Genomic DNA, 518,523 nt, shown 5'->3' on the forward strand with positions numbered 1-518,523 from the left:
ACTTCTTTATCCACACTTTCCCTGTCTCATTTTTCTAAGATAACAGGATTTTCCTCATGTGACACTATTTCATTTTTCTCAGACCCTCCTATTTCATTTGTTAATTATGCTGCTTTTCTCACTAATTTTACTCGTCTCCTCCGAATTCTGTAGCATTTGGCAACACATCTCCTCTGCTTCTATGTTATCTTCCTCTTCTTTGCTATCTGCTTTTCTTAGTGCCATCATCTGGACCCCACCTGAGACACCTAATATTTGTTTTTGGTACCATAATCACTTGCATTCCTTTAACTGCCCTAATAATTGAATTCATCAAGCATGGGATGAGATATGGACTTAATATGATTCCAAAAATGGCACATAGTACAAAGGAACCAATTTATTTCCACCAACTCCCAGTCAGCCATGATGGCTACTCACTTTTCCAAATGGACTTCCATTTCTGTACCAGCACAAGTGCCATTTTTCTAAGATTAGTTTCTATTTCCTTCACTACTCTCCCATTATCTTTAATTTTTAGACAACAAGTGATCAAATTCATTTTCCCATAGATACGGCCTTCTTTGGGCAATAGATCATCTAGGACCAGCCTGTGTCATAAAATACTTTCCCTCATCTGAGTGACTTGATCTGCTAATAGTTCCAAAGCTGTGGCAGTCTGATTGGTTATTATCTCTCACATGGCTTGCAGTCTGATGAGCCTATTCAGAATAAAAGGCTTTGATAAGCCCAATTCTCACCTTCTGCCCAGGTAGCTGGCCCATAAACCTGAATCATTCTCTGTGGGGGACATTCATCTCCCTATCCATTAGAATTCCCTATAGCAGTTAGTTCTCTATCTATACTCCTTTTCTGCCTTCCTAGCTGTTCAGATAACTGAATACCTAAATCTTTCCCATGGATGTCTTCTAGGAGGAAACACTGGGGCCTGATTAACCCAATATAGCATATAGCTGTCCAGTTCTCAGGGAGACATGTATAAGCAGTTTGAGCACAAATCCAGTCATTATAATAATAGATTTTGCCAGGCCTGTACCCATATTTCCAGGTAACAATCCACAGGTATAAAACAAGGAACAAATGTCAATAACTCCAGGCAAGCATGGTTAACAGCATTAGCTAATGTCAAGTTTCCTTGTGGTTTCAGTAAGGCACTCCCAGTGTCCATTTACTTAGCACTTTCATCTTGGATCTCAAATGTCTCATGTAGTTGTTTGCTCTCTGGAACTCCTTTTCTTGGGGCAGTCTGGAAGATGTCTTGTCTCCAGGGCACCTCTTCAGTAGATTTACTTCTCTGGTTTTAAATAACTTGTAGAGCCTTCTCAGATGTTCCTGTTAAAATCTATTGTAAACCAATAGTACAGTCTCTCACATTCTACTTCTTTGATAATTAGTCCTTGTGGTCAAAATTAGACCTTATGGTCCTGATCTTATTAACACCTCACTGTGGTATAAGTGCAATATCAAAATCAAGGTCTCATAGTTTACCTGAGCCTTAAAGAATTTATAACAGGAGTCCCCCATGCCCCATTCTGTATCTGAGAAACATTATGAATAATAGGCCAAAGGGTTCCCACTACCTTGATACATGCAAGCCATCTAACCTAAATGTTTCAAAATACCACAGAAGGCAGAACTCTTAAATCTTTACAAATTACATACATATTCACTTGTAGTAAAGGACTTAGGATGACAGCTAAGTAATTAATTTCAAAACAGTGCATGTCAAATAAGTTGTCCATCAGAAACCATGTTTGTATTACTGGAAATGCTCTACAGAAAGGTGTTATTTTCACATTACATAATCAACTCCTATAGAATCGACTTTTCCTTAGGTGTAACAAAATATTCTATCAGTTTCCCCCTCTAAGAAAACTGGTTGCATTAATATTCTTTTCTTCAAACACTCTAGTTCTTTAGAATATAAAAAGGACTAGAATTTCTAGGTTAAATAGTTTGAAACTTATACTTGCATCTCACCCAGATATTACAGTATTAACCTAAGAGATGAAGATCCAATATTGTGTTCAGGCTGATCATATGACATGATGGTATGTATGTCCCATCAAAGAAGAGGAAAAAGCTCTCAGGGAATAATGCTTCCCTGAACTTCATGTCCACTCCAGGCAGAAGTTATAGAAACAGCCAATTGCAGTGGGCCGGGCTTAAAATCAGCCAAGTGGGATAGTTTACACTCCATGTGCCATATTGGCCTTCCTCAAGAGAACTCCACCTGCAATGCACTCATGTAAAAACCCCATAGGCTTGTTGGTATCCTCGGGCTTTTTGCCTCACCAACCTTCCTTGATGATCATACCTGGAATCAGATACAGAATAATAACCGTTACCAGTCCTATAATGTTTTAAATAGCAGGTTCTAATAATCAGTATTTCAGGTGAATTAATTCACTTCTCAAGGATCACATATCCTAGAGAGCAAGCAGTAACAATACTTGTACTTATGTTAAATAGATGCTTTTCATCTCTTAAGTTGACACTAAAAAATGAATTTGCTTTAAGATGCAGATACTTCCTAAGTTACTATTGTTCACTAACATATCTTATACATATGACAAGTTCAGGCACTACTTTAACTGTTGCTTAATACCAATGCATTTGAGTCCAAACAGCAAGACCTTTCTCACAGCTTAGTACCATGGCTTAGATGCTTGAGTATTAACTTAGTAAACAATTAATTCCATATTGCAATAACAACCTTCCACTTTGTCTACACTGATAATAGAAATACATATACTATGAGAGTTATGACCAGGACACACCAAACTTAAGAATGAAACTCAAGTATTCAGATATTCAGGGTCCTGGAAAAGCTTTTCCCTCAATTAATAAAGCCTCACACATCACAGTAAGTTTGGACATAATTGTTATCAATATAAAATTGTCATTGCAACAAATAATCTTCCAGATAAGGTAGCAGGCCTTCTCAAATCACACAAGTGTTCATTGAACATGTACACAATATATCCTGAAAATACCTTTCTTTTGACAAACAGCTCAGAATTTATTCTGATGTTCAAAGGAACATTCACCAAACCTTCATGGGGTAAAATACTTTCAAATTGACAAGCATCTCCTTCTTATTCAATCCTTAAAGCCAAAAGAAGAATCTTTAAACTTGGCATTTTTCAAGATTAAGTTGGTAGAAAGTTAACTTTACCCTCAAAAAGTCTGCCCAATAAGCATCCCTACTGTCATACAAATGTGTTTGCAGTGGGCAGGAATTTCAGTTTGTTCCAGACCAAAAGGGAAATTCCCAATTAATCTAGCCTCATTATAATAACAGATTTTACTAGGCCTTTAAAATTTCTTTCCAGAATGTCTCTATTTCCCCTCAACAAGTCCTCCCTTGGGTTACATACATCACATGTTTGAAAATAGCAGCAGTCTCTGCCTTTGGGGCATTGGCAGTTAATTATGCAAGAACAGGACCAATAAACCTCAACTTCTGGCACACTAAATTAAGCAAGCTAATGGCTTTGAGGCCCCCTTCTGTAATCTCCTAATCTACTGGCCTTGAGACCCCCTTCCTTCAATTCTCCTTTCTTACCCAGACTCCCTTCCCCTCTCATTTTTATAAGCTAACAGCATTTTTCTGGTATGCCACTATTTCATTTCATTTCTCTCAAGGGAAACTGATTCCAGTCGTCTTTGGAAGGGATTTTGTACACTTTTGAAATCACCCCATTGGGGACAACAAGTCTCGTTGCTTTATTCCTATTTCATTTGCTGAATACGAACATTTCCTTCAGAAAGTTAATTAGCACTTAGGAAGTGCTAAGGAAGCAAAATCATTTTAAATTTAATTTTGTAGGACAGCTTTGTACTTCATTGCCTTTTATAGTCAGGAAATGGGGGAAAAACGATGATCTTGGTCCTGTTAGTATTTGGTGGCCTAGAAATCCCTTTGTATGCTTCCATAACAGTCAAAGGGATGAATATTTCTAGAGGAGTAAATCCCTTTTCTAAAGAGCATGTCTTTTGGGTTTGTATGTTTGTTTTTGTTTCTGTATTTTAGTCTCACTAGGACATAAGACCTCATTGCTAAGAAATGCCATTCAGGCTATTCAGACCATGGAGTTTCATCCAGACCTGTATCTGGTGGTCCTTAGAAGCCATCCTTCTTTCCTGCCTATATTGTATGAGAATGTGTATTTTATTAAGAATTTCTTAGCAGAGACCTTTGCTCTATTCCTCTCTAAGAGAGTCACAATAAAGGGACCAATGCAGAAACAAAATCTAAATTCTTGGTGATAGAAACATGAGGCTGAAGCCCTTAGACTCTTTGTAAAAGTGTTCAGTGAAATTGTCCTGGAATTTTTCCACATCTGCTAATTAGGCATCTGTCTGGGCAGACTTTTCCCATTTCAAAGTGCTCTGATTTCTTGGGAATAGAAAAGGTGTTAAATCTGACCATTCTCTGTAGGGAAAATCTCAAATTCTGATATCTTGGGAGAGATTTGATAGCACTTTGACATCCCCCTTCCTTCCTAGATATAGAGGGGCCTGCTGGGTCTTGGGGAGGTGTCCATGTAATGGTTTCTATTCTTGTCCAGCTTGACTAAGCTTAGAGCTGACCTGATATTATCTTGCTAAAAACCTAGAGTTGTAAAGCCCTGGGCTGTTCCTTGGACTTAGAACAATATAAAACATTAAGTTAGCTATTTTCAAAGCTACAAAAGATCTGTATTTTTTCATTTGAAAAAACTGAGGACCTGTGGGTAGAGATGGAACTGGAGATTTGGCTAGAGCATCCACTCATGAGCATCATGCCATTCTCCATCATGGTTAAGATAACTTATTTTCTTGTTTACTCTGCTATCTGTCACTTGCCTTTTTGGTTATCCTTCCTGGCATGTGAAAGCACCATGTGGGTTCATGTGAGGCTTTCTTGCTTGACTTTCAGGTTTAAAACAGACTTATCATTAAGTGATGAATGACCTAGGCTGGTCTCCAGATTCTTTTGTGAAGAGGAGAAATGCTGTTGCATTATAATAGTCTCCCTCCTTTGAGGTGAAGGGAGAGGGTGCCATTCCTTCAAGTTTCAGGTTCGGTCTCAGGAATGGGAGGACGGTGAGTATCACTACTTCTGCTCCAAAATTTTGTGCCCTCATCTTGTACTGCCTCAAGTTTTGTATGGACACTGAAAAATCTGGAAAATTTTCCATTTTTCACCAACTCCCACTTGGTCATGTTATCTATATCAGAGTGGCACTGATCTCTCATAGCTATCAGGAGTGAAAACTTCTTCTCTGTCAACCTGCCTGGCCACCCTTCTTACCTTCTGCCTCAACCCAGCCCTCCCCTCCTTACTACCCACAACTCCCAGTATCCACTGCTAATGCTAACCAACCTATTGGCTGTACTCTTATCCCAACTCCAGTGTCCAATTCTGAAGCTACCCATCAGTTCTCTTCTCAGGAAGGTCTGTTCCATAGGTAACAAAACTTAAACTTAGATCTTTTCTATATCTTCTCCTTCCATCTTCTAGCTCTCACTGAGCTCTGCCTGGATCTCTGTTGGTGACACAGTTTCCCTGGCCAGGCTCTACTTTTACTCTTCCCTCCCCTGCATTGCAACCTGAGTCCTGGTCCAAGTGGGGGAGATGGAATACTCCTTGTTCTCCATATCCAGTGTTTCTTCCTACCACTGTGATTCACTAAGCTGTCCAGCTTTGAGCTCCACTCAATCCATACGTGCCAACCAATCCAAATTCTAGTAGGACATTTCCTTTCTTGTTCAATGAGTTTGCTGCCTGGCTCATAGTCTTTCTCCTTGCAAACTCCTGCTCTCATATCTGGGGATTTTCAACATACTCCCCCAAATAGCCTAACCTCCCAGTTCTCCTCAACATACTCATTTTCCACGACACACATACCCACTTTTCTAATGCACCTCATCCATATATTTATATATATCCTTGATCCTGTCATCACCTACCAATGTACCACTTCTAAGTTCATGAACTCTAAGACTCCCTTATCTGATCAGTCTATACTTCTTCCTTCTCCCCCAACACTGCCTTCCAATACCAGCCTTTGTTTTTCTTCTACACTGTGACCTTTAGCCCCTCAATCCCCCCCCACCAGTTCTCTATGAGGATATCTAGTCCACTTTAACTTATGATCTCACCATTCAACTCAAACTGCCCCCTATTAAAAAACCAAACAAACAAAACAACACAACAGTGGGATCTCTTAATTGGCACATGCAGAGTCTTTTTCACAATCCTTATCCCTTTTGACCTTTCTCCAACTGCCTTTGACATTGTTGATCTCCATCTTGTCTTTGACAGGTTGGGCTGCTACTTCTGTGACCTTTCCCTTCCCAGTCTCCTTTGCTTGATTCATCATCCAAGCAACAACTGCCTACCTTGGGTGTGTCCCACAGTACACAAGGTATGGTTTTGAAGCCTCTTCTCCCTGTATACCATTTTGCTTAATAAAGCCATGAGCTGCCATGGATTTAATTCTTTCTTTCAGATCGACTTCTCCAATGCTAACGTGCCTGCTGACCTCCAGCCTTGCATCTGATCTATTCCCAGGGACATCATCAACTCAGCGTGTCCAACACTGAACTTATTCTGATTGCCCTTAACACTTCCCTATTCTATTACTATCAAGGGGAAAAAGTAGAGATCATTGTTTCTCTTGTGGAAAGGTAGGACACATAGCTACAGAATGGTTTTCTTGAACCTTTGGATATAGGAGCTTTGACTTTCTTATCTTTTTCTGAGGCTGTCTTTTGATCTACCTTGTACAGAATGTTTTTTAAAAAGAAGCAGGATAGGGGCAGCTAGGTGGTGCAGTGGATAGAGTACTGGCCCTGCAGTCAGGAAGACCTAAGTTCAAATCCAGCCTCAGACACTTGACATGTACTAGCTGTGTGACCCTGGGCAAGTCATACACACACAAGCAGGATCAAGAAAGAAAGAAATTTGGACATGGTCATGGAGTAGAACAAGTAGAGAACCAAACTAGATATGGAACTGGAGCACTGAGAAAAAAGTTTTGGCATGATAATATGGGGGAGGGGTAGAGAATGTGGGGGTTGTAACTTCCACTGAGACTCTTGCCCCTGCTATATCTGTTTATGCCCCTCCCTTACCTAATATTGTTTCATATGTTGAAGGTGCCAAAGGTTCTCATTTAATTGACACAGGGGGCTTCAATATCTGTGTTAAAATTTGTCCCTAAGGATAAAGGAATTATTGTTTGAATGGAGGCCAGTGGGACTTGAGGGGTGCAGTCAACTAGCCCCTCAGCTATCCCCACTTGAGGTTCCATTGGTTTCATCACACTCATGCATTCTTTTTGTGGATAGCAAATTCTCCTATTACTCTTTTGTGTAGAGGTTTATTATGCAAATTGAAAGTTATCATTCATTTATGCCAGATAAGACATTGTGGGTGTGGTGAGGAAAACTTGTTAACTCCAGTGTTCATTGCTGTATTTTGTAGTGAGGATTTGTCTACTTTGATGTTAGCTCAAGCTGAAGGTGGCTCTATTCCAGAGACCTTACCTGATGATGATTGGACAATATCTTCAACTGATGTGGGACTGCTCAAATGAGCAGTTCCAATTTCTCTTACCACCAAAGGAGGGAAACCACCCTCTGTGGCTCAATATCCACTGTCTAAAGAGGCAATTATTGGTATGACTCTTATCAAAGAAGGGATCATGGTTCCATGTAGGGCAGAGGCAAATACTCCTTTTTTCCCAGTAAGGAAGCCAAAGCCTGGTTCTGATGGTAAGCCCATCTATGGTTTTGTTCAGGATCTTGGAATAATGTGGTTGCTCTTCATTCTGTCCTGCCTAACCCAGCCACTATTGTGACTGGTATTCCCTGTCATGCCACTTGTTTTTCAGTTTTTGACTTCTGTGCAGCCGCCATGTGGTCTAGGAACTACTTCATCTCGCACACAAGATCTCCACGCCAGAGGTATGGTGGTGTCAAACACACGTAGAGTATTTCGGGTCTATTTCATCACTAGGAAAAAGGACTATTTCTCCAAAAAGGATACAGGCCCTGCAAAACCTGTCAGTGCCCAAGACCAAGATAGAGCTGCAGGTGCTAGAGGAGGGGCAGCTGGCTACTGCTGATCAGAGATTCCTTCTTCTGGGGAGATTATGAAAGCCCTCACTGCTCTCACCAAGGCCTCTGTTACTGAGCCCTGAGAGAGCTTACAAAAGCTCCTGCCCTTGGGTGGGTGGTCTGCCTATTCAAAGCCTCTCACTCTCTGTGGGCATGAAAAGAAGGGAGTAGCCCCTGGAGTACTGACCCAGAAGTTTGCATTGCATATGACTAGAAAGCTATTTAAAGAAAAAGTGATGGACCTTACCATCTTCTTGGCAAGAAAACTGCATGATGGTGTAAAAGGAGTCAAAAAGTAATTTCACTTCACTTTATCAGAAATTAAATATCTGTATGTATTATATATGTCTATACACATACACATATATACATACATATACATATGCATATATAGATATACATATATAGACATTTCTCTATTTTTAAAATAATAGAGGACCTTAGGAACGAGATGTAGAACATTTATTCCCACCTCACCTCACAATATGTACACTCTCCATACCTTGGATCAGAGATCTCTCTACTATCCACAACTGAGATAGAAAGCCTGGATTATTCCTGGTACATCGATGGTTCCTGTCTGTCTCAAATGATGCTGGGTATGCTATCACTGACACAGAAGAGGTCATTGACCCCTTCCTTTGGTTTCTTCAGCACAACAGGCTGAACTTGAACCCTGACTCAGGTTTCTGAATGGACAAAAGAAAGCAAGTAAACATTTACGTGGATAGCAGGTATGCTATTGGGGTGGCTCATGATTTTGGGATATTATGGAAATACAAAGGGTTCCTGATGGCATCTGGCAGTCCTACATATTTAGAGATTGCTTGACTCCCGTTTGTTGCTAGCAGCAGTGGTTGTTAATATGCCAGGACACTCCCATGAAGATTCTCCCCATGACTGGGTTAATGCCCTTGCTGACCTGCATGCCAAGCAGGCTGCTCTGAAAACCCCACTCCCTATTAGTCTATATAGTCCATTACATCCCCTGGACCTGACCCCAGTCAATATTGAGCCCAGCAAAGCTTGCTGTAATCCAAAGGACCATGTCCAATCCCATCCAAGACCAGCTAAGGGTGTCAAAAGGATAAACACTCTGGGCTCAGGTAGAGGTCAAATGGAGTCCAATCCTCCCCAACTCTGTCCATTGATGTATGATGGAATACTTTGACTCTTTGAGTCACTGGAGTCCTGACAAACTGCTTAGTTTAGGCTGCAAATATTGGTGGGGAAATTGAGATGAGCTGCATCTGACATTTATCAACAATGTGAGATCTGTCCTAAATACAATGTAAGCAAGCCCATAAAACTTACCCCTAGGAAATTCCTTTACCCCTTTTCAAGGCTGGCAGATTGATTGTATTCACCTTCTGCCCTTTTCCAGTTATGAGTTTGTATTATGGTTTGTATGTTCTCCCATTGGGTAGCAGCTTTCCCTTGCAGGAAAGTTACTTCAACAGCTGTAGCCAACCACTTATGAGAAAAGATTTTTCCCACCTGGGGAATTCCTAATGAAGTTCACACTGATTGAGGTACTTCTTTTACTGGTTCAATGGTCTCCCAGTTGTTAACTTCCTGGCCAGGAAGTACTTCAACATTTACACTATGCTCACCACCCCCAATGCTCAGATTTGGTAGAACTTACCATTGGGATCATTGAGGTTCAGCTTGGAAAGTTTATGGATGATTTGACTCTACCATGGCCAAAAGGCCTTCCCCTAGTTCTTCTGAACCTTAGGGCAGGCAACCCCTTTTGGTAAAGATTGTCTTTCACCTTTTGAAATCATCTCTGGGTGTCCCATGCCTCTCTTTCCTCCCTCAAGTGACTCCCTCTCCATTAAGACTTCCCTTCTGTCCTATTGTAAAGGACTCACCCAAAGCCTTCATCACCTTAATTACCTTGTCTCTCAGTCATTTATTAGTGGCTCAACCTTAATTCAGTCTAACCTACAGTTGGAACTGGGAGACTGGGTCTCTTGGAAAAGGATTCCCTACCAAGTGCTGCTGACCAACCCCTTGGCTGAAAGGAATTGACAGCTGGATCCACTTCTCACATCTGAAGAAGACTCTGACCCCTGAATGGAGGGCCAGACACACTACCAAGGACACCAAGCTTCATCTGACCAGGAAAAAGAAGCACACCACATTAGTGTAGACTACTTAGTTCTTTTTTTTTTTTTGCAGGGCAATGTGGGTTAAGTGACTTGCCCAGGGTCACACAGCTAGTAAGCGTTAAGTGTCTGAGGCCGGATTTGAACTCAGATACTCCTGAATCTAGGGCCAGTGCTCTATCCACTGCACCACCTAGCTGCCCTAGACTACTTAGTTCTAAGATGCCTAGACGTGGTCTGAGAATCCTGTTTCATGCCCCAACGCTATTTTGGGTCATTGACAAATGCTAGAATTCCTCTTGACCAAGAGGAGGGAATGAGAAATATAAAATTTACTGAAAACAGATTCCCACCCAGTCCCCTCTTTCCCAGACAAATGAACTGCCTGGGACTAACCAATCTTAGTCATTTCTAGAAACTTGATGGATTTATGGACCTTCCCCCAAACAACTTATCCCCTCCCAATGTTTCCCCACCTTACTCCCTGGCCTTTATATTATTATGTAAAAGGGGGCCACCTACATTAAGTAGTGCCCATTTAGAGTTACTAGCTCCTATACTTAACTCAGGAGCAGATCTATTGTTTCTTTGGTTAAAGGGTCATTTACATTAAGTTGTTGTAAGTGACTCTGGAGCAATCTTTGTCCTATATTGATGGTTTTGTGAGGGCCAAAATTTGATATACAGAATGTTATTTGGGTGATTTGCCTTAATATTGGGGTCCTGGAAATATGAGGGACCTTTTAGGTTCACCCTCCCCTCTGAACTCTCCTTTTTAGATATTTCTCCCAGGCCAATAAGAAAGGAGACTTTAAGCTTTTTTTTTTTTTAAGTGAAGCAATTGGGGCTAAGTGACTTGCCCAGGGTCACACAGCTAGTAAGTGTTAAATGTCTGAGGCCGGATTTGAACTCAGGCACTCCTGACTCCAGGGCCAGTGCTCTATCCACTGTGCCACCTAGCTGCCCCAGCCTTTAAGCTTTAATTCACAAAGGGATCAGATTTTATTACTTGGGAATTAATTAACAACAAAGGTGAAACTAATAAAATCAAAGACAAGGAAATAGGAAAAAAGAAATACAGATAAATACTCTTAACTCTAAACTTGACCTATGCAATCCCCAGAACATTTCCAATTAAGCTAATTCAAAGGAATTTAAGGTTTTCCATAATTAACTCACCAAAACCTGGACACTCTACAGTTTCTCTTGCCTGCTGGGAAAAACAGCCACCTGAGACAGAGAACTCATGCCACCACCAGAAGGGGAGAAGTCCCAGATACAGAATTCCAGAAGAAACCTAGTGTTCCGGAAGAACACTCTAACTCCCTTCAGGGAGCATTCAATCTTTCCTTCCCCAAAAGGGGACATCTTTTAAAAACTGCCTATGGAGAGTTCTCCTTCTGACCTCAGTAGTGTAATTAACCTGGGGGGAAGGGGGGCAGGTGTGGCCCTTTCCAAATGAGTCACCTGAAAACTGCAATATTAATCTTTACCACAAATAATTTTTACCACAGTTTCCTTAATTTCCAGGAAACCATCAATGTAGGAGAAAGAAGGTCTTTAATCATGGCAGAGGAACTATAGCTTGTGGTATTATCACAAAGCTCAGAAGTTAGGAATACCCAAAGATGGTAACCCAAGGACAGGGTTTTTATGGGGTAACAGAACAGAAGGGAACCAAAAGATTGCTCCAGAGTCTCCTAAAACTACTTCATGTAAATGAACCTTTAACAAAAGAAACAATAGAACTGCTCCTGAGTTAATTATAGACACTACTAACTCTAAATAGAAACCAATTAATGTAAATGGACCCTTTTTACATAATAACATAAAGTCCAGGGAGTAAGGCAGGGATCATTTTGCTTGGGAGAAGGTCCATAAGTAGATCAAGAGTCTGGAATTAACAAAAGATTGGTTACCCCAGGCAATTCATCTGCCTGGGTGGGGAAGCAGTTCCCAGTAAATTTTATAGTTATCAGCTAAAAAGACCATTAATAGTTAGTACAACATTTAAAAAGTAGATGATTGGGGCGGCTAGGTGGCACAGTGGATAAAGCACCAGCCCTGGACTCAGGAGTTCCTGAGTTCAAATCCGGCCTCAGACACTTGACACTTACTAGCTGTGTGACCTTGGGCAAGTCACTTAACCCCAATTGCCCTGCAAAAAAAACAAAAACAAAAAAACAAAAAAAAAAAGTAGATGATTGCTATGGAAGTTTGTTATCCTGGCAATGAAATACAATAGTAAGGGAAAGAAAAGGGTGAAAACAGCAAAAATGTTTTCATAAGAACACCAGATAGTAAAACAAATTCCACTTGAAGATCCTATTGTGAAAAAAAAAAAGAATTTATTCTATCAACTATCAACTACAAGTTCTTAAACATTCCAATCCATCAATCAAGAGTCAAGAACAAACTGTTATCCACATCCTTGGTCTTATTGGCTCACCAGCCTTCCTTGATGATCATACCTGGAATCAGATTCAGAATAATAACAGTTAACCGTCCCATAGTGTCTTAAATAGCAAGTTCCAGTAATCATACTTCATGTGAATTCCCTTCTCAAGGATCACATATTCTAGATAGCAAGCATTAACTCTCCTTGTACTTATGTTAAATAGATTTCATCCCTAAGTTAACTCTAAACAAAATGAATTTGCTTTAAGATGAAGCTAGTTCATAAGTTACTAAGTTACTATTATTCCCTAACATATCTTATACTTATGACAAGTTAAGGCATTAATTTAAGTATTGCTTAAAACAATACATTTGGATGCAAACAGCAAGATCTAGTTTAGTACAGTAATTGAGATGCTTTAGTGTTACTGTAGTAACCAATTAATTCAATATTGCAAGAACAGGGGCAGCTAGGTGGTGCAGTGTATAGAGCACTGGCCCTGGATTCAGGAGGACCTGAGTTCAAATGCAGCCTTAGACACTTGATACTTACTAGCTGTGTGACCCTGGGCAAGTCACTTAAACCTCATTGCCTCCCCCCCAAAAAACAAACAAACCCCGAAAAAAAATGTTTTTTCCAAATATTAACAACCTTCCACTTTGTCTATCCTAATAATAGAAATCTACTATGAGAGTTGTGACCAGGATACAGCAAACCTAAGAATGAAACTCAAAGAGAATATTCAGGGTCCTGGAAAAGCTTTCCCCTCAATTAATAAAGCCTCAAAAATCCCAGTAGCTTTGGACATAATTATTATCAATATCAAATTGTCATTGCAGGGGCAGTTAGGTGATGCAGTGGACAAAGCACCGGCCCTGGATTCAGGAGTACCTTAGTTCAAATCTGGCCTCAGACACTTAAGACTTACTAGCCATATGACCCTGGGAAAGTCACTTAACCCCAATTGCCTTACCAAAAAACCAAAAACCAAAATAAAAATTGTCATTCCAACAAATAAGCTTACAAATAAGAGAGCAGGCCTTCTAAAATTGCACAAGGGCTAACTAAACATGTATCCAATATATATCCTGAAAATACCATTCTTTTGACAAACAGCTCAAAATTTATCCTGATGTTAAAAGAAATATTCACTAAACCTTCATGAGATAAAATACATTTAAAATGACAGATATCTCCCTCTTATTCAATCTTTAAGGCCAAAGGAAGAATGTTTAAAATTGGAATTTGTCAAGATTAAGTTGGTAGAAAGTAAACTTTAACCTAAAAGAGTCCTCCCTGTGACCATCCTTGCTCTCATCCATATGTTTTTCTGGGTGTGTGTGTGTGTGTGTGGCAATTGGGGTTAAGTGACTTGCCCAGGGTCACACAGCTAGTAAGCATTAAGTGTCGGGCTGGATTTGAACTCAGGTCCTCCTGAATCCAAGGCTGGTGCTCTATCCACTGTACCACCTAGCTGCCCCTATCCATATGTTTCTGCAGTGGGGAGGAATTTCAGGTTTTTCTAAACCCAAAAGGAAATAACCAATTAATTTAGCCTCATTATAATAACAGATTTTAACAGGCCTTTAAAAATTCTCTCACAATCTTGTGTGTGTGTGTGCGTGTATATGAGGGCTTTATTACATTCTTGCAAGAATGAGCACACAATATGAAGGCTTGGCACATGCTTTGCTGCAGCAAATCTCTCTTTTTATTCCTCACTCTAAAGCAAAGTCCCTCCTATTTTCTCCTCATTGACTGAGGACTAAGAGATGCACATTCTTCCCAGAATGTCTCTACAAATTTCACTTAACATGTCCACCTTCCTGTTACATACATGGCATGTTTAGAAATGGCAGCAGTCTCTGCCTTTGGGGCATTAGCAGTTAATATCTATCAACTAATTAAGCAAGCACAGGACGAACAAGCCTTAACCTTTGGCACACTCAACTAACTAAGCTACTGGCCTTGAGGGCCCTTCCTGCAATTCTGCTTCCTTACCCAGACTCCCTCCCTGTCTCATTTTTCTAAGACAACAGCATTTTTCTGGTGTAACACTATTGCATTTCTCTCAAGGGAAACTGAATCCAGTTCTCTTTGGAAAGCATTTTGCACACCTTTGAAATCACCCAATTGGGGACAACAGGTCTCTTTGGTTTGTTCCTATTTCAGCTGGTAGATAGGAACATTTCCTTCAGAAAAGTCATTAGCACTTAAGAAATGCAAAGGAAGTAAAATTGTGATAAATTGCATTTAGGTGGAAAGCTTTGTACTCCATTGCCTTTTATAGTTAGGAAATGGGGGAAAGAGCAGGATCTCAGCCCTCTTAGCATGCTGTGGCCTAGAAATCCCTTTGTACTATCCCATAACACTCAAAGGGATGAATATTTCTAGAGGAGTAAAGTAAAAACATTTTCTAAATAGTATGGTATTTTTGTTTGTTTTTCACTCGTTTTTGTTTGTTTACTTGTCTGTTTTTTAGTCTCCTTATGGCACAAGGCCTGATTGCTAAGAAATACCATTCAGACCATGGAGTTACATCAAACCCTGCATCTGCTGGTCCTCAGAAGCCATCCTTCTGGCCCACTTCTATCCTAAGTATGAGAATATCTTATATTCATTGGGAATTTCTTAGCAAAGACTCTCTGGTATATTCCTCTCTAAGAGAGTCCCCAATAAAATCACCAATGCAATGCAGAAACAAACCTAAATTCTTGGCAAATGACCCATGAGGTGAAGCCATCAGACTCTTTGTAACATACTCCCCCAAATTCTCTAACCTCCCAGTTCTCCTCAACTTACTCATTCCCATGATCACTTCTCTATCCCACACATATGCACAGTATGATCATCCCCCCACCAATGTACCAGTTCTATGTACATGACTTCTAAAAGTCCCTTCTCTGATCCCTGTCTATAGGCCTTCCTTCTCCCCCTACTCTGCCTTCCAATACCAGGCTTTGTGCGGTATCCAGTCCTTCACTAGGCGCTCTTCTCTCTTCCCTTTCTTGACCTTGGTGAGGCAGTCCCACTCTGCTCTATCTTCTCAAGTCCTTTCTCCTTATATTGCAACCTCTCCTATTGCTCCCTGCCCAGGCTGAGCCTTGTTTTCTGCACATATTCTGCTGCATAATGGTGGAGAAGAATCACTTGGTTGGTCTGACTGGGTCGGCCAGATTTCCTAGGCTGTTTTGTTGCTACCTGACCTCAACTAGACCTTCACTACTGCTTGCTCATAGTTTTGCTCTTCTCCAATTCATTCACTTTCCCATTTAACACAGTGTCTCTTCCAAAACTTTTCATCTCATCTCAAGCCTCCCATGACCCTTCCTCCACCCACAGAGTGGAGATTATTGCTGCTGCTTTTACTGAAATAATGGGAGGCTGTTCACTGAGAGCTCCTTCTTCTCCTTCCTCCTCACCTAATAACACTCCAGTGCCTTTTCCCACTAACTCCACAGTCACCTGTCTCTGGTACAGAGTGTGGCCCTTCTTACCAAAGCAAACCCCTCTTCCTGCAGGAGTGATTTTCATCCATCCCATCTCCTCCAGCAGGTTTTGCCTTCTGCCATACCCCTCTCTCACTTATCTTCAATCTCTCCTTGCCTATATGTATGTGCATGTCTCCCCCTTCCTCAAACAACCTTCACGTGATCAATATGTCCCTTCTAACTAGCCCCAAATCTGTCCAGCTTTTTGTAGCTCAACTTCTTGAGAAGGCTACCTACAAGAGGCACTTCTATTTCTCCTCACTTTCTCAAGTCTGTAATCTAACTTATGACACCTCATCATTCAACTGAAACTACCCTGTATAAAGAAACCAGTGAGATCTCTTAATTAGCACATACAGAGTCTTTTTGACAATCCTCATCCCTTTGGACCTTTCTCCAACAGCCTTTGACATTGCTGATCTCTATCTTGTCTTTGATAATTTCTTCTCTCTAAATTTTCTGTTCTCTCCTGATTGGGCTGCTACTTCTGTGACCTTTTCCTTCCCAGTCTCCTTTGTTTGCTTCATCATCCAAGCAACACCTGCCAACCTTGGGTGTGTCCCACAGCACACAGGGTCTGGTTTTGAAGACTCTTCTTCCTGTATACCATTTTGCTTAGTAAAGTCATTGGCTGCCACGGATTCCGTTCTTTCAGATCGACTTCTCCAGTGTTTACTTCTCTGCTGACTTCCAGTCTTACATCTGACATATCCCAGGGACATCATCAACTCAACATGTCCAAAACTGAGCTCTCATGATTCCCCCTTCACATTGCCCCATTCTATTCCTTCTATTACTTCAAGGGAACCCCTATCCTCCCCAGTCCCCTAGACACATTGCCCAGGTGTCTGATGTCCTTGATGTTCTCAATCACTTACCTCTCAGAGATCCATTCTGGTGGCAAAGCCCTTTCTATTTACCCCTTTGCCCCCAATCTCTTTGACTATGCCTCTTTCTCCCTCTGATACTATTGCCCATTCTCCTGTAGGAACCTGGACTCTTGCAGTACTCTACAGGTTGGTCGGCCTGTGCCAAGTCTCTCTCTGCTCAACCCTTAGTCATTTTCCTAAAGCACAGATATGAACATGCCCCTTCTCTGCTCCCTACTCCTACTCTAGTGGTTCCCTGTCATCTTTAGGATCACATACTAAATCCTGTGCTTTTTGTTCAAGAAGCCCTTCAAAAGCTATTCCTTTCCTACTTTGCTATTCTTCTTATACCTTACTACTCACTGAAACATACTCTTTGATGTACAGAGATATAGGCCTCCCTCCTTCTCCATATCTCTTGCCTAGGGCCATTTTCTCTGACTTTCTCCCTCAAGCCGAGAATGCTCTTCAGCCTCATCTTGACCTCCTGGCTTGCTCTCAGTCACAGCTAAAATCCCACCTTGTACAGGAAGGGTTGTCCAATCCCCAAATTCTAGTGACTTGCCTTTCCATTATTCTAAATTTATCCTTGACAGAAGCTTATTTTTCCTAGTTGTTTGTGTGTTGTGTCCCCAATAAGACTGTGAGCTTCTTGAGGGCAGGGACTCTCTTTTGTATGCCCAATACTTTATACTTGTAGGTGGCTCAAAAAGTCTATTGACTGGGGCAACTAGGTTGCACAGTGGATAGAGCACTGGCCGTGGAGTCAGGAGGACTTGAGTTCAAATCCAGCCTCAGACACTTTACACTTACTAGCTGTGTGACCCTGGGCTTAACCCCAATTGCCTTGCCAAAAAAGAAAAAATGTCTATTGACTAATTGCTCATTATAGAATGACTAATTTGCATGAGAAAACATACATGCTTAAATCTTCTTAAAATCAAGGTGAGAAAAATTTACATTCCTACCATTGAAATGGCTGTCTTCCCCTCTTTTTCTTTCTTTTCATAAAGCCACCTTCCCTCTTTCCTAGTTCAAAGGGAAAACAGAGAAGAATAAATAAAATATTTCCTACCATGATGCATGGTTAATGAATGTTAAATCCATTAGTGAAAAACCCACAAATTTAAGAACATTTGAGCTGATACAGTTGAGAAAACAATAGAGATTTGTCAGGGAATGTGCAAGTTGTATTATCACCTTAGCTCATCAAGTAAAATGTGTGTGTGTATGTGGGAGAAGGTGTGTCTTGATATGTTAACATGTTCTATATTTGAAATTGGTAGCCTCCTGCTACTCCTCTTATTTGTGGGTACAATTTGTCTATAAATTTGTTCCACTCAGAGATTGGGTGTGGATTATGGATGGAGGGAGTTATTCCTCCCATCACCAGGACATAGTTGAGTGCCTGTGAATGCAAAGAAATGCTAAAAATGACATTAACATACTGTGAATAATGAGAAAAATACCTTTGTACATACAGGGAATGCACAGGAAACACCTGAAATTCAAGAGGAAAAATAGGTTTATCTTCTTTCATGTACTTTCTATTGTAATCCATATATAATATAATCATCTTAATTATAGACATTATATGTGCAAGCTGGACTAGTCTTAAGTAAGGAAAATAAGCTTTAGAAGGTGCATATCTATGTGAATGTGTCATGTATAGGTAGATTTTTAGGTGTGTATGTACTTTTCCTAATACCCTTTTTCCCCACTCCTAGATAATGTAAGTATTGGCATTCAATTTTACTAGATTTTGAATTCTATATTTTTTTCCTTCCTCCCTCCCCTCTTCCTAAAATGATGAACAATTTGGTATAGGTTATAAACGTGCAATCATAGAAAACATATTTCATATTAATCACAGTTGCAGAAGAAGAAACAGACCCAAAGGGGGAAAAAAAACATGAACAAAAACTAAGTGAAAATAGTATGATTCAATCTGCATTTAGCTTCTATCCATTCTTTAACTGGATGTGTACAGTATTTTCTGACCTGAGTCCTTTGTGATTATCTTGAGTTGTTGTATTGCTGAGAAGAGATAAGGCATTCATATTTGATCATCTCACTCCATGTTGCTATTACTGTGTAGAATATTTTCCTGGTTTTCTGTTCATTTCACTTTGCCTCAGTCCATACAAGTCTTTCTAGTTTTTTCTGAAATCTACCTGCTCATCATTTTATATTGCAAAAGAGTATGATTTTGATGACATTAAATTTAAAAGTTCGTGTACAGATAGAAGCAAAGCAGCCAAAATTAGGAGGCAGAAAGCTGGGAAACAATTTTTATAGGCAGTACTTCTGAAAAAGGCCTCATTTCTAAAATATATTGGGAACTAAATCAAATTTATAAGAATCCAAGACATTCCCCAATTGAGAAATAGTTAAAGGATATGAACAGGCAGTTTTCTGATGAAGAAATCAAAGCTATCTATTGCCATATGAAAAAATGCTCTAAATCACTATTGATTAGAGAAATGCAAATTAAAACAACTCTGAGTTAGCACCAGACACCTATCAGATTGGCTAATAAGACAAAAAAGCAAAATAATAAATGTTGAAGAAGCTGTGGAAAAGTTGGAACACTAATGCATTGTTGGGGAGAGCAATTTGCAATTTTACCCAAAGGGCTATAAAGTTGTGCATACCCTTTGGCCCAGCGATACCACCATTAGGTCTTTTTCCCAAAGAGAGCATGAAAAAGGGGAAAGGACCCAGATGTACAAAAGTACTTAGAGCTGCTCTTTTTGTTGTGGCAAGGAATTGGAAATTGAAGATTTGCCCATCAATTGGGGAATGGCTGAACAAGTTGTGGTATAGGAATGTAATTGAATACCATTGTGCTATAAGAAATGATGAGCATGCAGATTCCAGAGAAACCTGGAGGGACTTGCATGAAATGATGATTGAGATGAGCAGAACCAGGAGAACATTGTGCACAGTATCAACAACATTATGTGTTGATGAACTGTGATAGACTTGATTCTTTACAGCAATACAATGGTACAAGATAGTTCCAAAGGATCATCATGGAAAATGCTCTCCAAATCCAGAAAAAAATGAACCCTGGAATATGGATACAGCTTGAACCATACTATTTCTTTTGTTTTTTGGTGCTGTTGTTTTTCTTTTTCTTTTTTTGAGGTTTTTCCTTTTTGCTCTGATTCTTCATTCACAGTAAGACTAATGCAGAAATATGTTGAAATGTGCTTGTACATTTATAACCTATATCAGATTACTTACTGTCTGGGGGACGGGGAAGGGAGAGGAGGGGGGGAGAAAAATCTGAAACTAGAAATATTATAAAAACAAATGTTGAAAAAAGAAATTTATACATTTTCCTCACTACAGAGTCAATTGTAATAAATTTTTTGTTTCTCCTTCATTCTTGAAGAGGACCATGACCATCAGGAGGTGATGTCATGAATTGCAGTGAAATGGATGTTAAGTGAGGGAGGGCTATGCAAGGTCACCTTCAGAGCCATCATCTGGGTCCAGTGCCCAGATATTTATCAGGAAGACTGGAGATGGCCCTGTATCTTTGAAGCGTTTGTGGTTAAGTGACTTGCCTAAGGTCACACAGCTAGTAAGTGTCTAAGTTGAGATCTGAACTCAGGTCCTCCCAACTTTGGGGCGAGTGCTCTATCAGTGGTACCGCCTAGCTGTTCTAATAAAGTAATAGGGCCAAATGGAATGTTACCTTATACCAGCACCACCACCATCATCATCATCATAATAATCTGACAGATTGTCCTCTTCATCTTCTGCTTCACTAATGTTTAGACTGTAATTTGACAGAAAATCTTCATCTACATTTTCTTCTTCATCTGTAAACATAATGGAGTCTTTAATCCACATCCCTCGTTCCTCTATAAATCCAAAGAATTCAAATGTGTACACACAGACCATTAAAATCGACAATCAAAAAGCTAGGCAATTCTGTAAAGCTGCATGTTTCTGATGATTTGCCAGGCTGATGAATCAAGGGAGAAAGTTCCATCTGGATTTTCCTTCCACTGATAGAGACACAAGATTTTGCAAGCCTTAAACGCCATCTCTGACCAGCTGGACCCTGCCAAAATTTACGTCTGTCAGAGATATAGAAACCGGTAAGGTAAAATGGTGTAAATTCTAAAACCTTTCTGTGTGATCAATTTGTAACACAGGTTGCATTTTTCCCCCCTGAATAATAATTAATTCAATAATCATATACAAAATATCTACTCTGAAAGGCTTGCTGTGTAAGTGAAATTGAAAAAAGATACAGCATTTACCTCCAAGGAGCTATTATTCTACCTGTTTAATGCTTTAAATACCAGTTTTATTCTGTGTGATATGCAAAAATCTTTTGTTGTTGAGTTCTTTCCATTGTGTCTCAATCTTCATGACCCCATTTGGAGTTCTCTTGGCTAAGATCCTGGAGTAATTTGCCATTTCCTTCTTCAGCTCATTTTTCAGGTGAGGAACCACAGCAAATCGGGTTAAGTGACTTGCCCACTGTCACACAGCTAGTAAGTGTCTGAAGTTGGGATAGAACTCACAGAAATGAGTGTTCCTGACTCCAGACCCAGCACACCATTCACTGCACCACCTAGCTGCCCCTACAAAAGTATATTCATTCCATATTGCAGCTGAAGAGGAATACTCAGTACGTACCATTGCACACCAAATTATTGTGAAAAACAAAAGGGGAAAATGCAAGCTTTAGTGCTGGTAGTTTTGACCAGTGGGGGTTCGGTGGTTGGATGGAGGTACATAGGAAAAGACAGCTCCATGGCACAGTGGATAGTGTGCTGACCCTGAAGTCCAGAAGACTCATATTTGTGAACTAAAATCTAGCCTCAGATGCTTCAGTGTTGTGTGACATTAGACAAGTCACCTAACCCTGTTTGCCTTGGTTCATCATCAGTAGGATGATGTCAGGGGATAAAATCCTAGCTATACTGTCTAAAATATCTAATGAGTGGTCGCCAATAAATTATAAGCTTTAGCAAGAGTATTTAAGTGTTTAAGTATTTATTAAAGAGCCTTGGGATCTAAGGATCAGAGAGAAAAGCTAAAAATCTAATTATTTCTAAGAGAACCCATCATCTGACCTGCACTGGCGAGGTCAGGAACCAAAGGGACCTAACCCTTCCTTCTTCCTCCCAGAAGCCTCCTGTGAAACTGGCAACATCCCATCCCCACACAAATACAGCTCCAAGCTCATTGGTTGGTAGCTTTGATTGACAGTACCCATGAGCAAACGTCACTTCCTGACACCAAGCAAAAGCCACATGGCTTGCCCTCACACGCCTTCTCCTCATAGAGGGGCTTTAGGTGGCTTCACTCTAATAGTTACAATGAGCTGGAGAAAGAAATGGCAAAACACTCCAGTATTTCAGCCAAGAAAACCCTAGATGGGGTCAGGACAGTGAGACAGGCCCGAAACAACTGAATAACCACATGAGACAGACTAGAGCAACAGTTCTTGTGAGAACTTGAGGGAAGAGCTCTATTAGCATGGGACAAAGGGGGCTACTGAATGTTCCTGTGCATGAACTGGGTCCTGTTAAATCGCCTAAGTCAGACACTAAGTATGGTTTCAGGCTATTCATTTAGAAAGGAATTCTTCAATGTATGTCATTTTGAAAAAAAAATATTTGCTATATTAGGTTGTTTTTATAGGTAAGAATCTATTTCACTAATGTAGGGTTCAATCTTATACAAATATAAGAAGAAATCAGAATATTTAAAAACAAAGTGGGGAAAACTCACTCACCACTACAGTCAGTAGAACGGTCTTCTCTATTTGTGATGATCGTGACTTCGGGAAATAGCCTTGAAGAAGAAGTAAGATTTTTCAAGAACATTTCTCATTTTTAAATATCAAATGTATAAATACAGAATTTGTCAAAAGCACTTCACAATCATGCTGCCAAAAAAGGTGAATCCACTTGATGGAGGGAAAGTCTATCCATAATGGTCTAACAATAATTTTAATTTTCAGAGTCTATTCTTAGTTAAACTTCCCTCTCTAAGTGTCTCTTGTTCTTTCAAATAGCACATTGTTTTCCTTCTTTTTATTGCAGGGCAATGTGGGTTAAGTGACTTGCCCGGGGTCACACAGCTAGTAAGTGTCAAGTGTCTGAGGCCGGATTTGAACTAAGGTACTCCTGAATCCAGGACTGGTGCTTTATCCACTGTGCAACCTAGCTACCCCTCAGCACATTACTTTCTGGATGTTGAGGTAATTAATTAGGATTTTTAGAATTCTAAGGAAGTTTACAAGGTAGGGAAAGCCCATAGAGTACTACTTAGCAAAATAACAACAACAACAACAACAAAAAACCCTTTGCATCGGGGCAGCTAGATGGCACAGTGGATAGAGCACCGGCCCTGGAGTCAGGAGTACCTGAGTTCAAATCCGGCCTCAGACACTTAATACTTACTAGCTGTGTGACCCTAGGCAAGTCACTTAACCCCAATTGCCTCACTAAAAAAAAAAAAAAAAAAAAAAAAAACCCCTTTGCATGGAAACCAATGCAAAGGTTTGTTTACACTCTTAGGCCCCACTCTCATACAGTGACAAGAGCTTTAGAATTCTGGGGGAATACTCTTCTTGAGCTGGAAGGGAGCTCAGAAAGAAAGTGGCCATCCAGCCTGACATCCTGATCATACTCATGAAGAAACTGAAGCCATTAGAAGTTAAGTGATTCACTCCCAAGTGACCCAGGGAGCAGAAAGGCTGGCCTTCTGAGTCAGGATGGTTAGAGTAGATTCCCACTTCTTCCATATGTGTTTGCTGCTTGTACATACAACATACAGAATGGCTATGAAAATGCTTGGGATCTACCCTAATAAATTGAGGTTAAGCCGCCTAACAAAAGAGAAGAGGGAAATTCTTCCCTCTTTGAGAAGAGGGAAATTCTTCCTCTTGGGAGGTTTCTTTCATCACTGCAATCACACTTCTCATCACAATCCAGATCCTTTATTTCCTTTTCACAGGGGACTTTCTCAGGCCTATCCTTGTTGTCTTTCCATGTCTGCCAAGTCCTTCTGTTTGAAGGAATCTGTCTGTTTGGAATCTATATTTTACTCTCCTAAATCATCCCTGGAAAAAGGTAATGCTAACATGGTTCAATGACATTGTCATTATGGTGAGAAACCACCTCAGACTTCAGAAAGATTCTAGGCAAATGTTGAGGAATAACACCATGTAGGATAATTCTCTACCATTTAAAGAGTGCCTTGTGCTCAAAAAGTCTTCCATATCTCAAGTGTGGAATCCATGGTAGGTTGATCGAATAATTAACCAATGTGGGGTAAGAAAAGATGTAACAGACCTAAAACAGGGACAATTGAGAAACGGTTCCTTGAGGACCAGGGAAGAGAACCATGATCAATTCCATCTCAAGTACAGAAATAAGAAAATGAAGCTTTCCTTCTAACATTGTGCTTCATGTCTATGTGTACATATGTATATATGTGTATATGTATTCATATATATAGTTATATATGTGCATATAAAGTTTTTTCTTTTCTCAGTTTTGAAACTGAAACAAATCAAGCTCAGAGAGGGTTTACTTTCTTTGAAAGAACCCAGAAGTATTTCCTGAATATGGACATATAGCAAGTAAAATTTGATTGTTTTTTAATTGACTATGGTAACTTGTGGGTCACTATGGATTTAACATTATGAATAGTGTTCCACATTTTGAATTTTGCAAGTGTCTCTTTCTCCAAAGCACACAGTTGATGGTGTTTTATAGTAATACCTTACAGGTCGTGTTGTATTGTCCCTGGTCAGTTCGTTCTTCAATTGGGTGCTGAATCAGGAGCAGAATTAAACCCTAATACTCTCACAAGCCTTTCTTACCAGGTGACATCATAACCCACTAACTCAAGCCACTGCCAGGGCTTTCAGATATTCTCAAGAAATGTAAGAGACTATGGAAACAGTTCCATATTGAACAATCATATTCTAAGGAGTGACCAATCATGTTAATACATCAATAAATGCAGAGTGTAGTAGGCTTTTTAATAAAGTAATGTGCAGATGATCTCTTTCTGTACCATCTTTGCAGCGGTAGCCATCCAATGTTCAAATGCTACTTGTTTCATATTACTTGGAAAGAATATTTAAAAGTTATATTTTCTGGAGATTAGTTTTCATTAGAACTTCTTCCATTTTCTAAAGGTACCTAATAAGTGTTTCATCTTCACCAAAAGGTAATTCTTTTAAAAAATTAATTAATTGATTTTAGTTTTCAGCATTTGTTTAGATAAGATTTCCAATTTCAAATTTTTCTCCCTCCCTCCCTTCCCTCACCTGTCCCCTAGGCAGCAGGTAATCTGATATGTGTGTGTATATGTGTGTGTATATATATAAATATATATATACATACACACATATGTATGTATATTTGTATATATACAAACACTCATATATTTTCTATATCATGTATATATAATATTTATATTATGTATATATGTATTATACATATATAATAACATTGAACATATTTCTGCATTAGTCATGTTATAAGAGAAGAATCAGAGCAAAAAGGAAAAACCTCAAAAAAGAAAAACAACATCACTAAAAACAAAAGAAATAATATGGTCCAATCAGCATCCATATTCCACAGTTCCTCACAAAGGTAATTTTAATAAAGTTACAGGCAAAAGTGGAAGCTCACCATCCAAGGCGGTACATGGCTTCTTCCTCTTTGGTATATATCCCAAAATTTTGCGGTATATCCTCTTCACCTACATGTGTAAGAGGGGACATAAACAAGAAAAACAAAGAGATCAAACATGGTCACAGACAAAGCACCTGAAAGCTTAATGAAAATTTCCGACAATTCTCAAAGGTCCCAGATTTCTGATGTGTTGCCAATGAGATGAATCAGTGGAGAATTCTCCAACTGTCACCTCCTTACACTGATACAGACACAGATTTTCAAACTAACTCAAATATTTTTATAAGGAAAGAAAATCAATTAGAAGTGTTTTGTCAATTTTACAAGGTTTGAAATCTAAAACTTTTGAAGTCCTATCGTGTTAACCTTTAGTCAAAATGTATTAAATCATATACATCATCAGACATAGTAAAGAATCAAACATGAATTGGGAAACAGCCTTTTTCAAGTGATTCCTATTTATCTTGGGTAGTCTTATAATTAAGAGCATTTCATGCCAAATTTAATCGTTCTTAGTATTGAATTGGAACAGAAGTATTCAGAGTAGACTTGGAAATCAGTACATATGAAAGGTTGCCAGCAGAACCTGCTACAGCAGTAGTTTTAGCCACTGTCGGGATAAAGGATAGTGCTACAGCCACAAATGGGCACTGCTGATAATGGGAGTAGAGTAACCTTTAGATGTTTTAGTGAATGGATATTTCTTGACAAATGTTCGCTGAGATGGAAACATTGTCATTAGGTACAATGTGTTTCCATGGGAAGTTCCAGACAACTTCTGACAGTCTGTCAACTTCAAACGTTTCTCTAAGTTTTGTGAATATTTGTAAGTTTCATTGAATTTTTTTTTTTTGCGGGGCAATGGGTGTTAAGTGACTTGCCCAGGGTCACACAGCTAGTAAGTGTCAAGTGTCTGAAGCTGGATTTAAACTCAGGTACTCCTGAATCCAGGGCCAGTGCATTATCCACCGGGCCACCTAGCCGCCCCCCAGTTTCATTGAATTTTAATTGAATCCCCAAAGCAACTTGAATGACAAATTCATTTTTATCATGAAGTCTAAACATAAAAACATTTTGAAAACTCACAGGGTCATTATCGTGGGTAGAGCTCAGTCGCTTCTGGAATCACTAGGGTATCCCATCATTGGTGCCACTAGAATATAAAGTAATAATTTTCAATTTCATTTCAATTTTAAAAATTGTGACCAAGCCATAATGTTAAAGTACAAAGGATTATTTTCAATTAATTATTCTCTTTTAGCTCCAGAAGGGACTTTGCAAGGAATCCAGAGGACTGTGGGAGAATCAGTCTATATCTCTCCAAAAATTATTTGCAAACTCTGAACATATATCATATGGTTTTTAAAAAAAATATTCATTTTATTTTAAACTTGAGTTGAGAATGAGCACTTTCGATAAACAAAGTGAAAATATCAAAAAAAGATTGTACTGAAAATTGTAGATCTGTTAGGTACAACTTTGCTATTCCTTTCAAATTTACAACAAAGTTATCATGTAACTTTCTTCTTTTCCCCCACTCCACCGTGTTTACACAAAACCTGTGGCTACCATTATACAATGTGTGTACATGCTTGTTGCATGTACACATATATACATCTAGAAATATGTTTGTATCGTCATGTATGTGCCGTGCATTTTGTGCATATATACACCACTTCTTTTTCTATGTATTCTTTTCCATTCTATAGTTAGAGTCAATCTGATGGGTACAAAACAAAATCCTCCAGGTTGTTTCAATTTGAATTTCCAAATCAATAATGATCTAGAATATTTTTTCATATGACTATAAATTGTTTTGATTTTACTTTGGAAAACTGTCTTGTCATATAGCCTTTGACCACTTATGACTTGGTGAATGACTCACCTCTTATATATTTGACAATATTCTTTATATTTTTGAGATGTGACCTCTTTATCAGAGGAACTGTGTATAAAACTTTGCTCCTGTCATGATCTTTCCTTCTGATCTTGGTTATATTTGTTTTACTGCATGCATAATATTTAGTTGATGTAATCCAGAATGTCCATTTTACATTTCACCATGTGCTCTATTCTTTTCTTCATAAATGATTCACTCATCTGTAAGTCTGATATGTAATATGGTCCATGATATTCAAAATGTCTTATACTACATGTCCCTAACATCTCAGTATGTATTTTGTCCTTACCATGGTAATGGTATAAGTTATCAGCCTATGTCAGTTTTCTGTCAGACTGCTTTTCCAGTTTTCCCCAACAACTTTTAACCAAATACCAAATTCTTATCCCCCCAAATTTAGTCTTTATACTTGGGAAACATCAGGTTACTATTTTTCATATATTGATGTAAATTAAATGTCTCTTACTTTTCCACAGATCTATTTTTTTCTTCTTAGCCAGGTGACAGAGTTTTTATACCCATTAATGCCTTATAATATAGCTTAAGATTTGATACTAAAAAAAAATGATTTCATACTGCTAGACCTCCTTCCTTTACATTTTTCCATTAGTTCCTATTGATATTCTTGACCTTTTGTTCTTCCAGATGAATTTTGTTATTTCTTTCAAATTCAGCAAAATAATTCTTTCGTAAATCATGGGGATGGCAATGAACTATATAGATCAATTCAGCAAATTGTCATTTCTATTACCATTGTCTGCCTACACATGAACAATTAATATTCTGCATTTCTTTAAAGCTGATTTGAGGAGGAGCTAAGATGGGGGAGAAAGACAGTGACTTGACTGTGTTCTGTGCAAAACCCCTCCAAACACCTTAAAACTGTGGCAGAAGCCACAAAGTGACAGGGTGAAAGAATTCTTCCTGCCAAAGCAACTGAGAAGGTCTGCAGGAAAAGTCTCTCATAGCAGGATGAGATTGGAGTGCATTCCAGCAGAGGCGGCACCAGTACACACTGGGCCCTCGCAAACCAGCACCAGGCCTGGAAAGCCACTGAATCAGCAGCAGCAGCAGCTACTTCTGGAACGCTCAGCCCACAGATGGTAATGGGGTGGACCAAGTGATCAGGAGGAGAACACTGGGGTGTCTTTGCTGGCACTGGGGGCAGGACTCTGTTGTTTGCCTATACTCAGATAAGCAACATACTCAGATCTGGGTCACAGTCCTGGGTGGAAGTCCCAGGGCAAGCAGAGGCACTGGCAGACCAGAGCTCCTGGCCACAGTGGAGCATGGACCCTTGTCACAGTTCCAGGGCAGAAACAAATACTTGTAGTCACTCACAAACCAGAGCAGAGGCCAGGAGATTATTAGACACATCTCTTCTTAGATCATATCACTTTGGAAGAAGTAAAAACTTTCAGAATCCTAGAAGTGCTTCTGAAAACAGTGAACAAAAACCCTAAAGTTTGGAACAGCGCACCCTCCAAACTGGGAACACAGCACCCTTTAAGAAAGAGTTAAAGTCATGAAATAAGATGTTAAAATGATTGAACAGTAGAAAAAAATTCTCACCCTAGGAATTAACTGTGGTGACAAGGAAGATCAAAATACGCACTCAGAACAAGATAGCAAAGTCAAAGTTCCTACATCCAAAGCCTCCAAGAAAAATATGACTTGTTTCAGGCCATGGAAGGGCTCAGAAAGGACTTTGAAAATCAAGAAAGAGAGGTAGAGGAAAAATTGGGAAGAGAAATGAGAGTGATAGAAATAAATCATGAAAAAATGGTCAACAGCTTAGTAAAGGAGACACACAAAAATACAGAAGAAAAGAACACCATAAAAGACAAGGACAGGGGGGCAGCTAGGTGGCGCAGTGGATAAAGCACCAGCCCCGGATTCAGGAGTACCTGAGTTTCAAATCCGGCCTCAGATACTTGACACTTACTAGCTGTGTGACCCTGGGCAAGTCACTTAACCCCCATTGCCCCACAAAAAAAAAAAAAAAAAAAAAAAAAGGGCAGGAGCAGCTAGGTGGCACAGTGGATAAAGCACCAGCCCTGGATTCAGGAGCACCTGAGTTCAAATCTGGCCTCACACACTTGACACTTACTAGCTGTGTGACCCTGGGCAAGTCACTTAACCCCTCATTGGCCCTGAAAAAAAAAGACAAGGGCAAATGGGGGAAAGAAGTAGAAAAAGCCAAAGAGGAGAAGAATGCCTTGAAAAGAAGCACTTCCCTAGTGGAAAAGGAAGCACAATAATTCACTGAATAGAAAAGTATCCTTCAAAAGTAGAATTAGCCAAATGGAAAAGGGGGGGGTACAATGGCTCAATGATGAAAATAATTCCCTAAAAATTGAACTGAGAAAATGGAAGCTAATGACCTTATGAGAAATCAAGAGAACAAACAAAACCAAAAGAATAAAGAGAAGGCAATGTGAAATACATTATTGGGGAAACAACTAACCTGAGAAATGAGCCAGGAGAGGTAATTTTAAGTTATGGAGCTATGTGAAAGCCATGATCAAAAAGCACCGAGGACTACATCTTTTAAGAAATTACTAAGGAGAATTGCCCTGATATTCTAGAAGCAGAGGGTTTAAAATAGAAATGGGAATTGATCCACCAATGAGCTCCTGAAAGAGATCCCAAATGAAAACACCCTAGGAATATTATAGCCAAATTCCAGAGCCTCCAGGTGAAGAAGAAAATATTGCAAGCTGTCAGAAAGAAACAATTCAGTTGTCATAGAGCCACAGTCAGGATAACACAAGATTTTAGCAGCTTCTACATTAAAGGCCTCAGACGGCTTGGAATATAATCCTTTGGAGGGCAAAGGAGCTAAGATTACAACCAAGAATCACATAACTGTCAAAACTATAAGCTATATTATATAACTATAAACTATAAGTCTATATATAATATTTCCGTGTGCAAAATGGCTAATCATTGAAATAGAGGACTTTCAAGGATTCTTGATACCAAAGAGCAGAGCTGACTAGGAAATTTGCCTTTCAAACACAGGACTCAAGAGTAGCATGAAAAAGGTAAACCAAAAAGCTAAATCAAAAGGGTCTTAATAAATTTAAACTGTTTACATTCCTACATGGCAAGATGATACTTGGAAGTCCTAAGAACTTTCTCAATATTAGGGCACATAGAAGGAGTATAAATAGACAGAGGGAACAGGTATGAGTAGAATGGTGAAAATGATGTAAAAAATAAAATTAAGGATGAGAGAAGAATGCACTGGGAGAACGGGAAGGGGGAAAAATAAAATGGGGCAAATTATCCTCACATAAATGAGTCAAGGAAAAAGTTTACTAGAGAAGATGGAGAAGGTTGGGGGACAGTGAGTGAACATTCCTCTCATCAGAATTGGCTCAAAGAGAGAATAAGAGACACTCAACTGAGTATAGAAATCTAACTTACCCTAAAGGAAGGTAGGAGAGAATGTTGATAAGAAAAGGGGGGAAGGTGATAGAATGAAGGTCAGATTGGAGGAGATGCCCAGTCAGAAGCAAAACACATTTGAGAAGGGGACAGCATAAGAGAGACAATAGTATAAATAATGGGGGAATGAATGGAGAGAAATGCAGACACCAATCATAAGTGTGAAAAGGATGGAGAAATACAGTTTTCACGTATAAATGTGAAAAAATTTTTGAAGCAACTTCTTGAAAAAGGCCTCATTTCTCAAACAGGTTGAGAAGTGAAAGCAATTTATAGAAATAAGAGTCATTCCCAATTAATAAATATTTGTTACTACTACTTTTATAGTACCAACTCTTTGTTTATTTCCTTTGAAGGAATTAAATGTGTTTCCCTTCAATGTGGAAAAATAGTTAGTACAGTTTGATCTCATTTTTGTTGAATTTGGCTTCCTGTGAGTTCCAAGAGCTGGATTCTATAAATCTTTCTCCATATATTCTAATTTCTTAGGATACCCTTTCCTAAATAGGTGGTTCGTAGTATGCCTAGGAATACCCAGTAGTTCCAGATAACTCTTATCTGTTCAGTTCCTCTTTGAGTCAGGTGCTGGTTCAGGAGCTTAGTTCAACTCCAACCATCTCCTAAGTCTTCCATGGCAACACCTGATTTGCCCAGTCAGAAATATGGCTAGTGAACACTCCCTGGAATTCAAAGGATTTGGAAATAACCCTCTCCTGATTCACTGGCGGTCTGACAAACAGTTTAAGCCCTGTAACTGATCAAAAATGTAAATAGATACCCATTGAGTCAAGTGACTTAAAAATGGATTGCTGGCACATTTTGTGTTATTGTCACCTTAACTGCATTGCCCAGTCAGTTTTAAAAAGCTAATTGCCCATTGTGTTTTTGAGATTTCCCTCAGAATGATTTTCAAGAGATTTTTTTCAGATGGTTTTTTTTGCATGATATATATATACTATATATATATATATATAAGCTTTTTGAAATGACCTGTATTCCTATTGTGCAATAAGAAATGATAAGCAGATGGATTTCCAAAAAATGTGGGAAGACTTACATGAATTAATGCTGAGTGAAATGAGCAGAACCAAGAGAACATGATACACAGTATCAACAACATTTTGTGATGATCAGCTCTGATAGATTTAACTCTTCTCAGCAATACAAATGATCCAAGACAGTATCAAAAGACTTCTGGTAGAAATGCTCTCACATTCAGAAAAAGAACTATGGAGTCTGAATGCAAACTGAAACATACTATTTTCACTTTTGTTGTTGCTCTTTTGTTTTGGTTCTTGTTTCTTCTTTCTTGTGTTGTTTTCCTTTTGTTCTGATCAAGCGGGAAATATGTTAACATGACAGTACTGTACAACCTAGATCAAATTGCTTGCTGGCCTTGGGAAGGGGGATGGGTAGAGAGGGTGGAGGGAAAATTTGGAACTCAAAATATACCTTTACATGTAATTGAAAAAATTAAAAATTTTTAAGAACTTAAAAAATAGTACCTGGACTATAGTACCTACTATGGTCATGTTAACTATATTTATTGTTATTATAATTATGCTAAGCCAAGTTAAAGGTTCCCTAAAAAATTAAAATTACCATATTCCAAATGAAATGTAATGAAGATATAGGCTAACATAGACCTTACCATATTAGATGGTCTCCTTGACCATTCTGCACATCACTTTCATGTTTTTTCTTTTTTTCCTTCTATCTCAGGTTTATCTACAGTAATAGAAAGTTCAGATGTGAAGTTTGACACCATTTGCAATACTTGAGAATATCAGGCACTTTCCTGAGACTAGAGGTTCTAAAGATATGTGTATTCTTTGAGGGGAGTAATAGCCACACCTCAAAGCACTGATGCAGCCCTCTTTTCTTTGTTTTGTTTTGTTTTGTTTTTTTACCAAAAGAAAACAACAGAAAAGATTGCTTACCACATATCACAAATAGAAAGTCAATTAGAGGTAATTTTGAAAGGATTAAAATATTGAAACAAAATTTTCATTGTCATTACTTGGTAACCCATAGCCAATATGATGATACCCTCCACTTAAATAAGGCATTCTAAAGAACTGAAAATGAATAAGGACATATCCTTTATTCTCAAGGGTCATCCACTTAGGTCAGCTAGGTAGGATAGAGGATAGAACTCAGGTTCTGTAGGTGGGAAAAACATGAGTTCCAATGTGGCCTTATACACTTACTTGCTAGCTGTGTGATTCTGGGCAAGTCACTTAAACCTGTTTGCCTCAGTTTCCTCACCTCTGAAATGAGGAGAGAAAGAAATAGCAAACCTCTCCAAGCAAGGTGGCCCAAAAAAAAAACCCTAACAGATTCAGGAAAGTGTTGGTCAGGACTAAGAAATGACTGAACAATCTTCCATTTGCCTTGTAGAGCGTTAAACCTATATTTTGTTTTCTTTTGTTTTTTTCTGGATAATCTTCTAACATCTGCTTGATCCATACTGTAGCAGAACATGAGTATTCAGAGTAACCCTTGACATCATTCACTATGGAAATGGAAAGCCAAAATTAGAAACTTTGAGTAGTTTTTCCTCAGCAGTTTGGATAAAGCCTTGTGCAACAAGAAGTTTCACTTCAGCAGCTAGAATAAGCTCTTAATGTGTTGGGACAAGGATGGCCTTTGGAAGTCCCAGTGAATGAGGGTTCTTGTTAAATATTGCTAAATTGGAGAGTCACTGGAATGAAATATTATTCATTTGTGAGGGAACTTCCTCAAATTCTGTCAACTTCAAAAACTTTCTCAAGATTTTCTGACATTTGTAAGAATTTCACTATCATATCTCATTGAATCACAACTAATCTACAAATATGAATATAATTTTAATCAACCCCTCAGTGTCCTTAACATGGCAGATACCAGCCATTTCCACATTTTTTCTGGAGTAGAAAGGGAAAACAGTTCATGTAAATCCAATGATTACAATTTTGAATAGGCCATGATGCTATTTCTGTCACTTCTTGAAAGGGCCCTCACAGAGCAATCCAGTTCATTGTTTGAAAGTCAGTCTATATCACTAAATAGTTTAAATTTCTGAACCCACGTAATATATTTACCTCCTTGTATAGTCATTCCTTCCCTCTGCAACAACTGACAAATCTCATTGGAACTTTTAGAATTGCAAGAAATTAGCAAGGCAGAGAGGGCTAATGAACTATTATTTACCATAACCATGAGAACCAAGGAAAAAGCATTTTTCTACTGGATCATGAAAAGTTTGACTTTTTTGACATAGATTGGGACAAGGCAAGAGAAGAGATGACAAAGGAAAAGAGCCTTCTATACTGACAGCTCCATCATACTCATGAGAAAACTGATGCACACAGAATTTATACAATTGACTCAGTCACCCAAAGAGTTGAAAAAGTTTGCCCCTCTGAGTCCGGAAGTGCATGATGAGTTCCTGGCCTCTACCATGACTTTGCCTCTGGCTGTTTTGGCCCATGTGGATTGGGTGGTGGGTGGGTGGTAATAAAAAGTCTAAGTCTGAATCCCAAAGCATTCAGAGGAATAAGAAATAGCAGACAGACTGTTCTTTAAGGCAGTAGGTTTTCAGAAGAGTTCATTAGGTGAATTCGGTAGAAAAGTGTTCTGGGCTGGGAGAGTCATAGACTGATGGCATGTTACCTTTGGCCAAAAGAATACCACCCCCAACCACCCACATAGAAAAAAGGAGTACACTTCAGTTATCTACAGTGTGGATTCAGTTTGCAGGCCATTCCCAAAATAAGGAGGTTAATGACTACACATTTCTATGCAATCATTGGGTTACCTAGGATACACGAGGATTAAACCATCTACATGCTCATGAATTCTCATGCGCAGGGATTCTAAGGAAACAGAGATGAAGAACACAGCCTTTGTCCAATAAACAGCTTACCTTTTATATGAACCATGTATTAAATAACAGTTTGTCTGGCTAATCTGCTGTGGTCTACTTAATTGACACAGTAACCTCAACATCAGTATTTAGAGTGTCTTTAGACATCATTCTCTATGTAAAGAGAAGGGCGAACATGGAAACTCCAGTGGCTAGGAGTTTCAGCCACTGGTCACTGGTATGCATAAAGTTTGTCTAACAGAAACTTTGCCCTCAACAGCTAGGATGGCTTCTCTTGCTATGGGAAAAAGGTTGGCCCTTGGATGTACCAGTGTATGAATTAGTCTTAAACAGAAGTTTTTGTTCAGTGGGGTTTTGGGGGCTGAATGAGAACACATAGAAAAAAGGCAACTAAGTGACACAGTGGATAGGTCAACAGAGTTGACCCTGAATTCTAGAAGACTCATCGTTGTGAACTCAAATCTGGCTTCAGACACTTCAGAGTTGTGTGGACACTGGGCAAGTCACCTAACCCTGTTTGCCTTAGTTCTTCATCAGTAAGATGTGCTGGAGAAAGCAATGACAAGCCATTGCAGTATCTTTGCCAAGAAAACCTCCAGTGCAGTCAAGAGAGTCAGACAGGACTGAAAAAATAGAAGTAAAACAGGACAAACAGTCTGTGGCAACAATTCTTATGAGAACTTGAAGGAAGGGCTCTAATGGTATAGGAGAAAAGGGGCCACTGAATGTTCCTATGCACGAATTAGTCCTGCTAAATGTTCCTAGGTCAGAGACTTAGATATGGTTACAGGATATTCATCTGGAAGGGAAGTTTTCAATGTATATCAGTCTGAAAAGATATTTGCTATATTAGACTGTAGTTATTGGCAAGAAATTTATTCACTAAATTACAGTTCAATCTTAATAATGTGATGAAATCATCAAGTATTAAAAGAAAGTGGAGGGAACAGCTAGGTAGCGCAGTAGATAGAGCACTGGCCCTGGAGGTCAGGAGGACTGAGTTCAAATCCAGCCTGAGACACTTAACACTTACTAGCTGTGTGACCCCAGGGAAGTCACTTGTGGGGACCAATTTTTAATTGGACAACTGCTAGCTAAGCAGCTTGCCTCACTATTGGGGCAAGGAAGGAGACTGGCAGCCTCGCTCAAAACAGAACAAGATTTATTTTAACAAGAATTAACTTAAAAAAACCACACAACCAGGATCAGTAGGATCAAGGGAAAGGAAATAAAATGGGGAAAGGGCCATTGTAATACCTGAAAAAATACCACTGCCCAGGAATCAGCTGAAAATACGCAGCAGAACGCCTGTCACTTTTCAGCTTCCACCTAGAATGCCCAATTCTCCTCCCCTAAACCAAGAAACACCCCACACAGCCCCAGCCAATGGGGATGGCCACTCTGACAGTCACATGACTGCCCTCACTAGGCCTCCAATCATTATAATTTTGCCAGGCCCATGTATGTATCAGCGAGTGGTGATGACATGAGGTGCCAGAGCCCTGGCAACAGCTACAACCAGTGGGTGGAGCACCATGCAGTTTGTGGAGCTCCAGGCCAGTGTGCACCAAGGCATAAAAACCTCAAATAACAATTAATTCTTTACATTCTCCCCTTTGTTTTGCCGAGAAACACGGCCATGTTTCCTTGCTGGAAAATAAACAATAAGTAATTTTTAAAAATAACGGAATATCATAACCAATGCTAACAAGCAATCTACTAATAACAGTATAGGAAAGGGAAAATACATATTACAAGATGATGTATATAGTAACAGAAGGAAATTTAAAATGTCCATTTAAAGTCCTTAAAATCTTGGCTTTGAGGAGGCTTGAGATGTCATCAGGGGAACTGGACTCTGGTCTGGATTCTGGTTGTCTCTGGAACTGCTGGATTTTCATTAATCTTTAGCATAGCATTGTCCAAAAATGTTCAAATTAAACAATGAAAGTTCATCAAACTATACAAAACAAGTTTAAACTTGATATATATACAGCATATTGGAGTCCCCCCTTTGGAGGATACTCATATCCATACGCAATACAAAATTGAGACAGTTATGACATTACTAATACTTTTTACCACTATATGTCTGGATCAAGGCCAAATTTAGTTATGTGTCCATGATGACACCTGAAAATATTATGTAAAGGTTACCATACCACATCTTGTGGTGCATAGATGTCTAATAATTGTGCTAGGCCTCAGGTGGATCGATTCTGACCATGCCACCAGATTGAGAGAAGAAGCCAAGTTAAGTTAATCCAGGTGCATGCATTAGAGCTAACATGACACCAGAACATTTTTGGAGTGAGAGGGGAAGAAACTGGACTATGTCCATCAATTGTGCTCTACATAGCTGCTCTCACAAGCAAACCATGGACTTCTTGAATGTATTTGGCTGTTCTCTCAGCCTCTCTCAGGGTATCTTACATGTACCTGTCTCTCCTATCTGGCTCTGAAAAAACTGTCGGGACCAATTTTAAATTGGGGAGGGCTAGCTAAGCGGCTCCCCGCAATATTGGGGCAAGGAAGGAGACCGGCAGCCTCCCTCAAAACAGAACGATTTATTTTAACAAGAACAAAACTTAAAAAAGAAAAACACAACAGGATCAGTAGGATCAAGGGAAAGGAAATAAAATGGGAAAGAGAAATTATAATACCTGAAAAAATACCACCGCTCAGGAATCAGGTGAAAATACGCAGCAGAATGCCTAGAACCCTGTGATTAGGAATGATGTGGTTCCATGGGGAGTCCTGACAATTTCTGACAGTTGGTCAACTTCAAAACTTTCTCTAAGGGTATGTGAATATTTGTAAGGGTTTAATTGAAATTAATTGAACCATAAAAACTGCTTGAATGACTACATATCATGAAGTCTAAAAAGATGAAAACATTTTGAAAAACTCACGTGACTCATCTATCATGGTCGATCTCAGTGGTTTCTTTATTCCCTGGGATAGTCCCCATCATTGGTGCCACTAGAATATAAAGGTAATACTTTTCAACTTAATGTGCAATTTAAAGATTGTGAGTAGGTCATAATATGAGTCAAAAGCATGGATTTTCATAATTATTCTCTTTCACCTTCCAGGAGGGATGTTGCAAAGGAATCCATTTGATATGGGAAAATCCAGTCTATATCACTCTAAAATTATTTTTAAAATCTGAAGCTTTCTCAGATGTCTCTTTTGTTTTCCAAATTAATTTTATTTTGAAGTTAAGAAATGAAGCAAGCATTTTGAAAACAAAGTCGAATAGAAAACCAGGATTGCACCTAAACTTGTCGATCCATTATCTTCAAATTGCTATTCCTTTCAAATAACAAGGAAACTTTCTTTTTTTTTCCCCCCTCACTGAACCTCCTTGCCCCCAACCTAAAGATGGCTACCATTGGACACAAATATGTGCACATGTTTATGCACATTCTTTCGTTTTCATCTTCCTTCATAGGAACCTTGGGGTTAATCTAGGTATTTGTAATGATTTGGTCACTCAAACTTGTTCTTAAAATTATACTGCTGTTACTGTATACAATGTTCTCTTGGTTCTGCTCATTTCACTCTTCATTCTGCCATGCAGGGCTCTCCATGCTTTTCTAAATTCATTGAGCTCCTCATTTCTTTAGCAGAGGAATATTCTTTTATGTGCATGTAGCACAATTTTGTTTGTAGCCATTCCTCAATTGAAGAGCATAACCACAACTGGCAGATAGATCTTTGCTACCACAAAGATAACATATGTTAGAACACCAAGGTTCTTTTGCTTTTTCCCTAATCACCTTGGGAAACAGACCTCAGAGTGGTTTGGTTGATCAAAGGCTGCAGGCAGTTTAGGAACTCTTTGGCATAATTAAAATCACTGTCCAAAATGGTTGGATTAGCACACAGCTTCACCAGCAATGACTTAAGGTCTCAATTTTTCCACATCCCTTCCCACATTGGTCACGCTCCCTTTTTATCTTATGGTCACTGTTATAAGGTGGTAAAAACTATCTCAAGGAGGGCTTAATTTGCATTTCTCTAATCAATAATGATTTAGGGCAAATTTTCATGTAACTATAGACTGTGTTGAATTCTTTCTGGGACAACTGCTTGTTCATATGCTTGGACCATTTATCAGTTGGGGAATGATGCACTTTTTTATGAATTTGAAAAAGTTCTTGAGATATTTGAGATATGAAACCTTTTCACTTAGGAACTATTTATAAAAATTTTGCCCCAGTTTTCTTTTTTCCTTCAGATCTTGGCTGATCTTATCCCCCAAACTGAAGTCTTATCACTTGACAAACATTAGGTTATTCCTATTTTCATTTGCTACCGTAAATTGTATGTTTGCCCTGCTTCAATGGATCTATCTTTGTTTTACTCAGACAGGATCAAATAAATTTTAGAATTACTGCCTTATAACAAAATTCATGCTTTGAGGCTGTTAGATGTTTTTCCTTTACATTTTTTCATTACTTGCTTTGATATTTTGGACTTTTTGGTTTTTTGGATGAATTTTATTATGACTTTTGTAGATCATTAAGGTAGTTTTTGGTAGTTTGGGATGTCATTGAATATATACATTAATTTTCCCAAAAGCAGTATTTATAGGATAGCACCCTGTCCTTCCCAAGAACAATTATTATTTCTTCATTTACATAAATCTGTTTCAAGAATTAGGATGGTGACAAGGAAGATCAAAACACACACTCAGAACCACATAACAAAGTCAAAGTTCCTTAATCCAAAGCCTCCAAGAAAAATATAAATTGGCCTCAGGCTGTGGAAAGGCGCAGAAACGATTTTGAGTAAGAAAAGAGAGAATATAATGGGAAGAGAAATGAAAGTGATACAAGAAAACCATGAAGAAAAAAAAGCCAAGGAGAAGAAGAATGCTTTGAAAAGAAGCATTGGCCAAATGGAAAAGGTGGCACAAAAATTCACTGAATAGAAAAAAATGCCTTCAAAGGTAGGGTTAGCCAAATGGAAAATGAGGTACAAAACCTCAATGAAGCAAATAATTCCTTAAAAATTAGAACTGAGTCAATGCAAACTAATGACTTAATGACAAATCAAAGTACCATAAAATAAAATCAAAAGACTGAAAAAAATTGAAGACAATATGAAATGGCTCATGGAAAAACAAATGACCAAGGAAATCAATCCAAGAGAGGTCATTTTACAATTATTGGACTGCCTGAAAGCCATGATCATAAAAGAGAGCCTAGACTTCATCTTTCAAGAAGTTACTGGGGCAGCTAGGTGGGGAAGTGGAGAGAGCACCTGCCCTGGATTCAGGAGGACCTGAGTTCAAATCTGGCCTCAGACACTTGACACTTACTAGCTGTGTGACCCTAGGCAAGTCACTTAACCCCAAATGCCTCACCAAAAAAAAAAAAAAAAACCTAAGACATTATCAAGGAAATCTCCCCTGATCTTCTAGACCCAGAGGGTTAAAAGTAGAAATTGATAGAATCTACCAGTCACCTCCTGAGAGAGATCCCCAAATGAAAACTGCCAGGAATATTATAGCCAAGTTCCAGAGGGTCCCAGGACAAGAAGGAAATTTTGCAAGCAGCTAGAAATAATTCCAGTCTCTTGGGGCCACAGTCAGGATAACCCAAGATTTAGCAGCTTGGCATTAAACTCTCAGAGGCCTTGCAATATGATATGCTAGTGGCAAAGGAGCTAGGATTCCAACCCAAGATCACCTACCAGGAAAACTGTGTCTAGGCCTTCAGTGGGAAAAATGGATAATCAATGAAATAGAGGACTTTCAAGGACTCTTGATGTAAAGACCAGAACTAAAGAGGAAATTTGACTTTCAAATGATAGATTCAAGAGAAGCTTAAAAAGGCAAACAGAAAAGAGAAATCATAAAGGTTTTAATAAGGTTGAACTGTTTACAGTTCTACATGGGGAAGCTGATCCTTGTAAGTCCTAAGAATGTTCTCATTATTAGGGCAGTTAGAAGGAGAATATATAGACAGAGAGCACAGATGTAAATTGAATGTGATATTAAAGATATTAAAATACAATTAAAAGTTGAGAGAAGAATGCACTGGGAAACAGGAAAGGGACAGATAGAATGAGGCAAGTTACCTTAAATAAAAGAGGCAAGCAAAAGCATTAGAGTGGAAGGGAAGATGGGGAAAGTTCTGGGGGCAGTGAGTGAACCTTACTCTCATCAAGATTGCCTCAAAGAGAGAATAACATACACTCAATTGGGCATAGAAATCCATCTTACCCTAAAGGAAAGCAGGAGGGGAAGGGGATAAGAGATGGGGCAGGAGTGTGGAGGGGAGGGGAGACTGGGGGAGGTATCAGGAATAACACCATGTAGGATAATTCGCTACCATTTAAAGAGTGCCTTGTGCTGAAAAAGTCTTCCATATCTCACGTGTGGAATCCATGGTAGGTTCATCAAATCATTAACTTTAGTGGGATAAGAAAAGATGTAACAGAACTAAAACTGGGGCAATTGAGAAATGGTTCCTTGAGGACCAGTGAACAGAACCATGGTTAATTCTATCTCAAGTATAGAAATAAGGAAATGAAGCTGTTGTTCTAACATAGTGCTTCATGTGTGTGTGTAGATACCTATATATGTATATGTATATATAGATATAGATATAGAATTAGAGTGGTTTATATGTGCATATATAATTTTTTCTTTTCCCAGTTTTGAAACTGAAATAAGGCAGTCTCAGAGAGGGTTTACTTTCTTTGCAGGAACACAGAAGTATTTCCTGAATATGGACATATAGCAAGTAAAATTTGATAGTACTTTAGTTGAGTATGGTAACTTGTGGGTCTCTCCAGATTTAACAATATGAATAGTCTTCTACAGTTTGAATTTCACAAGTGTCTCTTTCTCCAAAGCACACAGTTGATGGTGTTTTATAGTAAGACCTTACAGGTTGTGTTGTATTGTCTCAGGTCAGTTCGTTCTTCAATTGGGTGCTGAATCAGGAGCAGAATTAAACCCTAATACTCTCACAGGCCTTTCTTACCAGGTGACATCATAACCCACTAACTCAAGCCACTTCCAGGGCTTTCTGATATTCTCAAGAAATGTAACAGACTATGGAAACAGTTCCATACTGAACAATCATGTTCTAAGGAGTGACTGATCATGTTAATACATCAATAAATGCAGAGTATAGTAGGCTTTTCAATAAAAGTATTGTGCAGATGATCTATTTCCCCACCATCTTTGCAGCAGTAGCCATTCAAATTTCAAATGTTACTTGTTTCATATTACTTGGAAAGAATATTTAAAAGTTATATTTTCTGGACATTATTTTTTCATTAGAACTTCTTCCATTTTCTAAAGGTACCTAATCAGTGTTTCTTCTTCACCCACAAAGGTAATCTTTTTTTTAAATTAATTAATTAATTTTAGTTTTCCACATTTGTTTAGATAGATTTCCAATTTCAATTTTTCTCCCTGCCATCCCCCCCTCCCCTAGACAGCAGGTAATCTGATATAGGTACATATATATATATAGAGAGAGAGAGTGTATGTCTGTATATATATCTATATATATGTACACACGCATATATATACACATATATACACACATATACATGTATATAATAAAATTGAATATATGTCTGCATTAGTCATGTTATAAGAGAAGAATCAGAGCAAAAAGGAAAATCTTCAAAAAAAGAAAAAACAACAGCACTAAAAACAAAAGAAATAACATGGTCCAATCAGCATCCATGTTCCACAGTTCTGCACAAAGGTAATTTTAATAAAGTTATAGGCAAAAGTGGAAGCTCACCATCCAAGGAGGTACATGGCTTCTTCCTCCTTTTTATATACCCCCAAAGTTTGTGGTATATCCTGTTCACCTACATCTGTAAGAGGGGACATAAACAAGAAAAACAAAGAGTTCAAACATGGTCACACACAAAGCACATGAAAGGTTGATACACATTTCAGTCAATTCTCAAAGGCCCCAGCTTTCTGATGTGTTGCCAATGAGATGAATGAGTGGAAACTTTCCACAAGTCAGTAATAAGTCACTTGAAATGGGCCAAAATTTAAAACTCTCTTTTGTCCTCTGCTTATCCATCAGGCATTTCTATCATTGAATTAACATTTATTCAGTCAACATGAAGAAAACATTAACTCTGCTCCCAGAAGTGCTCAATAAGCAAAGATCAAGGAGGCATGGCCTCAAATAGCTAACATTCTGCTTGCTTCATTTTATCTAATAAATTCCTCCAACTAATCCAGAAAAGTCTCCTCAATCCATTTTGTAGTTTCACAGAAGTACTCAGTGTGTCATTAGGCACCAAGGAGCTATGTAAAAGGAAGTATGAAAATGGGAGCTCAGCTGTGGCTAGGTTTGGGGAATTGGTGATGAAATGGGAGTTTGTAGGAAAGGACTGTGTAGCAACAACTCTTGTGGCAACAACCCTTGAGCAAAAGATTCTACTGGTATGGAGCAAAGGTGGGTATTGAATGTTCCAATGAATGGATTCGTCCGGTGGAACATCCCTGAGTCACAGACAAAGTATAGCTACGTATTATAGCTACGTATTATTGTTGCTAGATTAGGCTACTATTGCTAAGAATCTATTTCACTCATAAGGTTGAATCTCAACATTGTTCCAATGATGCATATATGATAAAATCTTGAAATATAAAAATGAAGTGAAGAAACTTACCACCTCTTTCACTGTATACCGGAAATTCCCTTGAATAAAAAAATGGTGATGAATTTAAATTCTCATTATAAAATAGCAAAAGCAAAACAATGCAATTTTGGTATGCCACAAAACTCTCACATTGGAAAGGACCTTGGAAGATGAATCAATTTGGTTGTGGAAAATTCAGACCACCTCTTTAAAACAATAGTTTAACTTTCAGAACCAGTCACTTCATTTAGCCCGTCACTGGAGCTTTTATGATAGATGAAAGTATAGAATTTGTGGGCTTCAGCAAGATTAATTGGGACTTTCAGAAATTCAAAGAAGTTAAAAAATGGAAAGATAGCCCATAAAGTATTATTGGTGTTCAAAAGAAACCCCCAAACAAACATGAAATGCAATGTTTGTTTTTACTTCGAATCAAGTATAATTCTCATATGACAGAACTATTCTTTTTTTAAGAAACTGAAAAATTATGTATGACCAACTCACTTTCAGCAATAAGAATACTTCATTAATTATGTGACTAACTCCCAAGGCAAATGGAGAATAAAGCCCAAGCCCTTCTTTGGAGAGAGGAGGGATATGAATGACAATAGTCTGGACCTTGTAACTGATTAATATGTAGAAAGATCCCCATAATTTCAGACTTCTAAAAGTGAATAACAAATAAAGGGGATAATCTATAGCATTGTCCTCTGTGCAGCAACATGCACTCCATTCTTCTTAATTTTACTCTATTCATCACTAATTGTAATGAAGATATAGGGTAAAGTACAAGCTCACCTTGCATTGCAATGATGTGCATTTTCTTGACTCACAATCTGCTCTTTCCTTACCACCTGATTTAAGAGGTTACCCTCCAAGTTAAGAGAAGACTCATGTACATCTATAATGAGAAAAAGTTTAGGGGCAGCTAGGTGGCACAGTGGATAGAGTATTGGCCCTGGATTCAGGAGGACCTGAGTCCAAATGCGCCCTCAGACACTTAACATTTACTAGATGTGTGACTCAGGGCAAGTCACTTAACCCCAATTTCCTCACCAAAAAAAAAAAAAAAAGAAAAGAAAAAAAGAAAGAGTTAAAGAGGAACTGCAAAATCATTTAGAGCACTAAGAAAAGTCAGGCTATTTCCTAAAGCAATAGCTTTCTAAAGAGTTGTTGTATGGACAAATTAATGCAAGAAAGCCCTATGATGGGAGTTACTTCCTCTGATACAATGCCATGTTTTTTGCCAATAGGAATGCAATACCAACAAAATTGTTTGTCAGTGATTATGAATAGGAAGTAAAGGAGATGCAAAGTCAAGATGGCTGGCTGAGTAGAAAGAGGAGCCTAGTCAAATTCTCCCACTTTTATAACAACACCTGAAATCAAATTGTGGAGTGGCGGATTCAATAGAATATTGGGGTGTTGCATTTTTCCAATCCAAAGAACTTAGTAGATAGATAGGAGTGGTCAGAGCTGGCCTCAAGTGCACCCATTGGTAGCACCAGTGGTAGGCTATAGAGGGAGCTGTGAAAACAGCAGAAGATTTGGGATCTCTCAGCTAGAGGCAGTAAGGGAGTCAGGCAACTGGTTGCAAAGAGAATCCAGGAGACCATAACAACACTGAAATTTAAAAGGGGAAGGAACTAGAGAGAACAAGAGGTTTCTAGACCCAAAACATTAAAAAAAAAAGAATTGTAATTTTTAAAAATTTGGAATAAAAGAAAGTGAATTAAATGTCTTTTGTCCATTATATGAGGGTTGAGATGTAAAACTTCTGAAGGTCCTGTCAAGGCAACCCAGAGTCAAAATGAATTCAATCATCCACATCATTAGGCATAGTAAAGCATCAAATATGAATTGGGGATACCGACATTCACAAGCTACTCCTGTTTTCCTTGTGTAGTGTTATAATTAACAGAATTTTATGACAACTCTAGTAGGTCTTCTTAATCAGTAGTGAATTGGAATATAAATATTCAGAGTTGTATTGGAAATCATTAGATGTGGAAATGGAAGTTTGAAAAAAGGAGCTGCAACAAGGATGGTGCTGAAGCAAGTCTAACTTCAGCCATTAGGAATGGGCACAGCTGATATGAGAAAAGAGTAGTCTTGAAACGTAAATGTTTCAGTGAATGGATATTTCTTGACCAATATTCATTAAGGTGGAAACACTGTGATTAGGGATGATGTGTTTCCATGGGGAGTTCCTGACAATTTCTGACAGTTCGTCAACTTCAAAACTTTCTCTAAGGTATGTGAATATTTGTAAGAGTTTAATTGAAATTTAATTGAACCCTAAAACTGCTTGAATGACTACATATCATGAAGTCTAAAAAGATGAAAACATTTTGAAAACTCACATGAGTCATTATCATGGTCGATCTCAGTGGTTTCTTTATTCCCTGGGATAGTCCCATCATTGGTGCCACTAGAATATAAAGTAATACTTTTCAACTTAATTGCAATTTAAAGATTGTGAGTAGGTCATAAATTATGAGTCAAAAGCATGATTTTCATAATTATTCTCTTTCACCTCCCAGGAGGGATGTTGCAAAGGAATCCATTTGATTATGGAAAATCAGTCTATATCACTCCACAAAATATTTGTAAAATCTGAAGCTTTCTCAGATGTCTCTTTTATTTTCCAAATTAATTTTATTCTGAAGTTAAGAAATGAAGCAAGCATTTTGATAACAAAGTCGAATAGAAAACCAGGATTGCACCTAAACTTGTAGATCCATTATGTTCAAATTGCTATTCCTTTCAAATAACCAAGTAACTTTTTTTTTCCCCTCACTGACCCTCCTTACCCCAAACCTAAAGATGGCTACCATTGGACACAAATATGTGCACATGTTTATGCACATTCTTTCGTTTTCATCATCCTTCATAGGAACCTTGGGGTTAATCTGGGTATTTGTAATGACTTGGTTGCTCAAAGTTGTTCTTAAAATTATACTGCTGTTACTGTATACAATGTTCTCTTGGTTCTGCTCATTTCACTCTTCATTCTGCCATGCAGGGCTCTCCATGCTTTTCTAAATCATTGAGCTCCTCATTTCTTTAGCAGAGGAATATTCTTTTATGTGCATGTAGCACAATTTTGTGTGTAGCCATTCCTCAATTGAAGAGCATAACCACAACTAGCAGATAGATCTTTGCTACCACAAAGATAACATATGTTAGAACGCCAAGCTTCTTTTGCTTTTTCCCTAATCACCTTGGGAAACAGACCCAAGAGTGGTTTGGGTTGATCAAAGGCTGTAGGCAGTTTAGCAACTTTTTGGGCATAATTTAAAATCACTGTCCAAAATGGTTGGATTAGCACACAGCTTCACCAGGAATAAATTAAGGTCCCAATTTTTCCATATCCCCTCCCACATTGGTCACTCTCCTTTTTTATCATTATGGTCACTGTTATAGGTGGTAAACCTATATCTCAATGTTGCTTTAATTTACATTTCTCTAATCAATAATGATTTAGGGTAAATTTTCTTATAAGTATACAGAGTGTTGAATTCTTTCTGGGACAACTGCTTGTTCATAAACTTGGACCATTTATCAATTGGGGAATGACGCACTTTTTTCTCAATTTGACAAAGGTTCTTGAGATATTTGAGATATGAAACCTTTCACTTAGGAACTATTTATAAAATTTTGCCCCAGTTTTCTTTTTTCCTTCTGATCTTGGCTGATCTTATCCCCCAAAACTGAAGTCTTACCTCTTGTCAAACATGAGGTTATTCCTATTTTCATTTGCTACCGTAAATTGTATGTTTGCCCTGCTTCATGGATCTATCTTTGTTTTTCTCAGACAGGATCAAATAATTTTTAGAATTACTGCCTTATAACAAAATTCATGCTTTGAGGCTGTTAGATGTTTTTCCTTTACATTTTTTCATTACTTGCTTTGATATTTTGGACTTTTTGGTTTTTTGGATGAATTTTATTATGACTTTTGTAGATCATTAAGGTAGTTTTTGGTAGTATGGGATGTCATTGATATATAGGAGCTAGGATTACAACCCAAAATCACCTGCCAGGAAAACTGTGTCTAGGCCTTCAGTGGGAAAAATGGATAATCAATGAAATAGAGGACTTTCAAGGACTCTTGATGTAAAGACCAGAACTAAAGAGGAAATTTGACTTTCAAATGAAAGATTCAAGAGAAGCCTAAAAAGGCAAACAGAAAAGAGAAACCATAAAGGTCTTAATAAGGTTGAAACTGTTTACAGTTCTACATGGGGAAGCTGATCCTTGTAAGTCCTAAGAATTTTCTCATTATTAGGGTAGTTAGAAGGAGAATATATACACAGAAAGCACAGATGTAAATTGAATGTGATATTAAAGATATTAAAATACAATTAAAAGTTGAGAGAAGAATGCACTGGGAAACAGGGAAAGGGACAGATAGAATGAGGGAAGTTACCTTAAATAAAAGAGGCAAGCAAAAGCATTTAGAGTGGAGGGGAAGATGGGGAAAATTCTGGGGGCAGTGAGTGAACCCTACTCTCATCAAGATTGCCTCAAAGAGAGAATAACATACATTCAATTGGGTATAGAAATCCATCTTACCCTAAAGGAAAGCAGGAGGGGAAGGGGATAAGAGATGGGGCAGGGTGTGGAGGGGAGGGGAGACTGGGGGAGGTATCAGGAATAACCCCATGTCGGATAATTCGCTACCATTTAAAGAGTGCCTTGTGCTGAAAAAGTCTTCCATATCTCAAGTGTGGAATCCATGGTAGGTTCAAACAAATCATTAACCTTAGTGGGGTAAGAAAAGATGTAACAGACCTAAAACAGGGACAATTGAGAAATGGTTCCTTGAGGACCAGTGAACAGAACCATGGTTAATTCTATCTCAAGACTAGAAATAAGGAAATGAAGCTGTTGTTCTAACATAGTGCTTCATGTGTGTGTGTAGATACCTATATATGTATATGTATATATAGATATAGATATAGAATTAGAGTGGTTTATATGTGCATATATAATTTTTTCTTTTCCCAGTTTTGAAACTGAAATAAGGCAGTCTCAGAGAGGGTTTACTTTCTTTGCAGGAACACAGAAGTATTTCCTGAATATGGACATATAGCAAGTAAAATTTGATAGTACTTTAGTTGAGTATGGTAACTTGTGGGTCTCTCCAGATTTAACAATATGAATAGTCTTCTACAGTTTGAATTTCACAAGTGTCTCTTTCTCCAAAGCACACAGTTGATGGTGTTTTATAGTAAGACCTTACAGGTTGTGTTGTATTGTCTCTGGTCAGTTCGTTCTTCAATTGGGTGCTGAATCAGGAGCAAAATTAAACCCTAATACTCTCACAGGCCTTTCTTACCAGGTGACATCATAACCCACTAACTTAAGCCACTTCCAGGGCTTTCAGATATTCTCAAGAAATGTACAGGCTATGGAAACAGTTCCATACTGAACAATCATGTTCTAAGGAGTGACTGATCATGTTAATACATCAATAAATGCAGAGTATAGTAGGCTTTTCAATAAAAGTATTGTGCAGATGATCTATTTCCCCACCATCTTTGCAGCAGTAGCCATTCAAATTTCAAATGCTACTTGTTTCATATTACTTGGAAAGAATATTTAAAAGTTATATTTTCTGGAGATTATTTTTTAATTAGAACTTTTTCCATTTTCTAAAGGTAACTAATCAGTGTTTCTTTTTCACCACAAAGGTAATTCTTTTTTTTATTAATTAATTAATTAATTTTAGTTTTCAACATTTGTTTAGATAAGATTTCCAATTTCAAATTTTTCTCCCTGCCATGACCCCCTCTCTTCCCTAGACAGCAGATAATCTGATATAGGTTTTATATATATATATATATATATATATATATATATATATATATATATATTTTGTGTGTGTGTATGTATATATATGTGTACATATATATATATGCACACACACATATATATACATACACACATATATATAATACAATTGAACATATTTCTGCATTAGTCATGTTATAAGAGAAGAATCAGAGCAAAAAGGAAAATCCTCAAAAAAGAAAAACAACAGCACCAAAGCAAAAGAAATAATATGGTCCAATCAGCATCCATGTTCCACAGTTCCTCACAAAGGTAATTTTAATAAAGTTATAGGCAAAAGTGGAAGCTCACCATCCAAGGAGGTACATGGCTTCTTCCTCCTTTTTATATACCCCCAAAGTTTGCGGTATATACTGTTCACCTACATCTGTAAGAGGGGACATAAACAAGAAAAACAAAGAGTTCAAACATGGTCACACACAAAGCACATGAAAGGTTAATACACATTTCAGTCAGTTCTCAAAGGCCCCAGCTTTCTGATGTGTTGCCAATGAGATGAATGAGTGGAAAGTTTCCACAAGTGAGTAATAAGTCATTTGAAATCGGCCCAAAATTTAAAACTCTTTTGTCCTCTGCTTGTCCACCCAGGCATTTCCATCATTGAATGAAGATTTATTCAGTCAACATGAAGAAAACATTAACTCTGCTCCCAGAAGTGCTCAATAAGCAAAGATCAAGGAGGCATGGCCTCAAAGAGCTAACATTCTGCTTGCTTCATCTTATCCAATAAGTAATCCAGAAAAGTCTCCTCAATCCATTTTGTAGTTTCACAGAAGTACTCAGTGTGTCCACTGGGCACCAAGTAAGCTATGTAAAAGGAAGTGGCTAGGTTTGGGGAATTGGTGATGAAATGGGAGTTTGTAGGAAAGGACTGTGTAGCAACAACTCTTGTGGCAACAACCCTTGAGCAAAAGATTCTACTGGTATGGAGCAAAGGTGGGTATTGAATGTTCCAATGAATGGATTGGTCTGGTGGAACATCCCTGAGTCACAGACAAAGAATAGCTAGGTATTATAGCTACAAATTATTGTTTCTAGATTAGGCTACTATTGCTAAGAATCTATTTCACTCATAGGGTTGAATCTCAACATTTCTCCAATGATGCATATATGATAAAATCATGAAATATAAAATAAAGTGTAAAAACTTACCACCTCTTTCACTGTGCACCGGAACTTCCCTTGAATAAAAAATGGTGAAATATAAATCCTCATTATAAAATAGCAAAAGCAAAACGATGCAATTTGGGGATGCCACAAAATTCTCCCACATTGGTGAGGGACCTTGTAAGATGAATCAATTTTGTTGTGGAAAGTCAGACCACCTCTTTAAAAGACTAGTTTAACTTTCAGAACCAGTCACTTCATTTAGCATGTCATTGGAGCTTTTATGATAGATGAAAGTATAGAATTTTTGGGTTTCAGCAAGATTAATTGGGACTTTCAAAAATTTAAAAAGTTAAAAAATGGAAAGATAGCCCATAAAGTATTATTGCTGTTCAAAGAAACCCCCAAACAAACATGTTTGTTTTTAGTTCGAATCAAGTATAATTCTCTTATGACAGAACTATTATTTTTTTTAAGAAACTGAAAAATTGTGTCTGACCAACTCACTTTCTTTTTTTTTTTAAGTTTTTTTTTCTTTTTTTTTTTTTTTTAGTGAGGCAATTGGGGTTAAGTGACTTGCCCAGGGTCACACAGCTAGTAAGTGTTAAGTGTCTGAGGCCGGATTTGACCCAGGTACTCCTGACTCCAGGGCCTGTGCTCTATCACTGCGCCACCTAGCTACCCCAATTCACTTTCAGCAGTAAGAAAAACTTCATTAATTATGTGACTAAGTCTCAAGTCAAATGGAGAAATAAAGTCCAAGCCCTACTTTGGAGAGAGGAGGGATATGAATGACAATAGTCTGGACCTTGTAACTGATTAATATGTAGAGAGATCCCATTATTTCAGACTTCTAAAAGTGGAATAACAAATAACAGGGATAATCTATAGCATTTTCCTCTGTGCAGCAACATGCACTCCATTCTTCTTAATTTTACTCTATTCATCCCTAATTGTAATGAAGACATAGGGTAAAGTACAAGCTCACCTTGCATTGCAATGATGTGCATCTTCTTGACTCACAATCTGCTCTTTCCTTACCACCTGATTTAGGAGGTTACCCTCCATGGTAAGAGAACACTCAGGTACATCTATAATGAGAAAGAGTTTAGGGGTGGCTAGGTGGCACAGTGGATAGAGTACCAGCCCTGTATTCAGGAGGACCTGATTTCACATCCGACCTCAGACATTTAACATTTAATAGATGTGTGACTCAGGGCAAGTCATTTAACCCCAGTTGCCTCACCAAAAAAAAAAAGAAAAGAAAAGAAAAGAAAAAAAGAAAAAGAAGGAGTTTAAAGAGGAACTACAAAATCATTTAGAGCACTAAGAAATGTCAGGCTATTTCCTAAAGCAATAGCTTTCTAAAGAGTTGATGTATGGACAAATTAGTTCAAGAAAGTCCTATGATGGGAGTTCCTTCCTCTGATACAATGCCACGTTTTTGCCAATAGGAATGTAATACCAACAAAAATTGTTTGTCAATGATTATGAATAGGAAGTCAAGGAGAGAAAAGCCAAGGGGGCTGGCTGAGTAGAAAGAGGAGCCTAGTCAAATTCTCCCACTTTTATAACAACACCTGAAATCAAATTGTGGAGTGGCGGATTCAATAGAATATTGGGGTGTTGCATTTTTCCAATCCAAAGAACTTAGTAGATAGATAGGAGTGGTCAGAGCTGGCCTCAAGTGCACCCATTGGTAGCACCAGTGGTAGGCTATAGAGGGAGCTGTGAAAACAGCAGAAGATTTGGGATCTCTCAGCTAGAGGCAGTAAGGGAGTCAGGCAACTGGTTGCAAAGCGAATACAGGAGACCATAACAACACTGAAATTTAAAAGGGGAAGGAACTAGAGAGAACAAGAGGTTTCTAGACCCAAAACATTAAAAAAAAAAGAATTGTAATTTCTAAAAATTTGGAATAAAAGAAAGTGAATTAAAGGTCTTTTGTCCATTATATGAGGGTTGAGATGTAAAACTTCTGAAGGTCCTGTCAAGGCAACCCAGAGTCAAAATGAATTCAATCATCCACATCATTAGGCATAGTAAAGCATCAAATATGAATTGGGATACCGACATTCACAAGCTACTCCTGTTTTCCTTGTGTAGTGTTATAATTAACAGAATTTTATGACAACTCTAGTAGGTCTTCTTAATCAGTAGTGAACTGGAATATAAATATTCAGAGTTGTCTTGAAAATCATTAGATGTGGAAATAGAAGTTTGAAAAAAGGAGCTGCAACAAGGATGGTGCTGAAGCAAGTCTAACTTCAGCCATTAGGAATGGGCACAGCTGATATGAGAAAAGAGTAGTCTTGAAATGTAAATGTTTCAGTGAATGGATATTTCTTGACCAATATTCATTAAGGTGGAAACACTGTGATTAGGGATGATGTGTTTCCATGGGGAGTTCCTGACAATTTCTGACAGTTCGTCAACTTCAAAACTTTCTCTAAGGTATGTGAATATTTGTAAGAGTTTAATTGAAATTTAATTGAACCCTAAAACTGCTTGAATGACTATATATCATGAAGTCTAAAAAGATGAAAACATTTTGAAAAACTCACATGAGTCATTATCATGGTCGATCTCAGTGGTTTCTTTATTCCCTGGGATAGTCCCATCATTGGTGCCACTAGAATATAAAGGTAATACTTTTCAACTTAATTGCAATTTAAAGATTGTGAGTAGGTCATAAATATGAGTCAAAGCATTATTTTCATAATTATTCTCTTTCACCTCCAGGAGGGATGTTGCAAAGGAATCCATTTGATTATGGGAAAATCAGTCTATATCACTCCAAAAATTATTTGTAAAATCTGAAGCTTTCTCAGATGTCTCTTTTGTTTTCCAAATTAATTTTATTTTGAAGTTCAGAAATGAAGCAAGCATTTTGAAAACAAAGTCGAATAGAAAACCAGGATTGCACCTAAACTTGTAGATCCATTATGTTCAAATTGCTATTCCTTTCAAATAACCAAGTAACTTTCTTTTTTTTTTTCCCCTCACTGACCCTCCTTGCCCCAAACCTAAAGATGGCTACCCTTGGACACAAAAACATGCACATGTTTATGCACATTCTTTCATTTTAATCTTCCTTCATAGGAACCTTGGGGTTAATCTGGGTATTTGTAATGACTTGGTTGCTCAAAGTTGTTCTTAAAATTATACTGCTGTTACTGTATACAATGTTCTCTTGGTTCTGCTCATTTCACTCTTCATTCTGCCATGCAGGGCTCTCCATGCTTTTCTAAAATCATTGAGCTCCTCATTTCTTTAGCAAAGGAATATTCTTTTATGTGCATGTAGCACAATTTTGTGTGTAGCCATTCCTCAATTGAAGAGCATAACCACAATTGGCAGATCTTTGCTACCACGAAGATAACACATGTTAGAACGCCAAGCTTCTTTTGCTTTTTCCTTAATCACCTTGGCAAACAGACCTAAGAGTGGTTTGGGTTGATCAAAGGCTGTAGGCAGTTTAGCAACTCTTTGGGCATAATTTAAAATCACTGTCCAAAATGGTTGGATTAGCACACAGCTTCACCAGCAATAAATTAAGGTCCCAATTTTTCCACATCCCCTTCCACATTGGTAATTCTCCCTTTTTATCATTATGGTTGCTGTTATAGGTGGTAAAAACTATATCTCAAGGAGGCTTTAATTTGCATTTCTCTAATCAATAATGATTTAGGGCATATTTTCATATATGTATAGATTGTGTTGAATTCTTTCTGGAAAAAGTCCTTGTTCATATCCTTGGGCCATTTTCAGTTGGGGAATGATGCACCTTCTTATCGATTTGATAAAGTTCTTAAGATATTTGAGATATGGGACCTTTACCTGAATAACTGTGTATACAATTTTTGCCCCAGTTTTCTTTTTTCCTTCTGATCTTGGCCTGATCTTATCCCCCAAACTGAAGTCTTATCACTTGTCAAACATTAGTTTATTCCTATTTTCATTTGATGCCATAAATTGTATGTTTGCCCTGCTTCATGGATCCTATATTTGTTTTACTCACACAGGATCAAATAATTTTTAGAATTACTGCCTTATAACAAAATTCATGCTTTGAGGCTGTTAGACCTTTTTTATTTACATTTTTCCATTAGTTCCTTTGATATTTTGGACTTTTTGGTTTTTTGGGTGAATTTTATTATGACTTTTTTTGCTCATTAAGGTAGTTTTTGGTAGTATGGGATGTCATTGAATATATAGATTAATTTTACCAAAAGCAGTATTTATTGAATAGCACCCTGTCTTCCCAGGAACAATTATTATTTCTTCATTTATTTAAATCTGATTCAAGAATTACTATGGTGACAAGGAAGATCAAAACACACACTCAGAACCACATAGCAAAGTCAAAGTTCCTTAATCCAAAGCCTCCAAGAACAATATGAATTGGCCTCAGGCCGTGGAAGGGCTCAGAAAGGACTTTGAGTAAGAAAGAGAGGGGATAAAATGTGAAGAGAAATGAGAGTGATACAAGAAAACCAGGAAGAAAAAAAGCCAAGGCGAAGAAAAATGCTTTGAAAAGAAGCACTGGCCAAATGGAAAAGGTGGCACAAAAATTCAGTGAATAGAAAAAATGCCTTCAAAGGTAGGGTTAGCCAAATGGAAAATGAGGTACAAAAGCTCAATGAAGCAAATAACTCCTTAAAAATTAGAACACAGTCAATGCAAGCTAATGACTTAATGACAACTCAATATACCATAAAATCAAATCAAAAGACTGAAAATAATTGAAGACAATATGAAATGTCTCATGGGAAAAACAAATGACCAAGGAAATCAATCCAAGAGAGGTCATTTTACAATTATTGCACTGCCTGAAAGCCATGATCATAAAAGGGAGCCTAGACTTCATCTTTCAAGAAGTTACTGGGGCAGCTAGGTGGGGACGTGGAGAGAGCACCTGCCCTGGATTCAGGAGGACCTGAGTTCAAATCTGGCCTCAGACACTTGACACTAGCTGTGTGACTCTAGGCAAGTCACTTAACCCCAGTTGCCTCACCAAAAAAAAAAAAAAAAACAACCAAAGAAAGAAATTATCAAAGAAACCTCCCCTGATCTTCTAGACCCAGAGGGTAAAAGTAGAAATTGACAGAATCTACCAGTCACCTCCTGAGAGAGATCCTCAAATGAAAACTGCCAAGAATATTCTAGCCAAATTCTAGAGGTCCCAGGACAAGAAGGAAATTTTGCAAGCAGCCAGAAACAATTCCAGTCTCTTGGGGCCACAGTCAGGATAACCCAAGATTTAGCAGCTTCTGCATTAAACTCTCAGAGGCCTTGTAATATGATATGCTAGTGGGCAAAGGAGCTAGGATTACAACCCAAAATCACCTGCCCAGGAAAACTGTGTCTAAGCCTTCAGTGGGGAAAATGGGTATTCAATGAAATAGAGGACTTTCAAGGACTCTTGATGAAAAGACCAGAACTAAAGAGGAAATTTGACTTTCAAATGAGAGATTCAAGAGAAGCCTAAAAAGGCAAACAGAAAAGAGAAATCATAAAGGTCTTAAAAATGTTGAACTGTTTACAGTTCTACATGGGGAAGCTGATCCTTGTAATTCCTAAGAATGTTCTCATTATTAGAGCAGTTAGAAGGAGGATATATAGACAGAAAGCACAGATGTAAATTGAATGTGATATTAACGATATTAAAAATACAATTAAGAGTTGAGAGAAGAATGCACTGGGAGATAGGGAAAGGGACAGATAGAATGAGGCAAGTTACCTTAAATAAAAGAGGCAAGCAAAAGCATTTAGAGTGGAGGGGAAGATGGGGAAAGTTCTGGGGGCAGTGAGTGAACCTTACTCTCATCAAGATTGTCTCAAAGAGAGAATAGTGTGGTAAATTTTTTTGTGGTAAAGATTAATATTCCCCAATTTTAGCTAACTGATTTGGGAGTGGCCATACCTGGTCCACCCCGAGGATAGGAAGGCAGCTTTTTGAAGGACCGCCCCTTTGTGGGGAGGGGAGATTGAACGCTCCTGGAAGGAGGGTGGGCTACTTCTGGTACGCAAGCTGGCACTCGGTCTTTCGATTGGCGCCCTTGAATTGGCTGCACACGAGTAACTTTAGACTGACTGGTCAGGCTTGGGTGAGTTACTTACAGAAAACCCTAAATTCCTCTGAACTAGCTTAATTGGGAATGGTCTGGGATTGCATAGGCTAAGTTTAGAGTTAAGAATATCTATCTGTATTTCTATTTTCCTATTTACTTATCTTTGATATTTTATTAGTTTTACCTTTGATTGTTTAATTAATTTCCAAGTAATAAAATATGATCCTTTTGTGAACTAAAGCTTAGAGGCTCCTTTCTTATTGGACTGGGAGAAATATGTAAAAAGGGCTCTTCAGAGGGAAGGGTTAAACCTTAAAGGTCCCCCATATTTCTGGGACCCCCAGTATGAAGGCGAGTCATTCAAATACCACTCAGTATATCAAATTTTGGCCGTCACAATAGCATACACTCATTTGGCTATAGAAATCTATCTTACACTAAAGGAAAGCAGGAGGGGAAGCGTATAAAAGATGGGGCAGGAGTGTGGAGGGGAGGGGTGAATGAGGGAGGTATCAGTCAGAAGCAAAACACTTTTGAGGAGGGACAGGGTGAAAGGAGAGAGAAGGAATAGCATAAACAGAGGGGGAATAGGATGGAGGGAAATGCAGTTACCAATCACAAGTGCGAAAAAAATTTGAAGGAAATTTCTCTGAAAAGGGCCTCCTTTCTCACAAAGAGGAAACAGAGTAAAATTTCTGGAAATCAGATCCATTTCCCAATGAATAAATGATGAAAATATATGGAGATTTCAGATGAAGTCATCAAAGTTAGCTACAGCCATATGAAAAAAGGGCACTAAGACAGTATTGATGGGAGAAATGCAAACTAAACCAATTCTGAGTTACTAGCTCATCCATCTTGGATTGGCTAATAGGACAGAAAAGGAAAATGAGAGATGATGGCAGGTATGTGGGACAATTTAGACATTAATGCACTGTTGGTGGAGTTGCGAACTGTTTCAGCCATTCTGTATAGCAATTTGGAACTATGCCCCAAGGGCTATAAAACTGCGCTATACCACTACTAGGTCTGTATCTAAAATGAGATAAAAACCAAAAAGGTAAGAGACCTATATGTCCAAAGATATCTATAGCAGCTCTTTTCTGTTGGCAAAGAATTGGAAATTGAGGGGATGCCCATGAATTGGGGAAGGGCTGACCAAAGTATGGGATGTGATTGTGATGGAACATCATTGTGGTATAAAAAATGATGAGCAGGATGCTCTCAGAAAAACCAGGATTTGCATAAACTGGTGCAAAATAAAATGTCTTGGGTACAAAATAACAGCACTGTAGTAAGATGATCACCAGTGAATGACTTAGCTCTATCCTCACATACTCAATGATCCAAGACAGCTCTGAAGGATTGATGATGAAAAATGCTATTCATTTCCAGAGAAAGAACTGATGCTGTCTCTATTGCTGTGTACAGTTTTAAACTTTATTTTACTTTTTAAAATTTTTTTAATTTTTAAAATTAATGATTTATGTGGGTTTACTTTATATCTTGCTGGTTTTTTGAAATGACTCATTATTTAAATGAATGTTTTAGTGGAGTCTTTCGGGTTGAACAAGTACCTTGACATATCTGCAAAAAGAGGTCATTTTATTACCTTATTCCCTAGTCTGATTCCTTCTCTTTCTTTTATTCTCTAACGGCAAATCTTAGGATTTCCAATATATATTGAATAATAATGTTGGTGAGAGGGGGCATCCTTGTCTCACATATGATCTTATCAGAAAGGCTTCTAGGTTATCCCCATTACAAATAATGATTGTTGATGGTTTTAGGTAAATACTTTTTGATCAATTTAAGGAAAAGCCCATATCTACATAAACTTTCAAGTTCTTTAATAGAAATGAGTGTTGCACTAGATTGTTAATCCTGTGATTTTTGTTACTTTTATTATGGAAATAATCAATAATGTCAATAGTTTTCTTCTTGTTAAACCATCCCTGCATTTGTAGTATGAATCCTACTTGGTAAAAATGGATAACCTTTGCAATATATTGTTGTAATCATTAGCTAATATTTTATGGGGGATTGTTGCATCCATACTCATTAATAAAATTGGTCTATAATTTTCTTTCTCTGTTTTTACTCTCCCTGCTTTAGGCATCAGTGCTATATTTGTTTCATAAAAGATGTTTGGTAGGACTCCTTTATTTGCCTATTGTTGCAAAGAATTCATTTAATATTGAAATTAGTTGTTCTTTAAATGTATGATAGAATTCACTTCTAAATCCATCTGCTACCAGTGCTTTTATTCTTAGGACATTTATTTATGGACTGTTCAATTTCCCCTTCTGCTAATCTAGGCAGTTTGACTTTTTGTAAATATTTGTCCATTTCAGTGAAGTTGTTCAATTTATTAGCATGCAGTTGGGTGAAATAACACCTTATATTGCTTTCATTTCAATATCTTTAGTGGTATAGTCACTCTTTTCATTTTTGATTCTGGTAATTGAGTTTTCTTCTCTTTTTAAAAAAATTCATATTAAGCTTTCTCTTTCATATAAGGTTTCTTTCATAATAACAACTCTTGTTTTATTTATTAATTCACTGATTTTCTTACCCTTAATTTTATTCATTTCCCATTTATTTTAAATTTGGTTTTGCCCATATTTTTTAAAACTGCATACCCAATTCATTGCTTTGCACTTTCTCTATTTTCTTGATATAAGCACTTAGAAATATACAGTTTCCTTGGATTGCTGCTTTTGTTGTATCCCACAAGTTTAAATGTCTAGTTTCATTGTTTTCATTTTCTTTTATGAAATTAGTGTTTGTTTCTGGGATTTGTTCTTTAAGCCCCAGATTACTTAAGATAAGGTTGTTTAATCTCCACTTATTTTTCCCCATATTTCCATGGGCCCTTTAAAAAATACAATTTCTGTTGCACTGTGGTTGGAAAAGGAATCATTTACTATTTCCACTTTTCTGCTTTTGCGTAAAAATTTTTGTGCCCTAATATATGGTCAATCTTTGGAAAGGTATCATATACTCCTAAGGTAAAGGGGTATTCTTTTTCATTCCTATTCAATTCTCTCCAGGTATCTAAGATATCTAGTGTATCTAAAATTCTAGTCACTTCCTGAACTTCTTTCTTATTTCTTTTTTGTTGTTGTTAGATTTATCTGCTTCTGAGAGGAGAAGATTCAAGTCCCTCACTATTATAGTACTACTATCTATTTCCAACCCTAATTCATTAAAAAAAATAGATGCCATAGCCTTCAGTGCACACAGGATTAGCATTGATTTTGCTTCCTTATCCATGGTACCTTTTATCATAATGTAGTTTCCTAAGTGACTTGCCCAGGGTCACACAGCTAGTAAGTGCTAAGTGTCTGAGGCCGGATTTGAACTCAGGTCCTCCTGAATCCAAGGTCAGTGCTTTATTCACTGTGCTACCTAGCTGCCCCCTGTTAATCTCTTTCAATTAAATCCATTTTATTGTTGATTTTGTCTGAGATCATGGTTGCTGCCTACTTTGTTTTTTTCCTAATTCATTCTTCTGTACCCCTTTTGTTTTAACTCTGTGTGTACCTGTCATTTTTAAATGTGTTTCTTATAAGCAGCATCTTGTTGGATTCTGATTTTTAATCCATTCTGCTACCCTTTTCCAATTTATAGGAGAGTTCACCACATTCACATTCAAAGTTACAATTATTATTTGTGTATTTCCCTCCATCATCATTTTTGCTCACTGTATTTTCTTGGCCTCTCTTTTTACCCTATCCTTCCTCTCATTTACTTTTACTCATTACCACTGTCTTCTTGTCAAATCCCTTATCCCTTTATTGATTCCTCTCCTATTGGTCCCTGCCAAACCTGAACCTTCTCTTCTACACATACTCTCCTGTACACAACAGGTGCAGGAAAATCACTCAGTTGTCCTGATTGGGTCAGTCAGATTTCCCATACTGTGTTTTTATGGTATGTGAAAATGTCGTGTATTTGAATCTAGATGCCTCCTGCTACGTCTATACAATTTGTCTATAAATTCATTCTACTCATAGATTGGATGTGGTTATGGCTAGAATGGGCTATTTTTCCACCAGCACAACCTATTAGATACTCTAGTGGCTATGAGTGAGAATAAATGCTTCAAATGACAGTAACATACTATAAATAAAGATGAAAATACCTTTTAGCATCTGTTAAAAGTGGCATCACTCTTCTTTGATTTCTAGATATCAATGAGAAAAATCTGAAATTCAAGGTAACAAAAAATTTTTATTTTATTTCATGCAATTTTATGTATAGTGTTCCATGGATAATATAATCAAATTATGTATAGACATTACATATACGAACTGTAATAGCCTTAAGTAAGGAAAATTAGATTTTAAAAGTTATATGGTAACAGGGTGTGTGGTGTGTGTTTGTGTGTGTGAATGTGTGTATAAGTATGTTGGCTGGTGTGAATATGTGTGATTTTCTGTGCATGTTGTTTTGAATGTATATATTTGTGTAAATGAGTGTGTATGAACTTGCATGGGTCTATGTGTGAATACATATATTTGTAGTTTTATAAATATGTATTTGTTTCTATTGGCATATATAGAAATGTCTTCCTATATGTATGTAACATGTGTATGGTTCTATATGTGCATGTATATTGAGTAGGTGAATATGTTTATGTAATATGTATACATGAATGTGAATATTCTGTGTGTCTGTGAATAGCAAAAATTTTTATCACATTCATAGAAGATTTATCCTCTTTTCCAAAGGAAAGTCTTAAATATTTGCCTGTTTGTTTTTTTTTCAATAGGCCCTTTTCAGTGTGTCTTGTCAATTTTTTTCTGTGCATGACCAAAAGACCCTCCTCTGTAACTTGAAAAGCTAGTGGAATATGAGCTTTAGGACAGGAAAGGACCTTGGATATCATCTAGTCCTACCCTCTCTTTACTCCTGATAAGGAAAGGGAGGACTAGAGAGGTTAAACGAATTGACTAATGTTATAGTCATAGTGAGAAGTGTCTGAGATAGGATCTGGACCCAGATCCACTCTCAGATTTCTCATCTAATAGTCTTTCCTCTATTGAATGGATTATATGAGAACAACACAGACACCTAAGAGTAATCGTCTGTGACTAAGAGGACTGTACAACAAAGAGCCAAATTGATATGGTTCTACAAGTATCAAAGAGTCAAAAGCAAGTAGGGAAAAATGGTTTTGATTAGTACACTTTTGTTATCAATTCACAAAAATCTTACCGGAATATGGAACACATATTTCTTTTCTTCTTATGGGTTTTCGTTAACTCTAGAAGTAAGAATAATTGAGTGAGTGAAACACAAAAATAGCCTAATGATATTTGCAAGAGATAGCTGCCACCTAGATCTGGCATTCTCCTACAAGATAAGGTGGCTGAACCCTCGCACGTCCAGCCTTCTTCTCAAGGCTAACTATCCATGAACTATGTCAAGACAATCTTTGTCCCCTCCCTCTCCAGTGAAAGCTGGATTTGAGCAATGCAAAGACTAATTGTTCAGCAAGAATTCAAATAGCCTAACCCCAACTCAATGGTGTCAGAATGATGCTCAGCAAAAGCAATCAAAAAAAATGCCAGCCAAGGAGGTGCATCACTTGTTCTCAGGCTATTCCTTATTCACCAGTTTGGGCTCTTGTAGGCCTAGACTCATTTGGGTAGATAACTAATCCCTAAAGGAGAACTCTTTGGATTCACAACACCTATCAGGACTGCAGGGAAGTGAGGGTACTCACTATTCTGGAATATTCACTATTCTGGAATAGAATCAAAGTTGCACCAACCACCTTATGTAAAGGTTGCTATCTGTCTAATAACTGGCATAGAAACCTGGTCCATTTTATGTATTAGGCTAATATTGGATAGAATGTGTGTCACTAGAAAATGGCACTGATACCATATATCATGAAATCTGCAACTAGGAAAATAATTTTAATAAACTCACAAGAAGAAAAATCCTTCATATGTAACCCCACATTTCAATTGTGTAAATATTCAATAATAGTATTGGGGGCAAGGTCATGCTTTATAATTATTCTTTATCACCTTGGGAAGGACTAGTGATGGTTAGAGAAGAAGGCCATTTGACTCCAAAACTAATTTTCACTTTGTGAAACAATATACTATATTAAATTTCCACTAAAAGTTACTTTGCCCTTTGCTTAATATGCCAATGTGAAAAAATAATAATTAATAATGAATTTGTTGGGGGGACCCAGAGTTCAGTTTCAGTCCTTTCCCCCAACCACATACTCCAGAATGTCCGGTTCTTGAGGAACTTCAGAAAATCTTTTCTGGGACAAACCCAAGGGAACAAAAGAAATGGAGATAGACACTTTCGTCTAGGTTTGTGAAAAAACACACTTGCTTAAAAGTAAAAAACAGACAAATAGTCTTCTTTGATTAAGAAAACTGTCTCAGATTCTAAGCACTGTTCTAGGTTTTCAATATCATGAAGATAGTGAGATTTTAGTTGGATGGTATTCTGTTTCTATTCTGAAGGAATTCTTCCTGAAATGGTATTATGAGGAACAATTTATTATAAAGAACCAAAAAAAAAAAAAAACCTGGTCCAGGTAACAGCAGTACACATGGTATGTTAAAGTGGTTTCTACCTCAATAGTTGCTTTGAATTTATGATGTTTTGCATACTATTTGATTATTTTTTACTTCAATTGCTACCATGAACCACAACAGCTAGCTAACAGTACCCATAGAGGAAGTGGAGAACTCTCTAATGAAATTGTGAAATTTTCCCTTTTTGTACCAAAAAGCTTGGGTGGTGTCTTCATGGGAATGAGATTATCTAGGGTCCTGAAAACCAAAATGATGTGTACAAACATTTTCCTGGTGGTACTAGGAAGCCAATTGGGCTGAGTGAGTAGGGGGCTAGACTAGACTTGAGGGGATCTACACTTGAATAAGGTGACTTTGATTCAAGGGGAGTAGAGGAGGAAGGAGAGATGGGTGACAGGTAGACTATTCAGCAGGCAACTGTGGTAGTCCAGGGTCGAGGTGATGAAGGCCTGTACCTAGGTTGTGACAATGGAGAAGGGAAAAGAAACACCAGACAGAAAGTACCGATTTTGGGGTGGTAAAAATCCACAGCTATTTGGTTGGCACCTGATGGATAGGAGAGGTAAGGAAGAAGGAGATGTTGAAGAAGACACCTCAGTTGTTAATGGGGGAGTAGGAGGATGGTGGTATCCTCAAATAGTATCAGGGAAGTCAGGATTAAGGTAGGGCTTAGGAGGGCAAGGATCTTGGTTTTGATTCCACAATTCCTGAGTTGAAGAAATCTAGGGAGTCAGTGGCTAATGAGTGAAATCAGCACCTACCTAAAATTCCAGACAGAGTACTGGAAGAAAACTTGGAGGAAATATCTCTTTCCCCAAGCTAACACACGAAGCACTTGAAGCACCAACCGCCAACCGCCTTCACCCAGTGCTCTCCAGTGGAGAACTAACTGAGCCCCCTTCTGTTACCTTGGAAATGAAGGGAAACATTTCCTTTGTGATGTAAGCAAGACTGGGCATTGGCTGTTGGGAGTACTGCTCACTGCAGAAAGCCTGGTTTAGGTGACCCATCACAATTGTCCAGCTTCAAGATGGGGAAAATGTCCTTGCTATCTCTTTTCATTGGCATAAGGCTTTTGCTTAATAATTTATTTTTCTCTCATTTGTTTCCTGCTTTCCAGCCTGGAATCATTGGTGCACTCAGGAGAGAAATTAAAAGGGTCACTCTAGGGCCACCCCTATGATCTATCTTCTTCCAAGTGACCCTTGAATCCAAAATCCTCTCTGTTTCTTTCTGAGAAACAGAGGCTTTACATTAGAACATTGTTTCAAAGCAAAACACTAAATCTTTCTTGACGGCAAGGATGGGCTTATGTGGGAAAACATGACAGTTTCCTATAAGTTTCTCTACATCCCAAATAAATTGGAGTGTCCTAATATGCTATGGCCAATTGCATGCCCCCATCCCTGGGAACTGATCCTACTTGGGGTGAAAATGGCTCCAATCCCAGGCGGGCCGACCCGTGCCTGTGCCTCTGGGGGTTCGAGGTGTGGGTCAGGAAGCCCAGTCTTAGGGCAAGGCACATGGGGTCTGCTCTGCCAGGGTCAAGGCCTGGGGGGGAAGATGGGGGCGGTGGGGCACCCTGATGCACCTGCTCATCTCCTAGGCCTTCAGCACAAAATGCAGGCTATGCATGTGCCCAACCAGGAGCACAGGGCCAGGCCCGGACTTTGGGCACCAGGTTCTCAGGCCCACAGCAGGAGCAGCAGGAGCAGGTGGGCCAGGAGGCCTTACTCACACTTCAGCAGGCCCCGCCCTCCAGTAAGCCTTCCCACTCATTGGCCAGTGGCCCTGGATGCCCTGCCCCCAAAGGTCCAGTGACAATGGGGCTCTAGAGCTCCCTCTCTCCAAGGCTCACCTGAGAGGTCCCTGTTCTCCAAGGCCCATCCCCTCTCACATACATATTCAGTTTGGAGGAGCCAGGCCAGGGCATGAGGCCAGGCCATCCCAGAGCCTTCTGAACTCTGCCCGGAGAGGCAAGGCATCTTGTTCCTGCCCAGCAACCCGAGGGGCAGCAAGGAGCACCCACTATTGGCCTCAGTGTGGAAAAGGGACATCCAGGTGGTTGTGGGACCTCTGTGCCTGAGGTCCCCCTTGTCCCTGAACCTGAAAGGCCTTGGGGCTACATAGGAAGTGGGGGAGGGGGAGGGCACCAAGCCCAGGCTAGGTACCAATGGAGAGAAAGGTTTGGAGAGCGAAGGGGGTCTTGTTGGCTCATGCGGGGATACCTTTGTGGTCAATGGGCCTAAAGATAGAGAGAGAGGCATGATAAGGCTTTGGCTGTTTTCCATGTGATCAATGACACTCAGGATGAAAAAAAGTCCAGGTTCACTGGTGCCTGGCATCCTATGGCATGAGGACCCATCTTCCCAACACCTGATGTCTCTCTTCTGGAATTGGACCAGAGCCATCACTGGGCAGTGCCCAGTGCACTTCTGCATGAATTGGATTTAACAGAGGCAGAGCTGAGTCCAGTAGTCAGACTCACTCTCTCTTCCAGGGTCAGCTAAGCCCTGTGAAAGTCAAGACTGGCCATGGCCTGGGTGGCAGTGCTGTCTTGGATGGCTGACCCAGTTCTAAGTGTTCCAGGCTTCCCACCTTAGCTGACTTTATGTCTGCTGCAACAATTGGTTCTCATGCCCCCATTCCCTGGGGAATGTCTTCAGATGCTTGGGATAGACATCCCCCAACTCACCATTGGGTTTGAGGCCTGCTGGTTACTTACCCTCAACCTGATTTAGTCCCTCTGCTCAGAAGGTTTTACTGGGCTGTGGCTGCTGTCCATGCTTCAACTCCTTGGAACCACAGGGCAGCCTTTGGTGAGAAATGGACACCAAAGATGGATGAGAAGCCCTGAAAAGGCCCCAGCAAGCCCTCACACCAGAAGTGCTAGTCCTCCCTGAAGACACGTGCCTAAAATGTGTGGGATTTTAGCCTGGGAGTTAAAAGTCAGTCTGTGTCTCCTTGGCCTCATTTTGCCATCAGTTATAAATTCAGAACCATCTCCTCTATGCATGTGTGAGACTGCCCCTAGGAGCCAGAGGAAAGGCATGGAATTCGAGACAAATTGTGAGGGTAGGAAAGAGAAAGAACAAAATAATGATTCCCAGGTAAATGCCACTTGGAAAAAGGAGTGCTGAAAGGCAGAATGAAGTAGGGATAGGCAGAAGAGTTCCATGGCAGAGCCAGAGAGTGAGGCAGAGATGAGGATGCTGTGAAAAGAAGGAAGGGTATGAAAAAATGGTAGGGAGAACTGTGAAAATCCGAAAAGACCTGAGCAGGAGGAATCCAGGAATACATTGTCATTCCAAACCTCTGCTATTTTTAGTGTCCCTTTATCTAAAGGGAAACTGATTCCAGTTCCCTTTGGAAGGCATTTTGCACACTTTTGAAATCACCCAACTGGAGACAACAGGTCTCTTTGGTTTGTTCCTATTTCAGCTGGTGGATTGTAACATTTCCTTCAGAAAGTTAATGACAAAATTATGTTAAAATGCCCATGATCACTTAGGAAGTGAAATCATGTTAACTTGAATTTGGATGAAAGATTTGTACTTCATTGTCTTTTATAATCAGGGAATGGGCAAAAAAGGATGATCACAGCCCTGTTAGTATCCTATGGCCTAGAAATCCCTTTGTACTATTCCATAACTGTTGAAGGGATGAATATTTCCAGAGGAGTAAAATCCTTTCCTAAAGAGAACTTTTTTCCCATCTCACTAGGACACAAGGCCTGATTGCTAAGAAATGCCATTCTGACCATGGAGTTTCATCAAGCCCTACCTCTGTTCTTTCTCAGAAGCCATTTTTCTTTTTTTTTTTTTTTTTTTGTGGTTTGTTTTGTTTTGTTTTGCTTTGTTTTTGTTTTGTTTTTTTGTCAGGGCAATTGGTGTTAAGTGACTTGCCCAAGGTCACACAGCTACTAAGAGTCAAGTGTCTGAGGCCAGATTTGAACTCAGGTCCTCCTGAATCCAAGGCCAGTGCTTTATCCACTGAGCCACCTAGCTGCCCCCAGAAGCCATCCTTCTTGCCTTCTCATATTATAGGAATGAGAATGTATAATTTCAATGGGAATTGCTCCTCAGAGACCCTGTCACTTGGCTTTTTAGTAATCCTTCCAGGTATGTCAAACCACCTTATGGGTTATTGGCTGGGTTTCTTGCTGAAAATTCTGATTTTTAAACAGATTTCTTTATCATTTAGTGAAGAATGTGCTAGTCTGCTCTCCAGACTTCTTTGCAAAGAGGAGGAGTGCTGTTCCATCACAAAGTGTCTCCCACCCCTGAGGTGAAGGGAGAGGGAGCCATTCCTTCAAGTCTCAGGTCTAGTCTCTGGACTTGGAGGAAGGAAAATAACTCTACTTCTGCTCCAAAATCTTGCTCCCTCACCTCAACTGCCTGAAGTTTGAAGGACTACCCTGATGTCATAACACTAGGGACACCAAAAAATCTCTTGACATTTTCCATTTTTCACCAACTCCCACTGGTCATGTTATCCCTATCAGAGTGAACCTGAACTCTCACTGTTGTCAGGAGTGCAAGCTTGCTCTCTGTCACCCTGTCTGACCTCTCTTCTTCTCATCAGCCTCAAAGAAGCACTCCTGTCCCTACACCCAATCCCCATTCCCCAATTCTGAAGCTAACCATCCTTTCATTTGGGTTCTTGGGAAGATCTCTTCCACAGGTTAGAAATTTGATTTTAATCTTAAATCTTTTCTTTTCCCACTCCTTCTGTCTTTTGCCTCTCACTGAGCCCTGCCTAAATCCCTGCTGATGACACTGCTTAGGGATCCCCCCTTTTAGAAGGGGCTCGACATTTACTCTTCCCTTCCCCACACCTGACTCCTGGTTCCTTGTCCAGTTGGGGGTGAAGGAATACTCATGGTTCCCATCTCTAGGCTTGCTCTCTGCCAGTGTGATTCACTAACCTCTCTGGGTTTGAGCTTCCCTCAGTCCATACCTGTCATCCAATCCAAATTCTAATAGCTCTTGTCTGTTGATTACCAGGACATTTCCTTTCTTTCCTCAGTAAGTTTGCTGCCTGGCTCACACCCTTTCTTCCTGCAAACTCCTGCTCTCCTACTAGGGGATTTTCAACATACTCCCTCAAATGCCCTAACCTCCCAGTTCTCCTCAACATACTCATTTCCCATGACCCACTTCTCTACCCCACCTCAGCCACACACAAAGGTGGTCATACCCTTGATCTTGTCATCATCGACAAATGTACCACTGCCATGTTCATGAACTCTAAGATTCCCTTATCTGATCACAGTCAATTGGCTTTCCTCCTCTTTCTCCTCTGACTTCCAATACCAAACTTTGATTTTCATCTACACTGTGACCTCTAGTCCTTCAACCCTCAGACTTCTTTTTTTAAATAAAATTATTTTTATTATTTTCCAGTTACATGTAGAAATAATTTTCAACATTTGTTTAGATAAGATTTCCAATTTCAAATTTTTCTCCCTCCCTACCCTCCCTGCCCCGCTCCCCTAGACAGCAGACAATCTGATAAAGGTTATATATACATAATAACATTAAACATATTTCTGTATTAGTTATGTTATATGAGAAGGATCAGAGCACAAAGGAAAAACCTCAAATCAGAAAACCAACAGCACCAAAAGCAAAAGAAATAGTATGGTCTGATCAGCATCCATATTCCACAGTTCCTTTTTTTCTGGATTTGGAGAGCCTTTTCCATCATGAGTCCTTTGGAACTTTCTTGTTCCTTTCGATTGGTGAGAAAAATCTAGTCTATCACAGATGATCAACACATAATGTTGATGATACTGTGTATAATGTTCTTCTGGTTCTGCTCATCTCACTTATCATCAGTTCATGCAAGTCCAACAACATACCAGCAATTATGGATCTCAAATGATATTTACCTAAAATCAACCAAATAAAAGTATTCTTTCAGAGATCCCAAGTGTACAGAGCACTGAAGTTAGAGTTAGGAATGGCTAAATTCAAATCCAGCCTTAGACACTTAACTAGCTTTATGATTATGGGCAAGTCTTTTGACCTCTCTGAGGCCCTTTCCACATCTATAAAATCAGAGTAAGAATAGGATCATACCAGAGTTGTTGTGAGAATAGAGGAAGATAACTTATGTAAAGCTCTTGACATACCTTAAAATTTTCCACCAATGTTTGCTATGATTATTACCAGAGGTTTCCACAACCCGTCTTTACGTCCCCAATGTGACAGCTTATCAATTCTCATGACCAAAAAGTCAATTACAGGTAATTCCCAAAGTAAAAAAAGGGTAGAAAGTTAAAATTTTCTCTATCACCATTGTGTATCTCAGGGTTTTCTTTTCCTGTTTAATGAAAATCAGTTCAGTAAACATAAGATAACAACTCTGCTGGGAGAACTAAGGAAGGAAAGATGAATAAAGGCATAGCTTTACTCATAGAATGCTCTGAATAGCATTTTCGTAGAGCAAACTACAAAAGCCTAGTTAATGCATATAGTAGCTGAACAGAAGCACCAAAGTGCCTTAACAGTAAGGGAAAAGTAAAAATGGTAGCTTTGCTGTAGGTGTATTTGACCACCATGAATTACCAAACCCCTACTTTTGGTGGCACAAAGTTAGAAAAGAAAGTATAGCAGCAACTCTTGTGTCACCTGCAGTGAAGGTCTTTTCTGGTGGGGGACTAGAGTGTCCTTTGAAGGTTCCAAAGCATGGATTGGGCTTGTTTAATATTCCTACGTTGGTGACTAACCATGATTTGGTATTCTTTTACAAATTTTGAAATTTCATTTTGAAGTCATTCTCTCAGTTAGGCTGCTATCGATAAAGAATCTATTGCACTAAAACTGGTTTTAATCTCAAGGTTACTCCAATAAGTCCATGAAGAATGAAATCAGCAAGAACAAAAAAAAAAAGTCAAGAAACTCACCATTCATAATAAGCATAGGGTCTTCTAGAAGTTCTGGTATTGGGCATGTGTAAGCTAAATTTCTTTTTTTTTTTTTTTTTTTAGTGAGGCAATTGGGGTTAAGTGACTTGCCCAGGGTCACACAGCTAGTAAGTGTTAAGTGTCTGGGGCCGGATTTGAACTCAGGTACTCCTGAGTCCAGGGCCGGTGCTCTATCCACTGCGCCACCTAGCTGCCCCGTAAGCTAAATTTCTAAATGTGGGTTCTAATCTGTTCCCCCAGTTTGGGGGGGAAACTGACTATAATCACTGATAAATGAGTTTAGGTTTTTAAGGGTTTATTGAAAGATAGTAAAAAAAAAAGAGAAAGATTGAGATCAGATTTCCTATAACCTGGCGATCCTAAACTTCCTAAGCTCCCACTTCTGAAGTCAACTGCCACCATGCCGATCTCTAGCAGCCAAAGAAGCTGAGCTCTCTGAAAGCCTCTGCTTCCTCTTTCCTGTTCCCCTCCCAGAAATGGGAGGTTCTTCATGCTGATTGGTTCACTGGGCCCAAAGGTGGTCAAAGTTTAAAGTTGTTACCTTCTGAGAACAATTACTTTCTTAAGCACCCTTAAGTACCAGCCAGATGTGTTTATAATCTAGTACCACAGTCAGTCGCTCTTCCCCAACTCAATCAGCCCAGATCAATCTCCAGGTGAACCCCTGAGTCCCATTATCTTGACACAGGCATAGCTTGAACTTCCTAGAATAGGGAGTAAATATATTTAAAATGAAATCCTGGTTTTAAAATAACGAATAAGCAAATCTGCAACTTTGGAAAAGGATTGTTCATCATAATTCTTTCCATATAGATGGTCTCTGGAAGAGGAATCCAAGACAGGCTATATATCTGTAAAATCTATTTCCTTTTCTGAACATATGTCTAACCTGCCATGGGAGTTGTCCTTGTTACTGGAGAAATCAGTCTTTTGTCAGTATTGACCAAACTCATCATTTCAAATAAGGTAAAGTAGTTCCTAGTAAAGAGATAGCCTAAAAAGTACTATTTCACATCAAAAGGGGAGAGAAGAATTTAAAGGGTTGTTTCTGATTTCAGGTATCAGTCTGTCGGTGTGAGGAAGAACTTCATTTTTACAGAAATGGACAGAATGGTGGTACTATTGTAGAGCTGGAGAAGAGATAAGGAAGAGGCCATCAAGTCTGACCCTCTCATTATAGTGATGAGAAAACTGAAGTCCAGTGGAGTGCAGTTACAATGTTCCCAGGGAGAAAGTACCACTCTCTGAAGATTGGGGTGTGGGTGGTGGGCATAGCTTAAACCTTACTCTCATCAAAAGTGACTCAAAGAGGGAATAACATGGAAATTTAGTTTCATGTACTCTTACTCTATGAGGAAGTAAATTGGAATGGGTATAAGAGAAAAAAGGGATTGATAAAAGGGAGGGTGTATGGCAAAAGGTCGTGATCAGAAGCAAAACACTTGTGAGGAGACTCTCTCTCCTGGCCTGGGACAATGAAGGAGGCAGACACAGTTCCCCCACTCTCTTCTTTATCTAACTAGTCAACCATATGAAAAGAGCAAGGGGGAGGGGGGCAGAGCCAAGATGGCAGAGGAAAGGCCATACCCTTGGTGTTTCTGACACAAACTGTCCACATACCTTCAAAATAATGCCATAAGACAATTCTTGGAGCAGTAGAACACACAAAAGAACAGAGGGAGACCATTTTCCAGCCAAAGACTTATTAAAAGGGCAACAGGGAAGGTCTGTGGAACCAGACTGAGAGAGAAGCACAGCAAGCAGCACAGATCCAGCCCTAGGCAGGCCACATCTCCAGAAGCTCATAACCATCAGCATTAGCAGCTACTTCTGAAACTCGGGTCACGGACCAGTGACAGGTCCAGTGGTTAGCCAGGGGGAGATAGTTACAATCTCTGCTGGAACTAAGGCAGAGCACCCATATTCTGAATCAGTAAGCAGACTTGAGTGGCAGTGGTCCAGTGGGGGAGTGGTACAGGCACACCAAGTTTCTGACCACAGATAACCAGATTTCAATGTGATTTCTGCGTCCTGGTTAAAGAGTAAGTGGGCCCATGGTTACTTACAGGCCAGGCAGGCTGAGAAGGAGCCTCTCCTTAAGCTGTAGCACTGGGGACCCCCTGTAGCTTGGGATAGTGCATCCTGGAAGCAGGCCTCCACTGTAAGAAGGAATTAAAAGCCCAAAATATAGGCCAGAAAGATGAGCAGAGAAAGCAGCAGACAGAGAAAGTTTCTTTGGTGACAAGGTAGATCAAAATACACCCTCAGAAGAAGATAATAACAAAGTCAAAGTTCCTATATCCAAAGCTTCAAAGAAAAATATGAATTGGGAACAGGTAGGGGGTACAATGGATAGAGCACTGGCCTTGGATTCAGGAAGACCTGAGTTCAAATCCAGCCTCAGACACTTGACACTTACTAGCAGTGTGACCAGGGCAAGTCACTTAACCCTCATTGCCCTGCAAAAAAAAAAAAAAGAAAGAAAGAAAGAAGGAAGGAAAGAAAGAAAGAAAAAGAAAAATGAATTGGTCTCAGGCCATAGAGGCACTCAAAAAGGACTTTGAAGATAAAGTAAGAGAGGTAGAGGGATGTTAGAGAGGTAGAGGAAAAAATGGAAAGAGAAATGAGAGTGATGCAGGATGGTCATGAAAAAAAGTCAATAGCTTAAAAATCCAAATCAGCCAAATGGAAGAGGAGGCACAGAAGCTTTCTGAAGAAAATCATTCCTTAAGAATTAGGATAGAGCAAATAGAAGCTAATGACTTTATGAGAACTCAAGACACGATACAGGAAATTCAAATTAATTTTTTTTAAAAAGAGGGCAATATGAAATATCTCCTTGGAAAAAAGCTGACCAGGAAAATAGATCCTGGAGAGATAACTTGAAAATTATTCGACTACCTGAAAGCCATGACCAAAAACAGAACTTAGACATCATCTTCCAAGAAATTGTGAGGTAAAATTGCCCTGATATTGTAGAAGCAGAAGGTAAAATAGAAAGTAAAAGATTCCACTGATCACCTCCTGAAAAATATCCTGAAAGGGAAATTCCCAGGAATAATATAGCCAAATTTCAGAGACCCCAGGTCAAGGAGAAAATCTTACAAGCAGATAGAAAAAAGGAAGTCAAATACTATGGAGCTACAGTAAGGATAACACAAGATCTAGTAGCTTCTACATTAAAGGACCAGAGGGCATAGAATATAATATTCTGGAGGGCAGAGGAATTAGGATTACAACCAAAAATCCCCTACCCAGCAAAACTGAGTATCATCTTTCAGAGGAAAAAATGAATCTTCAATGAAAAAGAGGACGAGGACTTTCAGGCATTCGTAATGAAAAAACCTGAACTCAATAGAAAATTTGACTTTCAAATACAAGACCCTAGAGAAGCATAAAAAGGTAAACAGGAAAAAGAAACCACAATGGATATTAAAAGATTAAAATGTTTACATTCCTATGTGGGAAGATAATATTTCTAGCTCATAAGAACTTTCTCAGTATTAGGGCAGCTGAAAGGATATACTTAGACAGAGGGAACAGATGTGAATTGAATATGAAGAGATGAATTCTGTGAAGCATTTAATTTTTGCTTAACTTTGTCATTTGTGGGGTAGGCAGGGTGGGGTTGCTTATGTCTGGGGCCAGATTGGGCTCTGGGCCTCCTAGGTCCAGGGATGGCACTTTGTACACTGTGTCACCTAGCTGACCCTTGATGACATATTTAAAATAAAGTTAAGGGGCAAGAGGAATGCAATGGAAGACAGGGAAAGGGAGAGGTGGAAGGTGGTAAATTAGCTCACATAAAAGAAACAAGAAAAAGCTTATGGATTGGAGGGGAAGATAGGGAAGGAGTGGAGGAGTGAGTGAGCCTTATTCTAATCAAAATTGACTCAAAGAGTGAATAACATAAACACTCAAGTGGGTATACTAATCTATTTTTCCCTGAGGGGAAGGGCGTAGGGGGAAGAGGAGAAGGAAGGATGGGCAGATTGGGGGAGGGGGCAATTAAAAGCAAAACACTTTTGAGGAGGGATAGGGTGAAAGAAGACCGAAAATAGAGTTAATATCAAGGGGAGGGAATAGGATGGAGGGTAATAAAGTTAGCGATAGTAATTGTGAAAGAAATGATAAGCAGGATGCTATCAGAAATATGTATGAGAAATGCAAAACATCAACAGAGAAAGAACTGATGATATCTGAATACAGACTGAAGTACAATTTTATTTCTTAGTTACTCTTTCTAAAGTTATTTTGTCTGTTTTCTTTCACAACCATGACGACACATGTATAACATATATTGAATTGCTTGATTTTTAGGGAGGGGTAAGGAGGGAGGGAGGAAGAAAATTTGGAACACAAAGTTTTTAAAAATGAGTGTGAAAAAATTGGGGGTTTTTTACATTTAATGGGGGAAATTCTAAATAATTAAGTAAATAATTTTTTTAAACTACTTATGAGGAAGGAAAGAGTGGGGTTAAAGAGAGGGGAGAATAAAAAAGTGAAAAAAATAACATGGAGGAGAATACGCAGTTATCATAACTATAAGAGTAGAAGATAGAAGAATGGATTAAAAACCAGAATCCTACAATATGTTGTTTAGAAGAAACACATTTGGGGGCAGCTAGGCGCTGCAGTAGATAAAATACCAGTGCTGGATTCAGGAGGACCTGAGTTCAGATCTGGCCTCAGACTTTTGACACTTACTAGCTGCATGACCCTGGGCAAGTAACTTAACCCTCATTGCCCTGCAAAAAAAAAAGAAGAAGAAGAAGAAACACATTTGAAGCAAAGAGATACACCCAGTGACTGGAGCAGAATCTATTATGCTTTAGCTTAAGCAAGGAAAGTAGGGGCAGAAATCATGATCTCAGACAAAGCAAAAGTAAAAATCTAATTAAAAGAGATAAAAAAGGAAACTATGCCATTTCTGGCTAATCTACTAATGTCTACTTAAGCCATAGTGTCGCAGAACAGAAGTATTCAAAGTAGGCTTAGACATCATTTGCCAAGGAAATGGAAAGGTTGAAAACAGAAACTCTGATGCTGATAAATTTCACCACTGGTTTGGATAAATGACTACAGAGAAGCAAGTCTTACTTCGAAAGCTGAACAGAGATGAACTGCTGTGACACTAGGGTGACCTTTGCATGTTTTAGTGAATGGAGACTTGTAGTTGAATATTCATAAGTTGGAGACTCACTGTGCTTAGAGATTCACTTATGAGCAGATTTCCTCAAATTTTCTCACCTTTAAAACTTTCTCAAGTTGTAAGATTTTCACTATAACATGGTTAATCTCAACATGGTTCCAATGATAATATATGCTATGACACCAGCTAATATGAATATAATTTTAATAAACTCACCTGAAAAATTATCCTCATAGATCTCTGTTTTTCCTAATGTTGTTGAGTTACTACCATCATTGGCACCACTGGAATAGAAAAGTTAAACAGTGCAATGCAGATTCAATTTTTAAAATTATTAATATGACAAAATGTTATTTGGGAAGAGCAAGTTTTTCATTATTATTCTCTATAACATCAAGAAAGTCCTATTCAAAAGAATCCTGTTAATTCTGTAACAGTTGGTCTGTAGGACTCCAAGAATTTTTTAAAATTTGTTAACCTAAATCATCTGCTTAACTTCCATCTGTAGTCATTTCTTCCCTTTGAAACATTCAATGATAGCATATGGATATTGATAAATCTAATTGGGATTTTTGGAAATCCAAAGGAATGAGAATAGTAGGGAGAAATGTTGGAGGACTAGCTGCCATAGAAGAAAGCATGAGAATCAATGAAAAGGGTTATTTCTGCTCTAAGGTCCCACAAGGCCATAAGAGAAAAGCTGTGGATTTTGAGACCTTGTATAAGAATAAGATGGTAGAGGGGAGGCAGTGACTTGTCTGACATCTCCTTCAAACCTCTGCAAATACTTTCAAATAATGCCATAAGACAATTCCTGGAGCAACAGAACCCAGAAAAAGACAGGGTGAAATACTTTTTCAGCCAAAGACAATTCAGGAGGTAGGCAGGAAAGGTCAATTGTGCTGAGATGAGAATGGAGAGCAGTCTAGCACAGGCTGAGGTAGCCCCAGGCCCAGCAAACCAGGAGTAGGCCTAGGGAGCTTCTGAATCAGTAGTGACAACTGTTTCTGGAACTCAGCCACAGATTGTAATGGGGTCGAACAACTGCCCATAAGTAGATTACAGGGGTCTCTTTGCTAGCACTGAGACATGACCGTTGTTTTGCAGGGGGGAGCTAGGTGGCACAGTGAATAAAACACCAGCCCTGGATTCAGGAGGACCTGAGTTCAAATCTGGCCTCAGACACATGACACTTACTAGTTGTGTGATCCTGGGAAAGTCACTTAATCTTCATTGTCCTGCAACACCCACCCCCAAAACAAACAAACAAACAAACATAATTCCAGGGCAGAAAAGTAAGTCTGTGGTTGCTTGCAAACCAAAGCACAGGCCAGGAGAATGGTGAACATACCTCTCCTTAAATCATACAACCTTGGAAGAACTAAGGAGTTACAGGTTGCTAGAAGTATCTTAGAGAACAGCAGCTCAAACTCCCTGAAGCTTGGGACAGTGAGCCCTCCTCCCCATGGTGACAAGGGAAGATCAAAATACACTCTCAGAAGAAGATAACAAAGTCAAAGCTCCTACATCCAAAGCTTCCAAGAAAAATATGAATAGGTCTCAGACCATAGAAGTGCTCAAAAAGGACTTTGAAAATAAAGTAAGAGGAAAAAATGGAAAGAGAAATGAGAGTGATGCCAGGAAATCGTGAAAAAAAAGTTAACCGCTTCGGAAAGGAGAAACCAAAAAATGCTGAAGAAAATAACACCTTTTGAAAAAGACTGGGGGGCAGCTAGGGGGCAGAGTGGATAAAGCCCCTGCCCTGGATGCAGGAGGACATGAGTTCAAATCCAGCCTCAGACACTTAACACTTATGAGCTGTGTGACTTTGGACAAGTCACTTAACCCTCATTGCCCTGCACAAAAAAAAAAAAAATTTAAAAAATTTAAAAATTTTAAAGCCAGTAAGGAAAAGAATGCCTTGAAAAGCCAAATTGGCAAAATGGAAAAGGAAGTACAAAAGCTGCCTGAACAAAATAATTCCTTAAAAATTAGGATTGAGCTAATGGAAGCTAATGACTTGATGAGAAATCAAGAAACAATAAAGGAAAACCAAAAGAATTTAAAAATAGAAGGCAATGTGAAATATCTACTTGGAAAAACAATAATCTGATAATTTTTGGACTACCTGAAAGCCATGATCAAAAAAACAACCTAGACATCATCTTCTAAGAGATTGTTAAGGAAAATTACTTTGATATTCTAGAACCAGAAAGTAAAATAGAAAATGAAAGAATCCACTGATCACCTCGGGAAAGAGATCCCAAAATGAAAAATCCCAGGAATATTATAGCCAAATTCCAGAGCACCCAGGTCAAGGATAAAATACTGCAAACAGCCAGAATGAAACAATTCAAGTCTCGTGGAGCCACAATCAGGATAACACAAGATCAAGCAGCTTCTACATTAAAGATCTGAGGGCTTGGAAAATGATATTCCAGAGGACAAAGGAATTGGGATTACAACCAAGAATCACCTACCCAGCAAAAGTGAGTATGATCCATGAGCAGAACCAGAAGAACATTGTAAACAGTATCATCAACATTGAGTGTTGATCTACTGTGATGGACTATATTCTTCTCACCAATGCAATGGTACAGAAGAGTTCCAGGGAACTCGTGATGGAAGAGGATCTCCAAATCCAGGAAAAAAAAAAAAAAGAACTGCGGAGTATAGATGCTGAATGAACCATACTATTTCTTTTGGTATTGGTGCTGTTGTTTTTTTCTATTTTGAGGTTTTTCATCATTGCTCTGATTTTTTCTCTTATAAAATGACTAATGCAGAAATAGGATTAATGTTATTATGTGTATAGATGTATATATGTGTATATATATGTATATACATATGTATGTATATGTGTGTGTGTGTGTGTATACATATATATATATAACCTATATCAGATTACCTGCTGTCTAAGGGAGGGGGGAGGGAGGGGAAGGAGGAAGAAAAATCTGAAATTGTAAAGCTTGTATAAACAAAAGTTGAAAACTATCTTTACATGTAATGGGAAAAAATAAAATACTTTATTAATTTTTTTAAAAAGTGAGTATGATCCTTCAGGGGAAAAAATGGGAATTCAATGAGAGGATTTTCAGGTATTATTGATAAAAAAACCAGTTGAACTAAATAGAAAATTTAACTTTCAAGTATGAGACTCAAGAGAAGCATAAAAAGGTAAACAGGAAAAAGAAATAATAAGGGACATTAAAAGGCTAAACTTTTTACATTCCTACAGTGGAAGATGATGCTTATAACACAAAAGAACTTTCTCATTATCAGGGCAGCTTTATGGAATATATTTAGACAGAAGGCACAGGTATAAATTGAATATGAAGGGATATCTTTAGAAACATTAAATTAATGGGTGAGAGGGCAATGCACTGGGAGAAAGGAAGAGCTGGAATGGGAATATGTGGGAGATGCCAGGGAGTGTTAGGGGTTAACCAAGCTCCCCTTTTACTGTTTGAGCAAAGCTCGAGGACAGACCTCACCCTTCCAAGAAAATATGCGCTGACCCATTGTTAACCCTTGATAAAAGATTTGTAGACCATAATGATCCTTTCCAGATGCAGATGCATTTGCATGGGAACTGAGGAAGATTTAGGACAAAAGCATGTTTCTCATCATATATTAGGTTGACATGGCCCAAGGTCTACATGACCCATGTGCAGAAAGAAATCTCCTGGTACGAGCCCACTTCCTTACTTTTTTTGGCATGAGCTTCACAAAGACATTCCTTTGCCTGCCCCAAGAATATATATATATATATATATATATATATATATATATATATATATATATATATATATATATATATATATATATATATATATATATATATATATATATATATACACACACACATATATACATATACATACATACATACATACATATATACATATACATACATACATATATATACACACATATACATATATACATATACATACATACATACATACATATATATATATATATATATATATATATATGCTGTCCCAATAAACTTCCCCTTCTGCCTCCATCAGAGCGCATGAAGTCCTTCCAATCCCATCCTATGTCTCTGTGTCTTTTCTTTAACATCTTACCTGTAGCAGCGCCGACCCTGCTCAAGCAGCGCCCCCGGATCTGAAGCTGTCAAGGGAGGGAGTGAACCTTACTCTCATCAGAATTGGCTCAAAGAGGGAATAACATATTCAACTGGATATAGAAATCTATCTTACCCTGCAGGAAAGTGAGAGAGGGGTGTGTGTGATAGAAGTGAGGGCAGATTGGGGAAGCGGGCTGTCAGAAGCAAAACACTTTTGAAGAAGGACCAGGTGAAAAGAGATAAAGAATAGAATAAATGACATGGACAAGGAATAAGATGGAGGGAAATACAATTAGCAATAGTGACTGAAAATTATTTGAAGTAAGTTTATCTGATAAAGGCCTCATTTCACAGACATGTAGAGAACTGAGTAAAATTTATTAAAATAAGAGCCATTCCCCAATTGATAAAAGATCAAAAGACATGAACAGTTTTCAGATGAAATAAAGCTATCTATAGCCATCTAAAAATGCTCTTACTATTGATTAGAAAGATGCAAGTCAAAACTATTCTGGCGTACTACCTCATACCTATTGGATTGGATAACAGGATAGCAGAAGAAAATGACAAATGTTGTTGGAGGTATGTGGGAGATGAGACATTAATGCACTGTTGCTGGACTTGTAGACTGATTCAAACATTCTATAGAGCAATTTGGAACTATGGCCCAAGGACTATAAAACCATGCATACTCTTTGACCTAGTAATACCACTACTGGATGGTATCCAAAAACAGATAAAACCCAAAAAGTGAAAGGATCTATATGTACAAAAAATATTTAGGGCAGATCTTTTCTGGTGCAGAAAATTGGAAATTGAGGGGATGCCCAACAATTGGGGAATGGCTAAACAAATCGTGGGACATGATTATGACCGAACTCTACTGTGCTATAAGAAATGATGAGCAGGATGCTCTCAGAAAAACCTGGAAAGACTTAGATGAGCTAATGCAAAGTAAAATGTACTATATACAAGGTATCAGCAATATTATAAGATGATCAGCTGTGAATGACTTTGCTATTCTCAGCAATACAATAATCCAAGACCGCTCTGAAGGACTCATGATGAAAAATGTGATCCATCTCCAGAGAAAAAAATGATGGTGTCTGAATACAGTGAAGCATAATTTCTTTTAGTTTTTTTGCCTGTTTTCTTTCACAAACTGACGAATATGGAAATGTTTTACATGATTACACATGTCTAATATATTGAATAGTTTGCCTTCTTAAGGGTGGGGGAGGAAAGAAAAGAGAATTTGGAGCACAAAGTTTTACAAATGGATGTTAAATTTGTTTTTATGTGGAATTGGGGGAAAAATTCTAAATTAAAAAAAGAATAAGATAGTAGAGAAGGAAGAGAGGTCAGAAATAAAGTGGTCATTCAGTCTGACAGACTGCCCAATTATACTTAGGAGTAACTCCAAGTCTATAAATGTTAAAAGATTCACTCAGAAGTTACCCAGGGATTAGTAGAGAAGATGGCCCTTTGATTTAGGATGTGCCTCTACCCAGTCTGCTTTCTTTCTTAAACACTATGAATCATACTTAACCTTTCTGAGTATTTGCTATCTTTTTTTAAAACATAAATTTGAGGGAAAGGGAAGACACTGAATCTTCATTGGTAGAAGATATTTCTTCATGTGTGAGGTTTCAATATCAATTCAAGCTTAGATGGTATCTTTTTTTGTTTGTTTGTTTTCCTGACAGGCAACTGTCTTCCTGTTTCCATGCTGGACAAGTCCTTCCCTTTCATGGAATCTGTTGCATTGGAATGAATATACTATTTCCACAAACCATCCTGGCAGCAGGATTGTTTTATCATGGCAAAATGACATTGATCCCTCACATAAAACGATTTATCATTATAATGGGAGGAACCACCTCAAACTGCAAATAGTTTCTACACATTCTTTGTGGAATGGGATTGGGCTAGATCCTTTTATACCATTTGAAAGAGTGCCTTGTGCTTAAATCCCAAGCCTGAGTGAAGCAAAGAAGGACCTAAAATGAGTAAAAGAGGGACAATCCAGAAATTTTCATTGAGCCCAAGTGAGTTGATGGAAAATCAATTCCCTCACCCATTTAGAAGCAGAAAACTGAAGTTCTCCTTCCAATATAGAGTTTACATAGGAAAAATACTTCTTTTTTCAGTTTTGTGAATACATGAGCAAGCTTGTTTTTCTTTTCTTTGAAGGCATTTAAATATGTTTCTTAAATATTGACATAGAGTTACTATGGTTTGATTCCATTTTTTTCAAGGTTGTCATCTTGTGAGTCCCTATAGTCTGGATTATTTAAATCTTTGTTCATTATTATATAATTCTTTGTCATTATATTCAATATATGTCAATATATACAATATATCATATTGGTTTAGTTTCTGTTTGAGTCATGTGCTGGTTCAGGAGCTTAATTCAACCCCAATCATCTCCTAAACCTTCTGTGGCAACACCCAATTTGCTCAATTAGCAATATGGCTATTGAACACTCCCTTTGAATTCAAAGGATTTTGGAAACAACCTTCTCTAGAACAATGAGATTGCATGGAGTGATTGACAATAGTTAAAGCATTTTTAATGATCAAAATGTAAATAGGTGCCCATTGATTCACCCCATTTAAAAATGGATTGCCAAGGAAGTTTTGTGCTATTGTCACCTTAATTGCATTGTCTTGTCAGTTTGAAATTCCAATTGCAAATTGCCTTTGTTGTGGGACAATGAGGGTTAAGTAACTTGCCTAAGGTCACACAGTTATTAAGTGCCAAGTGTCTGAGGTTGGATTTGAACTCAGTTCCTCCTGAATCCAGGGCAGATGCTTTATCCACTGCACCACCTAGCTGCCCCTTTACATATTGCCTTTTGTGTTTCTCTTCAGAATTATTTCTTTTCAAGTGATATTTTCTTTCCAATATATTTTTTTTGCATGAGATAGTTATAAATTTGTTAAAATGACTGTATTCCAAATTAAATCTAATGAAGATGTAGCGTAACATAGAACTTACCATTCCTGGTGATCTGCACCTTTTTGAGAAATAATTAATTCCCTCAGTGAATTCATATTTTTCCTTATTTACCTCATCCTTCCCATGGGTTTTGCCATACACCTCATGTTTATCTACAAAAATAAAGATTGCAAATATGAAATTTCAAATCATTGATAATACTTAAAAAGTCAGGCATTTTCCTGAGCCATTAGGTTTCTAAAGAGTTGTTGATTGTATGCATGAGTGGAGTAATTCCCATACATCAAAGCCCTTTCACTGATGCAGCACTTTTTTCTTTTTTATGAAAAGAAAACAACAGAAAAATCGCCTCTCAATTTTCAACTTCCTGAGTTCAAATCTGGATTCAGAGACTTACTAGCTGTGTGAACCTGGGCAAGTCACTTAACCCTATTTGCTTCAGTTTCCTCTCCTGTGAAATGAGCTCAAGAATGAAATAGTAAACTTCTCCACTATTTTTCCCAAGCAAAACCCAAATGGAGTCACAGAGTGTTGGGAATGACTAAAAAATTACTGAAAAATCTTCCATTTTTCTTATAGAGTGTTATAAGCAACATTTTATTTTCTGGCTAATCTACTGATATCTACTCGATCCATACTAAAGCAAAACATAAGTATTCAGAGTAATCTTTTACATCATTCATTATGGAAATAGAAAGGCAAAACTAGAAACTCTGATTTAGTTGTTTTGTCCACCAGTTTGGATATAGCATTGTGCAACAATAAGATTTACTTCATCTGCTAGAATGAACTCTACTACTTTGAGACTAGGGTACCCTTTGGTTGTTCCATTGAATGGAGGGTTCTTGTTAAGGATTCAACAGTTGGAGAGTCACTGGAATGAAATATTCATTTGCCAGCGGATTTCCTACAAGTCTATCAACTTCAAAACTTTCTCAAGATTTTTCTTGCATTTATTAGAATATCACTAACATATCATTGAATCACAAAACTGCTCTAGTGGCTGTATTTGTTATGAAATCTACAAATATGAATGGAATTTTAATAAATTCCTCAGAGTTATTACCATGGTAGACGCCAGCATTTTCCATATTTTCTGTGAAATAGAAAGGAAAACATGTCAATGTAAATCAAATGATTAAAATTTTGGATATGAACCATTCTGGAGAGCAATTTGGAATTGTGCACAAAGGGCTGTGAAGCTGTGCTTACCCTTTTACCCAGCAATACCACTTTTGGGTCTTTTCCCCAAAGAGATCATGGAGGGGGGAGAAGGACCCAGATGTACAAAAATATTTATAGCTGCTCTTTATGTTGTGGCAAGGAATTGGAAGTTGAGGGGATGCCCATCAATTGGGGAATGGCTGGACAAGTTGTGGTATATGAATGTAATGGAATACTATTGTGCTGTAAGGAATGATAAACAGGAGGAGTTCAGAGAAACCTGGAGGGTCTTGCATAGACTGATGATGAGTGAGATGAGCAGAACCAGAAGAACATTGTACACAGTATCATCAACATTGTGTGTTGACCTACTATGATGGACTATATTCTTCTCACCAATGCAATGGCACAGAAGGGTTCCAGGGAACTCAAGATGGAGGAGGATCTCCAAATCCAGGAAAGAAAAAAAACGAACTATGGAGTATAGATGTTGAATGAACCATACTATTTCTTTTGTGTTTGGTTCTGTTGTTTTTCTATTTTGAGGTTTTTCCTCATTCCTCATATATAAAACCTATATCAGATTACCTATATCAGTCTAGGGGAGGGGGAGGGAAGGGAGGGAGGGAGAAAAATCTGAAATTGGAAAGCTTGTATAAACAAAAGTTGAGAACTATCTTTACATGTAACAGGAAAAAAATAAATAAAATACTTTATTTAAAAAAATTTGGATATGCCATAATGTTATTTCTGTCACTTTTTGAAGGGCCCTCACAGAGGAATCCAGTAAGTATTTCAAATTTCTGAACCCAAGTAATATATTTCACTTCCCTCTAGGGAATTCTTTGACTTTGAAACTTTTAAGTAGTGTGTGATTGTTTGCTTTGAAGATATTTAAAGGGGTTTCTTAAATGTGGACATATAGTAAATACAATTTGATCCCATTTTTGTTGAGGGTTCTTGTGAGTCTTTGTAGCCTGGATTCTATAAATCATTCTCAATATAGTCTAATTTTTTAAGATACCATTCTTAAGAAGGTATTAGTGGTTAATGGTATTGCAAAGGAATACCCAGTAGTTAAAGATATATCCTATATTTTCAGTTTCTTTTGGGTCAGGTGCTGGTTCAAGAGCTTAATTCAATTAGTTCAGGAGCCCAGCCATCCCCAAAGCCTTCCAAAGCAACACCTAATTTGCTCAGTCAGCAATATGGCTAATGAACACTCCCTTTGAATTCAAAGTATTTTGGAAATAACCCTCGTCAGAACAATGAAATTGCATGGAGTGACCGACAATAGTTAAAGGCTTTTAACTAATCAAAATGGACACAGATGTCCATTGATTCCAACCATTTCAAAATGGGTTGCCATGGAAATTTTGTGTTATTGTAACCTTAACTGCATTATCCATTAAGTTTTAAATGCTAATTGTGTATTGCCTTTTTCAGTTTTTCTTCAGAATGATTTATTTTCAAGTAATATTTACTTTCAGATAATTGTTGTTGCATGAGACATTTAAAGGCTTATTAAAAAAGACTGTATTGTAACAAAGATATAGGCTACCACACAGAACAGAGACCTTATCATGCCTGGTGAGCACCTGCAATTTCCTTAGCAATAATTCCTTCAGTGAAGTCATATTTTATATCTATCTGGGGGTACTTTCCAATTTCAACTTGGTATGATTTCTTAGAAATAAAAAATCTCTTAAACCTGACCACCTTTTGTAAGGAAAATCTCAAATTCTGATATACTGGAAGAGATATGATCACATTTTGACATCCCAATTCCTTCCCAGATACAGAGGGGCCTGCTGGATCTTGGGGAGGTGTCCACATGATGGTTTCTATTCTTGTCCAGTTTAACTAAGCTCAGCTCCTGACTTGATACTATCTTGCTAAAAACCTAGAGTTGGAAAGCCCCGAGCTGTACTTTGCACTTAGAGCAATTCAAACTCTATGTTGGTTATTTTCAAAGCTACAAAAGAACTTTATTTTTCATTTTAAAAAGCTGAGGACCTGTGGGCAGAGATGAAACTTTAGATTTGGCTGGACCACCTACCTGATAAAATCATGCCTTTGGGGACAGCTAGGTGGCGCAGTGGATAGAGCATTGGCCTTGCAGTCAGGAGGACCTGAGTTCAAATCTGCCCTCAGACACTTGGCACTTACTAGCTGTGTGACCTTGGGCAAGTCACTTTACTCCAATTGCCTCACTAAAACAAAACAAAAAAATGTATTGATAAAATCATGCCTTTGCCCATCGTCATTCAGATAACTTGTTTTCTTGTTTACAGTGCTCTCTGTCACTTGCATTTTTGGTGAATAATCCCTCCAAGTATGTCAACACACCTGTAGGGGCCAAATTTAATATGGGGAGAGTTAATTGGGTGGCTCACCATAATATTGGGGTTCAGAAGATGATGAGGGACCTCTAGGTCCAAAATTTCCTCCCTTCTGAATTGCCTTTTTAGTTATTTCTCCCAGGCCAATAAGAAAGGCATTTAACAGCCTCTTTTCCACAAACAAATCAGGTTTTATTAATGGGAATAAAATACACAGCAAAGGTGAAATTAATTAAGCCAATGACAAGGGAATAGGGAAAGAGAAAAAAATGGATAAGCTCTCTGGCTCTACCAAAGACCAACATAATTCCCAAACTTGCTTCCAGCTCAGACAATTCAAACAGCTGGGCCTGTTTTTATTAACTCACCACCTGGGGTGCATAGTTTCAATAGGAAACAGCTGTGCAGCCTCTCAGCAGTCTGCTCCCAGAAGCTCACTAACAGGAAAAGACCAGCTCCCCTCAATGAGCATTCCCTTTTCTACTTTTACTTTCCCTCCCCCAAAAGGGAGGTCCTTCAAGCTGGATGTCTGAGAATGGTTCCCCTGCTGACATCAGTGGAATATGTCACTCAGGGCAGGCCAGGTGTGGCCCATATTTAATCATCCCTAGCTGTTTTCCCAAACAGTGCTAGATCATTCAGATGGGACCCCTGTTCATCTGCCAAATTCCACTATTTTATCACATTTCCCCCTTTATTTCTTTGAGGAACACGGAGTGTTTTCTTGATGAAACAGTAAAATTAAGAGAATATAATACCCTATGCTAATAAACAATATGTTAATAACATTATGGGAAAGGGAGAAAGGGGAAATTTTGTCCAGAGTGGCTGTCCCTCATGGACTCGCACTTTGACAATGCCTACAGAGGGAGGGCCTCTGCAGAGAATACATATTACAGACGGTGTATATAATAACAGAAGGAAAAAAACAAAAATGTTTATTTTAAGTCTTTGAAATCTTGTCTTCTTTGAGTGTTGAGATGTCATCAGGGAAAGTGGACTTCTGGTCTGGACTCTGGTTGTCTCTGGACTCTTTTACTTCTTTAGCTGTTGAACTGCTGGATTTTCACTAATCCTTAGTATATCATTGTCAATGATCAAATTAAACAGTGGGAGTTCTTCAAAATAGAACTTATATTTAAACTTGATAGATACAGCATATTACATCCCCCCACCCCTTTGGAGGATACTTATACCCATATGCAATACAGAATTGAGGCAGTTATGCAATCTATAATACTTCTTACCATCATTTGTCTGGATCAAGGCCAAATTTAGTAATGTGTCCATGATGATACCTGAAAATGTTATGAAAAGGTTACCATACCACATCTCATGGTTCCAAGACATCCAGTAATTGTGCTAGGCCCCAGGTGGATAGATTCTGACCATGTGATCCAACTGAGTGGAAAAAAAAACCAGGTTAAGTTAAACCAGGTGCATGTGTTGGAGCTTCCATGACACCAGGCCATTTTTGGAGGGAGAGAGGAAGAAACTGGACTATGTCCAGCAATTGCGGTCTACAAAGTCACTATCATAAGCAAACTATGGACTTTCTGAATGTATTTGGCTGTTCTCTCAGCTTCCATCAGAGCATCTTACATGTACCTGTCTCTCCTCCTGTTGTACATGTATTCCCTCCAGGGCCTTCATTGTGGAGTTGAACCATCTCCATCAAACTCATTGTAAGAGCAATTAGTCTCTGAAATGATAAGTTTCCATAATTCATAAATCTCATATTAATTTCAACAAAGACATTATGATGACAAAAACACATGTTACACTGTATAACTTAGGATATACTGGTAATATATACAATAATTCCAAACCATACTCAGAGTATACATATTCACAATGACATATAAATGATAAATGAATGTAAATTGCTGATAATATTAAACATTATTATATAATCTTCTTTGAGCAAGTAAACCACATAATCTTGTACATGAATTCTCTATCTAATATGACAATAACAGATACTTGAAGTGATAATCAATTTATCAAAAAGAAATTTTTTTAATTGAAAAATTAAATAAATAAATAAAACCTCAATCAGCAAGACTCAGTATGTTCATTGATTGCTTTACAAATTAAGCAATAGGGTTCAATAACCCTTTATTTTTTTAACATAATCCCATAAACAGACTCATTAAACCCATGGTTTTTTCAAAAAAAAATTGTGATAGGTTCAGTTTCTGAGGCCCAATGGCCCCACCTATATCCTTAGTTGTAATGATTACATTACCCTAAGTCCAGTCAAGGTAATAGATTTTTGAAGTTATCAGAGTTGAATAGTATATGCTCAAAATGTCTTTGAAATTCATTCAGTTTACAAAATTTAGTTAAAAAGAAAGCAAAAGAAACAAAAGTCAAAAAACAAAAACAAACCAAAAAAAAAAAAACCACAGAAAATGAAAAGACTTGCTAAGTACTCTTTTGTTTTCATGATGAAACTTAAGTATGTGGTGAATTCCAGGCCTTTTCAATGCCTTTCAAAAAACAAGAAAGATGGCTTTAGGGAACAAGGGTTAAGTAGGGGGAATGGAAGGGGTGGGGGAAGTTGAAGTAGGCCAGAAAGCAGAGCCATGTCCTCTTAGTGGAGAAGTACTTTACCTGTAGAACGAAAAACTTGTTAAAGGTAAGATTTTATATTGTAGAGTTGGGGGTACATCACATTTTTTAACTGGTTGCCCAATTCTCTGCATGCCAAAGTGACAGGGGTTTCCAAATTATCATTGATTCTTCTAATGCTGTCATAATGTTCTTTATGGTAGAAAATATGGAGTTCTTTAGCATTGGCTTTGTCTGTACCACGAATTTTCCAGGGGGTGGTTATTCAACTGGCGAATGATTACATTCAGTTGGTTATGTTTTGCAAAGGCTAAAACCACATCATTGTCCCCATAGGTACCATCTTTTTTTTAAGTTGGCAACATATTTTTCAAAGGGAATATCATCCTCTCTAAAAGGCTCAAAGTCTTTTTTTTATGACTGAGCATAGAATTAGTAGTTTCTTGTCTGTGTTTTAGATGGTTTCTAGAATGACCTTCTAACTGGTCTGCAAGGGCTCTAAAAAGACAATTTCCATCTCCTTATACCTTATGGAGTTTGAATCCCAGGGCTTGCAATTGAGTGGTAGGATTTGCAAATTAGAACTGTGTATTACCTCTGGGTTTTGTTCAGTTACTTTGCTCTTTAGCAGCTGTTTGAGTTTTATTTGAAATGTCTTTACCTATAAGTGGTACAGGCTTTACATGGGAACAATTAATGCAAGGTTCTTTTTCTCCAATTTTAATAGCAGTAGGAGTTGTCAATAATACCTGAAACAGTCCCTCCCAAGTGGGCTGGGTCCTACTGGTCTGCTGAAATTCTTAATACATACGTTGTCTCCAAGACTTAAATCAAGAAAGGAAAAATCTAAAGGAGAAGTTTGTACAGCAACTCCTGCCTCATGTAGTTCACATAGCCTAATTTGTAATTCCTGTATATAGGAGGCAACACAAGTATCACCTCCCACCAGTGATATACAAACTGGGGAAAAAGTTTTGGCTTGGATAGGAGGATGACCAAAAAGCTTCTCATAAGCAGATATATGCCGTTCTCCTCTTGGTCTACTGTGTAGATAGAATAATGCCAATGGTAGAACATCAGGCCATTTCAAATGGGTTTCAGTACATAATTTGCCAATCATGCTCTTAAGCTATTTACTCATATGTTCAACTTGGCCTGAACTTCGTGGGTGGTAGGGTGTGTGGAATTTTGGTGTGACTCCCAAGAAAAAGCTGATTTGGGATAGAATAGAATCAGTAAAATGTGTGCCTTTGTCAGAATCAATGCAGGCTGGTGGGCCAAAGCAAGGAACAATTTCTTTAAGGAGAGTCTTGACAAAAAAGGCAGCTGTGGCTCAGGGGCTGGGAAATGTCTTCACCCACTGAGTGAGATGATCAACTATAAAAAGACAAAACTTATAATGTCCCCCCTTAGGCATTGTGATATAATCAATTTGTAGATGCTCAAAAGGTGTATATGCTAAAGGACGCCCTCCATAAGCTTAAGCCTTGAAAGCATGTTGATTATGAGACTGACATGTGGAGCAGCCCGAGCAGATTTGAGATACTGTGTTAGTTACACCTGGTGCTATCTAGGTCCTCTTAACTGACTCCACAGTGCCTTATGTGCCAAAATGGCCTTTTCTGTGAATAGAGAGGCATACCTGGTGATAGAATTTCTGGGGAAGAAGTGGCTTGCCTTCCAGAGACACCCAGACTCCACTGATCTGTTTTGCCTTGAATTTCTTTCTCCATTTTTCCACTTCTGAATCATCATAAGTTAGGTGAAGAGGAACATCCTCAGAAGGTGAGAGGTTAAATACATGTTCAGGAACTTCTAAAGCAGTGAGCTTGGCTGCAGAATCAGCTCATGCATTCCACTTTGGAACAGGATCATTATTCCCTGTGTCGGCAGGACAATGTACAATGACTAGAGCAGAGGGAAGTTTCAGGGCAGATATGAGGTCCTTAATAAGGTCTCTGTTAGCAATAGCTTTGCTTGAGGATGTTATAAAGCCCCTCTGTAGCCAAAGCATGCATACAGCATGGCATGCACTAAACGCATATTTGGAGTCAGTAAAAATGGTGGCATTCTTCTCTTTGGCTATGTTACAGGCTTGTGTGAGAGCCACAAGTTCAGCAGCTTGCACACTAAAATGGGAAGGCAGAGAAGCTGCCCAGATAGTATCACAATCAGAAACTACAGTGGCCCCAGTGAAACGGGTCCCATCTTTCATAAATGAAGAACCATCTGTACAGAGGACAATATCACGGTTCTCTAAAGTTGTATACAAAAGATCATCCCGGGGTTTCTCAGCCATATCAACTAAAGAAGCACAGTCATGCAATGGCTCCCCCAAAGTGGTAAGTTGGGAGAAGTGTTGCTGAGTTAAGGAATGTACAGCATTTTAGAGTGTGTAATGATTGGAATGATGCCACCTACTGGAGACTTGCTGTGGGAAAGCTCCGCCATGAGGAAAATGCCTCAGAGGCATTGTGGCTTTTTCTTGGCATCAGGAAATGACGTTTGCTCATGGGTGCTGTCTATCAAGGCTACCAGCCAATCAACTTGAGGAGCCTCCTATTTTCTGGAAGGAGACAGGAAGGAGGAAAGGGAGCCTGCATGGAGAGCTCTTGCACTTTTGGGTTCCTGACTTGATGGTGGTGGTGGCGGCAGAGGACTTCACAGGAAATTTGAGGAAAGATAGGAATGCCAGGCTGTTGGAATTCTGTTCTCAATCTTTTTCTTTCTATTTTCCAATAAACCCTTAAAAACCTAAACTTGTTTTATCAGTGATTTTAGTCAGTTTCCCCCAAAACTGGGGGAACAGATTAGAATCCACATTTAGAATCTTAAATTACACAAGTGATATTCTCATTACCTAACAGGGGTACTTCATACTTAGCCAGCCTTTGATCTCAAAAGGCTTGTGTTCCATGGCATAGTAAGAAGGACTCCACTTCATGAGGGCAGAGGATTACCTAGGACCAAATCAGATACTTTTTCCACTAGAATAGCTGTTGCAGCCACTGCCCTCTTACAAGGCAGGTCTCTTGCAGTGACCGAATCTATTTGGGTTGAATAGTAAATATAGTGCATTGGGCAGGCCTCAATGATTGAGTCAGAACTCCAGAAGCCACCACTCTCTGCTCATGCACAAAGAGAGTGAAGGGCTTATTGTAATCTTGGAGGCTTAGGGCGGGTATTGATAATAGGGCCTGTTTCAATCCTTTTAGAGCTGAGAGATGCTGGGTTTCCAACTTCAAAGGCTCTGGAACAGTATTTTTTGTTAAGGATATCAGAGGTTTAGTGAGCTCCCCGAAATATGGGATCCACTGTCTACAGAACCCCATAGCTCCCAAAATGACTCTTAACTGCTTCTTAGTAGTAGGGGCAGAAAGTTGTTGAATGGCGTGGACTCGCTTAGAAGAGACAGAGCGAGTTCCAGCAACCAGAATGAAGCACAAATATTCTACCTGGGGCAAGTACCATTGTACCTTTGACTTAGAAACCTTGTGGCCTCTCTTGTGTAGCTCTAATAATAAGTGATGGCTATCTAATAATAAGTGACAGATTTCAGAATTATGTGAGGCTAAAAGTAAGTCATTAACATATTATATTAAAGTGGAGCCTTTAAAGGTAATGGAGGCCAGATCCTGCTGTAAAATTTGGGAAAATATTGTGTGACTGTCTACAAATCCCTGTGGGAGTTTAGTCCAGGTCCGCTGTGTATTTTTCCAGATGAAAGCAAATAAATATTGGAAGTCCTCATGCACTGGTATGGAGAAAAAGGCAGAGAAGATGTCTACCACTGTGAAGCATGTAGCATCACATGAGATCAAAGAAACTATGGTGGCAGGGTTAGGGACTATGGCATGTCTCAGTATAACATAAGAGTTTAGTGCTCTAAGATCTTGTACGAAATGATAAACAGGTTTACCATCTGGCCCAGGCTTGGGCTTTTTAACTGGCAAAATGGGAGAATGATGGCATGGAAAAATAATACCCTGACTTTTCAGAGCATCAGTTACAGGAGTGATTCCTTCTATAACTTCTTTAGACAATGGATACCGTGGAATGGATGGGGGTGGTCCCCCTTTAACTTTAATAGTAACAAGCATAGCAGATTTTAGGAGCCCCACTTCAGTAGAGGATGAGGCCCATAGGGACTCAGGAATGTCAGTGGGGATTTTGGATATATCCCCTACTGTTCCTTGAGCCTCTGTAATCAAAATTGGTAATAAATGAACAGTATCCTCTGGCAATTATAGGAAGACAGCTCCATCTGGAGCACTAGATATGGTTGCTCTAAGTTTACCAAGGTGATCAATACCTAATAGATTTACAGGGGCATTAGGCATAAGTAAAAATGAATGTTCTACTGTTAAAGGCCCCATAGATACCAAGGGGTTAATTCTGCCACTTTGGAGGATTTTCCTGAGACTCCTACCACATTTAAAGATCCTACAGCATTACATCCAGAGTCTTGTTTACTCACTTAAACTGATTTAGAGGCTGCTGTATCTAACAGACAATCATAATATGCATCCCCAACTTTGAGAGTCACATGGGGTTTGTTCCTATGGGGAGGTGAATGGATTGTTATAAGGGGGTTTATATATTCAGGGTAGGTTAAAGTGAAACTTTCAGTATCTATTGCCCATCCCTCCCCCTCAAATCATCATTCATGTGCCTCCCTCTAAGAAAATCCATAGTTACCCTGATTCTGTCCTTCTGTACCTCTCTGATAGGGTCTACAGTTATTCTGATTCTGTCTCTCTGTATCCCCCTAAAAAGATCTATATCTATTTTGATCCTGCCTGTAATAAGGTCTATAATTGCCTTGGTTGTTTCCTCTGTGATAAGTTTCCATAATTATTCCAATTTCCCTGAAGAAATCTTCAAGGCTCTCAGTCATTGCCTGCTCAAGTTCCTGTTTTCTAGTTCTATATTCCCTCAACCAGTGTCCTTGTTTATCATAGTAACAGCACACCTTAGGGTTTTTGTGCTGGCCTTTAGATGCCTGCCAGAAAGTGCTGGTGCCAGAATGCTCTGCTTAGCCCTACTTTCCTCATTTGCCTCCAAGATATAGGTGGCAACTTCTTTATTCTTTTCTATAGTCTTATCTTTCCAGCCTGGACACTGTGTTTTAAAATATTTGCAGATTTCTGGCAAGGAATGGTGGATGAATGTGTTAAGCACAACATAGAAGTCCTTTGAATGTAGTGGGTCCAGTCTTGTAAATTGCCTAGCAGCTTCACAAAGTGTATCATAAAACCTATTAGGTTGTTCTTTAGGCTTCTGAGAGAGTTTTAAGAATTTCTGCCAGTTTTCAGATTTTTAGAGCAAGATTCCATTCCCTTCAGAAGTGTTTCTCTGGTGTCTTTTAATTTTTGGAATTGTTGTACATCATAATTCCAATTTGGGTCCTAGAGAGGCAATTCTGTAGTAGCTTGTCCTGAAGTTACCAAGGAATTTCCTGCTGTGATAATATCTGTAATCTCACTCAGGGATGGGATAGGTTCCATAAGACAAGTAACAGCGGCCCAAGTGGGCTGATATGTATTAAATATAGTACTTAACTGCAAAATTACAGTCTTTGGACTTCGATGAAATCTAGGGATGATTTCTGTCAATGCACTCAAGTCTTTGGGGCTAACTGGGCTGTATTTTCTTAGCTGTACTGCTGCTCCCTTGCTGGTATGTTCTATAACATCCTGCAGGGGAAGCAGTTTCTGCTAATCTGATTCTAAAGATTGGTCAAGATCTGTTTCTGAACTCAGGTCATCTCCAGCAGAGGGAGCTGTCTTAGCATCTCTCTTAACACGTGGTCTAATATGGCCACAACCTTTTTTCTCTTTCCACATTTTTATGAGAAAATGCCACTTCACAATATTGCCAATGGAGATGATAAAAATTATAATCACTAGAGCTATGGTTATGCTGCCACAGTAAGGTTCAAATTTAGTTGTAATGCTCTCAGTAACATTAGACATGTGCTCAGTGAGGGGGACAGACTCTCCCACTCCATTACACCAAAGGTTTTGTCCTACACAGATGAGGAGAAAGCCCATAAGACTATGAGAAAATACTGATTAGGCCATCTGTTTGAACTTGGAAATTAAGTAGTTCCAAGATACTCCAATGAGGAAAAAATATTCAATCATGGTGCCCTTTAAAATGGACTGGCTTTTCTCCTGAGATAAGGCTTTCAGAGGCTTTTAATGTAAGGGAGATTGGTTAAATGTGGGAGGCAGTGGGGGAGGTATCCACCAGATTAGTTGTCTCATGGCCAAGTAAGGGATGGGTGAGGTAGGTTAAAGAAATCCACCATATGTGTTAACTCCTGGCTTTGCTCACCAAAACTGTAGGGGCCAAATGTAAAATGGGAAGAGTTAATTGGGTGGCTCACCATAATATTGGGGTTCAGAAGATGATGAGGGACCTCTAGGTCCAAATTTTCCTCCCTTCTGAACTGCCTTTTTAGTTATTTCTCCCAGGCCAATAAGAAAGGAGTTTAACAGCCTCTTTTCCACAAACAAATTAATGAGAATAAAATACACAGCAAAGGTGAAACTAATTAAGGCAATGACAAGGGAATAGGGAAAGAGAAAAAATGGATAAGCTCCCTGGCTCTTCCAAAGAACAACACAATCCCCAAACTTTCTTCCAGCTCAGATAATTCAAAGAGCTGGGCGTGTTTTTATTAATTCACCACCTGAGATGAGTAGTTTCAATAGGAAACAGCTGTGCAGCCTCTCAGCAGTCTGCTCCCAGAAGCTCACTGACAGGAAAAGACCAGCTCCTCTCAATGAGCATTCCCTTTTCTACTTTTACTTTCCCTCCCCCAAAAGGGAGGTCCTTCAAGCTGGATGTCTGCAGCATAAGTCACTCAGGGAAAGCCAAGTGTGACCCATATCCAATCATTCCTAACTGTTTTCCCAAACAGTGCTAGATCATTCAGGTGGGAATCCTGGGCATCTGCCAAATTCCATTATTTTATCACACACCTTATGAGTTCATGTGTGGATTTCTTGCTCAACATTCAGGTTTTAAGCAGAATTATTTACCATTTCATGATAAATGAGTTAGCTTGGTCTCCAGACTCCTTTATGAATAGGAGAAGTGCTGTTCCATCATAATAGTCTCTCTCCTCTGAGGTGATAGGAGAGGGTACCATTACTTCATGATCAGGTCTGGTCTCTCAACTTGGAGGAAGCAGAATATCACCACTTCTGCTGCAATCTCTCACTCCCTCACCTCAACTGCCTAAAACTTGGAAAGGACTACCCTGATTTCACTGAAAAATCTCTTGGCATTTTCCATTTTTAACCAACTCTCACTGGTCATATTATCCATATCAGAGTGGTCCTGAACTCTCACAGCTATCAGTATTGAAAGGTTTTTCTCTGTCACCCTGAGTGGCCTCTCCTATTCCCATCTGCCCCAACCCAGGGCTCCCTTTTCTATCCCCAATCCCCGTATCCTAGTCTAAAACTAACCAACTTTTCATTTGTGCTCTTAAGACATTCTGTTGAGTAAGTAACAAATTTTATTTTAATCTTAGATCTTTTCTATATCACTCCTTTTATCTTATGGTTCTAATTGAGCCCTGCCTGGATTCCTGTTGGTGATACAGCTTCCATGGCCACTTTCTATCATAAGCTCTACTCTTACTCCTCCCTCCCCTAGTCCCCATCCTGACTCCTGGTCCAAGTGGGGAATATGGTATTCCATATTATTCCTGTTATCCATTTCCAGTGTTTTCCCCTACCACTGTGATTCACTAACCTGCCTGGCTTTGAACTTCACTTAGTCCATACCTGCCAAAATTCTAGTAGTTATTGTCGGCTGATTGCCAGGGCACTTCCTTTCTTTCCTCAGTAAGTTGTCTGCCTGTCTCACAGTCTTTATCCTTGAAAACTCCTACTCTCAGATTATTGGTACCAAGGGCAGACGCAAGATGGTGGAGAGAAGCCAGGAAGTTGCCTGAGCTTTCCCATGTTTCCCTCAAAAACAACATCAAATCAAGCCTCTAAACAGATTCTGGAGCTACAGAACCTACAAAAAAATAGAGAGACGCAATCCTCCTACTTGAGATAATTTAGAAGACTTCAGGAAAGGTCTGTCTTACCTGGGTGAAAGGGGAGGACAGCTCAGCATGGCTCATCTCATCACAGCTCAGCTCAGGGGGCAGCTCAACACAGCTGCAGCTTGACACAGCTGAGAGTGGAGCAGCTCAGGGCTGTAAGAAGCTAGCAGCAGTGACCCCTGTGCCCCAAGAGCAGACTTCAACTTTATAAGTTTAAAAATAGACTAAAACATGAGGAAGAAGCAAAAAAGGACCCTTTACCATTGACAGCCTGTATGGTGAAAGGGAAGACCAAAACTCAAATTCAGATGAGTTTGTCAAAATGTCTACAGACAAAAACTCAAGTGGGAAGAGGATCTTATCTCAAGACAAAAAAGCCTTCTTTGAAGAGCTCAAAAAGGCTTTTTTTGGGGGGGAGGGGCAATAAGGGTTAAGTGACTTGCCTAGGGTCACACAGCTAGTAAGTGTGAAGTGTCTTAGGCTGGATTTGAAATCAGGTCCTCTTGAATCCAGGGCCAGTGCTTTTTCCACTGCACCAACTAGCTGCCCCCAAAAATGCTTTTAAAGACCAGATGAAAGATGTAGAAGAAAAAGTAGAACAAAAAATGAGAGAAATGAGAGTTACACTGGAAAAAGAAGCACAAAAAATTGACTAAGGAAAACAATTGCTTAAAAAATACAACTGTCCAAATAAGAGGAAAAAATGGCCAAATGGGAGAAAAAACTGTACAAATGGAAAAAGAAGTGCAAAAGCTTACTGAGGAAAATAATGCCTTAAAAAATTAAAATTAGGCATATGGAAGCTAATAACTCCATGAGACACCAAGAATCTATCAAGAAGAATCAAATGACTGAAAAAATAGAAGAAAATGTAAAATACCTCATTGGAAAAACAACTGACCTGGAAAATAGATCCAGGAGGGATAATCTAAGAATTATTAGACTACCTGAAAGCCATGATCAAGAAAAGAGTCTAGACACCATATTCCAGGAAATTATCAGGGAGAACTGCCCTGAATAAGAGGATAAAATCATCATTGAAAGAATCCATTGATCAACTCCTGAAAGAGACCCCAACAGGAAAACTTCAAGGAATATTGTAGTGAAAATCCAGAATTATCAGGTGAAAGAGAAAATACTCCAAGCAGCCAGAAAGAAACATTTTAAATATCATGGAGCCACAGTCAGGATTGCACAGGACCTGGCAGCTTCAAAATTAAAGGATTGCTGGGCTTGGAATATGATATTCCAGAAGGCAAATCAACTACCCAGCAAAACTAAATATTCTCTTTCAGGGGAAAAGATGGTTAGTTTGATTTAAAAAAAGAAAGAAGAAAACCAAATTAGCAGTATCAAAAATTAAATGGGTGAATTCACCACTAATGAAGTAAAAATTAAAGCAATACTTAGGATCTATCTTGTCCAACTTTATGCCAATAAATTTGACAATCTAAATGAAATGGATGAACACATGGTCAGTTTTTGAATATGTGCCATGTAATGCTACAAATTGCCCAGGTTAACTGAAGAGGAAATAAAATCCAGAAATAAGTCCATTTTAGAAAAAGAAATTGAACAAGCCATGAATGAACTCCCTAAGAAAAAGTCTCCAGGGCCAGATGGGTTTACAAGTGAATTCTACCAAACACTTAAACAACAATTAATTCCAATACAATAAAAACTATTTGGAAAAAGAGGTGAAGGAGTTCTACCAAATTCCTTTTATGACTCAAATATGGTGTTGGTACCTAAACCAGGCAGAGCCAAAACAGAGAAAGAAAATTACAGACCAATTTCCCTAATGAATGTCAATACGAATATCTAAAATAAAATATTAGCACAGAGATTACAGCAAGTGATCACCAGGATAATACACTATGACCAGGTGGGATTTATACCAGGAATGCAAGGCTCATTCAACACTAGGAAAACTATCAACATAATCAACAATATCAATAACAAAACTAACCAAAATCATATGATTACTCAATAGATGCAGAGAAAGCATTTGACAAAATACAACACTCATTCCTATTAAAAACACTAGAGAGTATAGGAATAGGTGAAGCTTTCCTTAAAATAATAAGCAGTATCTACCTAAAACCATCAACAAACATTATATGTAATGGAGATAAGATAGCGACATTCCCAATAAGATCGAGGTGAAACAGGGATATCCATTATCACCTTTTTTCTTTAATATTGTACTAGAAATGTTAACTTTAGCAATAAGAGAAAAAAAGGAATAAAAGGAATTAGAATAGGCAAGGAAGAAAAAAACTTTCACTCTTTGCAGATGATATGATGGTCTACTTAGAGAATCCTAAAGAATCAACTAAAAAACTAATTGAAACAATTAACAACTTTAGCAAAGTTGCAGGATATAAAATAAACCCACATAAATGATCAGCATTGACATGACCAACAAAGTCCAGGAGCAAGAAATAGAAAGAGAAATTCCATGTAAAGTAATAGTAGATAATATAAAAGACTTGGGAGTCTACCTGCCAAGACAAATCCAGGAACTCTATGAACACAATTACAAAACACTTTTCACACAAATAAAATCAGATCCATATAATTGGAAAAATATCAATTGCTCATGGATAGGCAGAGCTAATATAATAAAAATAACAATTCTACCTAAATTAATTTACATAGTAAGTGCCACACCAGACTACCTAAAAATTGTTTTATAGAGTTAGAAAAAATAATAACAAAATTCATCTGGAAGAACAAAAAGTCAAAAATATCAAGGGAACTAATGAAAAAACATGCACAGGAAGGTGAGTCATCAAAACTATTTCATACTTGCTAAGAAATAGAGTGATGGATCAATGGAATATGTTAGGCACAGGAGACACAATAGTTAATAACTATAGTAATCTACTATTTGATAAACCCAAAGACTCCAGCTTCTGGGATAGGAACTCAGTATTTGACAAAACATGCTGGGGAAACTGGCAGAGAGTATGGCAGAAACTAGGCATAGACCAATATCTTAAACCTTATACAAAAATAAGGTCAAAATAGGTTCAAGATTTAGACATAAAGGATGATAAATTAGGAGAGGAAGGAATAGTTTACCTCTCAGATCTATGGAGAGGAAAACAATCTATGTCCAAACAAGAGATAGAGAATATTATGAAATGCAAGATGGAAGACTTTGATTATATTAAATTTAAAAGGTTTTGTACAAAGAGAAGCATTGCAGCCAAAATTAGAGGGAGGCAGAAATCTGGGAAACAATTTTTATAGTCAGTATTTCTGACAAAGGCCTCATTTCCAAAATATATAGGGAACTAAATCAAATTGATAAGAATGTAAGTCTTTCCCTAATTGAGAAATGGTCAAAGGGCATAAACAGGCAGTTTACTGATGAAGAAATCAAAGTTAGATATTGCCATATAGAAAAAAATGTTCTAAATCACTATTGATTAGAGAAATGAAAATTAAAACAACTTTGAGGTACCACCTGACACCTAGCAGATTGGCTAAGAGGACAAAAAAGGAAAATAATAAATGTTGGAGAAACTGTGGAAAAATTGGAACATTAATGCATTGTTGGTGGAGCTGAGAACTTATCCAACCATTCTGGAGAGCAATTTGGAACTATGCCCAAAGAGCTATGGGACTCTTCATACCCTTTGACCCAGTAATACCACTACTAGGTCTGTATCCCAAAGAGATCATAAAAGAGGGAAATGGACCCACATATACAAAAATATTTATAGCAGCTCTCTTTGTGGTGGCAAAGAATTGGAAATAGAGGGAATGCCCATCAATTGGGGAATGGCTAAATAAGTTGTGCTATATGAATGTAATGGAATACTATTGCGCTTTAAGAAACGATGAGCAGGAGGAATTCAGAGAAACCTGCAAGGACTTACATGAACTAATACTGAGTAGGATGAGCAGAACCAGGAGAACACTGTAAACAGTAAAAGCAACATTGTGTGATGAACAATGGTGAAAGATCTAGCTCCTCTCAGCAGTGCAAGGATCCAAGACAATTTCAAGGAATTCATGATAGAAAATGTTCTCAACATCCAGAAAAAAGAACTGTGGATTATGAATGCAGATTGAATGCAGATTGAACCATACTTTTCTACTTTGGTGGTGTTTTTTTTTCCTTCTTTTTTGAGGTTTTTCCCTTGTGCTTTGATTCTTCTTTCCAAGATGACCAATGCAGAAATATGTTTAATGTGATTGCATATATATAACCTATATCAGATTGCTTTCAATCTTGGTGAGGGGGCAGGTTAGGGAGGGTGGGGAAAAAAATTTGGAACTAAAAATCCTATGAAAATGAATGTTGAAAACCATTCTTATATATAAGTGGAAAATAATAAAATACTTTTATTTATTAAAAAAAGAAAAAGAAAAAAAAGGAAAACTCCTACTCTCCTACTAGGGGATTTTCATTCATTAACTTTTTTTTCTGTGGGGCGAGGGCTAATTGACTTGCCCAGGGTCACACAGCTAGTGTCACCTGTCTGAGGTCAGATCTGAACTCAAGTCCTCCTGAATCCAGGGCTGGTGCTTTTTCCACTGTACCACCTAGCTGTCCCTCCTACTAGGGGATTTTCAACATACTCCCCCAAATACCCTAACCTTCCAGTTCTCCTCAACTTATTCATTTTCCATGACCTACTTCTCTACCCCACCTCAGCCACACACAAAGACAGTCATACCCACAAATGTACCACTGCCATGTACATGAACTCTAAGATTCTCTTATTCGATCTCTGTCAATAAGCTTTCCTTCTCCCCCTACCCTGCCTTTCAATACCAAACTTTGCTTTTCTTCCATACTGTGACTTCCAGTCTTTCAACTCTCCAAAGTTGTCTCTAAGGACATCCAGTTTTTCACTAGCCACTCTTCTCCTTTCCCTTTCCTGACCTTGGTGAGGCAGTCTCACTCTGCTCTATCCTCTTGTCAAGCCCTTTGTCCCTTTATTGTATCTACTCCTGTTGCTCCCTGCCAAGCCTGAGCCTTGTTTTCTACACATATTCTGCAGCATAATGGTGGAGAAGAATCACCTGGTTGGTCTGACTGGGTCAGTCAGATTTCCTATGCTGTGTTTTGATGCTACATGACCTCAACTGGACCTTCACTACTACTTTGTAATAGTTTTGTACTTCTCTAATTCATCCATTTTCCCATTTAAAATAGCCACTCTTCCAAACCTTTTGATCCCACTTCAGGCCTTCCGTGACTGACTGATTATTATTGACTAATTTGAATGAGAAAACACACATTCTTAAACCTTCCTAAGCATGAGTACAATAATTTACTTTCCTACTATTTATTTTTTGGGGGTTTTCCCCATTTCCAACTGTGCATTCTACAATTGTGTCTTCTATAACTTTTTTCTTGATTCTTACCTGGTTCTAAGGAAAAATAAAGAAGAACCCAACATTTCCTACCATGATGCAAAGTGATACTTAAAGGTCAGCACATTACAGAAAAATTCACAACTTTAAGAACATTTCAGAAGATGGAGTTCTGAAAACAAGACAAATTTGTCAGAGAATATGAGGAGGTATCGAAACAGGAGAGCTCATCAAGTAAAATGTATGTGTATGTGGGCTTAGCTGTATCTTGATGTGTCAACATGTTCTGTATTTGAAACTGGTAGCCTTTTGCTACTCCTATTTATCTATACAGTTTGTCTATAAATGTGTTCCACCCATAGACTCGATGTGGATTATGGATGGAATGAGCTATATGAGAACAACACAGACACCTGAGAATAATTGTCTATGATGAAGAGGACTGTACAACAAAGAGCCAAATTGATAGGGTTCTACAGTTACCAAGAGTCATGATCAAGTAGGGAGAAAATAGCTTTGATCAGTAGACTTCTGTTATTGATGCACAAAGATCTTAACAGAAGAAGGAAAACACCTTTCTTTTCTTCTTATAGGTTTTCATTATCTCTAGGAATGAGAATAATTGAGTGAGTGAAACACAAAATTATCCTAATGGTATTTGCAAGAGATAGCTGCCATGTAGAGCTGAACTCTATGATGTATAGCCTTCCTTTCAATATGAACCATCCATTATCTATGTCAAGACAATCTTTGCCCCTCCCTCTGCAGTGAAAGCTGGATTTGAGCAATGCAAACACTAATTGGTCAGCAAAAACTCCAAACTCAATGGTGTCAGAATGATGCTCAGCATAAGCAACCTAAGAAACACCAGCCAAGGAGGTGCATCACTTGTACTTAGGCTATTACTTATGAACCAGTTTGGGCTCTTGTAGGCCCAGGCTCAGTTGGCTAGATAATTAATCCCTAATGGAGGACTGTTTGGATTCACAACACCAATCAGGAGTGCAGGGAAGTGAGGGTGCCCAGAATAGAATCAAAGTTACACCAACCACCTTATGTAAAGATTGTCATCTATCTAATAACTGGCACAGAAGCCTGGTCCATTTTATGTACCAGCAATTATGGATCTCAAAATACATTCACCTAAAATCCTCAAAATAAAAGTATTCTTTCAGAGATCCCAAGTGTAGAGAGCACTGAAGTTAGAGTTAGGAATGGCTAAATTAAAATCCATCCTTGGACACTTAACTAGCTGTATGACTGTGGGCAAATCTTTTGGCCTCTTTCAGGCTCTTTCCACATCTATAAAATCAGGGTAAGAATAGTATCACACCAAGGTTGTTGTGAGAATAGAGGAAGATCACTTATGTAAAGCTCTTGGCAAACCTTAAAATACTTCATCAGTGCTGGCTATGATTACAATCAGAGGTTTTTCCAACCCCTCTTTAAGTCCCCAAGGGGATGGCTTGTCAAATCCCATGCCCAATAAATCAATTACAGGTAATTCCCAAAGTAAAAAAGGGGTTGAAAGTTAAATTTTCTCTGTCATCATTGTGTAATTCAGGTTGTTCTTCCCCCGCTGAATTAAAATCAATTCAGCAAACATATATAAGATGTCAACTCTGCTAGGAGGAGTAAGGATGCAAAGATGAATAAAGGCACAGCTTTACTCATAGAATGCTCTGAATAACATTTTCTTAGAGCAAAGTACAAAAGGCTCCTAAATGCATATAGTAGCTGAACGGAAGCACCAAAGTACCTTAGCACCAAGAGAAAAGTAAAAATGGTACCTTTGCTCTATATGATTTCAACCACCATGAGTTACCCAACCCCTACTTTAGGGAGCACAAAGTTAGAAAGGATAGTGTAGCAACAATTCTTGTGTCAGCCACAGTGAAGGACTCTTCTGATGGAGTACTAGAGGATACTTTGCAAGTTCCAAAGCCCAGATTGTCATTGTTTAATATTCCTAAATTGGTAACTAAAGACGATTTGGTAATATTCTTTTACAAAAAAATGTCATTTTGAAATCATTCCTGAGATTAGGCTGCTATTGATAAAGAATCTATTGCACTATAATTGGTTTTAATCTCAAGGTTCCTCCAATAATTCAATGTAAAATGAAATCAGCAATAAAAAGAAATCGAAGAAACTCATAATAGATATGACGAATAGGCACTAATAAGTGTCTAAGGCTATATTTGAACTCACAAAGATGACTATTCCTGACTCCAGACCTAGCACTCTATTTATTACACCACTTCGCTGCCCACAGAGAAGTATACTCATTCCATATTGCAGCTGAAGAGGAATAATCAGTATATATCATTGCATACCAAGTAAGTGTAAAAAGAAAAGGTGAAAATGGGAGCTTCTGCTTAGTGGGCATTTGGTGTTTGATGAGGGTTTGTAGAAAAAAAAAACAACTAAGTGACACAGTGGATGGTGTGCTGACACTGAATTCCAGAAGACTCATCTTCCTGAACTCAAATCTGGCCTCAGACACTTCAGAGTTGGATAATAATGGGCAATTCACTTAACCCTGTTTGCCTTAGTTATTCATCTTTAAGATAGGCTGGAGATGCAGATGGCAAACCAATCCAGTATCTTTGCCAAGAAAACCTCAAATGGTGGTCACAGCAGTCAGACAGGATTGAAACAACCTAACGCCAACAGCAAAAAGACTCTGTAGCAACAATTCTTAAGAGAACTTGAGAGAAGGGCTCTATTGGTATGGGACAAAGGGGAACGATTGAATGTTCCCATGCATGAATTGGGCCTGTTAAATGTTCCTAATTAAGAGAATAAGTATGGTTACAGGGTATTCATTTAGAAAGGAATTTTTCAATGTATGTCATTCTGAAAAAATATTTGCTAGATTAGGCTTTTATTATTGGCAAGAATTTATTTGACTAATTTAAGTTTCAATCAAAATAATATATAATGAAATCAGTAAGTATAAAATCAAAGTGGAGAAACTTCATATCTTTTAATCATCTATCAATTGGGGAGCAGCTCTTATTTGAACAAATTTTACTCAGTTCTCTATGTGTTTGAGAAATGAGGAGTCAGACAAACTTACTTCAATTTTTTTTTCAGTTACTGTTGCTAAATGTAGTTCCCTCCATCCTATTCCCTCCTCATGACATTTACTCTATCTTCTATCTTCTTTTACCCTATTCCTCCTCAAAAGTATTTTGTTTCTGACTACCCCCTCCCCCAATCTGCCCTTCCTTTTTCACCATCCTCCCTTTATCCCCTTCCCCTCCTAATTTCCTGAAGGGTAAGATAGATTACTCAATTGAGTGTGTATGTGATTCCTTCTTTGAGCCAATTTTGATGAGAGTATGCTTCACTCACTCCCCCCGCATATACCCACAGTTCTTACCCTTCACTTCATAAACTTTTTCTTGCTTCTTTTATGTGAGATACTTTATGCCATTCCACCTCTCCCTTTCACTTTCTCCCAGTGCATTCTTCTCACCCCTTAATTTTATTTTTTAAAGATACCATGCCTTCATATTCAACCCACAACTGTGCTCTTTGTCTAAATAAGCTCTGTTCAACTGCCCTATTATGAATTACAAGTATCATCTTCCTATGTAGGAATGTAAACAGTTTAACCTTTTCATATCCCTTATGATTTCTTTTTCCTTTTTACCTTCTTATGCTTGTGGTAAAATTATTAGAATTTCACTGACTCATTTGGGAGGGGCCACACCTTGCCCTCCCTGAAGTTATGTATGCTACTGAGGTCAGAAGGAGAAGCCTCTCTCCATAGGCAGTTTTTGAAGGACCTCCCCTTTTGGGGGAGGAAATTTAGGCATTCACCGAGGGGAGCCTGAGTCTCTTCCAGAGCTTGCTTCCTTCTTCCCTCTTCCTTCATGGCAGTGGCGCCAGCAGGAGCAGCAGTAACTGAGTCATTCAAGCCTGGTTGTAAGTTGTGCTTTCCATTGAAGCTACGAGCTCCAGGTGGTAAGGTACTCTGCTCTTTTGAATAGACTTAGGTTAGAGGTAGGAGGATTCTCCGTATTTCTTTTTCCCTATTTCCTTGTCTTTGGTTTTATTAATTTCACCTTTGCTGTTTATTCTTCCTAATAAAACATCTGTGGAACAGAGGCTGTTAGGGTCCTTTCTTATTGGCCTGGGAGAAATGAATGAAATGTGAAATGAATCCCTAAGGCCTCTGTTGGTTAGTGTTTCAGGATTTCAATGTTTTTATTTATGCCCTTTGACCTCTCCTCCCCCTCCCTTCCCTCGGCCAAGTCTTCATTTAACAAAAAACAACTAAAATGAACAGTAGAATAAAGAAAGTTGTTTGGATTTCAATGCAGTTCTAACTAATGAAATTGGTTGTACTTTTCTAGACTACTCCAGAGAAGTGGTAACATATGACTGGGAACCAAACCAATGTTGAATAAATGGTTGCATGATAAATTCTTTTTTATAAAGAATATTTATTTTTTAAATGTAATATATATTTTATTCCACCCAATTATATGTTATAACAACTTTTTAACATTTGGATTTTTTATTTTTATTATTTTATTTTTATTTTATTTTTTAAATCATAAAAGTATTTTATTGTTTTCCAGTTACATGTAAAGATAGTTTGCAACATTTTTTAAGATTTTGAGTTCCATATTTTTCTCCCTCCCTCTCCTACATCTCCCCATCCCCAGACAGAAATCAATCTGATATAGGTTATATATGTATAATCACATTAAGCATATTTCTGTATTAGTTTTGTTGTGAAAGAAGAATTGGAACAAAAGGGTAAAACCTCAAAAGAAAAAAAAAGTAGAAACAGTCTGGTTCAATCTGCATTCAGATTCCACAGTTCTTTTTTCTAGTTGTAGAGAGCATTTTCCATCATGAGTCCTTTGGAATTGTCTTGCATCACTGTATTACTGAGAAAAGCCAAGTCTATCACAGTTGATCATCACACAATGTTGCTGTTACTGTGTACAATGTTCTTCTGGTTCTGCTCACTTCACTCACAATCAGTCCACTTAAGTCTTTCCCGGTTTTTCTGAAATCTGCCTGCTCATTATTTCTTAGAGGACAATAGTATTCCATTGCATTCATATACCACAACTTGTTCGGCCATTCCCCAATTGATGAGAATTCCCTCAATTTCCAATTTTTTGCCACCACAAAGAGAGCTGCTATAAATGGTTTTGTACATGTGGATCCTGTTCCCTTTTTTATGATCTCTTTGGGATACAGACCTAGTAGTGGTATTACTGTGTCAAAGGGTATGCACAGCCCCATAGCCCTTTGGTCACAGTTCCACATTGTTCTCCAGAATGGTTGGATCAGTTCACAACTCCACCAACAATGCATTAGTGTTCCAATTTTCCCACAACTTCCCCAACATGTATTATTTTACTTTTGTGTCATATTAGCCAATCTGATAGGTGTGAGGTGGTACCTCAGAGTTTTTTTAATTTGCATTTCTTTTATCAATAGTGATTTAGAGCATTGTTTTTAATATGGCAATTGATAGATTTGATTTCTTCATCTGAAAACTGCCTTTTCATATCCTTTGACCATTTCTCAATTGGGAAATGACTTGCATTCTTATAAATTTGATTTAGTTCCCTATATATTTTAGAAATAAGGTCTTTATCAGAAACACTGACTGTTTCCCAGCTTTCTGCTTCCCTTCTAATTGTGACCACATTGTTTCTGTTTGTACAAAACCTTTTTAATTTAATGTAATCAAAACCACCCATTTAGCATTTCATAATATTCTCTATCTCTTGTTTGGTCATAAATTCTTCTCCTCTCCATAGATCTGAGAGGTAAACTATTCTCTCCTCTCCTAACTTACCTATGGTATCACCCTTTATGTCAAAATCATGTACCTATTTATTCGGTATATAATATAAGATGTTGGTCTATGCCTAGTTTCTGCCATACTATCTTCCAGTTTTCCCAGCAGATTTTGTCAAATATTGAGTTCTTATCCCAGGAGCTGGAGTCTCTAGGTTTATCAAACAGTAGATTACTATAGTCATTTACTGCTATGTGCCTATACCTATTCCATGGATCCACCACTCTATTTCTTAGCCAGTACCAAATCATTTTGATGACTGCCACTTTATAATATACCTTCAGAATTGATACAGCTAGCTCACCTTCCTATGCATTTTTTGCCATTAGTCCCCTTGATATTCTTGACTTTCTGTTCTTCCAGATTAATTTTGTTATTATATTTTTCTGGCTCTATAAGATATTTTTTAGGTAGTCTGACTGGTATGGCACTGAATAAGTAAATTAAGTTAGGTAGAATTTTCATTTTTATTATATTAGCTCAGCCTATCCATGAGCAATTGATATTTTTCCAATTATTTAGATCTGATTTTATTTGAATGAAAAGTGTTTTGTAATTGTGTTCATAGAGTTCCTGGGTTTGTCTTGGCAGGTAGACTCCCAAGTACTTTATATTGTCTACAGTTACTTTAAATAGAATTTCTCTTTTTAGCTCTTGCTGCTGAGCTTTGTTGGTTATGTATAGAAAACATTTGGTTTTTTTTAAGTTATGAATTCCAAATTCTATTCCTCCCTTCTTCCATCCCCTCCCCACTTCCTGAGATAGTAAGCAGATATAGGTTATACATGTGCAGTCATGTAAAATATTTCCATATTAGTCATTTTGTATGAAAAGACTCAAATAAAAGAAAAAGAATGAAAGTGAAAAATAGCATGCTTCAGTCTGTATTCAGTGTCAGTTCTTTCTCTAGAGGCTAGTTGCATAGTTCTTAATTAGTCCTTTGGGAATTCTCATGGATCATTGTATTGCTGAGAATAAATCATTCACAGTTCTTCATCAAACAATATTACTCTGTGTTCAACATTCTCCTGGTTCATTTAACTTTGCATCAATTTATTTTTTTCCAGGTTTTCCTGAAATCAATCCTGCATGTCATTTCTTATAGAACAATAATATTCCATTATAATCATGTGCCACAGTTTGTTTAGCCATTCCCCAATTGATGGACATACCTTGGATTTCCAATTTTTAGCCACCACAAAAGAACTGCTCTAAATATTGTTTTTACAAATGGGTCCTTTTTCCTTTTGGGAGAATGTCTTCAGAGTATAAACCTAGCAGTGATATTGCTGGATAATCAATTTTTTCAAGTCAGAAGAAGCAGACACTCTAAACATCCCACTGAATAGAACCTGAGACAATAGTAGTAACAATCCGGCTGGGCAAGTTGTGGTATATGAATACAATGGAATACTATTGTGCTATAAGAAACAATGAGCAGGAGGAGTTCAGAGAAACCTGGAGGGTCTTGCGTGGGCTGATGATGAGTGAGATGAGCAGAACTAGAAGAACATTGTACACAGTAACATCAACATTGTGTGTTGATCTACTGTGATGGACTATATTCTTCTCACCAATGCAATGGCACAGAAGAGTTCCAGGGAACTCGTGATGGAAGAGGATCTCCAAATCCAGGAAAAAAAAAAAACTGCAGAGTATAGATGCTGAATGAACCATACTATTTCTTTTGTTTTTGATGCTGTTGTTCTTTTTCTATTTTGAGGTTTTTCATCATTGCTCTGATTTTTTTCTCTTATAACATGACTAATGCAGAAATAGGATTAATGTTAATGTGTGTGTGTGTGTGTGTGTGTGTATGTATATATATATATATATATATATATATATATATATATATATATATCTGATATAGGTTATATACCTGCTGTCTAGGGGGGGAGGGAGGGAGAAAAATCTGAAATTGTAAAGCTTGTATAAACAAAAGTTGGGAACTATCTTTACATGTAACGGAAAAAAAATAAAATACTTTATTAATTTAAAAAATAGTAGTAACATTCCTTTTTTTTCCTTTTTGTTCCCTAATTTTCTATCTTCCTCCCCTTTTTTCTTATTTCCAATTCATTGCCATCGTTTGTCTTCTTGATGGCTCAGGGTGGGGGTAAATAGCAATTGTTTCTATTTTGGCCAGAAAACCTGAAGGTCTTCCCTTCCTCCCCCCACCCCCACCCCATTTATATTTATTTATTTTTCTTTTTTACTAGGTAAAAGAGGCCTTTCTTTTCCTCATTCCTGATATACCCTTAATTACTCAGTAGGCATTGCCTCAGGTAAAATGATACCCCTGAAAGATCTTAGCTTAAAAAGGCCAAGGTCTCCCACTGAATCTCAGGCCATTGCCAGTCGTGCTGATGTATATCTTGCCACTAAATCAAGATGGCTCTAGAGGAGAGAGTGAGGCTGGTGACTCTGCACAGCTCTCCCTCACTTAAATCCAATTCAGTGCAAGTCATGACATCACCCCATGTCATGGTCCTCTTTGAGAATGAAGGACAAACAATAACCAAAACAAACTTCCAGTTCAAGTAGACAAATATTTATTAAGTGCCTACCATATAAAGGTTATTAAGATAGATTTTGGGGATTAAGAAATGTAAATTGAGACACAGTCTCTGTCCTCCAGGTGCTAAAAATCTAACAAAGTGATATGTTAGACACAAGAATAAGTATGATACCATTTAAAATATGTTCAGGACAAAGGAAGAATCTAGATCTAGATAAAGTAATCTAATAAATAAGAGAGTTGATATTATGGTGGTGGAGGAATCAGAGAAGGTTTCATTGAAAAGAAAAGGTGGGGGGCAGCTAGGTGGTTGAGTGGATAAAGCACCGGCCCTGGATTCAGGAAGTCCTCAAATCCAGCCTCAGACACTTGACACTTACTAGCTATGTGACCCTAGGCAAGTCACTTAACCCTCATTGCCCTGCAAAAAAAGAAAAAGAAAGAAAGAAAAAAAGAAAAGGCAGTATCTGAGCTTGTCCTTTGAATGAAGAGAAGGAAATTAATGGATAGAAATATGAATGTTTCAGGTGCAGGTGAGGGAGAGAGTAAAGGAGAGGATAAATACACAGATGCATAGATTCATAGATGATAGATAGATAGATAGATAGATAGATAGATAGATAGATAGATAGATAGATAGATAATAGGTAGACTTACAGGTAGATTGACAGATAGACTGACAGGTAGTCAAACCAAGTTCAAATCTGGCCTCAGACACTTTACACACTTACTAGCTGTGTGACCCTGGGCAAGTCACTTAACCCCAATTGCCTCACCAAAAAAAAAAAAAGATATTGAATTGTTTCCCTTAAGATCAAGACTTAGTGATACCCACTGGCAGTCACCTCTGCCAGGGTCATTCAGGCTTGAAGCAGCAGATGAGCCTTCAAAGTAAACAAAATGAAATCCTACTTCATTTTTGTTTGTTTTGTGTGTGTTTAGTCATTTTTCAGTTGTGTCCAACTCTTCGAGACCCCATTTGGGTTTTCCTTGGCAGAGACACTGGAGTGGTTTGCCATTTCCTTCTTTAGTTAATTTTACAAATGAGGAAACTGAGGCAAACAGGGTTAAGTGACTTGCCCAGGGTCACACAGTGTGCGAATCCAGATTTGAATTCAGGAAGATAAGCCTTCCTGACACCAAACAGGACACTCTATTCACTATGCCAAAGCTTCTTAAACTGTGGGTCACAACTCCATATAGGGTCATGAAAATTTTGGCAACAGCAAAAGGTGATGTATACCTATTTTGACTGCCAATATACCCGGGATCGCATAAAAATTTCTCAGCCGAAAAGGTGTTGCAAGTGAAAAAAATTTAAGAAGCCCTGCACTATGCCACCCAACTGCCCTTGTTTGTTTTTATCTTAAACCAAAAGTGAACATCACATCTAAAGCTTGACCTTGAATCACCTACTTTAGTAATTTTAATGACAGTGATTGATAGAGAAAAGTCACAATGAATAGGTAATTAAAATGTTTTCAAAGGCAAGCTTTAAATTTTCTTCCTTCCTGTTTGTGCTTATGCTGCCACCTTGTGGAAGACTGCAAGAACACATAGAGTTTGAGCACAATCTGGAGTTTAACCTCCAGATGTGTGTGGGAATGTGTTATTAAATTAATATGTCTCTGGAACATTTTACGTTTATCTTGAGTAGGACTAGTTAATAGGAGAAGAAGTGGTTGGTTCGTTATCTTAAAAACAAACTTGCTTCATCACTATTTACATTTAAATCAATTTTGGTGTATTATTTTAGTCATGGCCTATAGGCCAAGTTCCCATCAGCATTCTTTGTATATTCATTTTCATTCACTTTTTTCCTCTTCCGTAGTTACATTAAGTGTATGCTCCATTCTTCTACTTCTTTTTTCCCCTTTGCTTTATTTCAGAAAAATTTTTCAGATTTCTTTGTATTTCTCCCATTTGTTCTTAATTGCATTATTTTGTAACATTAATGTGCAACTAAATATTTAGTGATTTCCCTGTTGTTGTATATTCAGGTTCCTTCCAGTTTTGCTTTATTTTGTGGTTATATATAATGATACTAAGAAAATCTGTGAATAGATGGCCTTTTTAAAAAATTCTTTTTTGTTTGTTTGTTTGTTTGTGGGGCAACGTGGGTTAAGTGACTTGCCCAGGGTCACACAGCTAGTAAGTGTCAAGTGTCTGAGGCCGGATTTGAACTCAGGTACTCCTGAATCCAGGTGTGGTGCTTTATCCACTGCGCCACCTAGCCACCCCCCAAAAAAATTCTTGTTAACATTGTCAGGGTAAACCAAGGTGTTCTGGGAAGATGGTGGAGTAAGTCAGATATTTCCAGGCTCTCCAGATTTCTTCCACAAACACACAGAATATCACCAAGAAATGAACATAGAGCAGCAAAAATAAAGGGGTAAAGTAATTGTCCTCCTAAGATAACTTGAATGGGGCAGCTAGGTGACACAGTGGATAAAGCACTGGCCCTGGATTCAGGAGGACCTGAGTTCAAGTCCAGCCTCAGACACTAGACACTTAATAACTGTGTGACCCTGGGCAAGTCACTTAACCCTCATTGCCCTGCAAAAAACAAAAAACAAACAAATAAAAGATAACTTGAATGGATAGATAGAGCCTCCAGAGGCTGAGGTTTGGCCTGAGTGACATATAGACACCTACAGGCTGAATCCTGTGAATCAACAAACAGCAGGCCCCAGAACAGCACTGTCAGGAAGCATATTAGGCCACAAGAAATTCCACCTCAAAAACATTTACCTCACACTTTCATTTAAGGAACAGCAGATGGCTGAAGGACCCCTTCCCCTCCTTCCCCCCAACCCCCGGTATTTCCAGAAGCCAGGCCTAGCAGTGCTGACCAGAAGTGATCCCAGGCTGTTATGGGTGAGGAGAAGTGAACACATACCAGAAGAGTGCAGTACCCACAGAAGCAACAACATTTTGGGGACAGTGTGGCTAGAAACTCTAACTTTGACTTAGGGGAAGAGAGGAGCCCCTAAGGTTGAGTTCCTGGATAGATTTTAGAAAATAACAATAAGGAGGACCTGAGGCCTCAGGATTAAAATTTGATTATAATAATAGGCTACTAATTTTTTTTTAAAAGAAAAATAAAAACGAGTAAGCAAAGGAAAGAGAACCAAACTGTAGCTAGCTATCTTGGTATAAAAGAAGATCTGGGTTCATATTCAGAGGAAGATAGTGAGGTTAAAAAAAAGAAAGTCCACTCCTATCCCAAACAGTAACATCAAATGGTTACAAGCCCAAAAAGAGTTTTTGGAAGAACTTAAAAAGGAATTCAAAAATCAAATAAGGGCATATATTCTGAATGATGGAACTACTGGGTCAAAGGATGTGATTATTCTTATGACTTTTATTTTGTGCTATTAGATTGCTCTTCAGAAAGTTTCTACCCTTTGCAATTTTATCATCAATGAAGGAATGTGTCTGTTTCTCTACACATCATCCATTCCTATCTTTGAAATTAGTAGTTTTTCATTATTTTGGACAATTTCTTGGATGCAAAGTAGCACCTCAAATTTTTCATTTGTATCTTTTTGATTATTAATGACGATGACCATTTTTCAAGTCTTTTTTTCCACTTTTTATTCACTGTTAAAATGTTATTGCTATATTTTTGTTTTTAAATAATAATTTTTTTTGAAAACATATTTTATTTATTTTTTATCCTCTAAAGTTCCTTCTGTACCCTTTTCTTCTTTCCTAAAGAGCTATCCTGTATAATATTTTTTTTTGTGAGGCAATTGGGGTTAAGTGACTTGCCTAAGGTCACACAGTCAGTAAGTGTTAAGTGTCTGAGGCTGGATTTGAACTCAGGTCCTCCTGACTCCAGGGCCGGTGCTCTATCCACTGCTCCACCTAGCTGCCCCTATAATATTTTTAAAATGTAAACACAAAGAGAATAAAAAGTAAAACTAGTCAGTACATTTTAATAATATGTGAAAATACATACAGTATTCCAAACCCATGGACCTCCTACCTCTTCAAAGAAGCTATGGAAAGGTTTTTCTCATACCTCTTTTTGTTGTAGTTTCATGTTTCTTGTTGTAGTTTCGCAACATTCACTAAAGATTGTTTCGTGGTGGTTGTTCATTCCATTTATATTGTCACTCTTACTGTGTATAATATTTTCTTAGATCTCCTCATTTCACTCTGCATCAACACAGGTCTTTCTTGTAACTCAATAATATTCCATTACATTCACATACTATCATTTGTTTAGTCACTCCAAATAAATGTGCATTTGCTTCCTTTCTTTATCCTATTCTTTGCCACTAAAAAAAGTGCTGATATAAATATTCTGGTATTTTTAGGATTTTCTTCTATAAGACAGCACAATGAGCAAGATAGTTTCAGAGCAGCTTGGGAAGACTTGTATAAACTGCCACACAGTTAGGTGAACAGAACCAGGAGAACAGTTTAGACAATGACAACAATATGATAAAGACAAACAACTTTGAAAGAATTAGAAGCACTTATCTTTGTTATTTTGTTAATGTTTAGTCATTTTTGATTGCATCAGTATCTTCCTAACCCTATTTGGGATATTCTCAGCAAAGATACTAGAGTGGTTCACCATGTCCTTCTCCAGCTCATTTTCCAGAGGAGGAAACTCAGGCAAACAAGGTTAAGTGACTTGCCCAGGGTCACACAGCTAGTAAATGTCTGAGGCCAGATTTGAACTCAGGAAGATGAGTCTTCCTCACTCTAGGCTCTTTGAGGTACTCCATCCATCAATGTAATGGTCAACCATAATTACAGAAAACTCATAATGAAACGTGAAAATTTGCTCCCAATGGGGAGATAAAAGATTCAAAATAAAGAGCGGGATGAATTTTTTTTTGGACATGTCCAATGTGGACATTTGTTTTGATTGATACATGTTTTAATGGGATTTGGTTTTTCTTTATTTCTCAATGCAGAAGGGTGTTGGAGGGAAAGGGTAAGAAGTCAGATTTTTGCTCATTGAAAAAAAATCTTTAAAAAAAAGGAAGAACATTTGAGTCATTTCATTTTTATTATTCCAAGTTGCTTCCCACAATTTGTTGTATTGATTTGTTGCTCCACCCACAAATGGACTTCTGTGCTTATCTTTCTTTTTTAAAAAGCTAACATTTAGATAGCAATTGCTATGTACCAGGCACTGTGCTAACTATTTTACAAACATGATCTCATTTGATCCTCACAATAACCCTGGGAGGTAGATTCTAATATTATTCCCATTTTACAGTTGAGAAAATTGAGGCAAACAGAGGTTAAGTGACTTGCCCAGAGTCTCACAGCTAGGAAAAGATCTGAGACCAAATTTGAACTCAGGTCTTCCTAACTCGAAGTCCTGTGCTCTATCTACTCTACTACCTAACTATCCCTCTAGCACTAACTATTCCTCATGTTGTCAACTTTGCCAGTTAACTAGATGTGAGGTGAAACCTTGCAGTTTTTTTGATTTATTATCATTAGTTATAATAATAACTAGCATTTATATAGTGCTTTAGGGTTTGCAAAGTGATTTACATATGCTAACTCATTTGATCTTTACAACAACCCTTTGAGGTAAGTAGATAAGTATCATTATTATTCCCATTTTGCAGATGAGAGGTTAAATTGTTTGCCCAGGGTCACACAGCTAGTAAGTTTCAGGGGAAGAATTTGAACTCAATTCTTCCTGACCCCAAATCCTGTACTCTAACCACTGTTAGAACATGCTTTTATATGGATGTTAATGGTTTGCAATTCTTTTGAGATCTGTTTATTCATACCATTTCATCATTTATCTGTTGGGGAATGATTTTTGGTCTCAAGTGTTTCTGTTCGTTGTCTCTAAATCTTGGCTATCAAACCCTTATTTTGGAAATAAATACAAAAATAATTTTTCCCCATTTGATCACTTCCCTTCCTATCCCAGCTGCATTAGTTTTGTTTACACAGGAAACTTTTTTCAGTTTCTTGTAGTCAGTTATTTATTTTATCTTTTGTAATTGTTTCTCTTCTTTAACTAAGAATGTCTTTGATACATTTCTTACCTGTAGTTGTAAAAAGTTTATGATCTAATTTTTTTATGGTATGTCATTCAATGCTCAGGTATTTTTTTCAGTTTACTGTGGAATATTGTGGGGGCTAGATTGGAATGCGTTAACAAAATATAGCATGATTACTGTACTTGAGCAAAAAACTTGAGTCACCAGCTGGAAGACCCATAGTGTGACTCTAAGACTTTAGCTAAGATTCACAAAAACAAACATATAAATTAGATAAAATGCACTAAGAATGTGTTTCAGTTGAACCAGCCATTTCCTATAAAGAATATTTTGTTCCTGTATTCATCATTGTGAGAGTTCTAATATTACATTGTTTAAGTTTGTTCCACTGGCAAAGAGTGTGTGTGTGTGTGTGTGTGTGTGTGTGTGTACTGAGCACTCTGTAATTAAACTTTATCACTTGCACATGACTTGAGACCCCTGCTCTTCTCATTTACGACTCTGGCAGAATATGGTATAAAATGCTTCTCTTAAGTCTAATTTCTGCCCAGCTGTTTCCCAGTTTTTCCAGCATTTTTTATCAAATAGGGAGTTCTGTCCAAAAAAAAAAAAATGTGTTTTCAAGTTTACTAAACAGGGTTTTTGAGTACCATTATTTCTGATTCTTCCTTGTCTACTCTGCTCATTGATCTCAATTTTTAAATCAGTACCAGGTGGTTTTGATGACTGATGTTTTGTAATAGAGTTTGAGGTCTGGAAGTGCTATTCTCCATTCATTCCTACCTTTTTCATTATTTCCTCTGATATTATAGATCTTTTGTTACTCCAAATGAATTTTGCTATTATTTTCACAATTTCTATTATGGTTTGAAGTATAGCCTCAAATCTAAAACTTAATTTTGGTAATATTATAATTTTTTTAACTTTTGATAAACATTTTTATTTAAAGTTTTGAGTTCCAAATTCTATCCCTCCTTTCCTCCTTCCTCTCCCTGCTCTTTGAGGCAGTAATATATAGGTTACATATATTAGTTATTTTGTATTAGAAAAATCAAATGAGAAAAAAAGTGAAAAACAGCATACTTCAGTCTGTGTTCAATCAATATCAGTTCTTTCTTTGGAGGTAGATAGTATGCTTCATAATTAGTCCTCTGGGATTGTGTTGTATCCTTGTATTGCTGAGAATAGTTAAGTCTTTCACAGTTCTTCATCAAACAATATTACTGTCACTGTGCACATTGTTCTCCTGGTTCTGCTCATTTCACTATACATCAGTTCATACAAGTCTTTCCAGGCTTTTCTGAAATCATCCTGCTTGTCATTTCTTATAGCACAATAAATATTATCATTATTATTATGTTGACATGGCCCAACCATGAGTACTGAGTATTTCTTCAGCTATTGAAGTTTGTTTTTTTTTTACTACTTTAAGGATCACTGTATAACTGAATCTCTAAGTGTATTATACACATATATGTATAATAACAATTTCTGCTCTCTCTTGAAAAGCATTTCTTTGTATTTTAGTGTTTATTTGAGAAAAATTATGAGTTTAAATTTTTTCTCCTATTAAATCCTGAAGGACACTTTATTTTTACCTTTGTAATTCTGAGGAAATCTGTTTCTAGGCAAGTTCTGTTCTGTTCTATTATTTTCCATCATATCTGACTCTGCGACTCCATTTGGGGTTTTTTTGGCAAAGAATGGTTTGCCATTTCCTTCTCCAGATCATTTTACAAATGAAGAAACTGAGGCAAATAAGGCTAAGTGATTTTCCCAGGGTCATACAGTTAGTGTCTGAGGCTAGATTTGAACTCAAAATGTCTTCCTATTTCCAGGCCTGGTACTCTATCCACTGTGACACCTACCTGCCCTCTATGTCTAAGCGAGAATATCAAATAATATCCTTTTTTAACTGGAACCATCACCCATCATTAGAGTAAGGAACTTCTACCAATGCATATCTATGCCTTTTTTGAAATTTAAAAAGTCTTAAAAAGTTGCCTGTTTGTGTCAAAGGAAGGATTTGAACCTAAGTCTTCTGGATTCAAGGTTAGCTCTCTAAGCACTATATCACAGTGCCACCCACCAAAAAAATAGTTGATCATAATTGTTATATTTGGAAGGTATCACTGTGGTGGTCAAAAGAATGTGTAGAGGAGCAAATGATCATTTTTATGGGTGGAAAACTAAAATAAATGATTGATTACAATGGTGTTTTTCCCCCTGGGTTCTGCTGTCAGGAGGTATGCAGCAGGGTAGTAGCTTCAAAAAGCTTTTCAGCCAGAGCTAGAATAAAAACTAATGCTCTTTATAATAAGCCAGAAGTTATCACACAAACAGGGACCTCAGAGGTCACATAGTCCAAACTATAAGTAAGCAGCCTTCCTAAGAAGTAGCCATCCAGGTGCCTCTTTGAAGACTTTTCAGTGACTCTTGTGACAGCCGATTTCCACAGTGGATAGAGAGCAGGGTCTGAAGTCAGGAAAACTCATCTTCCTGAGTTCCAGTCTGGCCTCAGATACTTATTAGCTGTATAACCCAGGGAAAGTCACTCCACCCTGTTTGCCTCATTCCTCATCTAAAAATGAGCCGGAGAAGGAGATGGTGAACCACCCTAGTATCTTTGTCAAGAAAATCCCAAATGAAGTCATGAAGAGTTGAACACAACTGAAATGACTGAACAACAACAGCAGCTCTGATTATTAGAAATTTTTTTTAATCCTTAATGGAGCTAAAAACTGTCTCTCTACAACTTTCTATCCATTAGAACCAATTCTGCTTTTGGGACCAGCTTCTAGAGAGACTCTGTAGGGCTTAATGTACAGGGAAGACTTCTCCAGGTTCAATTTCCAAAACAATCCACCACAAGTTTAACAGAAGAAATTTGGGAATAACTCGTACTCCATTTTAGCTGAAACATAGAGTACAGGAGAACAGAATGAAACAAGAATGATTGAATTGAAACATAAAATCTCAAGACCTAAGCCATGAAACCAGCCATGTATTTTGTTTGTTTATTTATTTTTGAGGGGCAATGAGGGGGTTAAGTGACTTTCCCAGGGTCACACAACTAGTAAGTGTCAAGTGTCTGAGGCCGAATTTGAACTCAGGTCCTCCTGAATCCAGAGCCAGTGCTTTATCCACTGCGCCACCTAGCTGCCCCCAGCCATGTATTTTGAAATACCAATCCTTTTGGTATTAAAACCTTTCCTGTTTCTCCCAACTGCTAGAGCCCTTCTTCTCAAACTACCTCGTTTTAAACAACTTCCTATATGTTTGTATTTGTTAAGTTTACAACTAATCTGTATATATTTTAATATTATTATTTTAACAATTTTATTGTATTTATTTTAATGCATATTTTAATATAATGTATACATTAACATATTTTATTTTAACATCTTACATATATTTTATTTTAATTATATTTCTTGTCTCCTCCATTAGAATATAATCTACTTGACATTCGGGAAGATTTCTTTCTATTTACTTGTATGTCCAGCCCCTAACACAGGGCCTAGCATATAGTAGAGATTTAATAAATACTTATTGATTAAAACATAGATAAATGAGCTTTAGAGGCCTCACAATTCCCATATACCAAGAAAAATCAATATTTATTGAATTTTTGTGATAGTAGCTTACCAAACTTTATTACTACTCTCAAGAAGAGGAAGAGGACAAATGTAAACAGGGAATAGTCTTGGTGTGTGGCCCTCACTGCCCTCAGCCCTCATTGAAGAATGCACAAATTAAGGTGGCTTCCAGATGTAGAACTCTGCAACAACTTTCATACTTCAACCAAAGACCCAGCTCCATCAAGGCTCAAATTTATAGAGAGAGTTTTAGATAAAGAGCAAGCTGGCACCAACAGGAGACTTCCCTGTTATCCAATTGGGAAGATAGGAGTATAGGTGGAAACTATGAAATGAGGGGGTATTTTCTAAATTGCCTAATAAGGAGTGAGGAATTAGGGTTAAGGATATTGAGGGCTCAACTTTAATTTGCCAATCCAGTGAAGGATAGGAGTCTATGTGTTGAGTAATGCCTAGTCTCTTGCTTTATTAACCTTGCCATGACACACATGTATTCTAGCAGTCTGAAGCCAGTTTTCACTGGTCAGTGATTTTATTTGGGACAACACCTTATTGTCTGTGAACACTCATGTGATCACACATATGCCCAATGTTTCTACATAAGAAGCGGATTGGAGGGCAGCTAGGTGGCACAGCGGATAGAGCACCGGCCCTGGAGTCAGGAGTACCTGAGTTCAAATCTGGCCTCAGACACTTAACACTTACTAGCTGTGTGACCCTGGGCAAGTCACGTAACCCCAATTTGCCTCACTAAAAAAAAAAAAAAAAAAAAAAGTGGATTGAAGTACCTGCTATGGATGTAGCAGATACAGCATCATCTTTGCAAGCCACCAGGTGGTACAAGAAGTTTGAAAGACACCAACTTCCCGACAAGTGAACATGTCTAGATGGATGCTCCTCCCATTCCCTTGCCTTTCTTCAATGGTTCACATTTAAATCTAATAGGATGGATTTTTTTTTTAAATACTGTTTATTATTATGAACTTGAAAGAATTCAACAAATATTTCCATATATAAAATAACAGAAAGAAAATTGAAGAAAAATAAACAAGAAAGGAAATAGAAAAAGATGAAACCATGAATTGCTATTATGTACTGCTTGGGATTTTCTCAAAGTATATTTTAAATTTAACATGGTAGTTAAAACATTATCCTGATTGTATGTGTCTCCTTCTATACTCCCTTCTGTTCCTTAGGGATATGGGATAATTTTCTCAAAATTTATAACTTCAAATGGATAGGCCTCTATGTCCCTGAGTCCCCAAATCTTGCTTCTTAATGTACTACCAAGAAATTTACTCTCTCAGCATTTAAACTGAAGAAATTTCCTAAGGTTAAAATTAGAGTTAGAATGTAGCCACGTTAATAGGCTGAGCAAGCCATAGCTGCTTCTTATACAGTTTGAATTTCCAATTGCCTTCCTCTGACTTTTCTGGATCTTCCTGTTATATTCACATCGAGGACAAATGGTCCCAAAGTCTTTTTGTGGTTGAGTGCTGCCAAGCATTCTACATATCAAAGATCTCCAGGGGTCAAGATAGCAGCTTAACAAAATCAGTCCTTCCCCCATTTTTTTTTTTGTGTATGTTTTGTGAGGCAATGGGGATTAAGTGACTTGCCCAGGGTCACACAGCTAGTTAGTGTAAAGTGTCTGAGGCCAGATTTGCCCACCTATCTTTTTTTTCCCCCATTTTCTTACATTGCCATTGACAGTCATCAACTACTTCTACTCTGGTGTCTTGGCTGGTTACTTTGGCAAGCTCGTCTCAGGGAAACTCTAGCTAAATCCTATCTTTCCCTGATGCAGACACCCTCCAGAAATCAGACATAGTCAACTACAAAGTGCCATCTTTAAAAAGTCCCATCAGATCATGTGAACCACTGTGAATTCTGACAAGTCCCCTTAACTGCTGCTAACAGCAAAACTATTATGTGTTAAAATATTGGGGGGATGCCTGTCTCTGTTCTCAGTTATTGGAGACCTTAGCTGGGGTTTCTAATACATGGCTACTTATAAATTAGAGGCTATTGCACCAGTTTTGGCAGCAAGCATTTATTAAATCATATAAAATGTTAGTAAAGAGTTGAGGGGCAGCTAGGTGGCACAGTGGATAAAGCACCGGCCTTGGATGAGTACCTGAGTTCAAATCCGGCCTCAGACACTTGACACTTACTAGCTGTGTGATCCTGGGCAAGTCACTTAACCCCATTGCCTAAAAACAAACAAACAAACAAACAAAAAGAGTTGACTGCCTTTAACACAAGCCAACCCCCCCAGCATGATAGAGAGAGAGCACATAGCTGCAGAGTTCAGAAGCCCTACATTAAGGGGAGAGGGAGAACTTGTGGGAAAATTGGAACACTAATGCATTGTTGGTGGAGTTGTGAACTGATCCAACCATTCTGGAGAGCAATGTGGAACTGTGACCAAAGGGCTATGGGGCTGTGCATACCCTTTGACCCAGTAATACCACTACTAGGTCTATATCCCAAAGAGATCATAAAAAAGGGAACAGGACCCACATGTACAAAACCATTTATAGCAGCTCTCTTTGTGGTGGCAAAAAATTGGAAATCGAGGGGATGCCCATAAATTGGGGAATGGCTGAAAAAGCTGTAGTATATGAATGTAATGGAATACTATTGTGCTATAAGAAATGATGAACAGGCAGATTTCAGAAAAACCTGTAAAGACTTAAGTGGACCGATTGTGAGTGAAGTGAGCAGAACCAGAAGAACATTGTACACAGTAACAGCAACATTGTATGATGATCAACTGTGATAGAATTGGCTTTGTTCAGTAATACAATGATCCAAAGCAATTTCAAAGGACTCATGATGGAAAATGCTCTCCACATCCAGAAAAAAAGAACTGAAGAATCTGAATGTAGATTGAACCATACTGTTTCTATTTGCTTTTGGTTTTTTTTCTATTTTGAGGTTTTACCCTTTTGTTCTGATCCTTCTTTCACAACATGACTATTGCAGAAATATGTTTAATGTGATTGTATATATGTAACCTATATCAGATTGTTTTCTGTCTTGGGGAGAAAAGAGGAAAGAGAGGAAGGGAGAAAAATTTGGAACTTAAAATCTTATAAAAAATCAATGTTACTTACTAGTTATGTGACCCTGAGCAAGTCACTTAACCCCAGTTGCCTCACTAAAAATAAATAAATAAATAGATAAATAAATAAATAAATGTTGAAAACTATCTTTACATATAACTAGAAAAAATAAAATACTTATAAGATTTAAAAAATATAATGTAAGCCTCTCAAGGAAGAGACTGTTTTTTGTCATTGTCTCCCCAGGACCCAGCACAGTGCTTTGGCACTGGTTGATTCTTATCTGCAAGAAAATGATCTGACACCCCACTGCTTTTTGGTAACGAGGCGGGGGGGGGGGGGCGCTGGCTGGCTCGCGGGAGTGGATTTGGTGAGCCAACAGCCACAACAAGGATAGAATACTTTGATTTTGGGAAAGATATGTGATTTCCTCTGTATGATTCTTCACCCATGCTACATGACCTTCATGAATTAAATTGTTTGGGATTGAACATTCATCCTCTGGTGGTTAGTGCTCTTTTGTACAATTCATCACCAAACCCATCTTCAAAGCATTTTCTTCTTGGCATTAGAACTTGGACTCTGCTAGAAAAGCTTGTGAGAAGCTAGGGTACCAAAATAAGACACCAGGAGAGGATTTTTTGGAAGGAAAAATCATATAAATCACATCATTTCAGTATGTTTCATTTTTTATGATCATTTAGTTTTACTTTTTAAAAATTTTAATTATTTTATTTTATCTTTTATGTGGAAATGATGTAGGGATGGATTGAATTGATTGAATCGATCATGAGGTATCCCAAGGAGTTACAAGACTCAGTGACTCAGTGACTCAGTTCCTAAGTTTTATTAGAAGACCGCATGTCCATAGGGAGAACACCCCAAGGAGAAAGGTGTGTCTGGAATAGGGAGATGAAAATGGTTATCTTTATAGTCAAAAATGTAGGTTATTTCCTCATTATCTTTATCTCTTCCTTGTGGGAGGTTCATATCCTATTTTGGAGTTCTTGGGGTGCTAAGACATCCTCCAAGGTGGGTACCTTTCTCATTAGGGTGTGTTTTGGGGATTTAAATGGCATAAAGTGAACTTAAGGACATATTTGGTCCTTCTGTGCATGTTCACAAAGCATGTTTAAACTTGTTAGACCCCAATGGCCTCTCTGTTTAGGATATCTCTTTACTTTAAGATCTGGTTTCTGTATACAAAATAACAGCAATATTGTAAGATGATTTGCTACGAATGACTTACTTATTTTCAGCAATGCAATGATCCAAGACAACTCTGAAGGACTTATGAAAAATGCAGTCCATTTACAGAGAAAGAACTGATGGTACCTAAGTACGGATAGAAGTATATTTTGTTGTGGTTGTTCCTTTTTCTAAAGTGTTTTTTTTTTGTCTGCTATGTTTTGCATGATTGTATGTGTATAACTTATATTGAATTGCTTGAGTTCTTAAGGAGGGAATAGGGAGGAAAGATGAGAACTTGGAACACAAAGTTTTAAAAATCGATGTTATAATTTGTTTTTACATGTAAGATGGGGGAAATTCTAAATAAACAAAAGGATGAATGGATGGATAGATAGATTAGATAAATGGATGAATGAGTAAATAAACAAATGCGTGGATAGACAGATGGATAGATAGGCCAAAAAAAAAAAAGATCTGGTTTCTAGGTACAATTTCTTTTTCCTGTCATTTAGGATTATTAATCCCTGGCTACTATTTCCTTAAGCTTCTGTTGATAGTGTTTGTTGATAAGGACTTGAACACTCTGGTTACTATTGATAAGAACTTAGATCTTAGTTTCTGTTAACTCTTCTGACTACCTCCATCAGAATCAGAGTGTAGGTTGTAATCTGAGCTCTGTTTTATCCTGCTTTTGAGACCTTGACCAACTCATTTTCCATCTTTGGGTCTGTTTCCTTGTCTGCAAAATAAAAGGACAGGACTAGACAATTTCTGCATCTTCTTCCTGCTTTAAATCCATGGTTCTTTGATGACACTTTGATGGGGATTCACCACCACCACCACCTTGCCTCTGTATATCTGTGGGAGGCACAGATATAAGATTTGGAGTGGAGATTGTGTAGTAATGATACCCTAACCATTGTGAAATTATGCCACCACTCAGCAAGTCATAACCTATCCTCCCTCATATATTCAAGGGAGAACTTATTCCACTCCTACCCCCCTTTTAAAAGGTTGGATGGAAATAAGATAGGCTTCTAATAGAAAAATGAGCTAGAATGTGCTAGACTTTGTTTTTATCTTTAGACTTTGGTGTTCCTACTTGGAAGATCTATTGTTTTAGTCTCGTAGTAGAGACTGAAGGAATTTAGTCAATTGTATTTTTTTTGGCCATAATACATGAAAAGGATGAGCCTTGGTGGCAGATTATGGAAAATGTTTATGTATTTTTTTGGAAAAGTTTTCAGTTTCATTTGTGGTTAACAGGTTGGTACCCATTTCCATTGTCCTGTGAATATAAAGTTAGAAAGGTTGTGTAAACTGAGTCAAACTCTTAAGGAATTTCTATCTCTCTTTCCCCAGAGGAGAAGACCAGAGACCAAGGCCAGTTCTCCAGAGAATGCAAAGGCCAGTTCTTGAAATTTAAATCTCCTTCTTCCTAAAAGGGAAGGAAAACCAGAGAAAGACAATACCTGTCAAATTTTTATTAAGGATTTATTAAGTAGGAAAAAAAATCTAACATGATCATGGGTGCTATTCAGCCTATTGCTAAATAGGACACCATGTAATAGATTGCAAGGGTTTTTATACAATTGGTACAAAGACAGGTAAAGAATTTGAAGGAAAGGTAGGCTTAGAAAGGCCTACTCCCAAAAAGAGGAAGGGGCATGTGAGGAATTTGGGAGGGGGTGAGGGATGTGACCTTTGATGTACAAATCAGAAGGCATTCTTGGTAACAGTAAGTTTGGTTCAAGGTCTTGATGAGGAAAAGATCTCTTCCCAAAAAAAAAAAAAAGAATTGTAGCTGAAGATAAGGCCCATATCCATAGTCGCATATCCTATAGTTAGATAAGTCATTGATTTGGCTTCAGAGTTACAGAATGTCCAGCTGGGTTTACTCTTGGTCACACAAAGGATTGTTGGTGTGTTAGCCAATGAATCCAGTCCAGTCCTGGATTATTGGAGGAGATCAAGCAAATCAAGGTACCCATTTTCACAGTTGGAATTAGATATAAAGACCTTGTAGGTACAATATCACATATTAAGAATTTTGGAAAGGAAAAAACTTCATTAAAATCTTCGGAAATATATACAATGCGGTGATCAATTGTGACTTCAGAGGATTGTTGCCTTCTTCCTCTCAGCAGAGGGGTGGTGGACTATAGGTGGAGAATGAGATATTCTCAGATATGTATAGGATGACAATTTGTTTTGTATGCCTGTACTTATTTCTTACAAGGGAAAGTTATATTGATTCAGTGTCTTCACATTTCACATCACATATTCTTTGGAATCATGTTGATAGTGTTAATAACTAAAAAAATTCACCCATCCCACAAGACCTGCTCCAACCTGTTTGGTTCTCTGTGTTAGCTGCAAGTTGTACAGTATACTTATTTTGATAGTATGAATAAATTAAGGTAGAACAATAGGAATCTAGTTGGCTAATAACTTTCCTTAATGAGTAGGTCTTTTCTAATTAGTTAACTAAGGGATAATTTCCAGTTGCAGACACAATGGAATAAACTGTTGCAAATTTTCAAGGATTTTCTCCAACAGGGGTGCATGATAATGAACTGAAGGATACATTGACACCAGAAGAACTCCAGAATTTGAAGCAAAAATGAAGTCCTGGCTTTGTTCTGTTAGACAAATTGGGCTGTTCTTCTCTGTGGTTGGCTACATTTGTTCCATGACCCTCTTCATACTACAATGGTTGACTTCCTCAGGATTGCCTGAGAATGAGAATTACCAGCTTGGCTGATAGGAGATTCATGTGATCCAGGACCTGGGTGGAAAAGTGTGCCAAGGCCATCCCAGTCTATTGAGCCTCTCTGCTGAAATGCAAGTGGCTTGGGTTTTTATGTGCTTTTCTGTCACACCTGCTACTCTTGGATTCTAGGTCATCCTAACTGGACATACTTGTCAAATATACAAGGACAATCAGGGAGTGCTTCCAAGAGGAATGTGACCGTTTCAGGGGAAGTTTTAATTCTTCTTTCAGGACTCACTACTTTAGTGTCTGCATCTCATATGGTTCATGTCAGTACAGAAGTTCTAGAGCTCTGATTGCCCAACAGATGTGCCTGATTGGCAATATGGAAATGCCATGTTCTGTGGCTGGACTAGAGGGTTTTTGCTTTTGACTGGAAGTCTTCTTTTGTGCAAATCTAAGTTTTGTTTCAGAAAGAGTATTAAAGAATCTGTCCCTTTTCCTTCAAAACTATATCTCTCCAAAAAGGTACCAAATGGATTCATATAATATGGGGAAATGGACTCAGCTAAATTTCCTAAAACACTATTCAAATGCAGGTACTCTTCTTTAATCCTATATGGACAGAATCATCCCCCTCCCACCCCAAGCTTTTTCCTCTACACTGTTTTTAGACTACAGGTTGAATTTTAAAACTTCTCATTAGTCAAAAAAAATAAGAATTGATCTGTTTCATTTATACTCGATTAAAAAATAATCTCAACCAAACTCTTCCAAGAGGAGAGGTGTTATTTCTTGTTAAATATTATGCTGAGGGGGAAGCTAGATGGTGCAGTGGATAGAGCACCAGCCCTGGATTCAGGAGGACCTGAGTTCAAATCTGACCTCAGACACTTGACACTTACTAGCTGTGTAACCCCGGGCAAGTCACTTAACCCTCATTGCCCCCTAAAAACAAATAATTAAATAAATAAACAAACAAATGAATAAATAAGTAAATAGATGAATGAGTAAGTGAATGAATAAATGAATAAACAAATAAATGAGTGAATGAATGAATTAATACATGAATGAATAAGTGGAGACATAAATTAATGAGTAAATAAATAAATGAATGGATAGGAAAATGAGTGAATGAATGAATGAAAAAAATAATTAATGGATAAATAAATAAATGAATGGATGATTAAATGAATGAATTAATAGATAAATAAGTGAATAAATAAATATCATGCTGAAAGATAGTCACACAGTTTAATAAGAGATTGTCTACACTGTTTAAAAATCTTGACACTGTATAATGAATACAGAAAGAAAAGGTAAGATGGAATACATTTGACCCTGTTAGAATAATTACATAATAATGAGCATGTGTGAAGTATATTATAGGTGACTTGTCACATGAACTATTCTCATTAATCCAATCCCAAGATGCAGCAATGCATGGCAAGGACAAACAAATCTGCTTTTAATATTGTCAACAACTCAGTGAGGCCTATATAACAAATAAGCTTTGGGACAAAGAGAGGAGAAAATGGGGAATGGCTTTAATGGAAAGCAGCTTGCTGGCTGCTAAATGAACTGAGGGGCATCAGGGATTCTATGATAGACTTTAACATGGCAGTTGTGCAGTGAAGTGGAGAGAGCTTATATCTGCCCCTTTCCCCCTCTCCAACCTCTGACAACAAAGAGTATCAGGATGTGGAGTGAGCCTATTAGGAAGCCAGCTCCCTGTGTTTGGGGTGTACTGGAGTGTGATTGGGCAGAAGGCAGAGAATCCATTTTTGGTTTGACTGAGAGTGAGGAAGCAAAAAGGGTCATTAGTTAGTGATAATGATTATGGGGAAGCAGAGAGAGTGTAGTGTTTGGCTGTATTAGTGGTGTAGGCTAGAGACAATGATGGGAGTGGTGTTTGGCTGTGCATCCTTCAGCAATTTGAGGGTGTAGCTTAAAACTCTAAGAGGTGATTCTGTGATCAGGAGGAGGGGATGTGACTTGAGCTGAGGGTATATGGGAGAATATTGGGTTCTAGGGTAAGGCAAGCATTGCCTGCCTGAGTAGATGACTTGAGAGCATGTACAGACCCAGGTCCCAGTGTAAACCCCCATGGGACATTATCAATCTTTGGTAGTTGTGACACCAAAGTACTGGCAGGAGGGGCAGCTAGGTGGCATAGTGGATAGAGCACCGACCCTGGATTCAGAAGGACCTGAGTTCAAATCCAGCCTCAGACACTTAACACTTACTAGCTGTGTGACCCTGGGCAAGTCACTTAATCCCAATTGCCTCACTAAAAAAAAACAAACAAAGTACTGGCAGGTGTCAGCTAACTGGTATACTTTCAAGGCCCCAGTAGTCACTGGTGAGGGTGCATATAAAGCCAGAATGTGAGAGTGTATTTGTGAGAGGATCTGTCCCCCCAAAAGTGGGAATCTGTCATGACAGCAAAACTTAAGCTAATTGAATGTGTTGTCTTAATCCATGGAACATATAAGAATGCCCTTGAGTTACATGACTATTCCTGAATCTGAGAGGTATTAGAAGATGACAGTCATGGCATGATGCAATCAGAAGAGCACTGGATTTAGACTTAGAAGTAGTGGGTTCAAATCTTTGCTCTGCTCCTGCCTACCTGTGTGAATGTGGGCACATTTTTTCACCTCTCTGTGCCTCGGTCTCCTGGTGTATAATAAGGAAGTGTAACTAGATGACCTCTGAAGACACTTTCCAATCTATGACCCTAAATAGATTCATTCATTCATTCAATAAACACTTATGAAGTACCTACTATTTACTCATGATCCTATGAACTGGTGTGCAGAACCCAAATAATGTCAGGACTAGTTAAATTATCTGAACAAGGTCTGAAAATTCTCTTTGTCCTCCTGAAGAATGTGTACTAGGTTGCATGTCTGCTTCACAACCAGGTGAGTGAAAACTCCAGTCATGTCTCAACAGATCAATAAAATTTGAGAACAGTGGCAAAAGAGATCAGTCACAGGTTATGATTGTGTTAAGGTATCTATAGTAGAAACTCAATCTGAATTCATTGCTTCTTTTCATGTAAAGAATCAGTGGCCCTGCAATGTAAAACCAAGGTTTTGTTTTGGTTGTAAGGAAGGGGGTGGTCTCTGGAATAGCTTCTTAGAGTAACAACATTTATACAAGCTACCAGAGGGCACTTCAAGGTTAAGCTGCTCCAGCCCATTCATGCTGCACGTCTCTGGACTATTTCTGGCCATTCCTGCCTGGAGCAACCTATTCACTACCAACTGAGGATGCTTCTAGTTTCCTTTCCCAGATTTCTATCAAGAGGTTATACATTAATTTCCTTTAAAATCATAATTGTCTTAGTTTTCTGGTCCTTTCTCCACAGGTACTCATAAGTCTTGTTTAGTAGGAGCAGAGCCAAAGGAAATACTCTAAGTAATGAGAGAATAAGTTATGCCCAGAGGGAGGAGAAAAGAAGCTGCTGGAAAATTCATGCAATGAATGTTTTCTAAGACTGGGGGCTGTGCAAGACAGTTTAGATGGTTTTTCTTTTCTCTTACCTCATGCTATCAACCCGCATAGATGCCCTACTACACATGGAGGCTTACCTATGAAATTTTTTTCATCTAACTTTTGTGCATTTTTCTGGTTATGGGATTTAAGTACTGTTAGAATTCTTTGTTTATTTTTTACATTTTTTATAAATTTTATATCACTAAAATTTTCTCCAATATCTCTCCCCTTCTCCCCTTCCAGAGAGTCATGTGGCAGCAAAGTGGTGAAATGGTTAGAGTGCTGGGCCTAGAGTCAGGAAAACCTGATCCCCAGTCCAGATTCAGACATTTCTTAAATGTGTGACTGTGGGCAAATCACTTAAGCTCTGTTTGCCTGTATCCTTAGCTATAAAATGGGTATAATGCCACCTACCTTGCAGAGTTGTTGTGAGGTTCATATGAGATAATATTTGTAAAGTGCTTCACACAGTGCCTGGCATATGCAAATATATGTAAATGTTCACTCCTCTTTTCCCATAAGAAAAGGTATTTTTAAGTTAAAAAAAAAAAAAAGAAAAATAGGGAGAAAAGAAAAAATCATCAAAGTTGAGAAATACATTAAAAAAGAGCCTGGTACTGTTGATGTGGGATTCAATGCAGTGGTGGCTGCTCTGGCTTGGGTGAGATGAAAGTCGACTGTGCCCCAGGATAGGCAGTGACCTAGAAGAGCGGCAAGTCCTGGTAGCTGGGAGGAGGTGACAGTGGTCCACATAGCATGCTTGGGAAGAAGACACAGATGCTATAGATCTCAGGCTAACAACTCAGTAGCTGAAGTCCACAGGGCTCTCTTGTCAGTGACAGGGGCTCATTGCAGAGTGGCCACACAGCCCAAACCCCTCACTGACCCTGCTGCACCACTGCCAGCCAGAATGGGGCACATAAGACCATCGTTTTGGGGAACAAGTGTTTGAAGTTTGAGGAGCTTTCACTGCTGTTGGATGAGATAGAGAACATGCCCAGAACATGATCCAATTCCCTTCAGCAACAAGATAGCCAACCCAAACCCCTGCTGGGTCCTCCAGACCCATGCCATCAAGAGAATGGGTTAAGAGCAGGTAGGTGGCACAGTGGATAAATCACCGGCCCTGGATTCAGGAGGACCTGAGTTCAAATCTCACCTCAGACACTTGACACTAACTAGCTGTGTGACCCTGGGCAAGTCACTTAACCCTCATTGCCCTGTGGGGGGGGGGGAAGAAAAGAAAAGAGAGAACTGGCCCAAGTTTAGGGCAGCTAGGTGGTGTGGTGGATAAAGCACCAGCCCTGGATTCTGGAGAACCTGAGTTCAAATCTAGCCTCAGACACTTGACACTTACTAGCTGTGTGACCCTGGGCAAGTCACTTAACCCTCATTGCCCTGTGGGAGAAAAAAAAGAAAATAAAAGAGAGAACTGGCCCAAGTTTAGGGCAGCTAGGTGGTGCAGTGGATAAAGTACCAGCCCTGGATTCTGGAGAACCTGAGTTCAAATCCAGCCTCAGACACTTGACACTTACTAGCTGTGTGACCCTGGGCAAGTCACTTAACCCTCATTGCCCCACAAGAAAAAAGAGAAAAGAAAAAAAAGAGAATGGGTTGACTGAGGTTAAAGGGACAGGGGGTCGTGTCTGGATACAGGATAAGGGACACCCAGAGTGTGGGGACAGGGTCCTGCAGAGGGTCAGAGTCGGACAGTTGGGTGCAGGGAATGTGGAGGCTGCAGCAGAGATGGAGAAGAGGCCCAAGTCATTAGAGGAAGGAGCTTTGGGCTAGCCAAGGAGTCCTCAGCCACCCAGGGACAAACAACCCCTAACAGGGCCTGAAATCCCGACCCTAACACCCCCAGGTCCATGAGATGGGTGAAGTCATCCACCCAAAAACCTTTTACCACATACCCTCATGCCCACAGGGACCATCCCACAAAGGGCACCAGGACCACATAGTCCTGCCCCTACTGGTCCCCCCACACTTCTCCTCTAGGTGACTGCCCTGTGCTACCTGGGGCTCAAAGCCTGCCCATGCTCAAAGTATACTGAGCCCACACACCTCAGAACCATAGCTGGCCTCCCCTGTTCATCCGTGCCAACCTTCAGCCTGACCTGCTGTGCCCTAATCTGGACCCCACTTGCCTAAGGTGTCCCATGAACAGTTCCTAGATGCATAGCACCCTGTGGTGGACCCTGGTGACCCCTGTCCTGCCTGGACAATTTCATCAAGATTGGTAAGAGTTCCACTGCAGGCTAACTGGTTACTGTGAGATGAACCACTGGAAGCAGCAGTAACCAGAGCTTCTCTTTAATGAGGTGGTTATGATGGGAGAAGACTTGCATGAGAAGGTGGTAGAGATGTACAACAACTACCTGGTTAGGGATGAGCTCTGGGGGGTCATGGAATTCCTGTAAGGGGAAGACATTGCCACTCACACTAGGATGAATGAGGAGAAGATTGCTGCTGTGTACTATATTATCCTGGAGGTTCTGTCTGTACTCGATACCAGGATGTACATCACCGGGACATCAAGAGTTACTCAATCCTGCTGAGCTAAGAGTGGAGGGTGAAGCTCTCCAATTCTGGCTTCTGAGAGCAAGTTAACAAAGCGGTAGACAGGAGGAAGTCGCTGCTGGACACCCTTCCCAGCTCATCTTCTATCTTCCTGATGGGCCAGAAGTGGACCTAGGAGTAATTAATGGTCATTGAGATGCTAGATGGAGTGTTAGATATAGTCTTCCTGCCACTGTCCTTTGAAGAAACCACAAAACTATTTCTCTAAACATGGGTTTGCTTTTCCAAATCACCATTGACCTGACTTAGTATTATCTGAAGTTTATTCTTAGATATGCTTCAGTCTCTGAAATTTTTAACCACAGCATTATCCTCAACTACATACTTTTTCTCACTTCATGTTGTAAGAGCAATGTCTAAAACTCCTTCCCTTATGAAGGTGGGGCTAGTTTTATCTTGAAATGTTATAAAGCCCTCCCTGTCCCTAGGTATTGGTAGCTCCTGGTCACATGGACTTGGCTTCCCAGTCACCTAAGAAAATTAAAAGTACACTTCCATGATGTTAGGACTTTTCGTATTTGGTTGCTGTTGTTCCATCATTTTCATTCATGGAAAAAAAAAAACAACAATTTGGGGTTTTCTTGGCAAAGATACTAGAGTGGTTTGCTATTTCCTTCTCCAGCTCGTTGTATAGTTGACAAAACTGAGGCAAACAGAGTGAAGTGACTTTCCAAGGGTCATAGAGCTAGTAAGTAAGTGTCTGAGGTCAGATTTGAACTCAGAAAGATGAGTCTTCCTGACTCCAAAACCAGCGCTCTATCCATTTCTCCACCTGGACATCCTCAAACCCCATAACTTGCTAGCTTCTGTAATGCTGAATAAATGACTTTCTACACGGAGATAAGTGGTACCATCTACCAAAGCTAAAAGTTAGACTATAGGTGTTGAATATCTACTCTGTGTTATGACTAAGTAAGCCTCCTTTGATAAACCATTGAGTGACCTACATGTGACTCATTTCATTCCAACATGACACCTGAACTAAGAGAGTCCTAGCCTGAATCAGGCCCATTCCTCACACCCCATTTCTACCTCCACAATATCTCTTGTATCTGAACCTTTCTCTTTATTTATACAACTAGTACTTCAGGTTATAACTTCTCATTTTGATTGAATCCTACTTGGTCTCTGTGCCCAAAGTCTTTACCCACTCCACTCTCTCTTCCATACAGATGCCAAAATGATTTTCCTTATGTACAGATCTGGTCATGTCACTTGTGCTTTCAATAAACGCCAGTGGCTCCCTATTGCATTTAAAATAAAATAGAGGCTATGTTGAGCATTGACAATCATAAGCAGCCTAGCCCTAATCTCTTTTTCAATCTCATAGTACATTGCTTCTTTTCCACTGGGCTCTATGACCCAGTCAAGCTGGCCTTCTCTCTGCCTCACACATGACAGTTCACCTCCTTTCCTCCCTGGGTCTGGGTGGAACTGCATGTCATTTGAGGTTCCTTCCAAAGCTCACATCCTATGATTCTGGGATCCAACTCATAGAATCCCTCTCTTTCTTCAAGACACTGCTCAGACACTACCTTCTACATGAATTCTTTTCTGATTCCTCCCAACTGCTAGTGCCCTTCATCCTTATTTTGTATTGAGCAACTTTGCATTGATTTGTAGTTATTCTCTTGGCATTTCTTCTGGAAGTACTTGTATGGGTGGGTGCTTGATACCTGTAAGTTCATTGAGAGTAGGGAGTGCCAGTACATGGCACCTGGAAAAATGCTTGTTAATTAACCGATTGTATATTGTCTTTTAGGGTTTTAGTTTCTTCGGTCTCTTCAAATAGAGAGCTATCGTGTCCCCTTTAAATCTTCTCTTTCCCATGCTTAGTTCTTGCAACTAGTCTTCTATGATATGAACTCAATTCTCTTCCTCTTCCTAGATGTACTTTTCTGGACATAATCCAAGTTATCAGCATCTTCTCTCAAATACAGTGGCCTATCCTGAATGCAACACTACAGGTACAGTCAGAGGTGAGCAAAATACTGTGGAGTTTTTATTCCTGACCACTGACTCTCTTCATGCAACCTATGGTTTCTTGGCTGCCACATTGCATTGTTGACTCATATTGAGTTTGCCGTCCATTTGCTGTTAGATCACAGGATTTAGCCATAGCTAACCTTTATCTTGCATTTAAAGATTCATAAAGTTCTTTACAAATGTTAACTCACTGTTTCCTCACAACAACCTTGGGAAGTGGATTTCTTTATTACTTGAAGGTCTGAAAGTACTTTAAAAAATAAAATTTCTTTTTTATCCTCACAAAAACCCAAATATTAAGTCTAAAAATTATCCCCCTTTTGCATTATTTCAATTTTACAGTACAGGATACTGAGGCTTATGGAGGTTTAGTGACTTGCTCAGGTTCACAGCTATTAAGTGACTGAGGCTAGATTTTAACTCAAGTCTTCCTAGATCCAGGTACAACACTTTATCCAGGTGCAACGCATAGCTGCCAAAGCTCAAGCTGACACAACTTCACCTCCCCAAATATCAATTAGATCCCTATTCTGGGCAAGACTCTATACTATGTACTAGGAATACAAAAACAAAATAGTGTCTGCCTGCCCTCAGGGAGTTTACATTCCACTGGAAGGACACATCTGTACACTGAGAATTATGGACAAGATAACTTGAGGAGGTATGAAACACTAAGGACTTTGTGGGGATCAGAAAAACTTCAAAAGCAAGTGTTGTAGGATTGTAAATGAGGAAAGAGTCCCAGGAGACATTCACAATAGTCAGGGAAGTGGTGATAAGGGCCTGACTTGCACTAGTAGATATTGTGGATGTACAAGTAGAAAAAATGGGATAGATGTGGAAGATGGTGGAACCTTAGAGATCACCTTGTCATATCATCTCATTCTACATCGGTGTTTTAGAGGCACCTAGGTAAACAGCCTTACTTTACAGAGGAGGGAACTGAAGCCCATTGGGTTAAGTGATTTGCCCAAGGTAGGCTACACAGGGCATGGATTCAAACTTAGGTTCTCTAACCCCAAATCCAGTAGTCTCTTCCATCATACTATATTGAACTCTATCTTAGGCAGGATTGAGAGAGCAAGGTATATACGAAACCAAATGACTGAGATGCTTTTAGATTAATTCAGATTGATCCTGGGAATGAATAGAAGATAGCTCTCCACAAACACCACAGACATTGTTTCTAAGTGTGACATTCTTGAGGCTGGCCAATAATCCTGCCACCTTTCAGAATTTTATAAATGACAAATATTCTGGGCTGGGCCTGACTCAGGACAGTCCCCTAGTAGTTTAGACTTAAGGTTGAAACAAAAAGAGTTACTCATAGTTTATTCAACAATTTACAAGGAAAAAAATCTGTACATACATATTCATACCTTTATATGTGTGTATGTGTATGCATATACACAGTATATATACACAGATTATATATACATATGTATATAAATATATGAAGACCATTTACTAAGGTATTAAGGGGTTGCAATATGCATCAGTGAAGAGTATATCTACACTAGTGAAGTCATGGCATTTTTTTGAAACTGTGGCATGGTATCCTAGAATTATAGATTTCAAGCTGAAAAGAACCTTAAAGGTCATTGAGTCCTACCCCCTCATTTTACTGATTAGGAAATTGAGGCACAGAAGGGTTACTTGACATATCCAGGTTCATACAATTAGTAAGACAGGATTGGAATCCAGGTCTTCATGACTCCATGTCCAGTGCCCTAGCCATTTCACCACCCTTGTCTCTGTCTCTCTGTGTCTCTGTCTCTATCTCCCTCTTTTTAGGATTTGAACTATATGTTCTTTTTTTTGGGGGGGGGTCAGGCAGTTGGGGTTAAGTGACTTGCCCAGGGTCACACAGCTAGTAAGTGTCAAGGGTCTGAGGCCAGATTTGAACTCAGGTCCTCCTGAATCCAAGGCCGCTGCTCTATCCACTCTACCACCTAGCTGCCCCTATATGTTCTTTTAAAATTTTTATTGTCATATTCTGTTAATGATCAAATAAAATAATTTTGTTTAAGTCAGGCAATTGGGGTTAAGTGTCTTGCCCAGGGTCACACAGCTAGTAAGTGTTAAGTGTCTGAGGCCAGATTTGAATTCAAGTACTCCTGACTCCAGGGCCGGTGCTCTATCCACTGCGCCACCTAGCTGCCCCCAAAATAATATTTTTAAAGCATTTAGCACAGTCTGTATACCACCTGGATTTCCAAATCTATCTTTCCCCTTCCTCTCCCCAAGAATCATCCTTTGTATCAAAAAATGAAAAAGGGAGAAAATCATTTGAGCAAAAACAATCCATCTATCAGTAGACTCTGATACCATATGGGGCACAGTATTTCTGGAAAAAGTATTCTTTGCCTTTGCCCGATGGATGGTTCATTTCTGGAAATGGTAGTTCATTCATGGCCCCTAGGTGGGGCAGTGGATCCAGCACTGTGCCTGGCATCAGGAAGGCCTGAATTTTAATTCGACATCAGACATTTATTAAATTTGTGAGAAAACATCTGCAAAAATGCTTGGTGGGGACAGCTAGGTGGTGCATTGAATAAAACACTGACCCTGGATTCAGGAGGATCTGAGTTCAAATCCGGCCTCAGACACTTGACACTTATTAGCTGTGTGTGACCCTGAGTGAGTCACTTAACTCTCATTGCCCTTTCCCTCCCCCCAAAAAAGTGCTTGACACATAGTAAGTACTACATAAATGTTAGCTATTCTGTGTTATTATTCGTATTCCCATGGAGACCCAGAGCAAATTCTTTCAGACAAAAGTCCACATTTTATGGCTCTTTTTTCAGGAGGGTGGTAAAAGATGCTGGGGGATGGAGCTGCTTGTACCAGGATAAATCAGGTGGAAGGCATGGACGGAGACACAAAATTGTTCAGGCATCAAAGCTACCCTGCCACCTCCTATTTGCATTTAGTGCTTTGCCTGCCCATGGCAGGAGTCACAGTATGTCCTGTGTTAGAAAATTTGCCTGTAGGTTCATATGCTGTCTGTGTATGGTAGATATTGGGGAGGCAGGGTTGTTTGTACAACCTGGACCTGTGTTTTTGTTAAATAAAAATTTTTATTTAAAGTTTTGAATTCCAAATTTTATCCCTCCTTCTATTCCTCCCCTCCCCCTCCCTGAAGCAGTAAGCAATAAGATTCAGGTTATACATGTGCAGTTATGCAAAACATTACAATAATAGTAATTTTGTACAAGAAAATTTGAATAAAAGAAAAATGGAAGAAAGTGAAAAATAGCATGCTTCAGTCTGTGTTCTTTTTTGGAGGTGGATAGTGTGCTTCACCATTGGACCTCTGATTTTTAAAAATGTCTATTTCATTTTATTTTTCAATGAACAAGCAGTTCTTGTCCTCCTTGTTGTTGTTTAGTCGTCTACTATTCTTTGCAACCCCATTCGGGGTATTCTTGGCAAAGATAATGGAGTGCTTAGCCATTTCCTCTTCCAGCTCCTTTTGAAGATAAAGAAATTGAGGTAAACATAGTTACTTTCCCCCAGGGTTACACAGCTAGTATCTGAGGCCTGATTTGAACTCAGGAAGATGAGTCCTCCTGATTCCAGGCCTGGTACTTTAACCAATGCAACACCTACCTGTCCCACTTTCTCTCCTATTCACCCCCAATTTAAAAGAAAAAGAAAAAAAAAACCATGCATGGTCAAGTCAAACAAATTCCCACATTGTCCTTGTCCAAAAGTGGTTCTCTCATTCTGCATTTAGAATCCACTGTGACTTCTTGGACAAGGGGAGCTCTGAGTAAAGAAACTCCCTTTCTTCCCATAAACAAGCTTGCACAATTGACAGTCTTGGAGGGTGGCCTGGAAAATGAAGAAGTGACTGCCCCAGAACTAGACAGCCAGTAGGTGTTAGAGGTGATACTCAAACCCAGCCCTTCCTGAGTCTCAGGCCAGCTTTCTAGCCATTGCTCCCCTATTCCTCCGACACTGGCAGGAATAAGTGGAACAAAGAACAGCCCTACCACCTGGAGCTCATAGCAGAGGTGGCACAGAAAATATTTCAACAGCCCAGGAACCCAGGAAAGGAAGTGAAGACTGCACTTGCTCAAGCTATTTCCTAGACCTGGAATCCCCCCAGCCCTCACCCACTGCATTTCTACTATTGTTGAAAGTCTCTTTCAAGTGTTACTTCTCCATGAACCCTTCCCTGATTTCCCCATCAGTAGCAATCTTTCCCCATAGAGTTCACATTTTTCATGGTCTGGAGTCTCCCAATCTTATCTGGGTAATATCATGGATTAGGTGCCCATCAACCCCTTCCTAGACTATGGACTCCTGAGGACAGGGGCCATGCCTTATGAAACTCTGGCCCTCCCCAGCAGCAGAGTACTCTCCAGGTGCTAGACACTTCATAACATCAGTTGAATTTCCATGTTGATGAATGAATGAAAGCCTTGAACAAAAGGTTTCCAAGACTGATGCCCATTTTCTTACACATCTATGGGCTTGATGCTTTTAACTTAAAAGCTTCCCCCAAACTCAGAGTTCCAGCCCTGGAGTCAGGAGGACCTGAGTTTAAATCTGGCTTCAGACACTGAGCTATGTGACCCTGGGCAAGTCATTTAACTCTGTTTGCCTCAGTTTACTCATCTACAAAGTGATCTAGAGAAGGAAATGACCAAGCATCACTATATCTTTTCTTTTCAAAGAAAACCCTAAATGGGGTCATGGAGAGCCAGATATGACTGAAATGACTCAACAGCAACAAAACAGCAAAAATGGGCAACAAGGATCACTTCTCTGGACATGGATATCTCACACACACACACACACACACACACACACACACACATACCCATTGTCTCCATTTGGATATTGGTCTGGTGAATAAGTCATCAGGGTAAAGAGACACCCACCAAGTCTGAAAGGCCCTTACTCCAGTCACTGGGACCTTTTATGCCCCCAGGCCAAGAAGGTGCATCAGGAAATCCTGGGTCAATCAGGCTGTGCCTTGGGGAAGGCTGGTCCTGTCAAAGCCTTCTTCTTTCACTGGAGAAAAAAGGACAGGTGACAAATTCATTCATCAGCACAGGAGAGGCAGATCACTCACTGTGATAGTGGGTGTGCCAAGAGCTATGTGATCAAGTAAAATGTGGTGAGTTTTTGAAGAGGGGGTTGGTGAGTAGATATTTGGGAGCAGGAAATAGGAAAGGTGGCAATTATGCCAGTCAATCAAAGAGATGCCTTCATAATGTGATTGTGCTAGAATCCAGATGTGAAAACACTCATTTTCCCTGCCAAGTGAAAAGACCCTTTCAATCTATTGAAAACCAAAGTTTTCATCCTGAATTAGAAGTGACCTAAATTTTTCAATGGAAGAACAGAGGAGAAAGTGATGACAAATCACAAAGGGACATAGCACTTCTGTTTTCAAAGATTTATTAGCTAACTAATAAGCTATTAACTAAGACGTTTTCTTAATCCTACTACTCATACACACCCATCCAGATTCACATACATACACTTATACATCTGTACTGTGAGATTTAAAATTGGATATTAGATCATAAATCTCCCCTACTTAACCCTTCCCTTAATTTATCTCCCAGACTAGTAAATGGAAGAAGCTTCTGGTTTTCTAGATAGAGCCTTTATTGTATATAAGGTGTTGTTGATTAGAAGGATAGGAAAATAGAAATACAGTACAAATCGTCTTAAATCTAGGCTTAGTCTATATTCCTTATAAAAACTCACCAAACCGATTTAGGCCACCTTTGGAGTGAGTCAGACCGTCTGTCCCGCGCCGCCAGGAGTCCCGCCAAGCCGGCAAAAAAGGCTACTCCCGTTCTCTCCACTCCGGAAGTCAAAAAAAAACCCGGCAGGCAGTCTGACATGCGCAGCAGGCGCACTGTACCTGGCAGGCAGTCTGACATGCGCAGCAGGCGGACTGTACCCGGCAGGCAGTCTGACATGCGCAGCAGGCAGACTGTTCATCTCCTCCCCAAAAGGGTGGTCCTTGAAAAACTGGCGTCTTTCACTTATCCTAACCGACTGTTAAAAACTTTCATATTTTACCACATTTCCCCCCTTTGCTTCCTCAAGAAACGGAATGTTTCCTTGATGGAACAGTAAAAAGAATATAATAACTTTTGCTGACTAATAATATGCGAACAACAATACAGAAAAGGAAGAGAGGAAAGTTTTGTCCAGAGGGGCGATTTTTTTTTTTCCTCATGAACCGACGCTTTGACATTAGTCTTGCAAAGGGAGAGCCTCTGCAGAGAGTACATGTTACAGATAGTATATAACAGAAAGGAGATAGTAAAAGCTAATAAAGCAAAACAGTTCATATAAAGTCTCTGAGTTCTCTTGTCTTCTTGAAGTGGTAAGATGTCATCAGGAGGAAACTGGATTCTGGTCTGGAAAACTGGATTCTGGACTCTGGTCTGGAAAGCTGGATTATCTTCTTTAACTGTTTGAATTGCTGTATTTTTAAAACCTTAGCATAGCATTGTCAATGATCAAATTAATAAATTCCATTACATTCCCTCCTTTATATGGTTAGACTTGTAATAGAGGGTTGAGGTAGTTATGCAATGTGTAACACTTTTTACCACCATGTGTCTGGATCAAAGCCAAATTTAGTATGTGTTCATGACACCTGAAAATGTTATGGAAAGGTTATCATACCATATCTCATGGTTCTGAGACAGCCAGTGATTGTGCTAGGCCACAGGTGAATTCAACTGAGTGAGATAAAAAGATAAATAAGTTCAGTTAAATTAGGTTAAATTAGGAGGGAGAGAGGATGAATACTGGACTGTGCCTAGTAATTGTGCTCTACATAGTCACCATCATAAGCAAACCATGGACTTACGTATACCTGTCTCTCCTTTTGTTGCACATATATTCTCTCCAGGGCCTGCGTCAGAGTTCACAGCAAGTTAGTCTCTGAAATGATAAGTTTCCATATTTCTGAAATCTCATTAATTTCACCAAAGACAATATGATGGTAAAAATGTGTGCTATGCTGCATAACTGAGAATATATTAGTGATATATACAATAATTCCAAACCATACCCAGAGTATAATGACATATAAATAATAAACGAATGTAAATAGCTGATTATATTAGACATTGTTACATAATCTTCTTTTAGACATTATTACATAATCTTCTTTTAGCAAGTAGACCACATCATCTTATACATGAATTCTCTGGTATAACAGTAGCAGATACTTAAAGTGGTGATTAATTCATCAAAAAGAAATAAGACTTCAATTAGCAAGATTCAATATTCAATGTTTTCAGTGAGGTATCAAGCAATTTCTGGTACTTTTTAGTTAAACAGAACAACATACAAGAGAAAGGAGAAAAATAAATAAATAAAACAAAACTCATTAGAACTCATGGTTCTCTCAAAAAGAAAGAGTAAATAAAAAAAAAGAAGAATTCTGGTAGCTTCTGAGGCCCGATAGCCTCACCCACAGCATATACTTAAAATGTCTTTGAATAATCACTTAGTTTACAAAATTTAGTTTTAAAGAAAAGCAAAAGAAACAAAAGTAAAAAAAAAACCAAAGCAAAACCAAAAATAAAAAATAAAAAGCAAAAGATTCGCTAAGCACCCTTTTGTGCTCTTAAAGAACTTAAAGGTGCAGTCAATTCCAGGTCTTTTCAGTGCCTTTCAAAAGTCAAAACAAAAACAAAAAAACCCAAAAATTAATAAAAAAAAAAAATAGTTGAGGTAGGCCAGAAAACTAGGCCATGTACTTCAGTGCTTTTGCCTGTAGAAGGAAATGCTTGTTAAATTATAAGGTATTTAAGCTGCTAGAGTTTGGGGTATGCCACATTGTTTTAACTGGTTCCCCAATTCTCTGCATGCCAAAGTGGCAGGGGTTTCTGAATTGTCATTGATCTTTCTAATGCTGTCATAATGTTCTTTATGGTAGAAAATGTGGAGTTCTCTAGCATCAGTTTTGTCTGTGCCACTGATTTTCAATAAAGGCTGATTTAATTGATGAACCACAACATTCAGCTGATGCTGCTTAGCAAATGCTACAATTGTATCATTTCCTCCCCACTTTCCAAATTTCTTTAATTCATCAACATATTCTTCAAAAGGGGAGTCATTTACTATAAAAGACTCAAACTCTTGTCTATGGTTAATCATATAAGAAGCAGCTTCTTGTCTGTGTCTGAGATGATTTCTACAGTGACCTTCTAGCTGGTCTGCTAAAGCCCTAAAAAGGCAATTTCCGTCTCCTGATACTTTACGAAGACTGAGTCCCAAAGCATTTAACTGATCAGTGGGATTATTAAATGGGAACTGCCTTTTTCCTCTGAACTCTCTTTGCTCTTTAACAGTTGCTATCTTTAGGGTTTTTACCTCTTTAGCGTCTACCTCAGGTCTATCTGAAATCTCTTCACCTATGAATGGTGCAGGCTTTATATGAGAGCAATGAATCCATGAGTCTTTTTCACCAATTTTAATGGCAGTAGGAGTTGTCAATAATACCTGAAAAGGTCCTTCCCAGGCAGGTTGAGTTCCACTGGTTTTCTGAAAATTCTTTACATATATTTTATCTCCTGGGTTGAACTTATGCAATGAAAAGTCTAATGGTCCTGCCTGGACCACAGCTCCTGCCTCATGGAGTTCACGTAGCCTGGTCTGTAATTCCTGTATATAGGAAGCAACAGAAGTATCACCTCCCACCAGTGATGTATAAACTGGGGAAAAAGTTTTAGCTTGGATAGGAGGGTGACCAAAAAGCATTTCATAAGGAGATATATGAAGTTCTCCTCTTGGTCTACTTCGTAGATAGAATAATGCCAATGGTAGAACATCAGGCCATTTCAAATGGGTTTCAGTACATAATTTGCCAATCATACTCTTAAGCTCTTTATTCATACGTTCGACTTGGCCTGAACTTTGTGGATGGTAGGGCGTGTGGAATTTTGGAGTCACTCCCAAGAAAGAGTAGATTTGGGATAAAATCGAATCAGTGAAATGTGTGCCTTTGTCAGAATCGATGCGGGCTGGTGGGCCAAAACGAGGTACTATCTCTTTAAGAAGAATTTTGGCAACAAAGGCAGCTGTGGCTCGGGGGCTGGGAAAGGCCTCCACCCACCGAGTGAGCTGATCAACTATAACAAGGCAAAATTTATAATGTCCTGCTTTTGGCATAGTAATATAATCAATTTGTAAGTGCTCAAAAGGTGTATATGCTAGAGGACGCCCTCCATAAGCTTTGACCTTAAAAGCATACTGATTATAAGACTGACATGTGGAGCAGCCCGAGCAGATTCGAGATGCTGTATTAGTCACACCTGGTGCTATCCAGGTTCTCTTAATAGAGTCTACAATGCCTTGTGTACCAAAATGGCCTTTTCTGTGAACAGAGAGGCATACCTGGTGGTAGAATTTCCGGGGAAGAAATGGCTTACCTTCCGGAGACACCCAGATGCCATTGATCTGTTTCGCCTTAAATTTCTTTTTCCACTTTTCTACTTCAGAATCGTCATAGGTTAGGTTGGAAGGAATATCCTCAGAAGGTGAAAGGTTAAATACATGTTCAGGAGCTTCTAATGCAGCAAGCTTGGCTGCAGAATCGGCTCGTGCATTTCCCTTTGAAACAGGATCACTATTCCCTGTGTGGGCAGGGCAATGTACAACGGCTAGGGAAGAAGGCAGTTTTAGGGCATCTAAGAGGTCCTTGATAAGGTCCCCATTGGCAATAGCCTTGCCCGAGGATGTTAGAAAGCCTCGTTGACGCCAAATCATACCAATAAAGTGGCATATGCCAAAGCCATATTTCGAGTCAGTAAAAATGGTGGCACTCTTATCTTTAGCTATATTACAGGCCTGTGTAAGAGCCACAAGTTCAGCAGCCTGTGCACTAAAATGGGAAGGCAGAGAAGCTGCCCAGAGGGTGTCATAATCAGAAACTACAGCAGCTCCAGTAAAACGGGTTCCCTCTCTCATAAATGAGGAACCATCTGTATAGAGGACAAGATCAGGATTTTCTAAAGGTGTATCAAAAAGATCATCACGGGGTTTTTCAGCCATATCAACTAAAGAAGCACAGTCATGCAACGGTTCCCCCGAGAATGGTAAGTTAGGGAGTAGTGTTGCTGGATTAAGAACTGTGCAGCGTTTTAAAGTGATATTCTCATTACCTAACAGGGTTATTTCATACTTAGCCAGCCTTTGATCTGAAAAGGCTTGTGTCCTGTGACGTAGTAAGAGAGCCTCCACTTCGTGAGGGCATTGCACAGTTAGAGGGTTACCTAGGACCAAATCAGAGGCTTTTTCTACCAAAAGCGCTGTGGCCGCCACTGCTCTAAGGCAAGGTGGCGCTCCAGCCGCTACAGGGTCCAGCTGAATTGAATAGTAGGCTATAGGACGTTGGTTAGGCCCCAGTGACTGAGTCAGGACTCCAGAAGCCACCCCCCTTTGTTCATGCACAAAGAGAGTGAAAGGCTTACTATAATCTGGCAGTCCTAGGGCAGGTGCTGATAACAAGGCCCGTTTTAATTCTTTTATGGCTGAGAGATGCTGGGGATCCAACTGTAAACTGTCTGGAACAGAACTTTTTGTAAGAGCTATGAGGGGTTTAGTAATTTCACCAAAAGAGGGTATCCATTGTCTACAGTACCCAGCTGCTCCCAGAATGGCTCTCAACTGCCTCTTAGTAGTGGGGGCAGAGAGTTGTTGAATGGCCTGGACTCTCTTAGAAGAGACAGAGCGAGTTCCAGCAGCCAAAATAAATCCTAAATATTCTACCTGGGGCAAACACCATTGTACCTTTGTCTTGGAAACCTTGTGTCCTCTCTTGTGCAGCTCCAGCAGTAAGTGACGGCTATCTTCCTGACAAATTTCAGCATTAGGAGAGGCCAAAAGTAAGTCATCTACATATTGTACTAGTGTGGAGCCCTTAAAGGTAATAGAGGCCAGATCCTGCTGTAAAATTTGGGAAAATAATGTGGGACTGTCTACAAATCCCTGTGGGAGTCTAGTCCAGGTCCACTGTCTATTTTTCCAGGTAAAAGCAAATAAATATTGGAAGTCCTCATGTACTGGTATGGAGAAAAAGGCAGAGCAAAGGTCTACCACTGTGAAACATGTAGATTCATAGGGAATTGAGGAAATTATCATAGCCGGATTTGGAACTATGGAATGTCTAGGAATAACATAATTATTAATCGCTCTAAGATCTTGCACAAAACGATAAACAGGTTTACCATCTGGCCCAGGCTTGGGTTTTTTAACTGGCAAAATGGGAGTATTGCATGGAGAGTGATGACATGGAATAATAATACCCTGGCTTTTCAAAGCCTCAATTATAGGGGTGATCCCTTCTATTGCTTCCCTAGACAATGGATACTGTGGAATGGAGGGGGGTGGTCCCCCCTTAACTTTAAAGGTAACAGGCATGGCAGACTTAAGGAGCCCCACCTCATTAGGGGATGAGGCCCATAAAGACTCAGGAATGTCAGAGGGGATTTTGGATACCTCCCCTGCTGTTCCTTGAGCTTCTGTAAGTAAAATTGGTAATAAATGAACAGTATCCTCTGGCAATTGTAAGGAGACAGCCCCATCTGGAGCACAAGATATGGTTGCTCTAAGCTTGCAAAGGAGATCACGACCTAATAAATTTACAGGGGCATCAGGCATGAGTAAAAATGAATGTTCCACTGTTAAGGGCCCCATAGATACCATGCGAGGATTCAATTTTGCCACTCTCTGGCTCTTTCCTGAGACTCCCACTACATTCAAAAATCCTACAGGTCTACACCCAGCATCTGGTTTGCTTACTAATACTGATTTAGAGGCTCCTGTGTCTAGCAGACAATCATAATAAGTCTCCCCCACTTTTAAGGTGACATGTGGTTCATTACTCTGGGGAGGTGAATGGACTGGCACAAGTGCATTCAAAAAATCCGGATCTGGGAATATATGGCTTTCATTATCTATGTTCCATTCCTCCCCAAGACACCATCATTCCTGTGTCCTCTTCTGAGGGGGGTCTTGGTTACCATTATTCTGGTACTGCCTTTCTGTATTCCTCCAAAAAGATCTATTTCTATTTTGATTTCGCCTGTAATTAGAATTAGAATTTCTTCTCCAAGTCCTACATTCTCTCAATTCATGCCCCTCCTTACGACAGTAACAACACACCTTAGTGTCCTTGTTCCAGTGTCCACATGGCTGACTAGGAATCGCTGGTGCCAGAATGCTCTGTTTAGGGTGATCTGGATCTTCCTCACGTGAGTCAAAGACATAATTTGCAAGTTCCTTAATTCTATCTACTGAGAGATTTCTCCAGTCTGGACATTGTTTCAGAAAGTATCTGCGTATTTCTGGCAGTGAATTATAAACAAATGTGTTGAGAATGATACAGGAATCTCTTAAATCTACTGGATCCAATCTGGTGTACTGTCTAGCGGCCTCACAAAGTCTATCATAAAATCTGTTTGGTCTTTCATTAGCCTCCTGAGGTAGGCTTAAAAATTTCTGCCAGTTTTCCGGTTTTCTAGAGCAAGATTCCATTCCCTTCAGAAGTGTTTCTCTAGCATCTTTTAATCTTTGGAAATCCCTATCATCATTATAATTCCACTCTGGATCCTTTAGAGGCCATTCCACATCGGCCTTACCTTTCGCAACAAGGGCATTTCCTGCTGAGATAATATCTGTAATCTCAGTTGGGGACAGTAAAGTTTCCAAAAGGCAAGTAACATCAGCCCAACTGGGTTGATATGCATTAAATATAGTCCTTAACTGTGAAATTACAGTGTTTGGATTTTTCTCAAAACTAGGGATGATTGATTTCCATGCGCTCAAGTCACTTGGTCTAAAGGGGCTATATTTTCTGACTTGAATTGGCACTCCCTTCTTACTATGTTCTATAGCTTCCTGCAGAGGGAGTAGTTTCTGCTGATCTGATTCTGAACTTGGATCATCTCTAGTAGAAACAGCCATTTTGAGGTCTCTCTCCATATGTGAGAGTTTCCCCCACATCATAACAATGATAATAACAAAAACAATGATAATAACAAAAACAAAAAAAAAACAACAAAAAAAAATAAAATCCTTAGTCGTATGAACTATGGATGTGGTATTAAAAGGTATTTCAATTGCAGGCATAAAATTTCTACTTATATTAAACGTATTTTCCCAAAGATTCTCACGTATACTATTATACAAAAAACTTTTTGCTGCCTGAATGAGGAAAAAACCAATAATGTTATGAAGGACCATTGAGTAAACTATTCCTCTAAGTCGGGATGTTATGCTGTCCCAATACATTCCGATGAGAAAAATCAAAGGGATAGTAGAATATTCGAGCATCTTGCCCTTTAAACTGGGCTGGCTTTTCTGTTTAAAGCAAGACTCTTAGAGGCTTAAAGTCTTTAAGGGAGATTAGACAAAGGGAAAGTCCGTGGGGGGGGGGGGGGGGGTATTTGGAAAAACCACCGAATTAGCCGGATTTTGGCCAAACTAGGGAGGGTGGGAGGGTCCTTAAGGTCCCTTCGGGGTCGCCAAACTGTGAGATTTAAAATTGGATATTAGATCATAAATCTCCCCTACTTAACCCTTCCCTTAATTTATCTCCCAGACTAGTAAATGGAAGAAGCTTCTGGTTTTCTAGATAGAGCCTTTATTGTATATAAGGTGTTGTTGATTAGAAGGATAGGAAAATAGAAATACAGTACAAATCGTCTTAAATCTAGGCTTAGTCTATATTCCTTATAAAAACTCACCAAACCGATTTAGGCCACCTTTGGAGTGAGTCAGACCGTCTGTCCCGCGCCGCCAGGAGTCCCGCCAAGCCGGCAAAAAAGGCTACTCCCGTTCTCTCCACTCCGGAAGTCAAAAAAAAAACCCGGCAGGCAGTCTGACATGCGCAGCAGGCGCACTGTACCTGGCAGGCAGTCTGACATGCGCAGCAGGCGGACTGTACCCGGCAGGCAGTCTGACATGCGCAGCAGGCAGACTGTTCATCTCCTCCCCAAAAGGGTGGTCCTTGAAAAACTGGCGTCTTTCACTTATCCTAACCGACTGTTAAAAACTTTCATATTTTACCACAGTACATATATACACAGATACTCACATGGAGATTTTCACAGTTGCAATCGATGAGATACAACAGTAGGACCAAATCCTGAACTTATCAGAGAAACAGGGAAATTGAAAACTATTTAATAATTTTGTTTTCTCTTATAGTGTGGAATCTTTTTGCTCCTTCTATGACAAAAATTTCTGATAGATGTTGCTCAAGTCTTTTTTTATTTGAAGAATGCTTCTCTTAACAATGTCTCACTAGCACTGTGCCCCCCAAGTTTCTATAGTCTACTTCTTCACTAGTCTTAGTCTCAGGCCAGGTTGGGGTGAATCAGGCTGGAAGGTGGGACAGAGGACAGACTGATGTCCTTGTCAGTTGCTTGTTGCCTGGGATAGTGCTTTGCTATCTCTAGAGAAGGTAATGAATGTTAGGCACTTCTCAGCAGGTTGAATTAGAATTCTTGTCTTTTGGGGTCTATAATAAATAACTGGTTATTTATTTAATAGTTAAGTGGGAGTGTTTTCTCATTGACAGAGGGTTTATTAGAGATAAGAGACCCCTAATTTTTCCACTTCTGAATTGGATTTAGAATTCTAAATTCTAAATTCCATCAGCATCAGAAATTCCAATTCTAAAGTCCATCAGGATTTGGACTTTAGTTCTTTGGACTTCTGTATAACTTTTCTCCATGTCAAAATTTGAGCTGCTGCTAATTTCTTGATTTCTATTTGAGCTGCTAATTTCTTGATTTCTATTAGTAATGATTTTGTCCTTCAAAAGCTGGAGGAACTAACAAGAGCAAATTCTATTCTGGATCTTATTCTCCTCAATAAAAAAAAAACTGGTGACTGATATAGAAATGATAGCAAACTTGTTGGGGAGTGACTATTTCAACTTAGACTTAGAGGAGCGGAAGGAGGAGGAGGAGGAGGAAGAGGAGGAGAAAGAAGAAAAGGAGGAACAAAAGAAGAAGAAGAAGAATCACCACTACCACCACCACCCAGGATAGTCTGACAGATTTTTGGCAAGCATAATCTGAAAGTAATCAAAGAAAAGATAGACAATATTTTAAGGAAAAGTCAACCCAGAAGAGATGGGAAGCACTCAAGAATGAAAATTGGAAGACACAAAGAGAAACAATTCCCAAAAATTGATCTACACTTTGTCAAGCCTCTGTCAATGATCTTTGTAGGTTGTGAGGAACAAAAGAGGTTCCAGGGGACTTGAGAAATGTACATTTTGCCCCTCTTTTTGAAAAGACTGTATTCAAATCAATGATAGATCAATGTGCTTTACTTCAGTTCTTGGCAAAATTCTAGAATGTATGATGAAAAGGATCATTAGTAAAACTCTAGAAAAGGAAGTATTGATCACAAAGGACCAGGAGAGAGTCATCCAGAATAGGTGAAATAGGAAATTAGCCTTATTTCCTTTACTTACAGGGTTATTTAACCCTCTGAAAGAACACAGGGATGTAGCAAATATAGTTGACTTAAATTTTGGCAATGGTTTTGACAAAGTTTTTCATACTTTCTCAAAAAATGGAGAGTGGACTAAATAATAGTAAGAGGGTGTGGATCCAAAACTGTTTCACTGGATAGATCAATTAAGATAGTCATTGTTGCCGGGGGGGGGGGGGGGGGGGGGGATGAGGTGGTGCAGTGGATAAAGCACCAGCCCTGGACTCAGGAGGACCTGAGTTCAAATCCAGCCTCAGACATTTGACACTAACTAGCTGTGTGACCCTGGGCAAGTCACTTAACCCTCATTGCCCCGCAAAAAAAAAACAAAAAATAGTCATCGACTTGATTTCCACTTGGAAGAAGGTGTCCAATGGAGTGTCCAGAGATCTCTGTTTCGATTTCTATCATTAACATTTTCTTTTTTATTAATGACTTAGAAAAAGTCTTAAATGGCATGCTTATTAAACAGATAACACAAAGCTGAGAGTGATGGTTAGCAATGGATGAGAGAATCAGAATTTTAAAAGATATCAACAGGCTTGAATATTCATTTGATTCAAATAGGATGAAATTTCATAAGGATACATGTGAAATTGTTACATTTAAGTTCAAGAAATAGCTTGACAAATACAGGGAGAGGGGAAGTATGGGTAGGTAACAGTTCACCTAAATAAAAGTCTTAGGGTTTAATGATGTGTAAACTCAGTATGGGTCAGTAGTATCATAGAATCATGAAAACTCTGGTCATCTTGGGTGGCTTGAAGAGGGTCAAGGTATCCAGGAACAAACCGGTGAAAATGTGTGCTGTATTCTGCCCCTTCTCAGAACCCATCTGATATTGTGTCCAATTCTGGGTTTTGGATGATAGGTGTTAAGAACAATGTTAAGTTAGAGTGTTTTCAGAAAAAAATGATCAGGATGTGGATTGGTCTGAAGTCCATAATATAAAGGATTACCTGAGGAATGAAATTTAGATGACCTGAAGAGGCAAAGTCATAGAAAGAATATGCCAACTACCTTTCAGTATTTTAAGGGTTGGCACATGGAAGAGGGATTGAATTTGTTCTGCTTGGCCTGAGATGGGAGAAAAGCAATGGAAGTGGTAAAGATGTAGGTTTACACTTGAGGTATGTTAAAACTTCTTAACAATTGTTGTTGTTGAATTGTTTCAGTCATGTCTGAGTCTTTTGTGACCCCATTTGGGGTTTTCTTAGCAAAAATACTAGAGTAGTTTGCCATTTCCTTCTCTTGCTCATTTTACAGAGGAGGAAACTAAGGTAAAGAGGGTGAAGTGACTTGCCCAGGGTCACACAGCTAGTAAGTGTCTGAGGCCAGATTTGAACACAAAAAGATGAGTCTTCCTAACTCCAGTCCCAGTATTCTATCCACTGTACCACAAAAAGAGGAATGGGCAGCCCCAGGAGTGCTGGACTGAGATAAAAATCACACTAGAGTTTTTCATAAGAAGGAAACATACCCCTTGTATGGTACGGTATAGAGAGGATTCTTGTGAAGCAATGGTTAGACTAGTTAATCATTGAGGGCCTTTACAACTTCAAGATTATACAATTTTTTTTATTCTATCATGTCCAGTGATGAATTTTTCTACTATGGAGCACAAAGCTGCTTTTAGAGACTGAGGCAGTTATAACCTTCGTGGTAGTATGATGTTACCAAAGACCTTACAGCTTAAGTTTCATTTGGAAGGACAAAAAATATTGGGGAGGCAAGGAAGAGAAAGAAAAGTGAAGAGTCATTAAGAAAAAAGAAGATAGTAACCCCGAGAAAATGAGGAAAGAAATGAATGCATTAATAAAGCATATGTGCAAGACAGCTGGTCCTTAAGATCATAGCTTTAGAACTGGAAAAGACCTCAGACACCATTTGCCCAAACCCTTTCATTTTTATAGATGATTAGAGGAGCATCAAGTTAGAGCTGAAAAGTACCTCAGATGACCTTTAGTCCAAATGTCTCATTTGATAGAGAAATCCCAAGAGCATAGATTGAGAGCTGGGGCTTTGAGTTCAACCTCCTAATTTGACCAATGAGGAAAGTAAGGCACCAAGAGGTTAACCTTTAAAAGACATATGTTGGGGAAGCTAGGTGGTGCAGTGGATAGAGCACCGGCCCTGGATTCGGGAGGACCTGAGTTCAAATTTGGATTCAGACACTTGACACTTACTAGCTGTGTGATCCTGGGCAAGTCACTTAACTCCAATTGCCTCACCAAAAAAAAAAAAAAAAAAAAGACATGTGTAGAGTCACATAGCTAATAAGCATCTGAGGATTTCTGATTCCCGAGTTCACCATCTACCAGGTCATGGCTCTAAGAAGCCATGGAGTATCCCCTCCTCCAATGAGAGGACTAGGCCTTTGAGGTGGAAGCAGAAATGGAGAACATATGATTACCACCATCTTGGTGGTAAGATTAAAGAACTCATTGGGGGGGGGGGAGGTTGTTTTGTTTTGTTTTGTTTTTTCAGGGCAATGAGGGTTAAGTGACTTGCCCAGGGTCACACAACTAGTAAGTGTCAAGTGTCTGAGGCCAGATTTGAACCCAGGTCCTCCTGAATCCAGGGCTGGTGCTTTATCCACTGCACCACCTAGCTTCCCCCAAAGAACTCATTTTATATAAAATTTTAATAAATCAAACATGTGGAATATGTGGACATGGAGTAATACATACATGAATATATCAAGATAGACATAGATATCTGCAGAAACTAAATGTTTTCAGAGTTTAGTCACTACGGCAGCAGATGGCAAACAATGAAAACTGCCTTGTCTCCAAATAGGTCCAGGAACCTTTGAGAGAAATTCCTCTGGGCCTGTTCACCAAGGAATCAGGTCTCTGTGACTCTATTTGGCGTTTTGTTTTGTTGATTTTGATTCTTGCCCTGAGGATGGACTCTAGAAAGCTTTGAACAACATGTTTGGCAAAATAAACAGATGCCACTTATAAAAGAACAAGTTGCACTTGTAATTCCCAGTGGGAGAACAAGCCCAATATCTCTTCTAGTTAGTTTGCTCATTTTAGCTGGAAATTCTTTTGGTGTTTCCAAGGTGCTAAGCCCTGTCAAATCCATGTATGAATTCCAGGTCACTGAGACTCCAACACAGATACTACTGAGGGTGTAGCAACATCCAGCAATTAGATGACATGTATCAATGAAACGTGGGTATGATTCATCCTTGAAGAGAATCAGGAATGCCCCCAAACTGAAAATCAGACCAGTCATTTGCAGGAAGATGGGCAATATGATCAGGTCCTGGCAGTATCGAAATTCTATGGGGTAATTCCAACTTGAATTCAGTTGAATACAAACTACAGTTGGATGAGTGATTACAGCATTCTGTCGAAGGTAGCAAACTTTCCAAAGTCCAATCCATATAGTGGAAATCTCCAGGCTGCTAAAATGCCATACCCTCCAGTACACAGAATTGGCTACATCAATACATAAGAGCCAGCCTAAAAAAACCAATGCTTTGGCCGTCACCAGTAATAAAAACTTGCTGATCTCAAATGTCATGATCGGCTTAAGGCTGAAAATTTATGAAGACCATTCAGGAACACTGAAGAAAAGAAAAGAACAGAACAATTTTTTTTTTAATTTTCCATACTGATGTCTTGTCTAACATGTGGACAAAGCTATATTTGAGTATTCCACTTAGAATAGTAAAGATACAAAAAAAAAAAACCCTTTGGTTTAAGTGAACATTTGTTTTTATTGTCTCTGAATTTCCTTGAGATGTTATCTTTAAAGATTAAAAGGGGCAAGTAGATTAGGCCAGTGATGTCAAACACAAATAGAGAAACTACATATGGACTTAGAAAACTGCAAATGAACATTATCTATGTCATATTATATTTTTATTTATTTTGGTTAAACATTTTCATCTACCTCCTCCTCACTCAGGAGTTTGGAGGCTGCTTAGGGCACAGGAGTTTGATACTTGTGGGCTAGGTGGTCTCTGAAAGCCTCTTCATGTTCAACATTCTATAATGCCAGAAGTTGGTTAGGGAAAGGATGATTCTGCTGATGCCTGAACCAGGAAAACAGAGAGAGAGAGAGAGAGAGAGAGAGAGAGAGAGAGAGAGAGAGAGAGAGAGATGTGTGTGTGTGTGTGTGTGTGTGTGTGTGTTGTACTAAATTTGTGATTCCCAGTGAGGAAACTCCTCCTTTCAGTGTACATCTGCAATTATTCTGCAGCTTATAGTTTCAGGAGGTACCTGAGACATTGAGGAATTTAATGACTTTCCCAGAGCTAAATTGTGTGTCAAATGACTGACTCAAACTCAAGAGGTGGAATCTGTCCATTCTTCAACACTGCATTTCTTTAGTCAAGCCAACTTCAGTGATTTAAAAGAAGAAACATAATGAAAGATTCTTGATTATCCACATTTGACAGGGGTAGAAATGGCATAATTTTTTTTCCAAAATTGAATAATGGAAATATCCTCAGAGAGGCAGCTTGGAATAGTAGGTAAATATCAGGCCACAGAATCTTCACAATCTGGGTTCAAGTACTGTCTCTGACCCTGGTCAAGTCACATATGTTCCTTCTGGTTCAGGCAATTCTCTGATGGACAGTTATAAGTCAGTTTCTCGGAGTTCAATGAAACTGCAGTTTTGGACCCTCTACAAATACTCCAACTTTAGACCTTTTCCAATTGGAAATGGCCTTAGAAATAAAGTAGTTGGGCTGGGAAGCACCTTTACTGAAGCCCCATGTTTGGTTCTCTTTTGCTATCTTTAGATTTCCCTAGATTTCTGAGGGATTTTCAAACACACACACACACACACACACACACACACACACTCCCTGGTTTTAGGTGTGAGCAGAATGATCCTTTTTCTAAGCAAGACAGGTCAATAAATTAAAAAAAAACCCACTATACTAGGGAATAAAGAAATAATAAAATAAAACAAAAGAATGTCTAGAAGTCTAATGAGCAGAGCTCAGATTTATTTGGCATTTTATGCATGCCTTCCTCACTCCACTTTTACAAGGTAGGCCATGTAAGTAGTATCTGACTTTTCCTGGGAACAAACTGAAGCTCCAAGAGGTTAGAACTCGTTCTTAGACCCAGGTTTTCTATTCCTGTCAGTGTTCTTCTCACTGTACTATATATCAAGACTGTCAATGGTAGAAAGATAAAGACCTTAATTCTGTCTCTTTCTGGGGATCCTACTCCTAAATTCTTCATTATCAGCTCTGAGAGGTTTATTCCTCCCATTTATTTCCTCCTTTCCTTCAGTTTCTGAAGAAGGAGCACTGGGTCACCACTGGCTCTGTGCAAATCCACTGGACTGTCAAACCTTAAGGTTAAGAAAGCCCATTCTCTGGGGGCAGCTAGGTGGTGCAGTGGATAAAGCACCTGCCCTGGATTCAGGAGTACCTGAGTTCAAATCCGGCCTCAGACACTTGACACTTACTAGCTGTGTGACCCTGGTCAAGTCACTTAACCCCCATTGCCCTGCAAAAAAAAAAGAAAGAAAGAAAGCCCATTCTCACCTCTCCCTCAATTTCCCCATCTATAAAAGAAAAACTACCTCTAAAGTGCCTTCTAGCTCTGAAGGTGTGATTCTGAAGTGAACCAACTACAGATAACTCAAATGGAATCATAAAATACACTTGCCTTCAAAACTCAGAATCATCCATACCTCTCAATCTCACTTTTTTTTGGTGAGGCAATTGGGGTTAAGTGACTTGCCCAGGATCACACAGCTAGTAAGTGTCAAGTGTCTGAGGTCAGGTTTGAGCTCAGGTCCTCCTGACTCCAGGGCCGGTGCTTTATCCACTGCGCCACCTAGCTGCCCCTGTGGGAATTTGTTTTTGCTTAACTATGACTGTTAAGGGTTTTGTTTTGTTTTGTTTTTTCAATGGGGAGGGAGGTGTTGAAAGGTAGAGAAGATGGATTATTTAAATTGAAAAAATAAAATAGAATTAAAGAACACATCCTAACCATAGTTGTGAAAGATATATGATCTGATTCTCTTCCAATTTTTTACGGTATGTTCTTAATATTCATGTCACATATACATTTTGAATTTATTGTGAAATAATATGCAAAATGTTGTTCTAAGCCTCGTTCATGCCAGACTGCCTTCCAGTTTTCCCAGAAGTTTTTATTAAACAGGAAGTTGTTTTCTAAGTAAATTGTGTTTTGGGGTTTAGCAAACACTGAGTTATTGAATCTCTTTGTTTCTGATTCTCCCTGGTCGAATCTGTTGAGGATATTTTTGTTTTTAATGTGGTTGTGTTGACTAAATTGTATTTGCTGTTAACATGATCATAATGAATGATTTTTTTTCAGATAAATTGCTGTAATCTCTGTGAGAAAATAATTATTAATAATGGATTTTGGGGGAGGACCCAGTCTTTGGTTGGCTTTCTACCCCCCCACCTCCCACTTCAGAGATGGATTTTTAGGAGAGAACTCTAATCCTGTGCAGGGCAGATAATAAAGGTGGAGAATAAACTCTTAAGCCATACCTATCTGAATGTACCTATATCCTCAGGGAGTCCGTCTTGCACTAGACCCTGAAGTCATCATATAGCTCATTTTAATATGGACCACCCTCAGGTCATGTCTACCAATGGAACTGAATGATGCTAGCCAATTATCTTTCATCAGTGTGTAAGAGCCACCTCTATTGGAAGAGGGAAAAAATTCAGATCATGAGGTGAAAGCCATTCTGGGCTTGCATTTTAGGCAAGGATGGCTGTGAGCACTCTCCTCTCTACAGAGTAGGTAATGTAGAGACAATATGGCACTGGAGAATTTTCAGCTTGAGTTAAATGCCATGTGGTCAACTCTTTACTAGCATTTAATGTGATTTAATAATAAATGCTTAATGCCAAAAACTGGTGCAATGGCTATTAATTTATAAGTAGCAATATTTTAGAAACCCTAGCCTAGTCCCACAATATCTTAAATAATTCATCTGTTTGACCAGATTTTATTTCCTTTTTAAAATCATTATTCATGAATGATATTGTTCTTTGGTTCTCTTTCTTTACTTTATCCTCTCTGGTTTAGTATTATGACTATATTTGTCACATAAAAGTAATCTTGGGGCAGCTAGGTGGCACAGTGGATAAAGCACTGGCCCTGGATTCAGGAGGACCTGAGTTTAAATCTGGCCTCAGATACTTGACACTTACTAGTTGTGTGACCCTGGGCAAGTCACTTAACCCCAATTGCCTCACCCCCCCCAAAAAAAGTTATCTCATAGAATGCTTTCTTTCTCGATTTTTGAGAAGAATTTGTGTAGTACTGTAGGTACTATTTATTTTTTCATTTCAATAGAATTCTCCTGTGACTTCCTCAGGATGCAGGGTTCTCTTCCCCTATCCCCTTCCATGGGCAATTACTTTACAGTTAATTCTGGTTCCATTTCTGAGATTGGGTTATTGAATATTTTTTCATCTTTGTTTTTATTTTGGAAGTATTCCTCAATTTATGTTGAGTGCTCCATTTTCTTAGCATATAAACTTCTGATAGTTCTTTTTATTTCTTCTGGTTTTAGTGTGACTTTACCTTGTTTATTTGCTATTTGGTTGATCTGATTTTCTGCCTCTTAACCATGTTAGCTAATATTTTATCTCTTTTGTTAGTATATTCAAAGGATCTGTCTTTAGTTTTGTTTATCGTTTTTATAGCTTTTTTTAGTTTTCTAATTTATCTGTTTCTCCTTGAATTTTCAATACTCCTCTTTTCTGCTTATTTTGGGTTTGTTTGTTGGGTCTCTAAATGATCCTTTATGTAGGATTATTGTATATCCTGCAACTTTGCACAAATTATTCATTTAAAAAAATTTTTTTCAATTAATTTTTATTGACTCTAGGGTTCTCTGAGTAAACCATCATATTATCTGAAGTAGCCCCCTTTTTACTGAACTCTCTCATCCTTTGAGGTTTCAGGACTGTTGCTCCTAACTTTTGGTCCTGCTGTAGTCTCTTAGCCTTCACCTGAGGGCTTAGGTGAGCATTAACATCTCCTTGTATCAACTGCTACTCTGCCTGGGATCTGTGCTTTTCCCTCCCTGTTGTTGCTGCTGTTGCATTCCTATACCTCCCATAGTCCCTAAAACTCACAAGCTGGGTCTTCCCCACCTGTAATCTTTACCAGCAATATAGTTGCCTTATTATGTAAGTTAATAATATAGTAAATGGGTGACATCTTTGCTGTGCCCAAAGGGCTATAAAACCATATATACTCTTTGGCATAGCAAAACCACTACTAGGTCTATATACAAAAATAGATTAAAAACAAAAAGGGAAAGGACCTATAGGTACAAAAATATTTATAGCAGCTCTTTTCTGGTGGCAGGGAATTGGAAATTGAAGAGACATCCATCAATTAGGGAATGGTTGAACAAAATGTATGTGATTGTGATGGAATGGTATTGTGCTATAAGAAAATTACGAACAGGATGCCCTCAGATAAAACTTGGAAAGACTTACATGAGCTGATGCAAAGTGAAATGTACTGTGGACAAAATAACATCAATATTGTAAGATGATCAACTGTGAATGACTTAGCTGTTCTCAGCACTACAATGATCCAAGACAACTCTGAAGGAATTATAGTGAAGAATGCTATCTATCCCCAGAGAAAGAACTGATGGCCTCTAAATGCAGATTGCAGCATATTTTTTTACTTAAGTAAAGTATTAAAGTATTAAAAAAGTATTCTTGAGGTTTTTTTTGTGTTTTCTTTCACAACATGACTAATATGGAAATGTTTTGCATGACTACATATGTATGACCTATATCAAATTGTTTATCTTCTTGGCGGCAGCTAGGTGGCACGGTGGATAAAGCACCGGCCCTGGATTCAGGAGGACCTGAGTTCAAATCTGGTCTCAGACCCTTGACACTAGCTGTGTGACCCTGGGCAAGTCACTTAACCCTCATTGCTCTGCCAAAAAAAAAAAATTGCTTATATTCTCAAAGTGGTTGGGGGAGGAGGAAGGGAGAGAATTTGGAACTCAAAGGTTTGGGGTTTTTTTTTAATAGATTATTACATTTTTACATGTAATTAGGGGAAAATAAATACTATTTTTTTGCGGGGTAATGAGGGTTAAGTGACTTGCCCAAGGTCACACAGCTAGTAAGTGTCAAGAGTCTGAGGCCAGATTTGAACTCAAGTCCTTCTGAATGCAGGACTGGTGCTTTATCCACTGCACCACCTAGCTGCCCCCATTAAAAAAAAAAGACACAATGTTCTGGCATCAAGTCCATCTAAAAATCTCAAGATGATGAATATTAAGTGGTTGACCTTATGAAAGAGGCTTTGGAGTTTGACTGGCCAATAGTTTTAACATCCCACAAATTTTCAAGAACTGCCTCAAGCCACCCAGAGAGGAAATACAGACTTTCCTGTAGGGCTCTGACCTTTGATGATGATCACAATCCTGCATAACTTTAGTTAGAATTAATTTCATCCTCTTTCCCAGCAATCAGCTGATGTTGGAAGCTATTGGTTTCCTTTAGCAGGTGCTAAAATTGTTGGAGGCCAAGATGATAGAGTGAGGAAGGAACTCCCAGGAATTCCCCTTCAAATAACTTGAAAACTGCCTCAGAACTGATCTAGGAACACGGAAGCAGCTTAACAGAACAGCAGGAAAGATCTATCTCACTGGGGTGGGAGAAAGTAATGTTGGAGAGCAACAGCAGCCAGACTCACCAGTATGCAGCAAGGACCCAAGCCTGGGGAAATCCACCAGTGAGACCCCACTGTCCTTCAAGCTGGCAGCCCCCTAGGCAAGCCTGTCATCTGAGCAGCAGAGCAAGGTTCCACTCTAGCATCCCACACCCCAGAGGAGGTCATCAGCTAAGCCTCCCTCCCACAGCTGACCAGCATAGAATCCCTGTTTCCTTAGCAACCCAGCAACAGAGCCCTGCCCCTAGGGCAGACCAGCAACAAGATCCCTCCCCCAAGGACAACCAACATAAAGACTTTGTCTCCATAGCAACCCAGCAGGAGGGCCACACACCAGGGGCAGGCCAACAGAGAAACCCCACACTCTGAGGAGGCCAAAAGGGAGACCTCACCACTCAGTACAAGGCTGAAGGAATCCTAGCTTTCCAGTGCAAGCAAGTAGATAATTCCTAAATCCCAGTGAAAGCCAGCAGCAAGACCCTGGGCCCCAACACAAAAGGCTTGGGACAATGGAGGACCAGAGTCCAACTCCCACATAAAAGCACCAACTCGGGGCAGCTAGGTGGCACAGTGGATAAAGCACCAGCCCTGAATTCAGGAGGACCTGAATTCAAATCCAGCCTCAGACACATGACAGCTGTGTGACCCTGGGCAAGTCATTTTAACACTCATTGCCCTGCAAAAAACAAACACAAAAAACCCCTACTAACTCACAAAATAGGCAGAAAAAAAAAGCAAACAGCAACAACAACAAAGAACTTTACTATAGAAAGTTAATATGGTGACAGGGAAGATCAAACTTAGAAGATGACAACAGCATCAAAATGGCTACATGTGAAGCCTCAAAGAAAAATGAAATTTGGTCTCAGGCCCCAAAAGAAGCTCCTGGAAGAGTTTCAAAAGCACTTCAAAAAGCAAATTAAAGAAATAGAAGAAAAATTGGGGAAAAAATGAGCACAATATAAGAGAATAGTGAAAAGGGACTCAATAGCAAGGGGAAAGATATACAAAAATTCACCAAAGAAAATAACTCCCTAAAAAAAGAGAATTGACCAAATGGAAAAGGAAGTACAAAAGGTCACTGAAGGACAGCTAGGTGGCACAGTGGATAAAGCACCAGCCCTGGAGTCAGGAGGACCTGAGTTCAAATCCAGCCTCAGACACTAGACCCTTACTAGCTGTGTGACCCTGGGCAAGTCACTTAACCCTCATTGCCCTGCCCTCCAAAAAAAAAAAAATTTAAAAAAAAACAAATTCCCACTTGGGCAAGTCACTTAACCCTCATTGCCCTAAAAAAAAAGTCACTAAAGAAAATCCTTTAAAATTAGAATTGAGCAAGTGGAAGGTAATGACTCCATGAGACATCAAGATATAATAAAACCAAAATTTCTCATTGGAAAAACATCTGACCTAGAAAATGGGTCCAGGAGAGATCATTAAAAATTATCGAACTACACAAAAACCATTGGGGGGGGGGGGAAACAAAAGCCTGGACAACATCTTTTAAGAAATTACCAAGGAAAACTGCCCAGATATAGTAGATACTTTCTTCTCAGAAGTAGATGACACACAAAAATTGACCATGTATTAGGGCATAAAAACCTCACAACCAAATGCAGAAAAGTGGAATTAGTAAATGCAGCATTTCCAGAAAAATACTGCAGTAAAATTACATTCAATAATGGACAATGGAAGGATAGATTAAAAATTAATTGGAAATTAAATATTCTAATCCTGAAAAAAATAAGTGGGTCAAAGAACAAATCATAGAAACAATCAATTTCATTAAAGAGAATGACAACAATAAGACCGCATACTAAAATTTATGGGCTGCAGCCAAAGCAATACTTAGAAGAAATTTTATATCTCTAATTCCTTACATCTATAAAAATGAAAAGCAGATCAGTGAATTGGGCATACAACTAAAAAACTTGAAAAAGAACAAATTAAAAATCCCCAATAAAACACCAATTTAGAAATCCTGAAAATCAAAGAAGAGATTAATAAAATTTGAACATACTAAAACTATTGACCTAATAAATAAAACTAGAAGCTGGTTTTATGAAAACACCAATAAAATAGATAAACCTTTGGCAAATTTAGTTTTAAAAAGGAAAGAAGAAAACCAAATCACCACTATCAAAAATGAAAAGGGTGAATTCACCACAAATGAAGAATAAATGTAAACAATTATTAGGAGCTATTTTGCTCAATTATATGTCAATAAATTTGACAATCTAAAAAAAAATGGATCAACATCTATGAAAATATAAATTACACATATTAATAGAAGAGATAAAATACTTAAATAACCCAATCTTATAAAAAGAAATTGAACAAGCGACCAATGAACTTCCTAAGAAAAAATCCCCAGTAACAGATGGAGTCACAAGCAATTTCTACCAAACATTAAAAGAACAATTAAACCCAATACAATATAAACTATTTGGAAAAATGGGCAAAAAGAAAGCTTACTAAATTCCTTTTATGACATAAAAATGGTGCTGATACCTAAGCCAGTAAAGCCAAAACAAAGAAAATTATAGACCACTTTCCCTAATGAATATTGATGCAAAAATTTTAAATAAAATACTAGCAAAGAGATTACAACAATATATCACAAGGATCATATAGTATGACCAGGTGGAATTTATATCAGCAATGAAGGGCTGGTTCAATGTTAGGAAAACTATCAGCATAATTGATGCTATTAATAAGAAAACCAGGGCAGCTAGGTGGCACAGTGGATAGAGCACTTACCCTGGAGTCAGGAGTACCTGGGTTCAAATCCAGCCTCAGACACTTAACACTTACTAGCTGTTTGACCCTGGGCAAGTCACTTAACCCCAATTGCCTCACTAAAAAAAAAGAAAAAAGAAAACCAATAGAAATCATATGGTTGTCTCAATAGATGCAGAAAAAGCCTTTGACAAAATATGCACCCATTCCTATTAAAATAATAGAGAGCATAGGAATAAATGGAACTTACCTTAAAATGATGGGTAATATTTATCTAAAACCATCAGCAAGCATTATCTGTAATCGGCATAAGCTAGAAGCCTTCCACATACAATCGGGGTGAAGAAAGGATGCCCATTATCACCTCTATTATTCAGTATTGTATTAAAAATATTAGCTATACAGGCAGATTTCAGAAAAATCTGGAAAGACTTAATTGGACTGATGCTGAGTGAAGTGAGCAGGGCCAGGAGAACATTGTACACAGTAACAGCAGCATTGTGTGATGATGAACTGTGATAGACTTGGCTCTTCTCAACAGTGCAATGATCCAAGACAATTCCAAAGAACCCCTGATGGAAAATGTTCTCCACATCCAGAAAAAAAAGAACTGTGGATTCTGAATGTAGATTGAACCATACTGTTTCTACTCTTTTGTTTGTTTTTTATTGAAGTTGTTCCCTTGTGTTCTGATTATTCTTTCACAACATGACTAATACAGAACTATGTTTAATGTAATTGTACATATATAACCTATATCAGATTTCTTTTTGTATTGGGGAGGGGGGAAGGGAGGAAGGGAGAAAAATTTGGAAATAAAAATCTTATGAAAACAAATGTTGAAAACTATCTTTATATGTAACTGGAAAATAATAAAATACTTTTATGATAAAAAGAAATATTAGCTATAGCAATAAGAGAAGAAAAAGAAATCAAAATAATTAGAATAGGCAAGGAGGAAACAAAACTATCTCTCTGCAAATGATATGATGGTATACTTACAGAATCATAGAAAATCAACTAAAAACCAACTTGAAATCACAAATTTAGTAAAGTTGCAGGATACAAAATAAACCCACATAAACCATCAGCTTTTCTATATATTCCCAACAAAGTCCAGCAGTAAGAATTAGAAAGAGAAATTCCATTTAAAATAACTCTAAACAATATAAAGTACTTGGGAGTTTACCTATCAAGACAAATCCAGGAACTATATGAAAACAACTGCAAAATACTTTTTACACAAATAAAGTCAGATTTAATCACTTGGAAAAGTATTAATTGCTCATGGGTAGGCTGAGCCAATATCATGAAAATGACAATACTACCTAAATTTATTTATTCAGTGCCATACTGATCAATCTATCAAAAATACTTTATAAAGCTAGAAAAAATAATAACAAAATTCATTGGGAACAACAAAACGTCAAGGATATCAAATGAATCAATGAAAATGTAAAGGAAGGTGGTCTAGCCATAACAGATCTCAAATTGTATTATAAAGTGATAATTATCATGAAATTGATCAACATCTACAAAAATATAAATTACCCAGATTAGCAGAAGAAGAAATAAAATATTTAAATAACCCAATTTTAGAAAAATAAATTGAGCAAATCATCAATGAATTTCCTAAGAAAAAATCCCCAGGACCAGATGGATGCACAAGTGAATTCAACCAAACATTTAAAGAACAACTAATCCCAATACAATAGAAATTATTTGAAAAAATAAGTAAAGGAATCCTACCAAATTCCTTTCATGAGACTGTAACGATTGGAATGACGGCACCTGCTGGATACTTACTGTAGAAGAGTTCTGCCCATGAAGCGAAGGTCTTTGAGGGCAAGACCAGGAGTCTTTTCTTTGGGAGGAAGTGACGCGGACTAGTGGGAGGAGGAAGGAAGAGACTGGCGCTGACTCTGGGGCTCTTTCCTCTGGACTCTGGCGGAGAAGGGAGCTAGAAATGTGCTCTCCCTTTAATAGATAGGAATCTAGGCCTTTTTCTCTCTCTTTACCAAATTCTTATTCTCCTTAATAAATGCTTAAAAGTCTAACTCTTGCTAAAGCTTATAATTTATTGGCGACCACTCATTAGATATTTTAGACAGTTTAGCTAGAATTTTAGCCCTTAACAGATGGCTGACCACGAAGAGGAAAGCTAACCCTCAGTCTTCTGATCTGCTGGTTGGGTAAGAAATTTCCCCTCCCTCTCCCTTTAACTGCTAAGTACTGGCGCACTGGCTGTGTTTTCCTTTAAATTTTTTCGAATGGACCTTTTAAACTCCCTAATTATCCTATTTTTGATTTTAGTCTGTTTAACCAGACAAATGGGAGATAAGATCATGTTAATGCTTTGTTTTTGTGGATTTTCTATTTTTCTTTTTATTTTTGTTAAAAGAGCCAGCAACTTACTCACACAAGGAAATATCTCTCCCTCTCCCAACCATGCTTTTTCAGAGAAACCTGAAGAGATTCCTGCAGCTTTTCCCAGTTCTAACACTAATTGTTGCTTTAATTTTGCATGCCTGGAGGCAATGACCCACCCTCTAGAAGCTTTTAATCCCCTAGCACCTGGAGGCAAAGTGGGGGAAGAGGAATCCAGGCCTGAGTTCAAAATCAAGTCTGATTCAAATTGTGCTGGTCCCTCCCCTCCTCTCCAGACCCCACCCTCTACTCCTCCCATGGCCAAGCCCATTGCTTCCCCTGCCTGGGAAGTCCAAAGATCTAATGCGCATGCTCAACTTTCTCTACCTGCATTTGCAGCTTCAGGCTCAGCCCTTCCCCGGCCTGGCTGTGCTTTTGAGACAATCTTAGAAAACTCTTTAAATTCCAGATATGCTCGTTTTGTTCATAATTTTGCTAACCTGCTTTTGTCTTTAATTAGTAATCTTATAAAGCATTTGTATGGTGAAAAGACTGACAGACAATATAGAGGGGTTAAAGAAGAAAAACTTAAGCCGAATAAGAATGACAATCATCAACATAGTTCAAGACTCTGCTTCTTTTGCCATGGAAGGGTATATATTTTACAGAAATGTAGAAGTAAGCAGCAAGGTATTGATATGAGTATTGGGGATTTTAGATATCGGAATCAAAAGTGTTCTAAATTCACTCAGATTATTAATAGTATCAGTTCAGAGGTTACATAGGATTTCTATGCTATTACATATACATTTTGAAATTAATGGTATGGGTTTATTTTCATAGAGATTTTCATGCTTTTGAGATTGTGTCTTATACCTAGTTTTTAAAACAAGGAGAATATTTGTAAAAGCTTTTTATAGTCATGTGATCAAGTTTATATTTTATAATACTCTTATTAATATTAAGTTCACATTCATTTAGACTTCCTTAGTTTGAATTTCATTGTCTTTTATTGTTCCATGTGTATTTTCTTCTATTCATTTGTCTATCTAATTTTGAAACATTGCAAGATGGTTTTGATTTTATTATACAATGTTAATTCTAGGAGTATTGTGCTCCCATATTCTGAGTTGTTTGTTTTTGTTATTTTTTCTCAACTGATTATTTGATCAAACTCTTTAAAGCATTTCCGTGGCAAATTGGTTGCCATGGCAAGTGTAAATTGATTCTAGAAGTATTATTTTTGATAAGCATATTCCCAAAAAAAAAAAAAAAGAGGGGAACATTTGTAAAAGTTTTCTATTTTCAAAAAAAAAAGTTCTTTGAGATTCTGTTGTGCTTTAACTTGTATTTAAGTATGTTCTGATTTTTCACAAAAGTAATTGTATACTAAGTAAAAAAAAGGGTATTATTTGAAATTGTTGCATAATTATATATTATATTTTGAGTCAAGATGTATTCACATTTTTTGCAATCATTTATTATCCTCAATTTTAAATCCATATGAGACTTGGATTATGGGAACTTATCATTTAAGACATTAATTGCCTTTATTCTGAGTTATCAGATGCCAGTCCAATCACAAGAGGAATACGTGCAAGAGCAGACACTGAACTGTCACATGAGGGGAGACATGCATGAAGTCAAGGTATGGCCGAGGGAACGGCTTTTGACAAATGTTGAGGTTGGATTCTCTTGGTTTAATATTTTATTTTATTTTTCCCCACAATATTGTACAGATGGCTGGAAGTATTGATCCCACCCATCTCACTTCTACACCTGGCTTCTATGCTCCCTCCTATATGCCTGATGCCATGGACATCTCAATCCCATGCATCTGATTAAGTCTGACTCAGTTTCTTCCAATATGTTCGGTGGCTTGGACATATATTCCATCCACCTATTTTAAGCCTGGCATACTGTATGAGCAGTACATATTGCTCAAGTGTGGGAATGCTCATATCCCATCATTTCTCTGTTCTTTTATGGTAACCCCCATAATTATCTCAGGTGTCATGATAAATACAGTGTTGAATTTGGCCTTGACACCTGTTACCAATTATATTAGATTTTTAAATTTCTCATAATGGCATGAGGATAATTAGGCAGATGATGCAAAAAGTGATGAAACAAAGATAAAAAATTATTTTTAATAATTAATATTGCAGCAATTGTCTTCTCAATTACCCTCCATAAGGGGGGGACTATAGTAATATTATAATTTTAAAGAATGTTTCAATTTTTGTTTTATTATATGTTTCATGTGTAACAACTAAGATTCTGTATTCCCTTAGACATGTTTTTGAGAACTTTCATTGTTTGATTTTATTATTGACAAAGCTATTTTAAAGTTGTGTTAAGCTCAATTTTGTAGGAAATTTCCTGGCTGATTACCAGCATCCACACATCAACCCCTGAAAAGACTTCCATTCCACGACTACACCTAGAGGACATCTGAGAAAAGACTTTCAGAGACTTTAAATGAACAGTTTTGATTTGTTGTTTTTGTTGTTTTTTTCTCTTTCTGTTATAATATACACCATCTGTAACATGTATTCTCTGCAGAGGCCCTCCCTTTGCAAGACTAATGTCAAAGCGTCGGTTCATGAGGACAAAAAAAAAAATCGCCCCTCTGGACAAAACTTTCCTCTCTTCCTTTTCTATATTGTTGTTCACATATTATTAGTTAGCAATAGTTATTATATTGTTTTTACTGTTCCATCAAGGAAACATTTTGTTTCTTGAGGAACAACAGGGGGGACTGTAACGATTGGAATGACGGCACCTGCTGGATACTTACTGTAGAAGAGTTCTGCCCATGAAGCGAAGGTCTTTGAGGGCAAGACCAGGAGTCTTTTCTTTGGGAGGAAGTGACGCGGACTAGTGGGAGGAGGAAGGAAGAGACTGGCGCTGACTCTGGGGCTCTTTCCTCTGGACTCTGGCGGAGAAGGGAGCTAGAAATGTGCTCTCCCTTTAATAGATAGGAATCTAGGCCTTTTTCTCTCTCTTTACCAAATTCTTATTCTCCTTAATAAATGCTTAAAAGTCTAACTCTTGCTAAAGCTTATAATTTATTGGCGACCACTCATTAGATATTTTAGACAGTTTAGCTAGAATTTTAGCCCTTAACAAGACAAATATGGTGCTGATACCCAAACCAAGAAGAGCCAAAACAGAGAAAGAAAATAATAGACCAATCTCACTAATGAATACTAATGCATAAATTTTATATAAAATACTAGCAAAAAGATTACAGCAATACATAACAAAGATCATAGACTATGATCAGGTAGGATTTATACCAGGAATGCAAGACTGGTTCAATATTAGGAAAACTATCAGCATAATTAATCATGTCAATGACAAAAGCAACAGAAATCATGTGATTATCTTAATAGATGGAGAAAAGACCTTTGACAAAATACAGCATGCATTCCTATTAAAAACACTAGAGAGCATAGGGATGAAAGGAGCTTACCTTAAAATGATAAGTACTATTTATCTAAAACCATCAGCAAGCATTATCTGTAATGGGGATAAGCTAGAAGCCTTCTCAATACAATCAGGGCTGAAGCCTGGATGCCTGTTATCACCTCTAGATATTTTAGCTATGGCAATAAGAGAAGAAAAAGAAATTAAAGGAATTAGAATAAGTAATGAGAAAAGAAAACTATCACTCTTTGCAGATGATACAATGTTAAAATCCTAGAGAATCAACTAAAATGCTACTTGAAAGTATTAACAACTTTAGCAAATTTGCAGTACACAAAATAAACCCACAAAAATCGTCAGCATTTCTATATATTACCAACAAAGTCCAGCAACAACAGATAGAAAGAGAAATTCCATTTAAAATAACTGTGGCCAATATAAAATACTTGGGAGTCTGTCTGCCAAGACAAACGCAGCAATTATATGACCAGAATTACAAAATACTTTTCACAGAAATAAAGTCATATCTAAACAATTGGAAAAATATTCATTGTTCATGGGTAGATATATAATATAATTAATATAATAATATAATATAATAAAATGACAATCCTACCTACGAATTTATTTATTTAGTGCTATACCAATCAAACTATCAAAAAATATTTTATAGAGCTAGAAAAACTAATAACAAAATTCATCTAGAAAAACAAAAGTTCTAGGACATCATGGTAATTAATGAAAAAATACAAAAGAAGGCAGTCTAGCATTACCAAATCTCAAACTGTATTATAAAGTGGTAATTATCAAAACAATCTGGTACTGGATAAGAACTAGAGAGGTTAATCAGTGGAATAGAAGAGATAGAAATTACACTATAGTAAATGACTACAGTAATCTAGTATATGATAAACCCAAAGATCCAAGCTTTTGAAACAAAAACTCATTATGTGACAAAAACTGCTGGGAAAACTAGAAAACAGTATGGCAGAAACTAGGTATAGACCAACATCTCACACCATATACTAAAATAAGGTGAAAATGGGTACATGATTTACACATAAAGATGATACCATAAGAAAATTAAGAGAGTATGGAATCATCTATCTGTCAGATTTATGGGCAGAGGAAGAATTTAGGACCAAAGAAAATATAGAGAGTAAAACAAAATGTAAAACAGATAATTTTGATTATATAAAATTAAAAAGCTTTTGCACAAACAAAACTAATGTAACAAAGATTATAAGGGAAGCAGAAAACTGGGAAAGAATTTTTGAAACTATCTCAGATAAAGGCCTCATTTTTCAATTATATAAAGAACTGAGTCAAATTTATAAAAATACAAGTCATTTCCCAATTGATAAATGGTCAAAGGATATGAAAAGGAATTTTTTCTAGCCCAAAGGGCAATAAAACTGTGCACACGCTTTATCCAGCAATATCACTGCTAGCTTTATATCCCAAAGACATCCCCTAAAAAAGAAAAACACCTATTTGTACAAAAATATTTATAGCAGTTCTTTTTGTGGTGTCAAAAAATTGGAAATTGAGGGGATGCCTATCAATTGGGAAGTGGCTAAAAAAGGTTTAATATATGATTGTAATGGCATATTATTGTACTATAAGAAATGCTAAACAGGATAACTTCAGAAAAACCTGGGAAAACTTACATGAACAGATTCAAAGTGAAGTGAACAAAACCAGGAGAATGTTATACACAGTAACAGCAATATTGTTCAATAAAGAACTGTGAATGATTTAATTATTCTCAGAATGCAATGATCCAAATAATCCTGCAGGACTAATGAAGAAGCATACTATCTGCCTCCAGAGAAAGAACTAATATTGTTTGAATACAGACCAGATCATGCTATTTTTCACTTTCTTTCATTCTTTTTCTTTTATTTGAGTCATCTTGTACACAATGACTGATATTGAAATATTTCACATGATTGCATATGTACAACCTATATCCGATTGTTTAACCATCTCAGGGAGGGGTAAAGGAAAGGAAAGAGGGATAGAATTTTAAACTCAAAACTTTAAAAAAAAAGTTGTCTTCCAGATTGCATATAAGCTGTACGCCCATCCAACATGATTGCCTTTGGCATTTGAGAGTGCCACCAGCCATTTATTAAAAATGCTGGAATTATTAAAAAATGATTAAATTACCTGGAAATTGTCTCTCAAACTTTTTAAATGCCACACCAATCCAACTGTATCATTCAGATCTTTTTCCCTCTTTTAGTTTTTAAAATAAATTTTTATTTGTCTTTTCTTTTTTTCAACATCATAATAATTTTTCCCAGTATCCCCTCCCCTCCCAGAGAGTCATTTTATATAACAAATAGTATTTTTAAACACAAAAAAGAAAATAGAAAAGGAAAAACTCAGTATAACTGATCAATATATAAAAAAGTTTGAGGGGAACAGCTAGGTGGCGCAGTAGATAAAGCACCGGCCCTGGATTCAGGAGTACCTGAGTTCAAATCCAGCCTCAGACACTTGATACTTACTAGCTGTGTGACCCTGGGCAAGTCACTTAACCCCCATTGCCCCGCAAAAAAGAAAAAGAAAAGAAAAGGTTGAAAATAGGAGCAAAGTGTCTCCTAAGTCTTCTTTTGAACCATGCTTATTCTTTATAATTTTGCAGCAGTCAATTTTGATTTTATTTATGATTGTTCTTTCTGTTTACAATGTTACAGTCATTGTGTATATTGTTTTCTTGGCACTACTTAATTCACTCTGCATCAGTTCATGTAGATCTTTCCATGCTTTTCTGTATTCATCATATTTGTTATTTCTTACAACATAGTAACATTCCATGATATTTATGTACCACAATTTGTTTAGCTATTACCCAGTCACTGAGGAATTCCAGCCCAGCCACAGATACTTTCTAGCTGTGTAACCCTGGGCAAGTCAGTTAATCCTATTTGCCTCAGTTTCCTCATCTGTAAAATGACCTGGAGAAGGAAATGTCAAACTACTATAGTTTCTTAACCTTCAAATGAGGTCACAAAGAGTCAGATACAACTGAAACAACTGAACCATAGCAACAACAGCAATGTATTTTACCCAAGACTGGTATGCCTAATTTTATGTGATCCTGATTGTAGTTCCTTGGTACTTGAATTTTTTCTTTTTGGTTGCTTGCTAAAAAATGTTTTTCTTTGACCTGGAAATTTAGATTTTGGCTATTATGTTCCTGGGAATTTTTATTTGGGAATTTCTTTCAGGAAATGATCAATGAGTTCTCTTTTCACTTTGACCCCTAGTTTTAAAAGATCTCAGAAGTTTTCTGTCACAATTTCTTGAAATATGTCTAGATCATGGCTTTCAGGCAGTCCAATGATTTAAAAATTATTTCTCCATGTCTTGTTTTTCCAGATCAGTTACATTTGAAATGACACACCTTATGTTTTCTTCTATTTTTTCAACTTTTTGTCTTTGTTCTAAGATTGCTTTATTTCTCATGGAGTCATTAACTTTTATTTGGTTCATTACACATTTCTAGAAGTCTATTACTTGTGTAAGGTTTTGTACCTCTTATGCTAAGCTTTTAATTCCCTTTCCAATTCCTCTTAGCTTTTCTTTTTCTCCTCTAGAGCACTGGTAATGAACTTAGAAAGAGGAGTCACTAAACTCTACCACAGGATCCCTAAAGGTCACATAGTGACTTGGAAAACCTTATGTTTATATTTTTTAAATTATTACATCAACACATTAAAATCAGATACAAACTACATTTTAATTTGATTCAGGTGGCAATCAGAATTGTTTGGGGCCTCATGGAAGCCCATGAGCCATGTATTTGACACCTTGGTTATACAGCTTTCATTTCATTTATAAAGTCATTTTTTTACTCTTTAAAAGAAACAACTCTTGTTTAATTTATTTCAGGAATTCTCCTACCCAAGTTGATTTTCTTTCAAGCAAGGCTTATAGATGTCTTGAGGTAATTATCTTCTTCTGGGTTTTTATCTTGGGTGTCTCTGTCAACATAATAGTTCATCATGGTATTCTTTTTTTTTTGTTTGTCTCTTTATACATTCTTTCAGACTTCTCCAATTCAGACTTTAGGGCTTTGCATTAGGGCCAGGCTCTGTGCACTTCTGGAGTCACTGTTTGGGCTTTGCTTGGCACTATTTTGTATTCTCTTGGAAACCTTTAAGTTTTAGTGTGCCTACAGTGGTCTGATCCAGGGTGAGATCAGATTTCCACTCCCTTGGTCTGAAATTTGCAAGTTCCTGACTAGGGATGGGCAACACAACTCTGGGCTTGCTCTCCTGTTAGAAATTCTTATAGACTTCTCCTAGCCCAGCCATTATCAGCCAGTTGGAAGATTCTGCAGTTTCACAGCAGGTTGCCTCTTGCTCTGAGCTCCCTGTCCTGATTTTTCCACTGTACGCTTCAAAATGGGATGGGGGCAAGATCTGAGTCTCGGCTCTGCTTCAGGAGTCAGAATCCCATACCTGCTATTTGCTTCTGTTCCTGCTCCTTGTCCAGTTTTTATAGCCTAAAGCCTATTACTACTTCTTGTCCTGATCCACCTTGATCCACTAGCTGCAGGTCCCCTCCCCAGTCTGTACTATACCTATGACCCAACTCTGCATTATGTGACACAGCTGATAATTGGCATCTGTGACCGACTGCTTCCTTCATAGCATCAGGCCCCTACAGACTGGACCTGGGATCCAGGAACTCTTCTTGCTTTAGGACACACCTCAAGTCCTCATTTCAGTTTGCAAGTTGGACAGCTTCATATACCTCTCTCAATGTGTATAAAACTTTAAAATATTGCTATTTTACAAACTGTTTTCCTGGCTCTGTTCACTCCACTCTATATTTGGTTTTTTTGGTTTTTTGTTTGGTTTGGTTTGGTTTGGTTTGGTTTGGTTTGGTTTGGTTTGGTTTGGTTTGGTTTAGTTTGGTTTTGGTGAGGAATTGGGGTTAAGTCACTTACCTATGGTCACACAGCTAGTAAGTGTTAAGTGTCTGAGGCCGGATTTGAACTCAGGTCCTCCTGACTTCAGGGCCAGTTCACTGTACCACCTAGCTGCCCCTATTTGTTTTCTTTTTCATAAAAACTTTATTTTGTGGTATTCAACTGTGTTTGGAAACAGGTAATCAATCTCAATATTCTGAGAAATATCATTCAATCATTTCCCCTGGTTTTCTGAGTGATAGCTAATAAGCCAAGAAAGTGAGAAAAGTCCCCAAAATGTATTCAGGTACTTCACATTGAGATAATCTTTGATACAAGGGAAAAATTAAGCTCTAGTAAGAACTGCACTGGATTTGGCATCAAAGAACCTGGATTCTAATCCTGTTTCTGCCACTCACTAAAGGTATGACCTTGGTCAAATCACTTCTCTACAGACTTCAGTTTTCTGAGGGATGTATGGACTACAATCAGAGGTTCCTTACAACTCTAAATTTATAGTTTTGATAAAGGGATAGATTTTGAATTATATTAAGATTTGGGTTTAATCCTGAGAAAGATTTTGCCTAGAACATCACCACACTATACATACCATTTTAAGAAATAGTATTTATTTTTTCCAATGATATGTAAAGATAATTTTAACATTCATTTTAAAAAATTTTAAGTTCCAAATTTTCCCTCCCCTCCCCTGCTGTGGCAAATAAAATTAAATGTGGTCACCTTATTTCTGTCCCAAGTTTGGGGAAAATTAACTGGGGTTTCTAATATATTGCTACTTATAAATTAGAAGCTTTAGCACCAGTTTGGGGGCATTAAGCATTTATTAAAGCATACCAAATATTAGTAAAAAGAAAACACTTGGCTCAGAAAGTTAAGAAAAGGCCTATCTAGCCTAGAGTTCAGCCTGGCCTGGTTTTTCCTCCAAGTTCTCCACCAAAGGCCTGTATAAGAGCCAAACTGCAAGTGGAAACTTCCTCTGGGTTCAGAGGAGATGCAGCCCTTCCACACTGCTCAAAGCTAATTGGCTAGCATCACTCAAATCCATTGACCCACTGGATCTGAGGATGGTCCATGAGCAGAATTTGCTGTGAGGTCAGGGTTCAGAGTACACACTCCCTGAGGGCCAGGCCTTCAGGTAGGTATGGTTCCAATCAAGTTAACTCCAAGTGAGTCAATCAACAAAGTCAATCCAATCAATCTTAATATAATCCTCTCAAGTGGGGGCCTCTGGGGGTCCCAAAACCCATTATTTTCTCACACTGCCCTCCCTAAAAGAGTAAACAATTTGATGTAGGTTATATATGTGCAATCATATACATACCCCTTCTACCCACTACTACTAGGCTAATACTCTCAAAGAGATTTTTGTTTTGTTTTTGTTTTTATTTTTGTTTTTGGTGGGACAATGAGGGTTAAGTGACTTGACCAAGGTCACATAGCTAGTAAGTGTCAAGTGTCTGAGGTCAGATTTGAACTCAGGTCCTCCTGAATCCAAGGCTGGCGCTTTATCCACTGTGCCACCCAGCTGCCCCTTCAAAGAGATTTTTAAAAGAGAGTGAGAGCAAAAGGATCCAGATGTTCAAAAGTATTTAGAGTAGTTGTTTTTGTAGTGGTAAAGAACTTGAAACTAAGGATTTGCCCATCCATTGGGGAAAGGATAAACAAATTATGTCACATGAATATGAACATAATGGAATATTATTCTTCCATAATAAATACTTAAATAAACCATTTCAAAGAGACCCTAGGAAGACATGTATGAACTGATGAAGGGTAAAAGAAGCAAAAACAGGAAAATGATTTATCTAATAACAACACTGGAAAGATAAACAGTTTTGACACTTAAGATTTCTGATCAATGTAATGATCAACCACAATTCCAGAGCATCCACAAATTAACATGCTATCCCTCCTGATGGAGAGGTGAAGGCAGTAAGGATGGAAAAGACCAAACAGATGGCTTGGTACTTTCACAAGGCAGGGGAAAATGAGTGAGTAGAGGAGGAAATGATTGTGGTCTTCCGTCTTCAGGAAATCAAGGATTTTTGGAATCCCACAAAACTAGGAGAAAGGGACAGCCAAGTAAATAGCTGCTTTGAAAGTCCACAGCTGGCATTAAAGTAAGGTGGATGGTGGCAAGAGTAACGGGGATGTAGGGAGAAGATGCAGGAGCAATAATCATTCCCCTCCCCCATTCCCTGAGCCCCCTTGGGCAGGACCACAAAGATGATTTCCCTGTCTCAGAGGAATTACACTGTTTGAGTATTGCCTCTGTCTACCGCAGAGCATATTCCAGGGTGGGCAACAAAAACTAAGCAGATATTACTATTTTGCTTGAGTTTTTGTTAAAGCAGACTTCTCTTTTCCTTCTTCACAGCTAGAGTAGATGACTTCTGAATGCTCCAGTAAGAAATGGTGCTGACCCTGTGTGACCTTGGGCAAATCACCCTCTGGTCCTCAGGTTCTTTATCTAAAATATTAGGGGGGTGGACTAGAGGAGTCAAACACCTGTCTTCCTTAGTCCCACAAGACTCTCAAGTGCAGCCCAAACCAGATGAAAATGGAATTGGAAAATAGTTAATAAAATACAATAAAACATAGATAATGCTAGTATGTGGTTTTCTAAGTTAATCTATGGCCATAGGGATAATTATGCACTCTTTGATGCTTCTTTGCCACAGTCCCTTCCCATACTTCTATTCCAGTTTGAACTGGAGCAGAGGACCTTAGAGGTTCACTCTACCTCTACATTTACAGTCCTATGAAGAATGAAAGGATGTACCCGACTCTGTGTGTCTGTCATTCTGTGAGTCCTGGAATTTGTCATTTGCCATTCTTCTCAACTATCTACCTCCACCCCCTTTCAATCTACACTGGGGAGATGCAGCAAATAATTGTTTAACCTCTACTACAGGCAAGGTAAATAGTGCTGGTCTTGCCTTTCATCCAGGTTTATACATACCTGCCTCCCTTATCCTTCCCAGTCATTTCACCCTGTTGCCAACCATTGACAGGAAAATAATTTGCCAAGCACTCCAAGCTTGGCTGAAGCTTCAATCTCCATAAGTTAAACTCAGGGTAGGAGCAGCCATGATGATTCTTTAGGGTGTCCTCAGCCCCAGACACAGAAATCTCAGTGTACTAGTGGAGGGAGACCACAGGAAGGACGGAGTTGACTTGCAACTTTCCATTCACCTTTTAATCTCACTGACCCTCATCTTTATCCTTGATTTTCCTCTTAGCTAAGGGAAGAGGAAAAGAAAATAGAAGTTTGTTTGTAATTGAAGAAAATTTTGAAAAAGAGACCCTGGAATAACTAACCTTTATTCTAAATGATGCATCTAAATCCACAGAATCACTAACTTTCCTAAATATTTGGAAATAATGGAGCCCTGACCCCACTCCCACCTCAAAATTTGCCTGTTGCTTCCTGCTAATCAAAAGCCATTGAAGGATAGTAATTTTTTGTGAAGGATAGTAATTTGTTCTTTCTCTGACTCCCTGCCACTTTTCATGTCTTATCCCTAGCTTACTGTAGTACCAGGCACAAGATTTTCACAGATACTGACACTAAAAGGAAGCTATATGCCAATGTAAGGTTACATCAACATAATTTTGGGTTGAATATAATATGATAAAATTGGGAACCCTGTAAAATCTTGCATGAATTGAAAGTATTGTTTCACAAATACAAGATAGAGAAGGTATCCTAAACAACAGTTCTGCTGAGGGGGAAAAATGGGAGTTTTGGTGAACTGAAAGTCAACAACCATGTGATCCAACAGCCAAGAAAGCTAGGCAACTGAATCTTCATTTAAATCTAGACTATCATGTTCAGGTCTGGCCACTGGATTTTAGAAAGAATGTTGAAAAACTGAGGAGCATGTAGAGAAAAATCACCACATGAGCATCAGTTGAAGGAATTGGGGATGTTTCACCTGAGTCATACTTAGGGGAGACACAATAGTTGCTTTCAAGTATTTGGAGGAAATACTTTTATGTAGTAAGAGGTATCATTCTTGTACACATGGACATAATGAAGAATAATAGGTGGAAGAGACAGATTCCAGCCTGATATAAGGAAAATATTCCTAATAAATAGAACAGTCCAAAAGTAGAATGAGTTGCTTTGAGAACTACTGAATTTCCTCTCACAATTCATCTTAGAAATCCTCTTTCTAAAGGACTCATGATGGAAAATGATCTCCACATCCAGAAAAAAAGAACTGTGGAATCTGAATGCAAATTGATCCATACTATTCCTATTTTCCCCCCTTTTTGAGGTTTTTCCCCTTTGTTCTTATTCTTCTTTCACAACATGACTAATGCAAAAATATGTTTAATGTAATTGTACATATATAACTTATATCAGATTTCTTTCTGTCTTGGGGAGAGGGGAGGGAAGTGAGTGAGGAAGAAAAATTTGGAACTCAAAATGATATAAAAACAAATGTTGAAAACTATCTTTATGTATAACTGAAAAAATACTATTAAGATTTAAAAAAAAGAAGAAGAAGAGTTGTGGATGGAGCCAAGATGGTGGAGGAAAGGCTGTGACTCTCCTACCCTCCCTACAAACTGGTCCACATACTCCAAAACTAATGCCATAAAACAACTCCTGGAGCAGCATAACCCACAAAAAATAGAGTGAAACTATTTTCCAGCCAAAGACAGCTTAATTAGGTGACTGGAATCACTTACTATTCAGGGAGGGTGAAAAAGGAGCTCAGCATGGGGTGCAGATCCAGCTGCAGGGAAGCCATGCCTCCAGAGCCTCAGAATCTTCAGCAGCTACTTCTGAAACTCAGCTCATGGACCGGTGAGGGGGTTCAGTGGTTGGCCAGGGGGAAATAGCTGTGGTCTCTGCAGGAATTGGGGTGGAGCGCCAATATTCTGAACCAGTAAGCTGACTCACACAGCAGCGGCCTAGTGGGGGAGAGGCAGAGGCAAGCCAAGCTTCCAACCATAGAGAATCAGATTTCAATTAGACTTTTGCTTCTGGGTTAAAGAGGAAGCAAGCCATGGTTACTCACAGGCCAGGCAGGCTGAGAAGAACCTAATCATACTCCCTGTGACCCCCTTTAATTTGGGTCAATGTGTCCTGGAAAGAGTGCTACACATTAAGAAGGAGTTAAAAGCCAAGAAACAGGCAGTCAAGATGAGCATGCAGAGAAAACAGCAGACCATCAAAAGCTTCTTTGGTGGCAAGGTAGATCAGAATACACCCTCAGAAGAAGATAAAAACAAAGTCAAATCTCCTACATCCAAAGCTTCCAAGAGAAATATGAATTGGTCTCAGGCCATGGAAGCACTCAAAAAGGACTTTGAAGAGAAAGTAAGTGAAGTAGAGGGAAAAGTTAGAGAGGTAGAGGAAAAGATGGAAAGAGAAATGAGACTGATTGCAGGAGGGTCATGAAGAAAACTCAACAACTTGAAAAGCCAAATTGGCCAAATGAAAAAGGAGGTACATAAACTCTCTGAAGAAAATCATTGTTTAAGAATTAGGATAGAGAAAAAAAAAGCTAATGACTTTATGAGAAACCAAGACACAGTAAAAACAAATCCAAATGAATAAAAAAAAATAGAAGGCAATATGAAATATCTCCTTCAAAAAACAGCTGACCTGGAAAATAGATCCAGGAGAGATCATTTGAAAATCACTGGACTACCTGAAAACCATGATCAAAATAAGAGCTTAGACATCATCTTCAAAGAAATTATCAGGAAAAATTGCCCTGATATCCTAGAAACAGAAGGTAAAATAGAAATTTAAAGAATCCACCAATCACCTCCAGGAAGACATCCCAAAAGGAAAACTTCCAGGAATATTATAGCCAGACTCCAAAGATCCCAGGTAAAGGATAAAATATTGCAAACAGCTAGAAAAAAAGGAATTCAAATACTGTAGAGCTACAGTCAGGATAACACAAGATCTAGCAGCTTCTACATTAAAGGATCTGAGGGATTAGAATATGATATTCTGGAGGGCAAAGAAACTTGGATTACAACCAAGAATCACCTACCCAGAAAAACTGTGTATAACCTTACAGGAGAAAAATGGGAATTCAATGAAAAAGAGGACTTTCAAGCACTTGTGATGAAAAGACCTGAACTGAATAGAAAATTTGACTTTCAAATACAAAACTCTAAAGAAGCATAAAAAGAAATCATGAAGGGTATGAAAAGGTTAAACTGGTTATATTCCTACATGGGAAGATAATACTTCTAACTCATAAGAACTCTCTCAGTATTAGGGCAGCTGAAAGGAATATACTTAAAGGGCACAGGTATGAATTGAATATGAAGGGATGATATCTGTAAAGCATTTATTTTTTTGTTTATCCTTGTTTTTGGTGGGGCAGGCAGGGTGGGGTGGCTTATGTCTGGGGTTGGATTTGGGCTCAGGGTCTCCTGGGTCCAGGGCTGGTGCTTTGTTCACTGTGTCACCTAGCTGACCCATGATAACACCTTTAAAATAAAGTTAAGGGGTAAGAGGAATGCACTGAAAGAAAGGGAAAGGGAGAGGTGGTAAAGTAGCTCACATAAAAGAAAGAAGCTTATGGAGTAGAGGGGAAGATGGGGAAGAAGCAGGGGAGTGAGTGAGCCTTACTCTCATCAGAATTGACTCAAAGAGGGAATAACATACACACTCAAGAGGGAAAAGTAATATATCTTGCCCTGAGGGAAAGTGGAAGGGGAAGGGGATAATGGGGGTAGAGGCAAAGGAAGGGAAGGCAGATTGGGGGAGGGGGCAGTAAAAAGCAAAACACTTTCGAGGAGGGATAGAGTGAAAGAAGATAGAAAAAAGAGTAAATATGAAGAGGAGGGAATAGGATGGAGGATAATACAGTTAGCAATAGTAACTATGAAAGAAATGATGAGCAGGATGCTATCAGAAGGATGTATGAAAAATGCAAACCATCAACAGAGAAAGAACTGACAGTATCTGAATACAGATTGAGTTATAATTTTATTTGCTAGTTCCTCTTTCTAGAGTTATTTTGTCTATTTTCTTTCACTAAGTGACAAATGTAAAGATGTTTTGCATGACTGCACATATATGACATATTAAGTTGCTTGATTTCTTAGGGAAGATTGAAGAGGGAGGGAGAAAGGAAATTTAGAACACAAAGTTTTAAAAAATCAATGTAAAAAAATGTTTTTACATGCAACTTGGGAAAAATTATAAATTAAAAAAAAAAGATTGAAAAGAAGAGAAAGAAGAAATTAATCCCCAAAAAACAAAGAAAAAAAGAAAATCTTCCTTCTCTGAATCCTACCCACCCACTGAAAAAATAAGAAAAAAGAAAACCCCCGTATTGTCAGTAAGCAAGCAAAATAAATTCCTATGTTGGCCATGTTTTTTAAAAATGTGTTCAGAATTGAAAAAGATGGGAAGATGGCAGAGGAAAGGCTGTGAGCTCCCGAACTCATGACACAATTGCTCAAAAAAACATCCAAATAATGCCATAGGAAAATGCCCAGAGCAGCAAAACTCACAGAAGAATGTGCTGAAATCATTTTCTAATCAAGAACGGCTTGGAAGGTCAGAAGGAGGGAGCTGCTGTGCTGATACAGGAGTCAAGCCCAACCCCACAGTCACCCTGACACAGATCCAGTCCCAGGAAGGCCTCACCAGAGAGGGAGACCCCCAGAGCCTCTGAATCAGCTGAAGCACCAGAGTCCTCTGGAACTAAGCTCACAGTGTGGTGAGAGGGCTGAGCCCTGGGCAGGGGGAAGACTACAGGGGTCTATGCTGGTGCTGAGACAGAATTTGGATTTTTCACCCCTGCTGAGAACCAGGAGATGGGCTTGAGTGGCGGTGGCCCTGGTCGGGGAGGGGCACAGGCTCATCGGAGCTGACAATGGCAGACAGGGCTGGTTGATTAGCAAGTTGGTCTGGGGTCATCTATGTACCAGGGAATAGGCCAAGTGAGTGAAGAACCTGGTCCTCCTTAAATCATACCACCTGGGACTTCTGAAGCTTGGGATACTGCAGCCTGGAAACAGTGCCCCACTTTAAGGAGCTAAAAGTCAAGTAAAAGAAAGGCAAGATGAGCAGACAGAGAAAGGTGAGGACCATAGAAAGTTTCTTCAGTGACAAGGAAGATCAAAGTATACCCTCAGAGGAAGATGCCAACACCAGGGCCCCTATATCTAAAGCTTCCAAGAAAAATATGAATTGGTCTCAGGTCATAGAGGTGCTCAAAAAGGACTTTGAAGATAAAGTTAGAGAGGTAGAGGAAAAATGGAAAGAGAAATTAGGGTGATGCAGGAAAGACATGAGATAAATGTCAACAGCTTGAAAAGTCAAATTGGCCAAATGGAAAAGGAGGTACAAAAGCTCTCTGATGAAAATAATTGCCTAAGAATTAGGATTGAACAAATGGAAGCAAGTGACTTTATGAGAAACCAAGACACAATAAAGCAAATCCAAATGAATAAAAAATAGAGGCAATGTGAAATATCTCCTTGGAAAAACTGCTGACCTGGAAAATAGGCCCAAGAGAGATAATTTTAAAATTATTGGACTACCTGAAAACCATGATCTAGGAAAGAGCTTAGACATCATCTTCCAAGATATTCTCAGGAACAATTGCCCTGAAATTCTAGAAGAAAAAGCTAAAATAAAATTGAAAGAATCCACTGATCACCTCCAGAAAGAGATCCCAAAAGGAAAACTCCTAGGAATATTATAACCAAATTCTAGAGCTCTCAGGTCAAGGAGAAAATATTGCAAGCTGCCAAAAAGAAAGAATTCAAGTACTGTGGAGCCCCAGTCAGCAAAGCACAAGATCTAGCAGCTTCTACATTAAAGGACCAGAGGGCATGGAATATCATATTACAGAGGGCAAAGAAAATGGGATTACAACCAAGAATCACCTACCCAGCAAAACACAGCAGAATCTTTCAGCAGAAAAAAATGGGACTTTAATGAAAAAGAAGACTTTCAGATATTTGTGATGAAAAGACCTGAACTAAATGGCAAATTTGACTTTCAAATGCAAGACCCTAGAGAACCATAAAAAATTGGAGCTGGGGGACATACCTGGGGTCATACAGTAGGTGACTGTCTTGTGTCTGAGGCCAGGTTTTGGCTGGGATCCCCCTAGGTCTAGGGGTGATGCTTTGTCCACTGTGTCACCTACTGGGTGATGACATCTTTAGGCTTAAATTGAGGGGTGAATGGGAATGCATTGGGGGAGGGGGAAGGGCAAAGGTGAAATCCTACATGAAAGAAACAGGAAAAGTCTTGTGGAGTCGGGGAAGAGATGGGAGAGGAGCAGGACAGTAAATGAACTTTGCACTCATCAGAAAAGGCTCAAAGACCTTAAACTCATCAGAACTGCCTCAAGGAGGAACTAACACACACACACACACACACACACACACACACACACACACACACACACACCCAACTGGGTGGAGTAATCTATTTAATCTGGGCAGTAAATGAGCCTAACACTCATCAGAATTGGCTCAAAGACCTCAATCTAATTAGAATTGTCTCAAGGAGGGAATAATGTACAGACTCAATTGGGCTGAGTAATCTCTCTAAACCTGCAGGAAAATAGGAGGGGAAGGGGATAAAGAGAGAGGGGCAAAAGAAGGAAGGGCAGAGTGGGGGAGGGGACAGACAGAAGCAAATCCCTTTTGAAGAGTGATAGGATGAAAGAAGAGGGATAATAGAATAAATATCATGGGGAAGGGAATAAGATGGAAGGGAAACAGTTCACAATAGTAATCATGAAAAAGAGAAAGGGGGGGTTGTACAAAAAATATTCATAGCAAGTCTTGGTGGAGGCTAAGAATTGAGAATCAAGGGAATGTCCATCAATTGAGGAATAATGGGAAAAGCTGTGCTATATGATTGTAGTGGAATGGTCTTGTGCTACAGGAAATGACAAACAGGATGATCCCAGAAAAACCTGGAAAGACTAATAAACATCGATGTATAGTGAAGTGAGCAGAGCTGGGAGGACATTGTGCATAGTGACAGCAGTATTGTTCAATGTGCAATTTGTGAATGACTTAACTACTCTCAGCAATGCAATGATCCAAGACAATCCCAAGGAACTAATGAGGAGGCTTACTATGCAGCCCCACAGAAAGAACTGATAAAAAGAACACTTGTGGATTGTACACATATAACCTGGTTGCAATCTTGTGGAGGGGGGAGGAAAGGGAGAGAGGGAGGGAGGGAGAAAAATTTGGAACGCTAAATCTTATGAAAATGAATGTTGAAAACTACCCTTACATGTAACTGGAAAAAATAAAATAAATGTTTGTTGTTAAAAAAAAAAATTGTGTTCAGGAGGACATGAGTTCAAATCCAACCTCAGACACTTGACACCTACTAGCTGTGTGACCCTGGGCAAGTCACTTAACCCCAATTGCTTCATACACAGAAACAACCCAAAATGTTAAAAAATGTGTGTTAATCTGCACTCTGAGTCCATCACCTCTTCATTGGGGAATTGGGTAGTATGTTTCACCGTGTGTCCTCTGGAATAGGGGCTGATAATTACATCGATTAGAGTTCCTAAATCTTTTAAAGTTTTTGAGTTTTACAAAATTGTTTTTTATATAAATTATTCTCCTAGTCCTGCTCACTTCATTATTCATCAGTTCATAAAAGTTTTCCCAGGTTTGTCTGAAAGCATCCTTTCATCATTTCTTACAGCACAATATTATTCTGTCACCAACATATACCACAACTGTGGCAGCTGGGTGGCACAGTGGAAAGAGCACTTGCCCTGGATTCAGGAGGACCTGAGTTCAAATATGGCCTCAGACACTTGACATTTATTAGCTGTGTGACTCTGGGCAAGTCACTTAACTCCCATTGCTCCCCCCCCCCCAAAAATGTACCTCCTCAGTTTCGGTTCTCTGCCACCATTAAAAAAAAAAAAGCTGCTATAAGTATTTTTTTACATGTGAGACCTTTTCCTCTTTCTTTCATTTCTTTGAAAGTATGGACCTATTAGTAATGTCTTTGGGTTAAAGGGTATGCCCAATTTAATAGCTTTTTGGGCATGATGACAAATTGCTTTCCAAAATGGCTGGACTGGTTTACAACTCCATTAACAGAACAATAATGTATATGCTTTCCCAGTTTCACCCCAACCCCCAGGCATTTGTCATTCTCCTTTTTTGTCAACTTTGACAACCTCATATGTGTGAAGTGGAACCTCAGAGTTGTTTTCATTTGCACTTTTCTAATTGTTAGTGATTTTGAGCATTTTTATGTGGCTATTGACAATTTGAATTTCTACCTCTGAAAACTGCCTGTTCACAATTGGGGAATGGCTCTTACTCTTTTAATGTGAATCAGTTCCCTACACATCTTAGAAAATGAGACCTTTTTTTTTCCCTGAGAAACTCATCGCCTAGACTTTTTTCTATTTACTCCCTTCTCTTATTTAACTACATTGGTCTTGCACATTTTCATTCAGAGTTCTGATTGTTAATATTATGTTTCTCTCTCCTCATTCTCTTATAACTTTCTTTCTCAATGATCATCTCACCTGTAATGATTGGAATGATGCCACCAACTGGAGACTTACTATAGGAAAGCTCCACCATGAGGAAAATGCCTCAGAGGGCAAGGCCATGTGGCTTTTCCTTGGCGTCAGGAAGTGACGTTTGCTCATGGGTGCTGTCTATCAAGGCTACCAGCCAATCAACTTGAGGAGCCTCCTATTTTCTGGGAGGGGACAGGAAGGAGGAAAGAGAGCCTGCACAGAGAGCTCGGTCTCTTTTGGGTTCCTGACTTGATGGTGGTGGTGGTGGCAGAGGACTTGACAGGAAATTTGAGGAAAGATAGGAATGCCAGGCTGTTGGAATTCTGTTCTCAATCTTTCTCGTTTTATCAGTGATTTTAGTCAGCTTCCCCCAAAACTGGGGGAACAGATTAGAATCCACATTTAGAATCTTAAATTACACACACCTCAATGATGAAGAGAAAGGTGTGCTCTGCACTAATTCTCTAGATTTTGTATCATTTGCTTCTCCTTCTCTGCCCCTCTTGCTAAAACCCAATCACAAGTTCTTCTTTTGTTTGACATTCCATTTTGATATCTACCCTCCTTAGTTAGAATTTGTTTAGTATTAATCCCTTCATTAATCTGCCCTCCTTCTGGTTCCCCTCTCTTTCTTCCCTTATCATCCTATTTCCTATTGAGAGAAACATGGTTTTGTATTGTAAGGACCAAATTTATTATGGAAGAGTTAATTGGGCAGCTCGCTGTAGTATTGGGGTAAGAAAAGAAACAGCCTCTTTCAAAAACAAAACAGGTTTATTAATGGGAACAAATTTAAAACACAAGGAAGGTTGATAGAGCTAGGAACAATGAGAATGAATCTAAATCTCTGGGGTAAAAAGGCCCCAGGCACCCCAAACTTGCCTCTAGCCCAGCCAGCTCCAAAGAGTTAGATTTGCCTCAAAAACACAAACTCACCACCACCCAAAATCTGTAGCTCCAAGGAGAATTAGCTTGCAGTCTCTTCTGTTTTGTTCCAAAGGTCAAACACCAACAGCTCCTCTGTCTACCTTCCTTCCCCATTTCTCTCAGAAAACTCTCTTCAGAAAAACTCCCCTCCCCTTCTTCCTCTGCCTCTGTCTCTCCCACAAGAAAGGGCAGTTCTTAGCCTTGCTGAGTCTGTAATTGGCTCAGCACACCTGCATGGGCTGTCCCCCATTATAATCTGGCCAGGGTCATGTGAGCATGGGAGAGCTATTAGGGGAGGCTTAGTTATTTAATTTGATACTTTGACTCAATAAATGTTCCCTGTGGTCAGAGTTCCTCTTGTTTGTTCAATTATCTCCCAAAGTACAGACCCATCTTCTCTTAGGCTTTTAAGCTTACATTTTTTCCATCTGACCATAATGAAGCAAAGATAGGGTCATGAAAACCCCAAATCACAATTAATTCCTTACAGTATGCAATTGTGTTGTGTATATTTTCCTCTCCTTTGACTAGTTCAGATGAGAGTTAGTGTCATGACATTCATTTCCTCTATCTCTTCCTCTTTGTTTGTATAGTTTTCTCCTCGTGTACCACAATTATGTGAGATTATTTTTGCAATCCTTTCTTTCCTCCCTACCCCCAACCTCAGTCTATTCTACTTACCCTTTTTAAAAAATTCTTTTTAAAAAATTATCAAAACATAAAAAAACCCAGGGCAGCTAGGTGGCGCAGTAGATAGAGCACCGGCCCTGGAGTCAGGAGTGCCTGAGTTCAAATCCGGCCTCAGACACTTAACACTTACTAGCGGTGTGACCCTAGGCAAGTCACTTAACCCCAATTGCCTCAATTAAAAAAAAAAAAACATAACAAAACCCATTCCAGGCTTTCTGTTTATGAGATTACTTTTACAATTTCTGATAGGATTCTGAAGGAACATGTGTATCATTTCTCCATATTAGTATATAAAGTTTATCTTTCTTCAGTTCCTTATGATTGTTTGCTTATATTTGACTTTTTAATGTCTTGACTCCTGGATGTGTATTTCAAAGTTTCTATTCTGCTCCAGTCTTGTCATCAGTAAATTTTAAAAGTCCTTTATTTCATTAAAGATTATTTCCCCCCCTGGAGGATTATAGTCAGTTTTGCTGAATAAGTTATTTTCAGTTGTAAGCCTATTTCTTTTGCCTTCTGGAATATCACATTCCACATTTTCCATTTCTTTATGGTAGTGGCTGCTAAACCATGTTTGTTTCTGACTGTGGCTCCTTGGTACTTGAATTCTTTCATATTTTCTTTGGTGGCTTTTCTTTTTCCATCTTTACTTTTACTATTTCTTGTTGTTTCATAATCATTAATTTCTATTTGGTTCATTCTAAATATTGGGAAGTTCTTTTCCAATTTTTTTCTCTAGTGTTCCTATTTCATCTATAAAAGCATTTTAATTTCTTGTTCTATCTCTTCCAGAAATTCTATTTTAAATTGTGACAAAAGTCATGTTTTTCTCTAAGACTTTGCTTTCAGAAGTTTTGGAGTCATTCTCTTCTCTGCATATGTCTTAAACAGCATCCCTGTCACCATAATGACTTTGAGAGAAATGATTATTTCTCTCATATATTGTAAGTAATTATTGAATCAAAATCAAAGTTTTCCCCCTTCTCTACTTCCTCATCCAGAAATCAACCACTGTGGGAAATCTTTCTCAAAGACTTACACAGGTAAAGATCTGATCAAAGACAATAAAAGAACATCTTAGACAAATGGGTGGGTTCCAACTTATTGGGTTTACTCAGATAGGTCTGGGAAAGTATAGATTCTCCCTTTTTTCATACAGGCAATATGAAAATTGATGAGTTTCTCTGACCAAGATTTGGATGCTATGTGTCATGTGCCTCAAGACCTCATTATAATATAGTCCATCTGTCATTGTAATATTCATTTTCTCGTTACTTTTTAAGCAATCAGAGTTGATTGCCACCCTCAGGAACACCTGCTCTTCCAAGGGCAATGTGAAATATCTTCTTGGAAAAACTGCTGACCTGGAAAATAGGTCCAGGAGAGATCATTTTAAAATTATTGGTCTACCTGAAAACCATGATGAAGGAAAGAGCTTAAATATCAACTTTGAACCCACCACCATAAGGGTTCTTTGGCATTTGAGAGTGTCACTGACATCTTTCACTAATAACATGCTGCTTTATTAATAAAATTATTAAATTATCCAGAAATTATCTCTTAAACTTTTTAAACGTCACAGCTTTCAATGGTTACAGCTTTTAAAGCTTTTAATAAGCTTTTTTTGGTTTGTTTTCCCATTCTTCCAGCCTATTACCTGACTTTAGACTTTATGTTAGTGCTGGTCCTCTGTTCACTCCCGAAAGTGATCACTGGGCTGAGCAAACCTCTTGGGTTCTTCTGCTGCTTTCTTGGAGCATTAAATGTTGTGCTATTCTGGAATCTTAGGGACAAATCAGGCCAAGGTATTGCAAGCTTTCAGAGCTACCAAAGTGGTCTGATCCAGGGCAAAGTCTGATTTTTGACCTCCTGCTCTGAGCTACCTGACCTGAGTTTGGGTCTGAGCTACATACTTGTGATGACTGAAATAGACCTGCTGCTGCTGCTGCTGCTGCTGCTGCTGGACTCAGTCAGCAGCAGCCAGATGGAAAGCTCTTCTGGTTAAGAATGGCAAAACTTGGGGCAGCTAGGTGGTGCAGTGGATAAAGCACTGGCCCTGGAGTCAGAAGTACCTGAGTTCAAATCCGGCCTCAGACACTTAACACTTACTAGCTGTGTGACCCTTGGCAAGTCACTTAACCCCAATTGCCTCACTAAAAAAAAAAAAAAAGAATGGCAAAACTTCAGGCTCCCCTTTGATTTGGGATTCCTGCCCTAGTTATTCTCCTGTAGGCTTTAGACTGGACTAGGGCTGGAGACTGGAGCTCCACTTCTGGGGTCAGAGTCACACAGGCATTTCTTGTTTCTGAACTTGTTCCTTATTCAGTACACAACCTGGGCCTATGGTCATTCCTCACCCTGAAACACCACTCTTATACACAAGTCCCTTAATCCACCATGGATCTGTAAGCTGGAATTAGTGAGTAACAGACTTGCCACTTGGCACCTGTTCCTGCAGCCTACACAAGGTTAGGCCCCTCTGCATGTGTCTGGGACCTTTTCTTATTCTTAGCCTCAGGCCTCTTTTAAAAGCATTGTGCCAGAATGACCATTCTTGGCAAATCCCCTTTTCTACTATTTGTAGACCTTTCTGAGTGTCTTACTTTGCTGATTTGGGCTGGAAAAAAAAACAAAGACTCATGATTTTTTTTTTTCTTGAATTTCCCCATTGGGATTTGGTCTTATCTGTTTTTTAGATCTTAGTGGAGTTGTGGGGTAGAGGTCAGTTGTATGTGTTTCTGCTATTCTGCCATCTTGCTAGAATCCCATCACCCATTTGAAACACTTTCTATGGAACAAATGGCCCTCAGGGATCAATTTAGAACTAATGCATCATATTCCTAGTTCCCATTAATGACATGGTGAGGCAAGGATAACTGTAGCTCTATCTAGTTTCATCTAATAAGATAAATACTAGAGATAAATGTAAATTTTAACACTTGGTGGGCTAAGCAGCTTTATTTCTTCCCACTCCCACTTACATAGTGGCTTAGGAAATTATATGCCTTTTATTCAGAAGGAAAAACTCTTGTAAAGAATAAGTGTCAAAATCTTGGAGTATGTTGGGGGCAGCTAGTTAGGTGGCACAGTGGATAAAACACTGGCCCTGGATTCAGGAGAACCTGAGTTCAAATCCGGCTTCAGACACTTGACATATACTAGTAGTGTGACCCTGGGCAAGTCACTTAACCCCTATTGCCCCGCCCCCTCCCCCCAAAAAAACCCACAACAACAACAACAACAACCACCTTGGAGTATGTCAGTTAAAGGCTCACTGAACTGATCCCTGCAAATAACAGTAGGAAGTCTTTACCGGAGAGATCCCAGGTTATATAAGACTCTTTGTAGCATATCTAGCACACTTGCAATATGGTGGCAATGTTTTTAGATAATGATCTTGAATTTTGATCATTTGGGAACACTTTCAAGTATTTATGACCCAATGAAAGACCTGAAAAGAAGTATCCTTTGAGGAGGAAAAAGTCCAGGTCTGGTACTTAATTCTTAATTGCGATAGACTCTGTCCTAAAGAAAAGGATAAGCTCATCAGCTATGAAACTCTATAATGATAAAATGATTATGACTAATTTTTAACTCATAGAATCACATAGACTCTCAGAACTAGAATGGGCCTCAGAAGCCAGCGAGTCCAATCTGGAGAAGGGAAAAGAGCCCTTTTATACAATATATCTGATCAGCATCATATATGTAGCTTCTGCTTAATGATTTCTAGCAAAGAGGAACCCACAAATTCCTCAGGTGGTCTCTCTTCTACTGTGGGATAACCCTAATTATTAGGGAATTTTTCCCCTTACACCAATGCGAAACTTACATCTCCACAGCTTAAAACAATCAATAAACATTTATTTAGTGCTTACCATGTGTCAGGCAGTATGCTAAGAACTAGAGAAAAAAAAAAACAAATGAAATAGCCTTGTTCTAATATCTGCCCTAAATAACCAAGAAGAATGCCTGTTCAGTCAGGTTCTTCTACTTGACGACTCTGTCTCCCTCTCTTCCTCCTAACTGACTGTCCCTCCAACCTTTGCCCTTCAACCTATCATGCCTAGTTCCCTGAGTGGCATGATCTTGAAGCTCCTTCAGTATCCTGGGCACCTCCCTCTTGAGAGGCCTCGGTTTCTCAATGTCTTTTTTAGAACACGGCAACAAGGGGCAGCTAGGTGGTGCAGTGGATAGACCACTGGCCCTGGAGTCAGGAGGACCTGAGTTCAAATCCGGCCTCAGACACTTGACACCTACTAGCTGTGTGACCCTGGGCAAGTCACTTAACCCCAATTGCCTCACCAAAAAAAAAAAAAAAGAACATGGCAACAAGAACTGAACATGGGACTCCACATGTGGTCTGACCAGAGCAGAGTACAAAGGGACTATTAGCTCCTTTTTTCAGAACCTTGGGACTCTTTCCATGGGGCCTGAGGTAATGTAGTACTTGGGGGACTTCTTTCTACTACTCACATTTTAGTCCCCCTTCCCTCAGGCAAGTCACTCTCATTTTCAGAGTACCCCGTGACTCTGAATTCAGTCCAAAACTAAAACTCGGGGATTCCCACCCAGTCAGGCAGAGGGAGGACACCATTAGGTGAAAGCAAAAGCATTTCATGAAACAGCAAAATAGAAAGGTAGCATTAGAAAATCCCCCCTAATCTGCTCTCCCACAAATGTGCACCCCCTCAGGGGTTAGAGCAGACATGCTTGGGGAACATGTGTGGTCAGAGTACAGATGGAAAGGAACACCTTCCGGTTCTAGTCTACGAGGCCGCTGCTGTCTCCTGATGACATCATTATGCTCCTGCTGAGCTCGCCCCCTCTATTTGTTTCATATGGAATCTGCTCTCTGTTAAGGTTTACAATCTCTTCTGGGCATTTCTCCCTCCTAGTCTTGTCTATTTGATACTGGGTGGTGTTCTGCTGTTTTCGTGCCTCCTCTCACCTCCTCATCTCTGCCACTACCCTCTTGGTTTCATCCTTTCAGAGAACCCACTAGCCACCTCATCCCAACCCCCTGCTTGAAACAGGAATCTCCTCTATAACATCCCTGACAACCAATCAATCAGCCTTTCTTTGAACATTCCCCCAGTGATGGAGGACTCACTACATCCAGAGGCAGCTTTTCTATTTTGGGAATGCTAATCACTAATACATTATTCCTTACTTGTATTGGGTTATAAGTCAATTTCCTACCATTTGTACACAACAGTTTGGGCCCTCTTCAGTAGGGCTTCTTAAGCTTTTTCCACTTGCAACCCCTTTTCGCCTGAGAAATTTTTATGCGACTTTGAATACATAGATATATAAAATAGGTATACATAACCTTTTACTCTTGCCAAATTTTTTGTGACCCCCACATTCAGTCACATGATCCCATATGGGGGCATGACCCACAGTTTAAGAAGCTAGGATCAAGTAGAATTTAATTAAATTCAATAATCAATTATTAAATTTCTTCTATGTGGAAAGAAATGTACCAGATGCTCGAAATACGAAGACAAAATGATCCCCTGTCCTCAAGAAGCTTGTATTCTACTTGGGGAATAAATTGATTCTTCCTTTAACTACTTGAAAACACCAACCATGTTCCCTGTAAATCTTCTGAATTTCTAAGGAAAACTACCCTTCTTTTATACAAATCAATTCTCATATCATCATGGTTTCCTGATCCCTTAGATGACCAACTCCCTAAGCCATTTTCCTTTGGATGGATTTCAGCTTGACAGCCCATCCCTTCTAAAATCCTGCACCTAGACCTGAACACAATACTCCACGTGTGATATGATCAAGAAGACATACTTTGGACATATTGCTTCTTAGCTCTGGAGACTGTAATTATATAAAGGTAGTCTAAGATTCCATTAGATTTTTTTAACTGCTAACTTAGATTGAGCTTTTAATTGACTAAAATCCCTAATTGTTTTTTTTACTGAAAATGCTGTCTAGCTATCTCTCCCACCCCATATTTGAAGAGTTAGTTTTCTAAATCTAAGTACAAATCTTTCCATTTTTCTCTTAAATTTCCTCTCGATTCAGCCCACTCTTTCAGCCTGCCATGGTAATTTTGCATCATGTTTTCTATTGTTCAATATGGCAGCTATCCTTCCCAGATTCACATCACATACACATTTTACCATCATTTCATTTTTATTTTCAACTAAATCACTGAAGAAATATCAATGATCTGAAGTTGAGAATGGACTCCTGGAGACCCTCCTCCAGGTTGATAACTATCCATTAAGAAGGATAATAGTCAGCATTTATATAATACTTTAAGGTTTGCAAGGTGCTTTACAAATATTGTCTCATTTTGTCATCACAACAACCCTAGATAGGCACTATTATTACACCTATTTTGAATATAAAGAAACTGAAACAGAGAGGAGTTAAGTGACTTACCAGGGTTACACAGCTGGAAAGTGTATGAGGCAAGATTTGAACTCAGGTCATTATGACTCCAAGGCCAACACTCTACTGTGCTGCCTTTCATCAATCAACATTCTTTGAATCTCATCCCTTAATCAATTCTGTAAATTCCCCCATTTTGTCCATAAGGACTTTGTGAGATACTCTGTTGAGTGCTTTGCTAAATCTGGGTGTGCTAAGTATATAGTACTTTCCTGATGTGCCAGTTGAATAACCTTGTCAAACAAACAAAAAAAAAAAGGAAGAAGAAATGAGGTTATTGCTTTAGCATGATTTTTTAAAAAAAATGAATCCATGACAGCTCAGGACGATTGCTATTTTCCTTTCTAAGTTCTCACAAAGCATCCCTTTTAATGATCTGTTCCAGAGTTCTGATGGGAGCTAATGATAAACTCAACAGCTTGTAGTTTGCCATGAATGCCTTTTTGAATTGAGACATTTTGCTCATCTCCAGTGCATACTTACTGGGCCATTTCTCCATTTGCTCCCTGGTTCTTCAAAGAGTAACTTCCATTAGAGAGCTAGCAATCACATTTGCAGGTTGTCTGGATTCCTTGGGATGCCCTGGCGATTTCAATTCAATAAGGAAACAAGGTATTGTCTTATCATCTCCTCAGTTGTCTTTGGCCTCAATTTTCTCCTAACCCTTTTTGTTCTGTCCTTTTCAGTTTGAAGACCGTTCTTTTTAAAAACAAGCTTTTCAGTTACTTTTTGTTTTTATACAATGGTAATGTTTTCTTAACCTCCTTCTCCCCACACCTTATTGGAACAAAGCAGCATATTTCAGCAAAGATGACTGACATAACAAATAGTGTAGAGCACATTCCACTTATGTAGTTCCTATCTTTCTACTGAGAGGAGGAAACAAATGTCCTTATCAGTCTTCCAAGACCAAGAACATTCATCCCATTCATCAGAATACAATTACTTGTCAATGTTCTTAATATTTATGCTATTTAACTCATTGTATATATTGTTATCTTGATTCTTTGTTCTTCCTACTGCATCATTTCACAGAAGTCTTCCCATGTTACTAAGAATTGGTCATAATCATCTTTTTTTATAGAGCAATAATGTTCCCTTACATTCATGTATCACAATTTGTTCAGCCATTCCCTGATAAAGGGTACCCACTTTACAGTTTTTTGACACCACTGTGAATTTTGTTTATATCCACACTTATGTATGTATACATGTGTGTATATACCTTTTTTTCTGCTACTGACTTCCTTGGAGTATACATCCAGTATTGAGATCCCTGGGTCAAAGGGTATAAACAGTGTAATAACTTTTCTCAAATAATTCTGAATTGTTTTCCAGAACAATTGGGCTAGTTCACAGCTCCACCAACAGTACATTGGTGTGTATTGAAAATCATTTTTCTTGATAAGAGAAAGCAGAAGCAATGTGCTAAGGAAAGAGAAGAACTTAGGAATGATTGGTTCAAGTGCTTCATGCTATATGACCCTGAATTAGGTTTTTGACCAGTGAAGAGATATTTCTTTTGTGAGGAAGTGAGGAAACAAGGCGACTTCATAATGGTCTTAGTACAAATTTAAATGTGAGATTTGAAAACTGAACATCCTATTTTACCTACCTGGTTTATAGTTTTGGCTCGTATTAATAGCCAACTCCAGCAAAACAGAGTGCCAATCAAACACTTTGCTGTTGCAGTGTATTAGTTTGGTTTTTGCTTGTTTCTTTGTTTGGTTTTTGGTTTTGGTTTTTTTTACAAAAGGGTCCTTTAATAAATCAATAAAATTCGGTACAGAAAATAATAAAAGAGAGTGGTCTACAACTTTAGACCAAAAAGCACATTTACCTCAGCCAAGAGCCTTTTGAATACTTAGTAATGAGTCCAGGTAATTTTTTTTTTTACATGTCAGTACCCCAACCTTGTACTTTCATAGTGATCATCTATCATAAATATTTGCAGAGCCAAAACCCACAAGAGTTTCATATTTCAGAAGTTGATGTCTCTGATCAAAGGATATACTTGGCATTCCCTGTGAAATTTACAAAAGAGGAAAATCCCACCCCCTAGCAACATTAGGATGGCAGATGTAATGGCCATAGAAACCGCATTCCCGACTTCCTGTGTTTTCGGCCTGGGGGGTAGATAGAAAGTAGCAGGGAAGGTTAAACTCTCATTTTTAGACACTGCGTAAAAGTTCCAGATTACACAAATTAATATACAGATCCCAGCAAATAAATAAAAGAATCCTCCAATAGTGAACAGATTACAGGTTGTGGACCTACGAGCAGCTCCCATGTAAAAGTTCCTCAATGCAAGGATTATGGAGACTTTTCCCAGGACCCCCAGAATGCAAGCAAACAGAAAGATGTTCTGAACTGCCCGAAAATCCTGGGAGAGAAGAGAGTTGAACATGCCATAAGTGTGGCAGATCTTGACAGATCTCCCTTGAGGAGACAACAGGATGGTGTTATAAAAGCATACTTTCCAGATCCCCACCCAAGCAATGCCAGAGGAGATGATGGAAGTTGTATTGTCCAAATGCCATACCCTCCAATCCGTTTGTCCCATGGAGGTAGGCGCGAGGATCCAGCCGGAAGTGGCTAAGGCAAAGCCTGAGAGTTGAAGGTTACCAGTAGAGAGACAGGAGCTCATGGCCTGGATGGCTTCAGGAAATGTCAGGTATTTATAGCTGCCCTAAAAACAAACATAGGTAACCATTGTACAATGTGCACATCCATAGCAGCCTGGAAATAAAAAAGGATATGGTGGCAAAGAGTTTGCAATGGTACTAAATGTTTTTAAATGAAGCGTTAATAATCTCCGGAAGGAGGGTAAGAATGATGCCTAAGGGCTTGTTGCTGTGACTGTTTTAAATAGGGTAACTGCTTCATTTGGATCTAGGAACAGAACAGAACTAGTACAGTAGTAGTGCTGTCCAATATGGCATTAGATGAGAGTCAGGAATCCTGGTTATAAAGAGAAAAGAGTTTTGACCTGGGGTTCAACTCCTCCCTCCAACACCTAATACTTATTAGCTATGGGCAAGTATTGGAGCCTCTGTTTTTGCATCTTATCTGTGACACATGGACAAGAATACCTGTAGTATTGCTGTTCAGCCATTTTTTTCTGTGGTATCTGACTCTTCATGACCCCATTTGGGACTTTCTCGGCAAAGATACTAAAGTAGTTTGCCATTTTCAGCTCATTTGACAGATGAGGAAAATGAGGCAAACAGTGACTTGCCCATGGTAACACAGCTAATAAGTGTCTGAAGCCAGATTTGAACTCAGAAAGATGAGTCTTCCTGACTCCAGGCCCAGCACACTATCCACTGAGTCACCTAACTCCTTACTTCAAAGTACTGTTTTTAAAAAATATATATTGACTTTGGTGTTAGAGGAAGAGAGTTTAAGTTACATTTCTCACGCTTTCTGCCTATGTGCCTTGAGCAAGATAATTAACCTCTCTGGGACTCATTTTTTTTTTTCATTTATATGCACTAGACAGTGTCTACAGTTCTCTTCAAATTCTAGATCTTATATGATCCTATGATCAATTAATCTGTAAGCATTCATTAAACACCTACCAGGTGCTGGAAACTGTTTGAGATATTGGAAATACAAATACAAAATGGAGATGGCTCCTACCCTTAAGGAGCATATAGTTTTATAAAAAGGTACACTATATTCACAGGTAAGTAAATATAGGCTACATAGAAGGGAACCAACAACTGAGAGAAATAGGAAAGCCCTCTGGAAATAGAACCTGAGTGGAGCCTGGAAGGGCTCTGGGGGGTTACGGCTGAGAGGTGAAGATAAAGAGGGAATTCATTCCAGGCATGAGGGACAGAGGAGGTGTCAAAGACTATAGTCAAGGAGAAAAACTGAGGAAGGCCACTGGATTACAGACCATTGGTGACCTTGAAGAGAACAATTTCTATCAAGTGGTAGAGGTAGAAGCCAGACTGTAATGAGTAAGAAGAGTGAAAAGTGAGGGTGTGCAGGTAATGAGTATAGTCAGCCTTTTTCTAGGAGTTCAGTTATGAAAGGTAGAAGATATACAAGATGATAAATCCAGTAGCGGTTCTTAAAACCTCTGTGTGTGTGTGTGTGTGTGTGTGTGTGTGTGTGTGTCTGTGTGTGAGAGAGAGAGAGAGTGAGAGAGAGAGAGAGAGAGAGAGAGAGAGAGAGAGAGAGAGAGAGAGAGAGAGAGAGAGAGAGAGAGAGAGAGAGTGTATCATGGGCCCTTTTATCAGTCTAGTGACTCCTCAGAATAAGGTCTTTCGCTGCAAAAATTAAATACATAAGACTGCAAAATATAATATTTTAAATAAATACAACACATAGGATTTCAAAATGCATTTTAAATAAGTAAAATATTTTCAAGAAAACATTTAATTTTGATATATTTCATATACAATTTAATTGCTTTATTATTGAAATATAATCATGAAGGTTTTTTTTTAAATAATGTTCAGGTGGGGGCAGCTAGGTGGCACAGTGGATAGAGCACTGGCCCTGGAGTCAGGAGGACTTGAGTTCAAATATGGCCTCAGACACTTGACACTTACTAGCTGTGTGACCCTGGGCAAGTCACTTAACCCCAATTGCCTCACCAAAAAAAAAAAAATTTCAGGTCAAGAATCCTTGCATCAGAAAACATCAGTATTGGGGACAGCTAGGTGGCACAGTGGATAAAGCACCAGTCCTGGATTCAGGAGGACTTGAGTTCAAATCTGGCCTCAGACACTTGACACTTACTAGCTGTGTGACCCTAGGCAAGTCACTTAACCCCCATTGCCCCACCAAAGAAAAAAAAGACATCAGTATTAAGGAAAGGAGTCGGTGAATAAAGAAAAAGTTGAAAATTAGGGAGATATAGGATGGTTGAAGGGATAAATTGTTGGAGGAGGCAAGAGGGAATAAGATCAAGGGCATTGTCAAGGAGAAGTGATATCTCTTCCTCTAAAAAACCAGAACAAAGGAAGACAGGATGGGAATAACATCAAGGTGGTTTGAAATATGGAATTCAGGAGGTGGGGGAGCTTGCAATGGATGGTCACAGGTTGGTTGGTTGTTCTTTTTCAGTAAAATGTGAGTTGAAACCCTTTGCTGGGGCAATATATACAAATATATGCAAATATATGCAAAAAGCTATGTAAAAGTCAGCTATTATTCTCTCTCTAACATACTCTGCCCCATGACGTCATTGTGACCATAGGAAACTCATCTCCATATAGCTAATACAAATTTAAACCAGAAAATGTGGGTAAGGATCATTGACTGAAGTCATTAAAATGCAAAGTATTTTCATTATCTTTAATTATAATGTTTGAATAGTTTAACTTCTTGGTTCTTTGCAAAGTAGGGGAACTAATTTTCATTTAAATGTATTATGTTTAAGTAAAGTCTTCCAGGTAATACAAATGGTTTTCTGGTCACTGGAGACCCAAGTATGAGTAGCAGTCAGCCTTCCATTTCTCAGGCATATGTCTGTATTTTGTGGAACCTTGATGATCCACATGAGAATGAAAGGTGAAGTGATTTGGCTGTTGTTATACAGGCCATGAGCGGCAGAGCTTATTCAGAACACTCTAAACACCCCACACCAAGTACTCTTCCCACTATGCCATGCCACTTATTCAATATTTTTCAAGCCCCAAAATAATCTGTGGCCAGATTAGCTTGAGACAAATTATCTTACACATAGTTAACACTCAGTGTTTGTTTGTTTCACTTCAGCCTCAACCTAATGATCTCTAGATTCTTCCATATCTTGTCCATTGTCAGTCTATTGATCAATTAACAAGCATTTATTAAGTGCCTGCTACGAAGGGAAATGAACTGCCTTGAGAGGTAGTTGGCATTTATTAAGCAGCACTATGCTTATCCACTAGGGATACAAATGGAAAGAATGAAACAATCTCTGCATACGAGGAACTTATATTTGAATGGGAAAACAGTATGTACAGAATTAATAAATACAGATATTTTAATTTAGGGGGCAGTCACATGGCTCCGTGGATAGAACACCAGGCTTGGAGTCAAGAAGACCTGAGTTCAAAGCTGGCCTCAGACACTTACTAGCTGTGTGGCCCTGGGCAAGTCACTAACTCCCATTTGCCTCACTTTCCTCATTTGTAAAATGAGCTGGAGAAGGAAATGTCGAACCACTCCAGAGTCTTTGCCAAGAAAACCAAAAAATAGGGTCACAAAGAGTCTGACATACAGAACAACAACAACATATTAATTCAAGGTTGTTAGGGAGCAGAGGTGGGGGTGGGGGGAGTGTCACTAGCAGCTGAGGGAATTAGTAAAAGCTGATTAGTAAAGGTGATATAGGAGCTATATCTTGAAGGAAGAGAGGTAATGAAGGTAAAGAGCCAGTGTGTTCCGGGGATATGGAATAGCCAATACAAGGGCAAAGAAGTGGGGGATAGAACACCATGATTGAAGAACAGAGAGAAGGCCAGTTTGTCTGGATCAGAGAGTAGAAAAGGAGAGTAATGTATATAAGACTAGAAAGATATTTTGGGTTGTAAAAGGGTTTAAAACTGAATGACTAATATTTTATCCTAGGCAGACTAGGGAGCCAGTGCAGTTCATTGAGTAAGGGAGTAATATCCTCTGATCTGTTCTTTTTTTTTTTTTTTTTGGTTGGTTGGTTTGTCTGCTTGTTTTTAGCAGAGCAATGAGGGTTAAGTGACTTGCCCAGGGTCACACAGCTAGCAAGTGTCAAGTGTCTGAGGCCAGATTTGAACTCAGGTCCTCCTGAACCCAGAGCCAGTGCTTTATCCACTTCACCACCTAGCTGTCCCCTTTCTCAGATCTGTTCTTAAGGAAAAACCATATTGGCAGCTTAGTAGAGGATAGACAGGTGCAGAGAGACTTCAGTGAAGATGGCAATTAAGAGGCTATTGAACCAATCTAAGGAAGAAGTGACAAGAGGCTGAACTAAAGTGGTGACTGCAGGAACCATATCTATAAAGTCAGCCCTAACGTCTCTCCTAAACTCTTGTACTACATCATCCTTCTCTTCTGTTGACAATGCCAAGCTTAAATTTTCCCACATTTGTAACCCGGGGGTGACTCTTCCTCCTTTCTCCCCCAATCAATTGCCAAGCCCTGTTCTACCTCCACAAAATTTCTTTATTCCATCCTTTCCATTTCAGTATCTTGTCAACATCTCACATTCAACATGTCCAAAATTAGGATTCAGCATTTTTCCCCTAAGCACTTCCCCTCTCTTCCAAACATCCATATACCAGTCAACAATATCAACTAAGAGTCACCCCCGGAATGAATAGTTTTGTAATCACTTGATTCTCCCCTTTTCTTCCATATCTAATCAGCTGCGAAATGCTGCCAGTTCTGTCTGCACTGAGCCTCTTGAATCTGTCCTCCCTGGTTTTGAGCTCAGATGGCTACCACCCTAGTCCAGACCCTCAGTGCCTCTTGTATGGACCATCATAATCCCTTCCCAAACCACCTCCTTGCTTCTAGTCTCTCTCTAATCCACTCTGTTTACCACTGACAAAATATCCTCTTAGGGCATAGTTTTAAAAATGCTTTAAATACCTTCTTCAAGGTATTTCTCCAATTTCCTTGTTGCTTTGAGAACAAAATACTGATAGAACTCTGCCTGGTCTTTTAGGCGCTCTCCAATCTAGTTCCAACCTATCTCTCTAGCATTATTGCACATCATTCCCCTTCACATACTCTGTGTTATAGCCAAATTGGTTGGATCTCTCACCTCCTCCAATTCCCATGAGCCATCTCTCCCATTCAGAGAACCAACCACCTCCTCAGATAAATCCTTATTTTTTCCTTCAGTTCATATGCTATCTCCTCCTTTCCTGATTTTCTGATTCCTTCCTCTTTCTGTTTGTTTTTCTACAGCTCTTTGTTTAATCTCTCCTTTTCCCCCTTTTCTCTCCTCCACGAATCATACTTGGGTGTATTCAGATTATAGTTCCCTCCCAATCCAGAATAAAAGTCCTTGAGGGAAGAAAATATATATATTTTTTTTCCCTTTGGCTTCCCAATGTCTGGTACAGGGCATTGTAACTAGTAGGCACTTAAATTAATTTGACAATATTAATTGGCATAAAATGAATTTAATCTTCCCTGGAAACCAATAGCATATTGATTAAATATACCATGTGTATTCATCATATTTTATTTTGGGTTGTAGTTATTTGTGATCGCTTTAAAATTACCCTCATTAGATTATAAGGATAAACAAATTTTAAAATGATACAGTTCCTTCCCTCAAGTAGTTTACATTCTACTGTGGGGTCGGGGGGACAGGAAGGGGAGTGAGAGTAGGATGTACAACCTGAACATACATAAGTATAATTTATGGCAGGGAAGAAAGGGGGAAAGAAGGAGATCAGGCAAATTGCTATAGCAATAGCTAGGAAAATCGGGAAAGGAAGAGATAGCATCTGGATTGAAACTTGAAAGAAAAGAAGGATTTTGAAAAACAGAAATGAAGAGGGAGAGATGTTCTCTGAACTGCTGCTTGAGAGTAGCACCAAGAGTTACTCATCTTTTTAACTCCCTTAGTAATTAACAGCAGTGCCTTTCATGTGATAAGGGACAAGTGAAAGACTGTTGAATGAATGAAATTACTGAGTTATTTCTCTCAAAAGGTGGTGTTTGTTTTTTTGGTTTGGTTTGGTTTGGTTTTAAGGTTCTCATAATCTTTTGGAACATCAGATTTGGAGTTTGGCAACTAATTTGTGCATGAACTCCTTCAACTACCCCAGGCCTAAGCTATAAACTCCTCTATTCTTAATACATGTTTATTGACAGACAAACTGACTGACTGGGAAATGAGATGTCATTTTGTTAATATAGTATAAGTCTATTGATTTCCAAAGAAATTTGCTTCCAATTTTGATCTCTCTCCTCTGGAGGCCTGCCCTGGCTTTTGGCCTTTCCAAGGTTCCATTCTTACCTTTCTCCTTTCTCCTAACCCTATCATACAGGCCATCTCCAGAGATATTAGCCAAAAGCAATTTGTTCTACATATCTTCAGTATCTGGATGTAGAATTTAATTAGAAAGTTAGGGTTAAGTAGAACTTAAATAGCTATATAGGACTTAAAATTTTCATTATGGCTTATCTGCTTTGACAATTCATCTAATTCAATTAAATATTCTAGTCTAGGTATCCTTATTTAATGGGATTTTCAAATATAGAGGCTAAAAGACAAAAATTCCCCTATCCTAAGCTGCAGTGCTGAATATGTGGAATTTTAGGGTCTTACCCTGCTATCTTATTCCAACCTTTTTTTTTTTTTTTGGCATGAGAAGGAACATCTAGAACACTCATTTTCTTAAGTATTCAATTTAATTAAATAAATATGTTTGGAGGCCTTTCATGGGGAAAAAAGTATTATGCTAAATTCTGGGGAGATATTATCACTGTCCCTAAGGTTTAAATCTATTGGATCTTTGGATAACCCACTATCAGGAAGAAGTTATATAGTAAAATGATAAGATCACAGACTTTGGAGTCATATCCCAGGGCTGTCACTATCTGTATGACTTTGGCAAGACATTGAACTTCTCTCCGGTTGTCTCCTCATCTGCAACACTAGGGGACAGGATTAATTGGTGTCCAAGGTGCCTTCCAGTTTCTAAATCTTTGAACCTCTGATCTTAAAAGGTTGGATTATTAAAAGAGAAGTGCAAAATGGGCCAGATTTTAGGTACACAAAGAATGGAGTGCTACATTTTATGCCAGACAGAGGGGTCATTCATAGGGTATCTCTACATTCCCTCCAATTTCATACATAGTGGTTCTTTTCTTCCATAAATCAAATGACCCTTGATTTCTTTCCTACCCATTACCTGTGAGGAGCCTTTCCCAAACTACCAGTTCCTTTTCCAGCACACAGCAAAGTAGTGGAGAGCTAAGAACAGGTATTCCATATGTAAATGTAATATAATGAACACTGTAAGGCCCATGTCTAAGCTAGCCATTTGGTTTCTCTCCTAGATCTCAGTCAGCTTCTCCCATGACTCTATCTCCCTGAGCCTACACTCAGTCACAGTTCCTATCCTCTCTGCTTCCCAAAAGAGCACATTTCCATTAAAATAGTCCCAAAAAAAGTCTCAACCCAGAATTACAGCCTCTCTGCTTCCTGCCTGCATCTTCAGTGAGACCACATGTGCCAACAGAATTTAGTGAGTCACTGCTAAGCCGGTGCTATCTCATTTTATGAAGGGACCCACATTTTTCCAGGCAGAATATATCTCTGACTTTAATAGAAATCAATCTGGAAAAGAGGATTTGCTTAAACAGATTTTAATTTTAGAACCAGTTTTGCCTTGTGGTAAAAATCCTTGAGGATATTTACAGTAGCTCCCTGTTTTTCTTTGTTATAATTCCATGCACAAAAATAGCTAAAAAGCAATTGTTCATTTCCAAAGTATCATAATCCATGTTATCTTTCTCTGACTCACTGGTAAAATGGGATTAAAACATCATAAGTTTAGAGTTCAAAGAGACCTTTGTAGCCTTTTACATCATTTTACAAATGATTTTACATCATTTAACAGATGCAGAGACTGAAGAAGCCCTGAGAAATTCAGTGATCTACCCAAGGTCACAAAGGAATTGAACTTAAGTTTTCTTACTCTAAACATTGGAATGTGGATAACTAAAGACCTTTGTTTTTGATAGTATTCTGTCTGTTTATGAAGGGTATGTGCCATGTAAACTTACCTCAGCTCCAAAGACTATGCTTTTGAAGAGGTGATGGTAAAAACATTTTAAAATATCAGTTTGATCCGGCATTAATGAAAATGATACAGGATACACTATAATTATGATCTGCTGAGCTTCCTACTCCACCTCAGTTTTCTGGACATGTCCTGGTAGAACTGTGATTCCCTGAGAAGACAGATGATAATTTCCATGAGTCAAATATAGAGTTACCATTGATTCAATAAACATTTAAGTGTGTACTATGTTCAAGGCTGGGCAGCTAGGTAGCACAGTGAATAGAGTGCCTGGCTTGGAGTCAGAAAAACTCATCTTCCTGAATTAAAATCTGGCCTCAGACACTGGCTATCTGTGTGACTGTGAGCGAGTGCCTCAGTTCCTTCCTCTGTTAAATGAGCTGGAGAAGAAAATGGCAAACCACTCCAGAATTTTTGCTACAAAAGCCCCAAATGGGGTCACAGAGTCAGATACGACTGAAAAAATGAACAACAATGTTTGAAGCACTGTGCTAAGTGTGGGGGTAGATAGAAATATGAATAAAATGTTATTCCTGCCCTCAGAAAGGTTACCTTTTAACAGGGGAAATAAAGTATATGTGCAAATAAATGTTATATGAACCAGATTAGGTTAAGTATATAACATCCATTTATTCATTCAATACACATTTAATGAATGGTAAGCTCTAGCCTTGGAACTGGAGATATAAAAATTAAAATGACATAGTCTCTGCCTTCAAAGAGCTTATATTTTCCTATAGGAAAACTACATGTATACAGAAAAGTCAATACGGAATGTTAACAAAATAAATACTAAATAACCTGGGGGAGGGAGGGCTCTAAAACTCAGGGTATAGGAAAGCCTCATGGAGGAGGTGATAAGGGTTCAGCCAAATGGAGCTACTAACACAGCAAAGGAGAATTGAGAGGAGAGACACACACACAGAGAAAGGGGTGGGGGAGGAGGAGAAGACAGAGAGGGAAAGAGAGGGAGAGGAGGGGAGGGGGGAAGGAAGGAGAGGAGAGAGAGAGGAAGAGGGAGAGATGGAGAGAGAGATTATGGGGATTAGGGGAGATTTTATGAAACTAATGTTTGATTTGAGCCTAGAAAGATGCATTTATTTGGGAGAAGGAAGAACGGAAGACATTCTCAAGTCAAAAAACAATGGCAGGGGGGGCAGCTAGGTGGCGCAGTGGATAGAGCACTGGCCCTGGAGTCAGGAGTACCTGAGTTCAAATCTGGCCTCAGACACTTAACACTTACTAGCTGTGTGACCCTGGGCAAGTCACTTAACCCCAATTGCCTCACTAAAAAAAAAAAAACACATACACACAATGGCAGGAGCAAAAGTGCAGGGGTGAAAAATTGAGGTGAGTAGTCCAATTTGGTTGCAGTATAGAATATATGATGGGAAAAGCAAGTGATGTAAGGATGGAGATGTAGGGTGGAGTCAAACTGAAGAAGATCTCGAATACCAGTATAAAAAGTTTGTATTTGCTATAGAATTAGGGAGTCATTGAAAAATTTTGGCCTAAGTGTGATAGGATCTGAGCACTGAACCAAGGAGATGAAATTAACAGTAATGTATAGAAGGAATCTAAGGAGGGCAGAGTTTGGGAGACAGGCAGGATCAGTTATTTCCCAAGCTGAGGATCCTGGCACTCTTATGTAAATGTGTCCCCATAACTACTGGCACTGTTACCTCTTTACAGTTGCCATTATCCCTTAGGCCTTTTTTTTTTTAAAGAAGTGCCAGGGCACACCCCCAGTGTTGGTGTTAGAATTGATAAAAGAGGAAGCATTTGGGCCAGAGTTATGGAGTGTTTGGGAAGAAGCAGCAATTGTGGTGGAAAAGTCTGAGAACTGGTTTGAGTCATTGGAATGAGTCAGAAGGAGTGAGGTGGCATAGAGGGTTTTTTTGGGGGTTTTTTTGGTGAGGCAATTGGGGTTAAGTGACTTGCCCAGGGTCACACAGCTAGTAAGTGTGTAAAGTGTCTGAGGCCGGACCTGAACTCAGGTCCTCCTGAATCCAGGGCCGGTGCTCTATCCAGTGCGCCACCTAGCTGTCCCTGGTGGCATAGAGTTTTGAAGGGGTGAGTAGAAAGTATTGAATGGAGGGATCTGTGATTGTGATGGGAACAAAAGTGCTATTCTCAGCCTGTGTGCTCCTCACTGAATATTGATTTGAGGTCACTAAGTCACAGAATTTAGCTTTAGAGCCAAAGAGGACCCCAGAGGTGATTTAATCCAACTCTCCTCCCACCTCCACCCCCTTTTATGGATGAGGAAACTGAAGATTAGAGAGTTTGAATGACTTGCCCAAGGTCACTTAGAATACATGAGAAGTTGTATTTGACTCCATGCTCAGTGCTCTTTCTCCCGTGTCATGCCATCCGTATGTGGCAGGCAGAGTCCTAGTTACACTTATCTCCTACACAATGAGACCAGCATTTCAAACCCACTTTGAGAAGCCCAGGGTTTTGCATGGAATAGCTGAATGACACACCCATGAGCTTTCCAAGGAATAGAAAGTTCTGCTGTGGCACAAGGAGATGTAAAGAAGGTGGTATGTATGACGGCTTAGAGAGGCAGGAGATGACCAAGTAAGAAAAGCTCCAAATTTGAAGATCTGAATTTGGAATCACAGGACCTGGGTTAAAAATCTAAGCCTTTGAGGGGCAGCTAGGTGGTACAGTGGATAAAGCACCAGCCCTGGATTCAGGAAGACCTGAGTTCAAATCTGGATTCAGACACTTGACACTTACTAGCTGTGTGACCCTGGGCAAATCACTTAACCCTCATTGCCCCACAAAAAAAAAAAATCTAAGCCCTTGCACTTACAGCCTTTGTGACCCTGGGCAAGTCAGCATGTCAGCCTCAATCTCCTCAACTATAAAATGAGGAGGATGGACCAGATTAACTTCAAGATCCCTTGCTTGAGATCTATGATCTGACAAACTATAATCTGATGGTTTCATAACATGTCAGGAGTTATTGCCTTAGTCCAAGCAAGACGTAATGAGTGTCTGCAGTAGAGTGATGGCCATGTGGGCAGCAAGGAGAAGAAATATCATATAGGAACAAACAGTAGGACACGACTATGAGATATGAGGGAAAGGAAAGAGTGAATGACGATGCCAAGACTTAGAATCTCCCCTTTGGGTGGGTGGGAGAACTGTGGTGCCACAAACAGAAATAAGGAAATCCGAGAGAGGGGAAGGTTTAGAGGCTTTCCCTTTAGTCATGTTAAGCCACCTCTTCCTTTGATATAGGCAGGCAGGAAGGAAAGGATGGGTGAAGAATCAAAGAAGCTTTAAAGGAAGGAGGAAATGTATGGCTAGTGACTGAACTCTTCTTTTCTTTTTTCTTTTTGTGAAGCTATTGGGGTTAAGTGATTTGCCCAGGGTCACACAGCCAGTAAGTGTTAAGTGTCTGAGGGCAGATTTGAACTCAGGTCCTCCTGACTCCAGGGCTGATGCTCTAACCACTGCACCACCTAGCTGCCCCCGTGAGTGAACTCTTAATCAAACAAAGGATAGAAGTGGTTATAAAAGCGATTGAAGACAATTTTTACATAGACGTAGTTAAAAGCTTTTGTACAAATTTAACCAATACAGCAAGAATAAGGAGAGAAGCTATAGAAAAGCAGGGAAGGGGGGAGGGGAATAGGTGGGATTCTTTGTCTTAAACATATCTGATTAATAATGATCTGATTTCCAAGATACATAAGGAATTGACACAAGTAGAGAAGACATGTCAGATAAGTGAGCAAAGTATATGAACAACTAGTTTCTAAAAGAAAAAATGCAAATTTTTACCAGCAAACATAGGGAAAGATAAGTCAAATCACTAATAAGAACCAAAATTCACATTAAAATAACCATGAGACTTCATATCACACTCATCTAATTAAATAAATTAATAATAATAATAACAACAAATAACAAATAAAAGATGGAAATGTTCAATACTGGAGTTGCTATAGGAATTTAGGCAGAATATTACATTGTTGTTGTGAACTGTTCCAACTTGGAAAAGTAACACAATTATGTAAAGAGGCAGCATAATGTAGGGGATAGGGTACTGGACTTGCAGTCGGGAAGACTTGAGTTCAAATTCTGCCTTAGATACTTACCAACTGTATGACCTTGGGTAAATCATTTAATCTCTCTCAGCCTCAGTTTCCACCTCTGTAAAATGAAAGAGTTAGGTTTGATGACCTTTAAGGTCCCTTCTAGCTATAAGTCTATAAGGTATTAAACTCTTTATGCCTCACCAGTGATCCCACTATTGACTATGTGTCCTAAAGAAAAAAAAGGCAAAAAGAAAGGTCCAATAGTGGTATCCAGGTCCTGAGAAATGGTTGAACAAACTGTGCTCCATTGACTTGGGAAGCCTTGCATGAACTGGAACAGGGAGACAAAAATAGAATGAAGAGAACAATACACACAATGATGACCATGATCTAAATGAAAACTACTAAAAAGGCAAAATAACTGAGCTTGAATGTCATAACTAATATTGATTCTGGTAGATAGATGATTAAACAGTCAGTAGAGATGGAGGGGGAGTAATGCTGAATGGAGAAGACATGGACAAATATGATTATATTAGTTGGTTTTATTTGACAGTTTTAATTTATTATAAGACATGGTGTGGGAAAAAGGAGGGCATACTGGAAAATGATTCTGATGTAAAAAACAAAGACAGGGCAGCTAGGTGGAACAGTGAATAGAGCACCGGCCCTGGAGTCAGGAGGACCTGAGTTCAAATCTGGCCTCAGATACTTGACACTAGCTATGTGACCCTGGGCAAGTCACTTAACCCCAATTGCCTCACCCAAAAAAAAAAAAAAAAAGCAAAGACAGCAATAACATTAAAAAAAAATTTATCTTTAATTCATTATTTATTTCTTTTAGCATTCATTTTTTAAAATTTGAGTTCTAAATTCTTTCCCTCCCTGCCTGCTGCCCCTTTCCTTCCCCACCAATTCCCCAAGAAATATGATATCAATTATACATGTGGGGGGCAGCTAAGTGGCGCAGTGGATAAAGCACTGACCTTGAATTCAGGAGGACCTGAGTTTGAATCCAGCCTCAGACACTTGACACTTACTAGCTGTGTGACCTTGGGCAAGTCACTTAACCCACATCACCCCACAAAACTAAAAAAATTATACATGTGAAATCATGAAATTTCCATATTAGCCATGTTGGAAAAAAAGCAAGGAAAATAAAGTGAAAACATTTTGCTTCAATTTGCATTCAGCCTCCCTCAGTTGCTTTCCATGCTGGTGAATAGCATTTTTCATCATAGGTCCTTAAGGATTGTCTTGGATCATTGTATTGATCAGAATAGCTAAGTCATTCATAGTTGATCATCATATGATAGTACTGTTCTGCATACAATGATCTCCTAGGTCTGCTCATTTCTCTTCACATCAGTTCATGAAAGTCTTTACTGTTTTTCTTAAAGCATTTTATAGCACAATAGTATTCCATTGCAACTGTACCACAATTGTTCAGCCATTTCCCAACTGATAGACATCCCCTTGATTTCTAATTCTTCGTCAGTACAAAAAGGGTTGCCATAAATATTTCTGTACAGATAGGTCCTTTCCTTTTTTCTTTGATTTCTTTGGGATACAGACATAGTAGTGGTATTTCTGGGTCAAAGGATATGCACAATTTGATAGCCATTTGGGCATAGTTCCAAATTGTTCTCCAGAATGGTTGGACCAATTTACAAGTCCACCAGTGCATCAGTGTCCCAATTTTTCCACATCCCATCCAACATGTATCATTTTCCTTTTCTTTTATATTAGCCAATATGATAGGTATGAGGTGGTAGCTCAGAGTTGTTTTAATTTGCATTTGTCTAATCAAAAGTGACTTAGAGCATTTTTCATATAACTGTTGATAGCTTCAATTTATTCATCTGAAAACTGCCTGTCCATATCTTTTGACCATTTATCAAATGGGGGATAATTTGTATTATAAATTTGACTCAGTTCTCTATAAATTTGAGAAATGAGGCTTTTATCAGAGAAATGTGGTAAATTCTCCATCATCTCCCAGTTTCTGCTTTCCTTCTAATTCTAACTGCATTGGTTTTGTTTATGTAAAACCTTTTTAATTCAATGTAATTAAAATTATCCCTTTTACTTCCTATGATCCTCTTTATCTCTTGTTTAGTCATAAATTCTTCCCTCATTTACAGATTTGACAGGTAAAATTTTCCATATTCTCCTAATATGCTTATAATATCACCCTTTATGTCTAAATCATGTAGCCATTTTGACTTTATCTTGGTATCCAGTGTGAGATGGTCTTTATACCTAGTTTCTTCCAAACAATTTTCCAATTTTACCAACAATTTTTATCAAATAGTGAACTCTTGTCCCAGAAGCTTATATTTTTTAGTTTATCAAAACGTAGACTACTATGGTCATTTATTGTATATTATATACATAATCTATTCCACTAATCAACCACTTTATTCTTAGCCAGTACAAGATTGTTTGGATGATTACTGCTTTATAAATAGTTTGAGAATTGTTACTGCTAGGTTACTTTCCTTCATATACTTTTTCAATGATTGCCTTGATATTCTTGACCTTTGCTCCTTCCAGATGAATTTAGTTATTATTTTTTCTAGCTCTGTAAAATAATTTTTGGTGGTTGAATTAGTATGGCACTGAATAAATAAATTAATTTAGCTAGAATTGTCATTTTTGTGATATTGGCTCAGCCTATCCATGTATTAGGGCCTAAAAATTTCAGAAACAAATGCAGAAAAGTAGAAATATTAAATGCACCTTTTCAAACCATAATGTGATAAAAATTACATTCAATAAAAGGCTATAGAAGGAAAGATTAAAAATTATTTGGGGGGCAGCTAGGTGGCACAGTAGATAAAGCACCAGCCCTGGATTCAGGAGGATCTGAGTTCAAATTCGGCCTCAGACATTTGACACTTACTAGCTGTGTGACTCTGGGCAAGTCACTTAACCCTCATTGTCCCACCCAAAAATTTTAATTGGAAACTAAATAATATGATCCTAAAGAATTAGTGGGTCAAAGAACAAATCATAGAAACAATCAATAACTCATTAAAGGAAATGACAATAATGGGACAACCTACAAAAATGGAATGCAGACAAATAAGGACTTAGGGGGAAATTAATACCTCTAAACACTTTTTATCAATAAAAGAGACAAAGAGTAGATCAATGAATTGGTCATACAATTAAAAAAAACTAGAAAAAGAAAAAATTAAAACCCCCCCAATTAAACACCAAATTGGAAATCCTGAAAATCAAAGGAGAGATTAATAAAATTAAAAGTTAAAAACTATTGAGCTAATAAATAAAACTAGGAGCAGGTTTTATTTAAAAAAAAACAATAAAATAGGTAAACCATTGGTTAATTTGATTTTTAAAAAAGAAGAAAACCAAATTATCAGTATCAGATGAATATAAAATTAAAGCAATAATTAGCAGCTATTTTGCCCAATTATATGCCAATAAATCTACCAATCTAAGCAAAATGGATGAATATTTACAAAAATGTAAACTGCCCAGATTAACAGAAGAGGAAAGAGAAACATCTTAGAAAAGGAGATGGAACAAGCTATCTATGAGTTCCTAAGAAAAAACCCCTAGGACAAATAATACTATACTGTTTGTCCTTGAAGCCCTCTAACTCCTCTATATTGCAAATCCTGGAGCAACAGAGTCAGTTAAAGATACACAACCAGGAGGGGGTTTTAAATGCCAAAGAAAGTTGTTTGTATCTTAATTTGTATGTAAAAGGGGGTCATTGGAATTGACTGAGCAAGGAAGTGACATGGTCAAATTGGTGCTTTAGGAATATTGTTTTAGCAGCTGTGTGAAGGATAGATTGGAGAAGAGAGAGACCAGAGGCAAGGAAAATAACTGGGAGGCTTTTGCAGTAGTCCAAGTGATAGGTAGTTGGGGGGGCTGAACTAGGCATGGTCATGTAAATTGAGAGAAGGGGAAAGATATGAGAAACATTATGGAGGTAGAATTGATGAGATTTGGTAGCAGAGGGGCAGGTGCAGTGAAAAAGAGTGAAGATCAATATGACTCAGCTTGTAAATATGGGTGACTGGAAAGATAGCTGTGGTAAAAAGTTTTAACAGTCGGTTAGATAATGGAGAGATGCCAGTTTTGGGTTTTTTTTAGGACCACCCTTTTGGGGAGGAGACCAACAGCATTGCCAGCTGAGCACTCGACTTCTGACTTCCGGGGTGCGAGCTTAAAAGGCAAGGAGAGAACGGAAGTGGGAGTTTTTTTCCTGCTCCACTGGTCTCCTGGCTGCACTGCACAGACAGACGCGGACTGGAGTTTGACTCGGCCCGGCTCTCCGTTAACAGCACGCGCTTGACTCGGTCTCTCTCCCCAAAAATGGCCTTGGGTTTTGGTGAGTTTTATACAGAATATAGAATAAGCCTAGACTTAAGACGATTTGTATTGTATTTCTACTTTCCTCTCTTCCTTTTCTACATTGTTGTTCACATATTATTAGTTAGCAATAGTTATTATATTCTTTTTACTGTTCCGTCAAGGAAATATTTTGTTTCTTGAGGAACAAAAGGGAGGAATGTGGTAAAAAGTTTTAACAGTCGGTTAGATAATGGAGAGACGCCAGTTTTGGGGTTTTTTTAGGACCACCCTTTTGGGGAGGAGACCAACAGCATTGCCTGCTGAGCACTCGACTTCTGACTTCCGGGGTGCGAGCTTAAAAGGCAAGGAGAGAACGGAAGTGGGAGTTTTTTTCCTGCTCCACTGGTCTCCTGGCTGCACTGCACAGACAGACGTGGACTGGAGTTTGACTCGGCCCGGCTCTCGGTTAACAGCACGTGCTTGATTCGGTCTCTCTCCCCAAAAGTGGCCTTGGGTTTTGGTGAGTTTTATACAGGATATAGACTAAGCCTAGACTTAAGAGGATTTGTATTGTATTTCTACTTTCCTATCCTTCTAATCAACATCACCTTGTGACTACCATACAATAAAGGCTCTATCTAGAAAACCAGAAGCTTCTTCCATTTACTAGTCTGGGAGATAAATTAAGGGAAAGGTTAAGTAGGGGAGATTTATGGTCTAATATCCAATTTTAATCTCACATAGCAATGCCCTTGATGGAAATAGAGTTCATAAGAAAGATAAGTTCTGGGGAAAAAATTATGAGTTCCATTTTGGATTTGTTGAAAAACTCCCAATAGACAGTTGGTGATGCAGTACCGTAGCTCAGGAGAAAGGCTAGGGCTTTCATACATAGATCTGCATAGAAATGATAATTGAACTCATTGAAATTGATTAGGTCACCAAGAAAGTGTGAGTAGAGAAAGAAGAGAAGAGGAACCACAGCAAAACTTTGGAGTACACCTTAGTAGGTGGGATATAAATGAAGACCCAGCAAAGGGGAAAAAGGAGCAGTCAGAGAAATAGAACCAAGGGCCAGGAGAACATATGTAGAGGAGAAGGTAGATGAAAATGGAAATGCTACATAGAGGTCAAAAAAGACGAAGGCTGAGAAAAGGACAGTGGGTTTGGCAATTAGAAGATGAGTAGTCACTTTAGAGAGAGCAATTTCAGTTGAGTGATGAGATCCAAAGGCAAAGAGTTGAGAAATAGAAGATAGAAAAGGAAGTAGAAAGCATAGTATAGAGAGGCTTTTTTTCTAACAGTTTGGCTATGAAAGGGAGGAGGGCTTTGGTATGATAGCTGAAAAGTCAAATGGAATTTCTTTTTAAAAATGGAGATATCTGAACATGTTTGAAGTTAGTAGGAAGAAGTCATTAGATAGAGAGAAGCTGAAGATTAGAGCCTGAGGAAATGATTGTAGGGAACAGAGGGAAAAGGAGAAAGTATCAAGGGTAGAAGTAGAGGGTGTTAGCTGTGGCAAGGAGAAAGAAGTCCAACCCTTCATCAGAAACTGGTGTAAAGAAGAATGGGGCATGATGGTAAGAAGTTTTGAAATGTAGAGGAGAAGGAGCTCATATGATCAATGGTCTCAGTTTTCTCAATATGAGTAGATGTCTGTTGCTAAAGGAAGATGGTGGTCTGGGCAGTTTGAGGAAAGAAGAAAAGGAACCAAAATGGTAGCCATGGGGAGCAAGACAGAAAATCAATAAGAAAAGAGTAGGTGGTTTGATGTGGTGCTGAGGGCTTAACTGAAATTCAATAATATTTATAGTGGACTCAGTCACTGTAGTTGTACAATTTCTCCCAATACCATTCACTAGCAAGGGCATAGAAGTAAAAAAGGGTAAAAAGGTTTGGGGTTTGACAAAATATGAGCAATCATGGGGACAAAAGAATAAAGTATTCAAGCAAGAGTAGAGGATATTTAAAGTAAATTATAGGGTCAAGATGGAGAAGGTAAGGTGGCAGAGCCAAGATGGTAGAAGAAAGGCAGTAACTTCTTGGAGCTCCCCACAGGATCATGGAAAAAATCTCCAAATAATGCCATAAGACAATTCCCAGCAGCAGAATCCACAAAAAGGTGGCATGAGAGCATTTTCCAGCCAAAGATGGCTTAGAAGGTCGGTGGGAAAGGTCTGTTGTACTGGGGTAAGAGTGAAGCACAGCCCTGCGACCACATGTGAAGATTCAGTCCCAGGCTTCACCAGAAAAAGAGACACCCAGAGCCTCTAAATCAGTTGCAGCAGCAGCTTCTCCTGGAACTAAGCTCACAGTCTGGTGAGAGGGCTGAAAGACTGGTCGGGGGAGATTTCAGGGGTTGCTGCTGGCATTGAGGTGGAAATTGGTTGTTTTGCCTGTGCTCGGAAGCAGGAAGCAGAATTGAGTGGTAGTCCAGGTGGGGCAGGGGTGCAGGCTTGCTGGAACTAGCAAACACAGAGAAACAGATTTTTTGTTTCTGGGTTAAAGAACAAGTAGACCTGGGGTTATTTTAGAGCACAGGCAAGATGAGTTCAGAATGTGCCTCTCCTTAAATCATACCACCTAGGACCCCCTGAGGCTTGGAACAGTGCATCCTGGAAGCAGTGCCCCACTTTAAGAAGGAGTTAAAAGTCAAGATATAGGCTAGCAAAATGAACAGACAGAAAAAGATGCAAATCATAGAAAGTTTCTTTGGTGACAAGGAAGATCAAAATACACCCCCAGAAGTAGGTAAAAAAAAAAAAAAGTCAAAACTCCTACATCCAAAGCTTCCAAGAAAAATATGAATTGGTCTCAGGCCATAGAAGTGCTCAAAAATGACTTTGAGGATAAAGTAAGAGAGGTAGAGGGAAAAGTAAAAGAGGTAGAAGAAAAATGGAAAGAGAAATGAGAGTGATGTAGGAAAGTCATGAAAAAAAAAAGTCAACAGCTTGAAAAGCCAAATGGAAAAGCTCTCTGAAGAAAATAATAGCTTAAGAATTAGAATTGAACAAATGGAAGCTAATGACTTTATGAGAAACCAAGACACAATAAAGCAAATCCAAATGAATAAAAACATAGAGGGCAATGTGAATATCTCCTTGAAAAACAGCTGACTTGGAAAATAGATCCAGGAGAGATAATTTGAAAATTATTGGGCTACTTGAAAACCATGATCAAAAACAGAGCTTAGACATCATCTTCCAAGAGATTGTCTGGGAAAATTGGCCTGATATTCTAGAAGCAGAAGGTAAAATAGAAATTGAAAGAATCTACTGATCACCTCCTGAAAGAGATCCCAAAATGAAAACTTCCAGGAATATTATAGCCAAATTCCAGAGCTCCCAGGTCAAGGGGAAAATATTGAAAGCAGTCAGAAACAATTCAAGTACCGTGGACCCAAGGTCAGGATAACACAAGATCTGGAAGCTTGTACATTAAAGGATCCAAGGGCATGGAATATGATATTCTAGAGGGCAAAGGAATTGGGATTACAACCAAAAATCACCTACCCAGCAAAACTGTGTATAATATTTCGGAGGAAAAAATGGGAATTCATTGAAAAAGAGGACTTTTCATCTGGGGCAGCTGGTGAGTGGCTTGTGTCTGAGGCCGTATTTGGGCTTGGGTCCTCCTGGGTCCAGAGCAGATGCTTTGTCCACTGTGTCACCTAGCTGCTCCATGATGACATCTTTTTTTTTTTGTGAGGCAATGGGGGTTAAGTGACTTGCCCAGGGTCACACAGCTAGTAAGTGTCAAGTGTCTGAGGCTGGATTTGAACTCAGGTCCTCCTGAATCCAGGGCCAGTGCTCTATTCACTGCACCATCTAGCTGTGCCAGATGACAGCTTTAAAATAAAATTAAGGGGGGCACCTAGATGGCTCAGTGGATAGAGCACTGGCCCTGGATTCAGGAGGAACTGAGTTCAAATCCAACCTCTGACACTTGACACTTACTAGCTGTGTGACTCTGGGCAAGTCACTTAACTCCCATTGCCTGCAATAAATAAATAAATAAATAAAATTAAGGAGTGGGAGAATTGCACTGGGAGAATGGGGAAAGGGAGAGGTGGAATGGAGTAAAGTACCTCACATAAAAGAAGCAAGAAAAGCTGATGGAATGGAGGGGAAGATGGTGGGGAGTGGGGGAGTGAATGAGCCTTATTTTCATCAGAATTGGCTCAAAGAAGGAATAACATACACACTCAAGTGGGTATAGTAATATATCTTGCCCTTCGTGGAAGTGGGAGAAGGGGATAAGGGGAAATGGGTGAAGGAAGGGAGGGCAGATTGGGGGAGGGGCAGTCAGAAGCAAAACACTTTTGAGGAGGGAAAGGGTAAAAGAAGCTAGAAAATAGAATAAATATCATGGAGAGCAAATAGGTTGGAGGGAAACACAGCAATAGTAACGGGGGGAAAATGTGAAGCAGAGGCAAGAGCAATGCAAGATGATGATAATGGTGGTTGGTGGGCTTTTGTGAAGAAAATTCTTTGTCAGGTACAAGGTACTATATAAATGTTAGCTATTATTGTTGTAATAATCAATTTCATTGGTGTTTTGCAAGGAAATCTCCCTTTAAAGTACTATGTAAATGTGGTTTACTATATATATATAAAAAAAAAAAAAGATGAGAAAGATGCTATCAGAAAAACCTGGAAAGATTTAGATGAGCTGATGCAAAGTGAAATGTACTGTATACAAAATAACAGCAATATTGTAAGATGATCTGCCATGAATGATTTATTTTCAGTAATGCAATGATCCAAGACAACTCTGAAAGACTTATGAAAAATGCAATCTATCTACAGAGAAAGAACTAATGGTATCTGAATACAGATGGAAGTATATTTTGTTGTTGTTGTTAGTCCCTATTTCTAAAGTTTTTTATCTGCTATGTTTTACACGACTGTACATGTATAACTTATATTGAATTGCTTGAGTTCTTAAGGGGGGAATAGGGAGGAGGGGAGAGAGGGAGAATTTGGAACACAAAATTTTAAAAATTGATGTTACAATTTGTTTTTACATGTAAGGTGGGGAAAATTCTAAATAAATAAAGATTTTTTTTAAAAAGATAGAGAAGGTAAAATAGTGAAACCAAACAAAGTGATGTGAGATTACTGAAGTACTGGAAGTCATGGGGAGGATAGAGAATAAGTTTAATTTTATTCTTCTCATATAAAAGCATAGTGAGAGATGGAGTGATAGTAGGTTATGGTAGGATAAAGGAATTTCAGAATTACTGACTAGTAAATGGAAGATTTGTGGATGACAGGGAGATTGGTGTGTGGCCAAAGTAAAGCAAAGCACATAATCTGGATAACTGAAGAGGGATTTGGGAAGAAAGCAACTCAAGTGGATGGAGATGAGGAAACTGGGAGTGGTAACAGGGAATAGGGGTGGTTGAGGGTTAAGGAAAAGAGGTAATTATTTATGGTTTATTCTTATTTTTTAAATGTCATTTTTTTCCACCATCAATAGATTACAAGCTCCTTGAGGGCAAGTAATATGTTGATATTTACTTTGTATCTCTAATGCTTTGAATTCAATAGGCACAAAATAAGTATTTGTTGAATTAAATTGCATCCCAGAGGAATTTTCTTTATCCTAAATTGTTCTATAATTATAGCATGTACTATTCACAACATCTGTTGATTTCATAAATGCCTATGTTGGATTCTAATCTTGTCTTTCTTGAACTTTTTTCGTTTGAAAATTCTTAGGAATTTTATTTCAACTTATTTATCTTTGACCTCATTTCCATTCGATGTTTTCTGCATTCCCTACACTTAGATCCTGTATCCTCTTATGACTCATGTGTATCTTTTGCTATCTTACATAAGTAATGCATCTATTTAGCATCTATCTTACATGAGCAATGCATTATTAGTAATGCCTACATCAGGGAATTTGCCACATCTTCCAATATGGGCAATTAAACAGAAGTGTCAAACAGCAAAAACAAACTGGGTGTCATGTCCCTAACTTTGTGTGATATATTTCAGCATTATATCCCCAAACTATGTAGCCTTCACTGTCAAACCAAGCCAAAGGACAGGAAACCAATGACCATCCCAAAAGTTCAGGTCTTCAAAGTGAAGCTTTGGTTGCCTTTCTTCAGATCACATAGTATAATGGACAGAGCCCTGGACTTGGAATCATAACCCTATGTTCAGATCCTGTGGGGAAACCACTCTGTGCATCTATAGAATGGTTCTGCTTAACTCGCAGGGTTGTGAGGAAAGTGTTTTGTAAGTTGAAAGTTGTTATATGACTAACTGTATGGCAGGCAAATATCATACATGTCAAGACAGAGACTCTTCCCAGGACTTATAACCAAAGAACACTGTTTAACAGTTGTAAAATACCATGTCTCATTAAAATGCTAAGTCCCTAATAAATGGAAATTCAGTCCTATAAAGCAAAGTTGATTATATAATAAGGTTATATAACTTTGAGATAACCATATATGGATATAATTCCATATTCTTAAAGATAAAATGCTTAGAGATGAATAATTGTTCCATTTCATCAGAACCACACCAACCCCAGAATGCCATATTCTTATAGTTAGTATATTGAAATTTGGTTAACATCTTGTTTCCCCCATGCCTAGCACATTTTTGTTGTTCAGTTGTTTCATTCATGTCAGACCCTTCATGACCTCATTTGGAGATTTCTTGGCAAAGATTCTGGAGTAGTTTGTCATTTCCTTTTCCAGCTCCTTTTACAGATAAGGAAATTGAGTCAAACAGAGTGAAGTGACTTGCCCAGGGTCACAGAGTTAGTACGTGTCCGAGGCCAGATTTGAACTCAGGAAGATAAGTTTTCCTGACTTCAAGCCAGGCACTCTACTCACTGAGCCACCTAGCTGCTCTACCTAGTACATAGTGAAAACTTAATACTTGGTGATTGATTAGGAAATTTCATTGTTCAATATTTACTAATTTGTTCAATTTGGGTTGGGTTTTTCTTTTTTTTCCTTTTTTTAGAAGAAATTCCTATTAACTGTGACTTTTTTCTACTTTGCATTTCTATCTTGCTATGTCACCTTATGGAGAAGTGAATGTTCCTCTAGTTTGAATTCTTCAGCCCTACACTAAAATAGAACCTATGTAAGAATCCAAAAAGTCACCGACTGGTTTCTCGGATATGAACTCATTACCTTAAGACAGATCTAATTAGAGATGCTCCCCTGCTCCCAAACTAAAAGAAAAGAAAAAGAAAACCCTTATAACAAATATGGTTAGTTAAGTAAAACAAATTCACACCTTGGCCATATCTGAAAATGTATTTCTTATTATGTATGTCTCTTTTGCATACCACATATTGGGGATGTCAAAGTCCAATCATGGTGCCTTCACTGTCCTTGGTGGTGAATAATCTTGGCTTTATGTCATATAAAGGAGTTTGACTATATGGCCTTTAAGATACCTTCCAGTTTTGAATCCATAATCCTAAAAAACATATCAGTGACAACTGTACCACAGAATCCCCTTTTGTAGGTGGCTATGAAATGACTGAATAAAAGAAACTCAGGGAGGTTTGAAATTCTGGTTTTGTAGTTGTCTGATTGATGAAGTCAACATCTTTTTCGTTTATTGATGTACCACATTCAGAACTGGACCCTATAATGCCCTTTGCTGTCATTTATGAATAAGTCAATTCTATTCTGCTCATTTTCAGTTCAGTTCAACCAACATTATTCAGTATTTTTCTGTGGTAGGCATCAGGGATGCAAAGACAGAAGCAAAGTAGCCCCTGCCTTCAAGCAGCTTATGGTCTACTGGACAATAAATGCACCACGGAATCCTGAAGCATCCTATCCTTGAATAGGATACAACTCTTAGGCTTTCTCATATAAATAGTTAATATCATCTAAAGGCAGGCATCGTGAACCACAGCGTCAGTGAACAATATGCTTTTTCAAATGATCCTTTTTCTTATAGAAGCATCCTTGAATCTAGAAGCAGAATACTTGCCCTTTACAACATAAACAAAGGTCACTATCCAAACTTATTTATTTATGGAACATGCATTTACCACGTTCTGCTGAAGAAAGATTTTTCAACCTGGATATTTGAGAGTTGCTCCCTGACATGAAATGATGTATACTCCCTGGTCAGGACCTTGTACTGAGTCATTATAAAAAGAAAATTTGATTTAGTCAAGAGGTACTATTGGAGATCCTCTATCTCAAATTCTACAAAGTCATCTAACTATGTGTCATTTAAGAAACTCCCAAAATTGCTGCAGTGAAATAAATTGTACTATAATGTCCTCACCAGGCTCTTGATTCTTTTTGTGACTTTAGTATCTCAACAATGATTAATGATGTAGGTGAGAAATACACTATTAATAACAGCACAAGTCCTTTTAAAAAAAATCTAAGTTTTAGGTGGAATATAGGTAATAAAAGATCTTATAATGCTCTCTGGCTTACACACAAAGCAGAGGTGTTAATACATTGTTAATATATAATAGTATTGGGGGCAGCTAGGTAGTGCAGTGGATAAAGCACAGGCCCTGGATTCAGGAAGAACTGAATTCAAATACAGCCTCAGACACTTGATACCAGCTGTTTAACCCTGGGCAAGTCACTAAACCCTCATTGCCTGGTCAAAAAAATATATATATGTGTGTGTGTGTGTGTGTGTGTGTGTGTGTGTGTGTGTGTGTGTGTGTGTGTGTAATAGTATTATGTCAGGATAATTTGGATGAAGACTTTTGTAGTAACAGAAAACCATCAAGTGATCTTTATAAGGGGAAATAGATGGAATCTGAACATTACACTTATAATTATCAGATAATTATGTTTTTACCTCAATCATTTTCTTTTTGACACCAAACCAAGAGACAAGGTTTAGGAGAAAGAAAAGGTGAACAGAGGTTGTGTTAGGAGAATCATAACATGTGAAAATGATAAAGAGCTCTGACACAAAGAAGGCATCATGGGAAAGGTTGGCTCAATCCATCACCCAAACATTTATTAAGTTGGTACTGTGTGATATGTGAAACATACTATAGGACCCCAAGGGAAAATAGAGTAATGCATCACACTATATAGTTTTAGAAGATGAGTGAGATTTCATTAGGATAGCCCCTTCAGTGGCACCCCAAGGAACATAGCAACAGAACAAAAAGGTGAGATTGCAAAATTCAAGATAGGTTAGATTTATTGGAAAACAATACCTCCTTATTGGTAATGTTTCTGTGATTTCCTGAAAAAATTATGGTTATTCTCCCTTGCAGTATAGAAGATGGGTGTTTGGGAACCAATCAATCAACAAACATTTATTATTTACTATGTGCCAAGTACTGTGTTAAACACCAGGGGTACAAAAAGAGGCAAAAGATAGTCCCTGCCCTCTAGGAACTTAAAATCTATTTTTTCAAGTGCAACATGAACCTAATTCCTTATGAGAAACATGGGAAATCTGTATTAAAATATCTAACCAAAACATAGCCAATTAACAAAAAAATAGTTTTTGAAACAAAGACTTGAAAGGCAAAATATTCAAACAATAAATGTTAGGAATGATTCTTCACTAACCAGTGAAGTGTGCTCCAAGGTTATAGGTGTAGAAGTAGAGCATGAGGCTAGTACATATGACCCTGCTTGACCGAAATGGAATCTTCTTTTTCAAATCTTCACCACTTCTTCATCACTGGATCCCCAATGAAACTAGTTGTAAAATCTGATTCAAGACTAAGGGATTCTGTTTCAGTGCCAAGACCTTCCTTTTCCAGGCTTCCATTTTAATATGCCTACATTCCACTCCACTGTCCTCACATTCTATATTCTTTGTTGCTATGCCCTAAACTCCCACAACATGTCCTATCATCAGGTAGCCTTGTCTCATCTCTTAGCATTCCCCTTTTTCTCCATATAACTCCTTCTTTCTAGGTCTCTTTTGTCAACTAATTTTCTAAATACATACATACATACACATATACATATATGTACATATATTTAAAGAGGAACATTTTGTACAGTAGCTTACATCTTTCACTAACCAAGGCGCTACCTTGTCTTCTCTCATCTCATGGTTGTTGAACTGAGTAATGCTGTAGCAGAAAATGCAGCAGCTCCTAAGAATATTTAGCCTAGGAAATGTGAATGACAATTTACCATGAACTAATAGAGTATTAAACAAACTGAGTTTTTGCTTAACAGAACAAATTTGACTGAGATATATTTAAGGACAACTGTCAAGCAAGACTTTAGGAAAGAAGGTATTGCTTGGACCACAAATGACCTCTTACCCTTCTTAGAATGAACCTGGGTTTTAGGCTTGTTGCATCTGTGAATTCGACATAAATGAATGAAAGTATTGCTAATTATTAAGAAGAGGAAATGGCTGCCACCTATGACCCCAAAATAAGAATGATGACTCTTTAATACAATTCAATTGAATGAACATTTATTAAATTAAATTAAATTCTTACTACCTTACTACATACAAGACATTATACTAGATTTGAGGGATACAGAGACAAAAATCAAACAGTCTGTGACCTTACATTCTACTCTGTGAAAATGAGTCTGGGGCAGCTAGGTGGCACAGTGGTTAGAGAAAAAAAAAGAAAAGAAAATTAGTCTGGCACATATTAGTTGCTATATAGATAATTCTTCTTTCTTCTTTTTCTTCCTCCTCTTCCTCCTCCTCTTCCTCTTCTCCTCCTCGTCCTCTTCCTCTTCCTCTTTCTCTTCCTTCTCCTCCTCCTCTTCCTCCTCTTCCTCCTTTTCTTCTCCTCCCCCTCTTTTTTCTTCTTCTTCCTATTTCTTCCTCTAGGGTAAATTACAATCTCCTCACCTGATATTTAAAGACTTCTACAATCTGGGTCCCACCTATTTTTCCAGACTTATTTCATATTATGCAACTTTACATAGTCTTTCAGTCAAACTAGACTACTACCTACTTCCCAAATTTGGCATGCCACTTCCTATTTCTGTATCTTTACAGAGCTTGGGATGTACTCCCTTTCCCTCTCAGTTTTTAAAAAAAATCCATAGCTTTCTTTTTTTTTTTTAATGAGGCAATTGGGGTTAAGTGACTTGCCCAGGGTCACACAGCTAGTAAGTGTTAAGTGTCTGAGGCCGGATTTGAACTCAGGTACTCCTAACTCCAGGGCCGGTGCTCTATCCACTGCGCCACCTAGCTGCCCCCATAGCTTTCTTTTTTTTTTCTTTTTCATAGATTTCTTAAAGGCTCAGGTCAGGGGCCATTTTCTACAGAACTACAAATCGGCTTCTCCCCCTACCCCCTACTCCCCAAATCATTTTTGTGCTCACTACCACCTCAAATTACCTGATTTCTACTTATCTGTGTACATGGTGTTTCCCTGAAGTAAAATGTAAGTATTTTGAGAACAGGTACAGCTTTATTTTTGTCTTAATCTTTCCTAAAGTCTAGCATAGTGTTGTGTGCATGGCAGGTACTTAACTGTTGGTTGATCTTAGTTGAATTGAATTGTCCTATACAGGAAATCATTATCAATGAGTTGTTTGGGGGATAAAGTGTTGTACAGGAGATAAAACTTCACTTAATGTCTTTTGGCTATGACTTGAAGTTCAAATATCACAAAAAAGGAATGGAGAAAATGTAGAATGAGTCTTTACTATATTTTTAGTGACAATTCCATCTTATCTTGACAATAAAATAGCCACCATTCAAAGAAATGTTTGGGCAGCTAGGCGGCACCATGAATAGAGTGCAGAGCCTGGAGTTCAAATCTGGCCTCAGACACTTACTAGCTGTGTGTTCCTGGGCAGGTCACTTACCCCTGTTTGCTTAAATGGCAAACCACTCCTGAATCATTACCAAGAAAACTCCAAATGGGGTCATGAAGAGTCAAGTCAGACATGACTGAAAGGACTAAACAATAACAAAGAAATGTTAAGGACAAAACTAAATTTCTAACCCTTTTCAAGTTGTAGCAACTATCAGAGTATATAACTATGTCCATGCTGTAATATTATCTTTAAAAAGGAGATTTTTGGTAGACAAGGGGCAAAGGGCATATCCCTCTACAGTATAACCAAATGGATGTCTGTTTCTTATGATGATAGCATTTTCCCCAAGACACTGGTGGCCACAAAGGGGCTCTCTCTACTGACTGAGGTAAAGAGTTAATTATTTCAATTATGTAGTAAGGCCAATTCCCAGTTATCCATATGAGACTTTCTCACTCTCACACCAAAGAGCCCTCTTTGTTCATCCAAAAAGTTTCCAATTATGCAGTTGGATCCTGGAACCCTTTCTCTATTCCAATGTTATCTTTGGTCTGTCATCTACTGTTTCTGGCAGTAATGAGGAGGAAGGCAATGACATGGAAACCATTCTAGTTTAATGGAAACCTCAGAAGGCACATGCTGACAGTTATGATTATGTCAACAGCAAGAAATTTTGCTACAAGAGTAAGGAGAGAGGACCTGTCAATTAGCAATAGTTTAACTCTTAATTTTTTAGTATCTGTTTTATGGACCTATTAATTACCATGGATAATGGAGAGCTACCTTTCTTCCAAACATCAATATAAGATTTTGCCATGTTCATTTATTCATAAGACAAATAAATTTATTGAGTGCATACAGCATGCAAGACACTGTGCTAAGGACTACAAGGAAGACAAGAATCAGTCTCAACTTGAGCTCAAAGAGCTTTTGATCTAAGTAGTAGAGATAAGACAAGCCAATGATTGCAATCCATGAAAGAACTTCAGTTTGTAGTAAGAGAGGTAAGAGATTGCCTCAAACTGGGATGAATCAGAGAAAGCTCCACGGACAGATGCTATAATGCCAGCTCCTACCTTTATGGGTGAGCAAAAATGTTCTTTTATTATGTATATTGTTGGGGATTTTTTTGGTTTTTGTTGTTGTGTTTTTTCGTTGTTTTTTTTTAGTGAGGCAATTGGGGTTAAGTGACTTGCCCAGGGTCACATAGCTAGTAAGTGTTAAGTGTCTGAGGCCGGATTTGTACTCAGGTCCTCCTGACTCCAGGGCTGGTGCTCTATCTATTACATATATTGTTAACCTGGAGATTAAGGAAACAATCAATATAGGAGAAATAAGGTCTTTAATTGGGGCAGAGGAAGTATAGCTTGTAGTATTGCAAAACAAGATGCTGGGAATACCCAAAAATGGGAACCAGAGGACAGGGTTTATATGGGTTAACAGAACAAAGGGAACTCAAAGACTGCTCTTGAGTTAAGAGTAGAAGCTACTTAACTCAATAGAAACTACTTAATGTAAATAGATCCTTTTACATAATAACATAAAGTCCAGGGAGTAAGGTGGGGAAATCATTGGGAGGGGATACTTTGCTTAGGGGAAGGTCCATAAATCAATCAAGAGTCTGGAATTGATAAAGATTGGTTAACCCCAGGCAATTCATTGGCCTGGGATCAGTCAGTTCTCAGTAAATTTGTGGTTATCAATATATAAAGGTATTTTGTAAATGAGGCTATATTCTAGGAAAATACTCCCTTGGCCATAGGGTGAGGATGAAGGTGCACCAATGGGAGAACAAAGAGACAGGTAGAAATAGTGTCTGTAAGCAGGAACAGATGTCCAGGTGTTGACAGTTGCCTCTACAAGACCCAGATGTCTCAGGTCTGTTATTGATGTCAGAGGGTACAGTCAATAAAAGACAAAGTCAGTTTGGAAGAAAACTTCTTGCTAAAAAATAAAAAGGGGAGAATTGGGCTCTCTTTCAGATTATCTCTAATTTATACTGTATATGTCTTGTTCCTACATACTTGTTTCTATGTTGTTTCATCCACTAGATCGTGAGCTCACTGACACAAAGGACTGCTTTTGCCTTTCTTGGTATTTTCAGCACTTAATACAATGCATGTCATACAGTAAGTGTTTAATAAATGCTTGCTGACCTGAGGACTTGAAGTCTAGGGTCCTAGACCCAGGGCATATGACCTCCAGATAGGAGAATGACTCAAATGTCAGTTTAGGAGAGTAAGTGGAGAAAGAAAAAATTTTCAAATTGCAATGGATGAGGAGGGAGGAATCAGGAAAATAGAGAGGAGAAAGAGATGAGAGAGGGAGGGAGCAAGCATTTATTAAACACTTACACTACACTTATTGCTTTACAAATATTATCTCTTTTGTTCCTCACTCTATTATGTTCATAATCCTCATTTTACAATTGAGGAAGCGACTTCTCCCAGGGATCAGTAAGTGTCTGAGGCTGGATTTGAATTCAGGTCTTCCTGACTCCACACCCAGGGCTCTATCCATCCACTGTCCCACCTAGATGTCTTAGAAAAGGGATGACAGAGAACAAGAGCCACACCAGGGTACTGTCGAGGGTCAAAGCAATAAGACTTGAAACAGAGGTTGTGGTAAGTGGGTGCAAGATAGGGCAGGAGGTCTTGAAATGTCAGATCTAGAAAGGTTTTTGTTGTTTAAATAGAGAGAGGTCAAATGCAGGACCTCTAACCATCCAAACTCAGTGAGTTTGGAAGTGACTAAAAGATCTTGGCCGAACTGAAGTCCAAGAGAACTTGTCTCAGACACTGGAAGGGGAGAAGGGAGGGACCTCCCACCAGTGCTGGACTCTGGGATTTGATTAATGCAAAGAACCTCTTGCTCCTAACCCATCTTTGTCTATTTTCCATTTACTTGAATTTTGTTTTCAACCCTGTCCCTCTTTCCCTCAGAATGGGGGAAAACCCATAACACTAAGGAGTGCCCTAATCACTGGCACATATCAGCCCTCCTGAAGTGTAAAAGACAGCCATTGTCATAACACATAGGCAAGGAAGCCTAATGGAATGAGATCACTGGATTTGGAGCTGGGAAGGTTAAAAGTCTGTATTTCTTTTAAATTATTTGGGGTAGGCTGGGTTTTCTAAAATATTGCTACTTATATATTAATGGCTATTTTTATAATAATGGTTATTGCACCTGTTTTGGCAGTATTTATTATTAGTTAATACTGAATATCAGTAAAGAATTGACCAAGTGGCAGTTAACACAAGCAAGAGGAAAGTTCCGGTACCATATTGTCTCTAAGAGAGCACATGGCCTACCAGCCTACCCTGTCCTAGGAGAGTGTCCACCAGTCAATAGCCTTCCTGAGTCAAGAGTGCTGTCCAAGATGGCTCCAACCAGCAGCCTCTAGTAGTCCCAGCTTTTATCCTCTTTTGATTGAGGTAGGTCACTACACACTGATCACAGTTAATTGGCTAGCATCATTCAAATCCATTGGTTGACATGACTTGAGGGTGGTCCATATTCAAATGAGCTCTACAGATGACACCAGGGGAAAGTATGCAAAAGATTATTCCTTAAATTCTCAAGGCAAAGTCCATTATATAGGTGTGGCTTAAACCCATTAGCTCAATTTAGCTAGATGAAAGAGTCTATATCTCCATTTCTATTGTATCTTAGGCTGGTCCCAAAACAGCTAAAGTTCCTAAGAACTGGATTTTCTGGGGTGAGGGGGAGAGAGGGCTAAAACTGATCTGAGTCCCCCCAAGAAAAGTCATTATTAATAATTATTTTATTTTATTTTGTGGGGCAATGAGGGTTGTGTTACATATTTTTTTCTTTTCTTTTCTTTTTTTTAATAATTATTTTCTCACAAGTTCAAATGCCAGGCCTTGACCTAGTCTAGGACTGAAAACAAATGACAACCTGTCTAGAGTCTTAGGTTTCATCATCTGTGAAAAAAGGAAAATAATATCTGCATTACCTACCTCACAAGGGTGTTATATCAAATGTGTATTTTGTAGACCAGAAAGCACTTGTTGTGTGAGAAATATCACTCCAATAATTTCTGGAACTCAGCGTTGGTGATGTGTCAAAGGCTACTGTAATGTAATTAAAGTGTCTTCTATTTACCTCATCAATGGTAAAATGTAAGCTCCTTGAGGGCAAGGATTATTTCATTTTAGTTTTTGTAGTGCCTAGTGAAGCCTGGCATATAGCAAATGCTTAATAAATGCTTGTTAATTGATTGATTGATTGTTGATATTTAGCCTTTCTTCTAAAGACCTTTGACCTAACTGCACAAAGATGGAAAATCATGAAGTGACTGCTTGTTACCAGGAATCAACTGTTTCTTGTCTGTTAAGATATAGTCAAATGTAAAATCTTAGACCTGGGTTTAAAAAATCAGCTTTACAAGTACAAGATTGAAAGGTATGTCTAAACAGGTTGTTGGTTTTTTTTTTCCCTTTTCAAAAAAAGTCATAATATGAATCAATAATCTATACCAGTAAGGAAAAAAAAGTAAACTTAGGCTATGTTTATTTATTTATTTATTTACATGAGGCAATTGGGGTTAAGTGACTTGCTTAGGGTCACACAGTTAGTAAGTGTTAAATGTCTACGGTCAGATTTGAACTCAGGTCCTCCTGACTTCAGGGCTGGTACTCTATCCACTTTGCCACCTAGCTGCCCCAGAATTGAGGCTATGTTAGCAGAGACAAAGGATTCAGGACTAAGGAGATGAGTCCCGCTGTATTATGCCCAGGTCACACCTCAACTCAATATTGTGTTTATTTCTGAGTGTCACATTTTAGGAAAGATATTATAAAATTGGAGATCATCTAGGGAAGGTTGACCAATATGGCCTCAAGGTTATACCATATGAGGCCCATCTAAGCTCTGTCTTGTATGTACCCCATTATGTACATGTCTCCTCATTAGAATGTATGCTTCTTTTGGGCTGGGATTGTGTGTGTATATATATATGTATGTGTATGCAATATACATAATTGCTTACATGTCATCATCTCCCATTGTCTCATCCATTGGAACGGAAGGTTCTTGGAGGCAGAAACTGTATCTTTTACTTTTTTAGTATCCATAGCACAGTGTCTGGCACCAAGTAAGTGCTTAATGAGTGCACGTTGACAGTTTTAAATATACACAGTGACTTTATACATATATATGCTAGTTGTTATTATTGTTGTTATTCTGGCTATGTACTGTTGTTGGGTTGTTTTTGTTGAGTTATGTCCTACTCTTTGTGACCTCATGCTTTCCATGGGGTTTTCTTGGCAAAAGTACTGGAGTGGTTTGCCATTTCCTTCTCCAATTCAATTTACAAATGAGGAAACTGAGGCAAAAAGGGTTAAGTAATTTGTGCAGGGTCACACAGCTAGTAAGTGCCTGAGGTCAGATTTGAACTCAGGAAGATGAGTCTTCCTGATTCTAAGCCCAATGCTCTATCCACTTGCTACTTAGCTTCCCTATAGAAAGCTTGGATAAGATTAACTGACACTTGAGGCAGTAAAAAGCCTCTAAACAAGAATAGATGAGTATTCTTGGAGAGATTCAAACTTGATTTTTCCCCTGTGGTGGTCTGACAGGGAATATAAGAACATTTCAGCATATATAGTTTGGACTATCAACAGTGATTAAAATCAGTATGTGTCTTTTTTTTTTTTTTTTGTGGACCAATGAGTGACTTGCCCAGGGTCACACAGCTAGTATCAAATGTCTGAGGCCACATTTGAACTCAGGTCCTCCTGAATCCAGGGCAGGTGCTTTATTCACTGAGCCACCTAGCTGCCCCCAGTATATGTCAATACCACACACAAACAAAAATCAAGATGATTTTTAAAAAAATCAACAAAATTGGCAATTTGACTGCTGACAGCTTTTTCTTTCAAATGGCAGCAATGAGGAATAGTACATTTTCCTTTCTAGTAGTTGGCATATCAATCTTGCTGATGAGGAGAGTTTGGGCTTTTGTTAAACGAGCCTTTTGTATCTTTTTTTAAAATTTATTTTTGGAACAGAATGAGATAATACCATTTAGTCAATAGATTGGACACAACAAAGTTGGGGCTGAAGAAAAACATGGTTATTTCCTGTTGACCAGTAAAGGCCTCTGGCTTTGAGTTTAGCCTCATACTCTAGTAGTAAAGTCAGAAAATACAGGAAATGTGAAGGGTTCCATTTTAAACATAGAATCAAAGAAGCAGGAATTAATCTTGAAAAGTTGAGTTTATCTTATCAAGGCAAACCTCACCCCTGCCTTCAGGAATAGAGGCAGCCCAGAGCAAAGATAACTTTTTGAAGCTTTTATTTTTAGCCATAGCAAATTATAAGCCATCTACCTTATCTAGTCTTCTCAGCTGTGCCTAGAGGGTTTTTTTCTGTCCAGAATTGGAGAAATCCTCCTGAGAAAGAATGTATTTTTGTCAAACACTCCAAGGAGTAGGCATCTAAAAGTTACTAAGAATCTTACTCTGCTGAGGAAAATGCAGTCCCTGATGTAAATGAAAATCCACACCCTATCCCAACATTACTGTATCTTTTACTCAGGACTTTTCCTACACTAAACAAGCATTCAGAATTTCTAGCTCCTTGGTATTTGTTCCCTTTCTCTTTGTGATTATACTTTATATTTCTAATAGTGTCTGCATGCAGATAGAAGTGACAGGAGTGCAAAATAAATAAAGCCTTATGATAAGTTGAGTGGTTTATCTATTGGAAATTATTAACCTTTATTGTGAGTTATATTAAAATGCTGGGGGGGGGTGTTGGGGGGGAGTAGAGAGGGTTAAGTGACTTGCCCAAGGTCACACAGCTAATAAGTGTCAAGTGTCTGAGGTCACATTTGAACTCAGGTCCTCCTGAATCCAGGGCTGGTGCTTTATCCATTGAACCACCTAGCTGCCCAAAATGCTATGTTCTTTCAAGGTGGCTAGGTGGTGCAGTGGAAAGAATGCTGGGTCTGGAGTCAGGAAGACTCATCTTGAGTTAAAATCTGGCTTCAGATATTTACTAGCTGTGTGACCCTGGACAAGTCACTTAACCCTGCCTCCGTTTCCTCACCTGTAAAATGAGTTGGAGAAGGAAATGGCACTCTAGTATCTTTACCAAGAAACACCCCAAAAAGAGTTTTGAGTTGGACAAGACTGAAAATAACACATGACTGACAAAAAAAAACACTACCACAAAAATGCAGTAAGATATCTTGTCAGGCACAGTAAGCAGATGTTAAATATTCATTGATTGAACATAATAATGGGTGGCACAGTAGATAGAGTACTGGGGCCTAGATTGACTTCAAATCTGGCCTCAAGACACTTTACTAAGTCTGTGACCTTGGGTAAGTCACTTTAATCTCTATTTGTTTCTATTTACTCAGCTGTAACAGCACCCACCTTACAGGGTTGTTGTTAGGATCCAGTGAGAGAATATTTGTAAAGTACTTAGCCCAATGCCTGGAACATAGTAGGTGCTATATAAATGCTTATTTACTTCCCTCCCATCCCTTCATAGGACTAGAGAGATAGGGGATCAGAAAGACTTGGATTCACATAAGTGGCAGCTAGGTTGCACAGCTGGCCCACTGAGCCCGCACCATGGGGCCTTGGTTGTCTATCTGTTTTGTGTCTAAGAGACTTGCCTAGATTCTGCCCATGCTGGATTGCACTCCCTCTTTTTACTCGGGAGAGAGATCTTTCCTACAGTCCTTCTAACTTAGCTTGGACCGGAAGATAGGGATGAAACAATCTTTTCATGGTTTTTGTTGCTTTAGAATTCGTTTAGAGGCTTGATTTAAAGTGGTTTGGAGGGAAACTGGGGCAAGCTCAGGCAACTTCCTGGCTTTTCTCTGCCATCTTGGCTCCACCCCCACATTTAGCTCTCAAATGGGCTTTTTCCACCATCAGTTTTCCTTACTGTTCTTTTCTCCCTTGTTTTTCTATTCTGAATCTCATTTCACTTCTTTCAAGTATTCATGTTTTCAGTTAGTTGGGCCAGGGCATTTTTTTTTTCCTCTGAGGCTTTACCTGGACTTGTTGCCATCATTTCCTCATGGTGGCTGGAATTTTCTTTGTCTTACTCACTGAGGATGGAGGGGAGAGCAGGAAGAAGTGGGACTATGCATGGGTCAAACTCTGAAACTGAATCATATGGGCCTGACTAGTTCCTTCCTTCAAGGGACTCTAGGGTTCTGTCCCTATAGTCATAGGGCTTCATTAGTCTCCTAGCCCTGGGTAGTACCTGATATCTTTCCCACCTGCTGATGGACTTAGTTGGGGATAGTGTTAACTTCTGTGCTGGGTTCCCACCACAGCCTTCAGAGTCTCCTCAGGTTGGATTTTGGCTAGGATGTTTCTCCCACAGCTTGGCTGGTGCTATGGGTTCTTGAAACACCATGAGGTTGCTCATTGGGCCACTCTCAAAGTCTTGTTTCCTGGAGTGCTATCCTGACCCCTCCCCCCCCCAATGCCCAAAGGCTGCTGCCTCTCAAGCTGGGCTCGCCCAACCAGCCAAGGATTTGGGGGAAGCTTGGCTAAGGAGTGCCCCAGAGCTGCTTTCCTGTGACCACAGGCCTTGGGGCAACGTTCAGGCTCCTTTAAAGCTCAGACAGCCTGAAAGTTCAGACCTCTGCCCTTCACCCTCTACCTCTCTTGCAGGATTGTCTGTTTTAGATTCTGTAAAAGACTCCTGACATCCCTCTGTGGATTTCTGGGTTGGGTAGAGAAGTCTAGAGGTCAATATTTCTAGGCTTAGTTGAGTGCTGTATCTGTCTTATACAATGTTTTGAAGTATCTGTCATTCTCTGTACCCTAGCATACTTCTGATGTAGGAGGCGAAAAAAAGGGTTAATAGAAAAACCCAAGACCCAAGCTCTAATTCACATATTAGCTCTAAAAAGGGAGTCAGATCCCAGTTAATGGATAACTTGTTAGGTTCTCATACCCATAGTGATCAACATCCATAGACGGACCAGAACAGGTCAGGTCAAAATAACAATAAAGGAAAAAGACAACCTATAGAAATTTTAATGAAAAATGATTATATTTTGAAACAAGCCATAGGAATCAGAAAGAGACATGTGCAAAAAAGGCCAAATTTGTCCCCAGATTCACCTTATAACATATAAACCCCCAAAACACACCTCCACTGAAAAAGGTACCCACCTCGGGGGTTGGCTTAGGACCCCAGGAACTCCAAATTAGGATAAGCCCTCCCTTGTAACACCCCTAGGTGGAGAATATTATAATGAGTAGGACAGGCCCTCCCCTGTACCTCCTCAAGGTGGAGATTATTATAATGAGACTAATAATCAATTTATCCATACTATAAATATAACTGTCTTTCCTTTTCTTATTTGAAAGATGCCTTTCCACTATTCTGGTTCTCTCCCTCTGGTCACCCACAGTATTGCAATAAAACTTGGGAAACTGAGTCACTGAGTCTTGTAATTCTTTGGGGACGACTCACAATCAATTGGACCCCCAATTCCATCCCACATCACTTCTACCTTCCCAATGCCCATCCTTGCCCTCAATAGAAAGTCCAGTTTGGCTGGACTGCAGAGTACAGGAAGAAGAATATACAATAAGGCTGAAAAGGGCTTTAAAATGCCAGAGGAGTGTAGATATTATTCTAGAAGCAATAGTGACTAGAGTCTATATAGGAGGATGACATGTTCAGACTGTGCTTAGGAGAATTCCTTTGGCAGCTGTGTGTGGGATGGACAGAGATGGGAAGAGACCAACTAGTCAATAGTCAATGTGTGCGATGAGTCAAAGAGAATGTGAAATTTGTGGATTTGGGATTCTGAAGGATGGTGGTACCTTTGACAAGAACTAAGGAAGGTTAGAAGGGAAGTTTTTTGGAGAAAGAATGAATTGTTTCAGACGACGTTGAGATGGAAATACCTATGTTCAAAATGTTCAATGGAAAACAACAACAACAAAAAACCCCAAAATCCCCACACATAACAAAAAAAACCAAAACAAAACCCAAGAAGGGCAGCTAGGTGGCGCAGTGGATAAAGCACTGGCCCTGGATTCAGGAGGACCTGAATTCAAATTTGACCTCAAACACTGGTGGACACTTACTAGCTGTGTGACCCTGGGCAAGTCACTTAACCCTCATTGTCCTGCAAAAAAAAAACCCCAAAAAACACACATACAAAATGTTTAATGGGTAGATGGTGATGCAAGACTGGAGCTGAAGAGAAAGACAGGGGCTGGATATCTGTGCATCATCAGCAGAGAGACCATCATTAAACATCCATGGGAACTGACAAGGTCACTGAGTGATAGAGTATATAGAAAATGTTATGGGAAGCTTGGATGAGATCATTATTAGGCTCTTGCTGTTCAGTTGTGTCCAACTCTTTGTGACCCCATTTGGAGTTTTCTTGGCAGAGATACTGGAATGGTTTGCCATTTCCTTCTCTTTCCTTCTACTTATTTGCCAGATGAGGAAACTGAGGCAAACAGAGTTAAATGACTTGCCCAAGGTCACACAGCTAGTAAGTGTCTGAGGCTAGTTTTGAACGCAGGTCTTTCTGACTCCCAGTCCAGTGCTCTATCCACTCTAGCTGCCCCATTTTTAGGCTGGCAAATCTCAAAAGTCATGTAGTGTCTCACACACTGCCTGGTACATATCAGGTGCTTAATAAATGTTGTCTGATTAGTCTACCAATTTACACGCAGGAGTCCGAGATCTGAGGATAGAATGGATTCTTGAAGAAACACACCTACAACTCTAATTAGCAACCATGAATCCAGTATTGGCCGGGAGTCCCAATGTCAAGGAAAAAAATGGGGGGGGGGGGGAAGGGAGGTTGGCACAGAGAATTGGATGGGATAACATCTAAATCTCTTCCAGTTCCAAAAGTCCTTTAAAATAAAGTATTAAAATGAAGGCTGGGGGCAGCTAGGTGGCTCAGTGGATAGAGCACCAGCCCTGGAGTCGGGAGTACCTGAGTTCAAATCCAGCCTCAGACACTTAACACTTACTAGCTGTGTGACCCTGGGCAAATCACTTAACCCTAATTGTCTCACTAAAAAAAAAAAAAAAAAAAGATGGCTGCTTCCCAGACTGGGTCACCATTTTTGGTTCAGAAAACATGGCTACTGTGGAACAGATGGTCCTGGTCCTCAGAAGTGGCTAATTAGCAGGCTATGGTACTTAAAATTTCACAATCACCACAGACAACTCAGAGTTGTCTTTTCCTCTAATGGATCCAAAGAAAATGATTTATTCTTGAAAATTATTTGATGAGTAACCCTCTATGATGGTCCTTGGGCCTCATTCTCTCTGTTTACAGATTGGCAGATCTCAGGTCAGCTCAAAAGCTATCCAATTAAGGAAACTAATAATTATATTACCTTCAAAAGATGAAGTAGACCCTGGAGAAAAAAAAAAGAATACACTTGAAGATAGCTTTTTAAGGCAGGTGTTACAGCAATACAATATGTGAAATCATTTCCTGTTTGCCTGAAGCTGTTTAAAAAAGAAAAAAAAAGCATATGCTTCTTTAGAAGTGGTTTCTCTATATTTTATTCCAAACTCCTCATGACCAAGCATGACATTAATGACCCAATATGTAGCTCTGGAATTTTCTTTCTTGGCTTTCATTCTTAGAACACCTAAAGTCTTTCTAGCACAAATTCCTACACCCCAAACTTAAGGACTATTACAAATGTATTTGCATTATGATTCTGCAGTTCCCTCCAAAGATGCAGCCTTGGACCCATCCATACCTGCTCATCCTCTTGTCCATGTCATCTCAGTTGACCAACACTGGAGACCGCCCACCTAATGTGATAGGGACCTCTCTTGCTTTTTTCTTGCATTAAAACATTTTTTTTTCCCTTAACCTGATCTGTGATTTCATAGGATAGGGAAACTGCCAACAAGGAAACTTTTTTCTACCAATGCCTATTAGTAATATCTTGGAGAATTGATTGGGTCACTGAGCAGTTCAATGTTTGGCCCAGTATTCCACGGTCAATATACATTTATTAAGTATTTACTATATTGCAAGCACTGTGCTAAGAGTGGGGATACCAACAAAGGTAGAAACAGTTCCTGCCTTCAGGACGTTTAAGTTCTTTTTTTTTTTTTTAAGTGAGACAATTGGGGTTAAGTGGCTTGCCCAGGGTCACACAGCTAGTAAGTGTCTGAGGCTGGATTTGAACTCAGGAACTCCTGACTCAGGGCTGGAGCTCTATCCACTGCGCCACCTAGCTGCTCCAGGACGTTTAAGTTCTAATTGAGGAAACTATGCAATTTAACTAAGTATATATAACATCTATACAGAATAGATGGAAGGCAATCTGAGAAAGGAAGTAATGAAAAGCTATGGAAAAAAACCCAGAAAAATCTCATTCAGAATATGGGATGAGTTGAGTCTTGAAAGAAACAAGGAAAACTGAGAAGAGGAGGTGGGTGGGCAGGGCATTCTGGGGACTTTATTTATAAAGGTTTGCCCAAATTAAGTAACTTGTGCAGGGACATACAGCTTATATGTGTCAGAGGCAGATTTTAACCCCGCTCTTTCTGTCTCCAAAACCAGCTTTCTAGATAGAACAAGAGACAAGAAGGAGATACAGAGGTTAGAATAATGTCAGGGAAACCTGGATTCAAATCCTACCTTAGACACTTTAGCCCTATAACCTTGGACAAGTTATTTAACCACTGTCTATCTCAGCTTCCTTCACTATAAAATGGGGGTAATAGCACCAACCTCCCTGGGTAGTTTTTTGTTTTGTTTGTTTGTTTGTTTGTTTATTTTAGTGAGGCAATTAGGGTTAAGTGACTTGCCCAGGGTCACGCAGCTAGTAAGTGTCAAGCGTCTGAGGCCAGATTTGAACTCAGGTCCTCCTGACTCCAAGGCCAGTGCGCCATCCCCTGTGCCACCTAGCTGCCCCCCCCGGGTAGTTTTAAGGATCAAAAGAGATATTTGGGGGCAGCTAGGTGGCACAGGGGATGGAGCACTGGCCTTGGAGTCAGGAGGACCTGAGTTCAAATCTGGCCTCAGACGCTTGACACTTACTAGCTGCGTGACCCTGGGCAAGTCACTTAACCCTAATTGCCTCACCAAAAAAAAAAAAAAGAGGTATTTGCAGAGGGCTTGGTATAGTGCCTGGTATTTAAGAAATGCTTGTTTCCTTCCTTCTTTCTCTGTGTGTTCTCTGTGCTGCCTGAGATGCTACCAGGTCTAATACTCTAGTTCTATAAAAGAGATGAAAATTTAAAGATCAGAGTAGGAGAGAATTCATTGTAGATGGAGAACCTCTTTGCCTGGCACACCTTTCCCCCACTCCTTAATATGCTTGCTTTTAGTAGTAGCTATTAGTGCTTGATACTTAGTTCCTTAGTGAAGAATAGGACTAATAATAACAGCTGCTTTTCTAAAGGGGCCATCTTTACTCTGCTTGTTTTAGGCACGAATGAGCAGGTCCAGATTCTCTCTTATTAGTTTAAGTGCTCCAAGCTCTCTTAACCTAACTGCCTACTTTTTCTGCACCCCAGATAATTTTCTTTATCCCTCCTTTAAAAAAAAATGTCTTTGGGTTATTATACCTGTGTTGTTTTAAAATTCTAAATGTGGGTTCTAATCTGTCCCCCCCCAGTTTTGGGGGGAAACTGGCTAAAATCACTGATAAATTCACCAAGAGTTTAGGCTTTTAAGGGTTTATTAAAAGATATAAGATAGTAAAAAGAGAAAGACTGAGAACAGATTTCTTATAGCATGTAAATCCTAGTCTTCCTAAACGCCCTTGTGAAGTCCTGCCACCACACCAATCTCTCCAGCCAAAGAGGAAGAAGTTCTCCGCCAGCGTTCACTTCCTCCTTCATGTCCTCCTCCCAGAAATGGGAGGTTCTTCAAGCTGATTGGCTAACATCATTCAAATTCATTGGTTCACTGGACCCAAAGGTGGTCTTGAGGTAAAATTCAAAGTTTTTAAGCTTCTGAGAACAATACCCTCTTAAGTACCAGCCAGATGTGCTTACAATCTAGTTAACTGGAAATAAGCCAGTCAGCAGTCAGTAGCTCTCACCCAATTCAATCAGTTTAGATCAATCTCCAGGTGGGCCCCTGAGTATCTGCTAAACCCCCTCATCTACCACATTCCATTATCTTGACTCATACCTCCCTTCCCACCAAAATCTTCTTGTCACAAAGTGGGGAATGGAATGGAATAAGAATTGATTGAGAGCCTACTTTGTGCCAGGCAGGCACTGTAATAAGCGCTTTACAAAGAGCAATTGATCCTCAAACAACCCTATGAGGTAGACACTAATGATCCCCATTTTATAGTTGTGGAAGCTGATATACAAAGGTGTTAAATGACTGGCCCAGGGTCGCACAACCAGTAATTTTTGAAACAGGATGAATTCAGTTCTTCTTGACTCCATGCCCAGTACTCTATCCACTGTACCAAGGAGCAAAACAAATCTGATGTAATATTATGCACCCTCAGTCTACCCCATCTCTACTGAGGGGCTTCTTGCTACTTTTGAATCTTCCAACAGGGATAACTGTAGGTAGTTGCAAGATAACCCAAGTCAAGAGAGGCAACAGCATTGTGTGCCTTAAGGGTAGCTAGGTGGTATAGTAGAATATAGTACAGGGCCTAGAGTCAGGAAGACCTGAGTTTAAATATAGCCTCAGACACTTACTAGCTGGACGACCCTGGGCAAGTCACTTAACCCTGTTTGACTCAGTTTTCTCACCTGTAAAATGAGCTAGAGAAGTAAATGGCAAACCACTCCAGTATCTTTGCCAAGAAAATTCCAAATTGGGATCACAAAGAGCTGGACGAAACTGAAACAACTGAACTAAAGAAGTTCCTTCCTTTATATACACAAGTATTGGGTTGCTTCATTTAAGTACAAAAAAATTTAAGAATCATGCCAATTTATAATAGCCTTGGTTAGTCTTTGTAGCCTTATGTATCAATTAGGTGACGTAGTGGATACAGCTTTGGATGTGGGAGTCAGGAAAGCCCTGAGCTCAAATGTAGCCTCAGATACTTACTATCTATATGACCCTGGGCAAGTCACTTAACTTCTGTCTGCCTCAGTTTCCTCATCTATAAAATGGGGATAATAATAGCACATATCTCCAACAGTTATTGGAAGGATGAATTGAAATAATATTTATAAAGTGCCTTGCATACCTGAAAATGATAAGTGCTAGCTATTATTATCTTCAAGGCATTTAGGTGCCCAGTGGGTAGAACTGTAGACTTGGGGGTCAGAAAGACCCAAGTTCAAATTTGATCTATGACACTTATTAGCTGTCTAAACCCTGCTTGTCTTAGCTTCTACAACTGTAAAATTGGAGTGTGTGTGTGTGTGTGTGTGTGTGTGTGTGTGTGTGTTAGTAATAGCATCCTTCCTGGGTTGTTATGAGTACCAAGTAGGTGAATATTTGTAAAGCACTTAATGTAGTTTCTGCATTTAATAGGCTCTTAATAAGCTAGCCTCCCTCCTTTCCTTCCTTCCTTCAAAATGTGTTGATGGCAAAGAAAGACAAAAGAAGGGGGAGATCTTGCCCTTCTGATACTTGACTCTGTGCATTCCCCTGGTTTGTGGAGAATAAAAAGCAGGTGGTTACAGTAGTTCATGTAATATGGATACCCAAGTTAAAATCATCAGTAACAAACTAAACATCAGTCAACTGACATCTACTAAATGCCTAAACATAGCAGGCACATAGCCAGGCATTGCACATAGTAAAGCACTGAGGACAGAAAGAAAGGGAAAACAAACAAACAAAACCAAAACAAAACAAAACTCAAAAAAACCAGGCTAATGGAAAACATGTAAACAAGTTGTGTGTAACCTAGGAGATAGATAGATAGACAAAATATATTAAACTCCTTTGGATAAGGCCCAGTAGTGCTAGAACATGCCCTTACCTCCCTCCATATACTTCCCATGCTACCTTTTTTAACAAATTCCATGCTAAAATGGACAATATTATGATGAGGCTATGAGCTAAGAATTTAATAATTTGATCTGCTTGTGTATCAGAAGGCTTTCCAATCATCTTAACACACTCATTTTACATAGCTTCAGACTCAAGGATGACATTCTCTCTGGGCCTAAAGTTGTATGAAATACAAATAAGTCTTAAGTATAACCTTGAATTTTACCTGAGTTTAGATTGGCTGGACTTGAGTAAATACACCTTTTTTTTTTTTAAGTTACCTAAGAAATGCAGGATATAAAAATATTTAGATTTTCACGTTTGAAGCAGATAAATCAAAGGACTCTAGTTTGGTCTTGGGTTCAAATTCTAACCTCCCTGGTCTCCTTATGTGTAAAATGAGGAGGTGCCAGCTATATAGCTCTGTTCTGATGATCTATTTCTTCACTGTGGCAGGGAGATAGCTGTGGTTTTAAAAGACTGACAGTAGACTATTGATGCTGTCAGTTCCTACAAAGCTAAAAAGTCTTTGAATCTATCCCTATCAACAAAGCGGTGTGTTTATCATAAGGGAAGCATGGCTAACTTTGTTGTTTATCACCTGAAGGTTGGCTCTTGCCATTCACAAAACCATTTAACTGAGATGTGGAGAGATTGTACTCTGCATCACTAAATCAGACCAAAAGAATTCTGGGTCTTTGCATAACAAATCACTGACAAGCATGCGATACATTGAAATAGACACTATTTATTTCCTTTAAGTCAAGCAGTGTAATTTGCCAATAGGTAAGTGTTAAGTGTCAAGCATGAAATCTGTACACATTTTTTCCACTAAAGACTGCAGAATCCAAGCTGCAGCCAGGAACCAGGACGGAAATCTCACTATACAATGAAGTCTACAATGGAGCTATAACATAAGGTGAAGAATTAGCCATCACCTAAGAAATGCCAGAGGCAAAACATTAGCACCAGATTTTTCTTAAGCAATAATATAGCTATTTACAAACTTATGTACATGGAGACACAAGAATCTTTGGGTCCCTTCTAACCAAACATTTAAGAAGAGGTAAAACAGGAAATGGGTTGGGGCAGTGATGAACAAGATGCTGCTTCGCCAGACGACAGGAGAGCACTCGGTATTGCTATGTGTGAGAGAAACACCTAAATCAAAGCATTAGATACAGACACAAATTATATTATTCACATTACACATACATTTATCATCAAAACAATCACAATACTATACTGTACTCGGCATCACCGAAAGGTGATAAAATCATGGATCTTTCAGTAACAAAATCAGCAACATGCTCAGTACACTGAATTTCCTCAAAGGGTAGGGGACAGGCAAGGGGACAGGGAATTACAGATAAAAGGGAGAACGTCCTATCTTTGTCTAATTTTTTTTTTAAAAGCACACTGAAATTCTTTAAGTTAGCTTAGCTACAATTGGAAGAGGTGGCAATCAAGGACAAAATATATCATTTGCCCTGACATTACTTGTTATAGCAGCAAATGACTTCTGGGCAGAAGGGAGATTACTTCATTAGAAGTATAAGGGCTTTCAAACTGAAGAAGGAGTTTAACTTAATAGGAATAAAAACTTTGAAAAAATGATCTACGTTACAGTAGAAAGACTGGCTTCTATATGGATACGCACATGTATATGTGTATGCGTGTACTCATATGGATCTATGATCTCATCAATTTGGAAGGTTCCTCCAATGATGCAGACTGCCTGCTCATATATGTGTGCAACTATTTCGGTTTGTACATATTTATGTATATACATATGTATGTGTGTACATATTACGTATGTGTGTGTATTTTCCTCTGACACTGTAAAAAAAAAAAAATCTCCTCGTTGGTAACTTCATACTTTGGGAAGTTACACATTAAAATTGACAAAAGAAAGAAGTATAGATGTTGAAGTTGTGTTAAGAACTGATTTCCGTATCAGCTAATTTAGTGTGTTTTGTCACTGTTCTTTTAAAAGTTTGTGTGTGTGTGTGTGTGAGAGTGGGTGTGTATGTGCAGTTCTTCTGATGGATGCTGAAAGGAAGGTTGGCCTACCTAATTGGGAAAACATTCTGTAGAAATAGAACAATTAAAAAAGTATTAAAATGATCCTTTAACAATCGTCCCATTATAATCTAAAATATGAAGTTGTACAAGGTTCCTCTTGCCTTGAAATGTACATTGAACTAGAAAATGATTTTTGTGGAAGCACATCACTTTAAAATTATCTTCTGTGAAAATAACTAGGCTACTGGAAACATGACAACAGCCTTTTCTTATGTTGGAATTTTGTTTTTCAGTGAGTAAAAAAAGGATACAAACTTTTAGAAAACAGTTATGAAAAGATTTTGAACAGCAATTATACATTTTGGGTGGTTGCTAAAAGTAGGGTGAGACAAACAATGGAATGAAATGTGTCCCCAAAAAGCTTTGGTGACCCATTTAAGCATATCAAAGGAGGTAAGCAGCATTGAGTGTCATTATTTTAGTGACTATGCACACAAAACGACTGTGGTGTAGGGGAAAAGAAAATACAGACTATATTAAGATGTTCTGGTGAAACACCAACTCGTTAACCCTAATGGCCACGCTACTTCGGGGACGGGACATTTTAAAAAGTAATGAACTTAGTCTTCAAGGAAACATCATTTGGATGGGGTTGGGGGGGGATGGAGGGGCATGGCAGTGGCAAGGAGAGAAGGCATGCACACTATTTCCTTAAGTGGTATTTCATTCTCAGGAGGCCTGAGCCAACAGTTTAGGGAATCAATTTCACAACTGGTTCTAAACCACTAACAAACCATTCACCTTTCCAAAGTGTTAATAAATTATTATCATCTGCTAGGACCAGATAACATCATTATATGATATGATAAGTTAATGCTTATAAAGTTAAATGAGGTGGAACAGATATGAAAATGCAGCCCTGCTCCCTGGATGAATTATTAGAGGTCTACACCAGAGTTTTCTCCCCCTGATATGTCTCATTTCCTTATAAGGCTGCACGCTGTCCACATACTCATTAAAGTTGGGTTCATCAACAATCCGTACAGCATCTGAAGACAGGAGAAACAGTAGCTATTTCATTAAAAAAAATTATCTGCATGCACTACTGGAATAGACTTCACAACACACTGAATTTGAAGCTTAAACTTTTCTAGTTTCATTTGCAGTCATTTCTAAAGAAGGAAGCATAAGATGAGCCATTGAGCTCAGCAATGAGAACAAACTAAAACAAATTAAATACATCATCCAAACGAAACAAATGAGGAAGTTATTGCTCTTGTAAGATAGCAATTCTGCTCTCTCTATAAATGTATTTAGGACTCTTTCCACAGGGCATAAATATAAGCTGGGTTCCTCCCCCAACTTTGCACGCTCAGAAACTGGGCCTGAAAACTCCTGCTCCAGCCCTCCAGCAGGACATTTCTCCTCTTACTTGACCCGTTCGGGTGGGAGGCTCTCAGTCAAACACTTCAGCTGCTCCTCACCCAGCTTGATTTTATCTTCTAGTTCCCGCTGCTCAATGATGAGGGCTGACTTCATCTTCACGAAGTGCTCATAGTCAGCCAGGCTTTCCCCGCTCAGGTAGCTGGCCAGAATGTCAAAAACGATGCGCTCCCGGCGGTCCAGGTTTTCTTTGAGCTCTTTTGCATCTTCATGCTGGCGCGTGAGCAGTTTTTGCTTCTCAAGGAGCGTTCGCTAGAGGAAAAGAAACCACAGTATTTAAGGAGTAGGCATCGAGATGAATAAGGGAAGTGGCAATAGGCAAAGCTGGAGGAGGAGAGTTCCCACAATTGTTACTGTCATCTCCTCCATTGGCCGTGTCTTTTTGTTTTGTCTCCCCTCTCCCTGCTCTTCATCCCTGCCCCACCAATTTTGACTTCTGATTGCTACTATTTACTTGAGGGATCTGAAATTTCATTATTTTGGGGAACCCCTAGATGATGAAATTTCTTCTGCCAATGTCCAGTAAACAATTTGTTTTAATAGATTTGAAAGGAATGATGTTACTATGCATGGGGATAGGGACTGGTTTTATGATTTCATTGGTACAAAGAATGTTTGAATGAGGAAACTCTCTACCAATACAGTCTGGCATGGTCTCTGAAACCTACAATCTTAAAAAAGGGACTTGTACGGGCAGCTAGATGGCACAGTGGATAGAGCACCGGTCCTGGAGTCAGGAGTACCTGAGTTCAAATCCGGCCTCAGACACTTAACACTTACTAGCTGTGTGACCCTGGGCAAGTCACTTAACCCCAATTGCCCCGCAAAAAAAAAAAAAAAAAAAAAAAGGGGACTTGTATAGGATCACAAAGCCAGAATGTGTCAGAGTCAGGATTTGAACTTGGGTCTTCCTGGCTCCCAGACCAGCTCTCTATTACATCATATTTTCTCTCACAATATTTTTTTTTTTTTTAGTGAGGCAATTGGGGTTAAGTGACTTGCCCAGGGTCACACAGCTAGTAAGTGTTAAGTGTCTGAGGCCGGATTTGAACCCAGGTATTCCTGACTCCAGGGCCGGTGCTCTATCCACTGTGCTACCTAGCTGCCCCCGCAATATTTGCCTTATAGAAAAAATAATTACTATCACTTGGAAAGGAAGACGCTCTTTAGGCATTTGTTTTTGTTTTGTTTGTTTGAGTGAGGCAATTGGGGTTAAGTGATTTGCCCAGGGTCACACAGTTAGTAAGTGTTAAGTATCTGAGGCCGGATTTGAACTCAGGTACTCCTGACTCCAGGGCTGATGCTCTATCCACTGCACCACCTAGCTGCCCCTCTTTAGGCATTTGTACAGAAAAAAATCTGCCTCCTTGTGGTTCCTCACAACACTCCACCGCCCTTTCTGTGTCTTTGCACTAGCTTTGATCAAGTGCCTGAAACGTACTCTTTCCTTACCCCCACTAAAATCCTTACTTTTTTTTTTAAAGTTCAGCTAAAATGTCACCTGCTACATAAACCTTTCCTAATCTCCCCCAACAAGTAATGGTGCTGCTCTCCCTCCAAAAAAGAAAAAAAATTCATGTTATACAGATTTTTGTGTATGCATTAGATGCACATATAGATGCATATTTCCTGATAAAATGTGAGCACCTTGGGGCAGCTAGATGGCGCAGTGGATAGAGCACCGGCCCTGGAGTCAGGAGTACCTGAGTTCAAATCCAGCCTCAGACACTTAACACTTACTAGCTGTGTGACCCTGGGCAAGTCACTTAACCCCAATTGCCTCACTAAAAAAAAAAAAATAATAAAAAAAACAATCCCCACAGAACACACTGGTCCTGGAGGAGAAGCCAAAAAAAAAAAAAAAAAAAATGTGAGCACCTTGAGGGCTAAAGCTGTATTCATTTTTGTTTTTGTATCCCTCCCCAGTGCCTAGTGCAATGCCTCGCATATATATAGTAAAGGCTTAATAAAAATGCTTGTTGGACAAATGATAGACAATTTTTTGGTTTTGGAGTTTTTTTTATAGTTGAAAAATGAGAATGGATGAGATAACCTCTAAATCCTCTGATCCCATGACATTATATATATTTATGATGTTCCTAAGAAAGTATGCAAATAACCTGAAGAAGAAAAGGTATTCTCACTCTGCCTTCCTCCCATCTGTAATGAGGAATGTATGTAACAGAAAGACCATGTGACTTGAGAGAAGGCCTAGGTTTCAGTCCCATCTTTGATGCCTAATAGCTGTGTGACCATGGGAACAACACTTAACCTCTCCTGAGCTTCTTCATCTGTGAAATGTACCTAATTCCTATGGACACCAAGGAAAGTGCTTCATAAAATCTTTACACATGGGGCGGCTAGGTGGCACAGTGGATAAAGCACTGGCCCTGGATTCAGGAGTACCCGAGTTCAAATCTGGCCTCAGACACTTGACACTTACTAGCTGTGTGACCCTGGGCAAGTCACTTAACCCCCATTGCCCCACAAAAAATTAATTAATTAATTAAAATTATAAACAAATCTTTGCACATTTACGTGTTTGACTTGTTACTATTCAAAATTTCTAAAGCTCTAAATGGGGGTTATTTCCTTTACTGACATAAGTGAATGCATATACATTTATATAAATCTAAATTTATGTTATTATGATTCCTTTAATATTTCTAAAGATCTAGATGTCGTTATTCCTTCACCAATGTAGTGAATTTCTATAAATTTATACAAATTCAAATTGATATAAATTTGAGTTATCATGACTACTTTAATATATCTAAAGATCTAGATGTGGGTATTTTTTGCACCAATGGACTCCTCCCCACCACCCACCCACCCCCATGGCTTGATAGATGTTATCTTGGTTGTTATGACCCAAGCCTCCCCCACAAAAACACACACACACACACACACACACACACACACACACACTGCACAAAAACCCACCCATCATCACCTGGTAGAACAACTTTTGGTGATGAAACTCTTTGAATGCAGCCAGACTAGCCCCCTCAGATGACAGCCATAGAATCAATCCACTGTGAGGTCCGTTAAACTATCAAACTAAGACCTTCCAGATCTTAGAGTCTGTTGGTATGGCCCTCAATGACAAGTCTGCGTCATGAGAAAAGGCATCAGATGCAGCATCAGTGGAGGATGGGCAGGCATGTAGGTATTCTCAGGGGAGCTAGGCAGGTGTCTGTGTGCATGTGTTTAAATTACCTGTTCCTCAGGTGATGTATTTTCATCCAAGTTATTCAGGGCATTTTCCACCCGGGCTAGTCTTCCAGACAAGGACAACAGGAGATTGACCACTTTGTCAAGGTCTCCAATGAACATCCTGAACTTGTCAAATTCATTTGGTTTGCAGACATCTTTCACGATGGCTTCCACCTCATCCCCTAGAGCATTGTTATTTTGGATATCCTCTAGGAGTGTCTCCCGGGCTTCCCGTAGCACCTTCAGCTTTCGGCTGATGCTGTCAATGAGCTCCTGCTGTGGAGAGGCAAGAATGCACAAAATATCTTTAACTCACTCTTCCAAAAAGACGAAAACATTAACCTCAGCTACAAAGCTTCATTAATTCAAAATAAAATAGAAGGGGCGGCTAGGTGGTACAGTGGATAAAGCACCAGCCCTGGATTCAGGAGTTCCTGAGTTCAAATCCGGCCTCAGACACTTGACACTTACTGGCTGTGTGACCCTGGGCAAGTCACTTAACTCTCATTGCCCCACAAAAACAAAAACAAAAACAAAAACAAACAAAACAAAATAGAATCTGTGAGCAGGCTGAAGTTTACCTTTTTAAAATAAATCTCAGGGGGCGGCTAGGTGGCACAGTGGATAAAGCACTGGCCCTGGATTCAGGAGTACCTGAGTTCAAATCCGGCCTCAGACACGTACTAGCTGTGTGACCCTGGGCAAGTCACTTAACCCCAATTTCCCCGCAAAAAAAAAATTAAAAAAAATAAATCTCCTTTTTTTTTGGGGGGGGGGGTGAGGCAATTGGGATTAAGTGACTTGCCCAGGGTCACACAGCTAGTAATTGTTAAGTGTCTGAGGCTGGATTTGAATTCAGGTCCTCCTGAATCCAGGGCTGGTGATCTAACCACTGTGCCACCTAGCTGCCCCTTAAAATAAATCTTAAAAAGATAAGATTATGGGAAAGACAGAAAACAGAAGTTAAAATTCTACTGCCACTATTACTAGTAGCACTACTAAACTAGCTAGCATTTCTTTGCCACTTTAAGATCACTAATGCATTTTAGGAATGGTATTTCATTGATTCTTCTTTTTTTTTGGGGGGGGGGGTGAGGCAATTGGGGTTAAGTGACTTGCCCAGGGTCACACAGCTAGTAAGTGTCATGTGTCTGAAGCCGGATTTGAACTCAGGTCCTCCTGATTCCAGGGCCGGTGCTCTACTGCGCCACCTAGCTGTCCCTTCATTGATTCTTAATAATATTTTTGGGGGGTGGGGGGGTGGGAAGAGAAGGCAATTGGGGATAAGTGACTTGCCCAGGGCCACACAGCCAGTAAGTGTCAAGTGTCTGAGGCTGAATTTAAAAAACAGGTCCTGTTGACCCTAGGGCCGGTGCTCTATTCACTGCGACACCTAGCTGCCCCATTTAGTTCATTATTATTAGTCCCATTTTACAGATGAGAAAATGGAGGCTAAGAAAAGTAGTGACTTGCCAGGGTCATATATTTAGTGGGAGGAATTGAACTCAGGTCTTCCTGACACCAAATTCAGTAATTCATCTACTATACTACCTGGTGGCCATATCATCTATTCTAGTTGAGTCGATACCTTTTTATGATTACGAAAAGTCATAACGTTTGAAGACAGCAGCATCTACTTTTTTTGTTTGTTTGTTTTGTTTTTTGTTTTTAGCATCTACTTTTAATTAGTGACAATGTGGTATAGTGGAAAAAATGCTACTCTTGGAGTCAGTAAAGACCCAGTTTTGAATCCTACCTCTGAAACTTAGCTTTGTGACCATGGGCAATTTGCTTACTATTTCTAATATGCTTCCCTATGAGGATAATAATAACTATAAAACCTACCTCATACGTTTGTTGTAAGGCTCAAATAATATAATGAACGGAAAGTACTTTGTAAACCTTTAGATGTTATAAAAACATTAGCTATTATTATTTTAACTCTTTTTTTACAAGAACATGGAGACCTCATGAATTATTTTTGTTGAGTACTTTTAAGGCTTCCAAATGAAACATAACATCTGAATAAAAGTTATTTAAACCTGGTAATCCTATTGTTTTTCTTTATTTAATGGGTGGATCTCTTGTGGCTGACTTATGGGAGGACAAAGACAAGGGATACATGGAGCAAGACAATTGGAGGAAGTACCCACATCAATGAAACCAAACTATCCATTGAAGTATTAATCCCATTATTAAAGTTTCTTACAAACAGAGAAAAGTAAAGACTAAAAGAAGGATTTGAATGAACTTGGAAGATTAATGAAATCACTTCTAACATTCAGTTTTAAAGTAATATTTAAGATTTTTTTTTCTGTTAAATCCTGGATATGGTAACAATTGGAATGACGCCACCTGCTGGAGACTCACTGTAGAAATGCTCTGCCATGAGGTGAAGGTCTCTAAGGGCAAGACCATGAGTCTTTTCTTTGGTGTCAGGAAGTGACGCTTGCTTGTGGGAGGGAGAAGGGGGAGCCTGGCACTCTGACTCGGGCTCTTTCCTGTGGACTGTGGTGGAGAAGGGAGCTAGAAATGTACTGTCCCTTTAATAGATAGATGAATGTAGGCCATTCTCTCTCTCTTTACCAAATTCTTATTCTCCTTAATAAACGCTTAAAAGTCTAACTCTTGCTAAAGCTTATAATTTATTGGCAACCACTCATTAGATATTGTAGACAGACTAGCTAGAATTTTAGCCCCTAACAATACAAAACCATGATAGAAGGGGGAAAAAAACCCACCTTACACTGAAGTAACATGATTAAATTGCTATTTACAAATTGATGCAGCAATCCATGGTAAAACATCAACACCCTGGGCACTTTCAGATCTGTCTTTACCTTGTTTCTCTGGCTGATGTTATATATTTTCTGATGACCAAGATATTTTCCACCTATGAACATTCACCGAGGCCTAGTGTACCCTGGTGTGTACAGTGCAGCTCACTTGGAAAAGGCCAAAGATACCCTAACCTAACTTATTACCAGTAGGATGAGCACTCCCATTTCATAGCTATAAGGAAGGAGGGAAGCAGAGTCATGGAGGCAACCACATAACTCCAAGTCCCTAGGTGAGTCACCTGCTTAGCTTAAACCTGAAAATCAGAAAAGACTATGGTCCCCCCTTTCAATAACCACATCCTGGGTCTCTGAAGTGCTGTTGGATTCTAGCATATTACATAAACATATAAGAAACGCTGACTGAAAACAAATGTGGCTCTTTTGCTAAATGCAAATTAAGCCAAGGAAAAAGGAAAAGATCTGAATTTCAAAATTCACTGAGGATTTTTAAAATCAACTCACATATGAAGAGGAGAAAAAAAAAACCCTCAATATTTTATTCAAGTTTGGAATTTGAAAATCAGTCCAGGTCAAGAGCAGACCACATTTCAGCAAGGAGTGGGAGGTGTAGTGACCTTATAAACCACATATGTGAAATTGGACTCTATGCCCCTCTGAACTAATAATTAATACAGGAAGAAGTAATTAAAGGCAACAACTCCTTTTCTCTCTGTGGGAAACATACCAGAATGAACAAGTATCATGAAAGCTGCTCTTGGATATTGCCAACTAAACACTCCTGACCCTCTATAGCTTTTAAGATGAAGATAAATAATTCTTCAAGAAAATTGAGATACAGCTTTTCATACAGCTCAAATGAGAAGGAAAAAAAAATTGACATCAAAGGCCTGAACTTAAAATCACAGGGAGTAAAAGGGCGACCCTCGTCAGGTTACATTTGTCTTAGGCTTGTCAGTATGTTGAAATACTCAAAGAGATTAAAATGGTAAGCAGTTTTATAGGATATACATTCCTACTGACTGATTAATCTGTAGAGCTTTTGCTCCTAAATACACATGGAACTTCTAAATTACTTTAGATTGACCAGGTCAAGTCTCATTTGCTCAGGATGCCTACACATTTCTCTCATTAATTTCAATGCTTCAGGATCTCTCATGCTATGATCCATTCAGACCTTATGCACCTTTGTTTCTTATCTATCCTTTTCTTTTAAAAGAAAAGCTGCTTTTTAAAAAATGAAGCCCACTTTAAATCAAATTCAAAATTGCACAGTCATGAATGGCACTGTTTTTTGCAAGAACATATTACTCAGGTAACAAGTATATGATAGAAAAGGAGAATGGAGAATTTCTGTCCCTCTTTTCCATTCCATTTCTAAGCCTGGGGAAACACTTCAAGGGTAAGAGCATATTTCAGTAACTATATTCTGACCTGCTTAGGCCACTGGTAGAAAACAATTCTTCAGTGTCCTCATTTCTGCTTTATTTTTTTTCCCTCATTTCTATTTTAAAAGATATTAACAGGGGCAGCTAGGTGGCACAGTGGATAAAGCCCTGGCCCTGGATTCAGGAGGACCTGAGTTCAAATCCAGCCTCAGACACTTGACACTTACCAGCTGTATGATCCTGGGCAAGTCACTTAACCTTCATTGCCCCTTACCCCCCAAAAGATGGGGGGTTGCACTCAATGGGGTCTAAGGTCTCTTCCAGCTCTAACTCCATATTCCTATGAACCAGATAACTTCTAAGATTCCTTGCAGCACAAAATCTTAAGATCCTAAACTTAAACCTGGAATTTAGTGGTAGATTTGGGGTGACAGAGAGAGGATGTTGCTGAAAACTGATGAAGGAAAATAGCTCTAGGCTTTGACTTGTTAGAAATAAAGATTAAGGGTCTTCCTCTGTCAAGAATAAAATTTAGAATGTCCATCAAGGTCACAAAATAAGAACTATAAATGGTTTTGTCTTTGTTTTGTTTTGTTTTTAAGGGAAGGAGGAGGAACAAAAAAAGGCATCTTAAAACTGCCTGGAAACCTGAGTTTGGTATAAGCCCAGTTGAGGTATGTTTATTTCCTTTCATTACAGGACCAAATTTTGTACAAGGGTATTAAATAATAATTGCACAAATGTTCAAGAAATGAGAGAGGTAAAATATGACGATTAGCTGGAGGATAACGTAGATTGTCTTATGTTCAGAACCAGAGAGGGAAGGATAACTGCTCAATCACCTAAGTACTGCAACCCTGTCCAAAGTGACATGAAATAGGTCTGTGTCTCTCTCTCTTTGGGGGAGGGGGGCAATTAGGGCTAAGTGACTTGCCCAGGGTCACACAGCTAGTAAGTGTCAAGGGTCTGAGGCCAGATTTGAACTCAGGTCCTCCTGAATCCAGGGCCAGTGCTTTATCCACTGTGCCATCTAGCTGCCCCCTGAAATAGGTCTCTTTTAGTAAAATTACAAAAACATTTATTAGAAGGAAAACAGAGGTTTACACAGAAAACTAGCTGCTCAATAGGCTGAGGATGTCAGAAGGAAAGTCTCTAATAACATATTTACTACTGAACTGCAGTCATTTTATGATAAGATAGAAAGTGAGAACACTTCAACAGCTTGCCTTCAGTGAAACAAAAAGATAAATAGCTAAATGCCAGACAGAAGAGTGAGAACAGGACTTTTCAGAAGGCTTTTAAATCAAGGTGTGCTTCTTCCCCTAAGGAATAACACAACAACACATTATCAGTTGTTATTATTATTATTATCATCTAGCATCTATATAATGCTTTGAGGATCGAAAAGCACTTTACAAATGTGTTATCTTATTTTTATCCTTACAGCCCACCCAGGGAGTGAGGTACTATTACTGTCCTCATTTGAAGAAATTGAGGCAAACTACTTGCCTGGGGTTATGCAACTGGATTTGAACTCAAGCCTTCTTGACTTCAGTTCTACAGCTCTTCAGTTCTACAGTCTCTTGTTTGACCCAAACAAGAAAGCACCACAAAACTACTATTCATACATAAATATAAGAAAACTAGAAAATATGATTTGCAGGCATGCAAGGGAAGAAAATCAGACTGTGCCCCTCCCCACCAACAAGACCCAGAAAGACTGAAATTATGAAATTATCTTTGGACAAAACTAACTTACTTTTATTTTCCTACTCATGAACTGGAATCCTGAATAGAAAAACTATTTTCAGTGCCATGCCTAGAACGTAGTGGCTGCTTACCAAATGTCTGTTGATTTAAATACATCCAACACTTTTCTATCATAAATCTCATAGTATGTTTAAATCTGAAGCCCAGTACTAAACATGCAGCAAATCTAACAGAAACATAAGAGTTGTTCACAAATCCATGCTAACGGAATGAAAAGAATTTTTAGACATTAAGATTATCCCGCCCCTTTGTCTCCTAATTTGGTGGTAGTGTACGATCACTAAGGGAACTGAAGGGTGGGTGATAACACTGACATAAGCAAGACTGTTTGGAAGTTCTGGCAGGGTTTGTCTTGGACCACTCTTTAAATTCTTTACATTTTCTATAGAAGAAAATTCTGAAACAGCGTCTATTTATTTAACTCAAGTGTCAAGTGCCCAGGTTTCTGATGAAATGTTAAATACAGATGAAACGCCTGTGTGATAAAATAAATGAGTCAGGGGGGAAAATACACACCGTGATGGAGCCAGGAGGTGAAGTCAGGTCAGCTTTAAGCAAAGCCCAGAGCTTAAGAAATCAATATAACTGATTTGGCACCTGCTTTCATCACTCCATGATGGCTGGGAGGTCCCGTGGCAATGCCACCCAATGTCAACATGGCTGAATTAACCTCAAGTGGCCTAACCATAAAGAGTTAAAGGTTTAAACTTCAAAGTACCACCTACAAGGTGAACATCATACCACTGTGTTGACTGTACCAAATAAACAAGGTGCTTAATGTCCAGGACCTCAAGGATGTTAAATAAAAACATAGTCCTTGAGCTCATATTTTTGCGTGGGTGATTACTGTCACCCCCCCCCCCCCCAATAGAATCTCAATCCATTCTACCTTCTTCTCTGACAGGTCATGGTCGAGCTCATCTTCAGAATCCTCTGCAATCTGCTGTTGTTGCTGCTGCTGCTCCTGCATGTCCTTCATTTTAATCAGAAGCTCGGCCTTGGGTGCAGATGTACTGTAGTAAGTGGAATTGGTTGTCAGGGAGATGGCAGATGGTGCGCTCTGTTCTTCTTTCCTGGTTTTAAAAAGTCAAAACTTTAATTAGCTGACAACCAGTGCAATGGATGTTTCCCCTCAATCCTGTCCCCTGGGTGATGACAAGTACAGTAAATGTTGGCTTTGATGGGAAGACACAAATGGGTCTGGAGATGAAGGAAAAAAAGGCTCCCCCCCCCAAAAAAAGCCCCCTGCCAGTCATCAAAGCCTGCAAATGTAAGTAATTAAAGAGAAATAAGTCAAGCACACAGCTGAAACATCTATTTTCAGATGGTTTTTAAATTATAATTTAGATTTAAATAAAATCTCAGACTGTTAGAACTAGAAGGAAACTTTGATTATCTAGTTCAACCCTTCTCATTTTACATATGAGAAAACTTTGAGATTCTGGAAAATTAAATGACTAGTCCAGAGTAATTTGCCTTGTAGAACTAATGTCTGTTGGAGTTAGAAAGGAGCTGAGAAAACTAGGAGTTGACGGGGACAAATGTGAACAGAAACTTTGAGGAAGGCATCAAAGCGTTGATTTGATCTGTATTGAATATTTTACAAAAGGTATGGGCAAGAATCACTAAAGTTAAGAAAACGTGGAAGACCACTGAGCTGCAGGTGTAAAACAAGTACTCACCCCTGATAAAACCATAGTTCTGCTAAGTTAAAAACCTTTTCAACTATAAGCCTGATAAAATGAAAGCTGACATGTTAGTAAACAGAACTAGTCTATTTCAAATGTACCTGTAGATCTTTTTCTTTTTTTTTTGTTTTATTTTATTGGGGGGGGGGGGGAGAGAAGAGGCAATTGGATTTAAGTGACTTGTCCAGGGTCACACAGCTAGTAAGTGTCAATTTTTTTTTTTTAAAGAAGAATCCCATCTAAATTTAACAGATCTAAACAGCCATGGGCCTATGAAAAATAGAAAATAAGCATCTCTGGTAGAAAATCCAAGTGAGTGACTTGTTTTCCATTCCCTTGGCAAATGATATCCATGGATAATATAGGTTGTAGGGCAAGCAGCCCCCTGTTCCCACAAGTTTGTAGAATCTGGCATGGTAATTCATAGTCACTACAGTGCCTAGTATAGTCTAAAAAGTCAAATAAACATTGATTAATACTCACCTCCATTTTTCAGTTGAGGAAACTGAAGCAAACAGAGGTAAAAGTACTTGCCCAGAGTTAATACAGCTAGTGAGAGTCTGAGTTTGGGATGATCTAGATTCCTGAATCTAAACTATACTGGTCCTGAACCCACATAGCACTTCTAGAACCAACAGTCTATGACCAGGAGATTCTAGGACATATTAAGACAAATACTGTTGATGTCTAAAATATGGTTGGAAAGCAAGAAAAATATGAGTTTCTGTCTGTCTGTCTCTCCCCACCCCCCAGTTAGCTTTGGTTGTAGGGAAATCATTCATTGTAGAATCCCTGACTGAACTTGTTGCTATTAAATAATTTCTAATGCTGTTAAAATATTTACATATTAGTGGGGCCTGGGAGTTCCCAAATTGTGTCTTCACATTGTTCATCATTTATTCATGTCCACTTGGAATAAAGAAAATCTAGATTCATATATGCCCTTATGTCACCCCAATTTTACAGATCAGGCAAATGAAGTTCAGAGAAATTACTTGTCCAAGTTCATAAACCTTGACAGGTTGAGACTGGAACTTATTTCTCTTGACTCCATAAATGCGCTTTTTTCCCATAAGGGTTTTTAAATGAAATAATCATAATAATCACAACCTTAAAATTCCTCAAGATTTCACCTCTTTTATAGCAATAAATATGTAAGTGGTAGCCCCAGACCTCTCCTTAGAAGTTCTAGCATCCAACTTTTCTAAGTGGATCTTACCCCCCTGCTCCATTTTACCGACATCCCACAAAAGGACAAATTAGCCTCAGGTTTTCAGTGACAAGTGGGGAGATAAATCATAGGTAGATCATACTATGATTTTTACATTTTGAAAGCTTTAAAATTTACAATTTGCTAGCCAATCAAAGTTTAATATTGGATAAGGAAGGCACCTATGTAAAAATCATTTTAAAAACCCTTAGTTTTCTTTACTCACCTATAGGGGGAAAAAAAAAAGAAAGGATCAGGAGTACTGCTATAAATCAAATGCCTTGAGCTACTGAGGCATAATTAGTGGCAGTGTTTATTTTTCTACATTCCTATCCACCTTACCTTTACATCTCTGCCAGACATGAAAGCAACCATCTCTCAAGGATGACAGCTAGCCTCTGGCTACACTTCTGAAATTTAATAAGGTGTATCAAACAGTACTGACCAACCATCATGTTGGCCTTCATCAAAATCAATATAAGATCCAACCCAGTTACCCTGAGATATAAAACAGAGGAAAATTCTTAGGACGACATTGTACCATCAACAGAGGGAGCCATAGAATAAGTATGAAATTCTACTCACTTTTCGTCTGTAATTTTGGGAGAAGGGACCTTTGGAAGCAGCTTTCTACGTTGCTGAGCCTCTTCTAAGAGATGTTCATCTTTAGGGAAGATTCCCTCCATCAGGTCCATGGTGGTTTTTATTTTTGCATTGGGATCCAGAATATCTGCCAAGGATTTATCCTTTCCTACAATTTCCCTGGCTAGTTCCTCTGACTTCAAGTCTTCCAGTGTCTTCTCTTTGGCCTTCATGTAGCTGACAACTGGGGTGGATACATCGCTGTCTTTCAAGTTGTACCCCAAGGCTTCAGTTGGTTCTGAGTCAGACACTCTGGTTTTATTCTCAGCCTCAGGCTCCACACCCTGCCTGGTATAGGCGCAGAAGCGTGAGTAGGACTGCTCAGAGGTGCTTAGTGTCTTGATTTGGTCTTTTTCCAAGCCACTGGGCAAAGCAGGAGGTTCCATGGTGCTTACAAGGTTCTGTCGACTCTCCTTCTCTGCATGGCTTTCAGAGTGGACAATTTTGATAGGGACCATCTTCACCGTAGTGTTGTTATCTATGACCCTCTCAATTCTGAAAAAGAGAAAATTAAGCTTGTTTTTGCTTTTTTAAATGCAAACTGTCACTTGGGCATATGTTAGGACAAAAGTTGAGTTCAGAGTCCTCTACCCCTTTGCTCTAACCTGTAGGTTTATCCTATATGTACAATCTGTAACTTAAATTTAGTCTTTAGTTTCCCCTCTCCTCCAAAATCTGTGCCAAACATACCAGGCATGCTAATGTTTTTATAATACTATGAGAGCTACCAAATATTCCCCTACAAACCATGGCTTCTGATCTAATAAATGACTTAAAGTCTTTTAAACTACTCACAAATGGCCCACATTAATTTGTTTTTTAAAAAAGCTTCTTAGTAGAAAAATCTGGATTTGTTACAGAAGGCAGGAGGTAGGAGGGGAGAGAGAAACAGAGGGAAAGACAGAGGGATGGGAAGAGAAGAGAAGAGAAGGGAAGGGAGAAGAGAAGGGAAGGGGAGGAGAGGGGAGGGGGGGAGGGGAGAGGAGAGGAGAGGAGAGGAGAGGAGAGGGGAGGGGAGGGGAGGGGAGGGGAGGGGAGGGGAGGGGAGGGGAGGGGAGGGGAGAAGAGAAGAGAAGAGAAGAGAAGAGAAGAGAAGAGAAGAGAAGAGAAGAGAAGAGAAGAGAAGAGAAGAGAAGAGAAGAGAAGAGAAGAGAAGAGAAGAGAAGAGAAGAGAAGAGAAGAGAAGAGAAGAGAAGAGAAGAGAAGAGAAGAGAGAAAGAAAGAATAAATATGTCTGTTCAAAGGAGGATTGTTTTATCCGTGCCAGCCTACAGTTGGGATCCCCTCACAGTATGCTGCTAAGCCATTTATATGAAAAACAATACAGATGTATTCAATCAAGACAAGAGAAGTTGTAAGTTTAAAAAAAAAATAAAAACAAAAAATGCTGGATAAACAACAGCTCAGTTTGCTAGTTTACAATGAGCCCTGCATGTTCTGAAAGAAAGAAAAGAAAAAAAAAAACACAAACCAAAAAACCAGGAACAGATGCACAGAATTTGTTTCAAGCTCAGGGAGCTGAGAAACTACTGCATAATTTTGTGGGTTTGGTACATCCAGAACCAGTGAAGCTACTTTGCTGTAATTTAAAATATCTGCTTCTCATCTTTTCAATGGTGACTAAAGGACACAATCAGCTTCCTTCACTGCATGTATGGGTGTGGTCCACAAGGCAAAATTTATTTGTTCCGAAGTTTCCTCCTTTTCTCTAGCTAGCAACAAATCATTGAGGATGTTAGTATTTTTTTTGAGCTATGTGTCAATATATTCCACCATCAATCACCACCCCCTCCTCGAGCATACAAGTCATTTGTCTTTCTCCACCTTTCAGCCCAACTGCCTGGAATACTTGAATAAGATAGACAAGATAAAGAAAAAGGAAAAAAAAACCCTAATATTCCATCCAGTCAAAGACTTTTAATTCAGCGTCTTACTCATCACTCCTCATTTCAATTCATGTGGAATATAGAAAAAAATGGATTCATACAGGTTTATCTCCTTCATTTTCCTGCTCTGTAAAATGAGGTACAGATAAATTGACCTTTACAATAGCTAATGACAGACCTGGGCCTGGAACTTGTTTCTCTGGACTCCAGGAATATTCCTTTCCTTCCCCTTTCTCATGCCCCACCCCCAAATAAAGGAAGGCAGAAGGAAAATGCCAAGTTTTTTTTCACTTGTATGTAGAAAACAAAGAAATTAGAATAAATTCTTAATATTTCAAATCTTTTATAGCAATATTTATCTATTTATTTACATATTTATTTATTCATTCATTCATTTTCATGGCTATTTAAAGTTTTATGTTCTATTTCTGTCCTGAAAATGGTTTCTCTTTCATAAATATTTATCTTTAATCTAAAGTAAGTACAAAATACAAAGTTTCATTTTTTTTTATTGTTTTAGTTCTTACCTTGCAAAAAAAAATCTCCAGATCCCATGAAATGACTACAAGCTTTTGCTTTCTGCTAAATCTAATCCATTCCCAGACACCACAGATGTTTTTTAAAAGTGACAGCCTTTTACCTTACAGCAGCCTAACCCCTATCCTCAAACAATCCAACTCATTCTAATCACACCTTCTTATCAGGAACCCTTCAACATCAAATGCCTTTCTAGACCTGTTCAACTACATTACCAACCAAAAAAATAGAAAGTAAATAATGCAAGGCCCACAAATCATAGCTGAGAGTGAGCTATGAGAATTATTAAGATTTTTGAAGTGACAAAAACACCTACTTTGTATTTTTGCTTTATAACAAAAAATATATGCATTTTACAATAAAGGATATTAAAGATCTATCTACTAAATAATTTATGTGCTTTGACACTACATTAATATGCTAGTATTGAGTAGATCTGTTCATATTAAATAACACCTCTATTATTTGGCTTAAAAATGAATGATAGGAGCAGCTAGATGGCACAGTGGATAGAGCACCGGCCCTGGAGTCAGGAGTACCTGAGTTCAAATCCGGCCTCAGACACTTAACACTTACTAGCTGTGTGACCCTGGGCAAGTCACTTAACCCCAATTGCCTCGCTAAAAAAAAAAAAAAAAAAAAAAAAAGAATGATAGATAGGTTGCTCTAATAATGCACTGGAACCCATGATATATCTTCCTTTTGGGAAGACTTAGTGAAGAAATATATGTTCACCCACACACAGACACAGACACACACAAGAATCAAATAGCATGAGAAGACATGCAGAGGTCTCTAAGAGTGTACAGAGTAGTCATATAGATGAGATCATGGACATGCTGAAGTGACAAAAAGAGCTTCCTGAGAATCTTAAAAAATGGATTTAAAATCAGCCCATCTTAGAGGCAGGGACTAATGAAGCACAGTTTGGAATGAATTATTTTTCCCTCAAAAAAAGAAATCAATCTTTGAATAAATCTTACATAAACAAACATGGTTTGGAAAAGGGAGTGATTGTGATAAATGGTAGAAGCATCAGACATGTTTTTCAAATATTCCTTTCAGTAAGAAATCAAATTGGGGGGAAAATATATATGAAAAAAAAATATATATATATATATATATTTTTAAAGGAAATCAAATTGGGAGAAGAGAATCAAAATATGGAACGGCTCTTGCCTGGTGCTATCTTTGTACCAGTCACAATCCCATACAGAAGCATCACCTTGAAAAATGAGGTACGGCAATAATGTATTCAATCCAGGTTTTTAAGATCCATTTTAAAAGACAGGTAGGGGAGGCAGCTAGGTGGCGCAGTGGATAAAGCACCGGCCTTGGATTCGGGAGGACCTGAGTTCAAATCCGGCCTGGGACACTTGACACTTACTAGCTGTGTGACCCTGGGCAAGTCACTTAACTCTGCCCCACAAAAAAAAAAAAAAAAAAAAGATTGGGGGGGGGCACAGCTAGGTGGCGCAGTGGATAAGAGCACCGGCCCTGGATTCAGGAGGACCTGAGCTCAAATCTGACCTCAGACACTTGACACTTATTAGCTGTGTCATCCTGGGCAAGTCACTTAAACCTCACTGCCCCCCCAAAAATAAAGAAATAAAGGCTATTATTGTTATTAGCTTAACACAATCCTTCAGACAAGCCAACAGCAACATGTACCTTCACTACAGACCACTAAGAATACTGCAACCTAATCTAACAAGGAATCATTTCTATCAAGCATTCACAAATCATGGCATCTGGTATATATTATAGTCAGTTCCCAATTAGTGCAAATAATGAATCCCTGAAGTGATCACATGTATGTAAAGTTGTGCTATTTGAAGCTATTATGGTATAATCCATGGTAATTAGTTCTAGACCGATGGAAATGTGCAGTGTGAACTCGAGTAATATGACCAAAGCAGGGGAATTCATTATTTGCATTAATCAGGATCTAGCTATAAATCCTACCTGTTAATGTTTCTTTCCTACAATGACTTAGTGGTATACTACAAGATCAGTATCTTTTCTTATAGGCAGGTTCAAATGAGTTGTTTTAAATCTGACCAATGGTTCAAGAAAATAAAATAAAATTTCTCTCATTTTTATAAGCCAGGTGATTAATTATATGTCTATCATGTAAAGAACAGTAGAGACACCACCACACTGGCTACAGGGTGATGATTAAAAAAATAAATAAATCCTGGGGGCAGCTAGGTGGCACAGTGGATAAAGCACTGGCCCTGGATTCAGGAGGACTTGAGTTCAAATCCGGCCTCAGACACTTGACACTTAACTAGCTGTGTGACCCTGGGCAAGTCACTTAACACTCATTCCCCCGCAAAAGTAAAATAAAATAAAATAAAAAATCCTAATAACTCTGAAGAATCATTGACATTATTATGTAGATACTGTGATCAATAGTTTGATGAAGTACACACACTAACAAAAACATAGTTTCTTATAGTTCTGAAGTAATATTCTTTTTATATAGATACATTCTTTAAAGTATTTAGTTGACATTTTTTTGAGAAATTAATTCATGCAATTGGAACTTCTAAACTTCTTACCTGACAATGGGGTGTTTTATTCACCATCAATTTACTGCAAAGTGCAGTATGGGGTTTGGCACTTGCACTAATGAGTTAGAAAAGTTTCTGCTTTGCTCTGACAATAAGAAGGGTACTATCTTGGATCTTTGGGTAGGTTACTCTAGAAAGGATATGTTTCTAAAATGTTTAGTTTGGATGAAGCTGGTAGTTACTCATCAAGACTTTAAATCATCACATTTTTGTCTAATGTAGCCAATGATCTTATTAAGTATGATTCCTAATATAAATATGGTACAGTAGTCATTGTTGAATTTTGTGTTGTTGTTCAGTCACTTTTAGTTGTGTCTGACTTTTCGTGACCCCATTTGGGGTTTTCTTGGCAGAGATACTGGAGTGGTTTGCCATTTCCTTCTCCAGCTCATTTTACAGATGAGGAAAATAAGGCAAATAGGATTAAGTGACTTGCCCAGGATCACATAGCTAGTAAGTGTCTGGGGCTGAATTTGAATCCAGGCCTTCCCGACTCTAGGCCAGGGGCTTGATATATCTACTGTGTCACCTACCTGCCCCTCCCCTTTGTTCAGTTTGAACCCTAGTAAGATGTGCAATGACAGGACTGCCAAGATTGGTTTGGGGTTTTTTGAACATCATAGATTTGTTCACCATATCAAGCCTTCTAAAATCTAAAATGATTCAGTCTTGGTTCTTGCCACTTGTATCCTGCACGTATGTAAATTATCTGTATGTTGTTTTCCCCATTAGAATATAAGTTCTTGAGGCCTAGGGACTGTGTTTTTGTCTCTCTTTGTAACTACAGTTCCTGGCACTTATAAGTGCTTAATAAATGTTTGTTAACTGACTTCTAAGCTATACAATGTTCCTGAACTATGTTCTGCAAAACCCAAGTGTTCCATATGAAGTAAACTGAGGTACCATCAGAAAATTTTTGTGGATGTTATTTTCCTGTCTAAAATATTAAATGTGAAATAATATACAAATAGAGATTCCATGTGGCAATTTTTGGTATAAAAATGTTTAATTTCATCTATTTTGCCTCAAAGTTTCTGTGATTGAGCTCTCCTCTTTCCCCTCCTTTTATATAGTGAGATATGACATATCCTAACATCCTAGGGAGGCAACCATGGCATAGTAGCTAAAAAGATGTCATCAAGTGGGCAGCTAGGTGGCTCAGTGGATAAAGCTCCAGCCCTGGATTCAGGAGGACCTGAGTTCAAATCTGGCCTCAGACACTTGACACTTACTAGCTGTGTGACCCTGGGCAAGTCACTTAACCCTCATTGCCCCACCCTGCCACCCCCAAAAAAGATGTCATCAGATCAGAAAGACCTGGGTCACAAAATCCTGGGCAAATTATTCTCTTTGACCCTAAGAAAACATGTAATTTGTCAAGAAATTGCAGATCTGTATTGATCTGTATTATAGAGAGAATTTCTTTCTTCTAGAGAAGTTCCCTCCATCAATAAAATCACAGATCTGGACCCCAGGAGTTATATTTTTGGTTTTGTCCATCCATTCCCAGTTTTAAAAGTGTTCCCTGTGGCAGAATTGATTTGGGAAAGACTGCTGTGAGTTGTATAAAGAGGTGGTAATGTGCGTACCTAATGATATAATGCTACCATCACCACCATATGATTACCTTGCTGAGTTCTCATCCTGGACTAGCAACGGAGGTTTATCAGTCAGTTTTTGTGGAGCAAATTGAGGGGAAGGAGACCGAGACGATTCCATTCCAGATTTTGGAAGATGATGGTATTTTGAAGACAAAACAGCTTCGGGCTTAAGATTTGATGTTTCTTCATTTAAGTGCTGACAGTCATTCTCTGCAGAAGCAGGCTGCCTAGAATCCTGTGGCTGAGCGCTATTGAGCTTTTCACCAAATGCAGAAGGGCTCTGGGGAAGGGTGGAAGGATTCACATACACATCAGGAGAATTAGGGGATTGAGACTGAACAGGCCTGCTGGGTACCTCTAGCAGGTATTCAGAAGAGCTCCCAACAGAGGACGGGGTGCAGTCCTGACGTCTGTATTTACTGGCGTCTCGTTTGGGTGGGGGCGGCCTTTGAGGTGCTGGCCCCCGTCTTTTGCTGAATGATGTCAAATCTATCCACCGGGAGTCTTCCTCTCTGCCTTTCGAGGAGGGATTGACACCGTCGTTCTTAGCGTGAAGTTCAGAACAGGTTTGAGGGGGCACGTCAGGATACTGGGTCTCTTCCTTTTTGTTTTCTTCTGAATATCTATAATCACTAGGCAATGTCCCAGACCTGCCTCGGCTCTCTTGTGGTGAAACTAGAGGCTCTCTAGTGTGAGTTGGCTCGGTGGATTTCGATTTGCTGCTTAGATTTTCATCCAATGGATCTCTTTTTTCTCCTGGACTTTCTCCCCGATGTTCTGTATCTGCTGGCCTAAAAACATAAGTAAAATAATCATGAGCAAACTACTCTGTTCAATATCATCTCCCACATATTATCATGCATGTGATAGTAACTTTTAGATAGTAAGTACTTGCCAATAATAACTGCTCTGACCTACTTAAAGGATTAAAACCTACTTCCCTCCCCATTCCTAATGTAATGTGTTGAGTCAAAACTATGTGTCAGACTACAGTATATATGCATATACATACATGTACAGTGTCATGCAATGCAACAATTTTATATAAGAACCTAAAACATTCATTCTACATTTTTTTACTTTTTGTGAATAAAATGTGAATGTTAATTTAAAATGACTGTGAATAAAATTCCAACAGCATCAAATGTAACCAAATTAGAAGTTTTTGAAGAGTTATTATTTATTGACCTATCAGAAACTAGTTATTAAAATGTATAACAGTTCCTTCATAAAACTATAACTTAAAATTACCTTGGAAAATTTCTAGTCTCTTCCCCAATATGTAAATTAGCAAAAGAAACTTACTGACAGAACCTATAAACTTAGTAATACACTGAAGTTGGAGGAGGGAGGTAAAACAGTAAGAGTACTATTTTAATGAATAAAAGACACTTGTAACCAGAAACATTTGTACAATATACATATAAATGTATGTATGTGTATATATAGACACACACACATATATATATATATATACATATGTGTGTGTGTATACATACATATTTTGTGCATATGTCCGAGTTTGTCATGGCTAATGAGTCAGCTAATTAATGTTCATCAGATCATCAATCACCAAAGTAGACTATGCCTCTGTTGACATTTCTGCTACCTATTGTTTGTTCTCTTATAGCCCAACAAAATAGAAAAAACTGGACTTCTCTTTAGTTTTTTATGCCCAAGCCTAACTACTTATTTAGTCTGTTGTTTTGTTGTTGCTCTAGTTTTTTTTTTAATGTTTTTGTTGTTGTTGCTCTAGTTTTAACTAAAACTTTTTGACTTAAGAACTTGTACTGAGGAGACCAGCAACCAATTAACCATCAGAATGAGAACTAAAGCTTTGCTACAGATGGAGGAACTAATTGACTGACAATGCAATTTTACTGCTATTAGACATTAGCCATGAACATTCATGCAAAAGGTGGCCTTCACCAGTGTTGCCCTCCAGTCTCCATTCAGTGAGAATGTCTTAAAATCATAGATGTTAGAAATGAAGGGGGCCTTAGAGATCATATGGCCTACTCGCTTTCCAAAAGAAGAAACAAATGACTTAGGTGAAATGACTGGTCCAAGGTTACAAAGGCAGTCAGGGTTATAGGTGGCAATAGAACTCAGGTCTCCTGGTTCCCAGTTACTAGATTTCCTAATAAAACACACTGCCTTAAGGTTCTTATATTGATTCAGAAACAAAAGCCATCTGGACAGAGTCAGAGATGTTCCATCTAATCCTCATGTGCCATTACTCAATGGTGACTAGTAATATGGAAAGCCTCCACATTATTTCTTCAATTTTCAAATTCACAAACTACACAAGAGGAAAGAAGCCATCACCCCTCATGTCACACGAGTGTGTCTGAAACCCCAAATCTTCTCTTTTTACTTATTTTCTGTTTTGCAGGGGTCATGGCAACAAGCAACTCAAGAATACAGTTCAGCTCAGGCCATAGGCTCCATTTACATGTAGACACCTGTCTCCTATCTTATTGCACAGAAGGTATGCTCATATCACACCAACAATTGAAGGTCAATTGCATGCTGAAGCAGGGAAAGAGAGCAAGTAAAGGTACCTCTGAGACCCTGAAAGAACGCAGGTTTGCTCTTTGCTTAGAGGAGGCTGAAGAGACACAGTGAGCTTAGAAAAGAAGCTGAAACAGAAAAAGCAAACAGAAAAGGCTTAAGATAACATGAACGCAACTTGAGGAAGTCAGCTCTCTTATTTGCATTAGGAAATACTAATAGAGGCTGAAAGTTATCAAAACAACACTGGCAAAACAAAAGGTGATTCTGGGAACAATGAACAATCCAAAGACGTCCTGGTTATAAAAATATAGCAGAACACTTAAACACTGTGAAAATGACAATACACAAGGAGGGACAAGTCACAAGTCAGGTTTATAACACATGTTGGTAGAATTTTATTCACTTCAACATAATGTACCCCATGTCTTTATATCACTAACTTACTTTCTTTAGTCTTCCTCATAACAGTGGTAAATTAGGTTAGGCTAAAGAGACTGAACCTGTGATTTCACTGGTATACGGAACTTAAGGGTGAGGAAATTGCCCCTGCTCAATGCTGGGTGACACCTCATCTGAAACTTCTTAATAGTCTCAGAGGGTTGAGTAGGGCACTGAGAGGTTAATGCCAAGGACACACAGACAGCATTGTTTCAGAGGTGGGACTTGAAGATGGATCTTCAATTCACTAGCACAATTCACTGCCAGTAAATTATCACTATTTTTTTTAAATCTCCTTTATTAATTATAACTATGATTTTTCTACAGCACATGAAAAACTCATTCAGTATTACTTTTCTTTAAAAATGCTTGCTTAAAAATTAGTGATTCCCCTCCTTGTTTATAAGATCATAACTTTAATGGATTTTACTATACATATACACACGGACATATAAGTGTGTTAAGCCTCTTCAAAGTGATCATTTACTCCTTCTAAATGCTTAGGGACAGGCAATGCAAAATTCATTTGCTTAAAGACTTTATAAATCAACATTAAATTTACAGGGATTTAGAACCCCAAATTAGGCGGTCCTTTAGGGTCACCATGGCATGCATGGATCACCATAAATATGTGCAACTGTCCATGTTAAAAGTATTTTCTAAGTAAAGTGTTTCCTTGCAAATTCAGAAAATAAAAAAGCTGAATTCTTTTGGCAAAGCAGAGAAGTCACCTTTAGGGAGAAAGACAACAATGGAAAGCAAACAATGACTCAGTACCAAGGTTTGCTAACCACAGTAAGAAAGAACAGTATTGTTTCTCAGTTTATCATATCATAATGCCATCTATAGGATTTATCATAGGAGTGCTTGACTTTCTTTTTTTAAAGAGAAATTTCTATTAGTTGTACTTCCAAATGATTGGTTTCCTTTGAAATTCTTTGCATTTTACTTTATGTCTTTTAAGAAATCATTCTGAGAAGGGATTGGTAGGCTTCACCATACTGCCAAAAGGTGTCAACAACTAAATAAAAGGTTAAGAACCCTTGATACATACACACATACATGCATGCACATACACATACACACATGTACCATTTCTTACAACTAGTGATTTCACAGTTAATGGAAGATGGTCCCACTGGTAGTGGATCAACAGGGTTCCTGGGCACTACATCCCTAATTGGGGAATGTCCTCATAAACTCAAATTCCATAAACATTTATTAAGTCTCTAATACATAAAAGCAACTGGAAAAGCAAAGACAAAAACACAACAGCCATGGAAGCAGGCACATATTCATTTCAAGCCACTGTCATGTACTTGCCCTCAAGGAATATGCATTCTACACTACAGAAATATACAATACATATATAAGTACGAAATGCAAAGTAATTTCAAGAGATAAAGAGCGTTAATATCTGAGGAATCAAGAAGAGTTTCTAGTAGATAGGAGCACACATGTGAGCTGTATTTTGAAGCTATCATGGAATTTTACTTAGGTAGGAGACATGGGAGGAGCATTTATGAAAAGAGACTAGGCAGGAGATAGGATATCATGCATGGCAAACAGTTGGTAGGTCAGTCTGACCAGAAACTAGGTGCATGAGTGGGAGTAATATTTTAAATGTGCATCTCTAATTATTAGAGATTTAGAACATTTTTTAATAAGGCTAATGATAATTTTGATTTCTTCCTCTGGAAAATGCCTATTTATATGCTTTGATCATTTATCAACTGGAGACTGGCTCTTATCCACTCAGTTCCTATATAGCTTAGAAATTAAACTTTTATTGGAGAAACTTGCTGCAAAGATTTCCCACCCACTGCCTTCCCCACCCCAGTTTCCTGCCTTTTTTTTTTCCCCCAATTTTGGCTGTACTGGTTTTGTTTGTAGAAAAACTTTTAAATCTTATGTTATCAAAATTATACATTTTACCTCCTATGAAATTCTCTATCTCTTAATGGGTCATGAACTCTTCCCCATCTGTAGATCTGACACATTTTTTCCTGTGTTTCACAAGTTCGCTTATTATAGAACACTTTAGGTACCCATTTGAAGGTTACCTTGGTATATGGTACAAATTATTAGTCTATGTCTAGTTTCTTCCAGACTACTTTCCAATTTTCAAAACCATTTTTGTCAAATAGTGAGTTCTTGACCCAATAATTGGGATCTTTGGGTTTATCAAATACTAGGTTGACTGTACTCATTTGTTTCTGTATATTAGATACTTAATCTGTTCCACTTATTAAACTTCTCTATTTCTTTCCTGGTACCAAATAGTTTTTTACAATTAACATGCTGTGATTTAGTTTGAGATCTGGTACAGCTAGTTGCCTACCATTCCCCTTTTTTTTCATTAATTCTCTTGCTATTATTGACCTTTTCTTCCTCCACATGAATTTTGTTATTATTTTTTTCTAGCTTTACAGAATAAATTATCCTTTGATAATATGATTGAAATGGTACTGAATAAGTAAATTAATTTAGGTAGTACTGTCATTTTTAATATATTGGCTCAAATTTGGATCGATTTTTATTTGTCTGAAGAATATTTTATAATTGTGTTCACATAGTTCCCATGTGTGTCTTGGCAGATAGACTCAGAGTAATATGAAAGGATGGTGGGTGTAACCTTGGGTTGTGATATGGCATAGCATGACTAACGACAGGACAAGGGGGTCTAGGATTCAAGAGTAGCTGCTAATATGTTGTAGACCAATTCAATGACAGGTCATGGTTATAAAGGCAGAGAAAAGAAACCAGAACAGAGGAAGTGGAACTGGAAGAAGACGGAGAGGTAGAAGGCTTGGAAATCACATTAAGGATGAAGGGTAGTTTCAGGAGAAGTAAGAGAATGCAAATTTGGAAGGAGAGTAGGTTGTGGTCATTGAGAACAATGAGTTCTGGAGCACAGAGGTAGAACAATTATGAGTAAGTGGTTAGATCAAGGGTCCCAAAGTGTCCCTAAGGTGGAGTGTATGAAGAAATAATGGGAGTTTAGTAGGTTGATTGACTGGAAAGTCATGTGTTTGAGAGGATATGAACATTATGTTGAAATCCCTAAGAATGTAGGCAGGGCAGGGGTTAGAGAAGAAAGGAAGACTGTGAAATAATAGGTACTGAACTACTTGAGAATGGAGAGAATATGCAAATGACCACATGGAGTTGGTTGAACTAGGAGATAAAGATGGATAGAAAGAAGAGAGATTAGTGATGGCAAAGGGACAAGCTGAAACTGGGAATGAGGAGGGAAGAGTAAGCCTATTCTGGCCAAGCACTCCAAGAGTAAAAAGGAGCTCCCTTAACATTTCAAAAGGAAAATCTCATCATAAAATAGCATCACCTGTTCACAATGCAAAGCATCCTAACAGAGCTTAGTAGAGTGATATGAATCCAATAGGTGATGAATAAATTGATCTGAACTAAAGTTGATATTTTATCTGGTTACTTCTATTTGTCCTGTTTCCATTTTCAATTATACTCGGTGTAACAAAGTTGTTGGGGTTTTTTGTTTGTTTTTTAAAAAGAGAGGCAGCATGGTGTCACAGGCACAGTCCAGGACCTAGAGTTAGGAAGCTGTAGGTTCAAATCCCACCTCAGACACTTGTTAGCTAGTTGGGTGAACCTGGTCAATTCATAAACCTCTCTAGGCCTCAGTTTCCTTATTGGTAAAACAAAGACTCAATGACCTCTGAAGTCTCTTCTAGCTCTAAATCCATGATCCCTAGACTATACATCAATGAAGTACATTTGTTATGAATGACTATTGTTATTATTATTGTTATTATTATTATTATTTGGCCTGGCCTAAAACCACCTAAAGAAAAGATCTGGCCAACTGTCTTGATTAGCATAAACATAAGCTTGGGGGAGGGGGGGTGTAAGTGATTTGCCCAAGGTCACACAGCTAGTAAGTGTCAAGTGTCTGAGGTCAGATTTTAACTCAGGTCTTCCTGACTCCGGGGCCGGTGCTCTATCCACTGTGCCACCTAGCTGGCCCCAACATAAGCTTTTAACAATATTTAAACTGATTTCTTCTTCTTCAAAAGCTAAGGAAATACAATGAGAAGTAGCTGAGAAATTTCACTGCAGTGTGGTTCTGGATTCCTAGCCTGCATTATGAAACATTGCATTAAATGATGCATGAATTTTGATGGCTGCTCTTGGGGGAAAACATGTCTTATGCGGCAGTATAAAGTATGGTAATGTCTTATTCTATAGGTAATAAAACTCCCTACATTTTATTTTGGTACTTCATTTTCTCAAACTGGAAATTAACGTGGACTTTTTTTGAATCAGGTAATTGACGCGTTGCTAGGTTTCTTTTTTGCTATTCACAAGTTCAGTGCCCAAGACCACCAAATTTATTTCCATTAGAGCAGAATGTGAGAATTCAAGAAATCAAGGTCACAGAAAATAAAGGGCCAAAGATATAGATTACAATCAAATGCAGAGTCTATTCTGCAAAATGTGTTTTAACTTGTAAGCTAAACATGACTCTAGTTGAAAATATGTAGACAATGAGCATTTCCAATGTGATTCAATGAGGTTTCTTTCTCATGGGGGGGAGGGGGTCTGTCCTCAAGGACAAAAGTATATAGTAGTATTAAAAAAAAAAAAGACAATAGAATACTCCTCAAACTCCTCAAGGCATAGATACAGATAAGCATCTGTGAACATTTTAGACCATAAAGTAAAATTATTCAAAGGAGAAAAAGGAGGTAGCTGCATTCCAGAGTCAGAGTCATTTACATTCAGCATGGGTTGGTTGCTTCATTCTCATGCAAAACATGCTAATTACATGTTACCATGGAGAGAATCGGGCTCTTACAGTTCAGAAAGGAGAAAGAGAAAGCAAGCTTCAGAAAGCAGCAGAACGACCCAGGAAAAACCTGCGAAATGGTATAATAACATCCTTTGACTTTATGTTTGGCATTTTGAGGTCCATAATAGAAAATACAAAACCCAAGTAAAAAAGAAAGACCTCTTAGGGAAAGAAAGAGATTTGAAAACATGCTCAAAATTTGAAACATTTCATAGTGGATAAGAAAAAGGACCAAAAAATTGCAGTTGCCTTTTTTCCTCTTCACATTTTAAATTGTTTTTGATAAACTCTCATTTTAAAAAATTGTATACTGTCAGGAAGTACATACTATCTGTTATTTCTAATAAATGACATTCCCTTATGTTTATTAGCATAATCACTAGGACTGAAGTCAAGCTAGGAAATTAGTGGGATTTGGGTATAGATCCTCTCCTCTAATTGATATTCTTACAAATTCATTGTGCCTCAGTTTTCTCATCTGTAAAATAAGGTAACTGGTTATTTCCTCTCATTTGGAGTGCTGTAAAACAATTGTGAACAATTATTGTTTCCAAATAATTTTCTAAGTCTTTGAAAAAGAGATCTGTGTTCCTGAGATGCAATTAGGCACTGTATAAACTTCATTTGAATGAGAATAACACCAACTAAACATTATTTAGAATCTACTTAACATTTTATATTTTGACACTTCTCTGTGAATAAGGCTAGCATAATTATTTCCAATCAAAGTAAGCAAAATTTATTTAAATAACATAGAAAACTAATTGATAGGAAATTTTTTTAGCATCTAGTCCATGCCCTCATATTTTGTTATCAGTAACAAATTATGCACGAATAGATAAAGATATCATTAGATATGATAGTAAAATAGATCAATCATACAAAGACCTAGAGAAAATCTCCAAGCACACTCAAGCAGCCTACTTTTGGAAGATTTATGGGAGAACTGGGATGAGATATGGGGGGGGGGGGAGAGAAAGTGAGGGTAAGTTTGTTTGTTTGTTTGTTTGTTTGTTGCACAGGGCAATAAGGGTTAGTAAGTGTCAAGTGTCTGGGGCCACATTTGAACTCAGGTCCTCCTGAATCCAGGGCTGGTGCTTTATCCACTGTGCTACCTAGCTGCCTCCCCCCACCCCCCCCCACCTCCACCTCCACTCCCACGCTGTGGGTAAGTTTTAATCTGTGGGTCTGGGCCAGGTTGTAACTGACTTGAGATGAATTTATATCTGATTCTCAGTACAGAAGGGAACTACTGGAGTCTATTGAGGGGCAATGGCATGGTCCAACTTGCATTTCAAGGAAATCAGTTAGCAGCTGGGTGACAGATGAACAGGGTTGGGGAGAAACTTGAATCAGGAATAGGAATTATTATTCTCAAAGTGTGGTACAAAGACCCCTTGGAAATTCAAGACCCTTTCAGAGGGTCCAAGAGTCAAAATTATTTTTATAATGATACTAAGATATTTTAATTTCTAATTAACAAATATTAATAGAGATAGCCCATATAAAAGTTATTTTGGGGGGAGGGTGCTCTTCAATGATTTTTAAGAGTGTAAAAGGGTCCTGAGACCACAAAGTTTAAGAACGGCTGAATTAGAAAGTGAATGCAATAGAGAAACATCATGAGAAAACATTTCTAGTTTAATTCCACAACCTTGAATGACCTGGGGAAGGTGGTAGCTGAAGATTTCCTTCTCTGTAAAATGGAGCTATTTCTCATAATTTTATTTCACAAGGTTGTGGTAAGGAAAGAAATTTGCAAACTAAAATACCATATAAACATGAGCTGTTATTTTTTTTTGCTCAATAATGATTAATACCAATATATTTAAAGCAGACTGTACACTTATAAAACCACCTATCTCAGTTTTTCCTGCCTAAAGAAATTGACACGGAGTGGGAATATTTGGTTCCATCATCCAGAAAACAGCCCACAAATACATACCACATCACAGATTTACAGCTGAAAGGGAACTTAAAGGTCATCTAAACACAAGATCAGAGGATGGTAGATTTAGCACTGAAAGGAACATCTCTTCCAACCCTGTCATTTTATAGATGATGAAACTGAGGCCCAGAAATAGAAAGTGATTTGTCCAAGGGTACAAAGATAACATGCAGCATAGGGTTTAAACCCACGTCCTCTGGCATAAAATAATAATAATAGGTAATAATAGTAGCTAGCATCTATATAGCTTTAAGATTAGAAAAGTACTTTAATAATAGTAATGATATATAAAAGTGAGCATTTTAAATAGGGCTTACTACATGCCAGGCACTGTGATAAGTGTTTTACAAATATTATTTCTGACATGGGGGGAAATGGGGTACGGGTTTGGGTTAGGGGTTGGGGTTCTTAGAATTTCCTCTTTAAAGAATTACACCCTTTTGCACACAAAAGCAATTAGAATAAGATGGTAGTTTATTTAGGGGCAAGGAAAGGGAGGGGGGAGGGAAGGGAAACCATGAAAGAAATCCTTGGACTTCTCATGGGGCTCTGAGGTACCAATCTCCTGGAGCAGGAGACCAGCAGGTACTTTTACAGGGGGCTGATGAGGGTAGACCTGCCTGTGGAAAGTTCCTTTAGTGAGAGAGGACCATCCCCCACTGGTAGCAACTGGGGGAATTGGGTGAGGGGTGGCTATGGATCTCTCTTCAGGACACAAAGGCAGCAGCCACACCCAAATTTATCTCCCCAGGGGTAAGGGAGACCAGAATGAAGGGTGGAGATCCCAAAGGTACCTCAGTCCAATTTGGTTCCGCTTATCTCTCTAGGTGTATCTGTCCTCTGGTTTAGTTTCTCAAGGAGAAGACTCCTTGATGTGCCCCAGAGAACTTCTGGGGTGCTCTGCACCCCATGACAATTTCATTTGCTCTTCTCATCTGCATTTTACTGATAAGGAAACTGAGACAGAAAGTTAAATGATTGACCCAAAATGTGTCTGAGACAGTTCAAATCTGACCTCACACACTTACCAGCTTGTGACTCTGGGCAAGTCAATTAACCTTGTTGCCTCAGTTTCCTCATCTGAAAAATGAGCCAGATAAGGAAAAGGCAAACCACTCCAGTGTTTTTGTCAAGAAAACCCCAAATGGGGTGACCAAGAGTCTGACACAACTGAAAAACAACTTAACAACTTCATGACTCCATCTAAGTCCAATACTATTCACGGCATCCACCACCAGGTTTCCTCTAGCACTTCATACTGCACACCATAAAAGAGCTATATGAAAATGTAGACATTTTCTGCAAAGATATTTTAACTGCCAACACAATTCCCATGACTCACTATATTCAATATGCATGTATGCACATATATACACATACACGCATATATTCAATTTAGATATGCCAAATTACTTAGATATTAGAAAGCTTGGGGGCAGCTAGATGGCGCAGTGGATAGAGCACTGGCCTTGGAGTCAGGAGTACCTGAGTTCAAATCCAGCCTCAGACACTTAACACTAGCTGTGTGACCCTGGGCAAGTCACTTAACCCCAATTGCCTCACTAAAAAAAAAAAAAAAAGAAATTAGAAAGCTTTTTACAAATCCTATTTCCCCATAAGTATTATAAAATTATTATAAATGAAAACATAAGCAGCAGACATTTCAAAAATTGTTTACCATATTAATGAAATAACCCCTCCTCAAAAAAAAAAACCCACAACCAAATAATGTAATTAGCTTTTCAACATTCAATTATTATCAAGTACCTATTGAAATGCAAATGCAAGGCACACAGAAAGAAAAATGAGCAAAACAAAATAAACAAAAACGAAAAAAAAAAAAACCAAACCCAAACACCTAATCCCTTAAAGTGCTTATAACATAGTAGGCCACATTTGGTAAATACACAAAAAATTACAATAAAAAACAAAATTTGATACGTGTCACAAGACATGAAAAGGCAAAGTACTATGAAATTCAGAGGAGGGAGATCACGGGATTATAGATTTAGAGATGAAATGGAATTTAGAGGTTGCTGAGTCCAACCCCTACATTTTACAGATAAGAAAACTGAGGCCCAGAATGACAGCTGGTAAATTTCTCAAGAGATGTAAGAGATTATGTCCATTTGCTAGGGATCAGGGAAATCTCAGAGTACATTTAAATTTTTCAAGAGCTTTTATTGAAGTAGACATAAATGATTTTCAGAAAAATTTGCTGTTGAATAGTTTTATGTTAAGATAATACTATTTCCCCCCACTGATTTCAACTTTAAAAACAAAGATATTTGTGACTGGGGGGGAAATGGTTATGATAAAAATTATACATTTGAAGTAAAACATTTTGTGTTGTTTTAACAATGCTATACTGGACTTAACTTAAAATCATATATTACCCGCACTTTTTTTTTTTTTAATTTTAGTGAGGTAATTGGGGTCAAGTGACTTGCCCAGGGTCACACAGCTAGTAAGTGTTAAGTGTCTGAAGCCGGATTTGAACCCAGGTACTCCTGACTCCAGGGCCAGTGCTCTATCGACTGCACCACCTAGCTGCCCCTTACCCACACTTTTAATGATAATATGTTCTTCCATAGATTTAGATAAGGAAGGTACCGGAGAGGTCATTTTTCAAGTGGAAAAAAAAAAGATACCTAGAAGGGTTTTAAATTACTTGCCTGGGGTCACATTGCTAGTAATTAATTACCTTAGGCAAAATTTGAATTCAGACCTTCTAGACTCCCAAGTCTAACACTCTCCTAATTATACTATGCTCTCTCTCAGATTACTAGTTACTTCAAAAATTATTAGTATGGCAAGCCAAACAGAAATTTGGCAGTTTTTTTTTTCTTTTTAAGAAACAAGCCTAAAAATGACAACTTTATACACAAGACAATTATTTGCCTTTTGGAGGGAAGGGGGATGCAGGAATCATTCCATTACCTGGACTACTTCTTCTTTTTTTTTGGGGGGGGGGGAAGGGGCGGGGCAATGAAGGTTAAGTGACTTGCCCAGGGTCATACAGCTAATAAGTTGTCAAATGTCTGAGGTCACATTTGAACTCAGGTCCTCCTGAATCCAAGTCTGTTGCTTTATCCACTGCACCACCTAGCTGCCCCCTGGCCTTCTTTGACATTAAATTTTATAACACCCTGAAAGCTATAAATAATATTACAATATTCTTGGAGGACAGGCACCAGCAGAACACAAAACTGAAGACTGAAATGTACAAATAGAATTATTAATCTATCCATTTGGGCCAAGCAAAATCAAATGACACAGTTATAAGGTCTGAAAGTGTATGTGATACTACACCATGATAGGGTCCTACCTCCATGCTCATCACCCCTCTCTAGGGCCAAGGTTGTTCATTTAACTTGCATTAGTATAACATACTAGTAGAAACCAGTAGATCTCTCACCTAACTACTGGGGGAGGGGAATGAGAAGACACACATGCCTAGATCATAGTCGTATTTTATTTTTGGTGAGGCAAATAGGGTTAAATGACTTGCTCAGGGTCATATAGCTAGTAAGTGGTAAGTGTCTGAGGTCGAATTTGAACTCAGGTCCTCCTGAATCCAAGGCCAGTGCTCTATCCACTGTGCCACCTAGCGGCCCCCATACTTGTATAAATTAACTAAAATATGATTATTGTTTAGCAGTAGATTATTTTGGATGGGATGCTATATGGTCTGTTTTTACTGAGAATCCTGTCAGCTTTCTATTTTAACTTCCTAGTTCTCAAAAGAAACTGTTATCTCATCTATTCAGAACTTCATTCCAATGAGGCAGATCATCACCCATCTATGCCTGCCTATCATTTCTATCAGGAACAAGGTCAGAGTTCATTTGATCATGATTCATGGCTTGGCACCAAGTTAGAAACACAGTATTTAATATAAATGGCAGAAGGTATTTGAAGGGATTCTTTTATACAACCATATAAAATAAAAGCATACCACAATCAGATTATATCCTAGGATTTTAATTTACCAGATGCACTATCTGCCATTCCACAATAAGCAAATATTGTTATTACTTCAAAACCCACAATTGTAAAAATTATCAAAAAATTGTAAACTTGGTTAAAAGTTGTAGAGACCACATAAAAAATTACAAATTATCCACTATGTCACTCTCTATTACTTTTTTAAATGGAAAAACTATGGAAATATCAATTATAATTAGTTTACCAGACGTTTTAGGAACACATACAGCAAAGGCATTGTTCAATGCAGGGGTGTCAAACTAAAAATAGAAACAAGGGGCCACTAAATCAGGACTCCTGCTGGCATAAAATGACTTAGAAAAGCAGGTATTAACATTGTTTACATGTTATTGTATTTTTATTTGTATTTCCTGATTACAATTTTTTTTTAATTTGGGGGGTGGGGCAATGATGGTTAAGTGACTTACTCAGGGTCACACAGCTAGTAAGTGCCAGAGGCTGGATTTGAACTCAGGTCCCCCTGAATCCAGGACCAGTGCTTTATCCACTGTGCCACCTAGGTGCCCCACCCTCCTGATTACATTTTAATCTGATTGGGGCCACACTAAGAAATGTTTTGGGCCTAGTATGTGACATTTTTGGTTTAATGGCCAGAGGGTTATCCTTGCAGTCAGGAAAACCTGGGTTCAAAAATGCTTCCTCTGACACATTAGCTGTGCCAGCTGTTACTTAACCACATCAGTACTCCAGGCGACACTCTGGGCCCATAAATTGTAAGTGAGTTTCCATTCTGAGAATTCCACACTCTGATGAAATCACAGGCAGATCACAATCCCCCACCTCTCAAATGAGATAATAACTGTAAAGAATTTAGCACAATGTCTGGCACACAGTAGGTGCCATATAAATGTAAGATATTCTATTAAATTAGGATTAAACATTTTAAAAAATGTGTGTACCTGAAGCATGTATGACAAGTATTCATTCAGAAAGACAATTATGATGTGAAAAAAATATTAGCCTACTTTTAATTTAAAATTTTGGGGGGGGGGTGAGGCAATTGGGGTTAAGTGACTTGCCCAGGGTCACACAGCTAGTTAAGTCTCTGAGGCCGGATTTGAACTCAGGTACTCCTGACTCCAGGGCCGGTGCTCTATCCACTGCGCCACCTAGCTGCCCCTGGGAAGACTTCCTTTGTGTTTGATAGATTTACTATGAAAAGTGAATCCAATCACAACACACAGGATGAGAAGGTATGAATACTTATTTTTGAGAAAGGAGTTGGGGGGAGTGCAGCTAGGTGGCGCAGTAGATAGAGCACCAGCACTGGATTCAAGAGGACCTGAGTTTAAATCAGGCCTCAGACACTTGATACTTACTACCCTGGGCAAGTGACTTAACCTTCATTGCCCGGCCAAAAAAAAAAGGGGGGTGGGGGGGTGGGGAGAAGGTTGGGACATACTGTACATGACAAATGAGGGGCTTCTCAGATGTAGGCTATACCTCAATGTAGCACTGAATGAGAAGGCATGGACAGGTTGCAATCTGTTCTCCCCTCTTTCCAAATTCCTTATGACTGTAAGATTGCAATGGAATACTACTATGCTATAAAAAATGATGAACCTGGGGGGCAGCTAGGTGGCGCAGTGAATCAGTGGCCAAAACAAGAATACACAGACACCTCTTTCTGTCTTCATGCAGACTCATTAAGAGGTATTACAATCCATCTCCCTTGAGCAACTACTTTGCACCCAGCAAATATCCACCAAGATACCAAACCTGAAGGCTTGTATTTTTATTCTTTGTACTTGACAGAAACCCTTAAAGAAAAGGAAAGTAACCTACAATTTCCTCCTAGGTTCAGTTTCCAATTATTTCATTATTCCCATTAAGGTTTTAAACTCACAACAACCTCTAATAAGCCACTCAACATTTATAATGTCTGGAAAAGCTATACCAACATTGTGCTGGCTTTAACAATTGGTTACTTTTAGAAAGTCAGACTGCTTTAGCTTTTTCAATGTATTATGTAGGGGGAAAAATGGATGAAAAGTTCAGAGTTTCCTTTTGGCTCTTTTCATTTGCCTGAACTCCAATACTGAACAGTACTTGAGAATGATAAATCATTTGGAAAAAAAAACAAGAAGGAAGAGAGGTAAAACCATAGGCCCCTCCAAAATCCATTCACAGATGAGCCAAAGACATTATGGAGGTATGCATTTGTTTACAGGAAAACAAAATTTTTGGCTATGTGATTTTTAGAAGCATTATTTTGAGATAATAAAGATGTTTTGTGTGACAATGTTCTTCAGTGAAAGACCCATCTCAGCCTCACCTAACTTTCTGTTCCTCAGACCCCTGCCATATTCAGGTTGTATTTCCTATTGACCTTTTAAATTACAGCTCAGGACAGCAAAGTCTAAATATTAGTAGTACTGATCAAACAATGCCAGAAACAGCATTTATTTTGGCCCTTAGTCCACCAGTCAATTGGATGCGTATAGAAAATACTATGTCAGTATCACAGATATGGCTGTACACAGACAAATCAAAACACCTAACTTTCATATATATATATATATATATGGAAAGTTAGTAGCTGCAGGTGAGTCATTTGCAAGTATAAAGAAATACCTTTAGAAATAAGGAACCACTGAAGCATATACATGCCAGTTTTATAACCATATTTGCCATTCTTAGACTAATACTTATTTTTTGGGGGGGTGAGGCAATTGGGGTTAAGTGACTTGCCCAGGGTCACACAGCTAGTAAGTGTCAAGTGTCTGAGGACAGATTTGAACTCAGATCCTCCTGACTCCAGGGTCGGTGCTCTATCCAGTGTACCACCTAGCTGTCTCTGGACTAATACTTAAAGTCCATCCTTCTCTTCCCTCCCACTCCTCCTCCCCCAAATCAATTTAGGATTATGGAAAAGATTCTAAAAAACAATAGGCTCAAGTAAAAAAAAATTAAGTGTTTGCTTTATATATGATATAGGTAAATACATGATAAAATGTGATTAAAATAATATATTAGAGATTAAATTTATTAATCTAAGTAAAGAAGAGATATCAATGGATGATTTACAGAGTTTCCTAATTAATATGAATTACTATTCTGATTTATTTTTCCCCTTTCACAATTCATAACAGCTTTAATTTTTATCACTAGTGTTGTCATCATTCAGTTGTTCAGTCGTTCCTGGCTTTTCATAATCTTGTGGACCCATAGCACACCAATGTTGTCCATGATGTTTTCTTGGCAAAGGCAATGAACTGGTTTGTCATTTCCTTCTCCAGTAGATTAAAGCAAACAGCTTAAATGACTTGTCCAGGGTCACACAGCTAATAAGTGTCTGAGGCCAAATTTGAACTCAGATCTTCCTGACTCTGAGCCTAGCTCTATATCCAACGGATCAACCTCACTGCTTCTTTTAACTTACATTGCATATAAGTAGATTACTCCCACCCTCCTCCCCTGTGGCTTTCTCATCCAGGAACATCCCTGTGCTACGCCAGTCCCATTCTCACACTGGTCAGTTCCTCCTAGGGTCTCCATTTTGGGGAGTGGCCCAAGCTATCAGCTTGGAGGAGTTAAGCGGCACAATGGATAGAGCTCCAGGTCTAGAGCCAGGAAGACTTATCTTCCTGAGTTCAAATCTGGCATTAGACACTTACTTGGTATGTGACCCTGGGCAAGTCACTTAACTCTGCCTCAGTTTCCTCATCTGTCAAATGAGCTGAAGAAGGAAATGGCAAACCGCTCTAGTATCTCTGCAAAAAAAAACTCCAAATGGGGTCACAAAGAGGCATACACAGTTGGAAGCAACTGAACAACAACCACCGGGCTGTCTATCTTTCATTCTCTCCCTGGCTATTCTTCTAATCTTCTGGACTTTGACACCATACATTCCTTCCTCTCCACTCTATGTGTTGTGTTGTCCCATTAGAACATAGACTCCTTGAAGAATGGGATCATCTTTCTTTTTTCTTTTATCTGTATCTCCATTGCTTAGCATAGAGCATAGGACACAGTAAACTTAATAAATGCTTGTTGCCTTGCCTACCTTTCCCTATAAATTACGATTTTTAAAAATTAGCCTGTGAATTTTAATTAGTAGAGCATTAAATAAGAAAAAAAAACACTAAACACTTTAAAATTTGATTCATCTAATATAGTAGATAAGTGAAAGACGAGATGGCATAGTACCTAATAATAATAGAGGCAGCTAAGTGGCCCAGTGGATAGAGTGCTAGGTCTGGAGTCAAGACTAATCTTCATAAGTTCAAATCTGGCCTTAGACAATTACTTGGTGTGTGACCCTAGGCAAGTCACTTAACTCTGCCTAAAGTTTCCTCATCTGTCAAATGAGTTGGAGAAGAAAATGGCAAACCACTCTAGTATTTGCAAAGAAAACCCTCAAATAAAGTCACAAAGAGTCAGACATGACTGCAGTGACTCAATAACAAGATAATAATGGTGTATAATAATAACTTTACAAATCTTCTGTTAAGGGCTAAAATTCCAGCTAAACTGTCTAAAATATCTAATGAGTGGTCGCCAATAAATTATAAGCTTTAGCAAGAGTTAGACTTTTAAGCATTTATTAAGGAGAATAAGAATTTGATAAAGAGAGAGAGAAAGGCCTAGATTCCTATCTATTAAACGGAGAGCGCATTTCTAGCTCCACTCTCCACCAGAGTCCTCAGGAAAGAAAGCGAGACTGAGTGCCAGTCTCTTCCTTCCTCCTCCCACTAGGCCGCGTCACTTCCTGACACCAAAGAAAAGACTCCTGGTCTTGCCCTCAAAGACCTTTGCTTCATGGGCGGAACTCTTCTACAGTAAGTCTCCAGCAGGTAGCGTCACTCCAATCGTTACAGTTACCTCACCTCTAATTCCTCCATGGGAATAATAATCATTAATAATGCTGATGATACTACTAATAATATCTACCATTTTTATAACACCACATGCCAGGCACTGTGCCTGTGTGTGTGTGTGTGTGTGCCTGTGTGCCTGTGTGTGTGTGTGTGTGTGTGTGACACAGACAGACATCGTTTTTCCCAATCTCGGCTAATACCTCTGTTTCTTAGACCCCTGCCATCACAAGGTGGTATTTACTGTTGACCTCTTAAACTTTACAATTATTTGTAAATTTACAATTTACACTTTCTGATTATTATCTCATTTGATCCTCATAACAATCCTGGGAGTTAGGTGTTGTTATTATCATAATCCCCATTTTACAGATGAGAAAAATTGAGGCAACCATACTGAGGCCTGCTTCTAGGTCCAACATCCTATCCACTAAGCCACTTAGCTTCCAAAACAAAGCGCTGGGTAGGAAGGAGAAAGACAGGTATGACCTCGACCAAACAATGGCTTTGTGACCTTACAAGTACTACCACCAAAAAGTATCATAAATGATAATTCGGCATTTTTATTCAAGAGGGCACCCACCAATGAAGTGAGGGGGAAGAAAAATATAGAGAGAAACAGAAAAAAGAAAAAAAATTATATAATAATTCTAAAGCAATTAGAAGTCATGCTAATTTTCCTCCCCCCAAAGAGAGGGAGAACCATGGATTTTTTTAAACTAGCTACACTGTAGACAATTGAGCACATTCAGAATAACATGTCAAAAAGCTATCATGGGCAGAGAGTCCTAGTGGGCAGAAGCTGATGTTCAAGACCAGGATAACAGACATAAGGCTGGAAGGGAACACCTTGTCCAACCTCTTTATTTTAGAGATGAGGAGACAGAGCTCAGCCAGAAAAGTTGAGGGATTTACTCAGGGTCACAGGATGAGTAGTAAGCACTGAAAGTCGAATTTGAATCTAGGTCCTTTGACTCTGGAGACAGAGCTCTTTAAAACTTTAAAACAGTGGTGTCAGACTCAAATAGAAGGAGACTGCCTACTGACTTAGAAAATGAATATCATCGATGTCATATTGTATTTTTATTTTGTTAAACATTTTCTGATTATATTTTAATCTGGATCTGGCAGTACTCTAGGGTTTTGCAGCCCACTGGCCCAAGTTTAACATCCCTGCTTTAAAGTTTTACCTTTCTATACATTTTCTACAAAGAACTCATAGCAAATTGAAGGGTCATTAATAACAACCTTGTGTTAATTTTTGTTGTTCAGTCATTTGAACTGTGTCCAACTCTTTGGGACCCCATTTGAGGTTTCTTGGCAGAGATACTGAAGTGGTTTGCCGTTTCCTGCTCCAGCTTATTTTACAAATGAAGAAACTGAGGAAAACAGGGTTAAGTGACTTGGCAAGGGTCTCATATGGCTAACTTCTGAGGCCAGATTTGAACCCATGAAGATGAGCCGTCCTGATTCCAAGCCCAGCGTCATCTACTTGCCCCATTTAAGTGTTAATCGAAAAAAAAATTTTTTTTAAATCTATATGGGGGCAGCTAAGTAGCAGAGTGGATAAAGCAACAGCCCTGGATTCAGGAGGACCTGAGTTCAAATCCGGCCTCAGACACTTGACACTTACTAGCTGTGTGACCCTGGGCAAGTCACTTAACCTTCATTGCCCCACCAAAAAAAAAGTATATAAGAAGTTAGGATTGTGGCATGGTGCCACTGAAACATCTATTTTGTGATTGTGATCTATCAAAATCTAGAGTGACCAAGAATCTCTCCTTATAATTCTGGTCTTAAGGTCATCAATATCAACCAACCACTACAGGTAGTCAATTGAAAAGTGGGGAAAGAACTAGATAGGATGGTAATAACCAACAGCAATCAAGAACACAAAGAATGTTCTATGTAGGAGATGGTAGGGAATTTAGCTAAGTGGCCCTATGTTCCTGAACACATCAGAATAGCCAGATAGATTAAAATGACAATAACCACTATGACAAATGGGCAAACCAAGCCTCACATGAGAATACTTCTGTTTTAATCAATCTTCTAAAACTGTCTCTTAAGTAGACACATCTACCCACCAATTCACCTCATAAGAACTAAAATCTGTTTCACAAAAATAAATTAATTAAAGAAACTGAGATTTGGAAACCAAAGCTCCAAATGTCAGTGGTTTGGAGTTATCAAGTAAGAAGAGTGCATCACTAAGTCAGATCTAGTATCTTATTTCCTATGTTTGCTTTTAGGTAGACAATGGTTTTCTGTCCAGTTTCAACCTCAAGTAAAGACATGTACATCTCAAAACATCCCAGTTTCTAAGAACCCAATATCAATGCATATAACTAAATGAACTTACCTATTTTTTTTTTTTTTAGTTTTGTTTCTAGCCTGTGCTTGGAGTAGAGAGGTCCTTCCTCGAATTTACTATAGAAATATTTCATTTACTGATCCACCCATTCTGGAGAGCAATTTGTAACTATGCCCAAAGGAATATAATGCTGTGCTTACCCTTTGACCCAGCAATACCACTATTAGATCTTTTTCCCAAAGAGATTATAAAAAAGGGGAAAGGGCCAACATGTACAAAAATATTTATAGTTGCTCTTTTTGTCGTGGCAAGGACTTGGAAATTGAGAGGATGCCCATCAATTGGGGAATGGCTGAACAAGTTGTGGTATATAAATGTAATGGAATACTATTGTGCTGTAAGAAACGATGAGCAGGCAGATTTCAGAGACACCTGGAAGGGCCTACATGAACTAATACTGAATGAGATGAGCAGAACCAGGAGAACATTGTATATAGTATCAACAACATTGTGTGTTGATCAGCTGTGATAGACTTGACTCTTCCCAGCAATACAATGGTGCAAGATAGTTCCAAAGGACTCATGGTGGAAAATCCTCTCCAAATGGAGAAAAAAAGAACTATGGAATCTAGATGCAGATTGGACCATACTATTTCTATTTTTTTTTGAGGTTTTTCCTTTTTGCTCTGATTCTTCTTTCACAGCATGACTAATGCAGAAATATGTTTAATGTGATTGTACATATATAACCTATTTCAGATTACTTGCTGTAACCTTGCTGGGAGGGCTGAGGGAGGGAAAAAATTTGTAACTAGAAATCTTATAATAACAAATGTTGAAAACTATCTCTACATGTAACTGGAAAATAATAAAATACTTTTATTAAAAAAAAGAATAAAGAACAAAGAGCAATAAAGAAAAAAAGAGATATTCATTTATCCAGCATTATGATAAATTCATGTGTTCAACACAAGTGAATTATCTAAATTCTTTCCCTTTTAAGCATTTTTTAAAAATCATAATTATTTTTATGGCTATCTAATGAAAATGTATAATGTCTTCCTATCAATCAATCAAAAGCATTTATTGAATGTGTACTATGTGTTAGACACTGTCCTGTGCACTGGGGATACAATGAAAGGCAAAACCCAGTCTCTGCCCTCAAGGTGCTTAAATTCTAAGGCAAGGAAGAGGAAACAACACAGGAACAACTATGAACATAAATAATATATATAGGGAACAGCTAGGTGGCGCAGTGGATAATGCACTGGTCTTGGATTCAGGAGGACCTGAGTTCAAATGTGACCTCAGACACTTGAAACTTACTAGCTGTGTGACCCTGGGCAAGTCACTTAACCCCAATTGACTCACCAAAAAAAAAAAAATCACTAAAAAAAAAATAATAATTATATATACAGGAGGGAAAGTACTGACGTTTAAGTTTTTCTCTCTCTCTGAAGGCCCCTGAATCTACTCTTAGTCCTCACATTTATGGTAAATACTTAGTTTCCTGTTTCCCTTAAAAAAAAAGAAGTTACTAGCTGGCAGCTTCTTTAACCACAAGAGAAAACCACGAGGGATTCTTTCAGATAAAGCCTTCTATTTTATATGGATTTCATGCTGGCAACATAACTAGTGGTTACGGAAGACCTAGAAAAAATTCACCTGAACCCACACAAGTAATAAAGACCCTGTACCGTGGCTGGATGTCAGTGAATAAAAAAAGTATGGACAGAACTGTACAAGGGACTATCTGTTTAAAATGCTAGTTAAATAGAGGAGAAGAGAACTCTAGATTCTGATGTAAGGGAAAAGGTGACAATCTGATAAAGGCCACATTTCTAACGTGACAAATGGATTCAAATTTATAAGACTAAGAGCCATTTCCTGGTAGACAAATGGGCAAAGGATATGAATGGGCAGTTTCTCTTATTGGCTGTGTGACCCTGGGCAAGTCACTTAACTCTGCCTCAGTTTCCTCTTCTGTAAAATGAGCAGGAAATGTCAAACCACTCCAGTATCTTTGACAAGAAAACCCCAAATGGGATTATGAAGGGTCAGGCAGAACTGAAATAACTTCAAAACCACAACAAATATAATGGAGTATTATTGTGTAGTAAGAACTAGTGGAATGGACAATTTAAGAGAAAAAAATTGATGGCGGAGCAGCAAGTAGAAACTAGGAAGACAATTTATGCAATGACAATGTTAATAAGAAAGACAATTCTGAAAAATTTTAGAACTCCACTGAATTAACAATATACCACAATTCCAAAAGAATAAAGATGAAACATGCCACTTGCCTCCTGAGAGGATAAGGATAAGGATAATATTTATTTTGCTGGATTGTTTAGATATGTATTAAGGGATTTTTTGTTTTAATTCTCAAAGTGGGAGGGTACTTGGAGGAAAAAATTAATATAAAAACATTACTTAAAAGAAATATTTTTAATTAAAAAAAAAAAGATCTGTCCACTGAATGTAAGGTTTAGCCTATTCAGGGAGAAACATAGCAGACAATGAGACTTTGGCGCCTTTAGATGAGGAATCTTCCATTTCTAAGCTGCCTTTGCTTTGAAAGTGACTATCTGAGCTTCTAGAGGATATGGAAAGATTCAGCAGGCTTGATAACTTATTTTGTTGAGCACTTTTAAAAGTTATTATCAGTAGCAGAAACAATAGCAGAAGCAGAACTTGGGAAAAAAATATGTTTATCCTGGTTTGATACCAAGTCTGCTGCAATGTATGTATCGGAATTTTCCCAAGTATCTTTAAGTCTGAACATAGTATCAAGTAGATCAGAGTAAAATTTCTTTATGAAGTGTCTTGCTAGATAAAACATTTGATTATACTAGAGCCAAATCACAGAATCTGAGAGCTAGATAGGACCTCAGAAGCCTTCTGGTTCAACCTGTATCTGATCAAGAACCCTAGTGATAGCCTTCCTAACCAAGAATCACTGAATTTTTGCATGGAGGCTTCGAGTGGGAATTCACTACCTGTCCATATACTTTGGAATAATTCTAGCTCTTAGAAAGTTGCTCCTTAAATTGAAAAGATGTCTGCCTCTCTCTCTACAACTTATATTCATGGCTCTTGGTTCTCCCTTCTGTGTCTAAATAGAATAAGTCCAGTTCTTACAGGAAAGCTTTTCAAAGACTTGAAGCTAACTAATCTGTTCTACCTTCTCCCCTTCCAAAAAAACAAAACAAAACCAACTTTTCCTTTTTCAGACTAAATATTTTGAGTTCCTTCAATCAGTCTCTGTGCATGGCTTACCTCCTAAAACACCTTAAGACCCTGGTTACCTTCTCTTGGATAAGAATATAGCCTGTCAAAGGGCAGCTTGGTGGCTCAGTGGATAAAGCACCAGCCCTGGATTAAGGAGGACCTGAGTTCAAATGTAGCCTCAGACATTTGACGCTTATTAGCTGTGTGACCTGGGGCAAGTCACGTAACCCTGAATGCCTCAATCATCAGGGCCATTTCCAGTTGTCCTGATGTATATCTTGCCACTGGACCCAGATGGCTCTGGGGGAGAGTGTGAAACTGGCAACTGCACAGTGCTCCCTCATTTAAATCCTAGTCATGACATCACCTCCTCATATCAAGGTTCTCTTTGAGAATGAAGGACAAAGAACAAACAAAACCCATCCCTCCTAATGTGACCCTAAGGCAGCGTGAGCTCTTCTAGTTGTCCTATTGCATGCTGATTCACATCGAGTTTGCGACTCACTAAAACCCCAAGATCTTATTTCACACCAACTATCATGACTCCCCTACCTTCAAGGTCAAACAATAACCTTCATTCAGGCCCATGTTTCTTACAGTCATTTTTTATTATGCTACATAATGCCTTATTATTCTATTCATTAGCTGAAATCAGTACTGACTATATGGGAGGGAATGAAGACAACCATAGCTGTGGCTTATAATGAAATAAAAAGCACATAATTCTACATTTTAATACAATTAACCAACAATGTTGAAACTGGGAGCCTTCTGAGTGTGCAGATAAGTCTGTTAAGGCACATTTATGAAGTACCTACAATGTGCCAAGTACTATGCTGGGTAAATTACAAATATTACAGACAACACCAACTTGCATCCTAAAATCCAGTAACGGGGGGAAAAGCAGCAGCCGCAGCAGCAGCTTCCAAATTAATATACAACAACAGGCTAAGAGATCAAAGGAGACTTGATCCAATGTAGAGTCAGAGGGAACATCAGGGGCCCAATTTATACAGAAGGGCTAGAAGATTTCTAAGAGATCAGCTAATAAACTGTTCCCCCACTTTACAAAGGAGGTTTCTTAAACCCCTCTCCTTGCAGACAGACTCAAAACCATAACCTTTCAAAGGATCATCTCAACAGATGGCTTTTTTAGACAACATTATACAACACACAGGCATGTATATGTATACATATATGTGTAAGTGTACAACATAATTCTCTGTAAATGTAAATAGAGAAATATGTAAAACTATTGATATTTCAAAATATAACATATCTAAACATTACATACAGAAAAAATCTATAGATTTAAAATATTTCATTATATTTCTATTAATGTCTAGCAACGTACTACATTTTATTTAACAAGTGTTAAAAAATAAAGTATGTTTAGATATTTAAAATAGATATCTTTATGTGTATATATACGTGTGTACATATATAAATACACACATACATATATGTATATATACATATATATATACACACACATACATATATAAATTATCTCTACTGGGATAAAACAAAGTATATATTTTGCTGGCTATCTTCAGCACAATTTATCTACACCAAAGATGCATATCAACCCAAATCCTTGCAAATATCAAGTCCCAAGATGAAACTACCAGTAGGGACCACTTTAACAGCAGCAATAATAATAACTGGCATTTACACCTCTGGTTTCCTTAAGACTCGACTCAAGCACACCTTCAGCAAGAGGCCCTTTCTGCTCCACTCAGCTGCTAATGCTTTCTTTCCCAAGGTTAACTTTCTCTCTCTCTCTCTCTCTCTCTCTCTCTCTCTCTCTCTCTGTGTGTGTGTGTGTGTGTGTGTGTGTGTGTGTGTGAGAGAGAGAGAGAGAGAGAGAGAGAGAGAGAGAGAGATGTGCCTAATAAATGCTGATTGGTTGCTTTACTTTGCTGTTCTACACCTTACAAAGCATTTATCACAAAATACATCTCATTTGACCTTCAGAAAGAAGTTAAGTATTGTAGGTATTTTGGTTTGGAACTGTGATTTCATGGGTGCATAAAGCTCCTTTGGCTAATGCAGAGGTGAAATAAACTCATCAGAATTACAGAGGCACTATATGTTACCGGTGGGACTTGAACAACAACAGATCTTCATGATTCTAATTCCAGTTCTAGTGCTCTTTCCAGTAAAACACACTGACTTCAGCCAAATGACCCATCCAAAGACTTTACTGATCTAAAATAACAATCCTAAGATCCAGCAACAACAAGCACACTATAAAAATGCTTGATTTAAAAAAGAAGATAAAATCAAGGTAGTCACATTTTAGTTCAGAAATCAAATATTTTCATAGGAAAGGGGATTTTATGCTAAAAAAAATCAGCTTCAATGGGAGAATTATACATCATAAGAATTAAAAAATAGGGGCAGCTAGGTGGCGCAGTAGATAGAGCACCAGCCCTAGAGTCAGGAGTACCTGAGTTTAAATCCGGCCTCAGAGACTTAACACTTACTAGCTGTGTGACCCTGGGCAAGTCATTTAACCCCAATTGCCTCACTAAAAAAAAAAAAAATTAAAAAAAATAATTTAAAAATAGGACAAAGCAGAAATATTGGACAAATACCTATAATTCCATATTGAGGACACCTATTCAATCCATTTAGTAAGATAGAGTCAGAAGGGGCACAAATCTTTTTCTGTAATTTTTTGTTTAGATTGAACCTGAGACCAATAAAGAGAATTCCTCAGTGAGGAAACTCTCTTGTCTAATGTAGTCTGATACCTGCTTAGCAACTTAATCTTTTTTTCTTTTTGGGGGAGCAATGAGGGTTAAATAAGTGACTTGCCCAGGGTTACACAGCTAGCAAGTGTCAAGTATCTGAAGTCGGATTTGAACTTAGGTCCTCCTGAATCCAGGGCCTGTGCTTTATCCACTGCGCCAACCTAGCTGCCCCCATAGCAACTTAATCTTGGTTAAGTTATTTGACAGTTATTTGCCTAGAGCCAGAGAGCAGCAGGTAAAAGGTGTGACAAAATCAGGTCCTTGTGACTTTTAAGAGCAGCTCTCTAATCACAAGGTAAGATGCTTCCATCTTCCACACATTGGAAGCAAATGATTTGGCATAAGGCAGCTGTGTGATGCAGTGGGGGGAGGAATCTGTCTTCTCAAATGGATCTCAGAAATTCTGCAATAAAACTTACAATGGAAACCTATATTCACATTAGATTTATCAAATCACCAACTGCCACAACCTACTTAGCACCCAAAAAGCATGAGACTATTTTCTAGCCATTATCTATTAAACATTGTCAAGTTTTACATAATCTGTAACACCTGGAAAACTGGACTTGATGGTAAATTTTCTAACTTATACCCAGAATTAGATTTAAATCCTGAATCTCTCCAAGGGACTATCACAGTGCCCAAAATAAAAAATTTGGACAGAACACTGGTCATTAATGAAATTTTATTTTATTTTTTTTGTGGGGCAATGGGGGTTAAGTGACTTGCCCAGGGTCACACAGCTAGTAAGTGTCAAGTGTCTGAGGCCAGATTTGAACTCAGGTACTCCTGAATCCAGGGCCAGTGCTTTATCCACTGAGCCACCTAGCCGCCCCCAATGAAATTTTAAAAATAAACTGTTAACTCAATAAATGGGAGGCATGACAAACATGTCACAATGATTCAGGATGACTAATTTTAAATGTATTTCAAGTTCTTTGCTTCTCTCTACAAACATATTTTTTTAAGTATTTGTTGATTTTAAAATGTCAGAATTTTCATCAAGATAACTTGTGCAAGATACAACTCTAATCTATTCCTCTGACTTGTTTCTAGAAAATAACTTCTGAAATTAAATAATTAAACTACTCTGGTAATAATTCAAGGCCTGCAAACTGCAGAAGTGTCATAGCTATTCAGCCATGCTAAAGGCAGCATGGTAATCATGGGGTGGGGGGCGGGGGGCAGTGGAGGAAGAAGTGTTGAGTCAAAGAAAAAAAATTTATAACATGAAAACAGCTCTTCTACTGTCCTCTTTTTTGTGTCTCCCCACTGCCCCTGCTTTATTAATATTCCTTTGTATGATGAGGAGGAGGGTTAGAGAAAAATTAGAAAATAGGTGCTTTCCAAAAGCCATATGAAATATCTATTAGATATTAAAACTACTAAAATCCAAAAGGCAGATGTTGTCTGAGCAGTCAATCAACAAGGATCCTACAGCTGGCATGCATTTAATATGATAGAGTGTCACTCCAACTGGGCTACATAAACCTTATGTAACCTACAGCTGTTAATGCCGGTGTGTGATATATGGTTATTGTTAGCATCTTTCATTAGACCAGCTTTTTCTGTGCCCTATTTTCACATTTCTACAAATGAAGAGTGCCTCTGATCAAATGCTTTCATTTTATAAGGAAATATAGCTATTCTTTCAAAGTGTATCACAACAGTAAGCTCATATAATTTTTTTCTTTCCCTATCGAGATATCTACAGAACTCATTTCACAACAATCTAGGAAACTACAAAAATTTACCCCAACCTGACCTATTTTGAAAGGGAAAGAATTATAGTCACCACAAAAACAAATCCATCCTAAATCCTTATTTTGTTTCGAATGAAATACTTAGGTAGAATACTTGTATCTAATTATTTAATAAATCTTAAGCATAACAATCAACCTAACATTCAATTAAATTGCTAACAGAATACAATTTTGCAACCCATTCTTTTCATTTGTTTTTTCTCTTTCATCTTTCAGCTAGAATAAGCAGCAAGCATGGACTCCTACTCATAGAAACAAGCCAGTTACATACATACCTAAGCACTCCAATTTACATCTGCAGCAAATCTTGACTATTTAAGAAATGGTATCCATTGTACATATAAAAAAGAAAATGTCATTTAACACAGCGGGCAAAGAAATTTCATTCACTTAGAAATATGTCTAAAATATGACTTGAAATGTTTCTTTTATCAGAACATAAAAGGAAAAAATACATGTGTATTTTTTTAAATTAAATGACCTCAAACTGTCATTAGGCAGATTTTCACATAGAAGAAACGAAACAGAACCCAACAGCTATAATACAAAACGAAAGGCAATCATTAAGAATTACAGTGATTTGATTTTCTCATTATCATTTTTGTTAAAAAGCCTGCTTGCACAAAGCTCTGGATTCATACAAACAATATTTTCTAAATTAATTCTCATGCACACCTTTCATTTAAATAATTTTCCATTCTGATGTGGCTGCTGACTCACCATTCTTTCAATATTCACATTCAGGGCTCCAACAGTCAAAATGCCTATTTCTTACTGCTAATAGTAAAAAAGAAAAAGAAAGGAAAGGAAAGGGAAGGGAAAAGGTCTTCATCTGATGCTGGCGTTCTTTACCCAGTCTGAGGGGGAGCCTAATCTGCAGGGAAGCTAGCTCTGCAGAAATCTATTTCACACTGTGCAATGCTGAAAAATACCAGAGCTAGAGCAGTCACATAAGTGAAGCTAACAGCACTATAGATTTCAGCCCAGAAAACAGTTTCAAAAGGCACTGCCTTCTAGTTCCAGTGTACATTTTGCCAACTATGAAAACAAAAGGTGCCAAAAATGGTTGGCACCCCCCTCTTTCTCCAGAATCAACACTTCCACCTGCATCATTTTTCATTTTCAGAAACCTCAGGCAGAACAATAAACAAGGAACATGGTTGCAAATCACCCCACATCATAGCCACTGTAATGTGGTGTGGCAGTTTTTGAAGGGAACAACTGACAGGAAGCCTTTACTTAAGGACAGGAGAACAAAAGAAGAATTAGTTACGATGGCAAAACAGCGAAGAAATGCCGAGTGGTGATTAAACCTCGTTTCCCATTTACAGCCCCAATCCTTTGAAAGTAAAACGCGTGAGCTCCTTACCTGCTCCTCACCTCTGTGTCTACTGAATCCAAGAGCTCAGCATGCTTGCAAACACAGCAGTGAGTTGCAGGACCTCACAGAATGGATTTTGTTTCAGCCTCTGTATCTCATTGACTGTAACACAGAGGATTTTCAAAGCCATGCCTCCCTCACAACAGCTGGCTTGTTTTTGCTTGCTACCACATGATTGACAAGTTCATGCAAGCTCTGTCAACTTTAACCTTGATGACTGAAGGCTCAGTTTGTATTCCATGTTACATCACTGAGAACTTCTGCCCTCGTGGAGAAAAGCTCCAAAGACTTCAAAGCTTAAATTGTCTTTTTAAACCCCAAATGGCTTGTGTGTCTTCCTTTTTATAATACAAAAGGGAAAATTATATTTTAAATTCTAACTGCACCAATTCTAGAAGAGTATACATAGTTTACCATCCTGTTATCAGCATCTAATAGGTATTTTTCACTTCGTATTAAAGCCAATTGGTGAAATTAAGTGTAAAAAAAGTGAAAATACTGAATAAGTGGGTCTTCTCAAATCTGTACCCTTGGGTGCATTATGAATCCAATCAAAAATATTTCTTTTGGGTAGGAGAGATTTCAAACTAGACATAATTAAAATAATTGTTGGATTGAATACCTAGTATGTGCCAAGTACTGAGCTAAGTGATGTAGGAGATATATGTTAAAAAATGACCTCTGACCAGTCAATTTAGAAATGATCCCTACATAGGAGCAGCTTCTAGAATTTTGCCAGCCCTGTGGCCAGCCGGCCTTCTCTTCTACTGGCTTCCCCTAAGGTCCTAAACCTTTGGACTTTTTGTTCATGATGCTTCCCACATTTTCTCCACCTCTCCATAAATTCCTTTAAAAATCTAAGTAAATAAGGAAATTCAATGCTGATGGGAATGAGAAAAGCAGGTAAATTCATCTACTGCTGGTAGAAATTACAAAATGGAAGTAATCTCTATGGAAAGCAATCTGGTGGTAAGCTACAAAAGTGACAAAAATTATCTTACCCTCTGAACCAATTATTTTACTAATAGACACAGTGTTGTGTAAAAGGGGGACAAAAGCTATCTGTTCCATAATATTTGTAGCAGCTTTATGTTTAATGGCAAACCCCCTGAAAATCCAAATATTTACAATAATTATTATTGCAAATAATAAACAAAATTTTACAACAATGAAGGAATGGTTGAATAAATTTTGGTATTTTAATGAATAGAATACTATATGTAGTTACCATCTCTCAATTCTCTGTCTCTAGACAGGCTTATCCCTCTGGCTCAGAATACACTCCCTCCTCACCTTAGCCTTCTTGAAATCTCTTATTCCCTTCAAGACTTGGCTCATAATCATCTTTCCTAATGCCCCACCCCCAGCCAGCAATTGTTAGAGCTTTCGCCCTCACCAAATAACTTTGTATATGTTTTACATTTCGCTATCTGTGCACATGTCTCAGTTCCTTGAAGGAAAAACTGTTTTACTTCTGTATCCCTATTGCCAGGAACAGCAGCAAACATATATAGTAGGAGCTTTAAAAAGTTTACTCAATTTAACTAAGTGGAATATGAAGAAATCTGAAAAAAACTCTAAGAAATAATACAAAGTGGGGGAAAAGACCCAGAGCCAGAAAGTATACTATTTCATCCACAAAAACTGCTTAGATGAATATTGTTCTTCTCAGAACTCACTGTCCATTGTTATTGAACTTTCCATTTTTTTATATCTTAGTTTCCAAAATAGAACTTAAACTTTAAAGGCAGGGATGCCTTCTTTCATTTGTGTCCCTCTTAGAGCCTAGAATTAGTTGGAGTTACAAATTCATGATTATTATGAAATGGAAAAGCCTTTATTAATCTGAAGCAGCAAGGTAGCCTGAGGAAGAGACAGGAGGTTATCATACGCCAGATGAGTCAACCTTGTCCACCATAATGGAGCCAGTCCAGCATCCTGAACCCAAGAGCTTTGGCTCATAACAATGTTCCCTCAATCCACCACACCGGCTTCCAGCCTAACCATTGCAATCATCATTGAGAAGAGAAAACATTGTACAGGAGGAGCTGACTTTCCTCATCACCACCAGCAATAGCAAGTGAACCACTGAGACCAATAGAAAGACAAGGACAAAAACTTGGGAATGATATTACTCTTCCCTCTCCCCTTGGTCCCACCCTGATGACTAATCCAGCTTCCAGACCAGCCTTCACATCCACCATCTGCCAATCAACTACCACTCACAGGAAAGACAAAGTAGCCTATCTAAACTAGAAAAATACCCTGAGGGAGAGACAAGAGGCAGCATATGCCAGTCAAGGGAAGCCACTCTGCCAACCTTGACCACCATCTTCCATCAGACTTTTCCAAAGACATCTCAGGACCCTGAACCCAAGAGCCTGGGGAATAGCAATGATTCTAGCACAGTGCCTGCATCCATCACCTTGGGAAGTAATTTCTCTCAAGATGCATCTCATGATTAAAACAAATGGTCCTGCAGTTGCTATTGAAGACCTAGAAAAGATTGTTCTTGCCACCAACGTCTTTGGTGCTGTCAAATAGTTCAACATCAGAATGTTCAACAATTTGCACAATAGCTCAAAATCAGATCTGATTTTATCAATGGAAATGACATGAAAGAAAAGCATATTAACTAGTTTTGCTGCTACATCGTCCATTCCATCTGATTTAAAGCTGAAGCCTTCATTGGAACATGAGCAAATTGGGAGTAATGATTATCTTATGTTTCCATGTGTAACCCAGAGTTTAGCATACTGCTTTGCCCATACTAAACTTCAATCATTTATTCATTTACTTATGTTCCAAGCATGTTGCTAGTTGCTGGGTAAACAAATAAAAAGAAGACGGTGGTCCCTGTTCTTAAAGAGCTTAAACTCTGAAAAAGATAGCACATTTAGGTCAAGGAGGAGTATTTTGGTGATGATGATTTGATTACTGTTCTGAGGCAAAGTAAGAAGTGGGAGACAGGTATGCATGACATCAAAACATTTGGAAGGTGAGGGAATACTGAAGTGGGTCTGAGAACCTGGAGAGCTGGGTCTCAGGTAGAGGCTAGAACACAGGAACATGGCACAATAAAAGCTGGGGGAGGTGGGGGAGGGGAAGGGGAGGAGGAGAGTGTGTCTGAATCCAGGCTCTATGTGCTGAATGCTCACCAATTAGAAGCCTTGTAGAAGCTTAAAGTGTCAAATAACAGGTGGTGGCTGGCACTCAGGAATATGGCAATATGAAGACAGGAAATTCATGCTAATAATGACTTCAAATGTTTTCAATAAGTTACATGCAAATTTGCTTTTTATTGCTAAATTGTTTTGATACTATTGAAAAAGCCTCATAAAAAAAGAACAAAATAATTATCATAAGAATAGCATAATTTATATGCTAATGGGAATTTTCCTTTAAGGCTTACAGGCAGCAGACTTTTCCAGTGGTTTTTGAACTGTTTTTGTGTCATGGGCACCTTTGGCAGGGTGGTGAAACCTATGGACCCCTAATCAGAAGAATGTTGTCAAACACAAAATAAATAAATGCCCCATAAGACTGTAAAGGAAAGCAAGTATATTAAAAATATTTATTAAAAATTGTATTTTTCAAAAGTTCATAGACCCTTGGTAAAGAATCCTTGCTCTAAAGGTTTTTCTGCATTTGGCGTACATAGTGCCTGGCACTCAATAATTGATGCAGTGTTATCACTCTGTAGGTAAAAAATAAACACCTTCAAGTATTAACGAGTACATACTTTGTGCAAGGCACTATTCAAGATACTCTAGGAAATAAAACGATTTAAAGACATGGTCCCCATCTTCAAGGTCTTTACAACCTTGTTGGAGAAAGACAAACAGGTGGGAAATTTCACCATATGAAACACAAATAAGTTTTATACATCATTATAAGAGATGAAACCAAGTAATGCAATAACTGTTTAAATGAAGGATAAGGACAGATATACTATAAGATGTCTGAAAAAGGAAATCCAACTTCCCTGCAAGCAAAATTGATCTGGAGGAAGAGAATCAGAAAACTGAGCCAGAAGAATCCTTAGCTGCTCGCTCTAAGCAGTAATCCTAAGAAAGTATCTCCCAGCCACCACCTGCACATTTTACCATTCCATTGTTGGACAGCTCTAGTAATCAGAAGGTTCTTTCTTATGAATATGCCCAAAGGACTCAAACTGTGTATATTCTTTGATCCAACACTACTAGGTTGATATCTCAAAGAGTTGAGTTTGTTTTTTTTTAATGGGGGTGGGGAGAAGGGGAAGCCTATTTGTATAAAAAATATTTCCAGCAGCTCTTTTCATGGTAGTAATTAGAAACAAGGGGGATGCCCATCAATTGGGGACTCAATGGACAAGTTGTGGTATATGATTGTAATGGAATATTATAGTGCTATAAGAAATGATAAGCAGGATGATTTCAGAAAAACCTGGAAAGACTTACATGAATTGATGCAAAGTGAAATGAGCAGAACCAGAACATTGTACGCAGTAACAATAATATTGTACGATAAGCTGCTAATGACTTAGCTATTCTTAGCAATATAATGTTCCAAGATAATTTCAAAGGACTCATCATGAAAAATGCTATTCACCGCCTGTGAGGAAATGGGGGTTGGGCTCCTCTCAGTTGCATTAAAGGTCTACCTCTCCTCCTCCCACCCCCAGCCAACAAAATCACATGATTCAGGGAAACCCTAGGTTGGTCATGTGGGGGAGGAGTTGAAGAGTTATCCTTGTGTCGCCTCCCCCATTGGCTACACTGCAGTCCAATTGGTTAGTTTTTGGCACCAGTTTTTGGCACTCAGATTGTAATCCTTGAGTAATTGGGGAAGAAGGGGAGGGGTCAGTTGCATTAAGAGATAAAAAGGCTTTCGAACCTCCATTTTGTTGCCCCATTCCACTAGAGAATGGCCTGTTCTCAGGAGAATGACAATAAAATATGTCTTTGACACACCATCAACGCTGAGTTCCAGAAGTTTTAGGAGTTCTATTTACTCACACTATGGATACAGTCTGAAAATGGATTGAAGCATACTATTTTTCACTTTATTTTTTTCATGTTTTTTTCCTTTTGTTATGTTTCTTCTTTCACAACAAGACTAATATGAAAATTGCATATATAAAACCTCTATCAAGCTGCTTACTGTCTTAGGGAGGGGGGAAGTAAGGAAGGAAGGGAGAAAATTTGGAACTTTTTTAATGAATGTTTAAAATTATCTTTATAAGTAATTGCAGAAAAAATTAAATACATTTTTAAAAAAGTTCTTATGCCAAAATCTGTCTCCTTTTAAAACTTATCTTCTTGTCCAAATTCTATTCTCTGTAATACATAGAACATATTTGTTCCCTCTCATATGACGTTTCAAACATCTTAAGACAACTATAATGTCTTTTCTAATCTCGATTTTCTCTTTTTAAAACTTGCTTAATTATTTTTTTTTTCTGGGGGGTTAGGCAATTGGGGTTAAGTGACTTGCCCAGGGTCACACAGCTAGTAATTGTTAAGTGTCTGAGGCTGGATTTGAACTCAGGTCCTCTTGAATCCAAGGCCAGTGCTCTATCCACTGAGCCACCTAGCTGGCTCTTGCTTCGTTATTTTTAAAATGTTACTCATTTTACCTGACTCCCAGGTCCTTGATAATTCTGATTGTCTACATCTAGATTGAAAGGCCAAGTATTTCAGATGTCAATTGAAGAATAATTTGGACAGAATTTAAACAATATTAATAATAATGAGCATTTACATAGTGCTTTAATGTTTGCAAAGCACTGTACATGTTATCTCAGTTGACTTTCATGACAATCCTGTGAGTTCGATGCTACTATTAACATCTTTATTTCACAGCTGAGGAAACTGAGGTTAATAAATTAAATGATTTTCCCAGGATCACATCTTTGTATAATCTGAGGTTGGATTTGAACTTGGGTCTTCCTGACTCCAATCCAGCACCTTTCTATTGTGTCACCTAGTTTGGTTACCTTAAAGATGGGTATGACTAGGCAAAGAGAAATTTTGAAGGAAGTACAGCAGAGAAGAGTGCTTAGTACAGTGGGACATAACATACACTCTTGAGGTCAAATTGAAAATCCAGCAAGTAGCAAAGTGTGACATTTGTTCAGAAGATCAGTGAATAAAACTGATTTGTATTTGCTTGGATTTCAGCTTTGAAAAGTATCTAAAATTTCCCTAGCCTTTTAATTATATTCTAGTAGCTAATTAGGTCAAATGAGTATAAGGAATTAATTGTGATTTGGGGTTTCTATGACCCCATCTTTGGCTTAAATTAGAAACCCTGGCGCATGCCTGTGCATGCTAACCTCACACTAGACACCTGCACGCCTACATGGGCCTGGCCAAATTATACTGTTGGGAAGCCCTGCCATGATGAGAAGCCTGGTGAAGACAAGTCAGGTGATCTTCGGCATCCAGAAGCTGGCCAGCTTGCATTTGTAGAACCGCTTGTTAGTCCTGTCAATCAGGGGTGCCAGCCAATTAGCTTGGGGCTGTGTGTGTTTGTGTGTGTGTGTGTGTGAGTGTGTGTGTGTGTGTGTGTGAGTGTGTGTGTGTGTGTGTGTGTATATGGATGGCCCTGTTTCCTGTGGGAGAGGGGGCTTCTGGGAGAGAGAAGGGAGGAGAGGGCTCTCTTGAAAATGGGAGAGAAGAAGAAAGATGCTGTTCTGGTGGTGAGTTTGTCTATCCCCTTTTTCATTGTCCCTAACTATATTAACTTCACCTGTGTTGTAGATTTGTTCCTATTAATAAAACCTGGGTTTTTTTTGTTTTTAAAGAGGCTATTAATCTCCTTTCTTACCCCAATATTATGGCAAGTCACCCAATTAACTCTCCCTATACTAAATTTGGCCTTAAATGAGATTTCCATTTAAAAACAAAAACAAAGAAAAATTCTTTACTCAACTCCAAAAATCTTCCCTGCACTAAAGTGGGATTTCAGAGTTTCACCGTGGCTTGGAGATGACCCTGGCAGAGTTCTCAAAGGATATGCCAGAGGAACGCCGGAGCTCTCTGGTGGATCTTACTAAGTAGAAAATGGAAGAAATAAAGAATATTTTCCTAATGAATATTAAATCAGATTACTTAATGTAAATATGTGTGTATATACATTTTCTAAGGTTAACTGATAGATATTTAAAATACAGTCATATTTCTTTTAAAATACATTTTAACCTTAAAGTAGACATGACTTCCATTTTTTGAGAGCTTAAAAATTTTCACTTGGGGCATTGTAAAAAAGATGGCTAGATTTATAGTTAGGAGAGATCTGGGTTTGAACATTACTTCAGATATTTCCTATGTGACCTTGGACAAATCACCTTAATCTACACATGCCTAAATTTCCTGATCTGTAAAGCAAGGGAAAAATACTATGCATATTGTAAAATAAATCCCTTATGAACTTCCTTTTGCAATTGTGCGCTCTCTCTCCCTCACACACACACACACACACACAATATATATGACATTAACAGACATTTTTCTTTCTTGTATTCATTTTGCATTACTATCAATCCCACCCCTCACACTCCTCCTCCACTATACCCTCTCCAGAAAAAAGCTCTCTCCTTTGTAACAAATACATATATCCAAGCAAAACAAATGTGTGAAATACACACACATAAGTATATGTATGTGTAGAGGGGTGTGGGTATACACACACACACATAGATAGATAATTCTGGAAATGTTATGTATCATTCTGTACCTATACTCCTTTGCCTCTCTGCCAGGAGATATGAGGTACACTACATCATCTGGTTTCTGGAGTCAGGATTAATCATTGCATTAATTTATGTTCTTAAGTGTTCCAAAGTTTCAGGAAGGGAGAAGGGGAGGGAAAAACAGAATTTAGAACTCAAAACTTTAAATTAAAATGTTAAAAAATTTTAAAAGAAAAAAAAGTATTCCACAGTTGTTTTCATTTATAATGTTAGCATCCTTCATTCTTGCTATATAATCAGATCACATCCTTTCCAACCAATATATCTTTAAGCCATTTCTCAAGCTATCATGCTTCCCCTCACTCCTCTCTCTGCCCTTGCAACCCCTTTCTCCCATTGATGAGTTCCTTACCACATAGCAGTAGTGTAGGAGCATGCTGACAAAATCCAAAGAGTGAAGCATGGATAGTCTGGGTTCTTCCTCTGAATGAAGGTTTGGCTTATACAGCTATGCTTCACTCTCATCATGCCTTTATAATACTACTATGTGTTGTCTTTCCTCTTTAGAATATAAGCTTCCTAAGGGCAGAGACTATCTTAATTTTTGCTTATCATATCTCTAGCACCTAGAACAGTGCCTGGCACATAGAAGATGTTTAATTGATGTTTGTTGACTTGGTAATATGTGGCAGCCTACCCAGATCCACCATGCTCTTCTCCACACTGCCCTTTGAGAAATCTTCCAGTATAACACTTTGGACAATGGGTTATTCTATAACTCACACTAATACAACATTGCCCAAAGATCACCATAATTTTAAAAGATAGACTTTTGTTTCAAGGAAAAGCATAAGATCATTAAAAGTACTATACATGTTTACAAAGGCAATACATTCCACTTCCTCATTCAATTCTGGCTTGATTTCATTGTCCATATACAATGTCTATCCAAGATTAGGTACTGTTCCTATCTGATACATCTCAGATACACACAAATAAGTGCATATTATACTTTGAACAGGTGTGTGTGTGTGTGTGTGTGTGTGTCTGTGTCTGTGTCTGTGTGTTGTGTCTGTGTGTGTGTAACTACGAGTGAGGAACCTCCTTTTTCCAATCCAGTTCAGCAACTATTCTCCAAATTTTGGTCTCATAGAATTGCCTGGTGCCATGAGAGGCTAAGTGATTTCCTCGGAGTCCCAGAGCCAATATTTATCAGGAATGGGACTTGTACCTGGTCTTTCTGTCTCTAAGGTCAACCTCTATCCAATATGCCATGCTGTCTTGCTTTGAGAGACTTGGAACTCCACAATGTTCTGAGGCTGGATGCAATCTGTACAATAACATTTGTCATCAGAAAAACCTCATAATCTCTAAGAATCTACTACTATTTGCATTCTGAAGTATACACCACCCAGGATGGGAAGTGGCATCTGCCTTCCTGTTTTATGCCCCATTTGAAATTAATAATCAGAGGGTTGAACAAAGTTATCCCTATGGTTATATCTGTTAAAGAATTTTGTGTGATTGTGTAATATATCAGCTTCTTTTAATATATCAACTAGGAAAATACCTAGTTGGTAGCAGTTTACTTTACTGGATCAAATGCTCCCCGCCCCCCATATTCAACCAACAACAAACACAGTGGAAGCTTGTATTTTTTATACCAATCTGTCAACTATAACTGTAGAGATATCTTGCCCAAATAAATAATGATAAATAAAGGGAAATTTGCTTCCAAGTGAATTCCAAATTCACTATCTGTTGCACTTACCTCTGTAAGGCCTGACAGTATCTAAGTGGCTAACAAAAGCACACCGCAAACTTCTTGGTTTTGTTTTTTTTTTTAAATGTCAAGAGCATCCACAGAGGGGTTGATTTTGGTGAGAAGGGGTACCTTTTCAATGATCAGGGATAATGTCAAGGGATTTTAAGGTAAAGAGGTGAGAAGCAGGTGCTGATGGCAAATAGCTTCAGTTTCTTAATTAAAGATGAGTTCTGAGGGTGGGGGAAGGGAATGCTGTGGGAGATTTGGAAGAAAAAGTGTGGAGCAAGGACTGTGATGAATAGGATAGAAAATGCATTAAGGAGAAATAAAATGATTGCCTAAATGCAGTGAGGGGCCAACTGAAATTAGTTAACAAATCTGTACATGATTTCCTCTACCTCTGGTTCAGCAGTATATGAATAAGAAACAAAGAGTTAAATTATAGGAGTAATTTTGGGTAAAGGTTTGACAAAGTGTCAATGGGGTAAAGAATCAAGAGAAAGGGATTTTCAAGTGAAAAAAATTGTGTAGACACTACCCCTTACTAATGAAATATAAAGTAGAACTGATCTGTTTCACTAAGGAGTTAAGACTTAAGGGAGAAGAGGATATCTGTAAAGAAAGAAATAAGCATGGTATGTGGGGACCAGGAAAAGAGCCAGAGAGCCTAGTTACCAAAGTACCCCAACTATCTGGGAATGAGACAATGTAGGCCTGAATCAGAGTGGTAGCAGTGGAGATAGCAAGGACAAATCTGATATGCATTATGAAAGAACAAATAATTGAAAATATAGTTGCTTTTCCTAAGCGATGCCTGAGTTTCATGAACAACACCCACTAACATCTTGTTATTATTCAGTCATTTTTCAGTCATGTCAGACTTTTTGTGACCACATTTGTGTTTTCTTGGCAAAGATACTGAAGTGGTTTGCCATTTCCTTCTCTAGCTCATTTTCCAATGAGGAAACTGAGGCAAACTGGGTTAAGTGATTTACCCAGGGTCACATAGCTAGTAAGTGTCTGAAGCCAGATTTGAACTCATGAAGATGAGTCTTCCTGATTCCAAGCCTATTGTTTGCTCCATTTAGCCACCTAGCTGCTCTTAGAGGCTTCTTAGGATCTTACAAAAGTAAAGAGAGGAGGGGACTGAACTTGGAGTCAGGAGACATGTATTCAAATTTAACCACAAATATGGAGTCCAAACACCTCAGATGCTTGCTAGCTATGTGATCACAGATAAATTACTAAGCCTTTCAGAGCCATATTTTCCTCATTTGTAAGATGAGGATAATGATATTTACCTAACCTAATCGGGTTTCTATTAGAAAGGTACTTTTCAAACCTTAAATCACTACAAATATGTGAGTTATTCATACTATCATCTATCACCAGGAAGCTCCTTCCTGATGAAGTTGTGCTATAAACTATTATAGCAGGCCAAGTTGATTAAAGAGTGGAGGACTGCACTGGGAGGCCGGGAAAATGAGTTTGCCCTAGATACTTAGTACATGAGTCACCTGGGGACAAATCATTTAACATACCTCAGTCTCAGTCTCCCTTTTGGTAAAATGAGGACAATAATAGTGGCTACTTCACAGGGTTGTTTTATGGATCATATGGGATGACACATAACAAAAGCACTTTGAAAACCATAAAGGATTATATAAATGCAAATTATAATAGTAATGGTAATAATAAGGCAATAGGTTAAAGCATTCTCATGGGAAATGTTCAGGATGGTCTCCAAAAAAGGGAAGAATCTCAAGATGCCACATTTACTGCACTATCTTGATTTTGAACCCAAATGGGTTTGTTTTTTGTTTGTTTGTTTTTGGTAGTTTCCAGAAGAAAAGGGAAAAAGGTACAGAGAGGTCTCATTGTCTTTCCTCCTCCAGGGCAATGCGGGTTAAGTGACTTGCCCAGGGTCACACAGCTAGTAAGTGTCAAGTGTCTGAGCCCAAATTTGAACTCAGGTCCTCCTGAATTCAGAGCCGGTGCTTTATCCAGTGCACCACCTAGCTGTCCTCGTATCATTGCTATTTTTTAAAAATTCCTGTTTAATTTATTTTGCACTCAAAGTCTATCAGTGGAGGTCTCATTGCTCTTTGAAAATAAATATAGGGGCAGCTAGGTGGCGCAGTGGATAAAGCACCGGCCTTGGATTCAGGAGTACCTGAGTTCAAATCCGGCCTCAGACGCTGTGTGACCCTGGGCAAGTCACTTAACCCCAATTGCCCTGCAAAAAAAAAAAAAAGAAAAAGAAAAAAAGAAAGTAAATATATACAAACATGTCAAATTGTTTGCCTTCTCAATAAAGTGGGGAGGTGAAGAAGGGAAGGAAAAGAATTTGGAACTCAAAGTTTCAAGAAACAAATGTTAAAAATTATTTTTACATGTTATTGGGGGAAAATAAAATATTAAATAATCCCCCCAAATATATACATAATATATGTATGCATACACGCGCGCGCGCGCACACACACACACACACACACACACACACACACACACACACACACGACCTGGGTCACTCTATAGGGGAGCAAATTATTTTGAGGTACTTTGTGCTAATATGGGGGAATTAATCAATAATATAAGAATGGAATAAACAGGGTCTGAAAAAGAGCTGATTTCTAAAGAAATATGAATACTGCTCATATAGTTACATAACAATTATTTTAATTTTCAGCTTGAAATTCTCTCCCACCCTCCATCAAGAAGGCAAGAAACATAATGCCCATTATACATATGAAATTATGTGAAGCATATTTCCACATTAGCCATGTTATGAAAAAAAGCAAGAAAAATAAAGAGAAAAAATGCTTCAACTTGCATTTAGAGTCTATCAGGTCTCTATCTTTTTGAGGTCTCATTGCTTTTTAAAGGGTTCTGAATAGTTTCTGTCTGTAAGGTGGCTAAGATTCTAGCTAGGCGGTCTAAAAATCTAATGAGTAGTCGCCAATGAATTAGAAGCTTTAGCAAGAGTTTAGACTTTTAAACATTTATTAAGGAGCATAAGAATTTGGTGAGGAGAGAGAAAGAGGCCAAGGTACCTACATCTATCTATCTCAGGGAATCAGCATCTGAGCTCCACGAGGTCCCCGGGGAGAGAGAGAGAGCGAGAGAGAGAGAGACTGACTTTCCCCTTCTTCATCCCACAAGCCACCTGTGAAAACCAGAAACATCACACACACACACACACACACACACACACACACACACACACACACACAGCTCCAAGCTAATTGGCTAGTAGCTTTGATCGACAGTACCCATGAGCAAACCTCACTTCCTGACGCCAAGGAACTGACCTTCCAAGCTACATGGCTTGCCCTCAGATACCTTCTCCTTATGGTGGAGCTTTTCAACAGTATCTCTCCAGCAGGGGGTGTCACTCCAATTGTCACAGTACACATACACATGTATATGTATATATACACACACGTGCATATATACACATTTGTCTATACTATAGGTGAGCCAAATTATTTTGAGGAACTTAGTACTAATATGAAGATGGGGGGAGTGAAATCAATAATGAAAAAATTAATTTAGAGAGTAATAATGAGCAGAGTCTAAAAGGAGCTGACTTCTAAAAATAAAAACTACTTATAGTTAAGTGACTATATGCAAATGATACAATATCTTTAAAAAAACCAAAACACCAAGCTATGAAGAAAATAAGGAGAAAAATGGACAATGAGATAAAAATACCAAAAAGCTGCCACTTGGGGCAGCTAGATGGTGCAGTGGATAAAGCACCGGCCCTGGATTCAGGAGTACCTGAGTTCAAATCCGGCCTCAGACACTTTACACTTACTAGCTGTGTGACCCTGGGCAAGTCACTTAACCCTCATTGCCCCACAAAAACCAAAAAAAACAAACAAAAGAAAAAATCTGCCACTTAATTGGAATTACTTTATGTGAGTTTAAGATATTTAAGTTGGCAAACCACCACCCCCCCCAAAAAAAAAGAAAAGAAAAAAAAGTAGGCAGTGTGCAATTAAGAAATGTTTAGAGAAACAAAAGGGAGATATGGGAATGCTTAAACTCAGTTAAGATAGCGATAGGCAGGAGTTTTAGTGATAAAATAGATGAAACGGTCATTTTCAAGACATCAAAGGATAGCATTTGGGAGAGCAATAATAATTTCTCGTGGAAAAATGACAAAATAAAAACATCATCTATCACCATTTCTAAGAGAACTGCACAGGAATTATCACAATGAGTCAGGAATGTCCCTGACTGACTGTTTAACCTTGTATTTGTTTTCCATGCCAAGGGGAAAGACGGAGCAACCAAAGGCAAAACAAGTTTAAAGGAGAAGCATTTTGCAAATCATTGTAGACAGAAGAATAAAGAAGATTATGGGGGCAGCTAGGTAGCACAGTGGATAGAGCAACAACCCTGGAGTCAGGAGTATCTAAGCTCAAATCTGGCCTCAGACACTTAACACTTACTAGCTGTGTGACCCTGGGCAAGTCACTTAACCCCAATTGCCTCACTTAAAAAAAAAAAAAAAAAGATTATGAGCAGGGCTGCCTCCCAAAATGGCCCAAAAAAAGCAACTAAAGGAGAAGAGAGCCTGCATTGAGTTTGATTTGAATCCCAGAATTCAGATCGCCCTGCTAATACTTAGAGGTAAGACATGAGGTAGCATAATGGATGGAGAACTGGGTCTCGAGTCAAAAAGATGTGAGTTCAAATCCAATGTCAGACCAGTTATCTTGACCCTGAGCAAGTCATTTAATTTCTGTATGCCTCAGTTGCCTCAACTGCAAAATGGAGTCTTTATATTTTTATTTATTTCATAAAATATTTCCCGATTACATGTAAAAAATATGACAATCAATTCTTTAAAACTCTGAGTTCCAAACTATTTCTCTCTCTTCTACCCTTTCTCCCCTACTTTAGAAGGTAAACAATTTGATATAAATTATGCACGTGAAATCATGCAAAACATTTTCCATATTAACCATGTTGCAAAAAACTGACGCAAAATAAAACAAGAAAAATAAAGTAAAGTAAAAGTATGCTTCAATCTGCATTCGGAGTTCATCAGTTCTTTCTCTGGAGGTGGATAGCATTTTTCATTATGGTTCCTTTGGAATTGCCTGGATCATTGTCTTGAACACAGAAGCTAAGTCTTTCATAATTATCCTTACAATACTGCTGTTACTGTGTATCCTGTTCTCCTGGTTCTGCTTACTTCACTCTGCATCATTTTAGCTAAATCTTCCCAGGTTTTTCTGAAACCATCATTCTTTTCTTTCTTTTTTTTCTTTTCTTTCCCTTTTTTTTTGATAAGTGACTTGCCATGGGTCACACACCTAGTAAGTATCAAGTGTTTGAGGTCAGATTTGAACTCAGGTCCTCCTGAATGCAAGGCTGCTGCTTTATCCACTGCACCACCTAGCTGCCCCTGAAACCATGATTTCTTATAGCAAAATAGTATTACATCACAATAATATGCCGTATAACTTGCTCAGCCATTCCCTAATTGATAGACATACACTCAATTTCCAATTCTTTCTCACCACAAAAATAACTGATATAAATATTTTTGTACAAATAAGTACTTTCCCCTTTTCTTTGATCTCTTTGGGATATAAACCTAGTAGTGGTATTGAAGCATCAAAGGGTACATACATTTTTATAGCCTTTTAGGTATAGTTCCAAATTGTTCTCCAGAATGGCTGGACCCGTTCACAACTCCAACAACAAAGCATTAGTGTCAATTTTTCCACATTCATTCTAACCATTGTCATTTCCCTTTTCTGTCACATTAGCCAATCCAATAGGTAGGAAGTGTTATCTATGAGTTATTTTAATATACAGTTCTCTAATCAGGAGCGACATAGAGCATTTTTTCATGGGACTATTGATAGCTTTGATTTCATCATCTGAAAACTGCCTGTTCATATCCTTTGACCCTTTATCAACTGGAGAATGGCTCTAATTTTTATGAATTCGGTTCAGTTCTACATATTTGAGAAATGAGGCCTTTATCTGAGAAACTTGCTGCAAAATTTTTGTCTCAGTTTCCTGATTTCCTTCTAATTTTGGCTGCATTAGTTTTGTCTGGGAAAAGGATTTTTGATTTCATGTAATTAAAATTATCTATTTTACTTCCCATAACCCTGTCTATCTCTTGTTTGGTCATAAACTCTTCCCTTATCAAAAAATCTGATATATTTTTCCTATGATTCCTAGCTTACTTATGATATCACCATTTATGTTTAAATAATTTATCCATTTTTGACCTTCTTAGTATATGGTGTAAAATGTTGGTCTAGGCCTAGTTTCTTCCAAACTACTTGACAGTTTTCCCAGCAATTTTTGTCAAAAGGTGAGTTCTTACCCCTAAAGCTTGAATTGCTAGGGTCATTTACTACTATGTACTGTGTACCTAATTTATTCCACTGATCTGCCACTCTATTTCTTTTTTCTTTCTTTTTTTTTTTTGGCCACTCTATTTCTTAGGCAGTACCAGATTGTTTTGATGATTACCACATTGTGAAATAGTTTGAATTCTGAAACTGCTACACTACCTCCTCCATCACATTTTTTCTTTTCTTTCTGACAAGTTGCCAGATGTGTCTATCTTCTAAAGTTGTCTTGGTCTGGAAGAATATCTCACTGTGATCAATAAGATGAGTGGCTCTGCCACTCCAGAATTTGATTTGAGGCATTATTTTAAAATTTTTTGGAGAAGAATGTTAGGAGAGCTCACCTGTGTGCTTTCTATAATTCAACATCTTGGCCTCCATTCTTTAAAATCACCCAAAATGGAGATCATTAATAGCACCCATTTCAGGGGCAGTTAGGAGGCACAGTGGATAAAGCACTGGCCTTGGATTCAGGAGTACCTGAGTTCAAATCCAGCCTCAGACACTTGACACTAGCTGTGTGACCCTGAGCAAGTCACTTACCTCTCATTGCCCTGCAAAAAAACAAAACAAAAACAAAACAAAAAAAACAATAGCGCCCACTTCACATGATTGTTGTGAAGATTAAAGGAGATAACATTTGTAAAATTTTTAGCAGTGTCTGACACACAATAGACACTTAATGTTTCTTCCCTTCGCCTATTTGTAGTTGAAATGAGGAGCATACAACAAAAGGACATGAAATGAAACAGATTTTTCTGGCATTTCTATTGTAATCAATTTTCAATAGACCAATAGTGAAAGTACCACATTTGGATCCCACCAATTCAGTACCAATGGCACTTAAGAAAATGAGATGGACTTGACTGAATGTGTACAGAGAGAGGAAGTCCTTGATGTAGAAGATATAATTTTAAAAGCACTCAAGGAATAATTTATTAGATGGCTTAAAGAGGGAAAGATAACAAGAAAACATAAAAAGATACTGGAAGACAACTACCACTAACACCTGCCTTTATTTTCCCATCTCTATAAATAGAAAATTTCTCTGGTGAGATCCATAGTGATGGAAGAGATCAGTCTACTCATCCACGAGAGAAAAAAAATAAGGGGATAAAAAATGCTATTGTCCAGATTATGGCATACATTTGAATAAATAACCTCTTAAGTACTTATACATTGGACAGGTGCTTCAGAAGGACAATGAGCTGAGCCCAGAATTGAAAAAAAAAAAAAGATTAGACTATATTATATTTGGGAAACTGCACAGTAATGATGAGAATGATGATGATTGAAGATGATGGTGATGACTATATTCAGTTGTTTTTCAGTTTTGTCTGACATGACCCTATTTAGGGTTTCTTGACAAAGGTACTAGAGTGGTTTGCCATTTCCATCTCCAATTCACTTTACAGATCGGGAAACTAAGGCAAACAGGGTTAAGTTACTTATCCCCAGGGTCACAAACCTAGGAAGTGTCTGAGACTGGATTTGAACTCAGGAAGATGGGTCTTCCTAGACTCTAGGCCCATCACTTTACCACCTAGCTGCCTAGGAGTGAAATTATTAAAATTTATATAGTACCTTTCATGTGCCACCCATTTTGCTAAGCACTATACAAATATTACCTCATTATGTCCTCAGAACAACTGTGTAAAGTAGATTATATTACTATTTCCCAGTTTTATAATTCAAAAAACAGAGTCAAACAAAGAAAATTGACTTGCCCAAGGGCATATCGTTACTGACATTATTTCCTGTGATCCAACACTACCTAAAATACAATAAAAGATCACCTTTTAAAGACACTAATATCCTTTAAGTGATGTTATTACAGCTTCAAGTTATAAAACACTACAATCTCAGAACAATAAAAACTGTGGGTAACAGAGCAATGGAAAGATGTACTATGGGTATAGTTAAGCTTCAGTGGACTTCCAAAATAAGAGGGAAAACTATATAAAAGACAGAATTTTTTTTTAAAAAAGCACTAAAAAGTGGAAAATGATGTGGGACAGTCGTGCACTCAAAGTGAGAGTCAGCAGGTACCAAATTCATCTTTTGCACTGGTAGACATGAAATATTATAAGACCAAGCAAATAGGACGGATCTTCAAATGGAGGATTTGTGGAAAGACAGGGACAAAAACACAGAGTAAGATATGACTGGGTTGTGATTAAAATCCAGAAGGGAGTCTCTACACCAGTGAAATCACAGGTGTTCTGAAGTACAATGAAAATAATAATAATAATTAATAAGAAGAACATCAACAACAATAATAATAACTTCCATCAACATAGTGGTGTAGTAGATAGCTCATTGGCCCTAAATTTGGAAGGAATTGAGTTCAAATCTCACTTCAGACACTAGTTGTGTGACCCTGGGCAAGTCACAACCACTATTGCAAAAAAAAAAAAAAAAGAAGAAGAAGAATGCAAGCTCCTTGAAAGGATTTTTTAGGGGGCCTCTCTTTTATCTCCATTGATTAGCACATAAGTACTTGATAAATTTTTGATGAATAGCTGACATTAAAAACCTTACATTATTATAAATAGGTAGCTAGGTGGCACCATGGATAGAGTTCCTTCCTGGAATCAGGAAGCCTGAGTTCAAATGTGACCTCAGACTAGCTATGCGACCCAACTCACTTCGTCTCTGCTTGGCTCAGTTTCGTTGTCTACCACAAGGTAGTGAGGATTAAATGAGATAACTGTCTGGACAAAATTTCTCCTTTCTCCCTTTTCTATATTGTTATTAACATATTGTTTGCTAGTACAGGGTATTATATTCTGTTATTTTTTATGGCTTCATCAAGGAAACACCCTCTGTTCCTCAAAGAAACAAAGGGGGAAATGTGGCAAGATTATTGGAATTTGGCTGACTCATTGGGAGGGGCCACACCTGGCCTGCCCCAAGTGGCATATGCTGCTGATGTCAGGAGGAGAAACCACTCTCCACAGGCAGTTTTGAAGGACCTCCCCTTTTGAGGGAGGAAGAGTAAACGCTCACTGAGGGGAATCTCAGTTTTTTCCAGAGTGACTTTTTTTTCAGGTGGTGTGAGCAGCAGAAGCAAACGTCACTTCCTGAAGCCAAGGAAAGGCCGCATGGCTTGCCCTCAGACGCCTTCTCATCATGGCAGAGCTTTCCTACAGTAACTCTCCAGCAGGTGGCGTCACTCCAATCATTATAGTTCTGTAAGGAGCTAAAATTCTAGCTAGTCTGTCTAAAATATCAATTATAAGCTTTAGCAAGAGTTTAAACTTTTAAGCACTTATTAAGGACAATAAGAATTTGGTGAAGAGAGAGAAAGAGGCCTAGATTCAGCTGTCTCTCTCAGGGAGCTAGCATTTCCAGCTCCTCTCCCCCCTGAGGTTCTCACAAAAAAGAACGAGAGCAAGCCTTGCCCCTTCTTTGTCCCACAAGCCTCCTGTGAAACTGGGAACATCCTATCCACATGCACACACATCTCCAAGCTAATTGGCTGGTAGCCTTGATTGACAGTACCCACGAGCAAACGCCACTTCCTGACACCAAGTAAAGGCTGCATGGCTTGCCCTCAGGCACCTTCTCCTCATGGCAGAGCTTTCCTACAGTAACTCTCCAGCAGGTGGCATCAACTGTAAAACATTTAGCTTTTCCTGTGTGTAAAAACCTGGCACACAGTAAGTACTACATAAGAGCTCTGGCTATGATCAATATGCTATTATTACTCATTATTAAACCTATTATTATTATTATCATTAAGCCTTTTTACAAATTTATTTTTTTTTGAGGTATTTGGGGTTAATTGACTTGCCCAGGATCACGCAGCTAGGAAGTGTCTGAGGCCAGATTTGAACTCAGGTCCTCCTGACTCTAGGCCTGGTACTCTATCCACTGCAGCACCTAGCTGCTCCAAACCTCTGTTTGTTTGTTGTTTTTTTTTTTTAAATCTTCATCTCTTTATTCAATACTATAGTAACCAAAGATTCCCTTTTTCTTTCCATTTTCCAATGAGAGGCTTTCCTCTTTCCTTTTTCAGCTTAATTCTTTTCCAGCATTCTCTTCTCTTTGATGCCGTCCTCTACTTATCCTTAAGCTCTTCCTATACTCCTTGACATAGTTCTGTGATGCTCCTGTTCTCCCTCTTTCACCTTCCCACACTTTCTAACCTCTGATACAACTCCTCAAACCCATAACCTCACAATATGAAAATTCTCCAAATTATAAAGCCAAGTAAGTAAAACCAAAGGATGCTGACTTGTCCTGGACCTTCTTCTCCAAGTCATTTTTGGTATAAATATGAGAAGGGATAAAGTTGTTGTTGGGCTTTGTTTTGTTTTAAAGTAAGAACTTGAAATTAAAGGAAACCAGGGCATCACTACCACAAATAGCAGTGTTTTCTTCTTGCCATGGATTGTCATTCCTGTGGTTATGTATATAAGCTCAAAAAAAGAAACCCCCTTCAAGTACAATGAAGAGTTATTTCACTATTCAAAGTTCTGTGCATGCCACAGTTGTGCCAAAACTATGTGGAATGCTGGATTCTCCACTAAAAAATTCCAGGCTCAGACTCTGTCTTATGGTCCTGAATAAGAGAGCTGGATGCATCATTATCCTGGCAAGTATGCTCAGAATTATAATTTTGAACTGACTGGTGAGGAAATTTAAGGTTAAAGGACTTTCCTAACATAACAAGATGGATTTATTTGACAGAACTAGGGTGATGAAACTCAGTGACTCATTTTTTTTAAGATGCCATTTTTTGCCTATATATCAAAGGTCATTTTCATTAAGCCCAATATACATTAAGGCACTGGTATTTCATTGCTAAATATTTGATTTCTGTAAGAAAACAGAAGGACAGGTAGGTGGTCCAGTGGATAGAATACCAAGCCTACAGTGATGTAAGACTCATTTTTCTGAGTTCAAATCTGGCTTTATACACTTGGTAGCTGTGTGACACTGGGCAAGTCACTTAACCTGTTTGACACAGTAAAATGAGTTGCAGAAGGAAAAGGCAAACCACTCCCACATCTTGGTTAAGAAAACCTCAAATGGGGTCATGAAAAGCTGGACAAGTGAAAATATTTAAACAACACAACAAAAAAGAAAAATAGAAGAAAAGAGGTCTGGATTCTATCCTTGGCTCTCCTGGGGGCCTCAGGTCCCCTATTTTTGAAATAAGAAGGCGGGACTAGATGTTTTCTATGTGATGTGTTTAGCAAAATTGTAGAGGACACAAAGATCAGGAGGATCCTGTATTCATTGCATGGTGGAATTAGGATTCAAAGAAATCTTAGTAAGTGGGAATGAAGGAAAGAACATTATGAGATAAAATTTAATATGGCTAAATGTCTCCCCCTAATCCATTATGACAGGCAGCATGGCACAATGGATACAAAGCTGACCTCATATTCCATAACTAACATTCTACACATATATTAACTCAAGTATATTAATTTTATTAGTTTATGACATAATTCTTCACCACCATTACCACCACCCAAAAAACTGTCAATGAACTCAAAATTCTCTACCGTGTCACTGAAATGCTCCCCTTATCCTCCCAAGAAAAGCTCTGCATCACTTATTCCACCAAAATAACAACCTATAGTTAGTACCAACTAGAGAGCTGCTTATAGTGCTACTCACCCCTCTATTCTCTAGCTTGGCCTCAATCATTCTTAAAGCTGGGGAAGGAATCATATACAGTATGAGCATAAACCCAGGTCCCACCCAAGCTGAAAAAGATTCAGTTACTAGCCCGTTGACCAACCCTTGGTGCACAGCCTGAAAACCAGTTACTAAAAGGGCTAATCACCAGACCAGAAGCCCTGGGATGAATGATTCAGCCACTCTAGATGTACCTAAATTTCTCTAGAGGGCTATGGTATATGCATGCGTGGAGAGCTTACTCATACCAGTGAAATCAGAGATTCTTGAAACACTAAGTAAAAAAGATCCTGCCAGTTGTTTGTCTATCACATCACAAGGCCCATTTGTTTAGCCTGTGGTCCTTTGATAGACCAAGGTGTTTTGGTTTTTTTTCCCTAATATGGGAAAAGTCTTATCTCCCTCCCCTCCCCCCCAAAAAACCCCTATACTCAAACAGTTGAGGTTTGGGGTTGGGTGTTTTGGTTTTTTTTCAATGTGAGTAAAACACTTTGATTTGTTCTTTTCTGTCTAGACTTGTGATTTCATTAAGCATAATAAACTCTTGGTAAGGAAACCCCTCTTACCACTGCAGTTAGACAACTGCTCAGTACCTTTTAGTCAAAGAGTTGCCTGTGAACAATGAGCTAGGGTCACATGATCAGGATGGGTCAAGGGATGGGGCTGCAATTTAAATCATCTTGATTTTAAAGCCAACTTTTGATTCATGATGCCAGAAGTTCTCAAACTTTTCCATTGGGATAGAACCCTCCAGTTTAAAAAAAACTTTGGCAGAATGCTTGTAGTAAAATTCTCTAAGATTATGATTTTCAATGTCTATTAACAAACAACATGGGGTTCACACGCACAAAACCAAACAAGTGGAGTTTTTCAGGTTTCACTGCAGCACAATTTGAGAACACTATGCTACATCATATAGAGAGCTATCCCTATTAAATTTTAATTTTGTTAGATTCTGTCCACCATTCCCACCTACTGAGGTTGCTAGATCCCAATTGTGAGAGCTGATATAGAAGCTATCCTTTCTAGCTTTGGGTCACCTATAATTTTGATAAACATGTTGGAGCAGCTAGGTGGCACAGTGGATAGACCACCGGCCCTGGAGTCAGGAGGACCTAAGTTCAAATTTGGCCTTGGACACTTGACACTTACTGGCTGTATGACTCAAGGCAAGTCACTTAATCCTATAAAGAATTAATTGTTATTTGAGATTTTTATGCCTAGGTGTGCACTGGCCTGGGGCTCCGCAACCCGCTCCGTGCTCCACCCACTGGTTGTAGCAGTTGCCAGGACTCTGGCACCTCACATCAACACCACTCACTGACACCTACATGGGCCTGGCAAAATTATAATGATTGGAGGCCTAGTGAGGGCAGTCATGTGACTGTCAGAGCGGCCATCCCATTGGCTGGGGCTGTGTGGGGTGTTTCTAGGTTTGGGGGAGGAGAATTGGTCATTCTAGGTGGAAGCTGGAAAGCGACAGGTGTTCTGCTGCATATTTTCAGCTGATTTCTGGGCGGTGGTATTTTTTCAGGTATTATAATTTCCCTTTCCCCATTTTATTTCCCCTTTCTCTTGATCCTACTGATCCTGTTTGTGTGGTTTTTTTTTAAGTTCGTTCTTGTTAAAATAAATCTTGTTCTGTTTTGAGGGAGGCTGCTTGTCTCCTTCCTTGCCCCAATATTGCGGCGAGCTTAGCTAGCATTCCCCAATTAAAAATTGGTCCCCACAACCCCAATTGCCTCCCCCCAGAAAAGAAAAGAGAAAAGCATTTAACATAGCTTCTAAGTAACTGATAATAATGGCTAACATATATTATCTACTATGTGCTAAGCATTGTGGTAAGTGCTTTACAAATATTATCTCCTTCGGTCTGCACAACAACCCTGGGAGGTTGTCACTATTATGATCCCATTTATTTGAGGAAACAAAGGCAAATAGAAATTAAGTGACTTTTCCAACATCATACAACTAGTAAGTGTCTGAGGCCAGAGAAAATGATAGATAAGCACAGATCTTAACGATGTACCATTAGGGGTTTCCAGGTGAATACAGAAACCTTCGATAAACACCCTCTGGATCTGCTCGTTCAATCATTTCTATCCTACTAACTGCACTACCTTCCAAACTATATCTATCCACTTGATCAACTAAGATCACAGGAAGGATGTGAAATACCTTGTCAAGATCTCTAAGCATTCCCCCAATTGACTAACTCTGTCCAAAAAAGAAAAGAAAAAGAAATAAGACTGACCTAGAGTGACTTAATTTTAATGCAGCCAAGTCAGATAGCACTTATTAAGTATCTGCTATGGCCGAGCATTATCACTGCAGGGGTTGACATTACAAAGCCAAAAATGAAACATCCCTTGCCCTAAGAAAGCCTACCTTCTACTGGAGAAGATAACACATACACTCACCAATAAGGAAATACAAAACAAATACTAAGTGATTTCAAGGAGAGAAGGAAACACTAAAACCTGGGAGAAATCAGGAATCCCAATTTCACTTTCGAGGGTTCACAAACAATTCACTTAAATAACTCATCCCAGAATATTTCCAGCAATCAATGTTAAGCCTGCCACTGTATAGTTTGAGGAATCCACCCACTTCTCCTTTTTTTGAAACCTGGGGCAACATCTGCTCCTCATCTTCCTCTCTCCTGGTTGTGATAATTCCTCATGGTTCACAGACCGTGTTTTCAGCAATCACATCCAGTTCTTTCAATATCCTAGGACTTGGGGGCGGCTAGGTGGCGGTGGATAAAGCACTGGCCTTGGATTCAGGAGGACCTGAGTTCAAATCCAGCCTCAGACGCTTGACACTTACTAGCTGTGTGACCTTGGGCAAGTCACTTAACCCTCACTGCCCTACAAAAACAAAAAACAAAAAAACCAATATCCTAGGACTTGACCTGTTTAGTAAGTGTTCTCCTATTGTCTTCCTACTATTCATCTTGGCTTTCGATTCCTTGTTAACCATTTCTGTTCTAGTCTTCCTAATCTGAAGTTCATTCTCCTTGAAACAGAAAAGAGCAGCAAAAGAGGGCTCCTTATATCCCCTGTTCTCACCATCCCAGCCATCCCCAGAGCAGGCCTATTCTTTGCATCTCCGTGATGTAGCTTAGAAAAAAGATGTTCTGGATGGCCTTGATAATTTTCAGAAGCCTCAGGTTAATTAGGGCTTTTAGTTATTCTTACAGGACTCTTCTGTACTGTCTCCCTCACCAGCCAAACAACAACAGTGCCAAATGCTGATACTTCTTTGAAGGGAGTCGGGGAGTCCACTTGAACTTTTTAGGAGAACTGGGCTCATTCCAACAAATGAAAGAGAATTCTCTCCTGGCTGTTAGTTTTATGGCAAAAGATATGAAGGAGGACTCCGTCTTTACAGCTGCAATTGTTTTAAAATTTGAGCTACAATTATTGTACACTGAAGTAAACTATAATTAGATTCTTGTCATCTTTGGGGGGAACATGTTATTTTGATATTAAATAAACTAGTTCAAGAATCTGGTGGTGAAGGGTTAGGCCAGGGGTAGCAGTGAAGGGCTGACAGAATCTGGAGCTCACGTGGGCTCCACTCCATTTGCCTCAGGAAAAGGAATCTATAGAAAGATTAAAGGCACTAAAATTTCCTGAAAAGGTTGGGAGACAAGCTGATTTTGCTGGTAGACACAAGTTTGGTCACCAGTCTTCTAGAACTCTGGTCATGATTAAATGGGCCTTGAAAAAATATATCTTACATCACAAGAGTTAAGATACATATATGTTTACTGTGTTGTTTGGAATAATGATGGCCTGTTTCATGGTGTTTAGTAGAAAGTAGAAAATGGCTAGAGATGGAGTGAGAGGGATGTGGGAAAGAGGATAAGGATAAATACAATATAAATCTGCTTTAGATTAACAAGCATAGTAAATCCATATGGTATAAAATACTGCAGACATTTTAGTTCCATCTATGAAACTACAGGTAACTTTACCTGGGTTCAAACTAGTTTGAACTCAAAATGAATGAGTAATGATTTCTCCCAGAAAGAAAGAAGAAAGGAAAGTGAATGCTACATCTTCTCAATAGTTCCCAGAAAATTCTGTGCAGGAAGCTTTGTCAGACAATAGTGAGTCAATCAACACTTACTCAAAGCCTATTCTGAGCCAGGCACTGTGCTAAGTGTTGGGAACACAAATGTGAAAAAGATAGCAGCTGTCCTCAAGGACCTTACAATTTAATAGGGGAAGATAATACAGAAAAGGAAGCAAGGAAGGGGAGAGGGTAAGACACTTGGATTTTAACTTAAGAAAAAAGGAAGGAAACACTTTTCTTCAGCTGAAAATTATTTCTATTTTAAAATTCTCGATCACTGAATATGCTACCCTTTCCAAAATGACTTAGGAAATTATATACATAGATGAAGATAATAAGAATGGTGAGAATTATAATAACAGTATTTGTATAGTGCTTTAAGGTTTTCAAAGTGCTTTACAGATACCTCATTTTGTCTTCACAAGAACTCTGGGAGGTAGGTGCTGTTACAGTCTCTATTTTACAGATGAGGAAACTGAGACAGGCAGTGGTTATGTAACTTGCCCAGTGTCACAAAGCTAGCAAGTATCTTAGGATGAATTTTAACTCAGGTCTTCCTGATTTTCTGGCACTCTATAGGTTATTCTCAGAATTACCTTTATTTCTATTAGGAAAAAAAGATGACCGAAATCTACTGTTTATTTCAACTTACAGGAGCACTTCATTCAAATTTTAAAACATGAATGTTTTCTTTGCTTCCATTTCCACTTTGGGCTTCTCCATCAATTTATTTCTGACCCCACTGTACTACTTAGGACTTTCCTATTATGTGCCCCAATACTGAGTAGCTCCCCCCTGCCCAGCTTCCTTTTGTGTGTTTATCTTCCCCATTAGATTGTAAGCTCCTTGAGGAAAAGGGTTGTCTTTTTCTTATTTGTATCCCCAACACTTAGTACATTGCCTGTCACATAGAGGGCTCTTAATGAATGTTGATTGGCTCACTGTTGACTGACAAAGCTTTATGAACAGAATATTCTGGGAACTACTAAAGAAATGAAACATTTGCTTTCCTTTCTCCTCTCTTTCTGGAAGAAATTGTTATTGATCCATTTTAAATTCAAATTGTTACCTTTTTTTTTTTTTTTTTTAGTGAGGCAATTGGGGTTAAGTGACTTCTCCAGGGTCACACAGCTAGTATGTGTGTGTTAAGTGTCTGAGGCCAGATTTGAACTCAGGTACTCCTGACTCCAGGGCTGGTGCTCTATCCACTGCACCACCTAGCTGCCCCCAAATTGTTACCTTTCTTATGGATAAAAAGCTGAGCCAATAGAAAATGTTTTGAAATGATTTGTCTCATAGTCTTTGTTTCTTTTTCTCAAGTGGAATGAGTGGTCACTTAACATTAGTACTATATTGCTTTCCCTTTACTAAAACAACAACAACAAAATCTACTGAGATGATTGGATATTAGTAGCTGAGAAGACGAAAAACTTTAGGAGAAACACACACACACACACACACACACACACACAACAAAGACAACTCATGGGTATATTGGCAGAAAAACTTTTAAAAAAATAATCAACTTTTCTGAATCCTGAGCTCAGGTAGAGAGCCCATTTGTGTATATATTACATCCACAATATATATACAAATATCAAGACATAAGTGTTGGAACAACTAACAAATTTTTTGGTTTAGTTGTTTTTCAGTCATGTCAGACTCTTCGTGAGTCCATTCAGGGTTTTCTTGGCAAAGATACTGGAGTGGTTTGTAATTTCCAGTTCATTTGACAGATGAGGAAACTTGAGGCAAACAGGATTACATGACTTATCCAGGGTCACACACCTAGTAAGTGTCTGAGGTCAAATTTGAACTCACGATGATGTCTTCCTGACTCCAGGTCCAAGGCTCTGTGCACTATGGCATCACCTAGCTGGCCTAACAAGTGGAGGATCAGAAAAGGCCTCATTTAAGAGATAGCCCTTGAATTGAGCCTTGAGAGAAGCTAGAGATTCTAAGAGGCCAACAAGAGAAGGACATGCATCCCAGGCATAGGGGGTACAGGGACAGGCTGTGTCAAGTCTTAGAGACAGGAGGTAGAATACTATCTAGAGGGAATTGCAAATAGACCAGTTTGGATAGAATATGGGGTACTATGAAAGACAGTAATGTGCAATTCACTTGGAAAGGTAAATTAGAGATGGACAGAGAAAGGCCATAGTATTTTATTCTTTTTTTTTGGGGGGGGGGGGGTGAGGCAATTGGGCTTAAGTGACTTGCCCAGGGTCACACAGCTATTAAGTGTCAAGCGTCTGAGGCCAAATTTGAACTCAGGTCCTCTTGACTCCAGGGCCAGTGCTCTAACCACTGAGCAACCTAGCTGCCCCTATAATATTTTATTCTTAAGAACACAACCCTATTAAGCTACCTTCCCTATTAGAGCCTTGAACCATACCACTCTTGCTCTGAGCTTCCCCAACTCTGCTCTCAGAAAGGGTAGGATATATACTAAACTGTGTCCAGACGGTGTTTTCCTCCTTATTTATCACATAACCTGAGATCATTTGGACAACTTCCAACAAGGTTCCCATTGTTACTTTCTTACCAACCAGTTCCTTCTTGCTATATCTCTCTAAGTCCTTTGAAATCATATACCAATTATTGTCTATACACTTCATATGCCAATTACCCATGTACTGCCTTGGGTTATCTCTTTTGCTGTTGTCTAGAATGGTTATGTAAATCTTGTATTATTATTTAACTTTTCAAGTATCTATGTTCTCCCTCTCCAACTACACAATAAGAACCTTGGGGGAAGAAAGCATCCTATAGTTCTAACTCCTACAGTATTTAGCACATGGTGGGTGTTCTACAAATATTCCTAGAAGTGGGAGGTATGGGGAAAGAAATATTTATCTTAGGAGGGAAAAAAAAAACCTATGCTAGCTTTTAGGTTCTGTTGTTTCAGTGGTGTCTGACTCTTCATGACCCCTTTTGGGATTTCCTAGCAAAGACACAGGAATGGTTTGCCATTTCCTTCTCCAGCTCATTTTCCAGATGAGGAAACTGAGATAAACAGTTAAGTGATTTGCCCAAGGTCACATGGATAGCCAGTGTCTGAGGCCAAATTTGAACTCAGATCTTCCAGATTCCAGGCCTGGCACCACCTAGCTGCCCTAAATGTTTGTGATTTAGGAGTGTACCCAAATCTTTGAGACCCCATTTGGGGTTTTCTTGGCAAAGATAATGGAGATTTGCCACTCAGTTACTACTGCCTTACATGACTAAAAATCTATTTTAAAACCAGGTAATAAAATTTTGGCAACCTCATAAAAATAGCTGTGCATTTATAGAAGGGGACTATAAAGCAAGCAGTTTCAATAAATGCTTATTGACTAAATGGATCAGCTTTATTTGCAGTGTGAAGAAATGAGCCACTTCCACTGAATCTTATGCATGAACACAAAAAGCCTATTTTTAAAAGTTGTCTTAGAAGTGCTTTGTTAAGAACTGAAACAAATCAACTAAATTCTTAATATATCATAGTAAGAACACGATCAAATTCTGCGAATTATTGAAAAATTTTATTGAGATAGTCTGTGACAGGTTGAATTTCATGGCCTTAATGAAAGGTAGCAGAGGGCATGTACTTATTGGCTTGTTAATAGAAGAACTTGAAAAAAGTTAGGCAAGGTTGAATCAGTTGCCCACTTGGCCTAGCTATATTTCTGATAGTGCTATAATACAGGGATTTTGTAAAATATGGCAGCATCCTTTCCTAAATTAGCATATACTATAGCATTTTAAATAACTTTTTAAAAATTGTACTTTAAAGTTTGCAAAGCAATATAATATAATAATTACAAAACAATACAAATGTTATCCTCCCAACAACCCTGAGAAATGAAGGGCCTTAAATACAAAGCTTTGAATACTTAAACAAATCTCTGATCTCATCAATCTGGGTAATCCCTGCAGTGCTCTAGATTGTAACCTATCCACACTTTTTATCCAGTGTCACTCTTGTCCATGTTTTCCTAGAAATGTTCCATGCTGGTACTTGGGTAATGTCAAGGGATGTAAAGGAAAGAAATTAGCACTCTAGTTAGACTCCCTGTGGAACATTTCTAGGAAAACATGGACAAGAGTGCCAAGTGTTCCTTGCTGTCACTGCCCACATTTTTCCAGTCATTAATCTTTTTTTCCCTTTTTTTTTGGGGGGGGGCAGGGCAATGAGGGTTAAATGACTTGCCCAGGGTCACACAGCTAGTAAGTGTTGAGTGTCTGAGGCCGTAATTGAACCCCAGTCCTCCTGAATCCAGGTCCAGTGCTTTATCCACTGCGCCACCTAGCTACCCCATTAATCTTTTTAATGATACTTTTTGCACCACATTTGGTAATCTATTATACCCACCATGCATCTTTCCCATTGCCTAGGGTGACCCACAATTTTGATTCTTTGGAGATGGTTATATTCCATGATTCATCACTTTCTCTCCTCCCTTTCATGACCAAACTCTTGGGCAGGGGAGAACTGTCTACACCACTACTGACGGAGAGATATCCCTGAGGACTACCTACTAACTTAGAAAAATACAGATTAAAATTAACTGTGTTGTACTGTATTTTTATTTATTTTGTTAAATATTTCCCAATTATATTTTAATCTGGTTCTCTGTTTTTTGTGGGAATGAGTTTGATATCTCTGGTCTACACTCAAAGCTTCCATTTCCTCTCATTCATTTCTCAACCCTTTGCAGCCTGGCTCTGACCTCATATACACACATACATACACAGACACACACAGACACACACACACACACACACACACACATATGGAGAGAGAGACACACACACAGAGAATACAGACTAGATGAGTTTTTAATCCCTGGAACACTTTTACATTCTTTTTTATTTATTTACTTATTTTTGGTGGGCAAAGAGGGTTAAGTGACACAGCTAGTAAGTGTAAAGTGTCTGAGGCCAGACTTGAACTCAGTTCCTCCTGAATCCAGGGCTGGTGCTTTATTCACTGAGCCACCTAGCTGCCCCACACTTTTACATTCTTAACAATTATTGAGAACACCCTCCCAAAAGCTTTTGTTTTGTGGGACATTATGTAAAACACATATTATATAATATAGAATTACTGTATATTATATAACAAAATATATAAATAGTATGCTAGAATGTTATACAATATTGTATGTACATTCACATGATATACATATTACAATATGCATTATATGCTTATATGTATAATATACATGTATATATTATATATCTCCCACAAAACAAAAGCTATGGGGACGGGGCTATCCTCAATTATTTATGTGTGGGTGTGTACACAAAACAGGTGTGGATATAAACATAAGCTACATGTGTTTATACATACATTTATCACCCCCTAAAAGCTTTTATGTGTCTGTACATACACATATACATACAGTATCCTTAATCCTATTCATGGGACAAGTACTCTTTGTTGTTGTATATATGTACATACATAGACATAAACAAAAGCTTGGGGGAGGGCCCTCAATAATTTTTAAGAGCAAAGAAGTGTTCCTGAGACCCAAAAGTTTGAGAACCACTAATCTTCAAATTCCTCTCTTAACAAATGAGGAAAAACATAAGGCCTAAACTAAGCAAAGTGAGTCATGAGCCCATTTTAGAGATAGAAATGCATGCTGACTGTCTCTTGCAGCAAAGCTGATAAGCAGAAGACAGAAGAGGGGCACAAACTGATGTACTTAAGATACCCTTCAAAGCCTTTTCCAGAGACATGGGAGATTTGGTGTATAGACACACCCATATTTTCCTTTAAAAAAAAAAAAGTTCTTCATGATAATTGATATTAAAGTCCAAGTCCACAGAAGGGTAACAAGCCCTGGAGGAACCACAAGGAAAGAAGCTGCTATTTCTTCTTATACTGGGAGGGCATCACTTGAGGCATCATTGTTCTAAGGTAGATCACTCTAGGCTTAGTCTATTCTAGGCATTACCCTTTGAAGTGACAAGAGCACGAACATGTGCACACATGCACGCGCACGCGCACACACACACACACACACACATGCAGCTAGAACAAAACAGGAGAGATAACAGAAAAAAGAGTAAGATGCTCCAACAACAAGGGTGAGAGCTACTCCGCCTGTATTCCAACTCCTATCCCCCAGCACACTGAGGATTTTTAATAAGATTAAGCTTTTGTAAAATTTTATTTTACTAGAAACCCCCCCCCCGTTGCGGGAGGACTTGGTCCTTATATGAGAGGGTGGGCAGGAGAGGAAGAATCCCTAGCCTCCTCCTGGTGGCCAAAGGTTCTTCTGAAGGCTTCTGAATGGAAAGGGGTCCTACCACTTGGTGGTCAGGAGAGATGAAGATTAGCGACAGAGTGGGGAGGTATGCTGCCTGGACTCACAGTGCCCCCCACTGATGCAGGGGCTTCTTCTCAAATTACAGGGCCAGGGACGTCTAACTCCCAAAGCGTTTCCTTCCTTCCCTTCCACCCTCATTCTATTTTTGCATGTGCAGTAATTGTATGTTTCTAAGATGACAGCAACACATAGCAGGGGTTCTTAACTTGGAGCATGTGGACTTTCAAAAGATATAATCTAAAAAAAATTTTTAATTAATTAATTAAAATAAAATGCCACATTTAAATAAATAAATAATATTTTGTTTTGCTTCTTTAAGGCTGGGTCCCCTTATCTCACTCAGGCTGGTCTGTCACTCATAGGCCCAGTCTCACCACTTGGCATATGAGTTTGGAATTCTTTGTTTCTGAGCTGGTCAAGTTTGCATTTCCGTAGGCAGCCTGGTGGCACCCCACATTAATAATAACAACAACAATCACAATAATTGACACATATCTCTATGTGCCAGGCACTATGATAAGTCCTTTATAATTATTATCTCATTTGATCCTCACAACAAACCTGTGAGAGGGGTTCTATTATTAACTCTATTTAAAGATGGGGAAACTGAGGCAGAGGGGAAGTGTCTTGTCTAGGGTCACAGACCTAAGAAGGATGAGACTGGATTTGAATTCGAGTCTTCCTAATTTCAGGTCCAACATTCTATCCACTGCACCATGTAGCAGAGACTTACTATACAGGTGCCAACTGAGTGCAGACACCTCTTAGGTTTAACCTATTACAGATGACAGCTCCTTTACTCAAGAGATCCAGTAGTTTTAGACCCTCAGTATCAGGAATTATAGGCATACACTACCACACTTGGTGAATTATCCTTCTTCTTTTTTTTGCTCAAAGTAATTTTGTTTGTTTGTTGTTTTTGTGGGGCAATGAGGGTTAAGTGACTTGCCCAGGGTCACAGAGCTAGTACATGTCACGTGTCTGAGGCCGGATTTGAATTCGGGTCCTCCTGAATCCAGGGCTGGTGCTTTATCTACTGTACCACCTACCTGCCAGAATTTTTTAAAAAATTATAACTATTTTAAAATAACCCATTCCCTTTACAATTCTATACATTTTATGTATCTAAAAATAGTATTCTGAGAAGGGGGCCCATAGGCTTCCCCACACTAGTAAAGGGATCCATGACACACAAAAAAGTTAATAACCTCTGTTGTACAGAATCAGAAAGAACTCATAATAAGCAAATAACAATTTCTACTACAACAATTTTATCTATTTATCCCAATAAGAATGGCTATTTAAAAATATTCCTAAGATTCCTAATTTCTTTTAGAGTTTGATTTCATCATCTATAAAATGCCTAGTTGGTCTCTAAGGTCTCTCAGAGGCAGATGATAGCTCAGTGCTGGGCCTAGAATAAGGAAGACCTTAGTTCAAAACCAGCCTCAAAACCTTATTTTGTGACCCTGGGCAAGCATCTGTTTGCCTCCCTTTCATTAACCTCTATAAAATGGAGGTAAATAAAAGCACCTATCTTGTAGAGCTGCTGAGGATGGAATGAGATAATAATTTGTACAAAATACTTAGCACGATACCTGGCACACAGTAGGCATTATATAAATGCTTATTCCCTTTCTCTTCCAGATATAGATCTATGATCCCATAGCAGATAACAGTCATATAATAGTTTATACACTTTAAAGATAAGGTACGTTCAATTCACTTAAGTCCAAATATTTTTTTACCAGCTTTTAAAAAAAATTTAAAATTAATAGGAAATTACTATTGCTTTTTACCTTTAAAAAAAAAGTGGCTTCATTTCTTTTCTAAGTCCCAATGTTTAAACAAGAATTAAATATTGTATGAAAATTGTCTATCCAACCATATTCAGCTTTTTTCCACCAAATGACTTATTAATTATTATTTATCAATATTTTGTTTATTAATGTTGGCATGACATTTGCAAAATATCCATGGAAAATAGACTGATTTAAAACTTATTACTAGAATATAGGACAAAAAAAAAATTTAAGTCTTCCAGATTTCTGACTGACTTTCACAACATGAGAAGTTAACTGGAGTGAATGTTAATGGGAGATTAAAAGACCAGAACAGGACTTGGAGTCAGAGAGAGCTGGGTTCAAGTCCTGACTCTCACACCAACACTATGGTAGTGGGCAAATCATCCTCTTGAGCTACAATTTCCTCACTTTTAAAACATATTTGCACTACTTACATCACAGGACCGTGTTGAGGATTGCTTTGTAAATTACAAAGGGCTACATAAATGTTAGTAGTAGTAATAATAATCATTCCTCACCTGCGAATAAGTAGACCCAGAATGATTTAAAAATTGGTCATAATGTCTCTATTTTTTGCCACGTGTAAATGGCATTACCTCTCTACCAGGAAAAAAAAGAGTCTGTACATTATAGCCATTCATTATCACTTTGGGTCTATTCATAGCTGAGGAATTAAATTCTCCAACTGGAAGTTTTTAGTACAAAAACCATATGTGCTCTTTGAATAGTTTAAATGGCCCTGGGATGAGACAAAGAACTGCAGAGAAAAACCACACTTAACAAATCCCTTCCCTGCAATGCAGTGTAATGCCTAAATAATACAACTGCAACAGGATGCAGAAATAGGCTTTTAAAAATCATTACAGCTGGTGCCCAGTCACATGATTTACATGGATTCCACTGTAATAAAGCTAGGATTGTGCTTCACAGACACTGCCAAAGAGCGAGCGTAGGTGTATTATTCACATCTTTTTTTGTTACCCATGGGCCCTCTGTTTCATATGGAAAGGATAGTTACATAAAGACTGACTTTCTACACAAGTATATACAATATAGCCCCTGAGTACCTTTCTCCTTGGTCCTCTTACTGCATATGCACATAGACAACTGATGTTCATTTATAAGGTTAATAAAAGGATGGAGCTTAAGCCACACCAACAGTATGTGCTGAGACTTAAAATGATTTAAAAAAATACACTGCAGAGGAGTTTGCAAGGCTTTAGGTGAACTATTCTTGTGAAAAACAAATGACTCGAGGCTAGATGTTTAATTCAAATCTAATGCCCATTATACAAAATAGACAAGGCAACAGAGCGATGTACAATAATGCCATACTATTGTGTACACATACTTTCATGCCCAATTATAACAAGGTTACTCTACATATAAACAAGTGACATCCAGTTTCCATTTACACTTTTCCCCTCTTTCTACCACCAAATTCCATATGTAAAAGGCAAGAGTACAACATGCATCTAATATAAATTAAGTTGTCTTGTTGCAATTAAACAGCTATACTCACAGTGTTTTTCATTATAATACATAGCATCATAGCATACTACTTTGATGCTTAGTTCTTTCAAACGACTTTGATCTCTCTCTGCTATGGATTTGCTTGTTTCTTATTTTAAAGCATAAAGTTAACTAATTTTTTTAGAACTCAAATTTAGAAACTCTTCTCTCTTTTGTGTTCTGTACATCAAGTCTTAATTTCAGAGAACTGTAATCCAGCAACACAGCTGCAGAAAAGAATATTGAAACGTTCCTTTAGAAAAGTCGGACATTTTTAAAAGCATCTAATTGCAGAACATTAAGTTGGATTTCTTTTTCTGTCTACATGTGAATCTCCTCCTCTCTGCACTGAAAATGCAACAGCCATTTTAAGAAGTAAAAATGCCAAAGAAGAACTAGAAACCTTAGCCCTAGGAATTTTTCTGTCATCTATCTTATAGCAAAAGCTTACTCTATTTAAAAAGTGGTAATGTATAGCCTTCTGAGGGCTGGAAATAATGCTGTATTAACATCCATTTTTTGGTTTGGCAAGAAAACAGACATTCCATCTATTTTAACAAAAACATTCATATGAAAGGAAAAAGAAATAACTTTCAGACTAAGCAAAAGACCCAAATGTACCTACCTCAGAGTGGAATTCCCCTCATCAGTACTGATTTTAGAGTGAATATAATTCCTATCTTCTCCAGAATCATCAGCTTGCCTTCTCACTCCAGCAGAGGGTTCCTGAAAAGGATAACACACTAAGACACCGAGTCATCAAGTTTCTTTCTTCAGAAAACCTAGTATTATGAAACCTCTCATTTGCGGATTTGCCTTGCTTGAGTATACATGAAGTCAATAATGTTGCATGTCTTCTTGAACTGACTTGGCTTAGAATGTAGTAGTGTGCCATGTGACTTTCCCATCCAGCTTTACAACTTCCCTCAAATAACTGAATGCCTCCTCTTCAACCCCCACTCACACCCCTATTCTGTTCTGCAAGAAAAATAAAATAGACATGGGAAGTCAACAAACCTTTTTTAACTAAAATGGCAAAAACAAAAAACCACAACATGCTAAAATTTACTTGAGGGCTGTTTTCTTTTTTGTTTTGTTGTTCAGCATTTTAACAAAGACAATTCATAGCTAAGGCTTTTCACATTTCATGGCCACTATTTACAGCTTTCTCCAGATTTAGAAAGCATGAAATTCTTAGGGGTCAGCCTCGACTGTTTTGCAAGCTGAATTCAGTTTTATACTCAAATGGCACTATCTTAGAAACAATATGCTCTCAGTCAACGCATTTCCGTCTAGTACCAAGATTCAGTGAATTATAGTTTCCTTTAAATAAGCACGCTGAATATTGGCATTAATTTGACTGGTTGTGTTAAGCACAAAACACATCTCTGTTACTCTCCCAAATCTGAAGTTTATTATTTTGAATCAAACAGGGCATATAGTATAATGAACTCTCAATAAATATTCTTGATAGATTCCAAAGGAGTTAGACTGTATTTAATTCAACAGATATTTCGTTTCTGGGTGGATATGCTTTTAAGGGAACAATGCTTAGTTCAGCCTGAAACCTCTTACTATTGAAAGTGGAGCCACCTATTATTTAATTACTCTTATCTACAAGGCTAACTTTTCACCCTAAAGGCAATACCTGATAATATAAATACAGAGAAAGATGAAGTACCAGTTAAAAAAAAAAAAAGAACGAAAAATGTTACCCAAATTCAAGTTTGGGTTATATTTTAAAGTTTGTTTTTTGTTGTTTTTTTATCCTTAAAAGGAACTATTTTTTTTTTATTCTTTTCACAAGTACATGTGTTTGTGTGTATGTATTTCTTCCAGTTTTTTCTCCAAAAGAACAAAATAGGAGAAAGAATTAAAATACAAAAGTCCATTTCATAGGTATTGATACTAATATAAACTATATGTATGACAGTGAAATATTTATATGTCTGTGTATATGAGAATATGTTAAAATTAAAGTTGGTCTTCAAACTTAATTTCACTTATTTCAATTTCAGAGTTAAATGGGTTTCTTTTTGCTTTTTTACCTGTTTATAATGTTCAGTAGATGGTGATGACCTGGATCTTTCATGTATATACTGGGGTTTCTCGTGTTGCTCAAGACTAGCATCCAGTATATCATCAGCTGAATGATATCTCCCAGAACTCCTTGCTTCTAAGGGCTTTCTTTGTTCTTTCCAGGAAGCTTGATACTCTGCAAAGGTTCCCAGTCTCTGAGGTTGCTCAGATTTCCCCACCCTGTCAACTTTACTGCTGGTGTAGTTCAAGTTCTCTCCAAAAGAAGAAGTCCGTGTCCTTTTTTGATACCACTGTTCTCCTCCACCATGTCCATAAGTTTTTCTACCTGGTCTCTCAGTCTGCTCTTTTGGCAAGCCATAAATGGCTTGTCTTTGGGTGGGCCTATGATGGGAAGGCTTACTTGTTTCCTCAAAAAACTTCCACCGATCAGCAAAAGAGCCCATGGCTTCCCCTGATGTGCTGGGATACTGGTGGGAATGATGGTAATCTCCTGAAATTCCCACCTCATTAATTTTCTCTGGTTCAGAGTAAGACTTCAGCTTTTGTTCTGCTGTGAATCTCTTTCTGCCTCCAATGCGGGACACATGCTGCATACCATTCCCAGACGTGGATGCCTTGGTCTGACTTACATCAAAGAAATGGGAAGCACTATCAGAATCTAATGTCAACAAAGAGGAAGAACTATATCCGTTGGCCTTTTGTTCAGGTGATGACCTTGGGTAATGGTCAGCAGAGCTGGGCTCTAAGTCTCGCCGTTTAAAAGAAGTAGCTCTCAGAACTCGGGCTTGGGCTTCTTTTAAGTGGTCCTTATAGGTATTATTGAAAGATCCCTCCGAGGTTTTATTGAAATTCTCACTGGCCTCTGTTTTCCAGCCGGCAGCATATTCTTCTTCTTCGTTTGTCCCGGTCAAAGTAGCTGTGCTTCGGCTTTTCTGGAGTTTTGCTCGTCTTAACTGAATCTCATTTCTTAGGGTTGTTGCAAATCGGTCACTCCTTCGTGCTGGTTTACCTACCTGTGCATCAAATGGTAGTGGTTTCTCTATACTAGTTTCTTGACTGTTTTCAGACCTATTTTTCCCTTCTTGAGCTAAGGAATGTAACATGGGGGTCTTCTGTGGAGAGATTTTACTACTTTCTTCTTCACCCCACTTAAAGTCTTCCACAACTCTCTTTTGATTGGATTTTTCAACGTGGCTGGATTTCTGAGAGTCATCGTCACCAGTGGGCCAGCCATCTCCTCCTCTATCCATTGAGTAAGAATTATTCCTTTCATTGAAATCCATAGAAGACTCGTCACAGTGAGGTAGGTGGCATTTGGGTTTTGGGCCCACCATGTTTATGTTTATGGCAAGATTTTCATGTGTTCCAAAAGGCACATCAGTCCCAGTCCCAGAATTCCAATATTCATCTTTGAGGAGCTGTGGTTGGTTGCTTCCCTGAGCTGGTTGTTTTTTTGTTATACAGTAGTAACGAGACTGTCCAGTGTTCTCAATCTTCTGGTCAGCAGCACTATCAATGGAAGCAGGGGTACTCAGTAGCCTAACTTGGGCAGGATTATAGGTCTGAATGTGGTCAGCAGGCAGCTCTTGGTGGCCAACATAATGAGCCAAATGTCGCTGTTCCTTTGATGAACTGGCTGCCCTGGAACTGTGAAAAAAAGTGCTTTCATCACTATATTGGCGCTGGTGGTGATAACCATAAGCAGGCTGTGCAAAACGAACATCCGTGCTGGACAAAGAAGACTGTAGTCTGTTATTATTACTCCCTGGGTTGTTGCTATATCTATCATCAGAGGATGGCCAATTATAGTCCAAGTTGAGATCAGGTTTATAGGTGGCATTACTTGTCCTTTTCCCATCACTTACTCGTATCATTCTTCGCTGCTGATCTGCAGTTTCTGACCTCCACTCACTCCTTGGCTGAGATCGATTGAGAACTGTAAAGTGCTGGGTGCCGGCCATCTCTGAGTATGCAGGACTCTGGGCTTTCTCATGACTTTTGGTAGCCGCAAAACTGTCACTACGGAGAGGTGGAGGTGGGGGTGGTGGGGAAGAAGATGCTTTTTTCTTCTCAGGGACATACCAAACAGGCCCAAAACTAGACCTTCCAGAACTAACAAGCTTGGGATCAGTACTTTCTTCCAATCTAGGGCTTCTGTTATTTTCATACTGGAAAGCAGATGGCAAACATCCAAGTCTCTCTTCTAGACTTTGAGTATTATCACTGAAGGACTGGATTTGTTTGCTAATTCCTGGCTTTCCTGAATCCCACAGGCCTACCTTATACAGCATGTTCTCTGTAGAAGAGGCATCAGCCTTAGACAAAGTATGGTCAGGGGTGCTAGAGGTGGTAGAAAATGAGCCATAGGCAGAATCACGCTTGTTTGGATTGCCTAGGTGGTCAATGCTGCTGTTGGACTTTGCGGCAGAAAGTCGTCCATAGGAGTATGGCTGGGAAGGGTGGTCCAAGCTGTCCATACTCCCCAGGGAACTGAACTGGTCAGAAGTGCGATGCAGGTTTGTCTGATCCCATGAACTTGATAGGTCATGGGACGAAGAGCTAGAAAAGGAGAAGAGCACCAAAGAAAAGTTATTTTTCAGAAACATTGAAAGTTAAGATAAAAGAACAAATTATAACAAATTTTTGAAAAGATTCATGCAGAGCTGCTCCTATTTGTAAATTTAACAAAGCTAAACAAAAAAAGGCTTCTGATATAAAATATGATTATTGAATTTTCACATTAGATTTAATATTTCTAAATTATTATATGGCAAGATAATCTCTCCGTAGACAAAATGAAAGAAAAATTATAAGACTTTTCTCTTTTCATTATAGGACTCTAATTTTACCATCTGAAATACACACCAAGGAAAAGAAAAGGAGTGCATCATGGGTATGCTACAAGGGCACCCATCAGAAAGTTATAAATAAGGGACGCATAAAAGGACACTAGGAAGAAATGAAAGGACTCCAAGTAATCAGGTTCTGTAAGTCACTCCTTTACCACATCTTTTTCAATGCTTGTGCTTCATTACTATTTTACTATAACAAGTATGAACCCACTCTCCCCAAGGACTTTGTATGAGTAAGTGAAGAGGATGACCCCCAGTTAAGGTTCGACTCTAATTATTATTATTTTTGTTTTGTTTTGGGTTTTTTGGCAGGGCAACGGGGGTTAAGTGACTTGCCCAGGGTCACACAGCTAGTATGTGTCAAGTGACTGAGGCCAGATTTGAACTCAGGTCTTTCTGAATTCAGGGCTGGTGCTTTATCCACTGTGCCACCTAGCTGCCTGGGGTCTGATGTTTTAATAACATTTTTGAAAATTATTTTCAAATAGTTTACAATATTTACGAGATTTTACCCCTTCATGACTTTTGGCCCAACCTGTACTAAGAGGTCAAGTCTCCAGAGAACAGATGACTTACTATTACTCCCTAAGAGTCTATAGGTAACCTTAAGAGTCTAGAGTTTCTAGTTACCATTATTCACAGCATACCCTCCCTCATTATGTTTCCCATTGATTATCAGTAACACTTAATTACCTTTTAGAAAAGGTATTTACCAAGTAGGCATAGCAAAGACAGTCATTATAAATACAACTCCTTCCCCCCAAATGGGGATGTATTCCCTTTGCAAACATGAGATCCAAGGGCAAAATAGGCTCAAACTTAAAATGGTAATAAAATGTATGTTGTTGCAGTTTAGTTGTGTCTGCTTCTTGGTGACTTGATTTGAAGTTTTCTTGGCAAAGATACTGGAGTGGTTTGCCATTTCCTTTTCCAGCTCATTTTACAGATGAGTAAATTGAGGTAAACAGGGCTAAGTGGCCTGCCTAGGACTACACTTAAGAGTCAGAATGCCAGATTTGAACTCATGAACATGAGTCTTCCTGATCCCAAGTCCAGTGTTCTATCTACCATGCCATACAGCTGCCCAAATAAGGTATATACATGTAGGAAAATTGTGTGGTGAAGAGCTAATTCATATTTCTTGCTTACTGGAAGTCCTACTCTGCCTTCATGGAGACCTCATGAAATTTCCAGTAGGTGTAGTTCTCTGCTCAACTAGTACCTTTATAGAGTTCTGAGGCTGGCTTTCTTTGGTGTGTTCAGCTTGTCTTCAATGTGTTAGCTCCCAGTACAAATGACACAGACATATGAACTCCTGATCCAGGAGGGGTCATTCCTTCCCAAGGACAATTCCCTTCTAATAAGTTCTTCATCTTTGGACTACCTCTGTACTGATTGGCTCCTGAACTAGTAAACCTATTTTACTTTTGATCAACTGATTCAAAGGAGAGAGATATTTAAATCTTCCCAGGGCTGACCAAGTGGAAGACATTTTAGAGATCATCTAGTCCAATTCCCTTTATTTTATAAATGAGGAAACTGCAGCAGAGTTTAAGTAGCTTACTTATATAGCAGAGCTAAGATTTGAACCCTTTTCTCTCACTGCAAATCCACACCAGGCTGCCTAATACTTCAATTACCGCCCCTCCCCCCCCCAAAGGCTTCCTTTCTATTTTCTCACCCTTATGTCCCATCAACCAGCCTAAGCCCGACAATGCACTAATTAGTAGTCAATACCTGCACTGATACTTCTGTAGTCAACTAAGGAATTTATCTTTTTATTTATCCATTATTAATACATCAAAATGATGTTAACCAATTAGTTTAGTTTCTGGCTCAAGAAAATTGACATACTATAAACTGCTAAAACATCCATTAGCCAAATAAGCCAAACTCTTTGGCTGAGAAGAGAAGTGAAATATTAGTAAGCGCATATGTTGTGGGTATTCTATAACTAATTGAGTTTCATACACATAATAATGGTTACACAACAAAATCCTTAATATAGTTTTTTTAATTGAGATGACTCATAAAATTATTTAAAACAATAAGCAGGGTTACTAAGATACAAGTACTATCTAGAAGCATCACTAATGCATATTCAGAGAATCTTAGATTTGGAAAGAATTTTTTAAATCAATTAGTACTACCCATACCTAAGGCAAGAATCCTCTCAGTAACAAGTTCAAATAAGTAGTTTATCAAGTCTACACTGGAAGAATTCCAGGAACAGGTAAATCACTACTTCCAGAGGTTCGTACTACTACTCTTCACTCCCAGGCTTGAAGCATTTTTTGTCCCTAATAAATGAGTCCTCCTTGTAAGACTCAACAGTCTATTGCATTGTTGTGTAATGAGTTTTTGAGTAGTCAAGCTTCTTGAAAAAAGAACCTGTGATTCTATCACTTTCACAGGGTCATGTAAAGGAAGCCAAAATATATTACCAGATGAAAAAAATATAAAGAAAACTACTAGGTAAAGGATTCAAAGGAGTTAAGGACATCATTTGGATTTTTTAATATTTTCTCTGAGAAGAAAACAATTGTATTTGTTAAAAATGAAATATCACCCCTTCCTTCCTTGAAACCCTGTAACCCTGATGCAATTCTGAAAAATCTCCAGACAAAGTGGACATATAAATAATAGTAATCATGATTTAATATAAAAGTAGACACACGCTACTTCCCCTAATTGAAAAACTGCAAAAATGAGCTATAATGGAGATTGGATTACTTTAAGTAATTTTACTAATGAAATGGAAAATCATCTAATCATCTTTTCATTCAAGCTGTAATGGTCCTTTGAGAATCTGTATATATTTTCAAACAGCCTTGAGTTCTAAACATTACCCTCTTTCATTCCATCTTAAATGTGTAATAACATATTTGATCCACCTCTTCTTTACCTCACATGAACACTGAAGAATGGAGAGAGGATGTTTACTTTCAACAAAGAAAATAAAAGTTATTTTAGGCAGTAGTCTGATTTCTTGAAATCAGACCATTACTACTACTGTGATATCATATACCCATTAGGTACACAATAAAAGCTTTGTTAACAGTACAAAGAGTCTGCAGACTCTAAAAAGGACATATTCCCAGAATGTGGAAATCAGGCCATAAAATGTCATCTTCTTAAATGAAAATTAATATAGAAGAGTAATAGAATACTTGAAGCTATACAACAGAAGAGGGTGGTAGATCCTTTAAGAAAGTGGCAGGTTCTGGTGTTCCAAGGAATAATGATGTGAATTAACAGGTGCCACCAGGTAAGATAACATCCAGTAAGAATCAGAAGGAGATGAGTGACTCCTTGCAAAGGGTTGGAGGCAGTCCTAATAATAGATATGACAGCATGCATCAGGAATATGACAAAGAACCTCCAAACACTTGTCAAAACTCATGCCTCCTTTTCACTTTTGGTGATTTACAAAGGTACAAATGATGCTGCCAAAAGTAATCTAAAAAACATTACCCATAATTATGAAGTCTTGGGTAATAAATTGAAAAGCTCAGAAGCTCATGCAGCATTTTCCTTTCTACTCCTAACTGAAAGAAAGGATTTGAGAAGAAAAAAAGGCTGATTTGGAAAATGAATGGCTGGTTAAAATGATTACATCTGAGAACAGGATTTGAATTTCTGGACTATAGCTTAAAATACTGGAATGATGGGCTCTTGGCCAGGAATAGAATGTACCTAGCTAGGACTGGTAAGAATGTATTTTTCCAGACTCTTGAAAATATAATCAAAAACGTCTGTAGATGGGGAAAAAAACGGGGTGTGGGTGGGGGGGTGGGGGGATCCATCAAAGTATATACATTAAGCAAGATACAATAAAGAACAAATACTATGTAGAAAGAAGAATAGTGGTAAGAATGCCCATAAATTCACAGGAGATAAAATCCAAGTGAGGAATCAGCAATATAACTCATTTCTTCAGATGTGTATCTACAGACATTCAAAACACATGTGATAAAGAGGGCAAACTATGGTTCCTAATGCAAAGAGGCAAAACCTAAGTGAGACATGACATAACAAAAGACCTCATAAGTGATTTTAGGGTTTGAGACTTATTAGTATAGGATTGTGCTTGGAATGTGGCTCTGGAAGGGGGTACTTTATTCAAGAAGAATAGGATCAAAAAAAAGAGGGGTTGGACCTGTAGTAGAATTATATATCAAACAGGGAGCCAAGATGGCAGACTACAGGCTGGGAGCCAGCTCAACTTTCCCAACATTCCCCCTCAAGCAACTTTAAAATAATGTCTTAAATCAAATTTTGGAGTGGCAGAGCCAAAAAAATGTCAGAGGGAGACATTTATCTAGCCTAAGACAACTTAGGAAATCTTCAAGAGAAGTCTGTGAAACCAGGATGAGCAGAGGCCCAGAGTACAGCAGGAGCACCATTGGTGGAGGTGACCCAACAAATAGCAGTAGCAACTTCAGGAGCTCTCAGCTCAGAGACAGTAAGGAGGGACAGACAACTGGTCAAAAAGAGATTACAGTGCTGGCACTAGGCATAATTGACAATGATTGGTAACTCTATTGCCAATAAACATTTTTAGATTGCAGTTCTAAAACAGAAAGAAGGACTTGTGGTCAGTCACAAGGTAGCAGGGGTCCTGGTCATAGTTCTAGGGTTAAGAGGAGCACTGATACTTGGGGCTGCATGGGAGCAGAGGCCCTTCCTGGTTAAAGACCAGAATACAGTGACCACACCTCACCTATGATAACACTACTATAGAAGCACCAAAAACTTTCAGACCACCCCCCCCACCCCAGAATGAGCTCTGAAAACAGCATGAAAAAGCCTGAAGCTTGTCACAGTGCCTCCCCACTCCAAGTAAGCAAAGCCCAACTTTAAAAACTTAGAGGAAGGGCAGCTAGGTGGCGCAGTGGATAGAGCACCGGCCCTGGAGTCAGGAGTACCTGAGTTCAAATCCGGCCTCAGACACTTAAAACTTACTAGCTGTGTGACCCTGGGCAAGTCACTTAACCCCAACTGCCTCACTTAAAAAAAAAAAAGGGGTGAGTGGGTGGGTAGAAGGGCTAATTAGACCTATAGTCAATAAGAATTCCAGAAAAAGGTTTTTTTAAAAAAGATAATGGTAGAGGAAAAATTGGGAAAAGAAACGAGAAAATAAAATTATGAAAAGAGGATTAACAGTTCATTAACAGAGGCAAAAAAGATGGAAATAACACTTAAAATAACAGATTTGGCTAGGTGGCACAGTGGATAAAGCACCAGCACAGGATTCAGGAGGACCTGAGTTCAAATCTGACCTCAGACACTTGACACTTACTAGCTGTGTGACCTGGGGCAAGTCACTTAACCATCATTACCCCATCCCCACACCCCAAAATCCCAGAATTGGAAAAGAAAAAGAGCCCTCCCCCCCAAAAAAAATCACCAAAGAGAAGAATTTTTAAAAAGTAGTTCAAAGGGAAAAGAACTGGCCAAAAGGAAAGAGGTAAAAAGCTCACTGAAGAAAATAATTCCTTAAAAATCAGAATTGGTTACATGGAAGCTAATGACTCAATGAGACTTTAATAAACAATAAAACAAAGACAAAAGAATGAAATAATAGAAGAAAATATGAAATATCTCACTGGAAAAACAACTGACTTGGAAAATAGATACAAGATATATAATTTAAGAACTACTGGATTATCTGATAGCCATGATCAAAAAAAACAGCTTAGACATCATCTTTCAAAAAATTATCAAGGAAAACTGCCTTGATATCTTAGATCCAAAGGGTAAAATAGAAATTGAAAGAATCTGGCAATCACCTCCTAAAAGAGATCCCAAAATGAAAACTCTTAGGAATATTATAGCCAAAGTCCAGGGCTCTTAGGTCAAGGAGAAAATAGTGCAAGCAGTCAGAGAGAAACTGTTCAAATTTTGTGGAGTCACAATCAGGTTCACACAAGATTTAGCAACTATTATATTAAAGGAGACAAGAGCTTAGAATATGATATTCACAGGGGCAGCTAGGTGGTGTAGTGGATAAAGCACCAACCCTGGATTCAGGAGGACCTGAGTTCAAATCTGACCTCAGACACTTGACACTTATTAGCTATGTGACCCTGGACAAGTCACTTAACCCTCATTGCCCCACAGGAAGAAAGAAAGAAAGAAAGAAAGGAAGGAAGGAAGGAAGGAAGGAAGGAAGGAAGGAAGGAAGGAAGGAAGGAAGAAAGGGAATATGATATTCACAAAAAGGCAAAGGAACTAATCCTTGGGGGGGGGGGGGGGAGATAGACATTTAATGAAATGGAGGGCTTCCAAACATTCCTGATAAAAAGACCAGAGCTGAATAGAAAATCTGACATTCAAACAGAAGACTCAATAAAATTAAACTGTTTACATTCCTATATAGGATGATGATACACGTAACTCCTAAGAACTCTATAATTATTAGAACAGTTAGAATGAGTCTATACAGAGGACACAGGTGTGAGTTGATCATGTTGGGATAATCTCCAAAACAAAAAAATATAGGGGTGAGAAAGAGGGATGCACTGAGAGAAAGAGGGGGAAATTTAGGGGGAAATTTTCTTACATGAAAGAGGCATGCAAGAAAGAGTTTTTATATGGAGGGGAAAATGTGGGAGTGGCAGGCAATACTTGAACCTCACTCTCAGTGGAATTGATTTAAAGAGGGAAGAGTACACACACACACGGTTGGGTATAGAAATCTCTTATCCAATATGGAAATAGGAGGGGAAGGAACTACCAGAAAGGGAGGGTACAATAAGAGGGAGGGTAGATTAAGAGAGGCAGTGTTGTTCTTCAGTCATTCAGTTGTGTCCAAGTCTATGCAAAAATACTGAAGTGATTTCTCATCTTCTCCAGAGTGTCTCCATTTTACAAATAAGGAACTGAGGCAAATTGAAGTCCAGTGATTTGCCATGGGTCATACAGCTAGTAAGTACCTGAAACTGGATTTTAATTAAGTTCTTCCTGACTTGTAAGCCCAGTGCTCTATCCTCTTGACCCCCTAGATGTCCATAAGGGAGGCAGTAGTCGGAGGCAAGACAGACATCTGATGAGGGACAGGATAAAAAGAGACAAAGAGAAGGATAAACAGAAGAAAATAGGATGGAGGAAATTAGTAATCATAACTGTGAATGTGAAAGGGATGAGCTAATCCATAAAACAGAAGCAGATAGCAGAATGGATTAGTAACCAGATCTAACAACATAATGTGTACAAGAGACACACTTGAAACAGAAAAACACACAGTCAAAATGAAGGGCTACAGCAGAATCAATTCAGCAGAGGTTAAAAAAAAAGCAGGGCTAGCAATCATGATCTTAGACAAAGCAAAAGCAAAAACAGACCTAATTAAAAGAGAAAATCAGGGAAACTAAGAGGTACCATAGACGATGAAATAATATAGGGGGCAGCTAGGTGGTGCAGTGGATAGAGCACGGGTCCTGGAGTCAGGAGGACCTGAGTTCAAATCCGGCCTCAGACACTTTGACACTTCCTTGCTGTGTGACCCTGGGCAAGTCACTTAACCCCAATTGCCTCACAAAGAAAAGAAAAGAAAAGAAAAGAAAAGAAAAGAAATGAAAAGAAAAGAAAAGAAAAGAAAAGAAAAGAAAAGAAAAGAAAGCCTTGATCTAAGTCATTTAATATGCATTTTCCTTAAATTTGTCAATGGTCCTTTGTATAAGATAGTAACACTTGTCTTTGTTAGAACCTCTAACTTAGAAGCCCAACATTCATCTAGTATATATATATATGGAACAAATAAGTTGGCTTATTACAAGGTCAGTAAGCCTAAAAATCTTAAGAGGATGGTACACTAATGTTCTTTTTTTCCTTAAAAAGAAAAAAAAAAGATAATGGGACAAAATTGTATTAAGGTCCTTAAAATAATAAACCTGCCTGATCAACAGAAAGACCTTTTTACTTATAATATGAATGTAACTAAAGCTATAGTTCATCATATTATATCTTAGCAGAAGTCTTTTAGAATGAGAAATATTTCATATTTCATTTATTACTATTGAAAACTCATCAACATGAAAAATTATAAATAAATAATATATCATATATGTTATTGTATATAATTCTATAATATGAATGTAATAAAAATTACACACACACACACATACAATATGGGGGTGAGGGGTAAGGGGGAATACTTTACCTTGCATGGTACCGAGAATGCCAAGTGCAGACACTGGGCTGGGAGGAAACAGTCTCAGGATGGCTCTCTGTGAATTTGGTGGCATGCCAAGAATGAGGCCTACAGCCTACATCATTCCTCCTGGAAGAGAATAGGCAACGGTTTGAAACAGAAAACCAATGAAACAAAACTAATTAAACTAGCTCTAAAATAACATGCTCTGGACAAGTTAAAAAGCTAAAAAATTTATATAATTTGCAAGTCACTCAAGTGCTTGGAAAAATATCTGAGTGACAAGATTACTTATTCTTAAGATTTAAAAATTTTCAACCTACAAATGAAAATGTTTAAGTCCTCAGGAGATGAGTTTAGCTGACTTTCTTCAGTACTTACTGACAAAGCAAATAGCTATCTTCTTCCACTGGTTCAGGTCAACTTTGCAGATATCCTTAAGCCTTTCTTAAGGATAGGAGCTGGGCTTGGTTATTTATGGAATCCAGTTACATATTTTATATTTCAGTCTACACTTTACCCAGCGAGTTAGCCAGTTTTCATATTGGTTAGATATAGGGATTTATTTTCTTTAATAACTACAGACAAGAATCTCTGAGAGAGGCAATTGCCAAGATGCTATTAGTAAAAAGGGCTTTAAAGATGAGACCATGTCTTAATTACCTTTGTATTTCTCACAGTGTTTTCCATAGAGTAGACTCTTAATGTATGGTGAATGAATGAATGAATGAATGAATGAATGAATGAATGAATGAATGAATGGTATTGGTTACCTATGATAATCTAAGTAGGAGAAGAAAGTTCTGAGGATAATAAAACAGCAAACAAAGCATTGAGAATAAGATAGAATAAATAATGACCAAAAGCATTATTTCCTGGCTTAGTTTGACTTTCACCCAACACACAACTATCTCATGTTTGGCTTAAATTTTTTCAGACAAAATTCTCCAGGTGTAATGTTAAATATTCCAAAAAGAAAGCTCCTGGAGATGCACTAGCCACAAAATCAATTTACCCAAGGAGAGAGAGGTTCTGACCACAAGAATACACAATGTTTGACTAGTTTCATTTTCATGGTCATCAACTGAGCATTATTCCAGAATTTTCTAAGTAACTATGCAATTTAATGAATAGGCTGAAGCCACTTCACCCTGGAAAGTGATTACATTTTTGTATACCTCTCTGTGGACAAATCATTCATGCAGAAGCCCTTCCTGGCCCAATGAGAGGCAAAGATCTTAGCTTTACCTTAGTAGATAAGTTATGAAGAACAAATTATCCTTTTAATTTCTGAAGGCTGTCAAGCAGGCCAACACACTAAAAGAAGACTAAAACACAAGTAGAAAAAAGATTAAAAAGCAAACACAATATGGACTACTGAGTCAGTGAATTAGAACATCTGGATGAAGGAAAGGAAAAGATGAAGGGATATGGAGGTGAAATATTTGTCATAATTATTTTCGATGGATTGACATGAATGAACAAATCCATCAACACTATGGGTATAACACATAGTCAGAAAAAAAAAAAACCAGTACTGTACCTCATAGAGCTTCTCAAAATCTTCATAAGAAAGTTTCTGGCCACATCAATGTCACTTTCAGATGGCATTTTCTCTGCTATAATATCCACCACCTCTTTCATCTTCCTAAGCAGCCAACCAATGAGGGAAATAAACTAAACTGAGTTGGAATTTGAGGCAAAAATGACTAGAAAAGAAAAACCTCTTAAATTTTGGTTGATGAGGCTTTGTCAATAGTACACTTGGAGGGATAGGGGCACAGATGTGCATCACTAGAAAGGAATGATGCTGTCTGAATAACTATGCTCAGTTGTTCTCCTTCTCTGAGTCCCCTGCTTCCTTGAAGTATCCCCACAAACCATCTTCTACCTGAAGCCTTTCCTAATTGCTGCCCTGGCCCGCCCTTTGACTCTTAGCAAACTTTCTTGTATAGAGAACTGCTTTTTATTTTGTCATTTAATATGTAACATTTAATAATTAATAATATTTATACAATGCTTACTATGTGCCAGGTACTATTCTAAGCACTTTATAATTATTATCTCAATTGTGATTCTTACAACAACCCTGGAAGGTAGATGCTATTATTACCCCATTTTACAGGTGAGGAAACTGAGGCAAAGACAGGCTAAGTGATTTGCCCAGTGTCACACAACTAACTAAAGTGTCTGAGGACAGATCTGAAGGTCTTCCTGACTCCAGGCCCAGTGCTCCAAATAACACAAAACCTGGCAGCCTATATATATATATATATATATATATATATATATATATATATATATATATACATTTGTGATTTTCCTCATTAGAATGTATGCTAATTTCAAGTACGGTTATTTCATTCTGTTCTTGTATCACCACAACCTGGAACACGGACAGGCAGGTACCAGGTTTTTAATGAATAAATGTGTATTGTGGCTGACTGATCTAACCACTCCCTTCTCCAACAAGTAATAAACTTAGCAGAATGTAAGTCAAGTGCTAGTGATATGGCCACCAAAAAACAGTCAGGGGGAAGAGGAAAAGGAAAGGAATCTCAGAGATTAATCTCCTTGCTTTTCAAATGAGGAAACAAATTCAGAGAGACAACTTAATGTCACTTAATGTGTACTTCCACAGAGAGTAAGTATTAAAAGGTGGATGTGAACCATGTCCTAAGACATCATAGTCAGTACTCCTCCCTCTCTTGCATTTGCTTAGTGCTTCCAAATGGGTTTATTTCATTTGATTTTTGGGACAAACCCTGTGAGGTTGGCAGGAAGGTAATATTAGCCCTGTTATTAATAGAGTAAACCGAGTCTCAGGTTACATGACTGGGTTAAGGTCACACACCTATTAAGTGAAAAACTTTTGATTAGAAATCAGAATTCCTGACAATTAGTTTAAAGGACCACGGATTTAAAACTGGATGAGACCATTGAATCCAACACAGATGAACAAAAATTAAAGGAAGAGAAATTATGACTCATAGAGTCTCATTGGTAGTAAATATCTGAGGGAGAATTTGAACCCACGCCTTCCTGACTTCAAGTCCAATCCCCTATTCACTATATCTTCACTTTCTCTGATGCTTAGGTATTAATGATCCTCTCATCTCACTGGATGAGCTAAATAAAGTTAGTTCTTCTACCTTCTTAATGTCCTTTGTCCTCATCTCCTGTGGAACCTCACTTTAGCACCTCTCCCTCTCTCATATCTTCAATTTCTCCTTTTCCACCGTCTCTCTTCTCTTCACCTAGACATAGATGTCCCTTATTTTTAAAATATATAAAAAGCTTTCCTGTGACCCTAGAGCTGCCCCACTTGGCCACAATTTTCTCTTTTCTTTTGCTAAACTACTAAAAAATGTGCCCTAAAAACCTACTGCACATGTATTTTGGGTTGGGTTTTTTTGGGAGGGATTGTGGGGCAATGAGGGTAAAGTGACTTGCCCAGGGCCACACAGCCAGTAAGTGTCAAGTGTCTGAAGCCGGATTTGAACTCAGGTCCTCCTGAATCCAGGGCCAGTGCTTCATCCACTGTGGTACCTAGCTGACCCTTGCACATCAATTTTTTAAAATGACTGTGACGTCATGTATCTAAAATAAAAGACCTCACTAAATACATTAAAAGATGTATATGTGGTTTTTATTTAAAACTATATTTTATTATATTTTATAGTATATTATTTTATTATTTATCATTATATTTATATATATTGTTTTTAATATAAACCTTTCTCCCTCTGCTAAGTCTGTTAGATTCACTATGTACATGTCACCCTATGGAAGCCACAATGCGCAAAGGTACAAAGATCAAAACTGATACCTACTGTAGAACTGAGAATAGTCATTTTGTACTTCTGCATTCACCTCAAAACCCATGATCCCTATTAATAAACTTTACAACAGATGTATTTACTGAAATGTGATCTTTCCTGTGGAAATCACACACATTTTATATTTCTCCGTTCCTCAGTAACATTTTATGCTGCATCAAAACCTATCACCCATCTGGCTTGATAGAAAAACAACTTGTCTCTCTTGAAGTACTGATCTAGGCTACCATTTTTTTTTCAGTGACACATGAACTAAGATTCTAAAATGAAGGTTAAAGAAGCAACCCCCCTTTTATTTATTTATTTATTCATTCATTCATTCATTCATTTATTTATTTATCTGTCTATCTGTTTATTTATTTATTTATTTTTGGTGAGGCAATGGGGGTTAAGTGACTTGCCCAGGGTCACACAGCTAGTAAGTGTCAAGTGTCTGAGGCTGAATTTGAACTCAGGTCCTCCTGAGTCCAGGGCCGGTACTCTATCCACTGTGCCACCTAGCTGCCCCACCCTTTTTATTTTTAAAGAATTTTTGAAGGGGGAGTGGATGAGTACAGTCTTCAAATGTATGAAGCCTTGTTATGTGGGAGACAGATCATAAGACCATGGATCTAGGGATCTTGGAGGTGCTTTACTCCCACCATTCCCTTCTACAGAAGTCAAGGCCCAGGTTATACAAGCAGGAAGCATCAGGGGTGGGATCTGAATCCAGGTCCTCTGACACCAAAGCTAGTGGTTTTTCCATTAAACCTCTTTTGCTTGGTCCCAGTGTGCAAAAAGTTAAGAAATTAGAGGGAGACAGATTCCAGCTCATGCTGGGAAAAATCTTTTCAACAACTAGAGTTCTCCAAGAGTTTAACAGACTGCTGGAAGGTGAGTGGCATCTTGACAGAACCCATGTCATCACTGGACTAAATTCCCGTCATGGTTCCTGCATTTTATGTGCCTTTACTAACCTTAAACATTTGAAGAAGAAAGAAGGAAGAAGGAAGAAGGAAGAAGGAAGAAGGAAGAAGGAAGAAGGAAGAAGGAAGAAGGAAGAAGGAAGAAGGAAGAAGGAAGAAGAAGAAGAAGAAGAAGAAGAAGAAGAAAATTGAGCCTCAGACTATGTAAGTGAACACAAAATTTTAGGTGTTTAAAAATGGATATAACACATCTCTCTTCCAACAATATTCAAAGTAAAGGCATGTGAGATTTACTGATTTTGAGAATTTAAGTCTTGGCCTTTCAAAGAGAAAATCACATCTGTGACATGACAACTAAAAAATGGCATATATTGTGTTCTTAAGGAGTTCTACAGAACACTAGATCTCTTTGTTCTCTTTTGAGCACAACTTGCCTTTGTGCACTTTATGAAAAATAGAAAACAAAATATCACTTTGGGAAAGTCAGTTTTATGGTTAGTCTAAATTCTGGAAAACATAAAAATGTCTTTTGAACATAGGCATTAAAACAGGCCAAGAACACATCAGAAAATACATAATTCTCACACAATTCTAGAAGGTCTTAATATTAATGACACACAGCTTACGTAGGCATGACAAAATTTATGTTAGAAATAGAAGTCGAGGGGCAGCTAGGTGGCGCAGTGGATAAAGCACCGGCCCTGGAGTCAGGAGTACCTGAGTTCAAATCCGGCCTCAGACACATAACACTTACTAGCTGTGTGACCCTGGGCAAGTCACTTAACCCCAATTGCCTCACTTAAAAAAAAAAAAAAAAAAAGAAATAGAAGTCGATATTAGTAGAAGTTTCCCATCATGTTCAAGGATGGCCACACTATTGTCTTTGTTCAGTACCTTAGTCAAAAACCTTGATGATAAAATTTTAGCCATATATTTTGCTATTTATTGGTCTCTTGGAAGGGATTTCAGAGGCCATCTGCTTCAAGTGATGTTTGACCCAGAATCCTTTTTTCAAAGTCATTGGCAAGAAGTTACCTATCCTCTGCCTGAAGCTCTCCAGCGAAGAGGAAAATATTATATATCCCAAATCAGCTCAATCCAGTCTCAGAGTGCTCTAAACTGCATGGCAAAGCTGCCTAATATAAAGCAAAAATCTGCTTATCACAACTTCTAGTTTTGTCTTTCGGGGCCATGAATAGGATCATAGATTCTATGTATAATTTCTCTAGCAGTAAGGTGCCTCAAAAGCTATCTAGCCTAACCTTCTTCATTTTACAGACAAGGAAACTGAGGCCCAGGGAGGTTAAATGGCTTACCTAAAATTAGGCATGAGTTAATACCAGAGCGGGGTCCTGGATCCAATTCCTCTGAATTCACATCTAGTGCTCTTTCCACTTTTCTAGGCTGTCACCAATGTTTAATTTCTCTTACACGTGACTGGCTTGTCAATCTGAAGACAAGTTATTTCTTTCCCAAAAGTCTTTTCTTCTCCAGGTTAAACATTCTTAGTGGCTTCAATAGCTACTCATATGAAATGTTCTCCAGTCTTCTCACAATACTGTTTATGTCCTACTCTGGACATGCTCTAGGCTTGTCTGTATTCTTTCTAAAATGAAATGCCCAGAACTGAACACAGCCTGCTGCTCAAACTTGTAACTAGGCCAAGACAATAAATACAACCAGCATTTCCCTTTTTCTGGACAATATACTTCCTTTTGCCACAGCCTAGGTCAACGTTCCCCCTCTTTTCTTTCCCCCAAGTGCTGCGTGACATTGGTGATTTAAACTGAATTCTTCTTTGGCCAAAATATTGAGATCTTTTTCACATGACTGCCAGGATTCCTCTTACATTTATGAAGTAGATCTTTTTTAAAAAAAAACACCTATTTACATGTATACTTTTAAAATTTCTCCTTGTTTGATTTGGATCATTTTTTTTTTCCAGCTTCTCAACATCTTTTCATATCCTGTTTGTTATTCTCATCCTAGCTTCATGTCTTCTGGAAAGTATGACTTCCTTGTTTCCTCTAAGTCACCAATAAAAATATTAAATATTAAATAGGTGGCACAGTGGATAGGGCAACAGCCCTGGAGTCAGGAATACCTGAGTTCAAATCTGGCCTCAGACGATTGACACTAACTGTGTGACCCTGGGCAAGTCACTTAACCCCAATTGCCTCACTCCCCAATAATATTAAATAGTACAAGGTCAAGGGCTCTACCTTTAAGACTTCCCTCCCAACTAACTTCAACTTTTTCAGTCACCAGTTCCAATTTCAATTAATTATACTATCAGCTAGCCCTCATATCTACATCTTATCTACAAGAACAAATATGAGAGAATCTATCAAACACTGTCACAGTTTAAGTGTATGATGCCTACATAACCCCTCTAATTGACAGAATTAATCACGTTAGGGAAAAAAGCAAATAAATAAGATTAGTCTGCCATGACCTGTTCTTGAAGAAACTAGATGAGTAGTAAATGTCAAAAACAGGATTTCATAGGATCACAGATGTAGAGTTGGAAGAGACCTCAAGGATTTTGTGGTGTTCATCCCTTCCCTCTCCAAACGCTTTCAATATTGTTGTTCAATTGTTTTTCATTTGTGTAGGATTCTTTGGGGCCCCATTTAGGGTTTTCTTGGCAGAGATACTGGAGTAGTTTGCCATTTCTTTCTACTGCTTATTTGCCAGATGAGTAAACTGAGGCAAACAGGGTTAAGTGACTTGCCCAGGATCATACAACTAGTAAGTATCTGAGGCTATATTTGAACTCAGGTCTTCCTGACTCAGCACTCTTTCCACTGTGCCACCTAGCTGCCCATGTGTAGCCATAGAGGTGAATTTTTTTCTTTACTGTCTATTATTTCCTTTCTTTAAAAGTGTAAGGAAAAGAATAATTAATAATGGATTTCTTGGGGGACCCAGAGATCAGCTTCTCAGTGCTTTCTCCCCCCACTCCAGAAAGTCCAGTTCTCCTTGTCTGGGAAAACCCAAGGAAACAAAAGAAATGGAGATAAGGCTCTTTTCTAGCTCAGTGAAGGATTGAAGGGATCAAATAGATAATGGACTTTGCCTTAAGGAACATGAGTGAGGGTCTTTCCCACCCTCAGACCACCCTCAATTCATGTCAACCAATGGAATTGGATGATACTAACTAAATAACTTTGATCAATGTATAATGACCCATCTCTATCAAATGAGGGCAAAAATGGGAAGAGGCCAGGAGCTCTCTCTCTCTCTGGAGGCACTCTCTGTTCTTGGCTCTCCCTCTTAGGACAGTGTAGATTTTGTAGGTCTTCTGGGACTTTTCTCCTCCTCATGCTAACTGCCATGTACTCAATTATTGACATACACACACACATACATACACAAATACATACATACATACATACATACATACAATTAATAAATAATAAATGCTTACTGCCCAAACTGGTACAATAGCAATTACTTTACAAAACACAGTTTTAGCCTAATTATTAAAAACATAAAAGGACATAATATAAAGTTAGTTTTTGGAATACTGAGCTGGAAAAGAAACTTGTCACATCTACTTCATGTATTGACCTAGTATCTATACTATCTCTGGTAGCAATGTACTTCCTTATAGAGAATTTCTTGGATGTATAAATGAATAGACCTGACTCTTCTTGAGGTGCAAAATGGCCAAAGCAGCTCTGTTCTAATAGAGTTCATCTGTGAGTATGGAATGAGATATATACAAAGTAGAGATAAAGCACCTAAGCAATTACTCATGATGGATAGATACCAAATACCTGAGGGAGGGGGAGAAAAAGCATTTCCTTTAAAAAAATATGTATAAAAAGCAAAATAAGAGTCTTTTCACCATTATGCATTATCATCAGAGGACTTAGGTCCAAATACTTGTAGGACCTTGGTTAAGTCATACTTAGTCTCTCTTCGTCTCAGTTTTCTCATTTATAAAATGAGACGGTTAGACCAGATGGCCTCTGATGATCTTATGTAATCCTACTGGACAATTACTATTCATCTAGTTTCTTCAAGAGCAGGTCACATCATGCCAGACTAACCCGATTTATTTACAAGGCATTTCTGTGGGCTTCCATTTCCTTATCTATGAAATGAAGGGGTTTTGAGGTCATGTAATTGGCCAGATGGTATAATTGTTGGGTTTTTTTCCCATAACTCCTTAACCTCAAAATCTCAAAAGAAGGAAATATACACCAAAGATACAATAGCTAAATAGAGAACACAAGATTCTGTAGGTTTCCTCTTTTTTAAAGGGGGGGGGGGGCGGCATTATATAGAGTATTCAGAGCTGGACTTATAATCAGAAAGACCTAGGTCCAAATCCTACCTCAGACATTTACTAGTTTATATGACCTTGGATATGTCATTTAACCTCTTTCGGTCTAAGTTACCTTATCTGTCAATTGAGAAGGTTGAACTCAATGAGCACTAAGGTACCACCCAACTCTAAAGCTAAGACTTGAGATTCTATAACATATTGGTTCTGTTTGCTTAACTTTTTTTTTTCTTCTTTTTTAAGGTAAACCTCCCCAGGCTGCGGACAGAGGACAGATATAAAAACAAAAGGCTTCAACAAAGCTATTTTCTTAAGGGAGTTAGACTAGATCTGGCTTTCCTAACTTTTAGGTTCATAAGGAGTCAGTAGATTTCATGAGAGTGTAAATTTGTATGGGGGGGGTGGTGGTAAATCACATTGTCATTTCTATATCATTGTTTTCTTTTGTATTCTTCTGTATATTTTCATATGTATTTTAAAGCGTTTTTCTGAGAAGGGGGTCTATAGGTTTCACTGCCAAATACTGCCAAAGAGGTCCATGATACAGAAAAGATTCTCTTAGATGTCTTTGAGTGCTAAATTTATCATTATCATCTCATTATGATACTATGTTACAAAATTCATAAATAGTAGTAGGATTCAAACCCAGGTCCTCTGCCTCTAAATAAAGACCTCTTCCCACTAAACCATACTGCTTCCCAAAACAAAGTGAATGCCATGATGAATACGCCAAGATCAAACCATGGACCTCACACCCATTATGTACTCTCTATCACTGAATGACTTTATGTTGAAAGTGCTTCATTTCTTTTTCTTTCTTTCTTTTTTCCCAGTAAAGCTGAAGTTGAAGCTAGGGTCATTTGAGGGAATGGCTTGATGATAGAAGAAAAGGTTTGGAATAGCTACTGCAGGGCATGTGATGGGTAGGGGGCAGAGAGAAAAAAGATCAGGAAGAGACGAAAGAACTGTGCTACATCAATGAGGGCTCATATGAGATTAGCATATGAGATAGCAAATAGTTTACCCTACTGGCCCAGTTTCAGGACTTCCAGGAATTTGTAGAGCCTTAGGAATATGAGTAGAGATAATAAATGGTGAGAGTTATGCAAATTATGCATCACAGGGGTAAGAATGGTACCTAGTTGAGAAGTTGGAGAAAGGAAGAAGGTACAATTGAAATGGTTAATCACATGATAAATATACCTAAGTGGTACAAATTTATCCAGTAGAGGGGCTAATAAGGAAAGACCAAGGGACAGTAGGTTAGAATGAGGGTAGAAGTCAGATTCAGTAACAGTGAAGTATGGGGAAAGTGGTCTTTAAAGAAGCTGTGTTCAGAGAAAGGAATTCCAGATTTTAGGATCTTAATGGAACAGCGTTTTTCAGAGATAGCAATGTCTAAAATGTGAGTGTCCTGGTGGGCTGTTGTTGTTTGTCCTTGATTCTCAAAGAGGACCATGACATCAGGGTGATATCATGACTTACAGTGAATTGGATTTAAGTGCAAAGTCACCAACCTCACTTTCTCCTCCAGAGCCATCTGGGTCCAGTAACAAGATACACATCAGGAAAACTGGAGATATTACTGGATGTTTAAGACAATTGGGGTTAAATGACTTGCCCAGAGTCACACAGCTAGTAAGTGTCTGAGGTGAGATTTGAACTCGGGTCCTCCCAACTTCAGGGCCAGTGCTCTATCCACTGTGCCACTTAGCTGCTCCCTGGTGGGAAGCAAAGGTAGAATGGAGATAGAAGTCATGAAAGTTGAGAAGCAGAGAGGTCACAGTATAAAAAGGGACATTAGTTATCCTAGGCTGTGTGGATATAAGCACACTTTTTGGGATCAGCTAAATGCTAATGCTGTTCTATGCCCAGGTCAGATCAAACCTCAATAAACCTGTTGAATTATGGGAGTCACATTTGAGGATGAACAATGATGAGCATTCCAATACATCCAAAGAAACCTTTGTTTACCCTCCACCCTACCTAGAATTATGAAAGAATTGTGAAACCCATCAGAGAAAGCAAAGGGTTTTTTGCCTGGAGGAAAAAAAAAACAAAGAGAATACTGCTTTATTGAAATGTTTGAAGGGTTGTAATGCAGAAGAATTATATTTACTCTTCTTGGTCCAAATGTATTGCCTACACAATGGGTTCAAGTTACAGAGAGGCAAATACGGACTTAAAATGAGGGGGGAAAATCTTCCTAGAAATTAAAACAAAAAAAAAATTAATGGGCTCTTGATGCAATTAATTAAACTTTGCTAAAATTCTTCAATCACAAGCTGGATGATTATTGTTTCTTATAGAGGATGAACTAGAAAACTTTAAGACTGCTTCTAACTCAGATTTTATGAATATTTTATTTATTGTAATAAAGACATCAACAATCCATGTCCCAATTAAACAAGACCATAGAAAAACTGCAAAGTTGGTAAAGTAGATTTTTTGGTTTCTCTTACCTGGTATTTCCTCCCTGTTTACCCTCCAATCTCTCCCCTAAGATTTCACTTGTTCAATGGATATACAAAACCTTTCCGTTGGTATCGCATTTATGTCTAGCCTATACTGAAATGCCTCCTCATCTGCCATTCTCCCAGAAATCAAACTCTACATGTTCAATATTGCTTAATTCTAGTAGTTGTTAAAACAATTCATTCTGGGGCAGCTAGGTGGCGCGGTAGATAAAGCACCGGCCCTGGATTCAGGAGTACCTGAGTTCAAATCCAGCCTTGGACACTTGACACTTACTAGCTGTGTGACCCTGGGCAAGTCACTTAACCCCCATTGCCCTGCCCCCCAAAAATTAAATATAAATAAATAAATAAATAAATTTTAAAAACCCAATTAATTCTAAAGCTATGAATGATAACAGAGCAAGTTATTGAGGCAAATTTAAGTCGTCTCAAAATAATTTACTTCAGAAACTTCCCTTGTTGTTCATTTGTTTTTCAGTAGCATCAGACACTTTGTGACCCCATTTAGGATTTTGTTGGCAAAAATACTGGAATGGTCTGCCATTTCCTTCTCCAGCTCATTTAACAGATTGGGAAACTAAATCAAACAGGGTTAAATGACTTGCCCAGGGTCACACAGCTAGTAAGATTTGAAACTCACCAGGATGAATCTCCTTGATTCCAGAGCCAGCACTCTATCCACTGCCCTAGAAACTTATAGCTAATTTTATATTGCAAAAACTATGAACCCTATATGCTCAGGAATAGTGGTGTGAGCACAGAGTAATGAATAAAATAATGGCTACAAAAAAATGAAAATTTGTGGTCCCCGTAAAAACATTGGTTTAACCTTTTAAAAAGAAAAGCTAAAATTTTAATGCAATACTTAATCCTGGTCTGGCCATTTTTACTTGGGGTTCTGCTCCACAGCTGCGTGGATTCAGACAAATCATTTTAGTTCTCCAGACTTCAGTTTCATGAGGGGATTGGACTGTTAAAGTTCCAGTCTCTAAGTTCTATTGATTACATGCCTATAGTAAGAAGTCAAAAATGGCTAAACAACCAAAAGGCTGGCCACCATGTGACAAATTTTGGCAAGTGCAATCCAAGGATTTGAAAATATGCAATTAACCCAATGAATCTCTAAAGACCTATGTGGGGAAAATATTTGTAGTAAGAGGACCTCTTGCCCATTTGGCAATAATAAATGACAGTATTTTATAAATCTAGATATATAAATTCAGCAAGATAGCCATATTTAACTTTCATTTCAACCAAGCATTACTGGTATTACTATAATTATTAAAAATACAACCTAACAAAGTTGTCTGCCTTCTCAGATGCTGGTATGGTTAACAGATAGGTTAAGAAATCAGGTTGAAGATAGAAGAAAGAAAGAAAAAAACCTATTATCTAAAAAAGAACAAAAAAACCAAACTTTTTTTCAGTTCAAGTAGCATTTGAGTTAGCCACTTTTTTAAAAAGCATCTTAAAAATGTCATTCTTCAATTGTCTAATTATATTCCACCCAGCAAGAGCCTTAGTCCTTTATTCTAATTATCCTTTGTTCTAATAAAGTCACTTATTAGACATTTTTGAACCCAGCTGCATCAGGTCTTGGAAAATGATGATGAGCTGAGAAAAATATACCCAGTGAGAAAAAAATTAGGTTCTGGTCCTGCCAGAGGGAATCAAGACTTAAAGAAATGAAAGGAATCTTTTGACTTTTCTTACCTTACCAGCAAATCTTTCCAAATACTCTTGCCCAAGGCATACAGATTTCTGTAGTCTATTCAAAAAATGGTAGGAACTAAGACTCAGTCAAAAGAATCTAAAAAAATAGAGGTAAAATCCACGGTAATTTTTATTATTCTGAATACAGAATATTCTACAAGGTTTAGAACAAAATGCAAACCCTTTTCCTAAGGGAAAAAAGGAATTGACTACAAATTGTTTCTTTAATGACAGGGAAGCAATTTTGGGATAGGACTCAAAATTTATTTGAATGTATGATACTTCTGTTATCTTGAGACATAAAACTTCATGTGAATTTTGTTTATGTAAAGGAATATGAGTTCAGCATATTTTGTCATTAAAAAGAAACACCCAGGGGGCAGCTACATGGTGCAGTGGATAGAGCACCGGCCCTGGATTCAGGAATACCTGAGTTCGAATCCGGCCTCAGACATTTAACACTAGCTGTGTGACCCTGGGCAAGTCACTTAACCCCAACTGCCTCACCAAAAAAAAAAAAAAGAAAGAAAGAAAGAAAAAGAAAAGAAACTCCCAGCAGTAAGAATATTATCATATTTTAGCAGGCTTTTTTTGTTGTTGTTCTCCTGCCTTTTCTATTGTGAATGTGCTAGTGAAATTAGAATTACTAGAATAAAGGCAGCAAATGAAATTATTAATTCACAAACTGGAAAATCAATTTCTGCTTTAATAATGAAGATGCCAATTACTATGATAAGGGCAGTGTCTCTTAAGGAGCTCTCCCGACCAATGGAAATCACAAGATCATTGTAATTTTAGTTCAAAGTATTTTATATAGATTGTGTTTTAATTCTCTTGGTAACTCGGTGAGAAAGGCAACACAACTTTAAAGTCCCTATTTTATTAATGAAAAAACAGTTGTTTTTTGGTTTGGTTTTTCAAAAAACAGGTTCTAAATGGCAGAAGTAGGGGCTTAAATTTGGATATTTGAATTTTTAAATGTTTTCCATTATATTTCCAATGAGCAAATTCATTGCTTCTGTCTGGTTTAAATTTCTACAATCAACTGCAGATATTTGTTGGTACTCCTGCTGAACACTGGCACTAAGGTTCCCAAAAGACAGGTACCCTATTTTTGGAATTGATTTATTTATTTAGAATTTTTTATTTTCCCAAATTACATGTAAAAACAAATTTTGACATCAATTTTTTAAAACTTTGTGTTCCAAATTCTCTTCCTCCCTCCCTCCCCACTCCCCCTTAAGAACTCAAACAATTCAGTATAAGTTATACATGTACAGTCATGGGGGCCTTCCTCCTCACCCCCCCCCCCCCCCCCCCCGGGCTGAGGGTTAAGTGACTTGCCCAGGGTCATAAAGTTAGTAAGTGTCAAGTGGCTGACTCAGCATTTGAAGTCAGGTCCTCCTGAATCCAGGGCTGGTGCTTTATCCACTGCACCACCTAGCTGCCTCCTTTCCCTATTTTCTTTAATCTTTGTACCTCCCTAAGAAATGAGGACTTTTCTTTGGATTACAAGGATTTAATAAACATTACTTGAATGAATTGTAAATGTCAGAAAACAATGAGTTTTAATGATCGGTTGAATGTAAATACATTAATTTATAAAAATGCTTAATCAAACCTTGTCAAAATCATAGTGTAAAAAAAATTGCTGCTCTTTCTAATTAAGACATATCTAACTTAAGCCAAAAAATGGTTCCCCTTCCCAAAAGAATTACAAATGGAACTTGTTTTAGGTTTGAAAATGGTCCTTTCCGGCTTTGAACAGTAGCCTGATTCAGTTGGATTTAATTTCACAAATGATCTTTCTATAAATTAGATATTTTTATTTTAAATTATATCAATGAGATAGTATGGTATCATGCAAAAAAAACACATTACTGAACACCTGCTTTTTAGACCTGGTCATACAACTAGCTAGTTGTGTCACCTTAGGCAAATTGCTTGAGATTTGGAGGACTCAATTTCTTCATCTGTAAAATGAGATGGTTGGATCAAATAATGTCTAACATATCTTTTAGATCTGAGTCTATGTTTCTATCTTAGGTACCTGATGATTCTAACACAATTATCTAATCTCACCTGGGCCCTCAGGTATTTAGTTCTTATTAACTCTTTCAAATGCCTCCAAGTGGTTGCCTGAAATCTTTTCTTTGCCTATCAAGTCCCCAACTTCCTTGTCTCAATTTTTTAAAAAACCAAGGCCAGCAAACATGAGCTCTAAATTCTTTCTTCCTTTTCTTTCTTTATTCAAGCTGTCTTGTATGTTGCTTCTTTCTGCACTAGAAACTTGCTCAATCACTTCCTAATTAATTTTCTGGTTTTTTTGTTTGTTTGTTTTTGGTTTTGGGGTTTTTTGTTTGTTTGTTTTTGCAGGGCAATGAGGGTTAAGTGACTTGCCCAGGGTCACACAGCTAGTAAGTGTTAAGTGTCTGAGGCCAGATTTGAACTCAGGTACTCCTGAATCCAGGGCCAGTGCTCTATCCACTGCGCCACCTAGCTGCCCCTCCCCTATATTTTTTAAATCTCTTTACCCAACATAATTCTCTAAAGCTATCGTCTGTCCTCTGCCTGAACTCCCTCTCCTCCTTTTCCTCCCTATCCATACTCATTCATGACTTTATACTCCCCCCCCAATAGTCTTCCATGTTGACTTTTTTCTTTCCTAGCTCACCTCACTGTCAAATCTAGTGGGTTTTTTCTTCCTTCTTGACCTCCTGAAATATTTAACACTATTGACCACACCCTTCTTCTTTACTTCCATAGTATAGAATTTTCATTGTTCCTCCACTTTCCTAACTGTTACTCCACGGCTTTCACTAACCTCTTATCTCATCACCTCATAGCTGGACTATTCTAACAGCCAGCTGGTGGGGTCTGCCTGCTTCAAGTTTCTCAAAGTATTTGATCATGTCACCCCCTTCCACACCTACCCCTGCCCACTCCAGTGGCTCTCTCTAGCTTCCATGACTGACGGCATTCATATTGGTACTGTTTGGCATTCAAAGCCCTTCATAACCTGGCCTCTCTTCTACCTTCTCCAGTATTTTCTTACACCTTATTACCCACTGTATACTCTTCAATCCAATGACACCGGTCTCCTGGCTGTTCCTCAGACAAGATACTCCATCTCTCAGCTCCAGGTTTACTCTCCTCTGGTGATCCCCAATGCTTTGAATGCTATTCCTCCTTAACTCTACCGTCTGACTTCCCTGGCTTTCGTTTTTAAAAATCCCATTTTTACAGCCTTTTCCCCAACCCCTCCTTAATTCTAGTGCCTTCCTTCTTTTAATTATCTCCTATCTATATCTCTATATGCTTGCATGTCATCACTACCATTAGATAGTGCGTTCCTTGAGAGCAAGTATTGTCTTACCTCTTTTTGTATCCCCAGCACTTAACACAGTGGCTGGCACATAGTGGGTACCCAACAAATGCTTACTTATTGATTATCTTACTCCTGCTCTTTCGACATAGGTATCCCCATCAAGACTCTACTCTTAACCCTCTTCTCTTCCTACAAATACTCCTTTGGAGATATCATCCATTCCCATGACTTCTAGGCAGAAAATTCACAAATCTGTATATCTAGCACCAGCATCAACCCGAGCTCCAATCCAACAATTCCAACTGCCTACTGTATGTACCTTGAGTAGACTCCATTCCACTGTCCCAATCCCCTCCTTTAAAGGCACCAATTTAGGTACCACCTCTTCCATGAAGTCTGTTTCATTGAGTTATAAATTATCTCATCATAATATACATGCCTTATCTCACTTCAAAGACCCCCAAGTTCCTAGAGGGTAAATATAGAATAGCTTTCTTTGTATCCTTAGAACCAGGCACAGTGCACTGCACATATTAGGTAATTAATTTTTGTTTTATTTAAATAAACATTTAAAAGTCTTATTTCCATTCTCTAGTAGAAATGGTAATAACAAACTAGAAAAAATTAAAAAGAGAAAAATAAGGTACTATAGAGTCAACATTTGAACAATCCAGTTATATTTGTGACTAGGGAAGGACTGGGAAGGAAGGGAAAAGGGGCTACCACTTCAACTTTATACTCAGGAACTCTGTGTCTAAGTTCCATAAAAGCTAACCACCATGATATGGTGCTCCTCTCTCCACAATCTCCTTTGCCTTGTAGATATTCACCAAGAATACACTCTGGATAACTGTAACTCCTTCCATATTTTATATCCCAGAGTGACTTCAGGATAAGATGGAGAATGAAAATTCTTCCATAGGATTCCTTCTCAACTCCTAAGTCAAGCCTCCAACCTGAGAAGTCCTTTAATTCAACCACCTCATTTTAAAGATGAGGAAACAAGGACCAGAGTTTCAAATGACTCTCTCACAACCACTACATATGGTCAACATTCAGAGGCAATAAGTAACAGAGTCAGAATTTGAACCCAGATCTCATTCCAAATCTAGTAGTTCTTCCAGCCCTCACTGGTGCCTAATGGTAACTCCCAATTTTCTATTCAAAAATAAAATTTGGAACATCAATTTGTTATCCATAGATGTTTGGGCATGATTCTCAGTATGCTTAGCCTAAAGACCAATTTTTAGAAAGGAATAGGATCATATTAATGTCCCTTCCAGCTCTAAATCAGTAGTTTGCAATGGACTGAAAGACCCTGTAATAAATAGGTCACTGTAGGGCAATAGGGGTTAAGTGACTTGCCCAGGGTCACACAGCTAGTAAGTGTCAATATATATTGTCAGCTCAGGAAAAAACCAATGAAACTTCTTTTGGCTTAGATAAAGACTGCAGAATAAATTAGTATAATGTGGTGGTAGTCATTGAAAAAAAATTGTCTTCATCAACCCGCTTTAAAAACCTCAGGGTAGACAATGCAATGTTGTGGATGGTGACATCACATGTGATCAAATCTACATTCCTAACGGGATACTACTAAGCTAGTTCCTCTCTTTATACATGTGGGAAATCAAGTAAAGATAGAAAATTCCCAAATGACTGAAATAGCTGAAACTGATACAGTACATCAAAGCTGTATTTTAAACAAATGCCTGTGCCAGGAAGAATACAGATGAAGATTAAAGCAACAGAGAGTGCTTTTCTCTATGAGAAGTTTTATTTTGAGTTATCTTTCTCTTGAAAAAAGAAAGCATGAGAAACTATTTTCTTACAATCCTTGATGTTTACAATAGGGCTCTTAAACAGAATTGATCAAGATTAATACAATAGCTCATTCAATAATCATTCGTGCAATGAACACTTATCTAGTGTCTAGCATCAAAGAGTAAATCCAAATCTTGAGTTTGCTAGCAATTGCTTTTTCTATCCATTTTTTTGTATTTTCATATGCAAAAGAAGCCCTACTTAATTCCTGAAGTAAAAAAAAAAAAAAGAGCAAAAAGATAGTATTTGCAATGTTCAGAGGAGCAGAGTTATCTGTATTTAGCATCATACCTTATCTGATTTCCAACCAGTAATTTATTCAATTTAGTATTCAATGGTGGCACCAACAAAACGTATTTCCAGATATTCAGCTGTTAAATTTCCCATTTGCAACAGGGCAGGGTTTTTTTTTTTTGGGGGGGGGGGGGGGGGCGAGGGAGGCAATTGGGGTTAAGTGACTTGCCCAAGATCACACAGCTAGTAAGTGTCAAGTGTCTGAGGCCGGATTTGAACTCAGGTCCTCCTGAATCCAGGGCCAGTGTTTTATCCACTACGCCACCTAGCTGCCCCAATAGGGCAGATTTTTGGCTCCAAACCTTGGTGGTACTCAAATGAGCAACAGTAGTCTTGGAGCCCACTCTGTAACTCAATGACAAGATAATCTATGGTTTACATATAAATATTAAAACCAAGAAGAAATTCTCTGGATTGAAATTATTTTTTACCAAACCAATGTCACGAACAATACTTGATTCCTTTTTGTTTGTTTGGTTGGTTTTTGTAGGGCAATGGGGGTTAAGTAACTTGCCCAGGGTCACACAGCTAGTAAGTGTCAAGTGTCTGAGGCCGGATTTGAACTCAGGCACTCCTGAATCCAGGGCCGGTGCTTTATCCACTGCACCACCTAGCTGCCCTCCTCCTTTTTCATTTAAATAGTGTTGCATTAACAACACAAAAAATTTAATAGTAACCTGAAGGTCAAAAAAAGAAAAGTTTTGAAGAACAAATAATCTCATTTAATTATTCATGCCAGAGTGCCAAAATTAATAATCCCTTAATGACAGAATAGTTTGGTTCTATTATTCCCCTAAAAGATACTAACAATTAATAACCTTAGTACCAAAAGCTATCACAGGAAAAAGAGAAGTTTTCTGACTATAAAAGGAGAGACTAGAAGTCATTTTAAAGTTGGGGAATATCAAAGAGATTGGGGGGGGGGGGTAGGGACTTTGGAACTATTATGAAAAAATAAAAACACTGATTTCGAACTTATAAAAAAAATTGTAAAATTTGAAGGGAAAAAAGTCCGTAAACTTTACTGAGTGACAAGGGATATTCTGCAATAAAATTTTGGTTACTGGGGCAGCTAGGTGGCGCAGTGGATAAAGCACCAGCCCTGGAGTCAGGAGTACCTGAGTTCAAATCTGGCCTCAGACACTTGACACTGACCAGCTGTGTGACCCTGGGCAAGTCACTTAACCCTCATTGCCCCCCCCCCAAAATTTGATCATTGGTGTTCTAGATTATTTTAATCATGATAAAATTCTACAGCTATGCCAATTAGGGAAAATGTTTGCAGAACAACTGGGGAATGAACAAATCATGTTTTATTCACTAGGTTCTAAAGAATTTTTTTCATTTTCATGACATGTATATTTTATTATAATTTGCTACAGTTTACAGGGAAAAGGTAATGAAGAAATCTACGCAAATCTTTTAATAGAGTGTTTTTTACTTACTTTCAACATGAGTTCATAAATGACAAAAGGTAATATTTTAAACATGCGTGTGTGTGTTATCCAGTTTTTATACTACTGCTATGTGATATTTCAATAATTAGTTTTTTGAAGTCAAAAGAACTGAATTTTTTTTAAAAAAACTGAACACTGATACTCTCCATGAGATTTAAACATTCTGGGACTCAGTTTCCTCATATATGAAATTACATGATTGACATGGATGAACATGAAGGTCCCTTTGAAGCCAAAATCTTTTGATCCTATGTTAGGTCATTTGATATTATTCAATATTGGAAAAGAGAAGAAGGCATTTTCAACATTGCCATCAGGATACTTTTTTGGAATACTACTGTGCTGTAAGAAATGTTGAGCTGGTTGATTATAGAAAAAACATGGGAAAACTTGCACAAAATAATAAAAAATGAAATTAAGCAGAATCTAGAGAAAACTATATACAGTAACAGCAATATTGTTTGAAGACTAATCATGAACAGTCAAGTTATCCTGAGTATAACAAATACTCAAATCAACTACAAACGATCTAGGAAGGAAGATGCTATCTACTGACAAAGAACTGATAAATTAGAAGTATGCATAGCATGAATCTGTGTCAAATGGTGGCCTGCTTTAGTGCAGGGGGGGAGGGAGACAGTTCAGAAATTAAAATGTAACAAAAATAAACAAGGGAGGGAGGGAAGGAGAGGGAGAGGGAGGGGGAGGGAGAGAGGGAGAGAGGGAGAGAGAGGGTGGGGGGTGAGAGAGAGAGAAAATATAGAGAATATGGATCTCTCTATCTCACCCAGGATGGAAATGCAACAACCACTTAAGGTACCAATTCCAATACTGATCAGCATGAAAGCTTTATTTTGCTCTGTTTTTCTGACCTGGCTGGTTCACCCCTCTGTTTAAGCAGCCTGGTGGCCTTCTGTCCCTCTACACTCAACAAATTGGTGCTGAATTTAGTGTGGATCCCTGATTGGCTTTACCCCTACTGTAGCTCGGAATTCCCAAACTTGAGTAATCTACTCTTCAGCCTCCCCAACAGCAGTGTCTACAAGTATTCATCACTATACCTGATAAGATGCCTTCTTTGATGATGGAATATTTTACCATCTCTTATTTTACAAAGCTCTAAGAACTTTTATCTTATGAAATCTACCCCAAATTCTAAGCATTGGAAATATAAAATATAAAATTATATACACTAAATTTTACTTCTTCCAGAGAAATATTTTCCTTTGTAACCAAGTAACATATTTTGCTCTCATATTGACAACCTTAAAAGAGTATTTTACATTAAATTTTGGGAGGGCAGGAGCACCTCCTTTTTTATATGCTCTCTGACCAGTACCTTATCCATTACAAGTGTTCCAATATCAGGAACCAAAGTATTGTTTGGGTCCTTGGATTGTTACAATAGAAAAAAGCATAATGTCCCAGAGCCATGTGTTCCAAAGGGAATAAAGCTCCAACATCTCTCTGTGGGGCTTAAAAGAGGTGGCCTGGCAGATGGCAGTACTAAGCTGCTCAGAGCTCAGGCCAATAAAACAGTATAAAGGTAGTAAGTAGTGTCTGCAGTCTCTTCTCTCAGTTTGAATGGGGGAAGGGAGTTGTGTTCCTAATATTCTGTAAATAAGGGGTATAAGCTTTTGAAGAGCTTAACCTCCCCCTTCCCAGGCCATCTGAAAAGCTACATAATAAGCCCATGAAAAAGCAGATGCATTGTTCTAGCTGCTACTTAGATCCCCCAAACTCAATCTTGTTTAAAATTTAAAAAACAAAAAAACACATCAGTCCTAGTTCACTGCCAAAGGAAACAAACATTAATACCTCATGCCTCTGGAAGGCCCAAAGTCCATTTTGGTTCTCCCACTGGATCCTAGGCTGTTAGCATCTAGCATCCTCCACTGGCTGGACAGAGTGTGCACACAGTATCTGGGGCCACCAGATAAGAGACTCAAGATAACAGTCTCCCTTAATTGTGTGCTTACCCTGGTGCTCTATTCCCAATTGGCAAATACTGTAAAAGCAGCTAGTCGATGTGTTCTGACTCTAGGTACAAGTTTTCACAAAGTCTTTTCTGAAAAGTTTCATATGAACCTTCAAAAAGTGGAAGTACAATTTCTACCCTTCTAATTTAGTTGTAAACCTAGACGTTAATTCTCATTTATCTGCATCCCTAAAATTTGTGCTTGTGGGTTTAGTTTTCTTCATTAGCATTTTAGCTTCATAGTAGATTACTGTTTTGTAGCAATATTTTCAAGTCCAAGAAACCTTTTAAGCTCTCCAATATAATTCCCATTATGCAACATGCACTAAGTGCAATAAATTTTCCTATGGAAAACTCTTCAAATTAATAATAAAAACAAGAGAATCCTTTTTTAAAAAAATCTGCAGTGAATGTTCTGCACAATTTGGAAAACATTATATTTTTTTCAAAAGTAGATTTTCACAAAAATAACTTTGGTTGTAATCAGAAAGAAAGTTACATCTAACAACCTGTTAGATGGAAAGTGAAGTACGTTAAGACATGGAAAAGGAAAAATAATCTTAGCAAGGTAGGTTTCGTTAAGAACACTGCTTTTAAAGTTAACATCTCATAATCTCACCTTTTCTCAGAATATTAAATGTGATCTATGACAAAGCAACATTTATACAGATACTTGTTAAACACATGCTACACACTAATTTAAATCAAATTCTAAATAGAAGCAAAATGTTTTCCAGAACAAAAAGTAAAATGTTTATGATCCATGTTTCTTTTCTGCACTGATTTCATTTGACAAAAAGGAAAGCATAATAAAAGAAAATCATAGCATGAATGCAGGCTGTTCCTCCTAAATTTTGTATCTATTATATTTGAGGAATAAATTAGGGAGACACAGTAACAACAACAGCAAAAAAGGTGTCACTTAAAGTAATTCTACATACCATATATCATGAGCTTTCATAACATTAGAAAAGTTACAAATTCATGCTTTTCCTTTCTTCTGAATCCTCTAACAGAAGACTACCCCCAAATTAAAAGGTTTCATCTCACACACACACACACACACACACACACACACACACACACACACACACAGGTACATACCCTCTATCTAAACAAATATATCATTTCTGCCACACTAACAGCTTTCTAGGAAGGGGGAGAGGGAAATAAAACCTCAAGCCGAATTAGTCATTCTCTCACTTTTTCCAACATCAGTGCATTTGATTACAGATCTGTCATGGCTTCCAGGAACATCTGTGCTAATCAATGTTGTTGCCTTTGGAACTACCTTGTCAATGGACTATTCCAAGTACCTAGTACAAGAGGGGTGCAAAGAAATACTAGCTTCATGTAGAATAATGGAAAATGACTTAACATACAAAAACTAATGCACATTAAAAAATAAATTTCCTAGGAAATAATGAACAAAGTTCATAAAATAAAACTAAGTAGTCTTCCCAAATATTTACACTAGCAAGTTTTACCACATAATACAGCTAATTCCCCCATGATTTTCTTTTTAAAGGATCCTCCCCCTTCTGTGTTAATCTCTGCCAGAGTGTAAATTTAGTGGGTTTAATTAGATTCAAAAAAGGGGTCCCATTGCTACACTGAGCAGAAAAAGCAATAAATTATAATTGCCAGCAGCATCAATAATCTTTCTTAGGAAATCCCTCAGGGGAAAAAAGTTTATTCAGTACATTCAAGAGAGGCTACAGTCAGTTGAAATTTCTACTCCTTATGTAACAACTCCCTTTTAAATGGTACAGCTACAAACTGATCTACAAAAAAGAGGGAAAATTATCTATGAAAGGATTCAGCTTATATTTAAAATAAAAAACTATAATGCATCTAAATAGGTATTGATATACACTTGGCTTTTAGCAACATCATTATGTAAATATAGGCATACTGAAATGATGGAGGGGAAGAAAAGCAGAATGCAATTTTTAGGTACTATAGTAGAAAATTAAAGAAAAAGACATGTGTTTAAGTTCTAGGTTCCTGAATGAACGACTGCCTCTACTCAACACCTCAATATACCACCCCCCCCCCCCCCGGGGCAGCTAAGTGGCCCTGTGGATAAAGCACCGGCCCTGGATTCAGGAGGACCTGAGTTCAAATCCGGCCTCAGACACTTGACACTTACTAGCTGTGTGACCCTGGGCAAGTCACTTAACCCTCATTGCCCCACCCCCCCAAAAAATAGTAATTGTTAGGAGTTGTGGTAAAAAAATATATATATTTATGTGGGCCAGTGCTCTATTCACTGTGCCACCTAGCTGCCCCTACCACAACTCCTATCACACATCCATTTACACTCTTGTTATGAAGCTAGAAAATGCTTCTCTTTTCATGATTCACTAAAGAGCAAGGGCTAATACAGATGTCAGTATATTTAACATAAGAATATTTATCACTTGACAAAGATTTGATACAGTTTCTATTCCCCAAGTATCTTCTCTGAAAGAAATGCATTCAAAGAGAACCAATCTGCCATATCTTCTTTCCCAATCTCCATAAAGTCAAAGCGATATCTTCCTGTAAAATGTCAATTCCATTAAAATGATCTCCAGTGGGAATAATCAAATTACATCTCAATGAGGGCATCAATCAATAAGCATTTATTCAGTGCTGATCATCCTTACATAAGAGTGATTTACTATTTTTTAAAATAATGTGTATGTACAACCTATATCAAATTGCTTACTGTCTCAGGGAGGGGAGAGGTGAGGGTGGGAGAGAGAGAGAGAAAATCTGGGACACAAATTTAAAAAAAAAAGAATGTTTAAAATTGTTTATATATAATTGGGAAAAAATTTTTAAAAATAAAAAATAATGTGCAGACCATTATTATTAGAGCAGAACGGGAATGGGAGGAGAAAGGGATGAAAGTTTAAAGGTATGCCTCAGGGCAGAACCTGGAAAGTTATCAAAAGGCTGCCTTGCTACTCCAAACCATTCTTAACTAAAATGCCCATACGCAGGTGCCAAAATCCTTTGCACCAGACAAAATATATTATTTGGCAGGGAAGAAGCTCTCTTCCCCATCCTGAGCCATCCCTTCAGATGGACAACTCAGCAACTGCTGTCTCTCAAACCCCTAGAGTACACAAAATGCCATGAAGCAGACTCACAGACACTAAAGATTAGTATTAGGAGGCCTTTGTTACAAGCAACATTTCACTGTGGAAAGGAATTGTGCCTTGTCATTTATAGAAGGTAGAGATAGCAATCTGTCTCCTGAAGTGTCATTTTTCTAGCATCAGTTTCTAAATGATGACAAGATACTTACTTATCAGTCCCATGAAACAAGATCCAATTACTTTTTAAAACTTAACTTGCCAAATGCAATTCTACTCCCAACCACCTGTTCACAACAGAGATGAGAGAAAATCTCATGCCTACAAATTAAAAGTCACACTTCCCCAATCTGAAGTTCTACCATTTATCTTTTCCCTATCAATTTAATTCAGCAAATGCAAGAGCCAAAAAAAGTATTAGAATTCATCTGGTCCAATCCCTTTAACCGGTTCTACAATTTTGTTCTTTAATCTACTGTTTATTTGATTTTAAAGTCTCCATTTAAGTCTGCCTTGCTTGTGCCCCTAGAATTGAATACTAAAGCAGAGATGGAAACATAAGAGACAAAAAACAGACATACACACAACAGAAGAAAATGAAATGTTGATGGAGCGAGCTCCCGGAGGAGACAGTATCAAAGTCACAAGTAGAATGCTTGCCCTTGAAAAAAATGAGAAGTTCTGGTTTCCTCAGAAATTGGAATAAAACAGAGGAGAGAATAGATAAAAATACAGAGAAATTTTTAGGTGTCAAATAGAGGAGATGAGGAAGCTCATGGCAAATGACTTCAATTTTCTCAGTAGAATAGGAGACAAAGTTACCTGCAGAGAGATTGGAGGTGGGGATGAAGGTGGGACATGGGATAGGAGGTAAACTGGGTAGATAAGCCAGAAGTCCTAAGAATAAATAGCAGGAGCCTTAAACCAGTGGTCTTGCTTCCCTCCCAGCCATCATTTAAGAAAACAATTTCTGTGGATAAAGAACCAGCTTTTCCCAGTCACTGTCAACCAACTGCCACTAATTAGGAAAGCCAGCATAGAGGCAGCTAGATGGCACAGTGGCTAAAGCACCAACCCTGGATTCGGGAGGACCGGAGTTCAAATCTGGCCTCAGACACTTGACACTTACTAGCTGTGTGATCCTGGGCAAGTCACTTAAGCCTCACTGCCCAGGGGGAAAAAAATAAAAAGAAAGCCAGCCTAGACAGAGGCAGTAAATGCATCTCACAAGAGAGACAGGAAGGGGCAGATGCCAATCAAGTCAAACTTCCACCATCACCTCTCCTCAGACCTCAATAGGGTCTGAGAATCCAAGAGACTTTCCAATACTCAGCCTACTTCCAGCTGAAGCCCAGCAACCATCATCAAAGAAAGAAAAGGGGTCTAACTTCAACACCACCAAGACTACTTATTGACCAACTGCCACCAGTGGAAAAATAAGCCCACCATCCCCCAGGCCACCTGTCTTGCTATCAGTCCAGTCACTATCTTGAGAAGCATCTCCTTTGGAAAAGTAGACTGGCAACTGCTCATGCAGGTGTTGCAGGCATAGCTACTAAGACCCAGAAATTTCTCACCAGCAGAATCTTTGACACTATCAAATCATTCAACAATAGAATTTGATATGATTTATATCAGTAGAAATGACATTAAAGAAGATGTCCTACCACCTTCTTTGCCACTAAACGCTAAAAACCATGAGATTTTTCACCTGACTTGCGCTGAAATCTTATGTGTTCTCTTTCCAATTAGAATGTAAGCTCTGAGAGCAGAAAGTGTTTTGTATTTTGTATTTCCAAAGTTTAGCAGGTGCTTTGTACAGAGTAAGTGCTTATTAAATGCTTTTTTCATTCATTCATTCATAGGAGACAGCAGGTTTGGAAAAGGCATTTGGAGAAGCATAATGTAGAACCAAGGAGGGGAGAGGAAGAGGAAGGGAAGCATTGCCTAGCAGCAGTGAGAGCACCATGGAGATTAGATCAACTGAATTTGCAGAGGACTTTCCTGGGTTGGTTATGTGACTTCCCCCCCAAATAGTCAGAAGTACCCAAGTAGGGAAATTTTGAAGGTATAATGTAAACTTGGATACCTCATTTAAACGATCTAGGCCTATTTCTATATCTGTAAAACGTAAATACCATTGCGCTCTCTTATAAGATTTTAAAGCTCAAATAGAAAAGTGTACATAACATGCTTTATAACTAAAAAAGTACCACAGAAATGTGACTTTTTTATTATTAAGTAAAATTCATATATGTGTTTGTAAAAATCATATGTTCTAATCAGGCAATAATAAGACATACATAAAATAATTAGTGAACACCATTTTACATAGTAAAAGCAGGTTTCAGTCATACAGCTAGGGCAGTATTTAATAAAATACTATTTGTATGTGATGGACAATAAATTGAAATACAGTTAGAGAATAATCTTACAGAATATCTCAAAGAGGTTTCTTTCCACCTGAGACTTTGAGCATATCTAAGGGAGTTTAATTCACTGATCCTTTAGTCATCAGGATGAAACTGACTAGGTAACAGACCACCATTTAGCAGCCACAAAGAGAGACCCTTCTTACCATTATCACTGAGGAATCAGAAATTCCCCCTCCACAATTATAAATACAATGAAATCTTAGGAGTCAAAAACAGTGCTAGTTTTCATCTTCAAGATCTTAGCCTTGATGTTATTCTAGGCAAGTTCCAGGACACCTGCAACCCATGGTGGCAGAAAAACAAGAAATCTCAGGGTTCTTCAAGCTAACATCAACTGAGAAATTATTCTGGCTGACCATATTCAATTTGATTTTGGATAAAACCTGTTTTCAAATACTTTTTTTTAATGATATGTTTCAAAACTGGTATCATTTATGGTATAGTAGAAAGAACACAGGCTCTGGAGTCAGAAACTCTTGGTTCAAGTCTTGTCTTTGACACTACTTGATCACATCACTTAACCTCACTGGGCCTTGGTTTCTTCATTTGTAAAAGAAGGAAGTTGAACTAGATAGCCTCCGAACCCCCTGTTGGTCCAAGCTCTATGCTCCTATGACAAATTTCATTTTAGTCTACAAATTCCTTCAGTAGTCCTTAAACCAAGAGCTAATATCAAAATATATACTTTTACTATGCATAAACTTTTTCTATAAAGAGACAACCCCCCCTACATTTATAAATAATGCTCTTCAAGGGCCATAGGTTTTGCCCAACTTCCTATTTTTTTATATTATCTTCTTACACTCAACTAGAAATGCACAAGAGTTCCAATAAAGGGTTCCAAGTAAAGCCTATTTCTCTGAGAGAGATCAAAGATAATTTCCCGTCCAAAAGCCTTAAAATGCAAACTATAGTTGTTATGTTCAACAACTAACTATCTTATCTGGAAGGAAGTGACCTCTAAAAATAATAGACACCTCAATTTGGTCGTCTGAGAGGAAAAAATTACAATATTTTTTATAATCTGATAAAAAAATATGCAAGAGTCTAAAGGTCACTCTTACCTAGTGCAAGCAAACTAAAACACTAAAGTTCTATTATTATAGATAAGGTGGGGGGAAAACCCAAACAAACAAATAATAGATTAGGTGAAAGTTTCAGTCACTTGGATAGATGTGTAAGATTGGCATACAACAATTGGTATATAGGAATAGACATTTTCCTGGTGAGGAATACAAACACATTTGCTTTTTCCTACCATAAACAAATTGGTGCCTGCTTCGTAAAGTCTTTTATAACCAGGAATCGTGCATCCCAAGTGCCTGTGTTCTTTCTAAACAATATAATTAGGATTTTTGGAGAAAATGTCATTGGTAAAGAAGTGGGTTTTCTCCATAGGAATTGTAGTAAGGAACCCAGTTAAAGTAGAGAGGATCCTACCTCCCCCATAGCCATCACTACCTCTCTAGTAAATCACCTCCCAACCAAAGTCTTAATTAATGGATTGGCCAATGAAAAAAGGGGGCAATACTGAGAGCCAACTAGAATGTAGATGTGATTTTGTCCTTTTCTTCCAAGTAATACAAGAGATGATGTGATATAGTTTTAAGAACGTTGAATTTCAGTCTCATTCTGTTGCTTATTATGTGTATGACTTTGGACAAGTGATATAACCTCTCAATATCTCATTTTCCCCCCACAAATCCGTTTCTCTTCTAAGCTTCCTTATTTCTGTCAAAGGCACCCCCACCCCACATATGTATTTAAATAACTTGCATTTACTTTCTTTATATTTATTTTGTCTGGATATACTTATATATGTACTTGTGGTCTCCTTTGTTAGATTTTACAACTCCTTATGGGGGATTTCTTCACTCAGTGTATCTGTATCGTTCGTGTGTGTGTGTGTGTGTGTGTGTGTGTGTGTGTGTGTGTGTGTGTGTGTGTAGCACCATGCCTAGCACATAGCAGGTGCTTAATAAATACTTATTGATTGGCTGAAAGAGATGACTTCATCTATGGTCACTTTCAGTTCTCAGTCTATGATCCTAAACTATGTGAAATGATTCACTGACCAGAATAGCTGGTAGAAACACTGGACTCTAGAGGGATGAAATAGAAAATAGCTAAGTTTCAGCAGGAGGTATGAGACCCCTTGCTGAAAGGGTATAATTGTGTAATCTGTTCTTGAGATGAAACAATCTTATATGGTACTATCAAGGGAAATAAGGGAAAAGAGGAGAAATGAAGGGGTAAGATTACTTCCAGACCTCAAACTAGAGTATAAAACAGTAGTAATCAAAACCACATGGTATTAGATAAAGAGAAAAGTAGATCAATAAAACAGATTAGACATAGTGGGAATCAGAAATAATAGAACTAAAAAGACAGTGTTCTGTAACCCCCCAAAACATGAATCATTTGAGAAGGAACTCCCTACTTGAAAAGAACTATTGGGACAACTGCAAAAGCAGATTGGAAAAAATTAGACTAATATCTTATACTGTATTCTACAGTAAATGAAAAATGGATGAACCTAAATTATACTAAAGATGAACAAACTATATACTTTTTTTTAAGTGAGGCAATTGGGGTTAAGTGACTTGCCCAGGGTCACACAGCTAGTAAGTATTAAGTGTCTGAGACCAGATTTGAACTCAAGTACTCCTGACTCCAGCGCCGGTGCTCTATCTACTGTGCCACCTAGCTGCCCCAAATTGTATACTTTTAACTGCTAAGGGTATGAGATGCACTAATGTTAGCCAAACAAGAAGCAATTACAAAAGATAAAATGGGAAATTGATTACCTTACACTGAAAAGCTTCTATACAACCAGTCAACAAGAATTTACCATGTGGCAAGCATTGTGCTAAGTACCAGACACTGTATAAGCAAAACTGATGCAATTAGGATAAAAAGGGAAGTAGTCTAATGAAAAAAAAATCTTTTTATCAGATTTCTTGGAAAAGGGTTTGGTAGCCAACTAAGAGAATTATGAGACCAAAAGCCATTCCCCAACAGGAAAATGGCCAACAATTTTCAAGAGTTGCAGTCTATTAACAGGAAAATGAAAGAATCACCAAATCATTATTAATAAGAAAAATGAAAAAAAAAAGACCAAACAAACAAAAAACCAAAAACACAACTGTGGAATTTTATCTCAGATCCAGAAAACTGACAAAGATGCTGAAAGATAGGGATATTCAATGTTGGATAGATTGTAGAAATATAGGCACACTACAATCCTGCAAAGCAATTTGGAATTATTCAAATAAAGTGACTAAAAGGTCCATACTCTGACTCAAAGATTGTGCTTCTAGGTATCTATCCCAAGGGGGAGTCACTGATAAAGTCCCATTTATTGACAGAGTATCTTCAATATTCATGAATCAGCTAACTATATTAGAAATCATCTTTCAAAAGGATCAATTTGAATATTTTGAAAATCAGCTTGAGTTTTTAAATATCTACAGAGATGAAAATTCTTCTCTAATACTTTAAGATTCTATCCTGTTACTTTGTTTAAAATATGTATATTACTATATCAAGCAGTGTAGTCTCCTGATTACAGAACTAGTACAGATATACCTCACTTAAAGGAAACCCACTATATGAAAATCCAAAACCACAGCTTAGTTTTTTAAGGTAAGACAGTGACAGCATAAGCAATATACAAAGGATAACAAACAAGTAAATGGGGGGGGGACCCCAAACTTTCCCAATAAACATTAAAAACAAGAGTAACATAGTTAAAAGAATGATTTTTATTTTTATTCATTCATTCCTTCATTTGTTTATTTATTCATTCATTCAGTTGTTTGTTTAGCACACAGCTAATGAAGTATCAATTTTCTGAGGCCACATTTGAACTCAGGTCCTCCTGAATCCACTGCACCACCTAGTTGCCCCCAAAAGAAATCTTTACTTTGGTAAAGATAAAACTACAAACTATTTTTTTAAGTCCATTATCTTCAAAGGATCAGACAATTTAAAGTGTTCCCTTTTCTTTTGTCCCAAAGGACAATAATTTCTGGCATTATATTTTCAATGTCCAATGAGTATTTGTATTTTATATTTTTAGTATAGTTATTATTAATATTTTACAAAAAATGTATTAAGGATTTATGACACTTTAAAAATCCAACTTTTTATTTTTAAGGTAGGGTTTGGAATGAAGAAAAACAAAGTTTTTTCATTATATTTTTGATCCTTCCTATACTCTAATGAAGTCCTACTAAAGTCTCAGTCTTTTTCTTTATTTGTTTTTGAGAAGGTGGGGAAAGGGATAAGGAAAAAATTAAGTCAGGATATAGTCATCAATGAGAAGGGGGGGATCCCTCTAATCACACGCAATGATCAATGTTAGTGCTACTCTAACCTAAATTAAAAGATACCACCCTCCTTTTGGGAGCATACTTTGCGGGGTGGGGATTGGGAAGCATTTGTTGTCCTACAATAGCTCTCTAATGCATCCCAGCTCACTCCTTGTTGTTACACAGCCCACACTGACAAGTCCTCTCATGGTGAAAAGGAAACAGGCTATTTCTGTTTTTTAAAGACCAGATGAGAAAAGACCAGTAGGATAGCTACTTGGTGAGGAAAGTTTTGGCTCTTATACCTCAGGAAACAAAGAAACACAAATTTTTGGAGTTAGTCCTGTTCAGTCTCTTCAGGATCTATAGGACAGTGGTAAACTAGCAGAAGGTGGGCAGAAGAAAAAAAGGAAAAAGGGGTACTAAGAATCACACAGTTTTTACATACTCTATAAATAAGAATTCAACTATTAGTATTCTATATATAACATCCTTTTCCAATAACAAATGAGTGAATCATGTAGTGAAGGGTTCCAAGCAATCATGACCATCTCACCATTAAACTATGATACAAAAGAAAGTTGCAGCTAAATGGTCCAGTTTTTCCTTGGAGAGACAAGCTCCAAAGAACAGAATTATCTCACCTTTGTAATGCTCGTAAGTGGCTGCAAAAAGGCCACAATGGAAATACATTTTAATAACAAGCACTTCATGATTAACAGTGGAGATATTATATTTAGACTTTGAATATCACAGTGCTGTATATACTGTATAAGCATGAATAAATTAAACTGAAGAAAATAAATGTGAAAGAAGATGGGTGCACTACACAAGTATTAAAAAGGAGATACATGTTGGGTGCTGGGATATCCATTTTTAAGGTATTTAAAAAATAAAGAGAGCACCCAAAAGCATGGGGAAAAAAATGTTCAGAGTAAAGTATGATCAGAACAAAATACAGCTTAGTCACATGGTGAAAGTAAGGCTAATTTTCTGAACAGCTCGGGTACACCCTCAGTATTCTAGAGTCAAGGGCTTGAGAAAAAGGCACATGGCATGTTAGGTGGTGGACACCCAGTGGCACATCTGTGGGAGGACCCAAATCAGAACTGCACAGAATGGGCAAGTATATATGAGTTACCACAGGCATTGGTAAGAGAAATACACAGATGAATGAGATCAAAGATGCATTTGCATTCTGTCTGGAAACAAAGGGCATATATATAGATATATAGATATTTTATTACTGAAAAAGAAAAAAATGAGGGGAAAGAAGGAAGAATGAAGTAGGGTATTATTAAAGGTTTATGCATTTGAGAGTGGGGTAGCTGATACAGTTACCAAAAGAAGTAGAATATTACTTCCCTTCACTCTCAAACCTCCCACCTACGGAGCAATTCCTGAAGTTCTTCTTTCCCCAGCCCACTGCCAAATAGTTCCATGGAAATTTCTCCTTCCAAATTTGATAGGAAAATAAATATGAAAATAGCTTCATTTATAAAACTCCACAATTATCCAACCAACTTTCCAGGAATATATTAATTCTGTAAAAGCACACAAACACAAATAGAAATGCAAATGCTCTGAATGAATTGACATTACAATTGTACAGTGGAAAACAAATTCCCTCAAAAAACAACAAATGGCAAAACCTTTCACAGTGCCTAGGAATAACATTTGAATTCTGTTTATAGGCATTATTTCCATAGTTCTATATCTCAACTTCTGTCAATGATCTAGTTCATGGAAACAGACAGCTTTATTTCCTTTGAAAATTGGCTTAATAGAGGAATCTTTTGTAACTAGACTAATAGTACTAATTAGCAGCTTGCTGCATAGCTGATATACTGTGAAAGCAAACAGAAAATAGAACCGCCTGCCACCTTGTGTGAATGACATGCAATTGCAAATCTTTTTCTTATTAGCAAACGTAGTTTTCTTTCTTCACCAAGGAAAAGTACAGACAAGACCAAAACAAAACAAAAACTAACAACCTAAGAATACTCAATTTTATGCTGATGTTGATAGATGCTATATAGACAGTGACACCGACAAAGAGATGAATAACAAGATGTTTCATTGTTTGGGTTTTGATGACTCAGAGTAAATGTAAATAGTCATTGTTTCTGTTCCAGCCAAAAACTCTGAGGGTCTTCCCCTCCCAGACCGTTTTTTTTTTGCAAAGGCAAACTAGGCCATCTTTTGCCTCAATTCTTAGGAAGCCTTTAATGGGCATTGCCTCAGACAAACTGAGATCTGGAAAAGACCTTAGCTTAAAAAGGCACCCAGGGCCAATGCCAATCATCTTGACCTTTGTCTTGCCACTGGACTCCAATGACTCTGGAGAGTGAGGCTGATGACTCTGCACAGCTCTGCCTCATTTAAATCCAATTCACTTTCAAGTCAAGATAACCCTTACAGGTGTCATTAGTCATTTTTGAGAAAAAAGGACCAACAACAATAACAACAACAACAACAACAACAACAACAACAACAAGAAGTTAGGACTAAAATAAGCAGGCTTGGTTGACAGGTAGGGGGTATGTAACTTCAGAGACTTCTCTTCAAATTCTAATTATAGATTTCCAAAAGTATAGCAGTGATGTGAAGTTTGGGGGTCCATATCAAGACTATTATAATAGAAAAAGCAATGATCTATTGGGGTTTAGTATTTAATTTTTTTTCTTCAAAATGCTTTGTCATTGATTTGAAAGTGGTTAAATTGGTGATGAAACTTGCCAAAATCTTAGCACTACTGCAAGGCATCTTACCTTTTTACTACTAGCTTTAGGGTCTTATGTGAACCTTTCACCAAGCAAATTGCCTCCTGTCTAAATCCAGAGAGGCCTATGTCATTGATGCCCACAATCTCATCTCCAGCTAGTAACTGATCAACGGCTGCAGCTTTACTTCCTTCTTCAATCTGAAAAACAAAAATAAATATCATATTAAACCGTTAGTATCAGATGATTGAGTTAAATCAAATTAAGTAGATATTCCAAAACACCTATGGATCAGTGTGTGTTTATTCACTGTGATTAGATATTCAGAGGTTACTCTAAAAAATAAATATGTAATTACTTTACATTTAGAATAAGTCTGGGCTATTCCTGCTACTTATCAAATGATTGCTATTTCAACCCCCAAAGAGGTTAATTGTTTCCTATTATACTGTATATCACTTGCTGCTGCTGCTGTGTGTGTGTGTATGTTGTCTCCCCTGTTCGACTGAAAAGACTGTCTTTTCCCCTCTTTTTGTATCCCTAGTACTTAGCACACAGTAGGCACTTAATAAATGTTTATTGATTGATTGACATAATTTCCCTCTACATATATTCTATAATCCAGGGATTCTGGTCTCCTTACTGTTCCGCCCAAGACACTTCATCCCCCAAATATTTTCACTGGCTGTCTCACATGTCTGGGATTCTCTGCCTCTTCATTTCCATATCCTGGCTTCCTGGGCTTTTAACTCAGCTAAAATTCTGCCTTCTGCAAAAAGCCTTTCCTGGTTCCCCTCACCCCCTTCATACTAGAGTCTTCCCCTTGAGATTATTTCCTGTTTACATTCATGTGTTTGGTTTGGATGTGTGCATCTTTTGCATTACAGTTGATTTTTGAATTATTTAAGGAAGCTGGGGTATAGAACTAAAATGAGAATTGCTATGTTACATGGTAGTTAATCTGGGAGACTAAGAAAAATATTCTACAAATCATAACATTTACCTAAAATTCCTACATAATCAAAGACCTAAGCAATTAAAAGCTCATATTTTAACAAAGCACTTGATAATACATTTTAATCCTAAAATACATAATGATGTTCTAGTGTAGATATAGATATAGAGATGTGGTCATTTCTCAGTCATGCCTAATGTTTGTGACCCCCATTTGGAGTTTTCTGGGAAAAATACTGGAGTGGTTTGCCATTTCCTTCTCCAGCTCATTTTGCAGATAAGGAAACTGAGGTAAACAGGGTTAAAGTGACTTGCTCAGGGTCCCAGAGGTCACACAGCTACTAAGTATCTAAGGCAGGATTTGCTTGACGAACTTGTGTGTCATCCTTGCACACAGGCCATGATAATCTTCTCTGTATCGTTCCAATTTTAGTATATGTGCTGCTGAAACAAGCACCTAACGCAGCATTTGAACTTGGTAAGATGAGTCTTCCTGACTCCAGGCCCAGCACTCTATGCACTGAGCCACCTATCTGCCCTGCAGATATAAAGATGTGTAAACATCAAACTTTTCAATCAACCTCTAGTTTTAAGAGTCTCAAATTAACTCCAAGGTGAAAATAACATGACTTTTTTTTAATCATTCAAAGTTTCTATCAGGACAATGTGGAAGAAAGATACAGTCAGACTGAAAAAACAGGATGAGTCAAAAAGACAGAATGCATCACAAGCCAAGACAAACTAAATGATAAAGTCAAGGTTTATATCAAGGAAAGCACACATTGCTAACCATCCCCACTCCTGTAGTGAACCAGAGAATAAGTTTTTGGACCATGCACCAGAACCCTTCTCGTCCAGATTCCATTCCTACATCTTCAAATGTCTACATTTCTACTTGGATGTTTTAACAACCCCTATAAATGTGTCTAACATTCCCTCATGAAATCTCATCCATCCTTGAGGGCAAAGACAGATAGATAGATATATATAGATATAGATATAGATATAGATATAGATATAGATAGATATATATAGATATATATAGATATAGATATAGATATAGATATAGATATAGATTACTGGTTTTTGTATCCCTAATATATAATGCTAGGCATGATGCCTGGCATATAGTACGCATTTAATAAATACTTCATGAATGAATACCAAGTTAATAAATAACTTTTTTCCTCAAAACTGATTTCCCCTCCTGACTTTGCCATACTTCTATCAATTCTTAATCTCCTTGGCCAGAAATTGGGGAGTAATTACTACTTCCCCTCAATTGCTCTCAGTTCTTCCTTTTTAATGAATCTTGGCTCCATCTCTTCCTTCACACTCTCACTCCAAGGCCTTTATTACTACTATCTGGATTATTAAAATATATTCCCTCACTGTCCAAGCCTTTTCCAGAAGACTGACATAGTATAAAGAAAAAAAAAACCATTGATTTGATATCATAATAACTGGTTTTAAGTTTTAATTCTGCCAATTACTAGGTATGTGATCTTGGGCAATGATAACAACAAGAAAAAGAAAAACAATAATCATAATAGTTCAAATTCATTCAGCAGTTCAAAGTTTACAAAGCACTTAAAATATATTATCTAAGTGAGATTCTCTTCTCTTATTTGTAAAATAAAGAAATTATAGATTATCTCTAAGATTTCTTCTAGCTATAATATTTAATAATTTTTTTTATTCAAGCTGTCTTGTATGTTGCTTCTTGATGAATCTTCCAAAAATCCTATTTTAATCAACATGAAATTGAAGGCTTCAAAACCTTCAATTGATCCCCATTTCTTCCTTGGAGTCTCTATTTTCTTTTCCATATTTATCATCCGCTACTTCCAAATAGAGTTAACTTAATAAGCAAAAACAATTCCTACTCTAAGGATCTCACATGTAAACAATTATATACAAAGATACTGACAAGATAAATTGAAGATCATCCCAGAAGGAGAAAGCACTAAGATTAAAGAGGTTGACAGATGAGGAAACTGAGGCAAACAGGGTTAAGTGACATGCCCAGAGTCACACAGTTAATAAGTGTCTGAGGCCCAGTTTGAACTCATGAAGATAAATCCTCCAGACTACAGACCTGGCACTCTATCAACTGCACCACCTAGCTCACCCAGACATATAGCCAGGTCCTGATCAGTGCCAATAAGAATCTCTCACTTATTCAGTTTCACAATGCATATTTCTATTGCATCGGAACCAATTGCCAATGTCTTAAATAATTTTAAAGTATTGTTTGATAATTTTAAAATATTTATACTATTTAAAACAATGTTAAACCAGTGTTTTACATAATTATAATTCAACTTCAACAAACATTTGACCAATTAAGGGGGTCCATTATTTGCAGTAATTGTGATTTGGCTGTATATTCTATTTTGGCCTACAGAGATCTTCTTAATTCTTATAGTCCTTATTTAGCATATTTATCCTTCAATTGGCACAGTGTTGCCTTATATAGTTTTATTTTTCACATATATGTCTTAACCTTCCAGCTAAACTGTAAGCTCTTTTAAATCAGGAATCATATATAACATATTTTCGTTAATTTCCACAGTGCCTAAAATAACCAAATGCTTACATTGTGTTCAATAAATGTTTATTGAAAGAATCTTAAATTTAGTCACCCCATTAAATGAGGAAAATCATAGTCCCAAGTTCACCAAAGTTTTGGACCCAAATTTCTCTAACTTCCTCAAATTCTACATTCTCTATCTTGGATTATCAAGAGTCTTGTTTGAAAGAACACATAGAATTTCTCTAAACCACACTTTGAACCTGGAACTACAATTTGCCCAAATATTAAAGCAGGTCTCAAATACAAAATCCAATGCACAGAAATTCATAGGGGCAAAAAATATTTCTATTTTGGCACAGCATAAAACTGCTTTTCCAAATCTAGGTATCAATTAACCAGTCAACTGCAATGCTAACAATTCTAGAATCTGAGGGTTTTTTTGATATGTCAGGTATCAAAGCACTTTGGATTTAAGTAGTTAGAAGGTATTAAATATGCTCACACCTCTCTCTCCTCCCAAAAAAACTAGGACATAAAGGAAGTAATAAAATATGGGTAATATTTATTATAGGCTCTGGAATTAGATGAGAACCTGGCATGCCCAACATGAAAAATCATAAATCCATAACGTGAGACTAGCATTCCTTTTAGTTATACTGTTAAATCATTAGGCTCATCAAGCAGTAACACCACGTACAATATTAAGCATCTACTGAGCACTCAAATATTTGTTGATGAAAATAAAGTCTGGGAAACAGGCCAAAGTCCAGAGTGGGATTTCAACATCAGGTTATTCATTCTATACAGTACTCTGAGGAAAATGGGGGATTTAACACCAACATTTGAGGACTTATTTTAGGTCATCAAAATAAATGAAAAACATAATTAACTAAAATATAATACCTAATTTGCTAAAGAAGTTAGAATTAAGAGTCTATTATTACCATATAACTCTCTTTAAATTATTTTAAGGGAAGAAGGCCTAAATCACATGAGGAAATTCACTACAATTCTTTAGTTTTCCTTGACCTAACCTTTAATAAATAAACATTTTTAATGTTTATTTACAAAGCAATGTGTACTGTGTGCTTTTACTAAAAAAATATCCTTCAAGGATGTACAATAATCTAGTATAGAGAACAACATGATAGATGATAGATAGACAGACAGACTAATCTTTTTTTTTCACCAAACAATGAAAACCCTTAGGAATCCAAGAAGCACCAGTACTTGAAACTACTAGTTTTTTCTTGACACCACATGTTGTTAAGTATTTTAAATCTAGCTTCTTCAATACTTTAGCAAACCTAATTCATCAATATGGGTAAATTCTTCATTGCTGTTAATAAAAGTCCATTCTTTTACCTTCCCACCCTATGTGATTCTTCTCCATCTTCTCCCATTGAGCTTCCTTAGAAGGTCTCTCTAACCCAAGAAGCTAGCAGTCTGCTTAATCATGTGAAACACATCCAAAATGTTTCATAATTCAGCAATTATCTCTTATAAATCCTTCATTTTATTTTCCTATAATTAGAATAAAAAACTTTATAAAGCAAATTCCAATCGATTATTTTTAAATCCTTGTTAGAATATGCAGAAAGACTTACAAAGTTTGTTATGCTCCAAAATTTCTGCTATAATTCAACTGCTTGGAACTAACAATGCAGAAACAGTCTTTTAAAATTTTCACAAAATCCATACTATGTGACTACTATGTGCCAAGCATTGTGCTAGGCACTGGAGATACAAAGACAAAAATGAAAACAGTCCCTGCTCTGAAGAAGTCTACATTTGGTCAATGAAAATCCACATAGGTATACAGTAGTATATATATAAATAAGACAGAGATACAAAGTAAAATTATAGCTGTCTTGAAAATAAAGAACTGCATTTCTGCAATCAAAAGAAGTAAGGAATATTATTATAATTAAGTTAACAAAAAAGAAAAAGATTTTTTTGGAGGTAATTTCACAGCTGGTAAGTGAAATTGTCTGAGAGGTTAGAAAGGAACAGGTAATAAAAGAATGGGCCAGACTACAATTACCTATGTAGCCAGCAGGTGGCACCATTGGACTTAGACAGCTTAGTTGCTGAAAGAGGTGAAGAAAGTAAAAAGGAAAGCACTGTGCTAACTAAACACTTTACAAATATTTTAACATTTGATCCTTATGACAACCCTGGGAGGTAGGTACTGTTATTATTCCCATTTTATAGTTTACAATAAAATGTTCACAGAGTTTACTATGGCTCAATGATTTGCCCAGAGGTCACAGGGCTAATAAGTGTCTGAACCCAAATTTGAACTCAGAACTTCCTAACTCCAAGTCAAGCTCTTTCTCCTGCACCATTTAGCTGTCTCTGAATCTTCTCTACATATAGACAATTGGAAATATTATGCAGTTATATCTTATAGAATGTCAATATTGCTTTTCTCTAAAAGAAACCCATTTCACTTTCATAAAATGAATCTAAATAGATGTGGAAATACATAGAAAATGAATCAAATACATTTATCTTAAGATTAGTCATTCTGATCTTAAAATCACAGATCAAAGCAATGACTTACAAGATTTCTTGTTCAGTTTTTTTAAGCTTTTTTGTTAACTTTGGATGTTCAATTTAGTTCAAAATTGAATTTAAGGGGAGGGAGTTTACAAAATGTTATTTTTTCTGTCTGTGGAACTCCCATTTTGGATTAGTAACTCTTCTGTACCTTATAGTTTAAATCAAGAGTTTTGAACTTTTTAATGTATCTCCCTGGCAGTCTAGTGAAGCCTTTATAATGCTATGTATTTTATTTTATAAATTGAAAAGTTCTTAAAATGTAGATTCTAAGAATGTGACCATAGGCTTCACTAGACTTCCTGAGTTTAGGTAATATTTGTAGAGAGATGATAATTGAACTTTGGGATTTGAGGAGATAACTAAGAGGTAAAAGTTTAGGATGGGGGCAGCTGGGTGGTACAGTGAATAGAGCACAGGCCCTGTAGTCAGGAATACCTGAGTTCAAATCCGGCCTCAGACACTTAACACTTACTAGCTGTGTGACCCTGAGCAAGTCACTTAACCCCAACTGCCTCACTAAAAAACCAAAAAAACAAAACAAAACAAAACAAAACAAAAAACAAACAAAAAAAAAGTTTAGGATGGAAGAGAAGAAACCCCAGGACAGTCTCAGGGGAAGCAGGGGAGGAACATGTTGATGCTGATCCAGCAAAAGAGAATATTTTAAAAATGAAGAAATAGACTTAAAAGTGAGATGACAAAATAAAATTTCTGGAGAGGGGGAAAAAGTGAGATGACAATTTATATGAACAGATTTGGAAGAAAGATAAAAGATATAAAACTAGAGAGAAAAAAATGCGTTTTTTTTTTCAGTCACTTATGACTCACCTGTGAGGCCTAATAACCATTAACATGCAAACAACAACTATGAGGTTCCTGCTTAGAAAATAAATTCTGTATTTCTTTTGACACTTTTCCAAACCACCTTTTCAACAAAAATGTATTTAGGAACACAATTCAAGTATACAAATTTGTTTGCTTGTTTTAAGTCAAAAGACAGCCATGTTCTATTTGTTCATAAAAAAACATTTATAACAACATCCCTTGAATTACAAAAGTCCAACGTTCATTTTAAGACTCCTAGTGAATATTAAAATTTCTGAACTGGAAGAGACTTGGGAGATCTAGGATAGTCCTCGATTCTACCCCCAGGAAAATTAAGGCCTAGAGAGGATAAACTAGTCCTGAGTTACTCAAGGTATTCCATGAAAAGTCAGTACAAGATCCAAGAGTTTGACTCGCAGTGTCAGTGCTCTTCCCACACTGATTTCTCGAAGACTTAAGATAGAAAAGAGGCCCCATAGAAGTTGCCACTCCCACTTTTTTTTTTTTGGAGGGGGCCTTTAAAAAAAAAAACAGTAGTATGATTATTTTTAGAAACAAACAAAACCCCACTATATTCCGTGTATGGTCTAAAAACAGTCCAAAAGGAAAAAAATAGGAACATTTCCTCTTTCTTAGGCACAGAAGGAAGCATGCATGAGGAAGACAGTTGACTTGAAGCATATAAAGAAGGACAAGTGGAATATGGTGGCCCTTGAGCTCTTCAAGAAAGAACAAGTGTGTGAATTAGGAATATTTTTTCTTAAAGCTCTCTCACCATGTACTTGAAAGACAGTCATCTTAAAATGTTTCACCTTCCCTTTTAACCCAATATTTTTTTTTTCCTAACTAAAATGGAAACACTATTAAGTGGCAAGAAACTTAGGTCTAATCACTGGCGGGGTCTTAAGACAAAAATGTTATCAGAGGAACAGGGTGTCTAAGGGATGACTCATTACCTGTGTCTTACTCAGTTCTGACTAGTTAGCTCTTCATCTCACATTCCTACTCACAGACATCTTCATAAACAAAGCAGGAGAAAGTTCCAGGAAGTGGTGCGTCATTTGCTATTTGGTTTCAGTGTACATCTTGTTAATTGTCTTTCTTGTCTTTGCAGATTTCTATTGCTTCTGCTCTTGAACTAAGAAGGAAGGATCTTGTCATCCCTGGAATCTCCTTGATATTCACAATGACTAAGGGTTAAGGGAATCAGCTATAAAAACAAAAGTATTTTTCCATGGAAGTAATTGTGACAACTCAGTCATATTCTGAACCCCTGAGATTTCCCTCAAATAACATTAGTTATATTCACCTCAAAAAGCAGAGATCAGGGATTTTTAACCTGGAGTCTGTGAATTTGTTTTCTAAAATATTTTTATAAAAGTATTTAAGTTTAACCATCTTCCTTTTATTTTATTTTATGCATTTAAAAACCTAATTCTGAGAAGAGACCCAAAGGCTTTACCTGACTGGCAAAAGGAGCCATGACCTGAAAAATGTTAAGAACCCCTGATACAAAGCACTGAAAGGCATGACTGATTCAATGGGCAGAACTTTTCTCTCAATACTATATGAGGAAGATGGCTGCAATGTTCTACAGATACTAAAATATTAATGCTTCTTATGCCTTAATACTTTAAACTGTAAGATCAATATTAAGGTTATTAATATGACCACTGTGGACCTAATTATTTATTTATATGATTAAGGGGCAGGGCAATGAGGGTTAAGTGATTGTTCAGGGTCACACGGCTAGTAAGTGTCAAGTGTCTGAGGTCGGATTTGAACTCAGGTCCACTGCGCCACCTAGCTGTCCCGACTTAATTATCTAATAGACACAAGAACTTAGCTCATGATAGATATCAATATCTTAGTAGTTCAGACCACTGAAATTGCCAAAGTCTTCTCAGTTCTTCCTCTGCAGTATCTCTTGCATCCACTCTCTCCTCTCCACTTACAGTTCATGTAGGCTATCATCACTTCTTGCCTGGACTATCACAATAGCCTCTTAATTGGTCTTCCTCCTTCAAGTCTCTCCCTTGAGGCAGCATAATACACTACATAAAATAATGAACTTGTAGCTTAAATCTGAACCTAGGTTTAAATATAAACCCAGAAACTCACTGTGTGACCCCAAGCAAGTCAAAACCTCTGTGCCTCAGTTTCCTCATCTGGTAAATGGTGATAACAGCCGCCTCTATCTCTCAGGGTTGTTGAGGGGATCAAATGAAATGATATTTGTGCAAGTGCTTTGCTCTTCTTCCCATTCCCCCAACCCACCCCTTTCTACCTCTGCACTTAAGTCACAAAATTGGAGTGTGCGGTTCTATCATTTGGAGGATCTTATCAAGTTCTTCATAGAATTTTCCTGCTCCTTCATCCTCAGCAACCAATGTTGATACATAAACTGCAGTCATTTTCATGATCTTCTTTTACAATGCTTATCATCATTTGCTTTAATACATGATGACCAAATATGCCTTGAAATAATGTTTCTTGTTTTCTTTGGACAAATTATATAACCCAACCTCCCAACTCCTTTCTGTGCCTGTCTAAAAAACACCTATGAGCCATCCTTCCATTGAATGAAACTTCCTTCTTCCTCCTGCTTACATTTATAGCAGGATAGATATAATTCAACTTTCCCAACAGAAGAACCTGCCAGAACCCAATGTTCTACTGGCATATCCTTCAATGAATCATGGTTGCCTCCACATCATAATGAGGCATTAGAGGATGATTCTGTGGAAGTCAAAGAAAAGTATTCACACTGATAACAAAAAATGATGATTGCCAACATATGGCATGAGTTTCCATTGCTTTAATAATAATGTCACTTTAATATAACATGAAGGTTTACAAAACACCTTCCTTACAATCACCACATATGGTAGAAAGTATCAATATTCCTAACCTCATTTTACAGATGAGGAAATAGAATCTGGAAGAAGGTAGGTGACTTGCCCAAAATCACACAGCTGCTAAGTAGCAGGGCCAGGGTTCCAATCTAGGTCCTATGACTTCAAGTATAATTTCTTTCCAATATGTCACACTGACTCTCTAGCTATCTACAAAATGTATCATAACAGAAATTATTGCACAAATATTATATAAAGCAGCAGGTGTAAGCATCATATGAGTGATACATACAAAATGCTATAGAAATTCATCACTTCTAGCTTATATAATCAGGCAGTTTCATTAAGAAAAAAGCATTTAACATAGACCTTGAAGAATGGATAAAATCTTGATAGGCAGAGTAGGAGAGGAAAGGCATTTGGTAGAAAGAATATAAATATGATAAAATCACAAGGAGAATTGAGAATGGGTTGTCCATTTTGTCTGGAGTGTAGGGTTTATGTTAGGAAGTATAAGATTGGGCTTGAAAGGTAGGCTATGAACATACTGTAGAAGGCTTTAAATTCCTGAATGATTTTGGAATATATCCTGTAGACAATGGAGAAGCATTATGGGCTCTGAATAAAGAAGTTACTCTATCAAAGAGGTAATTTAATAAAATAACTTTGATGTGATGTGTTCAAAGTATAGACAAAAAAATAAGATGGCAACTGCAAAAATCCAGGAAAATACTAATAATGATCAGACCTTCAATAAGGGAAGTGGGAATAGAAAAGAGAAGATGCAAGCAATATCACAAAGGAAGAATCAATATGACTCAGCAACTGATTAAATGTGAAGGACGCAAAGAAGAGTATTCTGGAATAGTCAAGGAACCATAGATAGTGTTGATCCTGGATAGAAAGTGATACAATTAATAGAAATAAATAAGTTAGAAAGGAAGAGCTGTTCCTTGTTAAAACAAGACCCCTGCTCTATTTCAATAAATCTGTGATTTCATTGATGTGGAAACCCCCTTCAACAATATAGATTGCAATCCATTTCCATGTAAATGGTCTCAAATAAACAATCCAAAATCAGCCCTCTAGCATCACTTAATAAACCTCTATGTTACTTATCAAACATATCTGTAACCTCCAAGAAACACAAGAACAATATATCACGTAAACTAACTCATAGCTGAACCTCTAGTTTGTTCTAAACCTTATCCTCATCAGTAAATGAAAAGATTAGACTGATAATCTTTAAGCTGTCTTCCAGCTCTCAATCTGTAATTGCTTTAGTTAGTCTACAAAAGTAATTCGAGTCATCTTATAAATATGTTCAATTTGTATTTGGGATATACTATGTACTATGCAGGAAATAAACTTGACTCATTCCGGAATATCTAATTGTGAAATATCCTCAGGGTACTTATGATAAAGTCAGACTCATAGTCTATAAAAAGAAAACATATATTACTATTTGAGTAAAATTCAGAAGGGGTGGGAAAAAGAAAAGAGAGAATGTATGTATGTATGTATGTATGTATGTATGTATGTATGTATGTATGTCAGCCTCTCTCAGGCTGGAGAGGGTAGAGGGTTAAGATTGGAGGACATGCCCCCCCCCCCCCGACTCTACCATTTAAGGAGATTTCTGGGGAAATTTACCTCATATATCATTTCCCACCTAGCTGTTTTTTATGACTTCATGATCTCCAGAAACTAAAACTCCCAATTCCTATTATTTCCCTCCACCTCTGTAAGACTTCATTATGCCCCCATATCAGAACCCATTCCCTCTCCTTTTTAGCTTCTAATGTGTTATCTTCTCCCACTAGGATGTAAATTCCTTGAAGGTAAGGAACTATCTTATACCTTTATTTGTATCCCTAGGACTTAGTACTGTGCCTGGTACATAGTAGACACTTAATAAATGTTTATTGACTTTGGCTTTATAAAAGAATAGAATGGAGGGAAATGTACAATTAATAATCATAACTGTGACTACGCAAAATCAATGCAGCTAAGATTTGAATAGAAGTAAATGGGGAGTGGGGCAGCTATGGCGCAGTGGATAGAGCACCGGCCCTGGAGTCAGGAGTACCTGGGTTCAAATTCAGACTCAGACACTTAACATTTACTAGCTGTGTGACCCTGGGCAAGTCACTTAACCCCAATTGCCTCACTAAAAAAAAAAAAAAAAAAAAAAGAAGTAAATGGTGGGGGGGAGAATCTTTGCAGTGACTGAGATATATAAGAAACTCACTCAAATTTACAAGAATAAGATTCATTTACTATTGACAACAGGTCAAAGGAAACATACAGATAATTTTCAGAGAAAAAAAAATCCAAGCTATCAAATAGTAAAAGAACTCTGAGGTCCCACTTCATACCTATCAGATTGGCAGTTGACAAAAAAAAAAAAAGAAAATTACAAATGTAGGGGAGTTGTGGGAAAGCAAGTATGTTAATGCACTGCTGTTGGAGCTGGACATTAATCCAGCCATTATGAAAAGCAGTTTGTAACTCTGCCCCCAATGTTACTAAACTGCGCACACTCTTTAAGTGACAACAGTATACCCCAAACTCAATATCCATATATCCCAATAACTCCTATGCTCCAAAGGAGGGATTCCTTGTAGATAATTAGGTCCTCCAGATGCCCATTTTACCTGTGAAATGTTGTTGATTGCAGCAATTGCCAAGATAATGCAGAACCTCCTGAAAACTCAAAGGAATTTGGCCTCTTCATTCTCATAAGACCATATGAATGAGAAATCTCTCTTGCCCAGATTTTGCCCATGTATTTGGATGGACACCCTAAAGAGTATGTCCATTAGTATATATACTTGCAACAAACAGTACAGATTGACAATGACACTGGTCAAGATTAGAAAAAGAGGAAGATGGCTACATTACTTTCAAGAAAACCACAAAGCTCTTTTATCGGTGAAAAATTTCTCATGAAAGCAAAAGTCCTTTTTAATACTAATATTTTACCAGTGTTGTTATATGATTTCAAGGCATGAAACTTGCCTCATATAACTGCCTCAAAAGAACTAAAGATGGAAAACAAACAAAAAAAGAACCAAAGATGAACATCATAAGGATGGCATTAGAGGTACATGGTGGGTGTGAGTAACCTGCAACATATAACAAAAAAAGAACATCCAAGAAGACCAGGAGTAAAAAATTGTGAACTCCATGGGGGCACTCCTAGTTCACTGAGCATAAGCAATTAAGGTAAGCATTTTACCCTTTTTCCAACCTTTCCTTTGACTTGTTCTTTCACCCATTTTTCTTTGTTTTTGTGGGGGGTTTTGGAGAAGCAATTGGGGTTAAGTGACTTGCCCAAGGTCACATAAGTGTCAAGTGTCTAAGACCGGATTTGAACTCAGGTCCTCCTGACTCCAGGGCAGGTGTTTTATCCACTGCACCACCTAGTTGCCCCCACCCCCATTTTTCTTATTCCTGCTCCAGTTCTAGTCCATTGATTTGTTTCCACTTCTCTAATCTTATCGCTTCCTTGCTCCTGTCCACTTAGAAACCCTTTTCTCCTGTAGCTTTATAGACTCCATATTTGCCTTCCTACTTGGTGACTGTCTTTTGCCTCTTTCTGTATCTCCAGCACTTAGCACGGTATCTGGCACATAGTGGGTGCTTAATGCATGTTTATTGATTGACTTCATCAAGGAATAACAGGTGGCCACCCAGAGTGTTCCACTGTTAACCTCAAGAAATCAGTGGATAGTAAAGAAGATCTCTTCAGCACGTTGGGTGGACCTTCTCGGGCAAATATATGGAAGATTGTAGGCAAGAATTACAAAGGATTGGTATAAATACATGGACTGGCACTCCATATTGTAAGAGGAAACTCTTGAATGAGATCACAGACACATTTGAATATCTGAGAGATTTTTAAAATAAGACTATTCTTTGCTTATTCATGTACTATTTATAAACATTCAGTCATGTACTAATATTTCTTATAAGGCACAATAAGACCCAAGTTTACAAGTGGATTAATTAGAACTTTTGTTATATTTTACAACAGAGCAGCTATTCATTTGAAAGGCCAATTCCATTCCCAGTTCACTGAATATAAGCAGCTACGGTAAGCATCTTGCCTTTTCCAACCCCTTCTTTGACTTGCTATTTAACCCATTTTTCTTATCCTTGCTCTGGTCCTGGGCCATTGATTTCTGTCTCCATCCCATGGAACTTATTTTTCCCTTGCTGCTGATTACTTCTTAGAAACTCTTTTCTCCTGATGCTTTGTGGACACTATATTTGCTTTCCTAGTTGCTTACTTGCTCACTCTCGTGTCCAAATGATTGACTATCTCTCATCCCTGTGCTTGTCAATCGGCCCCCCCCATGTTGAAAGTACTATGTCTTGAGAACTCAAGTCTTAGCATCTCAGCCAGCACCATGGAAGACTCACAGACTTATCACAAGCCCCTCACCTTGGCAGAATCAGTTTCAACAGAATACTCATGTTCCCAGGCTAGCCCACAGAAGCCTACTTAATCCCATAAGACAGTTGAAATGTTGCATATTTGCCATTTTAAATCAAGCACTAGAAAACAACCCGAGTTAAATATAGGCCACTGTGGGTAGCCTAACTACCATTTGTATAACATTATTTCTATAGGAAAATTAAATTCTACTTCCAGGTTTGGGTCATGTGATTTGATAGAAAAAGAATTAGATCAGGGTTGGGTTAGACTAGGCAGCTAGGTGGTGTAGTGAATAGACAAGATGAGTCTTGCTGACTCCAAGCCTAGTACTCTATCCATTGGACCACCTACCTGTTTGGAATCAGGAAGACCTGACTTTGAATCTGACTTCACATAATTAACTAGCTCTGTGACCTTGGGCAAATCACTTAACCTCTCTTAGCCTCACTTTTCTCAACTGCAAAATGGGGATAATAATAGTATTATGAGGAGCAAAATGAGGTAAGAAATGCTTAGCACAGTGCCTGGCACTGTGGCAGGTGGTATATAAATGCTAGCTATTATTGTTTTCATTAATAGAATACTATTGCTTCATAAATAATGGAGAAATAATTTCAAGAGAAAACTGGAAACATTTTCAAGAACTGATTAAGAGAGAAGTGAGGAGAACCAGTAGAACAATTTATGCAATAACATTATAAATAGGGGGTGGGGGGACTATGAAAGACCAGAAGAACTCTGAGCAGTGCAATGGTGACCCACAATTGCACTGGAGCACTGAAGATGGAAGCACTTCCTGACAAAGGGTGATACAACCAATTTGCAGAATAAGAAATACAGTACTGGACATGGCCAATGAAAGCATTTGTTTTGCTTGCCTATGAATTTTTTTTACAAGGATTTTCCTTTTCTTTTGCAGTTCAATGGAGATTGTGAGAGAAGTTGGTGAAAGAAAATAAACTTTTTTTAAAAAAGGAAATTAAAAAGTAATGAAAGTAAAATGAAGGGAGACACAATAGATGATATTTAAGGTCCCTTCCATATCTAAATCAATGTTCCTACATAGAAAGATGAAAGACATAGAAGAGTTCTTCACACAGCAGCCACAAAATTCCAAGAGGTCTGTGGATGGATTTCCTGAATTTCATGAACTTGGATAGGGGAAAAAAGTTCTATTTCCTTCAATTATAAATGTAGGCAACAAGCATTATTCTAAGTGGTGGTCCAGAGACTTCATCAGATTTTCAAAGGGATTCAGGATACAAAAAAAGTATAATATCTACTATATGTTATCCTAAGTAGCAAAAATGCTCCATTTTCATGGTTTAGCCTTTAGATCTCCAAAGAAGATAACTGGGTACACACCTGAACTCCAGCTACTAGGCTGGAAGCTTGTTAAGAGCTATGTTTTTGCCTCCCAAACCATTTAGCACAGTGCCTTGCATATATGTATTTAATCATTAATAAATGTCTAATGAATATAGGATTAATATATAAAGCTAATACATATAGGTAGGAATCAGAAAATTTGTAACAAGAGCAGCACATCTCTATCACCTCTTCTATTTAGATAGCATTTTGCAATGTGAAAAAAGTGGATTTTAAAACACATAAATAACAAGGTTGTTGTGAAATCTAAAATAGGATGTAAGTTGAAGAATAAGAAAAATAATGCTATCATTTTTACACTCTACAGTTTGCAAAGCACTTTACCTATGGTATCTCACTTAACACCTACATATAGGATTATTGTATTATCATCTGTATTTTACAGATAAGGAAACCAAGGCTAACAGAGGTTAAATGACTTGATCAGGGTCACATGACCAGTTTGTTTGTTTGTTTGTTTTTTGTGGGGCAATGGGGGTTAAGTGACTTGCCCACGATCACACAGCTAGTAAGTGTCAAGTGTCTGAGGCCAGATTTGAACTCAGGAACTCCTGAATCCAGGGCTGGTGTTTTATCCACTGTGCCACCTAGCCGCCCCTGGGTCACATGACCAGTAAGTGTCTGAGTCCAGTTGAATTCAAGTCTTTCTGACTCCAAGACCAGCATTCTACCCACTGTGCCAACAAGTTCTAAGGAAAAGAAGTCCAGATTATACTCATGGGTTTGGGGGAAGGAAACAAGTCTGAGTCACCTTGTCACTGTGGTTAACACATGAATGACCTGGGAAAAATTCAGAGAAGGTGCAATACCTGTAGGGAAAGACCATTTGAAACAAGAATGCCATGGACCTCACAGCATAGAGATTCCCATTATTCCTACCATTTTCTCTTCTCAATTCTCTCTTTTAGATTGGGGGTGGAAAGAGGAGATGTAGGTAAAGGAGAAGAAAGTTATAGCCACAATATTTCAAGAAATAATTAAAATTGGTCACTAATCATTTTTATAATTTTCAAAGTGAAAGAACATTTTGAAAGAATTGTCATGAAATTAAGGAAAAGGAAGAAGATCTACTAAACATCACATTTTTCTGAATGCTATGGCTAATTATTTATAATAGGACCATTATTAGTTCTACCATTAAGGAAGAAAAATTGCTCTTTTTTTTAAAAAAAAGAGAACAGTGCCCTCATGAAAATTGACAATACATTTTAAAGTCAACTTAACTAAAGTTATTCCATTTATATTAATGAACTCATAGTTCTCCTAAAGTATACATCTTTTTCTTTTTTTTTTTTACTAGAGGTAAATTACTAATGCTAATTTCACTATCAGAACTCTTTCATTCTATTTTTCTTTCTCCCTCTCCTCTCCTTTTTCATCCATCTAGCTCAATTTCCTTTATATGCTTTAAAAAAAAAAAACCTCCCTGAAGCTTTAAAATCTACATTTCTAACTTAGCTTCCACTAATCTGCTCCTAGTCTAACCTTCCAACCTGCCCAACAAACTGTTTACATACAAATGGGGCATCCTCCAACCCTTTTCACAAGGTGATTTAAGACTTTATATTTATTTCACAATTCTTCAGTAGAAAAGTGCTAAAAACCCAATTTTGAAATTATATTTCTTCATACACATTTTATTTTTAAGGATTTTTAGGATTTAATTTTCATTTTTTTCAATCAACCAAAAAAATGGTTTTTCCTCCCTCTTCCCCTTTTTCACTGAAAATTTAAAACAAAACAAAACAAAAGTCTTATATAGATACAAATTCACATGTTCACTATGCCATATATATGCATGCAAATCTATATGTATGTATATTTTAGGAGCTTTTATTAAACAAAAAAATTTTCCTACTTCTTTTAGGTATCAATAATCTATAACAAAAGAAATATTTTAAATCTTTCAACAGTTTACTTAGATCTTTTTCTTTACACATATGTACTTTTCCTGCAATTTTCAGCACTAAGCTACTCCAGATGAAAAGGATCTAAAAGGAAAAATATCTGCCAAAAACTGAAAAATTAAACTGCCTTTGCAATCAGCAGCTTATACTTTAACAATGAAAAGAAGAGACATGTATATAAATAACCATTGTTTTTGTTCAGTTGTATCTGACTCTTCGTGACCCCATTTGGGGTTTTCTTGGCAAAGATACTGAAGTGGTTTGTCATTTCCTTCTTCAGCTTATTTTACAAAAGAAGAAACTGAGGCAAACAGGATTAGTGACTTGCCCAGGGTCATCCAGATAGTAGGTGTCTGGGGCCAGATTTGAACTCATGAAGATGAGTCTTCTTGATTCTAGGTCCAGTACTCTACCCACTGCTCCACCTAGCTGCCCTGTAAATAACCATAAATACATTAAAATATTTTCATTTTTTCCTCCATAAAATTTCTTTTATCTGCCCTCTTCAATCACATGGTCACCATACTAGTTCATGTTGTCATCACTTTGAATTTCTGCTATCATAAAAGACTGTATAGTACAATGGAAAGAGGAATAGATTTTGAGTCAGGAAACACTGAAGGTTAAGAGTTGATTTGTGAGGGGCAGCTAGGTGGCACAGTGGATAGAGCACCGGCCCTGGAGTCAGGAGTACCTGAGTTCAAATCCGGCCTTAGACACTTAACACTTACTAGCTGTGTGACCCTGGGCAAGTCACTTAACCCCAATTGCCTCACTAAAAAAAAAAAAAAAAGAGTTGATTCATGAATGCTATCTTCATCTGTGTGAAGAGCTGCCATATAGAAGAGAAGTTAAATTTGTTCTCTTTTGGTCCCAGAGGTCAGAATCAGTAGCAATGCGTGGAAGTTACAAAGAGCAAATTTAGGCTTAATATCAAGAAAAGAAGGCAGTGAGGTAACTCAGTGGATAGAGAACCAGACCTGAAGTCCAGAAGATTCATCTTTGTGGGTTCAAATCTGGCCTCATACACTTACTAGCTATTTGACAAGGAAATGGTGAACCATTCCAGTATCTTTGCCAAGAAAACCCCAAATGGGGTTACAAAGAGTATGACATTACTGAAACAACTGAACAACAACATCACCTATCTAGACCTCAATTTCCCAATTATATAATGAGAAAAGGACTAGAATATTTGAGGTGCCTGTGAACATTTAATTTAATTGATCTCTGCTTCCAGATTCTCGCCTCTTGAAACTATCTTTTATACAGCTCCCAACATAGCCTTTCTTAAAGAAGTCTCAGCATATATTCAACCTACTATCTCCCTTAGAAGTTCAGTTGGAAAATATTTAGTCTACTGCATCTTTAAAAGTTTTCAGTCTATTTTGGCTGGTCATTGCCCTTTTAAAAAAAAAATGACTGAATTATCATTTATAAAAACATCAAACTCTTTCCAGGTTAAAGTTCAATTTTTTAAACTAAATTGGGTACCTCCTATGTGCCTAGATTTCAAGATAAAAAAGATTCTTGTTGGAAGGAAAGTCAGTGATGATAGATCACACACACACATCACATCCCAACAAGACTATTTTTAAGACAAATATGGATTTATTATTTGTGCTTATGTCAGAGTAGCTCAACACTCAATATGTCACAGCTTCAACTACAATGCTATTTTTGAAATAGATACCAGCCTAGCTTCTACCAAAAGACTCAAGGACTTTAGTTTGTCCTTTTCTGGACAAAACATAATGTAATAATGACATGTTTATCTGCTAGTGGGGTGCAACTGTCATATTTGGGATTTTAACTGAAAGTTCTATAAAAAGAGCATCTGAACAAATCATTGTAATGGAATTTATAAATTTGATCATTGACAATGCTATGCTAAGGTTTAGTAAAAATCCAGCAATTCAAACAATTAAAGAAGAGAATCCAGCTTTCCAGACCAGAGTCCAGAATCCAGTTTTCCAGATCAGAGTCCAGAGTCCAGAGCCCAGTTTTCCAGACCAGAATGCAGCTTCTTCCTGATGACATCTTACCACTTCAAGAAAACAAGAGAACTCAGAGACTTTATATGAACAGTTTTGTTTTGTTAGTTTTTGTTATCTCCTTCTGTTATTATATATATCTGTAACATGTACTCTCTGCAGTGGCCCTCCCTCTGCAAGACCAATGTCAAAGCATTGCATTCATGAGGGACTGCCCCTCTGGACAAAACTTTTCTCTCTTCCTTTTTCTATATTGATATTAACATATTATTAGCTAGCATAGGATATTATTTTTGGCTGCTTCATTAAGCAAACTCATTCATTTTTCAAATGAAACAAAGGGGGGAATGTGGTAAAAAACGGAAGTTTTAGCTGAATCATTTGAGAGTTGAGCACATGCTACTGAAGTGGCTTTTGAAGGACCTCCCTTTTGGGGTGGAGTCCACGACGAACTTCCGGCACGCCAGCTTAAAACTGAGGGTGGAATGGAAGTTCAGGCTCTCTGGCTTTTCAGCTTAGCCGTGGCGGCACACACGTTTAGTGTTCGGTGCTGGTTCTCGGCCTGGCAGGTAGTTTGGGATTTGGTGAGTTTTATAAAGGAATATAGACTAAGCTTAGATGTAAGATTATTCATTTGTATTTCTACTTTCCTATTTCCCTAATTGGTATCACCTTTTGTCGTCTAATTAATTCCCAAACAATAAAAACTAATCTCTCACTGATTACAGCTCAGAGGCTTCTTTTTCTTAGTGGTCTGGGAGATATATAAGAGAAAAGTTAAAAGGGGGAGTTTAATGCGCGTATATCCAATTTGAAATCTCACATCATAATGAATCAGATTATATTTCACATGACCACCATTATTAGTATATTTGCCCTTAGAAGACTTTTTTAAAAAAGGTTTTACATTTATGGGTTGAATGGTTGCAAATGAACATTGTGTGTGTGTGTGTGTGTGTGTACATAATTACATAATACAGTGATCTTTCATATGCTGGAAAGTATTTAAACCAAAGCTCCATTTAATACTAAATAATAATAGCACTAAAAAATATTCAATACACCACACTTTGCACCAATCTATGTAGTAATAAAATTCAAGGTGAGGGAGATCACTTCTAACTGGGGACTTAAAGAACCAAAGGAGAAGGCATTAAGGTAACTCACCTGCCCTGGAGTCAGGGGGATCTGAGTTCAAAGCCTTCCACAGACACTTACTAGCTGGGTGACCCTGGGAAAGTCACTTAACTATTTGCCTCAGTTCCTCATCTATAAAAATGAGTTGGAGAAGGAAATGGCAAACTACTCCATAATCTTTGCCAAGAAAACCTCAAGTGGGGTCACAAAGAGTTGGACAGGACTAAAACAACTGAAGAATAAAAATTAAGTCTTGAAGCAGTGTTTCAGTAAGCAGAGAAAGGCAATTAAGTTATTCTAGCCAAGGAGACCTTTGGTGACAAAAGTCATGGGGATGTAGCATGGAACCAGGCAGGAGGGGAAATGGAGGAATCTTCACCCTGCCACAGAATGCTGTACATATTTGTGTCTAATGGTAGCCATCTTAGGGAAAGAGGAAGAGATTTTTAAAAAAGAAATTTACATGATAGCTTCTATTAAATATTTAAACAACAGCAAGAATAAGACTTGTAGTTTCATATGCAATCTTTTTTTATTATGCAATGTTATGGAAATGCTTATTTTATCCCATAAATTAAACAAAATAAATTTTAAATTTTTTTAAAGAAATGCCATTATCCACCCCCCCCCCAAAAAAAAGGTCTCCATCCACAATGCAAAACTAAAGAGTATTTCATAAGCATAAAACTTGTTTTTAAATACCGCTACCTCTGGCTATCTAATAGCCAAAACTTATACATGTTAGATTAAACTACAAGGTGGGAAAAAAAGAAGGAAAGGCAGCAAGAGAGGGAAAACAACCTTAGATTTCATCTGGGAAGCTAACAAAGTCAAATTCTAGGGAACTTGACCTCACAAAGTCATCTGAACACTTGCCAACTGAACAAGTCAAAGAACTTTGATGGAGAGATTTACCCAAAATTTAGCCTTCAGTTCAAAAGCCCTGGGAATGCTAGAGGAAACACATACTCAAGAACAACTTTGCAAAGAACACGAGGGAATCTGAGATCTTACTCTAATCTTCTATGACACATTTCAATTTCATTCTTCAAACACACGCTCATTTCAAAAGAGCTCTCTCTTGAGAGGCAGAAAGAGAAATGTTTTTGTAGTGAGAGGGACCTGAGTTCAGGTCTGTCTTGGACATACACTGCCTTTGTGACACTAGGCAAATCACTTCTTAGTGCCCCAAGATATTCTATAAGACAAATAAGAGGACAGTTGACTTGTATAGGTAGAGGGAGATTCCCCACCCAAAACCAATGGAATCACAAGTTCCTCCCTCCATCCCCCCCAAAAAAGGTGCTGTAGAGCTGTATGTTTTATATATTCTACATATAAAAGAGGTAATAATTATAAAATAATGGAAAAGATCATAAAAAGAAAGTAAAGGGAAAATTATCAAAAGCTTTCAACAGATGTATATTCTCATCTCTATAAAATCTTTATGTGAATTATCTTTGCAGAAATTAAATCTATACTTAATAAGGAATATAAGGGGAACAAGCAGGCTTTTGCAAACCTCTCCATAGACACATGACTGACTTATCTATAGAAGATAAGTTACCATTGTGACCACTGTCCATTGATTAAAGTCAAAGCTTTTGATTCAGCTAACTAGCCTGTTCATACCACAAATCTATATGAACTAGAATTCATGATTATCCTGAAGGTAGTGGAGATCTAGAATTCAACTCTCAAGGCCTCAGCGACAGAAATGAGTGAATTTTTTTTTAAAGGACTTTAATGATGCTAGGGAGACCAAGTCACAAATCCAGAAGAGAATAGCTAAAAAATATTTGCAATCAAAATTTCAAAGAGAAAAATGGCTTGCCCACAAGAACAATTAACATTCCTTAAAGAAATAATGCAAGAGGGGTTTTTTGTTTTGTTTTGTTTTTAGGGAGGCAACTGGGGTTAAGTGACTTGCCCAGGGTCACACAGCTAGTAAGTGTTAAGTGTCTGAGGCTGGATTTGAACTCAGGTCCTCCTGAATCCAGGGCCGATGTTCTATCCACTGCGCCACCTAGCTACCCCCAAGAGTTTTAAAAAGATACTATGAAAGAAATAGTTGGTATGGAGGAAGAGATGTGGAAAAATAATCAACAGCTTAACAGAAGAAGGAAAAAAACCTTACCCTAATTACAAACTCCTTAAAAATCAAAATGGATCAAATAGAAATTAAGGACTCCGGGATACCACAAGAATTATTTAAAATCAAAAAATTGAGAAAAAAAAAGATAAAAATATGAGATATTTCATATGAAAAACAACAGATTTGCAAAACAGAGTAAGGAGAAATAATTTAAAAGCTATTGGACTAGCTAAAAGTCATAATCAAGAAAAAGAATTGGACATCGCATTTCAAGAAATCATGAAAGAGAACTGTTTGGATCTCTTAGAACAAAAAGACAAAATGAAAATAGAATCAACCAATGACCTCCTGAAGGATACCCCCAAAATTAAAGTTCTCAGGAACATCAGAGCAAAAATCCAACACTTCAAGGTCAAAGGAAAAATACTGGAAGTAGTCAAAAAGAAGAATCACATATCATTTAGCCTGGAACATGGTATTCCAAAAGGCATAAGATACAAGCTTACAGCCAAGAATTACATATCCAACAAAACTGAGAATATCCTACACTTAAAAATAAAATGGGCCTTTAATGAAAGTTTCAAAAAAAGAAAATTTATGGATTATAATTAAGGCTAAACATAAAAAAATGGATTTCTCCTCATCATAGCTATGTTTAATATCCAGTGTGATAAATGTGGTTTTGTGATGAAGAATGTGTCAACATTTTGTGAACCCAGTGGTGATCATATAAAACTAATGACTGAAGCAAAAGGAGAATATAATGCATATTAAAAGGTTGTTTGTATCTTTAATATCAGATTGCTTGTGGTCTTGAGGAGGGAAGGGAAGGAGAAAAATTTGAAATTCAAAATCTTTCAAAAACTCAAAATCTTTCTTTACATGCAATTTGGAAAAAAATAAAATACTATTAAAAGTGGGGGTTTTTTTTAAGTTTTTTTAAAGATGAATTTAACAAAACAAAACACTGAACTAGGATTTAGGAGAACAGAGTTCTAGAGAATCTGTGCAAAGCCCTGACTGACTGTGTGACACTGAACAAATCAATTAACCTCTTTGAGCCTCAGTGTGTAGTCCTGTAAAATAAGGGAATTAAACTGGGTAATACCTTAGATCCCATCTGCCTTTAAAAATCTATGATTCTAGGCATGGGTCTACAAATTTAAGTGATTATACAAGTTTATAATTGAAAGATTTTTGCTTCCATTATTAATTTTATATTAAATCCTGGTCAGAAGCACAATCCCCAATTTTACTATGCTGATAGAAAAGTGTAACCCATTTTATAAGGTGGCTCCCAGGAATCCAATGGGGCCAAAATGTATACCTGTTTGCCCTTTGAAACAAGCTGCTCTCCTGTTTATAGAAACATAAATGATGCTATCTATTATGATATAATCAACAAACCTTTGAGTTTTGTGTTTGGCTGATACAAATAAACTTTTCCACAAAGAAAATAATGTCTTTTTTTTTTTTTAAATAAAGATAGTGTGGGGGACAGCTAGGTGGCGCAGTAGATAAAGCACCAGCCCTGGATTCAGGAAGACCTGAGTTCAAATTTGACCTCAGACACTTGACACTAGCTGTGTAGCCCTGGACAAGTCACTCAACCCTCACTGCCCTGCAAAAAAATTTTTTTTAATTTTTTTAATTAAAAAAAATAAAGATAGTGTGCTTATAATATTGGATATTTCAAAGCAACATCCCCTAGTTTAAAATTGAGTAGAACCAATACCACAGTCAGAGTAGGGGGAAAAAAGGATCTCTGTGTGTGTGTGTATCCTCTTTAAAAAGATTCTTGGGCAGCTAGGTGGCACAGTGGATAAAGCACCGGCCCTGGATTCAGGAAGACCTGAGTTCAAATCCAACCTCAGACACTTGACACTTACTAGCTGTGTGACCCTGGGTAAGTCACCTAACCCTAATTGCCCTACAAAAAAAAAATCATTAAAAAATTTTTAAAAAAAGATTCTTTAAAATCTTTTTCTTCCATAGGAAAAAAAAAATCTTAAAAGACCTACTTAATGAATCTGGGGTACACCTGAACAAAGTTTTCAGACCTAGAACAGTGTGACCAAGTCTGGGTTTTACTAGGGAATTGGTGACAAGTTTGATGATATGCCAGGTGGTGCTTCTTATCTGTTCCTGACAATGAACTTTCCCAGGACCAGCAGTAATGCACTTTTGTGAGCCACCCTTTTATAACTTCTTAATCCTGAGGACAGAGTGAGGATATTACTGCTTCCAGGAAATGCATAAATTAATGAAAAAAGTATTTATTTAAGCACATTTTCTGAGCTAAGTGCTAAGAATACAAATAACAAAAGTAAGGCAGTCTTTGGCTTAAAGATAACATTCTAATAGGGAGACAATAAATCTGGGAACTTAGTGGCCACGGAATGGCTTTCCCTTACCATTACTGTTCTTTTATGTGGCGCCAACAATCTAATTTGTTCAACTTTATGTCCATTATGATTTTGTGCTCAATTTAAAAATCTTTGTTGTATCTAAATATTCATTAAGATTTATCCACTGTAAAACTCGATCATTTTTAAGTCTTACACTTGCCGCTAATATCTAAGAAACAAATCTTAGTCAAACATAAATTACTTTTCCCCTATAAATGCATTAGCAATTAGTATATCATAAAATCTACTACTTTCAGCATCCTTCCAAAATAAATATGGTTTTTATTTTAATTTGTTAAACTTCAGTTGCTTTAAAATATTTTTTTAAAAAACACCTAGCAAAGGCTAAACATTACCTCATGTGTTTGAAAAGCACCTTCAAAGAGTCAATTTTCAAGTTTGACCAAATTAAGAGGCCAATGTCTTGGCAAGGAGTATAAAATTCACCTACTATTTTCTGAACTCAAAAAAATCAAATCTCTATTAAATGCTTACACTAAAATGCCAGGCTCTGTGCTAAGTAGGTACTTTACAATTATTATCTCCCATTTTATAGTTGAGGAAACAGAGGCAGAAGTTAAATAACTCATTAGTGTTATCATAAGACAGAATTTGAACTCGGGTCTTCTTGACTCCAAGCCTAGTGCTCTCTCCTATAGGCTATATCCTATGGCCTTTAGGCCAATTCTCTTCAACCTCTTACTCCAATGGTGCCAGATGTCTGAACCGGGGATACTGGATAGTTTCAACCTCCTTAGGTAAAGGATATCATGCTATCTTCCCCCATCCCCACCCCCAATCAGGTCCAACTTAAGCCCTTTAGTCTAGAGCTTTGTGCACATGAACAAATTCTTTTTCTTTTCCCTCCCATTAAGTTTTATTTTCCCAAATTACATGTAAATACAAATTTTGACATCAATTTTTTTTAAACTTTTGTGTTCCAAATTCTCCTCCTCCCTCTCCCCACCCAAGAACTCAAGCAATTCAATATAAGCTATAGATGAGCAGTCATACAAAACATTAGCCAGGTTGTGAAAGAAAACAAAAACAAAACTTCAGATAAAGGGGAACTAATAAACAAACAAAAAAAGTATGCTTCAATTTGTATTCAGACACCATCACTTCTCTCTCTGTAAATGGACTGCATTTTTCATAGGACCTTCAGAGCAGACAAGAGCAAATTCTTACACCTGCCTAATTCCTTCTTTCTCCCTCCTACTCTACCCTCCATGTGGTTAGGTATGATCAGTATATCTTGCAGGTACCCTACAACTGGGCCCTCAAACCTATGTTTGCATGTTTGCACAGGCAGCTAGATGAGGCAGTGAATAGAGCAGTGGGTATAGATTCAGGGAGACCTGAGTTCAAATCCTGTGTCTCAGACACTAGTTGTGTGACCTGGACAAGTTATTTAACCTCTGCCTACCTCAGTTTCCTTATCTGTATAATGGGAACAACAAGAGTGCCCACTTTTCAGGGTTATTTTGAGGATAAAATGAAATTATTTTGGTAAAGTCCTTTACAAATCTTAAAGTTTATAAATATGCATATATAAAAGCTATGATTTTTAAGCTTACTACAGATAACACTGAATGTAGGAGTCCTGTCTTAACTTAGAGAATCAGCAATAGGGTAATCTCCTTTTCAAGGTTTAGATGTTGAAGAAGTTTTTAAAGAACAAGTTTTTAAAGGACAACATTGCTGCTTGTTAGTCATGTAACCACTACAGTTTTTAAGGATGATTTTTTTTTTACTTTTCTTTTGAAAAAATGTTGTAAATTTTCTTTTTTTGAGTTCCAAATCTGTCCATCCCTCCCCTACTCTTTGAAAAGGCAAGTAATAACCATTGTACATGTGAAGTCATGCAAAACATATCTCCATATTAACCATTTGCCCAAAAAGAAAAAAAGAAAAAGAAAGAAACTGAAAAAAATATCCTTCTCTCTGCACTCAAAACTTCAGTTCTCTCCCTGGAGGTGGACAGCATTTTTCATCATGAGTCCTTTGGAATTGTCATGGATCACTTTGTTGATCAGAGTAGCCAATTTTTTAAAAACTGATTATTGATACTGTTGTTACTGTGTATGATGTTCTTAGTTCTGCTCACTTCATTTTTCACTAATTCATTTGTCTTCTGAGATTTTCCTGCAACCATTCTTTTCATCATTTCTTAGTACACAATAGTATCCCATCACAATCATATGCTACAACTTGCTCAACCATTCCCCAATTAACAGGCATCTGTCCAATTCTTTGCCACCACAAAAAGAAAAAAAAAGCTACCATAAATATTTTTGTACATTTGGATCCTTCTTTTTCTTTGATCTCTTTGGGATACAGATCTAGTAGTGGTGTTTGGGTCAAAGGGTATCCACAGTTTGACAGTACTTTGGGCATAGTTCTAAATTGTTCTCCAGAATGATTAGACCAGTTCACAACTCCACATTGTATTAGTGTATCTATTTTACCACATCCTCTCCAATGTTACTTTCCTTTTCTGTTACCTTAGCCAGTCTGATAGGTATGAAATAATTCAAAGCTGTTTTAATTTCCATTTCTCTAATCAATTGTAATTTAGAGCATTTTTCATATGAATATTGATAGCTTTGTTTTATTCTGAAAACTTAGTGTTCATATCCTTTGACAATTTATCACTTGAGGAATGGGTCTTATTTTTATAAATTTGGCTCAATTTCCAGAGAAATTTGCTATAATTTTTCCCCAGTTTCCTGTTTAAGGATGGAAATTATTCAAGAAAATTTGATTGAGAATTTTTTTTCTCTAAATAGACTAAAGATGCAAGAGTAAGTTAGTCTTGGCTATCACAGGAACATGATTTCCCTAAATCTTAAGATCTCATTCAAATGATAATATTGCATGCGTATTCACTAGCAAAGAGAATTGATAATCAAATAGTATTAAAGCTTTTACCTCTAGTCTACTGAATAAGTCAGATTCTTCCAAACTTCCCAATCCCATTAAATTCAGAAACTTTCACCAAAGAATCAGTCAGATTGTTAATGAATACATTTATAGCTGCTCTTTTTTGTGGTGCCAAGGAATTGGAAATTATGGGGATGCCCATCAATTGGGGAATGGCTGAACAAGTTGTGGTATATAAATGTAATGGAATACTATTGTGCTGTAAGAAACAATGAGCAAGAGGAGTTCAGAGAAACCTGGAAGGACTTGCATGAACTGATGATGAGTGAGATGAGCAGAACCAGGAGAACATCATACACAGTACTATCAACATTATTTGTTGATCAACTGTGATAGACTAGATTCATCTCACCAATCCAAAGGTACAAGAAAGTTCCAAAGGACTCATGATAGAAAAGGTTCTCCAAATCCAGAAAAGAAAAAGAAAAAGGAACTGTGGAATATGGACACTGATTGGACCATACTATTTCTTTTGTTTTTGGTGCTGTTGTTTTGCTTTTTTGAGGTTTTTCCTTTTTGCTCTGATTCTTCTCATATAACATGACTAATGTAGAAATATATGTGTGTATCTATCTATCTATCTATCTATATATATATATATATATAAAACCTATATCAGATTACCTGCTGTCTAGGGGAGGGGGGAAGAAAAATTTGAAATTGAAAATCTTGTCTAAACAAATGTTGAAAACTAAAATAAATAAATAAATTTTTGAAAAATAATGTGGGGGCATGTTGGTATCCAGAAAAGAAAAAAAAAAAAGAAAAAGAAACAGGCCACTCAAACAGTTAAAATTTCAAAAATAATGCTTCAGGACTAGATTTTTTGATAAAATAAATGTTCTGATTTACACAAAGTTAACTAGGAAACCCTATAAGTTTTATTTGTTGTTGATAATTCTTATAAAATGTCTGAGTTTATATTTCTTCCTCATTATGTGTGGAATACTGAAGGCAGAATTTCTTTGATGATTAGGGATAATACAGTGTCTAAAAAACCAAGTACTTATTATGGATGAATATTCTAACTACAGAATAAGAAGAGTTTCAGAAAATATTTTAATTAATCAATCTGCTAAATATTCATGCCTTATATTCCAATACAGTTTTATCAACATCAAAAGGACTGCTTATAAAAAAAGACACTCTACCTACCAGACCATCTCTTCATTTAAAAAGAAAGAAGCAGTAAAAATTGTCTTTCATACAATATAGTAAAACAAATTTAATTTAAAATTAAAACCTGGAATGATCCAAAACAGTTTCAAAGAACTCATGATAGAAAATGTTCTCAACATCCAGAAAAAAAGAACTGTGAATTATGAATGCAGATTGAACCATATTGTTTTTCTACTTTTGGACTGTTTTTTTCCCCTTCTTTTTTGAGGTTTTTCCCCTGTGCACTGATTCTTCTTTCACAAGATGACTAATGTAGAAATATGTTTAATGTGATGGTACATATATAACCTATATCAGACTGCTTTCCTTCTTGGGGAGGAGGGAGGGTGGGAGAAAAAAATTTGGAACTAAAAATCCTGTGAAAACAAATGTTGAAAACTATCTTCATATGTAACTAGAAAATAATAAAACTTTTTTTTAAAATTAAATTAAATTAAAGCCTTGGAAGCTTACTAGAAAAAGTAGTGGGCCCTAATTAAATGCCATCTTTAAGTAAACTATTAAGTGGATCAACAAAGTTCTACATCTCTTCTCCATTTGTCTGAAAGCAGTTCTCAAATGAATAAACCTACTCACTTCTGGGCTGTTTCTACATTGGCAAAGCAGTGCCCAAGATTTGAGGAAGATCTCCTTTCTGATGTCATTGGTCCTCTTGGAGAATAAAGGATGAACAACAATAACAATCTTGCCCAACAACACCACTACCTACATTTTTGCTCAAATTCCAGATCTTTATTGATCTGTGACACATTCATGTTGTTCCTAGTCTCAGGAACTGCTAAATCCAATTAGTCCCTAAGGTCTCTGCAGGACAGATGGGTCCTGTATTTGATTTTTAAGATAAAGCCAAAAGGTTTCCATTGTACTACTAAAAGTGAAAAACATTAATGTTCTGATGGTGAAAAGTATTCAATAATTTGTACTCCTCCCTGCTCTCTGTTGTCACATAGTAAGGAATTTGCTCCAAAGAGATATGTTATACTTAACAGGAATAAGAGGATAAGCTGAAGAACTGAAACCCATAAAGGCCAGGAAATACATTGTTCTCATCCATCTTAATTCTGCCCTGAATGCATATCTACATTATGACAAGGTCTGAATGACCTTACACATCACTGTCTAGCATTCTGAAATATTTCACTGGTTTCAAAGTGATCCTTCATGCTATTGAGTAGGGTATTCTTTCACCCCAGACAACCACAACCACCACTATATCAGCCTTCTTAATTAGTTTTTCACTTGGCTTCATAATCTAAATCAAGTATGAGAACAGATTTAAAGAATGAATAATTCAAAAATTTGTAACATTCATAGCAGGTTATAGATCTAGTAAAAGAAGGTGGGGGAAATTTATAGTGATCAAATCACATGTAATCAGTGCTCTAAAGGTTTTTCATTCCTCCATGTTGTTCTTTTGCATCAAACAATTTGAGCTATTTTGAGGAAATCCTATTTTATCCAAGCTCTTATTCTATTTCCACATCCCAGCTAACAGCACATTAATTCACTAACGCAGTTAAACCCGGTTCAGCACAAATTCTATATAACAAATGCATTAAACTCCCTTTAGGGGTGGGGGCAGCTAGGTGGCGCAGTGGATAAAGCACCAGCCCTGGATTCAGGAGGACCTGAGTTCAAATTTGACCTCAGACACTTGACACTTACTAGCTATGTGAACCTAGGCAACTCCCTGACCCCTCATTGCCCTAAAAAAAAAAAAGTCCCTTTCCAAACTCTATAATCTAAATATTTCTGGTTATGTATTTACTTAAATTTGAATACATCTACAGTAATAGCTATGCTTGATAAAATATTAACCTGTTGTTTAAGATATTGAATTATGGATCTTTGGGAACTTAATGTTCAGAAAGGTCATGATTTTTATTTTGGTATTTTTGGGGTGATTGTATCAGGAGCTCTGTGCATTTAATGTGTTTCCTCTGCCATCTTGGCTCCACCCCCATGATTTTATTTTGGTGAGGACTACTGGTGAGTGGATTGGTAGAAGTTCTAAATGAAAAGATACTGTCAGCTCAGTGTGGAAATAAATAAGTATTTGTGTGACCACTGGCAAGTTTCTGCACCTGTCAGCCTCAATTTCCTTGTCTGTAAATTGAGAATAACAAACACCTTTAGTACCTACCTCATAGGGCTGTCAAGAATCTTAAATGAGATTATGTATTAAAGTGTTTTGCAAACTTTTAAATGCTATGTAAATGTCAATTATTGTTACCTTTTTTAATGGTCTTATCTCAGCTAAGTTGCTCATATAGTATTCACAAAGTTACTCAGGTTGTTTCAAAAGTGGTCTGCTGACCTCCAAGATCTGAGATTTATACCCTATGCCATCACTTTTAACATCAACCCTAGACCTAAGAATTTGGGTGAACTTTAAGAATTTTAATTTTAAAACATGATATTTCAAGAAAAAAAGACAATGATTTCAATGAAAATGCTGTTCATTGTATCATTTGTTTCTTTCCCAATACACTATAATGGTATCATGCAACAAATTCCATTGGCCCTTCAAGCATCTATATATTAAGCGCCTATACTATGTGTCAGGCACTGGGGATTCAAAATCAAAAAATAAAAATCGGTCTTTTCTGTTAAACTTTGTCATATATTTACTATAAATACTTACATATTCAATATATTTATTAGAAATTTAATATTTAATTTAATAAATATTGTATGTTTGCTATACCCTTACATAGACTTATTTTAATATACCCATATACAGGATATACTAATATATACTTATACATATAAAATAAACATAAAAAGAATAAATCCAAAGTATCTGATAGGAGGCAGTTATGTAGTCCAGTGGGCCTGGAGACAGGAAGACCTGATTTCAAATCCTGGGCAAGTTACTTGACCACCTCTGTTTGCCTTAAGCCACTGGAGAAGGAAATGGCAAACCAGTCCAGTATCTTTACCAAGAAAACGCATCTAATTCGACCCTCAAATTTTACAAATGAGAAAACCAAGGCCCAGATGTTAAATGACTTGACCACCATCACACAGTATCAGAGCCAGAATTTGAATCCAGATCTTCTGACTCCAAACCTTGAATAGTCTGCAGCTTGATTCATCCATCTGGGGTTTCAATAATATTGGAAGACCCTTCTAAGGTTTACCAGAAACCATACCTTCCTTTCCTTTTATTTCTACTCTATAATAGTAGCTAAGTTACTTGTTCTGCAACTTGTAGATGGTGAAGGGTAATTAACTTAATCACATTTTTAAACTCAAGTAGAAGTGTAGGGTATACAATGAGAATGGTTTGCAGGGTTATTCCTCCTAGAATTCCCCCCACAAAAGGGTTTAAATGGCAAGTCACTTAATCTCTGTGGGGCTCAAAGTCCTTCTCTATAAAATGAAGAGGTTGTAGACAGATGGCCTTTGAAGTCCCTTCCAACTTTATTTCTACAAATCTATGATTTTTTTTAAATTGGGGTTCAGACTAATGATACAAGGAACTCCTGGTGAGGAAACCTCTTGACTAATACAAATCATCCATCATTTTGCACCTTATAGTGTTCGAGAGTTACTTAGAGCACTGACTGTTTTAAGTGACTTGTACGAGGTTAAGGGGAGATTTGAACCCAGGTCTTCTTAATTTCAAGGCCAGCTCTCCCTATCCATCACTGCTTAGTCTGGTCAATAAACTGTTAATAGTTTTCTCTCTTTTGGTTTTCTTTAGCCATGCCTATTTATGCTCATATTTTTCCATCCATTTTTTTTAAAATCCCTATGTGCTGCCAGAAAGAGAAAAATCTAGGGGAAATGAGATGGTGGATCAGAAAAAAATAGAGAAGAGCTAAGAAAGTCAAGAGATTCCACTTGATAAGAAAGTAAGTAATGCAGTCACTGAGTAAGAACAGACATATGCATGTTGTATAAAAAGCATATTTTTAGCATTGTAAAGTTTACAAATACATTTAAGGTTCTTACATTAGAATACCATCCTCTAAAGATTCCAATGACATCTGCTTCAGTAAAATACAATATGCTTTTATTTATTATACTTCAAAATTGTTCAAAATAACTAGGAAGCCTCTAATCTATAAGATATCATATTCAATTTACAATTTGGGCATTTATTCTCCCAATAAAAGATTCTCCCCATTATCCCAGCTTTTTTCCTCTTTTCCCACATATTTGATCATTCTCAGCCATGGCTTTCCTGAGACTACTGTTCTCTTTTCTTGTCCGTCAGTATCATATACTTCGGAAGTGTCTTGATGTTCTCTCTTACCATTCCATTTGTAGATTCACATGGCTCTATTGTTACAAAAAATTCCTACTTTCCTGTTGGGGCACTGCATTCCAACACATCTCAGTCACAAGTTTCAAAAGGCTACTTAGTAAATGGCATTCTCTGTCCACCAGACCATGCTAGGCTGACATTAAAGATAGATACCCCAGGGACTCCAGTGTACAGTGTTACCTAGGCCCAATGTAATTCTGTTACAATGGGAGGTAATAAAAATAAAGTACTGATGGATAGAGATCTACTACAGTTCTCTATTGGCATATATCCCACTTACATTTTGAAATTCTGATCTGTCTGTACCATTTAGGAAGCTACACCATCTGACTTACCACATTCCTCCTACAAAGACATTCTTACTCCTTTGGATGCTAACCTTGTGCCAAGACAAACATAGTAAGTACATTAAAAATGGTTAGTAGCTTTATTAAGACTTAAAGGAAAACAATCAAATGTTCTGAGTCTAAGTTTTTCATTTAGGTAGAAGAAGCTCATATGTTTAGGATGAGAGAAACCACAATAAAAGTTAACCATCATTGAGAATCTTCACAATCTCAAAGTGTACCAGATATAGAATTAAATTAAATAGAGAAGCAGTCAGCTTGAAACTCCATGTCCTACTGAAAAATCCATAAGGTTGAAAAAGAAAATGAATTTTGTGGAAAGAGAATAGATAGCACAGAAGCAAACAGGAGAAAGAATGTGAAATTGGGAGTATGAATTCTATGCCAACACAAATGATAAATACTGCTAGATTTTTTTAATGTAAGAAAAAGGAACCTCAGTATAACAAAATTTAAAAAGCTAAGAACCTCCACCCCCAAAGGACAACACTTTACTACTTTACCTTTGTTAAGGGCTAAAATTCTAGCTAAACTGTCTAAAATCTCTAATGACTGGTCACCAATAAATTATAAGCTTTAGCAAGAGTTAGACTTTTAAGCATTTATTAAGGAGAATAAGAATTTGGTAAAGAGAGAGAGAAAGGCCTAGATTCCTATCTATTAAAGGGAGAGCACATTTCTAGCTCCGCTCTCCACCAGAGTCCCAAGGAAAGAGCCTGAGACTGAGCGCCAGTCTCTTCCTTCCTCTTCCCACTAGCCCGCGTCACTTCCTGACGCCAAAGAAAAGACTCCTGGTCTTGCCCTCAAAGACCTTCGCTTCATGGGCGGAACTCTTCTACAGTAAGTCTCCAGCAGGTGGCATCATTCCAATCGTTACAGTTTTGTTTCCTCAAGAAACGGTACGTTTCCTTGATGAAACACCTTTCATATCAGGATAATGGAAAAGGATCCAGAAACTAGATGATGAAAATTAATCTTTCATGTCTATCTTTACAATGACCACAATATCCCCAACTCCATCACAAATGTTCCATGGTTCTCTATGTTCTTCTTGAAATCAATATGCAATCAGTCAGTGGATATGTATAATCGGTCAGAAAAGAAATATTTTGATACCATTATAGTTATTGAATGTTAGAACTGGAGATTATCTATTGCACTCTCATCACTTTACAGGAGAGGAAAAGTAAGATCCACAGCAGCTGAGTAAGTTGTACAAGTTTATACATGTCTAGAAGCTACATTGTCAGAGAATCTTCCCATGATACCACATAATCTTCTCTTTACAATCACTCTTGGTTGCTTTGGGCAGCAGTTAGGTGGCACTGTTCCTGGAGTCAGGAGGACATGAATTTGAATCCACCCTCAGACACTAGATCCTTACTAGTTGTTTGACCCTGTCTGAGTCACTTAACTGCAATTTCCTGAAACATCCAGGGCCATCTCCAGTCGTCCTTATGTATATCTTGCAACTGAACCCAGCTGGTTCTGGAGGAGAGAGTGAGGTTGGTAACCTTGCAAAGCCCTCCCTCACTTAAATCAATTCACTGCAAGTCATAACATAACCTGCCCACCTTATGGTCCTCTTAGAGAACAAAGGACAAATAACAAGTGGATGCTTTTAGAACTGAGATTCAAGAAAACATATGTTGCCATTTACTAATTAGTTCCACTTGTTTATCAAAGCATGTAAAGGTAGGCATTTTTAACCTTTTTGGTGTCACAGACCCCTTTCTCATTCTAGCAAAGCCTATGGAAGGCATGAAATTACACAGGAAATCAATTATGTTGAAACAGTTATTGAAATATTAAAGAATTTAAAACAAGTTCACAGACCCTAGGTAAAGAACCTCTGACTAAGAGGGTTTTTTGCTCCCAGTGTTCTAAACTCAGGAAACCGGACAAGAAAAAAATGATTCAAAGAAAATAAAATCTGGCCAAAGGGGCAACCCAAAATGAAGGCAGATGCTATGCTTTGTGAGCCTTCTCGTTGATTCTTATTCAAAGATTAGCCAATCACATTCCACTTAAGTGGAATACCACTGAAATGTCTAATTGGAAAAGAAGTAACAAAGTTATTGTTTTGTGTTTTTAAACTAGCAAACCCCACTACCAAGGCAATGGCTCATGTTTCAATTATAATAGTTTGGGAATAGGATTGTGTATGGGGTCCCTTCCTATATAAGTAGAAAATGATACACACCACCAAATGATCTTTATTTTGACATACCTACCTAATATTTCTTATAAACACTCCATATAAGAAATGGAGACAGCCCATCATTCTTAACTATAAATAAAATTCCAAAATTTATTTTCCTGTTGATTCCCACTGTAAAATCAAGGACATTCTTTAAAGGGTCTGTCTAAATTCAAGAGAGGGAGAGGGTTCTGTGAGCACATAGAAGAAAAACACACACCAGATTCTAACAACCAGGTAAAGAGCCAGCAGCCAGTTGCAATGGGGGACATGTGGAACGTGATCCCAGCTGGAATCCCTACCACATCCACTTTAATAGAGCTGCCAAGGAAAGTGCGTAGGAGATTTGGATATCATTGGGGAATGGAGTCCAATATCAAGATTTTTTTTATTTGTTTTGCCCAACAGTTGTGACCACCAAAAAAAAAAAACCCACTCCAAAATCTTAGGAGCAGCAGTTAAGTGGTCAAGTAGAGAAAGCCCTAGACTTCAGGCCATGAAGTTCTGAGCTCCATTTCTCCACTAAATATGTCTCCATTGTGCAACCATGGGCAAACCTTAGTTTGCTGAACCAAGTGGTGGTGGTGGTAGTAGTGATACCACTTAGACCTCATAGGATTTTTATAAGGATCAAATGAGCTATTATGCAAAGTATTCTATTAATGTGGGCTACTATTAACATGTAGCAACATCTCCATCTTTATCAGCCCTTTAAGATTGTAATTTCATAATCAGATTAGTACATATAATAATATGTATGGAGAGAAATGATTATTAATAACCAATGTTTTCGATTGATTTGTCAATGATGAGGATTGACTGAGGATGATGATATGGATTGATTGATGATGATTGACTGATGATGGTGATGGCAAAATGTATGGTACTTACTTTGCTGGGCTATTGTGAAGAAAATTCTTGGTCAAGTTTAAGGTACTATATAAATGTTATCTATTACTGTTGTTGCAATAATCAAGCTCATGGGTTTATTGTAAGGAAATCTCTCCTTAAAGTACTATGTAAATGTAGTTTTCTCTCTCTCTCTCTCTCTCTCTCTCTCTCTCTAATATATATATATATATATATATATATATATATATGTATTTTTTTTTAAATGATGAGCAGGATCCTATCCAAAAGACCTGGAGAGACCTGCATAAGCTGATGCTAAGTATATGTACTTATATAGTACTATGTATAAAATAACAGTAATATTGTGAGATGATCTTCCGTGAATGACTCAGTTATTTTCAGCAATACCATGATCCAAGACAACTCTGAAGGTCTTATGAAAAATGCAATCCATCTACAAAGAGAGAAGTGATGGTATTTGAATACAGATCGAAACTTTTTTGATAGTTCCTTTATCTGAAAAAACCAACAAAATATAAAAAAAAAAAAAAGATGAGCAGGATGCTATCAGAAAACCTGGAAAGACCTACATGAACTATGCAGAGTGAAATGTACTTTTACAAAATAACAGCAATATTGTAAGATGATCCACTGTGAATGACTTGGCTATTTTCAGCAATGCAATGACCCAAGATAACTCTGAAGGACTTATGAAAATGGCAAACCATCTACAGAGAAAGAACTGATGGTATCTGAAAACAGATTGAAGGATAATTTTTTTTTTTAGTTCCTTAATCTGAAGTTTTGTTTTTGTGGGTTTTCTTTCACAAGTTGGCTAATGTGGAGATGTTTTGCATGACTACTCATGTATAACTTATATTGAATTGCTTGAGTTCTTGGGGAGGGGGTAGAGAGGGAGGGAAGAAGAGAAGTCGGAACACAAAGTTTTAAAATTTTGATGTCAAAATTTGTTTTTACATGTAATTTGGAAAATAAAATTCTAAATAACCAATGATTTGTTCCATCAAGGAAACATTCCGTTTCTTGAGGAAGCAAAAGGGGGGAAAAGTGGTAAAAAGTGAAAGTTTGGGTTTTTTTGTTTGTTTTTTTTTTTTTTTAGTGAGGCATTTGGGGTTAAGTGACTTGCCCAGGGTCACACAGCTAGTAAGTGTTAAGTGTCTGAGGCTGGATTTGAACTCAGGTACTCCTGACTCCAGGGCTGGTGCTCTATCCACTGCACCACCTAGCTGCCCCAAAAAGTGAAAGTTTTTTAACAGTTGGTTAGCGATAACTGAAAGACGCCAGTTTTTTGAAGGACCACCCTTTAGGGGAGGAGACCATGACGAACCGCCAGTCTGTCTGCTAAGCACTCCACTTCCAGGTGCGAGCTTAAAAGGCAAGGAGAGAACGGAAGTGATGTCTTTTTCCGCTCTCCTGACCTGCTGGTTTGCTCTGCACACACAAACGCTGACTCAGGTTCAACTCAGCCCGGTCCTCCGTAACAGCACGTGCTTGACTCGGTTCTCAGCCTCAGAGGTGGCCTTGGGTTTTTGGTGAGTTCTATACAGGTTTTTGGTGAGTTCTATATGGAATATAGACTAAGCTTAGATCTAAGACTGTATTTCTACTTTCCTATCTCTCTAATCAACATCACCTTGTAATTCCCAAACAATAAAAGCTCTACCTAAAGATCAGAGGCTTCTTCCACTTACTAGTCTGGGAGATAAATAAGGGAAAGGTTAAAAGGGAGTTTAATGCTCTTGTATCCAATTTTAAATCTCACAGTGGAAAGATCCAGAGTTTCCCCCTTTTTGTAAAGTTCTGATTTTTAAAAGTTCTTTCTTTTGAAAGACATTGCTGGGGCAGCTAGATGACGCAGTGGATAGAGCACCGGTCCTGGAGTCAGGAGTACCTGAGTTCAAATCCGGCCTCAGACACTTAACATTTACTACCTGTGTGACCCTGGGCAAGTCACTTAACCCCAATTGCCTCACTTTAAAAAAAAAAAAAGCCATTGCTGATAATGAGAATGGACTAAATTTCTTGTTCAAAACCCCAACTAGGCATAAAAACCATTGTGTTCTGCTCAGGTTTGGGTGGGGCATAAATTATTTGAATAGATTGCCCAAGGCTGGGCATAGAGATCTGGGTATAGAGATAGTATCTCTGTCCAAGGGTGACATGATATCACTTTCAGCCCCTCATTTTAACATAACCTACCACCCATTTTAACAAAAGTTTGCCACTCTTCTTCCAAAAGAACGCCCTGAGAGCTTGCTGCCATGATTATATTTGGTCTAAGAGAAATGGCCAAATGACCATCCTTTTATTAATAAATGTGCTGGCCTTATTAATAAAATGATTAAATTACCCAGAAATTATGTCTCTCAAACCTTTTTAATCACCACAAGACATAGCTTATATCATTACATTAAATCCTAGGACCTATAGGATTTGGGGCTGAAAGGGACATTAGAGATCAGAGTCCAAGTCCCACATTTTACAGATTCAGGAAATGAGGCCCAAAGAGTAATAACAAAATTACACATTAGTTGATGGCAGAGATTACAATGAAGGTTTCCTGATCCTCAGAGTCTGCACCACACAGAATAAAATTTAGGTACCAAATAACCACCTTTTTGATGGAAGCAAAACTATGCAGATCTGTGTTCCAGAGCATATGCTCCAAAATTCACTGCCTTAATTCTCAGAAAGACTAGTTTACTTTTAACTCTTAATCAGTAATCACAGAAGTTAAAAGCCTGGAAGTGAAAAGGTCAGTCAGTCCCTTCACAGTTAACAAATTTCCTTGACTTTAACAACATATGATATATAGGCAGATGGGTTGGCTCCTTCAAGGGTTCAAACAATTCCCCATTTTCTACAAGAGCAGAAAGTTGTAGAAATATGCCTATTCCCTGAAAAGGGGGGGAATTCAATTTCCCTTAAAAGAACCTATCCTTCAGTGTTAGAGCTAGAAGGGACCATAAGAGTTCATTGTGTAGAACTCTCTCTGGACCCCCTTTTTATGAGCACTTAGGAGTATAACAAATGGTAGAGCTTCTGTTTAAGTAGAGGGCACCGCAACACGTTTATGACAACTGCTAAGTGACTCATAAAAGAATTGGAGGTCCTTATCACAACACAGACACCTATAACTCCTCAAATTTGCACTAAGTAATTATACCTTGAAATTTTGTTTTTCTGTCAGTGTTTAGGGTAAAACAGTACCTAGTAAATATCTATTGACTAAGTAAATAAGTATAATTGACATTATCCTAAGAAGAACCCAAGCACCAGCCCTGAATTCAGAAGGACCTGAGTTCAAATCCAGCCTCAAATACTTGAGACTTACTAGCTGTATGACCCTGGGCAAGTCACTTAACCCTCACTGCCCTGCCAAAAAAAAAAAAAATAGCCCAGCCCAAGTTCATATAAACACATTAAGCAACCTCACAACTACAAGGAACTAAGGAGGGATATATGGATTTGTTTATTGTTGTTCAGTCTTTCAGTTATGTCTCATCTTTGTGATCCCATGGACCATAGCACACCAATACTGTCCAAGGGGTTTTCTTAGCAAAGATACTGGAGTGCTTTGCCATTTCATTCAGGCAAACAGAGCTTAAGTGACTGAGCCACCTAGCTGTTTACATACATGGATTTACAGATTTACATTAGGAAATTAATTATAAATTGAATAGGTGGCACAGTGGATAGATCACTGAACCTGGAGTCAGAAACACCTAAATTCAAATCTGGACTCAGACACTTACTAACTGTGTGACCCTGGACAAGTCACTTAAGCTCTGCCTCGGGTTTTTTTTCATGTGTAACATAGGGATAATAATAGCACCTACTTCACAGGGTTGTTGCATGGATGATCTGAGAGGTTTGTATAAAGTGCTTTTGCAAACCTTAAAGTGAAATATAAATGCTAGTTATTATAATTATTATTATTAGACATTAAACTTCAAGACAGAAGAGTACAATAGAAGAGTTGAAAATGAAAGAGAAGGGAAAGTTGTATCCCACTGAATCACCAAACTTCCCACTTAGATCCTTTCAAATTGATTTTTAGAACCTCAGTCATCACTCAAGAGTATGACAACAAAACCAGAACCAAGTAATGCATTATACATTAAGTATCTCCTTGACTAAGATAAAAGTTATCTTTGAAAATATCTATGTTCTCTATCCATTATACCAGGTTGCCTCTCATATACCACACATCTGTTCTACATAAAAATATCTAATCATTAAAAAAAAATCTGAAAGCCCTACTGGGGGTATCTAGAAGGGACCCGAACACCAATAAATCACCCTGTAGTACTTGAGAGTTTTTAACTAGTTAAGGCAACTAGACTGTTAAAAAAAACAACTACATGTATTTAATTAAGTAAAAAATCCAAGCCAGATGGCTTATAATGCATGGCTTATAGTGCTTTTCTAATAAACTGAGTATTGTCACAAAAGGTAGTACTAAACACTCTTTTGAAAGTTCCTGGAACTGCTGGATAGAGATTCCAGTTAGTTTTTTCTTTCCACTCAACCCACTCCCCGTTTTTCCCCTTGGGGGATGGTGGAGAAAGAAAATAAGAGACAGACAGACAGTAGAGGGAGGGAGAGAGGGAGAGAGAGAGACACACACACACAAGGTGGGGGGGGGGAGTGTTCCTGGACTTGGGTAATAAATTGGCTCAGTATGTGGAATGTAAGACGTAAATTCCTGTGCAAACTTGGCGATCTGATTTACTTTCTTGCACAAACCTATAACTACCAGAAAACTCAAACAACTAACTTAATTGAAATCGCTCTTTTTATTTGGTTTTAATTAGGACAAGAGAAAAGAGAGATCTAGTCTTAAAAACATTTCTATGCAAACATAGGCATCTATGCTACAGACAAAAAAAATGAGGCAGAGATGTCACTTAAATTTCACTTAAAAGACACCACTTAAAACAAGCAATTCACATGCCATTTTTATGACTTTTTGAAGTTCCTCCAGAATCAATGAAGCATCCCCTACTGTATTCATAGGAATTATATTAACAGATGTAAAGCACTTTGCCATCCTTAAAATACTATATAAATACTAGGTATTATTTTTCCATGATAATGGCTGACACTTAGAGAGCTTTATGGTTTACAAAGCATTACAAGTATTATATCATCTGATGATCTTGATAATTCTTAAAAGTTTACTCTTCTCACTAATAGAAAAGTTAATGATTCCCCCCAGAATGTCAAGAGAATTTAGAAATATTTCCCTCAATATTTTCATATTATCTCTCAAGAATAGACAAAAAACACCCACTCAAATAAAGATTGACCACTTTAATAGAGTGTGGTCAAGGTAGCACATTGTATTGTCTGAAGAGAAACACTGGGTTCAAATCCAGCACTCAAGATACTTTTTCCCCCACTTTGGTAATGCCAAAATCTCTGAGTCTCAATTTTCTCATCTATAAAGTGTAAACAACAATTTACATACTACACACCTCAAAGGATTTTTTTTTTTGTGAGGGGCAATGGAAGTTAACTGACTTGCCGAGGATCACACAGCTAGTGTCAAGTGTCTGAGGCTGGATTTGAACTCAGGTCCTCCTGAATCCAGGGCCGGTGCTTTATCCACTGCACCACCTAGCTGCCCTTGGATTTTTTTTTTAAAAATGAAAAGTGTGGACAACACAAATGAAAGTACTTGCTGGATGTTATTATTTTATCAAAACACACCTGTATTTGATTCATTTTAATAAAGAAAATAAGGAAAATATATTCAAATCAACCAAAGGTATGTTTGGATAAAGATTAAAATCAAAACATACTCAAATGCAAAAGGAAGTTTCAGGTAGTAAACATGAAAATGTGAAATAGATTTTTATTTAACATAGGAAACATATTAAATAAAATTTTTAAATTTCCAAAATAGCAGTTATTCCACCATGCAAATTTAAGGGAGAAAGTTAAAGACCCTCAATACTGAATACCTTCTAGATTCTATTTAAAAGTTTATTTCCCCTTAGCTCTAATCAACTTTCTGAAATGATCCTCTGCCCATGACATCCTGAAATACAAATGCATTTTTCCCTGTTTGCAGTAACTCCTTATGACACTCTCCTCCCCCTTCAACTTATCTTGCTATGTGATCCTACAAATTATCATCTTACTTTCCAACAAGCCAAGAAGGCATGACAGCCAGGTAAATCAAGGCTGTTTTCTAAGAAACAGCCCAAGGAGTTACATGGCAGGGAAAGTGGGGTTGGGGGATAGGAAGTAGTAACTGAAATACAGGATAAGCCCATACAAGCAAACCAATCTACTCTCTATATCAGTCATGTATATGAAGAACTACTGTGGACCAATCATATGACCATCAAATTGATTACTTATTCTTCAGTTCCCCTTCTCTGGGGTTTAATTTCCTTACCTACAAAATGAGTGGGTTGCATTAGATAATATCTGATTCCTTCATGCTCTAAATTTTGTGGTCTATGGTAATTGGGTAAAATTAGTAAACATGCAGTGACAAGAAAACACAAGTAGCAATAACAAAGACTAAAGAGAAAATGAATACTCAAATATAGTTCAACTATTAAATCTCCAATACCAGAGACACACAAAATGAAAACTGTCTCTTCTTTGGGTTTAATTCTAAGTGCTAATAATGACCATCATGTGTTATGTTACTTTTTTTTAATGACATCTATTGTATCAGCAAAAACTACAAAAATGTATACAGCAAAATTTAGCTAATTCAAAAACAAGACATACCAGTTTTCAAAGTGAAAATATGATGAACAGAAATAATTTCAAAACACTGACTCATACAAAAAAGAAATTTAAATTGTCAAAGAGGGACAGCTAAGTGGTACAGTGGATAAAGCACCAGCCCTGGATTCAGGAGTACCTGAGTTCAAATTCCACCTCATACACTTGTATGACCCTGGGCAAGTCACTGCCCCACAAAAACAAACAAACAAATAAATTGTCAAAGAAGCATCTTTACAAGGTCAGCTATGGGACAGAATCTTTTCCCAATTATAAAACACTTATTTGACAGCAAATAATCACATATGGGCCACTACCCCATCAACCTATCCACCATGTTGTCTGCACTTGGGCTATTATTCTCATCCCTCCACCCTGGGATGGTGAGCATCTTATACCCATCTTGGACAAAAATAGGTCTCTACCAGCCAAATCTTAATGCCCACTCTATCCCTTTTTCAGCTTCCCCTCATTTGTATATGTATGTACTCATGCAATCAGGATTATTCAGTAGAATCTTTCGGATCTGGTAAGAGTAACATACAATTTCATTCTTTTTTTCCCCTTCCTTTTTTTTTTTTTTTTTGCAGGGCAATGAGGGTTAAATGACTTGGCCAGGGTCACATAGCTAGTAAGTGTGAAGTGTCTGAGGCCAGATTTGAACTCAGGTTCTCCTGAATCCAAGGCCGGTGCTCTATCCACTGTGCCACCTAGCTGCCCCCAATTTCATTCTTAATGAAGAGGAAAAAATCCTTTTGGTAATACTTGTCTACAGCATATTTTTTTAATAAGTTCCTACCACTTAAGATAAACATCTAGGTTAAAACACCGGCCCTGGATTCAGGAGTACCTGAGTTCAAATCCGGCCTCAGACACTTGACACTTACTAGCTGTGTGACTCTGGGCAAGTCACTTAACCCCCATTGCCTAAAAAAAAAAAAAAAAAAAAAAGATAAACATCTATATAAGTCATATCAACATTTTCAATGCATCTGTAACCTGTGTATTGATTGTCTTCACCAATGTATATCCTAACCTTTCTAGATCTTCTTATCCTATGATTCTTATCCATGTCTTTCCAAAAATCCTCCATAAGCAATCTACTCAACATGTTATAGGACTTAATATTTCACTGATACCAGTAAAATACCCAGGCTACATATCTATTATTCTTTTACATGGCTCAAACATTTTTTTGTTCACAGTACAGTATAATCTTTGCTATGAGGAATCGTGGCACCTTGAAAGTTTAAGCAGGCAGATTCATACAAGGGTATGCAATTCAGGGTCTAAGTTCCATATAATTTATGGACAATATGATTAAGATTTCATACATGCATGCAAGCTCCATGTAATTCATGACATGCCTATGGAGACACGCTTTGATTACCACTACTGTATCTATATAGCTAGCCCACATAATTTCCTTGTCCAGGAATGGCTTTCATATCATGTCACATATGTAAAGTAAAGCAGTATTGAAATTTTGCTTTGGCCAAATACACCCTTCATGTTTCTTTCTGTTTGTTGCCTTTGGGTCACCACCTTCAATTCTGTTTCTTTTAAGGTTGTGGGTCTCTTTCCTCTGGCTGCCTATCCTAAAAGGAATAATTAAGCCCAGCAGTACCACTTCGATCACAGTAATTGGGTATCCTCATCTAATTTTACATTTCTTTACCAGTTTCTCATTTCTTTACTCAGGTCATGACTGTTGCTGTTAAAGGATGGTCCAACTCACAGAAGTGGCTTTAGGGCCATGTTGCCCTGAAAGCGTTTTATCTGGAGTCAAGAAAACCTAGGTTCAAATATCACTCTAATATTAAGAGCAACAGGACCTTGAGGAAACCACTTGAATTTTCTAATCCTTAGTTTCCTCATATCTCAAATAAAGGAGTTAGACTCAATGGCTTCGAAGATTCCTTCCAACCTTAAAGCTCAGATCCTATCATTCTCCCCTGGTAGTCAACAAGTATTTATTGAGCATCTCTTATGTGCTGAGTGCATCTAGCTATCCTGTCATAGAGGATACAAAGAAAAAACATGGTCTCTGCCATTAGAAAGTTCACCTCCTTAGAGGAAGTATTATCCAGAAGTAAAGAGCAGTTCTAGTAGAAGTGGGGGGCATTTCAGAACTAGTTAATGTAATAGTGCTAATCAATACACAAATCATCTTAACTTGCATATTGTGGGTTTTAATCCATTCTACTCTCCCCCTCTTCCCAGTTGCTTTTTATGAGTGAGTTCACTGCATTCATATTCATAGGATAGGTAGGTAGTTGTGTATTTTCTTTCATTATATTCTATGTTACCTTTCTTTTTCCTCCGCCTTCCTCCTTTTTTAAAAATGAAAAATAGGGAAGTAAAAAAAAAAAAGAATTTATATTAATGCTAGTTATATTTAATTGGATTGGTCTGAACCTATTGTTTCCATCCCTTTCCTTCCTCTCTTCATCCAGCCCAGATCTAAGTTTCTTGGTCTTACCCTTTCTTTCTGTCCTTTTAATTCCCCCACTTTTTAATCTTCTCTCCTTACTTGAAATGTTTTACTTGTGAATATTCTTTCCCAAACTCTATCCTACCCTGTTAAACACCTTATACTCTTCCCTTTCTCTGGTCCTCCCTAGTGATGTTAATGTATTTGTATAGTATAGTCTTTGTATGTGTGTATATTCAACTTGCTTTCTTCCACAATCCCTGCTTCCATGTTTATATATTTGTCTAATGAACCCTAGTTATGAGGTTTCTCCATCCTCCTCATTTTTCCCTCATGTATTCCACCTATACCCTAAGTTTGTTTTTTTTTTACTTCATCTTTGGCTCTTAAGGACAGTGAGTTTATTATTTTTTTTTGTGAGGGTTAAATGATTTGCCCAAGGTCATATAGCTAGTAGGTGTCAAGTGTCTGAGGCTGGATTTGAACTCAGGTCCTCTTGAACCCAGGGCTGGTGCTTTATCCACTGTGCCACCTAGCTGCCCCCTAAGACAGTGAGATTTTGAAGAGACAACAATAGCTTTGCCCTCTATTCATATGTAAACACTTATCTTGCAAGATAAGTTGTTCTCCATTGCAAGCCTTTTTCTTTTTTTTTTTAGTGAGGCAATTGGGGTTAAGTGACTTGCCCAGGGTCACACAACTACTAAGTGTTAAGTGTCTGAGGCCGGATTTGAACTCAGGTACTCCTGACTCCAGGGCCCGTGCTCTATCCACTGCACCACCTAGCTTCCCCCAAGCCTTTTTCTTTTGATATATCATATTCCAAGACTTTCTTTTCTTCTTCTTTCTTTAGGTGCTACTAAATCCTATATGATCCTAACTGTAGTTTCTTGGAACTTGATCTCTGTTTTCCTAGCTGTTTGCAGTATTTTTGTTTGGCTATAACATTTCTAGATGTATTTGATTTGGGGTTTCTTTCAGGAAGTGACCAGTGGATTCTTTCTATTTTCACTTTGCCCTCTAGGTTGTAATAGTTCTCATAAGCTTTTTAAAAATGATTTCTTGAAATATAGTATCCAGATTTTTTTTTAAAAAGTAGGGTGTGGGGGCAGCTAGGTGGCGCAGTGGATAGAGCACCAGCCCTGGAGTCAGGAGTACCTGAGTTCAAATCCGGCCTCAGACACTTAACACTTACTAGCTGTATGACCCTAGGCAAGTCACTTAACCCCAATTGTCTCACCAAAAAAAAAAAAGTAGGGTGTGTATATGTGTGTGTATATGTTTATAATAGAGAGCCTTGGTTCTAATTTTTCAGCCCTGCCATTATTGAAGTTTGCTCGTTGAATCCTAGAGTTCTGCTTATTTCATTTCATTGTGTGTGTGTGTGTGTGTGTGAGGCCTATTTGTAATTATTTCAGAGTTTTATTTTTCCTGTGAGATTTAACCATGGGATTCCCTTAACCCATAGTACTTTGTTACATCATGGGAGTTTCCCCTCTGCTCCACCCCCAAACCCCACCTATTTGTTCATGTCTACAGCGTTAGTTCTTGAATTAGTACTTTGTTCCAAGGCCAGGAACTGTGCCTAGCCAATACTAGCTTTTGCTCTAGTCCAGGAATGAGGAAATGGATTGGTGCTGCCTCTGCTATAGTCTGGAGAATCTTGTCCCTGGGTAGGATGACAGATGGGGCCAGACAAGGTCTTTTTCCACAGTGCTGGCCAAGAGGCAGGAGATGAATATAGTAGTTGATACCAAGCCCCGCCCAGTTAGAGTGCCTCTATGCAGGGTCTCCCTCAACCAGTAGCACTGGCCTTCTTAATTTCCTTGGGCAATTATGAAGCACTGGTTTGTATCTTCAGGTCTAGGGATCAGCCCTGGATTTGGCTGACTCAGATCACCGTAGCTTCAGCCTAGTCTCTGGAAGTGGCCCCGCATCCCTGGTCACACAGCACCACCCATTTCCTTGAGAAGTCATGTAGCTATCTATAGGTACATGGAGTGACTCCACCAAAATTAGAATTAGTACTGGTGTTAAGTTGTCTAGGGCATGCTGACATCAATGTGCTTCATGACAAGAAACCTCAACACACAGAGAAGGGTTTTTCTGGAATAGAGGACTCAGTGGTATTGGGGGTAGGGGGGCTCAAAATTTCAATGGAAACTTTACTTCATTGTTATTAAGTGTTCCTAAGGGGAGCTGGGTCTGCTTAGAACTTTCCACAGGACAAGATTCATTATTAAACATCTTTAAACAGCAGTTGTTCTAACAGAGTATACCACCCCTGTTTATTTATTTGCTTTTGGTATAAGACAATCCAAAGTGGAAGAAAGCCTCACATGTAGCAACATAACAGATACAAAAACAAACCTGAAATGTAAATTATGAAAAGATTTTCAACAGGGATGCAATTCCTACCAGTATGCAACTCTTGTTACTTTGCATCGTCTCCCATGGTGTAAGAGATCTCTAGTTTGAATCTCAGCTCTGCTACTTACTATCTGTGTGACCTTGAGCAAGTTTCTTAAATTGTCTGAGCTTTAATTTCCTCAATGAAGATATTGTACTAACTGCTCTCAGAAGCTCCTTTCAATTCTAGATCCCAATTCTTCCCTAATGAAAAGGAAATGATAGTACTCATAACAAAGTAGTTCTATTTACAAAGAAAATTCCTCAAATTGCTTAAATTCCTTTTAACTTTTAAAGCAACTTTTTGCTTTATAATGACCAAACATTAAATTCCTACTTTTAAAACAGGTTGTTATAACATTATGTATTCCAATAGTCTTTTACTTACTAACATAGTGAACTAAAGTTTCTTTTCTTTTCTAAACTTCCAATAAAATCAACTGGCATAGCACTGGATTTCAGAGTGAGAAAGTCGAAAATTCAAATCCTGCCACAGGCACTTACTAGCTGTGTGGAGACTTGCCCATCCTCTTTTCTGCCTTAGTTTTCTCAACTATAAAATGGGGATAATAGCAACTCCCTCACATGGTTGTTGTGAAGATCAAATGAGATAATGTAGTCAGGGCTTTTACAAACCTCAAAACAGGACAGAAATGCTAGTTATTATTTAAAGTCCACTGCAAACCAGACATGATGTTGGGTTGGTTCTATAATGTTCTCTCTGTCCTAAACGGCAGCTGGAAGGGCTTCAAGTCAAGAAACTGTGCTAATAATCTGTGCTTGTCGATCTGCTGCGAAAACAGCCACATTTGGAAAAGCTTATCACCACCCATTTCAGAAAAATAAAATCAAGTTCTGAGAGTCTTCCCAACTATTTTAAAGGACTCAAGCATTTCTCCCAACTCCTTTCTTTCTACTACTCTCTCCAACACCCTTTTCTAAGTTACTATTTTTAAAAAAGCTCTATATAATAAATAGCTTCCTTCAACAATTGGATTTGTGACCTTCGTGCCTCTGTTATAAGACAGGGGCAAGGGACAAAGCACTAAAATTTCAAGATAACACAACAAAAAAGAAACTTTTCTTTTCTCAAGTATCATCAACTACTCTTGCTGCTGTGAAAATTAAGTCCATTCATACAGTCAATCCTGCACATTTAACTACTCTTATTGTATAGACAAGTGAGATTTACCAAACTGGAACAGAATAAAATCATTGATAGGGTTTGTAACAACCTGAATAATCACAGGCTAACATTCATTTGGTGCTTTAAGGAATATTAATTACTTCCCTAAAAATAATTTGTATCCAGGGTAGCATAATGGACATAGAACTTAGAGTCAGGAGAGCTAAGGTTTGAACCCCACCTCAGACACTCATTAACTCTGACAATGAGCAAGTCACTTAACTTGGCACTCAGAGCCACCATTTCCAGATTTGTAAACCTTGAAGCACTATATAATTGTAATTATCACTGATATTATTATTAATGCATTAGAGATAGACCTCAATTGTTGTGGTTCGGTCATGTCTAACTGTGACCCCATTTAAGGTTTTCTTGGCAAAAATACTACAGTGGTTTGCCATTCATTTCCTTTCTCCAGATCATTTTGTAGATAAGGAAACTGAGGCAAACAGGGTTAAGTGATTTGCCCAGGGTCACATAGTTTGTAAGTGTCTGAGGCCATATTTGAACTCAGGTCTTCCTGACTCCAGATCCCAAACCCAAGGACATCCGTTAATAATGCCCTATGGGTTAAGCCTTTCTTTAAATTTGCTGGGATTACAATGACAAAAATTAAATTAGACCCCAAGCCAAAACAATTTAATTTTTGTCATTGTAACCCCAACACCTATCAAAGGGCTGGGTCATAGTATTAACAAACATATATTAACAAATGCTTTTTAATTTTTGTCCCAGAGAAGAGTTGAAAATATATACTTCTCCTACTAGCTGGGTGACCCTGGGCAAGTCACTTAGCCCTATTTGCCTCAGTTTCTCATCTATAAAATGAGCTACAGAAGGAAATGGCAAACTACTCTAGTATCTTTGCCAAGAAAATCCCAAGTGGGAATATAAAGAGTTGGACATGGCTGAAACAACTGAGAAATAAAAATCCTCTTTGCAAAGATAGGTGACCATATGTATAGAATACTACTGATGTACTGGTTAGTCTTTACTGGGTGTCTTTTTTCTCCTTTTACCTTTTTAAATTTTTGTTGGATGAAATGGTTTGTTGGGTATGAGGAGAGAGGAGTGACATATTTGAAAATGTAGATCATGTAAAAATAAAAGATATCAGTAACAATGTCTTTTTAAAATAAATACTTTAACCTATACCAGATTGCTTACTGTCTTGGGGAAGGGAAGCACGGAAGGGAAGGGAAGGAGGGAGTAAGAGAGGGGTACAATGTGGACTCAAAGCTTTAAAATATATATGTATTATAAAATTATTTTAACATGTAATTGGGGGAAAATGAATTCTATTTTTAAAATACTTGCTGAATAAATTAATATCATAAAGCCAGCAATCCAAACCCAGGACTTTGAAATTTAAAAAAAAAATAATGAAAGCTTTTCTAGAATTAATTCATATTTCCTTTGTTTTATTTCTAAAATTTAAAAATGTATTTCTTAGAATTTTTTTTCCTAAGGAAGTCAACCACAAGAATCCAGTTTCACATTCATTAGAATGTGACCTTCTTAAGAACAGGGATAGTGTTTTTTGCCTTTGTTTATAGCACTTAACAATTAACACAGTGTCTGGCACTGTATAATGTACCTGGCACATAATATGAGCTTAATAAATGCTTTGTGACTGACTAATTCTCCTAAAAACCACTGCACAAAGGGCATTAACATATTTTCCTCTCCCAATTGTTGGTTAGCATATAAAAACTGAATTTGAGACCACAGGCCCATAGATTTAGACTTTAAAAAGGAGACTTTAGAGATCTAGTACTTAAAACCAATATACTTAAAAGTCAAAAATGAAAGTGAACAAAGCCTTTCTGTTTATTTTTAGATCCCAAAGTTAAGTACCTTTCCCCCCTCAAATCTATTTTTCAATTTTTCCTCAAATGTGTTCAGCTCCTGGTGAGGTTCTATAAGCAACAAGACTTACATGAATTAAAGTGTGTATTAAGGGTATATTATGTGCCAAGTTCTGGGGCTTCCAATTCAAAAGCAAAGAGTCGGGGCACCTAGGTGGTGCAGTAGATAAAGCACCGGCCCTGGATTCAGGAGGACTTGAGTTCAAATCAGGCCTCAGACACTTGACACTTACTAGCTGTGTGACCCTGGGCAAGTCACTTAACCCCCATTGCCCCGCAAAGGAAAAAAAAAAAGGCAAAGACTCCCTGTACTCAAGGAGCTTTGGTTCTAATGCAGTTGCCACAAAACTAGCAAAGTGGGGCCCATAAAAGAATACTTAAGCCTATATTTACCAGGATGAGTTGGAGCCTTAGGGGAGTAGACTGACATGGTTCATTCGGAAAAATGGCAGCATTGAAATGGTCATAGTTCATGGTTTCTGAACTGAAGGGAGAAGGATAAGAGAGGGTAACCCCAGGACTAATGAGGATGAGGGTGGTCTGAGAGGAAGGAGTGAAGTATTACGCAACTGGGACTTCCTAAAATAGTATTATTTTTATTTTCTAAAATAGTATTCTTGCAAAGGCAGTCGGTCACCAGCCCTAGAATGGAAGGTGCAAAGTGATTTTGGAGATATTGTACCAGACTCCATGGAACAATATTTCAATTAAAACTTACAACAACAAGACAAACAAACAAAACCGAAAAACCTTACAACATATCAATTACTGTTATTTGCTAACAATTCTGATTATATGCTTGCTGATTCTTGTTCCCCCCCAAAATCAAATACTTTCTGTTTCATAACAACTGTTCTGATTTTCATCAAAAGCTTAAACAAAATAGTATTGTCAGTTTACATGACACACTGCATACTTTATGAGGCCTGTATGTTGTCATAGAGCCAGAAGAGATCATGAAGATAATCTAGTTCAATCTCAATATTTTATTTTTTGGTTTACAGATGCCTGTTGTTTTCATATCACATTCCTCTCTGAGATGAACTTCTCCCCTTACCATTGAACCCTCTCTTGCAACAGAAAAAAACAAACCAAACCCCAATCATGTTAAAACAAGATAGGAACTATGTATATAACATTCTAAGTCCATAGGGTTCCAAAGGTTTGTCACACCAGGGTGGGAGTGGGGATAAGCTCCCATTCTCTATAAAATGCTCCAATAGCATGTGTCTCAAATAGCCTCTGACAACAGAAGCCCAACTCCTGGCCTTCTCGTGGCGGAAATGTTTCCACTAACAGGAGAAGGGGCGAAGGCGAGTCACTGGCGCCTTAAAACCAGTCGCTTTGGGCAGGTGGGGCTCGTCAGCCTTGACAGGCAACCTGCCATGGGGAAGGAAACCCTGATTTTAAACCTCTACTGCCTTGTGGATATACCCATATATGGGAAAGGCTTCGGGAGTTAACCCCAAAGAAAAAATCAGGAGTCAGAGTCCCTTAGGCAGTTGGATGTTGGACATCACATACCTCTGGCAACGCCTGCAGCGGCACTGGTGCCAAATTATTGGCTCTGCCTCTCCTTTGGATCCACCAATGTCACGGAGAGGGAAAACCTGCTGCATGGGCAACAGCTTGTTTTCCATATTGATCCGCCCAGGTTAGCACCCTGGAGAGGACACTCCAGCTACTCCTCATGGGGTAGATACAACACGGGATGGGGCAGTTACCGGTTATAAGTCACTCAGGATCTGCGGTTCCTATATAGGACTGCACAGCCACACTGTGGCCTGTGGCTCTTCAAGGGGCTGATCCATGGTCGTCCACAACTGGTAGAGGCCTACTACTACTACTACTACTACTACTACTACTACTACTACTACTACTACTACTACTACTACTACTATGTCCATAGCCTTCCTACTGAGCAGAAAGAATTGTGTTTTATAATGTTCCCCAGGCCCAAAATTGGTTTATTATCATAACAAATCAGGTCAACTGCTTTTTCACTTAAGCAAATAGTCCTGGGTGCATCTTTTTCTCTTGATGTGGATTATTCATTCATCTCGGTTCACACTGTACTAACTTCTAGTAATTTTTTTTTAAGTTTTACCGAATTCTTCACATTTGTTCTTTGTAAAGCAGTAGAGTATCCCATTATTCATATACCCCACTTTGTTTAACCTCTGCATGATCAACAAGCAGTATGTTATTCCCAATTCTTTGCCAACACAAAAAGTACCACTCTTAATATTTTGGTTTATGGAGCTTATCTTTGATATCTTTCCGGTATATACCCTGTAGTAAGATTACTGGGCACTAGGGTATGAATAACTTAGTGATTTTTTTCACACATACAAATGAGGGATGGAAAGATTTTAACTTGCCCCCAGGATGGTGATTCAGTAGATAGAGTACCTGTACGGTAGTCATAAAGACTTCAGTTCTAATTTAGCCTCAAGCACAGTTGTGTGACCCTGAGTTCATCACTTAATCTCTCCCTGCCTCGGTTTCCTCAACTCTAAAATAGGGATAATACCGACCTCTCAGGATTGTTGAGAAGCTAAAGAGTACAGTGCCTGGCAAATAACAGGCATTTAATAAATGCTTGTTCCCTTCCCATTCCTCTCCCCTCAAAGTCATAAAGCTAGTTCAAAGCAATGAAAAGGCTAGAACCCAGATTTCTTCACATTCTTTTCACCATATAACACTGTCCCTCAATGTTAAAGGGTAAAGTATAAGTTGCTTAATAATTTCCCATGGTTTACAGAAATGATAGCCTGAAATACTGGTGCCCGTGTGTCCTATTTTTAATCACAGTACACTTTCTGGAACAAGATTACATCCTAGCCCTTTTTCAGTTTTTTATACCTATGATCTTGCCTCAAGAGGTGGGAAAGGTTAAGGTATATAGATACTGTAAATTCTATTTGAAGAAAAATATTTGGGGGGGATGGGAAGCTTTCACAAGTCACTGTTTACAACGATGTTTTATATTTGCCTGGTATTTATTTACAGAAACGATTTTAGAACCCCCCATGAAATGTTAAATATTAACAAAATTAGATGCCTTTCTGAAGAACTGTGTTAATGATTTGTTTGGTTTTTGGTTTTGTTTTGTTTTGTTTTAATAAACTGGAGGGGAAGGGGGAGGGGAGAGGGGGAAAGGAAGAATTCTAGAAGATATGTCTTTATATAATGAGTGGCACCAAAAAAATGCTAGCAAATCTAAGGCAAAAATAATCAAGTCATATATTGAGTTGTGCAAGAAGCTAGGAGGACATTTAGTACAACCCTCTCATTTAATAGATCATAGGATTGATTAGACCTGGAAGAGACCTCAGAGAACAACCCCCTCATATATAGATAAGAAAACTGAGGGCACAGAGATTGTGACTGGCCCAAATCCCACAGGTATTAAGGAGTCAGAGGTGACATTTGAACCCAGGTCCTCAGATTCCAAAACTACTCTCTCTATTATATCATACTCCTCACTATATAGAGATGATATTTTCCAGTGCCCAGATCTGACATTTGTTTGATAAAGGATATTTCCTATCCAAAACTTTCTTCAAAGTACTACTTATTTTCTTACAGACTATCCAATAAAATCCATGACATATGGTCACCATATATACATATGTACATATATATATATACATATACATATATGTAACAAAAATAAATGAGGATATGAATATGTCTAGTAACAGGTAACAGAATCTGCAGGGTTTACATCCTTACTCAAATTCAGGGCCCAGTTTGAGCCCTGTCTTCTATCAATTCAACTACTGACAAAAAGTTTTTAAAAGTGCTGGGTGCCAGGGATACCCAGACAAAAATGAAACACTGCCTTCCCTCAAGAAGCTAACATTCTATTGGGAGGGATAACTTGTGATTCTATAAGTTTATACAAAAAACACATGAAAAATAAATACAGGGGGCAGCTGGGTAGCGCAGGGGATAAAGCACCAGCCCTGGATTCAGGAGGACCTGAGTTCAAATCCGGCCTCAGACACTTGACATTTACTAGCTGTGTGACCCTGGGCAAGTCACTTAACCTCATTGCCCCACAGATAGATAGATAGATAGATAGATAGATAGATACATACATACATACATACATACATACAGGGTTGTTGGTTTTTTTCTGCAGGGGAGAGGGGAGGAAATATTTCAGGGAAGAAGAGCTATTGGCATCTAGTGGATCAGGAAAGGCTTCATGGAAGTGCTTGAATTCAGTTACTGCCAGACAGAGACAAATGACTATTTTAAAAACTGGGATTATTTTTAATTCTTTATTTAAAGTGTTGAAAATATACAATTATCCTGTGATGTATTTTTCAATTCAAGAACTGTTTATTAAGGGCAGCTATGTGGCCCAGTGGGTGAAGCACTGGCCCTGGATTCAGCTTTAAAGGAAATTAAGACATCTAAGAGGCAGAGGTAAAGGAGAGGTTTCATTCCAGGCATGGGGGAGAACCCCTGCAAAGCTCAGAGAAATAGCAAGAAGGCCAATAAGTCTGGAATGTAGATATTATAAGGGGCTATGTATGGTCGTTCAATGGATAGAACGCCAGGCCTGGAGTCAGGAAGACATCTTCCTGGGTTCAAATCTGACCTCAGATACTGACTAGCTGTATGATCCTGGGCAAGTCATGGAAACCTGTTTGCCTCAGTTCTTCATTTGTAAAATGATCTGGAGAAGGAAATTGCAAAACTACTCCAGTATCTTTGCCAAGAAAACCCCAAATGGGGTCAGAGAGAGTCAGACATGACTGAACAGTAACAATGTATAATAAGGCTACAAAAAGTAGATTGGAAATAGTAGATTGGAATGAGGATATGAAAGGCTTTAAATGCCAGAGGAATTTGTATTCTATCCTAGAGGCAAAAGGGACACAAAATTTAATAAGAAGGTATCACAGGATTACAGAGTTAGGGCTGTGAGGGATCTCAGAGGCCATCCATACCAAATTCCCTTTTACAGATAAGGAAACAGGTGGCCCATGGTGGTTAAGTGATTTATCCCAAGATCACAAGGGGGTTCCCATTCTGATAAGCAGTGGGATCAGGGTGACTGCACTTACAGAGTGGGTAAGACACAGAGATCCAGTCTTAAAAAATAAATACGGGGCAGCTAGGTGGCACAGTGGATAGAGCACCAGCCCTGGAGTTAGGAATACCTGAGTTCAAATCCAGCCTCAGACACTTAACACTTACTAGCTGTGTGACCCTGGGCAAGTCACTTAACCCCAATTGCCTCACTTAAAAAAAATTTTTTTTTAATAAATAAATACAATAATAAAATGAATATAAATCTTTTATATAAGAAAGATGGTATTGTTTGGAATGAAAATAATTTCTGAATTAGCACTATTAAAACATCCACAGGGAAAGTTTGTTCCAGACAAAGAGGTACCTGACATGGGTCATATTTTTATTTTCCAAAAGCTCACAATTGGACAGCTTTAAAGTGATACCTTAAATTACTCTTGCTTCACGTGTGCTCCTTTGTAGTCTCTGTTCAATTTAAATTGCCTGCAAGACTTTTCTTTTTTCTTTCTTTTTTTTTTTAGTGAGGCAATTGGGGTTAAGTGACTTGCCCAGGGTCACACTGCTAGTAAGTGTTAAGTGTCTGAAGTCAGATTTGAACTCAGGTACTCCTGACTCCAGGGCCGATGCTCTATCCACTGCACCACCTAGCTGCCCGCCTGCAAGACTTTTCAATCCCTTACTGCCAGACAGAGACAAATGACTATTTTAAAAACTGGGATTATTTTTAATTCTTTATTTAAAGTGTTGAAAATACACAATTATCCTGTGATGTATTTTTCAATTCAAGAATTGTTTATTAAGGGCAGCTATGTGGCCCAGTGGGTGAAGCACTGGCCCTGGATTCAGGAGGACCTGAGTTCAAATCCAAACTCACATACTTGACACTTACTAGTTGTGTGACCCTAGGCAAATCACTTAACCTTCACTGCCCTGCAAAAACAAACAAACAAACAAACAAACAAGAACCAAAACAAAAGAATTGTTTATTAAGTCTCTAATGTGTGAATACTCTCAGTCCTCCACAACAGCCCTGTTTTCCCATCTTGGCTTTGGTTCATATCTGACATGCTTCCACCCCCTTTTTAACTCCTTGGCTCTTACAATTCATATTTATTTTATACTATGCTAGGTTCTAGAGGTGAGAAGAGAGAGGATGAAACAAAGTTTAAATAACAGAGTTCCAACAGAAAATTGTTGGACCAGGAGACCGACTTGGGAGTTGAGTCAGGGAACCTGTGCTGGAACATTGAATCAGCAAAAAGTCACCTGTGTATAAGTCATTTGCCTTCTCTGGGTCCCAGTTTACACAACTGTCAAAAGAAAGGGCTGGACCTCTAAAATTCCTTTGGGACCTAAATTCTATGATACCACAGTAATAGCAGATGGTAAGGGTAGTAAATGAGATTTCCAATGAAGAGAAAACAAAGGAGGATTCAGGCCAGATTCTAGCTGAAATGGACCATAAAGACGACTAAGACTTTTTGCATCATATAGACTCTTTTGGTAGTCAAGCAAAACCAATAGACCCCCTTCTCAGAACAATGAGTAAAATAAAATACATAGGAATACTAGGGAAACCAATTATATTGAAATAGTTACCAAAACATTTTTTTTTTAATTCATGGACCCCAGGTTAAGAACCCTCCTTTAAGATAATATAGCTCATAAGGGGCAGCTAGGTGACGCAGTGGATAAAACACTGGCCCTGGATTCAGGAGGACCTGAGTTCAAATCCATCTTGGGACACTTGACACTTACTAGCTGTTTGACCCTGGGCAAGTCACTTAACCCTTATTGCCCAGTGCAAAAAAAAAAAGATAATATAACTCAATAACTTCATTTTGCAGATGAAGAAACTGAGACTTACAGATGTTAAATGAGTTTTCCAAGGTTATCTGATTAGTTGGCAGAATCATTTCCAAAAAGCAAATCTACCAATTTCTAGCTGAGAACTCCTTCCCCTCTATCACTATTGTCTCTCTAGAACTCTTGAACAATTCTGGTATGAAGTCTGGTTTGTAGTAATTCATCAATTAAGGCTGAAGAAATACATGGTACAACAAGGGTTCATGAGACTACAGATTTGGAATTAGCAGGACCAAAGGTCATTTAGTCCATCTTCAAGTAATTATTCCTGTCTTCCAGAAGATGTCAATAAGTCATCTCCTAGATAGATCTCAAATATATTCCTTGTATTCCATGTATCTCTTCATAAAAACAAAATGCATGAGAAAAACAGGCAATGGTTTGTTGGAACAGCCATAGGAACATGGCTGTAAATGATCTACTAAGCCACAAAAAGTTGATGTTCACTCCATTCTCTTGTCTATCATCCCCCATTTCTGATACTTGTTTTCAAAGGTCAGAGCTCCACTGCAAAATTAACCTAATACTTGTTATACAAGCTTCAAGGGAGATTTGAAAGTAATTGTCTCCAGTGCTCTTCCACCTATCTTCAAAATCGCAAATTCAATTCAAAATTCCCATGGTTATGCCCTTGTGATAAAATAAAACCAGTCTTCCCTTTGAGCCCTTAGCACATGGTTCTTTATCTGTACCCCCTTTCCCCTCTGTCTCTCACTTCCAAGTAAGTTAAGAATACAGGAACATTTTTTTTCTCTCAGATCACTCACAGCTAAGTGGGTTTTCCCAAGGCATTATCTCTAAGAAAAGTACTGCTGCTACTTTGTACTCTAAAACTTAATCCAAGGCAGCAATGACTAAACACAAAAATCACCCATCTACCAATGCACCCTACCCAAAAGGTGTCCAAGACTTACTTTAAATAAAGCAATAAAGATTTTAAAAAACACCTATTCACAGGTTAGAGGTCAAATTCTTTAACTTATCATCTGATTTCAAGGTCTAGGATGAAAATATTATGTCATCATACTTACAGTAAACATAGCAATTGAAATTCTTCCATTAAGCAGCTATCATATGAAACATGATAAAACTTGTTTTACATAAAAACAATCCCCTGCCCCCAAAAAAGATGACTTAGTCTTTAAGGATTAACAGAAACTAACTAGGCACTATTCATAATCCTTTTGCAATTTTATGCTCAACCATCCATATTTTAGAAAGTAGGAGCTTTTAAAACAAAGACTTAAATTTTGGGGTGTGTCATAGAACCATTTGGCAGTCTAGTAAGGCCTATGTATACTCAAAATAATGCTTTTAAGTGAATCAAAATAAAATACAAAGTTTACAAGGAAACCAATTATAATTAAATATAGTTTCCAATTTTGTTTTTAATTTACAGACCTCTGCTGAAATCTATTTATGGTCCCCACATTAAAGATTAAGAATAAATTCCATACTGTAATGAATGGAATGACACCACCTGCTGGAGACTTACTGTAGAAAAGCTCCACCGTGAGGTGAAGGTCTCTGAGGGCAAGACCATGTGGCTTTTCTTTGGCATCAGGAAGTGTTGTTTGCTTGTGGGAGAGAAGAAGGGGGAGCCTGGCACTCTGACTCTCTCTTTCCTAAGGACTCTGGTGGAGTGAGAAATGCGCTCTCCCTTTAATAGATAGATGAATGTAGGCCTTTCTCACTCTCTTTACCAAATTTTTATTCTCCTTAATAAATGCTTAAAAGTCTAACTCTTCCTAAAGCTTATAATTTATTGGTGACCACTCATTAGATTTTAGATAGTTTAGCTAGAATTTTAGCCTTTACAATACAAAACTTAAAAATATAAGATCCATATAAACATTAAATAGCACTAAAAATTCTCTTCTTCTTTCATCCCAGAAAGCTGAGATGAAGAATCTGCTTCCTCTCACATATCAGTATAAGTCAGAAATGGGTTGTGACATACAGCCAGTCAATATCAACATGCAACACCTAGCACTGTGAAAACAAGGCAAAAAAAAGTAGGGTTTCAAATAACCCATATTGTTTACTAATTATTCCAGTATTCCACCAAGGGCTTTCATGTCCTAAACTCTTCACCTTTAACCCTACTCTAAACATGCAATCAGAAAACTAGACAAAAATAACGTTTCGCCTATCAAGTTATTGTTTCTAGATTAAACTGGAAGCTTTGAGTGACAAAACATACCAAATAAATTGGTACAAAAGTAAAGGATTCTTGAATGTTCCAGACACCGTTCTGTTCAATCAACTGCAATTTTCAGAAATCCACTACTTATAATAATACATAAGCTAAAGAAGTCAAAATTTTAAACAGGCTTAGTAAGAATTCCAGAAACTCTCAAAGCTCATGCTAAAAACAATCTAGCCACATTGTTAGGAAGCTATTGTAACTCTCTGGCCAATAAGAGTTTGTACTAGGGAAGTGGGAATAAAGTGAGGGAATGAAAGTTCGAGAAATATTGATGAAGTAAAATTCACAATGCTTGGTTACCAGATTGGACATGAGAGCTGAGAGAAAGAAGTGAAAACACTAGAAATTAAGACATGATAATATGAGTTAAAGACATTTTTAAGTCAGGAAGAAGAATAGGGAAAAAGATAAGCTCCGTTTTGGACATTTTGACATTGGGGTACAATTTGAACTTCCAAGTAGAGGTGTCCTATAGGTAACTGTCAGGGCTGAAGAAATAAACACATGGTATGGTATGGGTTCATAGGATCCTCTATTTGGTGCTAACAGAACCAAAGGCCAACTAGTTCAACCTTCTCGTTTTATAGCAGTACTTTCTGTCTCACTTTCTTTAAGTGACTTGCCAAAGGTCACACAGGTAATAGGACAGTGGGGATTTGAACACAGATCTCTTCAACTCCTGATGTGGTACTCTTTCCATAGGATAGCACATGCTGTATAGTATAAAGACTTGGGTTTTAAAGCCAAAAAGTCTGGCTGTTACTAGTACCTCTGTATAAACAGACAAATCAATTGACCTCTATGGGTGTCTTTTACCTCATCTGTAAAATGGGTTGGAATGAGTGAACTAGTCTATGAAGGTCCCTTAAGCCTTCAAAATTCTATGATATTTAGGCATCTTCAATACAGAGCCAACAATTAAGACTATAGAAGTGACTAAGATTTCCAAGAAAAGAAGACAGAAGAAATGAGAATCAATGACAGAACTTTGAAAACAACTGCCTTTAAAAGGTCATTCCAGGTCTTAGTGGTAATTATAGGACTCAAAGAGAATTTCACAAAAAGAATAGCCAGTCAGTAATATATATATATATATATATATATATATATAAAGGCACGTTTTAAACACACTAGGGAGAGGAATCAAAGTCAGAAATTAAACAATCAGAGGTAAGAGGTAGTGAGAGAGGCGAGACAGGGGAAGGATGCAATTTGAGTGGTCACAGGAACCTTAGGCACAATGGTCCTTTGGAGAGGTCATCTTCTGGGAATTCTCTTACTGAATTGCATCAGACTTTTCATCACCCAAATAGAGAAGGATGTCAAGGTCATAGTACCTTATAATAAAAAGATGCTTGGATTACAATAACTTCTCACCAGGGCAGCTCACTGAGGGAGGCAAAGGTGATGGAACTTAAAAGGAGGAAGGTGGGTTCCTGTTCAGGTATGCATGGTGGAATTTCTCATTCCTCGTGTCAGAAGCTAGCGATTGGCTAATTCAAGAGATCACAGTGAAACCAAATGGGAAATAGACACGTGGGTTATAGAAATTTCCAAAAAAGGAAAGAAAGAGGGGACATGTTCAGGGGACATGATACAAGTAAGCCTTCCCTCTGAGATTACCTCCCATATATATGTTGCATGGACAAGGTTTGCAAGTTTTCTCCCCCATTAGGATGGAAACATCCCTTAGCACTTAGCACAGTACCTGCTACATAGCAAGTGATTAATAAATGCTTTCATGATTAACCGACTAGGCCTTATGGATTGGTCCAGGGGATAAAGAGGATAAAGATCCAACAGGAGAGACAAAGAAGCAGCAGATGGAAAGGTAAGAGAACAGAAGAGAGAATATATTTATCTCCAAAGTGAAGAGATAGAATCCAATGAAGTCAATGAGGGCCAGTTACTTCACTTGAAAAGACTTAGGATGAGGAGTCCAGAAGATAAGTGTTGGCTTTGGCAATTAGAAGGTCAAAGGAAGGTTTTGAGGGCTAAATTCTCCACCACAATAGGGTAGAAGTCAGATTTGCATAGATTTGGCATTCTTCAGTCAAAGTAGAATCATGGAGTGTTCTCTGAGTGTTTATTCCTCTTGGTGCCAAAAATAAAGTAGTGGATAAATTACCAAATTAAGGCAGAAATACACTTCAAATAACAATAGCAGCTGACATTTATAGGCACTTTAAAGTTTACAATGCATTTTATATAAATTTTACCAATTAGACCAACATATATTTATTAAATTCCTCTTATGGGCTGATCCCTGGAGTTACAAAGAAAGGGATAAAATGAGAGTCCCTGCCCTCATGGACTTTACTTTCGTCTAAATGAAACACTCTCCACAATAGCACACTACTCCTCTTACAATCCCATTACAAAAAGGAATTCTGCCAGTTGAAAAATTTTCCCCAAAAATAATCCCATTGCAACTATGCCCAAAGAGGAATTAAACTGTGCATACCCTTTGACCCAGCAAATACTACTACTGGGTCTGTATCTCAAGGAGAGCATAAAAAAGGGGGAAAGACCTACTTGTATAAAAATATTTATAGCAGCTCTTTTTGTGGTGGCAAAGAATTAGAAATTTGAGGGGATGCCCATCAATTGGGAAAGAGCTAAACAAGTTGTGTTATATGAATGTAATGGAATACTATTATGCTCTAAGAAATGAAGAGCAGGCTGATTTCAGAAAAACCTGGAAAGACTTAATGTGAACTAATACAAAGTGAAGGCAACAGAACCCGAAGAACATCATGAACATGTATACAATAATGGCAATATTGTTCAGTGTTCAACTATGATTGATTTAGCTCTTCTCAGCAATACAATTCCAAAAGACTCATGATGGAAAATGCTCTCCACATCCAGAAAAAGAAGATAGAATCTGATTGCAGGTAGACTTTTTTTTTTTTGGGGGGGGGGGGGAGTTTTTTCCTTTTGTTCTGTTTCTTCTTAAACAACATGACTAATATGGAAATGTTTTCCATGATTGCACATATATAAGCTATATAAAAAAAAATAAGCTATATCAAATTGAGTACCATCTTAGGGAGGAACAAGGAAAGGAAGGAGAAAATCTGGAACTCAAAACTTTATTTTAAAAAATTAATGTTGAGGCAGCTAGGTGCCGGCCCTGGAGTCAGGAGGACCTGAGTTCAAAACCGGCCTCAGACACTTGACATTTACTAGCTGTGTGACCCTGGGCAAGTCACTTAACCCCAACTGCCTCACTAAAAAAATTTTTTTTTAAATTAATGTTAAAAATTGTCTTTACATGTAAAATGGGAAAAAATACATTTAAAAGAAAAAAATAATCCCATTGCTAGATTTGCTATTTCTCAGTTTCTGTTAGCTGCAGACCTCCTCTATAAAGAACTAGAAAGGAGAAGGAAAAGTGTTCAGAGCCCAGTGGAAAACAATGCTATATACACAGTCCTGAACTACCATTCCTTTCCTTCTCCAAACTCCGGGATTTTCATGTATTAGGGTGACATGGCAGTTTAGATGCATATTTCTAGAGCACATGCACAAATAAAAAGGTTCTGAGATGAAGGTCAACTGATAACAAAACAAAATACTAATGGAAAAACTCAGGTACAGATCCGTACTACAGAAAACATTTGCTGCATGACAGTGGTTACTTGTGACATATTTATTATAACCAAATTAACAAAGTACTGATACCAAGGACATTGGAAATAGTTTTCTTATATAGACTAAATTATAGTACTATTTGCTGTGGTGGACTTTAACCTGCATCTACAAATTATTAGACCTTAAAACCAAGAAAACCTAGTTTCAGGTCCTGCCTCTGACAAATACTACAACTACTACCACTATAATAATAATACTAATAGTTATTGATCATTAATAATACCTATAAATTATTAATAAGTATTAATGATACTAATAATTGATATGGATAATAATCAATAATACTATAATTAATAGTAATAGCTAACACTTATATAGCACTTATGTGCCAGGAACTGTGCTAAGCACTTTAAAATATTATCTCATTTGATGTTCACAGCAGCTGTGGGGGACTGATACTATTATTAACCTGATTTTACAGATGAGGAAATTGAGAAAAATAGAGGTTAAGGGACTTGCCCAGGGTCACATAGGTTGCAAATGTCTGAGGCCAGATTTAAACTCAGGTCTTCTGACTTCAGATAGTGCTCTATCCACTGCCCACCTAACTGCCTCTCTGAGCTTCATGACTCTGGGTAAATTACTTAACCTCTCAGTTCTCTAGGCAGCTGAGATTCTACAATGAAGAAAGGGTACAAATTAGCATTGACAGAGAAAGCTTCTTCCTCACCTGGGACAAAGCTTCTTAAACTGTTTAACTGTAAATACTTTGTGTAAATTATAAAACAGTTCTTCTTCTGAAAAAACAATATAACTAAATATTTCTCTTAAAAAGAGGGGAAAAAATTGGAGCTAGCGGAACTATGCAATTAATTTCAATGCAAAGTGATTTAAGAGACATCATGCCAAAGTACATGGTTAGCATAGCCAGGAATCAATAACTGGTTTTGGATAACCATTCTTCCCTCTTCCCACTTCCCCACATACACAATGAAACCATCATGTATACATCAAAGCAACTCTCTAAAATGCATTTATTTCCTACTCCACATACCCTAAAAATATTCCCTCTATATATTACATGTATTTATGTGGCTTCCCCAGAGAAAACATAAGTCATTTAAAGGCAAGGACTTTCATATTTGTCTTTCTATCCCTGACACCTACACAGTGCAAGAAACACTGCAGTCACTTAATAAGTGCTTGCTGACAGAGGGATTGATTGAATATTTGAGGACCTGCATAAACAAAGAGTTTCTTAAAATCCAGGGGAACACCTTCCCCCTAAAAAGGCAATTAAAAACCTCAAGAGAACAGATGCATGCCACCCAAAGAATAACTCTCATAAAAGGAAAACAAGCTTGTTATTGCATGCATTGCCAATAAAGGTTAGCAATGCTTTCCAAGAGGTTAGTGCTTATTTAGGAACAGCATTATTCCAAGTAAATGGAGCATAAACAATGTGTGCTGTTACCTGTTTGCCAAAATTATGCAAGAAAATGTTGGTGTAAGCATTCAAAAGAAAGTATATATTAGCATAATTTTATTGGAAAATAATTATACTGCTAGAAATCACATTCTCAGTCTCAAGCAAATAGGGATGAAACAGAACAGACCCCTAACTTCACCAATGGGATTTAACCAAAGGAAAATGTACCTTCAGCAATGTAGGCCACCAGGAGGTAAAGGAATCCCAAGATAATTTCTAATAAACCTGTACTCTTATGCTACCATTGAGGTATAAATGAACACTGCCTACACAAAGACAAATCATACTAAAAGTTAAACAACAAAAATATAGACCCAATAATTCATGCCTTTGACATTATTCTAATTGGTAGCCAGGTGGCACAGTGGAGAGTGCTGGACCTGGAATCAGGAAGACTCCTCTTCATGAGTTCAAATCCAACCTCAGACACATACTAGTTGTGTCACCCTGGGCAAGTCACTTAACCCTTTTTGCCTCAGATTCCTCATCTGTAAAATTAACTGGAGAAGGAAATGGCAAACCACTCCAGTATCTTTGCCAGGAGAACCCCAAAATGGGGTCATGAAGGGTCAGACATGACTGAAATGACAACAACATTGTTTTAATATTTCTCACAGTGCTATTGATTCTGTTTGCTATAAAGTACCATCTGCCAAATTTTCTCTTTCCATACTTTGGGAGAAAGGCCAATTGATTACTGAGCCTTCAAATGCTATCAGCTCTCCAACAGCCTCTCTAACATCAGTTCTAACTGTAACAGTATATATTTCAGAAAAATTCACAAGCGCTATTCATGTCTTGGATGGGTCTCCTATCCATCCAAGGACAGTTTAAAGCGACTAAAGAGAATAAAGAAGAGACAGGCTCCAGGTGGGGTAAAGAGGACAAGCAGTCAGGGGACTTGGGTTAAAATCCTAGTGCAGACATTAACTAGCTCTGTAAGCTTAGGGAGAATCTCTTAACCACTGTAGGATTCAGTTTAAAATTAGAGGGTTGTACTACTAGATCAGAGATTCTTGACTTTGTTTGGGCATGGAGCCCTTTGGCAATCCGGCGAAGCTTATGAATCCTTTCTTAAAATAATGTTTTTAAATGAAAAAAGTAAAATACATAGAATTGTGAAAGGAAAGCAAGTTCACAGGCTCCTTTAAGTCTGTCTATCCATGGAACCAGAAGTCCATAGACCCAAGGTAAAGAAGCTCTAAATTAAATGATCTCTAAGGATTCCTATATTCTATGGTTCAATGGCTTCTCAATGCACCCAGAGCCTGTTACACCAACTCTATCAACCAAGCCTAAATCCCCCAATTCCTTCAAAAGGGCCAAAACCTGAAAAGTATCTTCATGCCTTAAAAGCAGGGGCCCTGCAGAGAGGGTACTAGATAAGGAAGGTTGTTGGCAGTGATTCATCTTCACTTATGTTCCCAAATCAGAAGTTTTCCTTCTGTAGAGCCAACACCAACACAACCCTCAGGCACGAACTAGCTGGATTCTAATTTTCAAGGAAGCAAATAGCTTGGGAAAACATCTGTCATACCCTCACAATCCATGAATTTACCTCTAAATAACAACCTATACAGGTGACCCTCCTGAGAAAATGACTTAAGAGGTCTCACAGAAAGAAATGGGGGACTTTGGGTGTAGAATATCACACCTATCTTCACAGTTGATAAGTTTGCTGAAACGACATTTTCCCCCTTCCCCTTTTAAAATATTCCTTGCAAGGACAGATTGCTGAGTAGAGCAGGGAAAGAATATATTCAGAAATTAACATGATATGCAATAAGGATCCCCAAAGACCACCAGACATGTGCAGACTCTATCAGCCTGTTCAGCTATTGCAAGGAGGACACTAGAGAGAAGACTTTTGGGAGAATGCTAATGACACATAAGGGAAGCAGAGTCATCTTGGCATGACTGTGGTGCATGTGTGGACATTCTGTTATCAATTCTGCTCAGAACACCTTTTTTTAGAGTGAATGAAGCTGGGGCAGCTAAGTGGCGCAGTGGATAGAGCACTGGCCCTGGAGTCAGGAGTACCTGAGTTCACTTGACACTTACTAGCTGTGTGACCCTGGGCAAGTCACTTAACCCCAATTGCCTCACTAAAAAAAAAAAAAAAAAAAAAAAAAAAATTAAATAAATAAATAAATGGAGTGAATGAAGCCATGAGAAAGTAGCCAAAGCTGAGATCTTTAGAAAGATGCTGGTAGTTCTGTTTTCCCACCTCCCTCAGCCTCCTCTCCTCTCTCTGATTGGAGGGCTGGGGGGAGGGTAGTGCTGGAGTGCTAAGTGCCTCCCAAAAGCTTTCCTTTGCAGAGGGCCGAAATTGGAATGGAGCTCATGCCACTCTCCATCTGCAGCTCTACCTGGTTTAAACTTCACGGAACCAGATGCTACTGCCAGTGCCATGTACCCATAGCATCCTCCCACCCCCCTACTAGCTTCCTTTTGTTGTCTTCCTTAATTAGATTGGAAACTCATTGAGGGCAGGGGCCACCAGTCTTTTTCTTATTTGTACCTCCAGGGCTTAAGCACAGAGCCCAGCACATAGTAGCAACTTAATGTTTATTGAATTGAATTGCCTACATAGCCCACTTTAAAAAAGCTTCACCCAAACAAGTAGATAGGTTTGTTTGTTTGTTTGTTTTTTAAGTAGGTTAGGTTTTTTAACCTCTTCTTTCCCAAACCTTTGTGAACCTCCTTTGAGATATATTCTTTGGCTATGGAGAGCATCAGGAGGCACTTCACCTTGGAAATTCCTATCCAGCTAACCCCCATCAACACACTCTGCTCTGTGACTTAAGAGAGGGACCAGGGAAATATACATTAACAAGATAAAGAGCACTCTGCTGCTTCCAAAGCAATGGTGCCCACTTAAACTGTTGCCAGGGAGCACCTTCTGGTGATCAACAACTCATAAGTAACTGGGACATTGGGGGGACTTCCAGATGAGATCTACCCAGGTAGAAAATGGCATTAGTGGAAAAAGAGAGTGAGTGGGGTCTCTTTTCCATATACATCCAGACAATACCAGGTGTTTACATTTTTATGTGCCCCAATGTATCTATGGCTAGGGCCTCCTTCAGATCAAGTTCCTGCATTCAGCCACAGGCATGGTGAGACGCTTGCATTTTACCACCTGCACTGAAGATTCTCAGCAGTGAACTTTAGACTTGTTTTTGACTTCTGTATTACAGGAAGAACAACAACAAAAAAAAACCCAACTCTGTCCTACATTAGAATTTATCAGGTAATTAAATCAGGAATTAAATGTTAATATTTATTATACATATATATTTCTGTTTATGTAACATATAAATTACATATAATATGTACTTTATATAAATAACATATAAATTTAAACAAAATCAGGAATTAATTAATTTAACCAAATAAACAACCACAATCTTATAAAAAATATAATGCCTGGGTGATCGAGTAATTGTGAAGGCATACTACATGCCAGGTAGGCCTGCCTCAGTTATATATAAACATAAACTGAGAGGAAATCTGGAAAGCATCCTTTCTCTATCACACTGCTAGTAGTACTCTCTCAATATTTAAACAAATCTCATCAAGAGGAATTAGGTGAACACCTGAGGCCCAACTGAAGTCAAATATTACTGCTTATTTACCATCCTAAAATTAAGGAGAAAAATCAAGAGGCTTTCTTTTTCTTGATTATACTGTCAAACTAACACAATCTACTCCCTCAGTTTCCTCATCTACCAAATGGGTACTCTAATCTACTTTATAGAAATATGTTGAGAGATATATTTTGTAAACTTTCAGTATTATGACAACTCAAAATGTTTTAAGGTTCATAATTATGTACCACACAACCATCCCATGAAACAGGGGCAGAAATATTATCATGTTTTACTTAGAGAAGAGCCTCGGAGACTTTAAGTGCCTTGCCCAAAGTCACAAAGGAATGGTGCTAGAACCAAACCCTGAACTCAATTACATGCTTCCTCATAACCAATATATACTCACTCTCATGCCCCAATCAAATGATCAATCAATAAACATTTATTAAGTGCCTACTATGTGCCAGGCATTGTGCTAAGCACTGGGGATACAAAAAGAGGCAAAAGACATTGCCTGCCCTCAAGGAGACTACTATAGAATAAGAAGCTCGTTATGTAAATGTGAACTACTGTTATTATAACAAAAGAAAAATCCAATAAAGGAAAGTAGTTTCTATAACAGAGACTAAAGATATTGGAACAATGAAAATAAAGTTATGAGAGATGTTAGGAACTAGAAGACTCACAGGTCTCTTTCTAGTTCTATAATTATCATACTTTGTAAGCACAGACAAAGCCTCTTCACCTCAATTAAATATGGCAGACCAGACATAAAAAGCCTAGAATCCACACTAATTTATTAAACCCTTTAAGTAGAGCCTATTAATTTTTATTTTTTTTCCAAATTCCAACTGAATATCCCAAAAAAGAACATTTCTATACACCAAACAAAATGGAAAAAAAGAGGATTGTACAGGAAATTGCTAATCTCTAGTATGTACAGCTAGCTTTTCCTTTTAAATATGTACTATATTCAACATGTAACTATCAAAGCCATCCTGCTTGTCTCTGTTTCCCTCTGAATTTCCTTCTGTTCTATTCTGGGCAAGCAAAAACATACTTCAGTGACCCTCTTTTCTTGGCATCCCTATCACTAGCTCTGTTTGGCTTTTCAAAGCCAGGTCCAAATCTTCTTACAAGTTATTCCCCTCTACAATATGCCACAAACCAGTGACACTAGCTTCCTTACTACTCTTTCAACAAGACACTCTGTCTTCCCAACCTCATGCATTTTCACTTAGGACACACAGTGCCTGCCACATAGTAATAAAAGCTTCATCTCCCCATTCTGGACATCATCACTGATCGGTGCCCCATGTCCAGAATACTCTCCCTACTCACTTCTGCTTCTTGGTTTCTTTCAAGTTCCAACTAAAATTTCAACTTCTACAAGAAGTCTTTCCTGACCCCCCTTTAATGTTGGTGCCTTCCCTCTATTGACCATCTCCAATTTATCCTATATCTATCTTGTTTGTACATAGTTGTTTGCATGTGGTCTCCCCCATTAGATTGAGCTCCTTACAAAAAACAGGGACTGTCTTGCCTTTCTTTGTATTTCCCAAAGCTAAGTACAATGCCTAGTACAGAGAAGGTGCTTAATAAAGCCCTACTGACTTGAGTATCATGCAGAGGGCAATGGTGAGATACATGGTAAGCATGAGAGGGTTGAAGTGGATAAAAAGGATCTGCAAAAAAGAGCCATCATAAAAGATGCTGACAAGTACAAAGGGCTAGTCATATGACTTGAGTAGCTAACTTCATTCTTATACTATCAGGAGAAAGTAAGGAAAAGCTCTGAAAATGTTGATTGAGTACACTCCTTGGTGGATGAACTTATAGAACACAGCTAAGGATTGCACATGGGCTACAATTAGTATCAGTGGAAGGAATATTTTACATAGATGAACTCACAGATACATTTCAATACTTGAATATGCAATGTCAGCAAGCACTACATTTGACACTGTACAGATATGGCTATAGGAAATTCAAAAATGTGTTTTTATAGGGCTGGATTAAAACAGAAAGACAAGGAAATAAGTAATACAACTTCCTAAAGAAACATTAATGACCACAGCCACCACTTAAAATAACAGCTTAAGAAAATTTCCTTAACCCCAAATTATTTAAGTGAGCAAAATAGAAAAAGACAGCCACCATTTGCTTTGGAAGAAGAAAAGTCATTTCTCAATACCACAGGACTGGTTAGCTGCTCTAATACACTTTTTCCTGAATTGAGCAAGATTTTTAAAAACCTTAGAAGTAGATTTGGAAGTGATAATGTCCTGGAAGAACAACAGAGGCAACAACAACAAAATATTTAAGCAATACAACTTCTTTTTAAATACATTAACACATCTATTTCATTAAGTTGTTAAGAGGGAAAGCCTAAAGGTTATAAAAGAAAAATCTGGAAATGAATTTTCTAAATGGGGAACTAGATGGCTCAGTGGATAGATGGCTGGAACTGGAGTGAGGAAGACCTGAGTTCCAATCCAGTTTTGGACATTTACTTAACTGTGTGACCTTGGGCAAATAACTTTTCAACTTCAGTTTCCTCTTCTGTTAAAAAAAAAATGAGGATTAATAATAGCATTCTACTTTTCAGAACTGTTTTGAGGACAAAATGAGAATATTTCTAAGGAACTGTGCAAATTTTTAAATGCTATTATTTTAATTGCTAGCTATTAAGATCATTTTAAGCACTACATAACCATTTCAATATTAAACATTTAGTGGAGTGAACCCTTTAGCCTCTTCCAAAGTTCCCAAATGTTAAGAATAGTTCATTTGTATCTAGGGAAAATACTTCTAGTAGTAATCCCATTATATTCTAAAACTAGACATTTCACTTAAACAAGTGAAACTGTTTTGCTCCTTTCACTCAAGTGAAACCATTAAACCCTCCCAAATCCAGCGAATATTGAGACAATTATGACCTAGTGAGTTGGCTCAAGTTCCATCTCACAGGATATTTCAAGGGAATGTTTGGCTTGGACCATCTTTACCTAAGCACACCAGGCTTCTGTACTGTAATTGCAAGTCCTAATAGGGTGAAACATCTACATTCACTGGCCTGACCCAACTAAACCCCTGCCACAGTTCAAAAGGGTAGAATTCTTCTGTGAAAGAATCATAGAAGCACAGCAGGGCTATTGATGTTCTTACTTGCATTCCAATACCCAGAATGCTTCTCCAGCTTACCACAATTGTTCTATGGATTCAGTGGTTCTGAATTCTGGGAAAACCTCTAAAAAGGTTTTCATGCAATTACATTTGTACGTGCTAACTCTTTACTACTAAAAAAAAAAAAATGAAATGAAAAACCAAAGTGCAAAAAAATTTCCCTAATTGCAAGTTTCAGTCTTTCATTTGCCTCTCTTTCACAGAAGAGAATCTCATATAATCTTTAAAATGTTATTAGTTCACAATAAAAAATATCATTGTAAATTTCAACAACAACAAAATCTGGACCCCACTTTCTTCACTAAACACCTGAAGTGTTTTCATATCAGAATCTATTACATGATTATTATGGGGACAGCATTAACTGGCACAGAACAACTATTTGCTATCTTGACAAAGTATCCTCAGCTGTTAAGAGTTCTCATAACCTATCAACATTTTAACACATGCATATATTCTTCTTATGAATGACAAGCATAATAGAGTAACTATAAAGTGGAAAAAGAAACCATTATGATCTTTTGTTTTGTTTTTTTTTGTTTGTTTTTTTAGTGAGGCAATTGGGGTTAAGCGACTTGCCCAGGGTCACACAGCTAGTAAGTGTTAAGTGTCTGAGGCCGGATTTGAACTCAGGTACTCCTGACTCCAGTGCCGGTGCTCTATCCACTGAGCCATCTAGCTGCCCCCATTATGATCTTAAATCTAGAGTCAGAAGGAATCTTAGAAGTCTAATTCAGTCCCCTAACTTCACAAAGAGGAAACAGGTCCAGAATGATTAAGTAATTTGCATTAAATGGTTCCAGAGCAGTTAAGTGATACAATAAATAGAGCTGAAGACCTGGAGTCAGAAAGACCAACATTCAAATTAAATGTGACTCTGCGGAAGTCACTTAACCCTGTTTGCCTGTTTCCTCATGTATAAAATGAGCTGCAGAAAGAAATGACAAACCACTCCAGTATCTCTGCCAAGAAAACCCCATTATTCAGTCACTGAGAGTCAGGCTCAACTGAATGACTCAACAACAACAGTAAATGATAGAAGTAGAATTTGAACTCAGGTCCTGTGACTGACTCAAATTTTAGTGCTTTTTCCACTGAACTACAATGCCTAGATTCATCCCAAAAGAAACACAAAAAAACATGTTTTGGTGCTTTTTATGTCCTTTATGTGTTTCTTAATGAAAATGAGAAAGCTACCTAACAAAAATAATAAAACTTTTAAGTTAAAGAATGTGGATTTTTCTATCTTTATATTGTATTTCACATAGAATAGCAGAAAAAACACTGGAAGACTTGTTTATAGTCCCAGGTCTGCATACGACCAGCAATGATGACCCTGGACAAGTTATTTAATCTTTCCAACCCTCAGTTTCCTCACCTGTAAAAATAAGTCATAGACTAACTGATCTCTCTGTAGGGTCCCTTCTAGCTCAAATCTTTTTATGGCTTATTTTCAACTTTGATTTTAATTTAACTTAGAAGGGAGCTCTATTTGAATATCAATCTGCATTTTTAAAAATTCCAATTCAAAAGACAAAGAAAAAGTTGACTAATAAATTCATCTTTAGCTACAACTTAAAAACAAATGACTGCTTTAATATTTCTGGAAGATAATCTAAAGAGAAATTTCATAAGAGCCTGACCAAATGTCAGAGGTGTCTCTTCCGACTAAAGCAGAAGTAGAAAGTGAACAATTTAACTTTCTCTTTAGACAAAACTCCTTTAGAGCAATGATCACATCTCCTTCCATGGCTTCCATTTCCCATATCCCCTAGTAAAATGTTATACACACAACAGGTACTTAAATAAATGTTTGTTAGTGATGTTGATAATTAACCCTTCCAATTATCTAGTTCCTTCCCTGACCTGCTAAGGTAGCAAATTAGGAAATTTAATCTTTGTCAAGAAATGCTGGCCGCATTTTATTTTTTTTTTTAATCTAGTCTTTCCTTTCGGAGGAAGGAAAAAGCTGCTGGGGAAAGCAGCAGCTAACTTGGAAGATATCTCATTTCTGTTATTAAATAAATATTTTGGAAGTATAATCTTCAACACTTTTGAGAAATCCGTGATTGCATTAATTTAGGTATTCCTTCCACCAACAAAGTTTCTTATGGCACATAGCACAACTTCCTAGAACTTACACATCCCAACACATCACTGAGTCTCCTTTAAAAGCAGTTCTCAGTTCTACTGGGTCATTGATAAACTCAAAGATAAGCAAAGAATGTATTTTTCAAGTGTCACAAGAAGAATGCTCCCACAGGACAAAAAAAGGACACCCAGGTAATCTTATAGCAATTCTCCAATGCAGATCTAGGTGTGCTTGTGGCCTGGCAAGTACCTCTTCAGTAAACACAGCAGCAATTTCCATGTGCACAAGAAGCACAGGCAGGTGACTGAGAATCTGATCTTGACTTTTCATGGATAGGGGCTGATTCTTTGCCTCAAACTCCTTTATCTGACCATAGGGCAGCAGTAGAGAGAAGATGAAGGTGATAAGTATAAAGAACAAGAACAATTCCTTGTATTGTTGACTACTAGACTAAGGTCACCCCCAGTAATAGCACCACAGGAAAGTGTGGGAATATTGCAAGTAACTTCAAACTGGGAGAGATAATGTCAGTTTTTTTTATTTTCAATAAGGCCTACACTAAATGATAAGGGTATGGTATTTAATTCGATGAACTTGATTCCTCTAATGAAATAAATACTTTGGATAGAATTCTAGAACAAAATAAAATTTCTACCTTATTCCTCTTCAATATACTGCATGGTGGAAGGTACTAAGTCTGAAAAATTTTAACAGTATTTTAAGTTAAAATTCCAGGAAGGCCCAGAGCTCCTGAGCAGTAACATATGTCTCCTCCCCCCCCCCCCCCATCAGACTGGTGATTTCACTGGTATAGGAAACTATGGTTCTCACAGGATGAATTATATTCAGTTTCCCAAAATTATCTAGCTACTCAATCTCATCCCAAAACTAAAAAATTAGATGTCTGTTCTTTCAACAGCAAGCTACTAGATATCATTGATTTTTTGTTTTAAAACTCTGCACTATGGAAAGTAAAGTCAAAAAACTTTAGACTGTAAATAACCCGGTCCTGACTCCTGACTTTTCTTACACTCTGCATAGCTGGAAGCCCTAACTTTTACAGCAAGAACTGACCAGACATTTCATAGTCCAGGATCTCTATTATACTAGTTTAACCTGAGGGAGAAAGGGGATGAAATTATGATATACTGAACCCTACACCAATAAAATCAAAGGTTTTCCACCCCCCTCAAAAAATTATAAATACTGAAGTTAGTTCATAAGCCTTGTTCAAAAGGTCAATGAGAAGGCCAATGGGACCATACTTAAGATTTTGTACTTTTTCATTTTCACGTAAAGAGATAATGATGGGGCAGCTAGGTGGCGCAGTGGATAGAGCACCAGCCCTGGATTCAGAAGAACCTGAGTTCAAATCCAGCCTCAGACACTTGACACTTACTAGCTGTGTGACCCTGGGCAAGTCACTTAACCCCAAGTGCCTCAACCAAAATTAAAAAGAGAGAGAGATAATAATAAGAATGCTTAAAATGCTAGAACCCATGACATCTCAGGCATAAAAGCTGGGAAGAAAAAAGGGAGAGGGTAAAGAGAGAAAGGAAGAATTTTTATTTTTTTTTCTGATTATTATGCAATTCACGAATATCAACAAATCTAAACATATGCCTATACAAAAAAGATCAGAAAGTGAGGACTGCATTAAAACCAATAGCTTGGGGTTTTTTGGTTTTTATACATGATGTCCCAAATGTCTTAGTGCAGTTCTAAGCTTTATAATACTGCTTTAAGCTTCACAACTTATAGCTTAAAACTACACTAAGACATTTGGGACATTCTGTATTTCAAATTTAACACAATAATTTCAACACTGCTTTGCTTGTATGTGTTTCCTTCTGAATTTCCCTCTGCACTTTTCTGTTTCTTTTTTAATGGTTATTTGATGTTTTTTTCTTTATCTTTGGCATCATCATCACTTACCTTTCTCTGCCCAATTCAACCTCCACAGAAACAAAAAAGTCTCTCCTTTATAACAAAGTTATAAAGAAAAACAAATCCCCATACTGCCTATGTCTGAAAATGCATGCCTCATTTTTCATCTCTAATCACTTTTCTACTAAGAGGTGGGAGAAGTATTCATCATCCATCTTCTAGAGCAGGGCTTCTCAAACTTTTTTGGGAGGGGGCAGGGCAATGGGGGTTAAGTGACTTGCCCAGGGTCACACAGCTAGTGTCAAGTGTCTAAGGTCGGATTTGAACTCAGGTACTCCTGAATCCAGGGCCAGTGCTTTATTCACTGCACCACCTCACTGCCCCCAACTTCTTAAACTTTTTCCACTGATGACCCCTTCTCACCAGAGAAGTGTTTATGCGACCTTGGGTATACAGGTATATATAAAATAGGTATATGTATTCTTTTACTGTTGCCCAATTTTTCACGATCCCCACATTCAGTTACCCAACCCCATATGGGGTTGAGAGCCACTAGGTTCTAGAGTTATTATTTGGTCTTTGAATTGACCGGTTATTGTCTTTCATAATTGTTTTCCTTTATGTTATAACCATATAAATTGTTCTCCTTGTTCTGCTCACTTCATCAGTTCATAGAAATCACCCTGTTTCTCTGAATCAACCTCCTTTCATTGCTTTTTTCAGCCCGAAAGTATTCCATTAAATCCATAATACCATAATCTGTCCAGCCATTTCCCCATTTGATGGACAGACATTTTTCTTCCAATTCTTTGTTACAACAAAAAAGTACTGCTTTAAGTATTTTTTGTACTTAGGGGTCCTTTCCTCAGATTTCTTTAGAGAATAGGTTTGGTATTAGTATCACTAGGCAAAAGGGCATGAAGACTTGAACAGCTTTCTGGGTATAGTTCCAAATTGCATGCCAGAATAATTTTCATTTCACAGCTATAACAACTAAGGTTGCCTGTCTTCTTCCAAAAACCCCTTCAACAACTGTCATTTTTTTTCTATCCTTGTCAATCATGTGATGTATTTGAGCTAGAACCTCAAAGTTGTCTTAATATTCATTTCTCTTATTATTAATAATTTTAAGCATTTTTTCATGTGACTTTATAGCTTGCACTTCTTTTGAAAATGGTCTGTATTATTTAACCATTTGCCTATTGGGTAATAGGCTTTCATTCGTGTATTTGCATCAATTTCCTGTATATTTTGGATATAAAATCCTTATCAAAGAAACTTGATGTAAAGCTCCCCCCTCCCAGTGAGTTCACAGTTTGACCTCTAATATTTTTTAAATTATGAAAGTATTTATTATTTTCCAGTCATATGTAGAGATGGTTTTCAACATTTGTTTTCATAAGATTTCTAGTTTCAAATTTTTCCCCTCCCTCCCCCCTCTCCAAGACATCACCTGTAATATTAACTGTATTCTTTATGTAAACTCTTTTGAATTGTGTATAATCAAAACTGATTCTGTCAACAATATCCTTAGATTTTTCCTTGCATCAAGAATGAGGTGACAAGGGTTGAAAAGCAGGCATGGGACTTCTGTGGGACTAAGATTAAATACCTGGAGTTCATCAACTGCCTTTGGTGGGTAGAATTCTGTGTTCAATATTTTTGTTTATGAGATCACAAGGAGGGGCAAAGACAAACTAAGAATGTACTGCAAGGGAAGAATGGTACCTTAAAATATAATAATAGCTAGCATTTATATAGAGCTAAAAGTATATTATATCTCATCTGATCCTCACAAGAATACTAGTTATTAGGCATTGTAATTAACTCCATTTTACAGATGAGGAAAGTAAGGCTTAAAGAGGTTAAGTGACTTGCCTAATGTCTCACTAACAGCAAGGGTCTGTGGCAGGATTCGAACTCAGGTTTTCCTGACTTCAAGTCCAGCCCTTTACCCACTATGCCATCTAGCTTCTATAAAGGAAAAGTGGGAAAGATTTAATCGAGCAAGCAAGCAAACATTTATTAAGCACTGTGCTAAGTGCTGGAAATACAAAAGGGGGGGTGAGGGAAAGTCCCTGACTTCAAGGAGTTTACAATCTAATGGGGGAAACAACATGCAGAAAAATATATACAAAGCAGATAAATAGGAAATAATTAACAGAGAGAACACTCTCACTCCAGAGGGGCTGGAGAAAGCTTGGATCAGCTAAGTGTAACAGTATATTGAGCACCAGGTCAGGAGTCTAGAAGATTCCTCTTCCAAAGTTCAAATCTGGTCTCAGATATTTCCTAGCTCTGTGACCACTGGCAAGTAAGTCACTTAACCCTGTTTGCCTCGGTTTCCTCCTCCGTAGAATGAGCTGGAGGAGGAAATAGCAAACAAGTCCAGTATCTTTGCCAAAAAAAAACCCAAAAAGGGTCCCAAGGAGTCAAAAGGGCCTGAAAACAACAGGGGAAGTCTTCAAGTAAAAGACATTTGAATTGGGACTTGAAGGAAACCAGGAAATTCAGTAGGTGGAGTTAGGAAGATAGAGCCTAGATATTATCTATTCAAAAATGTTATAATATATTTACTGCTTGGCTCTTTGAAATTTTAAAGTTCAAATACCTGAAAGTTTCTTCAACCTGTACAAAAAGACCCTGATAACATTTTTCCATTTCTTTCCATACCAGAAAACAGACAAGTGTTCAAAATTTTTCTGAAATTCTATCAAAGATTTCTTTCCATTATCAATTTCCCTCTTTTAAAATGCAAATTACCCTGGGGGCATTAAAAGGGACAGTCCTTAACACTCTTAAAAGGATTAATTTAATCTTCGAGGATTTCCCCTAACACTTAGCCGAGGTGAGCAGCACTAAGGAAAAAAAGTTTTCCAGTCTGGAGAATTGAGAGGTGGGGGGAGAGAACAGGGATGATAGGGGATAAGGATTATAGAGTTGAAGAGGACCTTGTAGACTATCAAGTGCGACTCCCTCATTTTACAAAGGAGGAAAGTGAGGCACAAAACCAGTCAGGTGACTTGCCCAAAGTCATACAGGGAGAAGAGAAAGAAAATGGGAGAGAGGAGGAAGAGAAAAGGGGAAGGAGAAGAGAGAAGGGGAAGGAGAAAAGAAGGAATGGTTTAGCTCAAGGAACAATTAAGGAAGACAGTGAAGGTCAGAGGCAGTCACCAAGTGAGTTATTGACTAAGGAAGTTGAGGGAAACTGGAAGGTTAGAAGGATAACAAAGGTTATCAGTACCAGCCCAGCCCTTTTGCCTCCTCTAAAAGATCTCAGCAGTGTCAAAAAGTGGTGGAAAACATGGCCAGTCTTGAAGATGTAGCAAGGGATGAGCAGACAATTCAGCGGCCTTCATCCAGTATGGAGTTTCTAGACAACTTTCAAGGGACTGGAACTGCACTAACTATGAAATCAGACAGCCTATACAAGGACAGCAGTAGTAGGGTATACATAAACGTAACAGAAGTAACCATTTTAATGTTCACTATCTTTCAAACTATGTACTGATTCAAATGCTGCTGCTCTTGGCTCAAAATGCCTTCAAAACTCAGTGTATAATTGTATTCAGAGTATAATAAGCCCTACGAGAAAAGTCAGTCACATTCCTTTATGAGCACACTACATATGTTGATTTTATTGTTTGTGGCTATAGACTACAGAAAAATTGCATTTTTTAAAGGCTTGCTTAGTCTTATAAATGAAGGTAATTGGTAAGTAGTATATGTTCTACCATTGTATTAGCTTAAAGCTCCTAAATGGTAAGCAAGGGATGAGATCATAATTAAATGAAGTTGAATTTGCAAGGTACGAACTATTAAGAGTAATTAATTGCTTTTAGGTATTGTGTCTACAATTCCAGTAGCTGCCACCAAATTAAGAGAAGTGCTGACATATATTTCCCAAAACTTGAATAGCAAAAAGTACATAATCCATCCATTTAACCTTTTTCTATTTAAGAACCACAGGGGCGACTAGGTGGCACAGTGGATAAAGCACCAGCCCTGGATTCAGGAGTACCTGAGTTCAAATCCAGCCTCAGACACTTGACACTAACTAGTTGTGTGACCCTGGGCAAGTCACTTAACCCTCATGGCCCCACAAAAAAAACCCCAAAACAAAAAACTTTAAAAAGTTTTTACCTGAATTATTCATTAATTACTGATATTTCCATGAACTTTTCCAAATGCAATTCCAAACAAGACTAAAAAAACAACTAATTAGGTTAAGTAGTTAACTAAACTCAGCTGTTATCAATCACCACTTAAATAAATCTTGGTTTTCTTTCCTACCCTCAGGAAAAGATCTCTCTCTCATTTTCAGTACTTTATTCTAGCTCTGCTACACTCTTATACCTACCTGGCTAACAGCTTTGGTACTCTTTCTGGCATCAGAGCTGTGTCAGAGCCTTCACCCATTGACCTGGTTTCTCAGTAAAAACTTAATTGCCTCCTGCTGTTAGCTCTAATTACCTAGAGAGTGCCCGTAAAGGGAAACCCAATCTGTCACAGTTCCTGTTTCTTCAATGTCTCTCAGCTCTTTTCCCTTCCAGATCAGAAACAGAAAGCAGAGAAAAATCCTTGAAGGTTTAGCAACTAAGTTACTAAATCTCTCCCAAAACCTCCCCCTCGTTCTTTTTTTTCAATCAGCATCTATACTCCACAGTTCTTTTTTTTTTTTCTTGGATTTGGAGATCCTCTTCTATCATGAGTTCCCTGGAACTCTTCTGTACCATTGCATTGGTGAGAAGAATATAGTCCTTTACAGTAGGTCAACACTCAATGTTGATGAGACTGTGTACAATATTCTTCTGGTTCTGTTCATCTCACTCATCATCAGCCCACGCAAGACCCTCCAGGTTTCTCTGAACTCCTCCTGCTCATCATTTCTTACAGCACAATAGTATTCCATTGTATTCATAGACCACAACTTGTCCAGCCATAGCCCAATTGATGGGCACCCCCTCAACTTCCAATTCCTTGCTACCATGTAAAGAGCAGCTATAAATATTTTTGTACATGTGGGTCCCTTTCCCCCTTACCTCCCCCTCATTCTTAATGAATGATTCATTACTAGTTCCTTCATTTCCCTTATCAAAAAAACTATCACTTGAATCTTCCCCCTAGAGCTGATTCTGGATATGCAGATGCCCCATTAATCTCTCTATGGCAAAATGCTAAATATTTAGTAAATGACAAATGTTTAGTAGGGGTCTACTTTTCTTTACTGTACCAAGATATGCACTGAGGTCACAATGAATGAGCTTACAATCTAAGAGGAAGATAAATCATGCACACAAATGACTAGAATACAGTGAGTACAATGAGAAGATGACAGCATTGGGGAAGTCAAATACATTTTAGGATTAGAGACTGAGAAAGGAGGGATCATTTCTAGCTTGGAAGGAAAGACAGCACAAGGTTCATGGAGGTGGTAGAGTCTAATGTGGGTCTTGAAGAAAGAAAAGAAATCCAATAAGCAAAGCTATGAACCAAGTCTATTCCAAGCATGGTGGAAGACACTGTTAAAAAAAAAAAGGCATGGAGGTGAATGAGTTCAGAACAAGAGCAGAGATTCTGATAATATCTTGATACACCACTGCTCAAGAATATTCAAAGGCCAGCAGCTAGGTAGCCGCAGTGAATCAGCACTGGCCCTGAATTCAGAAGGACCTGAGCTCAAATCCAGCCTCAGACACTTGACACTTACTAGCTGTGTGACCCTGGGTAAGTGACTTAACCCCAATTGCTTCACACACACAAAAAAAGCTTTACCTAAAAAAAAAGTTCAAATACTTCAGGTTAAGAACCACTAGTTTGGGGGCAGCTAGGTGGTGCAGTGGATAAAGCATTGGCCCTGGATTCAGGAGAATCTGAGTTCAAATCTGGCCTCAGACACTTGACACTTACTAGCTGTGTGACCCTGGGCAAGTCACTTAACCCTCATTGCCCCGCAAAAAAAAAAAAAAAAGAAAGAAAGAAAGAAACAGTAGCTTAGGAGTAATAAAGCATGGGGTGAGATGATTATCAAATAAGGGAATTCTGGAGTCCTGGATCATGGAACAAGCGTGGGTGATGGCAAGATCAGAGTGTGACTATGTCTATATATGGCAGAGGTGAAATGGAAAAGTAGGTTATGGGAGCTGAGATTACACAAACAGGTCCCACGTTTTCCAATATTCTCTATACCTCAAATAACTTCCCCCCACATCTATCTAATGAAATCTTTTCCATTCTTCAAGACACAGCTCAAACACTGCCTGCCTCATGAAGGCTTCCTTCCCTCTAGTAAATGCCTAGCAAGATATATTCTTATTTATCTTTTATGTCCCTCAGTAAGTGCATAGTGCAGTGCTTTGAACACAGTAGGCACCTACTTTGTTTATTCAAAGAACATTACCATTCACAGGAAAATGGTCTTTTTTGTTGTGGGGTTTTTTAGTGGTTGTGAAAATTTAACCTTTTACAAGCTGTTTCAGGCCTCTATCATAGTTATATCCAAAAGATACTTTTTTGTCTCTTATTAGTGTTTTAAAACAATCTGAAAGTAACAATTTTAAGTGCGTGTGTTTTAAAAAGCAATGATTATACAGTCATCTCCTCAAAAGAAATTAATCACTTAACTTCAGATTGCAGGTAACCATCTAACACACTATACCTGATGTTTCATCTGGAAATAGCTTAAGGTATTATCCATTTTATTCCTTTAGAACTTACTTGAGAGGAAAAACTTTATAAACTTATAAAGACTCAACATTTTAAAAATCTGTGTTGTTGCTGTGATGGTGGTTGTTTGGGATGGGGTCGTGGGGGGTGTTTGTTAGGGTTAATATAAAGCTAGTACCTAAAATAAGGCAGCTAGGGGGCACAACAGATAGAGCACCAGGTCTGAAGCCAGAAAGACTCATCTTCCTGAGTTAGAAAACAGATTTTCCTGAGTTCAGATCTGGTCTCAGACACTTATTAGCTGTGTGACTCTGGACAAATAACTTAACCATGTTTGCCTCAGTTTCCTCATCTGTAAAATGAGCTCGAGAAGGAAATGGCAAGCCACTCCAATATCTTTGCCAAGAAAACCCCAAATGGGGTCACAAAGAGTTCCTACACCTACACTTCTCTACACAGATGAAACAACTAAACAATAAGCACCTAAAATATAATCTAAAACTCAAAATAAAACTTAAAAATTGAAGTATCATGAAGAATTCACTTATGTGTTCAAATAAATCTGTTTCAAACCTGGCCCACAGAACCCAACAACTGGGAAGGTTAAAAACAATCTGAGAAGTAAGGCAGAATATTAATAGATCTTTACAAAAAATTAACATGCTCATAATGCACAGATTAGCTACAAAACTTGCTTTAAGTTTTCTACAGTTTAGCTGGCAAACTCACGCTTCCAGCTTAACAAATAATCAGATTTTTTTTCTTTACAAGCCACTATTTCATCTTCCAGCTTCATCTTAAAGTCTTAAGACTTTAAGTCTTAGGTAAATTAAGGACTGTACTATATCATGCAATACAGAGACTCAGTCTTTAGATGAAGAAACCACAGGGCACAGTTTTTATTAGATGTCTTCTCCAATTCTCCAGATTACACATGAATCACTTTCACCACAGTACTTTCAGATTTTCATCACTAGAAATATAAACTCAAAAGAACATCAATATATTTTCTTTAAAGAGCAAAAGAAAAAAGGCATCCACAGACACATCACATGACTGAACCTGCTGTCTGTGCTAGCTAACCTGATTTATTTACTACTATTCCTGAATAATCCCAAAAGGAGTTTAGCCATTTTGTATTACATGGAACAAAGAATAACATAATAATAAATATATTATAAATAACACATAAATATATATTATATAAAACATATATACATGTATCATAGAGAAAACCATTTCCATTTTTATGTAATATGGCATAATACATAATACATGTATTATCATGTTACATATTTTGTATGTTATAATATATTAAAACCTATCTTCTATATGATCTGTCTAGGGACTCTTTTATCCACATATACACACACACATGCCTCTTTCCCCTTCCCAGTAAATAGAACAATTACAGAAGTCTTATGTTTAAATTATATTTACATAAACTGAAAAGTTAAAAAAAAAAATCGCAAAAAGAAGCAAAGTCTGGCCTAGTGGATACTGTTGGACTTGGAGACAGGTTTAAAATTCTAGGTCTTAGGTTTACTAAATTTGTGGCTGAGGTCACTGAGGCTAGGCTAGAGCCTCAGTTTCCTGATCTCAAAAAAAATATGAATAATAATTCCTACAGCACTTAGTTCACAGGCCAATAAAGACTCAAAAAAACCATGCATGTAAGGCACTTTACAAACTTTAAAACACTACATTAATAACCATCTATTATTTTCACAGTACTAATCCACACTCTATTTAGAAAAGAATGGTGTGCCTCATGTATGGTGTAAAGGCAGGAAAACAAGCAAAAATCCCTGAATGCATTCATTTTAATGTATTTAATGGGGTAATGGAAAGGCACAAAATTTTTTTTTCCCCAATCACATGGAAAAACAATTAAAAAAAATTTTTCATTTAGTTTTGATTTCCAAATTCTATACCTTCCTCCCTTCCCTCCCCTTTCCCTGAAATGGTAAGTAATCTGATATTGTTTATACAAGATGGCACAAAACTTCTGAAATTGGCTGCTACTCTCAGCTGCTCACAGAAGTATTTAGTTGTGTATTTCTCTTATAAGCAACCTAGTGTGGTCATTTTGGCGCAAATGAAAGCAGCAATGGTAACTACAAAGCAAGCCATTATATATGTTCTCTGAACATATACAGTTGAAGTAAAGAAAGTTTTTTTTTTTAATATTTGGTGATACTTTTTCAGTAAAACACAATCAGTACCATAGAGTGGATAATTTTTACACTTCAGGGATTTCGATGTGTCATGGGGTTTTTAAAAAATGAAAAACTTCTGACATTTTAAAAACTCTTTTTAGAAGTAAGATGATTTGTTTCAATTCAATTCAATCCAAACATTTATTAGGTGCTTTTTATGTCTGAGTCACTATATGTTATATATTAGAGGAATAGAATTATGTAATTAACATACCACCATTGTCTTTAAGGAGTTTACAATCCAGGAAGGCAGTGTAGAGTAATGGAAAGAGCCCTAATCTTGGAGTCAGGAGCCCTGAATGTCCAAGGAGACTTAATCAGAAACCTGAATCCAACCCCAACTGTTAGATCATGACAAAATACCTTAATCTTGAAGCCTCATTTTCCTCATTTGTAAAATGGAAATGAGATTATTTGCACTAGCTACCTCACAACGTCATGAGGAAAAATATCCAAAAGGGAATTGGAAATTCCATTACTAGAGATGGTGAAGGGAGCTGGGAAGATAGATGGAGACAGGACATTAGATCTAGAAACAGATTTGGCAGTCACTCGGAAAAAGGAAAGAAGGAGGAAAGGACAGAAAAAAAACCAAGGACACTAAAACTAAGAGCACCAGAAAAAGAGCAATTAAGCAGGACAAAAACTGAAAATACATCATCAAAGAAGCCAAGAAGAAAGAGTACCAAAAAGCAAGATGAGAGGCAATGTGGTGCAGTGGAAAGAATAGTCAATTTGGAGTATTCCAAGGCTCTCAATTCAAATTCAGACTGGTCTTACTAACTTTGTAGAAACCTTGAACAAATCACTTAGACTCTATGATTCTGTTTCCTTATTTGTGAAAGGAGCAGGGTATGTTAGATGAACTCTGAGGTCCTTCCTAGTTCTAAATTTATGATAGCATAATTCTATAGTGTGGTCAACAGTATTAAATGCTTCAGAGAGCTTAAGGATGATGAGGGTCAAAACAAGGACATAGATAAAAAGCTTTAGAGCATTGAGCCAGTAGAAAATTTGGCTCTAAATAGGAGAGCCACTAACAACAACAATGACTAAAAAGAAAAAAGTTAAGATGGTCTGCTTTAATTTTACTTTTTACATTCTCAAAATACAGTTTTAAAAAATTAAACTAACTTTTCTTCCTTTTAAGACAACTCTAAGCTGCCTTTCCTGATTCCATCCCTCTTTCAAGTCCAGAGAAAGGTCAAGTCAAGAGGGAGGAATTATTTTAAGATGTACACCCTAAATTCCTGTCTCAGTTAACTTAAAAAAAAAACTGTGGATTAAAAAGTTGGAGTTATTTTTACATATACCCAAAAGAAAACATGGAATTTCTTTAGAGGATTCTGAGCTTTAAGCATTCCACCAATATTCTGGTACCTCCTCAAAAGTTAAGAAAGGAAGTTGATATAACCAACCACATTAACTTAAGGCTTTGTTTACCACCTCCTCTGCCAGGTACATGAAATTCTCTCTCTACAGCAAGTTATTTAATGGCCATATGCTAATGGTTTCTGTGGATAATAAAGTTTAATAGAATTTAATTTTTTTTAAAGTATACTAAAAGGAGGCAGCAAGAAGCTAAATAGAAGTCCACTCAAATTCTCATCTGTCAATAAAGGACATCCAAGCTATGTTTACACCTTTCTCCAAAAATATATCAAAGTACACAGTTCTTGAAAAAAAAGGCTCTGTACTTTAAAGAAAAAACAAATAAAAATTTTTTAAAAATAACAAACTTCACCTACCTGAATCTTAATTTCCTCTGTTGTAAAATAAGGAGATAATCCTAGATAATCTTTTAAAGATCCCTAGAAGCTCCAACATTCTATAATTCTTTTTAAAAAATACCCCAAGGTATTCATTGCCCCATAACTGAATTCCTAGTCTACTAACCTCTAACCTACCAAGGTTTCCTCATCCTATTCCTATTCCCCAGTGTCCATGCTAAAATGGGACAAAGAGCAACAGATAATCAACATTACATAAGTATGAGAATTCTGTGTGGGCAGGAAGACTTCCATTTTAGAGTAATACATCGACTCTATAAAAGGATGTCCATATGTTTCTTTAAAAAAAAAAACTTTATTCTTTTTCCCCAGCTAGTGTCCTAAGAATTATTTTGTGACCCATCATCTTACTGGAAGACCCCGTATAATGAAACCCCAACTCACAAGAGTAGAAGCAGGAATAGAATGCCCTAAGCCTTCCCTTGTATTCTGTCCAGGTGAATCCAACATGGATTTTCCTTCCTTTGCAAGGGCTAGTGGGGCAACAGAAAGAGGAACAAAATAATGTGAAAGTAAAGTAGTATTGTCTGTGTTGCAAGGGTGGAAAGACTTTGTTCAGATTTTCCTAGGGCAAAAAAAAAAAATGTCCTTTATATTATTAACCTTGAACCTGTAAGAGACAAGCTGGCTAATTTTCCTTATGCTTCATAGCTTTAGCCCCAAACCACTCTGCTGAGGAAGCCTTCCTTAAGAACAAGGTAATGAAATTCTCTTTGTCCAGACAGTGTAGTCCATCTTTTAAAAAATAAATAAAAGAAGGAGGAAAGCAGGAAAACAAAGGAACAAAAGGGGGGAAGTCTCTCAATACATCCTCTCTCCATACTACACAAATCTAGTCCTTTGAGGGCACAGTCATAGTGAGTGCTTAGTGATGTCAAGCCAATCTGTTCCCCAATCACACAGGACAAACCTGTGCAGGTGTGACAAATTGGTGATTCTTAAGAAGAGGAATACAGACTTAGACCAACTTCAGTAGAAGCCACTTCCTCCAATACCAAAGAAGGTCCTTAAAGTTGCCTAGCCATGTTTTGAGAGAGAGAGAGAGAGAGAGAGAGCGAGAGAGAGAGAGAGAGAGCGAGAGAGCGAGCGAGAGAGCGAGAGCGAGAGCGAATGGGATCAGAGAATCTACTTTATACCTGCCTGATTTTATTGGAGACTCAAAAAAAATCCATGTAAGATGTTGTTTGATAAACATAATGGTAATCAACAATAGCAGCAGCTGACATTTATGTAGCATTTTTTAATGTTCACAAAGTATTTTCTTCTCAACAATCTTGAAAGGTACATAGTGCAAATATTCTATTACTTTATTCTACAAATCACGAAATTGAGATTCATTGAGGCGCCCCACTATTAAATGTCAGACAGTCTCTCCACTGTTCTACCAACTACATCTTACATCATACTTTGTTACTATGATCCAGTGACATTGGCTTTCTTGTGTTCTTGGACAAAACCCCAGGCCAGGCATGGGGTACTCTGGTTCTTCATCTCTGCCTCCTGATTTCCTTCAAGTATCAGCTAAAATCCCACCTGCTGCAAGATTTTCCCATCCCACTTAACGTGAGTGCCAACTCTCTAAGAATACCTCCAATTCATCACATATATAGATCTTTTGTTTGCACATAGTTAAGGAGTAGGATGCTACTGAACAACAAACAAAACACTTGCAGAACTGTTAAATATGACCCAAACTATCAGTTTAATCTTCAAAACTGACACATCATCACCTTACTCAACCATCAAATCACAGAACAAATGATTCCTATTTTTAGCTAACTCCTTGATGAAACAAGCTAGAACTGAGCTGAAGGTACAGACTAAGGCACCAACTCACAGGTCAACTTTCTCTATCATATCTTTTTTTTTAAGGATTTGTTCCAAGGACATAAAACACCTTCTCCACTCCAGGAAAACTGGTTATTTAGTGTCTCTTTGAGAGTTCACTCCCAAATTGATCTGGTTGAAGTCAACAAGCATTTTTTAAAAAGCCTACTATGTGCTAGATCCTCTTGAAAGCACTTGAGATTCAAAGTTGGAAAAACAACAACAACAACAACAACAACAACCATAGGGTCTCTGTTCTCACACTAACAACCAAGTTGGCATGTGATAGACTTAACTCTCCTCAGCAATACAATGATCCAAGACGATGCCAAAAGACTCATGGTGGAAAATGCTCTCCACATTCAGAAAAAAAACTATGGAATCTGAATACAGATTGAAGCATATTATTTTCACTTCTGTTGTTGTTTTTTAGCTGTTGTTGCTGTTTATTCTTTCTTGCATTTTTTCCTTTTGTTCTGATTCTTCTCTTACAACATGACTAATGTGGAAAAATATTTAACATGATTGTAATGTATAAGCTATATCAGATTGCTTCCTGGCTTTGGGAGGAGGGATGGAGGGAAGAAGGGAGAAAAATTTGGAACTCAAAAAATATCTTTACATGTAAATTGTAAAAAAATTTAAATAAAATTTTAAATTCTAAAAAAGAGCATCAATAAAACATCTACTGAAAAAGAAAAAAACCCAACAACATCCAAGTTGTCAGATAAGACCCACATAACTGCAATCCAAGATAGAATGTGTTATGAATAAAGGAAGTATGCATATAAAACTACCATTTTTAGTTAAGGGCTGATGGAAGAAATCAAGGAAAGTTTCATAGAGGGGATGTCACTTGAGCTGGGCCTTCAAGGAAAAAGTTTTCAACAGGCAGAGATGTAGAAGGAATGCATGACAGGCATGCGAAGTAGTTTTTGCCTAAGGAATTTAGGTAAACTTAGTCAAGTTTGGGAAAGTTAGTTGGCACAGTACAAAGAGGACTGGGCTGGTGATCAGAAATACTCATCTTCCTGAGTTCAAATATGGCCTCAGACATTTACTAACTGTGTCACCCTAGGCAAGTCATTTAATCCTGTTTCTCTCAGTATCTTCACCTATAAAATGAGCTGGAGAAGGAATAGCAATCCATACCACAGTATCTTTGCAAAAAAAAAAATTCCCAAATGAGGTCACAAAGAGCCTGACATGCCTGAAAAACAACTTAAGTTTGGTGAAGTGTGCTAAGTACAGGAGCAGAGAGACAAAAAATTACAGTCTTAAATATCAAGATATGGAGATTGAAATGATCCTGGAAGCAATAGGGAGCCATTGAAGGTTTTTGAATTGGGGAATGGTATAATTGAACCTGCACATTATTTTGGAAATTATTATGACAGTTTCATAACTAGAAAGAGAAACCATAAAGCCTGGAAACCAAGAAATGTGCTTATTATGAGAATCCAGACAAGAAAGTCTGAACTAGAGCGGTGGCAATGTAAATAAAAAAGAATGGCAAGATTCAATAAGTATTGTAGAGGCATGTGATCAGGCATTGTGATTTGTAGGGGAAACTGAGGGAATCGAAAGGCATATGAAAGAATTAAAGATGAATCAAGGGCTTTGGAGCATGAGTGGCTGGATAGCTAGTAGTACAATAATAAAAATAAAGGAAATTAAAAGAGAGGTCAAGTTTTAAAGGGAAGATGAATTCCGTTTTGGTTAAGATGACTTTGAAATGCCAGGATGACAACCAACATGTAGATATATATCTAACAAGAAATGCAGAAGTGGAGCTGAGGTAGAAGATTAGAACTGAATATATCAATTTATGAGTTACCTGAATAGAGGGGATAATTTAAGTAACTGGAGTGGAAAAGATAGCCAGTAGAAAAAAATGAGGCAAGAACCAAGGACAGAGCCTTGGGGTAGGGTGGGGATGCCAGGTTCCTCTGTAAGGTTACCTTATTTCTGCATTATATATGCCCTTTCTATCTTTATAGGAGCGTGTGTGTGTGTGCACGCATGCGCGTGCAAGCACGCGTGCACACACACATATACACATACGTGCATACATGCATAACTATATACATGTCTATACCTATATACACACACACATATATATATATATATATACATATATACACACACACCTATTATGTGTGTGTGTGTGTATATACATGTTATCTCATTAGAATATAAGTTCCTTGAGGGCAGGACTAAACCATTGTTAACTCTGTATCCTCAGTGCTTAGCTTATAGTAGATACTTAATAATACTTTGATTGATACTCATGATCTCAATAATGTAGGTACTCACTCCCACAGTACAGAACATAATCTAGCCAGACCTTCATAATCTGTACTATTTTTCCATGGTCTTCCATAGATTCTTCATGAAAGAACCACCCAATATGCTGGAGGTTTTCATCTTGGTCTTTTAACATCACAGGGATACCACTGTAGCATATGGCCTATCCATCTGCTGTCCTTTGTTACATGACCTACTTTTCCAATCATACATTTCCTACATGATATCTTTTGCACCTATTGATGTATACACACCATTGGAACTATGATGCAACCTACTTATGTCCACCATCTGTCTCCCTACTGTCCTCTGAGTGACCCAGTTATTTTTTCAGAGATTGTAGTGTTCCAATATTTGCAGCCATACAACATCACTGAGACTATTGGTGTTTAAAAGGTGAATTTTTTTTTCTGGAAATATGTGTCCAGAAATTGGGGAAATGACTGAAGAAATTATGATGTTAATATGAATATTGCATTATAAGAAAACAATAAATATGAAGAATCTAGAGAAACTTGGGAAGAGACGTATTAACTGATGAGGAGGGATATAAGCAGAACCAAGAAAACAGTGACCAAGGTAACAAAGGAAAATAACATTCAAAGATATCAGAGCTTAGATCAATGCAATGGTAGGTCTTGATTCCAGAAGAAAGATGATAAAACATGCTTTCCCTCTTCCTCAATAGTAAATTACAGATGAGGAATGAGATATATATGGTCAAACATGGTCATCATATCACTTTTGTCTTTGTTCTGTTGTTGAGGGATTTCTCTTTTGGGAATTATAGACAGAGGCTGAGAAACCTTGCAGTCAAAGAAAGCCTGGTAATTGAAATATTTTGTGAACACTGTCCTAAAAGGAAGAGTGCACATCAAGTGAGAGGTGTTCTATTGTTGAAGGAGAGAGAATGACTACAGTACTGGGAAGTGATAATGATGTTTTTAAAAGCATCAATAAAATACTTGAAAACATGAATTTTATGTTATTGAACAGCCTGAAATAGTTGAAAGCTCTGCACAATTTCCCAAATGTAATCCCCTTCTCTCTATTTACACTGTTGTCACCCAGGAACAGAACCTCATCACCTCATCCCCAGACTATTGTAATAGTCTTCTAGTGGATCTCCCTGCCTTCAGTCTTTCCCCACTCTAGTCCATCCACTCATCTTCCAAAGAGATTTTCCTAAAGCCCAAGTCTGACCAAGCCATCCCCTAATCAATTAACTCCAGTGGGTCCCTATCACCTCCAGGATCAAATACAAAATCCTATCTTTGGCATTTATAGCCATTCACAACCTGGCCCCTTCCTACCTTTCCCTCTTCTTACACTTCTCACTTCCACATACTTTATTTATTTATTTTTTTGGGGGTGAGGTAATTGGGGTTAAGTGACTTGCCCAAGGTCACACAGCTAGTAAGTGTTAAGTGTCTGAGGTCCGATTTGAACTCAGGTCCTCCTGAATGCAGGGCCGGTGCTCTATCCACTGCGCCACCTAGCTGCCCCACTTCCACATTCTTTAAAATCCAGAAACACCTTTCTTCTTGCTGTTTCTTGTATACCTTTCTCACCTCCTTGCCTTTTTACTGACTGTCAACTAATACCTAGAATGTTCTCCCTCCTCACCTCCACCTCCTGACTTCCCTGAAGACTTGAATCAGATCTTTCCTTTTGCAGAAGGTCTTTAAGGGTACATTCCTCCCCCTCTCTTCCCTGCTGCCCTTCCTCTTAGATTAACTTCCACAGTGGATAGAGTACTAGACTTAGAATCAGGAAAAGCTGAGTTCAAATTCAGCCTCAGAGACATACTAGCTTTGTAATGCTGAGCAAGTCACTTAACCTCCCTCATCCTCAGTTTCCTCATCTGAAAAATGGGGGTAATAAGAGCACCTGCTTCTTGTGAAGATAAAATGAAGTATTTTTAAAGGGCTTTACAAATTTTAAAGCACTACATGAATGCTAGCTATCATCACCATCAAACTGAGAACTTGAAGAAGTATTGCCAACAAAAAGGAGTTCGCCAGAGCGTCCCCAAAATCAACCCAAGCAAGGCAGCAAGATGACAATAAAATGTTTCAGGGGAAGCCTGAGTTGTGCTACAACTGAGAAAGATTTGGCTGAATATTTTCCTTCTTTTGGAAAGGAGATTTTATATATATATATAGATATAGATAGATATACATATACACACATACACACATATGTATGTGTATATATAGATATATATGCACAATTAAAACTGACTCAGTCACAAAGAAGATCAAGGGGACTTGAATTTATGCTTTTCCAAGATGTTGCCAGCATTGATAGTCTGTCTCAAAACTGAGAGACTTTGATCTTCTTTGTGACTGAGTCAGTTTTAATTGTGCATATATATCTATATATACATATACATGCATATATGTGTATATATGTATGCATGTGTGTGTGCATGTACATATACCCACATATATACATATGCACACACATATACACACACACACACACACACACACACACATATCAATCTCCAAAAAAAGGAAAATATCAACTGGAAGGCTGATGGACCCAAAAAGAGTCACAGCTTTAAAAAGGGAAATGGCCTCTCCAAAAAAAATAGGTGTGAGCAAACTGAGCCCACAATTAGGAGGTGCATTTTTTAAAATTCAACTAATTTGTTTGTTTTGCAGGGCAATGGGGATTAAGTGACTTGCCCAGGGTCACACAGCTAGTAAGTGTCAAGTGTCTGAGGCTGGATTTGAACTCAGGTACTCCTGAATCCAGGGCCAGTGCTTTATCCACTGCGCCACCTAGGTGCCCCTCGACTAATTTTTCAATGGACAAAACTTTGATTTTCTCTTCCTCCAACCTCCCTTAAAAAAAAAAAAAAGAGCAAAGCTTTTGTTAACAAATACACATTGTCAAGCAAAACTAATAGCCCAAATGGGTCTCATTCTGCACCATGAGTCCCTCACCACTCTGTTAAATGGGTAGAGAATGAGTAGCCTATTTCATCACTGGTCCCTAGGAACCATGGTTAGTTATAGGGTTGATCCAAGTTCTTAAGTCTTTCAAAGTTGTTTGTCTTTCGGATATTTTTGTTATCCTATCGATTGTTCTCCTGGCTCAACTAACTCACTATGGAGTCTTGCCAGGTTGCTTTGAAACTGTCCCTTTTGTAATTTCTTATGGCCCGACTGTATACCATTACATTCCTATACCACCATTTGTAGAGCAGTTCCCAATTGATGAGGCATAGCCTCAGTTTCCAGTACTTTGCAGCTACAAAAGAACAACTATGAATATTTTTAAAAGTGAGTCCTTTTTCCTTTAATGTCCTTGGGAAATGGATATAATAGTAGTATCACCAAGTCAAAAGGAAAACACATTTTAATGACTTTTTGGGGCATGGTTCTACTTTGCTTTCTAGAATCATCAAATCTGAATTGGATTTGACAAGACCAATGCACAGATCTACCAACTGTGTTATTATTGCACCTATTTTCCTACATCCCCTGCAACATTTGTCATTTTCCTTTTCTGTCATCTTTGCTAGTCTAATGGGTTGGATGTGGAAATTCAAAGGTGCTTTTTCATAGGGTTGTTAATATGCTGAGTTTCAGGAGCAGCTAGGTGGCGCCGTGGATATGGCCTTGGATTCAGGAGGACCTGAGTTCAAATCTGGACTCAGACACGTGATACTTACTAACTGTGTAACCCTGGGCAAGTCACTTAACCCTCATTGTCCTGCAAAAACAAAAAACAAACAAACAAAAATATGTTGAGTTTCTTCCTTTTAGAACCTCCTGTTCATATCCTTTAACCATATATGAAATGAGGAATAGCCCTTATTCTTATAATCTAAATTAATTCCTTATATATCCTTTATCAGAGAAATATGCTGCAAATGTTTTTAAAGAACATTATGTAATGTTAGGCCATGAGATTAAGAATATTGAACTACATGTAGACATAAGGCAAAAAAAGAAAAGATTCTGTTTTATCAGATGAAGAAACTGTAAAGAAATTATTAGAAAACAGAGAACATCAAATTGGCTCAATGAAGAGGAAAATGAAAGCTGCATAGCCCAAAGAGGTATAAAGGCAATTAAGAGTTAAGGAAAGGGTGTGGTTGAAGTAGTTCTACAGGTCATGGCCAACGTCAACAAAGGTACAGGTGACAATACATCCAGAGGGGGTGGTAATTAACAAAATAATCAGAAGTGATACAAAAAAGGAGAATATGGATGGAGATGCTATAAGATTCTATATTGCAGGGCAGTGATATTCAATGGAAAATGGTCTTTACTGATCTGAAATGATTATTTTATGAAGATTATTCAGTTCTACAAATCAGATGATCTGAATACAAGTTGATTTAATTTTTTTGTTTATATTTTGACCTTTGTCATTTTTATTAAATATAGATCTGTATGCACATTTTGGTGTCATAGTAAATGAGTCTCAAAAAATTACTTGTACATATATAAATGTCATAGTAAATGAGTCTCAAAAACTAACTTGTACATATATAAACTATATCAGATTGCTTTTTGTCTTAGGGAGGGGGAAGGGAAGAGAGAAAAATTTGGAACCCCAAAATCATAAAAACAAATGGTGAAAACTATCTTTACATGGAAAAAAAATAAAATACTATTAAGATTGGGGAAAATTTAAAATAAAAAGTTATGCTGTAAGAAAAAAATTACTTGTGATCTTACTTCTGATTTTAAATTACATGTGATTTTAAAGATATTTATTAACCAATTTTTTTCTGACATGTGTTCTTCTAATGTTCAGATTTTTAAAAATATGATTTTATATAGGATCTCACTGTTGATTTATATTTGAACTTATTTAATTCTTTTATTAATCTAGTTAAACATTATTTTCTTTTTATCTGCTACAAATTGTTTCCAGAGTAATATTAAAAAATAATTTTTACAAGATCATCTGGGGTAACAGAGAAAACAAGTGGCACATATACATAATCCAAAACACTTGAAATCTCTCTAGTTGTCCTTTGGAATGTATTATATGTTATTTTGTTTCAATTTTCTAGAATAAGACTCATCTATTCCATCTTGTTTTCCTTAGACTAATATTGAAATTAGCTTGCATTCCGCAATTATACATTGACAGTAAGGAAGGCCACCCAGTTACATGCTAAAAACCTCAACTAGTCATTGAGAAGTCCTATGCTGATTATCAAGAGATGATAGGATCTTTAGTTTGTCTCTCTTGCACTTTTCATCAAGCTACCAATAAGTTCTCTGTGTGAAAAAATAACTGAAAAAAAATTTTAAATGGCATTTGATTACAAGGTTAAGTAATTTTGTAAATTAAAATGTTTGTTGAGGTCAGTGCCAGAAGGCATAAGATGATAGATACATTCTAAGGAGCCAATAAAGAACATAAAAATTTTCCCTTTTGTCCTTTCAGTTGCACAACTGGTTAGAGTGGTGTGGTATATGGTTGGTTGCTTTCCTCCCAAATATTGGCTACTGCCAAAAGAGGAAGAAAACATGTACTACATGTACTACACTAGTAGTAAAATGTTCATAAATCTTTTGGGGCATGTCATGCAAAAATCTATATTTCTAAATCAACACATGAAACACACATAATGGACTCAAAACATCAGTATATTTATTTTCAAGCCTAGGAATTTTTTCCAAAGACTTTCATCCCAGATCCAGAAGATCTAAGCATGATTGAAATAAACAAAGTAGCCCCCCCCCCAAAAAAAAGGTACAGAGAAACAAAGGATTTAGTTTCACAACTGCTGGTGTATAATTTGGCCTTTTGTTTTGGGGGGATGCCATTCTACAACAAGCTCAAATTAAACGCACACAAAATAATTTTTAAAACCATATCATTTTTCTCTGAACAGAACATACCAACTAAAACTTCCCTTAAACTTTTAATTGTAAGGGGGCAGCTAGGTGGCGCAGTGGATAAGGCACTAGCCTTGGACTCAGGAGGACCTGAGTTCAAACCCAGCCTCAGACACTTACTACCTGTGTGACCCTGGGTAAGTCACTTAACCCCCATTGCCCTGAAAAAAAAAAAAACTTTAATTGTAGCCTTGTAAGAGAAAAAAAAAAAAGAGTAAGGCATTAACTGACACCAGAAAACGTATATTCAAGTCCTAATTCTGTGATTTCAGATACTTCAACTTCAATTTTCTCATCTCTAAATAGGCTATAATAATATTTTCATCACCTACCTCACAGGGCTGTTAGGATAGAACACTGATCTTGGAGTCAGGAAGACTCCCTGAGATACTTACTAGCTATATGTCCTTACTCAAATTACCTAAACTCAGAGCTTCAAGCTTGGCATCATCTGTAAAATGGGGGTGATAATAGACCCTACCTCACAGGGAGGTTGTAAGGATCAAAGGAGAAAATATATGTAAATATCTTTGCAAAGTTTAAAGTGGTATATAAATATTAGCTGACACAAAAGCACTGTAAACCTAAAAGTGCTACATAAAGGTGAATTGTTATAAATCTGGACCCAGGGAATGTTCCACAGAATAATTCCCAGAACAACATTTGACCTTCTAATATTCAAACACTGATCTACACAGACTAATCTTTCATTAGAAACTATATCTAGGGGGCAGCTAGGTGGCGCAGTGGATAAAGCACCGGCCCTGGATTCAGTAGGACCTGAATTCAGATCCAACCTCAGATACTTGACATTACTAGCTGTGTGACCCTGGGCACGTCACTTAACCCTCCTTGTCCCGTAAAAATTTTAAAAAGGAAAAGGGAAAAAAAGGAAACTATATCTATCAAGCTGCCTCTTTTGGGTAGGCTTTTTGTTTGTCAAATTGCCTAAAACAAACAATCAGCTGAATAGTTTCTGAGCAGACTGTGGCATTTGAATGTAAGAGCATACAACTGCACTTGTAAAGAATGGTGAATGAAGAACTCAAATATTGGAAGACTTACACAATATGATTCAAGAGTGAAGATAGAACAAACATAATAACAAAATTATATTTTTTAAGGAGTCGGCCTCCATTCATTGGGCCAACAACGAAGCACATTTTACCTAATTCCTTGACAAAAATGTGATGGTCTCAAAAGGTGCAGAATGAAACAAACATTTTTGGACATGACAATGTGTGGATATTTGACTTGATCATATTCATTTTTTACAAGGATTGTATATTCCTTGTTCTTTTTTCATTTAGAGAAAAGGGGCTATAGTAATGTTGCCCTTCCCAAAAAACAAAGGAAAGAGGGTCACTGAAGCTTTTATTAATATGCAGAGAACAGAATGAAGTTCAGAAGCTTTGAAACTAACATGTTGAATTTATTATACACTTCTTTAAAAAGCAAGCTGTTGGGGCAGCTAGGTGGTACAGTGGATAGAGCTCTGACCCTGGATTCAGGAGGACCTGAGTTCAAATCCGACCTCAGACACTTAACAATTACTAGCTGTGTGGCCCTGGGGCAAGTCATTTAACCCCAATTGCCTTACCACCAAAAAAAAAAAAAAAAGCAAGCTGTATATAATAGAGATTTGGGGTTTCATGTATAATCCTTTTTCTATTCTACTTTAAATATGGAAAAGCTCTTTTTTGATGTTTAAGTACAGAATAAAAAATAAAATGGAGGTCACACCAAGAAGCAACAAAAATTGGTCAACTGCTAGGATGCTAGTAACATGAGGAAAACTAAAGAACACATCCTTTTCATTATCAATAAACTATACAAGCAAAAAGAAACGTGGCCCTAGTTGAAATCAGGCAATTGATGGATCTTACTTAATTTAATTGTATGCTGGGGAATGTCTTGGCTGTTTAAAAGTTCCTTTTGCGTAGACATTTTTTTAAAAGTATTAATTTTTTTTAAGTGACCATAGCAGGTTAATAGTATGGTTAATCATCGCTTTCCTGAATTAAGACAAGTCACTGAAACAATCCCCTTCCAAACCATGCCCACTGACATAATTAAATATAGATACCACTAACTTCCCCTAATTCATCTCCCATTCCGGTCTCTGAACTAGAGAGGGTCTTCCATGTTACCTACTTCGGAAGCTTCTCTGGGACATTTTAGCCAGAATCCACACCAGAAATGGATGTTATTTACTATCCTAAATAGACAAGCAAGTAACTATTGGAGCCTATTTGAAATTGAGCATTTTAAAAGTTGAAGTTAAAGCTATTTTAGACACTACAGTTAAAATGATACAATGTATTTATCTGATTAATTTTATGAAAACAACTCAAAACGTTACCTATTCTCAGAAACATTCTACCTTTGTTCGGTTTGATCTTTATATAATTTATTACTCATTACTCTGCAAGTCTTTGAAGAAGCTGTTGGTCAAAAGCCATTCCAACCAGATCTTTTTCTTCCTTCAGGAAAGCATCACAGAAAGGGTCATTCTTAACAACTTAATGACTGGGAGATTTTATGAATAATTCTCCCCCCTCAGAGAAAAAGAAATGCTTTGCATCAAATTGTACAAGTATATACCATAGGATCCAAACATGTCATACAAAATACCTGAATTTTTTAAGTATTACGATAATTTTTTCCCTACAGGTATACATCTATTAAGAGTTAGAATGTACCTCAAGAACCATTTTATCCAAACTTTACCATAAAAAGAACCCTTACTACATTACCAAAAATTTTCCATACAGCCTTTGCTAGAAGACATCCATAAAAGAAGAGCCCATTCATTCCCTTAGGGGGCATGCCATTCCATTTTTTTTTTCATTGCACTTTTTTTTATTGCTCTGTTGGGCGAGTTTTCCAGATATTCTAAATCTATTTCATTGCACTTTCTACCAGTTGGTATCATATGGCCCTGCCGGATAAACCTGATCCCTCTTCCAACTGACAACCTTTGAAATACTTGACAGTGATGATGTTCCTCCTGAGCCTTCTTTGCTCCACATTAAACATCCCAAGTTCTTTCATCCAGTTTCCTATAGCATGGATTCAAGACCCATCACCAATCCATTGCCCTTCCCTGGAACAGTTTTATATTGTTTTAACCTCAATGCAATAAGTAAATATGCATGTGTATCCTAAAATGTGAGTGATGCGGTAGAAAACTGGATCTTGTGTCAGAAAACATTGGTTAAGAGTCCCTAGTCCCTCAGACACTCTCTACCCATCTGACTTTGGATAAGTCACTCCGCCTTTGAGATTCCCATTACCCTCATCTGTAAAATGAGTTTAGAATAAATTTTAAAGATCCATTCCAGCTATCTTATGATCTCTATTCTGTTCATTCCGTAAGGAGTTACATTAAGTAACATCATCCTATACATGAAATCTGTCTACTTCCAGGAGACCCCATACAATACCCAAAAAAGCTTTCAAGATGAGAAAATCTAACATTCAAGAACCCATGAACTATCAACCTAATCTCCCTTTAAAGCCTTCTCTCCCACTATATGGGCCTTGCACTCTAGCCAAACTTGTACTTCTTTAAACATACCACACACTTTCTCATGCTGTTCTTATTGCCAGGAATGCCCTCTCCTACAACTCATCTCATCCTGTCCAAATTTTATCCACTCTTCATGCTTAGCCTAAAAAATATTATATCTCATCCATGATGGTGGAAATAAAGACTTCATGATGGTAGATGTGGCTCTCTTTGATAGAACACCTACAGCAATCTTCTTATAGCACTTACCTTATTCTATCCTTTATCATTTATCTTGTACATTTGTTTTATCTCTCTTACCAGATTAAAAACTCCCCAGATGAAGGGGATATTTTATGTATCATTGTATCCCTACTGTTATCCCCTACTCCCATCACAGTAACTCACATTTTATTCTATTAAGCTCTAATCATCCAAAGAAATTAATTTAGCAACTCAAAGACAAACTATATAGCAGCTTATGTTGGAAGCATGTAACTTTGACTAAGGAATCTGAGTAACTAAAAATTGCCTCAATAATTCCAGCACTCAAGACTGCTCTGCCAACAAGAACCCAAAGTCTTTACAATTCAACTCAGCAAGATTTACCAAGTCCCTACTATGTGTAAAGTGCTGCTGTATTAGATAAATAAACACGGTTGGGAAACCCCACATACATTCTGCTTTTGCTGTGCTTAAAACATTCAATTTGGCCAATGGGGGACTCCCCTTTAATAGATCAAAGCTACTCAAATAAGTATTTTACACAAGCATGACACAGACTGCATCAATTGTACATTAAAAAGTGTTGCCACAGCACCAAGAAAGAATGTAAGAAGTGAGTTCCACAGTGGCCCAGCAAATCAGCATGGCCTTAAAACCCAACCAATCAGAAGCTGACTACCCCCCTCCAGAAACAGGCAGACTAGAGTCCAGGGAAACTGCTGAGGAATCTCAGCTGTCCTATTGAAGCTGACAACATATTTGGGGAAAATGACATAGATAGTTTGACTTCAGAGAGGTGTGATGGATAGAAAGCTGGACTTGGAGCCAGGAAGATCTGAGTTCAAGTCTCGCCTGGCACATATTATGTAATCCTGAGCAAGTCAATTAATATATCAGTGCTGTAGGCCAGCACTTCTCAAACTTCTCCACTTTTAAAAATTACTGAGGAGCTCAAGAGCTTTTATTTATGTGTATTATATCTCCTGATACTTACTAGATTAGAAATTTAAGGGGCAGCTAGGTGGCACAGTGGCACCGGCCCTAGAGTCAGGAGGACCTGCGTTCAAATCCAACCTCAGGTACTTAACACTTACTAGCTGTGTGACCCTAGGCAAGTCACTTAAACCCAATTGCCACATCAAAAAAGAAAAAGAAAAATTTTAACAGATGCATTTTCAAAGTATTTAATTCATCTTCAAACAGCAATAATAAAACAAAACAAATAGCCTTTTTATGAAAACTATTATACAAAACAAAAATAGAAAATGGAATTTTTTCACATTCTTTGAAATCTTTACAAATCTCATATCTTGATTATTAGAAGACAGCAGGATTCTCATCTCTGCTTCTTCATTCAATCAATCTATTGTGATATTTTGTTTTGGTTGAAATATATGAAAAAAATCTGGCCTCATACATACATACATATCTAATTGGGAAAGGGAGGGGTATTCATCTTTGACATTATAACAAAACTTAACAGTAGTTTTTTAAAATGTGAGTTATAATTCAGATTCTGAAACCATATCAATGAATGAATGAGAGTAAAAAGGTAAAGTAACAGTTTCGTTTTATTGGAAAAACAGGATCCGCTGGGATCCTCAGACCACACTTTGGGAACCTCTGCTCTAGGGACCTTTCCAATATTTTTAATTTTAGAGAAGATTTACTATCAGCATTGGTAAAGGAAGGTTCCTTATCAGGGAGCTCCCTATACCAGTGAAATCATAGATCCTCTATCCCTATCCCTATCCCTGTGACATGAATACAACACTACCTAAGGGCAAAGGACAGCTCCAGAGTGCTCTAGGTAAAATCAGGGAAGGAGTGCTCTTTTTCAGCTGGGGAAAAGCTGGCTTCATGGAGGAGGTGGCACTTGAGTTGGATCTTGAAGGATGAGGAGGAAGTGCATTCCATGAAGGCTGGAAAAAGGATGATGGGGGAAAAAAAGAAAGGTAGGAAAGGCAGGATGAAAACAGCTAACAAGTAGCTGTCCTTTTTGGTATAAGAACATAAAGTAAATGAGGGAGAATAGTAGAAAATTTAAATGGAGAGATAGATTGGAGTCGGATTTGGGGAACATTAAATATCAGAGAGGTACCTAAAAGTGGATACCCATTGATTGTGGAAATGGATGAATAAATTTTGGAATATGAACATAGTCAAATACCCTTAAAACATAAGGAATGCCGGGGCAGCTAGGTGGCGCCGTGGATAGAGCACTGGCCCTGGAGTCAGGAAGACCTGAGTTCAAATCCAGCCTCAGACACTTGACACCAGCTGTGTGACCTTGGGTGAGTCACTTAACCCCAATTGCCTCACACAAAAAAAAGAAAAAGAAAAGAAAACATAAGAAATGCCAAAAAGGGCAGATTCTGAGAAACTTCAGAAGAACTGTATGAACCAATGCAGAGGGAAATTGATCAGAACAAAGAGATAAATCTATACATTGACTACATCATAAAGGACAACAACTTTAAAAGACTTCTATGATTCTAATAAATACAATGACAAATCCCAGATCTACAAGACTGAGGAAGTTTGTCTCCTACCTGTTGACAAAGAGGTGACAAACTATGGATACAGAGTGAAACATACATTTTCAGACATTACAAATAGAATTAGGGAAGGCCTTTATTGGGAGAGGGGACAGTGGGAAAATGCTGGTGAACATCAAGTTTGAAATATTAAACATTTTTATTTTTAAAATACCAAGTTAGGAAATGTAGCTGTTTTGATAGTAACTGAAGTTTGAACTAGAAAGCACCTTAGAGGCCATGTAATCCAAACCCATCAGTTGATATCTAAGGAAACTGAGGTTTAGAGAGGATAAGTGATTTGTCGAAGGTCAGAAAGGGAATTAGTAATAAAGGGGAACTTGAACCCAGATCCCTTGATGATACTTCCATTGTACCATGGGCAATCTCATCCCAAGAAAGATAAATATGTCCACAAAGACAAGTGACTCAGCAAAGCTGCCCATTCATTATCAAAAGGCCAATCAAGTTCATCCTGTGCTTTGGTATTAAATTCAAAAAATTTAAGAAGTCTACTCTTTTCCAAGACTTTTGGATCAAAAGATTCCCAAAATACTAATTCTTAGTTTATAAGTCTCCAAAGAAGTCATGCCATTTCTAAGGGTCTCTGCCATCCCCTGGGTTGGTTCTAAGTGGCTCAAAGGATTACAATCCAAATCACCAGCATTCACTCACCCCAAAATTGACCCATTTCCTCAAGGTCAACCTAAAAAACAGAACTCCAGAGTGGGTATAGTCAAGAACTGGAAGGGATTTTAAAATGAAAGGGTCAGGGCAAATTTTACCAAGTCATTCATCTCCTGAGGCACTTCTAGGTAATACTACTATTATTAAAGTAGGCACCTCACATTTTAAGAAGTCAACTGGGAACTGGGGCCTCATTCATACTAAAACATTCCTCTAACAGCAGGGTGCTTGCTAACACCAATCTAGTGTATTTAATACTTACTCAGAATGCCTCCTAATGAATCACCAACTATCATTTCCTGTAGCATTTCCTTTTCAAGAACTGACCAAACCTGATTTAGCTTAGTAGGATAGGCGAGGGAGATCTGTGAACAAAATTCCTGAATAAATCACAACTTTTATCTAATACAAAGATGAAGCTTCTGACCCACCCCTTGGATGAGTACATTGCAGAGTTATTTTTTCCCAGAGAGAGGATGGATTTTTCTACCCATCAGTACCTTTTAGAAATTAGTCTCCTTTCCCTGAAGTTCCCACATTAAATTCAATGGGTAACTTAAAGAAAATGATGATCATTTTCATTTCACAGTATCCTAGGTATGGTGGAATTAGAGTGGGGTACCACTGCTTTCTAATTCTGCAGATCCTAATCAGTCAAATTATGTTCTCAGAAATATCAGCTATACATGGTGAAATAAATGCATGGCATAAAACATGGTTAGCATGTTTAGAGGAGTCCTGTGTTCACACCTGTATCACAAAGGTATCCCAATATAATTCATCCTTAGTCACATTATCTGAAATCTGACACTTCAGAATTATCTTCATCCATAGTTTGTGAATAATCTATTTGAGATTTCCCTAATCTCTAGATTCACTCGTAAAAGAAATTAGCCATACCAATTTCAGGCAACAAATTTCCTTACAGAGTATTTAGGTTCTGTATTTTGTTAACCCCTTTCATTAGAAGGCCTTGCTATGCTTTACACACATTCTCTCCTGAATTCTTAGGATGCCACTCCAAAGGGAGGTAGTATACTGTTACTAACTTCAGTTTGCTGATGTTAAAACAGAGGCCACATCATGTCCATACGCTATATCCCCAATAATAAATTTAGCCATTTATGAAGAAAAACTTAGAACCAAGCAGTTCTTTCTTTCCCTCTCTCCCTCAGTCCACATAATAGAAATGAAGCAAGTATTTGTTTTAGTGTTTGCTATGTAAATAAAACCCTCTGCCATCACCAGAGCTTGAGGTTACTGGACTCAGGAAAAGAAAAATGCCTTTCACAAAAACATTTGTGTCACCAGATGTCTCCAAACATACCACCATAAAGGTCAAATGAGACTTTAGAGAGTGGAGGTGGGGTAGGGTGAATAAAAATTTTAGGGTTTTTGGAGACATTTTGAATATAAAATTCAAGTATAATATTTCTGGGAAAAGGATCAGAATACAATGCATACTACTGTACTATCAAGAAAAAGATATGGGTTCTAGTCATACCAATATGAAAGATCTTTGAGCAATCTTGGGCAAATCACAGGCTCATAGGATAAGGTCTAGAATTAAAAGGACCTCAAGAAGCCATCTTGTCCAACCCCTCATACTACAGATGAGAAAACTGAGGCCAATAAAGATTAAATGACTTGCCCAAAGTCACTTGGGTAGTAAGCATCAGAAGACTTGAACACAGAACTTGGGACTTCAGAGTCAATGCTACTTATACTGTACCACTGTAGAATTGCCCCTCTGGTCTTGGTCTTTACAATTCAAAATCAGCAAATTCTTATTAAGCAATATGGATAACCTGGAGATGATATTTTACCTGCCTGGTGTCAAGGCAAGTAGATTACTTACAAAATTTAGAACAGTTACAACAACACACAAAAACTAGTTGTTCAGACCTAGATAAAAGAAAAGGGGAAGAAGTGAATATCTTCATTCCAACTATGGATTAAAACAAGAAATGTTCGTTCAGAATAGAAGTAGCCAGAAAAAACAATTTCCATCTATCAGTCAGGTAGAGTAACCAACCAGAAGCTTGGAATTATCAAGTACTGGACTAATGAGTGAGAAATAACACCATCTGGGATAGTTTAGGAATAGGGACTAGACCTCTGATTTCATTGATAGAGGCAATTCCCAGGTGAGGAAACCACATGCAGGTGGCACCTTCTCTACAACTTAAAAGTCTTAGAGTTGCCTAGCCACTTCAAAGGTTAAGAGACTTACACAGGATCACGGAGCAGAGCCAGGTCCTCCTGACTTCATGGTTGACTCTCCAGGCATCCACAATACTGCCCCTCCAATATGTAATTTGGTTTTAAAAAAATAATTCAATTGTAGTGGATAGAGCACCGGCCCTGGAGTCAGGAGGACCTGAGTTCAAATCCAGACTCAGACACTTAACACTGACTAGCTGTGTAACCTTGGGCAAGTCACTTAACCCCAAATGCCTCACCAAAAAAAAAAAAAAAATTCAATTGTGAGACAATCAGACCTCATTTCTCCAACACCCTGAGTCAGGGTAGAAAGCCTGAAGAAATAGCATATTGCAAGGAAGTGTGTGTATTTTAATTCTAAACTCCATCTTTAAAGTCCTCACTGATACCCACAATAATTTAATCAAAAAGAGAGAATAAAAAAGCAATTTTTAAAAAAAGCAATGTGCACAATAGTACTCTAAAAGTTCTTGCCATGTATAGTTTACCAGTTTTTACTGTTTATCCCGCCACATCCTACAGTTCCCTAGAATAAGGAAACTGCAACAGTTAAAGTAGAAGATGTATGTGAATATAAATGATTGCTTTGAAAAGTTAGCATGAGGTATTGGGGCTCTCTTCTTCTGTCCTTTATTATTGTTTTTGGCAGTAATGTGGAATAGAAATCAGAAATGCTTCTCTAATAAGCATACAATGAGACATATTGTATCTCAATGCACCACCATAATCAAGTGTACTTTAAACAATGTTTATAGACTCTTGCACCTTCTTATGCATTGTATTGCATTATATGTATATATAAAAAAACAATGTACATGTGACAGTCTCATAAAATAATAAGCATAAAGGTTATTAATCAGGAATATTTCCTAAGATATTGGCCAGGTAGAGAGGGCACTGGTGCTTAAAGATATAATTTACATGTGTGAATTCACAGCAATACACACTGGTTTAATGTAAAAGCATTTTATTGCAGCCCACATTCTTGGAAAGGATGCAATTAAGTATATTTAAGACAAAATCTAAGTATCCTGGGTAACAGCAAAGACTTCTTTTCTAAGTTGTACATAAATTCAAAATTGTATGAAGTAAATCTCCCAGGGGAATTCCCTATTGTTGCCACACCTTCACAAAGATAGAGAAAGCTTTACAGTCACATTTGGGTAATTTGGGTAACAAAGCAATACCCCTCCCTAGACTATAGTCACTTCAAGCACACAAAGTTAGGGCTCACATGAATTCTTCCGGCAGTGGGGAGGAAGGAATGTTGAGAAAACCAGTAAGTCACCTTCAAAAGCTGCTGGTAGCCAACAATTTTTACATTTTAAACGGGACTTTGGCCCTTTGGTAAGCTCCAGCTAAAGCCTCCACTTAGAAATCAACCTGTAAACGATTTTAACTGGGGAGTTGCTTTATATAAATATAATTAAGCAGAACAAGAAACTGAACATTCAAATGTGTCCTTTTATCTTCTCTTTGAATTGCAGAGGAACAAAGAATTTAATACGTTTCCTTGTGCCTTGTCTTACAGGTTTAACTCAAGTATAATTCTCCAAAAAAGCAACCCAAACCACCACCAAATTGTCAGGAAAAGTTCCTTCCGGTTAACAATGAAAGCAATGAAAAAAATTCTGGAGCCATACTTGAAGGGGGGAAAAAAAAAGCTTAGGTGTTCCCGACGGGTCTGATTAATAAAATCATTAAATTGATAGTATTGATCATAGTGGGGGCTCAGTTAATATTTATATATTGGTTAAGAATAAGAGGCAGTTTCTGGTTTGAATATCTGGGGAGGGGGCAGCCTAAGAACCTCTGATTCATTGGCAAAAAGTCTTCTCTCCATTTTCTACCTCTCCCCCCATCCCACCCCACGTCTTGGTTTCAGAGCTCTAAGAACAACTTGTGGCCCTTTCAATACAGGTGCAGGCCACTGACAGGGAAGGGAAGGGGAAAGGTGTAAAGGGCAAACCCGCAGTGTACTATCAGGGGGGAGTGGAGGTAGAAATGGGTGCCACTGGGAAGCAAGGGCGTTGCAACCCCACCCCATAGCGGTATCTATCAGGGGCTGGGAACCGGGCAAAAAAACACAAAAACCAAAAACGAATATACCTTATAAAAGAAGACCAAAACTCGAGTCCAAAGTGGCACTTATTTTTTAGTCACCTACGTGTTCCCTTTAATAAATTGATGCATACGATCCTTTAAATACTATAGCAAAACCCAAAAGTCACGCTTATCTCGAATCTAACTTGTACTCCAGCTTTACTTCCCCCCCCCCCCATTCCCCTCACTAATACTCTAGGCTAGTTCACTAGGCATTAACGTTATCATTAAGTATCATTGTGCTATCACTGGTCTACCATAGTCAGGAGGTGGGGGGGAGAAGCAGGCGCGCAATGTAAGTATCACAGCACAGAAGCAAAACCAGCTACAAGAAACTTCTGGAGTTCATCACCCCAGTACCCAACCCTAGTTAAAAATGACGGTCTCGAGCCATAGTTCCCTTCCCTCCCCCGATCTTTCCCAACCCTTAACCTCGGCTTAACTCTTGGACGCTGGCTTACCTTAGTAATGATGAGAGGTTCCCCGTGTTCTTTCCCTCCTTTCAAGGTGAATCCCCAGGGAGCCCCCCCAGTCAATAACACTTCCACTAGCCTGTGTCCGTCGGTCCCCCTGGGCTCCAGCACCATCATCAGAGGCTGCTGCGGCTGCCCCTGATCTGCGAACAAGGGGGTGAGCCGGGGATCTTTGTCTGGGAATCGCTCCTGCCGACTGCCTCGGGTCTCCGCGTTCTCCATGGCGCTCCGAAGGCGCAGTGGCTGCGAGGGCTAGGCTCCCGGCCCCAGCGCCTTGAGCAACTTGCCCGCCGGACTAGGAGCCGTGGAGCAAGGACCACCGGTCCCAGCCCGAGTCCATGAATGGTGCGCGTAACCACCACTCCCCCCCTCACCTCTCAACCTCTTCGTCTCCGACCTCCCTCCCCCTCCTCTCGCTACTCCTCCTCCTTTCTCCTGGCCCAGATCCGGTTTTATTTGGCCAAAAAAAGGGAAGGAAGGGATGGAGGAGGAGGAGATTGAGGGTCTGGGGAGAGCTGCTAGCCACCGAAAGGAATTTACAAACTTGAGCAGCAACTTCTGGAAAGCGTGGTTAACTCATAAATGCAGAGGCTGGATGGGGAGGGGGGGAGAGGAGGGAGAGAGGGGGTGCGTGCCTGCGTGAGTGAGAGAGAGAGTGTGTGTGTGTGTGTGTGTGTGTGTGTGTGTTGTGTGTGTGTCCGCGCGTTCGTGTCAGTTGCAACTCCAGGGCTACGGCGTCTGCTCTTCAGGCAGCGAGGGCCAACTAAGAGTGAGGGGGAGGGGAACCCAGGGACAAATAGCTGGGAGGGGGAGGGGGGAAAATCACAAAAGGGTTTGCTTTTGCTCCCGGGACGGGCGGGGTGGGAGCGGGAGGGGACTCAAAGTTTCCTTAACTTCCTTAAAATCCAACTTCCTTAAGGGAATCGGACTCTCTTAAGGGAATCAGACTAGGGGTCTGCAAATCGATAACTCTCTTTTTCTTCCTCCCTTGCAGCCTAGTACTGCTGACTCCAGGGCCACTAGGACGCTGCTCTCTTGTTTTCCACGTTTCCCTTACCGTCTGTCCTGCGCTGTGACTTCTGGGGTTCTAGGGGCTGGAGCTGCTGCCACCTCCGCCCCAGATCACCCTAGGTCATCAGTACCAGAGGGCAAGAGAAAGGCAGGTGAAGCGTGCCAGGTCTCCTGCCCACCCTCTTCCTCCCCCTAGCTCTCCAGCCAGAAGTGGCTGACTCTGGGAAAGAATCTCTTAAGCGGGAGAGGACCTTGCTGTCGGCAAGAGGATCAAGAGGTCGACCCCCGCCTCACACTTCTCTCAACTCTTTCCCCCACCTCCCCCCTACTTTCTCCGGGGTTAGGCTGCAGCTCCAGGCCACGCTGAGTGGCCGAGGTTCCGCCTCCCGGGAGCCAGGCCTGGAAGCGGTGGAAGAGCGGGGGCGGGGGGGACGGAGTGAAGAAAGGAGTAGAGGGGGAAAGGAGAGGGGGGAGAGAAGGTGGGAATGAGATGGGAGAATAGGGATTTGTCCAAAAAGTAATTTTCAGGGAAAAGGGAGTGCAGTGAAGGCAGGACTCCAGTAGCTGTCCCGAGAGAAAAATCCAGGGGAGGGGATCATAGGTATCCTAAAGATCCCTACGGGTACTCAGCCCTCCATCTTGGGCTTGAGCTAGACTCCTCCCCATCTCTGCCCAGAGAGGTACCTGCGGGGACCTGGAAAGGCCCGCCTCCCCCCAGGCTCCCTTTACCTCCCACTTCCTTTGTTCCGGTCCGTCTACCTCTACGTCGGGTTTCTGGCGCTACCTGTGGGAGGGGCCACGTGGAGGTGGGCCTGGGGCTGGAGAGTTCCGAGGTCCCCTGGCGGACTGAGAGTCGGGAACTCGCTCCCTTGCTGGGGTGGGACTCGCAGGTGCGGGCTGCATAAACTGTGCCTTGGGAGTGTCAGGAAACTCCCGTGGGAACTTGTGATTGAATTTTATATTTTAAAATATCTGCTGGGTGCACTAACAAGAAAGGTGTTTCTGTTTTTAGAAGAGACGCTCCCTATTTTTGAACCCAAAGATTAACGGTTTAATTCCGCCCCCTCCCCCCACTGAATCTCATGGCTTTTTAAGTTAAAGCTTCCCCCCACCTCCCCAGGATGGTGCCTACCCCAAAACTTTTTAAAGCGAAGACTCTCCACGTCTTTCTAATTTTTCAAATAAATAAACACTCCTCCATGATGGCCGATTGGTCACAGTATTTCCTTGTGGGACAAGCCACACCTGATTCTTTATAAGAGAAGTGTTTTCATTATAATGAATTAAAATAGTCCAATATCTGATGTTTTCCAAAACTCTATCCAGAAAACTGCCCACTCAGAAATATCTTTATAGAGACAAGACAGAACAAGACATTTACTAGCATCTACAAGAAAAATTCTCACCCTTACCACAAATTTCCCCCTTCTGCCTCCTAAGCTGATAATTATGTACATTTTACAGCCTTTTGGTGGCAAATGTGTGTATAAGAGGGGAAGCCTTTCCATCATCAACTCATTTTTACTCATAATATTTGTGAAATTGTACCTTTAGAACTGAAAGTCTCCATATCTTCCTTCAGTACCAAAGTGGAGAAATATGTTGTGGATTGAACTTGGATTTAATTTTAAATTTAGAAGATTGTTGATGGAAAATATAGCCACCTCTTTTAAACCCTTTCCAAAACCCTAACAGTCCCAAAGTCCAAGGAATATATGCATATCTAGATATTTAGATACCATATAAATAATGTTTTTACTCCTTTTTGTAGAAACCTAAATGTAGCTTGAATTTGAGGCTAATACAAGACATTCCACTTTCCACAAAACAGTTGTCATCCATACCATTTAGCATTTAATTTCAGTTTGTAGTCTTAAACTGTTCTTTGATTTCTTTCTAGGCATAAGTCTTCTCCCAGCAATTTATTATAGCTCCTGAAAGATAAGGGTCATCTTATACTCCTATGGAATTCCCCCCCCATATGCAAAAAGTCTGGGGTACTAGGTCCATAAGTACCAAGAAAAAAATTAGAATCATAGAATATTTGGTGTTTAAGGAAAAGTAGGAACAATCTAGTAGGGACAATCTGAGGCCAAGATTGTTGTTTGTCCTTTGTCCTGGGAGAGGACTATGACATTGGGGTGATGGTATGACTTGCAATGAATTGAATTTAAGTGAAGGAGGGCTGTGCAAGTTCCCCAACCTCACTCTCTCCTCAAGATATGTTTAAGACAATTGGGGTTAAGTGACTTTCCCAGGGTCACACAGCTAGTATGCTTCTGTGCTTAGCTGCTGCTATTGAGGGTAAGAAACATTAAGTGGCTTGCCCAATTCTTTGTCCCTCCTACCTTTTACCTAGTTTCCAAGTAACACTCCTCATCAGGGAGTTCCTTGTAATAGTAAAATCATAGGTCTGGTTGTTATCTCTATCCTGAATGAATTAGGTACCAGAGAACTTGAAATGTCTTAGGTCCAAACCAGGTAAGATACCAAAGCATAGCTATGAATCATAGAGAAAGACACAAAATAAGTTTATTCCCTCCCATTCAGATTTGTCATAGAGTCAAAAAGGACCTTAAAGTTCATGTAGTCCAACTCCCTGATTTTACACATGAGGAAACTGAGGGCAAGAAAGGTTAAATGACTTGCCCAAGATGAAACAAGTAGTCAATAGGAGAATAGAGATCCAGTGCTTTTTTTTTTTTCCTACTACCCTACACTGTTTTTTGAAACACCTTTCTTACTTATTGCTATATTCTGGAAGCTCAGGTAAGATCTTCAAGAGAGCATCATTTTCTAGTCTTGGGGCCTCAAGAAAAGGTAAAGATAAAGAAATAGGTGACATTCATAAAATGCTTTGCACTCATAAAGCATTTGCTTTATATGCACTAATTATATCATTTGATGTTTTATGAAGTTGGCAGGAGAGGTATTATTATCTACGATTTGCAAGTAACAATGACAAACAATTATTGAGTGCCTATTGTGTGCTGAGCACTGTATTTCCAGCCTGCTAGGAATCTCAGCTAATTACTGTTTGGTAATTATAAAGTTTGTATGCGTCCAATATAGACATACTTCCTCCTTTTATTCACAGGTAAATTGGGAAATAGGCATACCTATGCTTGTAATTATTATCCATCTTTTAACTATATCTTTTAACTTTAGATCATAATAATATACAGTTTGTGTTTTTCAGTCATTTCTGTCACATCCAACTCTTTGTGACCCCATTTAGGATTTTCTTGGTAAAGATAGTGGAGTACTTTGCCATTTCCTTCTCTAGTAATGTAGAATGCCTCCCAGTGAATGTACAAGTGGTAGAGACTGCAGTCACTCAATCAAATGAAGTCTCATTGGCCTTTTTCATTCACTCATTCAAAAAGCTTTTATTATTCCCATACTATATGCCAGACACTTTGAGGTACTGGAAATAAAAAGACAAAAAGAAAATAGCCCCTTCCCTCGAGAAGCTTACATTCTTTGGGGAGGAAACACATCCATAGATAAGTCAATACAAAATCTATACAATGTCATTTCCAGGGCCAGACCATTGGCACTTAACCCCAATTGTCTTAAACATATCTTGAGGAGAGAGTGACGTTGGGGAACTTGCACAGTGGCAAAAACCAGTGGCAAAAAAAATAACCCTAATTTAGGAAGTAACAATTGAGTTGATCCTTCATGCCAGGAAGGGCATTTCAAGCATGAGGAAAAACCTATACAGAAGAATAGATTGTTAATGGTGAGTGATAACAAATAGGACAGTTTGACTGAAACATGAAATCCTGAGGTACAAGTACTATATAAGTCTCGGAAAAAAAGGGTGGAGTCAGAGTGTCAGGGACTTTAAGCAACACACTGAAGAGTTTAGATTTTATCTCAGAGAGGAGAAAGCCATTTCTTTTTTTTTTTTTTTTTTTTGCGGGGCAATTGGGGTTAAGTGACTTGCCCAGGGTCACACAGCTAGTAAATTTTAAGTGTCTGAGGCCGGATTTGAAGTCAGGTTCTCCCGAATCCAGGGCCAGTGCTCTATCCACTGTGCCACCTAGCTGCCCCGAGAAAGCCATTTCTTAAACTAGATAGTAACCTATCAATTTTCTGGTAGCATAGAGGATGGGTTAGAGAGGGGAGACATTTGAGACATGGAAAACAATTAGGAAACTATTATAATACAGTTATCCCTTCCATTTTTTTTTTTTTTTTTGCGGGGCAATGGGGGTTAAGTGACTTGCCCAGGGTCACACAGCTAGTAAGTGTTAAGTGTCTGAGGCTGGATTTGAACTCAGATACTCCTGAATCCAGGGCCAGCGCTTTAACCACTGCGCCATCTAGCTGCCCCTCCCTTCCATATTTTTACTTTCCCCATCAAGGTTTCCATATATGGGAGTGGGAGGGTGTCAGCATAAGAAATTAAATGGGAATTTGGGGGGAGTTTTGTGGAAGCCACAGACCATACGCCGAAGGCCAACAGATGACACAGAACCTATGATTAACCCAAATTTTACAATAAGGTACTATAAACACCCCATAAAAGAAAAATAAAAAATTCAGACTTCTCTGGTAGAAAGGAAGGGCTGAAAATTTTTGTGGGGCTTTTCCAGATCATGGGGCACCTCACCCCTAACCCTGAGATAGAGAAGGTATAATTGCAGTCCAAATGACCAGAAATGATGGCTGGAATTAGGGTGATGGACAAATGATAGAGAAATTAGGACAGGTACAAGCAACATCGCAGAAGCAGAATTTACAAGACTTGTGCTCTGGACCAGGCAGCTTAGGCCACTCCAGTGATTCAGGTTTGGGATTGCAAAACAAAGAAACATTCATAGACAATAAAATTCAATAAAATTAAATTAACACTACAAAAGATGAAAAAGGATAAAATTATTGGATGCTGCTCCTGTCTGCCTTTACATTCACATTTGATCCCTTTGGAATTCTGCTAAAACCTCAGGGATAGAGACTATACTTTTTGGGATTCAGGTGACAAGGAAGCCAAGCCAATGTTTCAAGCTTTATGCCACTAAAGGGAAAGTATCCTAACCTACACAAAACAAATGTTATTCCTACCATAATTTGGAAACTGCATGTCAGGTCTGAGAGAAAGAGAAGAATCTGTGATGACCTTGAGGTTGTGACCTGGATGATTGGAAAAGTGGTAGTACTTTAGACAGAAATAAAAAGCTGGAGAAAAAGGGGGCAGCTTGGTGGTACAGTGGATAAAGCACTGGCCCTGGATTCAGGAGGACCTGAGTTCAAATTCAGCCTCAGACACTTGACACTCACTAGCTGTGTGACTCTGTGCAAGTCACTTAACCTTCATTGCCCTAAAAGAAAAAAAAAGGCTGGAGAAAATTGGCTTTAGGGTGGATTGGCGGGAGGGATAGCACCAAGATAATGAGGTCTGTTTTGGACTTGTAAAGTTTGAGATGTTTAAGAGAAATCCCTTTAAATGTTTAATAAGCAGTTCATAATGTGGGATTGGAACTCAGAAAAGTAACTAGGACTGCAGAAATGTGTATATTCTTCCTACCTATGAGGAGAATTCATTCCTACATAGGAAAAAACACCAGTAGCACAAATTGTCATCAGTAAAAAAAAATTAATTCCTAGTAACTAAAACGGGATAGATTTTACTGAGCCTCCAAATTAACATCCAATTGATACTCAAAATTTATAAAATTAGGCCTTTAATGTATCCCAAAAAAACGACAATAAAGACAAAATAAATCACTGAAAATAATACAAATATTATCATACCCCCCTCAAATAAGCTAACCTGTAAAAAGGCAAGATGACTGCAAAGAGTAACTATCACATTTTTTTCGTTTTAGAGAGCCCTAAGCAGCACATTATCTCTAGCAAAATCGATTAATCAAGCAACAAGCATTTATTAAGCACCTGCTGAATCATTTTAAGTTGTGTCCAACTATTTATGACCCTGTTTGAGGTTTTCTTGGCAAAGATACTGGAGTGGTTTGCCATTTCCTTCTCCAGCTCATTTTACAGAGGAGGAAACTGAGGCAAATATGGTTAAGTGACTTGGCCAGGGTCACATAGTTAGCAAGTATCTAAGGTGCATACAAGATAGAGTCAACAGAAAGTAATCTTAGGAGAAAAGGAACTTGCCATTGGGAAGACAAGAAAATCCTTCTGGAATGAAGGGAAGAGGAAAGGAATAAATATATAGTGCCTACTATGTACCAGGAGCTGTCCTATTTGATCCTCACAACAACCCTAAGAAATAGATGCTGTTATCATCCCTGGATAGTGAATGCAAAGAAACAGTAAATAGACCAGTATGGTTTAATGATCAATAATAATGATAGCTAACATTTACAAGAGGTTACTATGTGCTAAGCACTTTACAAATATCATTTCATGTGAGCCTTAAAACAACCCTGGGAGATAAATGCTATTATCCCCATTTTGTAGATGAAGGAAATGAGGCACCAAGGACAGTGACTTGCTGAAGGTCACATTGCTAGTAAGTGTCATAGGTTAGACTTGAACTTGGATCTTCATGTCTCTAGGCTCAGCACACTATCCATTGTGCCACCTAGAATACATGAGGGGAAATAAAATGTAAGAAGACTGGAGGGGCAGCTAGGTGGCATAGTGGATAGAGCCCTGGTCCGGGATTCAGGAGGGCCTGAGTTCAAATCCAGCCTCAGACACTTAACACTTACTAGCTGTATGACCCTGGGCAAGTCACTTAACCCCAATTGCCTCACCAAAAAAAAAAAAAAAGAAGACTGGAAAGGTAGGAAGTGGCCATGTGGTGATGAGTTTTAAATGTCCAACAGCAGGATTTATATTTTTTCTTGGGGCTAATAGGAATCACTTGAATTTATTGAATAGGAAATGGCTGGGTCAGACTTGTGCTTTAGAAAAATAATTTTGTGAAATAAGCAGAACCAGGAGAACACTGTACACAGTAACAGCAATATTGTGAGGATGCTCAACACTTAGCTACTCTGATCAAGAAAAAGATCCAAGCTAATTCCAAAGGACCCATGATGAAAAACACCATCCACCTCCAGAGAGAGAACTGATGAACTCTGAATGCAGATTGAAGCACACTTTACTTTCTTATTTTTATGTTTTTTTATTTTGTTTGTGTTTTCTTTTGTAATATGGCTGATAGGGAAATATGTCTGGCATGACTTCACACATGATCAAAATGAAAGTGCTTGCCTTCTCAAGGAGGGGAAAATGGCAGGAGAGGGAGAGAATTTGGAACTCAAATATTTTTTTAAATTGTTTAAATTATTTACATGTAATTGGGAAATCTTTAACAAAGTAAAAATAATTAAGTAACAAAAAAAGAGGAAAGTCACTTTGGTAGCTGCACAGAGGATGACTCAGAGTAAACAAAAACTACAGGCAGGAACGCCAAGCTGGACGATTGCTATAGGGAGAGAAGGGACTTTAATACAAAAGATGTTGTGAAGGTAGAAACATCAAGATCTGGGAACAGATTAGATATGTGGAGTAAGTGAAAATGAGGAGTCTGAATAACTTGGAGTCCTCAATAGTAATAGGGAGGTGGGAGGGGTTGAGGGAAAAGATAATCAGTTTTGTTTTGGACATGTTGAATTTGAGGTGTACATCCAGTTCGAGATGTCTAATAGATCATTGATAAGTGAATATAGCTAAGAAAGTGATTGGGGTAAATATATAGATTTAGGAATCATCTACATATAGGTGATAATTGAACCAATGGAGCTAATGAATTGATCAATTAAAATAGTACTCTAAGAGGAAAATTTAATGCATCGATGGGAATTATAAAATTGTGAAGATGAAGAGCCATATGATGGCCCTTCCTTGTTTGGGGCAACTGAGAGGCAGTCAACATGCAAATCCATCCTCATAAAATCATGTAGGGATATCAAATGACACTCCTAGTAAAGCTGAATTATTTTAAATCAAATTTGCTTAGAGTATGACTATACATATGTGTGTGTCTATATATAGAATCAAGCCATGCTAGCTAATGAAATCAGTGAGTTTTAGAAAAAGAAAATAAGAGGGACAAAGTCAGAGGCTGGGGACATGCCCACACATGAGAAGAAGAGTATGGATAATGATCTAGCAAAAGAGATTGAAGATTGGCCAAAGAGGTATACTGAGGACCAAGAAAGAACAGTATCACAAAAATCTAGGAGAAGGGAATGGACAAAAGGTAAAATGTTACAGAGATTAAAAAAAAAAAAAGATGAAAACTGAAAAAAAAAAACGACCACTGGAACTTCTTCAGCAACAAGGAATCTTGGATTGGGGGGGGGTTCTAGATTTTTTTTCCTTACCTATTTATTCTATCATTGTTTGTTCCCCTCCCCAAACTGGGATAATTAACTCTTGCCTCATGTAGTTTTCATTTATGATTTCTTGAAATATAGCTCTGGAAAACCAAGCTTTAATAAAGTCCATTATGATTCAAATGGAGCTACTTGACTGTGCCTTTAAACCCATATCACTGTGGCTTTTACTGATTGGTCAATAATAGGTCCCAGACTAGGTCACTAGTTCATTGTTTGGGGTTTGATGGCTCAGAGTGAGTGTAAATAGCGATTGTTTCTTTTCTGGCCAGAAACTCTGAGGGGCCTCCCCTCCCAGATCGATTCTTTTGTGAAGGCAAACTTGGCCATCTTTTGCCTCAGTTCTTACCTAGCTTTTATCTACTGAATGAGCATTGCCTCAGACAAAGTGAGACCTGAAAAAAACCTTAGCTTAAAAATGCCAAGGTCTCCTACTACCATCGGCAGTCATCCTGATTTAAGTCTTTCCACTGAACTCCAATGACGCATGAGGAGAGAGTGAGGCCAGTGACTTTGCAGAGCTCTGCCTCACTTAAATCCAATTCACTTTCAAATCAAGACATCACCCTCCTGGTGTCATTGGTCTTCTTTGAGAACAAAGGACAAACACCTACAAGGGGATAATGTTATCGGAGCTTTCATGGAATTTAGGTGAGAAGAGGAGAGCTCTGGTAGATTAGCTATAAAGGATGATAAGATGAAGCGAGGACTTTTTAAGAATGGGGAAGACATGTTTGTATGCATCAGAGAAAGAGCCAGTAAATACGGAGACTTTGAAGATGAGAAAGTGGGAATGATAGTGAAGGCAATCTGCTGTAAAATATGGGAGGCGTGGGATCAAGGGTGCAGGTAGAACAGTCCTCATCTGAGAGAGCTGGGAAATAATGGGGGAAGACACCATGAGCTAAGAATGAGGGGAGAAGAGCGAGCTCCCAACTGATGGCCTCATTTTTTTTTCTGAGTCATAAATCAAAGTCTTAGGGTGAGAGGGTAGGGTTAGAGTGAAGATTCTAATCAAGGCTTGAGGAGAGATGAGAAGGTTTGAAACTCTCACTGTGGAGAGTAGGATATCAAATTAATTGGGGAATTTGTTGTCCAGTCATTTTTCAGTCATGTCTGACTCTTCATCACCCCATTTTGGGAGGTTTTCTTGGCAAAGATACTGGAGTGGTTTGCCATTTCCTTTTCTAGTTCATTTTACAGATGAGGAAACTGAGGCAAACAGGGTTAAGTGACTTGCTCAGCATCGCAAAGCTTGTAAATATGTGGGGCCAGATTTGAACTTAGGAAGATGAGTCTTCCTGATTCCAGGCTTGGTACTCTATCCACTGTGTTATCTAGTTGCCCCATTTATACGGGAATAATCGCTCCTAAAGTGAGGGAGCAGTTGAGATTAGGTAACATAAATTTGGAGTGGAACAAATCATCAAAGTTTCATGATTTCATGATTTCCTCTAGCTTCATACAACAGTATGTGACTAAGAGTGAAGCTAGGGGCAGCTAGGTGGCACAGTGGATAGAGCACCGGCCCTGGATTCAGGAGTACCTGAGTTCAAATCCGGCCTCAGACACTTAACACTTACTAGCTGTGTGACCCTGGGCAAGTCACTTAACCCCAAATTGCCCCCCCAAAAAAGAGTGAAGGACACAGATGGTAGGAACAATCCAGGGTGGGGGGTTTTCGAGGTGTGATAAGCATTAAGACAAGAAGGCAAGGGATTGAGAATAGAGGTGAAAGAAATTATTATAAATAACCAGTGATTTGGGGAGATTCAGATTTCCCCCTTTTCCTTTTATCCTTATTCCTATACCTCTGTCTCTGAAGGTTGACCTAATCTTCTCCTCTATCCAGACCCCACCCAGTGGGGCAGCCCTTGTGTTCTGCTCAGGTTTAGGTGGGGACAAATTCTTTGAATAGATTTCCTTAGACTGGGGTTAATTTAGAAGTAAATTACATAATCAAAGTTCAAGTCCACCCCCTCATTATAATATTCATTCTTTCTTTAATTGTTTGCCAATCAGAGTTGATTGCCACCCTCAGGGAACTCTTCTCCAAAAGGTGTGAGCCTGAGACCATGATTGTCTTTGGTCTAAAAGAGATGGCCAAATGACCACCCTTTTATTAAAAATGCTGACATTGGGGGCAGCTAGATGTCGCAGTGGATAAAGCACCAGCCCTGGATTCAGGAGGACCTGAGTTCAAATCTGGCCTCAGACACTTGACACTTAACTAGCTGTGTGACCCTGGGCAAGTCACTTAACCCTCATTGCCCTGCAAAAACAAAAACAAAAACAAAACAACAACAACAACAAAAAATGCTGACATTATTAATAAAATGATCAAATCACCCAGAAATTATGTCTCTCAAACTTTTTAAAATGCCACAGAGAATAGTATAGAGGTGAATTGTTTTATACTGCTAAATTATATGGTGCTGTCTATACTTGCAGGGCAGTGAGGTGGCACAGAAGATAGAGTGTTGGGTCTGGAGCCAGGAAGACTCCTTTTCCTGAGTTCAAATCTGGCCACAGACACTTCCTAGCTGTATGAGCCTGGGCAAGTCACTTAAACCGATTGCCTTAAGCATCCAGGGCCATCTTCAGTCATTTTGATGTATGTCTTGGCACTGGACCCAGATGGCTCTGGAGGAGAAAATGAAGCTGGTGACTTTGCACAGCCCTGCCTCACTTCAATTCACTGCAAGTCATGACATTACCTCCTAATGTCATGGTCCTCTTGGAGAATGAAGGACAAGCAACAATTTTTTCCTAGGGTAACCAGAAAGGAAGACTTGATCTTAATGATGTCCTAATGATATGGGGGAAACCGATGTGGGTCGTTAGGATTCCTCCATAAAGAATTACACTCTCACACAAGACCTAATTAGGAATTAAGAGAACAGGTTTATTGGGGTACAAGAGAAACCGGCCGGGAGGAAGGTTTTGCCAGAACAAAACTATTTCCTCCCCGGCTAACTTGTGGGGTGCCATTTTATAGGGTTTAGATGGGGGTGGGTAAGAGTCTCTTATTGCGTGAGGCGCTGGTGGTCTTCCCGAGTTGCGCTGGGGCAGGAAGAATCCCTCGTGAGAGGTCTGGTGGTGGGTGTCAACTTTGTCCTGATGGGTCTAAGCAGTCTGTTGATGGGCGGTTCCAGGTGGTCTTCTCCTGGATTACCTCATCCAGATGCTTAGGATGACTGGAATGTAGGGCGATGGTCCTGGAGCATGCTCAGTTCAATCTGTGCCGCTTATCTCCGTTAGGTGAGTGTGTGTGTCCTTGATTGTGTTCAAGGAGAGGCCTACTTGATTTCAAGGGAAAACCCCTGAGGTTTCAAGGAAAAAGTTCCTTGAACCCCCCAGAGAATTGTTGGGGTGACCGGGGCCCATAATCCTCCCATGACACTTTCATTCTGGTATCAAAGCAAAAAAATAATAAAATGGCTGCAAAGAACTCACAGCATTAAGTGCAGATGCTTCAAGCATCCAGGTTTTACTTCTCATACAAAATTTAAAAGATAGGTTTCTGTTACTTGACCTTATTCTCCTCTACATTCTTTTTTGTTTGTTTGGTTGGTTTGGGGGGTTTTTTTGCAGGGCAATGGGGGTTAAGTGACTTGCCCAGGGTCACACAGCTAGTAAGTGTCAAGTGTCTGAAGCTGGATTTGAACTCAGGTCTTCCTGAATCCAGGGCCAGTGCTTTATCCACTGCGCCACCTAGCTGTCCCCCTTCTGCTCCACATTCTTAAAGACCAACCATGTTACTATAGTTAGTAGAGTGCCTGATTTGGACAAGAAGGTCAGATTTCAAATATTGCCTCATACATTTACAAGAAGCATAATTACAGTCATTTAACTTCCCTCAACCTCAGTTTTCTCACTTGTAAAATGAGAATAATAATTACAGCGCCTACTCTTACAGGGTTGTTGTATCAACTGATAGGTTTGGAAAGTGCTTTGTAAGCCTTAAAACACTACATAAATGTCAGAGGAACACCACAGCCTCTGAAAAACTGAGAATGAATATCCTACAGAGGGCAGTAGAGAGGTACATGGTGGGTGTGAACAACCCACAGCACCTAATTGTTGAGGAACTCCAAAAAAGAAGAAGAGAAAACAATGTCATCAAAGAATCCCCTGGCAGCAAGAAAAGATGCAACTAGAGTGAAGAAAAACAGGTGGTCAGCCAGAGTGCTCCGTTAGTACCTGGGAAAAATATAGGGTGACCTTTTGAGGTAAATTTGGGGGAGAACATGTACAATTAGTCACAAAACATAGACAAGCACAGATGGGTTGAAATCCTAGCTTTGGGGGGGAATTCCCAAATCAATGAGATCACAGATCCATTCATCATCATCATTACCACCACCACCACTACCACAATAGGCAGTCACTATGTTATGAATTTTCATGGATGTGAGAAATGGGTAGTTGTCTCCTCTCAATGTGGATATAACAGTCAGTCATACTCCCCCTGACCTGTTTGTAGGACAAAGGTCTCAGATCCCCTCCTCCCCCTCAGGTTAGCAAGGTCACATGGTTCAAGGAGCCCTGGTCTCAGTAAGGTCTGCTCCAGAGTTGTGTCCATATAAGGAAGTATAAGGTCCACTCCTGAGTTATGCCCACACAAGGAACAGGGGTGGGAATACTGCATTCCAATTAGCTAGTTTTTGCTCATAGATTGTAACCCCACCAGTGATGAAAAAGGGGAGGGTCCATTTGCGTTAGGGACTAGGGTATAAAACAGGGCCTGGGAGCCCCCTTTTTGGGCACCCACTAGCTACACACTAGGGTGCCTCCTCATGAGAATGAAATAAGGAGCCTTTGTCACTTCGATGCTGAGTTCCTGAGAATTATTGAGAAGAGGATGGATTTTTCCCTCACAATGGAGTATACTGAAAACTGAGAGAAAATGTCATGCCACCATAATTTTGATTACTTTGAACTCCATGATTCAGGGATTCTCAAGTTTCAGAGTAGGCACAGTATTCAGGGAAGTTCAGGGATTAGAGAGTCATTACTGTTCCTATGGACTTTTATGGGCTGCTCTGAAAGCCTGTCATTTTAATGTTTCCGTAGGAAAATGTAGTCTGATTTACAAACAACAAAAATTAACTAATCCATTTATTCATTATTCATTCAGTCTTTTTTGAGTATTTGCTATATATAAAACACTAAAAATTCATTAATGAATGAATTTTTTAAAATTTATTAAGTGATTACTATGTCTTAAGCTTTAGGAATATAAATAGAAAAAGTATCAAGATAGTCCCTAACCTAGAAAGTTCAGTTTCAGGGTGTAAGTCTTATGAGTGTAGTCATGGATTAGATTGCAAGTCGATGTTAGCATCAGTAGGTCACATGACAGTTTGGAAGGGAAGGATCTGGAGGGTGTAGAGTCAAGGCAGATGGTAAGGCCTACAAAGCTTTTGGATACATTGACAGGGTCAATGGCAAGGCCTTCCTGGTGGCCTGCTATCTCAATAAGAATAATAGAAAGCCAGTCACTGGGTAGCAAAAAGAAGAATAAACAGCGCGGTGTTATTGAAAGATGAATATAGAAGACTATATTCTAGTCCTGGCTTTAAAATTAAGCTGTTATAACACAATGGATGAGTCAATTTACTTTTTTTGACTCAGTTTCCTCATCTGCAAAATAGCAGAGGTTGACTAAAGGATCTCTACAATTCATTCCAACTCTGAAATTTTACAAATTTATGAATAAAATATATGGTATAATTGCTATAGAGCCAGCGTCAAAGCAAGAAGACAGAGGTTCAAGTCTCAACTCAGACATATGACTCTTCAAAATTAACAGAGCCCGGGCAAGTAACTTAACTTTTTAGTTCCCATAAGCAGCTGTCAGAGAGTATAAATTGCACAACAGTTGCTGATTTACATTGATGAAAAAAAATCTACCTATGACAATGAATTTGCAGGTCTGGATCAGTATGGTCCCTGCCCTCAAAGAGTTTACAGTAAAAGAGATTATATATATGCAAATAAATAGAACACAAAGGACAGTTTGGTAAGTGTATGAGAAAGGTGAAGACAAAATGCTATTCAAGTTCAAATGAGGCAGACATAACTTTTGACTGATGGGATGTCAGAAACCTTCCCAGAGGAGCTAGGATTTGATAGGGACCTTGAAAGATGGGTAGAGTTTTAATGTTTAGAAATCGAGATAGGACATTCCAGGTATTATATGAAGAAGATGTGGAGAAGGGGGAAGTCAAAGTTGTCGTTGGGAACAATAAGTAGAGTTTGTAAAATTTAAGGTACTAATAGGGCATTCAGGCAGAACTATCTAATAAGAATGTTTGAAGCACAGGAGAGAGATTGAGGCAGGAAATCATAATTTGGGAGTCATCTACCTAGAGATGAATACTTCTACAATCTGGAGAATACCTGTACAACTGAACCTCAGTGAAACAAAGTTATTCAAAATATCCAGCTCAGAGCACTGATAAGTTATATCTTTCAATATAATATTCAATATAATAAAATTCCAATCATGTACGCTTATGTAGACTTCCTCTGACAAAACTTGGGCGTTTACTATAATACAACCTACATAACTTTTTTTTTTTTTTTTTTGCCAGGCAATGAGGGTTAAGTGACTTGCCCAGGGTCAGCAGCTAGTAAGTGTCAGAGATCGGATTTGAACTCAGGTCCTCCTGAATCCAGGGCCAGTGCTTTATCCTAACCCCCCCCACCCCCCCACCCCCCCACCCCCGTGTAGCTTTTAAAACTCTTGTTCTCATACAGGATTATCTTCTATTTAGTTATAAAACTGTTTATAAATATAAGTATCCAGGCCATGAGAACTCTCCAGATGTGGAAGTGTTCATCCATAAATAATTCTTATAACACTCTACAGTTGTCAAAGTGCTTTCACAGACATTTTTTCTATTTGCTCCTTTATAATGATCCACAAGATTAAACCACTATGAAAACTGAGTCATCTATTTTATTTTCCTCCCAGTTCTTTTAATGCCTTTTGAGGTCTGATTTAATCTTCCCATATAAAATCTCATATCTATTGCAAAAATATTTTTTAGATTTCCAAACTTTTGGATATTTGCATCATGTAAAATTCATACATTATAACCTTGCAAGTAAAGCTTATTTTTCTTCTTCAGTCTCTATACAGATGATCTCTTTGGTTCCTCTAAGTTGGCCTTTCCTGTATTCCATCATTTATCAATTGCAAGTATGAAGTATTGCATATGAATGCTTCATATAAGTTATGATACTATAGTCTAATTGCTGGTAAGATAGTATAGAAATAGAAGGAAGAAGGAATCATCTCTCTTCCTTTGATCCTCTTCTTTGAAACTGATGTTTCTCATGACTTGACACAGCTCCCATGCCTGTAATTCACATCCTTCCTCACCTCTACTTCTTAGAATTCCTAGTTTTCTTGAAAACCCAACTCAAATGCCATCTCTTTCATGAGGTCTTTTTAATCCCAGGAGCTGCCTTTTTCTAAAAATAAGTCTAGATTCACTTTGTATATATTTTGTATTTATTTATATGAATTCATGTTATTCCCTCTTCTCCTCTAATAGAATTTAAACTCTTTGAGGACAGGGGATTCCTTCATTTTCATCTCTATATCCCTAGCATATAGCATAATATTTGGCACATTTCATTGTTCAGTTGTTTCGGTTGTGTCTGACTCTTTGTAACCCCATTTGGGGTTTTCTTGGCAAAGATACTGGAGTGGTTTGCCATTTCCTTCTCCAGCTTATTTTACAGATAAAGAAACTGAGACAAACAAGATTCAATGACTTTCCCAGGGTCACACAGCTAGTAAAGTGTCTGAGGCTAGATTTGAACTCAGGAAGATGTCTTCCTGATTCGAAGCCTGGCACTCTATCCACTGTGCATTCTAGCTGTCCATTTGGTACACAGGAGGCACCTAAGAATGCTTGTTGAAAGAATGTTTTAAAGAGAATTCTCTTTGGGTGTAGGTTAGACTAAATGATTCCTGAGGTCCCTTTCAACTAAGGTTTTATGATTCTTATAGCACCTGTGGTACTCTTCCTCCCCCCTCCCCCAATCCCCAGAATTGCTATCGCAAATTCAATATCCTGAGCACATCCCTTCAAAACTTTAATCCCGGGGCAGCTAGGTGGCCCTGTGAATAGAGCACTGGCCCTGGAGTCAGGAGGACCTGAATTAAAATCTGACCTCAGACACTTGACACTTACTAGCTGTGTGACCCTGGGCAAGTCACTTAACCCCCCCCCAGTTGCCTCACCAAAAACAAAAACAAAACTTTAATCCCTACCCCTATCATTGTATGTATGTTTTCTTTAGTTAACCCAAGGACACTAATAGTTAAAAGAAAAGACATTTAATGAAATAGCTGAGTAGGAAAATTTGAAACAGAGTATTCTTCCCATAAATGAAATACATACTCTGCAACAAGTATACTTAGCATCATTGGGGAGTGTGAATATGCAGAAGCTGTTCATGCATGAGGGGTCCACAGTTACCATATACATTAAGGTTTATCATGACTTTTTGGCACTGAGACAAACTGAAGCAGCTGGCCCTTCTTCATTGGTGGAGGGAGTTGTCTCACCAGGAGTGTACTATGCTAGTTAAATCATGGGTCTGATTTTTTAAAATGACAAAATGTGCTTTGACACAAGATATTTTTCCAAAATACCCAAATGACCCTTAAAGAGTGAAGCATGGTGCAGTGGATAAAGCACGGCCCTGGATTCAGGAGAACCTGAGTTCAAATCTGGCCTCAAATACTTCACATGTACTTAGCTGTGTGACCCTGGGCAAGTCACTTAACCCTCATTACCCCGACCAAAAAAAAAAAAAAGAGTGAAGCAACTGCACAAATACATTTTGTCCAAACAGTTAAGTAAAACTACATAATAGAATGTTTAAGACTGATTATACATTTTGCTCTCTACTTTTGAATTTTCCCAATGGAATACACTCTAAGTTACTTAAAGCATATATGATAATAGGGTCATTTAACCCAATTTAGTTAGCTGTGTGATCAGTAACAGACTTGAAGAAAGCTTCTTCATGTATAGCACACCGTGGACCATAGCACGTCAATGCTATTCATGGGTGACAAAGATATTGGAGTGGTTTGCCATTTCTTTCTCCAGTGGATTAAGGGAAATAGAGGTTAAGTGATTTACCCAAGGTCACAAAGCTCTATCTACTAAGCCAAAGTTTCTTAAATTGTGAATTAAGACGCCATATGGGGTCACATAACTGAATGTGGGGGGTCTCGAAAAATTTGACAACATTAAAAGGTTATGTATACCTATTTTATATACCTATATGCCTGGGGTAGGGTAAAAATTTATTGGGCTAAAAGAGGTCACGAGTGGAAAAATTTAAGAAGGTCTGCACTAAGTCACCTAATTGCTTCGTAGGCAAATAGAGGTTAAATGACTTGCCCAATGTTACACATGTGTGGGTATCTGAGGTCAGATTTAAACTCAGGTCTTCCTGACTCTATCCACTGAGCCATCTCGCTGCCCCAAAGTGACTCCTATCAAACAAAATAAGGCCAATTTTTTGGCAAGTTTTTTCTTTTTAGATACTTAGCATATGTTTATTTTTGCCTATTACTGATCTCCCCTACTCTAAGATTCACTCCATCTTCCTGTTCCATGAGCTTGTTTCATGGTTACATATTATTTTTCAGTCCATAAATTTCCTGTTATTTGAGGTAAAGGGTGAGTGCCTCAGAATCTGAGAATCATCTATTTCATGGAATAAAGGAAGCCCAGCCCTGACCCTATCCCTGATTCAGCTTCCTTTGGGCTTTATATCCTGGTAAATTCTTGCATTACATAGGGATATTTGCAGGATACTGGTCTTCTCCAGAGGGCCCAGCAGGGCAAATGGAACTGAGACATGAGCCAGTACAATACCTTTTAAAAAAATCATAAACCTGTAGCCAGCTCTACTTTTTAAAAAAATGTAGCCCAGAGAGATATACTGGACTTATTTACTACTAAAAGAAGAGCTCATTTCAGTATATTCAACTTAACTATTATTTTTAAAAAAGAAGGAAAACATAAAACTTACTTTGCAGCAGAGTCAAATGTTAGGACTAAAAACAAATGAAACCACCTTCAGAGATCACCTCATCTCACCTCTCCTGTGTAATCTAACTAGTAAAACTGGTTGCACTCTTGGATATTGACCTCTTTTCCATTTTTATTTTTTAAATGGTACCAGTTCTCCTTTCTGCTTGACTTCTAGAAAGAAATATAATATCTGGCATGGTGTTCCATCATCCAAAGCTCAGGTTAAGATTGTCGGTAAGGGTGGTTACAGCAATCCTTCAAGGCTTACTCTGCCCATTAATTTAGTCATAGCATAAAATCCTCCTGATTTCCATAGGGGACAGATTTTGAAGCTGTAATCATACATTGGGATGTATGTCTGGGCTTTTAATTGAATCACACTCTATAGCCTTGTCTTCCTGGAACACTGAAGATAAATAAAAAACAAAACAAAACAAATCAAACCTCCCACAAATTCAGTTTTGCTCATAGGTGTATATGCTGTTTTTCTTCTTCTAGTTTTTAGTGACAGTTATTCCTTTTCTGTATAGTAGACAAACTGAAAGAGAAAACACTTTCTTTTGATTTATTTTATGCATATTTTATTGATGCTGCCTGTTTTTTAGATTATAATCATTTCTGAATATAAACCACACATGGCTCTCCCATCCCCTACCCAAAAACCATCCCTTGAAACAAACAAACAAACAAAACCCCAAAGAAGCAAATTCTACCAACACAATGACCTAGTTTGACCTAGGATACACAACATTCCACACTCGTCCCCACCACTCTAGGGCAGAGATTGGGCATCACCATTTCTTAAATTTTAGCTTTGTTTTAGTGAGGACTATTCATAGATGTACAAGGGATTTGGGCGTCATTTAGTTCAATCTCCTTCATTTTACAGAGGTAGAAACTCAGTTGAAGTGACTTCTCCCAGGTTACACAGGTAGTAAAGAACAGAACTAGGACTTTACTTCAAGTCCAGTGACACCAAGTTTAGCCTCTTTTTCACTGACCATGCTGCTTCCCAACTTTTCAGGACTCTCTGAAAACAGCAATTTTATATAAGAAAGAGAAAATCACTATACCTTGTGTGACTTTCAACTGGTGCTAAAATATATGCAGCTGAGTACCAGTAAATCAGCAACAATGCATTCCTTTCTGGGTAATGGAATTTTTTTTCTTCTCCTTTAGGACTAAACTGACCACATCTCAGTGCAAGGGAAAAGGGATACAGAGCTGAAACACTGACATTCCTGATCATAAAGGAGAATGAAGAAATTCCTTTAGACACATGAATGTAATCATGATTGTTTCCTACCCTAAAGGAATGCAGCATCACGGATGCTTTGAGGCACATCTGAAAAAACACTAAGTTCAGATGAACTTGTAAGAAGTCTGTACTTGACACTACATTTTAACTACATATTTAACTCTTTAATGTGTTACTTATTTTAATTTTTACATGTTTCTTCTCTCATTTATTTTATTTTTAATTTTAAACCAATGGCTTTGGATGTTATGACACACAACCCACATTTAATTGATATTGGTATCTCTTTTTTCTTTTTTCACCTGATTCTCTCCTTTCCTTTTCCTCAATTACTTTCTTCTTTACTTTAAAATTTTTCCATTTAGATTTTATTTTATTTTTTCTCAATAACATATAAATAAAACTTTTTAACATTCTATTGAGTTCCAAGATCTCTCCCTCCCTACCTCCTCAAGAAAGCAAGCAATTTGATATAGATTACACATGTTCAGTCATACAAAATATTTCCATATTAGCCATGTTGCAAAGGAAAATACAGACTAAAAAAACTAAGACTAATAAAGAAAGTTTTTTTAAAAAAATGCTTCAATCTGCAATCAGATTGTAGCTGTCGCTCTTTCCTTTTGTTTTCTTCCAACCTTTCTTCAAGTCTTTAATTGATAATAATAATAGGAATAGCTGTCATTTCTATAATGATTTAAAGTTTACAACACACTTTACACATACCATCTCATTTGATTCTTTGTTTCATAAAAAACATTTATTAAGCACCATTGTATGCCAATGGTGAGCTTCCCTCCCCCTCCCCCTCCCCATTGGCTAAAACAAGGTTCTTGACCTTAAGTAGCTTATAAACTAGTAGAAGGATAACATATCAACAAGAATTATTTCAATATATAACATTATATGAAAAGTACATCCAAGGATAAGGATAGGGAATTCACAGATAAGGAAACTCCCTTGACTAAGAATGTGTGTTGTCACCTCTCAGAAACCTATAGCTTTTAGAGAGTTGTCTAGATCACTAAGAAGTTAGGTGACTTGCCCAGGGTCACTTAGCCAATATGTATCAGAGGCAGGACTTTAATCCATGGCTTTCTGGTTTTGAGGCCCTCTACCCATACCATCCAAGTGTTATAAAATAGAGTGTCATGTGAGGTCTGAAAGAGTAACTTATTACCAACCAAGTGAATTTCCTTTGAGAGGTGATTTGATTTGGATTTTAAAGGGTGGGTAGACTTTCAAGTGGTGAAGGAGACAGAGAGAAAAGAGAAAACAAAAGCCCCACAGGTTTGTTTTTAGGAACACAGAAAGTTTTTCAGTTTGCCTGGAGCACAGAGTGCAAAGAAAGAAGTAATATGAGACAAGGCTAGAAAGAAAAAGTGGTACCAGGGTGGAGAGAATGCTTTGAATGCTAAACAAAGGAGTTTGAACTTAGCTGGGAAGACAAGAGGGAGTCAATATTTTTTGAGCAGATACACACTCACTCACTTCATCAATAAGCATTTAAAAAGTACTTATTGTAATTAGGCCATGTGCTAAGTACGGGGGATATAAAGAAAGGCAAAAAACCAAAAATAATCCTTACCCTTATCTCATTTGATTCTTGAAAAAATCCTTTGAGCTATATGCTAAAAGGATTATTAATCTATTTGATAGATGAGGAAATTGGAACTCAGAGAAACTAAATGATTTGCCTAGGGTCACATAGCTAGTAAGTGTAGGAAGTAGGATTAAAACCCATCTCCTAACTCTGGGTCAATCACTGTCTTTCCCACAGCCATTAACATTGCTAGCCAAACATTGGGTCCAAATTCCCATTCTGACATTTATGAGCTGTGTGACCCTGGGCAAGTCACTTTATCTGTTTGAGCCTCAGGATCCTCACCTGTAAAATGGGAGCCAATAGAATAACACAGAGTCTTAGAGATTGAAAAGCCCAGTCCATGCCTGCACAAGAAGAATCTTTTCTAGAAAGAATCCACTGCCTCCTGAGGCAGCCTAGTCCACTTTTGGATAGCTCCATTTGGTTTTATATAATAATCCCTTTTCTAATTACATCAAAGGGATGACATAAGGGAAACGCATAAATTTTAAACCTTAAAGCACTATATAAATGTGAGTCATTATTATTAATATTACAAATCACCATCATGCCTAAAGTGATTATCACCATGCCTTATCACTTTGAACTTCTGACAATATTCTAAAATATTTTTAGGCCCTGTGTAGGCTTCAATCATTCTGTCTGTTTAGAAGAAAGACACACAAAAACTTAGATATGGTTACTGTTGTTTTCCTTTTTAAAACATTATAAATTTGACATTTACTAACATAAATAATTCCATATGTAAATATGTAGCAGGGCATTGGACAAGTACTCTTTTGGGCAGAGAAAAATTTCCAGTGCCTAGTTTCTGGGAGATACAGTATCAACCAGGCAGCATTGTTTCTTCTTACCTAAGGACACAGTGATGGGAGGATGTTAAGCAAGAAATTGGATTGGGGAGGAGAAGAATTTCAGCAGGCAAGGTTAGTGATGGTGAATAGAGACACTTCCAGATAGAAGGTGGTGTCCAAGATTAAGCCACCACTGTGGTGGCCCCCAACAGCCCAGCTCAGATGGGACATGGCTAGGTTCCAGTGGAAAGGCAGGTTTACAGGTTATTGAACTTTACCCAATGTGTTGACTGCTTCTGATGGGGGAATTTACATTCTATTCATCCACTTTCTCTCCCCAGAGAGAAATGTTAATCCAAAGTGTTGCTGTTCTTTAAAGCTACATTTATAATCGATATTTTAATTAGTACTAAAGTCAGCTTATCAAAGTGGGAAAAGCCTGGATATGGGGCTTCTCCAATAGGAGCTAAAAATAGCTGTTGGTGGTCTGGTGAGGGGGATGGGTGATATTGAGGGACAATGCCCTAATTGTTTTCTCTTCCAGTGTCTCTGTAGGGGTGGAGCCAAGACTAGAGACCAAGTTATGCCTAGTGAATGACAGGAAAAGTCTGGTGATACCCACATTATAAGGGTGTGAGGCCGTTCACTAGGGGGTAAATCATCTTGTACAATTCACTCTCACAGATACCTGGCTACACAAAGGAAAACAAACAAACAAACAAAAGACTGTGTATGAAACCTTAAATCTCTGTTATGTCCATTTTTAAGTACATATTAAATTTGACACAGTAGTAGAATATAGCTCTGCTTGTCTGTTTCTACCTCTGAACTTCCTTCTGTTCTCTTCTGTATATTTTAGTTTATTTTTACATGAGCCATTGAAGTTTATTGAGTAGAGGAGTAAAATAGTCAGATCTGTGTTTTAAGAAAATGACTTTGGAGACTCTGGAGGATGGATTAGAGAGGAAAGAGGCTGTAGGTGTTAAGACTAATAGATCATTGACATTGGTATCTGCATTTTTGACTGCCGAGGCCCTAGCTTCTTATTCCTTTTTTTTTTTTTTTTTTTTTTTAGTGAGGCAATTGGGGTTAAGTGACTTGCCCAGGGTCACACAGCTAGTAAGTGTTAAGTGTCTGAGGCCGGATTTGAACTCAGGTACTCCTGACTCCAGGGCCGGTGCTCTATCCACTGCGCCACCTAGCTGCCCATCTTATTCCTTTTTTAATGTAATAAACAATTTTATTTATAGTTTTGGGTTCCAATTTTTATCCCCCCCTTTCCTCCCTCCTCTTCCTCCTCCCTGAGGTGGCAAGCAATCAGATATGGGCTATACATGTATGATTATATAAAACATTACCATATTTGTTGTTTTTTACAGGAAAACTTTATTATAAGAAAATAAAATAAAAGAAAGTGAAAAATAGCATGATTCAGTCTGTTCCATCAATATCAGTTCTTAATTTGGAGGAGGATATTATGTTTCATCAATAGTCTTTTGGGATTGTCTTGGATCATTGTATCTTCTGTGTATTATTTAAAATATTTTCTTGAACTTCTTTCTTTTCTTCTATCACCATTAATACCTTTTCACTCTCTCCAATATTTGCATTCTCCCCAAATGAAAGCACTCCTATGATACCAATAAGTATAGGCAAGCAAAAGAAAATTCATACATTGATCATATTTGATAAATATAATAAATAAATTAACATAACATATATATTATATACAATGTAATAAAGAAATATAATGTGACTAAGAGAAAGTATAAATTATAATACAATAAATATTATATTTAATTTTTTTCATTCTGAACCTACAATCAATCAATTCTCTGCCAAGAACTGGTAAACATGTTTCATTATCAATCTTTAGGAGTCATAATTAATAATTTCATTGATCATAGCTATTAAGTTTTTAAAAAGTTATTTCCCTTTAAAATATTGTAGTTATTATATTAATGGTTCTGGTTCTAATCACTTCATTCTGAATCAGTCCATGTAATTCTTCCCATGTAATTTCTTTGAACCTGTCACATCTATGATTTATGACACAATATTCCATTATATTTGCATACCATAATTTGTTCAGCCATTTTCCAGTTGCTGAGTACAAAACTTTGTTTCCAGTTCCTTGTCACAACAACAACAAAAACCACTGCTATTAATATTTTTTATTATATATATTTTTAATCTTTGGTCTCTTTGGTGTTATAAAACTAGTAGTGGTATCCCAAAATGTATGCATGGTTTAGTGACTTTTTACATGTACTTCTAAATTTCTAACTATTTCTAACTATTTCCAGACCACTTCATATCAAAATAAAAGTGCATTAGTGTATCTGTCTTCCCACAGGCCCTCCAATGATTGTCATTATCCTTTTTTTGATTTATCTTGGTTGATCTGATATAAAATAAGGTAGAAGCTAAGAGTTTTTTTAATTTGCATTCCTCTGATAATTACAGATTTGGAAAATTTTTTCATATAACTGTTGGTAATTTGTATTTTTTTCTTTTGAGAATTACTTATTTTGTATTTGTTGACCATTTATCTATTGGGGAATGACTCTTACTCCTATATGGTTGTATCAATTGCCTACATACCCTAGATATCAGATATTTATCAGAGAAACTTTGCTGAAAAGGGTTTTTCCCCCCAGTTAATTTTTTCCCTTCTAATTCTAAATGGATTGAGTTTTTGTACGAAAACTTTTCAGCTTTATGTAATCGAAGTTATTCATTTCATCGTCTGTGATCTTCTCATTTTTTTGTTGAGTCCAGAACTCTCCTCCAATTCAAAGTCATAAAAGTTATCATCTTCCTTTCTGCATTATTTATGATATAAAAAAGTCAAGTATCCAGCTGAACCTTATTGTGGCATATAGTGTGAGATTTTGTCTTGACCCTAATTTTTCCCAAATGGTTTTATAATTTTCTAAACAGTTTTTGTCCAATAGTGGGACCTTACCTAAGTGTGGGTGTCCTTGATTTTATTGACACTATGCTACTACTTTTGATTACTTTTGGGAATTGTGTACTTCATCTGTATACCTTGGATCCCCTTTTCCCTTTTTAACTTGTACCAAATGGTTTTGAAGATTACTGTTTTCAAACACACTTTGAGATTTTAGTACTGGTAGATTCCCCTTCCTTCTTATTTTTTTTTATTAGTTCCCTTGAGATTCTTGACCTTTTGTTCCTCCAGATAAATTCTGTAATCTTTTTTCTAGTCCAATAAAAACATCTTTTGATAGTTTACTATGACATTAAATTTATAAATAAATTTAAGTAATACTACTGTTTGTATTATATTAACATGGCTCAACCATATGAATGAATGAATGATAAATGAATGTAAAACCCTTTATTAAACATTCATAATGTGCCACGCACTATGATAAGGCTTCAGGATACAAAAACAAATCTAGTGACACTAGCCTTCTGGCTCGTCCGCAAACGAGACACTACATCTCTCAGCTCTGAGCATTTACTCTAGCTGTTCCCCATGCCTGGAACACTCTCCGTTCTCTGCCCTGATTACCAACCTCCCTAGCTTCCTTTAAGTCCTAACTAAAATTCCATCTTCTATAGGAAGCCTTACCAATCCCTCTTAATTTCAGTGCCTCCTGTCTTTTAATTATTTCCTATTTATTCTTAGTATAGTTTGCTCTGTATATATTGGTTTACATATTATCTCCCCCATTAAATTGTAAGTTTGTTGAGGGCACCTCAAGGATTGTCAAAACTGTCTTTTACCTCTTTTGTATCCCCAGAACTTAGCAGAATTCCTGGCATATAGTAGGCACATAATACATGTTTATTAACATTTTTACACTCTGGCATATGGTATTTTTTAAGGTGCTATACACAGTGGATAATTCTATATATTCTTTTCTAATATCATTAACTAATCGCCTGACAGATATTATATCTAACTTTTGTTAAAAAATTTTTTTCAGGGGGCAGCTAGATGGCACAGTGGATAGAGCACCAGCCCTGGAGTCAGGAGTACCTGAGTTCAAATCCAGCCTCAGACACTTAACACTTACTAGCTGTGTGACCCTAGGCAAGTCACTTAACCCCAATTGCCTCACTAAAAAAAAATGTTCAGACTCTTAACTTCTTTCTTTCTTTTTTATCTTTTTTTTTGTTTTTTAGGACTGAGAAGGAAACATTGAGATCTCCAATTACTATAGTTTTGCTGTTTATTTCTCCCTGTGATTTAATTACTTTTCCTTTAAGTTTGTGGTTGTTGTAGAGTCATTTTTTTTTCAGTCATGTCTCACTCTTTATGATCCCTTTTGGGGTTTCCTTGGCAAAGATACTGGAGTGTTTTGCTATTTCCTTTTCTAGCAAATTTTATAGATGAGGAAGCTGAGGCAAACAGGGTTAAGGGACCTGCTCAGTGTTTCTTAGGCCAGATTTGAATTTATCCAAGCCCAGTGCTCTATCAAGAGTGCCACCTAACTCGAAGTAGATAAAGCACCGGCCCTGAATTCAGGAGTACCTGAGTTCAAATCCGGCCTCAGACACTTAACATTTACTAGCTGTGTGACCCTGGGTAAGTCACTTAACCCCAATTGCCTCACCCCAAAAAAAAAAAAAGAATGCCACCTAACTGCCCTTTCCTTTCAGTATTAAACCATTCAGGACACACACACACACACACACACACACACACACACACACACATGCATGCACACACTAGTTTTTTAAATTATTTCCTGAAATAGGATATTCAGGTTGTGTGTGTGGGGGGGGTTCATTGTTTTGGGAGAATACAATTATTCCTAAATTCTCTCTCTTCAACCTATTTTCCAAGTATTTTTTTGTATAGTAGATTCCTTTTACATTCTAATCTTTCAATCTTTTGACCCTGAATATTTTTAATTGTCCCTTAGAGTCACTGAAATCTGTTTCCTGAATGATATTTTTCAGCCTACTACTTTGATAAGAATTTTCACCTTCTAAGATCTCCATTTTTTTTCTAATAAAGTTTTTTTTCCCTATTCTTTTCCAATTTCATTTGGATCTATTTCTTCATTTATTTCAGTTGCACTTGGGGTTCACTGAGATTCTATTTGTACTTTTTTAAAAAATTCTCTCTTCTTTTGGGTTAATCTTTTAGGCATCTCTTAAGGCCAATATTTCTTCATTGTATTGTAACTAATGAGGATATGATGAGTTATCTTCATCCTAACTTTCCAATAGACAGTCTAATTCCCTCAAATGGATACATCTCTCCTTCTATGGAGCTCTAGGGGTACCTTTAGCTCATTTTACAGATGAAAAACTGAGGCCAACGGAAAGTGACTTGCCCAGGATCGCACAGCTAGTAAGTATCTGAGGTCAGATTTGAAATCAGGAATTGAATTTGAATTCAGTCTTCCTAACTCCTGACTATGGCACCGAAATACCTGACAGATACTACCAACCTCTTATTTATTCTATTTAGATGGAAAGGTGAGAAGTTCACTTCTACCATCAAAGGGGATTAGGGGAAACCTACTCAAGAATGATGTATTTTCTCCCCTCCCCTAACCTAGTTAGTTCCTTCTCTTTTTAAAATAATAAACATTTTTATTTGAAGTTTTGAGCTCCAAGTTCTATCCCTTGTTCCCTCCCTCCTCTTCCCCTTCCCTGAGGCGGTAAGCAATCAGAAATAGGTCATACATGTGCAATTATGTAAAACATTACCATATTAGTAATTTTTAGGCAAGAAAACTTGAATAAAAGAAAAAATGAAAGAAAGTGACAAATAGCATGCTTCAGTCTGTGTTCAATCAATATCAGTTCTTTCTTTGGAGGTGGATAGTATGCTTCATCATTAGTCCTTTGGGATTGTCTTGGATCATTGCATTGCTGAGAATAGTTATCATTCACAGTTCTTCATCAAATAATATTGCTGTCTTTGTGCACAATGTTCTCTTGGTTCTGCTCATTTCACTATTAGTTTGTTCCTTCTTAGGGGACTCAGTCAGAACTTCATATTCACTTTAATTTATGGAATTCCTCCAATCTAATCTTGTCAGTGCTTGTAAACAGGACCCGGGGGTGTAATGAAACTCCCCAGCCAATTAGAAGAAAACTCTTGTCTGGCATCATTTCCCTTCATCAAATGGTTTTTAAAGACTTTTCTCACTTAATCTTACCATGATTGGTTGAATAAATGAAATGTGTTTTTACTTAGTTAAGATATCTAAGCTAAAATGGAGTGGGGTGGTTTTGACTCCACCTTTATCATATTCAGAGTTTTCTTCTGTTTAGCACATTAGCCTCGGTTCTTGAACTAAGATTTTTTTTCTTTTTTTCTTTTTTTTTTTAGTAAGGCAGTTGGGGTTAAGTGACTTGCCCAGGGTCACACAGCTAGTAAGTGTTAAGTGTCTGAGGCCGGATTTGAACTCAGGTACTCCTGACTCCAGGGCCAGTGCTCTATCCACTGCGCCACCTAGCTGCTCCCTGAACTAAGATATTTTGTCAGGGCCAGGCACTTTTCTTCTGACATTTTTTTCTGGGATATTTGTAGGAAAGCTGGGCTCCTCTAGAACCTCTTGTGACATGTCACTACCTTAAGTGGAAGTCTCCTAGTATTATACTTTTTATAGAATTACTACTTGCTGATTTATCCCACACACCAATTTTTTTAAAAAAAATTTACTCTTCTTAGACATATTTACTTTTTCACTATTTAAAATAATTCCTTCAATTTTCTAACATTTTTACATATTTTTCATAAGTTTACCATTTTTTTTAAAAAAGAAAAAGAAAAATTCTAAGGTATGGTGGCACATTCCTGTAATCTCTGCTATTAGGGAAACTGAGGCTATTGGATAATAAAACTTAGGAGTTCTGAACTGAGATGGGCTAAGCTGATTGAGTGTTCACACTGGGTCTGGTACCATGGTGAGCTCCTGGAAGCAGGAGAACACTAGGTACCCTAAAGAGGGCCAAACTGGCCCAAGTCAAAAACAGAGCAGGTCAGTAAGGAATGGAATTGGTGAGATAGGGAGACCCAATATCTGTCTCTGTCTCTGTCTCTGTCTCTGTCTCTGTCTCTCTCTTTCTCTCTGTCTCTGTCTCTCTGTCTCTCTCTCTCTCCCCTTCCAAATTAATAGCACCTGCAATTTTTACTTGAAAGTTTTTTCTTCCTTTAACCCTCACAACAGAGTTAATTGTGGTTAAGCATTAGTCTCCACTATTAGGATGATTTGGGGGATAAGGGAAAGGAGTTGGATCTGTAAAGCAAACTCCCAGCTTAGAACCTCCTCTATACAGAGCAGTATCTTTTCTGTAACTTACATAATATCCATGTCTTCCTGACAACAAGGTCAGTTTTCTAACCACTAGGCCAAAAGTTCTTAATCTTTTTTTGTGTATGTGTCATGGACCCCTTTGGCAGCCTGGTAAATCATTAGACCTTTTCTAAGAATAATGGTAGTGTTTGTTTGTTTTTAAAGAAAATTCATAATTGAAGAAAATGCCAAATTTTCTTCTGAATTGAGGAACTCTCTGAAAGATTTCTAAATTAATAAATATATAACGTGCTTAAATTAAACTGTCTGCATCCAGAGAAAGAACTTATAAATAGAAGTATCTAAAGAATAATTTTACATATATATACATATGTACATATATACACACCTATTTGTATATAATGGTAGATGTTTCAAGGGGGAGGAAAAAAAGAAAATAAATAAAATTTACATGATAACTTGTATATTTAGAAGCAAATTGTACATGGTTGACTTGCAGTTTCATATGCAATCTTTTTAAAAAATTGTAAATGTTATGATGTTATGAAAATTAAAAGTTAAAAGAGAAAGAAGAAAATAAAGTGTCTAGTCTGAGGGAGAAAAAAAAAGAACCCCTGCACCAGGTTATGCTGCTTCACAGAATATTAACCTTAGGATATATGATGCATATCAATTTAAAAACATTCTTTATGTCGTAGTCATCTTTCACACACACACACACACACCCAGATCCAAATTGTTTAGCTGTTGATATTTTGATTAATGATCTTAAGGTTTGAATGTGGAAACCAGAGATTGAGGAAGGGTGGAATATAGGCACGACCTGCTGCTGACCCTTACTCAAATTGGAAACTGAGGATCCAGGGTCAGGGAAAATAGTAAGGAAGTAGCTGTCAAAGGACAATGACTCAGTCTGCTGCTACATCAGGGCCTCGTAAGAAGCATCTGAAATTCTCCATGGATGACCCATTCTAACCCTCTTTATTAGAGCAGGAAAGTCCTATTGGAGATTTAAACCAAATCTAGTACACTAACCTTTGAAGAAGTCAAAGGGAAGATCAATTCAATAAACCAAGAAAGAAAGAAAAAACTTGGCAGTGAATGTTTGAGAGCAATGAAATTGGATTTTGTGCTTTCAGAAAAGGATGAGCAAATCAAATTTTGGAAAGCAGTTTCATTTGATCATGGTCATGATTTTCATAATTTTTGCAGGTGTGTAATTGTAGCCCAGTTTTTAATATTTGGGGATTTGTTTCTAATTGCAGCTGCAACCTGAATAGACTGGGTTTACAAACTTGTGCCAGGCCCTAATTCTTTTGAAGTTGTGACAGGGTTTGCAGTCCATTGTCTCATTAAAGCATCCTACTTCCCCTCTGGAAATGGAAGTCTCTTGTTGGCCTTCAGTGAGTAACCCAACAGGAAACCCACTCCACTTTATTGGTGAAGGGAAAATTGCATAACAGGTGAAACTGTTTAGGTGGAGATATAGAAAAGTGAACATGGAGTGGACTGAATTAAATTATTTAGGAAGTGGAGCTTGCTGTTCTACACAATTTTTCTGGCCCTTAAAATTGGTTGGAAGAAGTATCCCAATAAATCTCCAAAATAGTTTCTTTTATTTTTAGAGTATGAGGTATGGGGAGAAAGGTAACATTTTTATTATGTTTTCAGAGATTGGTGTATTGGGAAAGAAAGATCCCAATGTTTAAAGTAGCAATTTATACTGCATAGTAGAATCAACCCTGGGCAAATGACTTAACACTGTTTACCTCAATTTGCACATCTGTAAAATGAGTTGGAGAAAGAAATGAAAACCACTCCAGTATCTTTACCAAGAAAACCGCAAATGGAATCATAAATAGTCTGAAAAGACTGAAATGATTAAACCAAAACAAAAAGCAAAGATGTGTAGAACTGGATGGAGCTTTAGAGATGATTTTATGCAGATACTTATTTTGCAGATTGGGAAAGTGAGGCCCACAGAGATTAAGTCACAACTAAGGTCACACAGTGGCAGGTGATTTATTAATGATAATAAATACAGATCTAATTCTACTTCTTGAAGATTGTTTCTAGTTTATCTTTTTTTATATTTTTTTTAAGTGAGGCAATTGGGGTTAAGTGACTTGCCCAGGGTCACACAGCTAGTAAGTGTTAAGTGTCTGAGGCTGGATTTGAACCCACATACTCCTGCCTTCAGGGCTGGTGCTCTATCCACTGCACCACCTAGCTGCCCCTCTTTATATATATATATATTTTTTAAATTTACTGATACTTTTTGTTTTTACATCATTTCCAATTCTAGTCCTCCTCTACTCTATGGAATGAGCCATCCCTTGAAGTAAAGAATTTACTATGGGGCAGCTAGGTGGTGAAGTGGATAAAGCACTGACCCTGGAGTCAAGAGGACCTGAGTTCAAATTCAGCCTCAGACATTTGACATTTACTAGCTGTGTGTCCCTGGGAAAGTCACTTAACTCTCATTGCCCCAACCCCCCAAAAAGATTTTACAAAAAAGAGAAAAAGGAGGGGGGAAATCAGGTCAACAAAAAACACATCAGCCCAGTGTGACAGTATATACAATATTCCACACCCATAGGTCTCCTACCTCTACAAAAAAGGAAGAAGGTGAATTTTGTCACCTCTTTCCTTGGGTCAGTCTTACATAGCATTCAGGTTTGTTTCAGAGATTGGTATTTCACACTGAATTCTGAAATGGATCTGTAATCTCATTGATTCAGAAATTCCCTCCAAAGATGCAGCCTCAACCCATCCATGTCTGTCCATTTTGTGCCACTCTCATTCATGTCATCCCAAGGGTTCACTCACAGGGAAAATCCATTAAAATTCAAATTTGAAAATTTATTTGTATAGTCATTAAAATTCAAAAACTGAATCCCTTGTTCTTAAACATCTGATCCCGAAATGTAGTAGGATTGTTCAGAAAAATACAGGCACTCATTGTCCCATTTTGAAAATAGCTGGTGTCCAATTTGGACAGTCTTTCTTGAAAATCACTTCTGAGTTTGGCTTTATAGAGAGGTCTTAGCTGGAGGCCATGAGGATTAAAAGCTCTCTCCAGCTAGGAAATTGATTTCTAGGCTGGAGGTTAAAGAAAATTGCACCCACTTTTTACTTGATAGTCAATCATAGTTTATGAACCATGGCAAAGTGACTTAACTAAACCCAAAGCAGACAAGTAATTGGTATATGTCATTCATCTTTACTAGAATTTAATTTTTGTCCAGACCTGTGATTTCATCACTCTAGGGATTTCCCAGCAAGGAAAATCCCTCAATCAATCAGATCAGCAACTGTTCTATGACTTTTGTATTTAAAGGGCTCCTGCAAGGGGGTACTGAGAGGTTAATGCCTTGCCCTGGGTCACAGTTAGTATGTGGCAAAGACAGAACTGGAAACATCCAGGTCTTCCTGACTCTGAGGCCACTTCTTAAACCACCACACCAAATTGCCTCTCTTGTTAGATCCTGTGGAGATAGAAAAGGGAGGCTAGAGCCTGTATTTTTTTTTAACTAAGCTTTAAGTAAAGACCTTGGTGAATGAGTTCAAAGCTTGGCAAGACTGAAAAGTCCCATCTACCCATTTACTACCTCTCCTAAGCTCGCTTTCTATCAGGAATTTTGCAGGGATGAGCTTAATAGCATCTTTTCAGAAATGTTCAGAAGGAAGATATTTCATG

At 38.0% G+C, this 518,523-nt stretch overlaps 2 protein-coding genes, 1 non-coding gene and 1 pseudogene across 8 annotated transcripts; 1 reads left to right on the forward strand and 3 right to left on the reverse strand.

The window, feature by feature from the left end:
- The first annotated feature begins 129,602 nt into the window (after positions 1-129,602).
- LOC122747383 lies at positions 129,603-132,986 on the forward strand (annotated as a pseudogene).
- Positions 132,987-194,971: 61,985 nt separating this feature from the next.
- CLDN34 (claudin 34) lies at positions 194,972-195,637 on the reverse strand. Its single transcript, XM_043993439.1, has one exon. The coding sequence runs from the start codon at positions 195,635-195,637 to the stop codon at positions 194,972-194,974; it is 666 nt and encodes a 221-aa protein (XP_043849374.1).
- Positions 195,638-240,530: 44,893 nt separating this feature from the next.
- On the reverse strand, positions 240,531-485,094 carry SHROOM2 (shroom family member 2). Of its 6 annotated transcripts, none has more exons than XM_043992671.1 (11): positions 484,487-485,094; positions 375,558-375,709; positions 340,853-340,972; positions 329,845-332,395; positions 328,422-328,522; positions 265,147-265,224; positions 262,609-263,373; positions 255,926-256,477; positions 253,332-253,515; positions 246,490-246,759; positions 240,531-243,522 (listed from the first exon to the last, which is right to left on the reverse strand). In XM_043992671.1, the coding sequence occupies exons 1-11, from the start codon at positions 484,718-484,720 to the stop codon at positions 243,256-243,258; spliced, it is 5,274 nt and encodes a 1,757-aa protein (XP_043848606.1). In that variant the 5' UTR covers positions 484,721-485,094; the 3' UTR covers positions 240,531-243,255. The 6 variants fall into 6 exon arrangements, with proteins under 6 accessions (XP_043848606.1, XP_043848605.1, XP_043848607.1 ...); XM_043992670.1 differs by having other exon boundaries at positions 246,490-246,762; positions 484,487-485,087; XM_043992672.1 differs by lacking the exon at positions 265,147-265,224 and having other exon boundaries at positions 246,490-246,762; positions 484,487-485,087.
- On the reverse strand, positions 376,814-376,920 carry LOC122752235. Its single transcript, XR_006356021.1, has one exon. It is a non-coding gene; the product is annotated as a U6 spliceosomal RNA (small nuclear RNA).
- Positions 485,095-518,523: the final 33,429 nt, after the last annotated feature.

The sequence above is a fragment of the Dromiciops gliroides genome, chromosome 3 (genome assembly GCF_019393635.1).
Source record: "Dromiciops gliroides isolate mDroGli1 chromosome 3, mDroGli1.pri, whole genome shotgun sequence".
Classification (NCBI taxonomy): Eukaryota; Metazoa; Chordata; class Mammalia; order Microbiotheria; family Microbiotheriidae; genus Dromiciops; species Dromiciops gliroides.

Coding starts and splice junctions, on each gene's coding strand:
- SHROOM2 (XM_043992670.1), bottom strand. CDS start 484,720: ATGGAGAACGCGGAGACCCGAGGCAGTCGGCAGGAGCGATTCCCAGAC. Junction 340,973..375,557: donor CTAAAGCTAGTAGTAAAAAG/GTAAGATGCCTT, acceptor ATTCTCTTCCAG/GAGGAATGATGTAGGCTGTA. Junction 256,478..262,608: donor CAGGATGAGAACTCAGCAAG/GTAATCATATGG, acceptor TCTCTTTTTCAG/AATTGAGAGGGTCATAGATA.
- CLDN34 (XM_043993439.1), bottom strand. CDS start 195,637: ATGAGCTCCTGTCTCTCTACTGGTAACCTTCAACTCTCAGGCTTTGCC.